The sequence below is a fragment of the Halichoeres trimaculatus genome, unplaced genomic scaffold, assembly GCF_033239565.1.
Source record: "Halichoeres trimaculatus isolate MK-OKI-2021-1 unplaced genomic scaffold, fHalTri1.1 fHalTri1_scaffold_8, whole genome shotgun sequence".
Classification (NCBI taxonomy): domain Eukaryota; kingdom Metazoa; phylum Chordata; class Actinopteri; order Labriformes; family Labridae; genus Halichoeres; species Halichoeres trimaculatus.
The window spans coordinates 16008836-16496164 of record NW_027437186.1 but is presented as its reverse complement, the minus strand read 5'-3'; the positions used below and the strand labels follow the sequence as shown (position 1 = coordinate 16496164).

Sequence of the window (487329 nt, the reverse complement as noted above, 5' to 3'; positions counted from 1 at the left end):
TCTTACCAACGTATAATTTTTTCTCTAAATGTTTGATGTGGTAGCTTGAGGCTGGTCTGTGTTATCAACTTGTCAACAACTACAGAGGTCTGAAGTCGAAAGGAATCTATCACACGTGTTCTTTTGGGTAAAAAAATAAAATAAAATAAAATAAAATGAAATGAAATGAAATGAAATGAAATGAAATGAAATTAAATTAAATTAAATAAATAAAAATAATAACAATAATAAATCCAGACCTGGAGCGTATATAAATGGTACAACGCTCAAAGAAAAAAAAAAATTCCAAAAAGCTTACATACAGAAATGATTGGCTTCTTGTATTGATATTGTGCATCAGTTGCTTTTGTGTTGCATATGTATGCTGAAATCGTTGGCACATGTGAAAGGGTTAAATGTCACCTGCATCAGACAGTCTTGCCACAGAGCAAATAACAAACTATCATAACTGGATTCCACAAAACTTAATTGTCCATAGATAATGCTGTAGTGCAAAAAAAAAAAAAAAAAAGCCCTTATAAGTACCGTCAGCTTTTAAGATTTGCTTCAAGGAGTTTTAAATTCTTATTACAAATAATAGTGTCTTGGATTTCTTGGCTTGGTTAATTTAGTTCTACAAACTTTATCAAGTGGCCATATGTATATATTTGATCCTGCACTGTTTCCATAATGAGGCCCAGCATATATTAGAAGTGGAACCCTTGTTTATGTCAGGCACTGACAAAAATAGCTTCATCCTGGTACAATTCTGCTGCACCTGTCTGCAGTTCTCAACAGTCACCATTAGATGTCAGTAAAGCAGTGGGTGGCATTGCACCTCCTTCATGGAAGAATCCAGCTCAGGATTTGAATATATCTCCCAGCTGCATCTAGAGTTTCTGCATGTTTGTCCTGCCTCCTTCATTCCCTCAGTCTGTTAGGTGGAGTCACATTTTGATGAATAGAATAAATAGATATTATGCTGCTGGGGACTGTGGGCAAGAAGAAACTGCTGATGTGTGTCTTGAATAAACTTTATGGGAGTGCAATGTCTACAGAAAAATTAGAGTTGTTTTAGGTCAGTCTCCATATATAGCTCTCCAGGTTGCTGGCTCCTGTTTGATTTAGCTCATGTTAGGTTGAGGCTAAGGGTTACTGATTAAATGTCAGATTAAATGTCATGCTTTTATGTCAAGGAAGAAATTGTGGCCCGTAAAATGCAAGACAACAAATTTAAAGTCTCGGCCTTTCTGCCACTTTTACTTCTGCTCCTTTTTGACAAATGTGCACACACAGTCTTTTTTTCTTTTCCTTTTTCTGCTCTTTTGCACCGACTTAAACACGACATCAAAGTAAGAAGCTGCTACATGGGGGGAGTGTTGAGCCAAAGCGATCTGTCATCTCTACAGGAAGGCTGTGTGTCCACTCCAGAGACCTGTCCTTACAAACCCAGCTCCTTCTTCTCCTGCTTTGTTATGGAAAAGACACGGTGCTGACTTCAGATACAGCTAAGCATCTTTTCAGCTGGAAATTTCAGGGTAGAAAAAAATACAACATCAGCAAGGTATGTATCACAGTGTAAAACACACAGCAGGAGGTGTGTAGAGCAGAGCTTGTTGGAAAATGAGATTAGGTATAGGACAATAGCACCACACGGTGGCTAAAGAATGAGTTACAGTTAGATAAATATCCCTGAATATACTTTTACACAAAAGATAAAAAAGGTAAAATAAAATGGAGTTTGTTGCCATATTATTCTGTGTGACAGAAAGCATTTAAAATTTCAACCATCTTAGAAAGAGCAGAGAAAAAATATTCAAAATGACCAGGACTCTAAGATAAAAATACAATACATCAAGTTTTACATCAAGAAAACTAACCATTTCCAAAACTGCAGTTCTAACAAATTGTCACTTAAAGACTTTGTATTGTCCTCTTTATAAGGCCTTAACCCCACCCTCTGGTACCCCAGTAGCAGTTGACATGATGAACGTTTTTTTTAATTTTTTAAATCCCTATTTTGCTCACGCTGGAGCTAAAAACCCTTAGATCAACCTCTGTTTGAAATACTTTGTTTTAGTTGCTGTCTCTTTAAGGCTCCCTGCTCCACAAGCTGTTCACTCTCTGACAGACTTTGGTGTTAAAGGGCCACCCCTCCAACGTGTCATGAGAAGGGTGATGACCTCCCCATTTCAGCTGGTCTCAAGAAGATCTTGTGCTATTGGAATGGAGTTTTTTGATTAGTTTAGAATAGATCCAGAAAGGTCCGTGACAAGATAGATGATGACAGCTTGTCCATCATTCTCCAGTTCAGCCAGACTCCACCTCCACAGGGTCCAGGACTGAGCTTCTTCAGCAGTCTGTTCAGTCTCTGTCTCCTGGATCCTGTCTGCTCACAGCAGGTGAAGCTCTTCCAACATGGTGTTGGTGTCTGATGTTAGCTCGTTAGCCATGTCCGTGACTAGCATGATGCTACTCTGCCCTCTGGTATTCCCACTATTGCTGGGTTAGCATGGCTAGCTCGTCCATCTTATTGGAGATAGACCTTACGTTCCCAATAACGATGGATGAAAGGACAGGTCCATGTCGTCACTTTTTAGCTCTCACCTGAGTACCAGACAGACAGATTCAGGGATTTCCACAACAAATGACCATATAGAGGTTTGAAAATATGCACGTACAGTACAAACACCTAACATTATTACTTTATATGCATGTTTGAAATATAGGAAAGCATAACATCACTTCAAGGCTTTCTCCTAAAGTAAGTAAATTTTCATAGTTTTGGATCTCTCTCACCTTTAACACAGATGTAGACTTGCTGGTTTAGTATTTCTATATGGTCTAGAAAGCTATTTAAAGAACTCAGTATTCCCTTTCAGCAAACACTTTAATAGCTTGGTATTTTCTCATCCTTCATTCTCTCAAATATGTTCATAATGCCAAATTCAGTACTTCAAAACAACAGGTTCCCCAAAAAAGATCATTTGAGCTTTGGCACTGTTTAACTGCACACTGCGTTCTGATTTAGTCCCATAGGTGAAAAAACAGGAGAGGGGTTACTAAGACTCAGGGTACAGGATTCCATTCAAACACTGTTGAATTAGTGGTGGTTCAAACAATCACACACATTAGAAAAGCCAGTGAATACAAATATGTCATTAAGCTGAGGAGTCATGCTGAGCTTAGAGAACAGTGGCCTCCTTTGACTGCAGAATCTGAACGACGAATGGACTTAATCATTTGTACTGCAGTTTTAATCAGAGCTGAAAAGATGAACCCTGAGTCCCTACCAGATACTGAATGTATGAAAATATATGTTCTATGAGCCACAAAGACCCAGTACAGTTAGCCTTGGATCCTACACAAACTTTGATGTTTTTTTAACAAATATAAAATCTTAATCTTATTTTATAGCATTTCAAGGCTCATCAGCATTCTGTCTGGGTGCCACATCACTTTTTAAGTATGACCCAGAGCAAATCAGACTTTATTGCATGAACCCTTTTTGAGTCACATGTACAAATTTAATGATGCATCAACATGTTTAGGCTGTTTATCCAGCATGCTAACTATCTGTGAACTGAAACGTGTTGGCTTAGCTTGTGGTCATATTTTTTTAATGAAGAAACCAGTCTAAAACACTACAAAGGCAGCGTCATCTGCCTCTTATCGAATGGAAAAGGACTGACTCTGACTGTCCTGGTTGTGCTGTTTGACACCTGAATCCTGTCTTCATTATGATTACTTGATTATTTATTTATGCATCAGTTTTGAAGGCATCCTTTAAAGAAGGGGGCAGTTTGTGTATTAAAAAAAGATGAAAAGAGGCTCGGAGGCAAAATCTCACACAGACTAGAAGCATTACTCAAGGATGAGTGAGAGAAAATATTAATCGGGTGTCAAAATAGATGACAAATGATTAACAGCTGAAGAAAAATGATCACTCCTTTGTCTCTCAGAGAATGGCTGTTTTCAAGGAGAAGATGAAGAAGAGGGAAGAAAAAGTGGTGTAAACCAAAGTTTAAAACGAGAGGGATGGAAATAAAAAACAAAACAAAAACAAGGCCTTGTACACAAGCTCTAATTACAGAATTGTACACATAGCTTGTGTTTAATATAAACAACATGAGTGTGTGCTAGGAGGAGGGATGGTTGACTGTAATTAGCTATCAGGTGATTGCATGTGTGTGGGTTTACTGCTGTCATGCTATAATACGGTGTGTATGTGGGTGTTTATCTACATGACAGGATAGTAATGATGATGAAGATGATCCATATGTCTACAATCAGAAGGTTTATTTTTGTGTGTAAAATGATTATTTTTATCTGATAACATCAACAACAACAACAACAACAACAACAACAACAACAACAACAACAACAACAACAACAAGAAATAAAACAACAACAACAACAACAACAACAACAACAACAACAACAATAATAATAATAATAATAATTTTAATAATAATTTATTGTGGGCACCTTTCATAACACTCAAGGTCACGTTTCATAGCTCAACTTAAACATATAACACAACTTAAAAGAAGGTCTGCATGTGTACTTTTATCTTCTAGCTAGACATACTATGTGAGCTTTCTTATGTTAAATTGTGAATGTGGTACTTTAACCTTTAAGGAGTTATTTTACTACTTTTGGTCTCACAGAATAGATATAAAGATCCTTTTTTTGGTGGCCTTTGCCAAATATTACACCCAATATCAAATCCAAAAATCCTATTTTGTGATGGTGCCCTCTAGTGAAGTCTCATCAATAACAGCTACAGGAGCAGTTACCCATAATAGTAACATGTCCTAAACCACTGGATTAAAAGGAAATCTCCTCCCTCCCATTCAGCGTGTGCCACTAGGGGAATGAGCTTTTCAGACCACAGTTTCTGCACCAGGCTGTAGACGTAGACATTTGCTATAAAAGTTATCTTGTCTGAATTAGTGCGAACATGGTTTTTGGTACTTTAAGAGGCATCCTGAAGCAGACACTTTGTGAAATGCATCAGCTTCATTTCTTGCAGCCAGAGGTTGTTGCTCGCTAAATACAAGCCCATCCGTCATTTAAACTAGCTGTGCGCTGTAACCAATAAAAGTTTCTGTTCAGATACAGAAACGAGCTTTAGGAACCAGAACTTTTGTTTTTAGCTGAGCTGTTTTTCCCCTAACTGCTTTGAAAAGGCCACCGCTACACAGGACCTGGTTGAGATTCTTTCAAAAGTTCAGATCTCCTTGAAGTGGGCACTTCTTTTTTCCCCTTCCTTCCTTTCTTCCTTCCTTTATTCCTTCCTTCCTTCCTTTTATTAAATCATTACATTAGGAACAAGGAGTACAGACTAGCAGGAGAGAGTGTAGGATGACGTGGGATCTGATATCCCAGGAGTTGCACATTAGCTTAGAGACACAACCAAGTAACTTAAGCAGCAACCACCAAGACCTGGTTTTTGTTCTAGCAACACCGACAGCGACAAGCTGCTATTTTAAAGGATCTTACTCTAACAAAGATCCAAAAATTTGATTTTTTTTCTGTTTCCTCAACATTATTTTACTCTCCTTTTCTATAGAATCCAACTTGTTTCTTAAGTCTTTGTCTTATGTTGTCTATTTTCATGTGTTAACAGATGATGAGGGACACAGTAGTGACCAAAAGAGAAAGAAGAAACCTGTCAAATTCTCTATTACAGGCCAGAAAAAACAACAGCAGCTCAGCCATTAAGTCTCTGTCTCTCTGTGTCTCTCTCTTATTCTGGAAAAAAATAGATATAATTTTGTTTGGTTGAAAATTGCTGCTATATGGATGATTTTATATAAAACAAATAAGGCAGAAAATTTCTGATGACATGTAACCAAACCCACTAATCTCATGGGACTGGGCTTTTTATAGGCAGTATTTCTCACTCACGTTAACCCATATTTGATGAATTTAAACCCCTGATCTCCCCTGACTGACCGAGAGACACCTGGATGAGTAAACTTAACACAAAGACCACAATCAGTATGTATTGAGAAGCACCTGAATGAACAAATAAAAGAGTAGAATTTTTTTGTCTTAAGGCTGAAGCTGGTACATGTTTAATCTATACACATTTAAGATGTCTAAATTAAGACAATCTGTCAAAGAAATAAGCACTCTGCTTTCTCTAATGCCTGAAGCAACACACTGGGGGGTAAAATATAACTTTAAGATAAAAGGACCATCATGGAATGAATAACTTCCAGCTTATCATTTTGTAAATATGCCTTGTGAGGTCCAGCCTTTTAAAGTTTTTCTTTCAACATCCTGGATGTTTGCTGCTGTTGCAAGATGATTAAATACATTTCCTTTCAGCTGAAAGTTATCAAAGAGAGTAATAAGTGATTACAGATGTGGAACAAGCCGCTGTCAACAACATAGTGATAGCAAGATTTGGTTCTTTGGTGGTTGAGTGTTGTTGTCCATTATCATGGAGAGCTGATGGTACTTAGATGTGGTGTTCCTATAGAAACCACAAACACTATGTTATTTTCCTTTTTTCTCTATGGTTCAGTGGACAGTGGTGGTTTTACTGTGATGAAAGAATCACTGTGGCAGAACTCCGACAGTCTTGCTCTGAAATACCCTGCAGTTTGAGGAGGATAATGCTGAGCTGCACATCTATGCACCGCTACATGTAGCTGACATCTCATACTGTCAGGACACATCCTCAGACTCACAACGTCCAAATGGAGAACATCAGCATGTGCAGCTTGGTATAATGTTTCAGACGTTGAAGTCGAAGATCTGAAAGTTTTGTGCTCCTGCTGTGATTTGTCCGGATCTGAACCTCTGTGTGTGGGTGCATGGGAAATGAAAAAAAAAAGAGAGAAAACTGAATTTAAAAAAAAGTTACCAGGAGTAAAAATTGTACATGAGACTTAAAGTAGAGGAACAGAAAGTTCTAGACCACATTTACTGTTGTTTTGTAGGTTTTCACACAGACTTCATGAATTTGTCTGTTATCAGCTGTTTTGACGTTTCTCTCTCATGTTGTTATGTGGCACATTACACAGATGTGGAAGATTGTAGACTTGGTCTGTCAGCTTGTCTTTAAAACTGTCTCCTGCAGTATCTGCTGCTGTTCTCTGCCTGTCACGTCCCCTCTTCCTGCATGCTTGCTGACCACGTACTGCTCCTTTCTGAGGACGTGAACATCCAACACTCCAAACAGACACAGGGCACACAGGGCAGCATAATCAAGAACAGCAATATCTCCAGTCGAAGGACCTCACTGACTTCTGTTTGAGCGTGTGTTGGTCTTACAGGAGCATTGCATCCTTGAAAATATGGGTACCACAGTGTTACCAAGAATATGAACAAACATTCCTAACCTCATTGTTGGCTGCATTCCTGCAACAGTTTTTACAAAGTTAGGAATGCGGTTCGTCTCGTCTTAAAGATACTATGAGGAGAATCTGCTTTAACTGGACTGCCTCGCCACCTTCTGGCCCAGAGACTCACACACACTGTCGTAATGACTTTCAGCAAGGTGTGTTTGTTGTGGAATTAAATGGAGATCAGGCTGAACTAAATTTCCTTTGTTGAAGACAGATTTTTGCTGGATTCAACACAAAAAGGTAAATTTATCAGTACAGCTACACAGCAAAATGGTTTAAAATGCGACATCAAGCAGATGTTGTAGTAGCCAGGTGCTCTGACGTATCCTTTGGCTAATGTGACAACAAGTAAACACTGTCAGTATTTAAGTAATTTAGTAACCGTCTATATTTAGCGCAGTTGGCAGCCTGATGCTATAAGACATGTCTGTAATGTGTAAGATTAGCGAAACCCTGTTAGCTATGTCCTGCCAGTCATCTACCAATCAGAGCTAACGTAACCTCACTCTTCATTTTATTGATAGACTCTCAAGTTTGAACAGACCACTGCAGAATAACTGCTGCATGTGGGTTGGAATGAACATTATCACAAACAGCTTAGCCCCTGTTAGCCTTTAGCTCGTGCTCTATCACTCTCCTGTTTAGCTTTCTTCTGTGCTTCTGTTCTTTTTCTGTCAGACAGTTAGGCTCCTGTGTCCAACATCACTGCGAAATTAATCACAGAAATTGTTTTCAGCAGGAAAAACACAGATCTTTGTGTTTTATCTCTTCTCACCATTAAACTTTGTCAGCCGGCTTGGTGTTGTCATAGAGACTTTGACGTGCTGTAAACGGATCCGGTTGGGAAGCTCAGAATTAGCATTTTAAAATAACCTGTAACCTATAATATTGTATATTCCTCACAGCCCCTTTAAGCATTCTGGCAGGAGGAAACAAAGAAATAACAACCATGTGGTATAGTCTGAATGTGTAGGCGTTATCATTTTTAGATTAATCAATAGTCAAAATGGGATGGGCAGTATGGTTTGAATGTTTGGCAAATGTTTCTCAATCCTCAGTTTCATCTTGGTGGTAAAATGTGAGCATGCTGAGAATAAATAAATGGCACATCCACAGATTTTCCTCATTAGTGCATTTCAGGGAGAGCTCGGTGATGTGTTAATTAGCTGCAATAAAAGAACGTGTCTACAGACACCTGTAAAATGTGCCTGTCAACCACACTGCTTAAGCCGTACAACAACAAACTGATGGAAAAATAGATTAAGAAAGCCTGATTCCCGAGATGTTGAAAAGTGGATTTAAGTTGAAGAAATCAAAAGCTTGTTTCATCAGTAATCATAATAAAATGACGAGTAAACAGACAAAACTAGTGCCACACTTGAAGCTGTACCCTGAGTTGATTTTTAAATTGGTTCACGTTCTATAACTGGATAATGAAATAAAACTGTTTTCCAATTTTAGAGCTTCTATGTGCAAAAAAAAACCCCAAACAAACAAACGATAAACAAACAAAAAGCCCTTCATGTTAGGTTTAAGTGATTCAGATTTGTGTCATATTGCAGAAATAACCAGAGATGAGCACAGCTTTAAATGAAGAAACATTTCATCAGTTGTTCGAAACATTGAGAAATAATGTCTACTATGTCTCGATACTATTCTGAAATAATTTTGCCTTAAATTTGTAACAGCAGATGCACAGCTTGTCATTTTTTTTTTGGAGACTTACACACTTGAAAAAAATGCTGCTGGGTAACTGTAGGACCAATGCATGAGTCAATAAAACCCAGAAAAATGGGCTGATTTGTTGACCCAAGTGCTGGGTCAAAACAACTGCTGTGCTGGATGTTTTATAACACAGCAGTTGATTTGCACAGTCATTGTGTTGATTTGACCCAAACTCTGGATCAAGTCAGCTGGGTTGATGGAAAACTTCCCAAGTCTCTGAAAATAACAGAAAAAATATGTCTAACAAGCTTAACTTGGCATACTCGTAGAAAAAAAAGCAGCCCTGCATTTTTTAGTGTATAAAAAGCCACAAGCTAGATTTTTATGGCAGCTTTTCATTTCCAAAATAAAATTACACATTTCACACAATTCTGCTGTTTTATATATTATTTTTCCACTCTTAAAAGCTGAATGATAGATGAGCAGATGAATGCGTGTCTGTACAGCAGGCGTTGAGATGTGTCAAGCTGCTTTTATATGAAGGTCCCCATTAACCAGAGTCTCCCCGAGGCTGTGGGCTCTGCGGGCTCTGCGGGCTCTGTGGGCTCTGTGGGCAAGGTCAAACTTTCAAAGAGGATAAATTTGAGTTATTCTCAGTTGTTTAAAAATATTCTAGGTCTTTTTAGAAGAAAAATAAAATTTGTAATATAAAATGTTCCATCCCTTTTGCAAATGAGAGGAAATGTTGGACTCAGTGATGAATTCTAAAATTAATTTTCCTGGAAAATTCAACGAAACATGTTTGAAAGACCCAGGAAGCCTTATTTATTCCCCTAATTCATTTTTCTTCTTAGACACGTTTACTCAAAACTTCAGGTCAATTACCTTTTTTGTAAAAAAAAATATATCTATATTTTTTCATTTCAATGTGGAAAACAATATATACTATCTATCTCACCACATCACCGCACCACTCTTCACTTCCTCACTGCCTGTCTCTCTGATATCCATGTGTGGATGAGCGAGAACTTTTAAAAACTAAATGAAGGTAGAGCAGAAACTGTTCCCCCCCCTTTTTTTTTTTTAAAGATTTGAATACAGCTTGTTCAAAATGCTGCAGACATGGTTTCAATGTGTAAAAAAAAAAAAAAAAAAAAAGATTGATACTTTTTAACATTTTGCGCTGGCTCCCTGTTTATTTTAAAACTGATTTCAAAGTACCTTTATTCTTTTTTAAAGCTCTACACAACTGTGGAGATGCATTTTTTTTTGTTGTCATCAGTGTAGAGATATGTGTGTGTGAAAGTGGTGATTGTGACATGAAGAGTGACAGCACTCTGATTAGTCACCAATGCAGGACTCACAAGTAAAAACAATTTAAGTCTTTTGTCTTTGTCAATAAGACTCCTGAACAGAGACAGGTGATGTGGGATGGAAAAAAGTGAAAGTGCAGTGCAGAGATTTTCTTTAGCAGAAAAGGGGCTAGAGACTGATCCAAACCAGCACTAACAGGACACTGCTGTGACCTCACATAAACAAACACTGAAGAACACTCTGTTTAATTTCTATTGTTCATTCTCTCACCAGCTTCCTGATTTCTTTCTAACCCCGTTTCTCTGTTCTTAAGTTTCACCTGACATCTCCAGTTTAATGAATTTCTGATTAGATCACTGGGGGAAAAACTAGCAGGGCTTTGAATCCCGACAACCAGGATCAATAACCACTGATCTGTATTCATACCCGCATGCACACACATGTCCTTTTTTTTTCCATGCATGTGAAATCCTTATTGATTGCATTTATTCCCATAGCTAATAACCCTGTTCCCTGTAACAACTACATGTCTCATCTTAAGTCCTACACCCAGCTAAAGACTGTTCTTTCCAACATCTGAAGCTTGTTGTAGTTTAAGTATAAACATTTACATTTTTAGCTCTGTCTGATACAGCACCTTATTGATAGAAGGATGTATTGTGGACAGTTGAGAGCTGCTTCTATGGTTTGTAAATGGTTTATTATAATCTTATAGTCTAGAATTCTGCCTGCTGTGTGTTGTTGGTATGATTATTGTTTATAAGTTGTTTTTATTCATGAGCTTTTCATGTATTTGAATATTTGTGGACTGTAGTTTAATAACTGCAAGACTAGACTCCAGGAAGGGCAGCTGCTGACTTGGAAGTAGCTGATGGGGACCTCAGTAAATAACAAACTATGAAGAAAAAAAAATTAAAACACAAATTACATGAAATGATCATAGATAACGACTTGTTGCAGTTTGTAGTTGCTTTGCGTCAGTTAACTCCACTTTGATCGTTGTACCTTTACTCATCTCCATGAATGTTATAACATCTTTATCTATCTCTCACCTGGCCTCACACCCTCATTTTTCTACTGCTGCCAGGCTGCACTCAACCACCGATCCTGAACTTTACTTTACTTTATTAAGGATCCCCATTAGCACTTGCTAAGAGCATGGCTATTCTTCCTGGGGTCCTATACACCCAACCAGACATACAAAACATACACATCACTCATACATCATACATAAACAAAGGTTCACTTACAGAAGTAAGAACATTCAAAGGAAATTACATTACAGTTGAATAGTCCAACAATTCATACCCATTTATTGGAAAAGGGTTAAATTATACCTCAATAATACCTTATTAGAACAAGTCATTATAGTTCATGAAATATTGTTAGGTACTGCTTTACCATCATTTTGAAAGCTTCTTTCATATTGGTTTGAATGACATACCTTGGTAAAGAATTCCATCCCACCACCGCTCTGTACATCACTGTTTTCTGTATAACTGATAATCTGACTTTGGGCAGATTAAACCTTCCTTCTATAACGTTCCTTGTTCCATAACCATGATGGGCACTGTGTTCTAATAACCTTTTATATAATATAATTGGTGACTGTGTTACTCTTATGTTCCTAATAAAGTTTACAACGCAATAAGTGGACCTTTGACTAACTGTCAACCATCTCAGGCTGTCATGCATGTCTTTGACATTAGTTCTGTAGGAGCATTTTAATGCACAATGAGCGGCTTTGTTCTGCACAACTTGTAATTTCTTCATATCACTCTTTGAGGCACTAGACCAAATTACAAAACAATAATCAAGTTGTGACAAAACTAACGCAGATCTGTCGAATAACATCTGTGAGCAAACCCTTAGAAATTCTCCTTGTAACTGAAACAGCCCCTCCCATTTTACTCCCAATATTATCAACATGATTGGTCCAAGATAAAGTCTGATTTAAGGTGATTCCCAAGAGTTTTGTCTCTTTCACTTGCTCAATATGAGTATTGTCAATCTTCAAGTTCAACTTTGGCTCAGATATCTGCTGATGCTTTGTTCCAATTAATAAAGACTTTGTCTTGCCTATGTTAAGTACAAGATTATTTATTCTTACCCATTCAAACTTGTGCATGCCATTTTTTTCAATGATGCTATGAGAAGGATCTGTTTTATTGCAACTGCCTCACCACCTTCTGGCCCAGAGTCTCATGTACACTGACATAAAGATGTGACTTAAAACCAGGCGCGTATCTGTTTTGGAACAAATTTTCTTTGTTCAGGACAACTTTTTACTGGATAACACGAGAAAAGGTAAGGTATTTATCAGGACAGTTACATAGTACTACAATCTGAAGCGTGACAACAAGCAAACGTAAGTTTGTACCGTACGTCAGTACCCCGCTGTATGTAGCGCTACTAGCAGCCCAGTGGTACAACATATCCATTGGCTAACATGTCAACAAGCAGTTCCTACAGCAGTTTAGCAGTCCATACATACTGCTGTCCAAAGATAGTAAATCCTGGTCATGTCTTGCCAGCACTCATCTACCAAGCAGAGCTAACTTCACTCTTCATTTTATTGATAGACTCTCAAGTTTGAACAGACCACTGCAGAATAACTGCTGACTGTGGATTGGAATGGACATTATCACAAACAGCCTAGCCCCTGTGTTAGCCTTTAGCTTGGGCTGTACCACTCTTCCTGTTTAGCTTTCTTCTGCTCTTCTGTCCTTTTTCTGTTGGATAGTTAGGCTTCTGTGTCCACCATCACTACAAAATTAATCACAGAAATTGTTTTCAAGAAGGGAAAAACACAACTCTCTCTTCCCCCTTCTAAACTGGCGTGGTGTTGCCATAGAGACTTAGATTTACCATAAATTAATCCATTCTTCCTTGACCTGATCAGGAAGCTAAGAAGAAGCTACAAAGTATCATTTGGAAATATTCTACATTGGCACTGACTATCTCATTTCAAAGTGTGGATTACAATAAGGCATATATCTGGGGAGAGTTTTTCTAGATCACTTTCATACTCCTCACAGCCCCTCCTCACAGAGTATATGCTATTTGACAGTTTTGGACAATAGGAGGCAAAATCAAAACCAATACACTAAATGTGTTGAAACCCTTCTGTGTGTGACATGTTTTCTCAGGTTACCCCTGGCAATGCCTTACTGTTCAGGATTAATGACTGTTGTTGGTCTTTGACCAATCAGAATAAAGTATGTAGCAAACAGGATGATAAGTAAGAAACCTGAGTGATTGAAAAAATAAATGTATTATGTGATATACTAAAACTGAAAGAGGCAATACACTTTTTTTCCCTCAGCAAGTCATGAAAGTAAAGTAAATGTTTATCATAAAATACACTGATCGTGGGAATACTAGAGTTTTTGGGTTTAGCTTGGTTCACTAATAATACTGTCTGCCACCAGGTCCAGTCTGCTAGGCTGAAGCAAAACTTACTGAAACAAAGACACTGTGTCAACATTTTGGGAGCTAAATCTAGAAGAGCTTGACTGAGGTTGAAGTTTGTAAATCCATATTTGTATTTTTAGGTGTCTCCGTGTCTTGACAGTACCCTGGCTGCTAGCAGTAGTCATGTTGTTAGTTTTTTTTCCTGCCTTTTACTATAATAAAATAATAATAATAATAATAATAATAATAATAATAATAATAATAATAAAAATAATACTTGTAAAGTCATCTGCTTCCACAATGCTGGTGAAGGTGATGGTGACCATGTTTGTTACTTAACTACAGAGCACCTCAGCTCTGTGTCGCTGTTTAGCCTTTAGCTCTCATTAGCATTGTTTCCAGGAACATAATGGAGCATTTAGCCACTGAAAGGCCACATATTGGCGGGTCCTCCAGGTGGAAAGGATCACTATAAAACCATAATGTAGTTGATGAATTAACCAGGTAGCATTTCTATTTTTAATAAGCATAAATTATCACAGCTTGAGCTTGTGAAGCTGTCAGTTTATTTATTCCAAAAGGGCTGTGGGAATGTACGTAGGTTTAAATTACAAGCTTTTTACTTCACCCACACATCTAATAACAAACAGACAACCCGGCAATTATTTTAATCACTTACATAAGCAGAGATGTACGGGCATCACGCAGCACTTCAGGGCTCAGTTATTGAAAGTCACGATCAGTCTGATCTCTTTCAGTTCTCCCATCACACACCCACATTCCCACACAAAGAGAGACTGAAAAAATCACTCTACAATGATTGTCTCCTCACGGTCTTCATGCCTCACTTCCGCAGACACAGGGGTGCATGAGTGAATAAGGAACAGACAAAAGTGACGATTAATGATTCTGAGATGTAATGTGTGGGGTAACAGGTCTTTTCATTACATGCGAGCACAGATCTGCCATGTCTAACATCCGTGCTCATATAATGCCACACGAACAAGCACCAGCTCCACGTCAGGAGCTTTGTGTGTGAGTGTTTCAGTGCAATAGGAGTCATCCTACACCGGAGGTGAAGGAAGTGAAGTTCAGCTCTTCCAGTTGGTAGGGTCAGTCGCCTGCTATCATCAGTGCAGTCCAGCTTTTGAACTTTTATGTTGCTGTGGAGAACAGACCATCACAAAGAGTGCAGCTCTAGTCACAGGCTCTGGCAGGCTGACTGTAATGTGCAGAAAAAAGTCCAGGAAATCTGACCTTGGTTTGTTTACTGTAACAAAACCAAGAGAGGAGACGATACAAGTGGAGAAAAGAGGAGGCTCAAGCACCGGAAGCTATGAAGGAAAAGTACAGAAAGAGGAAAATGTAAACACGAGTGTGACTGATATTTTTTGAGTCTCAGGAATATAGTGATGATGATGAAATAGTAATAAAAAGTGATTTATATTCAGTGTAAGGTAATATTTTATTAATTTAGAAATTAGCTGTATTTTCAGTGGGATGATGTGAAGTGAATGGGTTGTTTTAGTGTGCCAAAATGCTGTGACTACCTGCTAATTAAACATAGACCCTGTCTTTATATTCTAAAGTATCATTACTAAAAAAAAAAAAAAATCCATACTGAATGTGAATGATAATAACTGTGGCATATAAATAGAGTGTTGTGATGCAGGCTCTGAAATAGTTGTGCAAATTGTGCTATATGCAAAGGCAGTAAAGTGTTTTAATTTAAAACGACTTATTATTGTAATTGTCATGCTTAAAATATTAATGATCTTTTTTGTTTTTTCTAAGTAAAAATTAGTTTCTTCATGGGTGTGTTTGTTTCAACATAGTTCCTGCCTAGTTACAGCTGGACTGTGGTGCATCTGAAGATGAACTACAGTATTAGCATTAGCTGGAGACACCAAATGTTTTATTCATCTATGTCTCTCACTGTTTTGCTAAAGAAGCTTGCTTGCTTCAAATGCAATGTGTCATGTCCAAAGAATACAGACTTGAGTTAGCCCACCAGTTAATTTATTCAATTAATTATAAATATTAAATTATTCATTATTTATTTATTGACTGGTGATTGATGTTAGACTGTAAAAAGAGGTTTTGACCAACACAGTAAATGGTCTGAAATAAGATAACAAACCTCATTTACCCATCATTATTTTTTTTAAGAATTAAGACATACGAACATGGAGTGTCGTGTTTTCAAGTAAAATCAGTCCCCATAAAGATAAACATTTCTGAAATGCAGAAAGCCTGACTCCCCTGTTTGTGTAGTGGATGTGACTGTGGTTTTCTCTTATTGGTTTGACTTTGCTTTGGCTTTGGAAAGTGATAAGTTTCTGTTTTCATGCTGAAGCTGAGTGTGTTTAAAGACCAGCCTTTGACTTGATAAAAGCTGTTTTTTAGGTCAAAGACAACAAATACTCCTCAGTTGATTTAGTGAAATAAATGAGCGTCTTTACAATTAATCACAATATTTTTTAACTCCTTAAAGTTTTATATGACTTTCACAATTACAGTGTTGTCATTAAAAGAGAACCTTTATTTGTCTTTTAAATCTTTTCTGTAGCATTTAATTTTCTATTTTCTCTTTTCTTAACTAATTAAAATGGCACAATAACTGCAAAGCCTTTGCAGGTATCAGAATGACCAGGGTAAAATGTTCAGTACCTGAACAGACATGACTTTTCTTCCTCCTGTTGGTTTCAGCCAGGACCTGAATTTGTAAAAAAATATGTGTGTAGTATCAGCTGACTCTGAGGTCTTTTCCTTCTGCCCGCAGATGCCTCCACAGCTATAGCTTGACCTGTGCTCAGGTGTATCTCCAGGGATCGGACAAACTGTCACATCCTATCCCATCACAATCCGTTGTCCCATATGGTCCTGGGGCAGGTGTCCTCCTCTTGGTCACCTTTGTGCCTTGTGACCCCCCTCTGAACCTGGAAACTAGAAAGTACTCCATACGGGACAAACACGCCCAGCGGAGGAAGGGTCTATTTTTGGACCTGGTCATATGTTTAAACAATATTGGTGGGGATTTTGCTTACTCAAGCACTCTTAAGGGACATTATTATCAGAGTGCAATATATATCTGTCCCACAAGAGCTCTGTGAGGTTAAAAGAGGACACATTGCACAATCTATTAATTATAACCTGTTATTATACAGTCATTTGGCTTGTTTTAAATGTATGTGTCTGTACAACAAATCTTGACACCATATCTGGATTTTTGTTTTAAATTAAGAAAATCTGCCAAAATGTCTTATGACACAACAGACAAAACAAATGTCCTCTAGATTGAAGTTTTGCCTTTAACCATTTTCCCTGACTCTGAAGCAAACTTTAGAATAACTTTGACCACTAGAGGTTACTGCCTAACAGGCCATGTAAATATGAGGTTGACATTCTGCCTCTGGATTTGACGTAATAAGCTGCTCTCAGGACAGTCTGGAATAATACTGGTCACCTGTAAACTCCAGTAAAACTCTCTCCTTACCCAGCTACATTATTTTATTTGCCTTGTGGTTCTGTCAGATGAAAGTTGTATTTTCATGCCTCCTTGGCATGTTTCCTCCTGTCTCTGTTTTTGTTGCTGCCTTTGGCTGATGGATTGAAAGGTTGTTGAAGCCTGAGCCAAATGGATTTCTGTTCTGGACTGAGATGGTTTATTGAGTGGAATTTTCTACCTGCTGGGAAGCTGTCAATATGCTAAACTTTGAAAGACTCCCTTTGATTTGCTACTCTATGCTGTTCAACCTGTTAGAGAAGAAAAGGTCGTGTGTGTGTGTGTGTGTGTGTGTGTGTGTGTGTGTGTGTGTGTGTGTGTGTGTGTGTGTGTGTGTGTGTGTGTGTGTGTGTGTGTGTGTGTGTGTGTGTGCATATGTGTGTTTTTAAGTGTGTCGTAGGAACGGTGTGAAAATAACACCAACACCTGTTTCAGTGCATTTAGGCAGCACTACATGTCTTACCATAGAGCATGTTTGTCTCACTGGATGAATAGAGTGCAACCAATTAATTCCTCTTTTAAAAACTCTTACTCTCTTCAAATAAATTGCAATGTGCCAGATAAGTGAATGTCTGAACAGGCAATAACACTTGAAGAGTGTCTGCCGTCTTGACATTTATAAAGGCTAAAGGTGAGACTGAAATAAAAGACAGATTTTTGAGATTTTGCAACCCCATTATTGATTATCCATGTTTGCCATTTAAGCTGGAAATGGTGAGGGCAAAAGTCTTCATCAGCAATGGAACAGAAAGGCTCAGGCTGATCAAAGCCGAAAGTGAAACTGGTGAAAAGTTAAGATGACGTGTACTGGAATCTCGATCTGTTATCTGCACATTCAATGTTTCATGTTATAAGATAGCATGTACAGAGGAAAGTATATCATTTTCAGGTATATGTGAAATAGGAGGAGACAATTTTCTTTGATAAAAGAGGTGTTCTTATTCAAAGGGAAGAAAAAGAAATAATACTGTCGATCCTGAGGTCGATTCCTGTGTTCCAACAAATACTGCAAATTGTGAATCCTTTACAGTTAGAAACATCAGTGGGTGTAATGAATCGCAGCCTTAGTTATTTCACACTAACAGAGGCACTGGAGAGATCCATTCACTCATACACAAAGGTGCTTTGAGGCCCAAACCCATGGACTTCTATCAAACTATGTTTCCGTAGAGGAAGACATTGTCTCAGAATTCCTGAGACAGGGCCAGAGGGGAAAACCTTGTCATATTTTGAAGTGTTTGCCCCCTGATCAATCTGCTATGAATACAAAGTTTTGAGGGAGAACAGGCAATTCTTTGCTCCAAAATAGTCACTGAAGGTTAATGATCAAGTGTTGCTAATTTCACTCTTTTCCATTTTGCTGTTTTATATAGCTGCAATAAAGAATCCTGCATTCCAAATCCACAGTCTCTTTCCCCCTCTGTGCATCCAATCTGTCAGGATACAGGAAATGCACTCCAGTATCACGCTTCATTGGTGTATAACTCCAATTATTCTGCTTTAATGATGTCTCAGAGAGAACCTTCAGAAAGATGTTTCACAGTTTTGATCTATTTATTCTGTATGATGTTTGCAACACATACGTGTTGATCATAAGCTGCAATGCATACATATCATCACCCCATTAAAACAATGGCCTAAGTCATTTTTTCAAGTTTTGGGGAAAACACTAAAAACTTTACCAAATACACAGCATATGGTATTTATTAATCATTTCAATCAAAAAGGTCTTCACAGTGGATGACTGTTGACATGCATAGAACACTGAGTGTCAATCATGTAACATTAAAGACTAAAGTGACTCAGGCCAATTTTTCTAACATTCTAGTCTGACTTAAGAAACTTTAAACCTGGCATAAATTGCCCTTTCATTACACAGTGCAACTCAAAACTGAAATTACCCTGAGGTTAATTAAACAAACGTCAGATAAATCAAATTGGTCAGGAGGCAGTCCCTTTCCTCACTTCTCCAGGTCTTCTTTGCTGTTTTTTTTTATTGATCTTAACTCATTTCCAACATCCAGTTTTGACAACTTTTTGAGACCTGACCATTAACTGTCCTTAAATTCCATAAAGCAAATGCAAAACTAACATAACTCCAACTCAAACTGAACAAATGTCGGGTCAATCATACGCTGAGTAGGCATACTCATTCATCTCCTACCAAAAAGCACGTCACCCCGCTGTTAATCTCTCTTCACTGGCTTCCAGTGGCATCTTGAATCAAATTCAAAGCTCTTCTCCCGGCTTCCAAAACATTGACAAGAACAGCTCCTGCCTTCCTGGGGTCCCTTTTCTAGGCTTACACTCCTTCCCGCCCAGTGAGCTCTGCTTGTGAAAGATGCCTTGTGCTCCCAGTCCAGCAGGGCTCTAAATCTCTAGCCAGACTCTTCTCTTCTGATGTGCCCAATTGGTGGAGTGAATTACCTAACTCTATACGATCCACAAAGTCCCTTTCTACTTTAAGAGATGTCTGAAGATTCATCTTTTTTTGGGAAGATTTAAGCACATGACTCAGGTTAAGAATAAAATACAAATTATCTCAAGTTCCTGTGAGGACTTTCTAAGTGATCTTCAAAAAGTCTCACTTTTATACATGTCTTTGTCATTATCCACAATTGGAAATGAGATTCACAACAGCAAAATGGGTTGTTTGTGAATGCCATTTCTAGTACCCATGGTTGGGTCATCTAGAACCAGATTGGTTTACAGCACGTAAAAGTCTCTATGACAACACCATGCCATCAAAGAACGACAGGGGAAGCTTAAAGCTGCAACAAACTTGTAGAGCTGTATCTTTAGGTTTCAAGATGGGAATCAGGTTATGTTCATTTCACTTTCTTAATAATGATTCACACACAAAGGAGAACTGAAAATAAAAATAATGAGTCCTGTTTGTGCCAAATTTTCTGTGTGTGTTTTACAATTTGCTAGCAAACATCGTTTAGCATGGGCTTAACAGCTGTTGCTTGGTAGTAGCTCAGGGGTTTGTTACAGTATTTAAATGACTGCAATTTCAATGTATTCACAGACAACACTTTAAAACTGCTATGATAAAATATATGTGTAAATTCAGTTTTACACAGACTTATTTCTTTATTAAAAGTGAATGAAAAGAGAAACAAGATAAAATAGAAAAAAAAAATAGAAAAAAGAAGAGGAAAGAAACAGAACTAGGTGTGGACACAGTGATGATGGAGTTGCTGATCATCCCAGCAGTGTGTTGGAGTCTCAGCAGCTGTAGCGATGAAGTAAACTCACTTCCAGGGACTGAAACTGAGGATTTTTTTGGTCCTAGTAATAGGTTTTAGGGGGCTGAGAAATCAAAACCATTTGTCAACATCGACAGTTGTGCCGGCAGTAAAACCGGGGAACCTCCTGACACGCTGGACTGACTTATGAGCTTCTGGGCCTTTTGGGGAAGACAAAAACTAAAATTTCTCTGGCTCATTCACTCCCTTGCTCTTGGTTTTGAACTGTACCTCTCTAGATGTCTTTACGTTTGACTCAGCAAAGCAAAAGGACAGAAATGTAACTGTGGTGGGAGAGTTTGCTGTTTTCCACTCAACACTAACAATAGATGGATCCTCAGTTTAAGTGCTGCACTGGGCCACTAGTATTATTCTGGTGTACCTACTTGTCAAGATGTTGATCATGCCTGTCATATGTGCCAGGTGAAATACCCTGACCACTCCTTCTCTCAGTTTAAAACAGAAAATAAAAACAAAAATAGAAAACAATAAAAAACACCTCTGTTTACTTTGGTTAACTAAGATTTTGACATTATTCACGTTTATTGCACAAGAGAAATATATTCTTGAGCAATGAGCTGCCTCTCTTTTTCTTTTTATTGAAGCGTGTTGTGAGCATTATTTATGTTAACATCAGAGAACTTTTTCACTTTAAACAAAGAAAAGGAATGTTCTAGGTAAATTTATGGTTTATAAAGTTGTCTTTGATTATCTTCACCAAGCAGTCCAGTTTAGATCAGCACAGTCTAGTACAGGTTGGATCAGTAAAGCCTGATCTTGCTTGCGTTTCCACAGCCCACTGTGCCCCCTCTTGGTAGACAGCTGGATCTTGATAGCTACATCAACTATAAAATAGCATGATGGCACAGCAGCACGGCACAGTGTATCTCACGAATAAATCCAATGGGAACAAAAAAACAACACAGTAATCAAAGAGGTGGTCGACATCCAGTAAGTCATCTTCTTTGTGATTGGCATGTGGATCTTTGTTACAAAGAACAATCAAGCTTTGTTTCAGAGAAGGCTGTAAGGAGAAATTCACCACCCACTGGCACATGTATGTGACAATTCTTTTGACCAATCAACGGACTGCTGTGTTCTAGCTCCACCTTCTGGGTTTGGATCAGTGAGTCTGGTACCCCAGCAGAAGGGTACCAAAAAGTGGGACAGTGTGGGTCGATAATGTGGGGACCTGTCCCAGCTTTAGCCACAAAATGCCAAGACAAATTGAACTGAACTGCTTGGTGGAAATGGGGATTTACATTAAGGACACTGGGAAGGTATTCCTCTTTTTGGGTTTTCAGAAAACGGTCACCCCAAAATAGGCCAAATTGGTGTTATTTGAATCACAAAGCATGAAAATAGAGTATAAAGATGTGTAAACAGGTAAGTTGTGCTTTTGATACTGTGATCAAGATTGTGAATTTATGTTTCATAGTCAAAACAAAGCTAAAACTTTTATTATTTTCAAAAAACTTATCAAAATCAACACATTAGACAAATATAGGAAACTCCAGACATTCTAGACCCTGTCTAGTAGTGGGTAGTGGTCTGTTTGTTGTGCTGTAGTTTTTGTTGCTTTCTTTTGATTGGGTGTAACTTGAGTTTTATGTTTGTGAATCGTTTTGCTTTTCGTTTTGCTCCAAGAATGATAAAAGGTTAATATGGCACACTGGCCAAATAGTGTTACTTCTTTTGTGCGTGTTTTGCCAAGTGTTTAGTTAACGTTCTGTGAGAGAAGGGGCAGATTCTGTCATTATCTGATAAGTCCTTGAAAGAGACATAATGTGCAGCAAAGAGAGGTATGCCAGGTGCTTAAATGTAAAAAAATGATTGGCATCTGTTGCTGGAGCTCAAGCCAACAAGAGTGAATGTTTCTCCTGTAGGTATGGCTTTATTCAAAGCTCTGTGTCAAGGTAATCATCGCCTGCAACCCTGTAAAGTCTCCTCCTCTCTCATGTGTTGTGTAACCATAATAATTCTTAAATGCAATTTCACCTGTTGACAACCATCAATATAGAAAACTGCAGGAAAGAGCCTGCTCTGACAGTTGATCCCCAAGGCAGCTTGAGTGGAAGATTAACAGTTGCTGAACTTCTATGGAGGAGCTTTCTGAAAAGTGAAAATGTTTATTGCTTTAAAATATTGATTGCTTGACGCTCCATCATTTCTAAGACCTTTGTGCGCAGTCTTATGAACCGTAATGTTAAATGTGCTGTCTGCTGGAGCTAACTGCTGTACCTTAGGGGAGAGAAAAAACATTTCTATTGCGCTTAGATGTTTCTTATTTTCCACATTTTTTCTGTAATGCCTTTGCAGTGAAGCACTTTTATTGTAATTTGCAGCAGTAAAATAAAGCATCACAGCAGAAATGGGAAACAAAAAAGATTTAACTTTATTTGAAAGTTTATTGTTCTGTAACCAGGCTACTGCACATATCAATAGTATGTGTGGGGAAAAAAACAGAACCATGATAAGATTGAAATAAAAAAAAAGTTTCACCATTGGCTGCTTCTCAGGTGCATGAGCTGGCATCTGAAAATTCTTACTGTTTGTAAACGTTCTCAAATCAGACAAACAGAGTGTTTTACCCTTTCACAGTAAAATTCTTCAAAAACTCTCGGATCAGTGTGAGATCCTGTCCTACAGTGATCACACTGTATAGCTGACATGCAGCTTCCTGTATTTGACTGACTAAAAATTTCCCCTCCATGCCTTGTAAAAATGTATTTTTAAAATGACATCACCTGTCATTCTGAATCATGTGTGTGAACCGGTAGTTTATGCATTGCAGTGCAGTCTGTCTTCGTATTTGTCATGCTGTGTTCCCCACTCAATGAGGCACACAATCTGTCACTGATTTCCACATCCAGCCCACTTCATTACATGATTTACGTCATGTAACGTCTGACTGACATGTTTGGGAGTTAAGATCCAGGAAGGGTCCATCATTGTTTCTAATTATGAAGGGAGGTGAGGATACATATGATCCATAACATGTATCTATGTTTTAATTTGGCTGATTATTTTGTCAGTTGTTTCTCTGTTGACAGTGACTTTTTTCCTGAAGTGGAGCTCTTATATTTCACTGATAAGGAGGAACTGAGGAGCAACGTGATGCTTCATGCTTAGTCTTTGTTTTACATAGTTACTTCCCTCTGTTTTCACTCCTGTCCCTCCTGCATCTCATGAAGCTACCCCGTCTGCGTGCAACAGGTCAAAACCCATGTGCATTTGGATGCACATAGTAAAGCAAAGTTGGAAAACTTGAAGCTGTCTACTTGTGTGCTGATCACTAATGAATGCATATTGCCCTTCTTTTAACCAGATGTATGTATGTGCATGGTGACATTTGTGAAGTCCTAAACTGCTGACAGTTTGGGTGAGGTGAAATTTAAAGACACTAGCTCAGAGTCTCTTCACACTGTCATAAATTACTTTCAGCGGGGCGTATGTTTGTTTTGGAATTAAATGGAGATCCGATCTAAACTAATTTTCCTCGTTCAAGACAACTTTCAGTACATTTACATTGGAATATGGTTTGAAACGTGACATCAAGCAAACAATGTAGCAGCCGGCTATATGTCAGCAACATTGTCAGCCCAGTGCCCCGACGTATCTGTAGGCTAACGTGACAACAAACGAACACTGTCAGTTTGTTAGTAGTTTAATGGCTGTTTATATTTAGCGCAGCTGGCAGCTCGCTGCTAAGACAAGTCTGTGATATGTAGCATTGGTAAATACTGGTTAGCTACGTCCTGCTAGTCATCTACCAAGCAGAGCTAACATAACCTCACTCTTCATTTTATTGCTAGACTCTCAAGTTTGAACAGACCACTGCAGAATAACTGCTGACTGTGAGTTGAAATGAACATAAGCACAAACTGTTTAGCCTTGGTGTTATGGAATGATACAGCCCGAGCTAAAGGCTAATTAGCCTGTAGCCTGGACTGTATCGCTCCCCTGTTTAGCTTTCTTCTGCTCTTCTGTCCTTTTTCTGTCGTACAGTTAGGCTCCAGTGTCCCCCATCACTACAAAAATAATCACAGAAATCATTTTTAGCAGAGAAAAACACGGATCTCTGTGTTTAATCTCTTCTCTCTACCAAACTTCACCTGCTCCCGGCCGGATGGGGAAGCTAAGAAGTAGCAATAGCAGTAGCAATAGATGGGAGACTTTTTAAAGATCACTTTCAAACTCCTCATAGCCCCTTTAATGCCAGTGAGGCTACAGGTGTGAGAAAACTTTGTCACCTGTCAGTCTTCAAAGCTGTTAGCCCCACTCCCTCACTCTCATAACATATCTGCAAGTCTGAGCTACGCTGTGGATATCAAACAGGACACTAAATTATCCAAGTTTGACTTATATAGATTTTGATTTACTGCACCTTTATCAAATCTATATCTAGAATATAAGATTAACATGTTTGCAAAACACTTGTGCTGAATTTAAAAATCTGCTTTGGCATATGCACCAGTGGTTACTTCTTCAGGGGTGCAGGGAGGTGCTTCAGCACCCTCAAAAGGGTCTAAAACAGCCAGAAGTCAAGGTTAAATCAGGGTAATGTTGATAAACAATTAAACAGAGAGACAAGAACTCCCATGATCCCGAGGTAATGCATGATTTCATCAAAGTTCATCTTGTTATTGTTTTGTTTCAGGCAGAAACGGCGTACTGTGAGTTAAAGGTTTTGGATGGATTATCCTCATCTCTGCATTATGCACAGACAGGCCCACCATGGTTCTGCAGTAATTAAAGTTCAGAGCTGAGGAAAAAAGAAAACACGTCCTTGAGGTGGAGAAATTATTAACTCACTGCTCTGCAGAGAAGCAAGAATTCACTGTTTTGACAAAGTTGGATTTTATTTGACCTCTTTTTGCACGCTTTTTTGGCACTTGATGGATGAAGAGGTTGGTAGATGAGTTTGGATTGTGCATTAAGAGCAGTATTCAGTAATTTTTAACAACAAACTGTAATATTTAAACATGTTTTAATTGGTGTTCTTGGTTTATCTGTAGGTTGGCTCCAGTTTATCCAGAACACTGCAGTCAGCACAAGAACATTTTTAACTCATCACCCTCATCAGAGGGTGATGTGTTAAACGGGTTTCAACAGGTGGCTTCCCGTTGAAACCTGAATCACTTTTAAAATCCTGCTACTTATCCATAAAGCACTCACTGGTTAAGGTCCTCTTGTACATGTCTGACCCGCTCACAGACTAAAGCCAGATCAGGACCATGAGGTTATCAGGTGGAACTTTTTCAACTGTACCCAGACTCAGATATAGGTCTGGTAAAGGGGCCTTTAAAGCTCACTTTAAAGTGCTAAAGATGCGTGGCTAACTTATGCTAAAATCTATTGACAGAGCCTACCCATACTGACCAGCAGCATTCAGTCATTAGCCAGTATAGGCACAGACTAAGCAGAGTTAATCAGCTGACATCTTCCACTGCAGTAAACAAAGTGATTACCTGTTCAACAGAAACTCAGCTGTCTCACCAGTCCCAAATCCCTCTGCAGCTTTTTCCACCGGACGTACATTTCTCCAATATTCAGTCTCTGTTGGCACCTGTTTCGCTCATAATTCTTTCTGCTTCAGCCTTTTCCTCGAAACCTTTTTCTTCCCTTTGCTGCGGAGGGTAACAGTAACAGCTTCCTGGTTTTGGTCTTCTCCGGCTCCAAGATGCTTCAGTAGCTGAGCAGCTAGCTGACGTGAGAGGGGTAGTGGGTAAGGACGAGGCGGAACTATGGGTGGGATGGTGTGGAGGAGGGGAGACAGGGCATTGGATGGACTCATGCACAAACACGAAATGAGGGGAACCGCGGTTAGGATTGGTAAATTAAAATACTTTTTTGCAGCTGATGTAGTGAATTGATTTTTTTTTTTTGTTCTTTTTGCTTTTTATATTGGGTAGATCGGACCATCGGACCATAATGGCCTCATAAGTGGTGTTATTAATAATTACCAAGCTTCCAAATCGTAGACCATCGCTTTAACAACTTAAGTTCTCTCTCTGAAAAAACGACATAATTTTTACCCTATCACATCTGTTTCTACTTTTAAAACTATAAACTTCAAATCTGTTAATTTACTGGAGCTTATAAATAGTTTTACTGTGAGCATGTGAATATGCTGACTCATATTTTGAATTGATGTGTATGTAGTTTCTGGTACTGATGGAGCCAGGCCTAAGTGCATGCTTGATGAACTGCAGTTTGTTGCACTTTTGCACTGGCTTCATTCCTCATGGCCAAAGATACTGCTTGGTTTGTCCACAGTCAATTTAATGCACCTGAGAAAGAAGGACTCAAACCTTGCTTGGATAAAAGTGTCCTCTGGATGAAACAGTAATGCTGTACTCATAAGAATAACCAATGAGCCACCACAAACTATTAAAAGCCTTTGAACTTACCACGTTTAAGGTTAACATTAAAGTCAACATGCCCTTTATGGTGAATCATATCAGTTCAGAGTGAGGTTTTTTTCATCACCAATTATTTACAAAGCCTCTCTATGAACTCACTTCTTAACAATATCTTATGTGCAATAAAAAAAATCCTGCATTAAAAATTGATCAAAAGCAATCTTCAACAAAACCAGGGAGAAGATTTGGATCAAGGAAAACTAACACATATTTTCTGAACCTTACTTACACTTTACATTCAGGAAACCCAGCTTGTTGAAAAAGAAGAAGAAACTTTGACTCTGAGAGAAAAAAAAGTCTGTTTTGCTGCTGTGAATGGCAGGTCAAACATGATGCAAAAACCTGAACTGAGGCTTGAAGGGGCATCTTCAAACATGTTGGTTGTATCTTACATCACTTCATTAATGCTTAAAGCCAACAGGATCTAGTCCACAACAATCTGTGCCTGCCTTGTCTTTAAAGCAGGTTAAAATAAAGGTTTAAAGTGTCTTTTCATCATAAATCTTCATTTGTGAGTCCAGCTTTTATGACTGGGGTTCTAACCACGGATGTATGAGAGTGAAATCTGCCCGTCAGTGTCCCCTGTACTGGGAATAGACGTATCTCGTAATATTTCTACACTTTTACAAAATCTTGTGCATGAACTCCTACATTCAGCAGATTTATTCTCCTTGCTTTTGATAAATATAATCATGTATACAAGCATATTTTGATGGTGCAGTACCTTGAAAGTTGAGAAAGTAGTTCCATTACTCCTGTTGACAGCTCAGATGTTTGTGTGATCTCGTGGGGCACATTTTCCTGAGACCTGTCATCATGCTGTGATGTCAACGTGATGTCACACTGCTGACTCAGAGGGTCTCACTAGTCTCTAGTACACCGTCTGCCAAGGCCCCCTGGGCAGTACGAGTCATCTTCTTCAGAGTAGAAGTTTCCTGTCGCCAGTCCGGCATGTTGACAGAGCAGCTCTCCGGCATGTTTATGCCACAGGAGCTTTTTCCGTCGCAGAGCTGTCACTGACAACCCTGCCTCCTCCGTCGTCTCCTGCCTCTGTTTGGACTCCTAAATGATTTGGAAAGAGGAAAAATATGCAAAGGCGGATTGAAAAACAAAATCCTGGCAGTGCAGAGCCATCACGCTAGCTCACTACACTTCCTGTGATCTGATCTACAGGACTGAGTGAGAGCCTTGCCAGTTTGTCTTAATGCTGAAAGCAGGAACACAGAGTCAAAAAAGAAACATACAATATTTAAATCCAATTATCTTCACTCACTATTTAAGAGTTTCAATAACAATAGCGTATTAAGTTAAAATAATCTCTTGGCTTTTATAAAATTTTAGTTATAGTTTGTGTCAGTTCAAAATTATAATATAAATTTTATGAAAGATATCTGTTTAATTCAGACCACTGACTGAACATCAGTATGGATGGCACGTTTCCATGTCCTCCCACTTAAAAAGCAAAGCCAAAATACAGCCTCAGTTAACACTGGCTTATTGAGCCGATAATGCAGTCTGTAACCTAGGCATGTGCAGGTGGCCATTGGTTAAGCCAGACGTCACACACCTTCAACTAACCAAAGTACACTTTTACTTGGTGGTGGCAAAACAGATATCTGTATTGATATGAGGCAGACATTCAATGCTGTGGGAAGTTCAGTGACTCTTATTATGGTGGTTGTTAGTTTGTTGCATGATAAATGCTGGTTCCTGCAGCACTTTGTTTATCTGGTAAAGCTGGTATCTGCAGAATCTACAGGAGCCGACAATTATTACATCACACACCCTCTTTTTTAGCATCAAATAGCCAATAAAAAAACACCCAAAAAGTAAACTCTTTAAAACTAATGTGAAAGTATGTAACTGAAGGCAGAAAGCATGTACTACACCAGTCACCAGGGGGCGCTTTAAAATTTTTTGGCAGTACCTCTGAAAGTGGTGCTACAGTCAGACATGTACAAATCAGTGTGTAAAGTTTTTGTCATCGGAAAAGTGCTGCGACCACCTTACCAGCATGAAATGAGATTATGTCATGGTACCTCAGCTGAAAGATGCTCCAGGAAGAAAGAAACTGCCTCAATGTGTAAAAAATGTTGGATTCAGAGCACGGCACGGCGTGGAAAGGCTACTATCTCATTGGGTCGTAGCACGACGCTAAGGGAAACTGTTTTACTTTAATTTATGTAACCAAACCTTTGCAATGATTTTTGAATTAAAGATGACAGGTCACCGGCCTGTGTACACATAACTCACAACTACTAATGCCACTGTAGGCTGTGTCCAACTACAGTGTGGGTAGTTCTACAATAACAAAAAGTACATCTGAATAGATGCACTTAACAGCACTTTTCTCATTGAAAAACAGGTGTCCTATAGTTGTATAGATGTGTAATACAGATGTGACATATATATTCCATTTTCCACATCATCACGTCATGTCTGTAAGTTATACAATGAAAACAGCGCCCGCAATTTTCCATCACCTCTAATTTTAATCATCTCTGCAATTTTAGGCCTAAAATGGCCAAAACAAAATCTTGCAAACCTCATTCTATCAACCTGTCTCTAAAGAACCTAAATAGACTTGTGTCGTTGAACGTGTTTAGGAATCACATTGTGTTCTTTGCTTTAATTTAGTCATTATTTTAAGGTGTTAGTTTCATGGTCAGTGATTCAATTTATTCTAACCACCTGCAACTGTTAAAACTTTTATCACAACCTCAGACTGCACAGGCCTTGACCAGCAACCACAGATGAAACATTTGCTTTTAGTCAAATCTAGTGAAAGAAAGGGGTTATGCAATGCCCTTTTCAGTTCAAGTTGTTCCAACTTAAAAAAAGGATGTTTGACTTTTAGCAGTAAAAAACAGTTCAACATGATTTTGATCAAGAGATTTTAACTCCTTGTTGAGGATTATTTAACCAGTAGAACAAACAAACCTACAACTTAAAGGGGCTGTGAGGAGTTTCTAAGTAATCTTGAAAAAGTTCCCCTTCTAGATAGATGCCTGATCATAATCCACACTTCAAAATGAGATTATTGGCGCCAATATAGGTTATTCCTAAATGCTACTTCTTAGCTTTCTACGAAGTTTAATGAAGAGGAAAGAGATCTGTGTTTTTCTCTGCTGAAAATGATTTCTGTGATTAATTTTGTAGAGATGGCAGGCACTTGAGCCTAATTGAGCCTAGTTGCCAGGAACCGCCCTGTTGGCTGTGGCTGCCTTTTGCAGCAGCACGCTCTTCTCTGTCCGTTTCTTGTAATTTTCTCGTCTCTTGTTCGTAATCTTTGTATTTGGAGTGGATCGTTACTTTGTATGGCTCATTTGTTGGTGATGGACACCAAAGTTTTTGTGGCTTCATCGATATTTTTAGGACTTTTTCTCCTGTGTTTGTCTGGAGATCCTACATGTAACCATGGCTGCATTGTTTACATGTGACCTCAGCTGTTAACAGCCTGTAGCATGTCAATGCAAACTGGTGAAGGCCTTATGTCTTCCAACAAGGTGAGGAGAAGGAGGTGAGGACGACATGCTGGTTCTCAGGTGTGAGCTAAGAAGTGACGACATGGACCTGTCCTTCCATCCATCGTTATTGGGAACGTAAGATCTATCTCCAATAAGATGGACAAGCTAACTGTGCTAACCCAGCAACAGAGGGAATACCAGAGGGCAGAGTAGCGTCATGCTATTCACTGACATGGCTAACAGAGCCAACATTTTAGACACCAACGCCACATTGGAAGAACTCCACCTGCTGTGAACAGACAGGATCCAAGAGACAGAGACTGAACAGACTGCTGAAGAAGCTCAGTCCTGGACCCTGTGGAGGTGGAAACTGGCTGAACTGGACAATGATGGACAAGCTGTCATCATCTATTTTCTTATGGACCTTTTTGCACTTTTTATACACTTTTTTACTTTTGTTTTTTTGATTGCTGCTGTGACTTCAATTTTGTCGTACTTGTTACAATGACAATAGAGTTCTATTCTATTCTATTCTATTCTATTCTATTCTATTCTATTCTATTCTATTCTATTCTATTCTAATCTAATCTAATTGTCAGACAGAAAAAGGACAGAAGAGCAGAAGAAAACTAAATGGGATAGTGACAATCCCAAGCTAAAGGCTAAAATGCGAGCTAAACTGTTTTAGTTTCAGTTATTCTGCAGTGATCTGTTCAAACTTGAGAGTCTATCAATAAAATGAAGAGTGAGGTTACATTAGCTCTGCTTGGTAAGGTTGTAGTTGGTAGATGAGCACTGGCAGGATGAGGATTCACCACCATTACACATTATAGACACACCTCAGAGCACCACGCTAGTAGTGCTACATATAGAAAGCTACTAAACTACTGCCTAAAGTGACAAAGTTTTTACTTGCTGTCACGTCTCAAACAATAAAGCTTCTGTTGATAAATAAACTGTACCTTAATGGGCTCTAATTTCGTAGACCAGGCGCAGGCGCAGGCGCAGGCGCAGGCGCCCTGCGCCGGCCTTCGCCGTGCGCACAGGGCGTGACCGGCGCACTTTGCAAGTTTCCTTCAGTGCCAAGAGAGGCGCAGTACAGACGCACATGAGCGCAGAGCTGCGCCTCCCTCCGCGCAAATGGCAGAGAGGGAGGAGTAAAGCCGTGAGTGGGTTTAACACAGCAGAGCGCTGTTTTCACCAATCAAATGAGCGCCTCTCCTCGCCTTTAAATGCCCTGCGCCTGAGGCGCAGCGTCTGATTGGTCTGAGTGATCTCCAGGACCACGGAGAGAGTGTTGGTAGCGGAGACGGTCAGAGCCGCTGTGCTTGCAGCAGGTCAATGGACAGCGGGGCGCATCGGAGGACACGACGTGCGTCACCTTGTGGGCCAGCTCCCGGGACAGATTTAATCTGTTCCTTTGTCTTTGTCCGGAGTAAAAAATTAAGAGGCAGTTACACAGCTGGCTTATCCATTCAGAATACTTTTGATCCACCTGCACTCCTGGTTTGTCATCGCCAAATAGCAGAACCTTTGGTGATATACTGAAGACTCTCCCGGTGTCTCCACCTCATCCTCCTTACAATAATGTACTCCATCTTTTTAGATCACGTTAAAAATAAAGACTAAAACAGAGAAATATGGGAAATCACGGGTAAATCCTGAGTGACATACATTTATTTTGTCTCTTTTTTCTTCGTCTTTTCTCTCCCTCTTTTCTTTGAATTAAATGAAATGAGAGAATCAGATATACTCAGTATCAGATGTTAAGGCTGTTTATTGTTTAATTGTAAGATGTGCATCAAACTTCCAGCTGCCGTCAGGTTAACTTTCCATTCTGACAAACGGCTTTAATCTGACATCAGATGTGACGGGACAGTTAATATAGATACAAATGTATATGCTGGTTCAGACAGTTACATTAAATAGTGATTGCTGTGATTGTTTACTGCATTAAAATGTGCCTGACACTCTGGAAACCTGCCTCTGAGGCTTTGATGACATGTGCGCACATGTGCACCTGTCACCAAATTACAGCTGCGTGTGGTGCGCTCCGCCTTGCGCCGAGGATAGACCAGGTTGGAGCTGGCGAGCTTTCAGCGCACTTTTTTGGCACGAAATTGTCACTGCGCCAACATGAATCTGCTGACACCTCCCCCTGGTGCGCCGTCAACTCCCCCTGGCGCGCCGTCACACCCATCTCTGCGCAGACGGTCTACCCAATTGTCAAATTGGCAGCGCACGGCGGTGCGCCGCACAAAATTAGCACTGCGCAGGCTGCGCCAGGCTTGCGCCCCCTGCGCTGCGCCACGAAATTAAAGCCCAATGTGTGTACCCAGTAAAAAGTTGTCTTGAATAAGAAAGAAAAGTACAGTTAAAAAGAAGATACGATCTCCATTCATTTCCAAAACAAACACACGCATTGTTAAGAGTCAAGTCTTCACGACAATGTACATGTGACTCTGGGCCAAAAGGTGCAATTCAGTTCAAGCAGATCCTCCTCACAGTCTCTTCATCCATCCATCCATCCATTTTCTATACTGCTTATCCTGTTTTAGGGTCGCGGGTGGCTGGAGCCTATCCCAGCAATCATTGGGCGAGAGGCGGGGTACACCCTGGACTGGTCGCCAGTCAATCGCAGGGCTGACACATAGACAGACAACCATGCACGCGCAAACTCACACCTAGGGACAATTTGGTGTGACCAATTAACCTGGTAAGCATGTTTTTTTGGACTGTGGGAGGAAGCCGGAGTACCCGGAGAGAACCCACGCATGCACGGGGAGAACATGCAAACTCCACACAGAAAGACCCACCGGCCGAGGTGGGGAATTGAACCGGTGACCTTCTTGCTGTGAGGCTGCAGCGCTAACCGTTGCACCACCGTGCAGCCACAGTCTCTTCAATCTTACAGAAATAAGAGTTGCTTTATAAATGAATAAAAAGAAAGAGGAAATAAAGAGTGAGAAGAAAAAAACAAAACCAGATACTGTTTCTGAAAAAAAGTGGGAAAATGAAATGATGATTAAAACAGCTCTGGAAGTGATATTGACTCAATTTAATAGTTTCTTTCATTTAAACTTTCATAGCTCTGCCTGCAGCTTGGTTTCTTATTCTCTTTAAAACAGAATGTGACCACAGTTCACGGCTGGGCTGAACACTGAGGGCTTTTTTATCTGTATGTCATGTTTTTGCCTCTTGGTGAAAATAGCATCTCCTTAAATTGCCTTGTAATAATATTGATCTTTTTTTTTTTTCAGACTGATATACCCAATCAACCCAATGTTTCTCGCGATGATTCATGATTTTCAGACACTCTTTTGAACATCCTGTCCCATAATGAAATGTCCTCTAACGGTTATTAGCCCGGGTTCTCAAAGCCTTCCTGCTGCTGCTTCAGGAATGAAAAGTCTGTTTATGAGAGACAATGTTTTATGTGATATCTACGCTCCTGAGAAGCAACAACACTCCCCAAACACTCAAGATTGGGGAGTAAGGGCAAAAAGAAATTTATGAATAAAGTGGGGAAAGGATGTGAGGCCACAGGAGGGAAGGCTGGAGAGAGGAGTAGATGAGAGGGAAAAGCAGAACACAGGAAAAGAGATCGATGGAGCTGCGAGGAGGAAGGAAATGCAAGCAGAGGAAAGAAGGAATCAAAGACACACGAGAGGTCATGATGCTAATCCGCTAAGATCCCTGGAGATCCTCGACAATGTCACTGTCTGAGCGCTTTGGGAAAGCGGCGGCTTCATGTGGAGACGCAAAAGAGAAAACACAGTAGAAGGGATGTCAGAGCTGCAGCTGTGAAAGTCAGAGACAGAAGGGCAGGCTTAAAATCTTGAACCTTGAAGTTAATTTTCAAAGCAAAACAAAAAGGCAGAAAAAGGCGCAGACACTTAATTTATGAGGTTACAAATAAAAAACAGCCTCTCTGAATCACTCAACTCCCCCTAAAACCCAAAATAATTCACAATAAATCAGGATGTAGCTTCTTCAGGGCTGAAAGGTTTAGGGATGAATGAGGAGGCTGCGAGAGCCTGAGCATCTGAGCACTAAAGCAACTTTTGATGCATCAGTTTATTACAAAGCTTGTCTGAAATATAAACAAACTGAGTTAAAGTGGAAGACTTAGTCGAAACTCACTGTGATAGATTTGGTAATTGTAATAATCCATCAACCCTGACAAGTTCCTTCCCATAGATCGGTAAACAAGCCAGACAGAATGTTGTTAAGTGATTCAAGAGTCCCTTTTCTTCTGGCTTCTCTGCAGTTCAATGCCAAGCTTTAATTGCTCAACACAAATCTGTATCATAAGGCTCTGAATGTGTAAGGACCCTGATTCTTTCCCAAGGTTTATGCAGCTGCAAAGTTCAGTTCAAGTTTTTTATTTCTCTTATCTACCAACATGCTTTCCTTAATTAGATAAATCTTAAAAAAAAAACATTGCTCTTGTTGATGTAGATGACCCGAGGGACAGGAACCAAACAACTTGTGAACATTATTTATGCTCATGGCTGCATATTTGATCAGACAATAAGCGCCTACAGCCACACTTATGGCTCTGAGAGGCTGTTCTACAGCACAGCGATGCCTTGAGGCAAATGCTTCTGTTAGCATGCTAATGTGTTGAAACTAAGCAGTGATATTGTGTAAAGGTAGTACTGTGTGATATCTCCCCCCTCCTGTTGGTGGAGCAACAGTGGCCTTAGAAAACAATTTAGCTTGAAATGTCCTTTCACTTTTTTGATAACATCGAGGGTTTCAATGATCTTTTCAACTTTTAAAAATCTGTTTTTATCATCATATGACTCAGCATCACAACTTTTTTTAATTATATCTATCTATCTATCTATCTATCTATCTATCTATCTATCTATCTATCTATCTATCTATCTATCTATCTATCTATCTATCTATCTATCTATCTATCTATCTATCTATATGTTTGTATTCTAAAGCTTTGCATTCAGAGGTTGGCCATGTTGAATGCATTTGTGCTAACCAAGGGTCAACATCCAATTTAGAAATATGAAGCTTATGCTCAGGATCTGCTTGAGGCTGGCTGCAGAAAGTACAGTGGCCCTGAAGTGCAAACCACAAATAAGTAAACACAACTGCAAGTTAAAAAAACACAAATGAAAAATCACAACAGCAAAAAACTAAACTCAACAGCAAATTAAAAAAACACAACTGCAATTCAAAGAACACTACCCCAAAACCTAAATACAACTGCAAAAAAACAACAACATCTACAAATTGAAAAACACAATCACAAATAACCATACACAACAACATTAAGGTCCTGGAAAACATAGGTGTTTGGGGGACTTGATTGGAGGAGGGCACTGTTCATAATTTGAACAGAGAGTTATCCTGCTTTTCTGACACAAAAGTAGCTGCTGCTATCTAAGAATATTTTGACAGAAGAAAAGTTACACAGTCTGTGAAATCCAGCCGTCTAAAATTCCATTAATGTCCTCTTTCAGTAAAACTCAGGTGCTGCAATCTTTCTTTAATTCTAATGTCTTCAAAAAATAAAATAAAATAAAATAAAAAAAATTGTCATTCTTGTATTTTGCTGATAACATTCCCATAATGTGCGCACTCTGTTGGCTCTAAGTTCAAAAAGTCATTCTTTAGCGCAGTCTGAGCGAAGGAGTCATCCTTCCTCCACACCTGGATATGTCTGCAAGCACTGGACTAATAATCACAGCAATAAAACACAGACCAAACCATTTGAATTTTTTTTTAACAGATTTGTGTCCATTGCCAGCAAATGAGCCATGAAAAGTAATTGAAAAGATGACTAAATATATGGAAAAAGAAGAATGAAAATACAATTCATGTGTCAACAGATGTTAAAACTCCACATTATGTAAATATGAGTTTTTAGCTTGTCATTTGTCAGTTTTAAAGGCAATGAAGTTTTGCAGAACACATTAATTTCTTGAGTAAGTTAGGCCTCTCATTTGATTTTGAGTAAGAACTGTTTGAGATTGCATTACAATGAAGTGTCGTGATGGCTGATGGACATGGATGTCAGTGTATTTTAGTTTTTCACATCGAGAGGCATGTTGTCATGGTGCTTTCAGATGCTGTCTATCATTTTGCACAGAAAAATGAGTAGAAGAAAACAAGTGGAGTGGTAGAAAACAAACAGCATTGGAGTCAACGGATCAGCTTGTGGCTTCGCTCCTTCTGTGTCACAAAACTTTTATGTTTAACTTTCATCTGAATTTCCAACAAGAATTCAGTCGACTAGTGCTGTACACTGCATGACAAATATGAGTAATTGAGTTGAAATGATTTCGAAATCAGCCAAGCAATTTAGAAATCAGGTGTGAATCAGCTTCAGATTCAAGAGTGTAATCCTGGCCTTATTCAAAGGGATGCACCAGAGTCATCCTACAAATATGTAATAGAAATGAAAAAAATCACGAGGGGACGTAATCTGTGGAGACACCCTCTATCCTAGGACCAAGTGTTGTGACTCATTACAGAAAAGGCTTATGGATTAACTTCATTTTACTCTGAAGGTTTTGCAATGAATTTTTACTCCATGAATTTAAGAGATTGTATTCAACAACAGAGGAAAATAAGAATGATTGAAACCACATCTAAAGCATCAGAGAAAAAAATGTATGAATGTTTGAAACATATGAGGATTAAAATCATTAGTTTGACCAAAATAAGAGTGCAATGCTGATCATATTACTTTAGGTGTAATAAAATATTCAGCTTTACCTACTGAAACCAGGAGAAGGAATTGATGTCCAGGAAGATCATGACAAAAAAAAGAAAAAAAAAAAAAAAAAAAAAAGAATGTACATATATCTATACTTTAAAGGACTGACCAAAGAACTGAAAGATGTCAGCCAGAGAATCACACCAGCAGTGTCAGACAGGGGGTTTAAATTGTGCTATTTTTACTGTAGGAGGTAATGAGAAAGTGGATACTGGTTTTCAGGTAGGCAGGATGGAACAGTATGCTGTGAATGACAGGAACACAGGGTTACAGCAGGGAGTCAAGAAGAAATAAGGGTCAAGATCCTCCACCCTGCTGACACAAACCCCAGGTTTTTCACTCTTGCTTTAGTAGGCTGCTTGCAACTTTCCCAGATTCACATTTAATAAGACCATGCACCATTCTGTGTATTAGTAATGATTGGCATAGCGATATAATTTTATACAAGATAAATACGTTACATATGTTGCTTTATATTATGACGAGTGCTATTAACAAAATGATCTCATTAATTACAAGATTTGGAATTAATTAATCTAATCCATCACATTTAAATCTCATTTTAGTCTCCAAATAAAGAATTTGAATTCTAGGGGCTCTAATTTCGTAGACCAGGCGCATGCGCAGGCGCACCTGCTTTGCGCAAGCCTTCGCTGCGCGGACAGGGCGTGACCAGCGCACTTTGCAAGTTTCCTGCAGTGCCAAGAGAGGTGCACTGAAGGCGCAGAGGAGCCCAGAGCTGCGCTTCCATGCCTCCCTCCGCGCAAATGGCAGAGAGGGAGGAGAAAAGCCGTGAGTGGGTTTAACACAGCCGAGCGCTGTCTTCACCAATCAAATGAGCGCCTCTCCTCGCCTTTAAATGCCCTGCAGCCGAGGCGCAGCGTCTGATTGGTGTGAATGATTCCCAGCATCACAGAAACAGTGCTGGTAGCAGAGACGGTCAAAGCCGCTGTCCCTGCAGCAAGAGAATGGATAGCATGGCACATCGGAGGACATAAAGCGCATCACTGTGTGGGCCAGCTCCCGGGACAGATGTGATCTGTTCCTTTGTCATTATTAGGAGTACAAAATTAAGAGGCAGTTACACAGCTGGTTTATCCATTCAGAATACTTTTGATCCACCTGCACTCCTGGTTTGTCATCGCCAAATAGCAGAACCTTTGGTGATATACTGTATACTCTCCCGGTGTCTCCACCTCATCCTCCTTACAATAATGTACTCCATCTTTTTAGATCACGTTAAAAATAAAGACTAAAACAGAGAAAATAGGAAATCACAGGTAAATCCTGAGTGACATACATTTATTTTGTCTCTTTTTTCTTCATCTTTTCTCTCCCTCTTTTCTTTGAATTAAATGAAATGAGAGAACCAGAAATATACTCAGTATCAGATGTTAAGGCTGTTTATTGTTTAATTGTTAGATGTTCATCAAACTTCCAGCTGCCGTCAGGTTAACTTTCCATTCTGACAAACGGCTTTAATCTGACATCAGATGTGACGGGACAGTTAATATAGATACAAATGTATATGCTGGTTCAGACGGTTACATTAAATAGTGATTGCTGTGATTGTTTACTGCATCAAAATGTGCCTGACACTCTGGAGACCTGCCTCTGAGGCTTTGTTGACATGTGCGCACATGTGCACCTGTCACCAAATTACAGCTGCGTGGGGTGCGCTCCGCTTTGCGCCGAGGATAGACCAGGTTGGAGCTGCCGAGCTTTCAGCGCACTTTTTTGACACAAAATTGTCACTGCGCCAACATGAATCTGCTGACACCTTCCCCTGGTGCGCCGTCAACTCCCCCAGGCACGCAGTCACACCCATCTCTGCGCAGACGTTCTACCAAATTGTCAAATTGGCAGCGCACGGTGGTGCACAGCACGAAATCAACACTGCACAGGGTGCGCCAGGCTTGCACCCCCTGCGCTGCGCCACAAAATTAGAGCCCCAGGACATTACAAAATCGTAATGCATGACTAATCAAAGAAAGAAAGAAAGAAGATTTGTAAATCTACATTTTATTGGTGATTAAATAAAACCTACATCAGGGCATCTTATCCAAGAATTCTATTTTCTATAATAATACGTTAGGCAGGAGCAGACTTGGTGGTATGAAAATTATTTTTTTACATAAGCTACAAATAACTGTGTTTTTGTTGACCGTCGTGTGCCACTGCCATGTCACGTCTATAGAAGCCAATTCAATGGCAACTGTTAACTATGTCTATAGAAGTAAACTTAACCCTGTGTCCCCCTGTATTGAGCAGGGGGACGCAGGGTCAGGCGGAGCTCGTCAATCAAAATTATGCCGTAAACTACTGTGGGTGAGAACGGTGCGCTCTTTGGATGAGAGATCAGCATGGATATGAGGAGAAGATGTGAGATGTAAGAGGCATAGTGAGACACTGCAGGACAGAAAAATGGAGCCCCTGAGATGAATGCAACCTAAAAAAAAGTATGTTTTGTCTGTTTGTTTGGATTAAAATCAGGTAAGGTAGTTTGGATGTTTACACAGTCATAGAAAACAGTTTTTTGGGGGCTTGAAAGATGGTTCAAGATGCTCCGAAAATGACCGGCAGACAACAAGTTTGTCTTCCGTTAATTTTTATAATGTCTTAATTCGGGATGTAATTAATTAATCTAATTAACATGTGAAAATGACAGCCCTAATTATGGCATAAAAGCCTTTTTCTTTCCTCAAACAGTCAACAAAACCAGTAAAAAAGTAAAAAAGGTTATGCTTGGATGTGCTATATTCTCTCACATAAAGTTTGGCTCTGACGCTAGGTTCAGATAATGACCTTTTCTCCTTTTTTTTATTCCTTGTGAAAAGGTAGGATCTAAAATGACAGGATATTACACCTGTGGTAAGGAAAGAGAGAAGATATCAGGGAGAGGCACTCTAGGTCTGAACATAAAGAAAGTAACAAGGAGAAAAAAAGAGGACGCTCAGCTCCAGGCTCAAAGCCCAGCAGACTCCTGCCCCTGACCCTCCATGATGTGAGGGCAGCGCAAGTCTCCTCTGTGGTTTGAAATGAAGCAGATATGCTCCAGCAGAGGCTGCTGCTTTGACAGTGAGACAGATTTTAACGTGTGCTTGTTTGTCTCCTGTGGGGGAATGCATGTGTTATGTTGTGTTTCATGCATATCCTGGGACCAGTTTAATTCCAACCTGACTCAATAAAGTCTTTTGGCTTTTAAAAGCAGAAAATGTGCAGCGCTTTCATTGAAACGGCACAAACATTCAAAATGAAATAAAAGTGTCCTGTCAGCTTGAATTACCAGGCTACATTAAAAATGAATTCACTTCTCCCAAATGAGGTAAACTAAAAGAAATAAAGACTTTAACAGTGTGCACTTCTCTAAAAAGCCAATCCCTTGCATAAGAGAGTCTCTAACATCGGACCTTGGTCTAATCCAGGTGACTCTGCTGTTCTTGTTTTACAGGACTTCATGCCTTTTCAGTTGACTGGGGTTTGTGTTGGTGGTACTGCTCCGAATTTGTTCAATTTCAGTTAAAAACTGAATGTCCTGCATATACACTGGCAGGTAATTTTCTTTCTTTCTGTCTGTCCTGCAGAGTTCCTCAAGGCTCAATCCCTGGCCTCGATTTCTTTTCTAGCTACATGTTGTTGATGTTGTTTTGTAAAATTATGGAGGGATGTCATTTCTCATTTTACTTTCAGGCTGAAGACACTCACCTCACGACAAAACCAAAGAACTATTAAGCCCTCAATGCTCATGAAGGCTGTGGAGATAATTAAAGCTGGATGACTTATCAATCAGGTCTCTACCTGTCCTCCCTCATCAGATCCTACGCTAAGACCCTGAAAATCACATTTGACCATGCCTTGGCATTCCACAACCAGGTAACAAAAAGTTAGTAAAATCACTTTCTTTCAGCTTTAGACTACCTCAAAATGAAAACCTCTCTTCTTATTCCATGACTCAAAAACACAAATCCATCCTTTTATCACTTCTTGGTTTGACTTTTGCAACTCCTCGTACACTGGGATCAGACATTAGTGTCTGTGCTGTGTACAACTGGTCCAGGTGCAGGCTTATAACAAATTTCAGAAGAAGAAACATCCCAATCTCTCCCTCCTGGCCTTTTCTTTTCTTTAGCTTTGATTTGATAGATTGTGCTGTTTGTTGTTCGTGGCTTTGCCTCCTTACTGACTTCATTAGCCTGAAAACTAACTCCAGGACCCCTAGATCCAAGACATCACCCTTTAGGCAGTGCTTCTTTAAATGTTAATCCTCCAAAATTGCAGAAATAGAAAAAAATTCACTCACCATACAGTGTGTGCCGATAGTAAAGACAGTGTTTTAGACCCAAGTTGGTTTTTGAATCAGGCTGTAAAATGCCGTAAAAGTCTGTTTTCATGGCTGGATGTGTACGGGACTTCTGGTCTTTCTGCAGCCAGCCTCAAGCAGGTTCAAGACAATCAGCAACTTTTAGCACTTCCACGTAGGCTTCATTTTTACTAACCGGATGTTGCCCCTTGGTTCAAACTTGAGAGTCTATCAATAAAATGAAGAGTGAGGTTATGTTAGCTCTGATTGATAGATGACTGACAGGACATAGCTAATCAGGATTTACTAACGTTACACATTACAGACATGTCTGAGAGCACTGAACTGCCAGCTGCCCTGAACATAAACAGCTACTAAACAACACACAAACTGACAGTGTTTACTTGTTGTTACATTAGCACACAGATACGTCAGAGCACCGGGCTAACACGTAGCCAGCTGGTACATTTGCTTGATGTCACATTTCAAACTGTAGTGCTACACAACTGTACTGATAAATACCTTATTTCACCGTAAAAGTTGAATTGAACAAAGAAAATTTGCTTTGATCCGATCTCCATTTAATTCCAAAACAAACACATGCCTCGCTAAAAGTAATTTACGACAGTGTGCGGAGACTCTGGACCACAAGGTGGCGATGGAGTGCAATTAAAACAGATCCTCCTCATAGCATCTTTAAAAAACAGCAGTATACCAGAAGTCACACTGGCTCACCAAGCTCTGGGTGGATCTTGTAGCATATCAAAACCCTCACATCAACATGTGAAAGGGTAGAAGGGGATTCTCATGTGGGAAGCTACTTGATATTCATGACTTAGCTTTGTGTCAACACTCATTACGTGAAGATGTATTAAGACAACATGTGGATTTAATAAAACCCTTGACACAGCAGGAGGTGTTCACCCTGATGAATAAAAAAAAAGGGCAGTCAATGTCATGTTGGGTAATAAAGATGCAATCAGACTAAGAGCTGGTTGCAAACATCACGTTAAACTTCTTTAGGGTTCTAAAGTTCATGCTTTACGTGACGGCGCCAAGCTGCCAAGTTGTTAGTTGTTCTTGTGCAGCTTTAAGTAAGCAGTGCTATCTTTGTGTCACTTTTTCAAAATACCGCACTGAAGAGTCTGGTCTTTCACAGCAGTCTCATTAGTCGGGGAGAGAAAAATCCAGGTGAACGTCTTCCTTCTCGACACCACTCTCATTGAGCTTGAAAGTGTAAAGCGTCTTCATCAGGGATTATTTCAATCTGCTTGGAAAGTAGAAAGAGTAAGTCATGTGGATTCATCATTCCTGTGAGTTATATCAAAGTAATGAGGGTTTTTTGGACTTAAAGTTTACCTCTGCTGTGTGTTTGTGTGTGTTTGCACTGCTGGCTGCAAGTAGCAAACACACAAACCCCCAGAAAAACTCAGGGGGAAGCTGACTGAGTGATTTTCTTAGGCCTGGCACACAGGAGCAGGGTCTGCCTGAAGGCGCCTGATAGGTGATGGTATTCTCCAACCATTAGACTCACTTGCCCAAGAATATTATTATTGATTTTGATCTTGAGCTACTGCTTATTGAATGCGCCGACTTGTTTTTTCAGCGGCAAACAGCAGTAGTGGGAGCTATCGTTCAGCGCTAATGACATCATTTTGCAAGGATGCCCTCTCTCTCTTGAACGGGCGCTGTAAATATATTTATTTATCTCTTTCACAGGCAAGTTCGAGGGGGGGGAGAGGAGATTACCTGTCCAGATTATGCCTGATGATTAATGGTTGTTTGGGCACTGCAAGATAATGCGCATTTGATTTAATGACCAAAATGAATCGCTTCTTTGCAAGTTGCAACTTCAAATAGGTTTTTTGGATGTGGGGGAGGTTGGTGGAGGAGGAAAGTGTCTGAATTTCTGAACAGCAGAAAGATTAAAATACAAAAATAGGCTAAATAGAGCTATATTTTATATATTATTGACAGTAATGCCTTATTCAAGCCTGTTTTTGAGAGGAAAATATGACTGCAGGTTATGCATATGGAAGAGTTATATTCACAAGTCACACATGTTGTTTACTGAGCCATTTAGAAAGTGTGCATGCCAGTAATTCATTTTAATAAGTTTGTCTAACCTTACAGAAGCTATTCAAATACTTATTAAGACCTCCATCACTAGAACGTACTTATTTGGTTGCTTTTATTGTATATCTTAAAAATGTTTGAGACGAGACATTAGTTCATAAAATAAACACATCTTGTTACAAAGTTTGTTAATTATTGTTTGATACTTTTCTAATTCCTCCTTGACCAGTCTGGTATAAAAGAGATTGAGGGTGTATTTGTGGGTATGAAATCACAAACCTCAACACACTGTCCTATCTTTAAAGGTCCCATATTATGCTCCTTTTCTGCAGTTTAATATGGATCATTGATGTCTTCATGAAATGGTAGTAACATGTTTTGGTCCAAAAGGCCAATAAAACAAGCACAGCAGCATTGTTTCCAGGCTCTCATAGCCCCTCTGTTCAGAACGGTCTGATTTAGTGGGCGTGACCTTCATATGTAAATGAGCCACCGCTGACACTGAGAGCGGCGCCATGTAACCATGACTACCGAGCTCCAAGTGAACAATGTTTAGAAAACAGCGAAGCTCGTTTACCGTAACATTACAGGCTAAAACAACAGGCTAACCGCAGCTAAAGTTAGCATCCTGAAGCTAACACAGAAACAGGGGGGACACTGAGGAAAAGCTCTTACATCTGCTCCACAGCACACAGCATTTAAAATACTCACATTTCCAGGGTCTGAGGTATGTTGGGCGGATGGTTGGTAATGCGCCTGAATTCAGGACCAGTCTATTCGCTAACTCTCTGTTGTACTGTCCAAAGTTGGAAAAGCAGTGACTAGCAAACACAAGCACAGTTTTACTGTGTGTAGCTGACACATTTCCTTGATAAATAAACTCTAGCCACTTAGTCTTGTCTTCGTCCGAGATGGGAAGCTTGTGCATGGAACTATGTGGCTGTTTACATCCAAAAACAGCCACACTCCTCTCCCCACTGCTGGAGAGATTTCTCTCCAGCAGCGAGAAGGGGAGTGGGCGGGGAGGGGGTTTGGGGGTATCTGCTCTGGTGGACCAATCAGGTCAGACTTGCTCCTGATTGGACAAAAAAAAGGAATTGCTGACGTCGGCAAATCCCCAAAATCCAAACAGCTCGTTTTAGGTCAGGGTTTAACATTCACAAGCACTACTAAGTACAGGTTTTGTCATTAAAAATCACATTTTGTGGGCTGGGAGGACAGCTAAAGACCCACAAATTTCACTGAAAGACTTAATAAAGTGATTTTTGCATAATTTGGGACCTTTAAGCACTTTTATAATTTCAAATTGCAGGTGACGGAACATGTACTTCTGAGAAATCACTCTGGTTGGTCTTTCAGCTAAATGATTCAGAGCACAGGAGAGTAGGCTAGTAGCAATGGAGGCAAACAAACACTTACTGCTACTGTTGCAAGTAGAACACCAAGGTCTGAAGACAAGGCTGGGTTCACTGTGGAGCCGTGACCTGTCAAGTCAAGTCAAGTCCAAAGTCAAAGTGTATTTATGTAGCGACTTTAAAACAACCGTTGTTGACTAAAATGCTGTGATAGTGCCAGCCCATTAAGTAAACATTTTAAAACCAACTATACAACTTTAAAGTGGATCCTGAAACTGAAAGGAAGCCAGTGAAGAGAAGCCAGCACAGGCATGTTATGACTCCTGTCATCTCTTTTATGAGCAGAAGCCCAACTTTGCTTGTGCCTTGTTGGCACAAGATGGTTGGCTATCTTTTCTGTTCAAAACAACCTTCCCCAAGAGAGGTATAACAAAAATTTCAATTCCCATGTTTTTGAAACGAATAAACATAACCTTAGACTCTTTCATACATACACTACTGAAAAGAGACTTTTTAAGCAGCTCTGTCCCCAAATTCCCCAGAGTTGCTTTTTTTGCACATGCCCCTTATGGGCAGAAATGTGCCTTGTCAAATGGAGGTGTTGATAGACAGGGGGCAGGAGATGGGACATAACAAAAGCACACCATGTATGCAATACTTACATTCAATTTGTTTAGGTATTGTTTGTATAGTTGCAGCCCTGACACTTTTTGATACAGTAATATGAGCTATTACCATCTGTTGGTATTCACGTTTCTTTTTATACTCCTACATATAAAAAGAAGATGTTATATATTATAGAATAGGCTCTATCCTTTGAGTCTTCCTGAGTGATTGCACTTGAACACATAAGAATACTGTCAGCCACCGTGATTTCTTTGCAGGTGTGTATTCAGTCTCAACATTTCCCATGAAGTTTCCTGTGATGCATCTGTCTCACACAGCCGTAGACCCCAGAGGAGCCTTAGCTGGCTCAAGGTGTGACAGCGATTCAACAGATTCTGACATCCAGGATGAGTGGATGTGGAGTCTGCTTGGGGTCATATCTTGGTCATGCATGCATTGACACGTTTCTATCACAGAGGAATATTTAACAACAGAAAATACATACTCAGACTAAGCCATTCCTGTAGGAATGCTTTTATCTCTTTACTTTTCACATTTTGAATAAATAACTATCTCAAAGTGGTTGATGCAAAAATTGAAACATAATTAGGAAAGAAAAATAACTAATTTATAATGAAAGTGTTGAGCCATGTGCTCCCTTAATGCTCATCATAAACTCATTATAACAGCTCCATCTCATTTTCAAATAATCACACTGTTGGCTTTTAATGCCTGTGTGTTTGCATGCTTATTGCATTAGCAAGACTACAATTTGCATGGGATGTCTCTTTAACTGAGGATGAGGTCAACAGATGGGTTAAAATTCAGTTTGTGAGTGCACCTCACAAACTGTCATCAAACCATGAGAGGTTGGCAATAAAACAAAGCTCAGGCTTTCATGCAGATTGTGTTTGTTCCTGCAGCAGAGCCTGAAGCTAGCTCCCATCAGTACTCCCGTGTTCTTACAACTATTTCCTCCGTGGTGCATTGCTGCCACATTAGTAGCATTTATTTTAAGTGAGCCAAGAGGCTGCAGTTAGCTCAGACAAGCAGAAGTGATGGACCACAGCTCTGCATCAGGCCTGCAGTTAGTCTGCCCCACGAGAGGAAAGCTGCTAATAAATGAGTCACTCCAGCTGGTTTGCTCCGTGGTGGCTGTGCAGCAGCGAGTTGAAGAGCTTTTACCGTACACCGCAAACACATCTGATGAGATTACTGCGTAATCTCCGCCCAGTGATCAAATCTTTTATCTCTTGTATGATTCAAGTTCTTGTGGATGTCTTTAATGTGAGTAATAAACACCCTGTGCGAAACTCCCCACCACTCCAATTAATCTCTCCCTGCAAACAGCCTTTCTGAACACTTTTTATTACATGAACCAGCACTGTAAGACGCATCATACGTCACATTTTTTTAAGTGGTGTTTGACGATATTATCTATATTGTGACTCTCAGAAATGAAACAGAAAACCTCAATCCTCAAGGCTGGCGAGCAGTGGCGGCTGCTGGTCAGTCAAGGAGGGGAAGCTCATTTTTTCCGGCCTACATCATAAATTTGTTTATTGAATTAAACGTAAATTCTGCCCTCCGTTCCTTGTTAAGAAAATGATCTGTGACCCTGTCATTCCAACCAGGTGTTTTTTTTCCAGGGATTTTACCAGTGCCCTCTCAATGGCCAGCAGAGCTAGACTGCTTCATCGGCCTTGGCCCATTGTCTGGCAGGTGTAAAACTTGAGTCGCTTTAAACAGGAGAAGCTCCTCTGTACACCTGCAGGCTGTAAGTGTGAGTGACAGGGGGAGAAGCTCCACAGCTGTAGCTGTAGCTGCTTATTGGTGAAAAGAGAAAGAATCTTTAAACACACTGCTCTTCATTTTTAAGAAAGGTAAACTCACTGGGAATCAATAAAGCCTCTGGATCAGTCCAGAGCAACTAACTGTACAACTCAGAAGATGCTCTGTCAATCAAAAAGGGATTCAGCGTCAAACAGATCATCCAATCATCACGCAGAAGCCCAGTGTACAGGCCAGCCCACTGCCTCATAGACCCCCAGAGACGCTCAGCGTCTGATGGGCGGGACAAAGCCCAGCGTTCATCCAATGACTGTCCAGTTTCCACAGTGGAACAACCCACTCTACACTTCCCCGCTGAAGTCAGAAGGCGCCCAGCATCCGACAGTGTTAAAGTGTTAAAGTTAAGAGACGCTGCGGGGATGAATGAGAAGGAGGTGGAGCCAGTTACCTGTGATAGGTAGCTGATTCTGAACAAAAGAAGGAATTCTAGCACATATTTTGTCAATGCAATGTACACACAGCAGTACATATCAACATTTTTTTGGGGACATTTTAGGGGAAGCTGAGCTTCCCTTGCAGTCTTAGAGCAATCGCCACTAGTAGAGAGTGTTTTCATCAGACCCTGTGTGGACGTCGGTATGGATGTTTTTCAGTTTTCCTTTTTCTGTAATCTCCATTAATATCAATGTCATCACAGTGACAAAGGTAGTGCAAACTACCGATAGAACAAAGCTGAAACAGGCTTACTTTTCATTCATTTGTAATGTACATGGATTATTCTACCAGATGAAAGTTGCCATGTGACTAGTGGTAAACACCTGATGAGACTGATTGCCCTCACTTTGTTATGGCAGCGATTGAGTATGTAGTGCTTGGAGTCTGTTGTTTTCCTCGCTTTGAAAAGACAGCTTGAGTTTTGAGGATGGTAATGAGTTTTTTTTGACAAAAACTCTTTTTGCAACAAAAACTTACAGAGCACAGTATTGCTTTAAGAGAAGTGAACCACTCTTAGGTTTTGTGTTGCATTATGGGTAGGTTTCAAAACTTTGTGTAAAATGTGCAAATTCACGACTAATGACAAAAATGCATTAAAATAAAAATACTACTGCAAAAATCAACATACCAACAGAAAGCGTTGACCTAAACTGCAGCCACTTATCAGAGCTGGTCTAATAGTTTGGTTTCACTTTGAGGGAGCTGTTGTGCTGTGTATGTTGCATTTCTAAGCAGTGGTTGCTAATTAGAGAGCAACTCCTCCACCTGACTACATTAAAATGCCTAAAGAGACCAGAGGGCCAGTTGAAGGGATTTGTTTGTCCCTTTGATACTGCACACCTGCTAAATGAACAATAGCATTTAATAAGCTGCAATTCTTTGCAGTTTTTCCACCTCCCACTTATACATAAATGAGGATGGAGCAAAGCCTGTGATCAACACTTGCTATAAAAGCAACAGTTTAGCACTGTGCAGGTGGAGTGTTAAGATTCATATCAACACTGAATACAGTGTTTGTCCACTTTTCTCTTATTCTAAAGACTATATCTACCATGTGACTTTTTTCAATATCAAATACTGTCAAAGAAACAAGGTATTTCTGTTGAATATGACCATTTTGTACCCTCTGTGCATTTATTGGCATGTAAACAATGCGAGCATCAAACTCTTTGAGCTGAAGATTTTCAAGAACACATTTGTGTGAATTTAACACCTATAAAAGAGAAAAACAGTTTCAAAGAATGAGTATTTTCTGGCATTTCACTCCTACAGATAGGTCTATAAATCAGATAAAAACTTCTATTATACCTTCATCATTCTGAGTCATTCGCTTCAGATTTTTCTTCAAGCAACAACAGATATTTGTCCTGAGTGCTTTGGTTATTGTCAATTTCAATACACTGATCTCTGCAGAACAAGCACCTCGTCTCTGTGATTCAGCTGCATTAGAATAATCTCAACAAATATTCTGTGAATGTCATTAAATGTCATCAGCACACAAATACAGCTGCTTTTAGTTATTGATCGAACATTTGGAGGTTGTCAGAGCGTCGCTTCAACCACTAAACAAATTTCAGACAGCAGATGAGGATCTATAGTCAAGTGTCATTAATGGCTTTGAGGCTGTAGCATTTACATTTCTAATCCAAGCTCTTTAACACGGCCTCTGCCTCCTACATTTTGCACAAGGGTAGGCTAATATTTCTTAGAGAATGTTATTTGTTGGCTAAATTCTTCTGTAAAGAATGAGGAAAAAATAATTTTCCAGACAGATATAACCCAAGACTCCTGCTGTGATAACCACTGGAAGACACTGGAACAGGGGTGGCCAACCAGTAAAAGACCCAGAGCCACAAAATTATCGTGGTACTACAAAGAGCCACATCACACACGTGGTCTTACACCCACACTTCCTCTCACACATAAACAAATTGACATAGAATGAAAAGCAATAAATTTCCATCTTTTTATGTAGATAGCTATGAGCACATGAGCAATTGAGAGGAGCACATGTAGAGAAGAGAAACCGAAACTTAAGTATCAATTTCATCACCCAAGCATTGATCAGTAATGATTCCAACCAAGACATCAATTTATCAATATTTTAGATTGATCAGCACACCACTACACATAACTGTATATATATATGTATATATATATATATATATATATATATATATATATATATATATATATATATATATATATATATATATATATATATATATATATATATATATATATATATATATATATATATATATATATATATATATATATATATATATATATGATGAAATGATTAGCATTCTGCCACATGTGGTGATTTCTTGTTTGTCTGTCAGAGCATTTTGTTCATAGTACCACTCATGTTAAAAGAATTCCAACAAACCAAAAGTAATTCTTTACAAATCTTTTTTTTTTTTAAAGGATTCTTTTCATCTTTAAAAAAGTTTTTCTTTCCCAGCAATGTTCAATAATATGTTCAGAAAAGCTCACAACAGGGAACAAAACAGTATAATTCAAGGTCCTTTAACTTCTGGATGGTACAAAAGCACCTGAAGGACAAAAGCAATTCTTCTTCTGCACTTTCCCCACTTTTTCAAGGTGTATGAGTAATAACAAAACTAACAAAACACTTAAGAGCAGAAAACAGAGAAGAGAATCACCTGAGATAAAAAGTCTGTCACAACAAAATTCACAATTTTTATAGCCACAAAGAAACTGAGCAGCAGCAGATTGTGAATTCAAAGCAAAAACAGATATAAAAAATGGAATCTGAAAAAATATACTACACAGTACACTGTTTGACAGTAAGTTTTTCTATGGAAGTTAGGTTTCATCTGACAACATGCTCTAAAGTTAGCCCTTACATGCATTGCTGGAGAAACAAGTAACAAATCTCTCAGTGATGAGTCCTCATAAAACACCTTTTAAAGCATGTTTTACATTACACGTCATTAACCTGTCAGATTGTTATCTAATAAGATGTAGGCAACTTTTCGTTTAAGCTGCACAATTGTTTATTTATTAATTTATTTTGGCCTTTTTGAGCTTCAGGTCAGCTTTCTAGGTCTTAATAGAAGCATTGAATCATGGTAGCTTGATGAACAAAATTTGCTGTTGCTGTGTTTTAATGAACAGCAATGATGTCTGCTTAGTTCAGACTTAGACTGCAATCAGAGAAAAATAAATGACAGGGAGAATATTTGGCAACAGGTGCCTCTCAATTCAGGTCAGTGGAAGTTAAATTTTCAGGTTATACTGAACTTGTGGATGTTAGCAGTCAGATTCAATTGGCTCCAGTCTCTGCGGTGAATTGACCAGTCTAAATATTCCTGCAGCTACTCAGCATTTTCTGTCAGCTCCTTTTTTATTCTGTTTTTCTATAAAGTGAAAACCTCTGAATTATGGATACAAGGGGAGAGGTGACATTAAATATCCCTCCCTAAAAGATCTCCCAACCCCCCATGCCCTCTGGATGGTTTTGTAATTAAACTCCCTGAAAACAGATCACCTGTAACAGATGGTCAAATTAAGTCATCAATCTTTAATTGTTACTCAGCATTGTGTTTCTCTCATTTTGAACAAGTTGTTCTGAATTCTTGCTTAAAAAGAAAACGAAAGAATCTGGATTTGCCCCCAGCATTTGCAGACCTACAGAATCCTAAAACTTCTTATTCATCTGAAGTTTTTCCTTTCAGAGGTTTATGTTTTATAATTTATGAGCACAACATTTCGGTCTGCTTTTGGAGCACTGCAGTGCACACAGGGTGCCCTCCTTAAAACTGAGACATTTCTCTCCGCCTTGCTGCTGCTGGGGCTAATACTTTTGGTCTCAGGGTGCTATTTTACACGGCAGACCATGAGATTGAACTTAATGTCCTGAACGGTGATTTGTTACCAAAGACAGTGATCTCAAACGGTTCTCATCACACCTCCAGGTTAGGTCACTCTGCTCTTTCTTAGACTCCCCTCATCCTCTCTACAGCACTTTCGGGGGTTTCGGTGGGCTGTTTTCACTCAGTGTTGGGAATAAAAATGAGCTAAGGTTTTCTTGTTTGGTACAGTGCCGTACAACTTTGAAGGAATGAATCATTAACAGTGCAACATAGGAATTTTATCAACCTGAGCCTTAAAATTCAAAATACAGACACCCAGAGAATCACTGAAACATGAGGGTTTGATGTGTCTTTTTTAGGTCGTCCTCAGACGAGCCTTCCATCATTGATTCCAGTAAACCTCCACACAGGTTAATGTGGGACGTCCTCAGGACCGGTGCCCATGTCTTGGTTCCCATAGAACCAATTTGGAGGCTGGTAGTTCTCTGTGCCTTTGACGGTATCCTGGGAGTCTCATCCTCCTGGCAGCTATTTGTCGCTCACCCTTGGAATTCCTTTGTACAGGATATTGTTGGGTGCATATGCGTCCTTGCTGATGTTCAGTACTACACGCAGCATCCTGGCGTAGCACCCCTTTAAAGACTTCTGCAGGGTCAGCTTCAGGGTCCATCATTTACTGCCATAGAGCAGAACAGATTCCACTGTAGCGAAGAAGAAGCTCAGTTTGATTTGGCGGGGTAGGGTGGAGCTCCATACACAGGTCATGCTGTTCAGCACCCTCCATGCAGGTGCTTTCCTCACTTTTAGGTCCTGCTCTGTTGAGCTGATCTATGAGCCCAGGTACTTGAAGTCCTCAACCTCTTCCAGCACAGCCCCTCTGATTGTAGTTAGTGGTCAATGTTCAGGAGAGATGTTGCAGGTGAACGACCAGTTTTCTTGGCATTTAGCCTAAGGCCAACCTTAGCACACTCTAGCTACACACTGTTCAGGAGCTCCTGTGCTTGCTCAATGTTGTTGGAGAGCAGGCTGATGTCGTCCACGTAGTCAAGGTCTGTCAGGATGTGTGGTGGTTGGATATAAGAAGCAGATTTCTAAGGAGCGCTTCACTGTAGCTACACTTGACTGACATAACAACACTTCCCTGTGACTCAGTCACATGCCACAGAACCAATCAGAGGCTAGGATGAGCTAGACCCTGGTAAACAATGCTGACCACGGACGTTACACGTGTTAACATAAGATTACATAATTTAACCCCAAATAAAATACACAAATTAAATCTTTTGGACTTAAGAGTTATAAACGGACTTAGCAAATAAGGCCAAAGATAATTCAAGAAATTTTATATATATATATATATATATATATATATATATATATATATATATATATATATATACATATATATATAAAGAAATTCATTAACGTTTGGACTGAACTCTCTGCATTAGCAGCTGTACAAACTGATGTAATGTTTTATGTTTGTAGTAGCATTTTTAGGAGCACTTTAGCTAAAACGTGTGTTCTACAACAGTACAGTGTTTTTGTATCCATGGAGCAGGAAAGCTTATGTAATGGTTATTTGAAACTACAGCTCAACTAAAACAGTTGATTTCAGCAGTTATTGAGAAGTTGAGAATCATGACCAGAGTCAGTACTTTGGACCCTCTCCAGTTTATATTTGGTGCTGTGCAAGATTTTAAAGTACAGGGTGAGAAAATTACTAGTTACTGTGTTGGCCTCCCTTCACTCTTTCTCAGTTACCCCTCAGAGGATCACAGCAAGTTCAGCATCATGGTGGAAGTGGATTGATATACGAAAGGTATTTAAAGCTACATCCAACCCTTTCATGGTCAAAGTCAGCGATTTTTGTGTGATTATCTGGGCCACAAAGTTTTATGCTGAATCCACTTTGGACAATAATTTTATCCAGTTACTGTGAATTAACTTTGTAGCTTCATAATGGTGTCTGGCTTTGCTGAGTCAAGTACATTTGGTGAGACAAAACCCTCAAAAAACCTCTTCTGTGTGCCTATTCATCAAAGCTGGATACAAGGGTGTTGATGGAGGAACTTTGGAGCTCAGCCTCTGTCTAATTATAGACACAGCTCTTTAAGGTCACTGTGGCTTCAGGACAGCTGTGTGAATATTAAAGAAACCAGATGACATCAAGGTGTCTGTGAAAATATAGAGTCATTTGCTTTAGAAAAAGAAACCTTAAGGGTTACTCAGGTGCTGTAAAAAGGGGGACGATCACTCTTTGATTTTAATTTAAAAGGTTAATTGAGGAAAACTGGAGAAAAAATGAAGGACCCATAGCCAAGGGGTGTGGCAGCCAGGGAATTATGTTTTAAGAAATTGAGGTACAACAATAAATTAGTTTTCATGATTAAACTTTTGGCTTAGTTTAATTTATTTTTCTCACGGACACACAAATGTGACCGTAAAAACAGTAACCCTGGCAGCAAAGCCCATCTTAATTGATGCTTTTAGGAAATGCAATAAGGAGATAAAACTAAAACCAAAGGAGCTCAAACTTTATCTTCAAAGAAAGAAAAAACAATCCTGGCACAGCAAAAACTCTGTATAATGTTTTAAAGTTTCTGTCTCACTTTATAAGACAGAATCTCACTTTATATGTAAATGGACCTGCTTAACTCAGTCAATAATACTGATAAAGAAACACATTGTTTTACATTTTGCTGATAGTGAGAAAAGTATCCTGCTTAATTTAGTTTTGCATACATAAGGGAAACTTCAAATTGATTCCTGTGAAGTCAAAACTATTTTCTTTTGAGTTTAAAGCTAACGGCTAGAGACAGGCGAACAGCTTAAATCACATTTCTTTACATCAGTGCTTCTGTTTCTGTGAACAACTCCTATGACGATTCATGTTTGAAGCATGCCTCTATAAAGTAACGCTACAATGTAAAGAGTTTAATGAACTTTCAGCACCCAAACAAGTTTCTGTAAAGTCAACCAGCTCAGTTATCTGTAAAGGTAAGTGGATGTCAATTTGAACCATCCAACCACCCTGACCTCCTTTCTACAAACACCTTTCTACCGCTTTTAACAGGGTAACCTTCCTTCAAAACATCATGCCACATAGACTCCTCACCTCCGTACTAGGTGTCCATAGCTAAGTCAACAGACAAGAGTTTCAAGTGTAGATTTGGGTGTTTAGGAAATACTTTGATTAAAGGCTCTCTGACTTCAGCACAGCATCCTGCAAAAACTTGTCTTAAGGGAAAGTTGCAGCAAAAAATAAAAAAAGGCATACCAATTTCACTGGGGAACACGATTTTTGTGGAGTTAGGTCTGACAGCTGTTTTTAAATAATTTTGGGAGCGGAATCCAAAACTGATCTCAGTTTTTCTCTATCACCTCAAGTTTTTGAACTAATGGATCCTGTTTTCTTCAATTTATATACAAAAATACATTACTTAACGGATATGTGCTTGTTTTATACACATCTTCAAATACTGACATACCATGAATTATGAAAAAAAAGGCATGACTGCAATGATTAAGGAGTTACAGGAGCAGACATGATCTGGAACAAAAGAAATAGAAACCTATGTAAATAAAACACTAAGGTTGAATAGTTACAAGCTTTAATAAAGAGAAAAAAAGAAGAGAAAAACAACATACAACAAAATAGAATTTACATCGGTATCCCTGTGGTCAGAAGGTTAAGAGAAAAGCCAGCATGAATCATTTTAACTCCTGCTATGCTAGCTTTCTGTTTGCACTGTCTCAATTGTGACAGCACAAACAAGTTGCCACATAGCTGTAGATGAGTCCAATCGTAATCAGCTGGCAAGTCTTACTACAGCTAATCAGTGGAAATTTGCTCATCTGGAGGGTAACTGTGGAGAAAAAACTTGACATGCTTGAAAAAACGTGACTGCAATTTTGGAATCAGCATACCAATTTTAGTTTAAATCAACATAAAAATTTAGCTCAACAGATTTATTTTTTCAAATTTATACCCAGTGTTGTGTGTTTGATACACCCTTTGGCAGGAGCCATACCAAGGTGATGATGCTTATGGGAGGTGTTTTCTTCATTCCCCGAAAAAAAGAAATAGAATAAAACAGTGCTCATTTTGAATAAAGGAGCTACCAGAATTAACTTAATATTAAAAGTCTTTACAGGGCCTCCTCACTGAAGCCTCAGTAATTCATTTGATATGAGCTTCTACTTAAAAGCAGATTTCAAAGGGATTCTTCAGCTTCTGCTCTAGCCTGTAATACTTTCCCCACTCACTGGGGCAAACAGACTCATCTTTGCCTGAGGGATGCGATTTATCTTGCTTTAAAATGTTTAGTGTGTAATAAGTTTTTTTAAGATGACAATTCTCACAGATGCATTTGGGTCACACAAAAAAGGAGGAACATGGCCGCTGAGCACTGGTTGCCTGAAGGAAAGAGAAGACTTTGCATACTGTAACCTGAATACACTGACCTACACAGCACGTGTTGCCTCAAACTGCATACTGGGATATCATAATTACAGCACCACAGACATGCTCTTACTGAAGCATTATGCATGTGTTTCCTCTGCCCTGCAACCACTCATTATAAGCTGCTGTATTCCTGGAATTGTGTGAAGATTAGTAGCTCTGCAGATGCACATGGATTTGCTCCTGGCTGAGCCTCACATCAGTGAATTTATTCTGCAAATTAGAGGAGAATAGAGACGAGTCCTTGGTGACTGACACACTAATCTCTGTGTGCATGTTTGTTGGTGATGGAATGTAAATTACATACATGTTTTCATTTGTTTACCTGGACTGTTGTTCAATCAATCAATCAATCAATCAATCAATCAATCAATCAATCAATCAATCAATCAATCAATCAATCAATCAATCAATCAATCTTAATGACATCATGCCAAAGAGAGAAAAAGATGGGCGTTGTAGCAGTGATTATGTTGGTGAAACTACACCAAGCCTAGCAGTAGGAGTCTGTAGCATTTCCGACTAGTTGAAAAGTCTTTTAAGACTTTTCTGCTCGTTTTGAGTTCAACTTGATAATAGGAAAAAGTTGAAGTAATAGAGGTAGAACAAACTACAGTAAAGTCTGTTCTTTTTGTTGGATGGAGGAGTTAAAAGATCTGATCCTGATTGGTTAGAACTCCCAGATTCTTATCAGTGGTCCTGGATGCAAGGCTGATGCCATCAAAGTCAGTTAAACTTTTAAAAAAATAATAGAACTTACTCTGAGATGTTTGAGCCCGAGAACAATAACTAAGGATGCGGTCACACAGGCCAACCGTATCATGCTTAAGCACGCTTCAGTGCTAAAACACATTTCTAATTGCCAGTGTGACTGCAACCATGCCACTCATGAGCACGATTCACTTCTCTGCTTCGGCATGCTTCAGAGAGGTGGGCTTCGGCATGGTTCACTTCATGCACGAGCACAAGCACGTGGACAGCGCATGTGAGTTATGTCGTATGACTGCCTTGAGCGGACCTCTTGACAATCATTTCAAACAAAGCGGGGTTTTTACAGGGCTGTGTCGAATGAAAACAACTTACCATAAGTCAAAAAGTCTCTAAAGTTGTACCAGTGTTCTCTGTGTCTCATTCTGCTGACTCTGATGAGATAGTGCTTAGTGTAAACCAGTAGCAGCTGCTGGTCAGTCAAGGAGGGAAGCATATTTTTTTCCGGCCTACATAATAAATTTGTTTATTTATTTAAACATAAATTCTACCCTCTGTTCCTTTTCAAGAAAATGATCTGTGACCCTTGTAACAACCAGGTGTTTTTTCCAGGGATTTTACCAGTGTTCTCTCAACGCTCGTCGTTTTTAAGAAAGATAAACTTGCTGGGGATTGCTAAAACCTCCGGATCAGTCCAGAACAACTGAGAAGATGCTCCGGTGGAGGGTTTTACTTTAAGATTGCTGACTTGCTCATTTCACTGTCAATCAAAAAGGGATTCAGCCTCAGACAGATCATCCAATCATCATGCAGAAGCCCAGCGTCCAGGCCGGCCCACTGCCTTATAGACCCCCAGAGACGCTCAGTTACCGACCGTGTTAAATCGCTGAGACACTGCGGGGATGAATGAGAAGGAGGTCGAGCCAGTTACCTGTGATAGGTAGCTGATTCTGAACAAAAGATGAAGGAATTCTAGCTCATATTTTGTCAATGAAATGTACACACAGCAGTACATATCACCCCTTTTTTGGGGACATTTTAGGGGAAGCTGAGCTTCTTTTGCAGTCTTAGAGCAATCGCCACTGATGTAAACAGACACTGCTGTAGGTAGGCCATGTGTGTGATACATGCTGCTGGTTCGTATTTGAGCAGTGTGACCGCTGACCATACTCTCCAGCAGCGCTGCGGGGGGCAGTTGTGTTTGAGCACGGCTTGGATGGCCAGTGTGACTGTGCCCTTATCATTTTCTCTATTTAGCTAAAACAAATTTTCTTGTCATTATGGTTTTTGCGTTTATAGGGCATGCTTCTAGTTTCTACTGGTTTTACTGATAGATACAACCAAACATCATTCACATAATCATAAAAGTTTATGAAGAAATTGTCTCGTCTCCCAATGTTATCTCATACCTATTGCAAAGGGGCCCTGGGTAGCTGGCGGCTCCTTGGTTAATCCCAAATCCTGTCTGTTTTCCCATGTCTGAGTTTGTCTTCTTACATGTCTTGGAAGGGATGTAACTGAAATGAAATTTCCCCTTGGGATCAACAAAGTATTCTGGTTCTGATTCTGATATCCAATTCCTCAGATGACCATGAATGCAGCATAACAAGCACATTAGGAAACAAACAAACAAAAACAACAACAGCAACAACAACAACAAAAAAAAAAACAAAAATAATCACTTTTAATGTTGTCAGTGTCTTACAAATGTTGCTAAAGCAAGATGTCTCTTTTAAACGCTAAAAGAAAGGCACAGTGTTTCAGGAGAAGTGGAGGAATGATTATTTCTGTCCAGTTAAAGGGGAACTACAGCTGTTTCATATACAGAGAGTGTAGTTGCTGTTCTCAAGGAGGATACCCTCATTCAGCATTATTCAACTAAAAATGCAGAGTAATGTACAAAGTGTTGTGGAGATGAACAGACACAAGCTGCACAGCAAAAGAAAGAGCTGTCAATGCAACAAAATGTATCCCAGAGAGCAAGAAAGGAGGCAAATCAAAGAAAAGGTCCAGACTTAGAGATGTCCATCTTCAAGCCAAAGTGAGGGTTTCAACTGACACCTCCCTCAGAGGAGTTATGGTTCAGCTGTCTGTGAAGAAGAGCTCTCAGGTGCAACAAAAGCAAGATATGACTGTAAAATAACACCGGGGAACAATCTGAAAACAAAGTTCTGTTGAGTTAGATTTTTATGCTGATTAAAATAAAATTGGCATGCTGATTCTAAAATTGCAGTCAAGTTTGTTCTAGCAGTGATAAGCAAATTTCCACTTATTAGCTGTAGTAAGACTTGCCAGCTGATTACGATTGGACTCATCTACAGCTTTTTGGCAACTTGTTTGTGCAGTCACAATTGAGACAGTGCTCCCAACAGGTCAGTACTATCAATATCTGCAAACAGAAAGCTAGCATAGTAGGAATAAAGAGGATTTGTGCTAGCTTTTTTCTCAACCTTGTAACCATAGGCATACCGTTGTAAGTTTTATTTTGCTTTTTTGTTTAGTTTTTTATAGCTTGTAACTATTCCATCTTAGTATTTTGTTTACATAGGTTTCTGTTTCTTTTGTTCCAGATCATGTCTGCTCCTCTAGCTCCTCAAGTAGCCATATCCTTTGTAAAAACACAACAGTGTTAAATGAACATTACAGTCATGCCTATTCCTTTCATAATTCATTGTATGTCAATATTTGAACATTTTTATAAAACAAGCACATATCTGTTAAGTTAAGTATTTTTAATGTTTGTTGACAAACAACATCCTGTAGTTCAAAAACTTGATGTGATAGAGAAAAACTAAAATCAATTTTTGGATTCGGCACCCAAAAACTAGTTGGATACAACTGTCAGACCTAACTCAACAAAAATTGTGTTCCCTAGTGTAATCCATGTTGAGAAGAGCAGTTGATCGAACACTTGAAGGATTTTTTGTAATCTTCTTTTGTTTGTGTGTGGATCACCTGAAGTGAGCCCTTTGTGACAAGATTGGATGCTCAATGTCCTTCAGGTATTTTGACTTTGAGACCCCTAACCTGGGGGGAGCAGATAGGTTGAAAATAACTGTTCCAAGCACTGAGCCTTGTGGGACTCCACTAATCAATCAAACAGATACGATTTAAACCAAGCTAAAGCAGTTCCTGTACTACCAAGTAGTTTTTCTCTCTGTGGGAGGATGTGAAGATCAGTTGCATCAAATTTGGCCTTGAGATCCAAGAGGAGACCTCTGTCAGAAGCATTCAGTAGATCATTGGTTACTCTCAGCAGTGAAGTCCCAGTGCTATGGTGGGCTCTAAACCCTGACTGAAATTCTTCAAATAGACTAGCTTTAAAAGGATGCCACAGGGCTGATAGGGCACTAGTTTCTCCAGGATACATGTGAGATTAGATATTTATCTGCAGCTAACTGAGGTGTGGTGGTAGAAGAGAATGTGGAATTCAGAAAAGCTTGTAAAATGTCAAATCCTTTTTTCTTGTGCTCTCAAAGTCAAGTAGCGCTCAAATGTTGGTGACAGAATAAGTGCCTGGGAAGATGCACAAGATGTTCAAACATCTTTCTGGAGGATGGTATGAGGTGAATATACACGATTCCTTGCAGGACAAACCAGCATACCCTTTCAAAAGCCTTGTATCTCTGACAAGGAGAAACCCCCTGCAGCTTTGTTAAATATAAAAACAAGGTCTTGAAAGTCTGCCATGCTGGCAGTGTTCAGTCTCTGACTCTCTGTGCCTATTTCAGAGTTAATCTTTTTCAAAACACCTTTTCAAAGCAAAGCGTCTGCGTTTTATTTGTGTGTTTGCTAATCCTGGCTCACTCACAAGTTTCTAAAACTCAACAGTAAAGAAAATGAAGTCCTTCTTGTTGGCTCCAAACCAACTTTAGCAGTCTCCTAACTTTTCAATAACCATTAACAACTCTAAATTCCCTTCTTCCCCCACAGTAAAGAGCCTGGGTGTCGTCTTTGACTGTACCCTATCCTTCAAAGCTCAAATCAATGACATAACTTGGTCTGCATACTTCCACCCTTGCAACTTCAACTGTCTCCACCTGTCTCTCACACCCACCAACACTGCCATCCTCATCAATACCAGGTCACCACCTGTTTAGACTTGTGCAATTCCCTTCTTTCTGGTCTACCACTCAAGCTTCTCCATAAACCCCAACTGGTCCAGAACTCAGCTGCCCGGATCATCACTAGAACCCCCTCTGCAAATCACATCACTCCAGTTCTTTACCAGCTGCACTGTTTACCAATCGAATACCAGATTCTCCTCCTCATCTTCAAGGATCTTGATATCCTTGTACCTCCGTACCTTCTGATCTTCACACCTATACACCCTCCAGGACTCTCCGCTCTTCTTCCTCCATGCTCCTCTCTACACCTCCTGCCTGCCTATCTTCAGTGGGGTCCTGAGCTTTTAGCCTTGCTGCCCATGTCCCTGGAACTCTCTCCCTTCAACCATCAGGGACATTACCTGTCTCTCCACCTTCAAATCAAATCTTACAACTCATTTATTTCAATTAATCTTCTGTGTTTGACTAAGCCATCCTCACTTCTGCTATTTGTTGTTTTTATGTAATTGGTTGTGTTCTTGTTTTTAGGAAACTATACTTTTGCTCTGTAAGGTGACCTTGAGTATCATGAAAGGCACTCAATATTAATATTATATATTGAATTGATTGAGCTGCAGGGATGTCTGTGAAGTAAGGGGGTACACAGTGTTAACAGAATGAGATGCTGACGCACTAGCATGTCTGCATAACTGTGTAGAGAACTCAAACATCCTAACGTCTGTAGTATCTGGGCTCACCGGCACTGAACTAGCGTAGAGTTCAGATGAGGTCTGATTGGGAAGTTCAGTCTGGCAGTTCAGAGCTTTTGGAGGATCAAGCTGTAGCTCTTATCTCTCTGGCCGGATGGTCTAACCTCTATTCCCTGCCATCAGTCTCTCTCTCTGATACACACACTCTGATACACACATATACAGGGACATGCAGTCACTGAAGTGATGGTCTTCACTGACGCACTTTTTGCCATCTGACTGACTGCAGCTGAAGCAGTAAAGTGCGGTGTGGGACTTAAATCACAGCTCTGGTTTGGGATTGAGAGAGCAAGCAGCAAGGAGTTGGGAGAGAAAACTGCACATTCCTACACACACAAACACCAACCCACCTTACCCCCTCACACACATGCATGCAAATTCAAACAGAAAAAAACAGACATACACATTTAACACATGACATACACAGAAATGACATGCTGACAAGGACACCCTGCAAGGTGATCAGTTTTAACGTTTGCTAAACATAAATTTAATTTCTGACTAATTGAGTCATCTCAAAGTAGGAAAGACTCTGAAAGTGCTCAAAATGTACTTAACCTAGTTACCACCTTTGTCACCACTCACAGGATCAAAATCCTGCCAGACCATACTACAACACGCCATTGGCCAACTGTGTTTGTTTAGAGGTAGAGTCAGAGCTACAGTCCCAGTAAAAACACAACCTATAACCCATTAGCCAAAATTAATTATCCATAATTCCATAAACTGACTTGTAACTCTGTTGCCAGCTAGCAGCAGCAACAAACGGGGTGTGGGAAACCTGTAGAGTCTGTTACAGCTGTGGTGTCTTCATAAGAGTAGTTACAGTTTATTTTTAGTACTACATGAAGACTGAGTACACTCAGTCCAGACTTACCCTGCTTCCAAAAGTGGTAAAATGATATTGCCTCAGCCTTTGGCTGAAGCAAGTTATGTTGACTCTGCTGTCACAGAGCATCCCAAACTCTGTAATAACCTAAAGACTGCTTGAGGGTGCAAGTGAGCCAGTTTTTCTCACTGATGAACAAAACCATCAAATGATCAAATGTTTCACAAGGCCTGATGTTCCTGATGATGTATTCATTTATTTATTTATTACAGCACGTTCAGGCCTACAAAAAGTCAGTTGAATGGATAAGAGCACATCCCTAATGAGGACAAATTGACATTTGTGACTTTTGCCAATTAGGGCTTGCTCTTTTGATTTCCTTTTACCCTCAGAAAGATATGATAGAAATGGATTTTAACCTACATATTTTCTGTTAATAAGCTGAGAGAGAAGCAGAAAAGTACTGCAGAAGAAAACAGGCAATACAAAAATATGCATTCAATACAAATACCCAGCTCTTCATTGACAGGTTACACAGCCCAGTATAACGGGCAGTGTCAAAAAATAGGGAGAAATAGATCTAAGGTTTTGATTTTAAAATCAGCTGTTTGACAGCACATACATAACACACATGGTAACTCTTTTAAAGGCGCCCAGGTGACTGTAATGTCACTTGGATGTCTCTATTAGTGGTAATATATTATTCATTCTGAAACTCAAGAGCACCTTGATGATTAAAAAATATGCAATGATAATTTCTCAATTTAGTCCAGAAATTATTCACTTTTTACGTACTTTCAATTGCCCAACTTGGAATGGCTTAAATAAAATTTGGATTATAATGAAGAAAAAAGATATGCCCACTAAATCTGTGACTAATAAAAAGAGACGGATGAGGTTTTCTTACTCTGAAGCACACCCTCATTTCTCCTCCTGTTCTGCTTAGATAATGTTAAAGCAGCAGGAAGTGAAGTTATGCTGTGAGAAATGTTCAATTACCTGCACATGTAAAGATGTTCTGAGTGGAAAGCAGAGATGCAGCATAAAATTAGTTTTCCCTTCTCCACCTCTCTTGTATAATTGCGGATGCTCAGATATACATTGTACTGGAGTACTTACATGTCAAAATGTAATTGCAGTTTCCTCGAGGTGCTGTAATAACTCTCACAGGAGTGTCAATTAAGAGGGAAATGTCTGTTCGGTGTCTGGCCATGACTTGTGTGTTCTTCCCCGCTGTGTGAGGCTCCTGTGTTGTAAGTGTTGTGAGCACATGCAGTCGATGAGCGCTCTCGTTGTGAAGCTTGTATTAGATAATGAAACAAATCCAGACAATGCTTGCAGACTTTTATCAGTCAAAAGCTCATACACTGATTACAGTTGGTCAACAAACAGATCCACATTTTTTGCACTGTGTTTGTGCAAAGAAGCACATCAAACCTCCATAAGCCATCAGTGTTTGTTCTGCCGAGGACATCACGGACATCAGGATCATCAGTATCATCAGTATCAAAAGAACTCAAAGGTTGAAGATCAACAATTAATATAGAAAAGAGCCTTTTGAGGCTTCAATGGCAGCACTAAAACTTTTTTTTTTTTTTTTATAAAAGAAGAAAGACTGAAGGACAGACAGAACAAAAAAAGAGAAAGCTCTGGGCTGATTTGTTTGTGCTTGCATGTGTTGAATACGTTTTAGCCTTGCCATTCAGGCGTTGATGAAAAATAAAAGCATGGCTGAGCTGTGTGCTGAATGTTCCCAAGGATCTTCCATTGTGCCAGGTTTAATGAAGACAGGGCTTCTGTTGAGTGAACTCAGTAAAATGTCGCATAACAAAATCAGACATTTCAAAGCCACATAAGGTGGATCGTGCTCACATGATGGCATGTCAATGAGAGGAGCAAGCCTTAAAGACAGAGACATTATAGCTGAAGCTTGTTGCAGAGGGGGGGACTGCCAAGTGTTACACGTTTCATCTCAAGATCATAAAATACCCAAGTCTCCCTTATGTTTCGAAAAGGGAGGGGGATCAAATATATGAAATGAGGCCCCAACTTCATTTAATGTTGATGAAAACATTATAAGAGCAGTGCTTCCTGTATGAGCTTCAAGGTTTTCTCTGCTATACTGGGCAACTTTTGATGTCAAAGAAGAATCTTTTATATAGAATTTGAAAAGTTTCACTTTTCTGCAGGGACCTGAAAGGCTACTTACACATTCACTTTTACATTCAAATAATGCATCCTTGGCTGACAAAAACAGAAAAAAAACAATTTTCTCCCAATTGTGCCAATTTTAAAAGAGCCAACATTAACACCTTTAAAGTGTCTCTATAGCAAAGCCAGCCTTTCCCTCCAGAAATCTTTTTTTTTTTAAATTCTAAATGAAGCATTTAATAAACACCTGTAAGGAGTAATTACAAACCTGCTCTATGACTTAAAGCACCAAAGTGCAAACTTAAAAGACCGAGCCATTTCAGAAATGTGGAAATACTGGTTTCATGATTCTTCTTCTTCTTTGTTTTCAAATGTGACGCTGAAATAGACCATTGGTCAAAATTCACCAATTCTCACTCACTACCTGTCTTAAATAGCAGCTTACTTAGTGGCTATAGGCTTCAAAATATGAGACTGTAGAGACTGTTCCAGAGTCCTGCTTGCTTCCTGTACCATTTGTCATTTGACTGTGATATATTTTAGCTCATCATTGTCTCGACATTGTGGTTAAAAGAAAAATTGATAACCAATCACTTTGTTAACAAACTCAACATGGCAGCAAACAAGGTCTGCTTGGTTTTGGAGCTAGCCTCAAGTGGACAGTCAGTTGCCACAGGAGTGAGGAAAGCTAAGCTTTGCATGGGGGTCCATCATGCCCTGTCATGGTTCTAATTTGCTCAGTGTACATAATCCTGTACTTATTTTTGTACAGTGGATGATAAGGGCAAATTATCTACAGCATCCTGAACAATCATCAGTAAGGGAAAAGAGCTGCTAATGCAGGAACCATTCATCTTCAAAGGGGCTGTGATGAGTTTGAAAGTGATTTTGAAAAAGTCTCCCTTCCATATATATATACCTGATCGTAATCCACACTTTAAAAATGAGATTATCAGAGCCAATCTTGCTGGTTAGCCTACAGGTTATTTTAAACTGCTATTTCTTAGCTTGTTCAGTACTAGACTGATTTACGGCACGTCTAGGTCTCTATGACAACACCACGCCGGCTGACGAAGTTTAACAGCAAGAAGAGATAAAGCACAGAGATTTGTGTTTTTCTCTGCTAAAAATGATTTCTATGGCTAATTTTGTCGAGATGGTGAACACAGGAGCCTAACTGTCGGATTGAGAAAGGACAAAAGTGCAGAAGAAAGCTAAGCTAAGCGAAAGAGTGATACAGCCTGAGCTAAAGGCTAACTAGCCTTTAGCTGGGGCTGTATCACTCTATATCACTGGGGTTAAATTGTTTGTGATAATGTTCATTCCAACCCACGTGCAGCAGTTATTCTGCAGTGGTCTGTTCAAACTTAAGAGTCTATCAAATAAAATGAAGAGTGAGGTTATGTTAGCTCTGTTTGGTGGATGACTGGCAGGACATCCACTAGGATTCTGACCAGGATTTACTAATGTTACACATTACAGACATGCTTAAAAGCACTGGACTGCCAGCTTTGCTAAATATAAACGGCCACTTAACTACTTACAAACAGACAGCATTTACTTGTTGTCACATTAGCCTACAGATACCTCAGAGCACCAGGCTGACAATGTTGCTAACATATAGCTGGCTGCTACAACATTTGCTTGATGTCATTTTTCAAACTGTAGCGCTACGTAGCTGTACTGATAAATACCTTACCTTGGTGTGTTGTATCCAGTAAAAAGTTGTCTTGAACAAAGAATTTTTTTTCCCATTCAGTCTCCATTTAATTCCACAACAAACACACGCCTCACTAAAAGTAATTTATGGTAATATGTGGAGACTCCGGGCCACAAGGTGGCGAGGGAGTGCAACCAAAACAGATCCTTCTTCTAGCATATTTGAAACCACATGCAAAAGACAAAAGCCAATGCAATAGTGGTGAGAAAACAAAAATGCTACAGACCCCCATAGACCTGAAGCATTTCCTCCTTCATGCCTCAATTTAAAGTGTGTTTTTCTTTTGCAGATGTTTTGCAATTTTTATGTATATTCAGAGCACTATTGGTCTCAGTGCAGGGGTCTGGCTTTGTGCAAAACGTTTTGCTCATCTATAGTGTACCACTGTTGTGTTAACTTTTAAATTTAAGACACCTTTTTAAAGATTTCTGCTTTAGCAGCTCATTGATTGTATTGATGATGATTCAGACTGTTGCAGATTGTTGCCCATGTTAGCCATCATATTTTTGTGTTTTTTTTTTCTTCAATATTTATTGTATCCAATGTTTTATTCATTATACCGAGAATCCAATATTCTAATTTGTAATGCAAATGTGACTCCGAAGAGGGCTTGAGTCATATTCTGAAGCATAGAGCCACTGATCAAACTACAGTGTTTTTTCATTGAATTAAGGGATAAAACTTTCTGATTAAAAATCCTCCATCAGTACTGTCTCTTAGTCCTGGAATGGGAACTACCTTATACTGTACACATAGGATCCAGCGCTTTTTTGACCCTGGTGATTTGCCAGTTTAAACAAGGTCATGTGTGAAAAAGCCAAAGGATATGTGATGCAAACTGTATATTTGTGAGCACCAGACTGATGTTATTGGGCATGCATGTTTGCAGTTCCATGGTGCTTTTCTTCAAAGCAACCAGACAAAACAAATGTTATTTAGGAAAAATCTCTACCAGGATTGCAACCATGTTTTTTTTTACTTGTTGTCATCAGAAACATTTGGCCGTAACTTCATACAGAGATTCAAAAGCTTCCAATTCATAGGATACAACATAGAGACATTTATTTCTTGTTTCAACACCCAAACCATGTGGCTCTCCCTCCCATCAGCCCCAGAAAGCAGCATTGTTCATTAATAACCAAAAATGGAATAACAAAAGAAACTAAAAAAAATATCAGATTAGCTCCTGTGGTATCCCTTAGCCCTCTGTCCTTCCCTTTTGTCCTTCTGTCCCATCATCCCGTCATTCAACCAAAGGAAAAATAATGCACGAGTGAGCATGTGTGTGCATATGTGTGTGAAAATATCATTTGTAACAAAAACAAAAATAATCTAGATTAATTTCAAACACTGGCCTAAGAGAAGTCCACACCAGGGCTGTCCTGAACAACCAGCCCTCTGAAATATGACAAACTGTAGAAGAAGTCACTTCCTGTTTAGTCCCTCTCATCTCCTCCTCTTCCCGCTCTCTTTGCAGCACTCCAGCAGCACTCACAAACACACACGCACACACGTAGCCAGAGTGTTTTCGTTTTGTGTTGTAAATTCTCGATCCAGAGGGGTGTGCTATAATTCTTGGCTGCGTTGACAGTTCTTCAAGAGGCAAGAGAGGAAAACCTCGAGTGGAGGCTCCTTCCTCCGTCCACCTCCTCCTCCTCAATGGCCGTGTTGGATCCTGTGCAGGCTCACAGAACCCAGCTCCCGGCTTGTGAACGTGCGGCGGGAAGTTTGTGAAGTTCTTTTGTTAGTATTGAACAAGAAAATTAAAAAAATGTGAGTTAATACAAAAAGGGAGAGAAATTAAGAGAGAAACAAAAATAGTTACATCATTCCTGTGTTCTTCAACTTTGTACTTGGTCACTTTTTGAATTCCATATATTTATATCCATATATATTTATATATATATTTATATATACTTTTTACAATTAAAAACACCATGGATTGACAGACTATTTGGTTTCTTTTTGCCTAAGTAGAAGTGTTCGTCTTGTTTTGTAATTAAATGCATGTAATACTTTTTTCTTTTTCCTGTCAGTTGGTGTAAAGGCGGCTGCTCAAAAGAGTTTTTGTTTGTCTCCAGACATTATGCATAATATCGGCACATTTTCAGAATTTCCATGATTTTTTTTCTTCAAATTCGGCACTTTCATTTCTGTCCCACAGAAGCAGAACACCAGTCTGTCAAACACCGTCAAACTAAAAGTGAACATCCTGATTGGCGTCCTCTCATTGGCTGCTCTGGCCCAGGTCTCTGTGTGATAGGCTGGGGCTGAGTAACTGCGTCTGCGTGGGTCCGTTACAGCTCAGCGCCCCAGCACTTCCTCCGCTTAGGTTTAAGAAACAAACAGTTTCTCTAGCCTCCACCAGCGCAGTCGTCAAACCTCCATTGCTGCTGCTGGCCCCGCCCTCTTCATGTTTCCTGTGGGCCAACGCCAACGCCCTGAGCTGCTCTTGTGCCTCCTCGAGCAGCAATGCAACTTCATCATGCTGTTGGCCAATGGCAGATGAGCAGGAAGCAGAGGACAGCGTAGCTTGCGCTGCCTTCTGTATTCGCCCGTCCTTGGAGGTCATGGCTCTGTGGTTGACTGACATCGTCGTTGTGGCTGTGCTGGTTTGCATACAGGACACCTCGCTGTCATGGTGACACTGTACTGAGGGGATGATAGGGATGGAGCAGGAGCGGAATGGAGGAGGCGGGGAGTGGCTGTGGTGGCGTCCAGGCCTGCGCAGACTGCGTGTTGCAGTATTCAGATCGTGGTCCTCAGACCGGATGCACAGATCTGAACGTACCTCGATGTGGCCTCTCCAAGGTGAAGCTGGAGTTGTCCCCAAGGAAACAGGAGTTTGCATGTGAAGGAAGGAATCTTGTCTGGGGTCATCACACTGGATTTCTCCCTGCATTTGGCACCTAGAGACGATGGGAAATGTGGGTGGAAACCAGAAGAGATGGAGAAAAACAGAAAAGGAGGAAAGTGTTATTCAAGTGGTGAAAACTTCTCTCTATGGCAGAAAAAGTCAACGTGTCTTTGATTGTGGATCAACTCTATCACCTTTTCTACCTCCCACACCAAACCCTGTCAGAACCCACAGAGGGACGGCTCTCCGCCCTTTGCCATCTCACAGGCTAACTGGATGCTGAGGGAGGAAGAAGGGTCAGAGATCTTTCTTTAATCCCTGTATATCTAAGTCCTCAAGCTCGCACATTCACAAAAAAAACCTCCAAAAACCTCAGCTCCTTTATGTAAGTGAAGAGGTAACAGAAAGTTCACTTTTTATTATTGATTTAATGACTTAAAGAATGCTGAAAATGAGAAGTGTTGCTTTAATGTTTGAGGCATTCAGCTGCGGTCAAGGACAGTTGAGATAATCACATGCAGTAATTTCTATCGATTCTCTTCCTTTTTAGCACTTCCACTTTCAGGTCAAGACCATTTGCCTCGTTTGAAAATCCCTTTTGAGTCACTGTTGCTCAGATTGTATAACTGCACTGATTCAAGTTGTAAGGGATGGATGTTTTCTTGTATTTTTCAAATCTGTCCTTGTTCAAACCTTTGTCTGCTCTGTCCTTCTCCACTCCTCACACTTTTGTTGGTATGTAAAGACTTCTTTCCTTAGTTTCATCTACTGCAACTCCCCCTGCTTACTGATCACAGGGAGAAATTCAACTTGTTTTTGTAATGCAGCACAACAGTAATCAGACTTGGTAAAACAAGAGCCTTTAGTTTAGATAAACCTGATTTTGAGTCTTTAATCTGCAGGAACCAGCGGAGCCGGCGCATTAAAACTTTCAAAAACTTTTTTTTAATCTAAGTTTCACTTGCAGTTAAGTTGAACTTTGTATTTAATTATTCCATATACAAAGATGCACTGCTGTGTGTAATCATGTTCTCCCAAACCCTGCTGCTCTGCTCCCACAGAGGTACATTCCCTGAAATCATTGTTACACTCCAAGTTTAAAAACCTCATCAAAACTTTTTTTTTCCACACATGAATACAACTCTAAGACAGGAAAGTTGATTAAAAATTCTGCAAAGTCCACATGGATGTAATATCTTTCATAAATATAACTTTTGAATATAGTAGGACCGGTGAATATGACATGAAATGGATTAGAGGAAGACTGTTTGTATGTAGGTCTGGGTTAAACCCACCAAGTCAAAAGAAGCCAGCTACTGGTCAGGCCTGGCATGCAGTGAGATTTGGGTAATGAAATCCATAACTTTAGTCTTACACATGCAAAGATTTTTGAATTGAGGATACCTAAAAATGGGCTAGAGGACAGATCAATTCCTGGACTCAAAGGGCTATTTCATTGAAATACATGCAGTCAAAAACAAGAAAAACTACAAGACCCTCTTGTACACACTTTCGAGTGTGTACAAGTTGACATAGTAACATTTACCAAAGTCCACATAGAAATCTCACAGAGACAATTTATAGAAGCTTCTCACTTTTAGGGGATAACCTATATTGTTTAATTCTGTTGAAAAGGTAGACTAGGGAATAGATAGAGTAGAGTAGCTTATTCACACAATTTGACTAAATTCAGCTTCATGCTTGGGTTAAGGCAAACACTACTAGCAAGCACACTGGATGATATGATAGGTTTGCAAGGGTAAAGATGGATGAAAGCATGGGGCTCTATCATTGGGATTTCACTGCAAGCTACCGCTTATTTTGCTATAGCGTGAAATGTTTCACAATTAAAAATTTGAGTTGTCACGTTTTACCGTGAACAGTTTTACGTTGTTAGAAGATACACTATATATATATATATATATATATATATATATATATATATATATATATATATATATATATATATATATATATATATATATATATTAGTGCTGGGCAAGTTAACGTGTTATTTTCGCGCTAACCCGTTAATCTATTAATGCTGTTGAATATTTTATCTCGCATTAGTGCATGTTGCTCACATGCTTGTATTTTGTAAACGTCTGTTGATGACCACGTTGGAACCGGAAGTGAAATTTGCGGAAAAACACGATGAGTAACCAAAACAAGCATGGAGAAGAGGGGCAACGCCACGGAACTTAAAGGCGCTCTCCGCCTAGTGTATCAGTCCTCGCGCATGGCGTGCCAGATATAAACAAACACAGGTAGTCTGCCAGGACGAAGAGACACGATGAGAACTAGAGCCTTGTTTAGCGGTGTTTTTGTGTGAAAACGCACTTAAAATTCTCTAAATAAAGCGTGAATGCAGACCGATATCAGACTTTTTTGGCGGGAGTGCGTTTATTTGTGTTTTTGGTCAAATAAAATATGGCCCCGTCTGAGTGCAGAGGAAACAGGCAGAGGAGCAGGGGGGGGGTTTGGTGCGAGTGCCCTGGGCTTCTGCTGCACAAAATCACTGCTGTAGGGGTAATTTCTGCCCTAAAACTTGTGATAGGACCCAACTTGTTCCATCCCAGAGTATCACTTTAATGCCCTGACAGTGGCAATAAGCTTTAATTTTGTATTTACCAATTTATAAATTTCATTTGCACTAAATATGTGATTTAACTATTACTGTATAACAAGTACTGATTTAGTGTTTGCATGACAGATGTTATGGCACTTTCACAATGCGATTAATTATGATTAATCAGGGAAATCATGCGATTAATTACAATTAAAAGTTTTAATCATTGCCCAGCCCTAATTTATATATATATATATATATATATATATATATATATATATATATATATATATATATATATATATATATATATATATATATATATATATATATATATATATATATATATATATATATATAATGTTTTATATCACATAATAATGTATGTTGTATACATGTAAAAATAAATTGCTGTAATGTAAAAACATAATGTTATGACAGGAAACTTGATGCAACAATTTTTAGAAACTTGTTTAGGGTGATTTTGACTGTCCCTTGAAAACAGACACCTTTGAATTTGTTCAGAGAAAGGCCTCGTTGGACTTTCTTGTTTGAGAGGATATGTACATCACTTATGATAGGAGGGAGAATACCACTGTATTCAGAAAAGACCTTTCAGATTCAGCATATACAGACAGATTTCATTCTGATTTACAAAGGCGGTTCTATTGCTGGAGCTGTGTAAAGCATGGCAGGAGCAAAGCAAAACTCAGTGCTAAACTCTAATGTTAATGGCCATATGGCTAAGAAACTCAGAAAGAAAACAGAAACCAAAGAAACTAAGAAAACAGGTTTCTCAATCACTGTCCTGCTTTACAATAAGGGTAAAAACCTGTCTCCATCAGCTGATCTCGAACAGCTGAAAACCTCTTTTATCACTTGCCTTTTTTTGAGTCAATATGTTCTTCATGGTTTGAATTCTTGAGCTCTTCTGTTATACTTTGACTGCACCAGTGTAAAGTACTAGTGGTTTTTATTACAGCTGATAAATGTTGGTACCTTGTTGCCTTATCCTCCAGCAGTTGGTCTAGTTCAGAATCCTTGAACTAAGTCTCTGTTGTTGATCTTGGCCTCGACCTAACAACACAGAGCCCAGACATAATCTCCACCTCCCTCTTTCTAAGACTCACCATGCCTCTCCGTGTTATCTCCACAGTAAATCAAATAACACTGTGGAGCAGAGTCTAATTTTTGTGAGACAGTCCTCTGCAGAGGCTAGTTCTTTCCACCCCGTCAAAATGCAACACTGACTCCTACTCTCTTGTAATACCTCATCACACACATTTACACTGTCCATCAAGGGCTACAAAAATAGAGGTGGGAGGAGAAGGTGCTTTCTCTAGACTCGGAGGAAATCACAACGTCCTTTTAATCGCTGCAGTATTTTTCAGAGCCATGAAAACCCTCCGCGAAAAAAACCCACAGTGGAGATTTAGTAGGCCCCGCAGATAGGATCCCGCAGGCGATAAGAGAGGATGATGCGAGGGTGCTAATTCCCAAGATAACATTAACAGACAAATCTCTTTTTTGATGTGGTGAAACACAATCAGATTGTAGAAATCTATGAAGCAGAGTTCAAATATAGACCCTGGAGCGACGGGGGAGCAGCTTGAGGGGTATTACAGGGAGATTGTGTGCAAGTGAGGTAAGATAAGTGACTGGGCTTTTATCTTTTATGGGAGCTCATTACATGTACAAGTGTTAACAGTCATTTTCATTAATCCATCCCCCACAGATAATTCCTTACTACATCTCATATGTTTGATAAAAATACCCATGCAATGTGATGGAGTGACCTTGCAGTGTTGAAAAGCAACACATGGCCATACCTGTAGGGTTCTTCATACACACAGAACTATACAGAAGCTGTCTGTCTGAGTTCAGGCTGCGTGCCCTGTCTTTGCGGTACAACACCAGACAAACTTGGTAAAGGGAGGGGTGCAAACTTGCTACAGTGGACAAAAATACAAAAATGCAAGCAGTGTCTCAGTCAGCCATTTTGAAGACAGCTTTATCTTAAAATAGTGGTAACAACACAAGACGTTCTGTCTCCCTGTCAGCCATTTTGTTGAGATAACACTGGGCTTCACTAAAAGGCATGGAAACGAGCGGGCAACCTTTCTTTACAGCATTTTCTAACTGTCGCATGCTATCTGCACACTCCTCTATCTCATCCTTTACTCCCCTGCTGTGGCTGTTTCTCGTCTTTTACTGCGTTTCTACGGTCTCGTCTGTGCCAGGGTGAATTCTCATACTGGTTGTCTCTCTATTTTAGACTGTGTCCCACCATCTCTCCCTCAGCCCCAGCAGAGAAACACACAGTATACCATGGGAAGAGGAGGGAGTCATCTGTGTGTCCATCTGGTATCATGTAAAACTGTACATTACAGGAAGAGAATGTGTCAGCGGATAGAGACACTAAATGTGGATGGATCCAGTAAGTGAATGTGTGCATGTGTCAAGTGATCATAGCTTATCTTTTTGAATGACCTGTATATCTATAAATCCCAAATCATGTCTGATTTTCATGCTACATCTTAGCATAAGTGATGTAGCACAGTGGTGGGAAGGCTTGTGCTGTTCCTGGTTTAAAATCTTGGCCAAGGACACGGATCCTTCTGAGATGAGCTGGTTGTTTTCTCCTATATCCTCCAAATCTGTGCTCATCAGGTTAATGTGTGTAAATGGCCCCATGTTCAGGGTGAACCCTGCCTCATGACTTATGCCAGTTGTGGTTTGTTTCAGACCCTGACAACCCCAAACAGGAAAAGCGATACAACTAATGCATGGATAAATATATACTTCATCCGTATCTGTAGTTTTTCATTGATAAGGTTTTTCCTTTGCATAGTGACATCCACAACTGCCCTTAAAAACAGGGACATGCTCTTTAAAAAAAGGGCTTACATTTTTCAGGTGCTTGTGGTAACCAGAAGACATTTATTGTCACTACATGGAACCTGAGTCACCAGGACATTCTCTGGATGACCATATGACACAGGATCCATGACCATGTGATAATATGGGTCAACCCAAGGTCACTCCAACTAAATAACAGTTGTTTTAAAGTAACCAGAGGGCTTTAATCTTTGAAAGGACAAGAGAAGACAGTAGGCCAAGCATATCTAATTTGACCAACAAGGGGATGACTTGAATTGCCAGGGGTCATCTTGACCAATCAAAATATATTTAGGTCAACCAGTGAGTACTTGGACTAAGCTGGGCATCCCTGATGACATTTCCCAAAAAACTGACCAGGATGACCAAGAAAAAAACTGAGTGAAACATTGCTAGTTTCATCATGCCAACTCCTCAGTAAGGAAAGTCACTATTGGCTGTTCCAGAAGTCACTAAAAGCCACTAAATGACGTTACTGTCTAATTTGCATAATAATCATTTGCATGTAATTGTCATGGACTCTGTAGGAGAGAGAAATGACGTGGGAGAGACAGAAAGCAGGTAAAACACAACATCATAAATATGTTAAGAATTATAACATTAATTTTTTTCCTTTTTTTTCTGGGCTGGAGACTGGCAGAAGTAACCATAATGAGACACACACACACACACTTGCGTGATTTCATCTGCTGCAAGTGAAGAGGACTGTCTCTGTGTTTTGGATAGGGGAAGGGCTCATGATGGCACATGCTAACCATTGAGGAGATCAAAACACGCCGCAACGTCAGACTCCAAACAACAGAAAAGTTGCAAAAATTGTTGCATTAAAAATACTTGCCAGAGGGTCAGAAAAGTCATTAAATGTAGCAACAAAATCTTTAAGTTGGCAACACTTAGTCGCGGTCTTACCTCCACTTTCCTACCCGCGTCTTTAAAGCTCATTCTGAATCTAAAAAGGGCTTCATGACAGCAGAACGACACAACGCTAAAAGTACACCCTTTAACTGTCTTCTCCGCTCATCATGTAAACAACACACGCGCTTGCCCACAACTGTTCCGCTCTATCCTTGTGCATGCGTATGATCGGGGCTACATACTTGCTTCAAACTGAGCAGTAAAATGAAGAAAAAGAACCCTGGGTTTGCTAAAAAATTAAACCTGGTTGTAGTAGGGATGCTATGGCTATGGTTGGTCTGAGGAGACCCAGGACAATAACAGTGTGCCTGAGCTGAGCTAACTAAAGGTCACTTTGGGCAACCTGGAAATTCTTTTGTCACTGAGAAGCATTCTGCTGATTTCATGAAATTAAAGAATCGGGCCCAACAAAAATCCATTTTCCCGTACCAACTGCTTGAACAGGCAAGTGGCCACTTGGATCAACAAGACAGCCTCAGACTGTCTCTCTTAAGCTGACCAGGAAAATGGTTTTGGAAACAAGGAAAGCTTGGTATGCCAAAGGGTGTAAGAGCTTACCAGAGGTCTCTTAAGGCAACCAGGGACAACCAAAGGAGCACTGTAGTTTACTACCAGAAAATGGTGGGTAAATAAAAAACAGACCAACCAGAGGGTCACTTGAGCTAACCAGAAGACTTTACATGGCCGAAATGCCAAAAGAGTCTCTCGTGAAAGAAAAGGAGACCAAAGCTGATTTAGAGCACACTCTGTCCGACCAACAGGGCATTTAAGTGGTACCAGAGCAGATGAGAAGAGCACTCCTGTTGGAGAAAAGTACTGTGAAGTAGAGGAAGTGTTTCAACAAATCAGTTGTTGTGCACATCACCAAATTTACAGTGTACATAACATCTGTGTGCATGATAGCTAGCTTTGAGGGGCAGCGCTATGTCTTCCACCTCCTCTGCTTTCTATTAGTATGCATGTAGGTCATGTGGAGCTTTATCCAGAGCCGGGACCACTGGGAAATGAATGCCCAACGAGAGACAGTCCAGGTGGGTAAAGCACTGACTCATGACCGAGCAAAAATAGGTCAAAGCACAGTGCCTTTCACACTTAATGCATTTCTTGCTAATCATCTGCTCTCATCATTTGCATATCCCCTGATTGCATGGAGAGGAGCCCCACTGTGTTACATTTGAATGCCAAAATTTAATTGTTATTATACCTGCTAAGCCACCACATTGAAAAGAATCCGAGAAGTGAATTTAGTCAGGCATGACAAGATGTCAGGGAGGGAGAAAGGGGTTTAAGAATCTGGATGTGCAGCCAGTATCGTGTCCTTAAAAGCACAAGCACCAGGCAAAGCATCTTCTTTGAACTCATGCCACTGTATTGCAGACCACAACATAATGTGACCTTGTTTTTATCTTTGCTCAGCAGATTGGAAAAAAATCCCCAAAAAACTAAAGGATGGGGGGAGTAAAGGAGATTAGAAGAAAAAGAAATGGAGTCTTTTTAAAAAAGAAAATCCTGGGACTGGCTTTGAAATATCCACCCTTGAAATAAAATCCAGTGCTTTGTCCATGGCAGGCCTTTACTTTTCAGCTGGTGGCTTTCACTGAAATGTGTCAGTGAAGAGAGAAAACAGGCAAAGACAAAAAGCTGTGACAGAAAGAATAGATCAGTACAGTCCTCTCACCCTCTCTGGGCTTCAGTCTCCTTCTCAGAGGCATCTACTTCCTGAAGATGTTGGTAGGCGGGGCCTGAATACTTAGATCCTCCAATTGGATTCAGCCTTCCCCTGGGAATGGGTGGGGTCCTTCGTGGAGCTGTCCAGTGAGATGTCCTGGTTTTCTGATCTGAGATGTGAGACAAGGAACCGCTTCTAAGGAAAAAAAACAAACAAAACAAAACAAAAAAAGAGAGAATTCCAGGATTACTGTTTTGATTGACCAACACAGCATTCAGAACTTTTTTGCTTCTTTGTGAGTGCTTACCTTAGTGGCGCACTGAGCTCTGTATTTTCCTCTTTTCCTCAGTCTTCTTGTCACTAACTTTCAATATTAATGTCCTATTAAAGTAACTCAACATAGATCTTTCGGTAACACATTTTAATGATAGTCCATCTGTTGACACTCAACAGCAGTAGATATTCAGTGAAAAATGTTAAACGGACCAGTAACATACATTCAACTAACTATCAGTGCACTATAAGGTGCATTTCAAGGTTTTACAACATTTTACAAAAATCGTCTCCCAACTCTTATTTCTTTTAAGCAGGCTATTAATCTTGGATTTTCAACTTCTTAATGTAAGTTGACACTTCTAGTCCGAATCACTGTATCAGTTGAAAGTCAACGGTGAAATGTCAACGAATCTCCAGCGTCTCTCACCCATCAAATGACTGACTGTTGATACTCTGTTGGTTGTCAGCAACTGATTAGATTGGTTGACTATCAATAGATAATATATTAATTCAGTAGTAGTTGACTATCTGTTGGTTGTCAACATGTATATAGACAATCAACAGATCACTTGGTATTCTCAACTAAGCATTTGTAAACCTGGGTTAAGGCTATCCAATTAAAGTGAAAAACAGTTGACAACAGTTCAAACTCAATAAACTATCAACAAAGCCTAATACAGACTAGCAATTTTACAATTGAAAGCTAATTTATTTGAAGTACAAAAAATACTCAGTAGTCACACAAAAATCATGGTAACATTTCAGTTTACCTTTACTTATTTTTTCCCCAAAACAACTCGACAATTGTTATCTTAAAATGATCCCATGAGGGAAACCAGAAGCAGCTTGGCTTTATCCTATCTGTGGTAAGCATTTCAACCAACAGACTGATGAGTCTTGTTAAATAAAAATTGATAAACTGTTGATATGAAACTACATATCTATTGATAATGCACCTTATAGTCTACTAATAGTGAGCTGAATGCATTTTCCTTGTCTGTTGCTTAGTCTTGTTATCAACTGACACACAGTTGAAACACAACTACTTACCTGCTGATAGCTTGTTAAGTGTCAACAGACACCTATCAAAAAAAAGTCTAGATGTCATGCTGCTGTGGACCACCCAGACCCCAGCTGCTACTCCTATTAACATCAGTCTAACCATCATTGTCACTGTCACAATACAAATGTTAACTTTAGAATAGCTTACCTGAAATTTATTAAACGATGTCATTCGTCCCATCATTAGTACTGACATCAGATTGTAAATGCTAGTTTTAGATCTGCTGACTTTCACTATTATTAAAATCAGTTTAAGATTACATGTAATACAAACAGACACTGAAAAAGTAATTTCTGTTTTTGTCTATCGATTGGCTCCTTACAGTTAGCTCTGGTGAGCATACTCTCTTTTTAAATGGATGCGGTAGAGGAGTCATGGATGGAAAGAGTTCCTCATGCTTTAATGCAAGTAAAGACCCAGAGTTTTCAGAAGTCTTATGGCACAAACACTCTTGGAGATGACAGAGGGCTGCATTTTTGCTCTTTTATGCATTATCTCAGTTGTAGTTCAGCATTTGGACAGCATAGTGTTCGTAAACATACCCTCCTGTGATTGTTCATATGTTATATCAAAGAAACTTTTAAGTCAGAAATGTTCAAGTACATCTTGACTTACTTTACTCAAATAACAAATGTCCTCTCTGAGTCCTCATTTATGTTTCTCTCTGGGATTTAGATTCACCTCAAAAAATCTGCTTTAGGGACGTATGAATGGGGGATGTGCAGATGAATAGCCACCTAATAACGTTTTGTTTCTTTAGGCTCTAAATGAGAAGTATCTGAAAACACAGACGTCGCTGTGGGCTTGTCTTGACTGTAGAATCCCAACGCGCTGCTGACCTGAAAATAGAGTCCAAGTCCCTGCCTAAGCTAAGGTGATTGCAACCAAATAAACTGTGATTGCCTGCTAAGAATGTCATTTGTGGTAGAGGCAACAGACCGCCAGCCGAATATCCCTGTGATCAACTCAACAGACAGAGCAGGAAATAGAAAGAAAAGAAGAAAGAAACGAAATGTCGGAGTTTTGCCAAAAGAGAAGGAGACTTTGTGGTTTGAAGGTTGTCTGATTGAATTTCTAGCCTGTCTGGGAAAATCTCGTCTCAACTAGTGCCTGGATCCCCTTGAAAAATGGTGATTAACCCCCAGCTGCTCTGGTTGGAGTTGCTTGGCGGTTAGAGGTAGAAAACCACGGGTGCACTGAGCTCTCAGGTGTGAATGCCTAAAACTAAACAGTGATGAAAAAGAGCAAGGTCGCAGGAAGGCAGTGTGTGCCTTTTATTCATTTCCTCTTGCTGCAGTGAGAATTGGAAAAAGGGTTTTCTTTTTGGTGAATCTGAAATCATAATGTCCTTTCTTCACACAAATAAAAAACAAAACCCAGGGCTGAGGTTGAATATTTGTCTTTAAATGTGTTTTTATGAAAACCAAATCCTTTAAGTCGGATCTGCAGGAGCTCATTTCTCTTTCTGTGAATATATTTGTGTGTGTGTGTTGTAAAAAAGAGAATCCAGCCATGGCAAAGATTTGAATTCTACTCTTTTTTAGAAGTAGGAACTGAAATGTGCGTTGGAGTGTGTGATGATCATGCCAAATCACAACCAGCTCCAACATACCAGTGAGCAACGTGAGAAAAGCTTACTGGGATTTCCACATTCACCCTGGCTCATAAATCCTTTCACATGTGCTTCCCATTTTATCTCTGTCGCATCTCCTGTATATATGACAGTTTAAGATACACTTATTAAAATGTTTGTAGCTTTAATTATAATTACTATCATTCTTCAGTGAATCTGCAATTAGCTTTGGCTGCACTGTAACGCAGATAATTTAATTTCTCTCCTCACTGCGTCCTTGCTGATTAAAGGAAAGGACACTGAAGTTTCCTATTGTCGCTGGAATTTCCATTACTGCTGCTCCCTGCAGCAAACACAGAAGACAGCTGCAACCGTACTGTAAAAATACACCTGTATGTCTCTTTGAGTGCAATTAAATATCATACCTGTGATGTTTTGCTGTGCCTCGGGAGCTGTTGGATGGTGTAGTAGAGATGTTGCAGTGTGCTAACCTTGACTCGCAAACATTTTCTGGGCGGGTCTGGGATGACCGTTTGCAGTACTGCAGAGACAAGAAGAGAAACAAAAGAGCCATGAGTGTAAAGCATTTAAGGGGATATAAAGAGTCCCTTTCAAAAGATTTCCAGAGATTATTTTACAGACATGTTTTTTTTTTTTGTACACCAGAATCAAAAATTTCACTCCAAAGCCCGAGCTCGATCGACTTTTCTTAGATTTCTCTGGTAAACCTCTACCAGCTCTTTCTCACACACAAATTCTTGGGTTGGGAAATGTCTGCAGCCTCCGTTCTTGGAGCTGACTGTCAAAGTTTAAAAGGAGTCGAGTTACATTTACTTCTGCCTTTCCCCATCTTGCAACATCCCATTTTCTGGGAATGCACTGAGAGGAGAACAGAAGGAGGCTGCTGACAGTTTGATACAATGGAAAACAATCAGTCGCCCAATCCTCACACAACAGTGAAGATTGTCCACCTCACCAAAGCCCTGTCCTGGAATATTTCTGCCCTGCTGCCTATGATGCTGTTGGTAAATTATAACAACCAAATCTGACCAGTACTTCTAGACCTTTCTAGTTTTTCTGACCACTCAAATCGCTTCACACTGCAAGTCTTTTCTTACCCATCCACACCACATTCACACACTGATGAAAGAGACTGCTATGCTAGGGGACCATCAGGGTTAACTAACACATTCATACTCATCCACACACCACTAAACATCAGAGGGAGCAGTTTGAGGTTTAGTGTCTCACTCTGAAATTTTACCAACAGCCTCTCACTGTAATAATTGGACACACCCAGATTATTTGCATAATGAATAGGCCTTTTCTTCATCTTAAACGTCTATTCACCATATATGTACATCAAACAAGGCAGAAATGCCATGAAATGAATCATTGATTAGGCCTTTGAAAGCCTGGATTCAACACAGCTGGGAAGTTAATGCGGTAATCAATGCAATTAAGCTCTCGGTGCCGCTTTGTAAAGTGGAACATCAAGAAATCTTAGAATAAAGCAGAGAATATAGACCTGATCAGAGGCAAGGAATTGAATGCTTCCATATGACTTGTAACAGTGAGCTTCTGTCAGTGATGATATTTTATTTCCCAGGAGTCAGCCACGATGATGGTTTCTGATCAGATTTCGTAAAGAAACACTCATCTTAAGTTCAACCATATTGTATAAATGTATCTTTCTTTTTCACCGCTTTTAAGACATCTTTCTTCTTCTCCCCTTTTCTCAAGTTAAAACCATGAAAGAAGTTCCACATCAGCACTATCAGCGTACCCAGTAAGTCCCAGGTTCCCCCCTTTTGACTCTGTGCACATCCCCATCTCTGGAGAGACTAACACGCAATGAAACAAAACAGCCTTTTGTTCCACACTTCACAATACAGTTGACGAGGCAGACTCACTCACTTACACAGCAGCAAAGATCTGCAGAAGAACACAGGACAACACAATAAAGAGCTCCAGCCTTTAAACTTGGAAAGCTTTGAGATGTAAGGAGCCTGATGCTGGTTTGATTTCTTATCTGTTATGCAAACCTGTCTGTAGTTAGAGTCAGGCAAATGACAGTTTTCTCTTCTCAGCATTCTCTCACAACTGTCTAGACTTTTTGAAACAAAAGGTAACAGAGGCTTGTTTCTGTGCAATTTCTTGCTCCAAAGGAAAAAAAAAAACAAAAAACTTTTTTGTCTTTATTCACAGTTCTGAGTTTGATGTCTGACTAACAAGGTTGTCACTGATGCAATCCTTTTTCAGAGGGCCCTCTGCAGGACACCAGCCTCATTAGAGTCACACAAGTTGCTATAGCTATGTGACCATTCAGACATTTGAAGGCTGATTTATACTTATGAAACCATGACAGTCTCCCTGTAAGAACTTGAATAGTATGAATAGTATGTGGCCTGCTGCCACCAGTGACGTGCAAATAAAGATGATTTTACAGCGCATTGGTTATGAGCTCCTGTGATTCATTACTTGAAGTATTTGACATGTTTAGCTTTATAGTGAGCGTCACGTTTCACCCTTTGACAACCCAGGCCACATTTATCTTGAACAAAACAAAAGCTTAGTGTGCATGCTGTCTTATTCAGCTGTACCCTCCAGTAATGATGCTCTGCTGATTTGTCATAGTGCAACATGATAATATGTAATGCATTAGTTTGCAATGTCATGAATTTAAGGATGTTATTTCAAGAGAAAGGGCTGTACACATTGATCTGCAATGTTTGATTGTCTCTGCATTGAGAACAAATATTTAAAAACATTTTTTTTGAAATCCTTATCCAGCTCAACTGACATATCTTATGGGTTCCATAATGCTGACATGTGGTTTTGAATACACATTGCAGAGCAAACTTTTACTATAATTACCATAATAAGACAGACACCTTCAAAGCAAATGTTACAAAATCAGTCAGCTATATGTATCTTTTACAATGACCTGTCAGGAAGCAAGCTGATCAAAGGAGGAAGGATAACAGATGAAGCGACCATACGTAATAAAGTCAAATTGACATGATAAACAGTACAGATGCTATCAAAATAAATGTACCAGGAGGCCAAGCAGGTATTACTCCAACGTTTGAGTAATTAACCTGAAGATGTCAGTCAGGTATGATGAAAACATGAGGAATGGCTGTTTTTTTTTTTGTTTTTTTTTGTGTTTTGCAGAACTTGTATTGTGTTATCAAAGATGTGTCTCTGGCAGTGTTGGGTGTAACGAGTTACAAAGTAACATGGCACTATTGTTTCTCTTGTCAACTGCTCTGTGGCATTTTTCAGAATAAAGAGCACAAAAGAATAACCTGTTATGTGCTCCATGGTAGAACTTTATGTAGGCCTATACACATATATAGGAAATGAGATGGGGTTCTGCCCAAAGTCAAGCACCATAAATGTAATGTAAAAGTAACAAATAATGTAAAAAGTTTCTTTCCATAGAGCAAGGGACTACTTTTTCCAAAAGTAACGTGTAACGAGCAAACAATACTTCTTATTAAGTAACTTCCCCAACACTGGTCTCTGGTGACACATTAATCTCATTACAATGTCGCAACAATATCCAGTATGATGTAATTCACTTAATGCAATGCTGTGCACTAAGTGGCATTGGGCACAAAATGCTACCACTACTACTACTAGTAATAATAATAGTAATAATGATAATGATAAAAATAATTAATAAATAAATCACGTTGACACTGTTGGGAAAAGACACTGTGTTTATGAGACTGACTGGTTTGGTGAAACTCCACCTTGTTGCATCTCAGTGTGAGCTCTGAGAGCCTGAACTCCTCAAGCTGCATATTGACACAGGAGCTTTCAGAGAACATTTGTTTCTTTGTCAGGCTGTGATAAAAACTCAAAGTGAAGATATTAGCAGCAGGACAATGAAGGGTTATTCAACCAGAAAGGGATCTGTTAATAATCCCTTGTGCTGTTAATTAAGCTAAGTCAAAAAAGGTGACAGAGTAATTGCCCCTTTAAGTATTAGCTGACAGAATCTGAATACACTCTGTCTTACTAGTGCTTTGAGAGAGAAGGCAGAAAAAGTCTTGTATTAAACTGATTTATCTGTTATAAACCAAAGAGTGGGGAAAAGCGCCTTCATCTGTTTACCCTGCCACTGTGTGGTCCTGCGTCCATTTTGTTACAGTAAGACAGAAGAATTAGGCTTTGAAGACAGCTCAAGGACAAAACAGAGGCTGTGTGCATGTGTCATACAGCAATACAGGCTGTTTATGGAGGTCATCAATACAGATGTAGTGTTTTCTCACACAGCTGCAGGCAAAGAAACTCTGCTCTCCAGCTTCATAAACACAGTTATGAAAGGCAGATGTAATCATTGCATTGACATGGACTTCAGACCACGTCCAGACATTTGTGGAGCAAAGGACGCATATAAAAGCATGATTTAATGATATGTGTGTGTTTGTGTGTGATCTAATTCTAATTTCTGAGGTAGGGACAAGCCTATATCACATGCCTTTGACTCTAAGGATTTTAACACTGACAGACTATCCAGGGGAAACAGGAGATGATTTTTATTATTTTTGCAGAGATACTGACATCAACAGCTTTACAGCATTATAAACACACACTCACACACATACAGCTACAAACACTAAAACTGTGCTCTCAGCCCAGTAGAGCAGGTGTAGGATCCTTTCTTTCCTGAGAGACAGAAATGAAATAATAAATAATAGACAGACTCCTTAGAAAACTTGAGGAATACATGAAAAAGCAGTGAATCTTATTTTGAAGGCAAGTTTGGCTCATTGTGGGATCTTTTATTCCCTAATTACCAAAAACTCCCTCTAAAAAAGGCCCTATATTGTATATTGTGACTTAGAAGGGCTCACTTCTGCTGCCATCTTCATGACCTGTTTGGTTATTTTGGGCTATTTTGTGCAAGCACACATTCCGTAATGCTACAAAAAACTCTCAGTGAAGTCAAAATAAAACTCAAATTTAATTGTGGCAAAGGCAAGAGAAATGTATCACAGACTGAAAGAAATGCAGAGCAACATCTGTTGTGTGAGTGCATGCTCCGAAACCCTGACCTTGTGCTTGTTGCTGTGTTCAGATATTTTAGTAATTGATTGCCTGCGGACAGAAATCAATGTAATTCAGGGTGCGGAGGCGAAAAATAAACAAATACATCTCATTTGCATGTTAGTCCCTGAAAGGCTCTTGTAGAAATTAAATAAATATAACATGATTCAAAAGCAAATTTTATACTTTAAAGGTCAGCCTCTTCCTCCGAAATACATTCTGTGGAGACAGTAAACAATAATCAGTACGACATGGGTCAGAGCTGTTTGAGGATTGAGCAAAACAAGAGCCAGAGGACTACTTTTGAATTATTTTCTGTTTCGTTTAAGTTCAGTACGACTCTATTATGGTTCATAATGTTGCATCTTATTACATTTCTAAGGAATCCTATATTTATAAACACAGAAATGAGATTATGACTTTTTAAACAAGACTATTTTCACTACTATTTCAAAGGTAAATTGAACTGAATCATAGCTCTGGTGCGGTCAGCTACCTACGTTGTCCTATTTGATTCCAAAACTATAAGTTAGGGGGCTAACACCTCATAGCTGACTTGGCATGGTATTTTGACCATTGTTGTTACTTAGGTGTCTTGTTTCTATGTTTTTTTTAGCCATTTTTGTTTCATGCTACAGTAAAATAAAATAAATAAATAAATAAATAAAATAAAAATGCTTATCCTTCTTTGATGTCACCAGGGCTGTTCTGACACTGTAAACATTAAAGAAAAGTTTGGTCCCTGTAGGGCTGTAACTTAGCTAAGAATGAGCCATTCAACAGATGAAAAAAAAAACAAAAACAAAAACAAAAAACTGTCTTTCCAAAAATGTTGTGAAATATAGTGAAAGTTCAAAGTAGTTGCTTGACATGTTTCAAGGAGATGAGTCAGAAGTGTTGCATTATACTGATATTTGAAGAAGAAGGTCGAGTCTTTTGGCTGTGATCGATCCCTAACAACAGAGCTATGAGGCTACATGGCTAGCCTCAGACTCCTGAGGAGCAATTTAAGACATATCCAATCAGCCAGACATCACTGACCTGGCTTTAAGGTCTAATTGGTTTGGTAACTGTGGTGGAAATTTCATATGGTCATATGAAATGAAGAGCAAGTGAAATTCCTTAGAGAGGCTCAGTGAAGGAACTGGTGATAGGGATCCGTAGGGACAGAGCAGCCTGCTAACCTTATCACCGTAAATTGCCTCTTCATGTGTTGAGCATAGTTTGGCCTTAGAGTAATCTGAATACAGGGGCATTGTGGCTCCAGTCTTAATTGGATCTAGATACACACGTTCCTCCCTCGATGAACAGTTGAGATTGTTTGTCTTGTTACAGTATAAGGGGAATGCTTGATGTCCTAAGCTGAACCTATTGACGTAAAGGATATCTTTATAAGGTCAGGAATAAATAGACATAGCAACCTCAGAAATATACTAAACACATGGAGTGGTTTGTTAGAACTGAGTTTGAATTATACCATGCATCACGCACAGTGTATTGTTTGTCACTTCTTAGTGATCAAGCTAGTCCTATTATAGCCACCAGGGTCTCCTGGGTTTTCTTCTTTAAGTGGCCCAGCTCCCTGAAATTGATAGAATGACACATGAACTTTTTTACAAGTACATGTATTGCAGGGAAAAGAACTCAAGGTTTGTGTGTTTGCAGAGTCATATGTGTACATGAAATTGAAATGATAAAAAAAATGACTCCAAAGAGGAAAAGTGACTGAGTAAAGTTCCAAGCCTTGAACTATAGTGCCAACTTAAATTAAACATAAAGGTCATAAATTGAGAGCAGAACCACAGTGTGTTATATTGCAGTAATTTCAGACTTTATGAATATTTCCTATATTTTTTGTTCAGGGTGTTTAACTCGACCCTCTCAAGCCAACTAAATTCACTCCTGTTATAAAGTCTCAGCAGCTCTTGAAAGAAGCATAAAACCTGAACCTAGAACATATGAAAAAGGAGATATGTGAGAGCTGAAGTGAACTGATAAAGTGCAGTGACCCATTTCAAGTTTGACTGAAGTTGCTGGCTGAAAGCAGAAAAATGGACTTAAAAGAGCAGTAGGTTGGAACATTCCTGCCACTGACCCTCCGAATAAGAAAGAAGAAATTAAATTTGTGAGAGATGTAAGACAACCCCCCCCCCCCCCCCCCCCCCCCCCCCCCAAAAAAAAAAAAAAAGGATAGAGAGGTGAAGCTTTTGTTTAAAGTCTGCATAAGTACAAGATCAATGCAAAACAAAACAACAAAAAAAGTGAGATAATTGAATTCAGTAACATAAGAAATAATTTTACTTTCAGATTGTTCTAGTCAACAGTCAACATATGCTACAAATAAACATCAAAGTAGAAAGTGATCAAATGAGTCAAATACTGCTGCACAGATAAACTGGAGGGCTATGTATTCTTAATTAGGACAATGTCCCCGTTAGCTTGTAGAATTATAGATTATCCTGTGCGCATGAGCCTTCTATTACCGGTGTTGGGAACTAATGGTGTTGAAACAAATGGCATTATTAACTAACGGCATTACTAACACGGTTACTAACACTGTTACTAACACCGTTACTTTTTCCATTAACTGTTAATCTAATTAATCACTATAACGCTATTATGACAGTGAAATGAGGCACTTTACAATGTATCTGACCTGGCTTCCTCGGCCAGGCACAAGAGAGGAGCTGCAAATAAAATGTTGGGAAAAGTGGGCAGACACATAAGGAATGATGTGTCTAAACATGTTGACGCAACAGAGCGCTGATGCTACATTAAACTTTTCAGAAACAAATATCTCACAGCCACATGTGTGTGTCTGAGTAACCTGCAGTCAGAGAGGATCCCCTGCAGCGTCTTTGGATCAAACCAAGTTGGGGGGGAGGGGTGGATGCTTTTTGAGGTTTGGATGCAAGGCAAAAGTAGCCAACTTGTTTTGACAAACAAATAAATATCAAAGATGTCAAAACTGCACTCAAAAATAAGGGTGTATTGGGGAGAGACAGGTTAAAAAGTGGGAGAACCCCTCCTTATAATAATCAGGAGTGTAGCAGACCTAGCTCACTCAGCCAGACACAGGACAGGAGCTGAAAATTTAATGTGCGAGTGCCGAGCGATCTGTCTGGTTAAAACTGACATTTTCAGGATGGGAGTAGACCTACAGGCTCCACATTAACGTTATTTTCAGGATGGAAGACACCACTTCAACATCATAAATGGAAAAGGCAAGAACATATATTTGAACATTATGTCCCAGAGAAAAACCTGCTCAAAAACTGAATTCTTTCGAAAAATTAAAGGTTTTTCAAAACAGTAATTCAACAGTTACTTTCCTTGGTAACAAATTACATTTATGAATGAGTAATTCCATTACTTGTTCAATTATTTTTTTGGGGGACACAACAACAACTATAACTCTTTACTTGTTTAAGGTAATTTGCCCTGCACTATCAGTTACAAAATCACTTCAGAGCATATCAAAGCACGTCAAACCTGTGTTCAACATTTTACCGGGGCAAACATTTACAGTAGGTGGTGAGGTAGTGTCCTCTGAAAGGATCCCGTCTTTGTCTTGTTGACAGTAAGACAAGAAGCTGGGCACCAAATACTTGTCATGTGACTATCTGTAATTATGCATACAACTTGATGTAATGTCAAACTAATTCCTTGCAAGCTTTTAAAGTGGAAGCACCAAAATGGCATAAGTAAAGTAAAACTTTTAAAAGTGTTTGCAGTATCTAAGGAAGGAGGTAAGACAAGTAAGGAAGAATCCATGTTGGCAGGGGGTCTGTGCATTGCTGAAGTCATAACTGTAATTATCTCTGCTTCTTGCAAACTGGGTTTTATGTTTAGATTTCTCTGCTGCCACACGTTGATTTATACAGTTTATCCTGTTTATATTAATGTGTTTATATAAAGAGAGACCCCTGGGTTTATTTAAAAAAAAAAAAAAAAGACACACATGCTTTGCTTCATTGGCAATTCAAATCATGCCCGTAGAGGAAATATGCAATTTATCCAATAAAGCTTTGTGTCAAACCTGCCAAGATAGGATCGGTAACTTATAATGTAAACATGTAAAAATGGTTTAAGCTAATTTGTGCCCAGTGGTGCAGATTACATACATGCAGTACACACACTCCCCCTGAGGTAATAGAAGATGTGATTTTGACTGACATTCAAATTAAGGAAATATTTTTTCATGCCAGCTACTCCAAATGCACATCTGGGAGAGCTGTGATGACAAAGAGTGCAGAGAAGAAGATGAATGACATCGCTAGCCTGCATAGTGCTCCCAAACCACATAAGGATTGCTCCCTCAAAGACCTGTGAGTCCGATTCAAGTAGCCAGGTAGAGTCACACTCATTCATCGGTGGCAAAAAAGTGCAGTGGAGGGATAAAATCTATGATGCATGCCAATAGAAAGTGGACTACAGGTCTGATTTGACATTGTCTTTACAGTTACAGTCCCGCTACTCCTGTAAGCAGCAATAAATTACCAGTTTCTGCTTGTAAAAAGCTTATTTGATACGAAAATGTCCAAGTACTTTCCACTCTTTTAAGCTAATTGTTCTCTTAAAACTGGCTCCACTTTGTGTAACCCAACCTTTGTTGTTGTTTAAACCTCTGCTTAGTTCTTTTTCAGTTGCAATATATATATATATATATAAATGAATATATTTTTTTAAAATTCAATTGTCACCCATTTTCTGACAAAATGCAGACCTATCATGTCCTTAAAGAGGTACTGTGAATCCAAGCCAAAACTCAAAGCAATTAAACAACACAGTGTCTTGAAATACATAAAATGGAACCACTCTGAATCACAAACATGAAGTCTTTTGTCCAGCTAAGTGCTTTGTGTGTGTTAACACAGTTGTTATTCAACAGCAGACAGCAGTACTGAAAAAAGGAAAGACGAGATGTAAAAAGAGGAAGTGGCAGTAATTACCTCATGCATTTGCAGGTTGGCGTTAGGAGCCCTCATCTTGCCTTCCAAGGCATTATGGGAATTAGCGGTGTAGTTTTTCAAAGTGCGACTTTCCTTCAAGTGGGCTTGGAGCTTTTCTCTGCGCCTCCTATAAAAAAAAAGGGAGAAAGAGATAGAAAAGGATGATGCAAAGGCAGGAGGTATTTCTGCAGGGACAGGATCACAGTCTGAATGTATGGATTTTTCATTCGTCTTTGAAAAGATGGATTTTGATTTTTAAACTGTATGAAAGCACAAGGATTGAGCATTTTTCTGCTCAGGTACGCCTACATCCTTTATCTCTACCCAACAGATTTTACATACTGAAGAGGGCCTGTCTTTTGGTGCTCAGCCTCACAGTATCAGCTCCTCAATTACATGTTATTCAGCATGTCTTTGAGTTGCTCATTGTTACATCTTTATGCTGCAATCAACAATGCCACCAAGTACCAGCGGTAATCAATGGATAACTGTCAAAAGTCAAAACAGGATCAGAACATGCCATTGTGTGATGTGACTTTGCAACAAAAGATTATGATCATCATACTACTTTTTGTGGTTTCACTTTGATTGGACTTTTAAAGTAGAGTGGTTAGGTGATCAATAATAAGTGAGGACAATTTAGTAAAACTTCCAGGGAATTAATTCAATACTTTAAGTTTTGAGCATGTAGCAGCATTACTTAGTACTTGGTTAACTGTGAGCAAAATTCTGGTTTTGGTTGAAAAAAAGTTTTACACTTTTGAATTTCATAGGAACCCATGACTCAGACTGTCATAAATCAAGGCAGGCTTTTCTACTTCACCTGACTGAACAACGCTGGAGCCAAGCTACTGAAGGGATTCCAGAGATGGTCTTAAAGGGTCCCCAGATTATAAAAAAATGATATAGAAATGGGTCATAGGAGTCCTATTCTTATGACCTGTTGTGATCATGTTGGCATGAAGTCAGCTCTTAGATGTTAAATACATGTACAAACCTCCAGGGATATTTGTGCCATTTGCCAGTATTTTCCATCATTTTAAAAAGTTTATTCAACAGTACTTCAAGTAAATGTAGATTTCTAACACTGTAATGTCCTTTGCATTGCTTAAAACAAACTCTAGGAAGTATCTACAGGATTTTTCTTTTCCTTTTTTTTTTTTTTTAACCATCCACCAACATACTTCTGAAAAATGAGTCAGTGGCTGTGGAAAATTGTGTTCCACCAGTCTCATGCCCTTGAGGACAGAGAAGAAGACGAAGGAGAGCTATTGACCTGAGGTGCTTTCTATCTAACTTTCCAATCTCTCCAGCAGAAGCAATAATAAAACGCTCTGGACTAAACTGTTTTTATAATGTACCTCTACTCTAAAGTATGTGTTAAACATTTTGAGTCTAGACTCTACATTTCTCAGATATTTGTCTAAAACTGCAGCTTTGTGCTATTACAGAGACACTGTTGGAATGAAGCTGTCGATCTAAGAATGGGTTGTATATTCTGCATAGTCACAGACCTGACTCGTCAAAAAAGGTGCAATCAGATAATCAGGAAGTGAAATAATTAGACTCTATTGAGCAACATGATGTCCTCATATCTCTCCCATTCATCTAGAAAAACCTCCTTATGGTGTGTTTATTACCGGTGTGCATTGCATGCCCTTCATCATTACGACACTAGTTACTCAAGCTTGTGCAATTACCCTGACCTGGATGGAAATGCACAAAGGCTTTTATCACGACTTCATTGTGTTGTGCCAGCGGCGACGCTCATTATCTGATAAAGCCAATGGAGCTCTTACAGTTCTTGTCTCGGAGACTCTCTGGCGGATGACAGCGATGTAATAGAGTGTTTACACACAGCATCATAGTGAACTCCAATTCTCTCCACCTCTGTGGCACTTTAATTATATTCTCTAAGAAGAAGGCTGCGCCATTTGGTTCACGCTACTTTAGGATATGAAAGATCTATTATCTCTTCTTAAGCCTCGACACAATCTGGTTGTTTATTTGAGGCTTTAGCATGCAAACGGCTGTGCTTGCTCTTGGGTATTGCCCCCTCCTTTCCCTTGGGTTTTGGATTGTTAACTACTTGAGTAGCAGACAATATATTTACATTCTTTTTACACTGTGCAACACCTAACAGATCTGTCATCTGTATACATTTTCTAATGGCTCTGCCAAATTTGGATGAATCAGTGAAGAGCCCTTTGCACTTGCACAGCACTTTTGACGATATTTAGATATTCCCTGGTGAGGCTGCATGCAAGTAAGGAAACTTCCAGATCTGTTGAACTGGACATTATGTAGACTTTAACCTGCATGCAATTCTGAGTAGTTTAATGTCAGGATGCAACTGAGAGGTTGTTTTGACTTATATACCCTTATATATACTTACATAACCTGACATGTGTATGGTCTCAAACATGATGTGGTAGCATCAGTTCTTCCTCCTCCTGCACACTTTAAATTACAAATCTTGAACATGAGACTGAAGGGTCCCGAGAATGTCCAGAGGTGAATTGTGGAACAGATTAGTGAATAACGGAGTGAGCTGTGGTGGATTTTTCAGTTGTAGGGTGAAGTGGAAGCATCTGCAGCTCAGTGCAGCAAAGACAAATGAGCTGGTTGTGGAAGCAAGGAGGGAATTTAGTATCAGTCTTGTGGAGGACAACAGGTACCTGTACTTAAAACACTGAAACCAAGAATTAAAAGACCTTCAGCATCTGCCAGACAGTACCTGAAAGTGCTTTACCAGTCCTTGCCCTGTTTTCTTTTGTGTGAAGTGGCAGTGGATTGAAGGCAGCATCCTCAACAGACTGATCTTTGAGTCAAGTTATTTTGTAAGGGTGGAGCTGAACTCCCCTGCAGCAGTGTCAAAGAGGAGTGACATGCCATCGTGGACAGTGTCTCCCGCCCACTCCATGACATGCTTGACAAGCACAGGGGTGCATTCAGTGCAAAACTCATTACACGGAGATCCACCACAGGAAGTCATTCATGCCTGTGGCCATCAAACTTTTCAACTCCTCCCTCAGACTGTCAGACACAGTGCAGTGGACTGGACCTTGGACTCATTTATTTCCCTCCTGTCAACAAATAGAACTTCATGATTTATCTACAGTGGGTACTCTCAGTAGTGCAGCTCTTGACACTACTGTGTAACATGAAGTTGAACAATAATCTTGCAGTAATAAATAAGAGCATTGGACAATCATCTTCAACGTTCACATCACCTGCTGATTCAATTTTCAAAAGGTGTGCTCATCCTTATAAGACTGATTGTTAAGGATTGGTCCAAATCACAGGCATCAACACACACCTCAAGTGTCTCATCTGCTGCTTTTTGTCTTACAAACTTTTTGGTTGCTTTGACATTATAATTATAAATATAAGAGGTATGAGACACCAAACATCGAGCAGCTGTGAGCATTTCATTTTAAGCCAGAACTCTGACCTCATTGTCACTGCATTGGAAAAACAACAACACGGCAATAATGTGTCACCCTCCAAATCTGCGTGTTGCCCTTTAAAGAGCAATGACGACAGCAAGAACAGAAGAACCGTTTGTCTTTCATTTGGTTGCATGTCGTCTCTCTCTTCCTCACTCTCATTGTTTGAAAATCTTTGGCTTGATCTCTATTCAGGTCACTCAGATTTGCATGAACACTTCCTTCCGATCTGTATGCATCCTCTCTGCAAAACGGGACCTGACTCAATTACAGATTCTTTGAAAGTGCCTGTCCATCAAGCCTTGATCCGATTATCTTGTTGTCAAGCTGCCCACTCACTCACATCATTATATTACAGAGAGAAGCCTATGGAATTACAGGGCCATCCATTAGAAGCTGCTCCACGGTCCATATACTCTGAATGACAGACTGCCATGCCGCTACATCCTGGATGTTTGGCCCATCCCATTGAGAATAAAGTATCTCTGCGGGCAATGCAATGCAAAGTTTCCCCTTCCAGAAATGGATGTTGACCATTCATTAATGTGCACACGGCTCATACACTGCAGAAATATGCAGATAGGGGGAGAGGGACAGAAGGAAAAGAGTGCCAGAGCCACACGAGCTGACCTTTATGCTTTAATGGGTTATAAATATGTGCAAGCCCATAATGAGATTTACAAATAGTGCAAATATCCAGTCTGGGATGTGGTTCAAAATGTTTGATGCCTCAACATGTTCCATCAGCCTTCACTAAGTGAACAAAATGTCTCTGTGGGCATTTCCTCTGCCCACACCCAACTGGGCTTCTAACCAAATAAAAAGTCATTTTCTTACTTGAGGTCTTGTGGCAGGTTTAACCATAATAATGTCAAAGTAAGTTTAAACGTTTAAAAACTACCAGAGAAACTTTTAGCTTAAATGAAAGTCAGAAGATAAATTACATGTCACTGTAGCTAATATACCTGTCAATTTATTCATGAGAAAACATACATCACATTAGTGCATGGCTGGGAACAGAACCTGAGTGAACCTGAGTTTATGTCTCCTTTACTCCTCGCCTGAAAAATCTGAACCCAAACCCAATTAAGCCCTTCCCCAAGGCAGCCATCTCTGATATACAGTACATCCATAATCTAAACTGAGCAGTGTGCTTTCCATTTCCATACTGAAACTAGAAACTGGGAACTATTCATAGTCCAACAAGACCAAAGCCTTTTAACAAAGTTTAGGACTTATTTATGTTGTTTAATATTCCTATTTGTGAAGGGGCTAACATATCAGATAGTAACACGTCAACTGCAGACTTATTGCAAGCTGGAAAGTTTTGTCATGTCCCTCATTTTATGTTCCATATTGATCATACAGATGTTTAACTTGTGTACCTAGGGTCCCTGCAGCATTGATCTTAAAGTGTGTTTCCATTGCAGGAAGACTCTTCCATACCCATTCATTCTTTAGTAAATATTCATTCACGTCAGTCCCTCTCCCTAACTCCGTCCTTCTGGTGATCAGCTAATTATGGGTGTTCACCCTTTCAAACACTAAACCAACCAGATTTAGCCTCAACCTCTATTGACCAATCATCCTACTGCTGCCAGAAAAGGAAATCTGTTCCCATCTGTTGGGCTTTCAGTCGATGTTTCAGTTTGAGTGTTGCAACTCTCCTCTTTTCCACTCAGATCCATGTAGCTCATCTTACATCCTGCCCTCACTTCCACCAACAGTTTCTAGACTTCATAGGAGGGTATGAATCCTGTGCTTGGCCTCACTACCCCTTTGAGTAAGACAGTTGGGTGTTGTTTGATTGCCAAAGATATCCACACTTCTCATATTTTCTAGACTTGTAAAATAAAAAAAAAAAATCACTTGTAAAGAAGTCTTTTCTGATTTAATCAACAGTAAGATTAAATCAGATAAGAGTGGTGCTGGTTTAGTCTGTTGATAAAGTCAAGAATATCATGCACAGATGCCCCAAGTGGGCAGGCTTGGTACTATAACATTTTTCAGGCCATTTCCTGCAAGTGATGTCAAAGTGTCCCTCCACGTTTCCTGCTTTACTCTTTACTCTCTAAATAAAGACATTTGAAGCCCAAAACACAACATCTTAAATAAATAAATAAATAAGAATTAAAACAATCTCTTTTGGAAGACTGTTGTACTGGAATGGGGGTCACAACTTGGGGATAATTTTCTTCTATACAGAACAGTGTTATGGATCACTTATTTGTATGAAAACAAAAATGAACTTTTTTTTTCTCAATGAATATTGGTTGATTCATTGAAATAGTAATTCCAATAATTACATATTGATTCTCTCTTAACACTACTGGTTGTCATTACCTTTATTCATGTTGACATTATATGATGGTTGTACTGACCTTTAAAATCTCATGAAAAAATTGAGCTGACTTAAGTTATTGATATCCATGAACATGTTATTTGTCTGACATGATCACATCCATTAATAGTCTATTAAAATTTCAGTCATGTGTTCTTGTCCTATTTCCCAATAAAAGCAAAGTATGTGTGAACAGTCACAGAGAGAAGGAGACATGATAAGTGATTAAACTTTTCTGTCTCCCCCACACTGCGAAATACACAGTATAAACAACCTGTGATTCGATGTGTATCCCTATGTTTGTTGTGTTAATGCTCTCACTTGTTGCGGCAGTAGAGGGCCATACAAAGGGTTCCCAGGAGGCTGATTGCCATGGCGATGGAGGTGATTGACAGCACCTGTCTCTTGTACACCTCTTTGCTCTCTGTGGGGAAACAAAACAAGGGAAGGAGGAACATTAATGTCTGAACAACACACCCTTTGAAAATAAGGTCTTATATTATTTGAACATCTGTGAGAAGGTTTATGTGAGAGACTCAGAAGAGAATGAAGACAGAGAAGGAGAAAAACATGTTTCTGAGTTTCTGTTTTTAAATAGGCATATGTCTATTGAGATTCCCATAGCCAATATTCAGACCCAGCAAATATTAAATAATTACAGTGCTGAAACAGCAATTCACAACAAACCATAATTAAACACAGTTTGGAGGTTTGCACTTATCTGCTGTTAATTTGAAATATCATTGTTGCGGCGCCTTAACAGCTATTTCAAATCATCAGACAACCAGTTGTATTGCAACAGCTCTCAGGGGCCATCCAGCATACTGTATGCTTTGCAGATTCATTCTGGTGCAAGTGTAATTATTTTTGTGATAAATAAAGCAAATTAAACTGATATAATACAACAACTCAAAACCCATTTGCGACACACAAATACCCATTTACAACTCTCCAGCAGCACCTGCTATTCTTAGTTACCGCACAGCCTTTCAGCTCATTTTATCGGCTCTACCACATCGAGTAATGGTCCAGTAGACGCTGACTGCCTTTGAAATGGATGCCACATGTAATGGAGCTTGAATACATGGAGACAAGAAGAGTTATTGCTCGGACAGACGCCATTAGTAGAGAAAAATGGAAGCTGTCTTGTTTGCTACGAACAAGTAAATCATAGTTGCCTTCAGATGCATTAATAGGCGATCAATCAGGTTTTATTTAGCACAGGCTCAGACCTTGGAAAAGCACAGAGATCACATAAGGTGTGACAAATTTTAACTGGGATGGCTTTAAATGGCTGCTTTAGTCGGGAAAAATAGGTAGTTTAAGTCTTTATGAGTACACCCATTAACTGTAACCTTTTTTAGATTTTGCAGAACAATACAACTGCATCTGCTGAGTCTTGCTCAAAGGTACTCTGACAGCCAGTGATAGATGGACTCACTGATTCATAGCCACATCAACACTCTCGAGCATGGCTGGGAATTCAAACCAAGCTTTTCTCTGCACAGCCTTTAAGCTACCGATGCCCACACAGACATTACATAACCAGTCATACATGCAGTATGTCATACATAATCCCTGGAATAACTGCGGCCTCTGAGCCTATCAGTGCACTGTCAGTGCAGCTTTTTCTCTTCCCTGTGTCCTCATTTCTCTTCCTCTAAGTCTAAGTTCTGTTTAGGGGCTGGTGTTGTTTTGATGCCGCTAATCAGCCTGAGTCATCACATTGGCTCATTGGCTATAATTATATCATTAGAGGGAGCTTGGGGCTGTCCTGCGGGAACACCCTGAGGTCGAATGCAGGGAAGGCAGAGCAAGAGAGAAAGACAGAGATAAGGATATAAAAAAAGAAAGACACGAGGAGGAAGAAGATAAAGGAGGTTATAGAGGGGAGACTGTGTGATGCAGTGATCCCTCTTTTTCTCTCCCACTACAGGCTTATTAACAGAAACTCAGAGCATTGGCATATACTGAGCACTAATGTGATACTTCTGCTCTTTTAACTCTCTTATGATAAAAAAAAGCTTTAGTGAGTGATAGACAGGAAAATGTTTCAGGGATAACCTCTGAGGAATTTTTTGGGTTAATTTTAAGTATAATTTTCATTCAAAAGATCTGACAGGGTATAAGAGTTCCAAAAAGTGGGAGGAGTTACTCACATTTGTTTTCAAGGAGCGCAGTTACTAACAAGGCTTGGCTAATAGTGTGGAGTGATGCTTATTAAGCTTCCCTTGCCTTCTCTTTCAAACATTAGGAAAAGACCCAACCCATGGATTCAAACAGGTATGACAATGTACAATGTTGCTGACAACTCAGAAAACATCCACTTATACAGAAGATAAATGGCTGAAAAAGCATGTTTCTAGATGCCATTCATCATCATCATCATCATCACCTTAATTGGCAGACTCAGAGAGTCCATTTAAAATAAACAAACCAGCATACAGTGATTAAAAGGACAGAGAAAGAGAGAGAGAGAGAGGGAGAGAGAGGGAGGGAGAGAGAGAGAGAGAGAGAGAGAGAGACTATTTGGACAGACACATCAAACTTAGAGAAGACAACTGTACCAATGAGCATATAACATACAACATTGTCTGTACATGTCATCATCATTATATATTTGATCGGTAATAATGTAACCTAAATACTTTATTTGGGTGCTGACACTCAGCACCTGTCCTGACAGATACAAATCAGAGAAGTTTAGGTCCTTGTCCCCTCTTGTTCTGCAGATCAGAACAGTGCTCTTTGAGGGATTGTATTGCACATCATGGGCTCTAATTTTGTGGCACAGCGCAGGGGGCGCAATCCTGCGCAGTGTTAATTTCGTGCTGCGCACCACCGTGTGCTGCCAATTTGACAATTTGGTAGACCGTCTGCGCAGAGATGGGTTTGACTGTGCGCCAGGGGGAGTTGACGGCGCACCAGGGAGAGGTGTCGGCATATTAATGTTGGCGCAGTGACAATTTTGTGCCGAAAAAGTGCGCTGAATGCTCGCCAGCTCCAACCTGGTCTATCCTCGGCGCAAAGTGGAACGCACCCTCCGCAGTTGTAATTTGGTGACAGGCGCACAAGTGCGCACATGTCATCAAAGCCTCAGAGGCTCGTGTCCTTCGATGTGCCCCGCTGTCCATTCTCCTGCTGCACGGACAGCGGCTCTGACCGTCTCTGCTACCAGCACTGTTTCCACGGTGCGGGGGATCACTCAGACCAATCAGACGCTGCGCCCCGGCTGCAGGGCATTTAGAGGCGAGGAGAGGCACTTATTTGATTGGTGAAGACAGCGCTCAGCTGTGTTAAACCCACTCACGGCTTTTCTCCTCCCTCTCTGCCATTTGGGCGGAGGGAGGCATGGACGCGCAGGTGCGCCTGCGCTTGCGCCTGGTCTACGAAATTAGAGCCCCAAATGTTAAGCCATACTCAGAACAAATTTTCAGCAACTGCTGGAACCCGGCACTGCTGGGGTGAAAAAAGGGCCAAATCATCAGCATACATAAGGTGATTTGATATACAATTACCAATTGCACAGCCAGTTTTGCAGCCATTTAGTTTTTTAATAGATCATCCATGTATACATAGAAGAGAGCAGGAGAAAGTAGCCCACCCTGCCACACACCATTGCTTACTCTAAAGGGGGAGGACACTTTATCACCCCACTTAACTTGCATACTCTGGTTGGCATACCAGTATGCCAGAATCCTTACTATATAATGAGGGACCCGCTTTTCACTTAACTTCCGAAACAACTTTTGATGATTAACACGATCAAAGGCCTTAGAGGCATCAACAAATCCTATCAGGACAGAGGAGTTTTTCTTTTTATATATACCTCAACAGCTTCTTTCAAGGCATAGATACAAAAATCAGTACCATGCTTAGACTTAAAGCCAAATTGGTTATCTGTGGTACCAATATATTTAGATACCCGCTCTAAAAGAATACTCTCCAGGACCTTTGACACCACACTGGCTAAAGCAATAGGACAATAGTTGTCTAGGCACCCAACCTTGCCAGCTTTGTTCTTAATCACAGGCACCAAAGTGACAGACAACATGGAGTCAGGCAGCAGGCCAGTATTGTTTTTGTTCTTCTTATTTCAATCAGAAACACTTTCTTGGAAATAATTAATCATTTGCATTGCAGAAGTAAAACTTGGCTGTGTGGCTCTGTTCTGGGAGCTCCCTGCCTTTCCACGTGTCCACATATAATTTAAAAGTCTGAGGTGGGGAGAGAACACCTCTACTCTAATTCAAAATTATATGGAAGGAATGAGTTTGTTTGGCTGCTACAGCATGTAGAGTTAGCAGTCATCCTGGCTGACATAACAATATGATAGTATAACCTGTTTTTTTTTTCTCGCTAACATAGAGGTAAGTTAGTATGCAAGCTAACTACAATTCTAGCCCATTTGAGCTTCTCACCCTGAGCATGGGCTGCTGTATAAAACGAGTGAATGTTGTGTCGTAGTTTCAGCCTGACAGTGATTAAGAAACAGTACTCTGTGTGGATTAGTCATGGATGACACTCAATTTGTCAGATAACAGAAGTGAAGCTGATAATGATTTATGTAACCAGAGGAGACTGTCCTTCTAAGAAAAAAAGTGCAGCATGAGAAATGTGACAAATAAGCAAAAGCTGTAGATCAACCCCTGATTGATCCAAATGTTATGAAGTTTAATTCTAAAAGTGTTTTTTGGTTGATTGAGATGGAGGAACAGTTTGACACCTGACACTGTGGGGATGGGGGAAAGAATCTAACAGAGAAAAAGCCTTGCTCTGGATAACTCTGTCTTACTATAAGTCACACATGAAATGGTCATGTCAAGTCCGCACAGATGAGCTAACACAAAGGTTTACCACACTTGTGCAAAAGTTCAGTCCACTTATTAAATTCAGCCATGTTTTATATGCATGCAGTATGCTTGGTGTAAGGCCACTCATAAATATATCGCCAAGGTCAAGAAGTACTTCAACCTCCCTCCTACCCTCCCATGTCCTTGTTCGGACACGCCTTCCTGTATGCACAAACACACTCTCTCTTAATGTGAATAAATCATGCAGCTGGAGAGAGTGAAGGCATGACCATGTTCCATCTGTGGGGCTGTGAGGTCACATCACCTATTTACACCCTCTTCAAACACCAAGTTCTGCCCGGCAGAGTACTGCTTCTCTTTTATTTACAGCAACATTATAGAGAAATATGAGTAATATTTTACACTAAATGTGGAATCACATGGTTGTAGTGTTGCTGTAACTTCTGTGAATAGAGGAATGAGTTTTCAGCAGCAATGCTTGCATAGAGGTGGGTGAACAGGAAAGAGTGAAATCAATAAGTGTTTGTATTCTCTGACACAATACAGGTTAAAGGATTCAGCTTTTATTGCTTAAGACGCCTTTTGTTTAATAGTATACACAAGAAAATGAGAATAGTGTTGACTGGAGAGCTGGAACAACACATGGAATGTCACACATGTCGATATTTACAACCCATTTATAACTGATAAAAGAAAACACAGATCCGGAGCTACATGAATTCTTGTATTAATCTGTCTGAAGGAGACACATTTAATGGACAAGTTTAGTGGAAGGGAAGGAGACTCACACAGGTTGTTGGTGTAACTAAAGTTTATTTGTGGACATTGCCTACTGAAGATTAGCACTGCTCAGCCAAGAAACAAGCCTAAGGCTAGAGGCTAAGGCAACATAGAAGATTGAATTTGGGTCTCATGTAACAAACTTGTATAAGTGTCCATGTGCAACAGGTGAAACATTGTGCTATTGATTGATACACGAATCAATTGCAAGACTTAAATGTCTCAATAACTAAACTTGTAGGGATTTGTAGTATTTGCCTTTCTTGTCTGGGTTTGTGTTGTCGGTCTGTTTTCCCCTGTCCTTGTCAGTGTGGGCTGGACGCCTCCTTCAATCACCTCACCTGTACCATCTATACACCTGTCAGTCATCAGCTCTTCAGCCACCCCTGTCCTCTGCAGCATGAAAACCCAGTCTGTCAGTTGGGTATTTTCAAAAACAATAACTCCCCCATATTTTTTAAAAATACTTTCGTCCAGTGGGCAAATCCAAACCTATATTTGGCAGTGTCTTTCAGATGTGAAACCCATGCCAGCTAGTCAGAATGCATCCCTGCCATTCAGCTGTAACGTTTAAGAACCAAAAACTGTTTTCCAGTGTATACACGAAACCATGAAACCGGAGGTTTTGGCTGGAGTTTTTTTTGGAAAACATTGTTTTTAGAGGCATAAAACTGCCGTTTCGTGTGGAAGACAGGTGTAAATGTATAAAATTATATGCAGCTTCTAGATACCTGGCTATGTGTGGACATGGCCTGAATTTTCATTTGTCAGCTACCCTGTTAGTTACATTCTTTAAAGGCTTTCAAGATTTTTTTTTCTTTCTTTTTTTTTTTTTTTTTTACGTCTTGGCTTATTCTTACTTTCCCTGTTTTTCTTCTGTTTGCCACTAGCCCTGCCATTTTCACTGCAACTCTGCCAATGCGCCCAGTCCTCCTGCATTCTTTGTTTTTTTCTCCATCACTGTGCTTTGGATCTCTGGCCTCATGGCTTGTTTTCTTTGTGGACTACTGCACAAACTATTCATTCATACACTTAGTCTAAGTCTGGTGTGATCTGATTGTGGGTCCCACTGTTCCTTAGAGCATAAGCTTAACACAACTATTTCTTTTAAGGAATGATCCAAACCTTGACCACAACTTATTTTAAAACCTAGTCAAGCTACACTGAGTACTTAAACTTTAACTGTCAAAGACAAATCATTAATACACATTGTTAGTTACTCTCTTTAAGTACTAAACTAAGCTGCTGGTTAGTATCAATTGGTGCAATGGCCCATCTTGCCATGGTGTGACTATAAATACTTAAAAAAAACATGGCTTTGTCTCCATGACATCTCACGGCGGATTTTGAAAAGGCTTTTAAAGCCTTTAAACAGTAATGGTTGACACATTGGTATGACTGACTCAATTCAACTGTTGGTCACCCTTAGAAACAGTCAAAGAAATGGAGCTAAGGAGGGTGTTAAGCCTCCTGGCAAATAGCTTCAACAATGCCTGTCAGTGCCTTGACCTGTCAGTCAGTTCAGAAGTGCCTCTGAGGTACAGATTTGTATAGAACTCTTAGCCTTTCAACTATTTTCACCAGCATTATACAAAAAAAGTTCACCCCTTGTACTACATAAGCTAAAACCATGTTCTGAGTAAGGCTGTAAACATGTTTATTCCAGCAGCACAGTTGGGCATTTTAATTTGTGGACCTTCTGGGGATTCCTTTAGCAGCCATCCTCAAGTAGACACTCAAGGAATTAGAGTTTTTTGCACTTTTGCTTTGGCTTCATTTTAAACTCTGGAGGTTGCTGCTTGGATGTGACAAGAACACTGTGGACCTCTGGGTACAAGCTTTGGCATGCTAAGTAGTTGCAGTAACCTTTTTGGCAATGCAATCTTTCCAAGACTCTCCAAAACCAAAGGTGACCTATTCTCTCAGTAGCTAGACTCCACTTATAAATAAGAAATGAAATGTTGTTTTTGATGAGGGTTTGTTTGATAATTTCATTACTTGTTATTCAGGGATGATCATCTGTCTGTTTTTAACCAAAGCACAAATAAATAACACACAGCAAGTTTGCAGCCAAATAAGTAGTAACAGCGCAATAACCAACACTCAGACACAGACAGAGGCAGCGATAAGTGGGGGCAGGCTGGGGTGGCATTTTCACAGTGGGTCTCGCAGTGTGTCTGGCTGAGGGGCTCAGCCTGCATACTGAGTTTCTCATGTTCCAGACAGGCTCTATCATTAATAGATTTACTAGATGATGATTAAAAGATGTCCTTAGATCTTGGTTAGTGATACTGACCCTTAGATTCTGAATTACCACATTGAACCTTACTTTAAGTGCTCTTCAAAATCACCCAGAAAGTCGTTTTTCACAAGTTCTTCATGTTTCATTGGGGCAATGTCAGAACATTTTTTGAACCAACAAATAGTGCCAGGTTTGTGACTCATTCATGGCTTTAATCCAATGTTCTGGACATCATTTGGACATGTCAGATTGCTGGCAGACACTGACACTGTAAAGGTTTATTAAATTGTGTTGTATTTGTACAATTATGAATTCAACTGTGGCCTAGAGTTTGAGGGCAGTGAAATTTAATGTCTAGTGGCAGCATGCTGGAATCAGTTCAAGGTTTGCATAGTGACACAATTTGCATTAATGATGATAAAGGTCAATTCTGGCTTACTGCTTTGCAAACAAACCATCACAGTAGAACAACATATTGATATTAATAGTTCATAACAGCAAAGCATCTGTATCTCAGATCAATAAAATTTCAAACTATGGTGTTCATCATCATCAGGAAACACAGCTCCCTGCAGCTAATAACGTATAATATAAAATGACAGAAATACATTTGAAGGACATCAGGTTACCAGAGCTCAAGGGCTCTCAATTACTGCAATTCACCAGTCATTCAGCAGCTATCTTAGAGTATACTGTCATATAAATGATTCATATAATTCTTTGATACAGGAGGCTTTTTCTTGAAAAATCCACAATTCATACTCTGTGTCTGATGCCTGTGGTTACAGCACAATTACTAAAAATGACAATAAAACTGCTTGGCTAGTCAGCTTTTGATTGCAAAGTTCCAACCAGCTGTGAATCATACAACTTCCAAGAAGTTGTATTGATGACAGGAAAAGAAAACTATTACTAATGGATATACATGCAGAACCTTTTAAGATGTCTTTTTCAGGCCAGAGACTTGCTGTTAAAGTTTTTTTTCTTTTTTTTTTTTTTCCAGCAAAAGCCTTACATTGCAATGACATCAGTGCTCACTACTCATGTACTTAGAAAAGTTCTCAATACTACCATGTTAACTGTTTGAGCATTTGCAAGATTTAGTCAACATAATGTAGGGTTAAAATCAAGTTTACGCACCTTTCCAGAAGGTTTAGTGACAAGACTAGTCAGTTGACCAGCCTTAGCAGACAGGTCCTTTTACTGTTAGCAGCAGGCTGACAGTCTTAATAATAGAGGGTTAATGGTGAATGGTATATGAGATAACCGCTCTTCAAGTCCATTTATACTCCCTTTGCGTACAAAAATGTATACATCCTTTTCAAATGATGTTAATGTCACTGCACACATAATTCCATGTGTCACTTATGTTGGCATTGCTGTTAACCCAGCTCACAGTCAAAAGTGTAAAATAAAAACAAACTCAAAAACAAACATGGCAACTTTGGAGGAGGTATTGCTAAAAACTACTACAGGCAGCACTGTTGGGGGCGGTGGTTGGTGAGGCTTTTAAATACATCAGAAAAAGTTCTGCCATTGTTATTTCTTCTTTGTGTATCAGTAAAGCTACGTATCAGGTAGGGACAGCAACAATGTCTCATGATTTCTGGTTGTACTGCTCTGTTTGGCCTGTATCCATAAGCTTTGTGGGAAAGTGCAGAAATATGGATGAAACGACTGCAGAGCATAGACGAAGGGCTCCCTCAATATCCGTGTTTACTGTGAGCATAGATGCGCCTTAATAGTCTCAGCTATTTCAGTGTTTTTCATTTGTCAGAGTTTAAGTGACTTCCTCAAGCCAATCAGAACCCCAGTTTTCTTTATGACTATAGCTTAGTCTCAGGTAATTAATATATAATCATGACTGTCTTGTGCTTAATGGTATTTTATTGATTTTCATGGTATTTATTGATAAATATCATTCTTCACAATGCCGATGAATCCATCCATCAGCTATCCTTAGAAGGCAATAAGGCTGGATTTGACTGTCATGGGCATGTTTCTCTATTTAAATAAAAGACTTGTAACAACTCCGGGAAACATGATAGGTCTGGACTGGTAAAAAGTCTCTCTGTACTAAGAATGCACCTCCCGCTGTGGCGTCTGGTTCTCTGCTCTTTACATCATGTCCCCTGGTCTGTTTCAGGAGCAGCTAAGATTGACAGGAATGGCTGAATGAGAAAAAATGACAAAACAAGCTCAAACAGATCAGAGGACACAAGCAGAGAGGGATTCTCAGCAGCTGTCTCGCAGCCCTGAGCATTAGACTCTTCATGTGCTGTGCAGACTCCTTTTTGAGGATAAAAACCTGTATTTATGCAGGTCAGCTATGCTAGAGCAAGCATGCTCTCTTGGCTGGTCATGGTCCTTTTCCCTCTATTACCTACATACCTTTATTTGCCCATTTACATGCTGAATATATTGAGGTGACAAGGGGCTACTGTTCCAAGTGTAGTTTTCTTCCTCTCTGTTGTTTAATCTCTCTTGGTCCATTCGCTGAAGAAGTTACACAAACCCGTATTTCTTTCTTATACCTTTAACACACTGTATGTTGTTACTGGACAGTCACAGTGCTGCTCTCTGGCTTCTCAATTAGCAATTGATATATTAGTAAATAAATAATAATAATTATAAAAAAAAAAAAAAAAAAAAAAAACTGAAAAAAGAAAGAAAGAAAAGGAATCCATAACCCTGTGCTCATCTATCTCCTCCACCTTCCAGGGATATAACTGGTTTATGTGCAATGGTTATACTTCAGACCTTAACTCTTAAAATCTCTTCCATGTGCCTGACCATCAACACAGAGATTGAATATAGTGTTTACAAAGATATAGCTATACAGATATTTGCATAAACCAAAAGTGCACACTTTGACAAGTATACAAGAAAGACGTAACTCCCTCAAAGACATTTTTATACATTAGCCCATCTAACTATGACTTTATTTTAAGGGGGAGATCTCTCTGTGAAAATTAATGAAAATTAACATGCTGAACATTACGAGCATTAGCTTCCTTAAATTTTGTATTACAAATGCACAAGGAAGATCCTACTACTCTAAATCTGCCCATGTTTTCTGCAAGGATAGTTAAAGGTAGTGTCTGCTGTTTTTTTCGTTACTTGTTAATAAACACAACTTAAACTGGGCTCCTCCTTCTTGGCTCAGTGCAAGCGGAAGCACACACCCAGAGCCTCTGACCGTGACTGTGTGAACACACTCACTACCCCAGCTATCACCTGTAGCATTACTTTTCTGAGATTTCTTCTTCAAAGCTCCTCAACTTTGGAACGAACTGCCAGAGGAGATAAGGCGTGCAGAGTCTGTCCCTCCTTTTAAGTCACTTTTAAAAAGTCACTTTTACAAATTGGCTTTTATGTGATGCTGTCTTTTGCCTTTCATTTTTATCTTTATCTTATTTTGGCTTTACTGTCTTTTATGCTTAACTCCCACCACTTTTAAATCCACCCATCCATCCATTTTCTATACTGCATATACTGTTCAGGGTCGCGGGTGGCTGGAGTCTATCCCAACTGTCATTGGGCGAGAGGCAGGGAACATTCTGGACTGGTCGCCAGCCAGTCACAGGGCTAACACAGAGACAGACAACCGTTCACTCAACCCACGCATGCCCGGGGAGAACATACAAACTCCACACAGAAAGGCCCACTGGCTGAGGTGGGGATTTGAACTGGTGACCTTGAGGCTGCAGCGCTAACCGTTGCGCCACCTTGCAGCCCCCCCCCTTTTACGTCCATCTTATTTTATTAACTTCTTCCGTTATGTCAACATATTAATGTAGTAAATTACTTTTATTTAGAGCTTATATTATCTATGACTCACCTTTGTGTCACTTTAAATCCTTTCCCTTTTTGCCCTTTTAATTGTTTTATCTTTCTCTGGTGTGTTATTCTAATGTATCTTTGCTTTAATATTATCATTATTTTATCATCATTATAATTTCATCTTTTCTTCTTTGCTGTCCTGTTCTTTTGTTTTTAACTGCCCTTTATTACCTTCTTTTTCTTACTGAGTGTATGTTTTTAGTTGTTATTTCAGTCCTTATAGTCTCACTTTATGTTACATGGTTCTTGTATTGTCTGGGTTCCTCTGACATTTTCTCTTGCTAGGGTCTTTATGCCTTTTGTCCTGTGCTTTGTTGTCTGCATGTTCCTTTGTTTTCAAAAATCGTTGTAAACTTCTGTTTTTGAAGGTGCTTTACAAAAAAGCTGTACCGTCTTTATTAAAAAGCTTAATCTGTTTGGTGTTTTGTTTCACTTTGGCTGTGTTTTTCTTGCTCTGTGCTATATCCACTATTGTAGCTGCTGAGGATAGCTTCTTCCAATCGCTAATCAACACACTAAGTCATGTGCGCACTGGGGACACTGTGATTGGCTGAGGTAACCATGCTTACTTTCTGCCCAGAAACATCCTGAGACGATCAAAACATCAACAAACAGTTGGAGGAGAGGGTTGGAGGCAAACACAGACGCTGACACATGTGTACAGAGGTCCAGAAGTGCAGATCGAGCATGATTATTCCTGTAAAAGTTGACATTTTATTTTTTAGCTCCAGTTAATGACTGTTGTCATAAACTGGAGCTACAGCCACAGCTAGTGGCAGGTGGCTGCATTACAGCATTTCAGGCCCAAAATAATCCATGATATCATTTTTTTTTAATCCTGGTGCCTACTAATAAACTTTCTTCCAAGATCTCAGACGCCTTCACTCAACCTTGTAAGTTTCCTCTGAATGTCTCTCCAAGAAGGATATACCCTGACAGCAGATAAGATTAGATACCTTTCATGTCATTGTAAATATATTCCAGGAAAGGTAAAACCAGACTAATTGATGGCCCAAAGGAAAACATTTCCTGTGGTTTAATATAATAGAAGTTAGAGTAAGAAGCCTGTTTTCAGAAGTCAGACATGGAGAATAAAGATATTTCTTCAAGGAAAAGACATAAAAGAGGAAAAGGATGTCAGGAAAACTTTAAGTACAAATTCCTGGACACTCCATGTAAGTAGAAAAATGAGTATTTAAACCTCACAACTCTGATTTCAAGGTTAGAAAAGCTAAACTAGTAAGATGAGACAGTATTAGCCTTAGTTACTGTGTGCACTGAGGTAACATTTGCACCAAACATCTCTCAACACTTCACAACTGAAGCTTCAAAAAGAAAGTCTCAAATACCAACATGCAAAGTTGCCTTTTCAAGCCCCAAAGTGCATTCCATATTGGTGTCACTCGTCCCTACACATCAAGTTATTACTCCCACTGTGAAAGCTGAACAGCGCTGTCGTCAATTTATGTTGGATTGTGCTTAATAAATAATGTAAGTTGACTTTTGTGACGCAGAAAACTCAAAAATGAGGACAAATCTCCAGTGATAAAAACCTGCTGTCACTGCTGTTACAGATGCCCCAAAATATTTTCATTAAGTGCTACTGGATGAGAAATCATGAAGTTTGTGACTCTTGTATAATGAAAAATTGTTACAAAGAACTGTTTAACTTCAGTTTTATTACCAATGATGGTTTACAGCACTTGTAGATGTGCTCAAACACACTCCCCTGGTAAATCTGTTTTTCTTTGTCTGTGTGCACCTGTTAGTGAATACAGCATTGCAAGGTTTTGACAGCAACAGTGGCAGTTTATTGAAAGAACAAAGCCTCTTTTCAATAAATCTCAAGTTCATTCCCAGGGAATCTCAGAAAAACAAAAAGACAGAAATTGTTGAGCACTTTGATTGAAAAGTCACCGCGGAAGGACACAAGAGTGATGTCTGCTGTGTCTCTTGTCCGTCTCATGTTTCTCATTCCCCTTTTTTTTGTCACTGAGCAGCACAGACTATATATTTTGCAGTCAGGAAACATCTGATTCACTAAGTTGTCAAAGTCAAGGACTGTGAGCACTTTTTCTGCCCAGCTTTACATGGAGAAGTCAAATGAATGGCATAAGTGTCTCCATCTCCTGTCACTGCTAAGAAACATGTTAACACAGTCATGTCCACCTATTTGCTCTACTTGCTTCCTTGGGGCTCAAACACCCTAAAACCTTCTTGAAGAAAATTGAAAATCAACATGACTTAAAGTCTACCCACACCCACAAAATAGCTGCCTGTAACACTTTGCTCCAACAATCGATTTACAACCCGCCGGTACATCTTCCAGTCATAGCTCAGTGATCTCTGACGGAATGGAAATATTGATGCACATGAGTGACTGACTTCATACAGAGGGAAAGTCTTACACAGCATTTAAAAAGAAAAGAAAAGAAAAGAAACAAAAAAGTCTTGTCTAAGATATCATAACAGGAATCCAACCACTGCATATTTATATGTTGCAGAAATCAATTCATCTATCTGTGAAATGCACAAAACAATCCATCTTACAACAAGTACCAGATTGTCATGAGAGCTTAATGAGACTTGCTGTCCATTGCTTCCAGAGGGCCAGCCAATCAGAGGGAAGGGTGGGAGTGGAAGGGGTAGCCGTGACGAGACAGCAGCTAAAACACAGCAGTTCAGAGGTTGAAATAAGGGTTTTCAGAAAAAAAAAAAGAAGGAATTTTTACGAGTTATAAATTACGTGAAGCTGCTATAGTGGTACCAGGGGGACAATATGATGCCTTCAAAAACTAGTCAATTTTTGAGAGACTGTATTGATTATTTCTGCACCTCACATCAGCACGCAAACAATGTTTAAACTGTCATAACAGCATGTGAGCATCAGAAACTGCATCACAGGATGTAGCAAGAAGTCCTCGCTGTCCCCACTGCAGCGGTCAAACAAAGCTCTGTTATGCCATCAGACCAGCTGGAAAGCTGGTTTGGTCCCCCCCTGTTTACTGCTTAGATACAGAAGCCAGTGTTGACACAAGTCAAGTCCCAGCTCTACAGTTGTGGACATAGTGGTTATTCGGGGTGTAACAGTACACAAAAATCACGGTTCGGTACGTACCTTGGTTTTAGGGTCACGGTTCGGTACATTTTCGGTACAGTATGGAACAACGCAAAACCATTTGCTTGCTTAGCATGTTTATTAAACCAAAAACTTGCCATTATACAGCGAGGGGGGAGGCTCTTCAAGCTCCGGTTGGTCGTTAGCAGCAGCCATGATGCACAATTCAGACACAAGCTCCTGTGGCTACAGAAGCTCTTTGATATTCATCTTCTGATTGGCTCACCGTGAGACGTCACGTCCACATGATATGCAAATGATCGCAAAGCATGAATCACAGACCGCTTTCCTCATGAATATTAAAACGCCTTCCCTGCTCAGCCAATCATAGACGAGTACTCACATGAATATTAAAGAGCCATGTGCAGCGGCTTACGTATACTGTACTCGTTCGAAAACAGCACTGTACCGAACCGGACGGCCTTACGGAGCGGTTCGGCACGGATACATGTACCGTTACACCCCTAGTGGTTATTGATGCAACACTAGCTCCACTTTTTTACACTGGCTAACAGACTGTTGAGCGAAAAAGGAAAAAGAAAACCATTTCCTTGGACCTGGAAACCAAACTTATAGATCATAGCTGCTGTGGTTAAAAGCACATAGTCCCTAAAGTTGTACCTAATTCCAGGGAAAAGTTCCTGCAATTAAAAAAATATCTAATATGAGCATGAGAAGAGTATTTTCAACAAGTAATATGACAAACTTAAGAAAAGCAGTGTTATTGATCTCAATGAAGGCCGGCATATCTGCTCTTACACACTTAAGACTCACTTTGAATGCACTTTCTCAATTTTAGTAAAAATTCAATGATTAAATCTTCTGTCTGGTATGTAAGCCCTACATTTTCTGTGAAGAAAGCTTTCAAAGCCACAGGCATTGACAAACCAGGGTTGAGTGTGGGAGGTGCTTATCTATCTGAGCACTTCTTAGCACAATGCCGGGGAAGACATTGGCAGGACGAGAGACGTTAGCAAGGCGAAGAAAAAAAAAGTGGCAGCCTGAGCAGTGTTGCAGAGGCATAAAACCTCTCACTGAATATAAATGGGAAAACCTGCAAGATAGCTCTGTGGAATAGATCATCTGTCACTGCCAAGTTTGCACAGTCTCAGCAAGTTCCCTAAAAAAATAAAAAAGCTTTTGTTCGTTTGACTGCGAATCCAGAAGTCGTGCAGCAGGAAAAAAGAAGCAAGACACCGCTTGTGCTTCTGAAATTTGACTTGTTTTCAGAATCTAGAAGCAGCCATGTCATACCCAGAGGACGCCAATTTCTCAAGTGATCCATCGCTTTTCAATCTGTCTGTGTGGAAAAGGCGTAAATTAAACCGACCTGAGAGAGCATGGAGGGGTTCTAGTTAACAACAAGCATGCATGCAGTTAACTAAAGCTCGTCAGCTGTGATACCTGACACAGAGCCTGTAAGACAAGCCAAGAACAGGAGAGAGGGAGAGAAAGGAGGCCTGGCAGTGACGAGGCGGAGCCACTGGCACCCACCCTGCACAGCCTTGCAGGCAAACACACAAACACCCGTCGCATAGTCATTGGAAGAATCTCATCTAACTCACACCAGGAAAAGCTACGGACGTCACTAACACACTCTTGAACATGTGCCACGCAAGTGCACACGAACACACACGCGTACTAATGAGGGGTGCATTTGTTAACAGAGCCAACATCATAAAAACTCCCTCACTGTACCCTTGCTTGCCTCTCTGTTCTCACTGTTTCCAAGGCGACTGCAGCACATTGGTATTCTGAAGGGACACTTCATAAGCAATTGTGAGAGCAAAAGAGAGTATGAAAAAGAGACGGAGCATAAAGACAGGGATGGTGTATAAAGTAAATACATATGTGTAGAGGGAGCAGAGAGTGATAAAGACAATATTTCAGAGTATCATACAAAGAAAGGTTGATGGGTGTGGATATAAGAATGCACAAGCATATTGACACCATTCATCTTTTTGCTTATGTGGCTGCTGATATAATGATGCCATATGCGATCAAGCACATCCATGTGTGCTATTCTCAAAGCGTCATAGATGATGCATGTACTGTTCATAAGTAATCACATGACACGATGTAGATCTAATATGAAAGCTTGTGATGTTTACAGTTGTGATCAGTGCAGATGCAAGAGAAGAAAAATTGTCCTTACCCATAAACTCGATGCCCAAGTGATCTGTTGATCCAGACAGCAGGAAGTGGAGAGACAGAGAGGGAAGGGGAGAGAGGAAGGAAAATGGAGTTATTATTAAGAACAGTGTACGTTAGCATTGTGTCACAGCGAATAGCCAGATCGTAACTGACTTGTTTTTTTCACAGAGGCTGCTGTATTGAGAGTTTATCTGCTGTCACATGGAATCAGAACACATGCTTGTAATGATACAAGAGAGACACACACATGGACACACACTTTGTTCTGCTTGATTAGTGAGGACCCTCTGTGCTGCTGGTGATGCATCCCCTGACTTTAAAACAAACTTTGACCTAGTTTTAACCTCAAAGGTCCTGAAAGCACAGGTTTAGCCAGCTTGTCCCACAGATTTGAAATTGAATCTGTGCAAGATTATCAAACTGCCATTGCGTAAACAGGAAAAGGACCATGCAGTAACACGTGTCACTAGTTTAGGGATCCTTTGTTCATTATAGCTGGCTGAACATGTCCAAAAAGCTTTTCTATTCTTTTTTTTGAAATCATTATTCATTAAAAAGATATAATTCATTTTTGGTACCTTGAACAAATACAACACTTAAAGTAAGGCTGAGTTGTTACAAACTTCACACTTTTCCATTTTTAGTTTCACGGTACATGAAGGTAGGCATTGAAGTTGGTGCCTCTTCTCATTTAAACTTGGTGTCGTCATTATCCAACACGCAATTCAACCATGGGCAGCTGGTTGAGAAATTAGAGGAGGGTTGTTGTGCTTTAATTTTTTTTTGGATTTTCTACTGTCTTTCTGGTACCCCCTTAGTCGCTTTAAATGATTTACCCTTTCTGTAACTACACCCCCCCCCCCCCCCCCCCCCCCCCCAAAAAAAAAAAAAAAAAAAAAAAAAAAAAAAAAAAAAAAACAACGAAAAAAACCCCAAAACCCTACGGTGCATTTCATTTGTACTCAGAACTGGAAAGTCAGGAGTAGGAATGACATCATCCCCGAGTTATAGCTTTCCTTTGCCAAGCCGGAAAACTTGCCATAACAGCAGTATTTCTGTATACAAAGAATAAATGATACTATGGATTTGGCTAAATTATTGTGACAAACACTAGAACACTAAACAGAATATAACTGAAGTGTAATTACTGTTCACCTCTGAAGTCGGACTTTCCTACTGGAAACTTTGGAGTGGGGTGGATGCTCTCCCTTCCCAGTTAGAAATTTCAACCTCAGGGGGTGTTCCAGTTGGATGTTCCCACTCGGAACTTGGAAATTCCAACTTCCGTGTGATAATCGTCGCCTGGGCCCTCGCGTCCAAGACAAATTTCTCCCATAGGAGACAATAAAGATCTCATCATCATCTTAATGGAATGCACCGTTATCTCAGCCTTTGGCGCCCCTCTTCACAAACCCCCTTCTGTCTGATTGGCCAGCCCTTTTAAGGCCTGTCAGAATGCAGAGCTAAAGGCAGCACCTCCAACATGTCATGAACCAGTTCAGAGATCCTCATGTCATGACATCATCATATCAGTAAGTTTCGTGAGGACCTCATGCTATCTCTAGAATGGACTTTTTTGAGGAGTTTAGTGACAGATTCAGGGATTTTCACAACATATGAATATTCAGCAGTCTGAGTGTTATTTTATATCCATGTTTGAATATGAGGAAGAAACATACCCTCTCTTTGAGTACATATGCAACTCAGGAGGCGTCATGGCGATTGCCATGTTGGAAATGCTTTTTATCAGTCAAGGAACAGGCTAAGTGATGGAGCTGAGGCATGTCTTACACCTCCTGACCAAAAAGTATGGTGTGACCACCTGTTACCAGCACTCCCCCTCATTATGAATATTTTTGCATACATCACAGCCATATTACAGTCCAAGCTAACAGTTTGTACTCTTGATGGTTACATAGATACTTTTACTATGTACTGTTGTATCATAATAAGATCAGTTTACAAAAAACAGAGCGACACAAGTCATGGTTCACTCACAATGAGCAGGAAAGACACACATGCTGTGACTTTCTTCCTCTTTTTTTTTTATTCCACACCATTTCCTCTTTCAAAACATGTCGACTTCACTAGTCATGATACAACTTGACGGCTTGGTCAGAGGTGCAGGTGTGTTATGACTGCTTCACTGGGGGGTGAGGAGTAGAGGTAAATGTACACACTCAAATTACACACAGGCCTGCAGTAACACTCCAAGGATAAATGTAAGATGAGTATTGTTGTAACATTACACTGTATTTATGCAGATTAGACCAATGTTTTTCAAAGCGGTGATTTGAATGCAGAAATGAATGGCTCTCTCCAAAAACTGTATTTTTTCAATTCTCATCGATGATTTTTTCCCCTCATCTTTTTACAGTGGTTACACACTATTTTTGATTCAGTGCTTTTAAAATTAAAAGTGTTCTTTCATATTTCTTCAGCCCTGTTAGACTCTAGATTGAAACAAATCAAGAGTAAAATAAGCATATATTTGAATAGCTTCAGCCACTGCTTCAGTTGCTTTCTGACTACATGACTGGAAATATCTCAGTGACTAAAAGAAAATCTAAAGAAAGTGCTGAAGTGATGTCTGTGGTGTCACCGCTGGCTTTTACCACACTGGCAGTGACTTTATCTCCTGAGTGGCCTTGCCCTGCATCTCAGAGTGGGTGAGCTGGTCGTTTCTGATGCCAGAAGCTCTGTCCAATCTGCCCCCCAATCTTTTTTTGCAGAGAATGTTAGCAAGGATGTAAGCGGATCATTTTTCACTTTACCAATGACCTGGAGACCTTTCTCCTGCGCCTTCTTGATTTCTCTTTTCAAAAATGCCTGCGATGCAGGACAGGAGGAGATGAACAAGATAAATGCTGCACTTACATGAAAGCTTTTGGAAACATCTAGTTTCAGGTGTTGACAGCTATTTGTCGCCTTAACAGTTAAAGAAAAAAAAAAAAACACCCTCACGAAAAATCAAGACATCTGTAAAATGGTAACATTGGGTTGCAGATGAACAGAAAATCAGAGTATGAAAGACTTTTCAGTTTTACTATGCACCCTATATATATATATATATATATATATATATATATATATATATATATATATATATATATATATATATATATATATATATATATACACACACACACACTTTGGCAGGACTTTCCTTACTTCCTTCTTCCAACTTTAACCTTGTGTTTGTTCCCCCAACAAAACAAGAAGCTTTTATCTCTATCTGCCATTTGGCGCTCAACTAACTTCACATTTTTTATCTTTGGTGACCATGTTGACCTCTGCAAAGCCTAAAGAAAGTGACAGTGTGATCTATCCTCTGAAATTCTGCAGTTCTTGCAGCCCTTTGGGTAGAGCTATAAGTGCTGCCACTGCCAGGGTTAGAAACTCAATTTCCCATGGAGCTCAATGAGTAGAGTCTAGCACTAAAGCTGCCAAGGTTAGGGATTTCATTTTCTGTGTAGCTTGGCGGGTACAGCATATATCAGCACCAGCACTGTCAGGATATGAGCTTCAGTTCCCACTGGGGCCACTCGTACTCAAGATGTATGCACAGCTGCTACTGTAAACTACTTTAGGAGAAAGGGCCCACCAAGTATTGTATGTTAAATGTGTTCTGTTGGAGCTGATGGCCTTTGACTCATTATGTTGGCTGCCAGGTGCCCAAGAGATGTGTCAAAAGCAGGCTGGAAACTTCCCAAAAATCTCAAAATATTTTTCTGTACCAAAATTCCTGACATAGAAATAGTGGAAAAGGGACTGTAAGAATTTGGGATGAAAGATGGGCATTTCAATGGTCCTCCGATAAACTCTTACCAACTTTAAATCTACCATGTGAATATTTCCTCTAAGATACAAGGTCAGCTGAAGAAAGGATTAAATGGTCTCTTGGTATAGCTGGGTTAATGAAGAGTCTATGATGATGAGATACAAAGTCTGCACAAAGACAATAGAGTTCAGAAGGTGAGGGTAAAAAAATCCCTGTTATAAGCTTTTAAATCTGAATCTATGTTTTTCTACAAAGCAATTTCCAGCTGAAATATTAACAGAGCTTGAACCCTATCCTTAACTAGATGTGACATTTAAACTAGTTTTGTTTGAACCCACAGCTGGTGCTTTTTCAACTGGTAATTACTTTTTGATTGTTATTTTTAAAATGCTATCTTGCAAGCAGACAGTAGAAATGTATTCTTCAACATCGAAACTTGGGATAAAGCACATCAAGTTATTACTGATACATAATGTATTTAAAACATGCCATTTAACTATAAATTAATAATTATGAAAGTGTTATTTACTTTTATTTCCATTAGAATAAAAATGCTCTCTGCTTGACTTGATTTTTGAATACACTCTGGATAATGTTGCACAACTGTTTAATTAAACCAAACCCAAGGGTTTGCTGGACTTTAACTTACCTTTTAAGATTACCCTCTATAATGGCTGACAGTGCTGTTAAAATGGCGTCATAATGACTAGAATTTATTCCAGTCCAGTGCTGTTAAACCCTCTGAATCTGTTTCTCTGCTGTTAATGTACATTGAACCTGACATCAGTGGAGTCTGAGGCCCATTTAAATAATGTCCTTGAAATTAGCGATCATCTATTCGCATAAACCACACACCATACTGGAACCTAGATGAAAACACTGAACAAATCAATGTGCCATTTTATATGAAAGTAGATACTCCCTGCAGTGTGTGTGGGTGTATGTATGTGTGTGTATTTGAGTGTGGCTGTTGGTCTATAGCCTGAGGCAGAGGCAGGTGTGGGTGGCAGGGAGTCTGTAGCATGTCGCCCTACTTCCCTTCCCTGTGGATGCACACATGGTGATGAAGAGTGACTGGATTTGTGTGTGTGTGTGTGTGTGTGTGTGTGTGTGTGTGTGTGTGTGTGTGTGTGTGTGTGTGTGTGTGTGTGTGTGTGTGTGTGTGCGTGCGTGCGTCCGTGCGTGCGTGTGTGTGTGTTCCCTGCTGCTGACTTCCACCTCTGGAGTGAGCCTCACAGTGGCAGGCAGATTAGCTGACCTCCAATGGGACACACACCCTGCTGGTTTACAGACTGCAGTCACTGACAATGTGAATATGTTTCATGATTTTCAGGAATTTAACTGATTGCAAAACATCATCCTTTAAATCTGCCTTTATAAACTTTGCTTATTTCAGTGAATCACATTTTTTACTCTTAACCAGAATCTGATTACAGTCTGTTTGAATTATTCTAGGTTTAACCATTAAAGTCACGTCAACTGAACTCAAGAAGTGTAAAAATTCTTGCAAAGAAATGAATTTTTCCTGGCTGAAGTATACATTAAAGCCTGGCATTGAGCTGGGTGTTGTTTTATGTAAAGGCTACAGCTATCCAGAGTAATGCATCAGTATTTATCAGAATTATCTAAACTTTGTTTCTATTTTGTCAAAGCAGTGCAGGCAGAGAATACAGCAAATGACAGCTTTTGATTAAACAGAGGAATAATGAAAACAAACTCTTCAGAGTTACGTATTGTACCGTAATAAATGCTAGCTGAAAGCTTCATAACCAAGCCTTAGCCACTTGATTATGTAACTTTTATTGACAGTTTGAGGCTGGTTTTAATGGGACTACCTTGAATTAAATCACGTCCTATCCATCAATAAGGAAAATGTCAGCATCCACTGCTAATTGGGTTTCTTTGGCATGATTTATTGCATGTGGTGCACCACAGGGCTTCGTGTTCGATCTCATGATATTCTGTAAACACTAAATGTATCACTGAGCTGAAAGAACATGTTTTTGAAATGGGGCATATTTCATAACATTACAGGTTTCTCATCAAAGAAAAAAAGCACTTCTCATCCCAACCTAGATATCCCTCATTTCTAAAACAAAACCAAAGCTTTGTAACCTTAAATCAGAACAAATTCCCTGATAAAATATACCCCTCACACCTTTTTTGAGTGGAAGCAAAACATACTTTCTCCCCAGTCTGTTCAGTGTTTTCCCAGGGGATGGTGATTGACCACGATTACAGCATTAACTCTAGTGTTCATGTCACATATAGTTGCTTTCTCCATAAAGGTTTTTCTCTGACTCAGTAGTAGACTACTGAGTAGACTCAGTAACCAATTATTTCTGTTCCTCCCTCCTTTTTATTGGCATTGCTCCTAACAAGGCACTTCTCCTGTACAGATTCCCCTGTGAGACCTTACTTTAATACAGATAATGTTTGTATTTATATGTCTCCAAGAACACTGCCCTACACACAGGCACAGAATTATCTTTTTCCTTCTCTTCCCTCTGACAGATAGAAACTGATTTATTCTGCAGATGGGCATGAGGGAGTGATTGCATCATGTTCACGTCTCAGACTGACTGATAGCTTGGCTCTCCATGTGTGTAGAACAGAGAATACGCTACATGCTATTTCCAATTAGTGCTCAGCACTCTTTAGAGAGCTGGAAATAAATTGATATTTTGACAGATGGTGGCTCTGAAGGAGTGGAGGGAAACTAAATGATGGCATAGCATTGTCCACTTTTTTTTTTAGTTGTGATGAAATTCTGCATGAATAAGTCAGAAAGCTCTGTGGTGGTGAAGAGAGTCGATGTCTCTCCCTTTGGCTCTTCTCTGCTTTTGGTTACATGATAATTTGTTGTTTACAAGATTTTGCAGGTGCAGGTAAAAATCTTTTGGGATTGCAGCCTGTTTTTTGAGCAGTGAAGTAAATGAAATACAGAAACACCTCAAGCATTTATCATGATCAGTATTTAAAGCAGTCACATTTTGGTGTTTATTAAATCCAAAATCCTCCTAAGAAGCTGATAGTAATTGGTTTGAAAGCAAGATAAATCATTTGAAACATTTAACTCCATCACCCTGCTGACGCTTCTAACCCTGCAAGTAGTTTTCATGAGCAGTTTGAGCAGAGAGGAATCACTGATATGTAAATTAGAGTAATATTATACCTTTGGCTCATACCATGTTGTGATTTTTACGGTACAAAGTCTTCTTTACACTAGTTTATTAGTTACTGCAAGGATCTAAAAACTCTAAAATCAACTTGTGTATCATTTTACAGTCCTTTTTCCACCTTCTAGCCCCTTTTATGGGTGTGTGTCATAGACTGTTAAAAAGAATTGACATCATCTTGCTTGGCTTGAAGCGAGGTCGCCATAAAAACTGCTCCCCCTGGTGACTGGCTGCAGTATAGGTAAAAAAAAATCTGCCTCCCCTGTCATTCCAGATGGGCTGTGGTCAAATTTTAAAGAATTAATACAGCTCGTAGAAATGATTGTCACGTTCAACTGTTGTGGTGATTTGAAGATATCATTTGGCTCTCTTGTATTCAAGTCCTCTTTTTTCTGAAAAGTTTTGTTTTCATTAGTTATAAGAGGTTAAAATGATTGACAGCTGCCGTTTTTGTGTATTTTTGGGGGGGATTGTATAATATGTTGGGATGTAGAGTCAAGAAGTGATTAGACTCTCAAAAGAAAAAAAAAATATTATTAATCATTAGATAATTATTTTTGTCACCCAGCTCCACTCAGATTCTCCCAGAATCCCTCAGTCTTTACCGTGCAGACTCTGGCTGCACAACTGCTACTAATGGTGGCGCCTATGACGGGGTATTTTGGCCTCAAAACTGTACAGTGATAAATGGCAGAGCCACGTTGTCCACTCTATATACAGTCTATGGTGTGTGTCCTTTACTGTTCTAACAAAGTCGTTTGTGTATACGAATGATATGTTTAAAAATCCCCAAACCATCTACTTCCTTGATGGCATTCTTTGTCACTCTTGCACTTGAATGTCATCTTTTATGAACCTCTGATAATTTCATCATTTGTTGTTTCTCCTTTGAATCTCTCCTTTTTTGATTTTGCCTATAGCAGTTGCTATGGAAACAAGGTATCTTTATCCTCTAACCTAAGAGAATCTTTTTTTATCTGACGCATCTGCTCTGCACCTATGCGACAGTATTTGCCTTAACAACCGATCAGGGAGGAGAAGAGGCTACGTATGGCTTATTTGAGTAAGTGAGACCAACTCCTGGTAAACAGTACAAGAAAGAAACTTTTTAGAGACTTTTTTAGGTCCTTGAGCAAAAATATAGAGACAAAAAAACCTACAAAGAACAAAACAATCAGTGAAACTCAGCAGACTTTTAAGTTCCATCATATCAATCAATTACAAAAATGTCAGCCATATCCTCTCTGATAATGATTCTTCTAATCAATCACATTTGGTGTTCCACAAGGCCCAGTGCTTGCTCTCCAGGAAGTCTTTCTTCACTCTACTTTGATGTATGCTCTGAACAGCTTGCAAAACTTACTTTTCATCAGACTGCAACACAGAATGACATTTTTTGAATAAAATATGTCAGCTCCAGAGTAGAAACATCATACATTTTGCACATAAATAAATGCACATTAAATCAATAATGCAAGTCTGTACTCATGCAACATAGTTCACAAAGTTCTTTTCTGCTTTATCCCTTAACCTTAACTACCCACATATTTGTGTTTCAACCATTTATCCTCAGAAGGATTCAGCCTCTTAGACATCAGTGACATTGACCGAACAAGAACCCACTGCTTTCATTTTCTTTTTTTTAATATCAAGCCAAAGAAACTGCAGTCTTCACCTCCATTTGATGACAACCATTATTCCACTTTTTTTCTGCCGTACATAAGAGCAAAGTGACACAAAATGAGACAGATGTCCAATCTGTTGAGGCTTCTGTTTGTATTCATTGCCGTTTTATGGGGAGAAAATGCAGAAATAAACAGTCGGTGACATCTTCTGAGTCACTGTGGGAACGCCTACAGGGAGCTGTCAATCATCATCAGGGTCGCATCTCTGAGCATCTCTTCCTCTGAGGCCCTGAGGCTAAAACCTACACATACACATCACATTTGTGCTTTCTATTCACCCTTTTCATCCAGTGACACCTTGAGCCCTTTTTTTATTTTTGTATCTTTCACTGTTACTGCACCATCAATTTGTGATGTTCAGTGTGCACCTGAAGTTTATTTTCTGTGCAGATGTGATTCATCTTTTTGGATTTACCGACTTTCCTCAACATGCCTCTTCTACTTTTACTCCAGCGTGTGCTTTTTCTGCAATATTTTCCTCAAATGTCTTAAAAAAAAAAAGATCAATAAAACAGTAGTGAGCTTGTTGCACTAGGTTTGAGGCAAACTGTGTAGGTGGAGAGGAGAAAGAGTCCCAGTCGTAACAGTTAAAGAGAACAAAGTGAAAGAGATCTTCAGCTTTAAAAAAAGCAAAATTTGAAAGAAAAAAAAAAGTGGATGCCATGCTATCCTGGTCCATTGAGGCTCCTGCTGGCACAAAAAGACAGATCTGTCTGCGTTTTCTAGGATTTGTATCTTTCTGTATGATTGAATAACAGCGAGACAAAAAAAGAAGACACCCATTTCTACCACTGACTCTCTATACATGGCTGAACATGATTCTCCTTTCAAAGTTGATTCATGCTGGAGTCTCGGTCTGCTGACCTGGTTGGTACAGCTCACAATAAATGACGTCAAGGAAGAAGCTGCACAGCAAAGATAAGACATCAAATGCTCTCTCTGTTGCTTTTGTATCAAGTTCAGACTAATTATTATCACAAAATCTTTGACTGGCCTCTCTTTGCACTCTCCTTGCTACTGAACAGGTTTCCAGGTTTTGCCTCCAAAAACAAATTCATGATAATACCTTTGAGCTGTATTCCCTTATCAAAAGCGATTGTGGGGACATTGAAATTTTGCTCTTGTTTCATCAGCTTCCAGGGTAAAAAAATGATCTGTCAAAGAGATTAATTTCCCTTTGATATGATATTTTATGCCTTTTAGTCACCATGTAAATTGCAGCCCTCTAATTACTCTGTAATTCATCATTATCGTACATCACAATATTTTACTGTTTTACATCACAGGGGACTTAAGTGAACCCTCTTTTCCTATGAGGCTGAGATGACTGGATTTAACAGCCAATAATGAGGACTTAAATAAGTCAACCCTTTAGCAGAGGCTGCAAGATAATGTTTCACAACCAAACGTGTCTGATGGTAGCTTGTAAGCTCAGGACCAAATCTGCATTAAAAAGCCTTCCAATAGATTTAAAGTTTAAGTTTTTAAAGGCTTCTATAGCAGTGATTACATGACTTTGCAGAAATGTAAAGCAGAAATTGAGCCAGCCAGCCTTCAGATGTAGCAGAGGAAGGTCAGCCAGTGAATCACTGATGCCTCTGGGGCTTTTTTGGAAACCAGGAGCAAGAGGAGAGGTAGAGACACAGAGAGGAGGGTGGCTCGCCGACAGGCTTTGCAAGGATGAATGAGTAAGAGAGGAGGAGGTGGGGAAGAGTAAACTGTTCCCAAAGCAATGAAATGAAGACAGAGACAGAAGTGAGAGGAAGAGGATAGAGAGGGAAAAGCAAGACATGTCAAAAAGAGAGTTTGGGTAGTTGGGGTAAGCGATAAGGAGAGTTTTAGCAGGCAGTACATGAAGGGCAGCGGGGAGGACTGACAGCGATAAAGACCAAAGAGGAGGATGGAGTGGAAAGAGAGCTGGATGGAGACAGACAGGGGGCAACCCATGATTCAGCAGGGCAGGGCACATGTCGTCTACTTAGTTCACATACAGTTCGAGACTGTCATTCCCCGTCTCTCATTCTGTCCATCCCTCCACTTCCCCTCTCTTTTTCATTACTCAGAGTGAATTTGAAATGCCAGATAAATAACCAATTCCCTCACTCTTGACTTGGACATTTTAAGGTAAGCTCAACCAGCCTACATGTGGGGCACAGGAAGTTTATAGAGTTGAGATGGCAGGGTTTGGAAGTAGTTTTCCTCCATGTAAAAGTTTAATTTTAGAGCTGTCCTCAATGTTCCTCAACTTTTAATGTAGTCCTAACAGTATCTCCCTCACTGTCAGCTGTCAGCGACTGAAATATGTACAGAGATTAAAAAATAATTTAAAAAATCAAGCCTGATTATCCAAGATATGAGATGAAATTAAAATGTGTATTGGAGATCAGACTTGTATAAGAAGTTGCTCTACAAGAAAAAAAAAAAAAGTCTTAAGTGTTTACTTCACAGATATGGAAAACAGAAGCAACAGATACTGCAGTGTCTTTGATTACTGCAGGTGATAAAGAAGGGTAAGCAGTGCTGATTAGTACGAGGAACAGATAAACAGATGAAAAAGAAAGATAAAAGAGATCGGGAAAGTTAGTGTAAAGAAATTAATTTACATTAAACAGCAGCGGATAATTTTATGTCAGCAAAAGACTACAGCTGCAAAACTTTGCTTTTATATCAGATAGAAATCAGAGACAAAGCCATTTGTATAGCCTTCAAGTCATTGGACTGGAAACAAGCATAAAAATATGATCACGCTTTGGAAATTAATAAAATACTGAAGAAATTCCTTGAGGGAGTTAATTCAAGTTTGAGGTAACTCTGGTTTAGAAGTTTCTGGTTTCACAGTTCAAAGCTTACGTTCTCTGATTTTTATTGATTTATTTACTTTCAAGAAGGGGTTGAAATGTGCAGAATTATATGAGTATACACTTGTGCATTTGTTGTGATCTTTTCTATACTGTCTGTCTAAACCCTGTTTTCTCCGGTCAATAAATCTAGTAAGAATATCCTATAAGAAAGAAGGGCTGAGAAAGGCAATCTGAGGATAGCTGGGGTTATTTTTATCACATCAGCCATAAAGGACCAGTGTTCCCCTTTAATGCAGTGTAGTTTAATGTGGCCATGCAACCTGAGCAGTGAACCTTGATCAGTACTCTTGTTCTCGGGGGTTTAATGACGACACGCTGCTGAGGGAAAGCTACATCTACAGTAGGTGCAGCAAAGGCAAAGCATTTATGTACTCACCTGTCATGTTCATGCTAAGCTATTTTGGGTGTGGTGGGGCAGAAAGAGACAGGGTGGGATGACTTTAGTCTCATAAAAACAAAAACAGGTGAGGATGGATCAGTTGCTATTTCAAGAAAATAGCTGTGAAGTGGAACAGGAGAGTAAAACAATCCCTTTTTTTCTACATGCCATTTTTGGATGTACACAATGCAGAGTTCTCAGAGTTTTGAAAATAAATCTCATATCTGAGGGTTTATAGCGCTACATGATTACATCTTTATCCATGAAGATGAAAAAAAAACCTATCAAAATGAGAAAAAAAATATTTTGTTCATTTTTTTTAAACATTCTTAATAGCAAATAAAGAAAACTAACCACTAGCCTTAATTTGAAAGTAATTTACCTTATATTGATGCAGCCTAAAATATCAGTGACTTATGGTGATTTTATAAAGTCTTACTAAAAAGTTACTTGACATTTTTTTTTTTTCAGATCTTCTAAATGATGAATTGACAACATTACTCAGTTCTACTTCATTGCCATCTTAAAGCTGTAAGCACATACAAAATGTGTTATGAGATGGGGAGAAACACTAAATCATGACACTCTAGATGTCTCTCTCTGTAGACAGATTTGTACAGAAATGATTCTTAACTGCCATCACTTTACCATCCTCCCAGTGACAGACATGACACCATCCTCAGATGTCAACCGGTGAAGCTTTAGAAAAAGGAGCATTAACAAACCATCAGGACAGAGCAATTTCAGGTCATTTTGTCCCACGTTTTCTGTCTCAGCTGACTACCGAGGTCCACTAGGCCATTAGCACATTCCCCACCTGCCTTGGAAGCGAGTTGTCATAACTGTTTAACTCAGTGTGGATGTTATGCAGAGGGGGCTGTCATTGGATAAGACACTTGCTTAAATCTTTTAAGTAATGGGCTTACATGCCCTAAACACACACACATCTATCTGAATCATTGTGGAAATAGGGCTCTGACCTAAGTAACGTGCAAACCAGTAAATGGCAAAGCATGAAGGAATCTAACAAAGCAGATGCTAGCTTCACACCCATTTGTGCAACCATGTGCTTGTTGATTTTAAAACAAGATTTGGTAAGATGTGCTTTTTGCACAGAGGTGGCAAATAAATCTGTGTTATTGTACCAAAAAAGAAAGAAAAAAAGGCAAAGAGGAAATATATATACATTTTCAATGGGGGGAGAGTTTGTCATATGTTCCAGTTTGTGGAGGAATGTTGAACCATTCTTCATTAACTATCATCATTAAGACAGACCTACATTAATTTTCACACATAAATAAATGAGTCACTTTTCAGAAATGTTATCTCATTTGTTCCATGACGTGCAGATCATCCATGCACTGATAGCTTTTATTTTAACAGTGAACTTTAACAAGAAATCTTATTTTGTAAAGTAACCTTGGATTGCTTGAAAGGGGCTATACAAATTGAAGATATTAATACTATTAAGCACTTCCTTGTGTACAAGATGTACATAGATTACAGTTCATACATGGTATGTTAGAAAAAGCAAAAAAAAGGACAGGAGCAGCAGTCAGAAGCTAGAGGAAAAGAGGAAAAATAGTGAGAAAAGGGAGCAGAATTGCCTTGCCTTGTCTGCCACCCTTGCCCAGTTATTAATGACCTGTGACTAGAGGGTGGGTGCAAGCAGCGGGCACACCAGCCTGCACGGCTCTGAGATAATCTGCATCCCACTGCCATATTCTTCACTAAGCACCAGCTGACAAGACCCATACTTCACTATAAATTGGGCCTTCCAGATCTATTAAGATCTGTATGTGGGCACAGCTAAAAGTCTTGATCAGACATTCGATGGAGAACAGAATAATGAGTCAGAGGGAAAAAAAAACAATGCTGTGTGAAATAGACGACAAAAATATTGTTTTGGATATTCAATCAAAAGCAATTTTGTAAATATTTTTGGAAGCGTAGTCACACATGGGGCCCGGGCCAGATGAATTGCTGCAATCATTATGAATTTCTAGTTTTTTCCTCTCTTTGTTCTGATTGCTTTCTTTCCCCGTCCATTTCTATGGACAGGCAGAGGCTAAATTGGCCCTAGCAATCAGTATCCATTAGTCCTCACTGCAATAGTCAATTTTGCATTTGCTATTGTGTTTACCTGCTGTGAAAGGACTATCATTTTTTGAGGGGATATTATGTCATCATGTTTTGTTTTTTTTCCTCAATCAAAAAAGGACTAATACAGTATTGATTCTGTCGTGAAAGGAAAAGTGATATATAAAGGAGAGACTTTAACACTGCTAAAACTTATCACAAAACAAAACAGGACCTTTGATCAATTTATAGGCACCGGAAAGAATTAAATACTTTCATTTCCAGTTAGGATACTCTAACGTATGATACAAAAATCAACAGACATACACTTAGGAATTCACTTGGCAGGCTATATATGGGTACATAGCAGCAAACTTGTGTACCATGTAGCCCTTATTTTCACCACCTCACAGGAAAAAGCAGCAGTGATAATGCTGCTGAAACGGCTGTGATTTTTGACGGCACTTGAACAGGCACTGTGCTCGGATGTTCTGTATCACCGGGGTGGAGACTGAGCACGGGTCAGCGTGTGACTGAGCCAGAACCAGTCCAGCTGGCCATAGAATCACACCTGCAGCTAATTAACCTCTGCCAATACTTGTGTTTCAATAGGAGCTGACAAGAGTGCAGTATCCGTAGCAAACTGCCAACGCCCTGCTGTGCATCTGGAACCTAGAAATGCTGGGTGTAAACGACACTGCCACTTTCAGCCCCCAAAATGGAAACTTTAATTGGCCTGAGGACAGGTGAACTGCTCCAAAAAAAGCAAAGAGAGAAAATATGGACACAGTGATGCTGGCAGTCCTCTGTGTAGTTAAATATAGGCAGCAAGAGAGCGCACTCTACTGCAGAGCTTCAAGTCTTACCAACAGTGAAAGCTAAAGGAATATACATGTTCGGAGTAGAAAATTTCAACAGGCAGTAGTCACCTAAGCTGTCGGCGGTGAAGGTGGTTTGTCATGCAGCAAGTAACTGTGTGTAAAGCCTGGCAAGCTCAGGTAAGGCTGAGAAAAGAGCTTCCCTGAAAATCTGCAGCTACTATCTACAGCAGCAAGTATGGCAAACGAATTACAAATCAGTACATCCCCGCACATCTATTTGAAAATCTAAATTTTCAATTTAATATGGTTTCCAAACAGAATAATTTTGCTCCATGTTTCCAGGAAGGACAAATCAGGCAAGAGTGTTAGTTAAAGCCTTTTATACATCAATCCAATGAAAAACTGCACCAAGTGAATAATTTAATCAGGATGTGAAATAAATTCATTGGGTCTGATGTTGGAAAATAATGCAACCCAAATCATAAACTAAAATACAGACATCATAAACATTTTGAAAGCTGAAAGTTGTTGCTAAGAAATAGAAGGTTATCGTATGCGTCTCTCCAGACAGTCTCGGTCTGGCTCCACTCTGTTTTATGTTGACTGCGTTTGCTCACACAGGCTGCATGTTCAGTCCGGCAAGCTGCATAACTGACAAACAGCTGGAGCCACAAGACCGAGGAGTTCCTACATTTCCTACTCCATTGATGAGCCTCTCTTTATTCATGTTGGGCTGTAAAACCTCAAACCTGTTGACTCCTGGTCTGGCTTTGCTCATTATGTCCATTTGTTGTCGTAGTCAAGCTAAATCAGAATCAAAATAATCAATGAATATAAAGTGTTTTACAAATAAAATCAATTGTTATTAATATTATTTTTATTATTATTATAGAATAAGAGTCAGAATACTTTATTGATCCCTGAGGGAAAATTTCATATGAGTTACATCCCTTCCAAGACATATAAGAAGACAAACGGGGACATGGGAAACAGGAATCGAAAGAACCTAGGAGCTGCTAGGGTGCCCAGTGCCCCTTTGTAATAGATATTGAATAACAACATTGGGAGAAGAGAGGGGAAAAAAGACAATTCCAGACCATGCCCCTACAGGGCGCGTAGTTTGAGATCAAGAAAAAAAAAAGCACCTCAGCATATAAGCACATGATGTCAACAATCAAAACCCCGAAGACTTGTACAGATGTCACTGCTCAGCCATGGAGGGGTGCGTACGAAGCTTCACTTGGGCACGTGCTCATCAACCCTCTGCAGCTGAACTGTAACGGAGCCAAAGAAGGCGTTCAATCCAAGGTTGTGTGTGTGCCATGTGACTTCATGTGTGTGTATGTGTGAGCCCATGGACTTCATCCCAACCCAGACTCAACAATATCTCTGCCGTCTGATGACGCCAAAACAACATGATGTGGTTTTGGCCTGGTTTGTTTTATTTTAAAAGTCACTAGGTGTACTTAGGTAGTTTCCGTGCACGTCTTCCTGTCCCGCTCAGTCTTTTTCATGCTTAATTTATGCATCGACCTGCAGGACCAGCCTTGCAGTCAAACCTTGGGTGGATCCAGTGTAAGTTGCAGATTGACTTGAATGGAAACCTAACCGATCCAGTGCTGTGATGGAGCAAAGATGAACTGGAGACACAACTGGTGAATTTCAGCCAGTAGAGTCTTCAATTGACGTCCATACCATGCAACCAAAAAACATGATGTTTGATGATGTTGCTATGGAAAGTTAACACCCAACACTATGACCAGAACTAGGGAATTAAACCTTTACTATCATTATGAATTACACTTACGCTCCAGACTGCTGAATTATACAGAATGACTCCAGTGCTGTGTAACTAATCATAAGTAACATGTTAAGGTCAACTACAATAGTGAGTGTTGTAGAGTAAACAAGCAACAGACACAAAATGTTGTGTATTGTTTTTGGTGCTCTATTCACGTGAAGCTATGCAGAAACTTTGGATGTATTAAATACATCAGTTTAATTTGGATTCTTAAATTTCTTAGTTTTCATATCAGGTTTAATGTCAATGCTACATTACAACATGCTTCCATGCGCTAAGTTTCTCCAATATTTTCTCTGAATACCTAATTTTTCACTCAAAGGGCACAAGGCTAATTTGCTCACACCTACATCCAAATTGGCTCTTGAAATCCGCCTCTGATAAATGTTTATTTACTCGAGAGAAACAGCAGCTCATAGAATATGTTATGAACTCTAATCCAGCGCAGAGTCTTGCATGTGTGCATAAACAACATCTAGCAGGAGAGGAGATGCTGTGCACTATTAATGGATTGTTTTATCTGCTTTCAAAGAGACCTGCTTTCAAAGAGGCAACTCATTTGTTGTTTATAATGGGGAGTCTCAATGTGAATGTTGCCATTTCCTTCACCCCGGACACATGCCAATTAAACTGAAAGTAGTACATGTCTAGGCAGCTTGAGCTTCACACAAAGCAGGCAATATAACTTCTAATGTTATTAGGAAGCAAATATAAAACCTTGATCAAGGTTTCAAAGGGTTTCAATCTGCCCCCCTGTGATTTTTGGCATTAAAGAAACTCACATCCACTTCTTAAGAGACTAGCTTAGACCCCCTCCTGGCTTTGCTATTGTAAGGATGTCTGGCACACAAACCTGACAGCTCTTTATCCGTATCCTGGTAGGCTGGATTTGCCTTGCCACAATAAGTCAGTCCAAGAAAGAAGACTGATACAAGAGCTGATTCCTGAGATGTCAAGTACTCCCGAGTAGTAAGCCAGTTTCTTTTCCTTCTTGTCTCTCAGACGGTGTGAATTCAACAAGATGTCTCCTGAGACTCTGCTTCTCACTTCCAAACACCGTGTGAGAATTTCAGGATGGAGACGCGACCATGCAGAAGCACAATTGCAAAAATGTAGAGCACGGAAATAGCACGTACCCTGGCAAACAAACAAGCTCCAACATGCACTTTAAGAAATGTGCTGGTTTGAATCGACTGAACTCGACACAGAGTATTTGGTATTCAAACTCCATTGCTGCTGCTGCACAACTTTCTAATAAATCTTATTTCAATACAAAAAAGTTGAATGACACCTTTATCTATGGCTGCAGACACACTGATCTTAACAGCCTTATATTGTTCATGTGTCAAAAAGGTATGATGAATGAATTACACCTAACAATGAAGATTTACTCCAAGCAGCAAAAAAGACTCCAGGGACAAACTTATCTCATGACATATCAAACCAATGTACAGTAAAGACTCCAGCACATTTTACCTCTGCCTGTTGACAATGTGGCAAAATAGTTAGCGTCTGCATGAGGCTTGTCTTGTGGGGAAACACTGACATTTCTTTAGTAAAGGTGTAACAGCAGCTTCAGTAGCATCTGGCCTCCAAAGTAGAGCAGGATCCCAGTGGTCCAGGATTATCTTTTATTGATGAATTATTACTTTTTCAGGTTAAATTGTTTGATATGAAATTATAATAAGGATATTTCTGCTTTTTTTTCCTTTAAAAATCTGTTTTAAACAGATCTTACTTAAATGTTATCTGTAGTCAACTTTACTATGACCCTGCTGAAAGCCAAGCCAAAACACATTAGTCTGCAACAAAGTACTTGTCTTTGCCACACGTGTTGTTGGAGTTTGACCTTTAAAGACTTCTAAGCCCTCTCTGTGCACTTTGGAAGTAGGTGAAGTTGTGCCAGAATCCTCTACTCTGCCATCAGGTTGTTTCATAGGTTTTTCTGTTAAAAGAATGCAGAACAAGATTTACATTGTAATAAAATATTCAAGTGGGGAAAAAATGACTATAAACTATTGAAAATAGTGGTTAAAAAGATTAACAAAAAAAACAAAAATCCTTCACAGAAGCAACAGATGAAGTCTTCAAGGGTGAAGTTTCACAGTAAAGTGAAGCAGACAAAAGGTTTGCATGGTCATTTCCACTCAATGTACAGATCGCTGTATATCTGGAGGTCACACAATATTTGAATCTCTAAGTAGTTTTCAACATCCACATCCATTGTAGCCACATGATGTCTTTGGGCCTGTTTCCTACTGGCTGTACTGTGTAAAAGAGGTGGACAATACTGGAACTGACTAGGTTTAAGGACATGTGTTTCATTACTTATTTCTTGCTTTCAGACACCACCTGTCCCTGTAGTTAACAGATTTTTTTCCTAGTTTCAGTAAAAACACACAGCTGAAGGACAAACATACGTATTTGTATGGTTGTCTATTTACAATATGTTTCACATTCCCAATAGACAGCCACCATAATAGTTCAAGGTTACCTGCCTTCCCCTCATAAGTTGGTCCATGATAAAAGCATAAAGCTTAAAGCACATTTATGCTTTCTTTATATCTTATGGACTGAAACATGCATAGGCACATCTGAGAACCCGAGGTTGTATTCTCTGGGAAATTGGACTTGCATGATTACTGCGGCGTTATCGTCTGTGGAGCATACAAAAACCTGTCGAGCATGAAATCAGATCTCATAAAGATAGAGTGAATTAAATTTGTCTCCAGATGTAAATCTCTAAATCTCTCACTCTCTCTTTGTCTGCAGGGTGTGATATGATGCAGGTCCTGTACTGTAGATTAAAATATGCTGATTTTGACTCGGCCTTGCAGCGCTGCAAAAACTAGACTGCCCGGCTTGTAGGACTTTGATTCAGAGGGGTTCACAATGATTTCCTGTGAGGCCCAGACAATGATTGCAGAATATAAGTTGGATAAAAAGAGTGTCGGGTCAAAGAGAAGAGAGAGATGCATTCAAAGTGAATACATTATAAGTATAGTCTACATTTGCTCCAGAGCAGCCCATTTCCCTGTGAGCACTTCTCAGAATGGGTAGTGCCAATCAGACAGCCTCCGGTTTGAACAACAAAAGACGTCTTGACAACTAGAGCAGTTTGAACTCTCTTTCTGCTGTAATGAAAAGATTTGAAGCACTGTACTGTACTGTATGTTAGGATCACAACAAAAAGCCTTTGTAGCTGTCTGACAGATTCGGGAGTCCTAAACAAATCTTTGATCTCAAACACATCCCATCAAGCCAGTTAGGTGACGAACTCCATGTCGAGACTTGTCAGCGTTCCTGAGAAGTTTATGTACATCAGTGAGTTTTTGTGTCACCCCTGAGATCTTCTGCTCTAGTTTGAAGTTAGATTTCCTACACGACTGTTTCAGTCTTCATGACTTTGTTTAAGACCTTTCAAGTCTGGCTCCTCGTTGCATCAGTGTCTTCTACCTTTCAACTGAATGAAGAAGGTGGGATACTGTCCATATTATCTTTCCTGCAACCTCAGGATGGACATTTTTCGTTATAAGTGTACGTTATAATTATCTATCTTCGCCCTTTTTTGTTTGTTGCTAAATGGTGCCTCAGATTGAATTAAATATATGCTGTACCCTACTTTAGAAACTTCCTAATAATATTATCAACTTCATTACTTTATTTTCAAACAGTTACGAAAAAAACAATACTTGACTGTTTAGTCGACACAAATAAAATAACTTTGGGGATTTTAAAGAAAAACAAAAACAACAAAATCTGTTGTAGTGGCAAAAACAAACAAAAAAATCCTTGGTAATGCTCATTCCCTTTTTTTGTGGTAATTATAATTTGAATGAAACTTTAAACTGTTATAGAGTTCCCCTTGATTATTTAGTCAGTGATTTTCTTCCTTATCTCACAAAAACCCTGTGTTCTGAATTTTCCTACATTGTCTGGTATGGTCTTCTATTCTTTGTCTAGAAGACAGCATCCATCCCCCTGTCTCGCCTTGTATCTCCTTCTCATTCTGTTTGTACAGCAATTGGAGTCATGACTCCCCTCTGTCCTCTGAGACCCTGAGACAGTGTGATAGTGCGACTCAGTAGACGTGTCCACTTTCATCCAGCCTCATGCACTTCCTTCCCTTCCCGTTGAGACCAGCAGCATGCCAGAGGTCCTTGGCAGTGTTTGTCTGCCCTGCTGTTGAACCTTTTTAGTTGGCACAATTTGAGCCTCGATCCATCTGAGGCCTCGTGCCACTTAGTGTTAGGAGATGAGTTGGACACAGAACTGTAGGCTGGGGAGAAGGAATGAGGTCTGATGCCTGGACATGATGCGTGTTGAGGAAAAGATGGCACGAAGGAAGGTTAGAAAGAGACAGATGGGGGCGAGGAGGGGGCTGTCAGGGGGAACGTTTGGAAGAGAGGACAAGGATGTCAACACTGAGGCAAGCTCGAGCACGAGACACAAAGGTAACCCCGGAAATTAGGATTTGATGAGCTGCGAGCAAAGGAGTCGAGGGGAGTGATGCCGTGACAAGATTATTTGAGGGGGGTGAGGAAAGAAGAGGGAGGCCAATTTGCCTCTCTTCTTTGCCGGGTTTTTCACTTACCAACTTTTTGAGGCAGGAAGTTGTCAAATAAAATGAGGAAAAAAAGAAGAAAGAAAACAAGGTGTTACTGAAAAATAAGTGTGCTATAGAACAGAAGACAGGGACTTGTCAGAAATAATGAAAATATCGATAAAATGTAACCGAAGCCAGAAGGAAGGATTGACCTGAAAGAAGACTGATCAATTCTTACTATCAGAAAATTAATTGCAAATTAGAGATTTAGCAAAGGGTTATAGAAAGTTGTGATGGATAGTTGAGTGAAATTAGAAATGAATGAGAGAAAGTGGCATTAGCTAAAATTGATACAAACAGAAAAGGGTATAGGGGGACAAAAAGTGAAAAAGGCCCCTTTCCAAAACAGCCCCAATTCTACTTAGTAATGACTTGGTGAGTCTCTGACCATTTATATGGAAATTTACCTGAAACTGCAACAGAATAATAGACTGATAATCAGAAACTTATAAGGAAAGGAAACCACTTTTAGTTGATGGATATTTTTTTTTTTTTTAAGGACGAACTGAAGGCGGTAAAGATTCTAGAGCTTGATGACAAACAGTTTTACAATATCATCATCAATGAGGTTATTATTTTTGAGTACATTGAGGTCTATAAAACTTTCTCATTCACTTTCATGGAACAACCCTTGTTTAAAGAGGCCTCTTTTAGCCTTGTTTAGTTAAATATAGATGATTTGGGGTGAATGATTTTCTTGGCCTGGGCGTGTGAACCCGGATCTCCCACCCATACCTACATAAAGCAAGACACTACCTCCTTGGTCATAACCCAGATTTTTCACATCAACTAATTTTTCCTTCATCTTTGTCACACATACTTAAAAACACATTCCAACACAATCATACATCCTGATATGCACTTAACAGCTAGATTCAATGTAGAAATGCTAATATGAATCAATTGGAAATGCTCAGTTTTATCACTTTCTTGATTTTTCTCCACTATTACTAGAAGAAAATAGTCTACTCTCACCAAGAAAAACTTTTCAGCTCTGCAAAAACTGAATTATGAACAAGTTTTTGTATATTGAAAATACATTTCTTCTTCTTCTTCTTCTTCTTCTTAATAATAATAATAATAATAATAATAATAATAATAATAATAATAATAATAATAATACAAGTTTTTATCACCCCATCTGCAATTTTTTAAGCAATTGAGGCAAAGAACTAACACATTAACACTCAAGTTTTTTGCAGTGTGGAAATATCTGATTTCACTAAAAAGGAGAATAACCCTAAAATGTAATACAAGGGAATCCATTGAAATAATCATTGGATGCAGATAGAAATGTATTAAAGCAGATGTATTCTGCTGTCAGACATATTTTAAGTTATTTCCCAGTTTTAATATTTCATTATGGGATTTCTTAACCATTCAAATGTTCTGTGGTTTGCAGGCTAGTTGACTCTTCAGGCCTTTATGCCTTTGATTGTTCATCCAAAGCTTTGACTAAATCATCATTACACAGAGGAGATAATAAGATACAGTGGCACCAACACAGGCAACAACTGTTCCCGTCTGACATTTGACAAATTGTTTAAGTGATGAGGACGGCAGCGGTGCTTGGCCACCCATACGTCGAGGTCAGGGGGGTTGGGTGTACAAACAAAAAGATGGGTGTCACTTGAGTGAACACCCGTATTGTTCCAGCAAGGACAATTACCCTAATACTTACTTGGAATTAAAAACCTCATTAAGAAGACTTTATTAATGGACTGGAAAGTAAAGGATGTTAACAAAGAGCAAGTGATAACACTGTTGTTACATTTGCCACATTTAATCTGCATGTCTCATTTATTGCCCAGTCTTCTTAGTAATCAAGTAGAACATTTCATACTCATAATGAGAGACTTCCGTTTTTAAATATTACTGCTGAGGGTTATTTTTTCCAAATTGGACAATTACGAGGTAAAAATCCCCAAAGGGACAGTACTGCTCCTCTAAATGGTGCTTTAACAGCATGTTGGTGGCAGAGCAGCACATATTGTTCTGCCACTGCATTAGAGCCTCAGTGGCAAGACTGGAATGAGGTACGAAGAAATTAACATGGTACAGATAGTGAGCTGTGAGGACAGTTAGGGCAATTTTTGTTCTTCCCTCAGCTGAACTATTCACAGAGGACCATGGGAGATAAAGAAATAGGAGAAGTGGCATTAGTTGGAGTATGACAGGGAATTTAAGAAAGCAGTTAATAGAGGAGAGAAAGAAGAAGTTATGTGAGGACAAAAGGGAGGGGTGTAAAAGAGATCAGGGAATTATGATGTGGAACATCCAAGAAATAAAAAAACAAGAAAGACATTTTAACTCCAAAGAAGTCTTTGGTATCCTACAGTAACTTCTGGGGTAAGTCTATATCTAAAGACCATAAAGAAGCCTTTTAAAACTCATGATTTGATAAGGAGTTAAACAACTTTTTTCTCCAACTCTGCAGTACCCCTTTTCCAGATTTGCATTTATCTAGATCTCTTCTATTTAAAAAAAGACCAAGCAAACCTGACATTATCCAGGCTATATCTGCAGAAATGTTAAAAGCAGCACCTTGCGCTTCTGATAAAAAATATTCCCAGTTTTATTCTGCTTTGCCAGTTGTTTGCTCTACTTCAGAGCAGGTTGCAAGAATATATAGACGACTTTAAAGGTGGGGTCTGCAGGAGTTTTTATTACTTGTTAGTAAACACAACATTCAATCTGGGCTCCTCCTCCTTGGCTCAGTGCCAGCAGCAGCGCACACCCACAGCCTCTGACTGTGACTACGGCCCAGTGACCACCTGCAGCACCGGTTTTTACATAGGAGGGACTCGAGAGCTGTGCACCTGTCTTAGCATGTTAGCACAAGCTAAACGCTGGGTTATCTAGCACATACCTGCTCAGCAAGAAGCCAACTCACGACGCTCTTCGTCCTGCGCTGCTTTCCAAGTGCCCGAGGGGAAAAGCTGAGGAGGCTTCACCCTCGTTTAGTAAAAAGCTTTATATGTTTGGCGTTTGGTTTCACTTTGTTTTCTTTGCTTTGTACTGTCCACTATTAAAGCCACTTGGGCTAGCCTCATCCACTCACTTATCAACACGCAAAGTCACTTGTGCATTGGGTGGGCTGTGATTGGCTGATGTAACCACGCTTACTCTGCTCCCAGAAATGCCCAGATACAACCAAAACATCAACATACAGACTGAGGAGAGGGTTTGAGGCAGACACAGACACTGGCACACATGCTCAGTGAGCAGTATTATTCTTTTAAAAGTTGACATTATTTTAATTTAAGGAAAATCCTGCAGACTGTACCTTTAAATGTCAGTGTAGTCTTGAATTAAGATACTTTCCTATATGCTTTTCAATGCTGATGTTAACTCAGTAATGTTTCTGTAGTTTAACTTCGAAATATGACACTATAATTTGCCCTCATTTTTTTAAAAAGGTGCAGACACGATGGAAATAAAACATGTTCTGAATTTATCAGTTAGAAAAATGGAAGACTTACTTGGGTCTGACAGGATGGAGTCCGTCTTGGGCAGAAACTGGTCACAGCGGATTCCCTGGTAGCCTTCTCGACACCTGGTGGACAAAAAGAGGAGAAGACATTGAGTCAGGCAGATGTGAGAGGGAACAAATTCCACTGCTACTGATGAAAATGCAAAAGCAGCACGAGAAGCACTTTGAGACACATGCAAGGAGAGCTCAGTCCTTGTGAAAGAGAGCTGAATGGCAAGAAAGTGCAAAGTAAGGCAACCTGACAGGGGGAAAATTAATAGTATGGTGATCTTTAGGGGCTGAAACCTGCAGAGTTTTCTTGAAGAAGACATCTGTCTTTTCAGCCAAAATCACAAATTGGGGCTGCAGTAAAAAGGGAAGTATCTGATACCCCATAAAGTAAGAGGCTGTAACCTTTCTTTGTGCTGCGGTTAAATAAGGTTAAGGATCCTTGCAAGGTAACAGAAAATGTAAAGTGTGGGAGGCTGCGGCCAAACTAAGACAGGGATAAATATGCTCAGTTCATCACAAACACTTTCTTTGCTCTTTGCATCAAACTTAAGCGAAATTCCAACAGCTGAACTTGATTGGCACACCCGTGAGAGTGCCACTCACGCAGTGATCATTAGGCAGCTAATGAATTCTGAAATGTGCTCGGGCTGTTCATCAAAATGTTGTAGGAAAAGGCAATGCACTGTGAGAATGTCTTTTTAATTAAATTCAGCACAATAAATATATCTTTATCGATGTATAGAAGTGTCTTCGAGTGAACAAGTTAGCATGGGAGCTAAAATTCCAGCGTACAGTGTGAAGCCTAATTGGATCCCTCAGACGGTTTGGGTATCAGTCTTCGCCTCAGGCCATCTGTACCTTGCTTGCTGCTCTGCTTTATTCTGTCACTCTTAAGGAAAATGCATCTCTTACACATGCAAATATAGGAAAAACTTAAGAAAAGAAGTAGTTGGTGCTATCTTTTTAAACTGGAGCGTGCTATCTTTATTCAATCCATCATTTTGTCACTTCATCAACACTTCAGTTCCACGAAGTCTCAGTTCTGTCTTTCACCAGACCTGCATGCCAATTCCTGCACCGTTTACCCCTGTGACTTTGTTTTATTCACACCCCCAAGTTTCTAAGCAGTGCAGAAACACACACACACACACACACACACACACAAACCCCAGCTGTGTGTGCTTTTGGAATGGAGGGAACATTTGTGTCTACCCAGGCACAGGAGCAGAGCCGTGCACCAAGATGAAAGAGTGAAAAAGAATGGAGAGTGACATCCAAAGACTTCAGCATGTGCAGCGTGATGGTGGTAACCCTTTCTTTGTCTTTCATCTACAGTGAGTGATTTCATGATTAATTATTAAATGAGCTGCAGCAGGAGGGGACAGATGCACTCAAATGTGCATGACTGTGGTGTGTGGAAAGTGTGTCTTCACTGCTGGATGGGTAAAGGGGAGAAAATATGTAGAGACAGGGGGTGTGTGATGATGAATTTGAACAAGAATAACACCAAAAATCCTGGGTTGGATTTTAATTTTATGCAACGGATGAGTTCAGAATATAACAAGGTTTATTTGGCCTAAAGCTCTTAGGAGATTATTTTAATTTGTGTTGATTTTGGCACCCCCTGTGGACAAAGTGGTACTTGACAAGAATCTCATCCTGATGTCCCTTAACAGTTATATTTATCACTCATTGTGTTTGTGTGCAGAAAGGGCTTCTCAAAGCTGGACTTTAGCATTGCAGTCACCCGGATTGAACAAAGCTACTGTTTTTACTCTTGGTTGGATTTTTGCTGTAGGACAAGTTTGAATGTCTGCTGTAAATAAGCCTACAGTGTATACATAACTACTCTACAGCTTTGCTGGTGTTAAAGGTGATTGGTAATTAGCATGCAGCTGTAATCTAACATTAGTTCATCAGTGTAGTGAAAGGTTGTCTGAATACAAATGAGATCCTGTCAACATTGTATTAATTAAAAGAAGTCAGTGCTCTTTACAGAGGTTTTCAGAGGATCAACACGCAGCAAAGATAGATATTTCTCATATTGCCAAAAGGGCATGAATGAAAGTGGTTGTCAATCAACAGTCTGCCTTTAGGAAGGTAATGACAGATTGCTGCAGAAAGCCTGCTCACACGTATCACTCCAGATTACCTTTATGAGTGGCAGCATTCATTTCATCTGTTGTGTTAGGACCTCTGCAATCAACCATTGTAGATTCTCTGTTGATGCAGGTTTGTTGTTCTCAGCTTTTACTGTTGCAATGTGTGATGCCAAGTAAGTGTTATGTGGGAGCAGGGAGAACAAAACAAACACAAACAAACGAACATGGTCGCCTTGTTCCAAAGACACAATCAGACTGGCTTTGTTAAGCCCCAGTAATAATAATAATAATAAAAAAAGGTATAAAAGTTGAGACTTCAGATCCCCATCCCATGCTTCAGTCGGGATCAAAGTGTTGCATGTCAGCAGGTCACTTTGCAAAAGGCTGGGATCTTCTCTTTGCTAAGTGGGTGGTCATTTAACATCCCTCTATGCCTTTGTGACCTTAGCTGACTAAAGCTGTGACGGGAGGCAGCCCGGGTCACAGCAGCCAGAGGAAGAGCAGATAATTAAAAGAATAGAGGCTTAACATTGTGACATTGTCTCTGTGTTGTGCTCATTAGGGGAGGACTGTGAAAGAGAGGAGACATGTACAGCAGGGATATAATGCACCAGAGTGTTGTTAAAAATACTTAACGTTACAAAAACGCACAATCATGTATGAACATTGCTCTGCACAAGCGCCACAAAGACCACTGTGATATCTTTCAGTCATGTCGCACTGTGCATTGTTAAAAGTGTTCAACATTAAAACACACCAGTGTTGCTTCGTAAAAGCTCAGAGGAATGAATCTAAGGAACGGATGAGAGACTGTCGGAGGGTGTTGAGGAGTTGCATGCCTTCTAATTAGCAGCGCTCTTATTAATTAAAAGAAACCAGACAAAGATTGCACGTGTCTGCATGATTGTGTACTGTATGTGTGTGAACCTCTCACAAGTTTACAAAGCAGTGCAGAACAGGGGATAAATATAAACGTGGCGCTTGGAGCATGACCGAATTGTGCACGAAGCATGTGTGAAAACATGCTGGTGCAAAAAGATGCATGTACATATGCGGAACAGAATGTGCTGAGAGAACTTCCCTCTTGGGTGGTTAAGAAGTTCTCCATGTGTCGGAAAACGTGGCCTTTTTATTCCAGGATGTTGATTTAATATTCCAGCCAACAATAAACGCAGGCCCATTTTCTGGGTCCTTGGAAATATTGTGTTAAAAGTAAAGCACAGCCAACTGGTCATGAAAAAATAACACACATTCTGAATATGATGAGTTTAAAACTGGTTATGAAACAGCCTGGAGTATATGATGATGTTCTGTAACCTTGTAAGTAAACAAGACCTCCGGGATAAATTATTTCTTTTTAGTCATAGTTTCTGATGTCTGCCACCAGTGAAGCTGGATTGCTCAGAGAAATGATCTACCACAGTGCCATTATCTACATTTTACACAGAGAAGGATAACTGAGTGATCTGTTTGACGGCTATGACAAACTTCCTTTGGTAGATTGTCCTCCTATCTTGCCTCACTTTCAAACAAAATATAACCTATTAAGATTTGACAAATGAATTTCTAATGGATGAAACTGATTTCTAAGTCTTTGGGTCAAAACTCCAGCTTAAACAACTACATCTTCTGATTTTTAATGTTTGGTCAGGAGCATTCTTGTCAAATAAGTAATTATTTACATGCCGTAACATAAATTTGGATGTATGGCTCTGACCTGGGAGTCCCTACCCTTTCACATGCCTACGTGGAAAGGTAAAGCCAAGACAGGGATAAAGAGTTGGAATCAGATGCTATAATCACATAAACTGTCAGCTGATAGGGTGGAGTTAAGAGCAGCTATGAGCTGAGCTTGACTTTGAGGCCTGTTTGAACTAATGCTTTGCATATTTTCTTAACTGTGCATGTGGCTGCTTGTTTATGTCTGCTTTAACTGTCACTTTTGTCATGCGACTCATTTCCCAAGGGTTTAACCCGGGACTAGGACAGCAAATTAGCCATGAATGAAAATCCTATGTACACGGCATCAGCCGTGCTTTAATTGACTTAACAATGCCAATTTTCTGTCTTTGTCAAATAATTTGATAAATAAATAAAACATCTCATTCTACCCCTCTGTGGTAGGTTGACTTGCTTAATTAGTAACAGGCAACAGAAAGATTCTGATGTAAAGGTAAACAACACAGCAACAACACCAGTAACACATGCCATAATACTGAAGCTTACAAATGATTAACTTAAGCAATAGTTTCAAAAAGAAACGCAGCAGGATATAATTTTCTATACTTCTGAAGATTTCATTTCAGCTATTATTAAAATTCTTTCATTACTTTCCTCCAAAAATACTCATCATCATAAAAAATATATATTTCACTGATTCCAAAATGAGTATGAAATGTGCTACTTCTATCAATTGATGCTTGCTTTGTACTACCTAGAATATATATTTTTTTAAGATTTGGAAAATTGACACCTCTTTTATTCTTCCCTCAACAGCAACTAAAAAGAAAAAAAGAGAAAAACACTTGAAAAAGTATGACCTTAATGAAGAATATGCTTTTTCCTGTCTCTTATCAGTGAAACATTGTCCTTTTTCACTATCTCATACTATCTGTTAGCAATATTTGATTGTTTACCTGTGTATGGTTTATGTACAGTGCATGTAACAGCCAAAACTACCATTGTTTTGCTACTGTAACAAGATCATCATGTATCATTAGCTGATAGACTCAGGGAGAGGTGAACTTTTAAACCTGACTGCCTCACATAGTACAGACAATCACACTCACAAATAGCGCACATTTCAATAATAATAAAATCTATTTCCTCAAAAAGTCAGCTCATTGTCGGTTCTCTTTTCTCTATTCAATAAAGTTCCAATGCCAACAGAGCCCCCTTTAATCGAGCTGAATAGTAGTTGAATGGTGAAAGGAAAGGAGTCAGAGAGAGACAGAGAGAAACAGCTAACGTTAACCAGCTCACGCTAATATCCTCCTAAATTTGGGCTCCTTCTTCTTTTATAATAAGTAATTAGCCTTAAAGACAACCTTAGAGTTGCTCATGTGCTTAGGAACAATTTTTATAAGTTCAAAGACACAATAATGCAATCATTCATGTCCCACTGATTTCTTCCATCATTACAAAATGAAATTAGCAGCGGTTCTGGTCATACTTTGGCAACATTCTCAATATCCTCCTCATAATAACTAATCATCAGGTCGTTCCTGTATTTACGTGCTCATATTAGCAACAGCAGTAGGAAAGATGATAGAGAAAAGAGCAGTACTCATATACCTCTTGACCTGATATTATCATGTAACTAAATACCTGTTTGGCTTTACAGAAGCAGGAAATTATTGATTAAGACACAAAGCACACAATCTTTATTGAGGGTAAAAGAGCAAGTGGCCCAAGCTCCCTTTGATGGGCTTGTCTGCCTGTGCCTGAGCCCAAGCAGGCTTCCAGGATTTCTTCCGCCATGCTGTATTGAGGCTGCAAATGACGCATGATGCACTTTAAAAGCATGTTTGATCAAACATCCAGCTATTCTGAGCTATCTCTAGTCAACTACATGTGTTTTGTACGGATCTGTAGGATTACTTTGATGCCTAAAAGATCTGAGACCCATTTGGAAAAAAACAAATGTGAGGCTGGCATAAATCTTGAACTGATGCTGTCTTTGTGTTGAGTATCTGCACTGCTTTACAGCCCTGTTATTAACAAAATTTGTCCAAACATAGTGCACTGTACACTTAGAAATGAAGATGGATTTCTAAAATGTTCTTCTTTGTTACCCGATTGTTACGGCTCTTCCTGGGTTGTTAGTAGACAGAAAACCATTTATCCTATCCACTGACCCCACCCTCCCAGATACTAAAGATGTGATACAAATAAAATAATAAGGCAATTCCCAGTGTCACACATCAAAAGAAATATTAGAGTTATAAACAACTGCGTCCATCTCCTTGGCAGGCCAGCAATTTAGACCCATTAAATACAATGCAGCCACACAGCAGCGCGGGGCTCGATGCTCTATTAAAAGAAAATGTGCCACAGAGTATTGGTCTGACTGTGACAGAATGGTCAATGATCTTCAGATCTTGGGCCATTTTCTCGGCATGAAATTCATTTTGGACCAAAATGGCAGATCCACCTCCAGTAAACTGGGCAACAAATAACAGGAAACAATCGGGGACAAGTGTCGTTTCTGTCACTGTTGGAACCTGACCTTTAGACAACCAGCTCAGAAAGTATCAGTATACTTTCTTTATCTTTATTTACCAGGGAAATTTGTGCAATCTAAGTCTCATTATGAAAAATCTCAACACTTTCGAACTCAGCTTTTGCTGATTACCTCATTGCTCTGAATAGTGACTTGGATCTATTGTTATTATTGGAAGTTTTGAACACAGACATGGAGCAAATAATGTGCTCTCCTTTTGGTCTACATCACTATCGGACTATTCAAGAAGTCTGTTCTTGTGCTCTCTCTGAGTGAAACTAGGGTAAAACTGTGTTTAAATTTATGCCCTTGGTAGCATATGTACTGACTCATTACATCAGACTTTTTAGCTTGTTCAGTGTTTACTATATACATATTCAGTTGTCAAACAGTGCATGGAATTCTGGACTGTTTCTCAAGCCTCTGAGCTTCATCTCCCTGTTGAAAAAGTAGCTATGGTCAGCCTGCTGCCCAAAAATAATCCTTCTACAGGAAACATGATAGCCCTTTCACACATTAATGAATTATTATAACTATTGGTGATCTTTGTCGTTTAGTTTCAATAGTTTGGTGGGGGTTTTTTTCAACCCCTGGCTCCAGAAACCAACATGGCAGCCATATACCAGCACAAGCTTTCATTAAACATTAGTAAAGAAACCAAACTCTTACTTTATGGCGGTGCATCCAGCTTTGAAAAATCCTTAACTGCTACTTGTTTGTGAAAGACAACCTGCACTTAGGCTCCTCTCAAGGTTTTCACAGGGTTCTTGTGTTTAGTACACATTCAGAGAAAAACACCAAAAAAGTCATTGAACAAATTAGAGGTAGTTCATTAAAGGCAATGATTTCCTGATTTAATACACATTAAAGTTACATTTACACATGTGCTAATGTGCAAAGCCTGGATTTTAATGCAATAAAGAAAGAACATTTTGGGGTGACAGATATTCCCTCATTGTGGTTTCTGAAATTAGGTTTTAAGCCAAGCTAATGAGGGTTTAGAAACTGTTACCGTGGATACTCAGTCGTATCGTTTGATGTATCAAATCCCAAAATAATCCAATACGTCTGTTCGTCTTTAATAGCATCTCGCTGCTCTGAGGTTTGTTTAATCAGACCTGCAGACAGCCAAATACGACTGACAGCCCAGACTTCAAAGGAGACCCGAGATGATTACTTCTCTACTTTAATGACATTACATATCCCTCAGCTGTATATGTGTTTCCATTCATTCTGCCCTTTTCATGATGGGACATAAAATTGAATTGAAAATCGAGTCTCACTGGGTATCAAGGGAAGTCTTTTCCCTCATTATTTCCAGACGGAGTGATTGAAATGCATCTGGGGCGATCTGACAGTTTAGGAGCCAGACAGGGTGAGAAACTCGCTGTGTGCTTGTATGTGTTGTTGTGCATGGATATGTATGCCCATGTGTCCAAGCTTGTTTGTGTTTCACAAAAAGATAAAAAGAAAGCGAGAGCAAGAGAATAGCTCAGCACTTTTAGACAGCCGAAATGAACAAATAAGATGCTGAGGGTCTAACAAATCTCTCTCTCTCTCTCTCTCTCTCTTTATGTACAAAATCAAAGTGCAGTCATTTAATAACTTTAAAATTTCACATCATCCTTTGTTGTAAAATATAAACAAAAAAACATTCAAACTCATTCTTCCCCCACATCTTTTGTTTCCACAAGACCCTAAGGAGATAAAGCCAGGATCGTGATGTTCTCACTGGCAGCAGATTATTTTGAGAAAACCCCCAAAAAAGTGTAGTCTAAGTTTCTACAGAATACCTAAATTAAAAAAACTCAAGTCCTTTTTAAAGGGTCTTTGCCCCAAGGGTGAGGGCCCTCCACTAGTTTTTGGTTGTTGTCCAACGATTTATGTCTATATAAATGTTGACTTACCTTTTATCTTTGTTGTTGTTTTTTTCTTGCTCTGCAAGTTCAGTCCTTAATGTCACTGTTATACACGGTGGCATAAAAAACCCCAGCTTACTCCAGAATGTTCTTTCAACTTTTGTCTAACTTTACATTCTTAATACTATGGCTGCTTTTTTCATGTCTTTGGTAAAATAAAAAAATATAGGGTGATCAGTCTTTTCCTTCAGATATGAGAAGTGTAAAATATATATAAATCCCACTCTACCTAAAGCATAAAACATTAGATAAGGATTAAGAATAAATTAATTACATATAAGACATTTGTAAATGTTCTAATTAAAGCTATAGTTCATGTTTTGTTGTAGGCATGCTATGATGGAATTACTTTATCATACTTAATAGGCATTTGAACTGAGGTTTCCTAAGAAGAAGCCATGCTGTATTTCTAAAATAATAATAATAATAATAATAATAATAATAATAATAATAATAATAATAATAATAATAACAATAATAATAAATTAAAAAAGAAACAAAAACATTTTTTCTGCATGCTCTACTAGCCTCCCTTTGCCTTAGAAAAAAAAAAAGAAAAAAAAAAAAAACTACCTCAGCACCCAGTGTTAACAAATTAATATGTTTAGTGATGGGCCATAGCTAGAAGTTTGCATCCAGCTTTTCCACAGTGAAGACAGATGTTTTTTGAAAACTGCTTCATTTACAAATTGGATTTAGCTCTTCATTATTGATCTTTCAAAGACTGACTATACATTAAATATCCTTAAACAAGGGCTGTGATACAAACCCTCCAAAGGTAATATTAGACGACATTTATTCAGACAACCAAGAAAATTAACTTTGGAGAACATATTGGAGCGTGTAATCTATCTGCAGTTGAGGATGTGCTTGTGTCTTATTGTGGTCAAATCTAATTTGAGTTTGATTTCAGCAAATAGCCTCCACTGAGATACAATTACTAAGGTAAGTAAGTTCTTTGTCATGTATTTAAAATTGGACAGAAACTAAGTGTGTGCGTGTGTGTGTGTGTGTGTGTGTGTGCGCGCTCGTGAAGTTCTCTATGTTTTTGTCAATTAAAACAAAAAGAAGACATCAAAAGTGAAAAAAAAAAACCACACACTACGTATAATACTGAGCAAAGTGATAACAGCCATTAAAGTCTCCTTGCACCAGTAACACTCACATCCTCTCAACCATTTCCTGCTTTATTCTCTGGATGCTGTTCATCAGTAGATCAACTGTATTTCCTATTTGAATAAAACAAGACTGCGTGTTGATAACGTGCCATGGTGTTTTTAGCACATGCCCTTTCCTGCTTCTCACCAGGAGTCCAGTAAAACCTCTGCCCCACCTCTGAACCCTTTCAACAGAAGCAGGGGGCCACTCAATAATTCACAGCTTCACTTGGCTGCTGATCCCCAAAATTAAGAGATAAACACCTCCCTCCATCTGAAATCACTTCTCAGTGATTATTTTCTTCTACCACTCATTAGTTCACATGCTTTTCCTCTGTGTCGTAAGCCTTGACTTCACATGTCTACCACTTCAAGTCAAAGACAGAATCTGGGATAATGGATAACATTTGAGTGACTATAAATAGACTGTAACTGTACATAGACTGTATTTCAGTCCACTCATTCTTCTTTATCTGACAAACCAAACCTGATTTGCAGCTGCACTTCTTCATGAGCTCATCCAGTATCTGTCAGCAGAAATGAAAAGACACACACCAAGCAACATTGAGAGTAAGCCTGTCCTCAGTGGAAAAGGACAGTGCTGCTCGTGTAGAAACATGTTTGTTCTTCTAGGAAGAAAACAGTCTATGGCAAAATGTTTCTGCAAATGCAGGAACGTCCTTGAGGGACTTTGTAGGACTTGAGCTCCTTATACAAGAAGAACTTGTGTGAAGCAAACTCAGCATTGATTGGTTCTTTTTACGACTCAAATTCAAAGACCCTAACTATATCTTTTTGTCTCAGCTATTATAAAGGCTAGGCCAATGCTGTAATACACTGAGGTGCTGCTGTTCACTTCTCGGTGAATGAAACTCTATGTTTTGTTGCCTTTTTTAGTTATCAGTCCATTTATGTTACATAACAAACATACCACTTGTCTAATACAATTGCAAAATGTTTGTTCACCCTCCTGCAGCACAGTGCTACCTCAGTGTGCACTGGTCCAAAACAATTGACCTTCCCAACAGAACAAACAACACAACACCTACCCACCCCAACAAGGTTCTGACCTTATGGGGAATTTCACCCTCAATTACAAACACAAATGTAACCATCCCCATCCATTATCTGCTCCTACAGCTACTAGAACTCAGTTCTGTTTCATTAGATAATTTCAGCTGATGTTGGATAGGAATGTCATATAAAACACATGCTTTGGGCATTTAATCCAGAATTTTGTTAAGCTGTGCTTTTTCTCTTATTTGGCAACAAGGTGACAGTGTCTTTGATTTTCTTTTAACCAGAGCCTGAATTAAACAAACTTCTGCCTTGACTGGATGGAACTGTGGGATTATTTGTAAAATGCTGATAGGTGTATATCTGTAATGCATCTATGTTTGTTATGACGCTTTTAGAGCAGGAAAGATGATAAACTCTTGATAGAAATCTATACTGTTGCAGAAAAGAAGTTACCATCCACAAAGTATTTCAATAAATAAATGTAGTAGAGTATTTTATTTTCCCCAAAGAAGATAGCTGGTGTTGCTTGCAAGCACTAATGTGCTACACTCTGTCTGAGCCTCACAACAGTTGAGCAAACAGGTTCATGGCTGGAGATCATGCAGATCTTCGGAAATGAACAGCTTCTTTGCTTGCAGTTTGGCTAGCATAAACCAATTTGTTTCCTAAGTTGGCCACAAATGATAAATGCATCAAATCTGGGTCTCTTGAGGCATTATATATAGCCATAGTGAGTCTGAACTAAATGTGGTTGCCATCCGTTATAAAGTAGCAAACTTAACTTTTCAGGCAATATCTCAAGTACATGCAGGGGGAGTGTTTTCTTTTAGCACAGAGTTTTTGTGGGTTATTTCTTTTCCCATGACCCCCATCATTTCTCAGCATGATCATAGCAGTGAATAATAAGGAAAAAGAGAAGGGGTGCTGGTATGACCTAGCGTCTAGGTCGCTCACCCCATGAGGCTAACCCTCAAGGTTCCTCTCAAGGGCCGCCCTGTGGATCCTTTCCTGCATGTCACACCCAAATCCTTCCCTGTTTCCTGCTCTATCCACTATCCTGTCCTCTCTAATAAAGGCATAAAAAGCCCCAAAATATAACTTTAAAGAAAAAAAAAGAAAAGAAAAATGCTTTTAGTTGAGCCTAAAGTGCAACAGAAGCAAATATTCTCAGGTTGCTTTGTAAAGTATCTGGTGAACACTTATGCTCTCAAGTTCAGCAGATGTCTCTTTAGTACCTGTTATAGAAGACTATCTTAAAGCACTATAAATACATTACTCTGCCTCATGCAGCGATCTTGATATGGGCTGGAAATACCATTAACAGTGAGATAACACTTAAACCCAAAGTCTTATCTCTTTGTCATTCTGCTCCTCTCACTTTCTTTCCCCGTCTTTGACTTTCTCATCTTATGAATATTAATACTTTATCACTTAGTCCACTTATCTCTGCGCTTAATAATTCCCTCCCTCTAAATCACTTTGAGGCACGCTTTGTTCCCCCGATCGACAGTAGGATTCAGGCAGTATCTTTCCATAGCATCTGATTGTTATAGGGGTATTGAGGTACAAAGATCAATTAAATTAGCTGTTATCTCAGCCAGGGACAAGCAACATGTTTTCACCCCCATTCATTCAACCCACTCAGCAACTGCAACCTGTTACTGGTAAAAGAATACAGCTGCATACAGGGATGTCCAAGACTAGCTAAAGAGTGCTTTCTTTAAGAAGTGGGTGCGTCGGCGTCCCTTTAAAATATCAAAATGAAAACTTTAAATACTACCGTCAGAGTGGTTATGGATCCTTGAACTAAATGCCTGGATTAATTCCTAAAGCTTGACCTGAAAGCTTTGTGAGCAAGTTTGTGTTTGTTTAGACTTTAACTGTTATTTATATTTGGTTCAACATCAAGGACTCCAACCAACTTCTGCTGCCTTTTGGATTAAGCCAGATTTAGGCTCCAATTGACCACCCCCGGTGATCTGGGGACAAGACCTGCTTCAAAGCTTGTTGTAAATGATTTTCTGTCAAAATAACATCCAAGTGTGTGATGTCAGCACAACCACTCTACTGCTCCAAACCATGTTGGCGCCTCCTGGGTCTGAAATTGTAGTTATTAGACATGTTAGATATCTATCAAACAGATGTTACAACTCATGAGTATAACGGCAAATATACACACAACTCTAGCGAGATCCAAGTGGAAAACTGAAAAAAAAAAAAAAACTTGCATCAGTTTTTTTTTTTTTTTTTTGTTTGTTACTATAACATATTCCAACCTGGCTGATGACATTTCTCCCCCTTTGAGATTGTTTATTACCCGAAGTCACAATTGATCACTTGTGAAATCTTGTGTCTAAAATCTTTAGTGTATAACCTGGTAATCTTGTGAAATTGTGTGTGGAATCCAGGGTTTGTCATGATAAACTTGTTCAGAACTTTTTTTATGCATGAGGTCTCTCAGGATTTTAAATCTGTTAAGATCTAAAAGTCATCTAATGAGTGGTCAGCCCAACTTCCACCCAAAGGGGAATGTATAAATCTGTGTCTGAGTCACTTGACTTCCAACAGGGCGCACGGCTGCAGGAGGTGCTCCGAGGGTCTTATATTACCAGATGGGTCCATTTTGCTCCAGTTATATACCAGATACAGTTCATCGCTTTCTCAGAAATATTATGGAAAGATATAAGGATGTTGTGTCCTGATGTTAACTTGTTTTTCACAGATGAGATTATCAGATTATCAGTCTGGAAAAAAAAAAAGAAAATGGCCAAAGCTTGGAGTAATGAGCAGAAAAGTTGTGGCCAATCAGTTTGTCAGAAGCCTCTGAAAAACAGCATGTTTGTCATAACTTTTTACCCCCTTGCTCTCTTTTCATTTGTATTAATGAGTGCTTCACCCTCTGTGTTACTTGCTTTCTGCTTGATATGCTGTACTGGCCTTTGGCTGTTGAAACAACGGGGAGAGGACTTGCCTAAATAATGTGCCAAAGGGGTTGAAGCTTTATCACTTCCTAATTTCGGAAAATATACCAAAACACCCAAATGTCAGAAGGGACTTTGTGCAGGAGAGCGTGCAGTCAAAGAACAATAGTCTCCTGAAAGCTTTGACCTTTGGATGAAATTAAGCAGCTGAAAGTCCGTCAGGGTAATCAGATAATTAAACTGGCCCCCCTTTTGGCTTCTGTTTTTGGATTACTGTGTGCCCCTCTGGAAGTATTTTTCTCTCTGTGAAAGTGTCACTCGCACGCTGCTGATCCTGTTAGAGGGCACAGCTAAGAAGGCATTTGGCGTGGATAATACTCCACAAAGGAATTTTAAGTTAAAAACCTTCTGGAAACTGGCAGTCACTTCATCTCCCAAATGTTGATTCTGGGGTTCAAAATTCTTATGCATGTAAAATGTAATTTCACTGCTGGAACAATGCACGGTTGCTCTGAGGAAACATCAGCTGTGCTACTGAAAGAAGCTTCACACCCAGTCAATATGAGATTAGAGGGAAATCCTGCAGGAAATCTGAAGTGGATGTGTGTGAAAGTGGGTGATTATCATCCCTGAATGTACATAAGTGTGTTAATGAGACAATCCTGGACGTTGCCTCAGATTGCCTTTAAAAGGAGAAAGAAAATGGCGTTATTTCATATATAGATCATGCGTCATCTCCACCTCTTTTTCACTGTAAATGTGAGGTCACTGGCTGCACTTGCTGCAGTAAAATAAAAGTATACTGCTCTTCTTTTGTTAATTTTCACGCCATTATTTTGTCATGGTGCACATTTTTCATTTTTTATTTTGAATGAAAAGCAATATTTTTTTTCTCTTTTCCCTTTTTAACAACGGAGATGAAATATGACGTTGCAAATTTATGCTCAACCTCAGTTGAACCATGTGTCAATATTTAAAAGCGCAACTTCATTACATGGACAATTTTTGCTTAGATACTGCACTACAAATACCCTTTGCCCTCTTTTTAATAACTCAAGAGCAATGAAGCGCCAGAAAAAGCAAACCAAGATACATGATCCATTTTGTCATTATTTCTGACCTGAAGCGCTTTTGTGCACGACAAAGTGAATTTAAAAACTTCAAAACCAGGCAGAGGCTGCTTCCTCTGAGCACTTGCAAGCGGAATCATGCTTCAAGCCAATTATTTTTAGAGAGACAGAGAAGTGGCCCACACGGAGCACAGGAAATGGCAAAGCAAACCTGGAAAAGACAAAGCAGATGCTGTGATGTTGCACCGAGCAAACAATGGTTCCTGTCAGAGGCAGGTGCAAATGAAGGTTTAAATTAGGAAATGATTCCCAACTGCACTGTCAAACATGATCTCAAATCCACTGAAACCACGCTCTGAGATGGCAGAAAATATTAGGCTTAATCTTTAAAATAGGACAGTGGTGTTTTTCTTCTGGAAACCTCTGATTGTGTTACCCTCTGGAGTAACTGTAATATTTAGACCTGGCCTGTGCTATTTTTCAAAGTTATCATTGTGTTTATTTTAGCAACTCATCTTAGCCTTAATAACACCACTGAGGATGTTGTTGTGCATGTAATCATTTGTTAATTTTCTCTTTAAAGTTTTTGGTTTTTATCCACCCAAAACACAATACTATGTACCCCCGTTAAAGCAATGTAATATGGGAGAATTTCAGCTCAATCCAAATAGATTTAGAAATGGGATTATATGATGTGACATAACCAATTTTCAGCACATTATTACCCCACAGTGATGATTAAGGACTTTGGCATCCGTGGTTCCTCCAAAACCTGAGCCATAGATGTCAGAACCATGACGAAAAGCAATTATAATCCTGGCAACTATATGTTCCTGGGATATTACACTTGCGTGTTAATTTCCATTGATGGCTCTAGTAATACCGCAAAAGACTCTCCTATTTATCATCTGGAACAATGGCTTTGTTGAGTATAATTGATGTTGACCAGTGGGTCGACAAATAACAGATGATAGGAAACATCTCTGCCCGGACTGAAAGTGCTGACCTTTGGCATTCTTTGTTATTGCCCTCTGGGTGAACTCTGAGAGGCTTTACATGATGCTTTACAAAGACTGGCGTGTTTACATGTTCAACTAAACCCTCACCATCACATGTATTAATTAACTTAGAATACAATGTTGCAAAAAGCAACTTTAATAGTCACAAAAAAACAAGTCCTCAAAGGAGGACTGTATATCTGTAAATATCTATCTATCTATCTATCTATCTATCTATCTATCTATCTATCTATCTATCTATCTATCTATCTATCTATATATATATATATATATATATATATATATATATATATATATATATATATATATATATATATATATATATATATATATATATATATATATATATATATATATGATTATATTTGTGTTTGTTGCACTACAAAGTGTTTTTATAACTTCATAAAATCCTTGTATTCCAAAGTTTGTATATAAATTTACAAGAGAGGAAATCTGGACCTAATGAAAAGGCTGCACACATATCCTCAGTCAGTCAGTTGTCAATATTGCCCTGCATGACTGTGTCGATGTTTTTTTTTTTCTTGAACAAGAATAATTGGAGCCCGTACTTAGCACAGAAGCTTGCATGTCAAAAAGCGAGAGACACTCTACAAATTATTTAAAAGCTGAAACCTGCGTTTAAAACCTGTTTAAGCATTAAATGAAGTGGATACACAAGAAGATTTACTGGAGCAAGACATACAGAGGACTGTTTTCCTAATTGGAGGAACTACTGTTCTCATCAATGCCAACTTGAACAAAAATACATTTTACTTCACAAAAGAGTGCAAACACAAAGAGGACAGTAAGGGGACAGAAACAACAGAAGCACAAGCGAACCTCCTGAAAATCTGTTGTCAACAGCTTTTCTTCAGACAGAGGGAGAAAGGGGAGAAAGAGCTGCGTTTTCAGGACAAGAGGCGAGAGGAAATAATTACTACATTACAGCCAAAGCCATTTATACAAGGCTTCCGCTCTGCCGCAGGACTGGCAAAATGTAGAGGTTTATGTGACCCAAAAAGACCTGTGAAACACGGCCTGCCTGGATTCATCATTTCTCTGAGGAGGGAAAGAAATGAGAGCGAGGCCGCCTTTGCTGCCACCAAATGTATTTTGTTCAACCTCGCCCTAGAGTAAGCAAAGAGTGGAGTAGGTTTCTGACAAAGTGTGGGGAGAAGGAAATATAAAGTAGAGGAATGAGCCACCAACAAGACAAGGATGTGTGTTTCATGATGCTGCCATAAAATTTCAATATGAACTGAATCTTCAAAGAAAGAGGAATGCATGGTTGCTCACGCCAAGGTATAAAACCCAGTCTGAGCATTATGAACTTTTAGGGTGGGATCTTTCTTGTTCCTTGGTTTTGGAGTAATTAAATTGTTGGTGTCATGTTGTAACCTGCTAAGTTGCTCTTTGCAAAACAAAATAAACCACATGTTACTAGAAAATTACTCAAAGAGCACAGACCTCTGACAAGCATATTTTGATTTTCATGCAACACTTAAGTCCGACTTTAATGTTAAACTCCCTTTCAGCAGACTGTCTGCTACAGTTTGGTGTTAGTTGCAGGCTTGTAGGATAACTTGTTACCTGACAGTGTTGAGAATTATAATGACTTGGTACATATTTCATATTCTGGATCTTAGTATCCAGAATTTTGCCAAGATGGGGATTGTATATTTACATCTGTCAGAAATCATAGTGACCTTGTCTTGTATTGTTTTAAAACGCAATCTGACTGTTATATCTGAGTTATATGCACATATGGTGAAAGTGGCCCTATCTCACAATGATGAAGAATCCTTTAAAAATATCCTGGATCCAGACGGTGATCTAGATCACCTCCAAATTCTAATCACTTCTTCCTTATCTCATTTTGAACATTTCCTGAAAATTTCATCAAGATCTGTTGTTACTTTTTGAGTTGTGTTGTTCACAAACAAGTAGGCAAACTTTCCCAATACCCCCCCTTCTTTTTCTTTAGATTTATTGTATAATTTGTCGTGAAACACACATATTTCTTGCACCTTTCAGTCATTTTTTTCCTCATCAGACCAGTTTTCTACATGCCCTGCAAGTGGAGCTCAGTGTATCATGTCAGCTTGACAGGGCCATGTTTTACAGCAGAGAGGAAGGAAAAGGCTGCAGGGAGGAGAGGGAGAAGACAGAGGACTGAGCAGGCTGAGGAGGTACTCAGAGACAGTACAGTACGTGATATGATCTCACAAGCATTGTGTGCGCATATATATATGTATGTATGTGTGTGTGTGTGTGTGTGTGTGTGTGTGTGTGTGTGTGTGTGTGTGTGTGTGTGTGTGTGTGTGTGTGACCATGGGAGAGGAGAGCAGGGGTGGCAGCTGTAGTATTAATTAGGCAGGTGAGATGAGTGGACTGCAGCATCATTACATTGGCAATTAGAGTGCACTCTATTTGCCGAGCCGGCCCCTGGCTTTGAGGAAGAGAGAGTTAGAAGTATATTCAAAATGGTGAGTGAGCAAGAGAGATGAGGTTTAACGAAAAAAAAAAAAAAAGATTAAGAGAAGGTGGGAGAGAGGTTTAAATAGAGAGGGAATGTTTTGTGGTAAGCGATTCATGAAAAGGATTTATCGCTAATCCCTCCAGTGATAGTCAGCTCCCATGATCTCCACCAGCGTGCCAGTCACTCACTGCACAATGTGATATGTTCATGGGATGTAACTGAGGTGACACGTTTCCTGGATAGTTCTTTTCTTCTAGTGCACGGATGTCGTCTTATAGTCGGGTGATGGACGACTTAAACTCTTTGAGAAATGAGCTGATGCTTTCAGCCACAACACCACGTCTCAGTGTCCCACCACCCCCTTTGTCCTCAGTTTTCCACAAACAAACATGAAAATACACTAAGTGAAAACCATCTAAAGCTGGAAACACCTTCACAAGTGACCAAAAATGTACTAAAATGTTGATTTGCTGTTAAAAAAAAACAGTATAGTGAATGTGTGCAGAGCATGGCTATAAATATAACCTGAACTCCTCTATTTTGATCTAAATGGCAGATATTTAAAGCAACCCGTTGCTTTAAAGAAAGACGATCACCCTCTCTGCATAGCGGATGATGCGCTGCAGCCTGCTGTGGCTGCAGAGTACCAAACTGTGATGAAAGAGGAGACGATGGACTCTATGGTTGTCGAGGCACTTTCTAAGTCGCCATTTTGAAAAAATGATAATTGTGCTCGGACGAATCTCCTCCATCCTCTCTCCTCTCTTAATTTCCTTGCATCTCTCCCATGCATCTCTGGTGGGAGGGACTAAGACACAAGTAAACGACGCAAGTGGAGGAAGAAAGGATGAAACTTTGGGGCATTGAGACGCACCCTATGATGGCTGTGTCAGAGTGCACCATCATGGTCTTTGGCAGGTTGAACTTCTTCAGCTGCTGCAGGAAGTACATCCTCTGCTGGGCCTTTTTGGTAAGGGGGGTGATGTTCAGCTCCCACTTGAGGTCATGAGTGATGATAGTTCCCAGGAAGCGGAGACACTCCACAGTAGACACTGTGGATTCATGGATGGTGATTGGGCTAGAGGAGGCTGCTTTCGCCACACCAGGTCACCAGATGGTCAGTCTCCCACCTGTAGGCAGACTCATCCCTACCAGAGATGAGTCTGATGAAGGTGGTGTGGTCTGCAAACTTGAGGAGCTTGACAGACTGATGACTGGAGGTGCAGCTGTTGTTGATGATAAATCATAATCAATCTGCCTGAAGAAGTCTGAAACATTGCACCTCTTGCCTGTTGACACTGTGGAAAAATTGTTTCAGTCTTACGCTGCTCTTGAGAGTCAGGAAGTCTGATTACCTTTGCCCTATCTAAGTAACTTGTAGGGCAAAAGGGAGCAATGGTGAAGAGCTAGGGAGTGCACTTTGAAGTTGACACTTCAAAGTAGCTCAAGAGTGATGACAGAAAGTGTTAAAAGTTGTGACATTTGCCTCATTGATGTTTAAAGGTGTCAAGAACAACAATGCCCAGAAACCATGGAAAGCTAAATGAGACCTGCAGGAGTCCTGTTCGCCCTGTCCAATGTTAACCCAAGCTGTAATGTTCAGTCCAATGTGAATGATTATGAACAAGCAGTTAATGATAAATGTTGTGATGAAACAGAATAATTCACATTCAGGATATGATCCACATAACATTGAGTTTCTGAAACCTAGACTTTGTCAGGTATTTTCACTACCTTATTTGTTTTGAACTCCATCTCTGGTGTCAAACTATTTAAAGTGAGTAAAAACTGCGCCACATGAAGAATCCCGATGGGAAAACTGTTGTTGGACCCATAATAAGCTTTTCTGTCAAGCTTTCAGATGCATTTCAGTCGCCAAAACATGTCGCTGGGACTGTGACAAGCTCCAGTCCCTGGGGGTCTGAGGTTTGAATGAACAGGGTTGTCGTTGCTGTGGCGTCTGTGCTGGTCAGGCGGTGCAGTGAGGAGGGACGGAGAGAGCTGCAGGGAGCTGGCTCAGATGACTTTGGCTCTGTCACACCAAGGTCTCGGCTCTAACTCCACGATAATGAGCCTGTCAGTGCGGTGTGAGCCATAGGAGATAGGCTGGCCCCCATCAACCTACTTTCACAGGCAGGGATGAGTAGCTCTATATGTGTGTCTGGTGTGTCTGGTGTGTGTGTGTGTGGGTGTGTGTGTGTGTGTGTAAAACAGTTTTTGATCTTTTTTCCTTCTTTGCATTCCCAGCAAACCTGTTGTCATCTTTGCTGGTGGGGAGAGGAATGTAGTGCTCTTATCTTTGCAAAGGACTTCTTTCTCAACCTTTAGCGAGATCAGCTCCTCTAATGATAGCTCCTCGCTGTACAGATTCACTAAAAATGACAGGTTTAGGATGCACATAATTTCCATTAGCAATGTTAGACTTGAAAAAAAAAAAAATAACACCCAGGCTTGATAAATTCTAAGTATTTTGTCTAACAGCATCAAATTACATCTAACTCTAATTAAAAAGCACTTTGCTTAGAAATGCTACAAAGTGTTCTACAAAAACGCACAGACATAAAAAGGAAAGAAGCTATGAACAACAAAGACTGAAGACTTGAAAAGGAAAAGATTTTTGCCATTAAAAAGAGAAAACCAGGAAAGAATATTTTTTTAATAAGAAACAACAGAAACAAACACAGGCCTGTCTGAGATTGGCATATTATTCTGTCACATTTAGTCACTTTACTTAACCTGAGACAAACCAGACAAGCTGTCTCCCCTGATCTCAGTGAACGCTCTGGACTCAAGGACTTTATAAACTCACTGATGACACAACAGCTCCATAAAGTGAAGCCATAACTTTTACAACCTCACTGGTGATTGGCTGCAGCATGAGCCATAAATCCCGCCTCTTCCATTATAACAGATGGAACATGCAGTATGTGCAAGCCCTATTGTAAGGAGAAGTTCAGTGTTATTATCTTATTTGGTGTTAAAGAGATGCGGTGTATTAACACATGTGGGCTCCTGCAGCATTCTTTACCTGATCGGAAAAACAGAAGAGGACCCAAGAAATGGTGAACTTATAAATTGGTGTAAATTTATGGCTTTAGGCAAAAACCCCTTTGTGCATACTTTTGCACAAATGTGTCATAATGCTAATAAGTCAGCACCCATCAATGGATCATTTTGGCTTTGTTACATATTTAAGAGGGGGTGGAAGCACATCATCCATATTTACATAAAGTCAATACTATAGGATCATCTAGTTTAAAGACCCAGTGCTGGCTGATTGAGGAAAAAAAAGTGAAAGCATGCTTTATGTATAACAGTAGGAAACAGGAATGACATAAGAATAACCAACAAAAAAAACATTTTAACGAATTTCACTGCAGGAAAAAAACATTTCTGGTGGAAAATTTTAAAAACACTCCTGAATATGAATGCTCTAGCTGCCAATGTTGATCATTTTGAATAATTAAAACTACAAAATGTCCCAACTTGTATGTTTCAGAAAGTGATTTGCTCTGGTTTACTTTTTTATTTTCAATGATAAACTATAAATATATTCTTTTTGTATGCTGAAAATTACTCTAAATTTGAAGAAACAGTGTATTGGCTGCATTAGTCAGAGAAAACCCCATAAGATCTCACACTGACTGTATTAAAAGCTTACTTACAAACAGGCTTAAATAAATCTAATACAAGACAAAGAACCCTAAACCCCGAGCTCTCGGGTGGTGTTTGCAGGTGCTCGTGCATGTACGCGTGCGCCTGTGTTTTGCTATAAAGCCTCTCTGATCCAGTGTTAACTGCTCTCATAAACAAGCACCTGCCAGATGTGAGCCTCTGCCCACAGAGGACTACGAGCGCCTGGCTGTGAGTGGAATCCATAACCGGACTTGTTCTCGGCTGTCTGCAGCTTTTTGTCTTCAACAGATAAGGCAAACTGGAAAGCCAAATACAGCTGACCTTCTGCTAAAGCTCAAGCTTTACCGTCCACAGCTGAAATACCTCACCTAGAAAGACAGACATAAGAGAGGTGTGATGCCTTTAACAGAATAGTAAGTATTTCAATGACAGCAGTGAAACTTTCAGTAGCTAAAATATGTGCTAAGTTTTGTCAGAAAAGTTTGAAAACATCAAAAGCTCCATTCAGAGTGTGCGTGTGTAAGAAACGTCTCAGTAAATTGGGAAAACTAACAGCTGCTTCGTCTTCCTGCTGAACAAGACAGGTGTCCAAAGGGTTAAAGGTCAAAACTTTGATTTCTTGTTCAAATTCCACTCGCTGCAGTTTGCACGTTCTTGTATCATGTTCACAGCTGGACGGCTTCAACCACTTTTATGCTAGCAGTGATGGAGGGGAGCTACAGAGAGGGAATCAGACTGAACTCTGGATCACCCTCTAAAAACCACAGAAACCTGCACCAATAGATAGATCCGCCCTGCTCCTAGCTTTCAATTTCTCAATTAGAGTGTCCAGGCTGGAATTGCAGCTTCCTCTGGTGCACTGTTTTATTTTCTGTAGCCTGAACATTCATCTCTATTACCAACAGATACTTCCACTTCATGTTTTTTTCCCTCTTACTATGAGGACAATCCCCTTGCCCTATTTTCTGAGGTACACACTTCAAACACCTTTGATCGGCTTTGATTTTGTGAGATGTGAAAGAAATATCACGTTGCCTTATCTTTGCAAAATATCTGGGTTCTTGGCAGTTTATCTTTTACTCCTGACCCACTTCACCTCAAAAACAAATGATACCTCCTTCATTACTTTTCTCTCACAAATTGTATGCTGAATAAAATACAGAATCAAGGTGCCATGGATAGAGAACAAATAGGTTTGGGGCCCTAAATTTTACGGAAAGAGTCTAATGCAGAGGTTCACTGTTAGTGCCTCAATTATACTGTATCTGGTTGCTGTTCTGTAGCTAAACATCTTTTTAATTTTATGAGCTGATGAAGTGAAATTGTTTTGGACAGAATTGAAATTGGGAAGTTTGATGAAATTTTGACAGCAAATTCTGATTTAGTCTTAGTCTTTTGAATAACACACCATTTAGTTTTAGTCATATTTTAATCATCTGAAATAATTTAGTTTTAGGGGCTGTTTTCACAACAATGGTTTTAGGGTGATACCCAAAAGTTTTGTTGCGTTTGGGCCTCACGTTTACACGGAAACGCCTTTTCAGCCGACCTAAAACGCAAACATTTGAAAACGGCCTACAGAGTGGGATTTTTGATTTTTGAAATGCTGCCAACACTGTTGCTGTGTAAACAATAAACCAGGGTTTTCAGTGGAAACGCTGATGTCACACTTTGCTTCGCGCAAGCGCATTCAACAGGACAACAGTCCCCTTGTTACAATTGTCACAAACTACCAAATAGACAGTTATAACTCCACCTACAGGCCTGGCATGTTTACTACAGCGTTTTCAGCCCCTTGGCGTTGCCTTGTAAACGCAGATTTTTTTCACTGCGTTTCAGCGTTTTCAGATGAGACATTATCGTGTCAATGGGGCCTTAGTCCAGTTCTCGTTTTACATAACATAAGAGCTTTAGTCTTAATCCAGTCTTAAGTCTTTCAGTCTTAGTCTAGTTTTAGTAGAAAAATTATGAGCAGATTTTAGTCAGATATAGTGTAAAAAATGTAACTGTTGTGAGAATGTAATGATATCCTTTTTTTCCCGCCTTTTTAGTTTCACCCTTGATCACCTCACTGTCCATATTCTTGTGTTGTACCCTAGACTATGTTATAATAAAGAAGTTATGACAAAAGTTTACTTGTTCTCATAATCCTCTGACAAGCACTGGTGCAGTTGCAAATGCACGGATGTGCTGTCAAGGTAATGGGCATCTGTGTATGAGTAAAAAAAGAACTGCTGGTGCAGGCAGCCCGGGGACAGCGTTATCAGCTTCCATGATACGTATTAACTCAGTGCTACTCTGGGCCTGCATCCCTCAGTAACATTTTTGTTTCATCGTCATTTGTTGACAAAAGTGTCAGTTATGTTTCATCACAGTCTTGGTTATCAGGTCTGACTCTTTATTTAGTTTTTATTTAGTTTTTGTGTGTAAAAAAGGTTTGATGATGAGCATTTTTCATCATAGTCTTCATCAATGAAATTAAACTGATGAAAAGAGATATGTCTGACAAGAAGACTGAAATTAAAAACTTGCTGAAAAGGAGCACAAATATTTAGAAAAAAGTTTGAAAAATCACATCATTGAGCTTCACTATGATGCCACATTGAATAATGTAAATGCACATTAAGTAGTTTGAAGTTTGTTTACCAACTGAGGCAGCACTCATAACACGGCTTTCTCTCTCTTCAGATACTGCTTCGCAGCCATCGTGGCATTTTCCTTGTAGCAACTGATAAGTGCTCTCTAAACACTGAGTGTCTGACTTATATTGCACGGTAAAATGACAGCTGGGAAACATGAAAATTCCAACGTTCTCTTTAAGTTTTCACATTCAGGCAATTTTCTCTAAGCAGTCAGTGGCCCTGACTGTCAGAGTGACAGTGTGTCTCTGTATAATTTCTAGTTACTTCTGAGGCAAAAAAAGAGAGAGCTGAGTGTAAAGGTGTGACACATCTGTCATTACATAAAGCACCCCACACACACATCAACACAATACTCACATATACACAAACACATGAACAGAAAACAAGTTGAATATGACTGAAATGGTGTGATGTGTTGTCAGAAGATGGATTGAACTAATACTAGCTTTGCCAAGTTCCCATGACAATAAAGCTTCATTAGTTTACGCTTAAGCTTGCTGCAATCTCCACAGTGCACATGGCAACATATCCACTTGAACACCCTTCCTGTGTTGTTATGCAGCTTCTGTGGGCTGTTTATAAAACATCCACAGCTATTTATGACCCTTTGAAAGGCAAGTCACGGCTAATTTAGGGCACAACGTCCCACCCTCATTGGTAGTAAATGTGTTATTGTGGCACGCATGGAAAGATATTCTAATATAATGGGCTGGTTGGTGGAAGGGTGCCAGAGTTACGTGGCGGCTGGGTAGAGTATTCTGATGGAGCAAATTAGCTTCTCTGTCAAACAGCAGCTGGGGTAGGTTGTGTTTGAAAGAGGTCTAGTGTGGGTGTGTGTTTGCTGCTACAAAACAAAAAATGTGCACTGCAGTAGGGGCGTGTCAAGACTCATTGACTGAGATTGTTAAAGTGAGGCACTGCATCGTCATCATGAACACACACACACACACACACACACACACACACACACACACACACACACACACACACACACACACACACACACACACACACACACAGGCATATATGTAATTTTAGCTCATTCCTGCCTCCAATCAATTTTTATCATGTACGTTCTCACTTTGTTTTTTACCTTGTGTTTAAGCCTTGTCTATGTGCCAATAGTGATCTGTGATGACCATTTGTTTATAAACTCAATACTCAATTAATACATACCTTTTCAAACTCAGTTTTTTGTCAGACAAAATAAAAGGCCACTGATGCACAACTAGGATGGATTAGCTGTATGCTGGCAAAAGAAGTCCAAAGCTCATGCAAAAGTTCAGTATTTCTCATGAGTTATTCAACAAAAAGCAAACATGTTGCCATGTACACTGCGGAGACTGCAGCAAACCAAATTCTAAAATAATGAAGCATTATTGTCATGGGAAATTGACAAAGCTAGTATCAATCAATTAGATCCTCTGATGACATGTCACACCATTTCAGTCAAATAAATAAATAAACATTTAAACAAATAAAGAATCTTAATTATTAGCATTTATTTTCAACAAAAGTCTAAATTAAATGGAAAAGGTCAGAAAAATCAAACAATCAATACTACATATTACATACTGGATCAGTGATAGAGTTGTCGCCTCTCAATCAGAAGGTCAGGGATTCGATTCCAGCTGGATAGGTGTGAATGTTGTAGATAAGCTGATGGTTACTGTAATATAGAAACCTCTGCCATCAGTATATAAATGTGATGTGGATAGGTGAATGGGACTAGCAGTGTAAAGCGCTTCATATGGTCACAGAGACCAGAAAAGCACTATATAAGTACTGGTCCATTTACCATTTACAAACAAGATGTACCACTAAATACTAAGGATAAAATAGACCCTGTGATTAACTTCAAGATAACTGTGGTACGGTATATTAAATGGAAACATTGAGTTTTTTACATTTTCTCTTTTCCTGATTTTGTAAAATTTATTGTAATTGTTTTTTTGTTTTGCTAGCAAAAAGTCTTCCATTATTTGTCCAAAACCTTTACTAACAAAAATATTGTTGAACTTATTTTCTGTATCAGCCTGGGAAAATGGAATAATACGCTAAAAAATAAGTAAGAATTTGATAAATGTACTTTGATAAATTGGTTCACTTTGCAAATATCAATTTTTAATAAAAATCAAGGAGTGGCTATTTTGTGTGTGTGTGTGTGTGTGTGTGTGTGTGTGTGTGTGTGTGTGTGTGTGTGTGTGTGTGTGTGTGTGTGTGTGTTTTCGGACAAAGACAGATAAATGCAGCAACAGAAATGAGAGTCACGAAAAGGGATGGAACAAGACCAGTACAACCAACTCCAGAGTGATTGACACTAAGTGGCATTCCCTAGTGAGAATAATGGACTGGTCTTCATCAGCCTCCATGCAGGCCTCAGGACCTATGTGACACAGTTTACTCCACGTCGATAACCCATTCCTAGGTGGAGAGACTTGTCCCTCAGTGTCAGGATCTCAGAGAGAGAGAAAGAGAGATTGGGGACCCAGTTTTCTAGCTTCACATTGTCTTCTGGTTTAATTGTCCTTCTGGCAAGAATACTGCACTCATTATTGTTGTGGATGCTGGCACCCACAGACTCAGGGTGGATTTTCTTCTCTAAACTTCTTGATGCTCGGATCAACTTCTGACCTAGCCTGCTGGTAATTGGGCTGCTTATCAGCGCAGATGTCATGTCAAGGTGCTACCCAAGCTCAAAGGGATGCTAACATTCAGAGGCTGTGTAAAAATAATCATTTTAATTGCCAGCAGGCTAGAAGAAGTACCAGTTAGTAGTCAGTCAATTTAGAAACTGAAACAAACGTGACTTGAGTGGGGAGGAATTTAATTGATGTTTTTCTGCTGAAAAGTTGTGTAAAGTTCAGGGCTGACAAAGCTCATAATAAGCTTAAGGAGAGTTTGATGCTGTGTTACAGTGATGTGTCACGGGCAAAAGATGCGACTCTGGGAGCCAATGCAGTGAATCAGAAGAGCTGACTTACATTGAGTGCGATTTGCTCAGCTCTCATATAGTCTCGTAGCTCTGTTTAAGGCAGAACTTGGTTTTCATTTAGAGCAGTGAGTGAAACAGCAAAGTGATTAAGTAAAGTTGTTCTTTTGTTACAGAATAAATGCACAAAACGAGCCAATTATGAGGCTCCTCATAAAAACAGTAAATGCAAAAAGTTTTTCCCTCCTGTTTAAATTCGTGCTTGCTAGTGTTGTACGTCACTTTGGACGAAGTGGTTGCTCAATTAAATTGTATAATTGTGGACTCATACTGGCTTAATCCATCAGCTATAATACAGTAACAACACAGTAAAGTTGACATTTGACTAATTTCTGCTTAAAGGTGTATAGACTGCAACACTCCAAGAGGGAGAACTGAATGAGAGCAAAATTCCCATTGTACATATTCCTGTAGAGCAGCAGTTCCCATCACATTTTTTAAAGGGGCTGTGAGGAGTTTGAAAGTGATCTTAAAAAAAGTCTCCCTTCTAGATATATGCCTGATCATAATCCACACTTTAAAATGAGATTATAAGTGCTAATATTACTGGTTACGGGTTATTTTACATTGCTACTTCTTAGCTCTCCAATCAGGTCGAGCAGGACTGGATTAATTTATGGCACCTAGGTTTCTATGACACCACCACACTGGCTGCAAGGTTTAGTAGTGAGAAGAGAGATCTGTGTTTTCCTCTGCTGAAAACGATTTTGGTCATTAATTTGGTAGTGATAGTGGACACTAGAGCCTAACTGTCAGACAGAAAAAGGACAGAAGAGTAGAAGAAAGCTAAACAGAACAGCGATACAGCCCAAGCTAAAGGCTAACACAGGGGCTAACCAGTCTGTGATAATGTCCATTCCAACCCACAGTCAGCAGTTATTCTGCAGTGGTCTGTTCAACCTTGAGAGTTTGAATGATCATTAATTCAGATCTTTGGTTGGTGGCCTGTTAATAAAAACATACTGATTCTGAAGGATTCTTATTTGCAAAACCACCAGCTTATTATACATTGTACCTCACTTATTTACCTTGCTTGCTGTCACATTTGTTTTCTTACAGCAAAACACTTAAATGTATTTTTTATTTTTTATTTCATTTTTTTGTTTGAACAGGTAAAACAAAATAAATGAGGGAAAAAGGAGCTTTAGTGGTTGGAAAAATCTTGTCTTGTTTGAATTCTGTTGTCTACCATTTGGTTGTTTTTAAGTGTTAGAAAAAGAAGGACATAAGTGATCTGCCCCTTTAATGAAAATTTTCATAATTGTTTCCATGGAAACTACAAAAGGGCCCTAACTGTTCTCTGTTGAAGGGAAATATGCTTTATGATGCAGGTGTTAATGGTGCTGACGGTGTGTGTGTGTGTGTGTGTGTGTGTGTGTGTGTGTGTGTGTGTGTGTGTGTGTGTGTGTGTGTGTGTGTGTGTGGGTGTGTGTGTGTGTGTGTGTGTGTGTGTGTGTGTGAGTGTGTGTGTGTGTGTGTGTGCGTGTGTGTGTGTGAGAGAGAGAGAATGTGTGTGTTTGGCGTTTCATTATTCATCTCTCACAAAACTCAACATCCGATGGCCAGAGAAAATCAATATCACACAGGTCTATTAAAGTTTCCATTGTTGCTGCTTTCCAAACATTGCAGCTTTCTTTATTCCATTCTGTGGATTGCTCTGGATGTGCAACAAGAAATATTATGTGCTCGAGCTGTTGTTGTTGCTGAGCCGAGGATATTTCCGTCTTTGAGAGCCCTTCCCAATCTGTGCACAGAGCACAGATCACTTAAGCCCTGTTTGGAAATTACACTGCAAACGCTCTCAAACATTCCCAACAGATCTCATCCCAGTGTCTTCAGTTTAATGAGAAAAAGGGATCAGCAAAGCCAATCAGGATGTTTTAGCAGGAGGCACAACATGATACTGTAATTAGGACTTGTGGTTTCAAAATAGGAGCAGACAAAATAATGACACAAAAAATCAATCATGTAGTCGATACATTTGTCTTTCTCAACCTCTCTTGTCTTTTGTTTTCACCCTTCTGTCTCTGTCTGTCTTTCTGTTTGTGTGTCTCCCTCCTTTGAAATAACCTCCATGGCTAATGATCTGCTGTGACCTCAGAGATCCTTAATTGAATAATAAATGAGCAGATCTTATCCAAGGCTCATCTCCAGCAGACTGAAGAACACACACACACACACACACACACACACACACACACACACACACACACACACACACACACACACACACACACACACACACACACACACACACACACACACAAAATGCAAAATCCAAGGTCATATTTCAAAACCAATGTTAATGTTTTGCTTATGTGACATTTCAAGATTGAAAACATTACTCCTCAACTTTGATAACTTTAGTCGACACAAATCAGTATTTCTGACTAACAATATGACAATCATATTGTTAGTTATTATTTTAGATCTCTGCTTTATTTTTCTTATCAATACCTGTTTCTGCAGTACTCCTCCAAAACACAGGGACAGTGTGGTCTGTGTTATAATCAGATCACCGGTTTGCGGTCCTGCTAAATTTTCTGCTTTTGTTTTTTACAGCCATTTTCAATGTATTCTGTTAAACTAAAGCTGAGACGTTAATTTATACCATACAGCAACTACTACAAGGAAGGAGAGAGGAGGGATACTGGCGGAGATGAACTGTACGGGCAATGTAAGGCAACATTATCCAACTCAGTGGACTTATAACAGGGCTTGTGATAAATGCTTTTTAGACTTGTAGCTGCATTTGGTAGGAGGTGCACATCAGGCTAAGCCCGTAGGCTTCTGCTTCAGAGAAGGGCTTCACAGAGCTAGGTTTTGGGCTACAAAGTCTACATTTTTGTCATATATTTAAAGTGAAACTCCGGGATGGAACAAGTCCTATCTCAAGGTTTAGGGCAGAAATTACCCCTACAGCAGTGATTTTTGTGCAGCAGAAGCCCAGAGCGCTCGCACCAAACACCCCCTCCTTGCTCGTTTGCCGGTTTCCTCTGCACTTAGATGGGGCCATTTTTTACTTGACCAAAAACACAAATAAACTGACTCCCACCAAAAAAATCTGATATCGGTCTGCATTCACTCTTTATTTAGAGATTTTCAGTGCGTTACTTTCACACAAAAACACCGCTAAATAAGGCTCTTGTTCTAATCCTGTCGTAAAGCGGTGCTACCTCCGCTGCAGAGCCACAGCTGGCTATAAGGCGCTCGCTGCTTGGTGTATCAGTCCTCGCGCACAGCGTGCCAGATATAAATAAAAACGCAGGTAGTCTGCCAGGACAAAGAGACACAATGAGAACTAGGGCCTTATTTAGCGGTGTTTTTGTATGGAAGTAACGCGCTGAAAATTCTCTAAATAAAGCGTGAATGCAGACCGATATCAGAATTTTTCGGTGGGAGTCCGTTTATTTGTGTTTATGGTCAAGTAAAATATGGCCCCATCTAAGTGCAGAGGAAACCAGCAGAGGAGCAGGGAGGGGGTGTTTGGTGCGTGCGCTCTGGGCTTCTGCTGCACAAAAACACTGCTGTAGGGGTAATTTCTGCCCTAAACCTTGTGATAGGACCCAACTTGTTCCATCCCAGCATGCATTGCTTTGTGGCATGTTATCCCCAACACTGGATAAGACAAAGAGAAAATTACCACTGTTTGTATCTCAACTTAAATTTTTGGCCTCTATCTTGTGCTCTTGCTTTGGGTCCAAAAGATTTGCAGTCACACAGTCCACTGGCAGAGCTGAGATGAAAGTCTAAAACGGGACAGAACAGCAACACTACCGCAATGTTGCTGAATGAACCCCATAGGTTTGAGACATATATATTTGAACTAGGTACATAATTTAAGAGGGATTAGAGCTCAGAAATGAATGATAACCTCAAATACTTTTGTTCTGTCAACCCAAGTGTGTATCTCCTCTGGTATAAAGTGTTTTCAATTCATTAACCACGCTTTACACATACAGAATATGCTGTTTCAGGAGCATCTTTCAAAGAAAATACTGCTGTGTTTATTTGTTTTTAACTTATTTCTTACTTTTTAAAGTAACAAACCCTTGGTAATAAGTGGTGATAAGTAAAATGTCTATAGAGTAATCCAGTTGGCAGTGAAATCCAAATGTTGTGTGCCATAAAAGCAGGCTTTTCAGAAGTGGGGCAAAATCGGGAACATTATTCACTCTGAAATTTTATCCTCCAACTTGAATCACTTAGTGACACAAAAAATATATATTTATAAAATCATAGGATTTATGGGTGAAACAAAAGCTTGCCAAGCCTCTGATGAATAATCGTATGGAGCAAGCAGAGTGCAAATACAAAGGGTGATTGAGGAGTGTTATTTGGGTGCATGGTGGTCCTTGGTGGATGTGTTTGCACTGCAACTTGATTTACATAAACTTCTCAGTAAGTAAGATGAAAGCCGTGTGATTAACTCAAGCAACTGAGGAGCAAAAAAAATTCTCTCAAAGAGCAATATTACTTAGCATCAAGGTCAAAGCATCACAGGCAAGGTGCAGAGGTTTTTTGGAGATGGAGATTTGTTTGAGAGAGCGAGACTTTGGCCAGACAATTACTTGGAAGCAGCAGAGACTTCTGGGTAGGAAGCAGTTTTATCAGAGCTGTTCAGAGCTCACATTACTGCCCCATAACCACGCTTTCACTCCCTGATCAACTTAATGGCCAGACTGAGGCTTTAGGCCCTCTGCCATTGCCCTGCACTTCCACACATGCATGATCACACATGCGTGCACAGATACATACACAGCAAATAAAAGTGAATAAAGCAAGTGGGAGCCACAGATATCACAGGCGTCCTGGCAAACAGACAAAGAGAGGTTAGACTTGATAGATGGATAGAGAAAGAGGAGAGAGATTATGAAACAGACACAGAGAGGGAGTGACTGAGTGTGTGTTGAGGTTAGTGTGTGAGATTTGGACAGTGAGGACAAGCTGCCAGCTGCTGGGAGGTTTGGCATTGATATTATAGGGTGAGGTTGGCTATGAGGCATGACAGGACTGACACTAAGTCATCACACAAACAAGTGCACACAAACATAAACAGACACACACTCACAAAGCCAACATATCCCTCCATAACTGCCAGGTATGCTCCTTTACTTACCTTATTTTGAGTGCTATCTAGCTGGCTTGCTCATTTTGACAGAGTGCATGTTTGGTTGGAAAAGTATTCCCAGTTGCTTGATGAGCTTTCTTGTAGATCAGCAAAGTCAAGCTACCAATTACTTTGCACATTAGCAAGTAAAGCTAACCATGAGAAAGGTGGCTGTGCTGCTCTAAGCGTCTCGTGAATAAGTAATTTGGAAGGCAATGCAACAGGCATTCATTCAATGCAAGTAACGCAATGCCTTATGTTTGCCAAGTCTGGCTACAATTGGGCTCGAAATGCGTGGTCTGACCTTGGCATACTGCGGACTATATACTACATTCTATAGTTCACAAAGAGTTACTGTTGTACTCTTTGGCTAGCAGCCAAAAGAATAAGATCTCAACTGCAAGCAGCTGAAATAAAGTTCCTATATAAGACAGGCTTAGCACAGCAATAGAAATAGGGTCAGCAGTAAGAACAGGCAGTATATCTACTTCTTCAATGCATTAAAACAAGCCAGTTGTGGTGGTCCTGGCTCCCGATTGTAAAGCCTTCTAGACATTTTCAGATGAGTCTAACTGGGAGGGAACCCAGGTAGAAACCAGGAAATTGCTGGAGGGATTATATGTTTTCCGCTCCAGCCCTTAAGTCCCCATGGAGGAGGTGGAAAACATTGCTTATGACAGAGAGGTCTGGAATACCTTGCTCAGCATGCTGCCACCACTACTCATCACAAATGAGTAAAGAGAGTGATACAGACAGTTGAAAGCTGAAGTCATTGTGGTGCATGGGACATTTGCAATATTTGTAATGTGTAACAATAGAAAGAACTTTTTTTTTATTTTTTATTGTCACATCCTAATATGTTTACATGTAGACAGTTGGCCTTTGCTTATTTGCGTGGGCTTCTTTTAACTAGTGCAACAGTGGTGGCTGCAAAATGGACGCACCATGGATACCATTGGAAATGTCACTATGGGTACAATGATTTATTGTTTTGTGTTTTGTTGTGTCATATGATATTGAGTCATTTCATATCATATTGTACTGTATTGTATTACATCATAGTGTAATACATCCTAGCTTAAAATATCATGTTGTATTGTATCATGTCAAAAAACACCTTGTTATATGATATTGCATCATTTCAAGCCGAATCATGTTTCACTGTACTCTTTTGTATAATTGAATTGGTTTACTGTAATGAGTCTCAGACAAATTTCCCTACTTGTTAGAGAGTAACACAATCTGATATTGTAATGTTTTATTATTTGCATTGCACTACTTTTGATCAAATTTTAAAGCTGTGTTATTGCACTCCATCACATTTTCCTTATCCTACTTTATTTAAATGTTTCACATTGTATCTTCCTGTATCTTTCAGTTGGACATCACATTACATTACTTTGCAACACATACCCTCACATCATACAGGGTAGTACGGTGTGGTATCATAAAGTACTGTTATGTTATGGGTTTTACATGGTATGGTATAGTGTAGTTGGTATTGTGTTTTCGTATAGTACAGTATAGTAGGGTATTTCATCCCATGAACAACACTTCTCATTCTAATTTACATTTGGCTCATTTTACACCAACACTAAAAGTGGGCTCTGCAAAGGAGTAATCATTCAGCAAGTGTCCTATATGCTTAAATACCTGACACAGCAGCAAAAATCAGACATACTGTACTTTTCCATTGAAGCGTATCCAACTAATCATCCATCAAGGTTATATTTGATGGCATCTAACTGTAAACCTCCGCAGTAATTGGCCTATTCAACCTCTCCTTGGTGTTTTCATCACTAATGGCTTTTCAATTCACCCATTTCCACCATCAGGCAGTGGGCCTTGAAACAAATCACTTCCCTTATAATTCAGTGTGTTTTCTCCCACATCAGCAATGTAGATTGGTCTGATTTATTGGTACTTTTGCTTCATTCGTGCCTTCGTACTCTGTTGTTATTGCTTTACAGTGTCTATGTGGCTGTTTAGAACTGAAGTTGAGAAACATTATATATATAAAGTGCTCTTAAAAAACCTCAGACACTTTGCAGTTGTTAAAAATCAACACAAGCAAGGAACACAAGCCAAACAAAAGAAAACAACAGTACAATCACAAGTTGAGAGATAACTTAAAAAGGTTGGTGTGTGAAGAATGGAGGTCACGAGAGGGAATGTGATGATGTTGGAGGTCAGTGAGGTAGGAAGGGGCCTGGTGGAGGGCTTGTATGCGGTAGGAGACGGGGAGCTGATGAAGATGTTGGTGGTCAGAGTGATGTGATCACGGGACACATTTGTCTACAAAAGCACCAGTTCCATCAAATGGAGCTGTGAAGTGCAACTTAAAAAATCATTAAATAACTTAACTGGTGAATTTGAGGTGCAATATCCTGATAATTTTTTTCAACCTTTTGCCACTTTGAGGCTATTCACAGGCTTACACAGCATCTCTGTGCAACAGTCAGACACTGTATTTATATTAAATGTGATGCTATTTGAAATAATAGTGAAATTGGAAAGTTTCTGTCCAAGTAATGACACAGGCTGAATGCATTATGAATTATTCAAACAGGCTATTTACATTCAAAGATATTCACCTAAGCACTGTGAAAGCGCCACACATCGTCTCTGATCTGAGACTGTTTAGCATAAAAAAGCAGAAACTATAAATGTGCTTTCATTTAATTCAGATGTAGCCTGCAGTGTAATCACAGAAGCATGTATGTAACGTAGAAAGGCACATCCTGAAAGGGACAAAAGAGAATGTGTGGCGAGACAGCACATGCAATTTCAAAGTCATTATTGCTGTTATGAGGGAGAGACAAAGGATGTTGTAGTAATTTATCCAATTAAAACAAAAACATTGTCCTCCTTCTGTTAATCAGCTGCTCAACGCTCATCTCAACAACATGTTTCACATACAAGGTCTAGTGGGCTGTCTTTGGACACCAAGAATAAACTACTGAGAAAAAAAAACAACCATTGTAGATTCTTATTGTGCTTTGCATGAAAATTCAACCCTGTTGAGCTTGCCATATGTTGTTATGTTGAAACTGCAAATGAAAACAGCTATTTTACACAAAACAGTGAGATAGATCATGTCCTCAGAAATTAAACACAAATAAAAACACGCAATTGGTCACATGCCTATTAGTTGGCATGTGCATTTAACAAACACTTTTTGTTTGATGATTATATTTTAATATGCTCAAAGAAGCCTAAAATGACTAGTTTTGACACAGTTTGAAATACAAAGATGTCTAAGGGGAGTTGATTCTTATGCAAGAGACTGTATGAATTTAAGTTGATTTCTATATTAACTTTTTGGGGTATGAACTCATGTTTACGGGCTTCAGATTATGAAAAGATGGCTTAAAATGTATGATGGCTTCCAGGTTATACCCAGAAAGTAGAAAATAAATATAGAAAAAAATCACCCCAAATTCATGAGGAATACAATGTAAGTGAGGAACTGTAAACAAAACGATGAACCATATGCCCACTACCAACATTTTACCAAGGGCTTACAGCTTGTTTTCCCTGAAGCCCCATATTCTCTAATTCTCCCATCTATTGATGAACTGTTCAGATCCCTGAGCTGAATGCTTTTGGGCACTCTGGCTCAGAAAGGAGACACATTAAATTATTTATATGGACAAATGTTCTGTGAGTGCCTCTGTGGGTATTATGCTGAAATAGTGATCTTTAACTATCAGGCCTGAGGCTGAAAATTAAAGCAGAGTTTAAAGCTTTTGACTTGCAGATGGAGCGACCACTTATGAACTCATTGACCCCATTGTTTAAGCTCTAATGTGAGGGTTCCCAATAGTGCTTTGAGTTTAATTTTGTATCTCTCCCTGCACAAATCAGTGGTTCCCAACACAGATGCTATTTTAGCCTAGAGATCACAGACCAGGCAAACCAGAGGCAAAACACAAATCTTTGAATTATACATTATCTTGGACTGTTCCTACACTGCGCCAGCTTCTAACCTTTGGGAGGGTGTTGCAGAGAAATCAAAGCAATTGAAAATATGCCCACAGAAGCAGGTGTTTTAGCACATCAATGCTTCTATCATGTAAACCTTTTCCCCATGGGTATGTTAGGAAAGCACATTTCAAAGGTGTTGTTCATCTTGCTTCCTAGCTTGAAAAAATTTAGCAGTTTCGCTTTCTGTGAAGCTGTTAAATTTGTGCTGTTTGATGAAAGAGAAGACACCTACTCCCTGCTGAAGTTAGTGAATATTTACCAAGGGCAAACTTATGAAATCATATTATTTTAAAGAAGTACGGCTGTCATAGTTTAATGACATTTCTTAGAGATTCCTTTCACACAGACATTTCTTAACTCATTAAAGACTTTATTGAAACTTCCTGCTTGCTGTAATGCGAGTCTTTTGTGACATTTGCATCCACTTTTTTCCTTACTCAAAACTTTAAATAAAGGTTAAATATGAGTAAAAGATCCATGTATAACACCCTCCAGCTTTAACCAACCAGGAAAGGTGTTCCACAAGAATCATAGCTCGGCCTTGTTCAATTCTGTCTATGTCTTGTTTTGCTAACCCTGTATGGCTGGCTGTTGAGAAACTACAACTTTTATGTCATGCCCTGGAAAATGGGGGGCAGAGCTTTCAGTCGCTCTGCTCCCCGACACTGGAACTCACTTCCACCTCACATCAGAAACACCAACTTTCTTGCTTTATTCAAATCTAAACTCAAAACCTGTCTGTTTCATTCAATCTGCGTTTTCGTTTCCCACTGATTCATTTTAACTTCATGTCACTCCTCTTTGTCTGTTTTATTTATCTGCATTTTGATTTCCTTTTTACTTGTGTTTTCAATTCCTTTTACGTGTCCTTGAGTGTTTTAAAAGATAAATATAAAATTGTATGGATAGTATAACTATTTATCATTATTATTATTAAAACTTAAATCAAAGCTACCGTCACCTCCAGGATAGAAAGCCAGGATACCCGGAGAGAACCCACGCATGCACAGGGAGAACATGCAAACTCCACACAGAAAGCTGGGAATCAAACTGGTAACCTTCTTGCTGTGAGGCTACAGCGCTACCCATTGCGCCACCATGCAGCCCTTTTTCCAACCATATATGATATATTGATATATACTGTATTGAATATTAGATATTCCAGTTCTACAAAAAACTCAATAAAACTGAGCTTAAAATGCCTTAAAACAACCTGCAAGTCCCCACACCAGTACCACACAAAATTCACAGTGTAAGCATAGTGTAACATGATAAACCTTGTTGTAACACTTAGCCGTGCCCACACTGCCTCAGCTTATAGCTGCATGCTTCATCCTATTATCACATCAAACATACATTTAAACCACACACGCAAATGTCACGGGCTCAGAGAGTCAGCTCAGGGGAGCATACTAGCCGGTGGCCTCATCTCTTATCCTGACACACACATGTTGAAAGCATTAAGGGACTTCTCTGTTTGGGCCCCAGGAGAACACAACTGGCCAATGAGGAGATCAAGGAAGCATCATGTGATCCCCACAAAGGGATCATGAGACCAAGATGCAGATCATGAAAATCCTTTCTGTCTGTGCATACGTGCTCATGTGTGCATGATTTGTGTTTGCAAATCCTCTGACTAGGGGGTATTATACCAAACCACCAGAGGGGTTATCAACAAGAGTTAGATCATTATGTGGAGGCTAATGGTGAGAATTGGGCCCTGAAAACTTTCACTACAGATACATTTTGCAACTATGAGGCAGAATGAAACTTATCTGTTTGAATGCATTGATTCTGCTGTACAGAATGACCTGACAATGCTTTGATGCAGTCGTACCTGAATCATCTGCACTGTGCTGTGCATGAGCTCTAATTTTTCTCCCCCCAAGTTAGTGTGTCAGTCCTGTATTACACAACTCTCTGGAATGTGCCAGCTCCAATTAACCAGGTTAAATTCTGTGTACATCCGCTATATCAGGCTTGGCAAAGAGCTGTTTATCTTAAACCCAGTGGTTTTCTTTGAAAGCCAAAGGCACTTTACCTGTACTGAAAATGATACTTGTTGCGTGATCATCATAGACTGTATAAAACATGGACGTAGTCTCACCGACGTCACCTGTCTGTTTCTGAAATAGAAAATGAGGCACATCGGCTATAGCGGCCATATTGGTAGTGGCAAGGGCTTCGCCCACAGCCATAGGGCGCCTGTCGGTCACGTGACCCTCAGCTGTGCCTCTTGTTGGGGGAGCTCGTGATCTTAATATCCTCCGAACAGCCAAGTTAGATAAAAATTCACCCCCCATACAGTGGGTGCCGATAATATAATTAGCGACTCAGACAGGAGATGTTTTTTGAACCAGGCTGTAAATAGGTTTTATTTCTGCTTTGAACATGGGTTTTTTTTTGCCTTGGTGTGTATGTGACTTCCACTACTTCTGGGGCCAGCCTCAAGCAAACACTCGAGAAACAGCAGATTTTAGCACTTCCACATTGTCTCATATTCCCAGATCAGAGGTTGCCGCTTGGTGATCATGGTTACCTTGGTTTGAAAGGTGTGACCTACAAACCTGGCAATGATTTTAAGATCAAATAATGAAACAAGGACTGAGGGCTCACAGTTAATCCTAGTCCTAGCTCTAACCCTAACCTTTATTTTCTCTTTTTTTTTTTTTTTTTTTTTGAGACAAAGGTTTGCAAATGCAAAACTGTAAATACAGCTTTTACATTGCCGCCATTGAGTTTCTGTTTGAGTTTCTGAGTGAATTCCTGTTATTAAGACAACCAATAAATGCTCAGAATACAAGCACCTCTGTGTTTTGGTATTACCTGCAGCCTTTAGGTATGGTTAAGATAGGCTGTGTTTCTTTAAAGATCACATTAATCGTTCAAAGAAACAAATAATGACTGTTCAAAATCTAAAGTGACACCCCTTTGTTTTTCAAACACATGATGCAGGTTTCTCTGGGAACTTCACCGAAACAGTTAGCTAACAGTAAGCTTGACTGCTGAGTTCAGCACCATGGACAGCCACGTCTAGATTAAGACTTCAAATGTGATCTATACTAATGAATTCACAATGTGATGGTCTTATGGAGCATCCCCATGGGCACTCGTGATCTATTTCAGAAGCTGATATCACCAATGGCCCATAGCAGATTGACCCCTGAGAGCTGACTTTATGAAGTGATATAAATGAATAATGATTACCAGACTTTCATATAGATACAAGCCGTAAGACCTTCATACTGCCCATGGACATTTCATTAGTGAAGAATTAAACCATATTGACTCAAGTGAGTGATGTCAGGACCTCCAATATCACTAATCCCACTCATATCATGTGAGATCTCTTATTGTCTTTGTCTTGCAGTCTTTGTATAATAAAGCAGTAGAGGAATCAGTAAAATATGTCAATACACATGTGATGACCCTTTTTGAATTTAATCTGCAAGCACACACACTGTTTACGTCAGTGGTAACTGGGAATAATGAGATTAAGTAGGTGTTGATTCATGTGATAGCAAAGAGCTCAATGTCCTGACTTCCTGTGCTTAACATGATGCCAATGTTAATCTGGTTCATGGCAGCTGCCATGTAAAGGATCTGATAAGCATAAAGAAAAAAATGCTAGGAAATGACACCTAATAGCTAATGCTGATTTTTATGGTGTGTGTGAAATGTTTTGTTGCATGCACACAAATTAACTTGTGTGGACAACATATTTAAACTATTTGGTCTTGATAGTTTACAATGTAGCTAAAATGATTTGATTTAGTAGAGGAGTTTCAGTTTAATCTAGTTGTATTGAAGCTTAAGTCTTGCCATCACATCAAATGGCAAACAAATCAAGAAGATGATCATCTATAAAATTGAATTCACAACCGACAGTTTCCAAGTAAGTGGGGCAACTGAGTCAGAGCAACATGTGGCGATGATTATGCATCATTTCAATGGGGATCATTTGCTGAGGTTAAACGAAGTGGGTGAACATCAAAGCGGGAAAATAAACTCTGCTGAAAACAGGATCCTAACCAGAGCTCAGTCATTTTCTGGTTTGCTTTTCCTTTCAGTGTAAACACAGAAGAAGATAAATAGAGCTGCAATTACCACAGCTGATTGAGAACTTCTCTTACAACCGGACAAATGAAACATATCATGGTAAGGACGAATGAGCAGTGAATTTAGGGAGTTAAAGGAGGAAACACGAAAGGAGCACAAGCAGCCTTGGTGAAATGTAAAGAAGCAATTAATTACATCCTTTCCCCCAAAAAAATTATCTGAAACATTAACAGAACAGAAGAAAAATGAGCTCTGAGTGCTGCTTACAGCAGATCAAAGGCACTGAAACTATTAGAGAAGAAATGCTCAAAATATATACATTTTTATCACACATACAAACATACATCATACATTTCCTCTTATTAAAGAAACACAAAGCCAATGGTTCTGCATCCATTCATGCCTTTTCCATCATTTGTTTTAGTCATAAAACTTCCCAACGCGTGAGCACCATTATAAACCTGTACATAGATTCATGTGCTCCCCTACTCTGGTTTGTTGCATTTGAATAAAACATGCTTTTATGGCATGCATTCCTGCACCTACTTTATAATCTTGGGAAAGCTATTGTGGTTGAATAAATAACAGGTGCTCACACTGTCAACATGATCTCTGTATCATACACTAGACAGCCACACCAACTGCACCAGTGACAGTAAAACCTAGCAAAGAATGCCTGGATGAGAGGTATTTATGATCAAACACCCCACTTAAGAGCACATACCCTTGTACTGAATGTAATCTCACGATGTTGACTTTGACTGCAAACGTTCTCCGGCACGAGAGAAAGGAATTAGCATATAGAGTCCATGAATCATTAATAAGGAGATTAATTGATGCCATTCATTAATGAGGCAGGGAGGACGAGCAAGGCTTGACACGTCAGAGTGCCATGCCATGAAAGTGGATTAGTCTTGTCTAAGAAGCCAGGAGGCCATTATTCTGTGTACTAAGTCCCGTTTAATGCTGAGGGAAACACACAGGCTTAACACTTTGCGTATGTGGGTTTCAGTTAGTGGATCTGTGTGAGTGGGACTCTGTCTGGGAGAGAGTTTTATGTGTGGGGCTGGGGTCTTTGGGTGGGCATGAAGAATTTTCTCTCTGGGCTACCAGCAGAAATCTGCAGGAGTTTTGAAAGCACTAACCAGTAGAGGGCACCAAGACAGACACAGATAAAATGCACAATACAAGCAAGTCCTGTTCCCATTAAGTCTAATCACAAAACAATTTATGTACGATTCTACTACCTAGCTATGTTAGATACTTCCTGCTCTTCTGAACCTCATAAAAATGGGGATTTGTTCTACATGCAAAAGCAATCTTGATCACACATGTCACATCAAACCAATTCACAGAAAGGAGTTTGATACATCTGCCTGTTGACACTGTGGCATAAATGTCAGTGTCTGCTGGCATTCCTGTTTGGAAAACATTGTAGAAAATTCGAGTTTCTGTCTGAGGCTGGTCTTGACTGTCAATAAATAATGGCAGCTGCCGGCCACATATGTGAGAACAGCCTAAGGAGCAACACATCTCTGAAAAGGAAAAGAGGATAAGATTTTAGATTCAGAATCAGATTCTGAATTTAAATTACTCAAAGGGTTTGTGGGGAAAACATGTATTTTGTTTCACTGACTACTTCAGGGGTGTCAAACATTCGCCCGTGGACCAAAATCAGCCTGTCAGGGGATCTAATCAGGCATGCAGAATGAACACAGAGATGAATGTGAAACCTGGGTGCTTAGCGTATATGCAGCAAGTTTCAGTGCTCAAGGAATATAATATTCAGCGCTACTGTGAGATTCAGCATGGCAAAAATACAACGGCTAGAAAGGACAACTGAGAAGAGAGAAGACATGCATGCAGGCTAAAGAAGTCTAGCTAGCTGAAGGCTAATTAGCCTTTTGCTTGGGCTGTATCACTCTACTCCTTTTACTCTTCTGTCTGACAGTTAGGCTCCTGTGCCACCATCACTAAAAATAAGTCACAGAAACCGTTTTTAGCAGAGAAAAACATAGATCTCTGTGTTTTATCTCTTCTCACTACTAAACTTTGCCAGCTAGCGTGGTGTTGTCACAAAGAACTAGAAAATTAATCTGGTCCTTGAAACCCGAGCTGGAAGCTAATTAGTAGGAATTTCAAATAACCTGTAACCAGCAATATTGGCGCCAATAATCTTATTTTAACGTGTGGATTATGATCAGACATATATCTAGAAAGAAGACTTTTTAAAGATCACTTTCAAACTCCTCACAGCCCCTATGTATATATATATATATATATATATATATATATATATATATATATATATATATATATATATATATATATATATATATATATATATATATATATATATATATATATATATATATATTTATTTATTTATGATATATTGGTATTTTTCTTTCACTAAAACAGATGGACTTGTTTTTTAGAAGGAGTTATGCTATAATTTTACTAGTTTGGCTCGCTTGAGGTCAAATTAGGCTCTATATGACCGTTGACCTTAAACAAGTAAGATACTTGGACTACTTGCATTATTCAAAATATGCTCAACAATTTTCTACCACTTATAAAAGGGGGCATTATAGTTTCCCTTATTTTAAAAATAGTTACAAAGTACTTATGCTGGATGTCCATACTAAGTGTGTGTACATTTTCAAACCACTACATATTCATATATCGTAGAAATCCCGGAATCTTTCTGCAAACTGCTGAAAATGGTTTGATGAGGTCATTGCACAAGGATCTGACTGGCTATTGACACACCGGAGGGGCAGGTCTTAAACACTAGGGTCTGTACCGAATGCTGCCCGACAGGCTCCCAAAGGGCTGGCCAGTTAGAGGAAGTTCCTCAGAAACAACATTTAAAACAAAGTATTTCGGAGGCTGAAATAAAGGTTTTCTAGAACAAAAGTGTGAGACAAAAAGGATGAATGCCCATGCCCTATGAATGGCACAAAGCTTAATTATTTCCTTCGTGACCTTATCTCTGTCTTAGTTGTCCAGCTGCTATCTCACTGTAGCCTTTAAAGTGACTCAGGCACTGGGTCAGAGGTGTTTGGTTGTTTATTATTATGATTCATTGCAAGTGGGATGCAGGTATTTTCAGTTTATGAGACACATGTCGTGACGAACCACTGATGAATGCATCTCCCAATTAAGTAAGGCACTGTGCCCATTTACACACAATAACCACATTTATGTTTCAAAATACCATGTTCTAAACAGGATCAGTCAGACTCTTAAATTAATAAAGGGATTCAATAGGTCTACACAGGCAGCTCAGGTAGTGAAAACTTTAGAGTGAAGCAGCTTCATATATTCTCTAGTACCTGACACAGAACAAAATCCGAGTTTTACTCTGGGGACTGGAGACTCGACCCTGACTCAAGGTTTAGTGGCTAAACTACAGCACTGCTTGGGGCCAAAAAGTGAAACAGATTTGACTTCATTTCAGGAAAATTGACTTCTTTCTCCATTTAATGTTATTATAACTTTGTATGCATTGTACCACTTTCCTAAATAAGCTCCAGGTTCATTCCTAACGCACCTCAACACCTGCCTCAAACCATCTGTTCTGTCCTGAGATATTTACATTTCGTCAATCAAAGCTGTGATCTCTCCTCTTTCTCTCTGCATTTCATTCACAGCCACTACTCTCAGGTATCAGAAATAATGGCGCAGAGAGGTGTGACTTTTTCTAAGTAACAACACTTCTTAAGCTATTTTCTGTGTCAGGTTGAGCTGCAGCAGGCAGTGACAGCAGGATCCGCTGAGGATCATTGTCATGCACTATTGCTCAGCCCCTTCCCCTCATACAAACCCAGGTGCTTCCTTTTCCCCTACAGCCGCAGCGTTCAAGGTTTCTGGGCGAGGATGAGGAATGTGACGGCTGGGGTCATGCATGTCACGTTCTCCCAGCTGACTTCAGCTTCTCACCTCTATCTTTCCTGTCTCAGCCTCTCTCCTCTTACCATCTCCGTTTTCATCTCCTTTCCTCCTTTTGGATTCAAGACAGGGAGCAACCTCTGATCAGAGTAAAGAAGGGACCCAAATAAAAGAGTTTTTTTCAGAGAGGCAATGAATATTGAAAGAAGGTGAATGTTCTTAGTTGTGTGCTTTGAATTAATTTGGTCATATTTTTTTTTAGCCACAGTAAATGTGGCTAAAAAAAGATGTCAGTGAGTCTTTTTATAGAGCAAACTCAGTGTTATGGTCTTTCCCTCTTTTTCTCAGCTGGACTTCAGTGAAATTATCATATCTCATCAGTGGTAATTTTCAAAGCTGTGTCAGGCACGTGGAAAACACTCGTTGAGCCTTTGAAGACTGTTAAACACCGACTTTCTAATTCAGGCTCATTTTCTATTACCTCACAACAAGACACAAGGAATCACAATCCATAATCAAACTCAACATAACACTCTGTTCTGTATTCCTGTTTTGTAAGACTTTGCTGACAATAAATTATTTTTGATATTTTATTTACAGCAGGAATAGATCATATTTTTTAAAACATAATATTCAGAGACAAGCAAACCTATTTTGGTATAAGACAAATACCAAAAATCACCATAAAATCTGTGGACATAGAGGTAGATCTGAGAAAACTGAAATGATGGAGCAATACATCAAATGCAACTATTCTGCCTGGCTGACATAAACTAATGGCTGGGTTAAGTCAAATGGAAGAGTGATCTGATGTCAGGATCTGGATCATTTTGTTTCCAGATTTAGCAGAAATAACTACTTCCTGTGACTTGTTTTGTCAAAGACACTGGCTGCAGTGACATGTAAATTCTTACAATATGAATTTCAAGCAAAACTATAATTGGAGAAGTATGTGGGTAGTATGTGGTAGTATTGTGACTTCTCCTGCAGGATACATCACTCCTTGCACATGGTGGTTGCTGTAGACTTGTGGTACGCTAATTTGACTCTGCTAGGTTTGCACATGATTTTAATGTTACTTAACAGAACGGTTTTAATCTGTAAAGTTTCTGCCATTTTATCTAGTTCTAAGTCTCACAGAACCGCACTTGTTTAACAGTATCTGGTATTAATGCTTTCTTCTTCCTTTGTAATGAATTAGTTGTTAGCCTTTCAGAGAAAAAGCCTTCAGATTGGCTGTCATGTGCTGATTGTATTGCCCTATGGAGGCCTTGTGTATAATTATAAGTCCTGCCAATAAGAACACTACAAACTTTTTTAAAGCTTTTAAAGCTCACTAACATCTGGGGGTCCTGACTGTGGGCCCTTTCTTTCACCACCCTTTATGCATTTTCCCCATCAGCTGTCCTGGGACCTCCCTCGTCCTTCTGGCTATCTTTACCCCAGCCCAGATGTTTTGGATCTTTATGCTCATCCTCAGGGGGATTCAGCCTTGTGTCTTATTTCTCACTCTCCCTTGTGTGTGTGTGTGTGTGTGTGTGTGTGTGTGTGTGTGTGTGTGTTTGTGTGTGTGTGTGTGTGTGTGTGTGTGTGTGTGTGTGTGTGTGTGTGTGTGTGTGTGTGTGTATTTTGCCCTTGTCCCTCTCGCTCCCTGTGTGTGCTTGTTTCTTTCTCCTTTAGTGTCAAACGTGATTTCACTTTTTTCTGTGTGTTTGAGTATTCTCTTTTCAGGTATCTATCGCGGCCATATCGGAAGTGGCAGGTGCTTCAAGTACAGCTATAGGGCGCCTGTCAGTCCAGTCACGTGACCTGAGCTGTGCCTCTGACTGGTCAAGCTCACAATCTTAACATCCTCTGAATTGCTGAGTAAGAAAAAAAATTAGCCCCAGTACAGTGTGTGCCTATAGTGAAATCAACTATTCAGACACTCACTTTTTTTTTCTAAGAAAATATATTGATCTACACAACTGCCCTTCAAGGTGCAAAGACTTTGATTCAAGAACCTTTCCTTTTTATTTCATTGCCAAAATCAAAAAGGGAAGAATTGCCCTTTACAGAGAGGAAAAAAAACATGTTCAACAATTGAGTGAGGCCACCACAGCACTTAGTAATGACTCAGTTAATATGCCTTCAACTAGTCTTTGTAAGACATTTCTATAGTGAGAAACAAGATGCTTAACCTACTTATACATACAATCTTTATGCTGGGCATCTGTATTTAGTGGCTTTTTTATGCTGCTAAAAGTCCAAGCTATTCTGGTTAACACTGATACCCAGCCAGTGATGAACGGTGATGAATTAATACCTAAAAGAAGTTCTCTCCTTGGGTTGTTGAAATATATGAATGTCAGGTTTGCTGTGATAAATTCTGATGCAGCACCAACTTTGTTAAAGTAAGCTAAAAGTCTCATGTGGTCAAATACCACAGAATTCCCAGAGAGCACAATATACTGACTATTTTTCAATTTTTATAGGACTGTGAAGGAAGTTAGTCTGTCAGATGTGGTCACAGATCAAACCCTCCTTTACAGACATCAGCTGCCATCAGAGTCCCTAACAATTAACTGATATGAATATTCAGCACTACTTTGCATCTCTTTACATAAATCTCCACACCCAGAGCAGCTTTACACCTTGGCTCTGAAACCAATTACCAAGCATTTCATACCCAACATTTCCACGGCAGACCGTTATCTTACTGATAGCATCGAACTGTTTGCTCGCTGGAACAGAGACGGCATAAACAACCCTCATCCGTGGCTGGATGTCAATCTGAGCAAAATTGATTGTTGCATTCATTATGCGTGGAGGGGAAAAAAACAGGGCATGTCTATCAGGAAAGTAGTGCAGAGTGTTCATACTTGGACAAAGCCTTGGGGAGTTTTGGGTGAGAGACAGCTCATCAGAGGCAAGCAAGACCAATCTCCACCACAGCAGGTTATCCATTACTTGCCCTTTCACTTCTTTCTCCTAATATGTACACATGTGTATTACTAATAGCATAAAGAACTCAATTCCCCACTCATTTTTGCATAAATCAGTCCTGGCTCACTACTCATGTGGAATGATAAATGACTGCATGTTTTTCAGGGCGAAGCCAGAGCAGAAGCAAAATGTCATCATATGGATGAGACCCCTGTGTCTGAGTCATGACTTGGTAAATGTTTATATTTTCATCTATTTGTTAGACACGGCCTGATATTTCCTTCTTTTATCCACTATCAATTTAGAGAGGATTTAAAATTGACCTTTCAAACCACTGCATGTCCAAATTCTGGAAAAATCCCAGAATGTCTGAAAACTGATCAAAACAGTCTGTCCCTATCATCAGGACCAGGATCATCAGAAGACTTGCGATAAGGTCAACACATAGGAATCTTGTAACTCATGCTAGCATAGAGGGGTGGGTCACAAACACCAAGGTCTACTTGTTGCCCATTAGACCTCCATATGGCTGGCTATCAGAGGGAAGGGTGTAAATCATGTCAAGCTCTCACTGGGTAACAGAAGGACATTATGAAGCTTAAAGAAAAGGCAATACTCCCTTTAAACCATAATCGCTTTACACCCGGGCGACAAAAGTAAGTTTAGAATTGGCACAAGTTGGAGCTCAAGGTAACAATATTGTATCATACTGGGGATTAATAATTATAAGGTCACTTGCAGCAGGTGTATATCCAGAAAATAGTTATCTAAGTTTTTATCTTGCCTCATTTTTAGCATATATGAGTATGTCATAGCAGCTCCTTTATGCTTAAAAAGATTCACATTGTTTTGAGCGTAATATATTTAAATAAATAAATAAATAAATAAATAAATAAATAAATAAATAAATAAATAAATAAGGCATTTAAATGAATAAATAAACAAAATATTTCAATAAATAAATAAATAAATAAATAAATGTAGTCATGGAGCCAGGCAGCTAGTTTGGACAATAACTATTTGTAGTAATCTTATTTTTTTTTTAATATTCCATTTGGGAAGTAGGATAATAATATAAACACATTCAGCAACATATAACATATTAATTGCTTTAAAACAAGTAAAATAGTAGATATTTTACAATGGTGTGAAAACCTATGTCGAGTCAAATGTGTTAAGGAGTTATATAAGGGAAATAATGTTTGAAAAGATCTAAACATAGACAAGCACACTCAGAACAGCTTTTATTTGCAACTTAAAAAATGACCTTGATCTTCCACCTGTCAAACACAGCTGCCCTACGGCCACTCCAGCAGATATGTCATAGATTGGCTTGATAGCCATGAAAGTCAATACTCATCAAACACAACGCCCTAAAGAATGTTTCTGCACAGACAAGTCAGGCACCCAGGAGTGGGCTGACAGGTTGTGATAGTAATTATATGCAACTTATTGGCTGTTTCAGTTTGCTGTACACTCTTATCTGGGTTTTTCCATGCTTCCAGTGTGGCTCAGGTTTGTCCATGAACCCTGACCCCCATCCCATGAGAGCTCTCATCAGATTGGCCAACTGAGATTTGATTTATTGACCTCTTGGAGGCTATGAGAAGCGTTCTGTATCGGCCCTAGCTCGGGGGTCAACTCAATCGTCCAGCTGGGGAGATTGGGCTTATCAGACAGGGTAACGGTTATGGTGGGGTCACATCTGCCATCTCGTGCATGCTGCTGACACTACTGAGGGTGGTGGGATGCTGTGAGGCTATCTCCTATTGAGGGCTTAGAGATATAAAAAAACATCTCCTATGAATTTCTGAAGCACTTGCTGCAATAAATATGACATGATTGAACTGCTCTTAGCATGAAGAACATGCAGCAGTTGTATAAGACACATCACAAGATGACGGCAGGGATAAGCATGTAGCACGCCTGCTAAGATTGATTTCAGAGGCATTTATAGTGGCCATTCTTTGGCAAACAACCTTGGTTGCTCTAAATGAAATTGTAAATCCATGGTAATCTTTGGGTCATGCATAGTGGTTGAAATTTCAGGCCTATGGAGATCACCTTGAAATGGTTAGATTCTTAGAACTGGTGTGTAAGCCTGGGATTTTGTAAAAAAAAAGCTGCACCGCCTCCAGCTTCCAATCTCATAAAAACGACATGCACCAAGCCTCATTTCTGCATCTCTCTGGGCTTTACTGCGGCGCTGGAGGCCCCTGGAGTTTCCCTTCTTGAAAATGGCTGTGACGGTGAATCTTGAGGACATGCATGTTCTAGAGACAAACCATGTTTTTGTAACATGCATGCCTCCTTTTGAAGTCTTGGCCCAAGTGAGAATCAGAGTGTTTACACAGGATGAAGGTTTAACAGTTACAGTGTCATTTCCTTTTCGGATAACTGGATGATAGAAGTAAATATTCTATCCATTCTCTCTCTCTCTCTCTCTCTCTCTCTCTCTCTCTCTCTCTCTCTCTCTCTCTCTCTCTCTCTCTCTCTCTCTCTATATATATATATATATATATATATATATATATATATATATATATATATATATATATATATATATATATATATATATATATATATATATATATACGGGGGGGGTTTGGTAATGTGTGTAAGAAATCTGTATAACTGTGAGGTCATTAATGGAAACTTTTTTTTTTCATTTTTTTTACATGTGGTTTGACCTTTTTTGCACAGTCTTTTTGGGTGCACCAGTTTCAAAGCTGCTGATGGTAAGGCGATCAGCAACTGTGTCTGAACAATTTAATACCACAGTATTTAACCCAGACCAGACTTAAAACACATGTAAAACAGCCTGCAGTGAGTAAACCTCAGACCTTCTCTATCAGGGAGTTTCATAGCTTGGCTGTACCAGTTGTCTGGAACATTTTGTCCAGAGCATTCCTCAGGGCACCAATCCACTAACCAGCTTTTCTACTTCTCATCTCTCCAGTGCATGATATCTGCTGTAATATGTTAAAAGACCAAAAAAAAAAAAAAAAAAAAAGCTTTGTCTGTCTCATCTTTCCACTGGGGAGCTGTGATTTGAAACTGCAGGAGCCACTTATGATAAGTGATTAAAAAAAAAGAAAAATCTCATGGTTGGTGGCAGTCCTGTTGCAGTGTTTGAGATGAGATGTAGCATGTGGGAATAAGATGCAGTAAAGAGGAATCATTTCTCCATTTGCATACATACCTTTGCACAAAGAATACCAAATTTAAAATGCTCACTCTTTTTATCACCTGACAAGCATCACGGAAGAAGTTTGGCTGAATAACAGAAATTTGGAACCAGTGAGAGATCCTAAAAACATCTTAAAAAAGAATGGTTGATAGGAAATTATCCCATAGAAGGCACAGGCAGAAAGATGTGGTGAAACAGAAAGGAAATCGAATGGTTATAAGATGCAGTAAACGTCTTGTCTTGAGACGGTGAGAGCAGGAGAGAATAGGGGTAGAGTGCTGCTGCATACTGAACATTTTACATTATATTGAAAGCTATTATTGCATAAACTGCCTTTGCCATTTGCATCCAAAGCATCTCTGTGCTGAAAAATACCTGAAAGAGGTATAGAAATAATGACAGGACATTGCTGGGAATCCTCCACATTATGATATAAAAAGATGTTCACAGATGCAAAGCCAGAGCTTGGTTTTTATGACTAAACATGAGTAGAGCGACATTGACAGAGAGTGTATAATTGTGGACAAAGATAAAGTGTTTCATGAGCAGGGTGATAAAGTGCATATTAAATTAGCCTAAGCTCTATCGATCGCAGTACTGCAGCAGAAATGGATGCCTTGCATATCAGAGAGATTCAATTATACTCATATAATCAGCTTCCACTCCTAACGGAGCGCGGGAGTAGGACGAGAGGAGGAGGGGGAAGGACAGTAAAGGAGTCAGAGGCAGAGAATCATTTGCATACAGCGTATGGGATATTACCACTCATGGTTTGACAATAAAATAAATCTTTCCGCATGTAAAGGGAGAATATTTATCGGTTTCATAAAGAATTACGAAACAACAGAAGCAACACTTCTAATCTCATGATGGAACACGTCTTCTCCGCAACCCCTTCACGCCTTTTCCGACCCCCCATCCTCTTTTGCCCTCCATTCCTTCCCACTGTGCTCACTACTCATCCCTTCATTTCCCCTCCCTGTATTTCTTCTTTCTAAGCCTATTTCCCCTCATTACTAATTCATGGGTCATATTTATTGAATGGGGCTCACAGTGAGGGGGGATCAATGTCTTATTTACACATTTAGACAGTCTATGGACTGAGCTGCGATTAACTAGCCTATAAAACCTTTACCAATACGGCCGTAAATCTGCCATCAGGGACGTTTGCCTCCTGATAATGTGCATCTTTGTAATTCAAACAAAGAGAAAAGTCTTACCAGGACAAGAAGAATTGAGGTATTAGGGCATGATTTATGCATTCAATGAGGTGATTCTCAAACTTTCAGAGACAAAAAATGGTGCTTTGTCAAAGCGTACTTTTAGATTATTTTCTCTTTTTTTCTGTCCATTTCTTTTGGTCTTAACATTTTTTTTATCAAGTAAAGCAAATAACCTGAACATAAGCCAATACATATTTGATTAATAGATAATAAGGGCGTGTATGTACTGCTGGAGTTTTTTTAAGATTGTATTTTCAACACAAAACCCCTTTAACATGTCAGTGTTATAAGCTAAAATACTCACGTTCCAAAAGTAATTTTTCCTGATCTCAGCTGCCGCTAACTCAAGGAAATGGTTTATTTTAAATACATTTATATTTTCTTTTTATGTTCCTGTAAATTCAAGAAAATATTAAATTCATAGAGTATTTTAAACAACTTTAACAATCAGGGAAGAAGAGTTGCCCTGTGAACATCTCTGTAACTTGGAAACAGTAAGTAGCTATGAGAAGTGCTCTGAAATGTTTAAAGTAAAAATGCTGTTAGTGGACACAGACGCTAAAGGGGTTGATACCAGTGGTGTACACAGACTTTAATGAAGGGCAACAGCCAAAAGTAAAATACCACTGGTCGATACAGCTTTTCTTTCATAAACTGTTGTTAACATCTAACTTGGATTCCAATCTCTTTGACTTTACTTTTCTGATATTTGTTTTTGATGTATTAATTCTGGTCCATCTTCAGGTATTAATATTGCTAGGCCATAACCATGCTCTCAATAATAAGAGGCTATATTCCTCCGAGTGGATGGCTTTGGTTCAAATTCACTCTTTCCCCAGTGACCTATCCTATCCACTGTTGTTTCTCTCAAATTAAGACATAAAAACAAATTAACTTCAAAAATAACTTTTATCTTGGAAGAGTCACAGTTTGATACTTTTCCAGAATGCAATTTCCTGACAAAATACTAGACACCTCATGGGGATCTCACCCGAATACACCCTGCTTACTGTGCTCTTACAGCAACCAGATTACAAAACGGCCGACTGGTGATTGAATCTCTGCCATGACTGATTAGTGTTAATGTGTTGTGATGAAGTGTCACGTTCTCATTTTATCATTTTTTCACCCGTTTAGTGAGCCACATAATGCATATTACCTCAAACAGAGTGCATATGTTCTGGCATACACTTCTGTCCTTATTTGAATGCACTAGCTAGAGCTTTCAGAGCGATGGTGCACCACGCTGCCACTTCTCAACTTAACCACTTTGTGTTTGAGAACCTTTCCATGTACCAAGACTTTTTACCACCCTTTCCAATCCTCTCCACATCAGAGTTTCTCCTGGAGACACACAAAAACAAACACATAATGGGAAAATTGGCACTTACTATTTCCTCCAAAGCACTGTATGCAGCTCATACAGGAAATGGAGATGAAAGCATCCTTTTCTCGCAGGGTAAAATGTAGCAGAGTATAATGTGTGTAATTTGAAGAACATGTTTGTTGGATGTTTCTTGATCCCACACGGTGAGGCACATTTCCTCCATAGGTTCCTGTGAGCCGGATTCGATGTCTGTTTCAACTCCGAAATAATGGAAAGACAACAGCTGATATCATGTCCATGGTTTGTTTCTTTCCTCTTTCTTTCTTCTCCTTCCTCTTGGCTCTGCAACAGAATTCAATTACTCTCATACTCCCATATAATCACTTTTCATCCCCAAGGCTTGACAGTTTCCCTGGTCTGACAGAAAAAGCCTAATTACTCTCTGACCTTGACTCTCTCCCTCTCTCATTTTCCCTGCTTCTTGTTCTCTCGTATTTCCTCTTGAACAACCACTCTCACCTTGATTTCAGGACACACCAACACCTGTTCAAATGTGTCACCCCTTGACGGACTGAGAAACATGTCCAAACATTCACTTTTGGCGCGCAAACACATACAACAACAGTCTGAGCTTATTTCATTCCAGTAAAGCTATCTGTGCTGTCCAGCCTCACCATATGGTCGTTTAACTCCAGGTCTTAATTTCTTTCAATTTCATAGCACAGATATAGATGCTCTTAGAGTAATTTAAGTCTTTCATGGTCTAAACCACTTATAGGAAGCTCAGTTTCTTCTTTTTTGAAGAAGACCAGGCAAAGAACCTTGTTGCTGCACGTCTTTGGCGTCTCTGTGTGAACATGACAGAGGACAATACGTGGAAATGGAGGGGGAACTTAAACTGTGCTGTCTCTGCAGTCATGGCTCCTGCTTCCCTTAATCTTCTTTTCCATGTCAAATTTAAAGCAGAGCAGAAAGCTCGGCAAATGGTTGATTAGTTGTAGCACGGACGAAAGCTTTTGTCTCGCTGCTGATGTTTGCCTGTGATGAGTGTGATACATAAAAAATACCTATAGTGTTATTCTGAACAGAGGGTAAATCTGAATGTTTTGTTTCACTGAGTTAAGACACCACAGTAAGCACAAACACCAAAATGAGATGGGAAGAGTGTGGAGAATTGTAAAGTTTCTTCAAAGAAAAACAGTTTTTGTTGTTTCTTCCAAAGTAAAAGCAAAAGGAAAAACTCAGTGACAGAAAAAAAAGCATAAAAAACAAACAAACAAAAGGACTGAGATAAATGTAAGGGAGCAAAGATGTGGCATACCTGTGTGGTCCATTAGGACTGACCTTCTGACATGCTAAACTTCTCGGTCGTCGCCAATTGATCTTTTTGAGCCACTAAGGAGACTGCAGAGTATTGAATATAGCTCTCCTGTCCTGTTTAATGCTGCATAGTGATATTCACAGTACATTTGTGGGTGAGAGGTTCATTTCTCTTTTGCACATTTTCTTCCTCAGGTGCTTGCATGCATGTCAGTGCATTGAGCCAATGTGAATCAGAAAAGTGCAGCTATTTGTTCAATGCTCCGTACTGTCAGAACAATCAAACACAGGTGGAGACATTTTTCAGCAATTGGAGTCACTTTACCTTTTTTTTATATTTTTTCGATGGCACTGTCTTACATATTCTAGTAACAGTGGTCAGATTGTTCTTGACAGTGTTGAATCTGGCGACCCATGCTGATTGTTCCTTGCAAATGCATGAGTGAGCTTCTGTCACAGAAATATAAAACAAACCCTCCTGCTGTCTTCTGTCTTATTTATGACTCACTGTGCTTGGATGGATGGATGGATGGTAAACAAAGACTCTCCCAGCATGCTTGCTGTGAATCACTTACTCTAACACAGACCCGAAACCAAGCATTACATCTACTGTAAATGAGTAGTTAATCTGCATCCTTTTATGTTGCTCCATGACAGTTTAATCTCATACCAAACAGTTTTAAAGCTCCTGTGAGGATTTCAAATGACTGACTATTTCAGTATGATTATTTTGCATGTCTGAAAGGGCTGATAGGTGTCAGTCATCAATGTTAAACCAAAGAAGAACTCTTTAACCTTTGACATGGATGAGTCATGCATTTGAGGGTGAAACAACATAGATAGCAGTGGTGGCTACTGGTAAGTCAAGGAGGGGAAGCTCATTTTTTTCCGGCCTACATCATACATTTGTTTATTTATTTCAATGTAAATTCTACCCTCCGTGCCAGCTTGTTAGCAGCTGGAGCTGCTACGTGAGACTACAACAGGCTGTAAGTGTGAGTGACAGAGGGAGAAGCTCCGCAGCTGTAGCTGTAGCTGCTTATTGGTGAAAAGAGAAAAAATCTTTAAACACAACGCTCGTCGTTTTTAAGAAAGGTAAACTCACTGGGGATCGATAAAGCCTCTGCATCAGTCCAGAACAACTAAGAAGATGCTCTGGTTGAGGGTTATACTTCAAGATCGCTGACTGGCTCATTTCACTGTCAATCAAAAAGGGATTCGACCTCAGACAGATCATCCAATCATCATGCAAAAGCCGAGCGTCCAGGCCAGCCCACTGCCTCATAGACCCCCAGAGACGCTGAGTGTCCGATGGGCGGGACAAAGCCCAGCGTTTATCCAATGACTGTCCAGTTTCCACAGTGGAACAACCCACTCTACGCTTCCCCGCTGAAGTCAGAAGATGCTTCAGCGTCCGACTGTGTTACAGCGCTGAGACGCTGCGGGGATGAACGAGACGAAGGTCGAGCCAGTGACCTGTGATAGGAAGCTGATTCTGAACAAAAGATGAAAAACACACAGCAGTACATATCACCACTTTTTTGGGGGACACTTTAGGGGAAGCTGAGCTTCCCTTGCAGTCTTAGAGCAATCGCCACTGATAGATAGATAGATAGATAGATAGATAGATAGATAGATAGATAGATAGATAGATAGATAAATAGATAGATAGATAGATAGATAGATAGATAGATAGATAGATAGATAGATAGATAGTTGTAAAACTATACATTTTTGGGACACTACTTCAGAAAAAAAGGAAGAAAAATCAACAAACTAAGTCCGCATTTTGGCAAATGTGAGCACATTTAATTTTAGTGCTTCAATAAGAAAACTGGTTTTGACCTTCATATACAAAAGTAAGGCCCTGCCCTGTGGACCCACTTCATTTGTAAAAGGGTTTAACTATTCTTTTCCTTTTAATGTGATTTGTAAATGAGCTTTTGATGCACAACATTAAAGACATAAATACAACAGCTTCGAGTAAAGTACACATAGTGTGTCTGACAGCGTTGACGTTCCACTGTGTTGATCCAAGGCTGGGGAATAGTTTTCCCGACTTTATCTAAGCTCTAAAATTCCACAGTGAAATGAATGAGAACCAGTAGTATGAGAACCATCTCTTGCAGGCAGAGTGGGCTCACAAATATTTGACTGTATCACACTCTCCAGAGAGGATGAACACAGGCAAAAAGCATCCCTCTGACTCAACCAGGGGAGACTTACTCTTATAGACTTGCATTAATATTTTCACAAGGGGGCAGAGGAGTCAGCTGCGCCACTGATCTTGCTTCAGGCACTTGCCTTCTTGCTTTGCTCCGTGTTTTGCATAATTTTGCAAACATCTCCTTTAAGTTGGGAAAGCAGCTATCGAGCGCAGTAATAATTGATGGTGGAGAAAGTGAGAAATGCCCTTTACAGACTAACTGCACATCATTACTGGATTAAATATCCACATAGAGCCGCAGCTACGGCTAATAGCTTTCCTTTCATATTAAAGTCAACTTTGATGTGAACTCTAGATGGAAACAAAATAAATAAATAAATAAAAACTCACTTTGGGAAATGTGTTTACAAGGTCACAAGATAGATACGCTTTAAATTTAACACTTTCTGGTATAAGCAGATGGTCATTGTCTCCTAGGAGCGGTGTCTGTCTTGTTCCCCTAATAACAAATGTGAAAAATCCTGCTTAAAAAAAAAGACAAAAAATAAACGACACACAAACACACACACACACACACACACACACACACACACACACACACACACACACACACACACACACACACACACACACAGTGATTGTGAGAATACAATACCCTTCAACAAATGTCCCATTCTTCCCCTGAGCGCTGAACTCAGCCAAGGTCTCCATTCTTTAATTAGCTCTCTAGGAGTTATCTGCTGACCTGGTGTAGGTTTTACACACTGCCCCTCCTCCTCCTACACACACACACACCCACCCACCTACACACACATGAGAAAGCAGATGCAAAGCACACACTCGCTGTCTCTGCTGCTGTTTACTGTATTCAATCCCAACATGATCCCAGTGTCATACTCACCCTGTGCCTCCTGTCTCTGCACATAATCACACAGAATACATATTTATGTTTCCCAGGACAGATGCGGGAGGCTGTGAGTTTGCAGCTCTATTATTGCTTCACTGGTGCATGTCTCTGAATATATGGTGTGTGAGTTGGTGTTAACAGAAACACTGGCAGGAAAACTTATACTGTATTGATCATAGACTGTATAGAACATTGTGCCTGTGACATCACCCACATGTTTTTGATACCGAGTTTTGAAGCCTATCATCAACAAGAGCCATGTTGGACAAAGATTAAAGAAAAGAGCTGAGTCTTTAGCCTCTTAAAAGATGGCTAATGCATGCCCGCCTGTCAGCTATGTCAGCCATACCCTCATTTGTAAGACTAGTAACTATGAAAATAACAAATGGTAATACAGCCAGCCCCAAACTGAATCTTAGATTGACCAGATCTGTATTTTTGTTGCATTTAAACCCAGGAATCCGCACTTTTAATGTAAGATACAACTTGAGAGAGTAGAAAACACTTCAGCACACATCCACCGTTAAACACCACAACATAAAGCACAGCTTCAAGATGCAAACTATGCTGAAAAACAAAACAAAGCAAAACAAATACTGATTTCCTCTTCTCTTGTTCTTGCAGTACGAGACAATTAAACAGGAACAGCTACCTCAAGCACTTAGATTAAGGCGTACGAGCACATTTCTCTGTGATTTATTGAGGTAAAGCAAAGGCCCTACCGCCGTGCATATCATTTGGTTACATTTTATTTACTATCTCTATAAGCGCCTTGGATTACACTACTTTCAAAGCTTTGATGTTGTGCAATTATAGCTCAGTAATTTAAAAGTTAAAAAGCCTGAGAATATTCTTTTATTAGTGGTATATGCATAAGTACGGCTACATCATTAAATAATTCAAGGCATGTAGAAAATGTGTCTTAAGTTGGAAAGAGAAACTTTGAAATACTTTTCCTTGCTGACTTCAAACAACATGTGTGATCATTTGGACTACTGGTTTCTCTTTAGGAGGGCAGTGCAGAAGGATATCAGGCTTTAGTTTTCTTTTATAGGAATGCTTTAGCTTAAGACACTTGAACTTTGTGTATGTGCATATGAATTTAAAACTACAACTTTTAACTGGCACAAAAAAGTACCTTACAGACATAAAAGTGTCACCAAGGGCAGCTATCTAGGTCTTAAGTTTTATGTATATACAGCAGAGATAATGGACAGCATGACAGTCTCCCAAAGTGAAGCCAAAATACTCAGAGCTCCACCCTTAGACAGGCTAGAGTTTGAACACCAATCACACTTTAAAATCGAAAGACAAGGTGAACAAGTTTTCTCTAACAATGGCTTCTAACAGTATAGAAAGTTCTCCTATGGCAGATGACCTGAAGGGTGAAGGGAGGTGGTTAGTCCATCGTAAGTCTGGTCAACTAGGCTGCCATTTGTTTAGGGGCTGCTGTGGCTCAGTGGTAGAGTAGTTGCCTCTCAATCGGAAGGTCAGGGGTCCCATTCCACCTCCTGCAGTCACATGCCCTAGTGTCCTTGAGCAAAACACTGAACCCTGAATTTGTTTCTATAGGAAATCCACCATCAGTGTGTGGAATTGTGGAATGTGGTGCGTATGGGTGAATGAGAGACTAGCAGTGTAAAGCGCTTTGAGTGGTCTGAGAGACTAGAAAAGTGCTATACAAGTACTGGTCCATTTACCATTCCATTACCATTTACCATTTCGGAAAAGGCAAGCATATAGTCTTTTCACATATAGACATGTCTTCAACCTCTTACTGCATGAATTAGTTTACAATTACATCAAAATATTTTTGTGTGTTGTGTTTTTTGTATCCTTACAGATGCTAAATTGAGGCGAGATTGTTGATTTTAATATGGCACATACAGTAGTTATAATTAAGTTATATGATGTGTATAGATAAAATAGGTTCACCCTCTGACCAATATATTGGGACATGGTGCATTTGATATGATCCTTGAGATGTGTACAACATGAATCAATAGGCATTGGTGGGATACAAAGGTCGTCTAAGCTGCATCAAGACCTGGCATGGTATGTCACAAATTTGCAGCAACAGGCATTAAGGATATAAGGGACTCCCTTCATCATTTGGAGCAAAGTCCAGTACCTTAACCCCAGGCTCACACTGAATCCGGTGCGGGTCTGGTGCAGCTTCCTCATGTAATCCGTATCATTAAAATCACTGTTGTAGGCTCACATTAGCCCCGCACGGTGCGAGTCCAGTTGCGGGAGCTGTACGGCACTACGGAAAGAATCCGCAAGAAGTCTATCTTTTCTGGATGCCGGAGGGGGTCTGTGTCAAGCTGAATGAAGTGAATTGCCGGGTGGCATGAAGAGCCGTTGTTTTTTTAAAAATAAAATCAGTGTACAAACAAATGTAACTTGACTCTTCTTTGACAGCACAGTTGCGCTAGTAGTAAATGTAAACATTACATCACACCCGGTGACACGAAGTCGCATTTGGAGAACAAGGGACGACGAGAGACTCATCCTTGAAGTGGAAAGTCATCCCATTTTATATGACACATCCCATACTTATTATAAGGATAATACAAGAAGAGAAAAAAGTAACGTTATTAAAAATAATAAACATTAGAGGAATAAAGCGAAAGTCCAGACAAGAACATGAACCCACGTGAGCTTCTACTCTCGCGAGTGCCCTTTCTGTACCCGGCACCGGAGCCAGCCGCAGCCTCTATCTGGAACTGATGCGAGTGGCAGCTTGTGGAAAATCTGCACCGTATCCGGACTGCAACCGTACCCCAGCCAATGTGAGCAAGGCGTAAAGCAGACTATCTTGTACATAGCAACATAGAAATCAACAAATTCATCTTGTTTTCTATTCTTTGAGTTTTTATTTTGCTTGGCTACAAGGATAATTGTAAAGCTATGATGACAAATTGAGATTCATGAACAAAAAGTAAATTTAAAAAAAGAATAAGAAAATAATAATAAAAAAACCTTATTGAAATAAATGTGACCCTTTCTGGCAGTGTTTGTGTGGAGGTATTGCACCTGACATTGATTTGTGCATGCATGTGTGCCGTCCTAGCATCATTTCAGTAAACAGATTTGAGATAATCACACTGAGAAACATTAGCAGCCACCATTGTGAGCTTGCCAGTAGCTCCCAGCTGATTTATAACACATATCACAGCTAATTCCACTGACTTCCTGCCCGCGCCGCTCCATCTGCAATGCTGATCGATCTGCCTTTTGTATCTCCATAAGCCAGCCTGCCGTGCACTAATAGAGGAGGTATAAAGTTACTTTGTGACCTTAATAAAACCTTCACTTTCTACTTTAGCATGCAGTTGCCTCTTGAATCAAGCGGCTCAGCAGCATGTCGACATAAAGAGCATACAATCCCGGCTTGATCTGGACACTGTAAATCTATTTAACGTCCAGCTCCACTCCTTCTATCTGTTTTATGTTCAGCTTGCTGTGCATGATGCTGTGACACTTGTCCTCCTGTTAAAAAAAAAAAAAAAAGAAAAAAAAAAAAAGAAAACCACCAGGCCTCCTCTGTCTCAGGAGAGTGGCAGAGAGGGTGAGCACACAAGTGGAAAGAGGAGGAAACTGTTTAGTGTGTTAAAAAGAGACTTATGTTTGAGAGGTTGGTGCAATAAAGGGTTTAGTTGCCCTGCACTGATTTGCAGCAAAAATCTTTCCTGTAAAGAAAAGAAAAAGTCTGCTTGACTCAGAGGTTATTTTCTGTTCCACAGACAAATTTCTCAACAACAAACTTCTGGGAACAGATTTAAAAAAACGATTACTGAACTCTTAATATTTAGTACAGTTTTTGGAAAAATTTAGCAATTAAAAGTCCCACCATTGGGCCCTGCAACAAAGCAATAAAACTTATTTCTCTGGCACGTCTCTCGTTCCCAAAGCACAACATAGCATTTAGGTTGAATTCACAGCTGACTTTTTACGAGGGCTTTGTTCTCGCTGTTTCACGATGCAAAGGCAGTTCTGCAGCTCAGAGTGAGAATGAAAGTTTGATGAAGCACTCTCTCTTCCTTTTAGCAATTATTCACTGCAGTCCCAGAACAGAAACGGAGTGATATAAAATCTGTGCAAGGCATGTAAGTGCTGTTAATAAAAGTCAGGAGCATCGATCCCTTGTGCATCTGTGTATGCAGGACACTTGTGGTGTGAATATGACAAACTTCAGCAATCCCCCCCAAACCCCCAGACTTTTATTTTCATATGTGATTTAGTTGGAACATATTAAACCAACAGACGTGTTTTCTGCTCCACTTCTGCTTTCCAAAAAAAAAAATAATAATAATAATAATAATTGTGTCTGGGGCCTAGTCTTTGGATTTTGGTTTTCAGCATATATTCAGTTTTTCTGTTGCATCCACCTTTTGTTGGCTGTGTTAACCCTACCCAGCTTGTGCTTCGTTGTCCTGGTATATTCTCCAGTTTGTTTTATTCCCCCTAATGGTTCAGATGAGGACAGGACAGGAGACAGAAGCCTCTGGTCTGAGGACGGTTAACTTTTAATGTTAATTGGAGGTGCAAAAGGTCATTTCACAGCTTTGACTCTCAGCGGGATAAGTGGTGCAGCTGTCTTGAAATGTGTTAGATAACACTTAATGCCATTGTGTTTTTTTTTCAGCATCATTATAGCTGGAAGAGAAAGTGCTAGTGAAAGAAAACAAGCAGGATACACTCCCGGTCGAATTTATATTTTAGGGTTTTAACAGGAGAAGACATCTCTTCAAATCGATTGTTGTGGTTTCTTAGCTGAAAAAGAAGAAACTCTGTCCATGTGAAGAAATCCCAGGGTGTTTAAAAACTTGATATTCCTGTAGTTTGGCTCATAACAGCTTGAATTCACGCAGAGAGACACAGAAAGGAACACAGATTTGTTAAATGGTCCCAGCAGGCCGATTTTGGCAGCCTGTCCCCAATTCTGTTCGACGTATTAATTTTATCTGGGTCTCCAGTTTGTTATGCATTCACACTGGGAAAGAGACAAATGTAAGTAACAAAAAAGAGCCAGTATGGAGGCTAAATTTGCCTCGCTTGTTTTGGAAAGCAGAGTTGATGGACACTATTGTCCCATAATTCAATGCATAACAAGACCGAGGGAGTTAAAATTAAAAGCAATTATGGATGATGGATGACAAAAGAATAATAAATGATTCAGCTGGAATAAAAACATTTTTCTTTTTGCTTTTGTAGCTTTCTGATTTGTCAGGGGACGCAGTGTTCTAAAATGGGTTGATTGATCATGTATTTTAATTTTCTGCATTCTAATGGGTAGAATGAAGATTAGTTAATTGTAGTTAGTTTGAGCACTGATGGCTTTGTAAAAAATAAACAAAAATGAGGAGGTATGTGCAAACTAGAACTTTTATGTTAATGACAACAAATTTGATGCATTCATTGTGATTACATTGGAGGAAAGTTAAGCAAATTAGCTTTTCCTTCCAGGAGTGATCTTGATTTCAGGGTCCAGGCCGGCTCATTCATTCATTCATTCATTCATTTCACAGCACGTGTGCGCTCTCATTGATTCTGTGCTTGATCATGCCCAGTTGACTGTCAAACCACAGCCTGTTGTGAAAGCTCAAGTAGTCCACCCAAACTTGAGTCACAAAACTCTGACCTGCAAATTATTTCACCAAAATACTGGATGTGAAAGTAATTCCCATCCTGTGTGGTGCAAAGGTAATCCATCTAGAATGTTAAAACTTCTGTAAAGCAAGGAAAAATCAATTTTTGCACTTTTCAAGTAGGTGAATAAAACCTTGACTCCTTCATGGTCCATTCACAGCCCACCTGTGGCCCAAACTGTGTTGCTTTTTGGTGTGAACATCTCTTTGTTTGTGCTTCGATGCCTGTACCTGTGCTAGTTTGTTTTGGCTTATGCATGACATTATGTCAGTGTGTGACTATGTGTCTGCCCGTGTGTCAGATTGAGCTCCTGCAACATGAAGTGCTAGAGTTCGTCACGGAAGCTTGTCGACATCCATCAGGATCACTGCCATCATCTCCCTCCCTCCTCTCCTCTCTCCTCCTTCATCCACTTTTTCTCTCCTCCCCTCTTCCCTTTTCCTCTTCTTTCCTCTCCTCTCTTCCTCTTCCCTCTCAATAACAAGCTGACAAAAGTCAGCCGGATGTCAGGTGACCTAGGTTACATCCTGACAACTCCTGACAGACGCTGGATTCAACCTACAGCCAACAAGAAGATGGAGAGTCTCTCTTAGGATCAGTTTCTGCCTGAAGCAAAGCATTGTGGGTCTGCGATCTTGAAATAGTTCCTCCACTCTTGGCCAGGCACAAAGCGCCCCACAGTAAACCAAAAAAAGAAAAATAATGGCTCCATTATTGGCTGTTTCTGCAGCACATGATTATCTTTTTATAGCCAGCAGTGTTTATGTACACACATAAACACAACCACAACCACCCACGCTCACACTTCTTGCACTTTCACCCAAGCACACAACACACACACACACACACACACACACACACACACACACACACACACACACACACACACACACACACACACACACACATAAGTGCACTTTCAATAAAACCAACTTAAACAATAAAAAACACATTATGTGCGGATTAAGTTGCACTGGTAAGAAATCACATGTAATATCTGTTAAATTAATTCAATTAATCAATTAGATGGAGACAAATTCTTGCATTTTTCCTAATATTCAGCTGTAATATTAATATGAGAGGCCTACAGGTTACAGCTCCCTCTATTGATTCAGTTATCATGACTCAAGCTCAGCACAAAACAAGTTATGACTAAGCCCCATGATTCATCTCTCATATTTATTTATTCCTGCTTATTCTTTAAACGCCCTGATAAAATGTTATGTGGTTGTTCTTTTAAAGTATTGCTGCTATTAATATGTGATAGAATTGATTATTTTTTTGCTCCCTGCTTTGTGAGTAGGCTGCAGGAATTAGAATTCTACTCCTTGAATCGACACATCACCCACGTCATAAGCATCGCCCAGGATTATTTTTAGGATACTGGGCTGAAGTGCCTTGCATCCAATAACAGATGGAATAGGCTCCAGCCGCCCCAGACCACAAAAGGGGGAAAATGGTAATGGTGGGTGGAAAAGTAGGCAAAGTATGTGACTGTGAACAAAGGAATCAAAGCTTGGGTGAATAGTTAGGTTTATCATGCCTTGTGTCAGAAGAGAGACAAAAAGAATCCATTACATTTTGCTTCAGTGTCATTTGTGATTCCTGTCACAATTCTATTCTAACGAATGCAGCTAATGTATATTACTGGTTTATAACAATAAACAAAACGATAATGTCACTTAGACTGGACAAAACTGAGCTGGTCTGTGATGTCTGGGAGAAAATAAACTTTAAAACTTAATTTTAAAAAAAAAACAGCTGACGGCAAAGATTATTCCAGCTGCAGCTCTATCAGGGCTTTGAGAAAGTTAGATTGTATAATTATTATTTTTATTATTATTATTTATTTATTTATTATTATTATTTTAACATTCCAACCAGTGGGCCCTAAAACGTTAGAACTGGTAAGCAGTGACTTCCTGCCAGTGTTGGGCAGTAACATGTTAAGGCAATGATTACACTTTTACTAGCAAAGAGGAGTGTAACAAAGTACTCTTGAATTTCCAGTAATATTATTACAAATGCTCAAAAATAACTCATTACTCCCTTACTGTTGTTACCTGCAAATGAATCAAAATACAACAATACACAGATTAATTTCATTGCGCAAGGTAGATGGGTTCATGGTTGCCAGGTGTGCAGTTTTCCTGCAGAATTTTGAATCTTTTTATGTACTGCTGCAGGTAATATGGCCGATGAACCCTAGCTAGCTTGAACAATGGTGCGGTACATGTTTATGTTCGGTGGCCGGGGAATGCCCATTACTATAGTTTTGTTGAGAGGAAAGATGACTGAAACATCAGATTTAAAAAATTCTGTCTTTCATCCTCAGTTGACCCAAATGTGTATTTCATGAAGACTGTTACTTTAGTGTGTTTATAAGCCACATAAAACAAACAAACAAACAAAAAAATACGCACCTCCTAGCATTTTCACTCATGACATTCACCCAGAGACTAACTCAGAATCAGGAGAAAAAAAGGGGTGTAATGAAATGTAATGTAATCAATGTGTAATATATTGCTTTTGGCAGGGAGTAATAAGTAAAGTAATAACTTTAAAAAAAGAATAAAGAGTAATAAGTGATTTACTATCATTATAATTTTTTTTAGTAATGGGCCCAGCATTGCTTCCTGCTGTGGGAAAACAACAAAATATATTTTTTAAATAAAATTCAAACCCTTGTTTGTTTATATTTTTCAATAACGGACGAAGTATACAACTGGATTGGTTTTGATTTTTGAAAGAATTTTGCTCCCACCCACAGGAGCCACTCGACAAAGATAAAAGTAGCTTTTTGTTGCTATCATTTATAATGTCCATTGGTTTTAAACTGAATTCACCACACTTCTGTCTCAACAAATGGCACCAAAAACATGTTTTCAGAAAACAGTGTTACAATGAACCTAAACACCATCTCTCATTCAAGAACGCCATTAAAAAGAGCCAATTTCTGTCTTTTAGATAAGCTTTAATTATTAGTAATTGGAAAGAGACAGCCTAACAGAACTATGACAGAGCTTCTTGTTAAAGATGTCAGAATGGCCATTAGCTGAGGTTCAGCATGACAGGGACCTTGACCATACAGTATTAAATATTCATGAACACTTTGGAATAGGAGGAGGTGTGTGAGGAGCTGCTGTATGCATGCCGTGTGTCAGCCCGGTCCTTGTTACATGATTGCGAAACATCCAAGAGTGGGTGTGTTGCCATAGGGAGCGTTTGCGCCATGTGTGCTTACATGTGTGTGCAATCAAGGACCCTGTTCTTCTGAAAACACACTGACAGGAGCATTTTGAGTATGGGAGGGGGTGCTTCTTGTTAGTCAGGGAGGAAGACAGACATGTCTGGGCTTGGGGCGCCGCTGCCATTTCAGAGTGAAGTGCACTACAGTGAAAACATACATCAGCAGGCTGGTATAGCTCCCAGGTAACACAAGAAATACAGCCCTGCTTAATATTACAGGCACAGCTTGTCTTCAGTTATCCTCACTTTTCTCTTCTCCCTTGTTCTCAGTTTCTCCCCTTTCTTCTATTCTCAGCAATCCTTTATGTAAATATCTGTTTTACACTGTATCGTCTTCTTTCTGCTGTATTTCTCCCCCCCTGCTTCTTCATGCATGCTGAAATTTGTCTTGGGCTACAGTCAACTTGCTGGGGAAAGATTCCCTAAGGTAGGAATTGAAATGACAGAGTCTCTGTGGCCATGCAGCTTAAAACTTGTAAAATCAATAGTTCTTCTCTGGGCTCATTCTTTTTTTTTTTCTTTTTTTATTTACTCAGATTTCTGCCTCCTGCAGAAACAGCCCATGCAAACTCAGTCAGACTTTTGGAGGGAAAGGAGGGTTCATTTGCATAAATTTGCATCCTATTAACACATCAAACCTGCTGACTTGAAAGGGACGCCTTGATTAGGAACACCACCAAATTACTGTATGTCTTCTGCCTCACTCCTCTCTTCTCTTCTTCCTGTCCTCTGCTATCTTTTTTTGGCTTCCTCCCCTTTGCTTCATGGCATTGTTACTGTATATCAAACTTCCTGTGTGTGTTTGCAGCCTTACTCAGAGTGATGCTGAAATATCCCATGTACCAAACACTTCCTCTAACCCCATCTCTGTAAGGCTTTTTCACAGTGAGTTCAAGGCTCTTTCACTATCCTCAGAGCAGCAGTGGCACCTTCTGCAGAGCTGTTGAACATCTACACCATGTGTGCATACTGTTTTATCTCCAGTCCCACCTACAAATTGCTCATACACGTTACCACATGAATCGCACACTAGCATGTTTGGAGCCTCCTAAAGATGAACTTACTGTGTGGGTGTTGGAATATAAATGTGCTCCCATATCACGCTGCTCACTGATTTACATCACTGATTTATGTAATGAAATACATGCCGGCTGTCGCTCTCTTCAAAAGCTCAGCAGGAAGCGGGTGAATCCCTACAACCGATTTGTTTGATAGCTTGAAAATATTCCTGCTTTTTGATTGTGGGTGATTTGATTTTCCTCCCAGCAGGTTCGAAGAAAATCCTTAGTTGACTGCATATTCTAGAAAAGGAACCATGAATACCTTAAATCTGCTTTAAGATTGTTTTGGATTTACAATCTGTATTCACACTCGTATGTTCTCCTTTTCACCTCACTGTCCAATCAGGCTGTGTATCTAGTGGTGGTGAATCACAGAAACAGAGATTGAATTTAGAACAAACTGTTTATCGGTAAAATCATAAAACCAAACGAAAATCTGCTCTTAGGTAAAAATGTCAGTCATACTGTTGAGACTGTCAACGTCCACTGTTGAGTGTGGAGGTAAAGAATATTTTACCTTTGAGACAAAAAAGACAAAAGTGAAATGGTACAAAATCACCTCAGAAATTGTAGAGAGACTGACTGTTGACTTGGCAAAACAATCTGCGTCAAAGTCATCAAAAACACAATAAGAAAACATGCATATCTATATGTAACAGTGGGACATCAAAGTTTACCGTGCCGCAGTTTGCTAGAAACCGTTAAGGCTAAAGGTCCAACTTACAAAGCAAATTGCATCAATCATATTCAAGCACCTCTGTGCAGTTTGCTCTTGTTTCGCATCCAATTGTGGAATGAAGCATAAGCATCTCCTCTCTATGCTCTGTGTGCTGCTGTATGTGCTCTTATCCTCCTCAAATCGATGTATGTGCTGAGGGTGAGCTAAATAAGTTGGCATTACTTCTTATCAATGTTTCAAAAAGTCAGATCAAGACAGATGAGATAAAATGTCACACTTTGTCCTAAAACTTCCTTATTAGATAAATCCAGTAAGAGCAGAAGAGAATAACTACAACAACAGACAGCATGCATGATGGCCCACGATCATCTTCAAACATGGAATAGTGTTCCAGTGTAAAGATACATACCATCTGTAGGTCACTCAGAGGTAGAATTGTTGATATATCAATCACTGAGAAGTTTTAGCACAGTTTCACTACTAGTACAGCAGGCAGTTGCCACCAACACATCAGTAAAATTTTAACCCTATTGTGCAAGACTATTAGTACCAGAGGCATTGAGGCTTGTCTGCATAGAAAGGAGCTAACTTTGCCAAAAAGTGAATGCTTTAAAGGTCCCATATTCTGCTCCTTTTCTGCAGTTTAATAGGGATCATTGATGTCTTCATGAAATGGTAGTAACATGTTTTGGTCCACAAAGCCAATAAGCTTGTTTGCCGTGACACTACAGGCTAACCGCAGCTAAAGTTAGCATCCTGAAGCTATCACAGAGACAGGGGGGACACTGAGGAAAAGCTCTTACATCTGCTCCACAGCACACAGCAGTGTCATTAAAATAATCAGTGTTTTTTACATAGTTTAACAACAAAGACATACAAACTCATAAAATGAAAATTTGTATTCATAGACTCTGATCTTGAATTTGTTGAGTTATTCTCCAACTTTTGAAGATAATATTTCTTCATTTGTATAAAGTGTTTTTTTTTTCTAATTCTGCCAAGTGTTCATGTCATCTCAGCTGTGAAATCCTGAAGTTTAGAACAGCAATAAAGGCAAGGATTCAAATATTTCTTTCTGTCTTTAATGTGAAAGCTTTAGGATATTCTTAATTAAAATAACTTTATGAACCTGCAGTTGGTGTTGTCAGGGTCTGCTTGCCACAGGCTGTGAGGGTTATTCTTAGGGAGACGTCACTGTGATTAATGACGGTAATTAGTCTGCATGCTTTTATCTTAATAGTATTGAAAATGATAGTTATTTAAGGCTCTCAAGGAATTACCATTTGCAATGATCACCCCAGTTCTTTTATTTCTGGCACTTTCTGCCAAACTCCCATGGTGTGTGTTGTTACGACTGCATAATGCTACAGAATCCAACAGTAAACAACAGTTCTTAAAAATAATTACTGGCTGATTTATTCACCTGCTTAAATAATGTTTAAGTTAAACTTAACGCTTTTTTTGATTATTTCATAGCATTTACTTTCTGTCGCACATAGGACTCAAATTTCCCAAACTTGTGACCAATCCATCGACTCCAAATGTGACAATCTGCTGACTAGAAATCAGCGTTCCACTAAATCAACTTTCCTCGCTGGACAGCTGAGCAGTTGGTCTGAAGCAAACCTATTTTGCCAAGCGATAAAACTGCAGATTCTTGAGAGTTCACTTAAGGCTACCTTTAAGACCCGGGAAGCCTCGCTAACCACGGTGTTGAAAGGCCCATTATTGACCCCAAAATAAAATAATATTTACAGTTCTGATGTGAATATATTCTGAAGACTCATAAAAAAGGCAACTTGACTGTAGAGTTTGGGACAATGTTTCGCCTCCCATCTAAGAAACCTCATCAGGTCTTGGATGAAAGGCGAAAACTTCTCCCCAAACCCTTCACAGTCCAGTTGCCTTGTTTTTTGAGTCTTCAGAATAACCATGACCTGGATGAAAGACAATCTACATGTCTGAATATATCACCTGTTTGGATGTCTTATAATTTAGAGTTATATACTGATGTGTATTATTAGGGGTGTGGCTGAAAAAAAGGCCAGGTGCCGCCCTGTTGCTATGGCTACCTTTTGCAGCAGCTCTCTCGTCTTTGTCCGTTTCTTGTAATTTTCTCGTCTCTTGTTCGTAATCTTTGTATTTGGAGTGGATCATTACTTTGTATGGCTCATTTGTTGGTCATGGACACCAAACTTGTTGTGGCTTTAGCGATATTTTTACTACTTTTTCTCTTATGTTTGTCTGGAGATCATACATGTAACTATGGCTGCATTGTTTACATGTAAACTCAGCTTTTAGCAGCCTGTAGCATGTCAATGCTAACTGGTGTAAGGCCTGATGTCTTCCTACAAGGTGAGGAGAAGGAGGTGAGGACGACGTGCTGGTTCTCAGGTGTGAGCTAAGAAGTGACAACATGGACCTGTCCTTCCATCCATTGTTATTGGGAACGTAAGATCTATCTCCAATAAGATGGACAAGCTAGCTGTGCTAAACCAGCAACAGAGGGAATACCAGAGGGCAGAGCAGCATCATGCTATTCACAGACATTGCTAACGGAGCTAACACCAGACACCAACCATTGGAAGAGCTTCACCTGCTGTGAGCAGACAAGATACAGGAGACAGAGATGGAGCATGACTGAAGAAGCTCAGTCCTGGACCCTGTGGAGGTGGAGGCTGGCTGAACTGGACAATGATGGACAAGGTGTCATCATCTATTTTCTTATGGACCTTTTTGCACTTTCTATACGCTTTCTTACTTTTGTTTTCTTGATTGCTGCTGTGACTTCCATTTTGTTGTACTTGTTACAATGAAAATAAAGTTCTATTCTATTCTATTCTATTCTATTCTATTCTATTCTATTCTATTCTATTCTATTGTAAATTGACTGACCCAATGTAGCCGATTGCTAGGATGCTCAAAGCTCATCTCAACTATGTTTATGTGATTGTTTTATCCTGGGATTATGTCAGGGGTTAGGGTAAAGGATTAAGGCAACTGCCATCATTTGGCTTAATTGTAGTCTATGAACTTGTCACCTAGTGGTAAGGGTGAAACACAATTCACAATGTTACTTCTCAAAGCAAGTTATATAAGAGCAACCTGAGAATGATGAAAGCATGATACGGTATAAGGCTTCAGGAAACCCGAGAGCAAAGAAAATGAAAACAATTGGCAAAGGCTAAAAAAAGAGATGGTGCAACAGACGAAAATTGAGAAGTAAGATGAATACTGACTTGCCTGTACAGTACTGAATGTTTTAAGACTGTGACTGAGCTGCCAAGAGATCATTAAGTCTTCATTGTGAGCTAATTAAATAACCACTCGGTAACAAACTGATGTTTGGCTGCCATCGCTCCCACTTTCAACTTCTCTCAGTCACCATATCACAAGAAGAAAACACCCTCATTGTCTGTTTCCTGGTTTACATCCGTCTTCCTCCCTTCTTGGCTGCCTCCCAGCATCTGTTTTCCATTTCGAGGCACGCTGAGTGCTCCTCTCAGCGTCACACGGATTCACTAGTCGAAAGCAGTGCGTTCTAGCCTCAATATGCGGTCTCTTATCTGTTTAATTTTCTCCCACCTCGAAAGCATGCCACAGCATCAGCCTTGTTTATTACTGTCGGAGAGACACCCGTCGAACTCCCACTGGTGTGCCATTATTATCGCACAGATGGCGATGAGGGTTGAGAGCGAGAGAGATAGACGGAGCAGCAGAGATGTTGAGAGAGAGAAAAAACAGAGAGGAGGGCAGTGTAAGGAGAGAGAAAACAAGAAGAAAGTGAGAGGATGAGTGGTATTTTCCATTTTAACAGTGCCCAGATGGTTTTCTGATCGTAGGCAGGAGGAGATCACATGCTTTTTTTGCCAATATGAAAACACACCTTTGCACTGCAGTGTTAACGGGAGAACACACAAACACAAATGTGCACTTAGGCATTCTATGCAGCGAGCATTTGACACATCTTAATCCCAGGGGCTCGCTCCTGACAAGGTAAATCCCTGCTGTCACAAACAATTTTGCACAGGATGCAGTGACCCCCTCCATATAGTCCCTGACCCTTGCTGCGCTCTCTGTCTGAGTGAGTGTAAAAGAAGAAAAAAAACTAACATGAGCATGTGGTTTTCAATGTGAGCGGATGAATGTCCTTTCACATGAGCAGGGAGATTTCAGGACCTTGGAAAGAGACATGCTCTAAGCAAAGAAAAGTAATGTAAAAAGAATGTATATGTAGACCCCACAAGCTCCAAATCTGTTTTCTTTAGGATGTCTAGACATGGGCAATGAAAAGCAGGCTGAAATTAATGCAGCAAGTCAACATCTAGCAGCTTCAACTTGTTTTTATGTGAAACCGGTCTTTATTTGCCCAGAGCCCTCTGAGCAATTACAAAATGCTCATTCCGTACGACAGTGTTCAAAAAAGCATTTTTCATAATGAACAAATGGACAAGTCTGTCCTCTTGCTGGTGTTGTTTTGCGCTGTGGGTCATGATGTGTTTCAAAACTTAATTGAGTCTGTCGCACAACCAGTAAAATAATCCTTTCAGTGTGTTTACACCAACGGTATATGAAGGGGTGCATGGTGGTGCAGTGGTTTAACTTGACACACCAGATGAACAGTTTTCATTTATCCGCCATAGAAATATTTCACCAGTCCATCTGGGTAGCAGCTATTTGGATTTGTTTTCAGAGGCGGAACCTTCTAAAAAATCAGATTGATTGGATGACCTGATTGACACACTCACCACAGACCAATCCACATCAAGCCATGGTATGACGTAGCTTAGGTGTGCCGCTGCAGAGAAACAACAGACAAACAACTACAGGAACACGAGAAACAGCTGTGATAATGCCGTTAGACGACTGCTGCCATTTTTGTATAGTTAGGTTAAGAATCAAAGGAACGCTGACAAGTACAAAAGTCTGCTGATGTCATGTCTGCTTGTCACTTCCGATGCTTCGGCCTCTCTTCCCTGATTGGGCCCGTTAGAATTTAGCCAAGTAAAATCGTTGGTCAATAGAGCCTGGCAAGATGGATCTGCAGGATTTCAGAAACTGAATCAGGCAGGTCCATCTGATCTGCAAGGTTAGCAGTAGTTTGTCTCACAGCAAGAATAAGTTTGAATCCCAGTTTAGGCAAGGTGGGCCCTACTGTGTGGAGTTTGCAAGGCAAGGCAAAGCAAGGAAAGTTTATTCATATAGCACATTTCAGCATGACAATTCAAAGTGCTTCCAGACAGAACAAATTAAAGACAACAATTAAAATTAAATTAAAAAGCAAATTAAAGCAGACCTGATCCAGATGACCTAAGTGGTCTTGATGGTTCATATGGGATCAAAAGATCATTGATATATTTCGGCCCTAGTCCATTCAGAGCTTTGTAAACCAACATGAGTGTTTTAAACTCTATCCTCTCACAAACAGGAAGCCAGTGCAAAGACCTCAGAACTGGACTGATGTGATCCACTTTCTTGGTCTCAGTGAGGATTCAAGCAGCAGCGTTCTGAACCAGCTGCAGCTGTCTGACTGATTCTGAGAACAAGATAGGCAGAAGATAGATGGATGGATGGATGGATGGGTGAATGGATGGTGTACGTGAAATACCTTGCAGGGCTGCCTTCATTGAGTCCAACATGTCATGTTAAAGATCAACTTGGGGAACATAATAAGAAACCAATGACCACTGAAGGAACAACTTCACAGATTTTTGAATGTTTTTCTTTTTTGAAAGCATTTTTACAACTATCACGCTGCTTTTCAGTGCATATCTTGTATAATTTTGCATTTCATACTGTTAGTAAGACTGATATAGTCTAAAACACTGTTTCAGTAAAATAACAAATTCAGCCTGGCACAGAAACTCTGTCTTTCACTCTCAGATGCTTCAGGTATCTGCTCCTTTTGCTCCTGCACTTTAATCTCCTTGTTTACTGCCAGCTTAGATCTGTGTTATTGCTGCTGTGTTTTCAATTTCATGCATGCTTCTTGTTAATTGGCTTGCTGGTGTGTGTATGTGTGCGTGGATACAAGCAGCAAAGGTAATGTTATGCATTCCACCGAGCTGCCAATCCCTGCACCTACGAGGCCCAAGTCAATCTGTCTGCGCTGGTCCATGGCTGAACAGTTCGGAGAAGCCCGAGGTCGCCCAGGAAAGTAAAGGCTGGAGTCCAATGAGACAGGAGTGTGGATGAGAATTGTGAGGAGGGAAGGAAGGAAGGAAGGGAGGATTATGCTAGAGGATGAAGTGATTTGTCTGCTGCGCAGCCTGTTCTTGCAACATTTGCAAGTATGCAGGAATCGTTCTCAAGTGATTGCCTTTCACACTTAAGGAAACATTCACGTCTTCCCCCATCCAGACCAGTTTTATGCTCTATTATTGTGATTAATTTAATCCTCTTTGCTTCTTCTAAAAATAAGATTCACAGCTTTTAAGTCCTGTGTTTGCTGTCAGGGATGTATGTTGAATAAATAAAAGGTCTTAATATTCATAGCACACACACACACACACACACACACACACACACACACACACACACACACACACACACACACACACACACACACACACACACATCGCCAACACTAGAAGATAGCAGAAAGTCAACACTGTCGCATCAGAACAAAGAAAATGTATCGGAGAATTTTGTTTGTGCATTTTGCAGAATTTGCAAAATGCCTGAACAAACGAAAATGTATACATACACAGAGGTTAGTCATTCAACGTGGTCTTTACAGGTTTATTATGACAAGAAATTATTGATACCTGCTCTAATGAAAACATACACACTCAATGTGGTTTTACGATTTGCAGATAAAATAAACATGATTGCAGTTTATTGTTGGTGCATATGACGTTTCTTTACTACCCTGAATCTGCCTCCATTATTGCCTTTTAGTAAGAGGGCAAAAGGGAATACAGTTTATGTCACAGCTTGTGTGTTTTCTTTCTTGCTATCAAATCTGTATATATTTTATTTCCTTGCAATCGATAGGAGATTTTTTTTTGTTTGTTTTTCATTGACCTAGTTGCATGTGCAGGTTTAATCCATCATGCAGGGCGAGGGTGAAGCACTGACTCAACCAGCTGATGACGCAAGAGAAGAGGAGAGTAGGATGGGATAATGAGCGAGTAAGTGGAGGCATGATTGAGATAGTGCGGCGTTCTGTTAGAAACATTAAGGTAACATTATTTCATGTTGTTGTCTGTACTTTATTTTTTCCACCAATATACACTGGATATTCTCTGCTGACCAATTCTATTTAGGATATGCCTACACCAGTGGCGGCTGCTGGTCAGTCAAGAAGGGGAAGCTCATTTTTTTCCAGCCTACATCACAAATTTGTTTATTTATTTGAATGTAAATTCTACCCTCCCTTCCTTTTCAAGAAAATGATCTGTGACCCTGTCGTACCAACCAGGTGTTTTTTTCCAGGGATTTTGCCAGTGTTCTCAATGCTCGTCGTTATTAAAAAAAGATAAACTCGCTGGAGATCGATAAAGCCTCCAAATCAGTCCAGAACAACTGGCTGGCTCATTTCACTGTCAATCAAAAAGGGATTCGGCCTCAGACAGATCATCCAATCATCATGCAGAAGCCCAGAGTCCAGGCCAGCCCACTGCCTCATAGACCCCCAGAGACGCTGAGCGTCCGATGGGCGGGACAAAGCCCAGTGTTTATCCAATGACCGTCCAGTTTCCACAGTGGAAAAACCCACTCTAAGCTTCTCTGCTGAAGTCAGAAGATGCTCAGCGTCTGACTGTGTTAAATCGTTGAGACGCTGCGGGGATGAATGATAAGGAGGTTGAGCCAATTACCTGTGATAGGAGCTGATTCTGAACAAAAGATGAAGGAATTCTAGCTCATATTTTGTCAATGAAATGTACACACAGCAGTACATATCACCACTTTGTTGGGGACATTTTAGGGGAAGCTGAGCTTCTCTTACAGTCTTGGAGCAATCGCCACTGGCCTACACTCAAAAGGTGTCTGTTATAACTTCTTTGCTTTCCTGAAAACCTCCCACTGTCACCCTCTTTCTCTGATCTGTGCTTAAAAAATCAAAGCACCGGATCTTCAGGTGGATTTACAATTTCTCTCCAAGCAGGAGCCTCAATTGATAAGAGGTCAGTTCCACAACATGCAACGAAGTGTCCAACTCACAAACACCACCAGGTTTGTGTGTGTGTGTGTGTGTGTGTGTGTGTGTGTGTGTGTGTGTGTGTGTGTGTGTGTGTGTGTGTGTGTGACCCTTGTCTTATTGGTTGTAGCCTTGCAGCAATCTCTTTCAACCCTCTGCTTCCTCAACCTGCCATGTGAGATTGCCTCTCCATCTCCAGCTCTGCAGTATCCTCTCAACCAGAGGGCAGTAAGACGTGTTTAGCCAGCTCCTGTCACTAACTAGACCAAAGGACACTCTTTCTGCTGTGACAAAATACATAACCAATAAACCAAAAATTTATCATTTCACCTGTAGAGATAGAATAAATAAAAAGTAGCGAGTAAAAGAGATAACTGTCAGAAACACCTTGATAAAATTTGAAATATCAAAGTAAAGAGACAAATAAGAATAGGAGCATAGAGGCAAGAAGGCTGCAGAGATACTTTAATAGACTTTATTAGAACTACTTAATTGCTTTAAACTCTCATTAGAGTTTTGTTCTTTTTGAGGGAATCCTGCTAAGCTGAGAAAGTAGCTTATCGTATTCAGCATCACACACTTTTATAACTGGCTGCCTTGGCCTCATGCCATGTTCGGAAAATATTATCTTAGCACACTGACTAATTTACTGGTTAGCTGAGCACTAATGATTGAATGCTGTACTATGTTGCCCAAAGCAGGGAGAAGTAGTGTGTGTATATGTGTGTGAATGTGTGTTTTAGTGTCTGTGAGTGTGTAAAAGACAGAGCAAGCGGGCCGTATGACTCATGCTGAATCCCTCCCCTCCCTTCCATGTCTGCGTGCGTTCCCTCCGGGGTTGACAAATACACGCGTTGCACACCGACAGCGCTAAACAGCGCTCTGGGGGACAATCTGCACACATTTTTACAACTGGTCGGGAATGGCACTTGATACTTGAGTTATGATTCTTTGGAGAAAATCGTTGCAAAAAGGATCAAGTTTGGTACAGCAAATAAAAATGATGAATTTCATGACAAAAAAGGCCACGATTGGACTTAATTTATCCCCATTAAATGCCCTGATTGATCACACGTTTACAACCTGATTTGTCTCAATTTGTTGTGAACACAAATTGAATCAGATTATGCATTGATCCTGAGCCTGGGGTGAAATTTGTCATTCTTTTGCTGATTAGGATAAATTAGGCAGCATGTCAAATGAAGCGTACAGTTTCATCTTTTGTTTCCCCTTTCTAGTGAATCATGGTAATACAGTTTTTTTGCTTTGCTTTCCAATCTCTGGTCACTAAAGGTAGAGAGGAAAAAAAGACATAATGCATTGATGAAACAAACGTACTGTACATCATAACTTCACGTCATAACCACACCAGCTGTTTGTCATCCAAACAACCAGCCGGCCATTACCGAGTTCTCGCTCCTCTGTACCTGAACATGCATTACCATGCACAGACAATGTGTTCAAGGCCATCCTAGAGTACATCCCTTTTTTAACAGTTTTACTTGTAGTCAGAGGTTATGTTGTCGTGGTAACGGAGACAAGCATGGGAAGAGGGCAGCAGTCATCCATTCTCTGACTCCCTGTCTGCCTACACCGTCTTTCACTACCTTTCTCCCTCTTTCATTTTATCAACCTTGTATCTTGCAGCTTTTCAGTTAATAAATCTAAAGCTAAAATAAACTGTCTGAGCTCTCCTGGAGTGTGGTTGAGTTTGCTAAGTGATGCAGTTTTATCAAAGAACTGCAACCAGCTCACTTAGATAGGTAGCTCATCCACGCAAAAACCACACAATACACCGAGTGTCCAGATTCCTTGACACAGGAGGTTGTTCTTAGCACATTGATTAATTGAAAGCAGATTTATTACAAAGATGCAATGACAGTTCACTTGCTTCAACAAAGGATGCAAAAAGCCTCCCCAATGGACCAAAACCAATCTGCGTTTTGGTGCCGCAGATTCTTTACACAATTCATGTCAACAAGAGTTTGTTAGTACCTCAAAGTATATAAGCAGATGGTGGATATGGACTTCTAACTGTGCTATGCATACACCCAAACCAGGCTGGGTCTACACAAGACATTAGCCCAAACTTCACCTGAAATGATCAGGGTTCCAAAATGAGGTGGTCAGAATGGCTTCTTTGAGATGTCATATTGGTGAAATTGGTGCTCCTATTGTCAAGTGCAAGGTCTTCAGTCTTATGAAATCATCTTGTGTGTGTGATCCAAGGATTGTCTTCATAAAAATCAGCTTGAACTGTCTTTATGTATGTGATTGGGGTCTAAAAGTTGTTAAATTGCCTTGCCCTTGAGTGACATAAAGTTTCCCTGGAGCATGCAAGAGCATTATCCACTTCCCTCCATGTTTGTGAAAAGATAGATGTTCGATGTAACAGCTTCTGTTAATCTGGTTGTAAATACATATTAAAAAAACAATATATTCAAACAGGTATATGCATTATTACGTCACTGGTGTATACATCAATGCACCTCATGTGATTTAAAACTTAGTGAGTCTCACTTATATTGCTGAGCCAAAACTCTACCCTCATCATTATCCACACACTCCCAAACAGACACACACACAAACTTGTGCACACATACGGATATAGACTTGTATCCCACGGGAAGCAAGACAGGCTCTTTGAAAAACAGGTCGGATGGAAGTCCTGGGGTGAGATTTTGGAAGAGGTTGTTCTGGGACTTAATTAGTAAAAGGCCCCACATTTGAACGGGCTAAGTGCCCATGAGCTCAACTCCAAAATCTGGGACAAGAAAGCCTGAACACACACAAAATACCCATTCTTACATGCACCTACACATACACACGTTGTTTTGCATTGAAAACATGCAGCCATACATACACATACAGTCAAACACAAGGACTGAACTTTAAAATCTTTGAATAACATAAAGCAGGGAGCATTTTCAAAAGCGCTAGCTCCTATAGATATGTACTGGCAGCAAACACAGAATCAAAGCAGCACTTCACAGTAAATCTTTTGACTATCAAACACTCAGAGGTCTGTTTACTCGAAACATGGTGCTGATAAGAGTCATGACAAAAAAATATATATACAGCAGCACAACCTCCAAGAAAACATCTCTGTGTTGCTGTCAAATCCACTCCAATATAGTCTATATAAACAGTGCTCTTCACTGTGTTTCGAACACCAAGCACATGCATTCAAACTTATTTTCAAAACCAACAGTTCTTTTGTTGACATTTAATCCATTTCTATAGAATATGTTGGGACCTTTCCCATCAAGCCCTATACAATCACAGTATATTTCTAAATATGCTAACTTTGGCAAAGCTTCAGGATAGCTTGGCTGGTGTCCCATGCAAAAAAAAAAAAAAAAAAAAAGAAAAAAAAAGGTTTATTGGGTCTTTCTGTCAGAGGAGCAACCCCAGCTGGTGACATTTCTGGATAAACAACAGAGAAGAGGATTATGGGTTTGTAAACCGTCAGTGTAATGCCAATTTTTGTTGTCTTGGCTTGAAAAAACCACTGAAATCAATTGAGGAAGTAAATACGAACAAACAAAAAACATTTCACAAATTTTTCAGTTAATATTTTTTTAACTCTTACAGCAACTTTTGGCAGAGAAACCTTTGAACCAGATCACACTATCCACTGGTAAATCATGTAAAACTTGGTCTGCAGAGTGCAGCTAACATTAGCAGAGCTAGCATCACCAGCCTTTGGTCTGCTCTGCAGGTTAACTGCCACATTGCCAGTGCTGGTGAAACACAAGACAAGTAGTTTTCTGTCAACTTGGCACATGTACAACTTTAAATTTCATCTTCTAGATTAAAACTGTGCCACACTCCAGAATACTATCTGTCATACTGTAGTGTTCACAACCAGTATGAAAAGCTCTACAGCAGTTGCATTCCTGAGCGTCAATGCCAGTTAGGAGCAAGTACCTAGGCTTGAACTTTGACACAACATAAATTTTAATCATTAAACATGTCATCATGTTAAAATCTAAAGCCACTTTACCAACTGGTTGTCATAGAGCTAACTAGGCTAGGCCAATAGAGTTTAGTCATTCATTTGGCGTATCATTTAAAACTTTACTCATTGGAAAATTAACTCCCTACATATTGTGAAAGATACAACTTCTTTTAGGGTGAATCATTTTGTACAGTTAACAAAAAAATGAATAAAAGCCAAAGATCTGGTGTTGATCCTTAAAACAACCTCTAGTACAAAGGCATATTAAAAGCACCTGAATAAATAATTGGCTAAGAGTTCTACAGAAGTTTCTCTGACCTTATGATCATACCCAACAAAGTCCATCAAAGTTTCCAACACTTGTCTCAGCAACACACTACTCAGCCTGATCAGAAACTACCACCGCAGGAGAGGAAGAAAAAATCATGAAAAAGGAAGAAAAACTGAAAGAGTGGCTATTAAAACAATAAGCAGTTTGTGGTTGACTTACTTGCAGTGCTTGTGAGGTCCACTGAGTGTCTCAATGACGAAACACTCGCCACCGTTCAGGCAGTAAGCCAGGTCCTTCTCATGACAGGGTTTGAAATGCTCTGAATGCAGAGGTGGGACTGTTGGAGATGCTGTAAGAAAACAAAGAACCCCTTGTTAGTCACAATCAAACACCAAATATATACATCTCACTGTGAATGCATTAGCTCTCTAACAAACAGGCTTGGCTGGCTGTCTTCCAGCAGCTTTTTACCCCTCAAATTTCATTACAATCACCTCACTCACACAATTCCACAAATAAATCGTCACACCAGCCGTAAATTGCCACAGAAACAAATAGTGCAACCAGTCAGTTTTCCAGCAGAAGCTACTTACTCTCCATCCATGGATCTATAACAAGTGCCTGTCTCATAACATACTACACATTGTGGACTGTAGCAGCACACTATTGTTTGCTTAGGCCTCGCAATGTCACCATCGAAAGATGGATGGAGGACGGGTAATAATCTGTCCTGCTGTGATTAATACTCTGTGGACACACGCATGCTGCTGGAGAGCTTGACTTCACTCGTCGATTTATCACAACATGCATGGCTGATTGTGGACAGTATACACCACTGAGGGGGATCTGCTCAGCGTGACTTAATGGATGATCTTATCAGGGAAATTAATAAGTGGAGCACCAGTTGCTTAAAAGGGAATATGGAAAGTGACCTGATCCTTAAAACTGTATAGAGCAGTTAATGGCATTGCAGGCGCTTGTTGTGGATAATTTATTAAGTCCGCGGAAGATGAATGTAAATGCAGATATTATGGAGAGTTCATAGCCAGTCATCCATCAGCTGTGTTTTTGATGCAGCTTGTAAGGGCTAGGCTTTCAGACGTGGGGAGAAATCTGATTGCCGCCACAGTGGCTGCTCATTTTAACACCAGAGCAGATTATGGACTTTTTCCTTTGTGCATACAATTGAAAAACAAGTCTGCTAAGGGGCTCTTATTAGGCCATCCTCAGCCATGTTTCCTAAAGTAGCTAGATGAACAGTGATGATCCAGAACTTTCTGCCTCAGTGATTGAAAATCAGTTGTACTCACAGGATGTTATTACCACTACTATACTGATTACTGTATTAGCTTGTCCTTTAATGGTGCGTGGACGATGCATCCAAATGAGCTGGGGCTTTCTCAATCAAAAGATAATGAGGGATTAATAATAAGCTGTGTTTTGGGGGAAATAGACGGGTGAAAATAGGTTAGTTATTTCAGTAAAGCCTCAGATCCCTTAATCAGCACTATAAGGGGTGAGTGTGGGGCTGGTAGGTGAAATTATGAAGTGTCGGGAAATGATGAGGCTCCAGGGATCTTGAACAGCCCTTGATAATTGGCTGCTGGGGGACTAGTTTCCATTTGAGAGGGGAGGAAGTTGGATTGAGTCAGCAGTGAAATGTGGTTTTATAAGACATAGCTGTCGACATGCTGGACACAAGGTTTGGGGATCTCTATCAAAAAGAGCCATTTCTTCAGATAGAAGTGAACAGACAATCAAAACTGTTTTAATATTATTCAAAGTCACAGGGCACAACTGGATTCACGCATGAAGATCTGATTCTGTATCTCATTCAAATCACCTGTTGTATCATAATAACAGTTAGTCGCAGGCCTCTCTAAAGTCTCTCACAAGTGCACAAGAAAGTGTTGATTCAGAATCTTAGGGTTTGTTTTTGGGACAATATTTAATACTTAATCTGATTGGTCAAAACACTGTTACTAAGGTGGTTAATTTTTAACAACAAACGTGAAACAGAAGACGACCTTATCACAAGAGTCAAATCAACTCAATTGTGAAAAGTATTCCTGCACAATGCAACTGTGGCAAAAACTTTAGTCCTTATTAATTCCATCAGCATTGAATTCAGGATTCAAGATTTTTAGATCAATCAAATTCAGGTAACAACAGCAGATGGGTGCATATCTAAGTCACCAAAATCTTCAGCTATAAGACTGAGAGAGTTGACTGCCACGTTGAACCCAGGGAACTATCTTCATCTTTTATAAAAAAAACTATTATCCCTTACTTCAATCCATCGAAGTGAGACCTGCTCTTTGCATTGGGGTTTAGCACACACTCACATAACGACTCTCATATTGTACATTATCCGCTTCTTACACCCATAGACTGTATAATTAATGGACATAGTCTCCCCAGCGTCAACCCCCTGTTTCTGAAACAGACTATTGAAGTAAATCGTCTATTGCGGCCATATTGGATGTGACAAGGGCTTCAAGTGCAGCTATAGGGTGCATGTCAGTCACACAAGCTTAGCTGTGACTCTGATTGGGTGAGCACACAATCTTAATATCCCCTGAACTGCCAAGTTAGGAAAAAAATCACCCCTGTACAGTGTAAGCAGATAGTGAAATTAGAGATTCAGACAGGAGGCGATTCTTAAACCAGGTCGTAAATACACTTATTTCTGGTCTGAAAACTGCTTCTTTTGGCTTGGTGTGTATGTGACTACTGGTACTCTCTGAACCAGCTTCAAGCTGACACTCAATAAATACCAGATTTTTAGCACTTCCACATTGTCTCATATTTTCACACTGGAGGTTGTCGCTTGCTTACACCTCACCCCTTTGTTTTAATAGTAGCACAGTAAAAGTGACACGGTTTTCGGGTTTCATCTAAATCTTAAATAATTCCTGTGATGTAACAACCAATTATGAGTACAATTTCACTTTTCCTATCCACATAATCCTGTACTTGATTGCGTCAGAGAAAAAAAAAAAATTCAATACAAAACAAAACATCACAGTCATTGTAAAATATATATATATATATATATATATATATATATATATATATATATATATATATATATATATATATATATATATAAAAATATATATATATATATATATATATATATATATATATATATATATATATATATATATATATATATATATATATATATATATATATATATATAAGCTGTTTATACCATGTGCCATGCTGCCTGTACTAACTCCAGACATTCTCACCTTCACCCTGGCTTCAAAGCTTTTGTTCAGAGTATTTTTTTTTTTTAAACGAAATCTGTGAAACTGAAAATTGGTAATTTGCTTGTAACATGCTGAGTTAGTTTTTCTGCAAATCAGTCACAAAGAAACGGGCAAAGTGACAGTTTATTCTGAAGCCTTGTATAAAAAGTTCAGCCATTTTTAAAAAGGTGAGTCATGCTTATAATTAATGCCATTCACAAATTGATGTTTTTTTTTTCATTGTATCTAAATCAAATCAAGCTACAGTTAAAATGAGAAGGTTAATGAGATATCTCAGAATAGTTGAGACTTTCTGGATGAAAATATTAAGCTTATCAAGCTCATGGTATGAATGATACACTTGTCTTTACACCAGCTCAAATACACAGCAGAGACATGATCCAAACAAAATGTATTAAACTGCTGATTTTTTCTTTTCAATTCCCATTACAATCGCATAATGATGATGAAATGAGATTTAAACAATGCATTTCCCTCATAAATGTAGCTGCTGTACCCTCAAATACAAAGCGAGAAGACAATCCATAACAGGGTGAGAAAGGGAGTGCATATTTTAGCAATGCCAGTTGGTGTGTCCTGACATGAATCCTTTGGCTTGCAGTGCTTCACATTCTGCATACAGAGACACTTCAAACAAAGACCAGAGTCTAAAAGCTTGGCTGTTTCTTTCTTAGCACTAGCTCTGCAACGCTACAAGAATTTTCTCGAATATAAAGGATTTCCCTGCAGACACGATTTCATGCTTGAACTGGGCTGTAATGTTTTGTTGGCCTGGGCAATAAGTGACAGAAGTGCCATTTGTCGTCCTCCTCCTTTTGTCTTCTTGTTGACAGAGTTGTCACAAAGCTCTGTAGGTTGTTTAGCTTAACACTCGTCACCTGTCAGCTCAGACGCAGCATGGACTCAAAGAATTGTGTCATTTAAGAGGGAATGCTCGAGTTGACAGAAAAAAAAAAATTTAGTCTGCTGAAAATATCACTGCAAGTTTGAAAACATTGCTCAGTGAAGGCAGACGTCAATCACAGCAGCAGAAAACAGTCCAATTTACTCCACCCTGCTGTGAAGAGAGAAAGAGAGAGACAGCTCAAAGATCAATAAACCATTGTGAGCTGGATAACACGACCCTGCACCTCAATCTCTCTTTCCCCTCTGTCTCCATCTCACTTTCTTATAGGAAGAGAATAAGGAAGATTTGAGAAACCTGTTGATTTTGCATCACAGCCAAATCTTAATCCGCTGAAGAGAAGGAGCGACAGCAATTCATGTAAGTTTAATAATTTAATAAAGCCAATCTGAGTCTTCTCTGAACTTTTATCAGTGAGAGTGATGCCTGTGGAAGACACACAAAGACCTGAATATGCAAAGAGATCAACATCTAGATGAATCCAATCGCAAATGGGTTTAAGTGATGCAATATTCATGATTTAATTATTGTTCTCCCGTCTTATAAATCCATATCAGCGAGGGAATATGCAGGCTAAACTAAGAAGTTCATGAATTCAAATTTGGAGACCTCATTTCATAACTCTGTCTCTCCCCCAAAATATGATTTCATATCACTAATTTGCTTCACAAAACAGGATCCAACACCCAGAAGGATATTCATATTGGAGAAAGTGGTTACAACTGGCACTTATTGTGTTCCTATCTTTGAGACTTCCAGGGACATTTTAAACATGGATGCAAAATAACAATGCTAGATGTCCATACCACATGTGTGCTGGTTATCAAACTGCTGCACATTTATATGTAAAAATCCCTACAATTGCCCATAGCTCGTTAAAATCAGCACAGATAGACGTGATCTTCAAGGGATCTTCATTAGACTTGCTGAGGTGATTTGGTCATCACAAAATGTATCTCCACATAGGTTCATGACAAGGATTCATGAAAACACAGCAGCAAAAACAAAATGTTTCAGACAGAGGCTGGAACAAGGGTTTCCTAAAACACCAACGTGAGAAAAATAAGGAATTTTTTAAAAATCTGTAAATCATGTAGAGCTACTACAGGGGTACCAGAGGGACAGTATAAAGCCTTACAAAGAAAGAACAATATTCCCTTTCTAAGAGAAAGGAGATTTGTCAGACAGGGCCCTAACTGCTGAGCAGTGGGACACACCGTAGATATTATTCTCTACTTCAGCTGTAAATGTGTCTTTCAGGTCTGGGATTTATTATATCTGTCAGATTTTTGATAAATCATTCATTGTCTCACTCATCTCCCTGGTATTCCCAAAACTGTATTTTTAAAATAGCTTCTGAGTGACAATTTTAATAATTGAGAAGGGCATTTATTTTCTTTTGAATTTTCTCACATTTCAATGGACCACAGAGATGTAGATAAAATCCCCTGACTAGTTTTGCTGGGTTTGTTTTGAGCTACTTGATTACTTCATGACTCTTCTGAACTGATAAGTTTTAAGTGCTGACAAGCCACAGCTTTAAGATAAACACAAGAGTGGAGCAGTTTACTGTTGTTTGAAAGTACTGTATGACAAAACCCCACTCCCTTAGATATATTTCAGAAAAAATAATCGTGAGTCTCTCTGAGTTCACCTAACCATGAATACAGCATGATCTGGCCAGTCAGGTTATTGCAGTTTTGTCTGCTAAAATGTTGAGAACTTCGGAGCCTTGCAGGAACAGTAGCTTGTCGTTGTTGTCAGTGCAATCCCCTCAAAATAAACAACTTTCAATGGTCCAATTTAGCAAATTTAGCAGAATTCAAGCCACTTAGAGCTAAAATTACCAGCAAAAGACTGATTGGAAATCACATTTAATGGAGGCACACTGACACTGATGGCTAATCTACACTGCTAAAATTGTTTGTGTAATGATAATCAGAATTTTTTTTGTCTCCAATGGATTTTTTTCTTCCTTTCTTTCTTTCATCCCAGTATATGCGTGTGTACCAGTACCTAATGTGTTTGAGGAGTAAAAGCATGATAGTCCCATGAGCTAGGCTGTAATGGCGTCCTTCATGGATGACATTCCCCAAGAGTGGCAGACTGACAGGCAACCAGCAGGCCAGTCTGCCAGCCAGCCATGCTAACTGATACATAGGTCTCTCTAGTCCTGGCCTGCCTGATTATTGATTGGCCTTCAGAGCTGGAATAAAGACCAGGGGCACTGGGACTTGAGAACAAAGGCTGCATGCAGAAGGAGGACATGGTGTTTTGTCATGCAGAGAGAAGTCTTATTAGCTGGTGGCAGGTGTTTGTGATGTAAGTAGAGGTGTAGCAAGGAAACACTTCAAAACTGGGGAAGAGAGCCCGCTGAAGGCTGACAGAGCTGACTTTAAGAGGAAAAAAAAAAACAAGTTGATAACTAGTCTGTATGGCTGTGATGAGGCTTTTATATTCATGTGGTAGCATCACCTAAAACAGAAACCATCATTCTTGAAGTGAAACTCAATCAAACTACCATTTTGGACCCAATGCATGCTATTATTAGAAATTGAAGCACAGAAAGAGAATGAAGATAGACCTGTGTGTCATATTGTTCAGGTATCAGAAAGGCAGGAAAAAAGAGCCTGAAGACACTCTAAATGATCAAAAAAGTCAAGCTAATACAGACTTTTTTTTCTTTTTTTTTTTAAGGGAAAACCATCTTTTTGTCCCCAAAACCTAATTTTTAGGTTTTTGGAAAAAATATGTCTTCACACTGGAGTGGATAGCATCTTGTGCACAGTGGTGCAGTGGTAAGCGCTGCTGCACAGCAAGACGGTCACCAGTTCAAACCCTGGTTTGGGCCAGGTGGGCCTTCCTATGTGGAGTTTGCATGAAGTTTCCCCATAATGTGTGTGGGTTATTTCTGGGTAGACAGCTGGGATAGGCTTCAACCAACCGTGGCCCTAAACAGGATCAGCAATAGGAGATGAATGAATAAAGTAATACGTGGGGAAAAAGAAAAAAAAATCTGTTTTTGTAACTGGTTCATCAGTGATTGCAGCCTGCCTGTGGTGCGATAATTAAACCATGAAACTGATATTACGATTATGTTCATGCTGCACATTTCAAACAGATGAGATAGTTTATTCATTCAATGCCCGAGCTGTGGCTTTAATTGGTAGCACACAAAACAAGCCATGTGATGCTGAATACTGAAGTCAGTGAGAAACATAAAACATCTTAAATCAACGGTGAAAAAGTGTACAGAAACTTTGGCACAAAGAGGGTTCATTAAAAGATGTCAAATACAGAAAACCTACAGTTTGCATTCCTGTCCATGACTTATAATTAGCATTGCAAAGAGCTGATGAGATTGTGTCTAGATGTCTGTTTACAATAATGCTACGGTGAAATGCTCCTGGGAAATAAAACACAAGGTAGAGGAACAGCATGGAGCAACCACTAATGAAGAGGTGACTGTTACATTTGTTGTGCATGAGAGAAACCAAAAACTTTGAGACTATTTCTAAGTTTGTGTCTTGAAATTAACACATATTTAAGATTTTTAGACAAATTACTCTCACACTATGCACTGTGTCACAGACTTGGACACAATTTCTCAATATTACATAGTCACAAAGTTAGAAGCACTAGCCTATGACATGGAAGGATTCATCCTGACAGGCTGACCTGGAGTTTACCTTCTGGGGGTCAGTGTTGTAAGAAAAAGGCATGGGGGGGGGGGGGGGGGGGGGGAGCACCATAACAGCCATCAACACTTCCAAGAAGCAGCAATTTCATTCCATTTCCTGCTTGAATTGGTATAACTGTACTTGGACTGTGCCCTAGCTGTGACAACTTCAGTATATTTTTTGCTTCTTCTGTATATTCCTCAGTGCTAACAACACCAGAGGAAAAGAGGCCGCTGAACTCCAGCAGGTCTTGCTGCCTTGAAGTCTTCGTATTAGGGCATGTAATGGGACTTTTAGGCAGAGTTTCTCAAATATTGACACTGAAATCTGGGTTTGTGGATAAATTGTCAAAAATGCATTGCAGCCTCATAAGGATTCCATGGAAAATGTTTAGGAGGTCAAAAACCTGGTATTCAACTATATGCAAGAGTTACAACTTTGTTGGTTGTAGACACAGTTTGTGTTGCTGAATCTTACTGCAGATGTACCATCATAGATTTCCATTCTTTAAAGAAGACTGATGCTGCGTGTCTTCATTGGAGCATCCTTTCCTTGTATTTAAGCAATTCTGCTAGCTTTTATCATAGCTGTCACAGTTAGTACTGCTGGGTCAGTTCACCCAGTGTGGAGCCTCCCTAATCAGAAAAAGAGTTTAAGTACACACTGCAGGCTCACTCAGCAAACAATCCCTCAATAAATAAAGGTCAAAAAACACATTATTCCTCCGCCAGCCTGTCCTTTCTTCACCCCACTTTCTACTCTTGTATCTTTTGATTTTCATCTGCCTGTCTGCAGCCCAGAACTGCAACAGCTGGGTCACTGGCATTTTCCTTTTTTGTGAATGTAAAGGGGGGACTTTGTTCATTCTCAAGTAGGACCTCAAACTAACATTCTCAAATATCCATAGAGGCAAAAACTGCATGCTTTTGTATCAGTAAAACTGATCAATAGGCACTATAACAACTGTGTGTTTTTAACAAATAAAACCTCAAGTACATAGCGCACATCCTCATTGCACAGGGATTTGGTCTAATTTGTGGTCATTTCAGATGTAATTTTTGTCAGAGATCATTTGCATGAGTATAAACTTGTGGTGCATTGTTAAACAAATTGCCTTTAAATATAAAAACAGTAAATGTGGGAAAAAAATGCTTTTTCAGCTCAGTAGGACTGGATGAGAGGGGAGATGGAGCAGCTCTTGAGTCAACAGAGGGCTGGACAAGTCTAACCTGGACAGGTGGCTCACTCATGATGCATAATTACATGATTGCTTTGCAATACTGTGCATTGGTTACTGCAGATCATCAAATTATTCTATCATAATCATCGGACATATACCATGTACTCTACCTTGCTTTAGCATGGATCATCTGGTGATTCCCACTGTCTGATTAATGTATTTGACGGTTATCACATGGGCAATCATCGTACATCAGTGTTCAATCAGCCTTACATGGTCAGTTCATGGAATTGCTATACTTATTTCTTGAGAATGATTCAGTTTAAAAATAAATACATAAATATATATTAAATAAGCTTTATTGTAACAGAGCAGCACTTTTTTTTTTTTGACTATTGACTTGATCCATGGTGCACGCTAGTGATGTTGCCACCACTCTGCACCTCCTACTTAACAGAGGCGTATGTGGAGGAGGTTGAAAGGTAGTGTGAACTATCGTCACTTGAAGTTTATAGCTTATAGCTCTAGTCTTCATATTTTGAACCATCATGGATGTAAGAACTTTGAAGGGCATTACTGTTTAATTATAGCTTACAATTTCCCTGTCACATCTTTTACTTGCATTGGTAGATACTTGACATGTGCATTAACACATACACGGGTTGTTTTCTGACTTACTGTAATTCAACCTCTTTTTTTCCCTCTAATTCAATTTTGATCATTTCTGATCCCATGGCATTACTCAGAGAAGCCTCAGCACTTTCTTTGAGGCAGAGCTGTAGCTGCAATGACAGACACAGGAGGGCTATGGCAGTGCAAAGATATCATTATTTGTTAGCATGATCCAATAAAGATAACAGTGTGCCTCTCTCCTCTCATTCACATTCCCACTCTTACACAGCTGTCCAATAAACACCCTGCAAATCCTCTTCATAGTTACGGAGGCTCCTGTGAGGTAAATTGGAAACAGAGGAAAGGTTTTAGGTTATAGGACAAAAGAAAACTGTCCACCAGCTTTCCTTGTCAGATTTTCTCCGTTATGAAGAGGATAATTGTAATATAAGAAGAAAGTACGAGCAAAACTCCCAAGAAAACAGCCATCATGTCCAAATTTAGATACAAGACACTGAAGAGATCAGTGTTTCATTGCCGTGCCTGGAGATCTCTCTCTCCCATCAAACCACTACATTCAGATCAATGGGACACAGACAGCACGGCCACGCTGGTCAATAAAGTGAGGGATGTGTCGGCAAAAGAAGAAAAGCAAAGAGGATAGAAAGGCTGGTAAGGTTAGGGGGAGGAAAAGACAAGAGAGAAGATGGGATTTACTGGAATGATCCCACTGGTGAAGTAAAGGTGTAGCAGCTGTCCAATCCAATCCCATGCTTGTGTCTGACCACATGTGTTTTCTTTCATTTATGTGCATGTGGGCATCTGTATGTGTGTGCATCACACTCTGTCTGTGAAGACTCAGGGGTGTTGCAGAGCTGAGAAAGGCGGACACTGCATTGCAGATACTCAGCCCAGTGTGGCACGGCATGTAAAGATGTGTCCAAACAGGACACTGTGCTTTGAAAGAACAACCAAACAAAGGAACTATGTCAGTGTGTAGAGATAGCTCTGAGGTCAACAATGGGTTAATAATTTAAATCTGATACAACCTCTTTTTTCCTTGTCTGTCTCTTTCTTTTTGCACAACCACAGACGTAAACACACTCCAGTGGCTTGTTTTATGCACACCTGCTTGGTACAGATAGTCCCGCTACCACTGCTGCTCTGTCAGTCAGCTCAGCCTGCCATACAAAGTCTCCTCTCTCTGTACAGCTCCTTCCGGGTCTTTGCAGTGGTTGTATTGCAGGACACCTCCAGGGTTCTCCAAATAAATAGCGCTTAGTATCAGGCTCGGTCCCGTCTCCCCAGCCATCTGGCTCTATAGTGGAGAAATTCATTACTCTCCAGGTGATAGCTCCAGCACTCTCTCGCTGGATTGGCTTTGTATCCCTGCAGGCTCCATTCTGACACTGGAGATTAAAATCACTAACTGGCTGTGAATGTGAATGCTGCTTCCTCTGTTGCCGCTCATACTAATACTGTATTCCCTGTAAGGATTATAACTAAGGTTTCTGCTACTGCAGCAAAAACAAACACTCCTTCTTCCTCTACTATAGCGCTAAAGTGGTGCTGAAGAGACTGTTCACTTGAATTTGACTCAGACTGAAGCCTCCATCTGAAAATTAAGTTTCTTTTTTTAAGATTAAAAAAATCCTTGCAACTCAGCTTTAGAAAAAACGAAACAGGAAAATAAAGGGTCAGCATTGCCGATAGCGATACAAATACAAGTACTTTTTAAATACAAGAGCTACTTATCAGCCAAACTTATATTTCAGGTTTGGGATGGATAACATTTATATGTTCGGTTCCAGTACAACAATTTGTTTATATTCATTTCAGTTGGCTTAATGTATGACTGTCTCAATTGTGTATATTTAATCTGTTTTCTAATATCAAAACTATATTGACCAATTACACTTACAAACAACAAACATTAACTACTGCTTAATCTGACTTTTACTCACTGTGCTAAATATAGTGGAATATAGAAGACCCCCTAAACTAACACAAGACACCCCCTTAAAGTCACAACTGCATTTTTTTACTCTTGTGAAGAGAACTTCATACCTTTACTGAAATTTTGACTGAATTAACTCTGACCTGCTGTGCTTCATATGGGAATGTTTATTTCCCCATACGTCGATTGGCTAGGTTCATATGTGCGTATGATGTGTATGTGTGAGAGTATCTGCACAAGAAGGAAGCATGAATGTCCGATTTGGTTGCTGAGCAGAGTATTTCCATGGTCCTGTAGCTGTGTGCAGCTTCATTGATGATGATAATGCTAGATTGGGTGTTGTGTGTTAAAGTGTGTATACCCATTACTTCTGGTCTTGTATAATGCATACTGTTTACGACTTCAGCCTGATACTGGAGCACTAGTTAGGACAGGATATTGAAGGTCATGCCGAAAGGATTCTGCTGGAGACTTCTTTCACAGCCCGGGGGGTCTGGTTGCGATTTGAGGATCCTTTTTCTCCTCCTCTGTTTACTTACCATCTCAGAATTCTCTATTTGGTGTGTTATTAGGTATTTGTATTCATTTGTGGTGTTGCCACTGTTCTAAATTTGTTTTCTCAAAACACCACAGCTTTCAGTTTGTTGGTATTCAGCTGAAAAACAGAGGAGGAGAAACTGATATATAATTGTATTGATGCATTGGTACTTGAGATCCATTTGCGCACCACAACCAACAAACACTGACAAACTTTTGCTTTTATTACAGTCTTTACTTTTAGAGTATATGGCTCGTTAACAATGTACCTCTATATTCTGTCTATCATCTCTGAGTATTTTACATCTTCTTCTCAATAAAGATGACTAACTTATTTGCTTACTCTTGAGATAATTTTACCCTGCTTCATTCTGAGGATTTGAAACAGGATGATGCGTCTAGACAGTACTGGAGACAGAGACGACTCACAAAGGATTGGATCACCAGCGCTGTATTCAGGTCAAATGACTCAGCATTTTTTGATTCTGCAGATGAATGCACTTCTAAATCCACAGCATTGTGTAGCATACCATTCTCAACCTTCTTTTTTAGTCTTGCTCTATAGTGCTTGACAACTGTGCTGGCTCTAAAAACACTACTGCTCCTCAAATTCACCCTCAGACTACCAGAGAGGGCAGAGAGTACACCAAACAGTGAAACTCAGGCATGAGGAACGTCTGTAACTGTGTGAAACAGGTTATCTTCTCACATGTAATAATACATCAGTGAAGTAATTTCTGAATGCTGTTCACAAACATTATTTATTTCTTATTTTTTGCTCTATAGGAATGGCTTTAGGGGGTAGTGGATTTGTCAAACAACCATGGTGGAATTTTTAAAGATGTCAGCTGAGTCGGGTTCCTAGCTTGAGTGTTCTGCCAACAGATATAATGGACTATGAGAGCTGGCATTGATGGGTTGTGGACCTGACTCATCGAAACACACACACATATGACAGGAAGCACCTAGTTGATAACCTTGGTACAGTGTGCTAACACTTGCTGCATGTCTGTCTCCAGGGTTTAGAGTTTTGGGGACATCATGCTCTAGGTAGCAGATGACTTACCAATAAGGGCAGTAATAGGGTGGCTGTCTTCACTGAGTGCTCATCCTTTCTAAAACCAAAAGTATATGTTAGGCTACAAAAAAAAAAAAAAAAAGAAAAAAGTAAAGAGCCACCCAACCGCTGCAAATTCCTATCTTGACAAAAACCCACAATGACTTTTGCTAAGTTAACCTTGAGATTTAATGACTGAAAATAACAAAAATACCTCTGCTCTTGAACCACGCTAGCCAACCAAGTACCAAAGATGTCTTGCTCACGCAATGCAGAAACACAGGGCGCTATTGTTGTTCACCTTTGTTCTTGTGTCTCTCCTGTGATCGTCTTTTCCAGTATAAAAACTCACTTAAAGAAAAAAAAAAAGTTTAAGACTGCTTTCTATAGGATAATAGATGTATACATCTTACAGCAGATGAACTAATACTTAACTGTAAAAAGCAGCAAAAAAAAAATCATATGCAACATTATTCTGAGGCAGAAAGTGTCACAGAACTCAATTTCAGAAACAGCAGCCTATTATATCACATGGTAAATCATCAAACAGCTCTGTCTTATCTTAACAATCTCTTTACATTATGTCACCTGGTATACAAGATAAGGTGTATGTGCCCACAGTATAGGAAAACCATTTACACCAGGACTGTAGAACCTCTGACATATCAAGTTAATCTCAATGATTATTTTTACAGCAATGATGAGTTCACCGCTTAGTTGTACTTCACAACCTAACCATGGCACCATTCTCAACCACCAAGACATATTATTATCTGTAATTTGTCAGTTAAACTGCTGTAATGGTAAAAACACCCCCTCTGTTTTCTATCTCTTGCACCACATGACCTTGGAATTATTTTTAATAGGCAATGGATTTATAACCTATGAACTATGTCGTGTCTAGGTTTGCAGGTTACTGATCTGCATGGTTGTTTGATAGTCCTGCTTTGGAAGTGCTTTAAACATAGCATTAACTCACCTTTGCTTCCTCAGCAAAAGCAAAGAGTAACAAGCATAGAGCAGGTGAAATATTACAGTTCAATTTCTAAAATTCCTTTAATTAATCAAACTGGACCCTCCTAAAATTTCACCTATTGAATTACCATATGACTGTAAGAGCAAATAAGACCTTATAGAGGGATTTGAAATATTCATACAGTCTGGGAACTCACTGGATTTTTACACCACACTTACAGGGCCATTTAATAGGATCTTCAATCAATTTGTGTTTAGAACAAACAGTGCTGGGACTTTTATTTGGTTTCATGAGGCATTCTGAACTGAACCGCCTCAATGCTCAGGTAATTTCTCTCACAGGAAAATTCATGATAGATCTTCTGATGACACCGGTCGGATTACATGTAGTGTGACATGCAGACAGAAAAGAAGTACACAAAGAATGAGTGAATGAATAGTACAGTAATGTTTGCCACTATATCAGAAAGTGTGATTCCTTTGAGTAGACCACTTTACACATAGTTGAACCAACATTTGATAAGTGGAGTGATGCAGCTTGAGCTGAGAAGCCTTTTCAATGCTGAAAGCAGTAGCTTTGGTCAGCAAACATTTTCTATTAAAGCCATCAGGCTCCCTCTCTTCCAACTAAAAGCTTTTTTTCTGTTCTAATAAACTTCTTATCAGCCTTTTACATGAGTATCCACTTTTATAGGACATAAAGCTTCTTTGTGTTTAATTTGTTCTTCAGTGGCAGGATAGTTGCATCTCTGGGGATGCAGAGGTGGGTGTTTCTGAAAACTTTCTTGTGTAACTGAAGCTTATTCTAGAGGATTTGGTTTTCTTCCATAATCAGTGTATCAAATTATTTATCAGGTTCAACCGTTGTGAAAGTTTTGTTAGTAGTGTGTCTAACTACTAAATACTACTCTGTACTATTTAAACATCATCAAACATTTACAGCTCATCACACAGCAGTTAGAGGACAAGAATGTCCTCAAAGTAAAAGCTGTTTATTTCTGAGACAAAACGTAATTTTGACAAGATGTTGTGAATTTGTAATCCACATTTTGTGGGCACTCTGCCACGTATACCCACAACCACTCTAACACAGATCAGTTTGTCAGCCTGCCATCACCATCACACAGCTTACATGGAATGCAGAGCGAGTTTCTTAATTAAGTCGAGAGGAAGTCGCTATTACTTTTGGGACTGACTGGCTTGTCCTCGCTCTGTGGCACCAATAGCTCTGGGCTTCTAATCACATCAGGGAAGAGATAGAAGGAACCAGAGATATGAAGGTTGACTGAATGCCTGACAACAATTAACCCACTGTCGGAGACTTCGTAGCGTGAATTTGGTCTTTCAGGAGAGGTTTATTCCAGTGTGTGGAGAGTCGTTTAATATGTCCTGTAATCTGCCCACAAAATCACTATTGCACAAGAGAGAGCACAGAGCACCGTAGGGCTCTGGGTCCCCTTACCCCACTAATTATTTGCTTGCTAACCGAGTAAAAGTAGAAAACAGTGGTTTGTCATTCAAATTTTAGACACTTCTTTTTGTGAACTTAAACCTTGGATTTTGTTTAGCTGTTAGACAAATTTAACTTCAAGAATTTTGCCTTTGAATATTACCGCCACATCACCTGTCAGCATTCTCTACTCCAAATCGTCTCTCTGTTCTCTGCTACTAAGGTTGGTGGGAATCATACTTGCTGCACTAAATGGAGACAATGAGTAGAGCACAAAGGATGATGGGACATTGGTCTCTGCTTTACTGCTACTCTGTGCCTAGAAGGCCCCTTCCTTATATCGTCACAGGTCCGTGACAGTATCCAGCGACTGTTAATCTCATGATAGGATAGTGTCACATCCTTAATGTATTTACTGAAGACTGTTTAGGAGTTTGGTTAGGCCAATTGCCCTAACTCTGTTGGTCTGCTGGTGTCAAAATTAGTCAAAAGTTGGTTTGAGCCAGTATTTCCAATATGGCTACCACTATGTTTGAAAGGCTTAATGTTTCCGGTCATCCAGATGGATTGACTTTGTTAAGTTCTAGGTTTGACAAAAGATATTAGTTCTTAAAAGTCGTCCTCAACCTGGCTACTCCTGTAATACTCTTACTTTCCTTGATTGTTTCCACTTGGTGCTGCTTCATATTGTTCCCTCAATACATTTCAACAGATCAAAATGACCTCTTTCATTAATTTACAAACCTTTATCTCACAGTTGTGTAATCAAAAAATTGCATCTAAAAAGGTAAATGCTGGTTCTAGTTCATGGCTACATTGAATGCCGTGCAACATAACAATGTATTATCTCTACATTGTAAAGACCTTATAGGGAGCAATCAAAACTGTGATAATTATAACCTACCCATTAAGTTTATATCTTCTTTTTTATGACTTTCAGATCTATTAATTGATTAGCATCATTTGTGTTTGGGGGGAAAAAAGCAGAGCTCAAGCACTAAGCATGAAGCAAAAGATGATGAAAGTGGGATTTAACAACAACTCTTGTCATGTAATACAAAAATAGTCACACAGATGTCTAATGCTAATTGAAATAGCTATAAAATTAGCACCCTGACACTTCTGATTACTCAGTATCCAGAGTTCTTAACACCAAGATCAAAATAGCATAGCTTTCATCAAAAAGACCTTGCACTTCAAACAGGTTTCAGTGTTACTTAGCAACAACTGGAAACATTACCAGCATACTCGCACTGCTATGAGTTAACATTAAAAATCCAGCAGCACAAAAGGACATGAATGCACAAACTTGGGGCAGTCAGGGGTCCTTGACAGTGTATTTTGATTTCTAGAGGTTTGAAAGTGTTAAAGACACATAATTCAGAGGACTGCTTACTTTACATTGAAACTGTGATCATTTCAAAAAGAGAATGAAATCCATCTCTGGACTCCTCATTAATTCCTTAGGGGCTGATTGTTATTTAGATAGGACCAGGGTATAGTTGGGATGTGATTAAGATTTTATAATTTCCTTACCCCCCCCCCCATACATGTTTGGAGAAACATGTATGACACCCCAACCATAAACAATATTTTTGTATATAATCACACCAGCAGTAAAGAGGGCACTACTGATGACGATTTCCATCAATGAATAGCAATGTATTGGCCATTGTTTCTATATAAAACCTTACTCTGCCAGGTGGGATCAGTATTGAGTTCACAAAGCTACTGTGAGACTAAATCTGGAAATGTCTTCCATTTGATTCTGACACTGCAAAATAAAGACGGACTGGGAGCTATATTTTTCTTATTTAAAATAAACAGCTGTGAGTATAAAAGCTGTCACTATCAACTGTCAGGTGTGAGTTTTTTTCTCTCCTACCTTCCCAGCTGTAGAACAGTGTTGTATTTTAAACTAAATGGACCCGTAGCAGCCGCTAAAATCCTTTTTGTGTCCTCTTGTAGTATTCCAAAGCGGCCCTTTAAAGAGCCATTCAGCATTTAACATACCGGTAATATCTGCAATGTCATATGAGCAACAGTTCTGCTCCTCCAATTTTGTGCCATCTTGTCATACTTTGGTACGACCCACACTGTACTTTACGACCAATCAAATCACCCTGGATTAAACCATTGCATTAAACCAGGGGTGCTGGGTGAGAGAGCATGTTCATTGGTCACTGTTTTCATTCAAGCCTGGTGACGTGAGGATAAACGTGCCACTATGAAAGTGACGTGTGCACAAGTGGGAAATACAGTCTATGGCGAAATACCATTGTGGACCATGCAGGGTAACTTTATATAGGGGAGTATAAACCAAAACCTCTGAGTAAAATACGAATGGAAAACAAACAAAAAAGCATACAAAACTTAACAAATTGAAATTGTATGATCCCCCTGAAGCCAAAATAAAAACCCTATGCCCACCCCCCTCGTTTTGGACCAGCCCCATTTGCGTATAAATATCGATCAGCCCCTTAGGCATTCAGCAAAGGTGGCACGCAGCTGTCTTTTCCTGTGCATCACCTGTATGGGTATTAATGCTCTGATTTGAAGTTAATAGCCACTAAATAATTTTATTTTTTTATTTTTTTATAACATCTGTTAATTACAACATCCTCCTGGGCTGGCCTCAGTGCAAAGTGAGGCAAGTGTGTAAACAAACATGACAGCCAGTAAATCTGTTTTTCATGGAGTCCAAATTCTATAAAACGCACTACATCCGGTCTCAAACACAGAGACATAATGGCACAGCCTGAAGGCCACGTAAAGGTAGTCAGCCACCGTGAAATAAACATCTAAAGCCTGCTATTCTTCTCTCACAGAGGCTCATATTGCCTGATCTGCACGGGTTGCAGAGGTAAACTAAAGAACAGTGATGTCACCTCACTCTATTTTTTTTGTGTTTCTCTTTTGTTCTCTATTTGATGTCTCAGTTTTTTCTTTATTTAAGTGTTTCATCTATCATTCATTTACTCGCTTTATTTGCTTTCTTCCTGAGATTCTCTCTCAAAGAACAGAATTATAAATCAAAAAGAATGAGTTGAGAGCAGACACTCACTCAGACACTCGCACACACTCATGCACACAATCAATAAAACTTCACTCCCAACGTAAAAGCAGTGAGGTACACCAGCACAGACTTCTGGGAGACAGCTGAAACAGCCGAGAGCCACTGAATGCAGGCAAATATCCATACATGTCTAATGACAAGACAACCAAGAGATGCGAAACATACAGCACACATTTTTAGTCTCTTCTGTTTTTTTTTTTTTTCTACATTTGAGAAGAAGTGTTTTAAAATTAAAGAAATCAATCACTGCTTTCAAACCGGGTGAAGAAATGCGAAAAAACAGAAGACAGAATCTAAACTAAATAGAATTTAAATGTCAAAATGTAATATCTTTGAAACCTCACCCATTTCTTTGCGGAAGAAATGAGAAAGTGGATGCAGCATGTGCTTTACTTTTCATCATTTCACCCAAATAAAGATTACAGGTTTATCATATGGAACCAAAGAAGCAATATAGAGAGATACAAGTCCAGTCAATTTTTTTTGTAAGCACCTTCAATCTAGTGTCAGTTTGCACAAGTTGTCTTCAACAAAAACAACACAGAGCAACAACAGCAAAGGTCACCAGGATTAAATTAGCATGAAAGTTTCTCACAGTGCTCATAATTATCTTTTCTTTGGCTTATCCTTTAGGCCTGAACCACACGTATATGGATATATTCCTAAACGCACATTTTTCTGTCCAATTGGGCCTCTCAACCACACGAACACGGCGATTTCACCCACAGAAACGGGGATTTTTTTAAAAACGGATAAAAAAGTGAAGAAATAAAAAAATATCCGGTTGAGTGGATCCATGTAGCGGTGTGAAACGGAGCTGGTGTTGACGCGATGACGTCAAGCGCCTAACAACAAGTCACCGTGTTTGACTGCGTATGCTCATAACGTTCTCCTTCTATGGTTTTCACATTTTGCTAACCTGCCACTTATCGGCCAGGCATGGCATTGCAGGCTTCAGAAGCGATCGTTTTCAGTTTGGCCTCTTTGTTTGGACAGAGATATTTCTGTGGTGTGGACGGAGATTTTTTTTTTAAACAAGGACAAAGATATCTGATCAAAAAAATATCCATATACGTGTGGTTCAGGCCTTAGTTAGCTAGTGACTCAGAGTTTTTATCACTTGTCGTTTGGATAAGCATATACACTGAGGTAATTGCATTCTACGTTATCAAAAAATTAAACTCAAATTCTGACAAATAAAAAAAAAAAAAAAAGTTTGAATTGGCATTTATTTTATTGTAGACTGTTTTTTCCAATACTCCCTTCATCATAAAGAAGCTACTCTTCATTGAACTTGATACAACTTCTAACTGTAGTTGTAGTGAAACATGTCTTATGGTGGTTTATCTCATTTAATGGTTTGTGTTTTCTTTGACAAAAGATGGCGCCACGGTGTATGTTGTGATTGTAACTGCAGGTTTACCACATGAAGCGTGTGTTACAGACATCATGAGGGTTCAAAATGACCTAGCTGCCTTTCTTATTTGTACATTTCAAAGCGGATTTAAACACATCAACTCTTGCTAAAGCTGTATTAGCTTTCCAGATAAATTTACCATCTTCTAAATGAACTAGATACTATTTGAAATGGGGAAGGATGCATTAACTTATTACGGTCTATAAAAATCAGTGAAGCACTAGCTCACATTGTTCACTGTGGACTGACAAATGTCACGTTAAAATAGGAACAGGAAATGGGTCATGCTGTTCTCTTGCAGTCTAATGCTTTGTTTTGTTGCAGCAATTGCTATTTCAGAATGTTGTTGATGAGGTTTCAGACTTTTAGCTCTGCCCCACAGAGCTCAACATGGATCTCTAAAGACTTGATGGAATCATGAAAATCAAAACTTGGATCGGATTTTGTTCAGTTGTGTCACTGAAGAAACCCTCACACTGTCTTAGTTTCCCCCCTCTCTCTTTCTGTATTTGTTTCTCTCTTTCACCACTCTGTCTCTCTTTCACTGTCAGTTCCCCTGATGCCTCCTTCTCCTTGTCTCTGTCTCCCCCTTTCCCCTCTGTCACTTTGTCAATAAGTCTTCTATTTCACCCGTCATTCTTGGCAACTGCTCTGCATTCGATTCCTCCCCTTTCCTAGCTCCCCTCTTTCTCCTCCAAGTCATGCCTGCAATGAATGTCAGAAAGCCCACATGGGCCTCTACAGAAGCCATAACTTTCTCTTTATCACCAAATTGCAGTCTCACACACACATACACACACATAATGATTAAATTAATGATCTATGCAGAACTAGCAGTGTATACAAATATCCACCAGGCACTCCCTTTCTTGCCTCTCCACTGCTTCACGCATTTGTTCCCCTCCTCACTCCCCTTTTCTTTTGTCTTTATACTCCTGCGCCAGCATCACACACACACACACACACACACACACACACACACACACACACACACACACACACACACACACACACACACACACACACACACCTCGCCTTTGCTCCTTGCCAGCAAAGGGAGGTGCCAGGTGGAGGAGATCCATCACAGTGACAGAGGCGGAGTGTTGCAGCCAGCAGAACAACCATGTGTGGTTCTGTCTGTGCCTTTGGAGACGACCTTGTCAGTCAGCCAGTCATTCACGCAGGTTTCTATTAACATACGGTGATCACACAGAGCAGATTGATAACAGTCTGCCAGAAAATAGACCAGGGTAAAGTTGACATTTAAGGATTCGTAGACTATTTTCTAGGAAAGCTTACATCATCCCCTAATATTAAGAAAAAAAAAAAAAAAAAAAGATTTTCACTGTACCCTGACTTCCACCAGGGGCAACAGTATCCCACCCACCCCCACCCCCACCTACACACACACACATACACACACACACACACACACACACACACACACACACACACACACACACACACACACACACACACACACACACACACACACACACATTGCCAACACCCGACCTTAAACTACATAACTTTGGCCTCTGTACCACTGCTCATTCATGTTAGGGGCAAATTTGGCTCAGTAGTACTCAAATCAAAGAAAAAAAAAAAAAAAATTAAAGAAACATTACTCTGCTGCAAAGAAGGTTTTAAAATGCAATGGATGGATATTGGGGTATTTTTTTTTTTTTTATGAAATCATTTAATGAAGACCCTATGTATCTGCCTCATCTGTTATATTTTCAAATGCATCATGTTTAACCTGTTAATTCCATCCAACCTGAGTCATAAAAAACACAGGGTTTAAGAGTAGAGAAAGAAATGTTACTGTTAACACATCAAACAGACCCAGTAAAACGAATGATGAGCTCTTCCTTTAGAGCTATTTTGAATGCTTTGCATTTTTTCCTTCCCACAGCCAGTGGCGCATTCTACATTAGATTACCTGCAAATAATTGACCTGTTCTGGCTCTGAAAAGGTTAATGAGGCAATTCTACATGCAGATGGACCCCTCAACACCGAGCAGGTTGAGAGACATTCCTCATCCTGACCTGAGGCGATGGATGTCCGACAGATTTGTCATTCTCACAGATGGCGTGAAGAATACAGTTATCTGCTCAGTGAAGAGAACACAGCGGATGGATTAGATTCATGCTGAATTTGATTTGACCACAGAACATTTCAGGCTGTCCACTGGGCCTTGTATGCTTTTGGCTGATTCTACCTTTTCCCCCTTTCTTGTTCTTTTTCCTGTCATCAGATGAGATGCCTCAAGTGACCTCAGTCTCTCTTTCTCTCTGAAACACACACTAAATCACACGTGTTCAGAAAAGTCCTCTACAACAAGTCTCAGCTGGAAAACCTGTGAGGCCCAGATATTAATTGGTTCCTATGAGAGGAGTCTATGGGGAGGAGTAGAGATCTTTTAGGTCTTTTTTCTATCTCCAATACCAATTTTAACACCAGTTTTTTATGTCTTTCAGTTTATAGTGTCATTGCAAATAGGTGTGTGATGTTTTATAAAAGCAGCATAAATGTAGCTCTCTATGGATGGGAAATAAATGTTGTGCTGGCTCAAAGAACAGAGGACTATTTTGACTGGAATGTTATGGTCATCTGGATCGGAATCAGATGTATTACCAGGTATTTATTATTATTATTATTATTATTATTATTATTATTATTATTATTATTATTATTATTATTATTATTATTATTGTGATTATTATATTATATTATATTATATTTTATTACATTATATTATATTTTATTACATTATATTATATTATGTCATATTATATTATATATTAATAACAATAATAATAATAATAATAATAATAATAATAATAATAATAATATTTTTAAAAAATTATGTTACAAGGAATTTGTTAGTGGAAACAGTCAAAGAAAAGACAGCATAAATAGAATAACATTAAATATATACAAGTGTTTGCATCCAAAAATAAGAACTTTATATACATATACACATTCAAAAAAACACATTAGCATATGAACTTAAATTCATTATTTACAGGGAATTTAAATTCAGAAACAAAGAACTGGCATGTTCAACTCAAAGCAGGTTATCTCTACATGCAAAAGTAGGTCCCAGCAGCACTCATGTAAGTACAGGACTTTTGACAAAAAAGAATTTGTTGCAAGAAGAGAGCGTTTAGGTTTAAACATGTGTTTGTTCTGTAAAGTTGCATTCTTGATTGTGAAAGCTGACATCTTATTTTGTCAAAAAGCATAGGTAAACCATAGTTTTGTATTCAAATTTATCACATGATGCAGACTTTTCATCAGTGATCGGTTCTTCTCTTACCTCCGTGCTGCTGATGAAAAATCAGTCAGCTCAAGTTTTGTCTAAGATTTCTATTTATATAGCAGAGTTAAATGTATTATTTTAAATGTATTTACAAGAACTTTAAAAGTGTGAAATTGATATTATAGCTTATCTGTTTTGATAGAATAAGACTCCATGTGGTTGAACAGCTTTAAGCCAGGTAGCTTGGCTATGGCCTTATTTTCACCTTTGCATCAGTTTCAAATATGCTGAGCTTTATCCCAAGGCTTCATGACCCCTCTTCAGAAATCAGTTGGGGGTGTCCCCCAGACTGCGTCAGTGCTTTATAAAGTACAAACTTCAAAGACATTTGGTTAGTGCAGGTGATATCAAGTCTTGTGGCCTCTTTAGATCTGCACTGTCCTTCAGAGCTTTAAGAAAAAGGGCTGAATTTTAACATGAAGATATTTTCCAAGTAGCTTGTACTGATGTTATATTCTCAGCATAAAAAATGAATTTCTCTTGTAGCTGCTTTTAATTCGCACTACAGCACTGCATGCTATAGGCTATGATTTGGTACTCACCTTATCTTGTATTTAAGGATGTTTCAGAAGCATTTTAAAGTGTAACCTTTAGGCTTAAAATAGAGACAGATGGAGGTAAGAAAGACAGTGGGTCCTTATTTTGACTTGTATTGCAGTCCAGAGAGTTTAACCCTGGAGAACCCACGGGGTCAAATTTGACCCCTGTTAATTGATGCTACCCAAAATGAACAAACAAAAAAAAAATTGTCAAATTTAACTTCAAAAGCTCAGAGTGCCACTTCTGCCCCCTGCATAGAGACACCTAGTGGATGAATACTGAACTCACATGAGCTGGAGTGAAAGTGACAAGCTGGGTGACCACATGCTGTTTTTTCGAGCTAAAAATCTACCCAAACAAAATCGCCTTCTCAGCAAACCCGAGGTTATTAATTTTGTGTATCTTTTGTTAATCTGTTTAGCGTAAGCTTGCAGAATGCCTAGAAGTATGTTTTATGTTCTTTTTGGATAAATTAGCGACTCTGAGCTAGTTCAAAAAACAATGGGCCAAAAATGACCCTTTGGTTCATTGAGTGACTTAGTAGATGGAGAATGGTGACAGTCCTCATTTGACTAATACCCTGAAATAAATTCATAATAATAGATTTTACAAAGTGACCTTGGTAGTACAGGGCCAGAGACTAATAAAGTAAATTCCTATATCTTTTCAGGGAGTATGGCATCTCCCTTTTCAAAACAGTGAATGCAACAGGGAAAGTTTACTGTGGTACATGTATTAGAACAACTTCAAGCTGATGATAGTGACTTGAACAGTGATTCAGGGCAGATTCTGATTAATTGTTTCAACAGCCTGAAAGTGACAGAGGTCAGAGGTGAATCTTCTGCTCAAGACAGTGATTCATCCAATGACTTGTCCAGTAAGATGTGCTATCTGCCGAGACTGCTACCCCACACCAACACTGATTGTTTGAAATGGCAAGACACAAAAGCAGTCAATTTGATATCAATCATATGCAAGACTAGAGCCTTTGGGAAAAGCTTGATGCTGGTACAAGTCCAAAAAAGAGTACACCAACACTGATCAGCCAAACATCATCAACACTTCCATGGGAGGAGTTGACATTGGAACAGCAAGAACGCAGTGTAGGTCACCAACTCCTGGCCCCTCCTCCCAAACTCTTGGCCACTCCTTCCTGCCACCACCAAGATTTGTTCAAATTTATCAGAGTGCAGATGTTCGTTTCAAACAAATTGCACATTGGCCAGTCAAAAAAGAAAATTGCCGTAGTTGCGCTGTGAGCAAGGACCTCTAAACTGAAATGCACTGTGAAAAATGTGCAGTTTCTCTCTGCATCAACAAAAAAAGAAACTGTTTCAAAGACTACCACAATGTCTGGTGTGAGTTCCTCTCTGTAGCAGAACAGATTTTTGGATAAACAAAGACCCATGGTGTTCGTTTTTTCAATCGTGATTTTGGCCTTATGTTCCTGTTTCCATTGACCAAAGTGTGTTTGTACTTTTGAAATCCAGTTCTAACTTGCAACATAAGTGCAAAAAAAATGTTAGATGTAGTTGTGGGGTTGACTGAATAATTTTTCCTAAATTTAAAATAGTTTGCACTGACAGTGTTGGTTAATATGATCCTTCGAAATGATACACCTAAAGCCCAATGGGTCAAATTTGACCCAAATCCTAAATTACAGAATATAGGGTTAAAATTGAAAAAGTTGATATTTTGGTGTTCAGTGAACTTACAGCAATCATTTAATGCATAGTTCATAATTTTCCAAAGAAGGGAAGGGTTCTTGGGTTCTCCAGGGCTAAGTTCAAAGATATTGTTTTCAAAGGGTTATGAGACTTATCCATACTATGCAACACCTGCTACAGATGGTATAATCAAAGGGTAAGATGAGGAAAATGGTCAGCAAAATGTGGATGTGAGGAAAAGCTTTCCGCCCTGGGGCCAAGGCTCAACATCCTCACAAGTGTCTGTCATGGGAAATATACATCTCCAGGTTAAGAATCTCAAGGTCTTCCAACTGTTGATGAAATCAAATCCCACACTAACAAATCAGTGTGTGGCTAGGTCGAATGTCTATTTCAGATATACATATGCGTTCTCCTAGACACAAGATTGTCCGGCTTTGATGAGCAGTTGCGCTGTCGGTATCCGTAATGAAATCCATTCAGGTGTGCTTCATTTGCATGCTGTGAAAGCAGCCTCACTGTCTGAAGATTATGTATTCGCTGATGGCGAGGAGGGGATCATTTCAGAGGCCACTGCTCGCCGGTGTGGAAAATAACCGTTAGAAATTCCGTACAGAGTAGCAAAATAAACACACAGGCATCAATCCATTACCTTTTCTTTGGGGTATTTTTTATTATATAGTGAAATGGAGGTATCATTTTCAAAGCATGAGTGAACACCTGAGATTTTTTTTTCTTACACTGTATCATGACTGTTTGTCCCATTTCTTTATCTCTCTATCACTGGCTGTCTTCATCTCTGAGGAACTCGCTCCACTATCTACCCAAATGAATAAGAGATGAAGATGATGATCGTCATTGTTTGTAGAAATCAGGCTGTGATCTATCAGATCGATCATAGATAAATGAAACACTTACTTCAGTAAGGCGTGAGTAGACGAACAAAAAGTGTCCAAGTACACCCCAAGAAAGACTCATAGAACCCCACTAAGCCGTTTTTTTTTCAAGGAGAAATCCTGTGGATTGAAATGGCTAAAACATTGAAAGTTTGGGATTTATTTCAAGAAAGTTAATTTCCTTACTTAAAAGAACAGAACAATTATGCATCAGTATTAGTCCTTTTCTAAACCTCAAACTGGTGACACCATGCCATCACAGTTCATTTCATTCCAATGTGCAGATAGCAAAAACAAGCCATGTATTTGCCTTTGATAGATTGCCTTGCCAGATACCTTGATTAGGGGTTATTCGCACAAAGCAAAAGTTTATTTCATTTTCTTTTGTTTTTTCTTTGTATTGTTTAAAAATTCTTTTCACTATCTGTTCATGAGAATTCACTGAACTCTAATAAGCATTTGCTGCATTAGGCTTAACTCGATCGGCAAAGAGGACTTGAGTGGCACTGTGATGTTGGTTTACCATAAAGGACTCTAAGGACGCGGTCACACTGGCCAATCGTGCCGTACCTAAGCACGCTTCAGCCGTAAAGCACGTTTGGAATGGCCATTGTGACCGCAACTGTACCGTGCTTCGGCACGCTTCGAAGAGGTGGGCTTCGGCACGGTTTACTTCATGCACGAGCACAAGCATGCGGACAGCGCGTGCAATCCATTACGTATAATCACCACGAGCGCATCTCTCGACAGTCATTTTAAACAAAGCGGGGGTGTTAAGGGGTGTGTCGGCGAAAACGACTTAGTATAAGTCCAAAAGTCTCTAAAGTTGTAGCAGTGCTCTCTGTGTCTCATTGTGCTGACTCTGATGAGATCGCGCTTCATGTAAACAAATGCTTCACGATGACGTAGGCGGGCTGTGCGCGTGTCTGATACCCGCTAAAGTCTGGTTCATATAGGGGTAGTGTGACCGCCGGCCGTACTCTACAGCTGGGGAACAGCGCTGCAGGGGGGCAATCGTGCTTAGGCATGACACGTTTTAGATGGCCAGTGTGACCGCGTCCTAAGTTGCTCTCTCACATGTAAAACAGATGCTTTTGAATTTAGTTAGATGATAACTGGGCTGAGCAGTTCTCCAGAGTTCTTGGTCCAACGTGTATGACCCTTCTCACGTTGTCAGAAAAAGAAGAGCTCCAAGGATGGAGCAGGCTTTTCGAGGCAGACATAACATAAAAGTCTCACTGAAAAATCATCAGCAATCTGTTGGTCCAGATCAAAGAGAAACTGGACACTCATTAGTTTTGGTGTGTGTCATCCTGCATCAGCAACGCTACATGAGCTCATGTGGGGAAATCAAAAGTTTACTCCAGTGACTGACAGGAAGTCCATCTGCACTTCCTGAAACCTTCATTATGAAAAAACATGGAGGGATCATTATAATTTGTGTCTGCAGCTGGACCGCACATTTCACTAATTATGACAGAAACAGGCCTCGACTAGCATTGGGGAGTTTGTAGGAATTGCTGTATGGTTGCTACATTTTGCTCACTTTTTAATAAGGAGATGCCCAAAGATGCCACACTTTTCCCTTAATTATATCTCCACACATGATGACATATCTTACCATGTTTAGCAAAATAGTTTCATAGGTTTCTTTCTAAACATGCGTGACATTTAGTCTGGCATTCACAGTACTAACACACTGCAGCAGAGTGCTGTAAAAAGCACTTTCCTGCAATTAAAATCAATAAATCATTCAAATGCATTTGTTCAGAAAGTACCGTGAGGATATAATGATGTGTACTACAGCTTTAGAAAATGTAAACCCCATAGCATAACTGTACAACATGCACACATTCTCCCAATGTGATTGTGTAATCTACCAGGGTTGCTTCATCACATGCTGGTATTAATAATAATAGCTTTTTAATGAGCTCTTATTGCAGCCGTCTGAAAGCTATGTAATGATCAGACAGCATCAATGAGTGTCTTTTACGGAATAAAAGCTTGTGTCAGGTATTCATGTGTGTGTGTGTGTGTGTGTGTGTGTGTGTGTGTGTGTGTGTGTGTGTGTGTGTGTGTGTGTGAGAGAGAGAGAGAGAGAGAGAGAGAGAGAGAGAGAGAAACATTGGATTAAGTTTAATTGAATAACCTCCACCATTCTCTCTTATGCAGAACATGAGAACTTTGTGAATGTAGATGCTCTCATCTTTCACACTGTTGATGCCACATACATGTGCAGGTTCAGTTAGTACTATAACTACAGGGCTGCTGTAACATCATCACTCCAAGGTGTCCTTTCCCACTTGTTTTGTTAACAAAGCCATGTGTTCTGGTTATACTTTGATTTCTCAGAAGCCAGTTCCAAGATGCCAAGATACGCCACAGCTGACTTGGAGCAATGATGAAGTCAAATGCTTCATTTACATTAGGTCAGACAAATAAACTTAACAAATGTGAGAAACCACTTGCAAAATTACAGGTCTATGAACCGGTTTACTGCAAGAACTATTCCAGAACATAAATGGCTATAAATCCTTAAGTAAACCTCTTTAATACAGGGTACACCAGGGCTCTATCTTGGGGCCACTCTTTTTTTATTTATTTTTTTTGTTCATGAACAACAAACCCTAACCCTAAACCTTAATCCTTAATTCAGCCAAAACATAGTTCTAAGTCTTTTCATGTGTTGGCAGCAACTATCCCAAAATATGCATTATCCAATCCAATACTGACTTTTATTTACAGACTTAAAAATATGTTGAAACAAACAAACAAACAAACAAAAAAAAACAATAAAACAAAAAACAACAACAACAACAACAACAAAAATGTAATGTTGGGAAATGTGTTTCTTGCACATCTTCTCAAATGTGCAGTCGGTAACTGGAAATTTCTGTCATTTTCATTCTGTATCAGTGCCAAAAATTAACCAGCTGTCCTGAAACTAATCCATGAAACAGTCATTTAAGAATTGCTGTCCCCATATGAGCCCCAATTATTTCTCCAAAACTGGGGCTCACAATGAAAAGAACACAAAGATATTCACAAACATTGTCCAACATGACCACAGAGAAGTGGTATTTGTTGTGCCACAGACTTCCGTACAACACGTTGTCAACTGCATGCTGCACACCTCCCTCCACACAGCGTAGAACAAACCCACACAGTAATCATTTCCCCATTCATCTCTCCAAAGCCAATCAAGACCATACCACATTTGGACAAGTGCCCCTGTTGTTTTTTGGAGTAGCACAGCTCATTTGATGTTTTGTTTATCCTGTTTCACTTATCATAATTAAAGGTTACCAGCTGATTTAACACAGCACCGAGTGGTGGCTTTTTTCGCCCCTAAACGCCCATGATTGATTCCTTCTATCTGCCCTCCTCTTGCTGTGACAAAAATTAATTTGACTTAGAGCGATAGAGGACTAAGAGAGCGACAGACAGGGCTATAGAGAGATAGGAGAAGCATTCATCCATGGCCGACAAGTGGGATGGGGAAAAAAAGCTGCCTTTTTGACAGAGCCTGAAAGCCACATACGTGTCTGATGAAGCTGACATGTGCAAGAGTGTGGAAGAAAGGTTTCAGGGGGGGCAGAGGTGTAGGAGTGAATCATGGCTTGCTTTTTCTCAGAAGCCAAAGGCTCCAGGGCTGGCTGGAATAGGCAGTCAATGGTCATTGACAGTGTGAGGAAATGGATCTAAAATTAATCGTGTCTGTCTCAGGTTTTCTTGAAGTATCCGGTGTGACTCCAGAGGGCTGTGAATGTTAGCGTGTCACTTGTCGGGATCAGTGATCAATGGCCTGTGATACGATCGCTGTATTTTGCCGTCCATTTTGCCAGTCAGCCATTTGTTTGTCCAGTCAATCATTTAAAGTCTATTTCACATGCCTGCAAAGAAGCAGTAGATCTTCGTCTTATAAAATTGGAAATGTATTTTTGACTCACCATTAGCCTAATTGTAGCTTGGTTTATGGATGTTTCAGGGAAAACCATCTGGGTTGCAATTGAGTTGACAGGTGCAAGATTTTAAGCTTGCTGGAGTCAGCACCATTGCACTCTGAATGATTTCCTTCGCAGCCAATAACCGCATTCATTTCTTTGCAAGTCAGCCTGAAGGAAAGCGAGTTTCAAAGCATTTTGCTGAAGAGAAGACGGGGAAATAGAAGAAAGAGGCAAGTGCTACAAGAGAAAATAGATCACAACAGCAGAAATTAGAACAAAGGCACAGAAACTGGAACAGAACTGAATAAAGGCTCCTACAAAAGGTTTAAAACTCCTCTGGTGCCTCATGGACACTTGTTAAGTTACCTTTTCAGCTACTGTTGCCGTAACCAGATCAATGATGACATGACAACTACAGATTCTGGAAAGGTATGTGAAAGTGTCCAGCAACACTAGCCTCTATTTCCTTCCTAGGCTGCTGTCACATCTTTTTCTTGAGGGTGGATCGGGCCCAATGCCTCCTGCAGGTGGGGTCTGGATGGACCCTGAGTTTTCTTTGAAGTTTGCTTGTTTTCTAACTTGGTTGGTTAAAGTCCTGATGCCAACTCGATGAAGCACAGGAAGACAAGGAGTCCGAAAAAGGAGGAGAGTTCAGTCAGCTTGAGTCCAAAACTTTGTTCAAAGCAAGCAAATTTGAACAAAGTGAGTTGAGAGGTCTGCAGAGAATCAACTGTCTACCAAGGGTGGGGCAGTGTCTTTTATACCCCAGTGTTAGGCGTCCCTTCTGTACCACACGCAGTGTGGCTGTTTTTCTTTGGGCAACACAAGTTTGGGTGACAGACACCTTTTCCTTGGATGTATATTTGAAAGGTTCATGATGGTTTCCTGTTTCTGTGTGGTCTGAGTAAAGCAAAGGATAGACATGCAGCAGTGAATATGTTGGTTCAGGCAATGTGGGCCATATCTGTTTAACTACTTTTACTGTGCTAGTCAGGGTTGTATGAATGTATGTTTAAACTCCTGCTGCAAACCAAATTGTCCTAAGGATACATCAAAGATTCTTAAGTCAATTATTTTTTTCTTGACCTTGTTTAACATTCTCAGATGTCTTCCAGTTATTTTGTGTCAAAGCTAGCCTCAAACATGCATGTCAACCAACTCTTCAAGAGGGCAAAGGGCAGGGAATTTTATGTTTTTGTCCTGAAGGGCCAGCTTCCGATGTCTCCATTTGCAGACGGGAGGGTGACAGCCGTAAGGGCCTTTGGTTCCCGGTGGGTTGGCGAGGGCAAGTGACTATTATATTTAACCCACTGCACAACTTTGAACTGTCCCATCATTAGTGTCACTTGCTGTTATTGCCATACATTTGCATCATGTAGAGCTTTTGTTCACAGGTAGCTAGCTGGTGCCCGGCCAGGTGCACCTGATTGTCAGCACATGGGGGTACCAGGAGCTTAAAGTGGTACTCCAGGATGGAACAAGTTGGGTCCTATCACAAGGTTTAGGGCAGAAATTACCCCTACAGCAGTGTTTTTGTGCAGCGGAAGCCCAGGGTGCTCGCACCAAACACCCCCTCCCTGCTCCTCTGCCGCTCTCCTCTGCATTCAGACGGAGCCAATTTTTACTTGACCAAAAACACAAATAAACGCACTCCCACGGAAAAAATCTGATATCTGTCTGCATTCACGCTTTATTTAGAGAATTTTCAGCTTGTTCCATCCCGGAGTATCACTTTAAATCACAGCAGAATCGGCTGTTTGGCAACCCCTTGTCCCACAATTTTATGGTCCTTACAAATATGGCATAATTGTAAAGAAAAAAATATTTAATCTATATAGATAAGCAAATAAATACATAAAGATTAGGTTGCATTATAAAAAAGCCTAGATGTAATGTGTATGGAAATAAAATATAATGTCCCTGGTAATTCATGCTAAGCAGTCGGTATCTATCTGTTAATCATTGTATTTTGGCAGTCTTGATATGGCCTGAAAAAGCAGTATCCCAAAAATGTGTGTGTTCCATTTCTAAATATTTGGTAGAAAATGTTCTATTTACGAGAGGTAGGCATTGAAGTATTCTTTCTCTTGACAGGTTTACGCTCCAGAACGTATATCAACAAGCTGCTATCATTGTGCAGGGGGAACATTCCTCTCCACATGCAAGAGGCCGAGTCTTTCATAAACACATAAGCCACACATGGAGGGTAGAGGCTTTGAAGGTCTACTGCTGACTCTGCTCTGTATATTGAAAAAAACACGCCTTTAAAGCTCCAAAGCCCCCGCAGAAAGAGAGAAGACATTGATACATTATTCATCTGTGTTGTCCTCGTACATGGGAGGCATCAAAGCATGTTACTACATCCAACAGAACCAGCACAGAAACGATGTGTATAGGATTTAATATCATGTATTTGAAGCTACATTCCAGGTTTCCCGCGTCAGAGTAAATGTTAACAGTCTCCAGAGGAAGACCTGGGTGGTCTTAGTGTGCATGTTACATATTCCTACACCGATATGTTGCAGCCCATACTATCAACTTATACAAGCACTTAAAAATGCAATTATCTGCCACTTAACCATTAAGCAGACTAGATAAATGAGATTTTGGCTAAAAGACAATAGTCATAAAACTGCCAGACATCCACCTGCATTGTTTTGCTGTCAGTATCTTTCAGTACAGCATGTTGATTCAACACATGATACTATTTATAAGATGTCAGTATTTTAGCTTGGTTGTTTGAACAATTGATTCTTAAAATGTGATTTTAATCCATAATCTTGTGTTTTGTTCACCTTGCTTTGTCTCTTTTTGTGTTTCCTGTCTGTAACTTTGTTTTTGCTGCTGCCTGTCTTGGCCAGGCAGTGAAAAAGAGGTTTTTGATCCGAATGGGACCAACCTAGTTAAATAAAGGTTAAATATAATGAAAACAAAATTTCCTAACTCCTTCCTTTTTTTCTAAAGAGGATCAGGCCATTCCAGCATCCGTTTGGATATTTGACAGTACACGGTACTCTGAAGCGAGACAGGAAGTGAACAGAGAAAAACACACATCACAGCGGGAGACAGGATTTGAACCCATGCAAATGACAAGGATGCTCTGCTTCCAGCACAGCATCCAAAGACAGCTAAGCCCACAGGGAGAGACCATGAAAGCAGCAGGAGATACTTGTGATGCTTGGTGTGAAAGTGGAAAGCTTTAATATCTCCAATCCTTCCAAAACATGGGAAAACAAGTCTATATGTAATTTGTAATAAGAGTATTTCCTTTAACTCTAACACAGAAAAGGGAAATGCTACAACACTCTCAGGGAGAGAAGTGTTAACAATTGTGTTTCTCTAAAACTTCTTCCAAGGAGAACAAAGGAGGCTGAGTAGACAGTTATTGTTGTAATTACCTCCTTCCCCTGAGTTATTCTTTGGGACATTTTCATGAAAAAGTAATTTTATTTGCATTCCCACTTTTAACCCTATATGCTCTGCTTCAATTATACTACAACACAAATGCAAAAGCTACAATATGAATGCAATAGCCACAACATGAAAAAAAAAATGAATGCAAAAGCCACAACACAGATGTAAGTGCCACAACACAACGGAAGTCTGGTTACTTATCCAAACAGACACAGAAAAGTTATAAAAGAAAGTAAATGGTTAACTTCATCGATGATAAATTAGCTTTGTAGGGGTGTCACCTTGTGATATCCTTCATTGTACTTATATTTCTTTATTTACATTAGCATTAGAGCTATATTTACCGTAGCTTAAGTTATAAAAGAAAACAATCAAAAACTTTCTGTGACAACTTTTCTGTGCCTGTTAGGAAAACTGTCCCCTAACTTCCGTTGTGGCTGTATTCTGTTGCGTTGTGGCTTTTGCATTTGTATTGAGGTGTTTGCATTTGTGTTGTTTCGTTTGCATTCATGTTGTTGCTTTTGCAAATCGTCTGACACCTATTGGCCACCATACCTCACAGAAAATGATTTAACACACAAATTCTGCCTCCACCTCTTAACACATTCACATTATCACCCTACATGTTCTGCAGTGAAGCACACTGTTCATTCATCCGTGAACCCTGGTCTGAATTGAACGTCCAGTTAATTATTTAAAGCTTCTTACAAGTTCTCAGCAGCCCATCTATTGATACACCTTCACTGGACACAAACAAGACATGATTTTAATGGCTACCTTTAGCATTGTCATTAAGATACTGCATATGTTACATCATAAGAATGATGCATGTCTAAGCTTAAACCTGTTCAAAAGTCATAATGTTTGGTATTAGGTGATGTATAATCTATAAGAACTTTAATTTTAGACAGCTTGATCAGATAGACACTACCCATTTTTAAAAAAAATTACAGAAAATGTGGGTTTCTGGTTTGGTTCTTGGCTTCCTCGGAGCTTTATTCCTTCCTCGAAATCTCCCCCACTTGTCTATCAGTTAATTTAGGGTGGTTGAATCTAAATTCCTCTCAGCCCTCTAGGACTTAGTGGACTAAATGAATGTTGTTATCTCACTAATGTCTTTTAATTCTGTATGGTTAATTTGTAAGAATGGATGAAGCAGTATCACGGTAATATACAACGTTCCTGTTCTCTTTCGGGCAGATTGATTAAAGTCAAACTATACATGAGTGGGGCACAAAACATAACATTAAAAATGAACGCATTACTCTGCTTTAAATAGACTTAAAATCAGACAAAAAAAAAAAAAAACAAAGAAATCAACCTGATATTGTTCCTCTAGTCGTCTCATTTTTTTTCCTTCCTGATTTTAGTGTTTTATTTGTCATGTCGACACACTCCTCATCCTTTGCCTATCTCAGGCTCTGTGCAAATGACGATTTATTCACCCTACATGTTTTCTTCATCTATCCTTGTCCCCCTTTATTCCTTTTTATGTTTACTCATTTATCCTTCCCTGCCTCAACATAGACATCACTCTTTCATCTAAAAGCCATCAAACAGTCAACACACACATCTGTCTTCTTTAGTTGTGTTAACTGCTTCAAGTTTTTCCTTCTTGCATCTCTTTCTTTTAATACTCTCCTACCTTACCAGAGGTCATGTCAGTGGGCAGGATCCCCCCTAATAATAAAACTCTTTTCCAGATTAAACTCCTGTTAGTGAAAAATCAGGACTTGCACAATTGATAGCAAAAAAACAATATCTAAACTATGTCTGGACTTACAAGATATGAGCTTGATGTAAAGGATATCAAAGGTATTTTGGATTAGAGCGATATTACTGCCAGGCCATACCAGCACCGCTTCAATCACAAATTTAAAGGGGCTGACATACACCACGAAAACTATTTTCCTCCTAGATAGAAATAAACCAGTCACCAACACACTTTAGTCCTGCTTTGATGTTATACTCCCTTTCAGCAGACTGTCTGCTACAATTTGGTGTTAGTTGCAGGTTTGTATGATAATTTGTTACCTGACAGTGTTGAAAATTATTAGGACCCAGTACATATTTTATATTCTGGATCTTAGTGTCCAGAATATTGCCAGGATCTGGATCATACTTTTATATCTGTCAGAAATTATGGTGATCTTGTCTTTTATAGTTTTGCAAAGCAATCTGATCGTTTATCATGGAGTTATATACACATATGGTGAAAACAGCCCTATCTCATAATGATAAGGAACCCTTTAAAAAAGTCCTGGATCCAGACGGTGATCTGGATCACCTCCAAAATTTAATCACTTCTTCCTTATCCCATTTTAAACATCTCCTGAAAATTCCATCAAGATCCATTCATAACTTTTTAAGTTATGTTTTTCACAGACAAAAAGACAAACTCTCCCAAAAACATAGCCACCTTGGTGGAGGTAAAGAGAGGAACTCTGTATTATGTGCAGGCTTTACGGCATTTTATAGCAGTTCAACTGATCTGGTATTCAACTTATGCAGGGCGGCTATGTTTATTAAATTTTAGTCACTTAAGCAGAGAAACAGCCTGATCTGGGGTTCATGAAATAACCAGATTACAAATTGGATGTTGTGAACGCTCCTTGAAACATGTCCCGCAAACACAGCATCATCCACTACCTTACTCACCCAGTGACCCTGCTCACACTTTCCTTTACTCACTCCCCAAATATTCCTCCTTCACTCTCTTTACTCCCTTCTTTACCCTCCCTCCCCCATTCAGCCTGCACTGAATGAAGGCCAGCTTTTCCCTCAAGTGTTAACAGTCTATTTGTGCGCTATAATCCTGCAGTCTAAACGTTCATGAGTAAGTCTGACACTCTTTACAGCCATTCAGCTCCTCTTCCAATTACTCCATTCACTGTGTGCATGTGTCATCTCCCTTCTCTCCCCACAACTTTGTCTTTGTCTGTCTCCTTTTTCTGTGCTTCTCTCTTCTGTCTGGCACTTCCTTCCCATCTTTGTAATTCTATCCACATCTCCATCTGCCCGAGTGTTTGACCCCACCCATCTGATTCACTGTCTCTCCCTCATGGCGCTTAATGTTTTCTCCTTCAGCATTTTGCTCAGCTTCGTATTTATCTTTTTCATTATTTATCTTCTGAGACAAGATTTGCGGTTCAATTTCTTTGAAATGGATGCACTTTTAATTGCCTCGCTTTGGTTTCTTCATAATCACTCATTTTTAAACACTTGAATTTTATTCTGGGCTCTGTCAGCACGAAGGAAGTGTATTAAGGACAAGTGCAGTAGAGCTTAATGGACATTCAATTTATCAAGTTTCTGCCAAATTAAAATAATCAAACCATTTATTCAAAGAAGCAGGTAATGCCTAGATATACAATACAAGGCAGACACACACTTTTGTTGACTTACTCCTGAATAACAAGACAACACGACATGACCCTTTAAAGCTGTCTTTGTGTTGTCAGAGTACTCAGGCTCTAAGATTGCATTTACATGACACCCTGGGAGGAAGAGGAGCAAACTTTAATTGGGTAACAACAGAAGCGTTTTGGCTGTTTTAACACATTAGTCTGTGTTGAATTAAGACTAAGTTTACTTTTCATTTCTGTGTGTTTTACTTGAATCTTAATCTCAGAATGGTTGTTCCAGTTTTCTCCATATCTTTTTCTAGATTTAACTTCAAACTTATCTCACTTAACTGTTTTTCTTGTTTCATCTTATCCTTATATTTTTCTTTTCTTTTCATTATCTTCCAGTGCCCCTAGTTTCCCATCTTAGTCTCCTTCACCGCTTGGGTAACTCCTCCCATCACCTCCCTTCCTCCCTTGTTCAATGTCTTATTCGTTATGTCCAGCCTGTTTTCTCTTGACTCTCTTGCCTTCTTGTTACCTTTTCTTCTTTTCTTGATTCTTCTCTCTTCCTTCCTCATCACTTGGTTTATACTCCTTTGCACTTCTCTAGCTTCCACTCTTCTCCTTCCTTCCTTCTCACTCACTGTGCTTTCCTTCTCTTCCACCCTTTGTCTCTCTTCCATTGTGTACTCATTTCTTGTTTTTCAGTTTTCCATCCTTTTGCCAGCTTCTATGTCTTCTCTCTTTGTTTCCTTTTCTACTTTTCCTGTATCCTATCCTCTCTAGTTTTCTTCCTTTGCTTCTTTTTTTCTCTGTACTTTTTTCAGGTCCTCTTTTCTCCTGCCCTCTTACCTCATGCCACCTATTTTTCACCCATATTTTCTCTCCCATGTCTCCCTTCTTTCTCTGTTCCCTCTACCCTTTCCTTGTCTCCTGCCTTGTTTCTGTCTTACCTTCCCCATCCATATATTATACTTCTTGACTTCTTTTTCTTTTCACTTTTCTCACTTCCACCTCCGTGCTGTGCTTTCCTTGGGTGCTTTCTTTTTCGCTCCTTATCTTTCCCTTCTTTTTCCATTCTTGATCTGTACCTCAATTTTTTTTCTGCTTTCCTTTTTCATTTTATTTCCTTTCTGCTTCTCCCCATCTCTGTCCTTTCCTCTTTTCACATTCAAACCCTGCATCTCCTCCTTTCTCCTCTTTTTTTCCTCCGCCCATTTTCCTCCTGTACCTGATTGTAATAGCTCTTTCCTGTTTTCCTATCTTTCCTCCACCTACATACTGATTCGCTTACATTTTTCCCCACCTTGTCTCATCTTGCCTCTCCTTTCTGTGGATAAACAGGTACAGTTCTCTCCTACAGGGAATATAACTGGGGTCATGTCTGCTGCCCCCTCTGTCATTCTCTGGACCCACTTCAATCAAAGGCTACCACTTCCAGTCCTCTGTCTCAGTGTGTGTTTGTGCGTTTGTGTATATGCCTGCTTATGTATCTATGTGTCTAAAGATGTTTGTATTTCAGTGAACATTTAGGCATGACACAGAGGTACCCTGCTTCTGTCTATCAAGCTCAGTTATCATTAATCTCTCCCAGTATCACCACTGAACCTGGAGGACACACACACACACACACACACACACACACACACACACACACACACACACACACACACACACACACACACACACACACACACACACACACACACACACAAACTTCCTGTCACATTGTCACTGGTGGTAGGAGAGATCACCACCATGACCCGGAGGTTGAAGGGATAATTCTATCCATCAGTCACTCCAGGCAGCTCACAATAACACACATATACTTGCGAGCTTGTCCACAATGCTCCCTTCACAATGGAACAATGGCTGTGTACCACAGAGGCATTTTTTCCCCATATGACCTGCATTGTGACAAATTTCATGCTCCCGAAGTCACCTATGGTTGATACTGTCTATAAAATAAAAGTGCTGGAGTTTTTTTTTTTTTTTTTTCAAGTGAGGCTGTATCAGCTTCTCCGCCTTGAAATACAAATATATGGTGGGTAAGCTCCACTAAACAAAAACTAAAACAAACTTGAGAGTAGGAAAAAAAATATTAAAATTGGAAGCAGAGGCTGAAAGCGAAAATATTAAAAAAATATCTCACAAGAAGAGAAACTTTTCTGCAGATGCTTCCACTCATTCCTCTCTGTCTCTGCCCCTTATTATTATAATTTTTTTTTCATTTCTCCTCTCTTTCCTCTTTTGTGTAGTTTTCTCTCAACTCCAAAAGTGTTGCATTCTGATTTCTTCCACCCCTCTTCCCACATCTTCCTCATCCTGTTCTTACTGGTAAAACAGGCAAACATTGTGATCAGCCTCTGCTCATTAGCATTGGCTGGCTTTAGTTTTCTAATAGACGAAAGCGTATATATCCCAATATAGATGAAAACCACAACAGAAATAAAGAAAGGTCTCCCCTATATTTTTGTAAGTATCTTCTCGGGATTGTATATATTTCCTTCCAAACACCGATCATTCACCCCCCTCTCTCCTCAGACACTGGGACCGCCTCTCTCTGCAGAGGACAGTAGCCCAGATGGGAGCAGCTGAATACAGATGAGAGGAGGTGAGCTTTGAGGTCAGAAAACAGACACTGCCCACCGAGACTGTTAATCGCTTTCTTCACACAGGCTCCGGCCAGTAGGGATCATGCAGTATACGGCCATTTAGCTTTTCTTCAAAGTGAGGAATTTAGTCTTTGACCTCAGTTGCTAAAGCATATTCATCACCCTGTGCTGTGACCAACAAGCACAGATGCAACATTTTTCTGTTTTTCTACTTTAAAGCAATCCCAGTTTAGCTGGGGCTGCAATTTATCTGCAATCAGCATTCATGAGGCCAGTTTGTTTTTCTTTGCTGTTGTTGAGCTTTGATGATTCACCTTTATAAACAGGGATGTCAATGAAAAATCACTAACACATCACGCTTTTTGTGCATGATAGAGCCTGTTTCACTATGTGCACAGAGGAGGGATAAACTAATGTGCAGTATCTAAAAAGCTATTTCAAACTGTTATCTCTCTCTGTGTTTCACTCTCTTTCCACTCATCTACCACTGGTTTGATAGCCTGTGACATTTTATACATCCTCAGCTTTTTTTGAGTAACTCCTCTACTCAATTTTTTTTCTAAAGTTGCTTGTTCCCATACCCTCATATTCCTCATTAGGGATTCCCTGATACCAATTGATGGTATCAGTTATCAGTGGATTGGAGCCCCTCAAGGCTCACTCGCTGTCTGTGGGAAGAGATCTATGGTACCAATCCAGGTGCTCTTTGCTACTTGATTTGAAATGTTGCCTCTGATGCACATGCTTTGTTTTTAGCTGCATTACCAGCCTACAGGGTAACAAAGTTTACATTCGAAGAAAATTTGTGTACATTCTGAAGAATTGTTTTGATGGTAAAAATCTAAATATTTCATAGTTTAAATAAATATTAACTTCATTAATTCCATATACTCATTTTTTTGCCTTTTAACCAAAACATTACCAGTCTTATCCCACAGTAGGGCATGCAGGTTGATATTTAAGGCTGGTATCGAATGGTGTCGGTATCTCTATTGGTCGAAATCAATGCACATGTATTGGTGTTGGTATCAGAACCAGAAAAGTTGAATCGGTGCATCCCTATTCCTTATAGTGTAAAAAAAAAAGTGTTGTACTCAGGTGTGGAATGAGTCACAGAGAGCCGGACACGACACCAAAAGCATGGCATAATCAAACAAGAGACCGACCTTTTTGCTTTCAAACCACTGTGAAAAGATCCTGGTTTTTGACAGGTATCCTTCTGTCACCTCAGACCTTTTTGTTCACCTGTCACATGACGCTTTTCTGCTTTTGCACCACTCACATAGTGTTAACCATCCGGGCTCATGCAGAAAAAGAGTTTTCCAGGATAGTCTTGCTGTTCTCTAACACAGCTCGTCCTGTTTCATCACGGGATTTGACCCAGGGGCTGGAATTAGAGACTGTCTGGTTAAAATCAGGGGTGACAATTTTGGCTGTTTGCATTCACACAAAGACAGTTTTGGGGGGGGATTACCAAAGTTTTTTTTATTTTATTTTATTTTATTTTTTTCAGATCTAGCTTAAGAGTTTTGTTTGACTCTCATCAATGAAGAAATAATTTCATGCTGATATAGTCAATTGAAATGTCAAAGTAATATTCAATTTAAAGCCATTTAATAGAAATTTGTGCTATCTTGAATTGCTGGCCGTTGAGGCATTTTTAAATACATGTCTATTTACTTTAGATTCCTCTCACATTTTTCATTTATAAGCTTTTCATTTTCCAGGATTAAAATTTAAGTGTGTGTTGTTTATTGTTATTATTTGTTTATTTGTTCAATCCATTTGCAAAGTCAGCCCCCGTGATTGTGTGTTTGTGTTTGTCCTTTTTTTTTTCTCCTCTTTAACTCTTGTAGTTTCTACTCAAAGTGGATAGCTCTTTTAAAAAATGCATTGAATAAACATTGAACGGGCTGTTCAGTACTGTACAATGACCAACATTGAAATTTACTTGCATGACCCCTGAAACACTGAAAAGGTACTGCAGAAGATCTACAGAGGGACTATTCTATAGTATCACTTGGCGCTGAGGGATCTATAGAAATGAGGGTCTGCTGTGTAAAGAATGAGATTGTCCTGAAATACCTCAGAAGGTCAGTCACTGGGGGCTGATTAGATGTGATGTGTGTATTCACTCCACATGGTCACGAGGTGCTGAAGTGTGGGAGGTTAAGGTGAATAGTTAAAAACAAGACAAGGACAAGGACAAGTGGCAGGTCAATGCCAAACCTTTGACACACAAAACAAAGCTAAGAGGTTATACCACAGCTGTGTAGAGCAATGAAGCACTTTCTTTAAGTCTACATGTAGAGGCCATGTTTGTACTTTTCATAAACTATTTTTTAATTCATCTCTGAATGTACACCAAGATTCTACCTGTAGGATTTTATCTCCTGCTTTTGTTTTTGAGTTCATAATCTTGACATTTTTTTGTTTTCTGGTTTTAAGGTTTGTGGTCGACAAACTCTGAGAACTACTATTGAAATGTTCTGACAACTACTTTCAATCAACTGGAGATTAAAATCATCATCATTATAATCATCATCATCATCATCATCATCATCATCATCATCATCATCATCATCATCTCTTCTCTCTGTTGGAGAAAGCTTTACGCATTTGGGCAGAATGACCCTCTCTTGTATTCAGGGAGGGGGGCCCTGAGGCAGACCCAGCACAAACTAAGAGGAACCACATATCCCATCAGACCTGTGAATGCCTCAGGGTCCCTCTGGAAGAGCTGCAGGTGAAAAACATCAGAACTACTTTGCTCAACCTGGTGGAAGGGAGAGAGAGGAGTAAATGGATGGTTGGATGGAGAGAAATGGACCATCCACAGGTCAGTGAGTAAGAAAAGCTAAAATCTATGAAGAAGCTTTCCTGTCTGTAAAAGCAACACCCTAACTTCATCTGAATATAGTCCTCATTTTTTTTTAGCTTCACTTCACCTGAAGTGAAGTGTGATATGTCTGCTTGGGTTGGATTAGTCTCAGTGTGATACTGCACCTAATTTGTCATCCAAAACTTAAGCTGACAGGCTAAATGCAGCTTTTGAAAAGCAGCTTCTTTATTTGCAGACGGAGAGACACAGATGTTCTGGGCTTTGCTTTGAAGGTGTGAGTAACTCTTGGGAAAAAAAGTCAGCCCAAGCAACTCTTTTGTGACCCCAATGTTACCCAACCGAACCATGTGCCTGTGTAATTATGGCTGATGTTTTATAGATGCAGTGTGTCTTTGTAATTGGAGTCCCTGCATTATGGATGCAGCATGTTGGTATAGGCATGTGCAAGCAAAAAATGTGATGTGAGTTTTGTACTCTTGTTTTTAGGACAAAATGGAGAGACTGTCTGCTGAGCAGCAGGCGCCTCGACTTGCTCTAGTTAGACCTGCAGCTATGCATTATTGAGTGTGGTCCTCTGCAGGGGGTTCATCGCACACCCTCAAACACAGACTAAAAGGTGGGGAGCGAGGCCTTGGCAGCGAGGGGTGCGTCTTGTCTGGTGTGCTGCTGCTAGAGCCTGATATATTAGTCTGACATCAGTTAGGGAAGGAGTGGAAAAAGGGATGAATAAGAGAACACACACACACACACATAGGCGCAGAGAATCGCAGCTGGCAAGAGTTATACTCAGGCACTCTCCTAATAATACTGTATTTATCTGCTTTCATGTCTCCATCACACTATAATCTTCTTTTCTGTCTTAATAACTGTTGCAGCCATCCTTCACAGTGCTGCTCTATGCATCTTAGTGGAAAACTATAGATGTACTGACTGATGTGTGGAAGATTGAAATTGTTCACCATCTGTAGAATTCATATTTTCAAAAGGTGAGCTCTGAATAAGTCGCTTGACATTCACCATTTCTCATTCAGCTGTATTATCCGCACAATCAGTAGCCAAACAAACACACTGCACACATTTCCAATCTCATAAAGTGTTTTCAAAGTCATCTTTTTGAATGTTTTAAACCTCTGCATAGTTAAGGTTTTGCTGGAGGCCCTTTTGTGTTGTCATACTGGCATGCCATGCAGTACATTATTATGTACAACAATATTTTCTTTTCTTCTACAACCACTAAGTGCTTAGGAGAAAAGTAGCAAATGAATGATCTAAATAATGCATGGTAGTTATAATTAGATAAAATCATAATAAGATACATTTTTTAACATGAAAGCTTGTTGTAAAATAGGCCAAGCATGGAGTAATAGACCTAACTAGTCACATACTTAAACTTTGATCTACTTCTACAACGTAAAAGCCCCGTCTGCACACTATATGTCACACACAAATGTGTTTTGCTGGGGGGAGTGGTAGGAGAATTAAAGAAAATAGCATCCTTCAAAAACAAAAATTAATTAACATAACAGCATCACTTGCAAAATGATTCAATCCTCCAGAGAAATGCTCAGATTGTAGTGAAAAAGAATAAAATCAATATGAAATTTCAAGGAAAGCACACTGAAATGTAGTCTGGCAGAAGGATTACGCCTTAGAAAACAAGAGTAGAGAATTATCTATTTATTGATTTGTTTGTGAATTAAGGGTCCCTTAATTAAAACAAATCTAAGAGCAAGTATCTTCTCTTTGATACGATTTCATCCATGCCTCCAGAATCTGACATGATTTTGGCTTTCCCATGTTGTAACTTTAGCTAATATCATATGGGCCCATGATGCTTTACCTGTGAAATGAATGAGAATCACATTAAACACCAGTGTCCACTTCTTGTGTACTGCTATCCTGAGTTGTTCTACCTGTATGACATATTTTGAGGACTTAGCTAGTTTTTGGATGAAATGTGTTAAATTGATGTAAGTTTAGCTCAAAATGTAATATGTTTTCAAAACATGGTTCCTTAGGGGAATTTTTCTCTTTGCTCAACCCTTTACTCTACATCCCTCCTTCACCTGCCTCTCCTGGCTTAACTCATTTCCTTATGCCTTCCCTGCACCATCCATTTTTTCTGTGTCTCTCCCTCATCCTCACCCTCATTTCCTCCTATCACTCCTACAATCAATCCGCCTTCAATCACTCCACCAGGTGAAGACGCTCCAACAACCAGGCTAAAATCATTGACACGGTGATTCAAGCTGTGCCCAACATCCCCCGACAGCGATCTCTGTCTCTGCCTCTGCAGTGTCACTTGTTCAACCCATGCCACTCAAACACTGAGTATTGTACAACCTCACCAACACTCATTTGCATTTCATGAATCCCAATCACCCGGAAAGAAATAAAAAGGGCTTAAATGTACCTGCTCAGTGGATCTAAGAGCAATGGAAAGGAGGTGAGGCTTCCTTTGGAAACAGAAATGACTGTGACCATTAGGGAAGACGAGGCGCTAGCCAAATGGCCCTCTTTATCCGTGTGCCTGCTTTCTGACATTACAGCCAATATGGAGCGGCTCTTTTGCCTCAGTAACACTGATCGATATTGCGCTGTCCTAAATGCAACAATTACACCTGAGCTTTTTAAAAAAGCTTAGCTGGCAATTGTAGTGTGAGCTGAAAAAGAAAATCAATGCATGAGGAGGGGGGCCAAGATTTCTGGACTGCAACAGAGCCTGGTTCCATTTATTCATACAACTGATGGATCAGCTTTTAGCTTGCACTCCACAGACCTGCGTGTTAAACAACAGCATGCACGGTCAATGCAGTCTCTTTATACAAATGGCTTTTCCCATTAGTTGTGCAACCAGCTGGATTTCAAACAGCTGACTTCTTGGTTGTTATCTCTGCACCAAGCCATAGCAGCACAGCTAGTTCAGGCTACATGTCAGAGGGTTGACATAGAAACATGCTGCAGAAGAACAGCTATTTCTGAACAAACAGCACGACTAAATGGAGAACTGAATCCCAACACACGGGAAAAACTGCAGACAAGATTAGAAAAGAAACACTGAGAAACATTGTGACTGAGTTTTTCAGAAGATATCATTACTCTTTTTATTAAGAGTGGTGATCTTTGAGATAATTTGAAAAAGAATACCATCCACATATGAGTCGGGGTGTTAACCAACAGGATAACACCCCCACAGAAACCTTGTCAGTGTATGCTGTATATAAACATTTACAGCATTTTACTGTCAGAAAGACATGTTGTCTATCAGTGTTGTTTATTTTCTGCTTATCTGTGTTCCTGTGGAGTACTGACCAGCTGTTTTGGCTGCAGGCTGCAAAAAAAAATTAAATGACAACCAAACAAACTAAAATGCCTGATTCTGATTCACTTATATCACAAACCCAGAGGAATGCATACATCATGAGTGGGACTTAGTTACAACAATATGTCAGTACCTTTCTAAATGAGAGGATACTAGCAGCTGACATATAGCAGCAGTTTTTGTTTTCACCATTTTCTTTAATAGGCAGACAATGCTTATCCCTAGGGTTTCAATATTATTGAATGACACAACCTATAGTCCCTACAATAAGTTTAACTCATCAAAATACACTCTTTACATACATAAACACACACACACATACATGCATACATACAAACATACATACATACATACATCATACAAACATACATACATACATCAAACATACATACATACACACATACATACATACATACATACATACATACATACATACATACATACATACATACATCATACATACATACATACATACATGCATCAAACATACATACATACATAAATACATACATCATACATACATACATACATACATACATACATACATACATACATACATACACACACACATACATGCATGCATACACACACACATACATGCATGCGTACGGAGGAAATAAAGGGACATTTAAACCATCAGAAATATATTTCTACTTGGTCTAGTTTTCTTTCTAATTTCCAACTATCGAGCAATATGAGGTTTGTTTTTGTGGTGTTTTTTTTCCAAGCCATAATGATAACAGAAATTCCTTACAACATGTCTTTTGACAGTCATTAGAACTTGTGTTATATACATTTTTGTTGTACTAATGCCAATATGACTCCCAGGGTTCCTGTTCATGTTATACTTTGATATTCCTTATACTGCTGTTATCCCTTTCTTCATTAAACAGGAACCACACAAAAAATACTCCAGAATAAAAGCAAAACCACTTAAAATGTATAAAAGTTTTAGGGACTGAACCGTTTTCGCTGTTGGTGGCTTAATGGTCATAAAGTACTGAAGTATGTCCCCTCGCTGCACTAGCAAAACCAGTGCAGTCTCAGTTTCAACTAATCAACAAGAGGCCTAATGGGTATTTAGGACAGTCCTAATATAGCTTCCTCTGGCTTTTTTTTTTCTTTTATGTGGCTTTGGAGTGAAACTTCTACTAGATTCATGGAAATCAAGCAGGTGCCGTTCATAACTTGGAAAAAATCACCAACAGTTCACAGCTTTTTGAAAGTAAAATGTTCTCTTTGCCTCTGCCTCATTATCTCTTACTTATCACCTCTGGGTATATAAAATACAGTGGGACGGACTGGATAGAGGGGTGAGCTCGTCAGACAAAAACCTTTACTTGTGCTACGTAGATGTGAATGAGGAGTTAAACAGGAAATAAAGGGCGGAAGATACAGTAAGGCAGCAGAGACATGCTGGGCTGTGAGTCTATTACACACCTTACTGCTGTTCAAATAAAGGCCTAATGGAACATCAGCACACTTTGACTGGAAGGGTCTGAGAGGATCTGACAGCATCAGAAAGCAGCACCTTGTTGGCAGACTCACAAAATTACACAAACTCTCACACACTTACACACTGCACGGATCAATCCAGTGAGTTTTGTAATCTTAATAAAGTCTACCTACAGTGTTAGCACAAAGGTTATAATCCTGTCGGGAACATACATCAGAATTTGAATTGATTTTTTTTCTCCTGAATCGGCTATGAAATGCAATTTTTCATGCTGACATATTGGACTTGTGCAACCTTTAATCCACATAACGTCCGCAGGAAAGGTTAGGACAGGGTTAATAGATTTGAGATGTTGCCGGGGGCCAGAAACAGCCAACATGATACAATGATCATGAAATTTTTAAAAACAGCGCTTTCACTGAAACAGAAAGCAATTCTAGGGGCGAAATTTTTTTTTATATCCTTCTTTCATTGTTCCAGATGAATTACAAGAAATCTCACAATTTAATTAAATGCGGTTACTTTCTTGAATTCATCAGTGACATGTAATGAGATTTAGCTCTTAATAATGCCACACAAGTTAAACAACACCCAGAGAAGCAAATATGGTCAAATGGTACTCATCATTAGAGTGTTACAGTTTTGTGCAAATCTTTCTAGGCTTGTGTGTGTATTTGTGTGTGTGTGTACACTTCACGTGTTTGAGTGTGTTTAATTGAGTCCACCGGGAGCTCCAGTTCAGCTCCACAACAGAATTCCCCAATAATCGATCTCCCAGAGGGCTCAGTGTTGTACCCTGATGGTCCACAAGCCCTGAATGCCCCCATCTAACACACAAAGACATCCCAGCATTCTCTCGCCTCACACTCATAACACATTTATTTACAGCCAGCCTACCCCAAGCCTATATTTTAGTGTTTATCCAGCCCAGTCTCCTATCTTTTGTAAGCTCTTTGAGTGCAACCTTCTCTACAGATACTCTGTCATTGCTTTTCACATTCACATCCTAAGTGCACTTGAGCTCCATCGCAAGCTGCTTAGTTCAAAAACATGTAAAAAAAAAAAAATAAAAAGAGAGAAAAGAAAAGGCCCACATTTATTCTAGGCATTCAAAGCAATACGGGACATCAAAATGAAGCAGCAGAGCTTCTATTGAAAACTGTAGAGACAGGAAGCTTGTAGAGGCACTGAACATTTCAGCACCAAGGACAGCGCCTCTGCAGTGACTCATTAAAATGCATTTCTTTTTACTGTGGAGTTCCGCCAAGGATTACAGTGGGATCGGTCAGTTGAAATAGGGTGGTATATCTCTTTATGGATTCAGTTTGATAAAAAAAAACTAAAGTCTCAGGTAGCAGAAGGAGAGAGAAAAAGGTAAAGGTAACTGTTTGAAAGAAAGAGCAGGTCAGTCACAGGAACATTGTACCAAAAGAATTCATTTTGAGATGCCAGATTGAATCAGTTTCTTTGAATGTCCAAGTTTCTAGAGTTTTTCATGAGAGTACTCTATTATTATACCTTATGTACGGTTTCTCTAGGGTTGGTTCATCTAATTCACTCTCACACATCAAAAGAAAAGCTATTTCAAACAAACTGGAAGTAGTTATATCCTCTTGTTAAGTAAACTGACTTTTGAGCTCTTTAACAAACTTTGTCTGGAGGCCAGCAAGGGGCAGGACTCTTATACAAAATGTTAGCAACCAAACACATTTAAGTCTAAAAATTACTCTACGTTAAAGTCCATCAGTTTCCACAAAAGACTTTTTTTTAAACTGGTTTACAGTGTGTTTAAGTTTTTAAATCATGGACATAGTCTATGTGATGTCAGCCATTGGTTTCTGAATGGAAGTTAGGCTTCCATTTGCTATAATCACATAAAATGGGTGTCATGGGTGGATTTTAGGCTTTTGGTTAGAGGAACTACGCTGTACTGCAATTGTTCCACTTTCCAAATAGGAGGTTACGGCTTGGTTTCAAGGCCTTAACACACAACACAGTTCATTTTGTAAATTCAATTAGATTTATATCTACACAACAAATAGATTATAAACTGAAAGACTGGTAACTGGGATTGATCAGACTTTATTGGGGTGAGTATTTAAACCGAATAGAAAAGCGTTACATGCTGTTTTACAGCCTAGTCACCAATTTGGCTTAAATCACAAGTTGGCCTGGGCTAACACACCACACAGGGACAGAACACTAACAAATTCATTGACTGATTACTCATTGGTGGCTATTTTTATATCCTGTTTTGAGCGCTATGCTAATCATGCATAAAGTTTTCAATGTGTTAACATACTTGAGATAATTGTTTAGAACACTTGTGCCTCCATAGCTATGATGATTTAAAGAATGGATTAAAATAGTGGCAAGCTAACCTCTTTAGATGTTAATCTGCATTTGAACTGTCTGCACACAACAGTATATTCACATAGCCCAAACATGTTGATGAAAACATATTTCTAAAAGCAAAGACTGATGATCAACTCACAAGATTTATAGAGTTCTAGAAAAGCAGAAGTGGTTGGATGTTACAAAACACATCAAAACACATGCTGCACCTCCGTCCGTCATCTCTGTTGAGTCACTGGTCTGTCTAATGCACCATCTTCCAATTCAAGCTTCTACTAATTCTCTCTTCCCCTTCCATTTATTGCTCTCTCTTTTTCTATTCATCTTCCTCCTACCCTCTCTGTGTCTGTATTCTGCCTCCCCTCCTCATCCCCCATCCTCTGGGTGGGATGGAATTTCAAACAGGAGCTGTGATCTCTGTCAGTGACTGTTTGCTGCATTTCTAAGACAAAGAGTGCCTTTTTGTTAAGCGCTTTGTTGGAGTAGAAATTTCACAGTGCCTTACTGTACATCCCTGAGCTTTGGTTGCCTTTCTCCCCGGCTGTAATTACTGCATTCTTTTTTAAGCCGCGACGGCCGCTGTTCCCTGTGCAGCTCCCGAGAGACTCTGTCAATCTCTTTAGTTACAGTTAACTTTTAGGAATGCAGCCATGAATCATCAGTGGCTCCAGCACTAGTTTGTTCACAGCTAAATAGAACACAAACAGAGGCGAGCACAAAATCTATGCCATTGAAAATGTACGTATGTATGTGAGTGTGTATATATCTATCTATCTATATATATATATATATATATATATATATATATATATATATATATATATATATATATATATATATATATATATATATATATATATATATATATTCACATACACACACATACACAGCAATGTCTTTCTTTGTGTCTTTGTGAATAAAGAATGAACTATTTTTAATTCCTCACACTTATCACAGGGTTCCCAATGGGCTGCATCACAGACAGATGTTTATTCTCATTAAAAAATCTCTTTGCCCTCTTGGGTAGAACATATTTAGCCACAAGTCTGTCATTCAGATCAAATATTTAATAACACAGACAGTATTTAAAGTTTAGTATCCTCTGTTCCCTTCAATGCCTCCATTAGTATCTGCAGTTTGTTAAAATCTAAATGTCCTTTCTCCGTCTCGGTATATGCGCAGAACAACTATTGCGCTGAAGAAAACTGGAATAGCTTGTGGGTGTAAATGCAAATGTGTCTCCACGCTATACGACATTGGTTAGTAAATTAGCCAACATAAGGCATTGTTAGCCATGATTAGAGAGCATTTATATGGACCAAGAGAATGCTAATACTCTGATTGCACAGAAATGGCAAACAGCCGGGGAAAATGCTAATGGTCCGTTAGCCTGCCCATTTAGATTAGCTGATAACAACACTGAACCCAGTTACAGGGAGAGTGGCACATGTGATTGTGGGAAATGGCACAGCTAATATCATGTCTGTCTAATGTGACTGTCAGAAATGCTCCCAGCATAACAGAAGTCCCTCTAATGCACTGTCATGAGCAACAAATGTCCCCATGATTTAAAAATCAGCATTCATTCACAGACCTCTAGAAAATTAAGCATTAATGTTTTAGTAAACACTCTGCTGTTACAGTGTATGACTTGTTTTAGAAATCAGATTTAATCTGCGCTTTACAAACATTAGACATAACTGGTTTTCAGTGGCAGTTTAAGGTTTGAATACCATCAAAGGCTGGACTTTTGTAATGTCCTCTCGGGTATCAGACATTAATCAGACAGCACCAACAATTAATAAACTGCCGTACCTCTCTTTCATTTTATTTTGCTTGCATTTGTGTTGATTGTGTATTAACCCATATTATTTTTGTTTCTTCACTTGGTTAAAAAAAAAAAAAAAGTCACACTTTGAGTCACACTGTGCCTGAAAAAAAAAGGTATTTCAATTGTCTTGGCTTGCTTTTCTAGGTAACTGTAATTTAGCATTCAAACATAAAACAAACTAAGCTTGTCCATGACTCATTTATATTTATGAATACTTTGTATCTCTAATATTTACAAACCTGTACATCTAGATATCCTTTTAAATGACAGAAGAGATGCTGTCAGTCTGTTCCATTCAGGTCTAAACTATTGAAACCATTGCTAAAACTTTAGAGCACAAGATAAAATCTACACAACATTGCTATTAACTAAGTTCTGTCTGCTTGACAAGGTATAACAGTATATTGTCCTTTTTTTATGTTTTACCTTCAGGTGATGCTAGTCTGCTCAATTCCTTTTTTAAGAATCTGGCCAGAGAACTGGAATCAAACTCAGGCTAATATAGCAAATTTAAAATAACCACTAGGTTTTTACTTTATTATTATTATTTTATTATCATACATGTTATATAGATGTTTACAACATGACATATAGATGTTTACAACATCTCCTAGTTAACTTTAAAGCAAGAGTCTTGGTTCAATGGCAAAAACCATCAGAAATTTAGCCTTAGTGGAGGACTTTCAGCTTTGTAGTTTTCTATGCTGGTATCTGAGTAGGCACAGATACAATGATAAGGTGCTGAGCTGATTGGCTGCCGAGGGGGGGAAGGTGCAGACCAGAGCAGACAAGGTGGGAAAACAAAATGCAACAAAAGCCCAAAAATCTAGAGAAAATAATTATTATGATTTTAATTTTCACTAGAATCTGGACAATATCTGGACTAAATATGTAATTTTATTGAGAATTTGTATATTGAATAGAATACCCCATCATATCAAAACTTGAAACAGTGTATGAACTCTGTATAACCAGTTCTGTGGCATTTTATTACTATTTATCAGCAAAGCTGGCATCAAAAAGGTGACAAATCCTATATCCGAAATACTGCATGGGTCATATCAGAAAAAAAAAAAAAGTCTAATGTTTTGGTTAAGAGTTCAGTGTTTCTTTTTCATATTAATATATAACTTGTCCAGAATAAATTGTTCCAACCAACCAATAGGCTCCAACCACTCATAAGCCTGAACAGGATAAGGGTTAGAAAATGATTTAATGAACGATCATTTCAAGTTTTACTGTGCTACTTCTTCTACAAATACTAATGATGTCACTCCAGTCAGGAGCTAGTTGTGTTCATGCTGAACAATTCATATCATAAATTCACTCTTGATTTCACCAAGTCTGTATGTAAAAAAAGAAGACAAATGAAAAATAAAACAAAAAAATAACAAAAGCAAAAGAAGTTAGGAAAGTTGAAATCCCCAAACATGAGCCAAAGCCTTCAAAAGTATATAAAGAAAAAATGTTGAAATGATCAGTCCTTACATCTGATCTCAGCATGTGCGGTTGGTGTAATGGAAATCTCACCCTTCAAGCGGTTCCCCTGCATGTTCCATCGGTAGACCATGTCCATTAACTGAATGATTAAGTTCTGTAGCTGTGCGTTTAAATTCACTTCTGGTCTCTTCCTGTTTCATTTTAGATGGATTCCATCCAGTCCCATTTTCAGGTTCACTGAGCAATCACGCCATGTTTTTCTAACGGTTCGACAGTTCTGCTGCCACCAGTTTTCTGGTACACTGGGCAGGTCCTTTTTCCCTTCTGTCACATATGTTTCAGCCCCAGCTGTTTCAGCTTTCTTTACTTTAAGAGGAGGATTTTAAAAGAAAAATCTGAAAGATGTAAGTGAAGTGCTCCTTTTCAGTAACAAGAGAGAAGCTCACTTGGCATACTTTCATTGTATATATTTATGTATGTGTGTGTGTGTGTGTGTGTGTGTGTGTGTGTGTTTTATTTCTTTTTTGTATTTTTTAAATACAGTACAGCACCAATTGGTCAGTATAAGGCTATATGATGTTAGAGTTGTGGAGGGAGAGAAGTACAGATGCTAGTACCAGACTTTGATTTGAGCCACCAAAGGATCTTATTTCTCACAGAGAGGAAGAAGGAGTTAAAGACAAAGAGAAGAAAGGAAAAACAATGAGTCCATGTACTTCAACCCATTACACTATGCTCTAGCTACACAGAGCCATGCTCCCATCACATCTGATGTTGAAATGGATGAGTCACATCACCTGATGGGGCTCTGCAGCCAAATCCAGGCTGGCATTCCTCTGAGAGGGTTAAATGGAGGACAGATGAACTCACCAGTGATCTACTGCCAGCCTGGATCATGACACATATAAGCTGTACACTGGAAAACGATGACAGTTCACTCAGCTGCAGCTACATGTAAGCCATAAGTACAGTACCGTAGCCATTCAGACTTAGGTTTAGTTCAGTTTTATACTTTTTGACTATGGATGTTGTTTCTTCTAGTTTTATCCAATGGTTAAACTAATGGTTGAATCTAATCATTATTAGTGCTTGCAGTTCTACCAGCTGGGTGCTCAAGTGTGCAGTAGGAGCATGATTTGACCTACCAGCCTTTTGCTTCATCCTCTTGGAGTCAGGAAAGCTTAATCCAGCCCTTGAAACCTTTCCACACACAGTAGTTAAACAGGTTCTATAAATTACAGTTTATAAATTGTCAGACTTGTTGCTCATGGTCTTGCTAACCTTTTAAAGCGTTCCTTTTTTCATGTCAGCAGCTAAAAATGGTTAAACACTTATATGGAAGAGTTGATGCTACTAGAGTTTTGTCCTTTTAACAGTCCATTCAGCATGTGGTGTGCTCTACTGATACCCTTTTAAGTAATAGGTGATGTTGTGTGATTGTCATTTTCTTTTGTGATCTTTTGAAAATGCTTGTGATTACAATGTTTCTGGTATGATCTCTTTTGATATTTCAAAGCTTTCATTTTTAATTAGTCTGTGGAAAATGCAGAGATGACTGCAGGTTTACACCCACCCAGCTTGGTTAAAATATTCCCGGCACATTTGGTGGGCCATAATTTCTGACTTCATTTTCTAAACGTCACCATGACCTTCTCATCTCTCTATGTCTCTATGCTTCTTGTCATGTATGAATGATACAGTGCATTCTGCCCAAGCACTAATTCATGTCTTTTAAATACCATTTTGTTTTCCTGTGCACGGTGCAAAATATGGAACATTTCCTATGTGAACTATGCTGCCAATTTTTGTGCCTTTCAAGTCATCTCTATGTTAAATTAAATTAGAAATCTGGAGGAAAATATAAGCGTTGGCTGTCATAAGCGAGGAAGCTTTCTAAATACGATGGATCAATTCCACCTGCCCAATTTACCATTTAAGAAACCCAGTGCTATAAAGCAAAGTAGGCTTCATTTTTTTCTGTTCTTACAGTGGAGACAGTGCATTAACAGTGCATAAACACAGCAAGAAAAGGTCTAAAAGATATGATCTGACACAACCTTACCTAGTAAGCAGGTGTGTATATGCGGAGTGATGTCTTGTGTGAGTGTGTGTTTGAAGCATTGTCCTGAAGACACATTGCACCAGTGCCGGCTTGAATGCCAATGTTAATGTTGATGCCTAAATGAGTGCAATGGAGCTGTGTGAGGTTGGGTTTAAATGAGAGAGAATCAGTTTTGGACTTGTAGAAGCAGGCGCTTGAGGGTTTTAGAGTTTCTTTTTTTAAACATTAACCTGCTACCAACTGTTTTAAACCTGGAGCACCACTTGTGACAAATCAGCTTCAGAAACAGTTTAATGGATTATCTACTTCTTACAACTATGTTGCACCGAGTGTTTTTTTTTTTTTTTTGCATCAAGCATCAGCTGTTGATCATGGTTTTTTAAATTCCTCTTTGTTTACATTTGAGCAATTCACTTTTAAGTCACAAATAATGACACAGACTTATGTATCAGATTACTTATTTTACCTGAATGCTTGAATTTAGGGAAATTTTGTTGGCTTTATATTGATTTGAAAATTCACTGAACTTAAGTGGAAGAATTCATAGGACCTATAGAAACTGCCAGTATATACACCTGCTCCTCCTCGAAGAGAAATGAGAACATTTGGTCTTCACACGCCTGTGACTACAGGACCAAACTTTTATTGGCTGAAAACTGACATCAGATGTGAACCAGAAAATGGCGCCTTATCTCACAAAATAAATCCATTCACTCTGGATGCAGTCAGAGTTTTTCCATCAGTTCTCCATGAGTGCACAGCTAAATTTGCTGGAGCAGGTTTAGACTGGAGCCCACATCAACACCTGTTTTCCAAACAACCGTGTATTTCCTGACACCAATTTTACAGCACGTGGTTTAATAGTATAGATCAGTCATTTAAAACGCACAAAGCTAATTGCCATCATGAAATTATATCTTATTCTCCTAGATTTTTTGGTTTGTACTCATTATTGTATTTGTTAAACCATTTAAAGACTACTAGATTTTAAGATAAGAATAGAAACAAATGGGGAAAGTGCTTCAGAACTGGGTTGTCCTCTTTCTTTAAAGTGAATGGAAATAAAGGGAGGAAATAATAAGAGTGGAGGGGTCTAGTAAAGGAGTAGTGTATATGACATTTAGGTAGCTGACTGTGATCAGCCAGCTCCCTCTCTTGTGACTAATGTATATTATTGGTAATTGGACTGAACTTTTAGGACACTTTTCTAGTCTTTCACCCACAGTCACCCCCCCCCCCCCCCCCCCCCCCACACACACACACACACACACACACACACACACACATGGTATAACAAAAGCTAAGAAAAGTGCCATTCTTACATATTGATATCAACCAATCAAATTCAGCTGCTTGGCAGCTGTTTGGGGGTTCAATGTTGTGCACTTTGACATGTAATGAGGTATAAGCTTACAACACTCCAATGAAAAGATCATCCACTTTTCACCCACTTTAGACCGGTGCCACCCTTTGACTCTTCTTACTTTTCTTTATATCATAGTGAAAAGTCTCATCTAGCAGCCCACTTAGCTCTGAAAATACTGCTGTGTTCACTCCAGCTGGGTAAACTCTTTTCGGAGGTACATCAGACCAATATCTTCCCAGCTGTGCCTTTCTATTAGTGAGAATTTACTGTAAAAGCACGATTTGCAGATGAAGCAAAAGTGGGAAACCAGTATTTACACAGTAGGAGATAAACTTCTTAAATCAGCTGCTTGCAGAGTCTATGAATGAAAGCAGCAAACTTCCACAGCTGCCGACATATAAGCTTCAATTCCCATTCAGCTCTGAAGAGGTCGTTCACAGGACGGCTTTGAGTTCGTACTTAAAAACCTCCTTCCTCACAAATTCTTCAGAATCAGAGCCAAGCGCTTTAAAAATCTGACTCAGCTAGAGAACGACAGGTAATAATTAACCACTTTCTGACATCAATCAAACTAATAGCAGCAACAGGAACGACTAAAAGCAATACAGCCAATTAAAGACAGACTCTAGAGCTGAAGCACTCAGTACTCGACAGATTTCCACCAGCTTGTGGGCCTGACTCAGCACACGACAGATATCATTAAATACTGAGTTTTAAAAGTGTGCTTTCAGCTATGCTTCATAGAGTCATTCACTGCAGATCTCCATGTGTTGTTCTGTCCTTTCCAAATGCATTAAGACAGCATCACTCAGATAAACATGTAATTGTTTTCTTTATTAATTTATTGATACTTTGGCATATCACTTGCTTGGTGGATATATTAGTTATACAACCCAGCAATCTTAAAAAAAACTTATTCTGATCAGTTAAAACTCTCAACTAAGTGAATAATTTTTCACGAAAAATGAAAGGAAACCAACAAGACCAAACAAGTCACATGAGGTCAATCAAGCACATTTTGCCTGTTGACACTGTGGCAAAACCATTGGTTTCCACATCATACTGGTTCTGAGAGTCAGGGAGCACTGACAGTCACCAAGCAGAAATATGAAAGCTGCTTGAGGAGCTACTGTGCTGGAGCAAGTTCCTGTCCTGCAATCCAGGCAACAAAAGCAGTAACAATAAGTAACCAAGGCTGGCTTTACCAAATTTGTCACCCTGGGTGAGATTATGGTTTGGTTATTATTGGGTTGCCAAATGTGTTGATGGAGATTTCTCATGGGAAATTCTGCTACAGACTACTACTTTATATGCTGCAATGCAATTTTGTGTTAGAATATACAGTTTATGTATGTGGCTTTACTAATAATATTATATAAATGTGCTCATTAGGCTACAGATCACCCAGTATAAGAATGAGGTGACAACAACTGAAGGTAATGCTTATGCCTAATAATTATAATAACTTGTATGATTCTAAAAAATCAACCCAGGAATTTACTTTTGCAGAGTTTAGGTATATGTTTAATTTAAAGTACTTATAATCAAAACATAGAGGACAGGGAGATGTGTGGTTTTAACAGTTTCTCTGCGGACGGTGATTCATGGAGGGGGCTAGATAAACAGTTGAGGAATGTGGGCTTCAGATTTCCTGGAGGCAGAAAAAGATGCCAACATCCAATGATGAAGACAAGACACCTAAAGAGACGCATCCCACCCCTAGGAAATCATTATTAACCTATCCAAGGGTTTGAAGAAGCGATAGACGTGGTGTCAGACTTTGTGAACTGACCAAGCACATGCTGTTGTCAAGGAAGTGTAACTGAGCCCAGACTCTGGGTAACTGCACATTCTTGACTTATTGTTATCAATAAATGTAAATTCACCTCAGAACCAGGCTCATCCTTCCCAAAGAAACAATTGGCGCAGAAAGAGGTGAGAGAAGTATGGAGTCAGATTAATATATTTTGAGGTATTTCTGTGATACATATAGCACCTCATTTCCATCACCTGCTTATGTTACCTAGCTTGATGAGACATGGTGCAGTTTGGGAAACAGCTTACACCCAAAAAGGGGTGCCTAAAGGTCCACCCAAGAATATTTCTTTGATGAAGACACTCTGTTTTGATGCTACTTCCCCTGGGCATGTAATTTACATCACAGTGATCAATGGAGAGGTTAAGTTTTACCTAAAATACACTTAATAACAATAACAACAGAACTCGTTTGGTTTGAAGTACACAGTTTTAGATTTAGTACATGCGGCATATTACTAAACTGCAAATGTCTCTACTACATACATTTCTACCTCCATCATGCACTGCTGTCTTCATACCAATCTGCAAACATGAAGGCAAAGGAACCAGATGCACATCTGCTGCCTCATATATAAAGACAATGACCATGATGAAGATTATTGCGCAAAATGTGAAAGTTATCCAAGAGGCTGGAACTAAAGCTAAGTTCTCACCCTGTCCTTTCTACCCCTGCCACCTGACTGTTCTGCATCTCTCCTCCTGCAGTAAGCTGTGCTGGTTGGTGCATAGTAAGTGAGTAGTCCAGCAACCAGGAGAGAGGGGGGATTGGATGTGACAGAGGCAGAGCCATTGTCTGTCTGGCAGTATGCCTATCTAACATCACATTCAGGGCCACATTGAAACCAATCTGGGTTTAAGGAAGAGCCCTTCAAAATCTTTCACCCTGGGCCACTGCCTAGAACCTCCATGCCTTGAGCTAGCTTTGATAGCAACAGTGTTAAAAGCTGACATTTGAGTTGTTTATGTGTAAAGATGTGTGAAATGCAAAGCCTCAAGAAAAAGGACAGGTGGATAAGGACAGATGTTATCATAGATAATCTTGCTGGAGTCCTATTCTGCTTGTGTAACATTAGCTTCAATTGAGATCTTTAGTTTGCTTGTTGGTCTTTTTTCACTGGCAGTCTACGCTGAGTGTTCTTGTTTCTTTTATGCATTTTTTTTTCTAATAAAATACAGGTATGATCACTTCTTTTTAACAAACATCTGCTGCTAATATAAAAAATACCAAATAGTGTGACCTTATTTTTTTGTTCCAGAGACTCCCATTTTTTCAAAATTATTTTTTGGATCTCTTTTTAAAAATGTAATATAAAAGAAGAAGAAACTTGATACGTGAGGATTAGAGAGTAGGGGATGACTTGCATAAAGGGTTGTGTATGTATGTTGTGTATGTGCCAATCCAAGTTTTTGAGTCTGGATACTTCTACCTTGGCTTTGGTATTGGCTAGCAATGGCACTGATCTGATGCTATACCACTATTAATTAAACATTCTCTATTCCCCAACGTTAGAATGAGAATCATATTTTGGAAACTTTAGCTTGATTTGAATGAATGAGCCCTACAAATCTGCCAAATGGATCGGTTCTTTGACGCCACTATCCTAGCTTTTTGAGTCTGTATCATATCGGTGGTTTCCAACTTGTTTCCTTGGTCCCTTTACTGTATTTCCAATCAACTGCCTCCACCCATTCATACAGGCAACATGCAAAGCATTACTTTAAAAACACAGAAATCAGTTTTGAAGTTCCTGACAAAAAAAAAAGAAAAGAAAAGAAAGGTGTGTTGACAGTACTTAAACGCAACTGATACATTGATCCTTTGGGGAAGTTTTGGAGACAAACTACATAAATCTTTCCATAGAGGCTCTTCACGTTGAAACAAAAAATAAATAAAAGTGAGCCTTTCTGATTGATCAAACAGTCACAGTTTTTTGTTGAAGTCCTTTTATGTGGTTTCTGAACTGAGCCACGGCAAACAATCACCATCTATTATGTAGACAGGAAACTTTGCTCAGTAATTGAGGTGGAAGTTGCGGTCAGCATACACAGCTTAATGGTCATCATTGTGTAGGAAGACAGGGTCATAAAACCAACAGTGCATATTAGAGAAGTTGTTCTACTTGGCTGCAGTTTGATCTTTGACTCATGGAAACGATTTGTTCATACAGCTCCGGTTATCAATGTTGAATTGCAAATGAAATGTTGTGATTTACATTTCCTTTGGATGTATTGCACTGCAGAGGCAGCAGTTTGCTGAAATGAGGGGTATTTTCCAGATGAATACAGTGTGTATTGATGCAGCGTGTCTGATGAGCATACTTCAACACAAACAAGCTCATAACAAAGGCGATACAAGAGCATCCCAAATCCCCTGCCAGCCTAATAGAAGAACATCAATAACAACATGGCGGAAGGGAACCCTTTTATGAAGCAATCGATCTCACAGCCTTTTACCAGCACAAAGAGGAAGAGGAACTTAAAACACTTGTGGAAAAAGGATGAAAATCAACGGATAACAGGAAGAAACAGGCAGTTGAATTGGAATGAGGCACAAAGATAACAAAGTAAAGGACGGAGGAAGGAGGAAAGAAGATAAATGTTGTCCAGCAGGATCCACTGAGGTAGTCAAGGGACTCAGACTCAGTGTTTCTCCCAGGCTAGCATCCTGCAGCCCTGAAGCTGCCTCATGGTACATGGTGATTGTGCAGCATTAATAATCTACCGACTGGAAAATGAAAAATAAAGCAAGTAGTGTTTCAGAGAGCTCACTAAATGTATGTCAAGTGTGAGAAGTTAATTTACTAGTTATGGTGCTGAAGAGTCCTTAAAAAGACTGGCACTCACATTTCAGTAAAATGCAAGCAGATATATTGGTTTATCAGATATCACTGGTAAGCATCAGTTTCAATGAGTCATCACAAACCAGTCATCCCAGTAAGAGTTCCAAGTTTGTTTTCATTTTGAAGCTTTCTGTTTGCTTTGTGTAAGAGAGAATAACACAGCAACTGTATGGCAAATCAAGATCTATGTATAATTTAAAGAGGTGTCTTTTTCAATTTAGAGCCTAACTTCTAGCCTTTTTTTTTTTTAGTTTTTTTCAGTCCACATCTCCACAAAATCTGAAAGTACCCATGTCTTGAAACTGACACACAGGTAATACTCAGGCTGGAACGGACGGTTCCGTCTCATCAAACACTGCTTTTCAGCAGGAGCACGATGTCACAGCCATGCTCAAAGGAAACAAAAAGGGGTAACCACCCATGGGTGTTCCTCTAACCTTCGATTTCTACACAAGATGCCTGCCAACCAGAGGGAGAGCAGGTTAGTGTATGAAAGCTTCAGAGCCTCAGTGAGCTAAATATGTGCTCGGGAGATTTTGTATGGAACAGTCAAAGTTCTGTAATGTTGACTGTACCTGTGTGTTGTCCAAGCAAAAAGAGCTCTCACAAAGTTGCACAATGCTGTCTTGAACCCTGCCTTTAGGGTAGCTATCATTAAATAACCATGTGACAGGAGTGTGGTGATTGTCGGATTGGATTCCACCAGTTATTCCGACCAGATTATCTAAAGTCATTGTAAACATCAAAACCAAACTTACAATCTAAAAAGCCAGTTTGAGGAGTGCCTGTTTTTAATGTGCTGCTGATGGATGTCATCATTAAGAAGGCAGCACACAAAGGAAAAAGTGAGTTCACATCCACAGAAAGTTGAAATAATTGCAACAAATAGTAGGAAGAAGAGTGTTCTAGAAAAACCCTGGGAAACACAAACACACACAGAAATTTAAAAAAGAGCTTTTATTGGCAGTGCCACCATAGAATTTAATTGGATGGTTCCTGACAGAAAAGTGCACTCCTTTCCAGAAAGAATGTATACGATGAAAACTGGTACAAACTGCCAGTAGGAATTATAAGTTTGCAGCGTGGAAAAGGAGCATGGCTTAAACTGGAATGCAAATGGGATGAGGACACTTTTTTAACCTGTCCCTTTATGTTGTGACTTTCACCCCAGCATAGAACTAATCTTTAAAACGACCTGCTACAAGCATCAAAGCGTTCAACACACACCTGCTAACCTACCTACGACGCATCATTGCAAAGTGCAAAGTGCAGAGCTCCATAGCTGAGAGTATGGATAAATAGACTTATGGCCAAATTGCAACAATTTTCAAACATTGCATGAAGATAATTCTTTTAAGAGCACTTACATCACTGTGTTTCTGCATGTCAGTATTTCCCTTCCTTGAACCACATCTGTTGCATAAAGCAGTGCATTCAAGGCTCGATTTTTGTTTGCAGCACCCCAGCGGAGTTTTAAACTCTGATGTCATGCATGACATTCAGAGTTGGGCTTAGACATGCTCCATCCCTAAAGGGAGGCTCAGATTTGGACATTGCAAGACGTTGTCGGGGAGAGCTGGGGGTGAGTGAATGAGGCGTAGGGCTTGATTAGACAGCCAATGGATTGAAATTTGAGCTCAAGGCCAAAACACTGAAGTGCATACTCACACTTGTCAACCATAAACAAACAAGCAAGCTCGAAATTTTAAAAACCATATCCTTTTTTTGTCCCAGCGTGGCTGTGCTCCAGCTCTGGGAAAAAAAAGATGTTTGTGTTTTCTTACTTTATCTGCCTTTCCCTTGATGCCAGCAGTCCCCAAGAAAAACGCTGCTGTTTGCCTCTTGAACGTAACTTCCAGTGCCTCTTATGTTCAGCACACCCTGAGAATACACACTCTATCCCATGTGGATAAGCTTTGGCACACAAACATACACACACATACACACAGCACATATTCAGCACAAACACTGTAATACATACATGTATATTTCTACAGGGACGTGCAAAACATACATGCTTTAACCATCTCACGTGCAAAACCCAACTCAGTGTTGTGCATATCCCTGTTTCACCCTGTCAGAGAGCAGCAGAGCTGCTGTATAATTCAGAGCCAGATGTGCTGAAGGCAGAGTTGGAAGGGGGGAAGTGAAGAGTAAACGACACGAGGAGAGAGATGCGTGCAAAACGCTGTAAAATCACTGTCAGAAATGGTCAGGTTAAAACCAAGATTCTAAAGTTTGACAGGTCAGGGCTGGAGTTTCACTGTCTACAGTAGCAGCTGAAGCAGGAGCATGTCGGGTTAATAGCCTTTCAAAGACAGCACACAGATTTCTCTTTACTCTCTGGTGTCTGACACAGAACAATGTGGATCTGCTAAGAAGAGCCTGTATCCCACGGGGGCTGTGACAGGACCTCTCCTTACATGAACTTTTCCTGTTCCTCAATGACTGTAATATCCTCTGCAGTGCGCATGCATGCAAGTTTAAACCTTGAAAAATGTGACAGGTATTCAGCAAATGAGTTTTTGATTAGATCTGAGATGGAAAACAGGCCTCGCAGTTACCCTCACACTTTTATATCTACAGAGTTTGGTTGAAATGGGTTTGTTCATGAGTTTCAAATCTCATCTCTGCAGTCTGTCCATCGGTCAGGCTTCAGGGCTTAACAGAAGCACAGCTGATGTTTTATGACCAAAAGTCTGCAGAGAAATGTCAGACGATGAGATTCAAGGATATTGCAGGGGGAATGGTTTAGAAAAAAAGACAGCTACCTATCTGTGTTTCTGCTTTAATCCTAAATTCCAACACACAACCAGGCCTCACATTGCAACTTAGTTAGCATCATAGTTTGTTCACCATGTGTATAGCTGTTCAATCAAGAGGCAACGTCTGGTTAGTAAAAATGAAGCCTATGCAGAAGTGCTAAAAGTTGCTGTTCATTGAGGAACCACTTGAGGCTGGCTGCAGAAAGACTGGAAGTCACGTACACACCCAGCTATAAAAACAGACTTTTACGGCATTAAAAACATATTTACAGCCTGCTTCAAATAACGGTTGGGGTCTAAAACCCTGATTTCACTATTGGCACACACTGTATGGTAAGTAAATTTTTTTCTAACTTTGCGGTTTAGAAGTTATTAGGACAGTTTGATTGTCCAATCAGAGACTCAGCTCAGGTTAAGTGACTGCGGGGCGCCCTGTAGCTGTTCGAAAGGAAACTCACAGCTGGCGTCACATTAAATGTAGCTGCGTCCACAGATTGGCTTCATTTCACAGTTTCAGGAACAGACAGGTGGCGGCTACGTCCATTTATTATACAGTCTTTGTTTCAGCCAATAACAGCAAGAAGTTCATCCACTACTTCATGTCATCAGAGGGCCTGCTACTCAAGGAGGTTGCAGCAGGAAGAAAAATGCAAATGCAAAATGTTATTATCAGAAATTTTCAGATTGCATCTCAATGATGATGTGGTCCTTGCCAGTGACTCTATGATTAAGAATATATTGTTTTGTTTTTGTACTTCCTGTTCATTTTGCAACTTCAGAAAGTTCACATAAATGTTTTTTTTTTTTTTTTTTATACTGTTAGCGTTACATATATTCTCAAGCTATCTATAATAATCACTAGATTGCAGTGTTTTCACATCAGTGCCATTTTCCAAACTCGTGAAATTGAGAAATAAAACAATGATCCAAAATGTCCAGGAAGAGAAAAATTGACGCAGATGGAAGGCTGTTTCAAGAAATATGGGGAGGCAAATACATGTTTTTGCTTATAGGAGAAAAACTGGTATATCTTTTGTGTTATGAGGCCGTGGTCAAAAAGTACAATCTATGTCAGCATTTTGACACCAAACATGGAGCTCAGTATGCCAGAGCCTTCAAGAAAAACAACAATAGTGAAAGATTTAAAATGCAAACTGCAATCCCAGCAGGATGTGTTCAAGTAGCCATAACCAAAAACAACAGCGGCAGTGAAAGCTAGGTTTAACGTGGCTGAAGAAATTGCCTTCACTGCAATCTTTTTCAGAGGGTGCACTTTTGAAGCAGAAGTTGCATTTATTTTACATTACATTTAGTTACATTTAGCTGTATTTTATACTGTCTTACAGTTACATCTGGCTCTTTGAGGGCAGCCAATATGCTGATGTGGCCCTCGGTGAAAATGAGTCTGACACCTCTGCTTTAGATATATAACCTCACACAGAAAAATATTGAACACAACAACAGTTAACTGCTGTTACAGGTTGTGCAACATCCCTTATGAGGAATAAACAAGTTTTCGTGTGTAACATCTTTGACGTATATCTTCAAAGCTTGCTTATCACCCCAACAGATTTTTTTTAAAAGCACTCAATCTCTTTGAATTTTCATTTTAGAAAAGCTATTCCAACATAAAGAGAGAGGGGAGCAGAGAAATGAAAAGAGGAGGAAGAGGTGTTAGAGACGAAGGACTTTGATCAGGGTTGAGGAGTGAAGATTAATCGTGTTGTCGAGGATGAGTGGCGATGTGAGGCGCTCAGTGTTTCCATCTATCTCTGCTCCGACGGCTTGGTTTGGCCCTGACGCCCACCCCGCAGAGAGAGGGAGAGGGAAACGGAAATAAAAAGCTTCCAGGTAGATTTCCTGCCTGTGATCCCTGCCTACAGAGTTTCATCTGGACAAGAAAACAGTGTCTGCTGTTTCAACCATGAAGGGAAACAGAGGAGGTAGCAGAAATAAATGAAAGGATGGTCACAAACACATTGTGTGAACACCCAAATTATGTATCCAATTGGCTCCACAATTTCCTTAGCAATTCTTGAGGTTGAAACAAATGCCCTCTATTTTTCCTCTCGCACCACTTCCCTACACCTTCTCTCTCCTCTCATCCCAGCTTTTACAACTCTTTCCAGCCTTTTCCAATCTTCTGTTTGTCTTGTTCTCAGTTTGTCCCTAGCTTTACCTCTCATTTTAAATTCATGAGATATGGTGTGTTGGCACCAGCCTGAAACCCATTAACAACCTAGTTAAGGTGTCAGTCTAAAAAGAGGCTTGTTTTGCATATCTGCAGAGAGACCGGGGTGTCAAAAAGTCAGGACTGCAAATTTGTGCTGATTAGAGAAACTTCATCAAAGCTGTAGTATGTCAAAGATGTTGTCCATGTATTTGAACTTGAACTGACTCCAAATGGTAATGATGTTATTCATAAATCTCAATTTGCTCTCCACAAAACACTTACAATAGGACAAATTCCAGGTTAGAAATAGACAGGGAACAAATGAGCATCACTTTATTTCTGTATTCTAAAGTTGTAAGTATAATCTGCATAATCATAATCTGTAAGTACGTTTCAGCACATCCAGCCAATGAGAAGTAAGCTCTCTTTTTGGTTGTAGGACAGCTCAGTGCATTTCACAATCATTGCTCTGTGTTGCTGCTTTCACATCGAGTTTTTCCAGTTAAAATGTTGGAAAGATAAACATGACAAGGAAGTGTTACAGGTGAAAGCACAAAGCAGCTTTAGTCTTATTCATTGTAGAAAAGTGAGCTATTGTATGTCTGCTTATGCACACATTCCTTCTTATTCACATCATTGTGTGCAAATACCATGCCTATTATTATATCTAAACTATCTTATCCTTTCAATTACTCTTCATATCTTTTAGTTAAATATTCTGTGTGAAGAAGTAAAAACCTGGTAAAGCTGAAACATCTGTGTCTGTGCTAAAGCTATGCATATATTTGCTAAAAATGATGTCAACACCAACAAATAACTATTGTTTGCTGAATTGCTAACACTTCTCCCTCCATCAAATGATGACAAGTAATAATTGCCACATGCCAAACCCTCTTTTCAGAATTTATTTACTGTTTTTGTTCCTTTAAAACCTTGTTTATTTGCTTCACAAACACATAGTTAGGTCTTTGAATCTGTCTAATGCTCCTAATGTCACATGCCGAGATCGGCCTATTCAGTTGTTTTTCTGAGAGGACGGTCGATGTAAAGTTTAATTTATACCTCTTTTAGGTAATTTCAGATAACTGTAATTCTTTTGCTTCATTACTGATTTGAAATACAGTTTTATAGTTTATATTTTTCACATTTTTTTAAATGCTTCACATTTTTTTCCATGCTCCTTACAGTAACAAGAAAAAAACAACAAAATTACATTTAGCAGCTAGTTAAAAAAGATCAAAGATTATTACACTAAAACATGACTTTAACTTCAGAGTTGGTATATTCCTTAAGAGTCTTTACCCATGCTCAACATTGTATCAAATAAGGGCTGTACTGTTACAGGGTGCCAGCCTGTCTACAAAGTAAGCAATTCACTTTAATGGTCCAAATTTGTAAGTTTAATAGCCTTAAAAATAACAGTTCCCCTTTATATAGTTTGCTCATCAAAAAATGAGTTATTCAGACCCAAGTTGATTTTTGAACCAAGCACTAAAAATGTCTATTTTTGCTGTGAAATTATTTTACTGGAATGGTTACAGGAAGCAGGAAGACCTTGTGGTGGCTTGGATTTGGTGTGTTGAAAGGGACAAAAACACTCTGTAAAAAATAAATATCACATGGTATGGCAAGCCCACATTGCCTTGTAATTAAAATGTTACCTTTGAGCACTCTACATGTATATGCCTTTTTAATCTCTCTACACTTTTATCAACAAAGTAAATGTGAAATAAATTCTCATTGTAAGGTTGAAAAAAGCTTTATACAAAGTTTGAGGTCAGCGCTCACCCATACTTACCAGGTGTTCCCACTTGAGCCTGATTAGGTCTCCTCTCAGTCAGATGTGTGGGTGTGTTCAGACTGTTTGATTGACAGCTCTTTATTTTTTTTCTGCAGCTATTAGGGTGGGACAATTGACACTTCTATTGTTTTTAATAATTCATGAAATTTAACAGCCCTGTGTAATTACATGAGTAGCTCCATCCAACCTCAAGCTCAGTGCTAATTAGCATGAATTCCTGAAAACTCCTGTGCTGCTGTGCAGACCCTTTGCATTTTTCCGACACTTCCAATCATTAAAGCAGAGTTTGACCCACTTTGCAGGAAATACTGTATTTATCCAAGCCTCCGTTTACTTCCATAAGTTATGATTTCCCTTTATTTTTTTAAGCTAGAATTTCGTAGAAGTATTGTATTGCCTTGAACACAAGCATTGCATTTGTCCCCACAGTGATTAATTAATGGGATTTTCATCACCTCCCCATCTCATGGTGTTAACATAAGCAGATTTTTTTTAAGAAATGGTAAACAAAAAGGAGTTTGTCCAAAGAAGGGAAGAGGGGACAAAGTTATATTTTCCCCTTTGCATGTTGTATCTAAATAACCCTTTTTTTAACCTCTTTAATTTGCCTTTACTCTCTGCCTAATCCCAATCTCTTTTCTCCCTCTCCATCTTCCTGCCACAGCCGCCAGTCTTCATGACTCCACAGTGAGTGAGCAGAGGTGGTGGTCAACACCCCCCCCCCCCCCCCATCTATAAAGATGTCTCCCACAGTGAGCCAATGGAAAATGCCATTAGATTGCTTTTCAGTCGTCCCACCATGGTAGATGTACAATGCCTGTGGCTCTCCAAGGGGCAGTTGGCTGGGGCTGCATGCAGGGCAGCACACAAAGAAGGGTACACACCAGGTTCACATTGTCAGAGTCGAAGCACGCCACTGGCAGATATTTAAAAAGCTGTTGAACGTCATGCTCACATGGTTAAAGGTGCTGTCACGTCACGCTAAGAAGCAAGTTTGTGCTTTTGATTTAAGAACCCTCAGGGATTTTGAAAATGCAAAGAAATATCAAAGAAAATCTGAGTGGAACTGAGTTCATTCTCTAAAAATATAATCTGACAGTGTGACAAGTCGGTGTGGATTTGGTGTGCAACGGTTATATCTTGAGATGCTTTATCAGGAACATTGTCTGAATATTAATTCACTGTGTTTGCATTGGTGTCTGTGCACATGTACAGACTCGCACAGCGTCTGAATTGTGTATTGTGCATGGATCTGAATCAGCCATTTGAATCGATTGAGATGTTGACAAAAACAGAGCACAAAAACAGAGCATTGCCGTAGCAGGGTGCAATTTACAGCTCATTGGAGCTCAATGATACCTTTCTGGGGCACAGCACACCAAAATCTTTCCTGCTATTCTGCTCAGTCATCTCTATGTTGTGATGACTTTCTCAACACCTTTCACCCATACACCCTAACAAGTGTGCAATATTTTTAGCTTCTGATACTGATGTCTGAAAATTAACATATTTCCTTCTCTGAACACGATGGAAGAAAAGTTTGAATATACAGACACAACAGCTCGCCCACGAGTGCCAGAAATCTGTAGTTTAAGCAGAGGATTGTGTGAGTTTACCGTGCTGATACCTCAAGAGGTTGAGTCAATGTTAATCCTGTTTAGCTGGACGATTGCACAACCAACAAAGATTTATTGAGAGAGCAGAAACATAAATTGACAATTTTCTCAAGACAACTTTTTTCAAGTGTTTTTTAAATTTATTTATAACTGATGCTGTTTTTTGAAAGGAATTTCATTGCCAGACTTTTCTGGCAGATTTGGGCCCACAAGTAAATTGTACTTTTATGCTGTGCATATGTTTGTCAAGCTAAGCACCAATCAACGCAAGAAGGCTGTTTCAATGCTATCATTTATTCCTTTGTTATCACTCATTCATGCCAGTTCATACCGCTACCCTATTAGCATTAAATATTTCAATTATACAAAGATTTTACCTCTACCTGTCTCGAACCAGTTGTCCTGCTGCCAACATTTTAAAGAACAAGACTTGGTCTGATCTCTAAAGAAACTGTATATTCTCTTATTTCCATGTATCCTGTTGAAGCTCAGCTTAAATGATTGGAAACTAATAGTATATCTTACTAAAACAGACAGCACATGAGAAACTTTACCTCCCAAAGTTATATTTAGGACTGCACATTTTCCACTATGAAATCATTCAAAGCCTGATGGTACTTCTACTGTTGTGTACAGTCTCGTCTGACCTGAAAATATAGATGCAAATATGAGCACTTTCAACAATGTCATGTGGCAGGAAACATCATAACTCTGTCTGAACATTCAAGATCTAACTTGAACCACCTTTCAACTAAAATATGATCATGCATTTTAGGCATAAATTTATTGTAGTGATGATATTTTAGTAAGTTTTCCCCAATGGTTGACAGTTTATCATTGCAAAATGTACTTCTATTGTAGATTACTTACTTTCATATCATAGTTTTAGGCAGAGCTGTTTGATGCCAGCAAGAAGGCTGTGTGTTGTTTTTTGGTCTCGTACGATGACGCTGACAGACTTTATTTTGCTTTTTCTGAAACACAAGGTTTTAGCTGCTGTCTCTTTAAGTCTCCACAAACCCTTATCCTTGTGATTGGCCGGCCCTTTGGAGGCCTGTCGGGGCAGATCTATAGGCAGACTTTGGTGTTTGAGTTTCTCCTCTCCAATCATCATTTCAGTTTTTTTTTTTTTAATGGATTGTTTTAAGCAGTTTACAGATTCAGGGTTTTCAAAAATATATGGATATAAAGCACTTTGAGGATCTGGACATATTTATTATGGTCATCCAGCATTATTTCTTTATAACAAGTTTAAAGTATTTGAAAGCACGACACTCCCTCTCTAAGTTTTCTTCGAGCACTGTAAAAACTTAAATCTTATCAAGTGTTTTGTCCTATTTTCATAAAAAAAAATACTTTTTGGACTTAATGTTAGCCATAGTCACGTTCACATTCAAGTTATTTTAAGACAAAAAATGAGGTCTGAATTGCTTGTAACAAGTAAAAAAAAAAATCTGCCAATGGAACAGAGAAAAAGTTACTTGTATTAAGACATTATTTTAGTTTCAAGCAAATTTCCAAGAAAATTTCACTTGTTTCACTGGCAGATGACTTTTACTTGTTACAAGCAATTCAGACCTAATTTTTGTCTGAAATGATAAGATTTCATTTTTTTTCCAGTGAGTTAACAGTTTAACAGCTAATGGCAATAAGCAGTATGTGAGGAGTTAAGTGATAAAACTCCTCGTACCTTTAACCTTTTTTTTGTTCTGTTGATGACTGATGCACCATAAAATGATCATTTAAGCTTTATTATTTATGCGACGTGACTTGACAGTCATTGAGGAAGTGTGTTAATTAGACTCAATCAACTAAATAAGGAAACGCCACAACCCTTGTTCTTTACACCAAATTAATATTCAGATTAACAAATGTGGTGGCATGCAGGAGTTCATCTTCAATGGTGATGATAGCTCTTCTAATGATAGCTGCACTTCTCCCACTTACACAAACAGGTAAACAAACATTGTGTACCCATAGCCTCAGATGTTATCCTAAGCAATCAGGAAATGAGTTGCTTCAACATTCCTTACTACAGTGAGCAAAAATGTCTTCTAAATGTCTTTCAGCTGAAAAAAAAGGGTGTTGAAGCATGATTACAGTATTGTGCACAAAATGCTCTGCATCACCAGCTTGCTTGTAGTTCGATTCGATACCACCGTCACGCTCACTCTGACTCCACAAAAAGTCAAGCTGTACTTCTTATCAATATGAACAGTAGAAAATTTACTGCCTCTCTGTTATTTCAAACTGTGCGGTCAATAGAGTTATACAGCCACTTGCCAAAAAGTTTTTTCTTACTCAATTTCATCCTCATACCTTTTATCACAGTTGGCCTTTTTTTGAAGTTTCTCTGATGTATACTTCCTTTATGTAACTTCTTCAATGCTCTATCATTGCTCCTGTGTGCTCTCTGGCATTGTCTGATTTCAAAAGATCGATGTGAGACACCGTCCTTCATCCACACAAATCCTGATGGTGATCCTGAACACTTTTCCTGTTTGATCTGCTCTCTTTCTGCTAAAATGTCAGACACTGGCTTAAATCCCCACTGAAGGGTATGCTTGACAACATGTTTTAAATATATTTACAGCTAAGACCTTTTTACATGGAAAATGGGAACTCTGTCACAGAGCATCACTGCAGACACAGGTCTGATTCACCTCAAACTTTCCCCTGCTGCCTCTCAGCTGTCACGCATGGTTGGTCCTGATGTCAAACGGGTCTTTTCCATCAAACAGTCACACAAAGTAAGGAGCCCCCTTATAATATGTATTCTTTTAGGGTACCCTTGACACATGCTGCAAGTGGAAAGTAATAATGTTGACAGGCTTTAAAGCAGTTATGCAGAGGTGAAAAAAGACAACAAAAAAGCCTAAAGGACAATCTGTTGAATGGCTGTAAAAGATCACTGACTGTTTTTTAGAGAACACTTATGAACTCCAACAAGTAAGTAACTAATCATTTATTTCTAGCGTTGATAAGCACGACATAGAATGTAAATCTCTAGCACTCAATTTTTATTTATTTTCCTCCAGCCTCGTCCTTTTTCAAATTTTATCCACCCAACTTAGAAAAGCTTATGTCTGCTATAATCATCAAGTTTTGTCCCATTCAAGGTTTGGACCTGTTAAAGCAAGTTTCTCCTTCATACTTTTTCCAAGTGCCTACTTGTGGATGAGTGAATGTCTGGTCACTCCAAATGTTGTAACATAAACCAGGGTGTAGCAATGAGAAATGTCCGAGGCTCACAGTCATTCACTTCTCCTTACTCCCTACCTCGTGAGTTTGATGTAGTAGGCAATATCCTGAGCTTAGCACTACAGTAAAAAGACACTTTCAGACAGTGCTGGCTGCCTTGCTGGGCTCATATGATGACATCATTATTGTTGAACAAAACAAAGGTGTACCTGGGTTTTGTTATTTGGACAAAATGATCATTATTTTAACAAATTTCATACAGTAAGAAATTGATTTTCCCAATAATTCAATAAAATTAAAATCTACAAAATGGCATACCCCTTTTTATAGCCTAGATTATGGTGAGCAATGTGTGATTTTGGACACAGACCTTCACTTTTTGTTCTCTGAGATAACAAAATGGGATTCAGCTCCATTTGCAAAATAAAATAATAATTATTATGTGGGCTATTGTGCTTTGGGCTGCATACTGTCCCTCTGGTACCCCTAAAGTAGCTTTACCTGATTTACAGCTTAAAAAACAACCTCTATTCTTCTCACACTGGTGTTTTAGAAAAGCCTTATCTTAGCCGCAGTCTTACTTCTTTTGTTTAAATGCTGCCTCTTCAAGGCTCCCTGCTCTACAAAGCCTTGTCCTTCTGATTGGCCAGCCCTTTGGGGGCCTGTATGGGGCTGAGCTATGGGCAGACCTTAGTGATAGATGTGCATCCTTCTGATGTGTAATGCACTCAGGAAGTCCTTATTGCAATTTCAGCAAGTCTCATGATGATCTCCCACTACTTTTCAGAGTGGACGGTTTTGAGCAGTTTACAGACAGATTCAGGGATTTCTATGACATAAACATCTAGGGTTTGAAAAACTGCATGCTTTAGTATAGACATCCAGCATTGTTACGTTATATCTATGTTTAAGATATGCAAAAACATAACACCCCTACTTAAACTGATGTTATGGGTTAGCAGACAGTGGCACCATGAAGCATGAGGAATTTTAAACTTAACAATTTGTATAGTTTTCTCCCCATATACAATTTGTTCAAAGGAGCTTAAACTACAGTCCTCCTCTCTCCCTATGCTTCTTTGGTTTGTAGCCATAAGGCAACAGCTCATATTCCCCCCCTCTTAATTACGCACGGGTTGCTGCTCTAACCAAAAGTAAGTGAAAATTGGAGCAGATTGATATTTATGAAATGCATCAGCAGGCTGTGATTCATGTATACAGATTTGGAGATAAAACAGGAATCATTATTCATGTCATCATTCCAGAAATCAAGTGATGCTGATACCACTGATTCAAGTCCTGCATTTTGATCTACTGTAAGAAAATAGAAAACCGCTTATTCAAACCCACTCCCTTTTCTTGAATAATGAGTGTGACATCATTGTGTGTACCTGAAGGCAACTGCTGTGACACATCTCACTTTAATTTCTCATTAGTCATACTTTTCCACTCCTCAGATCACTCCACCATTCCCTCATCATTTAAGGTAACGCTTCTAAAGCTCAGCAGAACCATCCGCAATCTTTTCTCCCCACCGGCTTCTGTTGCAAAACAACCCTATGCCTCAGATTTGTGTAGAAAGGCTTCCCTTTTTTGCTCTCTTTCAAGCTTAGCGCAAAGGATTAGGTGTATAAGTCTATAACTATAACTGTACTGAAGCACCCTGGATGCATCTCTCCTTACGGATGAGACGCTCGTCAGCCAAATAGGGTGGCTACAACTCAGTATCCCTAAAGCCACTTTAAAGCTAAAGCTGTGAAAATAAACAGTGTGAAATCAGAAAAAGATTTTCCGCTCCACACCAGTGACCACAGTTTCTGTTCAACAGAATGTACAAATGATCCATAACCTATCCGCTCTGTTGAGGAACGCCAGGTACCGGTGAGTCCGCACAGCACTAAATAATACAGTGCGAGGCAATCCCATCACATGAGACTATAAATATGATGCGATCAAACAAACTTACCTGTTGGGTAGACAAGAGAAATACAGTGTTTGCAGTGAGGGACGCCATCCAATCACGGCCCAGTGGAGCGGAAGGGAGAAAGAGAGAAAGAAGGGAGAAAACAGTCAGGCAGAGCAAAAACCGTTGGTAATAAATTATTGAAGACATCCTTTCTCTTTCTGTGCCTCAACAAAGATGGCTTTTAAAATGCCATTTGGGCGGGAATATTAGAATGAAAGAAACACCTCTCTGTATAAATTTTTCAAAGAGTGTGTCTGATTGTCTCATGGTAGAGAGCAGAAGGCGAACCTGGACCACCTGGACTACTTCGCCCAGGCAGAATTCGTTGCAGGGCATTGGCTGCAACAGTGTTAGAGGCCTAGCTGGCCCATGGAAAGAGTTCAGATGCCTCATTGCTCGAACAACATGCAAAATCTGTCAAAAAATATTGCTTCATTATGACCCCAAAATAAGACCGGCTGCATGCAAAGCAGCTCTCAACAGTGGCATGCATCAAGTTAACCATCCATTCATTATGTATGCAGCTTCCTAGAGAGCTGGAATTACCTTTCTTTTCTGGACTCTCCCCTGTGGAAACGAGAAAGGCGGAACAAGCCTATTTCAGAAAACTGTTGGCTTGGGTTGATGTCATTACTCCTCCATTAGCTAAGCTTTATCACATTTCCTTCAGCCAGACCTGTGGTGCTCATTTTTATGTGCCCACCGACAGCCATCTCTTGCTGGTTGTGAACAGTGGGGATGTTTTGGATGAGATACAGTTGCTTAACTAGATGACATCCATTCACAAGCTGCTACCTTGATACACCAGTCTGCACACATTCAGGAATGTCGACAGGTCTCTGAGTGCTGGGAAGCTGCAGATATAAGGCTGGAAATGCCAATATACACTGGTTGCTTGTCTCCAGGTTGTCTTTTGAAGTGGACTCCAATGACACAATTCCAGGGGACCCAGTGTGATAACATTCGACTTTGGAGGGGATCAAGAATGCTTTCCCACTATTTAATTTATCCATTATACCCTCTTTCTCAAAACTACTCATATTATAGGGACTATTTGAATGGTCAGAGTGTGGACTATTTCAGTTGTTACTAATTTGGCTGAATGCAAGGAACGCTTGGTGTAAACACTGAAATACTGATCAAAATCCAAACTCGAATTACTTTTGAAAGTTTGTTGAAATGCATGTAAATAAGTGGTTGGTTAAAAGGTATAATGTGTCTCTCTAAATCACTCAAATTGTTTGAGACCAATTTTTTTCTTTAAATGAAATTTAATCAGAGTTTTATGTTTCTTTGAGACACGCTCCCAACCTCAACACACAAGGCTAAGATGTCTTCAAAAACCAATTTGAAAGGCCAAGACAACTTTACTACTACAAACAGCATTGGGTGAGGAAAACCTGATCAGCTCTTGCATCTGAAAAACATACCCCTCTTTGAGAAGACCCCTTGTTGGGCTTTGCTCCAGGGTCCTGATCAATGAAAGTATGTCCACAGTTCTTTAAGCAAAGTTGAAGCAACTCTGGTGTTAGAAATCTTCACCTCACTCTATCAGTGACTATAATTTATAAAGCTCTGTAGAACCTGGCCGGCCAAATAATCAGCACTGGCAGATAGTGCATTTCTGCAACTCATCTGATGTGTTTGTATTGATTTGACCACATTTATTTTCTTTGGAAGGACAAATTGGATTTGATAGAGAGCTATCAAGCAACTCCAGACACATTATAGACTCTATTCCAAAAAATGCAAGACAATAAAATAAAGTTTTTTCTGTAGAAAAACAAAAACAAAAACAAAACACTTTTCACAATAACTTACAGTATACACATTTTACAGTAAGATAACACCACTGAGCATCTTTTCTTATCTCATTTATAAAAATGAACTCAGTATATCATAAATGCTGGTGGTACTTATTCAAGACTGAGTGAAACAGCATGAGTGATCAAAACTCCAAGCTACTCATTTAACAATACTTTTTTTCCACCTCAAGGTTAAGGACAAGAATCCAGGACTCCAAGACTACTAATTCTAATCTCATAAAGCACATTTTAAGAGAACACTTAAGATAGCTGCTAGAGTGCCAGTGACACAGATGTTGTCACTCACTAAGGACAGCAAATGGTGAAGCAGAAGATAGGTTGAATTATGAGATACATTCATTTGCTTTAAGACTTCCTGCTGTTTTGATTTACCTTGGTTAATTATTCCAGCTTGATGTCACTAGTTGTTTGTTGGTCCAGAGGGAGGGGCTTTGCTCTATAAGGCTCTGACCAACATGGCTGGTGATTGAGCTCAGTCTGAAGGTGGCTGTTACAGGGAAAGCTTCATTTAGCTTTGAGAGTTTTGTACATTCTTCCTTTGATTTTATGCTCTAGAGACCTTGTTCTGCACATTTGTTTGTAAATAAAAGCAAAATCTTTTTTTTTTCTTTTTGCAACTTAAGCCATCATCATGTTTTTTTTTTTTCTATAGACCTTTTTTGGAACAGTGCTACTATGCTGCAGATATCAGTGATCCTGCTGGTGCAGCTCACGTTAGCTCAGCAAACCAAGGAGAAGCCACTCCAAAAAAAAAAAAAAAAAAAAAAACAGCCAAAACTTAATTTAAAATGATCAACTTAACAATCTGTAAACCAGGGACAGACCAAATGCAAGGTATGCTGTTAAAGATGTGCCTCAGCTGTCAGCTGTTGTATTTGCTGCTTGAAAGGACTAATTAGCAAAATGCTGGGGAGACCACAGTTTTGAAGCAAAATCAAGCAATACCAAAGTGACATATTGCTTTTGCAATGCAGTATTGCTGGTACTCAGTACGTGATTCCCTATTTGACTGTAGATATTTGTCTTTGTGACTTTTTACTGACTTTTTATGAACTTGTTGCTACCACACTTTGCCCTTGTACAAGTGGCAACCTTTGTTTATAAAATTCAAAGCTAAAACCTGCTATTCTTTGACAGTTTGTTTGAGGCTGACCAAATAACATGTTTACACCCTGGTTTAAAAAAAATGATTTGGGTCTTAGAGATAAAGTCTGCAGGATTTTCTCAAAAAATGAAAATGTCAACTTTTACAGGAGTAATCCTGCTCAATCCCCACATCTGTGTGTCAGTGTCAGTGTCTGCCTTGAACCCTCTCCCCAGCCTGTATTTGAAGTTTTAGTTGTTTCTGGAGGTTTCTGGGCGAAGGTTAGCATGGTTACCTCAGCTAATCACAGCACGCCCAGTGCAGAAGTGACTTTATGTGTTCATTAGCGAGTAGAGCAAGTGGAGATAATGTGGCGCAAGAAAAAAACTACCAAAGTGAAACGAAACGCCAAACGGATAAAGCTTTTTACTCAACAAGGGTGAAGCTTGGCTTGACTTTCACTCGCTGTCGGGCACTTGGAGCAGCATGGGGCGAAGAGCGACTTGGCTTTCTACTGAACAGGTATACGTCACAAAACCCACAAATGGATGATGTCATGGACTCTACATCACTGAATCATACACTTTTTTTTCCCACTAACAACAACACATTTAAAGCCTGTAACTTAAGTGGCAAAGTATTCCACTTATGCTGTGTTATTCTGGCATTATTTTGGAGGGTCTTCTTTAAAAGCATTTTGATTTTAAATGTATTAATCTATTTTCAGTTCTTTATGTGTCATTCCTTCTGTCCAGGCCTAACACCGTTTGAAATGTCGAGACAATTAACCAGGACAACCAGAGCAGTGATTCTGGGCAAAATTGCAGCAGGCCAAAGCAAACCCAAAGTCGAGTGTTTGGAGTAAACAGTGCAATGCCAAATCATATTCTGAGCTGAGTCAAAAGTAAGTTTACTTTTTTATATGTGCTGTTTAAACTTTGAAAAAATTCCATAAATTCATGAAGTGTTTCAAAGGAAGTTTTAGTGAGTATTGCTGTTAAGTGTTTTTGAAAGTAGCGCCTGTTGGTTCGGCGATTCTGTGTTTGTGTTATTATTTGTGTGTGTGTGTGTGTGTGTGTGTGTGTGTGTGTGTGTGTGTGTGTGTGTGTGTGTGTGTGTGTGTGTGTGTGTGTGTGTGTGTGTGTGTGTGTGTGTGTGGTGTGTTTGCGTGTATGAAGAAAGAAAGGGACTTGTTTACTCCATTTCATCACTTCTGTCCCTCCTGCACTGATTGCCTCTTTAAATTGCTTCCCCTCATCTGCACTCCCAGCTCATCTGCCCATGTTTGGGGGCAGACATTGTGTGACCCTCAAGCACAGATTGGGGCAATCGGCGTGGAGTATAACCAATCACGACACTCCCAAGGGTGAATATGCATCACATGCAAAACAAACACAAAAAAGGTGATTGGTTTCACCACGACAACAGCACTGTTGTTAAGCCTAGTCAGGTATTCAGTAAACCAGTCTGTCAATCAACTATTCAAACAAGCAGCCAGCCAGCCAGTTAGACGTTGTCTCTGCCAATCAGCCAGTGAGTCAGTCAGTCAGCCAGTCTGTCAGCTAGACGCTATTTCTGCTAGTAAGCCAATGAATCAGCCCGTCATACACTCAATCTGTCTTGTTTATTTGTGCCTGCTGAGATATACAGGCTTCAAACTTTGGCCCTAATGCCTGTCGCAGAGTGTCTGAATACAAAACAGAGGTGGAAGATTGGGTGAAATGGAATAAAAGGAGAGGGAGAATAGAGGCTCATTCTTGCACATTTTCCTTCAAAATAGGATTTGAGAACACCAAGTTAAGTTCCTTTATTTTGCTTGACTGTTTGGAGGTGTTCAGCCTTTTTTTGTATGAAGTCTACACTGTTAGGTCTGGATCAATTCCAGGTTTTCTGTTTTTTTTTTTTGTTTTTTTTTTTTATTTACTGATCACACTTGGCACACAAGGAGAGGTTATCTGTGATGGACATGTTTACTGCAGCTGGGTAGTTTGGGCGAGGGAGGGCACCTGAGGGGAACAGGATGAGAAAAAGGCTGACTTTGGAATGGTATCACTCTAAGATGTGGAAGTCTCAAAGCACAAATACGAGTGGAAAGCAAAACACGGGAAATTGAAAAAGTGGAAAAAGAGTATAAATCAGCAGACGATGATTTCACCCAGAAATTTGTCAGACTTCCCTCTCAAGGGATACTATGATACAGTCCTGGTCTGCACTTCGAAGGAGATAGATCCCAAAGAATGAATTGCATCTGCGAATACCACCAGGAATTGAGTTTCATTTACCCCAGCTATCCTCCCCATCTCAAGATCTTGGCCTTGGATCCTCGGGTGGGAGCCTCCCGGTAGTTCCAAAATTAAGGCTTAAAACCAGAGGAGAGCGTTTTGGATCAAGTCCTCTCCACTTTGGATCAATCTGCTTGGAAATGAGGCTCGCAGAATCAATTTTATCTTTTAAATCCCTTATCAAAACATGCTTTTATGTGCTTTTATATGATGTAATCTTCCTAACAGCTTTATGTTGTGTTTTCTTGCATTCTTACTGCCTTTTACTCCATTTCGACTTTTGTTTTGTTAATTCATTCTAACTTTTTTGCTTACTTCAAGTTCATCCTCTTTTAAACTAAATGGCTGTCATACTTTGTTGTATCTTTTTTTATTCATCTAATTGTTATTGCTATTTTAACGTCAGGCTCTCACTGCTATTACCAAAACTTTTATATCCTTTTACATATTTAACTCCTTTATTATCTATGTTTTTAACTGTCTTATTGTTTCCATCCCCTCTCCTAGTGGTCTTAGTCTGTGTAGTTGGGTTCTTGTGCCGCCTGGGTTCTCCTTTCCTGCTGTGTTACCATATAATCGAGAGTGTATCCCTGATTAGGTTTTATTAATTCACCGTCTCTCCTTTTTTTTTTCTTTTGCAGACTTTTATTTCAATTTAGTTTTTGTTTCCTTTTTTTTCTTTTTTTTTCTTTGTGTGTGTTTATTAGTCTGCCACTCTAAAAAGACTTTGTGAACATGTTTTTAAAGGTGCTATACAAATAAAGTTATTTCATTATTGTCTACTAACTTCTTTCCACATACATTATGTGATGTTCTGGATGGAGAAAATCCATCTACCGACAAATTCAATTAGATCCACTTCTACTCAGCCATGGCATAGTTCCTGGTAGGTTTCCATTCTATTCAGTATGTTAACTTCAACTGGCTCTTCTCAGTTGCGCTCTGTCTGTTTTTCAGATCTGGGACGTCGGCTCCATTCATAGTCGCTACAAAATACTTCTGTTTTTTCTTCAAGTTACAATCTCTGAAGGTTTAAGATTTTTAGAGGCCAGTAAAGACAACATGGATGAGGAAAGACTTATCACTGGGGTGGGGAGTGTGGGAAACCCTCCTCCTGCTGTACACTGTCAGGCTGTGTCCTGACAATGCAGCCAGTAGTCGCTGACACAAAAAGGAGGACGAAGCAAAACCAAATAAGGCAGACAAAGATTTTGTTAAATCAGAATAGATTGGACAATGATTTGCATTATACACCCAATTTTCTTCTTGGGGTCCCTGGCAACCGGCTTTTCTGAATTGGTTCTTATTTGTAATGAGGCTCAGTTGATCTGAAAAAGACATTTTGCTCCATCTGTTACAAATGCAACATTTAAATGTATGCAAACAACACTGTGCATGATGAGGCTACCTGCTCAGTAGACAAAGTCTTTTGTGCTGTAAACAACCAGGTGTTCAGACTTTGCCTTTTCACATGCAGCCTCCTCTAGGTAATGTCTGCACATTTTCAGTATTACAGTGCATACATGCAAAGGGAACTTACACAAGGATATTACAATCTGTTTCCCTCAACTTCGGTGGAAAGGCAGCCAAAATAAGGTAATTTGAAAATTGCTGCTCATATTGACAAGCCCACAGATAATTACCACTGACTCTGGCTTTGGTTTTTCAGGCCACATACCAGAAGCTCATCAGCCCCTATTTCCAGCGCAACAAAAATCTCTGATTAATTGACTTTATGCCATCTGCCCAGCTCCAGACTGCAAAGACAAAGTAAGTCATTAACTAGTAGAGGAATTGGAAAATCTAGCAGATAAAAAGCCAGGTAGTTTTTCTCAAAAGTGATGTTGAGCCATTCAAAGCTGAACAGGGATGTTTCTACATGCAGTATGTAAAAACTTGAGTTGTTAAAAGACACTAAAGGGCTAAGCTACCACATACACAAACTCTCTTCTGTTTTTTTTAACCTTGCATATCATAGCAAAACACACTTTACAAGAGGAGAGGAGCTCAGAGTTGTTTTTGAACTTCTGGATTAAAAAGTGGATTTATCTCCTCGCCTGCTCCCCAACCTATCTGCAGGAGCAAGCTGCTGAGTTCTAGTCTTACACTTGTCAGGTGTTTAAAATATTATTAGTCTCTTTGTCCAGGTTGGCTGCTGACTGGAGACTAAATGGGATGTTTCTCTGCTTTGTGAACAAACAGAGAGGTGAGGGAAAGTGGAAGAGAGGCAGGAATTACAGGATGTGCTGTTGAGCACTGACAGAGGATGTACTGAGCACAAAGAAACACACAAATATCCAACCTCAATGTCCATTCTGAAGTACAAGGAGAGAACCAAAACAGACTAACAGCAGCGGTTAAGTCCATAAGTGCATGAGGGCTTGAGATGGCATAAAATGCAGAGGAGGAAATGCTATGGTGACGTCATGCATTGCCAGGGTGTTTGCCAAGGTATTTAAGTGCTGTCTCTATTTTTTAACAAGAGTTAAAACACTACCAATCTGAGGCATGCTTGTCCCTTTCATCAAAGTGATTATGTGTTTTGGCAAAAATTCAAAAGTCTCAATGACTTCAATTAGAATTCTTAATCAAAATCTTTAAAGACTGATTTTTCAAGTACTACTACCAATAAATGTTTTTTTTTTTTGTTTGTTTGTTTTGTTTTTTTGTCAATTCTATTTGAAGCATCTTAATAGGCTGATAAGCTACTTTTCAATAGTTTTCTCTGCTCCTTAAAAAGGACTGTGACGACTTCCTAACAAACAAGTCTAACTTATCGGTGTATGCCTGATAGTAATCCTCAACTTAAAATTAATTTATAAGCACCAGCATAGGTTATTTCTGAATGTCATTTCTCAGCTCCCTGATGGGGTGGGACAGGACTGAATTGATTTACATCACGTCAGAGTCCCTAAGACAACACCACACCAGCTGACAAAGTTTAGCAGTTAGAAAAGAGATCCAAGTTTTTTTTCCGATGAAAAATAAATTATTGGCTTAATTTTGTAGTGATTGTTGACACTTGAGTTGAACTGTAAAACGTACAGAAGAACAGAAGACAGCTAAATGAGAGAGTGATAGAGCATGGACTAAAGGCTAAAACACGGGCTAAACTGTGGTAATGTTCAATCCAACCCACGTGCAGCAGTTATTCTGCAGTGGTCTGTTACGTTTGCTCTTAGCACAGATAGGACATAATGAGGATTTGCTAACGCTACATGTTAAAGATACAGAGCTCCAGGCTTTGAATAGTGCCAAATTTAGCCGGCTTTTAAACTATGGTACAAACTTACGAAGTTTGTTTGTCCACACGTTTCAAACAGTGCCACATAACTGTTGATAATACCTTACCTCATTGCGTTGTAGCCCGCAAAAAGTTGTCTTGGACAAAGAAAAGTTGTATTCAAAAGAAGAACTGGTCTCATTTTCCAAAAAAAAAAAAAAAAAAAAAAATCTTGTCAAGAGTCGTCATCAAGACAGTGTGTGTGCAATTTTGACCAAAGGTGTCAATGCAATCTACTCTAAATGGACATTCCGCACAGTGTCTTTAAGGATAACAAAATAAATGAACTGAGCTTTAACTTTCAGTCTTGATGTCAGTCGTTTTCTCACCCCCCCCCCCCCCCCCAAGTAGCAGATATGCCTTGTTGGGGGCTTTGAGGGTGGTGCAATTAAAAGAAAACAGTCACAGCTGCCATGTATGATTTAAATGACAGACTTCCTGCTTCCTCCCTAACAAGCAAATATTAATTTCAACTTCTGAGGAGAAGCTTCAGGGAACGTGTCTGAAAATCATCATAATCGCTCACCAAAATCAGACAAAAACATGTCTTGTATGCATCCTGCATGTCTCATGACCTCAAAATTTTCTGGAATCCTTGCTTCAGTCTCATCCCAGCTGTGCCTCTAATGAGGGATTGATGAGTTTGCCGAGGAAAAACAAGAAACGCCATAGAACCAAAAAATGTGCCTCTTTTTCCTCCCTCCATCTGGCAAGACTGCGTGCTACTCGCTTTTGTCGCCTCGCTTCTTTCTCAGTCATCTTATCTCAGCTCAGTAATGGCCCATAAAACATTAATTTCATTATTCCAGCAATATGGCTGTTAGCTTGACACTGAGCGGGTGGCGATGAGGAGGGAGGAAAGGATGGAGTAACAGATTAGTTGGACTGTACAATCAAACAGGCAGTTGAAGCTTGTACATCATCAGAATTTTCAAATGAGAATTTATTTCTATCAAACTTAAGGGAGATGTAGCTTCATAGAGCTCTTAGCTGTTTTAGTATCAGTGTGATTGGATCTAAATGACTAAATCCTTTATTCATCTGGATACACACTCAAAGAAGCAATTGCAGCTTCAATTTGATTTTTGTTTTCTTTTGTTTCCTTTTCTTTTAATCCTTAATATTGTAATAACTTGCCTCCATTGAGGACGCATGGCTTCTTGAGATGGAAGACTGATGATAGTGCCGCATATTGCAGGGATTTTGGATTGTTATAGGCTTTTGCACTGAAACCATACATCCATGCTCAGTGTTTAGCCCTGTGAATTGACTAAATGTGCTTCTATTGTTACCTCAAACAGAAAAAGAAAGAAGGAAGAAAGGTTTCTTATATAAAACCCAAATGCACAGCTAATTACAGCCAACCTTCCTGTACTATCACACACATACATATACATGCAAACGCTGCAAAACTAATTCCAGATGTATTGTTTGAGGATTTATATATTCTTCTTCTCATCCCTGCTTTTACATTAATCTGTGCCAGGGTGTGTATGAACACACTTTACACGTGTTGTTATGTAATTATGGGCTCTGATGACAAAGTATGCAACAGCAGCATAAGCAAAATGTCTCACTGCATTTTTAAATGTGCTTTAAGATTCTCAATGAGACTTTCTTTCTTGTAGTTATTGTGCGGCATTCAAATGCTTAATGATGCTTTTGTTTCTGCAGCATGGGGAAGCATTAATTAGACAGGAGAAGTGGAGCTAAATTTAGACGAAAAACACCCATGTGATAAATCCTTTGGCACACCCGTGGCATAAGTGACATTTTTTTTTCTCCCGCTATGTGCTCACTGTACAAGGGCAAGATTAAGCAGCATGATTCTCGCTGATTATAGGTGTAATTGGATTTCTAATTGGTTTTCTGCATGCTCTCTATAGTTAAACTTTGCCAACCTAAACGCCCAAACACATTTGCTCCTTAAAGCATCAGGGAATTAGCATGTCATTCCCTGACAGCCTCAGCGGCTCATCCTTGAGATGCAAAACAAGGGGTTGACAGTAAACATCAACACTATTGATGGGTAAACAACCTGGCTGCCGACACTGTCTCACTCACATGTAGAAAGACTAACATAAGTAAGCCAACACAACAGACATCAGGGCTGGGGAACACATGCAACACGACAACATGGCTTGGGCTAAAAAGATAGATATATAAAAATAAGAACATCGTTCAGTTAAGGTATTGATGGAACTGGCAGAATGGAGATGTGATTACTGCACTGAGGAGGTGTCTGTGTGGATGCAGATAAGCAAAAATATGAGTTTCAATCTGACAGCCCAAGGGAACATTTATAAATGCCTACATATTGACTTTATATCTAAGGAATAGGAGGTGTATGCAACATTGGTGGAATTACTTTTACTCAACTCACAGAAGACATGGAATGTAAACATAAACACACAAAACTTTATTCTCAGTATTTGTTCATGCTAGATGAAAGCATGGGCAAAGACCCAAAATGTTCTTAATGCATTACGTCCTTGTGAGGAGACAATGTAGCTATGAATCACACAGTAATGAACTCTGATATCTGTATTTGACCTTTAAGAATCAGAATGGATCGCGAGGGGATCAATAACCTATATATGTCATTATCAATTCCTCAAACTGCAAACACAATGTACAATTGCTGTACAATGCTACTTTTGCCCAGGCTTGCATGCAAATTTTACATCTCAGACTAAATTAGTTTCAAGCAACACGTGCTTAAAAAAGTATTTGTGTGACTCAATATTTGCTGGTTAGTTTGTTTTTCATCTTAGCTCCCTCTCTTTCACAAAAACAGTATGAACCTCAGAGGTTAAACACTGTTGAAAAGTGCATCATACATCACCACTTACAAAACCAAACGATATGTGAAACACATCACAAGGTATTAATGACAAAGTTATGAAACTATCCATTCTGGAAATTGCTGACAGCAGATTACTTCAGCCTTGAGACAAACTGTGATGGCATCTCTAATGGAGCAAATTTGGTAAGTCAAATTGGGTTCACTCAACATCTTTGTTTTGAGTAAAAGACTATCATTTTTGTCAGTTATTTGGGAAGAAAAAAAAACTAAACTAAACAAAAAAAATAAAAATAAAACAAAACGCTATCTTAACAAAAGGCAGCTTTTATGTATCTTTGTCCAGAGCTGCAAGACTCCACAGAAAAAAACAACACTTTATAAGAGGGGTTTTTATTCTTTCCCATATTTTAAACATGGAATGTGTGATGTCCATACCATCAATCAAATCAAGTTCAATAGGAACATTTTTGCTAAAAATGCTAAATGTTGCGACAAGGAAAGTGTACCTCCAAAAAGAAAATCCCAGCAAACTTTTCCTTCCTTTAATTATGCTTTGGTGATTTTCTCACCACTGTTTTCACTTTTTCTCACTTTCTGTTTCCATTTAATGCAATATGTTCTCATTGCAGCCTGTGTAGAGAACATTCCAGTAACACACACTTGGAAAGCCACAGACCAACTAACGGTATGTTCAGTTCCGGCTCTATACGGCCATGGCTGCCCTTTCGTTTGTTTCTCAGCTCATACATCACAGCTAGCTAGGCCCTGCGACAAGCCAGAGCCCTGCATTTGAAAACACATTACTTTTTAAGACCCCCTGAGAAATGGTGAGAGGAGGAAGAGTAATAGAGCTTTCTGGCTCTTTTTCTCTCTCTTGTAAAGCACCCGTTGTGCACATTTGGGATTGTGTGTTGGTTGTGTGACTAAGAGTGTTTTTGTGCTGGTCTGAGTTTGTGAGTTAGGATATATTTGGATCAGAGGATGAAACAGACAATAACAACAAGCTGTAAAGCAAGAAAAGGTTTGAATTGCTATATTCTTGTTGTGTTGTTTTATTTCTTACGGTCTGTCTGTCTGTACTGTATAACACATGACTCGCCAAGTGCATCTAGAGATGAAACAGAACTCAACAGCCATTATTAGGCATCTCATCTCAAAACCCAGGTTATCATCATCTATTGTTGAATGACAAGAGGCGATACACGCATCTGGGAATGGATTCCAACTTTTTAGTGGTTCTGGTGTAGCCAGGGGTTTACAAAAACAACTTCTGACCTTCTTTTTAAATTATTGTTTAATGCTGCATTCACACCTGCAACAGAGATGTTGTTATTTTTTATCCCGTTCCCAAGAATATGACTGTTTTAATTCAACATGTCAGCAGTAGACACAGACACTAGCCTTATTCGGTGGCACAAACCTAACAGAAGAAGTCCATCCTTTGTAGACTTCTTACAGTTTGTCTTAAGTTTTTAAAAAGCCAGGAAACTTACTCCTGTAAGTAGTCTTAAGTACAGTGTTCTTTTTTTGTATCTCTGAAATCACAAATTAGTTTGTAGAAAGTAAATAAGGTGGAATGAAAATTGCGTTAGCCCATTAATGGAATTTCCCATTGGTGTTAGCATCAAGCTAGTGGACTTTAGCTAACCGCAGCATGCTATTTAAGGGTAACCTTCCTTTGGTAGTTTGAGCTGTATATCATTTGGAATGGACATGTTATCTTTTCAGTTTTACAGTTCCTCTATGCATTGAGGCTAAATAAATGACCAAATGAGGAACAATGGTTTCTCATTTCACAAAAGTGTACCTTCCTGCCAAGCTTGAGATCTACGTTGAGGGATAAGCAGAATAAAGGTTTTTTCGATACATTTCTCGACTGGAGGTCAGAGTGATCATTTCCTAAGCATTTTAACTATTTATGTATGTATTCCAGGACTCTAACTGCTCACAGTCTTTAGTGATAGTATCAAAGAGAGTGGTTGCTAAAGACATCTTTTTCTGTTGGGCATGCAGAAAAAAATCTTTTCATAGAGTTAAACAAATAGATGTTAATTTACTGTCAACTACTGAAGCTGGGACATTGTTACAGCAGTGAATTTTCTGCCTGTTTTTACTCCCAGCACAGACTGTTTTTTTCCTGCATGCACATAAAAAATAAAAAAAAATGAAAAAATAAAAAAATAAAAAAACGTAGCTGAAAATGTAATAATGCTAATATCAAGATCAGAAAACGTTCCATTCTGAGAGTCCAGACCTGTTAGTTTCTTATGATTATTTCAGCTAAGAGATAACATGGGAGCAAACCTTGATACATAAACTCAGTCAATACATGTTTACAAAGCTAACCATTAAAGTCAGACAGACACTCCAGACTATTTTATTTTTAAATGAAAATCTTGCTTAAAAACACATCTGTTACTCAAGGGCAGTTAGAGTGCCCAGCTTATTTACATTTCTTGTCATTCACTTCAGTAGTGTAAGACAAAATGTCTTTCTTTAAGCTCAATTAAGTAAAATCTTCACCAGGCTTGTTAATGTTGAAAGCAATCCAATGTTAGTTTTGCTCTTGATTTTAAATTTTGATTTCCCACTTTAATGAGGCTTGTGGTTGTTTTAACTATCGGTCTGCTTTTATTTTGTAGGCTCTGTGAAGCATTATTCAAGCAAATGGAAAAGATGACTTTATAATGCATTTAGAGGTCATTAAAAGTTTTACATTTCTACCATTATTGGGAGGGAATTAAACCTTTGGCGTAATAACAACCCTCCCCCCAATGGCCTATAAACAGCCTGTTAATGCCTATAAAAACTTGCGGGTCTGAATCTCACAGTTCAGCAGGGGAACTTTTTACACTGACTTTAATATTCAAAACCAATTAACTGATGTGCTGTGAATATTCAGCTCGGTGTATGAACACTTCAACACAAACTTACAAAGAGCTGACCTCACAGTAAATATACAGGCCTGAGACAATCCCCTGAGTACTGTCTCTTATGTTCCTATTGTATGTGTTCAACATACAGAGGCGAGTTTTATTCCCTCCGAGTTTTCCTCTCTGACAGGAAGGCACTGATCTTCCAGAGAGGCTCCTCTGCTGCACCAGCAATTCTTTTTTACCACCACATCTGAGACAGTCGAAGAGATCTCTACCGGGTGTATCTGTCTCTGGGGTGCTCTCGCTCACAAAAACACTATTTTTTTCCATTCTCTTAATGCTTCCTTTGTCCGTCACTCCCTCCCACTCTTTATATCTGCGAGGGACATAAGATAAAAATCATCAGTATGGCTGGAGGAAATGCAGAGGTGTGTGAGGAGACAGACTACAGCAGAGAGACAAAGATGTCTGGAGGGATGACTTGATGAATTGAAAGGCAGCGAGGTGGGACAGACACTGAGGAGGTACACCATTGTCTACTGATCACATCTATGCTTCAATATTTTACTTCAGGCTGGAGATTGTGAAAAGTCCAACCGTGTTCAAATCTTTGATGCTTTTCAACAAAGAACTGTTAACAGCAGGAGTTGCGAGTATTGTGTCAACTAGCCGATGTGTGTGTTCCTGTTTACATCACTTCAAACACCTTTCAGCCATGCAAAGATCAGAGAAGTGTCATTAGCCCCAAGCAGAAGCCATTGACTATTCGAGTTAAAACACGTGGTAAAGCAGTTGATGAATGTGTTTGTGTGTTTGCAGCTTAGTCATTGAAATGGCCTTTGTTCAAAAACTTAACTTTTCCAGATCCGTCACAGAAAAGAGTAAAAACTTCCTACCAGAGAACTTTTTGCCCAGTCCATTGACTGGGATATTTTTCATTATGTCAAAATATACAAGCTTCATTCACCCAACATAGATGTATTTTTACTGTCTCTTACAAATCTACATCAGCATAAAGCCAGATCAAAAATGTCAAAAGTGATTTCTCCAGAATGTCAGTTACGTCACTTTGGTTACGAAAGTCTTTGCATCCACATCAAATAAAGACTCTCTGATTGATATCTACTAGATTGCTGTTTGTTTGTTTATTTACTTATTCATTCATTTTTTTTCTCAGGAAATTTACAAAGATACAGCCTTTCTCTCCCAGCATTGGTTTTTATGATATATACACTTCATCAATTAGAAAATGATTTGAGAATGTTGTTCTTGACTCTGTTTAGAGTTGGCGTCTGCAATGGAAAAATTATGTCACTTGCGTTTCTGATTTCCCCTAAGAATAAGAATTAGGAAACCTCCCACTTTGTGTCAGTGTACAAAACAGTGTGAGAGTGAGGGCAAAGTGACAGGACCAAGGATCCCAAAGGTGAGGGGTTCAGCAGTGGTGGCAGGTTGGGTTGAACATACCAAGCTCTTGAAAAGGATATTATTCAATAAAACAACATCAGTGGAATTCTCATGGAACTTGTTTGAGTTAAAAGACCTTTATCAAAGAGACAAATAAAAAGTAAATAAGAGATGTGTCTATGCTAGGTGTAAGTATTATGAAGATTTTCTGTGTCAGCAACCCGCTGTGCTTGTCATGGACAGGCTATCAAGGAGAAGGGTGTAAGCCTCTTCAAAATCTTCAGAACAGGCAGTGAGCTGATGTGCAGCCAGGTGTGAAGTGTTTAGTATGAGTCAGCAACTCCAAGTCTTAGGTCAAGGTTGAACTGCTCTCCCTCTGGATGGAGATTGAGTTATAGCCTCAAGCAAGGGTGTTCAAGTACCTGGAGGTCTTGTTTACTAGTTTGGCTAAAATAGATCTTAAGATCTTAATTTGGATAAACTAGCATCAGTTGCTAAGCTGTTGTATAACGTCACAATCTTCTGTGAATCAGCAGTCAATCCACATTTGGAACCTGTAAGCTTCAAGTAGAGACCAAAAAGTGGACTGGGTAACGGCCAATGTAATGAGTGTCCTGTATAGATGAGTAGATAGGCTCAGCCTCAGATAAAGGCTGAAAGGCTTAGGCAGCTGTAAGCAGCTCTAAGTAACAAGCTGCTCTTTGACATGGACGGGAGCCAGTCAAGGTTTCTCAAGCATCTGATTAGGATGCCATCAAAATACCTTCTTTAGGGGTTTTTCTAGACATAAGCAACTGACTGGAGACCCTGAGGGTAGATAAAGAGCTAGCTGGAGGTAAAATAAATCTAAATTGGCCTTGGGATGCCTTGGGAAACCCAGAAGGAGCTATAAAGTGTTGCTTGAGAGAAGGGGAGATATTTAAGATTAATTTTCTGGCTTTCTGTAACCCAGCTACAGGTAAAAGATCAGAAATGGAAAACAGATGGATGGATGGATGGATGGATGGATGGATGGATGGATGGATGGATGGTGTAAAAAGTTTGACTACCATCACAGCATGGTAATTTTTCTCTTGCATACCCATTGCCAGTAATAAATGGCATTGGCCATTGCTTGGATATGGTTTTACTGGCTTTAATAAAACATGGATTGGGCTATTACAGAGCATCGAAATAACATCAAAACAGCCCAGTGTGAAATTAAAACCAGTATCAAGTAGCTAGTGTGTCATCAATACAGTACAACTAAGGTAAAGAGACCAACTTGCTGTGGTGAATATGAGTTTTGAGAACTGTCTAAGACTGAAGGAACAGAAAGGGATGCTGGAGGTGGAGTGGGTTAGAAAGGACAGAAGTTCACAGAAAGGGTTCAGGTATATAGGATAAAAGTCAAGAAAGAAAAAAAAAAGTATGTGGCTGAAAATTCCCGTATGGTGGTATGTCTCAGTAGGAAGCAGACACATGCATAGATTCACAACCTTGATGCTGCATTGATGAAGGGAACTTAAAGAACCTGAAAGGTTAATTAGTCACCATGGGGGGAAACTCAAAGGGCGTCGTCTCAGCCTTTCTCTCTCATCAGTCTCTGGCTGTCTCTGGGCCTTAGCCCCCTACAGTGTTGTTTGATTCAAGACGAGAAGAAGACCACTTGGGATCTAAATGAAGAAGCTAAATAAAAAAAAATAATAGTTTTGCTCGTTTCTGAAATGGAAAGAAAATTGACAACTGCCTGGATGGAGAGATTACAATCAGTTCCTCATCCAATAAATCTATGTAAAGTGGTGTAAGATCACAGCAGGGGAGCAGGTCTGAAGAATATTGTGTGTTTATCTGCACAGATGGACCAATACTGTACTATTTCACATGGCATTAATGATATATGATCCCTATTAGTGTGTTCAACCCACCAATCAATCTCCACTGCAGCTCAAATGAGCATCTTGTGAATCTCAAAGGTTGTTTTTTTTTAGTCTTGTAGAAGAGGATAGGGAGCAAAGATTAGTAGAATGTAGATAAATTGGGACCAATTCTAGATTTAGACTTTATGATTGATGTATCTTTGGAACACAATCCAGGGTGGGAGATAAGTAAAAGGGAGGATGCTGTTTAAAAGGTACAAAACAGTGTCCTTATCTCTATCAAATACCCTTTTTGCCCACAGGGTAACAAATTAAAACACATTATTAAAAATGTATGCTTCCACTGCTCCAATCTACACAAGTTAAGACTGATGTGGTGGTGTTTTTTTTATTTATTTATTTTATTTTATTTTATTTTATTTTATTTTATTTATTTATTTTTATTTTTATTTTTACAAATGTCCATTTCAAAGAGTCAAGAGGTATTAACCCCCAAAAGAAGATAGAACATGTGTGCAGGCAGTGCTCATGGGAGTTGTAGTGTTGTAGTATTTAATTGCAAGTGGTTTAGTATTTCAGATGCTGATTCAGAAAACTACAATTTAATAATTCAACACGCCACAGTGGCTAGTAGGAGTGATGGTGTTATCTGCCACTGCTGAAATCCCCCGCGTTTGGCGAGTGTTAGTGTCAAGCCCTTTTGATGACACTGATGAAGAAGGTCAACAAGGCAACTAAGATCGAACACTTGCTTACAACCATGGTACTGCTCTGTCCAGCCTCCTAAGTATCTTTATTTATGTTTTCTGAAAGTGGATGGTACATTCCAAGACTTATTTGCACGGCTACTTCAGTTCTTGTACTACTTTGAATGTAAATATCATCCATGGAGAGGATCCCTTTCAGTGACCATTCAAAGTTATGCAAAGTGACTGATAGATGATCAGAACCCTAGGTTCCCAAAAAATCTGTCCACTTCTGACTCCTCTGCATAGTTGGCTGAAGGGAACTTACTATGAATCACTTCTGAGTATTGACTTCAATTCATGGAAAATGCCACCAACTGGCCCAAAAAATCGTCCAGACAGTGAAGGACAAATTAGTCAACATTAGACGTGTTCCCAGAAATCCTTTCTAAACCAAAGCCAGACTTCTGTGAAGAACACTGAGATAAAATAGCTTCAGATGTTGAATCCACAATGTCTTCTGTATGTGTTCGAAGAAAAAAAAAAAAAAAGAAAAAAAAAAACTTTCTTTGGTCCACTGTGGCTCTGACTCAAGTGCAGTGCCACTAGGGATTAACACTGGGATGCAGGATTTCCTATTCTTCTTATCTCACACTTCATACAGGGTTGGAGGCTTGGTTGCAATGAAATAAAATACTGCAACAAATTACTGCAACTGAGTTTCTGAATTACAAGAGTCCTTGCATAAGCTTTATATGCACAGGCCCTGCAATGAAAGCTTCTCCTGTACTCTGAAGTTAGCCTGTGCCCACAGTGATGCTCACAACTTTACAGAACTAGAGTCAACAAAGGCAGTCATGGGGCAGGTTTCCCCTCCATATTTTCCCCCCGCTGACTGTCTTGAAGGAGTCTCATATGCACATCAGTGATGACTCAACAAGAAACAGAAGGTACATCTGTTTAGAATGCCAGTTTTAAACAGACTACATTTACAAAATGTGGTCCTAAAAAAATTGCACAGCTTCCTTAAAGGAGCATTCAGCCAAAAATATCATGATTGAAGGCTCTGATTTAATTAGAGGTTTATTCTCAATCCCACAGCAGACATCACTTTGCTCCTTTTTTGCTCTTATTTTCCCCCACTTGCATTAAAAGAAACTCCCAATAGTGCTCCACTCTGCCTTTGATTATCAAAGAAGACAGAGCGTCTGAATTCAGCCACCAAGCCATTAATCTGTCACTGGGTCTGAGAAATGAGGGGCCCTTTAGTAGAGACCCACAGGGAATTATCTGCTTGCTTCAGCTTGCTGCAGAGACCCTCTGCTGGGCCGAGACTACAGCATCCTCAGAAACACACTAGCCTGATGGCCACCTGGGGCAGCAGCTCAAGACACTGATGTGGAAAGAAACTCATCTGATGTAACTTGTAACTTGTAGAGAGAAGAAGAGAAATACATAAACTTCAAAACCAAGAAAACTTGGTTTGATGTGTGGACCAATATTGGCTTTTAGTTAACCTATAAACAGATAATGAGGTGAAACTATGGTGTATCCTTCTGGTACAGCCTTCTGGTGAACTGGTAATTTGCAACCCACCTTTTCCTTTACCTAATTCAAACAAATGACTTCCCAAATTCATCAGTCAATGAATAAAAGAGATGAGCTATGCAGACAAAATCTGTTTCTTCTCCCAGGCTGTCAACAATTTTCATTTTGCATCAGAGAGGTTTATTTTAACATAGGCGTTGAAGGGGAACTCATTTGGCTTTGGCACCCAGTCTTTAGTGGCCACTATAGCTTTTCCTTTATTTTTATTTTTCAACACTGAAAGTAGCAGCTTGATATTTACACTGTGTTGTTTATAAAAAAAAAACAAACAAAAAAAAACACTAAAATGTGTATTTATGTGCATATATTTCCTATCTAATTTATACTCAAAAAGAGATTTACATAAGCTCATCAACTATGCCTTTGAAACTTTAATTTAAACTCCCACCATGACGCCACATAGAGAAAGATGACAGGTTCCCAAATGCATCTTGACACATCAGACTTTTATGATAAATGTTTTCCTCCTCTGCATGCTAGGGTTAAAAGAGGTCACCTGTCCTCGTCTGCACCTGTAGATATAAAATTGGTGTTTTAGATTTCAAGCTACACATCATTTTTCTTGATGTTGCTTTTTCTTTTCCATATTATTGTCCTCCAAACTGCCCTGCGGCTGTATAAACCGCTGCTGGTTTATGATTGATGGAGTCATCACTGTCCTTACATGCACACTAGAAAAAGCTATTGGTCAAATCAAGTTAGGGCAGGGATTGGAACATGTTCGCCTCTACTGCAATAACCTGGTTACTCTGTACATGCAGCTCTGCTGGAAGGAGAAGTATTTCCTCTCCTGCTTTTGATTGAAGCTTGACATGCATTTTAAGAATAACAAACAATGCTGAAGCTCAAGCTCAGTTTCTCCAAACTGCAGTTCTGTGTGGAATATAAATACCCAAACGTTGGTTCAGCTGTGAGACTTATTAGGACTTATTTATTTCAGCTTCAATCTTGTGCAGACTATGAATTCAGTTATTTGGGACACAGATGGGAGCAGAAATCTTATTTCTTTTGTACAGCTGCACTGCCTCAACAGTGAAACTTTCCAAAAAGGCACTTTTATGCACAAATACACTTTGAAGAAGAAATGAAAGAAATGTAGCCAAATGTATTTTAAGTTGAGATCTTAACAAAGATGCTAGCCGTGTTTATGTAGTACGGGCAACAGTGTTTATTTATAATTTGAGATAACTGACATATTTTGGTGAGAGCTGAAATATTTTTATATAGTGAACTATTGCCATTGTAATTGTGACCATTGCATTTTGAATGCACCTCTGTGGTTTGCTTCAGTTAACTTGGAGCTTAGTCATTCTGGCCTCTGATTGGTTGGTCCTGTGACATGTGATTGAATAAGAAGGAAGTGCCAATATTATGTCGATCAAGTTTGGCTGCAGTGAAGTACTCTTGAGAAAGTTATCCATCTCCATCCAGCTGTTTCTAATTAACATAGTGATCCAACTCACACACCAAACTCTTATGCATTAGCACTGTTTTTAAGATTTATGTAATAATGAGGTCTTCTAATAATACTATAAATCTCAAATGATATTCGATCAAAAGTCATAATAAGTTGATTTTAATGCTATACTCCTATATTACATTTTCTCAAGTCGATCAGAAGCCATACAAATATGAAAAGCAGCTAAATTTCAGATACAGTTGCATGATTGCCACAACAATCATTTGTCAAATTAACTATTTTTGTGTTTTTGTCTTTCAGGTAAAATGCTCAGTGTAAATTTGAGAAATTGTCTTTGAATCACTAGAAAATGTTGAGGTTATTACCGTTGTCTGCTGTTTATTGGATTCAAATATTGCCAACCATACGCCAGCTAACAAACTGTTACACTGCAGGTCTCATGCTGTTGATTTCTATGTGTGAAAACAAACATGGCCAGAAACTGGTTACTTCTAGTAGCACAGCTGCTGCAAATTAAACAGACTCTACTGGCAGATTCAACCAGCAGGGCTGCATAGGCCAAAACAACATTTGAATTTAGTGTTTTCATTTTTTAACATGCTCTGTGTCATCTTCTCTCTTTTCTGTTGTGGGACTGCCAGGTCCAAAGCATCCATCTATGTTCAGGTGATCTACTTTATCTGATTCTTCTTCCTCATGGAGACTCAGCCTTTGTTCATGGCTGTTTCAGCATTGTGTTTCCTATGACTAACCATAGCACCCACTCCTTTGCCCTTTTCATTCTTTCTCTGCGTGAATAATGGACTAGAATTTCTAAGCATAAAATCCAACACCTGTCAGAATATATATTGCAATTTTTTGTCGAAAGAACAAACTTCCATTTCTTTTTTGATGGAGAAAATATCAAATCTGTGTTTTACTGCATGTTTTCAGCAGATTCACTTTCCATGCAGAGCTTTCACTGGTGCATTGGTATGCAGTCAAGAAGGTTGTACATAGGCCCTTCTCCTGGAAAATGATGGATGAAGCAATGTACAAGAAGAGGAGGTATAATAAAACACCCTAACTCTGAAGATACATTTTTTTAACTTCAATTTTGCATGCCAATGATTTGAAATTGTTTCCCTCCCCAGTGTGTCGATCTCTTGCTACCTATCCACGCGATGAGCTAGCACTATCCGAAAAGAGAATTTATGTCTGCATCATTTGGCACTTTGTCTTTGTGATAGCAAAGATATGAAAAATGTGTTGCTGTTAGAAAGCAATTTATAATTATTTTTCCAGTAGGCTTCCCAGAGAAACACTCTGATGGAGGAGACAGGGAAAATGATAATTAGATAAACAGAAATGTGTGACACTCACCCTCTTATTTTCCTCTCCAGGCTTCTGAAGACACATCTTGGCCTGCACTCTTTGCACAGATTTAGTCTTGAATAAGGTGAATTCATGACCGTATTTTTCAGTCTTAATGAGCCATGCCATTTTAATGGTCCACAAACGAACCTATGTGCCTCTCCTTCCCCTTCACTTCCAGCTACATTAAATCGAGCTTAATTAGGATGCTCATATGCATTTTTGCTTTTGCCACTGAGGTCAGCTGGAATGGGGACGGTTAAAGGTTCACAGTCAAGCACAAGGACACCAACATGACAATGTATGAGGACTGTGCTGCAGTTCAGACTGTTATAAAATGCATTATTTTCCCTTTCCAGTTGTAGTTAGAGTTTAATGTCCCTCTCCTTGGCCTTGTCTGTAGCTCTTCATGGCAGAAGTGAGGCTTCAAATGGCAGTGTAATATAACCCTTCTCCCCGAGCAATTACCGAGTAGAAAGACACAGAGAAGTAGAGATATGGAAACTGTGAAATCTAATACAATGTGAGATGAATTGTGGACTGTGCAGCACTGCAGCAAATACAGTCTGAGTGTTATTGTCATTGTCTGCACCATAAGATTGAAGGTAAGTAGATTATTTATGTTTACCCTATTGTAATAGCTCAATGTCTGTTCTACTAAACAATATTACAAAGTTGTTGAAGAGTAACATATTTATGCCGTTAGCTTTCAGAATCAATACTTATATAAGGTTTGACATTTATTTGATATCAAATATTGACGTGTGTTGCTCTTTTAGAAAATGTATTAAGTTCATCACAAGCTAGCTTTCCGCTAATTAGTAACTTTCTGAAAATCACTTAATACGAATAATATTGTCATTATTCCTGTCTTGTTTGTTCTGTTAAACCACAGGTTTTCTGTAAGCAACCATTAGCTGCTGGGATACAGGCTTGGAGGAAAGTATGACTAACTGTTAGAACCAAGGTCGTGAGAATCTATCTATCTATCTATCTATCTATCTATCTATCTATCTATCTATCTATCTATCTATCTATCTATCTATCTATCTAGTATCCCATTTTTCTCTTTGTCACTCATCTTGTCAGAAATACCCAACACATTTAGTCCATTAGTTCTATTTCATATCAACTATAACTATGCAGTTCATGTATCTCAAAATTTGCCTAATTTGGTTATGCAGTTAAAAAAAGTTCTGCACTGAAGAAAAATAAACATCATGACACTGGAAAAAACAAACCGTGCGAAGTGACTTGACAAAGACAGTGAGACTTAAAGAAAGACAGTATGAGATCTTGATACATTGGAGCAGCCAAAAGAAAACTGTACTTTTTATATGAACACATTAGAAAAAGTAGAAGCTCTCTTGCTTTGGTCTACACTATCATTGGTCAAGCAGCTTGCTGGCATGTTAGCAGACACAATACATGCTCAAGTTAAAAACTGGCCCAGTGAAAAATAGTTGGTATACACAGAAGAACCTAGACTTTTGTTCCCTTGATTTATCCAGTCATCAACACAACCTTTCATCCACAATAGTTTGTGGACCCCATCTCAGTGTCCTAAGCATTTAATTTGTGGACATCCAGCTAATAAAGCTAGTGGCCTGTTGATTGATAGACTTAATAAATTGCGTCTAATGAATAATAAATGCACAATAAAAGGGGATTTCTACAACACACTGTGAAAGCAACATGCACACAACCAAACACACTACAGCATCTCCTACACCGATTTAAATAGTGAGGGAAATCATGGTAATTTGCTGACAGAACTGAGAAATGCTTGAGAAGACCCTACACTGTGAATGATTTTTCAAGAATTATCAATAAAAGGTTAAAGAATGAAAGAAAATAGTCAAACATATAAATATCATTTATTTAATTATTTATTTATTTAATTATTTATTTATTTATTTATTTATTTATTTATTTATTTATTTATTTATTTATTTATTTATTTTGTATGTTTAATGCATTTACTTATTTAAAAATACTATCTAAAAGACAACCACTTGCTCTTTTGCTCAAGAGCATTTTGCATATCTGACTGCATCAGTAGAAATTCACAGTCAAGAGAACATAACATGAATACAGCCTCAGACTACGGTAGGACCATCATTCATCAATGTCTTTGGCATGCTGTTTCACTTTGAAGTAATTATCACCATATGGCTAAGGTTTTACTGTTAAATAAGTTTAAAAGTGAATAGCAAGCAGATTTTACACAACAGTGAAATTAATTATATGTTCTTGTTACTGTACAGCCACCAGGAACATGGAAGAAATAATGTTCCATAAAATATAGAGTAGCTGGCCAATCCTCAGTCAGTCTCAAGCCTCAGCTGGTATCCTGAAAGACCAAACAGCTGTTTTGAATTGGAAAAAAAATAAAATAAAAATCCTCAGCAGCTATGGCAGAGGAAAAAAAGAACGGTTAGACATCAATAGCATAAGAGGCCAGTGTGTTTGTTGCATAAAAAATCTAAGGGTTTTTTTTTTTTTGGTGTTGGCTGGATATGCCTGGCTCAGCCTTGCTGCCTGAGTCTTTGCTCTACATCTGGGCCAAGTTGGAACAAAAGGGCAGATGCTAACCCAACAGGCAGCGTGAGTATTAGCACACTGGTTTCCGTCCCACGCACAGCCACAATGCCCGCACGCACGCATGCATTCACACACACATGCAAGCAGCAAGCAGAGCAACAAAGAACGGTGTCTTGATCGTGACAGAGATGCAGAGAGATGGAAGGAAAATATCAGACAGAGAGAGAAAGGAAGAAAGAGTGGTGAACAGAGAAATGAAAGAGAAGTGGGGATGGCAGCTGGTGCTTCCCACCAACCTCCTGCTGTCTGATTTCTAGATGTGTCTCCTCTCTTTATCTTGTTCCTTCACAGCCTCATTTCCACTGTCCACTACCCACTCGCTCTCAGACTTTCATTCACCATTAAGCTTCAATGTCTCACTGGCTCTGTCTGTCTGTCTTTCCACCCAGCCACTAAGCCACCCACCCAACTTTCATAGTTAACCAAAACTTAAAAACAAACTGGCTTCTAGCAGTATTATTTATTTGACCTATTTAACCATTAATCAAGTTTTTATTATTATTATTATTATTATTATTATTATTATTATTATTATTATTATTATTATTATTATTATTATTAGTATTATTAGTATTATTCATACATCTTTTTGAAGTACTAAAGTGGCCTGACTTCATATTGTTTAAAATAATATTTTTAACTTGGCATGTGACTTGCATGGCAGTGTTTCCATTATAGCAAACAGACCAGATAGGTTTCATTCAAATCAATCTGTCACTTTACACAGAATTTGTTTTGTTGCAGTACATCTGTGTGGCTGGTTTGTCATGTTGCAGGTAATATGCAGCCATCCTATTTTTGATGGACGTGGAGCTGTGACGCATATATTTAGGAAGTCATACCTGGAAACTTCCCCAAAACGCCCAGTGACTTTCAAAGTATAACAGACTTAATGAGCCATGCCATACAAAATCAGTTTGTATTTAGCTTGACTATGACCATAAATTAACATAATGAGCAGAGCCAGACCAGGAGTCAACAGGTTTGAGGTTTTAAAGCCCAACATGAATGAAGAGAGACTTAACAATGAAGTAGGAAGCCCAGGAACTCCTCGGTCTCGTAACTCCAGCTCTCTGTCAGTCATGCAGCTTGTCGGAGTGAACACACCGCCGGCGTAAGTTGAAAAACGCAGTCAGGATGCAGCGCAACAGAGTCGTACTGCAGACATATCTGGTGTATGTCAGGTGTAAGACTCATGACCCCCCCATGTATGTTAATACAGCAATCCCCCTCAGAAAGGGGACTAAAGAAGCGGGTTGAGATCATCGATTATCATGGTCTCGACTGGCTTGCATTCGAGCCCTGTAGTGGTTCCTTTGCAGTGAGAACATAATCGCCTCAGCAACTGACAAAACTGACTTCTAACTGCGGTTTACGCTGTCATTGTGGGGGGCAGTAATGCATAGAAGAAGAAAGAGAAGAAGGAGAGAAGGCGGAAGAACTCAAATTTGAGCACTTACGTTAAGTGGCACATCTTCGGTCTCAATAGGTGCATCAGGGCATTATTTTCCAGACCCAGTCTAGACTCAGAAAAAATGCACGTTTTGACGACATAGTAAACACTGGTACATTAGCCAGATGAAGGCTATAATACAATTAATCGCACATGCTACTGATGCTCCATGACAATTGTCCTTCCCTGTGGAACATTGCTAAGAACCTGAATGAATTAATGAAGCTAAGGAAACGCCTCCCCCTTTCTGTGTAAAAACAAATTTACAAAGTGACAACAGCAACAAGTGTATTGTTTTTGCCCCCGAATCTGAGAAAAGCAAACGAGCCACAGGTGTGAATACACGCTAGGATATCATACAAACTAAAGCTAACACTGTACTTATATCTAAGCTAAATGTCACGTAAAGCTGTTATCAATCCATCAGCTGAGAGGAAGTGTGGCATGTTGCTCCTTCTCAGAGCTGACAAAGTCTAGCTCCCTCTGCAATCCAGCTAACACGGGCACACAACCTCACACACTAACATACACACAACCACAAGTGAAAGGAAAGCACCATAGCTCTTTGTGTAGAAAAATGAAAAGGCATTTTAATCTAGTCTCACCCACCCTGCCACTTTCCTCCCCTCCACTCTGAAAAAGGTTTCAGGTGCCATAGGACTCAGGCACAGCCGTCATGCTCCATTTCCTTTCAGACTTATCTTATTTACCGCTCTGTGTCGTTCACCTGTATGGATTTATGACATGGCCTGGTGCCCTTTGGGTAATGTGTGAAAATAAAGGGTAAAAAAAAGGATTTTTTGCTTGGATTATTCATATGATATATTTTCATTTTCATTCAGCATCCTCTGCCACCCGCGTTGATTTTTTGGAAGTATCCAACTGTCTCCCTTTCTGCTCTCGTCTCTTCATCTCCGTTTCTCTTTAGCTCTGTCACCGTGCCAGATTAGTGACTGAAAAGGTACAGTTTTCCGTGTGCCCACAAAGAGGAGGAGGTAAGAGGATCTGATTAATGCACATTTCCTCTTTATATATTCATGACTATTTCCTGGAGTCTATTAGAAAGACATGACTTATTCAAGTAGGGGTTTTGATTGAAGTCCTTTCTGTCACGGCAGTTGACTTTCCATCTTTCATTCTGCGGCACTCCACCCGTTTCTCTGTGGGTCTGATCTCCATCCGCCCTGTTTCCCTCACTCTGTACTTTTAACCCCACCCTGCTCCCCTTTTATTCTGGAGTGCTTCCATTGATTGGATGTGACAGATTAGATCCATTTGGCTCCACTTAGCTCAGACTGATAGTACCAGTGTGAGGGTTTTGACCCTCCATGAACTGGAGATGAGAAATGGTTTGGTTGTGACTGTCTTCAATTATGGATCCGGTGGGAATGGTGTTGTGATGATTTTTGTCTGTATATTCCACCAACCTGAACTCTCATGCATCTAAAAGTTCTTTCTTGTGAATTCAGACCACTACATGGGTTATTCTCAAGAGTGCTGAATCACTCTCTGTATAGCTTTGGGAGATATAATTATTTGCACCGTAAAAAAACAACAACATAGTGTTAGATTTTCCGCTTTTACATGGGATAAGATACAACATGGACTTTAACTCTTTCAGGCTTCTGTTTCTGGATTTTTTTCTTTATCTTTTTTGTTGATCAGCTATAAAAAAATACAAATAAATAAAATCAACCCATTTAGCACAAGTGATGAACATCTGACATAAAGCACATTATTACTATAATTTTTTTTTAAATTAAAATTCATTTTCATTTTATTTTGTATGCATCTGACTCCAAATCAATGCCTAACTATTCAGGGGCAAGGCAAGTTAAAAGTCAAGTTTCAAGTCTTCACAAGCAAAGTGCAGGTCATGAACCAAGTCATTTTGGTCCCTGGATATCAACTGCTGAGTTTTCACGTAGGAGGAGGAGGTCTCACAGCAGTCATTATGGGCTTATTTTCTTTATAGCTTGAAGATGACTGACAGTTAAGTATGTATAAGGAAGTGAGTCTTGTGATCAAACCACCATTACAGGAAATAGACATCTTAAAAATGAGTATGATTAGATTTGGGCTGACAAACACATTAGTATGAGCTGCTAAGAGCATGCTGGTTTGATAACAAACAGTTTAATGTTACCTTAAGATGAGTCTGGCAGTTATTTGTCATTGTTCGGTGAGTAAAGATAATAAAAAAGCAATCTGGAATTGCATCATCTAACATCTTCTTGTAAAGGAATGTTGGCAGCGCCTTCAAAGTAATAATGTTTTCTAATAACTGACTCAATCATTTGTTTGGTCTCTCATGTATGCCTTTGGCTACTGTAATGATTTTTGTAGTTCCCATGATGAAAGAGCAGTTTTTCTTGCCCATACATTTCTACTTTAATCATTCAACATAACAACCCTGAGGACATAAATGGCTCTGCATTATCTGTAGGCAACCTATCAAATTTTGCAACATGTCCAGGAGTTAAGTGCATTGGCATGCAAGAAAAAGCAATATCAATCCATGAGCATTACTCTTCTGCATAGGCTATTTTGGTTTGCTTTGTTGTTCTGGAGTCAAGATGTGAAAGGTAAGAGGGCTAGCCATGATAAGTTAATATGAAAGGTAAGGGAGATTGAAGTTTTGATAGTCAATTCAGGGATGAGATGTTATAACAATGGCTGCAACACTTCACATGAAGGGACAGAGATAACAGCTCTAATTGACTTCTGTGAGCAAAAACATGTAAAAGTTTGATTTTTTTTCATTGCAAAGGATCATTTAGTAATCAAGAAAACTGTCTAAAATATATTTTTAGAATAATTTCAGTTTTCTCAGCAGTTTTAACAAAGATTTGAAGTCCAAATTTAGCTGGAAACATGTTAAACAATAAAGAAGAGGAAAAGTTAAAACTTCTGCTTTGTTAGTTTTCCTACATACTGAAAGCTCTCCTACACAGGTCTTCCAGTGTGATTTCTTATTTATAGTTGAAGTACAGAAGCCCTGACCGAACACTGAATACATATATTTATAAAACTCTCATGGGGCTGTATGTTGTGCAGACAAAACAAGAGCTTCACTCAGTAACTGATGCAGTATCACGAAAGGGAACTTTCAGATGAAAACATTGAAGTCTTAGCTCTCATCATCCTATATGATGGAAACTAGATGGGCAGCACTTCTAAACCCTCTCCCTCCAGTGAGCAGAAGAGAAATTACTTAGTTTCAGACAGAAATCAAGATGACCTGAGCCGCCATCGTTTTCCAGAAATGTCTGGTAAATGTATAACCTCTGTCAGGGGGCTTGCTAATAAGGTTGATGCACCATCTTTTTTCAGGTGGACTTTGCCATCGGATTAAGATGAGATCAACTTAATTGCCACATAGCCTGGCAGCAGGGAGTCTCTTCTCTACAGAAATGTCAGTATGTAGCTGGGATTTCATAAGGATGAGCATCACGAGTCTCTTATTAACCCTTTACCTACTGTGGCTAAAACGGTCTGGACACATTTTGTTGTTATGGCTGTAAAACAGTCTGAAACTACACGGTGTCTGAGTTCTTTGCTGCCTTTTTTCTAGTTGTACATAAACTTAAATTTTAAACATTTAGTAATAGGTCATTGTTCATGGTACGGAAGCATACGCAGTTTAAAAGAAGAAAAAACACTGAAACATGGATTTTTTAGGAGTTAAGTGACAACACAGTAACTGAGGGAAAGCATGGCTTCTCAGCATTGGAACTTTTTGACTGTAGCATTTTTGCAATACTTCCAGTGTTTTGCTTTGCAGGGCTACATTACATGCTTTGATTGCTTTGATAAACCACATACCACTGGAAAGCAAAAATTCTTAGGTTTCCAATGCTGATACATTTTTTCAGTTTTAACAAACAATGACAGAGTTACTGTAATAAAACTATGGCCAAGGTAAATATGTATAGCGCTGGCGCAATAACACTAAGTATACTTGGATTCCCCTCACACTGAATGTATGCAGATCAATTAGGTCAGACATGTCAAATCCAGGTGCATGTAAAGGCTCACAGATCAACTTACCACGAGTTACGATCTGTTTCTTTACACATAAAAAGAAATTGTGTATCAGCATATACACTACATTTTAAACAGTTAGTCAAAAACAAGCCCACTTTCTACCAACTTTATTCAAGGAAACAAAATTTGCCCTATCTCTTACTAGCTACCAGTGGTGCTGGAACCCTTTGGGGGACAGTACCCGGTCTGTGGGCAGCACAGGGAAGCAGATGGCCCTCAATCCCATTACACAGTTCCTTACACAATCTTACTATTACACACTCACTTACTTGTACATACACACATTTGTCTTTGAGTGTGCAAACACAAAATGCAACCATCCTTCTGTCTTGTGGGTGCTAAGCACTGCCCTTGTTGGAAAGGAAACCATTTTTTAAACACTTGAAACTGCTTATGTTTACAAATGTGGTATTGCTACATTGAAAACCACAGTTCTTATCCTGTCTGCTTCTAAAAGTTTTTTTTTTTTTTTTTTTGTAGATGTGACCACAATCGTGTCTGAATCCAAAAGAAGGTACAACAGTTTTCTGAACCTAAACAGGATGTAAATGAAAGGAGCAGATCACAGTACAATTATTCATGTGAAATCCCTGTGGATGGCTCTGTGGATAAACAACTATGAAAAATGTAACCAAAGTCATTCAGCTCATTTACCTTATGAGTTGCAGCTTTGAAGAGAAGAGTACAGTTGCAGATTTTGACAATCAATAATTTGAGTCACTAGGAGGTGTAGTGAGAACAAGACCTGCATTGCCTTAAGCTGTTTTGCACATCTTTGATACAACATTTCTAGATGAAAACATATTTAACCAGATGGCAGCATTCACTCAGTATAATTACTAAAAAGTAAAATCGAGCCCAGGTATACTCCTTATTTCTGCCTAACTCCCTGTCTGGAGATTTGACAGTGTTGGCTAGAGGCCATATTTTTATAGCAGCACTCATTTTTCAGGCTTATATAGCCTTCCATCTGGCCCGTTTCTATTAAAGGCAATCTCTCCATAACCATTTACAAAAGTGCCTGAAGTGCTTATATGTTTGGGGTCCCCTCAATGATGATTATATGTAATACGATGGTCTGAACCAGGACTGTGAACTGCAGTGACGTCAGAGATACTCTAATACATACTTTAATACATGTCCTCCTTTCTGCTCATTGCATAAGACTCCCTCCTGTGTTTACCAGACAGATTTCAATTGAAAAACACAAAAAAGCAGACATACACATCCACATTCTTTTGCATTCAACTGAAGTAATCATAATGTTGCTCACGTATGAGTAAGGAATTGTTGTAATGCAGATGAGTCGTGTAGAGAGAGATGTTGCTTTTGTTTATTGAATATGTACATGCACTCAGCACATAACGGTTTGACTCTGCTGAACAAGTGTCACCCATCCATTTGAGGAGAGGCAATATGTGTACACAGCTGTACTCATACGATAGCCTCTTCTGCCTGTGAGCCCAGGAGCTGGAGTGCTTGGACGCCCCCTTCAACATACACACATTATGCTCAGGCAAGTAAACATGAAAATAGCTCTCAGCCTCTAAATGCTGGGAAAATATTCCCATTCAAATTTACCAAGAGAATTACCCATGGTGCAACATTAGAGGCAGTTGCATGGCCATGCAAAACGTGCTGTGTAACCTATATCGTATGTGCCCAGACTACAAAGTAATACATCAAACTGACAAACAAATAGCATATTGCAAATGTGTATAGCTGTATTTATCTAGTGTAAGCTAATTGGACTGGATCATGTGTGTGTATGAATAACTTTGATGATTTTCACACCTGTCTCCTCCAGCTTGTGTGTTATTGAAAAGTAGATGTATTTACATGCAGCAGGAGCTCTACTCAAAGCTTTTGCTAAGTTCTTCTGCCTCAGAACTTCAGAAAGACACTTATTTTTAACCTAAAGATTAACTGTAAAGTGTTTTTACTGGTCACTATCTCTTGGAAAAGACTCTTTTGAACAATAAACACTAAAGGGTTTTCAAGATATACTGTTTTGAAATTGTTTCACTATCCTCTTGCTCGTGCTTGCTTGATACAGGATCCCACAGTTTAAAGAAAAATACAGACACAAAGCTCTGCGATCAGCTTTGTCTAATAAGATCTGCTCTGACTCTTTACCCCTAATGATTGTTCCTGTGTTTTTTCTCTATGAATACAAATGCATTGCTAAAACACACTGGCATATGCACTGTTGAAGTGGAAATTGTACAAAGTAAATGTGGAGACAGCTCATTGTTTTCCATCTTGCTCTAACTGGGGAAGGCGAGGAACAGCTGGGACTAAGGGGTAATTAAAGAGCATTAGAAAGTACAGAATGCCCATATCGTTCCACCCACTCCACAAGCTGGAGACTTAAGTGTGGGAGACAATGTCCTGAACACACTGCTAATACCGTGGCAACAGGAGGGCACTGGACTACAGTCACAAAGGTACCAATGGATCAATTACAGTGTGAGGCACAGAGGCTTAATGGTGTGCTGTAAGGCTTAATGTTCCATTAATTTTTCACCAAACTCTGCCACGAGGAACGGAATTTGTGCATTATGAAAAGTGGAACGGTAAATGTTTTATTCCATATTGAGACATCTTACCTTTCTTCTAGTGAGACATTTAAGGCCCCACGGAGTCTGGATGAAGTTGAGACACTAACTTTCAACCCAAATCACACATTGGCCATGCCTACATTTGAATTAGTTATTGGTCATTAGGACAGGGATGTCCAACCTGTAATGATGATTACTTGTAACATGAGCAGATTGTTCTGTGACATGAAAGCAGGTCATGCAGAGATGATCAGTTCATAGCAGCATGATTGATGAAAATCTTACCACCACGAAAAGGTCAAATTATTAATCTTATGAATACTGACACTCTTTTTCACTGCAAGTAGGACACAGGAGTATACCAAGACCAGGAATGGATAAAAGTAAACAGCAGTTGTTAGTGAGTAAAACACCTAGATATCTGCTTTTGCAAAAGTAAAGATGAATGATGTGAAACTGGCCCTTAATGAACCAAATATATTTATCTTTAAATGGTTATAATTCTGAGCTGGAGTCCGTTATAACCTTTATACGCAACATTAATTTCTGGTTTACTACAATGACATAGTAAGTCTATACATTTGAAACGTGAGCATCATGTATTTGTGCAGCTGGTGCAGAGGGTTGATGCCATACTTCCTTGCAGCAGCCTGACTGACAAGGTCAAGAGACAGGTCAGGACATGGATACTGTATCTTCTAATAGGGTGTTACTCATACCGCACTCTGACCTCACACTAACAGATATGATTCATTGTTAGAAATCAATGTAAATTGATTAAAACAGTTTAATCAATTCAGTGTTGTCCTCTCACCTCTGAAGTGATTTGAAAGATCCTCTGCAATTCTGTCCTTCTTCCTAATGGTATAAGCTGTTGTCAAGGAAGCTGCTAATGAAGCCATGGCCTTTAGTTCAACCTTCTCAACCCTTCTTCAAACTACTGCCACAGGGATTTAGTCCCTCAAAAGGTATGCTTGGAGCCAAAGATTTACATTACTGTGCATTGAAAGGCCACAAATTGCCTTCAGCTCAAAGTAGACTAAGTGTCATGATCATCCCACTAGACACCTTTGGCTTAACTTTGTGACCACTGATGCTAAGAAAAGTGTATGTTACAGAAAAAAACTGAATTAATAGAATGCTATTTGAGGGACTAGTTCTGATTAAGTGTTAACACAATAGTGCGTTTTGTCAGTACTCTTTCTAGCTTACTGACAGAACTGAGCAGCAAATGGACTCTGCCTCTACACCTAAAAGTGACTGCATTGTGATCACTTACCTCATGTTACATAAACCTTGTCTGGACCAAAACAGCTTTTATTAGTTGATAAATGGACTCCACTAGACCTCTAAAGGTGCACTTCAAATGCTAATTCTAATTCTGAGGCCCATTTGAGATGTTGGGAGGTTGAGCACTGGCACCCCAACCACTCTGATTCTATATTGCCGGACAACAAAACGTGATGTATTGCATGTTCTCACACCTTTCTATCAGAACCAGCTCTGACTTTTTATGGGATTCAGTCTCTCGTCTGTTGGATTTGTCCACACAGGTCAGCCGTCCCTCTCCACATACATCGATAAGCCTCAGCCAACCATGACCTAATCTGTCTAACCATAACAACCGGCGCTTGTCAGAGTTAAATATATTCTAATGACTGCTCATGTTCCTGCTTTCAACACTTGCACTGTAAAGGACAAAATGTTCACTTGCTGCTTGACACATCTCATCCTCTGACAGGTGCCAACCCAATGAGAAAATCATTGTTATTCACTTCACCTCTCAGTAGTCGTAATGTGATGGCTGATTGGTGTAAAGTGCTCTTCTAGACTGCTGATGATCCCTGTGACATTCAACAGTTTACACAACGGAGATGCTTTGCAAAGCAACATAATCAACCACAGCATTTTGGTAAATTTACACTTACAACCACCCAAAACCCAACCCCAGTGTATGTCACCTATGGAAATCTAGGCGCTAAGGATCAAACTGAGATCAGAAAGATATTCTGATTAGCAGTGCATAGTAGACACAAAACCATTAAATGTGTAGGTTACCACATTGTCCCATTGAGACAAATAATGATGAAACACCCGAATGTATAAAAACCTTTCCATGTTAACAGCTGACCTGGATTTTTCATTTTCTCTGATAAGCTAACATAAAGAAATTCTAAAATCCCAAGTTTAGCTGCTAGGGATCACCTGTCTATGTTTCTGATATGACCCAGTGTAAAACCTCAACTTCTTAACCCCCCCATGAGAAGTTGGAGCTCAGTCAAGAACTAAGCCAGATCAAAGCCAGATAACTCAGTCATCTCAAGGGTCCACCTGAACATCATCGAGACAGGGTGGCTGAAGGCAGGAGTCCTCTGTAGGAGATACGTTGACGGGTATGTGAGAGAGCGTGTGGCCTCTGGTCAGAGCTGCTGCAGCATTTTATGCAGTACAGCTCAGAAAGAAATGTAGCAAGCCTCCAACATCACTCCCTCTGGTCCCTAACAGCTAAAATGTGCTTTATAGCTTATTTCTGAACAAAGACCAAACCTTCATGGCTTTGTCTGCTGGTGCATTTACGCACCAATATTTCAACAACAGAGAAAAAAAAAAAGACAAGCTTTCAGACTTGGAACTAAATGTTCACGCTCATTTCTAAACCCTCTGAATATGAAATCAGCAGCAAGACTGTGAGGCAGATATCTGAGAGGAGGTAAGGTTATCATAGTCACCATCTGTCACCTCAGATTGAGGTGAAATGCACTTTACAACTTCTCAGTGGTTTGGGATATGTTCCTTATTGCCTTGTTGTGTACTTACTCTCTTTCACAGAGCAAACACCTCAGAAAAACCATTGCATTTCTGAAACAAAGAACATAGTCATCACCTATCACAGAGAAAAAAAAATGAATTGTCACTGTGATGGGATGGAAAGAGAGACCAGTGCATGGAAAAATCCTGGAAACAATGGCTCATTCGGTTTCTTGGTATAGGTGGATTGCTCATGTTATTGTGTAGGAAGAACAGTGATTTCCCCGGATGCTCACAGTGTCCACATCACTAAAGCCATTTCCATTTTGAAAGGCTTAAGATAAATCCAAAGGACTCTGCTTTCAAGGCAAATCGGAGCAGCATGGAAGAGAGGGGGTATGTGGCTGTTGTTTTTTTATAACACCATCTGGCTTCAACAACAGTGTGTGTGATATGTATATGTAAAGACAAAGAAAGTAATTAATAATGTGTATAACCTCTTATTGTGAGTGTACTTTGTAATAGCCGGGAGCTCTGAAACAGGTTGTGATGGCTGCATTGTAATCGTTCTTGGAAGGTTTACCTAATCAAGTATGCCGCTAAAAAGCTTGTACTTGCTGCTGAGAGGATCTCGTTTTTAATCTTTGTGTCTGACAGCAATACAAAAAAGATCTGCTCAACAACAGACTCTTTCATTTACGTAACATGTATTTTTAAAAGAAACATAAAAAGTGTCTCCTGTGCTGTCTACACATTAACCAGCAATCATTGACAAACACAGTAAATTCACCTTTAAAATATGGGAGTTGGTGGGCCACTACTGCAAAGTTTACAAGTATTTTGTTAATGTGTTATAATAATAATAATAATAATAATAATAATAATAATAATAATTATTATTATTATTATTATTATTATTATTATTATTATTATTATTATTATTATTATTATTATTAGCAGTAGTAGTGGTAGTAGTAGAAATAGTAGTGGTATTGGTATTATTAGTCTTATTAGTATTATTATTTTGTAGTGTAGTGTTTTGTAGTGTTTATTTCAAACTGCAAGTATTAAGCTAACTAATTTAACACCATACAAGGTATCGGCCAGTTGGAAATATTTCTTCTCACCAAACAAGAATAAAAGTTATCAGCACAGTCTGTGTCACTTGGGAGTTGTTGGTCATTAAATTTGTGAGGTTAATCTTTTTCTTAAACACCACCCTCCATGAACAGCTTCAAGTTGTTGGGTCTTTTGGGTCCAGAATAGTCCATTTGCACACTTATTACACCAATCTTATTTAATTGAATTGAGGGTTCAAAGATAGAAAACATCAGTTACAACAAAGCTGTGAAACCCCTCAGAGGCAATTTGTGATTTTGTGCTTTACAAACACAAATGGACTGAACAGGCTGTACAAACACAAATTGACTTGACTCCACTGACAGCCATTCTTGACAATACAACCTCTCTTGGCCAGCACTAGTCACATAGATCCACACTAAAACACTCATGTTTGCTTGTTCTGTCGTCTCTGAGCCCCTCTTTCTCCCTTTATTCATTTACTCCTCCTCTTCTCTTTCAGTTGCCTCTCTTGTGGGAGTTGGACAACAATAGATGATGAATGAGGGGAGCCATGTAGGCTACATGAATCAGACAGCTCTGTATTTATAGTGGCAACCCACTATCTCCATCACCAGGTACTCCACATTGGCTAGAGCGGTAAATGATGTTTAGCCAAAGTGGTTTTACACTGCCTAGATCACATGGAGTCCATGTCTTTGTCTGTGTAGACATGGATTAAAATCACAGCGTATCTGTGGACTCTGTGCAGCTGAAGAAGTAACACATGAATCAGAATTACTAAAGGGAGTTTTGTCATCTGCTTTGAACTGAAAATGACTTTTCTCTTTAGAATTAATTGGTGTTAAGAATTAAACAACAATGTGTTTATCAATCTCTGGCTACACTTGTAAAAATCGTTGTAACAAAGGGATTTATCTGATTCTGAGTCAAAGCTTGGATGGGTAAGGCCACGGACCAACTTAGAAAAAGGTGCAAAAATAACATAGTTGAGGTAAGACAACTATAATGGAAAAATTCTGATATGAAGCACAGCTTTCAGTAGGGAAAAACAATCTTTATCAAACTGTTTTGGTCTCAAGTTGCTCTAAAGCACAGAGCATATTAACAGCAACACTTTTTTGCCTTTGTCCAAAAGTGGCTTAGTCTCTGTTCCTCTGCAAAACATCTGAACATCGATTACAAAAATAATTTCTAGTTTCATGATTGAGTCATGATTTCAATTCTGCATCCTTTCCAATTTCTGTTTATGCTGAAAGAAGATAAATGACATTAGGCACCCAAAAATCAGAGCAGAAACATTTCAAGCTCATTTGCCGGATACTTTTAGCTGACTGGCTAATAACGATCAGCTAATGGGTCAAAGTAATAAATCCAAATGACCTCCCTAGCACTTGATGCCAGCTTCCATTATGGCTATTTTGTCATCGTTTGTAAAATATCCCCATTTCGGGGTCAAATGTTGTGACATTTAATCATTCTAGTGACAAGGGGAAAGAAGATCATGTCCCACATTTAGTGAGGGATCAGGCACTTGAAAAACCTACAGATGATGACTGTTAAGGCACATCCCTGGTTTATCAGTCAAATGAACCTTTTGTGGTATGTTTAAACAGTATACCTTCTAGTCAATTAAGGACAGTTATTTGCAAGATGCATAGATGGATGGCTGAAAAGATAGACCAACATATTTTCTCTTCTCTTTCAAACACAAATGGACCCGTAACCTCAGTAGAATCAATTTCCCTGCAGGGAGTGTGACTGAGTGTTTCAGCTGGGTTTAGAAGGCCCATTACTGCCGGACAGCTGTGTGTGTGTGTGTGTGTGTGTGTGTGTGTGTGTGTGTGTGTGTGTGTGTGTGTGTGTGTGTGTGTGTGTGTGTGTGTGTGTGTGTGTGTGTGTGTGTGTGTGTGTGTGTGTGCATGCGTGCCTGCGTGTGTGAGTGCTCCTGCTGTATCTGTTGTCCAAAGTATTTTCATGCTGTCTTTGTGTGTGTAACTACACACACACTGTCCCAGGACCTGGGCAGAGTCGCTGGATAAATTGGTTCTGTTAGGCTGCTTCTAAGTCCAATCACCAAAAGGGAAGCCTGAGGAGTCAACGGGATTCACACCATCAGGCTCAATCTGAGCTGATTTCATGACCAAGTACTCCATGATGCAGACAGTTAGGGATATGCTGTGGATATTGTCTAAATCCAGAGTAAGAATAGAGATTCAGCATTTTTTTCTTCTTTTTTTTCCTTCTTCAGACTGTGGCATGCAGGCCGTTCTCGGTATTGTCAAGTTACTATATACATTTTCTACATCATATCACCACTCCATCAAAACTTTCTTCATTCCAGCAAAATTCATATATGCGGAAATGACTTGAACTAATCCTGCATGTAAACCAGGTGATTCCAAAATAACTTAGGGGCCGTTTACACGAAAGCGGTTTTAGGGTGAAACGCAAAAGTTTTGTTTCGTTTCAGCCTCACATTTACTCAGAAACGACGTTTCAGCCGACCTAAAACGCAAACTTTTGAAGATGGCCTCCAGAGTGGGATTTTTCTGAAATGCTGCCAACACCATTTCTGTGTAAACAGAAGGCCGGTGATTTTAGTGGAAACGCTGACGTCACACTACACTTTGTGCGAGCGCATACAACAGGACAACAGTACTGATCATCACAAATTACCGTGTTGTGCTTGTGCTGCTCAATCTGCTGAATCTGAAGTCTTCATACAAAATGTGCATCTGTTGCACCACTTTTGCACTCAGTATTCCCCAACACACCAGATGATCGGCTCAACTCTACTTTGGTGGGGATCTCCCAAAAGCGACTTCTGGACAAGACGGTTATAGCACCACCTAGAGGCCTGGCGAGCTTACTACAGCGTTTTCAGTCCCTCTGTGTTTCCACTTAAACGCAGATTTTTTTTTTTCACTGCGTTGAAACATTTTTGGATGAAACTTTGTCGTGTAAACAGGGCCTTAAAAACCTGTACATTTTACTTCTTTGGGTATCGATTCAAAATATTGCAAAACACAATGCCAACCATGTTTAATGACCCTATCTGCTCTGATTATAAGCTGGATACTCAAACTCTACAGATGGTGCTTGCGAAATTGAAAATACAAGACACCCAAACTTTAGATGTGAGAAACAGAAGTACTGCTGCTCCAGCTTGTGTATTTGATTTTTTACGTCACTGATTCTGTAATCTAGAGTAGGATTGAAGTTTCAATGATGTAAATTGAGCTGTTTTGAAGGATGTAAAACCCTTTTTGTCAATGCTGCAGCTCTAGGAAAACATCTTCAGAGAAGCCCAAGGGTAGGTGCAGTAACTGCTTTGCTGTAGCAGATACATACCACATTGTAGCAATGTTGACTTAGAAACTTTCCTTACAGGCAGACATTTCAGGGGCCTGCTGATCTGCTACTACTGCTTTAATTCCATGACCAGAAGCTCCATGGCAAATGCTACTTTCCTGCTGTGGCTGATTTCACTGGTAATTTATGGATTTCATGCTGGTCCTACACTTTGGTCCCAACAAAATACCCCCTCCAGCTTGGGCTGTCAATCTCATCACATGACGTGCTTTAATTGAACGTGGAACATAAGCTCGCTGAAGTCAAGCTTAGCCTCGGGTGTGCTTTCCTCACAGGAGACACTACATATATTGCACTTTAATGTTAACCGGCGGATGTCGTGTTTAGTGCCGAAAAGAGAGCTTCCATCGAACCAAAACGACTCAGAAACTGCTCAAGTGTTGAAATCTCTTAAAAAGTAATGATGAAATACCAATACACTTATGTGGCAAAGATTTTTCGCACAATGGTCATAGCGGCTAACAGACAGAACTTCATTAAGAGTTTATTGTAGATTGGTGGAGTGTTATTTTCCAAGCAATTCCCTGCCTATTCTCCGATCCATTCCAATAACCTCTGAAAGCAAAATCCCCCCGGAGGAGCTCCAGCCCCCGAGACAGAGCACGGAGGCAGCACTCTAGAGACGCAATCCATTTTTATCAGCCTGTCCAGGCCTGGGGTTCATGAAAAAAGAACAAACAGGCCTGTTAAAACCTTATGGCTTTTCTCTTAAACTACAACAAATAGACAGAGCAATAAAAGGAGAACTACAGAGAAATTGTGAAATTTCTCCAAGCTTTGCAGCTACCGCTTAACCAAGCAACACTATAGCTGTTTGTAATGGGGAGGGGGTGTTCGGGACTGATTGATAAAGCACCATGTCAACACTTTACCCATATTCTTCATGCCTTTGCTTGCTTGTGACCTTATTTCCTAGCAACACTCTCTCGTGTCACTAACTGTGGGGGTATGAGTACACATGTGTGGCTGAAGTGAGGAGCAGGTCTTTCACAGATGAGCCGGGATCGATAAAACATTTCTGCTGCTGACCTCTTATCGCTGATGGGCTCTCTTGTGAGCTTCAATCTCTTCCTCTTTGTCTTTTGTCTCACCCTTACTCAGTCACAGCCCCCTCAGCAGCTCCGGGACAGCAGTCACCAGAGCCTGTTACAGGGTCACTATGACAGCATCGCAGCCTGCTGTATAACAAGTATGATTTGTCATAAAAAGTATGATTCAAAGGGGATGGATATCACAATCTACTTTAAAGCTGTTTCTTAAAATGTCTTGTAGCAAAAGCTATGACTAAACATCCTGACGTGATATTTTGTTACTGATATTTAGATTACAAGTTTGCATAGCCATGTGCACAACTGACCTGAATGACAGGCGGGCACCCTGTGAAAGTTAACGGCAAATGAGCTGTTTTATTTATAGCAATTGTTCTTTTTACAATTTTATTCAAGCTAGCTGTGCTAACTTAGCAACAGAGGGAATACCAGAAGGCAGAGTAGCATCATGCTATTCACAGACATGGCCAACAAAGCTAACATCAGACACCAACGCCACATGGGAGGAGCTCCACCTGCTGTGAGCAGACATGATCTAGGAGACAGAGATGGAGCATGACTGAAGAAGCTCAGTCCTGGACCCTGTGAAGGTGGAGGCTGGCTGACTGGAGAATGATGGACAAGCTGTCATCATCTATTTTCTTATGGACCTTTTTGCTCTTTCTATACACTTTTGTTTTCTTGATTGCTGCTGTGAATTCAATTCCGTTGTACTTGTTATAATGACAACAAAGTTCTATTCTATTCTATTCTATTCTATTCTATTCTATTCTATTCTATTCTGTTCTGTTCTGTTCTGTTCTGTTCTGTTCTGTTCTGTTCTGTTTTTCTCAATGCACTTTAACATTGCAGGTCACTGTCGTCCATTCACATCACATTCACACACAGACAGCAATTTCTTGTACATGTTTAGAAATAATAATGATAAGAAAAAAACATTAAGGAAATAATTTCTGTAAAGTTTATCAGGGACTTACCACACAGAGTGGGATTAACAGGCCAGTTATGAGACATGACACATAGTGTCATAAATGACAGCTGTTACATACCTAAACACACATAAATAAGCTGTATGTGTTGCCCCATGTCATAAACTTCATCCATTCAAGTCCTAAACTGCCTGTTAATGTCTATCTTTAATCCTGTTCTAGGACAATTATACCTACTACTCTGAACTTTCAGCTTTGTGCATTTGTTAACCAAAACTACACGAAAGTGACACCCTGTCACACATTACCTTCTGATACTTATTCATATTCATGGGTCACACGAAACAGAGTAGATCCAGCACCCCCTGGGCAACAGGGAGACAGACAGCACAGATGGATTGCAGGCTTCCCTCACAGACATTGGTATTCACAGTATAAAATAAAAGAAAGACATATTTATGTATATACTTGGGTATTTTTAAGTGTACATTAGTCTATAGCTCCCCAGAGGCAGCTAAAAAAATATTTTTAATATTTCAAAGAAAGGATGTAAATGAGGTGATTTTTCACTGTTACAGCTTATTAGAGTTATTCTTAAAGTTCTTATTCTGAAGATCACGACTGGCTTCGATTTTGCTCTGTTTATGAACTAGGGCTCCTTTTTCACTTACATACAGCTACAGAGAACAATATTAATGCATGCACCAAGCGCAGACTGTACCAAGAGAGTGTTAATGAGGGAGGTGTGGTGAGGCAGGTTTTGCCAAAAATAACTATACAAAAACTAGTGTTCCCACACTCTGTCCTCCTTGAACACCTGTTTAAATTTACAGAATCACGACTTCTATCACTGCGTACTTTCACTGATACAAACAAGCACATGCAAACTTACACATAAATACATACAAACACATATTTTTCAACAAGCTATGAAGTGTAGGAGTGATATTCCCTTTTGAGTGGATCACTTTGCATTTCTAAAGCAGAAGGGTGGAGCTGACACAATTGCAAAAAATATGATAATGATGAAATGAACCCTAATTAACATCTGTTTACTTCACAGTGGAAATGCACAGCACACCCGGCAGCTAATGATTATTTATACTGAAAAGAAAGCCAAGCTTTACATTATGCATGTCATGCGTTTCAGTGGAAATTGAAAAGAGAGGGACATGCAGATTACACGTAAACAAGAGACTGTGTGATAATGAGGGGGTGAGCTTTGACTGAAAATCTGCGTCTGTTAAATTCTCCCACAGTGCAGTGTGCCTGTGAACACCAACACTGTGTCATCACTATTTGTGCAAGGTGGGATGGCAGGCTACAGAAGCCCTGAGAGTGAGAAAAAAACATTCTGGTGAAACATTAAGTCTGGTCAATGTTGTTTTGTCTCTAAAAACAAAACAAAAAACAAAAACAAAAAAAATGTCTCATCATGTGATTTATTAACTTGGTATTAGTTTAATTGTCAGATTGGGAAAGAAAATGTTTCTCTATAATATTTGTATGTCTGACTGGTGCTATTGTTACATTCATCTCAGCCACAAGAGGCTGCAGTTTACATTACTGTGTGACTAAAGGGACTCAAAGAAGAACTGCTAAAATTCACCTTAAAATCAAAGAAAATCTTCCATAACTTGTTTCTTTTTTTCTTTTTTTAATTTTTTTAAAGAGTTATTCTGAAGGTTTTTAAATCCCATTGTAGTCATGGGTTCAAAAAGTAACTTTTACACAAGTGAATTTTTCCTCTAGGGTAATACTTCTTATTCATTCAATCAGTAGGCAGGAAAGGATGAAAAGATGGAAATGGTTTTATTTCCTGTCCCCTTTTTTTCTGTAAAAAGTATTTTAAGTGAAACCAAAGAAAGCCAGCACATTAAAATGATTTCCACATGGGATCAAGAGCTTGTTTTTCATGTTTTTGTCACTATCACTGCAAGTTTATTATTTAAAGGGACAAAGAGGTGAGAAATACAAAATTAAAGCATACAAAAGTGTCTGAAGTATACAGAGCTGCCTTCACTTCTATAACTTCACAATTAGATGTTAATGGATGCATGGAAGTCTATGCTATTGTATTGTTCTGATTCTTTACTTTCTGTTTGCTTGTGCTCTAAAGTCGTGCTTCTTTTTAATGTTTTTGCAAGTGTATGTGGGGGTGTCAGTGTGACATCTGGGAGGATGAGTGAGAGACAAGTGCTAAATTAATCACTGCACTGTGTGGGCAACTTTCAGCACCACACACCGTCACTCTCTGGCACACGCTGAAGACGCACACCCAGACACACCTCTTCCAAATCCGCTGTCTGAGTCACATGTTTTTTTTTCTACAGTGTTGGCTCAGCCAGCTGAGATTAAAGTGTTGAGGCTGCCTTTGTTGTGTTTGCATGGAAAATGGATTCTGTGTCAGGGGGGTGAGTTTGAGGTGAAGGATGATGCCATTTGCACTGTCATCCGTGATCTTTTTAGTCATTTCAACATGCACAGAGTGGTAAGACTTCCTTTGATTTGCTGCTTTAGATGCTGAAAATTCCTCTAACCTTTGATGAAATAGATCGAGCTGAATTTTACGGCATGCACTTACACAGAATGGTTGTTTCCTGGCATGTCAACCAACTCTTTGGGTCCCTGTGAAATCACTAAGCATGGTGATTTGGTAGCATTTGGTACTAGAAACCAGAGTAAACCAGTCACCTTTCCTGATACACAGTTGGAAATAGGTGGGGTAATGCTCAAGTATTTACGGTAAAAAAAAATAAAATAAAAATAAACATAAAATTTACACAACATGCATTTAGCTGCTCCAACCACGTTAGCATAACTGTTAGCTTATCCATAAGTCAAGTATTTAGCTGCTCATGTTGACTGTTATCTACAGTTACCGATGTCGACTGCTAGAGTTTGCCTTCAGACTGTTGGAGATACACTTCAACTCTGTCATAGTTAGCGCTAGCTAAAATTACAAAACTTTAATGCAGCACTTTTTTATAGCTTTAGCATAAAAGCTAATGTCGAAGGTGTAAATCACTTCTAGTTTTGCTATGGTAACTCAACCTTTTATGATGAAGGTTCAAGTATTTTAGAACAGCATTCATTCAAAGCTGGTTGTCAGACACACAATCATTGTGTGTAGATTTGATGGACATGTGTCAATCAAAACAGTCCACACACATAAAGTCCTGAGATTGATCTAAAAAGCTAAATTATCTGTTTTAAACTAGGTCTAAAACTTTATGATGTTTATTTAATACTCTCATTTCTATGAATGTACAATGAGTTTCCAAACTTTGATAATGTGTAACTGTTTGAACTCAAGTAACATTTCCAGAAGCTTTAACATCCCATTCCTATTTATATTTCCAGTCTCGGATAGACTGCTGCCTGACTCAAGCGTTTACAACTTGCAACACTAACATTGAGCATAATCAATGGTTTTCGAATCAGGCCAAACAAGAAAAGCATACCAATGTAGGATCTCACTATTGTCTCCCCTTGAAGTATGGATAGACGGATCAATACTGCATTTCTGTCAGCCAGCATGTGTGAAATCAGATGAATAAAATGCACAAAGTACAAGGACGTCAGGAGGATTTCAAACAGAGCGTAGCACAGCATTTCATTGAAAAAACTATTCATATTTAGATGTCAGAAATGAATTAAAGGTGCAAGAATCAATAAGAGAATATAAATATTTCTCCCCATGAAGTGCACCACTCGATATGTAAAAAGGTTGGCTGATATTGGCGGAAACAAGATGCACAAGTTTCTGTTTTCAGTGTCACAGGAAGACAAACATAAAGCCGTCCCACATGTGCTGTCAAAATGATTCCACAGCTTTAAAGCTCTGGCTTTTTACATCTCCAGGGTAAGCATGTACTGTATATTAAGGTCTGTCTCTCCTGCAAACTAAGGAAACATATACAGACAGGATGTAAGAGCTCCAAGCTGAGACGCTCTTGAGAGCAGCTAGCCTTGATCTTTAAATTCCAGCATAGCCCTGAAATAACACCAAAATCGAGGTCAAAACATACAGAGTTTGTTCCCTGCGAGATGGGCGATGGCGAAGTTGATGCCGTTTGTTGTGTAACCTGTGTAGGCGACGTGGTGTCTCCTAAGTGCCTGTAGCACTGCTGCAGATGCAGGAGCACAGCACATATCAGGAACATGGCCATGGGCATAAAGCTGCATCAGAAAAACACAATCCAACACAGAATCATCCACAGCTCTATCTGTGGCTGAGAGTAAATTTTTCAGAAAAGAAGCAAAAGAGGACTCACAGCTGTGGGCTGTGAAGCCATGTGTGTGTGTAGGTGCGAGAATCAGACAGAGAGAGATGTGAACTGCAACCAACCAGAGCTCATTAACCTCCCTACAATGCACAAAAACAAACAAAAAAAAGCCCTCAACAAAAATGGATCTACACACAGAAATATAGTAATCACTCACACAATCCTATAATCTCTCTCTCACTCTATCTGCTGCTCTCTCCTCCCCCCTCACCCCTCTGCTGAGAGGGCTCATAAATAAAGCAGGGCAAGATTGCAGCGCCTGTAGCGATAAGGGATTCTGGCTGGGAAAGCGTGGGACCCAGTCCACCACATGGAGAGAGGGCCGAGACAAGGCAGTTTGAATGTGCGGGTGGGCGTTTAGGTGCTTTGAACTACTGCGTGTCACACTCTGAATTCAGAGGTGATACAGAAAACCTTTGGGGACGAAAACATTGTCCTCATCTGGCATTTCTTGTTTTTGCTTTGTGTTCTCTGCATAGTTGATCAACATTCATGACAGGCAGCATTCACACCATAGGCCTCTATTCGAAATTTACTCATAACTATTCGATTATTATTCAAAGATCCCCCAGCAAGCCCCCACCGCCCACACACATATCTGCCCCAACATTACACTTTGACAAAGAGGGAGCGGACTGTGATGCTCTGCACATTGATCATCAAACTTGATTCTTGGGTGATAAAACCTACCACTGACTGTTGATCTGAGGACAGCGCCGTACTTTAGGCTGCATGCCTTGCCCTCACATGGCTGTGCAGACAACCTGTGATTTGCTAGACTAACCTTGCAGAGTTTTTAACGTACTTCATTTTTGTTCATTTTTTCGAGGGAGATCCTGCACTTCCCAATCCAAATGTGAACGTCTCTTCGTTCTTGTTTTTGGCTGTAAATTCTCAAACCTGTTGACTCTTGGTGCGGCACAGTCCACTACGTTGGTTTATTGCCGTGGTCAAGTTAAATGCGATCAGGTTTGGACACAGTTTGATTTATTTTGAAAGTCATTGGGCATTTTAGTTGGTTTCCGTGCACAACTTCCTGTCCTACTCAACCTGATTTTGAGCTCCGGCATTCTGCATAAAACTGCGATCTGCCGCAGAAAGGACACAGCAATCTTCACATTAACTATTTAATTTTTTTAATGTTAACGACTATTTGAATATTTGAAAATCATTGACCATCCCTACTTTGGAGACCACTGGGTTTTACTTCAAGGGAAAATACTGGAGCTCAAACAGGCCCAGTTGACTTATTAGAACCAAAACCTTTTGACTCACACCTTGGTGAAGCAACAGTAGGCTTTTAGTGCATAAGAAGCTGCTGTGGTGCATGATAAGCATGATCCTCTGTAAAGTTTATCTTGTGTAATTAATACAAGTTGTTTTTTGCAAAAAAGTTACCCTATTTCTTTTCTTCTTGCCCTCCATGTGGTGCGCTTTGGGAGGCCATTCACAGACCCATGAACAGCTGTTAGATTGGACCCTCTATAAAAATATGTAATTTCATTACATAGCTATTAAATCCTTATTCCAATTAAACAACAACCAAACATTTTGTTTGCAGCCAACCCCTGTATACTTTTTCAATATACTTATGAATACCATATTCCACTTGTGCCATGTCTGTTTTGATCAATGCCATGTCAGGACTTTATTCATCCAAACAAATATAATGTAAGGCAAAAACAAAAGAAAACTTTGAGTTTATATCCAGACCCATATTCCCTGATTGTTAGCAGTAGCAAATGCTTGACTTTTTCTTCAAACTCTCAAATGACTGTGAACTACAAGAAAGTCGGAACTACCTCTTAAGTTTCAACAAATCCCAGGTCAGTGGCCTATAAAGCTGTTGGCTAAGAAGCAAGACCCCAAGATCAAGCTGTACACTTTTGAACTTGAGTTGGTTTTGAATTTGATCCAAGATGTGTCACGTTTTGTTCACTAGGTGCAGAGTAGACATGCCAGAACCAAACCACTGTCTGTGCCTTTCACACACGGAAGTAAAGACATGAAGAAAGAGGGTCAGGAAGAGGTAAAGGGTTTAGTCTGGTATCAGTCAAACAGGCTAAATGAAACCATCTTAAGTCTGCAGCAGAAAAGTCCCCTCTAAGCTCTCCACACATTTGCCTTTCATAAGGATAAACAAACACATGAACAATGCAGTTATAGAATAGCAAGTGTTCCTATGCCAGCAAAACAAATCCCTGTCTGTGATACAATCTCATTGAATTTTCATGGATGTTCTCTATCTGGCTGCCTCCGGTATCTGCCTCAAAGGCTATTATCTGACGGAGATGTTGCAGTTTGAAGATGCTGTTTGATTTGTTTAGTTTCTGTGGAATCTGGGCAGTATTGTCATTTGATATAGCAACAGTTGATACCAATTCATCCAGAAAACACTAAACATCTCTTTTGTATTTTATTGTTTTATTTTTTTTAGAAGCTTCTGAATTTGCTGTAATGATGCAGTGCTGTCTGTCCAGTATTACTAGGGCAGCACTGGGCTAGGATAATGTAAATAGAATCAACTAGCATGCTTGCACTCGTACGAGGCATTTTATAAACATGACAATTGAGTTTTGTCTTGAAAGATTACGCTTTTTTTACACTGAATGCAACCAGTTCACACAGCCATATCCCCCCAAGTTTAGTCAGTAATGATACTTTTTTTTTTTAAACTACTTTCATTCTATTTATTTTAAGCTAGCTGCAGCTGCATTTAGTGGTATGCTACATTTGGTTTCTTCCTCAAAGAAAACAGTTTCATACCAGTAGATATATTCATAAATATTGCACAACTCTACAACTCTTTGTAGAGTCTCAAACAAACTCTACCATGCTTTACCACTTGCCCATTGAGCTACAGAAGCCTCTTGTTCAACAAAAACTAATATATCTGTTAAAATCCATGTTTCTGAGATGATGGTGAGAAATCATGCTAGGAAGACCTCAGAGCTGAGCTCAAAGTGGCTTTCTCCTGTGCCATTTGCCGGCAAGAATTTTATTAAAGCAAAATTGTTCCAGGACTTTTCTTATTTAATCCCAAAAACAAGCAAACCCTGAGACAGACACTCGTGTTGACACTAAATAAACAGTTTGTGGTTCCTAATTTGCTGTTGCAGTTCATGGGCCTCATGCTGAGCTGCCATCAGGTACATTTAGGTTCACTTTTCAAGGCATGAACTTTTTTTTTTTTTTTTTTTTTGGCTGGATTTTTACTAAGAGCTAAATAATTGTCTACAAATGCTGATAAAATCAGTTTTAGCAAATATACCGAGTCTTTTCTGGTGCCACAGGTTGCGCACTGAGCTGCGACTTGCTTAAGCACAGCTTGTGCGATTTGAGATTGTGACCTTAAGGAGCACAATAGATGGCTGCAGAATAACTTTATGTTCTGCTGGCAGGAGCTTGGCTTGTGACTGAAATGATTAAGTAACATTTGCCCAAATGTAATATTGAAAAGCCAAACTCAACTTGACTGACATAAATAAGCACCTGGTTTAATACAGCCATCATGGAATCTACCAGCTAACTTGCTTCAAAATAAAATGCCACTCTCTCGGGCATGATAAGAGATTTTTGATCAACATGCCTGTCTAAATGTGCCTCCTTCATCTACACTTGAGGTAGGAAAATACCTTGATTTTTAAGATAGAGATGCTTGGTACAAAATCAGCTCATATGTTATAATGGCACTGAGTCATTCCAGCTCCAGGGCTTTAATCCAGTCACTTTGAGTACATTTTGCACAACTCAACCCTTCCTCAGCAAATAAGATCCTTTGACACCTCTACGGACTGTGTCCCAAAGGACAATACAACCCTGACACCAGCCCTCTGTCCTAAAAAAGGACAGATCTCTTTTAAGGCTGTTACTTACACCCCTGTGCATAGAGTCGACTAAGCCACTCTCTTATTCCTCTTACTTCTTTGCACTATGTCTCCCTCACTTCCTCTAAGATGCCAATGAGGGTTCCTTTGGGGCAGGAGCTTTTCAAAATTTGCCCCCTGTAGCAATTCTGAAACCGTATCAGACCAGCTGGCCCAGCCAGTGACTCATTTCCGCCTTATAAGTCCCTCATTATGTGACACAAATCAATTATGGATGAAAAAACTCTGCATAGATGCACTGGGGCTCTTTCATGTCTCAAACCCAAGAGCGTGCCAGGAGGACACAAAGAACGGATGAGGAAGAGAGTGAGGAAAAGAGCAATATGGAGGGTAAGAGTTAGGGTCAGCAAGGTTGTGAGTTCCTTTGCATAAGTAAGCATGTTTTCCATGTTTGGCTCCTAAGTGGCTGCCCCTTAAAGGAGTAGTTAGCTCTTTTTGCACTTTCTTTTATGAGATGAAGATCAGACAGCTGGCATCATGTCAAAGTCTGTGCATTGAGTACAGAGCTGGAGAAAGCAGTCTATTCTGATCACCTATGGGCTTTGTAAATAATAAAAAAAAAAGGCATTCTGAGTTTGGCTTTTAAAACCAGACCAGCTGTTTTACCTACCTCTGGTCTTTGTGTTAAATTAAGCTAAACGAGTCACCAAACTGCTCAGCTTACTTACCGTGCAAAATCATTTTCTCCAAATTGGCTCAGGGTGCTTTCAAGAAATTTCAACTATTCCTTTAAGACTTCAGCCATTCTCTCTCCCCCTAGTGTGAATTGAATCCTCTCTCTCACACTCTTCCTTTTTTTAGGGTCCTCGGCCAACGGAAGAGGGCACTTTCTAGCAAGCTAGAAAGTGCCCTCGGCCGAAGGCCGAGGGCACTATTGTTCCTGCTGCGTTTCTTTCTTATTATTATTATTATTATTATTATTATTCCGCACTCCAGTAAATCGCTTATTAGGTCCACTAAACAAATTCAAAAACTCACCAAAATTGGCACACACATTATGGGCGCCCAAAATTTACGTTTGATACCAAACATGACTCCCGCCATCCCATAATAATCTCTCTACAGCCAAAAAACCTCTAAAACAGACAAAAACACACAAAAATGCCTCTAGCACGGGCCAGGAATGTCGTAGAAACATGAAACCAACATCAAAACGTTCATCTCATTGAGACGCACAAAAAATATAGGAGGTATTTTTGCGTAGCTCCAACAGGAAACCGGCAATTTGCCCGCCAAAATAAGAGTTTTCTGAATTTTTAGCCTTTCTACAAACATTAACTCCACTGGAACCAAAAATGGTACTGGCATGAAAAGTGGCTCACATGACAGACCAGACCCTCTTCTACAAAAGTTGTTCAGGACGTTGTTGTTTCGGGCCCGGTTTTCGAATGGCAAGCCCTCAAAGTCGCCGACCACGCAATGTTAACAGATGGGAGAGGAGCTTCGGTGAAGCAGTTGGGCCTCTAGACAAAAAAGTAAAAGTCGCACAACTTTTAAAATGACATGGTTGGATTCCTCACAAAATGTTCTTCAAGAAAATTATATTTTTACACAGATTAGGTCAACATTCTGGCCTACAGGATGAGAACTTTGTCCCCTCTTTGGGGGATTCGATCCTCCCCTTGGGCTGCTGCATTCCTGTGATGATGTCACACACTGATTAGGAATACCATGCAGCAGCTGGTGATGTCACTCAGCATAGCAGAGGATACGTTACCATGGTATCAACTGTCCCTCCGACATCCCATAATATTCTCCTAGAACCATTAGGCTCACTTCCACCTTTGCACAGCAAAACAGCCCTAACTAAGGCTAGGAATGTCGTAGAGAGATGAAACAAACGCCAAAATGTTCGTCTCATTTTGTTGGACACATTGGAGGGAAAACCGGCAGGAGCCCGAGGACCCGTCTAACGCTGCTTGCAGCTTTAATTAGGGTCCTCGGCCAACGGAAGAGGGCACCTTCTAGCAAGAGCTAGAAGGTGCCCTCGGCCGAAGGCCGAGGGCACTATTGTTCCTGCTGCGTTTCTTTTTTTTTTTTCTTATTATTCCCTCCTCCAGTGAATCGCTTATTAGAACCCCTAAACATATTCAAAAACTCACCAAAATTGGCACACAGGTTCTGTGCGCCGAAAATTTTCGTTTGATACCAAACATGACCACCGCCATCCCATAATAATCCCTCTAGAGCCAAAAAACCTCTAAAAAACAGACAAAAACACACAAAAATGCCTCTAGCTTGGGCTAGGAATGTCGTAGAGACATGAAACCAACGCCAAAATGTTCGTGTCATTGAGACGCACAAAAAATATAGGAGGTATTTTTGCGTTGCTCCAACAGGAAGCCGGCAATTTGCCCGCCAAAATAAGAGTTTTCAGAATTTTTAGTCTTTCTACAAACATTAACTCCACTGGAACCAAAAATGGTACTGGCATGAAAAGTGGCTCACATGACAGACCAGACCCTGTTCTACAAAAGTTGTGGGGGAATTCGTTGTTTCGGGCCCGGTTTTCGAATGGCGAGCCCTCAAAGTCGCCGACCACGCAATGTAAACAGATGGGAGAGCAGCCCTCGCTGAGCAGTTGGGCCTCTAGACAAAAAAGTAAAAGTCGCACAGCTTTAAAAATGACATGGTTGGATTCCTCGCAAAATTTCATACAAGACATTTATATTTTAACACAGATTAGGTCAACATTCTGGCCTACAGGATGAGAAATTGTCCCTTTGGGAATCTCATCCTCCTGCACTTCTGTGATGATGTCACCCACGGATTAGGAGCTCCACACAGCTGGTCACATGACTCAGCAGAGGCAACAATGACTCTCTCCTCCATTAAAGTGCTTATTAGACCCCCTGAACATGCTCAAAAACTCACCAAAATTGGCACACACATTTCAAGCATCAAACTCTTCAATATAATACCAAACATCCCATAATATGCTCTCTGTCCACATCTACAACATTCAAACAGCCATAGCAGCCAGTAGGAATGTCCTAGAGAGATCAAACCAACATCAAAATGTTCATCTCATTAAGACGAACACATTATTTGCTGACACCCTGACCTTTCCCAGACAGAAAGTTGGCTATTTCTCTTCAGCATAGCAGAGGATACGTTGCCATGGTATCAACTGACTCCCTGACATCCCATAATATTCTCTCAGAGCCATTAGGCTCACTTCCACCTATGCACAGCAAAATAGCCCTAACTGGGGCTAGGAATGTCCTAGAGAGATGAAACCACCACCAAAATGTTCGTCTTATTCTGTTGGACACAGTGGGGCCAACAGCATGATAGTAGGGCAAAACCGGCATGAGCCCCGAGGACCCGTCTAACGCTGCTTGCAGCTTTAATTTCTTATTATTCCACGCACCCCGAGAACGCAAATTAGACCCACTAAACATGCTCAAAAACTCACCAAAATTGGCACACACATTGCCAGCGCCAAAAATCGCGATTTGATACCAAACATGATCCCCGACATCCCATAATATTCTCTCTAGAGCCAAAATCCTCAAAAAATAAAACAAAAAAACACACAAAAACGGCCCTAGCTGCCACTAGGAATGTCGTAGAGAGATGAAACCAACACCAAAATTTTCAGCTCAATGAGACGCAAAAATCATACGCTGCTACCCTGGACCTATCTCCAACAGGAAGCCGGCTTTTTTGCCTTTCAAAATAAGAGTTTTCTGCGTTTTTTCCCTTTCTGCAAAAATTATCTCCTCTGAAACCAAAAATGACACAGGTTTGAGACTACCATCACATGACAGACCAGACCCTGCTCTACAAAAGTTGTGAAGGAAGTTGTTGTTTCGGGCCCGGTTTTCGAATGGCGAGCCCTCAAAGTCGCCGACCGCTTTTGGCCAATTTAGGATTTCTCCATGTTAGCAGATGAGGAGAACAGATTTCAGGTCAAAACACTCACTACTAGTACTTCTACTTGTGCCGCATTTGGGCCTCTAGACAAAAAACTAAAAGTCATAGAGCTTTAAAAATGACATGGTTGGATTCCTGACAAAATTCCCTACAACCATATGATATTTTTACAAAGATTAAGCCAACATTGTGGCCTACAGGACAAGTAGTTCGGACATTGCTCTAAAATAAAAAATCCATTTCTAGCACTTTTCCACCGCTTTTCCACCGGTTTGTGACGCATTTTGGCTTCTACAGAAAAAAGTATAACTCGTACAGCTTTAAAAATGCCAAAAATGGATTCCTCACAAGCCCTTCTATTAAATATGATATTTTTGACACAGATTGGGGTAAAATTGTGGACTCTGTGAGGATTTCTTTACATTAGATGGCTGATAAACTCTCAGTCTCCACTCTGTTTGGGGTTCTGTCACGCTAATTAGAACTCCACGCATGCAGCTGCTCATGTCATTCAGCACAGCAGAGGATACGTTGCCATGGTATCAACTGACTCCCCGACATCCCATAATATTCTCTCAGAGCCATTAGACTCACTTCCACCCTATGAACACCAAAGCAGCCCTAACTGGGGCTAGGAATGTCGTAGAGAGATGAAACAAACACCGAAATGTTCGTCTCATTTTGTTGGACACATTGGAGGGAAAACCGGCAGGAGCCCGAGGACCCGTCTAACGCTGCTTGCAGCTTTATTAGGGTCCTCAGCCTGAGCCAGGGCACCTTCTAGCAGGGCTAGAAGGTGTCCTCCTCCGAAGGCGGAGGACACTATTGTTCCTGCTGCGTTTCTTTTTAGGGTCCTCGGCCTGAGCCAGGGCACCTTCTAGCAAGAGCTAGAAGGTGCCCTCGGCCGAAGGCCGAGGGCACTATTGTATTTCGTCCGTTTCTTTTTTTTTTTTCTTATTATTAGGGTCCTCGGCCTGAGCAGAGGACACCTTCTAGCAAGAGCTAGAAGGTGTCCTCCGCCGAAGGCGGAGGACACTATTGTTTTTCGTCCGTTTCTTTTTAGGGTCCTCGGCCTACGGAAGAGGGCACTTTCTAGCAAGCTAGAAAGTGCCCTCGGCCGAAGGCCGAGGGCACTATTGTTCCTGCTGCGTTTCTTTCTTATTATTATTATTATTATTCCGCACTCCAGTAAATCGCTTATTAGGTCCACTTAACATATTCAAAAACTCACCAAAATTGGCACACACATTATGGGTGCCCAAAATTTACGTTTGATACCAAACATGACTCCCGCCATCCCATAATAATCTCTCTACAGCCAAAAAACCTCTAAAAAACAGACAAAAACACACAAAAATGCCTCTAGCTCGGTCCAGGAATGTCGTAGACACATGAAACCAACATCAAAACGTTCGTCTCATTGAGACGCACAAAAAATATAGGAGGTATTTTTGCGTTGCTCCAACAGGAAGCCGGCAATTTGCCCGCCAAAATAAGAGTTTTCTGAAATTTAAGCCTCTCTACAAACATTAACTTGTCAATAACCAAAAATGGTACCGGCATGAAAATTGGCTCACATGACAGACCAGACCCTGTTCTACAAAAGTTGTTCATGAAGTTGTTGTTTCTGGCCCGGTTTTCGAATGGCGAACCCTCAAAGTCGCCGACCACGCAATGTTAACAGATGGGAGAGGAGCTTCAGTGAAGCAGTTGGGCCTCTAGACAAAAAAGTAAAAGTCGCACAGCTTTAAAAATGACATGGTTGGATTCCTCACAAAACGCTCTTCAAGAAAATCATATTTTTACACAGATTAGGTCAACATTCTGGCCTACAGGATGAGAAGTTTGTCCTTTGGGGAATTTGATCCTCCTGCACTTCTGTGATGATGTCACACACTGATTAGGGGTTCCACACAGCTGGTCACATGACTCAGCAGAGGCAACAATGACTCTCTCCTCCATTAAAGTGCTTATTAGACCCCCTGAACATGCTCAAAAACTCACCAAAATCAGTACACACATTTCAAGCATCAAAGTCTTCAATATAATACCAAACATCCCATAATATTCCCTCTGTCCACATTCTGACACATTAAAACAGCCATAGCAGCCAGTAGGAATGTCCTAGAGAAATCAAACCAACATCAAAATGTTCATCTTATTGAGACGAACAAATTACTTGCTGACACCCTGACCTTTCCCAGACAGGAAGTTGGCTATTTCTCTTCAGCATAGCAGAGGATACGTTGCCATGGTATCAACTGACTCCCTGACATCCCATAATATTCTCTCAGAGCCATTAGGCTCACTTCCACCTATGCACAGCAAAATAGCCCTAACTGGGGCTAGGAATGTCCTAGAGAGATGAAACCACCACCAAAATGTTCGTCTTATTCTGTTGGACACAGTGGGGCCAATACCATGATAGTAGGGCAAAACCGGCATGAGCCCCGAGGACCCGTCTAACGCTGCTTGCAGCTTTAATTATTATTATTATTATTCCGCACTCCAGTAAATCGCTTATTAGGTCCACTAAACAAATTCAAAAACTCACCAAAATTGGCACACACATTATGGGCGCCCAAAATTTACGTTTGATACCAAACATGACTCCCGCCATCCCATAATAATCTCTACAGAGCCAAAAAACCTCTAAAAAACAGACAAAAACACACAAAAATGCCTCTAATTTGGGCCAGGAATGTCGCAGAGAGATGAAACCAACACCAAAACGTTCAACTCATCGAGACGCACAAAAAATATAGGAGGTATTTTCGCGTAGCTCCAACAGGAAGCTGGCAATTTGCCCGCCAAAATAAGAGATTTTGGCATTTTTAGCCTTTCTGCAAAAATTAAACCCACTGAAACCAAAAATGGTACATGCTTGAAAATACCATCACATGACAGATTAGACCCTGCTCTCCAAAAGTTGTTCAGGAAGTTGTTGTTTCGGGCCCGGTTTTCGAATGGCGAGCCCTCAAAGCCGCCGACCGCTTTTGGCCGATTCAGGATTTCTCCATGTTAGCAGATGAGGAGAACCGATTTCAGGTCAAAACACACATTCTACTAGTGTCGCATTTGGGCCTCTAGACAAAAAACTAAAAGTCATAGAGCTTTAAAAATGACATGGTTGGATTCCTGACAAAATTCCCTACAACCATATGATATTTTTACACACATTAAGCCAACATTGTGGCCTACAGGACAAGTAGTGTGGACATTGCTCTAAAATAAAAAATCCATTTCTAGCACTTTTCCACCGCTTTTCCACCGGTTTGTGACGCATTTTGGCTTCTACAGAAAAAAGTATAACTTGTACAGCTTTAAAAATGCCAAAAATGGATTCCTCACAAGCCCTTCTATCAAATATGATATTTTTGACACAGATTGGGGTAAAATTGTGGACTCTGTGAGGATTTCTTTACATTAGATGCCTAATAAACTCTCAGTCTCCACTCTGTTTGGGGTTCTGTCACGCTAATTAGAATTCCAAGCATGCAGCTGCTGGTGATGTCATTCAGCCTAGCAGAGGGATACGTTGCCATGGTATCAACTGACTCCCTGACATCCCATAATATTCTCTCAGAGCCATTAGACTCACTTCCACCCCACACACACCAAAACAGCCCTAACTGGGGCTAGGAATGTCATAGAGACATGAAACCAACGCCGAAATGTTCGTCTTATTCTGTTGGACACATTGGGGCTAATATTGTGACAGTGGGGTAAAACCGGCATGAGCCCCGAGGACCCGTCCAACGCTGCTTGCAGCTTTAATTTATTATTCCACCCGCCCCGAGATCGCAAATTAGGACCCCTAAACATGCTCAAAAACTCACCAAAATTGGCACGCACCTCACAATTGCGAAAAATTGCGATATGATACCAAACATGACCCCCGACATCCCATAATAATCTCTCTAGAGCCAAAAAACCTCTCAAAAACACACTTTAACGGCCCTAGCTCAGGCTAGGAATGTCGTAGAGAGATGAAACCAACGTCAAAACGTTCCTCTCATCGAGACGCACAACTTTGGGGGTGGTCATTTTTCGCGTATCTCGCACAGGAAGCCGGCAATTTGCCCGCCAAAATAAGAGATTTCGGCATTTTTAGCCTTTCTGCCAAAATTTTCTCCTCTGAAACCAAAAATGGTACAGGCATGAAAAGTGGCTTACATGACAGACCAGACCCTGTTCTACAAAAGTTGTGGAGGAATTCGTTGTTTCGGGCCCGGTTTTTGAATGGCGAGCCCTCAAAGTCGCCGACCACGCAATGTTAACAGATGGGAGAGGAGCTTCAGTGAAGCAGTTGGGCCTCTAGACAAAAAAGTAAAAGTCGCACAGCTTAAAAAATGACATGGTTGGATTCCTCGCAAAATTTCATACAAGACATTTATATTTTAACACAGATTAGGTCAACATTCTGGCCTACAGGATGAGAAATTGCCCCTTTGAGGAATCTCATCCTCCTGCACTTCTGTGATGATGTCACCCACTGATTAGGAGCTCCACACAGCTGGTCACATGACTCAGCAGAGGCAACAATGACTCTCTCCTCCATTAAAGTGCTTATTAGACCCCCTGAACATGCTCAAAAACTCACCAAAATCAGAACACACATTTCAAGCATCAAACTCTTCAATATAATACCAAACATCCCATAATATTCCCTCTGTCCACATTCTGACACATTAAAACAGCCATAGCAGCCAGTAGGAATGTCCTAGAGAGATCAAACCAACATCAAAATGTTCATCTCATTAAGATGAACAAATTACTGGCTGACACCCTGACCTTTCCCAGACAGGAAGTTGGCTATTTCTCTTCAGCATAGCAGAGGATACGTTGCCATGGTATCAACTGACTCCCTGACATACCATAATATTCTCTCAGAGCCATTAGGCTCACTTCCACCTATGCACAGCAAAATAGCCCTAACTGGGGCTAGGAATGTCCTAGAGAGATGAAACCACCACCAAAATGTTCGTCTTATTCTGTTGGACACAGTGGGGCCAATACCATGATAGTAGGGCAAAACCGGCATGAGCCCCGAGGACCCGTCTAACGCTGCTTGCAGCTTTAATTAGGGTCCTCGGCCTGAGCCAGGGCACCTTCTAGCAAGCTAGAAGGTGCCCTCGGCCGAAGGCCGAGGGCACTATTGTTCCTGCTGCGTTTCTTTCTTATTATTATTATTATTCCGCACTCCAGTAAATCGCTTATTAGGTCCACTTAACATATTCAAAAACTCACCAAATTTGGCACACACATTATGGGCGCCCAAAATTTACGTTTGATACCAAATATGACCACCGCCATCCCATAATAATCTCTCTACAGCCAAAAAACCTCTAAAAAACAGACAAAAACACACAAAAATGCCTCTAGCTCGGGCCAGGAATGTCGTAGACACATGAAACCAACATCAAAACGTGCGTCTCATTGAGACGCACAATAAATATAGGAGGTATTTTCGCGTAGCTCCAACAGGAAGCCGGCAATTTGCCCGCCAAAATAAGAGTTTTCTGAAATTTAAGCCTCTCTACAAACATTAACTTGTCAATAACCAAAAATGGTACCGGCATGAAAATTGGCTCACATGACAGACCAGACCCTGTTCTACAAAAGTTGTGGGGGAATTCGTTGTTTCTGGCCCGGTTTTCGAATGGCGAGCCCTCAAAGTCGCCGACCACGCAATGTTAACAGATGGGAGAGCAGCCCTCGCTGAGCAGTTGGGCCTCTAGACAAAAAAGGAAAAGTCGCACAGCTTTAAAAATGACATGGTTGGATTCCTCACAAAACGCTCTTCAAGAAAATCATATTTTTACACAGATTAGGTCAACATTCTGGCCTACAGGATGAGAAGTTTGTCCCTGCGGAATTTGATCCTCCTGCACTTCTGTGATGATGTCACACACTGATTAGGAGTTCCTTGCAGCTGGTCACATGACTCAGCAGAGGCAACAATGACTCTCTCCTCCATTAAAGTGCTTATTAGACCCCCTGAACATGCTCAAAAACTCACCAAAATCAGCACACACATTTCAAGCATCAAACTCTTCAATATAATACCAAACATCCCATAATATTCCCTCTGTCCACATTCTGACACATTAAAACAGCCAAAGCAGCCAGTAGGAATGTCCTAGAGAGATCAAACCAACATCAAAATGTTCATCTCATTAAGACGAACAAATTACTTGCTGACACCCTGACCTTTCCCAGACAGGAAGTTGGCTATTTCTCTTCAGCAAAGCAGAGGATACGTTGCCATGGTATCAACTGACACCCTGACATCCCATAATATTCTCTCAGAGACATTAGGCTCACTTCCACCTATGCACAGCAAAACAGCCCTAACTGAGGCTAGGAATGTCGTAGAGAGATGAAACAAACGCCGAAATGTTCGTCTCATTTTGTTGGACACATTGGAGGGAAAACTGGCATGAGCCCGAGGACCCGTCTAATGCTGCTTGCAGCTTTAATTATTATTATTATTCCACACGCGCTTTGAACGCTAATTAGACCCCCTTAACATGCTCAAAAACTCACCAAAATTGGCACACACATTATGGGTGCCAAAAATTTTCGTTTAATACCAAACATGACTCCCGCCATCCCATAATAATCTCTCTACAGCCAAAAAACCTTTAAAACACACAAAAATGCCTCTAGCTCGGGCCAGGAATGTCGTAGACACATGAAACCAACATCAAAATGTTCGTCTCATTGAGACGCACAAAAAATATAGGAGGTATTTTCGCGTAGCTCCAACAGGAAGCCGGCAATTTGCCCGCCAAAATAAGAGTTTTCTGAAATTTAAGCCTCTCTACAAACATTAACTTGTCAATAACCAAAAATGGTCCCGGTATGAAAATTGGCTCACATGACAGACCAGACCCTGCTTTACAAAAGTTGTGAAGGAAGTTGTTGTTTCGGGCCCGGTTTTCGAATGGCGAGCCCTCAAAGTCGCCGACCGCTTTCAGCCGAATTTGGGCCTTCTCCATGTTAGCAGATGAGGCGGCCGGATTTCAGGTCAAAACACACATTCTACTAGTGCCGCATTTGGGCCTCTAGACAAAAAACTAAAAGTCATAGAGCTTTAAAAATTACATGGTTGGATTCCTGACAAAATTGTCTACAACCATATGATATTTTTACACAGATTAAGCCAACATTGTGACCTACAGGACAAGTAGTTAGGCCATTTCTCTAAGGTGAAAAATCCATTTCTAGCACTTTTCCAGCGGTTTTGTGACGCATTTGTGCTTCTAGAGAAAAAAGTATAACTCGTACAGCTTTAAAAATGCCTAAAATGGATTCCTCACAAGCCCTTCTATCAAATATAGACACTTCCGGTGGCGCTGCCCTGCTGGCGACACGGACTCTGTTGTGGCTGCTGCTGCGTGTTGTTTGTTTTGACTGTTTTTATTGTTATAATCAGTCACTCTGTCGTCAAGTGCAGCGTTCTTGGCAAGTGCCTAGTGTGTCTTTCTTGGGGCACACAATTATTAGTAACAAGACGCAAGAGCAAGTGAGTTAGCATGACTAACTAGCATGGCTAACTAGCCTGGAACTTTTGGTCATACACATTCATACCCCCTCGGCGAAGCGGTGTGTGTCTGGACCATGTCAACACTTCTTTACTGGCTTTTACTCTTACTGGTGGCTGGCGAACTCCTATGCCAGGGTCTGCCACTCTCGCCAGCCAACAGCGATCTGCATCTTGTGTACTCGAGGGAGACTCTGCTCGCCCTCCGACACAAAGGGGACAGGCAGCCGGACTATCTACCGGAGGAGTTAAGGGGACGATCGACGGACGGCGGACCCCGCCGGCGGAAAAGGGGTCAGAGGGGGGGCGTCAGACAACGCATGCGACGGAGGGGTAACAAGCCTCCGCTCCCTTCTATTATTCTAAGTAATGTACGTTCTCTGGCTGGCAAAATGGACGAGCTACGTCTGAACACTCGTCATTGTTACGAGTTCAGGGAGTCCTGTATCATGGTTTTAACTGAGTCGTGGCTCCGGAAAGACATTCCGAACTCTTTCATCCAGCTGGAGGGTTTCTCCTGTGTGCGGGCGGATAGAGACGGAGCCTCGGGGAAATCTAGAGGAGGAGGTATATGTGTCTATGTGAGAGATAGATGGTGTAAACAGCTAACTGTCAGGGAAACGTCTTGTGATCCAGACCTCGAACTACTATGCATATCCATGCGTCCTTTTTATCTGCCCAGAGAGTTTGGGAATGTTGTCATCTGCGCTGCATACGTCCCCCCCAGCGGTAACGCAGTGCGAGCGGCCAATCGCATTGCAGAATGTGTGCACAATCAGCTCCAGCGCTCTCCAGGAGCCCCTGTATTTGTCCTGGGGGACTTCAACCACTGTCGTCTGGAGCCCTCTCTTCCTGGATTCTATCAGTATGTCAAATGTGGAACACGCAAAAACAAAGTTTTGGACAAATGTTTCGGCAACATCAACAGTGCATTCAGAGCAAAGGCTCTACCTCCTCTCTCCAACTCGGACCATCTGACAATTCACCTTATACCCACTTACAAATCCCTGCTGAAATCTAGCAAACCCCAGCACAAGTCAGTGCTGCAGTGGACTGAGGACAGTTTAGAGACCTTAAGAGGATGTTTCTCATGCACTGACTGGAGCATCTTCCATAATCAAGAACTAAATGAGGCAACTGAAACCATTACAGACTACATTAAATTTTGTGTTGACAGTATTGTCCCCTCAAAAAAGGTAATACACTTCCCTAACAACAAACCTTATATCACCAAGGAGGTTAAAGCTTGCATAAACAAGAAAAAACATGCTTTTAAAAACAATGACCGGGTGGGCGCAGCTGCTGCTCAAAAAGAAATTAAGGTGCTGCTACACAAGTCCAGAGAGAAGCATCGGGCTGTTATTGAACAGAGCTGCAGCTCCATGGACAACAAAAAACTCTGGGACTCTATGAAGAAGATTACTAACATGAACCCAGCAAAAAGACAGCTGATCACAATGAATGACCTGGACAAGGCAAACGATCTAAATGACTTCTTCTTACGCTTTGATACATATAACTCTTCACCTACGTCCTTAGAAGAGTTAGATCCTGTCTTTGATTACTCACACTTAGTGAAAATTGATCCTTGGCTGGTTCAGTCTGTGTTTAAAAAAGTGTGTAATAAAAAGTCTGTGGGGCCAGATGGCTTGCCTGCTTGCTTGTTAAAACACTGTTCATCTGAATTGACTGAGGCTTGGTGCCCTGTCTTTCAACTGTCCCTTGACAGCCACACTGTTCCAGCACTGTGGAAGAGGTCTACTATCGTTCCCATTCCTAAAGTGTCATGTCCCTCTGAGAACAAGGATTTTCGACCTATTGCGTTAACCTGTATTGTTATGAAGTGTTTTGAGAGAGTCGTTGTTGACATGATCAAACCAGTGATTTCTCCTCTTCTTGACCCTTTGCAGTTTGCATATAGGAAGGGTCGCAGCACTGAGGACGCAGTCCTTAGTGTGTCTCATCTCATAAGCAAGCACCTTGAAAACCCAAAGGCTTATGCTAGAGTCTTATTTGCAGATTTTAGCTCAGCTTTTGATACAGTCCGACCCCATCTGCTTGCCGAGAAGCTCCTCAACTTAAAGGTAAACCCTGTGATTATCAAATGGTTTTACTCCTTCTTGACTGACAGGTCACAACAAGTCAATGTAAATGGTACACTCTCTGCGGTTAAAAAAAGTAGTACAGGGGTACCCCAAGGAGCTGTGAGCTCCCCTCTCTTATTTACATTGTACACAAACGACTGCAGAGCCAGTCATCAAGATAACTTTGTCATAAAATTTTCAGATGACACTCTTATTCTTAGCCTCTTGCATGTTGATGGCTGCCCTTCTGTCTACCTAAATGAGGTTGTCTCATTTCAGGCTTGGTGTGAGGAACATCATCTCATTCTGAACACTAGCAAAACTAAAGAGATGATATTCGATCCAAGGGCAGTTAGATCACATGACCCTGTTTTAATAAGTCACAGTCTAATTGAGCAGGTGGAGTCTTACACATATTTGGGCATTCAGATAGACATCTTACTAAAGTGGGATGTGCATGTTGATTTCTTGTGTGCCAAACTTGCCCAGAGACTGCATTTCCTTCGTAGACTCAGATTGTTTGGTGTCAGTGAGAATGTGATGTTGACTTTCTATAACGCTGTTATGGGGAGCCTGATCAGATATGGGATGGCAGCCTGGTTTGGCTCCTTATCTGTTCAGTGCAAATCGAAGATCAACAAACTGCTTAAATGCGCTATGAAAGTGATAGGCAAAAAAGATTACCTGTCCCTTCAAACTACCTTTGAAAAAATAGTTGTCAGCAGGGCACAACATATTTTAAACGACCCTTCCCATGTTCTCCACTCAGAATATGAGTTACTGCCCTCCGGAAGACGGTTCAGAGCCAGTAGAGCGAAAAGTAATCGCTTCAAACTCTCCTTCCTCCCTACCTCCATAACTTTACTTAATAAACAATCAGCGGTGACATAACACAATAGTCTAGTGCATGAGCAAGAAGGGGGTTCTTATTCTTTCTCCCACCAATCTTTTAAATCTCCTTTTATTGGCACTGATTTTAACACTGTACCGGTTTGTTGTATTTATTCACATGTTGTGTCATTGGTGGCATGCCACAGCAAACACAGCTTTTACTCAGTTACTTATTTATTTACAACAGGCATGGTTTTGTATTTTAATTGTATTCTGTTGTCAGTATGAATGTACGTATGAGCGAATGTGCATCAGATGTGAGCAGCACTGCACTTTGTCCATGACAAATTTCCCTCCGGGGACAATAAAGTTTATCTTATCTTATCTTATAAATATGATATTTTTGACACAGATTGGGGTAAAATTGTGGACTCTGTGAGGATTTCTTTACATTAGATGGCTGATAAACTCTCAGTCTCCACTCTGTTTGGGGTTCTGTCACGCTAATTAGAACTCCACGCATGCAGCTGCTCATGTCATTCAGCATAGCAGAGGATACGTTGCCATGGTATCAACTGACTCCCCGACATCCCATAATATTCTCTCAGAGCCATTAGACTCACTTCCACCCTATGAACACCAAAGCAGCCCTAACTGGGGCTAGGAATGTCGTAGAGAGATGAAACAAACACCGAAATGTTCGTCTCATTTTGTTGGACACATTGGAGGGAAAACCGGCAGGAGCCCGAGGACCCGTCTAATGCTGCTTGCAGCTTTAATTTCTTATTATTCCCTCCTCCAGTGAATCGCTTATTAGAACCCCGAAACATATTCAAAAACTCACCAAAATTGGCACACAGGTTCTATGCGCCCAAAATTTTCGTTTAATACCAAACATGACCCCCGACATCCCATAATAAGCTCAATAGCGCCACCTAGGCACACGCTAAGGGCCCTAGCTCGGGCTAGGAATGTCGTAGAGAGATGAAACCAACACCAAAACGCTCGTGTCATCGAGGCGCAAAAATCATACGCTGCTACCCTGGACCTATCTCCAACAGGAAGCCGGCAATTTGCCCGCCAAAATAAAAAAAAATTTTTTTTAAACCTTTCTGCAAAAATTTTCTCCTCTAAAACCAAAAATGGTACAGGTTTGAGACTACCATCACATGACAGACCAGACCCTGCTCTACAAAAGTTGTGAAGGAAGTTGTTGTTTCTGGCCCGGTTTTCGAATGGCGAGCCCTCAAAGTCGCCGACCGCTTTTGGCCAATTTAGGATTTCTCCATGTTAGCAGATGAGGAGAACAGATTTCAGGTCAAAACTCTCACTACTAGTACTTCTACTAGTGCCGCATTTGGGCCTCTAGACAAAAAACTAAAAGTCATAGAGCTTTACAAATTACATGGTTGGATTCCTGACAAATTTTCCTACAACCATATGATATTTTTACACAGATTAAGCCAACATTGTGGCCTACAGGACAAGTAGTTCAGACATGTCTCTAAAATAACAAAATCCATTTTGAGCACTTTTCCACCGGTGTTGTGACACATTAGGGCTTCTAGAGAAAAAAGTAAAACTCGTACAGCTTTAAAAATGCCAAAAATGGATTCCTCACAAGCTCTACTATCAAATGTGATATTTTGACACAGATTGGGGTAAAATTGTGGACTCTGTGAGGATTTCTTTACATAAGATGCCTGATAAAAACTCCCTCCAGGCACTAGTCACACTCATGTCACGCTAATTAGAATTCCAAGCATGCAGCAGGTGATGTCATTCAGCATAGCAGAGGATACGTTACCATGGTATCAACTGACTCCCTGACATCCCATAATATTCTCTCAGAGCCAGTAGGCTCACTAAAGCCTAGTCACCCCAAAACAGCCCTAACTGGGGCTAGGAATGTCGTAGAGAGATGAAACAAACGCCAAAATGTTCGTCTCATTTTGTGGGACACATTGGAGGGAAAACCGGCAGGAGCCCGAGGACCCGTCTAATGCTGCTTGCAGCTTTAATTATTAGGGTCCTCGGCCTGAGCCAGGGCACCTTCTAGCAAGAGCTAGAAGGTGCCCTCGGCCGAAGGCCGAGGGCACTATTGTTCCTGCTGCGTTTCTTTTTTTTTCTTTTTCTTATTATTCCACACGCTCCGAAAACGCAAATTAGACCCGCTAAACATATTCGAAAACTCACCAAAATTGGCACACACCTCACAAATGCGAAAAATTGCGTAATGATACCAAACATGACCCCCGCCATCCCATAATAATCTCTCTAGAGCCATAAAACCTCTAAAAAACACACTAAATCGGCCCTAGCTCGGGCTAGGAATGTCGTAGAGAGATGAAACCAACACCAAAACGTTCAGCTCATCGAGACGCAAAAATCATACGCTGCTACCCCTGACCTATCTCACACAGGAAGCTGGCTATTTGGCCGTCCAAATAAGATGCCTCCCGTTTTCTTCCCTTTCTGCAAAAATTTTCTCCTCTGAAACCAAAAATGGTACAGGTTTGAGACTACCATCACATGACAGACTAGACCCTGCTCTCCAAAAGTTGTGAAGGAAGTTGTTGTTTCTGGCCCGGTTTTCGAATGGCGAGCCCTCAAAGCCGCCGACCACTTTTGGCCGATTTTGGATTTCTCCATGTTAGCAGATGAGGAGAACCGATTTCACCTCAAAACACACATTCTACTAGTGCCGCATTTGGGCCTCTACACCAAAAACTAAAAGTCATAGAGCTTTAAAAATTACATGGTTGGATTCCTGACAAAATTCCCTACAACCATATGATATTTTTACACAGATTGAGCCAACATTGTGACCTACAGGACAAGTAGTTCAGACATGTCTCTAAAATAAAAAAATCCATTTTGAGCACTTTTCCACCGGTGTTGTGACTCATTAGGGCTTCTAGAGAAAAAAGTACAACTCGTACAGCTTTAAAAATGCCAAAAATGGATTCCTCACAAGCTCTACTATCAAATATGATATTTTTGACACAGATTGGGGTAAAATTATGGACTCTGTGAGGATTTCTTTACATTAGATGCCTGATAAAAACTCCCTCCAGCTTCTAGTCACACTGGTGTCACGCTAATTAGAATTCCAAGCATGCAGCAGGTGATGTCATTCAGCATAGCAGAGGATACGTTGCCATGGTATCAACTGACTCCCAGACATCCCATAATATTCTCTCAGAGCCATTAGGCTCACTTCCACCCCACACACACCAAAACAGCCCTAACTGGGGCTAGGAATGTCATAGAGAGATGAAACAAACACCAAAATGTTCGTCTCATTTTGTTGGGCACATCGGAGGGATGACCGGCAGGAGCCCGAGGACCCGTCTAACGCTGCTTGCAGCTTTAATTTCTTATTATTCCGCCCCGTCAATGAACGCTAATTTGACCCCCTAAACATGCTCAAAAACTCACCAAAATTGGCACACACATCAGGATCGCGTGAAATTGCAATTTGATACCAAACATGACCCCCTACATCCCATAATAAGCTCAATAGCGCCACCTAGGCACACGCTAAGAGCCCTAGCTCGGGCTAGGAATGTCGTAGAGAGATGAAACCACCACCAAAATGCTCGTGTCATCGAGACGCAAAAATCATACGCTGCTACCCTGGACCTATCTCCAACAGGAAGCCGGCTATTTGCCTCACAAAATTAAAAAAAATTTTTTTTAACCCTTTCTGCAAAAATTTTCTCCACTGAAACCAAAAATGGTACAGGTATGAAAATTGCATCACATGACAGACCAGACCCTGCTCTACAAAAGTTGTGAAGGAAGTTGTTGTTTCGGGCCCGGTTTTCGAATGGCGAGCCCTCAAAGTCGCCGACCGCTTTTGGCCAATTCAGGATTTCTCCATGTTAGCAGATGAGGAGAACCGATTTCACCTCAAAACACACATTCTACTAGTGTCGCATTTGGGCCTCTAGACCAAAAACTACAAGTCATAGAGCTTTAAAAATGACATGGTTGGATTCCTGACAAAATTCCCTACAACCATATGATATTTTTACACAGATTAAGCCAACATTGTGACCTACAGGACAAGTAGTTTGGACGTTTCTCATAAATAAAAAATCCATTTCCAGCACTCTTCCATCTGTCTTGTGACGCATTTGTGCTTCTAGAGAAAAAAGTAAAACTCGTACAGCTTTAAAAATGCCAAAAATGGATTCCTGACAAAAATTCCTATCAACATGATATTTTTGACACAGATTGGGGTAAAATTGTGGACTCTGTGAGGATTTCTTTACATTAGATGGCTGATAAACTCCACCTCTTCACTCTGATCACACTAGTGTCACGCTAATTAGAATTCCAAGCATGCAGCAGGTGATGTCATTCAGCATAGCAGAGGATACGTTGCCATGGTATCAACTGACTCCCTGACATCCCATAATATTCTCTCAGAGCCATAAGGCTCACTTCCAGCCTACACACACCAAAACAGCCCTAACTGGGGCTAGGAATTTCGTAGAGAGATGAAACAAACGCCAAAATGTTCATCTCGTTTTGTGGACACATTGGAGGGAAAACCGGCAGGAGCCCGAGGACCCGTCTAACGCTGCTTGCAGCTTTAATTAGGGTCCTCGGCCTGAGCCAGGGCACCTTCTAGCAGGAGCTAGAAGGTGCCCTCGGCCGAAGGCCGAGGGCACTATTGTATTCCGTCCGTTTCTTTTTAGGGTCCTCGGCCTGAGCAGAGGGCACCTTCTAGCAGGGCTAGAAGGTGTCCTCCGCCGAAGGCGGAGGACACTATTGTTCCTGCTGCGTTTCTTTTTTCTTATTATTATTCCCTCCTACGCGAGAACGCTAATTAGACCCCCTAAACGTGCTCAAAAACTCACCAAAATCGGCACACACATTCAGTGACTCCGAAAATTTGATAAAATAAATAAATTGTCCCCCGACATCCCATAATAAGCTCAATAGCGCCACCTAGGCACACGCTAAAGGCCCTGGCTCGGGCTAGGAATGTCGTAGAGAGATGAAACCAACACCAAAACGCTCGTGTCATCGGGACGCAAAAATCATACGCTGCTACCCTGGACCTATCTCCAACAGGAAGCCGGCTATTTGCCTCACAAAATTAAAAAAAATTTTTTTTAACCCTTTCTGCAAAAATTAAACCCACTGAAACCAAAAATGGTACATGCTTGAAAATACCATCACATGACAGATGAGACCCTGCTCTCCAAAAGTTGTTCAGGAAGTTGTTGTTTCGGGCCAGGTTATCGAATGGCGAGCCCTCAAAGTCACAGACCGCTTTTGGCCGATTCAGGATTTCTCCATGTTAGCAGATGAGGAGAACCGATTTCAGGTCAAAACACACATTCTACTAGTGTCACATTTGGGCCTCTGGACAAAAAACTAAAAGTCATAGAGCTTTAAAAATGACATGGTTGGATTCCTGACAAAATTCCCTACAACAATATGATATTTTTACACAGATTGAGCCAACATTGTGGCCTACAGGACAAGTAGTTAGGCCATTTCTCTAAGGTGAAAAATCCATTTCTAGCACTTTTCCAGCGGTTTTGTGACGCATTTGTGCTTCTAGAGAAAAAAGTATAACTCGTACAGCTTTAAAAATGCCAAAAATGGATTCCTCACAAGCCCTTCTATTAAATATGATATTTTTGACACAGATTGGGGTAAAATTGTGGACTCTGTGAGGATTTCTTTACATTAGATGGCTGATAAACTCTCAGTCTCCACTCTGTTTGGGGTTCTGTCACGCTAATTAGAACTCCACGCATGCAGCTGCTCATGTCATTCAGCACAGCAGAGGATACGTTGCCATGGTATCAACTGACTCCCCGACATCCCATAATATTCTCTCAGAGCCATTAGACTCACTTCCACCCTATGAACACCAAAGCAGCCCTAACTGGGGCTAGGAATGTCGTAGAGAGATGAAACAAACACCGAAATGTTCGTCTCATTTTGTTGGACACATTGGAGGGAAAACCGGCAGGAGCCCGAGGACCCGTCTAACGCTGCTTGCAGCTTTAATTTCTTATTATTCCACCCGCCCCGAGAACGCAAATTAGACCCCCTAAACATGCTCCAAAACTCACCAAAATTGGCACACACATCAGGATCGCGTGAAATAGCGTAATGATACCAAACATGACCCCCGACATCCCATAATAAGCTCAATAGCGCCACCTAGGCACACGCTAAGGGCCCTAGCTCAGGCTAGGAATGTCGTAGAGAGATGAAACCAACACCAAAATGTTCGTGTCATCGAGACGCAAAAATCATACGCTGCTACCCTGGACCTATCTCCAACAGGAAGCCAGCAATTTGCCCGCCAAAATAAAAAAAAATTTTTTTTAAACCTTTCTGCAAAAATTAAACCCGCTGAAACCAAAAATGGTACATGCTTGAAAATACCATCACATGACAGATTAGACCCTGCTCTCCAAAAGTTGTTCAGGAAGTTGTTGTTTCGGGCCCGGTTTTCGAATGGCGAGCCCTCAAAGCCGCCGACCGCTTTTGGCCGATTTAGGATTTCTCCATGTTAGCAGATGAGGAGAACAGATTTCAGGTCAAAACACTCATTCTACTAGTGCCGCATTTGGGCCTCTAGACAAAAAACTAAAAGTCATAGAGCTTTAAAAATTACATGGTTGGATTCCTGACAAAATCCCCTACAACAACATGATATTTTTACACAGATTAAGCCAACATTGTGGCCTACAGGACAAGTAGTTTGGACGTTTCTCATAAATAAAAATCCATTTCCAGCACTCTTCCATCTGTCTTGTGACGCATTTGTGCTTCTAGAGAAAAAAGTAAAACTCGTACAGCTTTAAAAATGCCAAAAATGGATTCCTGACAAAAATTCCTATCAACATGATATTTTTGACACAGATTGGGGTAAAATTGTGGACTCTGTGAGGATTTCTTTACATTAGATGGCTGATAAACTCTCCCTCTTCACTCTGATCACACTAGTGTCACGCTAATTAGAATTCCAAGCATGCAGCAGGTGATGTCATTCAGCATAGCAGAGGATACGTTGCCATGGTATCAACTGACTCCCCGACATCCCATAATATTATCTCAGAGCCATTAGGCTCACTAAAGCCTATTCACACCAAAACAGCCCTAACTGAGGCTAGGAATGTCGTAGAGGGATGAAACAAACAGCAAAATGTTTGTCTTATTTTGTTGGACACATTGGAGGGAAAACCGGCAGGAGCCCGAGGACCCATCCAACGCTGCTTGCAGCTTTAATTAGGGTCCTCGGCCTGAGTGGAGGACACCTTCTAGCAGGGCTAGAAGGTGTCCTCCGCCGAAGGCGGAGGACACTATTGTTCCTGCTGCGTTTCTTTTTTTTTCTTATTATTCCGCACCGTCTTTGAACTCTAATTAGACCCCCTAAACCTACTCAAAAACTCACCAAAATTGGCACGCACATCAGAATCGCGTGAAATTGCGATTTGATACCCAACATGACCCCTGACATCCCATAATAAGCTCAATAGCGCCACCTAGGCACACGCTAAGAGCCCTAGCTCAGGCTAGGAATGTCGTAGAGAGATGAAACCAACACCAAAACGTTCCTCTCATTGAGGCGCACAAAAAAGGTAGGGGTCACTATGGCTCTATCTCCAACAGGAAACCGGCAATTTCCCCGCCAAAATAAGAGATTTTAGAATTTTTAGCCTTTCTACAAACATTAACTTGTCAATAACCAAAAATGGTACCGGCATGAAAATTGGCTCACATGACAGACCAGACCCTGTTCTACAAAAGTTGTGGGGGAATTCGTTGTTTCTGGCCCGGTTTTCGAATGGCGAGCCCTCAAAGTCGCCGACCATGCAATGTTAACAGATGGGAGAGGAGCTTCAGTGAAGCAGTTGGGCCTCTAGACAAAAAAGTAAAAGTCGCACAGCTTTAAAAATGACATGGTTGGATTCCTCACAAAACGCTCTTCAAGAAAATCATATTTTTACACAGATTAGGTCAACATTCTGGCCTACAGGATGAGAAGTTTGTCCTTTGGGGAATTTGATCCTCCTGCACTTCTGTGATGATGTCACACACTGATTAGGGGTTCCACACAGCTGGTCACATGACTCAGCAGAGGCAACAATGACTCTCTCCTCCATTAAAGTGCTTATTAGACCCCCTGAACATGCTCAAAAACTCACCAAAATCAGTACACACATTTCAAGCATCAAACTCTTCAATATAATACCAAACATCCCATAATATTCCCTCTGTCCACATTCTGACACATTAAAACAGCCATAGCAGCCAGTAGGAATGTCCTAGAGAAATCAAACCAACATCAAAATGTTCATCTTATTGAGACTAACAAATTACTTGCTGACACCCTGACCTTTCCCAGACAGGAAGTTGGCTATTTCTCTTCAGCATAGCAGAGGATACGTTGCCATGGTATCAACTGACTCCCTGACATCCCATAATATTCTCTCAGAGCCATTAGGCTCACTTACACCTATGCACAGCAAAATAGCCCTAACTGGGGCTAGGAATGTCCTAGAGAGATGAAACCACCACCAAAATGTTCGTCTTATTCTGTTGGACACAGTGGGGCCAATACCATGATAGTAGGGCAAAACCGGCATGAGCCCCGAGGACCCGTCTAACGCTGCTTGCAGCTTTAATTATTATTATTCCCTCCTCCAGTAAATCGCTTATTAGGTCCTCTTAACATATTCGAAAACTCACCAAAATTGGCACACAGATTATGGATGCCGAAAATTTTCGTTTGATACTAAACATGACCCCCAACATCCCATAATAAGCTCAATAGCGCCACCTAGACACATGCTAAGGACCCTAGCTCGGGCTAGGAATGTCGTAGAGAGATGAAACAAACACCAAAATGCTCGTGTCATCGAGACGCAAAAATCATACGCTGCTACCCTGGACCCATCTCCAACAGGAAGCCGGCAATTTGCCCCCCAAAAAAAAAAAATTTTTTTTTTTAGCCTTTCTTTAGAAATTATACCCTCTGAAACCAAAAATGGTACATGCTTGAAAATACCATCACATGACAGATTAGACCCTGCTCTACAAAAGTTGTGAAGGAAGTTGTTGTTTCGGGCCCGGTTTTCGAATGGCGAGCCCTCAAAGCTGCCGACCGCTTTCAGCCGAATTAGGATTTCTCCATGTTAGCAGATGAGGAGAACCGATTTCAGGTCAAAACACACATTCTACTAGTGCCGCATTTGGGCCTCTAGACAAAAAACTAAAAGTCATAGAGCTTTAAAAATTACATGGTTGGATTCCTGACAAAATTCCCTACAACCACATGATAGTTTTACACAGATTAAGCCAACATTGTGGCCTACAGGACAAGTAGTTTGGCCATTTCTCTAAAATGCATAATCCGTTTCTAGCACTCTTCCATCTGTATTGTGACGCATTTGTGCTTTTAGAGAAAAAAGTATAACTCGTACAGCTTCAAAAATGCCAAAAATGGATTCCTGACAAAAATTACTATCAAATATGACATTTTTGACACAGATTGGGGTAAAATTGTGGACTCTGTGAGGATTTCATCACCAGAAGTTTTTCTTAAACCCCCCTCTCCACTCTACTTATCCTCTGTCACGCTAATTAGAACTCCACGCATCCAGCTGCTCATGTCACTCAGCATAGCAGAGGATACGTTGCCATGGTATCAACTGACTCCCCGACATCCCATAATATTCTCTCAGAGCCATTAGACTCACTTCCACCCTATGAACACCAAAACAGCCCTAACTGGGGCTAGGAATGTCGTAGAGAGATGAAACAAACGCCGAAATGTTCGTCTCATTTTGTTGGACACATTGGAGGGGAAACCGGCAGGAGCCCGAGGACCCGTCTAATGCTGCTTGCAGCTTTAATTTGCATCTGTTCCTTCTCAGCTGAACTATTTCAGTCCTCCTCTCTCCTTCTGTCTCTGTTTCTCACTTCTGACTCTTCACACACCCATCCTCTGTTACCCACAGTTCTCTGTCTCTGGCCTCCCCCTCCATTTTCACACATCTGCCCCTCCTGCTGCTCCCTGCCTGTCTGTCTCTGTCTTCTTGCTCTCCTTCACTCTTTGCACTCCTTCTCCAGTCATTGAGGTTAGGAATACTAAACTACTGTCTTCTGGAATCCTCCTTGAGGTCAGCTCCTAACCTCAGCTGTATGGCTCTGGCCCCAGTGAACCCATGCTCTGGCCTCTGCAGTGACATTTTTGGAGGCAAGGATGTTTATGCCTGCCTCAGAGCGGATATGCAAAATAATTAATTTCCGGTGCAGTGTCTGCTGGCCTGCTGCTCTCTGTCTCTCCAAAGGAAAAGAAATATCACGTTTCCCTTCATCTCCCCTCAATTCCTTTCTCCATCAGTTCCCCTTTCTTCCCCCTCTTGCCTCAGAAGTTGTGATTGTATTCAGAGTAAAGTGGAGCAAGGGCAAGGCAAGGCCTCCCCCTCTGAGGCAGCGGCTGCCGGCCATTTAGACAGCATGGGGCATAAAACACACAGGCCTTGGCATATCGCTGGGTCCCTGCACGCTGGAGTAGAAACACCATCCATGCATTATTACACTGGCTGAACACTGTGCTGCAAGAGTGAGCACAGATTTATGCTCAGTCACAGGAGGGGGAGTGGGTCCATGGGCAATGACCATAGAGAGATGTGATAGATACAAAGGATGGATGGTAAGAAATTAGGTATAAAAATTTGAGGAAAAAAAACTTACCTGCTTGGTAGATAGGAGGAGGGATGCAGGACCAGGAAGCAGAAAATAAAAAAAGAAAAGAGGGAAGAGATAAGATTAGAACACATTAACATTAAATAAATGAAAATAACACAATACACTTGAGAAAAAAGGAAATATAATGACTGAGATTGCAGGACGAGAAACAAGCATACCTAACAAAATAAAACTAATTGCCAGTCCAGATAACAAAGTTTCTTATAACTGTATTTTGGTTCAGGGGCAACAATATTATATAAAAAATGTAAGTACAAATTTTATTCATAACTTCTCAACAGAAAAGAGAAATAAGCCATGTGTTGGTCTTTTAGTGGGACAGAGAGAATAGTCTAAAACTGAAAACACTATTTCAAATGCCAGATGTTTTCTCCATCTCCTTACTTCTAAGTTTCCCTGAGATTTACACTTGAATAAGAAGGTTTTCAGTCACTCCTTCAAACAGCTCCAGGCACACTGTGCTTTATTTTGTAGGGATCAAGACCATTTGATAAGTTGATGAAATACTTTATATACAAGCTGTTATTGACCACAAAAAAACATTATCACTGATAATTTTCAGACTCATTGGCTTACACTTCTCATTTGATTTACAAAACCTGATGTCATCCAAACACATTCGGGTTTTAGACTACTGAATGTTGTTTGCCTACAGTTAGCAGAGGGATGTGTTGTGTGTAGAACTGGGGACTGAATGGATCAAATCAAAATCAGTTTCAAATCCAGTAATGGCTTAAATATACACAACATAGCCGTACATAACATAGACTTAAAACATGGATACAGTCTCACGGTCTTCATCCAGTGGTTTCTGGAGGAGTTAGTAACTTTTGATCAACCTAGCCTTGCAAATAGATGCAGCTCAAGGTGAGACATCAGCTACTATACATCCACCTGTTGGTCCACTCAGTCATGCCAACATTCAAGCAAATGGATCCAAAACACTTTGATTTAATGTAATCAACACAGGCCAAAATTCACCATCCATACTGTACTTTCTGCATCTCTGCATTGGCTTCATTCTTTGACAGTGGAGATTGAAGCAAACCGAAAGGCTAACATCCACAAGAGACATTTTGTTCTGTTTTGCTGCTGAGATTAATTTCTGTGCTCCCAAAGTTCTTGAAACTTTTTCTCCATAAACAGCCTCTATTTTCCCTCCAAAATGTCATGTCATGAAATGTTACGTCCTGTGTGACTGATTGCTGGCATTTACTCTGAGTAATCAGAAGCATGTGGCTTTTTTGGATCTTTGACTTTCAAACCAAAAACAGATATGGAGAATGTTTTCTTCCTCATTACTGTATGTTTTTTAAACACAGAAAAGTTACTTGAACAGTCAAAAAAACAACATCATGATATTTCAAACACCTCTGTCTGGGATCACCACATTAATCTGACTTCTGCGCGATCTGTAGGCTAAAACCTGCCTCATCCTGTCTAAAACCATCCTCTTTTGGACACTTTTGATCTGAACTGTAGAAAAGAGTCCTTCAGTTTATATTGGTAAGAAACACACGTGGATTTGAGCTGAACTGATTGCACACAAAGGAATTGCTGGCATTGGTAATCATGTTGTTTAGCTAATTGGCTCTGACTTGTGTGTTCATGTCAAATCACACACACAGACACACACTTTCTCTCACTCACACATGCGCCAGCTTCCTGCTAAGAAACAGCAGCAGCAGAGAAATCATCAGGAATTAGGTTGGTGTTGGGATTAAATAAGGATTGGGTTTTCTTTTTCTATATCTGTGTGTGCGTGCGTGTGTTTGTCTGAAAATGAAGACAAAATACATAAATACAACTTCAATCATCACCGATTTAAACACTTCAGTAGGCGTATGTCTTTTGGGCTGCCATGGCACACTTGCAATCCACATACACACACACGCACTAACACACAGAAAGATAGAGGCCTAGTTACACGGACCCAGATATAGCAAGAAAAAGGCAAAAAAGAGAGCGAGAGGGAAAGAATCAGGCAGTGAGAAACTTTAGAAAGTGTGTATTTGCATAATCTCCTCTTGCAAAGAGTCTAGGGGAGGAATAATAAGCAAGAGAAAGCTATCATCTGCCAACACAGTGTTGAGCCAAACCCCTATGTGTGTAAAATGCAGCTTGCAAGCAATACTGTGGCTCTCGGTACAGCTTTGCTCAGTTGCATGTTCGAGTCTTATTCAACTCGTGTGGGCGTCAGACGTCCTGCATTTAATACATCAAAATATGTAAATTCAAGGAGAGAAATAACCGACTGACAGTTTTACCCCTGCACTGAAAATCCACAGTGCCTACACAGACTTCATGTAGCGAACGTATGGATCTAAGTGATAATTTCAGTCACAGTGATGTTTCCCTGGGGAACGAGGCAAATCAGTCTGAAAGGCTGCTGTGCTTATATTAATTGGCAGCTCTTCACTGTCTCGACTGCGTGTGCGATTTTTTGGTCTGGTGAACAAGACTTTGAATAAATTCCAGTCTTGTTATTTGCTTCAGTAAAATGAGGCTGGTTCAGTTTGTTCACTGAAAGCCCTCCTACAATCATTTTGCCCTTTTTAAACATAGTACAAGGATTATTGTCCATATGTAGTTCCAGTAGTTTAAATGGGATTGAGTGAAGTGGTTTATTTCAAGTCAGCAGGTCAAATACAATGTTGAAAGATTGACCTGACAATAGGAGTTACTGTAGGCTAGCAGTCTGACTGAATTTTGGTAAGATGCAGGCTTACTTTGTTGCATGTTTTCTAGGTGTTACTAACCGTTACCTTTTGAGTCATATCCTTAATTAATGTCAATACCAAGCCCGCTTCAGCGTGATCATGTTGAGTAACAAAAAATAGTCCATTTCCTTCTCAAGAATCAATTTTCAAAGTAATGAGGCTCCTTTTTTTTACAGCATGCACGACATATGTGGGGGTATTTTTTTTTTTTAAATGATGTAGCCTTTTGAATTGATCAAAAAATAATTGTGATTCATCTTGACACAGTGACAGTAGCATGTGTGGTTCAGTGTTTGTGGGTTAATTATTGATTTTTTTATTTTATTTATTGATTTTTTTTCCTGTAGAAAAGCCTTCTTTAAGGAGAAGATATCAGAGTAAGGTGTAAAATTCAATGATAATTGGTTTCATATCAATTTCTTGTCACTGAAATCAAACTGTGTAAAAATGAGGATTTTGTCTTAGTGATGTCACCCAAAAGTGTTTTGAAGCTAAATGATGCTCAATCAAACTTTTGTTCATTCAGTACTTTCAGGGCAATCAAAAAAAAGCTGCAGATGGGATTGCATACTGTCATGTAGAGCTGCTGGTAGAAGTCTGATCCTTGGAAAGTCCTCAAGTAACCTATTATCAAGCAAACTCGGAAGTTGTTCCAATGTCTTTAAAACTAGAGGACACTGCATGAAAACATCAGAAACGATTTTAAGCTTACAATACCAGCCCTGCAATGTATGGTATCTTAAACACCAGTTAAATCAAGTTTGTTTGCCTTCAGTGCCAAGAGAAGGAGATAGTGTCCCTTCTTATTGATTAAGATTCTGTCTCCCACCGGCAGTGGATACTTCCTTTGTCCTTGATTTTCTCCAACCTTGTCTGAGGCGTTTAACATTTAACCAGAGATATCTTACTTAAGATACAACTGATCTTAAAGGGCTCATATGGATTAGTTTGTCTCTCCTTTAGGTCTCAATTGTCTCAAGAAGTTACACCCCTAAGCAGTGGGACTCAAAGACAAGGATTTACAGCCTGAAAGTTGAGGTCTACTTTATTTTGATAGGCAACCAACAAGTCTTCTTCACAAGGCACAAGGGACACGCCAGTGATTCAGTTGCTGTGCATGACAGGTTGGATGGCGCCCAAGCATGCAAGGATCTTAAAGGGATCCAATAGATTTTGACCTTCATATTAAATCTGTCGGGCAGCCACTTTAAATTAAATCAAAGCTAAGGTATGAGACTTTTTGAAGACATCGCCAAAGATTTTGGGGTCAATAATGGGATCAAAACTCATCCCACCGTGTCTAAAGCTCTGCTGTCAGAACAAGACTGCCTATTTGCCCATCAGTATGAGCCTGGATAGAGATGAAGGGAGAATCTGAACCTTTGATGGATTTTACCTCAGAGAACCGCTGACCAACATCTGGAATCAACCCACCACCCAGCAGGAAGGTTTCCACAGATGAGAACAACCAGACACAACATGATGGACAAGGACATTTTAAGCAAGCACACTGTGGCATTAATTTGTCGCTAGGTGGAGGCCTCATTAATTGTGATTGACTGTGGATGGACTCTGCAAAAAGAGGGGAGTAAAACTAAGTGATATCCGAAATGAACTTGAGCTGTTGCAATGTTAAACAGATAGCGTGTGATGAAGATTAAGTCTTGGCCTTGTTTCTAGAGTTCAGCACACTTGCTGATCTGTAATTCGGATGTCTTGTTCTGCGCCCTGAGAGCCTCAAGGCAGAGCGGATGCTGCAATCCTTTGAAATCAACCAGAATAGAGGAGAGGAGAGAGATATCATTGGCTCTGTGATGTGCAGAGCGTATCCTATTTTCCATCAAGAAGGCGACAAACTGCTGTAGCCGGTTATCTGACTGTCAACGCTGTCATGATTGCATGAATAAAGCAACATGCAAATATCCTCCTCAGATTTTTGTGGACCTAGATGCCCTCACTTGGTGTCATGACCTTAATAAAATATAAATATAAATATAAATATAAATATAAATGAAACTACGTTTTTATCACAAGAGCTCTATGAAATGATCAAGCTGACAATGGTGCTTTGGTATTACACGTCCCCCTTTGTGCCACTATGCAAACTTTAGAATCAACACTTTACACAGTTCTTAAAATGTGTGGACTTGAACCTTATGACAAGTGTAGCATACCACTCGCTGAAAAATCTGTTGACCAGAAATCAGTCAAGACTCTTGGAAACTGGAAGCCTTGCACAATCTCTATGTTTATTAGGGAGTAGCAAAGGATGGGTTCAGGCAGCAGCAATTCCTGCCCAACTCTTCTTCTTGTCAGGTCTTTGGTGGTATGTTTTTACTAACCACAAAGTGGTATCCATCTAACTTCAAAGTACTACTGTTATCATGGCTGTTTGTTGTGCTCCTTCTTCCATTAGGCATTTTTATGGTTACAAAGCAAGATACTATTGCGTTAACATACCCAGCAGTTACGATTTTGTATTGATGCAGTGTTGACTTGCTTCCTAGAAGACTTGGGGGGGGGGTATCTTGTGTCACACATCAAATTGAATAAATTCCACATCACAAATTGTCACATCACAAATCTGCCAAGATAATCTTTTAAACCACCTTCTAAAAACTGGGGCTTGGCTGAAACTTCAAGAAAGGTGTAAAATGGAAAGAATAGTTGGTTTGCTATTTCCAACACTGTTCAGTGTTGTTCATTAAAGTTTGGAGACCAGCCACCAGGTGCCCAGTCCATGTTGGGACACTCGCTGAAAAACTCTCTAATGGCCACCACATTAGTAAGTTTTATTTTTTTCTTTCTTGCGATCAATACTTTTCTCAACATATGCTTAATATTCTAGACTACTTTTTAACATAAACATAATCCTTTGCTTTTGATGATATGGGACATCATTCTTAATGCATGACATAAATGACTGCGGCACGTGCAGCAAGTTAACCAACCTTAACACTGCCAACAAACAAACAAGCTGATGCCTTCACGTGAATACTTTCAAAGGTAAGAGCTGTCTAAATGTCTTTACCGTCCAACAAACACAAAGAATAGTCCTGATGTTCCCACATATAGTCATGTTACATTTGTTTTGCTTTAGTGACAAGACTTCCCCATCAATGATAATTTAAGAATCTTACAACCTTGCAAATTGCAAATTGAGTCTCTTGCACAGTTTTGAAATGACACTTCACAAACTCCATTACTTGTTGGGTGTAATAATCCCAAGAAGCCTGTTTCCTCATCTCCACGTGAGGCAGGGTATATGTGTTGTATTGCTGATTATCTTGGGGTGTCCAGGTTGCCACTTCGTCCTGATTGATTGCTTTAACCATTCATAGGCTGCTGTGACTATTGCCATGAATATCAATATGTTATTTACTGCAGTTTTACTTTATTAAGACTGTGAAGTATGTGCAGGGCGCAATTTGTTGGTGGGGGTAGGGGGATGGATCCCTCCTCCATTTTTTTACATCCCCACCTCAGCTGAATAAATTTCATCCTGTGGGGGGGAGAAAACACCATCAGTGGTTAAAAACCAATTGAACTAACAAAGCTGTCTTGTCACTTTGTATACTTAATTTGGTTATTCTGAATTTATGCCACATTTTTACATGCTTTGCTTAAAAACCCACCTCACTTAAATTCCAATATCCAAGTCTGATTTGTATTGGAGTAAGTTTCTAATTTGTCACTGATTTAGCCATAAATCTCATCTGTCAAGCTGCCTCCAACTGGTCTTAATGGTTATGTGTAGTGCTTTAAAAATGCACACCTGTCCCCCATGGGTGACTTTGAAGGTTACTGAACTGTATTAGGGCTTCTGTGTATGATTCAACCTCTCTAATGATCCCTGCTCCCTCCTGAGCCCGTGTCTTCCTCTTTAATCATCTGAGATCAGCAGTGATGGGGGGGAAGGGGGGGTGCAGATGTAAGCGGGTTTCTCCCTCACATGCTGCACTCCCATTTGAGGAAGCACATCCATGTACACACATGGTGCACCACAACATAGACACACATGCACATGTGCAGATAAATAATAACAAATTAGACAGTGCAGTAGAGGACACACAGATACACGTGTGCAAACACACACTCCTACACACACAAACAAACATCTAAATCCCAAACCACAGTGAGGTCAGTGCTCTCAACTACAGCAGGAGAGTAAATACAGTTGTGCTCATTTTATCCCCTGCTCTTAGGTGTTTTGTGTGTGTTTGTGTACATGTGTGGGCCTGACTACCTGAGCTTCCCCAAAAGGGCAGTGTTAATAGCCACTGTGCAGCTTTCAGCTACAAAATCAAGGTGGTTGTTCACATAAAAACAACACTTGTTTTCCCAACTTTTTTTTTTTTGCTTCCTTTTTTTACCCCTCACCCAGCAGCCACAGTAACAGTGCAACAGAACAAAACAGTTAAAAGATATATTTTTTTTATCTGCATCATATCTTCTTAATGATAGTCAGAGTAATTATTCTAGTATCCCAGCTGGATTATATCAGGCTGTCTTAGAAAGCGTGACAGCAAATCTATCCAGATCTGGCCTTCAATACAAACATAGAAGCACTGATGATTCATTCACAGTGTGCACTATTCTATTTCTGTTCTGACTGTTTTGCAGCATTCTTATACAGGTGCACTCTTCTACACAAAAATATGTATGGATCATTAAAAGCAGTATTTCCAACACAAACTCCTTCACATTTGCCCAACTTTCAGCTCCAGTTTCACAAATCAGTGTTCAAGTTATAAAGTAACAGAAATATATCTATTAGTGCTCATGTTGGAGTTATTCTCCTGCAAAAATAGAAAAAAAAATTGCAGTGCAGATCCACAGCAGGCTTCCAACCACAGACAATAGAGGCCCACAGTGAAGCTAATGGGTAATGCCCATCATCTCAAATAATGTAATTCATTTTTCAACTGGAGGAGGAAGAACCTTTGAAACGAGGCCATTAGTTAAGCTTAACTGTTTCTATGTTCATGCCTCGTGTACACAGTTCATTATTTTCCATAATAAGTTTGACTCCTGGTCGTTGCTGCATGTCCGCCCATCATTCCCACATTTCCTGTGTCTCTTGAGCTGAAAGTAACAAACTTGAAAGATGAACCTTTAGCTAAGAACGAAACACAGTAGAGCCCATCTTTGAGCTACAGATTGGCTGTTTTGATGATAAAAATATTATCCTTCCTTGTATTCTTCGAGATAAGCTTTGACTACTAATGAAGACAATGATAGATAGATAGATAGATAGATAGATAGATAGATAGATAGATAGATAGATAGATAGATAGATAGATAGATAGATAGATAGATAGATAGATAGATAGATAGATAGATAGATAGATAGATAGATACATAGATAGATAGATATATATAGAATCTCATATGTATCTTAGTGTGCAAACATTTTTGAGGAGTTTCAACCATCTCTGACGTGGAGCAAGATCCTGTTCTGCAACCCAGGCAATGGTAGACTTGGTTATGAGTGTATCTTGAAGTTGTAGATGGCTACAAAGTACCCAAAACTCTAAGCAGCGGTGATAGCATCAATAATGGTAAAAAATTATGGGATTTATGTTTTAAGTGTTGGTTGGTAGCCAAGCTCTAAGTGGAATAACGTATGTCAAACAGGTGGTTGTGCAAATCAGTGTCACTTCAATTTAAGATAAGACCCTTCATCTTTGTGATAGAGTCCTGCATACTTTGCCAGGGCTCTGCAATTTGCAGATACATTTACATAATGACCCCTCTGCAATTACAAATGATCAATGCATCAGGCTCTGTGCAAACATTTTTTTTTCTTCAGTTCATCTGAAGAGCATCCATCCAGCACAAGAGTTCATTCAAAATGCTGTGCCATGTTTGCGTGACTGGGAGTTGTAGGACAGCTCACAAGCTCTCAGACGTACACGTGCTCATGTTTTCGCTTGTGTTTAAAAATAAATGTCCCCAGAACTTGAGAGACTTATACTCTTAAGTGCATTTTCTGTGCTCCAGTGTTTCTGTGTGTACTTATTTGTACTTTTTCACACATGTGGATTGCAGCCAGTGAACCATGCACAGATGTGGTTTGTGGGTCATGTCTCTGGTAAGTGGTCAAACAAGCACATGCCATAGAAGGAGAAGGATGTCACAGACTCACACTTCATCCAACCCCAAACATACAAACTGTGTAGAAAACAAACATGTTTGCAGACCAAGTATATACACACACACACTCGCACAACCCCAGCCAGATTGGTCTATTTAGCCGCTTATCCCAGGAGAGAAGGCCTTTGATCACACATCAAACAGATAAAAACCTTGGGGACAAAACAAATGCATGAATTTGAATGATTGCACTCACACAGAGAAAAAACACACGACAGGGGGTGAAGAATCGTGCTCAGAACAGGTCGTTCCTGAGAATGAGTGACAAGAGGGGGGTATGATGAGTGTGGAGGAGAGATGAGGGAGCAGATGGATTGAGAACTTGTACGGATGGAGAGAGAGAAGGAGTGGGGAAAAGACAGGGGGATGGTAAGTAAGAGTGAAAAGATAAGCTGTAATTTGGCCGAGAGTGAGGAACGAGTCTTCTGCTCACATTGCATCAGGACATGCTGGTCACATTATCTGGAAATGGATATTCACCCATGTATCTGGCACTCAGTTTTATCTTTGCGGCAGTAATTTATCAGGGTTCAGTAGTATAATCTAAAGAAGGGTGACAGCTGGACACAAAAACTGTGATAATAAAAAATCAATTTGAAGGTACAACCCACAGTCAGAGTAATTTTATATAATATAAAGAAATCATTCCATAAAAGAAGAAAGCCTTTGGTAAAATATATTTGCAGCACAGCATCAGCAGACAGCTTGGTTTATGCAGAGCGCTACCTCCTGCAGTGAGGAAGTAAGATGTGTGCCCACCTCTCACAGTATGCAAATAGCCTTTAATCCCAAAATGGCTGTTATTTTGCTGAAATTTGAGTTTGTTTTTTTATTTATCTATTTTTTAACTAACCTGGAGCTTCTAAGTAAAAAGGGCACTTTTGCAAAACTGTAATTTTGGCACAAAAACTATTACTTTTCTGTGATATATGTACTGAGTTTAATATTGCTGCTGAAGAAGGAAAAACTACCGTCTCTGGACTGAATTGGGAGGGTAATGGGAAAAAACAAGTTAGACAGGTTTTTCTTTTTGTTCTCCAAAAGATCAAAAAATGAGTAAAAAGAGAGAAAACATCAAACGTGTCAGAGTTAGGTTTTGGAAAACCCAATGAGTCATCAGTACAGTTAACTAACTTCATTTTTTAGTCTCTCGACTTCATGTTAAAATGATGCTTTTAACTTGATGAAAGTGGCGTGAAAGAATTAAGGAAAGTAAAACTCTCTGTCTTAAACACAATCTAGGTCAGTTAAAATGGCTTCCTTGAGAAAACCTTTCACAACAAGTTGTGTTACCACTGGGAATCCAATATCATGACTATAAAGATTTGACCAATCAGAATTGAGTATTAAGACTACACAGCCAAGTAAACTGTTTTGATACACCCAAGTGTACCACAAACTAAATGAGTTAGCTCTTGGCTAGACCTGCTTACTCAGCTAAACCATCATTAAACACTGGTAACAAAATAATGGAAATTAAGAATTAGTTATGGGCTGCACAGTGGCACACTGGTTAGGCTGCCTCACAGCAAGGAGGTTGCCAGTTCTAATCCCAGTTCAAGCAAGATGGGCCTTTCTGTGTGGAGTTTGCATGTATTCCAGGTGTATGCATGGGTTCAACTCTGGGTACTCCAGCATCCTCCCACAGTTCAAAAACATGCTAATCAGGTGAATTAATGATCCTAAATTGCCCATAGGTGTACACGTGATAGGTTGTCTGTGTGTGTCATCCCTGTGATCAAGTGGTGACCAGTCCAGGGTGTTTTCGGCCTCTCGCCCTAAGACAGCTAGGACAGGCTGCAGCCACCCCCTGAACAAGATAATCAGTAGAAAATAATGAATGAACAAATTAATGAAATATGACAATAATGGTAATTGAATATATCATAGCAGCTGCCAAATGACCACCACCAGCACTGGCTGTTTAAAGGCTATTAGTCTGATCTTCTCCCTTCTTGACGACGTAACAGAATGCTGAGAACCAAAACTAGGCGAACCAGAACTTTTTTTTATTCCAATTGCTAATGAAAACCTTGTTTCATTGGCCTGACCAGTTTTTATTTTCTCGTGCTTTATGCTTCTTGTGGATAGAATTGATCTTTGTCTTTTAGACTGTAATCCTATTTATTGACTTTCATTGAATCTCTTTTTATCTGCTTTATCTTGTGTGTTCTTCATTACTGTTTATTTATCTACTGCACAGCCCTTCGATGACTGAATGCACTGAACGGGTTTTGCTTGATTCTTAGTCTTTGGCATTTTGTGGTTTAAGTACTGTCCTTTTTCACCTGAGTTCAGGATTTTTCCTGATCTTTGTAATACCTGTATGATTTATGTGTTATCATGTACTTGTGAACTGATGCCTGCTGCTGAAAACCAATTTTCCCATGGGACTTGAACAAAGTTGAAGTTTGAAGTTAATTTAGAGTTATTTATTAACAGACATGTTTATTCTCAGGCAGCAGATTAACTGCTATCACTTAACATTGCTAGCTTTATCTGAGAGAGTGGGATCTTTATTAACAACATATGCTAACTGGAAAGGTTAAACTGATGTATTAAAAAAAGTTCTCGTATTAACAAGTGAAAATCAATAAAAATGTAAAAGCCATTAACTGTATGCATTCCACAGAGATAGCTTCAGGGAGGCTATCAGCTTCATTTTCCATCAGAGGCTTATGGCACCAAGCTCACACTGCAGCTGCCGAGCTCTCCCACACACAGATTCGAGGAGAGGAACACGCTGTAACTGCAACACACCCTTTTTCAAAGCATTTTTATTCATATCTGATAAGCATGGGCAAACATTTTCCAGCAACCAATAAACAAGCATGGGCAAAGGCATGTTACAAACACGCATGAAGGATGGATAATGACACACACATACGGTCATGTAAAGAGGCATGAGCACCCACATACTATGCACACAGTGCAACACTGCAGAAACAGCCCTCTAATATAAAAGCATCTAAGTCTTTAATGAGTGGGATAATGTAGGCGGCTGTTTTTGAAATTCCGTTCCGTTTCTCGTCTTGAGCAATCTCCAAATCCTCACCTCCCTCTCTACCTCCCTCCCTCTAAATCCCTTTCTTCTGCCTCCCTGCTCTCCTCCTCTGCCTCCTCCTCTGTCTAGCAGCAGCAATTCAGTTTTAATTGCTTTCTGAGTCACCTAATTCCTCTGAGGAAAGACACAGAAAGTGATGGAGAGAGATAGAGAAGGAGACAGAAAGAGATGGTATATTTAAACATTTAAAGACTCAAACGCACACAATTTGTCTCTCTCCTCTCCCCTCCTGTCTCACCCTCCTCCTCTGCTCAAGGCCTGGGTGCTTAAAACTTTCTTACCTGGAAACTAATCCACTCTTATACTTTTAATTCCAGAAACAGTCTTCAGATATGGAAAACATCTCTTTTTGCCTTGACAAGTAGCGCCATATTTGGTGCTTCAGTTTTTCATCCGTCTTTGACAAGTAGCTGCAAATCTGTGCTAAATCCTACCTCTACCTGAGCATCACTCTCCATGAGAGGATCTTTTTGCATCCTTCTTGGGGAAAAGATGAAGCCTCACCTTGTTCCACAAAACCACTTGTTTTCCCATGAATAATAAAGAAGACAAATGTTCTCTCCCTTTAATATTTCTGTGTGTTTCTTGTCTGTTTTTAGGCCACCATATTGTGCACAAAAACCCTGTGATCGTTCTTTCAAGGGAAACTGCAGTGGCAGCAGTTATGTGGTTGCATATATTACATCATACTGTTCCTGTACAGCCACCAATTAGTCAGTCACATACAGATGTGCCTCAGTCAGAGTGGGAGGGCTTGTTTGAGTTGAATATCTTGAAGGTGTATGGGGAGTCATCAAATCTGTTTGTCCTCTTCATTATATCATGCACTGTAAAACATGGATCAAATTTGATATACAGAACATATCTGGTAAATAAGAGTTTCAACTGCAGGGAGTTTCAAAGGAGGGCCAAAACAAACCAGTGTGGTTGCTCCAGCTCAATGACAATATTAGTATGGACGACATGCCTACATCTCCTGCCAACAAAGTGAAGCCAAAGTAGAAGAGCACCGACATATTGTATACTTTTTTTTGTTGATTTAAAGTAGATGCTTAGGGGAAAACCAATGCCTCAAGTGTTCTCTCTTGTCATTTCTTGTCACTTTGCTAATGGGTTACAGTATGAAATATCTATGTTTGTCATCAAGGCTGTCAATCATAAACCACATCTCCCTCTGTTTTATTTATTTATTTATTTTTTTTATCAAATTTTAAAATAAAACTAAAATCCTAAAATAAATAAATAAATAAAACTTGAAAAAAAAGTGTTGCTGATAAGAACTAACTGTTTGGACAAAAAGCATATTTAAGAAAAGTTTGTATATCAAGCATTTTAATTCGTAGCTGCTGTTCCATCTGTTAAACTTACGGAGGCGGGCTTCATTACATGAACTGCAACAAGGTACAATGGGGGTGAGGGAGTATCTAATTTCTTTTTTTTTGCTTTATTTGGTTAGGAATATTGTGATCCCTATGGGACCTACCTGCAACTTCTGCAGTCACATGCCTTGAGCAAGACACTGGAAACCAAATGGCTCCCACTGTATGGATAGATAGGACTGTGATAGTGTGAATGAGACTTGCACTGACTTGAGTGGCCAGAAAGACTACAAACAAATAGCACTGGTCCATTTACCAGTTGTACTGTCCATGGTTTGCACCTTAGCAAGGTTAGTTAGAAGTCTGGTTATACTTTTTTTTGTATAATTACCACCCCTAGTCTGCAGACGTAAGATTCCTGCAAAGGTTGTTTCCTTTTTGCCCCTAGAGGTAAACAACAAATGAGTTAGCATACAAGCTCACATGCTACTAGTAAGGCACATCCTTCCTCTCTACTTAAGACTTTCACCACTTTGCCCATGTTATCCAGCATCACGTGAACAGCAAATTCCTAGGACTAAAAACGTGTCACACTTTTTCACAACATTCATAAGAGAATTTGTGCCTCTCAGTGACCTAGCTTGTCAAGTTTGCTTCTTATTGTTTGGTGCTAATGTTTTGAATTTCAGCATGAGCCAGTGGTTAACCCTTTTTGTGTTTATAAGCACATTGAGATCAAGACAAGAAAGCTCAGGGTGAGCTTTGTGACAAGCCTACATCAAGCTATACACACATGAAGGAGTAAATGCCTTCTCCCCTCTGCCTTCATTTCCCAGATTAGCATAGCCAATAACCTCCTGGTTTTAGTTTCGAACTTTGCAGTCTAACAGCGATGAGTGTGCTTTCTTCAATTCAATTCCAGGCATCAAATGAAAGAGGAGAAAAGATTCTCCACAGACTCAAATGTATCAAAAATACTTATAAAATAATCATACAAATTTGTCAGGATACTGCTCTTGAGATATGTAGATAAGAAGACTTGAAGCATCTTCTGCAAACACCAAATTTGATGAACTGAAAACACATACTAGGAAAGATATTTAAATAACTTCAATAAAATCTTTTTAGACTGAAGCAGATATGAAAGTAAGTCTCAAAATGACACTAATTAAATGTGTGAAATAAATGTGTTAAACAGCTCCTCAGGCAAGTCTATAAGAGTCTGTAAAACTAAATATATGATGAAATATATTAACCAAGTGGAACCTGCAGGAGGTGTTGCTGATTTAAATTCAGCGTGAGCCAGTGCTGGAATCAAGAGAAGCCAATATGTCAATACAAAAAAATCCACAAAAAGCTGGATGAAAGGAGCTCCACAGAGGAAAACCAGGTGATGTGTTTGATAAAAAAGAAACCATAATGCATAAAGGCAGCTGTACATTAAAGAATGGGTAAAATGCGCCATAAATCCAATGTGATCCTGGAATGAACTCTCCTTGACTGTTTCCGTCTCTTCTGTTTTCTCATTGAGGCTTTGAAGTTGGAGGTGACCCGACAGAATTGATTTGGTGTTGATGAAAGCGAGCCTAGAGTGTGTCTGCTTAGGTTTGTGTCTCAATGTATTTGTCTATTTGTGTGCAGTGATCCTTAAAAAGTCAATTATAAAGTCAGGAGTTATAAGCTTATGTAGTTGGATGTTTTATCTTTTGGAAGTCAGAAGCAGTTATAGAATTGAATGATCTGAACATCCATAAAACGGCTAAAGTAGTTGTCCCAGTGACTGCGGTTCAACCCATGCTAGGTATTTTAGCTCCTTAGCTCCAGAGAAAAGAAAAAGGTTCCTCTTTCCCCTCTTTTAGACTTTACAAAGTGACAAAAACAGCTCCATTGACTCTTGCCCTTTAAATATTAACGGGATTACATCACCACTGCTCTTTTCTTCATCTCTTTGCCTTGTTTTCATCTGCCACACTTCTGCTTTTATTTTTACATAACGTCTTTGAACTCTACTCTGTTATTAGCGTCCCTGTGCTTTGCTGCTAGCGCAAATCCTTCACTCCTGTTTACAACTGCTACTGTACATTGCGCTTACAGAGCACGATTGAGAACGACTGATTCCCCCCTTTTTTAAAGTCTTTCATAAGGCGTTTATCATGTCTGTCTCTTTAGCAGCTGTCAGGTTTAATAAAAGACACGAGAAAAGTTCAGCCCTAAAAACTTCACTCTCCAGAGGACCTGAAGGCAACAAACAGTGCCGCCCTAAATTACTGACAGACTTGTCGTATTTTGCTGAGTCAGCCTGATACTGTGTGTTAGTGTGTACGTTTGTGCTCTTGTCGTTGTGTCTGCTGGCAGCTGTTAAGTTGCCAAGTGTGCTTGAGAGTGTGTCTATGAATAAAGAATTAAGAGTGCACACATGCATGCCTTTGTGAGGCTGCCTTCAGGTTAGTCCGTATTTTTTTATTGCTCATGAATAAAACATTTTCTGTCTGATCGACCAGGCGCAAGCTCACCTCTAGAACCAATTAAGGAGGTATTGAGTAGAAATTTGAAAAATGAACGTTCCAGCACTGCTAAATAAGACAGTCAAACCCCTGCATTTTTCATCTGAAAGTGTTGCAAATGCAGCAAGACAGACTTGTGTCCATTTAAATATTAAGCTGGTTATGTCATCAGTGCACTTTTTCTTCTCCCTCTGCTCCCTCCTTCTCTGTCTTTTTATTATTTTCCAGTTTCTTCTTCATTTAACCAAGCTCTGCTTAATAAAATGTATTGTTCTTTTTTTTTTTTTTTTTTTGAGGGAGCGTTGAGGCTCATGTGCGTACGTGTATCTGCAGGAGGAAGGTGCAGGGCAACCAGAGTGACTCACATTGGTGCTTTTTCATGCATTATTACTGAGCTATTTTTACACTGACATGTCTCGCTTCATACTGCTTTCAGACTTGTTCCCCGGTAGATTCTCTTTTCTAGTGTTTTTCAATTTTGGTGCCCAGACTCAGGCATGGTGAGTCAGATTTAAGAAGAGTTCTGATTTCATTAAAAATGCATGTGTGAGTTGCTATTTGTGTTCTTAAAGGCACTTTTAATGACAGTGATAGGAAACTAAAGTGCATGTAAGACATTTAACCTAACGCGTCTCATGTAGCTCTCACAGTCATCTGAAGATGCAGAGCTTGTCCTGTAAAGGGAGGAAAATGTACGATAAAATGAAATTTTATTCCGTCCAGTTCTTTTTTATTTTTTTAAACTTAAGATTTTATTTTTCCAGCAGTGTTGCAGAAAAGCCATTTCACACTTGAGATCATGTTGTCGTGCTGAATATCATCACAGTTGTACTTAGCCTCATCCCTGGAATGTACTGCATTTCTAACAAGGATTGAAATGGCAACCCCTCTCATACTGATATTAACACTGATATATTATGTTAGGAGTAATATTATCTACTCCTCAAGGGAGACTCCTTCAAATATAGAGTCTGTCTCCAGGGAGACACCCCATTCAGCCTCATGTTCATGTGAGGAGGCTGATGACTGATGTTACCCACTAAGGCCCTGTTTACTCAACAATGTTTCACCCTAAAACACAAAAACGTGGGGGAAAAAAGAAAAAAAAAATTACACATGAATGCTGAGGGACTGACAATGCTGTAGTTACCATGCCAGGCCTGTAGTTGTGGTTATAACTGTGTTGTCCAGCAGCGGCTTTTGATAGATCTCCACAAAAGTAGAGTTGGGCCGATCATCTGGTGTATTTGCGAATGCTAAGAGCAGAAGTGGAGTAAAAGATGCTCATTTTGTTGAAAGACAGTCAGCAGATTCAGCAGGTTGAGTCGCACAAGGACAACATGGTAGTTCCCAGTACTGTTATACTGTCGTATGAGTATGCAAGAAGTGGAGTGTGATGTCAGCGTTTCCACTGAAAACGTCCGCTTGTTGTTTACACAACAACAGTGGCAGCAGCGTTTCAGAAAAAATCCACTCTGGAGGCTGTTTTCAAGAGTTTGCATTCCAGGTTGGTTAAAATGCCATTTCCGTGGAAACGAGAAGCAGAAACGCAACAATGCTTTTGCATTTCATTCTAAAATGATTGTCCTGCAAATGGCCCATAATGCCTGGCTCATAAGCCTCGTTTCCACCAAGCAGTCCAGTTTAGATCAGTACGGTTTGATACGGGTTGGCTCGGTTAAGCTTTGTCCTGTTTGCGTTTTCACAACCAACCCCGCCCCCCGTGGTAGGCAGAGTGTAAGCTGGATGCCGCCAGCTGCATCAGTAACATAATAGTGTGACGCCATAGCAGAGTGACACAGTTTACCCCGCTAATAAATCCAAGGAAGAAGAAAAAACGGGACACAGTAAACAAAGAGCAACAATGGAAGACATCCAGCATTTTGTCCTCTTTGTGATTGACATGTGGCTCTTTGATACAAAGTGTGTCAACGTTTTGTTTCAGAGAAGTCTGTGTGCCGCCAGGAGAAATGCAGCCACTGTCGCGAGGTAAGTGACGATTCTTTCAACCAATCAATGGTCTGCAATGTTGTAGCTCCACCTTTGGAGATTGGATCGGTTTAGTCTGGCACCCCTACAGAAGTGCCAAACAGTGGGACGGCTTGTCTCGGTTATTTGGGGATCTGGTCGGGATTAGTCTGTGGAAACATCATAAAATGCGTGCCATGCTGAGATTAACCAAACTGAACCGCTTGGGTGAAACGGGGCTATAGTAAACACTTTGGTTAAACCCTAGATTGTGGTCAGGGTGGTATTTGGCTTTGGGTTGTTTTTCGTGATGCCCGAATTCATTTTTATGCTTCCATAAACAGACACAACACTGGGAAAAGAGAAACAGCTGTATGGTTTTCTGGACGTAGATAACAAGGGTTCACATATTTGTTATGTTTTTTGATGGACTGGAAATGGTAGCGCTATCAGGATAAACTGCAGGACCTTAAAAAGATGCAAACAGACAGAGAACACCAGTCCAAATTATCTGTCTCTCTTCCTCCCTCTCTGTGAAGCAGTCTTTGAAGAATCAGAGCATAATAACAGTCAGTGTGCCAGCAGCAGGATTACTAAACAAATGCAAAGCTCTTCGAACATCTCTCCCAAACCCACAGCACAGGTGCCTTGTCCAAAGGCACACATAGCTCAGCATCACACCTTATTCTCCACTATCCTCTATCCCTGTTTGCCATCTCTTCAAATACCAGCCTGCAGCCTTAAGGTCTGTCAGGCACCTTCACCTTTCTGTTGTCTTCAAAATCAGATACCGGTGACCCAAATCAATACGGCTTTCTTTTAGCTTGAAGAAGAAAAAGATGCGGGAGGATTACGCAACACCACACAGACTTATACAAACAAAGTTAGGGAAAGTTTAATCACTGAAGTGCTCTCACAATCAGCAGTTAATGTGTCTTAATTTATTCATAACAAATCACATTTTGATATTCATTTATGCACGAGTGTTTCATCTACACATTTCTAATCTGCTTTGCATGAATGCAGATCAACACAATTTTGGCTTGCAGGAATAACATAGATGAAACCCTCTTTCTCTTTCTCTCCACTCTTACCGCCTCTTCTCTCCTGTCTCCCCCTTAATTCCCCTCAATGTGTTGACTTTATGTGCAGCCCTCGTCCTCCTTTTGTTCCACTCTTAGTTTTCTTGCTTTGAAGCCATCCCTTTAGCTTATTTTGAAAAGAAGGGCATGAGGTTGTCTCTGATTGGTTCACTTGATCACAGAGAGTTCAAATACACGGTCTTGTACAAGTGAATACCCCTTCAAACCACAATAAATAAAAAAAAAATAAAAAAAAAATGAGACCCAGAAGCTAGAATGAAACTTGGCAAAAGGATTTTCTGTAGTGGAATTATTACCTAAGAAATACACAAAGTCATCAAAAAAAACACGAGAAAATAGATCAGAATAAATTAAAACATTGATGTATTTTCTTTGTGTTAACAACAGCAAGATCTTTAGTCTGCTCAACAATGTAAAATGAAGATTTTTCTCTTGCTCTTGTAGCAGGAACCACTGTAACTTTAGTCAAATAAAGGGTCTAAAATAAGAATGAAAAATATGCAGTGTCAAGTTTTGGAAAACATAACTCAGCCTTGCTTGAGAAATGTATGCTGTTTCTGCAGCCCTTGTTTTGTAGTCCGGCAGATTCACTGAGGTGCAGCCTTCACTGGTTTGTTAAATTGTGTGTTCACACACTCTGCGTTACCATAAACTGGAATACTACAGTGACTGCTCCAGTTCACTTCAGTGGAGTAAAATGGGCTTCCAGAGTGAGAAAGACAGATTGTGTTTGTGTGTGCCTGTGTATGCTCAAATGACCCCAGAACTGACTATATATGTAAATTTTGATGCATGAAATGCTTCCTCACATCCCCGTGCGGAGTAGAGGACAAAAAGGAGAGAGAGAGAAAGAGAAAGAAAGAGTGAGAGAGGGAGCTGCACCTACACCTGTCAGGTGACTCTGGAACAGATGGTCGAATCCAAATACAGCACCGCAGGCGCCAAAGACAGCGGGCTGACGCTGTGAGTGTGTGTTAATGCGCTTGTGTACTTTTGATTGTCTGTGTGGATGTGCAAGTGGTTGAGGTTAGCGATGAGCTCAGAGGTGGACTGCAGCCAGCAGCCCAGTGGCAGACAGCTGGCTGCAGGTTCCAGTCCTGAGGTCCTGCCCCTGTGGGTCCTTGCATATGGTCATGGACTGTTAGCAGCAGACCTTATTTTATGTACAGCCCTTTGAACCCAGGGGGGCTTCAAGTGCAAACACAGTGTTCTACACATGGCTTTTAATGTGATCATAATGTACTTTGTTCGTACAATTCCAGCCAAACACACCAAGACTTTGGTGATAATCTGTAGCAGCCTGGGGTTTGCTACATTTGTTTGGAAAAAAGTCTTGTGGATTTCAGGAACAAGCGAAAGATACGGACTGTTTCAAACATGGATCTAGTCTTAGTGATGTCAGCCATTGGTTTTTGAAGGGGAGTTTTGAAACCCATTGGTGGAGAGCACCATACTTGACATGCTGACTTCAACCTAACTCTCAGTGAAACTGAGCAGGCTTTCAGCCTTCTTTACAGTTTATCAGTCAATTTATTGCTATCCCTAATAATCACGTCTACGTGTATCTCTTAGCCTTAGTTTATTCACAATGGACAAATACAAAGAAGTCTAAGATGGTGATTTTTTTCGAATGTTTCATCAGTCAAGGTAATGTAAATTTATGTGAATGAATGTAATGAAATATTGAGAGATAACTTTATCCTCTTTTATTTAAATGAAACCAATAAACAACAAGAAAGCAGGTTGGTGATGTTCTCATAAAAATAAGATAATACTCAATTTATGTTTCTATATATTTTTTTGTGTGTCTGTGTTTCTTTTACACTCAAATCTCATTCAGTAAAGATGTCATGATAAAAAAAGAAAATCTACAGGGTTTGACATTTTGGAATTCAATAAAGATGCAATCATAGTGACACTGCATAATTAACACCCAGCATAATTCAAAATATAAAGCAATGATAATCCTGCCAACATGTAGTCTTAAATTACTCCCACTGTCAAAACAAGGTGACCTTTAGCTACAATGCCCCTACGTTCATCTGGATACAGAATCCAGATCAACACAGTGGGAAGATTAAGACTAAACTGTTTACAGTGAAATCATACTGCAGGGATTCTTAGTCAAAGTCCTGTCAGGACAGACACCTGCCACTGTTCACTAAGTTGTAAGATCTGCTTAAGTTGTAGTCTGTGCGACTATGGTCACTGCGGTAGGCCATTCACACTGTGACAGCGGATTAATCCTGAACAGAATTAGTCCAAAACACTCTGTAGTACAGGGGAAGAAGAAGAAGAGTTGGACGCATTGAGGAAGCATTTTGTTCAAATGAAAGGGGAATTTAAGGGGGGCTGCAAGTTTGTGGGGCTTGATGTTGAATAACCACTCACCCTGCTGAAGGAATAACTCAATTTATTCTTACTATAATCATAGTAACTGACCTCTCATTTTAGCTGTACAGTTAAATATAATCCATATTCTGCAGAGTGATGACAGAATATTTTGAGGGTTTCCAATTATGAGCTTCAGAACAAAAATGAAAATAAAAGAAAAATCAAGTCAGCACCACTGTTTCCTGTCCTGTAACTTCTCATACACATACACACACACACTCTTTCCAAGTTGAGAACCTGTCAGCACTTTGGCTCTGACACCTGCACACTTCCTGTACTGGGTCCATTAAAAGCCTCTAGATTTATCACAATACATCTCAGAAAAAAAGTAAAGCTGAGTGAGAAAAAGCAGATCTCTCTCACACATTGTGACCGAATCCATGAGCAGTCAAGCTTAATAATTGATGCTCATTGCTTTGCTTTGTCATTGCAAAATGAGAGTCAGATTTCAGTCTGTTTTATTTAGAAAGGACTTGATTTTATATGGAAAGACCAGATAAAATACAGATAAAATGGATATCATTACACCAACTATTTCTTGTAAGGAACACACTGTGCATATCTTTCAAGCACATTCTTAGAATTCATGACTACACATGACTATGTTGGATATTATTTCCTTCAATGCAAGTTAATGTGGTATACCTCAGCTAATGGCTCTGAGGCTTCCATAGTGTCCACATGGTTCGCTTTTCAAAGCTGTGGTTCATCACAATGACACACTATCACTGTAACGGTAAATGAATCTGACTCGTAGGCACAATGCCTCGAAGCATGGCTTCAGTCATCACACATGCATATGGAAACACACATATAAAGGAATAGGTATACTATGTACAGTTTGCTCAGATTCACTGCAATAGTGTCCCCATAGAAGGACAAGATCACATGCTTACCAGGGCTGCTCATTGTCAGGCACGTGTACATTTTATGTAATTTTTTTTAGGATTCAGGCTGGTGAATCAACATACACGAATGTATCATAACTATCATTATGATACATGGCTTTTTCCCTTTCTTTCTGTTTGGGATAACACATCCACTTTTGTGTGAAATTTGGAATGTTACATGTCCTTGGAAGCATAATGCAAAGGCAGAGGTATGCATCTATAGTTCAATCTGAGTCAATCCAGGCCTGAGAGTCTTGAGCCATGATGATTCTCCGGTGGGTAGCAGGGATGAAGACAAGCTGGTGCTTCCAGCATCAATGGCCCACCATTTGGAGGATTAAAGTGTTCTGGGATAGAGTCATTTTCTGCCCTGTTCTTGTTTTCCCCTGCAGACTCCAAAAAACAACTTGTTTTTGCTTTGGAACCAAAGCCTGTTTGGGCACTATGCTTTCAATCTCAGAATGTATCTCTTAGCTGGCTGGTCAATACACACACAGACACAGGCACACACACACACACACACACACACACACACACACACACACACACACACACACACACACACACACACACACACACACACACACACACACACACACACACACACACACACCAAGGCAAACACACACCAATAGTCAGTGACAACAGCTCTTGTACTGTCAACTTAGTACAGGTCATTCATTCCAACACAATTGAACAAACCAAGTTTAAAATTGTCACACTCGTACTTTCTCTTTTTCTGTTTAAACTTCAAAATTTGTAGTTCATTTCTATGGCTTTAGTGCACTATTTTTTCAAACCCTACAATTATTCTGTGATATTGGACTGTAGAAAAAATGCCACCATGAAGTCTGACAGGAAGAGCAAATCCTAGAGTGTCTAAAACTTGCTCTATTTTTAGGGGAGATATAAGCCAGTAAAGCCAGCAGGGGGAGACTCTACTGAGGAACTTCACATGTATGGCAAGTGCGGGAAAATTAGCCTTTTTAACCAAAACTAGATACAGCAGCTAAGATTTTCGGTCCAAGTTCAAGGTCCAAATTGGATATAGAGATAGTTTTCCCTCTTTACCTTAAATAGGATTAGTTTTGGTTCAAAAATACCAAAATGCCAAAGTGGATTCTTTAAACCAATGCATCAAGAAGAGATTACGAAAAACAAAAATAAGTAGGTTATTTTAAAGATGCTATGAGGAGGATCTGTTTTAATTGGACTCTTTTGCCACCTTCTGGCCCGGAGTCTTACACACGCTGTTGTGAATTACTTTAGCAAGGTGTATGTTTGTTTTAATCAAATAGAGATTGAAACAAAACACATTTAATTTGTTCAAGAAAACTTTTCAATAGATACAATGCGCTGAGGTAAGGTATTTATCAGTACAGTAACATGGCTCTACGGTTTGAAATGTGACATCAAGCAAAAGTTTTAGTAGCCAGCTGTATGTAGCACTATCGGCAGCCAGTATTTGTAGGCTAACGTGACAACAAGTAAATGCTGTCAGTTTGTATGACAGTTGGTGGCTGTCTAGTGCAGCTGACTGCCCAGTGCTCTAAGAGATGTCCGTAAAGGCTAATTAGCCTTAAGCTCAGGTGTTGTCATAGGCAACTAGATGTGCCATGAATCAATCCATCTAAGAAGTAGTGATTTAAAATAACCTGTAACCTGTAATATTTGTGCTGATAACCTCATTTTAAAGTGTGGATTGCAATCAGCCATATATCTAGATGGGAGACTTTTTCAAGATCTCTTAGAGACTCCTCACAGCTCCTTTAAGTCAGTCTTAGCCATGGTAATAATACTGAGTGTACTGTCCATCGACAGCAAGCTCAAAGAAATCATCTCTTTCATGATACTTTTTCCCCCTCAGTCCCCAACAGCTCCTGTGATGTTGTAAAGAGGCCACTTAAATTCAACATACTTCAGAATCAGAAACACTTTATTGATCCCCGAGGGGAAATTACATTGACTTGAGTAGATATTCTTTCCTTTGAAGACAGGGCACGTAATAACCACTTTTTAACCTCATTCACATCATTAACAAAGGTGGAAAATCATTTGGGGTTTAGATGATTTAATTAGGATGGTGGGGAGTGAATGATCATGTGTAGATAGTTTTCATGCTAAAATGTTGAAATGGCTTCCTCTTTGTTCAGAAAGTGATACAACTCCAGGATACACACACATGCACGCACGCTCGCACACACAAACACACACACACACACGCACACACACACACACACACGCACACACACACACACACACACACACACACACACACACACACACACACACACACACACACACCTTGGATTCAGTTGCTGCCAAATTTGAAACAGCAGACTATTCTTGCATGAGGGTTTAGTGTTTCAGTCCTCTAGAGTCAGATCAAGTGACATTTGCTGTATTTGTGTGTAGATACATACAAGGGAAAAGGAAAGATAGGAAGAGGATGAGAGTATTTCAGGAAGAGTCAAGAAGACAAGATTAAAGTACTCGCCGGATGGGACACACGAGGATGGAGAAATAGCCGGACCAATTTGTCTTTATTTCCCTGCAGTGTCGGCAAAATAGACCGCACTGAAAGACGTGTGCTCTCTGTGCTGTCATTATCCTTCCTCAAAGCCAGGGCTGAAGCTCTCAGTGTGGCCTGCTCGCTATAGTTCTCCTCTCTCTTACTTCCACTCTTCATCCCTGTGGGTGCGTTAACAGACGCACAGATGGCCTTTTTTGGCTGTAAGTTTGAAGAACGAGACTGAGGGTGACATATATATAGACACATTCACACTGATACTGTTTGCTGCCTGGTACAACTAAAAAGAGAATACAAAACTGTCAAAATAAGTTGGACGTGAGATGTGAGGCTTTTACAAGATGGATGCAAATGTGTACTGCAATCTGTTTTGATCAAAAAATAAACATGACTGGGCGCAGTGCAGCAGAAATAATTGCACTGTAAGTTGTTCTTCCGCACACGCTCATTAAAAGATCAAAGTTTGTCAAAATTCAGGACCAATCATACCAAATCATCACTGGTAAAACACATGTACCATACATATCAAAGAAGTGTCCTCATGCCTGCATTGCATTGTAAAAGTGACATCACGGTTGACATATTTAATGGAATGCTACCAGTTATCAATGGCGAAAAAATGAAACATATTCACAAAAAAAAAAAAAAAAAACACAAAAAAAAAAATTTAAAAAATGCGGCAGTACAGTTTGCATGTATATAAACAGGATGGCCAATCAAATGTGCTTGGATGTCTCTTGTTAGGTGGCATGTGCCCAGTGGAAATATGACTGGCCACCTCAGGTACCACCCCCAAGTTCTTCAGAATGATTGGCTGTTTACTTTGTTGAGGCAAAAATTGTGTTGAAAACAAAAACAATTAAAAAATAATGAATAAATTAATAAACAAACCTTCCCTACATCTATTTTGTCTTTATCATTTCAGACAGCTGTGTAGTAGAGGAATAAAAGATAAATAATGTTTAAAGTGGCAAGCAAACCCCTTTACTTGCTGTCAGAAGATAAGAGAAAAAATAAGTAACTAAACAAACATCAGATGGAAATGTTTTTTGAGTTCCTACTCCCTGTTTCCTCAAATTGTGACTTCAGTCAAACATTGTGTTTTTCAGTCTTCAAGATTTAAGATTAAAAGATGAATAAGTATTTGCTACTCTGTTGGGATACTGTTCAATGCCATGTTCACTGCTGTAGTGTCGATGTGATGTGGTAGATCAGCAATAGCTAATGGAAACAGAAAGATACAATTGTAAAAGGCGTGTTACTGACAAATATCGATTGATGTAACTAATATATCTGAAAAAAATCTGATATTGTATAAAACAAAGTCACCATAAATATGATTTCAGCAGTCTTCTACACTACAATTAAAATTAAAATGATTTTAAAATGTAAGAAATGTTACATAAAATACTTTGACACCAACAGAAATGCAAACTCCAGTGAGAAAAGTGTGCCCATGTTAGAGAGCTAGCATCGCTCTATTGATAAACATGCCTAGAGGGACAGTTGACAGACAGTGAGCTCATCATGACACAATATACTGACTAATGGTTTGACATTAAGGTTATGTAACAGAGATCCTTCTGGAGAACATGGGGAGGTTATCAACATACCAGACTCAAAGGACTGTGGGCTCTTTGTCAAGGGGAGAGAACAAGTCCTGGACCCGTTAAGCAAAAAAAGTGAATGTACATAGAACAGTAATACTTTGAGGAGGTAGCTGCTTTGTCTCTGCCTTTTGTTGTCTGTTGTTTTTAGGCTAGACAGCTATGATTTGGTTGTGACTTGGAAGCTGTGCACATAAATTGACATAAGGTGAGAAAAAGTATATCTTTCGTTGTCTCTTTGAATCAAGTTTCTTATGTCAGAAGCAGAAGGGATTTTAATGAATTTACAGCAGACTGACTGCAGAGGGTTTAGGTTAAGGTTGATTGGACAAGACAATTTAACTCGTAACTTGCTTTATAAGTTTAGTCAAAACGGGGAATAAATCAACAACTATAGAATGCTCCACATCAAAGTGTCATATTATTTTATCAGATTACGTTCACCCCCAAATTCACACTGAAACACATCTTTAGTCATTTCTTTTTACTGCCACTCTACTTAGATAAGCATCAGCTTTGTTTCATGTTTGTAAAATGTCAAGTATAAGTTTTGAGAGACTGGTGTTAGCATCTGCAGCAAACACTATAAAGTTATTAGATTTTTTCAAACTGATATTTGTCAATTTTTTAAATGAACTTACATAATTACATCATAATGCTACACATAATGTTTACATAGTCATTTCATGCTGTTAGAAAGTCTTTATGTTCATACAAGATATTCAACATGCAGTTTCATGTACAGCCATGTTCTCCAATTTGTAATTCAGCCACTATAACAACATAAAACAAACAAAAAGAACAACATAACCATAAGGGTAACCACTAGTGATAAAACTATGCTTCAACCTCTATTAGCACATGTCACTACTGTCTTCTAACCTGTACATGAGTACCACACAGAAGAATGGAGCAGACTTTCTTTTTGAACAGTAACAGTAGCAGAAGCCGCCCCCTCTTTCTGCATACCTTTATATGAGCTCATGCACAACGTACATGTCGCTCATCAACAATGGATGATACCTTTTGAAAAATCTACACATTTCAAACAGTTATGCACCTTGCATTATGCATGAGGGTTTCTTTATATGCGACATCCACTAGATGTGGCAGACAGTATGTGAAATATCAAATGTGGTGCAGTGAGGCATGTGACGCCTTTGTGAAAGAGTGAATGTTTGCTTAGCAAAGGGAGTGCAAAGATAGGGTAATTATTTTTCCTCACTGAGAAATAAAGCTTTTTTACTCGTATATCCATCACAATTAATTGGTAAAATACATCTTATGTGACACCTCTCACATTATTCAATGTGTCACTATCATTGCATACTTTGCCCACACATCCGCTGTATATGATACCCTGCAGTCTGGGCCTGTTTTCTGAGAATCAGGCTTACCAACCATCAAACTGTGCTCACCAAAACAACTTTATAAAAAACAATTTTATAACACTGAACTGGAGTTTAATTTCTAATTTCACAGCAGCAGATTGATTAGAAAATAGCACATACTGCTTCATTAGATGATAGCCTAAAAACATTTTCCTAAGACCACAAGAACTTTTTGTGCAATCAAAAAATATTTGTTCCAGTCACACGCAGGCTTGCCTTCCTTGCTTTGTTCCCCTCTGACAGCATTTGGTTGCACATTTTATACACTTTCCATGCACCAGTGCCTCTGTTGGCCCATTATTCATCATTACATCACCCATATGAAAAGATATTTTTAAGGAAGGCAGGCCAAGTATTCAAACTGTTACCTCTACAATAAAACTGATCATTGCTGCAGTAGGCACAAGCATGCTGGTATTGTGCTGCTGTTGGGATTTTGCATATGATGTATCCAGTTGTGATAGTGTTAATGCAGGTACCTGTGCATGTGTATGGAACAGTGTTTATTGTATTGCTTTGGACACACGCTGTCACCTTCCGCAGCCCAGGTGGCCGGGGTCACATGAGTGCTGTGTTCAGGCGAGCTGGTGTAGAGTGTCCATCTGGTCGCTTTGTACACAGTGTGCGAGTGCGTGCATGTATGTGTGTGTGTGTGTGTGTGTGTGTGTGTGTGTCTGTGTGTGTGTGTGTGTGTGTGTGTGTGTGTGTGTGTGTGTGTGTGTGTGTGTGTGTGTGTGTGTGTGTCTGTGTGTCTGTGTGTGTGTGTGTGTAAATGTGACCTTGCCTTCATTCCAAGGCAGATTTCAGAAGCTGTAACATCTCAGCTTTTCATTTTGACTGGTTGTCTGGTAGAAAGTTTGAATAATGCAAAGACAGACTGATCACAGCCAAAACACTGTCAGACCAACAGCCAGTTTGTCAGGCTTCTTGTCCTCCATCAATCTACCAAATCAATCATTCATAGTTTGCAGCAAGATGGGGTTTGTTGTATGGAAGTTTGTGTGCACTTAACCCAGTGCACACATTAGGAAGTGTATCACAGTTTTCTATATTTTATTATCTTGTGGTTCAATGTCAACACAATTTCTGCATTCTGTTTACAGTCATATGACAACATGTGATTTTAAATGTCAGATATTCACATTCAACCATTATAACATGCCAGATAACTTTCCTCTGTAAGGTACTCATGTAAAAACATAGGGTACAGAACATTAGTATCTATGTTAGAATCCATATCTGAGTATCCTCCAAATGCTGACAAGTTCAGGAAGGTTTTCGTCTGTGTGTGAATGTGTGTTTGTTCCCTCATTTGAAAACATTTCGTCTCCTTTCACTTCACTGATCCATCTGTTTTTATCAATGTCTGCCTTGCCCCGAGCAATTCTCCTCAGAATCCCTTTCATTTGTCAAGCTTATGAGTGTCACTCCCCTCCTTTTGCATTTGTGCCTCTTTGGCTTCCTCTCGTGTGTTTATACTCATGTGTGCTTGGGATCTACTTGTACTTTTTTATTTTTCACCATGACAAAAAATAAAAATTCCTTTCTTCTTGTGCACTCAAGGCTGTTTCTAAATATGATCTGGCTTAGCAAAAAATGGAGCTTTTCCTCAGTGTGCTACTGCACAAGTTCTTTTCTGTCCATGCCAATTTACTCGACAGCAGCACATAAAACCTTTTTTTCTCCAATAATGAAACTGCATTCAACCTGTCAAGTTGCTAAAGGAAATCAATTAAAAAAATCAAAAATTAACAATTATTGAGTCTATTCTGTTTCCCAGTGAAGATAACAGGGGTGGCCAGCCAAAATCTACTTTCAGAGTTATCAGTCTGCTGAGATCCTTTGTATTGAATATGAACAGAGATAAATACCAGATACAGGCCTTCAATGCTGTCTTTAGGGAGACATGTGGCACTGGGACACTGGCACTCTAACAAGTCTTCTTTTGTATGCAAGACTTCTTGGTTTAAGGAAGAATGTAGTAGTCACACTTGTTGTTAGGTATGGTTAAAAAATAAAAAATAAAAACATATTGTGTTTATTCATAGAGGACAACTGTGTAGTTATTTAATTCCAAATCATAGCTCAAATATAAAAATACTTTTCTGTCATGGGGGGAACATGACTCTCTCTTTTAAACCATAATGTGCTACAAATAAACCAAAAATATCTCATTTAGAACATTTTGGGCTGATTTATCTTTGCAAGTGGTTTATAATTATACCAAGCCAATGTCTGAAATAGCAGCACAGGTGTTGCAAACGAAGAGAAGCCTGTTTCATTTGGAGGGATCACTCCAGGCTTTGCCTAGAAATCCATTAGTTGGTACGAATTGCTTGTGGAAGTATTCAAACTACTGGTAAATGGGGTGGTGATTGTGTGGCAGATGGATGCTGTTGGAGTGGTGGCTTGTTGGGGAACTCTATGAGGGACTGGGCTCCAGCATCATTAGGATTTGGCTGACAAGGACAGTATGGATCGGGGTGGGGTGGGGGACTCAGAAGTGCTGATGTAGTAAACAGATCCTAACTGCTTGCTAATAAAAACATAGGCACAGAGAGGTGTTTGAGCATGCTTTTGCAGACAGAAACGGAGGATGAGGAAAATTCTGGGGACAACATGGTGATTAACTTAAGCTTCCCCCATGCAGACCACTTCAATATTTTCTTGTGTTTTGGAAGGTAGACATGTTTCCTCCCTGTCTGTGTTTTTTGTCTCTTTCTCTGATTACATATGTTTCTCTGCAGGTTCAGTTTGGCCAATTACTGCCTCCTGCTCCTGTCTTGGCTGGGCTGTCTTTGGCTGCTCTGGTACAGCCGAAGGCACTTGTGGCAGCACCTCTGGCAATTACACCTCGGGAGAGGGAAACACACTTGTAAAATAGTGACAGCAGCATGAAAATAAACACACGCCCCTTAACTTCAGCCTTCACTGACAGGCTGTCTAATTGCATCTCAACAAGTGATCATTAAGCTGGAAAAGTTCCAGCACTATCAAACTTTATGTTTGTGTGTATATGCACAAAGCCTCAGGCAAAGATATATCCATCAGGGAATCAAAGAGTGTTTTTCATCAGAGGTTTGTGATTCTATTAAGTAATTTCCCAAAAGGGATCACAGGCAATCAGTACCCTCATTATCTGCCCCATTATCTGTCCCAACAGCAACAGATGAAAAAAAAAATAATGATAGAGGTATGTTTGAAGTTATTGATGACTTTGCAATTTCCTGGATCATGGAGCACAGTACATGGGGGAGTAAACTACTCACTAGGAGCTTGATGCTTGGTAACAGGAGCTCAACAGCAGAGGCGGTCATCTCTCAATTGGAAGGTCAGGGGTTTGCTCAAATGCCCCGCTGTCAATGTGCTCAAGTGTCCTTGTGCATGACACTTAATCCTGAATCGCCCCTGGCTGTGCCATTGTGTATGAATGGGATTAGTTAATACTGTTGGGAGGTCAACAACTATTTACTATCATGCAAAATATATTTATAATCTGCACAAAACAAGATAACCTCATTAGCAACAGCTATATTTAATGCTCATTTCACAAATTACTGTTGCAGATGAATCATCTGCCAAAGTCACTTTGTAAAATAATTGTAGTGCAGAACAAACCAAAAATAATACAGCTTCAAGTTAAAGACAGCTCTCAGGGGCTGCAAGCAGAATGCTCACTTTAGCTCAGTTCTGTCTGTGGTTTCTCTGATCTAAGGTTAACAATGTTGGTATAAATAACAATGATGAGACATGAAAGATTATGACCATATCATTAAAACTGATAAAACAAGGAAAAGAGAGTTTATAAAAATTGTGATGAATTGTTGTGATATGTCAAACTACCAGAGGCTTAAACCAGCTTTGTTCAGATTTTCACATGACCCTTAAGTTGAAATGTAGGGCCTTTAACCTATATTTTAACTAAACAGAGTTAGCCAGAGCTGGTTCATTATTGAGTAATAAAAAATAAAATGTGGTCTTAACGGACTCTCAGAGCATCTTGATGTTAGCAGTGATGTTTACAGTGTTGATGTCCAGTCCTTAGCTGTGACAAAAGCACCCCTGGCTTTGGTCACAAAGTCGGGTAGGGGGAAGGGGTTGTATGGGTTAGTCAACTTAACATTAATCGCACCATTGCTTGTGTCATTTTAGGACAAAGTCTCGCCTTAAACTGTCTGCTCTGCGCTGGAGTGTGTTGAGTCTTTTGTTGTGTAGTAAACGTGTTTTGTCAGTCTCACTCTCGTCACTGCGCTAAAGACTTTCTGGCTTGATCCGTCCTGATAGCAAAGTATAAATTTAAGTCTTATCACACTGTCAGCCCTAAGTTCCAATAGCGCCAGAAGGGTGCACATAAACTGACATGCTAGTGTGCGAGTGCGCGCACACACACACACACACACACACACACACACACACACACACACACACACACACACACACACACACACACACACACACACACACACACACATTAAATGTCTGCAGCACACAGCCTCAAGCCACAGCTGAAATGTCACAGAGAGGCAGCCCGTTGAGGATGTTGTTGGCTGTACTTTTTCAGTCTCTTTGGTCCTGCCCATTTCAGCTCTGTCCAAACAGCCTGCTGCTCTGGGGAAAGAGCAGCCGAGCTTGTTGTGAGTGTTGCTGCACTGCCTTTGTCATCCTTTAAAGAGGGGGAGAAAAGAAAAAAAAAGTATTTTCTCCCTTTTGGTGTTTTTGTTTTGTCAGCTGCTGTTGTATTTAGTGAGGCAGGCCAGATTCTGATTTGTTCAACCAGAATTCCCCTCATGTTGCCGACATTTAGCTTTCACTGCCGATAAACAATGTTTTCTTCTGCAGCCAATTTGCATCAGAGACCAGCCTGTACACCACCATCTTACAAATCTTGACTGGCTGGTTGGCTGGCCAGTCAAAGATTTAGCTGTGGTATGTGAGGTAAGTGAAAAAGTCTATAAAGTAAGAGTGTGGCATTTATTTATTTGGGATGTCACAACTTAATTTTAGAGTCAAATAATGTCAATTAACAAGACAGCTGACTAGCACTAGCATCTGTAGCTAATATTTTTACTGAATGTGAGGAATGCTAGCTACATAGAAGCTAAAGTGAATAGAAAAATGAGTTATATATTTAATTTTATTTATCTATTTTATTTGTGGGTGTGTGTATGTGTGTGTGTGTGTGTGTGTGTGAGAGAGAGAGAGAGAGAGAGAGAGAGAGAGAGAGAGAGAGAACGAGAGAGAACTATAATTTCAAGGGTGTCAGGCTTGCTCCTGATTGGTCATTTTAGTTCAGGATTTTACATTCAAAAGCACTACTAAGTACAGGTCTTGTAATTAAGTATCACATTTTGTGGGCTGGGAGGAAAGCCAAAGACCCACAAATTTCACTAAATGACTTAATAAAGTGAGTTTTGCACAATATGGGACCTTTAAGATATTATGTACAGCAGTACAGGAAGCCCCTATTTAGCCTATGTAAACCATATAACCATAAACAAATGTAACTATGCAAATCAATAATTGTCTAATTTAAAAGGTCATGTTGTTTTCAATGTTATTACTGTAATGAATAGGTAACTTATACTGCTAGCATCTGTAACTACTGCAAGCAGATGACACAGGCTAGCTACTTTCTGGCTCAAGTGAAATGTCCTAAAGAGGTTTATAAATACAACCCCCATTTTCAGTCTTGTTTTTTTGCTCAATAATGGCATAAAACTACAAAATAAATCTCAAAATGGTACAAGAATATATGTGTGGCTGACAAAAACAGTATCTAAGTTTGCGAATGTATGTTTTGATGAGTTTTCGTAATTTTTTTTGCAAGCTAATTGTGTCTAAACCTAGGTTTAGTCACCTAAAATGTGACTAAACCTCGCAATCATCTTCTTTTTCTCTACAAGATTTGGAGATCCTCATTTATCATAATAAACATCATATATTATAAATCCCGGCAGTCTGGTTCCTCAGTGAACTCCGTCTTGAGGTTCATTTGTCAAAAGCCATGTTAATTGGTGCACTCCATCTTGTCTTTCATGATAGTAGAAGCTAATCTATCACAGGGGGCAGCTCCCCTCCAGAGTTGCCATCTGAATAAAGTACACACGCACAGAATCATAACAGAAGCAGACTTTAAAAGGAGGGTTTCTAAAAGGATTTTCAAAAATAAGTTATCTTACTGCTGGAAATACGACACTTCTCTCCATACTGGAATAGGCTTGCACACTTTTAAATACACACTTTTGGCACGTATATGTGTGTCAGTTGAGAGGGATTTTGCAAACTGCTCCGTCTCATGCACGACAGTTTGAGGGTGAAAATTGAGATGTACTGTAGAAGGCAAATGACACCAATGCCCTCTTTTTTCTCTCTCTTTCTCTTCATTCCGTCTTCCCTCTCTCACAAAGCCATCTGTCAGCAGTAAATCCCATCAGTTGTCACAGCGACCCCCTGACAACATCCAGGCTCACAGGGACCTGCTTCATGCCAGGAATATTCATGTAGACCCAGAGTCAGAGCCAGACTCTAACAAATCACTCAATCAGCAGCTCCAGCAAAGGGGAGTGAAAGTGCAAACTGCAGGAGGTGGAGGGAACAGCACATCTTGCAACACTGCAGGCTGTATAGATGGAGAGGGCTTTATAACCCATCAACACAGTTTAAGTTTTAGGATATGATTTGTAGGCACGATGTAAAGATTTGTGAGTCAGCAATGAGTGTGGCATGTTTCAAATGTTTGGATTTTATACCAAGAAAATTTGAGACCATTTATCACTTCTCCAGTCTTGCCAATTAAGTGAATTAAGTGAAAGTTTGTGAATTAAGCTGCAGTTTCAGTCTTAAAGATGGGGCTTTCTGCCCATTTTCAGGCCATACATTGCTTCTCTGTTACCACGTAAATAACTTTACAAGATTTACAGTTAAAAAGAAAAGAAAAAGACACCAGTCCCTGCTGACCAGTTCTGAAAAGCCACCTCCACTTTTGCCATGCTAAGTAAAAGCCATAAGTTCAAGGGTGTTACTCTGAAAATTACATGTGGGCTTATGTTTTTGACCACAAATCTGAGCTGGAGTGCTTGTAAAGAGAAAAACAAGATAATTCTAGGAAAAAAAGACTAGAACAGGACATGCCTGTTTGGGATATATTCAGTTCATCATGCTCTTCTAAGAAGATTCCCAAAACAATGATGTTGCATAATCAGTATCGAGCCTCTCTTGTAACTCTAGTGTAACTTTTTGGGCATGCCGTTCAGAGCACCTGGCAGTCGTATTTTAAGAACAACACTCATTTACCTCTCTGCACTTGCTTTGTAAGAACATCACAACTTTATTTGCAGCCTGTAAGTTTGCAATTTAAAGGCCTCACTTTAAGTAGAGCATTGCACTAGTCAACTGAATAAAAACCTAAACATGTTTACTAGTTTTCGCAGTACCTATGCCCGGCACGAACTAATGCTTATTTGACAGCACAACTGACAGTTTGTGGAGCATCCCTTACCCTTTTTTGCATAAAACTTAAAGTCCTCATCCACATAAGACAATAGGCCTGTTAAATAAAAATAATAATAATAAATAAATAAAAAGAAAAAAAAAGAAAAGAAAAGCTAAAATCCTGCAACTTTTGCCTTTCTTTCCCCCCAAAAGCATTCTTTGTTCAGCCCACACCTGCCCTACAAATAGATTTCCATGAAGCATGTGTGTGGCATTTAGCCAAACTACCTCCGACTCTTGTTTTTAAAGGTCAAATCCCAAAAAGCTTTCAGCACACTGCCCCTGATTCCTGCTCCAAACCATGTCTTCTGCTGTCACATAACTGACCCCATTTCTGTCCTGTTCTACTTTTCCATTTTCTTTTATCACTGGTAATAATATGGTTTTCTGGCCCTCGCATAAAATGTAATGGCTTGGTTTTTTCTGGGAATAATGTAAAGTTTCTAATCATCAAAGTCAATTTGGTTTGTGTGTTGACTGTTTTGTGGTTATTTTCTCATTCTCATTTGAATTCCTGTATTTGCAACTTATTTTGTACTTGAGTGGCTCTTACCTCTCCCCTTTGTCATTTAAATGGCTATACATATAAGATTTTTGTAAGAATAAAAAAAAATCTTCAACAAATTTTATGTTGTTCTCTTTCCTTCTTTAAACCACATGCTCCCTCTTGGTCCAGGTCTTTGTCTGAAAGCATCACTCACCTTCCTTTCCCTTTTCCTCCCACTCCCCTTTATCAATTCAGGCCTAATGTGACCATAGAGGAAGATCTGATGAATTTTTCCTCCTAATACATTTGTGAATTTAACCTCAAGTTCATTAGAAAGACATAACTTACAAAGCTGGGAGGTTTAATTGAAGTTTCCTGCTTGTCTGCATAGTTCTGTCTCTCAAGTTGCTGTCTTTTCTCCCTGCAAACTCAGAGGGAAAGCCCTGAAATGAAGGCAGCACATTGTGGTCGACAGGAGAATCACCCCCTGTGCTTGCTCTCTAATTAAAGCATTATTCAGAAAGCCAGTGCCAGGGCATGTACTGGCAAGAAGTTGGACAAGGTGAACCCTGGAGGAAAATGGTCATGGGAGCAAATGAGTGCTTAGCTAGTCTGGGAGAGAGTTAAAGAAGTTCAGAAAAGACCCTTAGGGGAGGCTGTATTACAGTTTTGTGAGAATAGACAGCTTGGAAATCTGACTTTTATTAAAGGGAGAGCACAGGAGGAATTATTCTGGGAGGATTATTTTCTACTGTTTGTAGTGAAAGAGGCAGAGCTTCTACATCACTGAATCTGAGCCGCTCCACGTTCTAAGACGTGAGTGAAATGTAAAAATAGAAACCGTAGCAACTTGAATGCTTGCGTGCACAACCTCACAGGAGTGATTTCTTTCCTGGGCTGGTTGGTTTCCAGTCATCTGAGTTTTGCCCTTGAACATCTTCCCCATGCACGGCTTGCTTTTCTTCAGTCCAGCCCTTCGTAGGAAACCTGCTCACTTCAAAGATAACCGTGCAGCTAAGCATACAGTCACTGGCTGCCATTTGTGGTGTTGCTATCTTTGAGGTTCATCCCTTTTTGTAACGGCCGCATTCATCCTCACTGCTGATATCCCTCCTTTTGTGTGGCGGATTTGACAACATTAAGATTGTATCGGTCACCTCGCCCGGCTCCCTGAAGACTGCTTTCATTATTCAGCAGTCAAAGCCAGACGCTCTTAATAGGCCCAAACAGCCAGAGGGATTTAGCTGATGGTACTGTACACAGAGAAACCCTCAATTTTGTGCTGAAAGACTGGCTGAATCACACTCAGTTTTTCAAAGGATTCATGCATATTCTAATTGAGAGGACTGTTAATCTTTTTATCTGCTGTTTATTTTGTCTATTTGGAGGATAGACTAAGCCAGTGTTTGGACTTGGAATCTGTGAGGCTGCATGGCACACAAATAGAGTTACTGAAAATTCAAGCCAATTATGGTGGGATGAGCACTGACATCACATTAAAGGTGAAAGAGCAACAGAAAGTTAACAGAGTTAAAAATGCAAACTTCAGGGGTAAAAAGAGAAAAGTACAAGTTAAAAAAGCACAATTACAAACATGTTAATGACAATGAAAGCTGATCAAAAGGAGAAAATGAGCAGGTTGGAGTGTAAAACGTCTATCACATAAGTCAAGTAGTATTTAAGTCAGAATGAACAACCACACACTGACACTCACATTCAATGTTTCAATGGCACGACCCTCAGTGGCTGCCTGAGGGTCTGGCTTCAGAAAAATGCCATCACAAATTGAGATCGCTAACAGTTTACGCCGCACTGACATTTTCCAGCTGGCTGCTCACAAAGGTCAGGCTGCCCACCTGAAGGCAAAAAGCAGAGGGAGATGGTAGTGTCGCTGTGGTCACTACTGAGATTTGGCAGCCTCAACAGTCAGCTACCAGTGTATTATTAACTGTGAGTGTTGGGTGCTCAGGAAGCGATATTATGGGCTCAAAGTGAGACGGCTGGCAGCTTATACGCCTGCTAAGAGCCAAAGGAAATAGGTGGTGTTTGGCAACCAGATAGTCACTGGAGCAAGTGTTTGTCTTGTAATTGATGCTTCTGCTCAATGCTCACTGCTACTGTTAACACGGGATTAGTAGACCATGTGATGCCAGAGAAAGAGCCTTAAACTTTCTGTAGTTGTGTGAAAGCGCTGAACTTACCTCGGAGGTAATGCATTATGTAGAAAAGAAAACATGAATTTAAAAGCTCAACACACATTATCTACAACAATAGTGCTGAGTCAAGTCATGATTAATCACTGAATTTCAATAGGTGATCACAATCAACAGCATCTTAAATTGCATATTTATACCCCACCATTTTATAATTGAAGAGCAGTCTACATTTATGATGTAAAGCAGTTCTTCATCAAACTAACACAAAGGAATACACTTCATGGTCTTGAAGGATAAGTTCTGTTTATACAGCTTTTACACTGTTTATAGAATGAAGTAGAACAAAATACACACCCAGAAGGCTTTCCTGATCCAAGCAGTGCTTCGGGAGATATTTAGATCCAAAATCGTGCAGCGGACGTCCGTATAATGGGATCCATCGGGGCATAGACAGTGCCGCTCCTAAAACTGCATTAATCGTCCAAAAACTCATGTTTTTCATCAATATTCCATCATGGTCTGCTCCACGTTAGTCCTCTGTTGCAGTCTGTGTCACTCCAGACAGCGTTGTGTGGCTGTAATGACCTCTGGACTCACAAAGACTTTGTTTACGTTTGCCCCTCGAATAAAGGAGTCAGCTCTCCAGAAAGTACTTTGTGGAGAGCGGACTGCGCATGTGCAGTACTTGCTGGAGAGCTGACTCCTTTCTTTAAGGGGCAAACGTAAACAAAGTCTTCGTCAGTTCAGAGGTCATTACAGCCACACAGCGCTGTCTGGAGTGACACAGACTGCAGCAGAGGACTAACGTGGAGCAGACCATGATGGAATATTGGTGAAAAACATGAGTTTTTGGACGATTAATGCAGTTTTAGGAGTGGCGCTGTCTATGCCCCGATGGATCCCATTATACGGACGTCCGCTGCACGATTTTGGATCTGAATATCTCCCGAAGCACTGCTTGGATCAGGAAAGCCTTCTGGGTGTGTATTTTGTTCTACTTCATTCTATAAACAAAGTAAAAGCTGTATTAACAGAACTCATCCTTTAACTTTATTGGACTGCACTGGTCATTTCAGACCTCAATCCCTGTGTGACTGACAAATGTTTGTTCCCTGTCTGTTCAAGTTCTCTCTGTTGAGTCTTTAATGTTTGAGCACCAGCACAGGCAGGTGGGTGGGGTATTATGGAGTTCAGACCATGTATATTTCCTGTCTCCATCACATTGAAATATATTGTGCTGATTATTTTAAGGAGTGTTATGCTTTTTAAATGTATTATTTGTGTTGGCACTGGCTTTAAAAATATTTAAAGATAATTTGTACTTCTTTATCCAACAATAGAAGAAGCAATGGTGAGGTATAAAATCAAACCAACAGATACCATTGGTTAAGAAAGGCAATAATTAATTTCTTGTATAAAATCAGTGACACTGTAGATAGCCATCAAGGTAAAATAAAACCAGCCTCAGTCTCTTCAGTTGGTATTAGCCATGTAGACATATGCATGCCATGTAGTTACCAGGGAACAGGAATCGACCTGTCATGATTCATGCTCTTTTAGAACAGTAATAGCAGCTCTGCCATGATTAAGTGTCATACATAATTCCCATGTAGCATACTGTTAATGTTGCCTGATTAAAGGAGGCTAGTTATGTTTGTGTGCTGAATGCATGCATTCAAGAGTCCGCGGATCACATCTGAATACTACCATGCCATTACATGTGCAGACACACAAACTTACACCCACCCACGCAGATACACACACACACACCAACGCTCTCCTGACAATAGACAGACACACACAGGGTTGATGGTGTATAGCATTTGAAGGGCATCACCAGTGTCTCTGTCTCGCAGGTATCAAGTAGATAGCAGGCTAGCTAGGATGTCATTTATCTCACTGACAGGGACAAGCCTCTGTGACAGCGACAGTCAGCCAAGCAGCACCGCAGCAATGCGCTCACTCTGTAATACTACCATCCCAACCATCTGCATACAACAGCAATCTATTACAGCATGCATACACCGCCATGGTATATTGTATCACTTCACAAATGTCACTTAAGGCCAATATCTCAATCACGGCAATGTCAGATCCCAAACTGTCGCTGTTTTCTCTTGATGTTACTCCAGTGAGAAAGAGCAGAGAAGTACAAACTGTAATGCTTTATAAGAAACCATGAATGTAGTGCTTTGATGTTCACTTACGGGTGAATCAGCAGCCATCAAGCTGTTATACTCTTTGCATAACTATGGAAAAAATCTGGCCTTTGAGTTTGTTTCTTGAAAGACTAAAAGCTCCCACATACAATAGACCACAGAGATAAAGTTGAAAGAAATACAAGAATGAAACACAAGAGCAGAAAAAAATATGAAGACTTGCTAGATGGATTAGATTAAATAGGAGGAAGTAAGGTCAATTTGAGTTGAAGGCCATCAAGTAGCAATGGATATTAGTTAATGTGAAAATGTCAAGCGACTGACTAATACGTAGGCTGTTCAACAAGACTTGATCCTATCAATTTCTTAAAGGACTATAAATCCAGCTTCTTGCCTTAAGAAGCCCTGAAACCTCTGACTGAGGTAAGACACTGGGGCTAGATAAGCATGAAGCAATCCATTAAAAAACTAAGTTTTTAAAACATTTCTAGCACGACCCTATAAAAAGCCAGTGAAGACTGTCCAGAATAACTGTCATCTTATAATACTGTCTTTTTCTAGTTACAAAGAGAGAGGTGCAGAATTTTGAATAAGTTGAAGATGACACAAGCGATTGTGTTAAACCCACATGCCAAAGTCAGGCTGGGATATAATGAAGCCAATCACTCAGTCATTTGGACAGAAATAATACTTTATCTTATCTGAGAGTGTTAGCTGGAGAAACTCGGTTTTGATGTCTTTGGTGATCTGACTGCTCTCATTATAAAAACATCTCTGAGTCACATCATGAATTTCAGGGTGCCCAAGATTCAACCAAGTACTATCTTTCACAATGTTTTGAACTTTAAAGGCTGCTGTTATAACATGATGGTATCTTCACTGACAAGTAATCTAACCAGCACAAATTAGCGCAAAGTCACTCTCATTTTTCAGTCTTCAAACACTTGAAGTGATAATTCACACATGCATGGACTTCACCACCTGCGACCTGTTCAGGCTGCACCCTGCCTTGTGCCAAATGAGAGCTGGGATAGACAGGATGGATGGATGGATGGATGGATGGATGGATGGATGGATGGATGGGTGGATGGATGGATGGATGGATGGATGGATGGATGGACAGACTTCTCTAAAGGTAGAATGTATGCAAAAAGGTGTCAAAGTATATTGCTGGTTTGTAGCCAACCCTCCTAACGACAGTAAGCAACAAATTTCCCTTTAAAGTCCATTTATGGTTTCAGTCCATAAACACGGACGGGCCAATGCCATGTTTATTTGAAGTCTGTCTCTTTGTCTCAAGTCAACAGGCGTCTTTTGGGAACATTACAGGCTGTACCCTTTACACTTTGTCACAGCTGGGTATTACATTTCAATCATGCTGCCAAATCCATTAATATTTGGATCTGAATGAATGCAAACTTCATTTAGGCCTTTAAAGGGCCCAAACCCTCTAGTGCAAACAAAAAAAAAAAAAAAAAAAAAAAGACCAGCATTTTCCTGTCATCCTCTCTACAAATGGTCAAGTTTCCTCTGAGGGATGTGAGCCCCAGTATTGGTAGAGAAAATGAATTTCACTTTGTTGCCTATTTCAAATTTATTTGAAGATACAGATGTGGAGTTCATAGGATTTAAGTGAGAGGAAGCAGATGCCTCCAAAGTCCCACCTGTATAATGTTTTCTTGAGCAACTATTAAGTTGTGGAAAAAAATATTTTATGGCTTGAGAGTGGGATGGTGTACTAGAATAACTGTTGTGAGAGCTTATTCTCATAGGGTGAAAAATGGTTTTAACTAGGGCAAGATATAAACTGTCTGCTGTCCGAGCAGAATGTGCATGAGAAACATGAAGATATTTTGGAAAGCAGGTTTTTATGGAGGTGGCTGTGGCAGATAATCAGCTCTTTCTCTGTGTGTGTACTAAATTGGGTTCAGGATTAGACTCCATATGCTGACCCTGACACTGATATGGCTGCCTTCCACCCGGCTCATCTGATGTGGTTGAGGCATTATTTCCTGGTATGCTTGGGCAAAAGTTAAAAGAACAATGCGTGCAGAAGCTTTCCGCAACAGGAATCATATAGATAAAAGCGGAGGAGATTTAGGAGAATCTTTTGACCTGAGTCAAATTTTAATTCAATTACCTCCACATTCGTGATAGTTGCTGAACATGCACAGTCCTTGGTCTAATGTGTGTTTGCTTTCTACGTGTGTTTGTTTTAAGACAACAAAGAGCTAGGATTTGATTTTGGCTGCAAATCAAGGCAACCCTCACCTATCCATCTGGCTGTTACATCTGTACTCAGACTCGGTGACTGCCCTGCTACGCCTTATGTAAGACTTAGCCGAGGACAATTATGAAGACAAGATGGTGAAAATTACAAACAAGGAGGAATAAATTAGAGAGGTAAAAAGCTGGAACAAGGAAGTAAAATCCAAATGAGAATAGATGTCAAGAGTCAAGTTTGGATCTGGCCAGAGTCAGCAAATCCAGTTCAATCTGGCTACAATAACTGAGCCAACTCTAGGATTGTTACATCACTTTGCATTCATAGATAACAAAAATAGAGAACAAGATAAGGTTTCTCATCACTCAGGGGATGATCATTTTCTTTGCTGTTGCATTTGTATTCATGGCAGTCTCATACTTTGCACTAAAATACTTGGATCCAGTCAGTTCACTATTTATTTATGCACAAACCTGCTCAATTTGATTCATTATAAAAGAACTGTGAATGCCAATCTTGGCACGCTGCAAATATTGTTATTGCAAAATGCAATAACAGTATTCCACACAAAAGAAACCACTGCTTTGCTATTTTAATTGTGAACTTATTTATAGGTTTAAAAAAAGGACATAAAGAAGCTACTGCATATAGAAAGTAAATATAGGTGGAGGCAAGGATTCCACACTGCTTAAACAGAAGAAGGATTGAGGGATGCAGGGACTTGTTAAAGACTGAGAACTAAAGCCATTGCCAATAAGAGAAGTACATTAGAATGCTGCAAGGGACATTTGGGATTACATAACAGGCACTCCCTATCCCTGGTGAAGAGCTTGTTCTTGTCATGGTTCATCTCATTCAGGGCAGAGGAGGAAACCTATGGAGCTCCATTCCTTCGACTTACTGCATCTTGATCATTATGTGGAAGTCTGTATGTAACCCTAAAGGCCCTTAAGAGGCTGTGTGCAATGAAGCCTGAATGACAACTCAACAAAAAGACAACAAGTTTAAATAATTGTATGCCAGACCTTGATTTTAAACATTTACTCAGACCACATATGAGTCACATGTCAACTTATTTAACCTGCAGGAGTATAATAAGGTTGGTAAAAATTTGTATCATTATTTCAAGTAGCTGTTGACAAAATTGATTTTGTGGGTTTGACACAAAAAACCCTATCAAAATTTGTTTGTCTTCCAAGACAATGATCTCACTAAATTACTAATTTCTTAGGAAAACAGAGACATTCTGAGTTAGTTGTTATACATATTGATCTATGGTAACTGCTCAAAATCCAGGATGAAAGCAGCTGCTGTTAACAATATTAAAGCCATGTTTTCCTCAACACTGGGGTAGAACGTGACATCAGGCAGCAGATTGTTGAACAAAGATTCAGTCAGTTATAGTCTAAACTACTCAGGACACAAAAGCAAAGGGAACATTTTGGCTTTTTTTCTTTTGGCATCCAATCAAAGCTAGAAAAAGATGATGTAAACAGAACTCAAAGATAACATAAAATAAAACATGCAGAAGACAGTGTACTATTTGCGTTCTTTGTAATACTACTAATGTCCATTTTTGCAACCCCAGAGCACATCTTATTCCCAAATGTGTGTGAAATTAGATGATTGTTAATCAGATCAATCAGCTCATGTTCAACACCGAACACACTCGGTCAGTCTTTCCTGGGGAAAACAGCTGAAAATAATTGGGGCTGTGAAAAATGCACTGGGGTTTCATACTCTGCTTCTCATGACATGATCCATGTGATTGCCTGTGGCGAAGATGGGTTTGAAAATTATCTGTGTAGTGGCAGACTGAAATCCAAGAAAATGAAAAATATAATTGATTTATGCTGGGAAAATGGCATCTTTGCTCTGTCACTCACCTCAGGGATTGGTTTCTTCAAAATCAGAGTACATTGTGCAGAAGAAGAGCTGTATAATAAATGTTTATACAGTAAGATGAAGCATAAAGTACAAAGGACATTTTACAAGTTTGACGCCACCTTGCATAGAGGAAAAATGGAAACACAAATTCAAAGGGCAATCATTTTTATCCTATCTATATGATAAGATTATAACAGAAGACAGAGGCTGACATAAATCAATAGCTTGTATTTCATTCATTAACTCTTTAACACCTCCAGCGTACAGTAGAATTGGTGTCAATATGAGACAGAGCAGCTCTAACATGGCATTCCTGACTAAACATCTGCAAATGACACTTTTTTATGGTCATTGTGAATCAATTAATATCATGCTCCAGTGGTGGGGCAAATAACATAAAATAATATGACAAACAAACAAACAAAATAAATAAATTAGTATTATTATTATTATTATTATTATTATTAATAATAATAACAACAACAACAACAACAATAATAATAATAATAATAATAATAATAATAATAATAATAATAATAATAATAATAATAATAATAACAATAATTGATTGAGTGAATGTAGTGCAGCATTAAAACTCAAGTATGGATGAATTTCTAACCAGATGTTGCGTTGCCTGGATATCAAAGCTCACTCTCTGCCTGGAATTCTCCGATGGTACACAAAACTTGTACCTGCCAACTGAAACATCAACATAACACCTGTTTGCATGTTAAACTGCCCACTGAGAATGATGGTGCAATGGGCGTCGAACCAGCACATCAAAGTCACTTGGCTGGAAAAGCTGAAGAGGTTTATCACTGTTCCAAGATAAAAACTGACACAGTAAGCACAATCTCATTACTGCATTTTATTTTTTTCCCTTTTAAACTGTGCTATAAAGCAGGTATATTCATCCCGGTGGAAAAATATCTATTTTAACTTCAGCCCACTTGCTGACCATTAAGGTGAAGGGTTTTAATGGTAAACTTGCAGTTTTACTGGATGAAAACGAGTAAAAATCCCCATACATTCCTAAGAATGCATGTGGCCAACTCCCATAACTGAAGTTGGGATATGTATTCTAGTAATCTTTGAGAAACGTTCTACAGTAATTAATTAACCAAATCTGCCCTGAGCATGTGAGCTCCTTTTACAGTTCTGCTGTTTTTCATTTGATCTCCATGATTCCAAATGACAAGTTAGCAGCACCCAAAGCAAGTAATATGATGGAAACAGTACTACTTATTGTGCCTCCCTGTTGCACATTTCAGATAAAGTGTTTTACTCCCTAAAATAATTAAAATAAAATAAAATAAAAAAAAAAACATGGCATAACAGGTGCAAGAAAACTTCATGTTGTGGGGCCCTGTTGAAAAAGAATGCACTATGGATTGTTGCAAGTCTTTTAAAATATCCCATTGATGTCTTGATGATACGCTCAAATTGTCTCAAGCTAGCATGAAATAAAACTCAAACTATCAGGCACTCATCCCATCTTTACCCCACCATCTGTGCTGTGTGGTCCCTTATGCATATTGTATGCACTTCTGTAAAAACTCTATCAACCTCTCACGTTCAACTACAAAGTTATACAAAGGCCTAAGTGATCACCGGAGTGTTACAAAAGCCCATTCAAAGTGGTCTTATGTTTCATAATGAGCTTCTTAGTGGGTCGTTTCCACTGTTTTACAGGTAATTGAAGAACAGACTGCAGCCAATAGTCCTGCAGGGTCTGTTTACCTCCCCATTTGGTGCCTTCACATACCACTCCGATCAGTATACATGAGATGCAGAAATGTCTTTGGTAACCGAGCCCCTATAATGAGACGGACCGTAAGAAAGAGATAGCACACAAAATGAAAGCTTTAACACTCTTGTGTGTTCTCTCTGGCTGTGCCTGCTGTACATGATGGACCTCCAGAGACCACATGCTTCAAAATTTGCATTGCAGATTTGCAAATATACTTCATATTTCAGATACATTTTCTTATTATGGTTTAAATTCTTCACAGTGTGTCTTTGAGTGATTCAGCATAGAAAGTGGCACATGTCTGCAGAGAGCAGCATGCTGAGGGCTGTGTCTATCATATATAACCTTTATTCTGGCAGAGCCAGTAATCTGTGAACAGGCATGTGTTTGCACGTGTGAACACGCATGTGTTGGTTGGGAAACAGTAAAGAGTGGTTGATTTGTGGGACACTAGTTTAAGGCACATCCGTTTTGTTTTCTGTCCTATTTGACACGGCATTGAACACATTTCCTTTTTCTTTATCTTTTTTTAGTCCTAGCTGAAACTGTATGTTCTTTTTGGGTGCCAGAATCAGTAACAGCAGCATAAAACAACTCAAGGCAACAGTTACATTGAGCAGACCCCTTGTGTTTATCACCAAACATAGTGACTGTCAAAAAATAATTGCTCTAGTGCTATCTGGTCAAGTGTGACCTGAATGACAGGCCTGTGAGGATCAAGATAAGACACAGAAGAAGAGGAGAAAATAGTCTCATCATTTTCTGGGTTAGGTCAGGTCCTCCAAGTCCTCCCTGAACTACCAAAGTGTCTAAATAAATTCCATGTTTCCTTTTTTTTAAAGAATTCTTAAGAATAAGAAAAATATTGATTTTATTCTGTTTTTTTTTATTTATTTATTTTTTTTTTTACTTGCCTCCATTATAGTTTTTGCGTTGCATTTTTTTTTGCTTGCATCTTGTTGTAGTATAGCTACTTGTGTTTTTTTAATGTTACTAAGTTTTCTGTTTGGATTCAGTATGAGATTCATTTGTGTTGTGGTTGAATTGAAGTTCATGCTAAAGGTTATTGGTCAATCTGATGGTATCTGGTTCAGTTATTTATTTTGTGTGCATGTGTGTGTGTGTGTGTGTGTGTGTGTGTGTGGGGGGGGGGGGGGGGGGGGGGGTTGTGCCACCTGTTATAGTGATTTGTTTTGCTATCAATGTTTGGTTGGTCACTTTTCAACTAGTCTGTTTTTTTCCTTGTTTTTATGTTTGATTGTATTTTCAAGTTTATTTTCTTTTCTTATTTGCAGTGCTTTTCTAAATGCTACACCTTCAAATTAATGAAGCTTTGCAGATTTAGAATCACAGTGATTCATTATTTTGAATACAGTTTCTTTCAACACATTGCATAATTTGTTAAACAGAACTATTTTTACTCAATTGATGAGTGATTCTGCCCTTCTTGTCATTTTAAACAAGTATCCGGGGGTTACAACTGGAAAAGGGAGCTAATTAGGCTTCCTCTAATTTCTTGGTCCACTGGCATTATCAAAAACAATTGCATAAGTGTCTCACTTTAATGCACTAGATAAATCAATCTCATTCTCTAACCCTCACATTCTCATTTCTTTGGTAAGTAATGGATGAGGACCTTTCCTTTGGGTTGGTTTACAGTGACACTGCTGTACAGGGCCATTTGTGTTGGACATGACCTTGTGTTGAACAGGCTGGGAGCGGAAAGACTGTGTAAATTATTTCTTGACAAAGTGCTTTGGCAAACAATGGGGGAGTAATGGTGTGTTTCACAGAGACAAGACTAGCTCCTCTTTTATTCACAGGGGTGAATGCACTGGACGCCATTTAGTGCTCATAAAAATGACTTTTGGCTGCCAGCACAGGTCTGGGTTTTTCCACTGGGTGGGGCCAAGAATATAACCCTGTAAGTGTTTCATAAAATGTAAACAGTTGAGTTTACCTGCTTACAGTGAAAAAAACTCCTCCTTACATTGATTTTTGTCCCAAAATACTAAATTTAATGGTTGCATATCATTGGAAATCAGTTGTTTTTTGTTGCTTTTTTTCTCCCCAGAAAATCCTGGCATCAAACCTGCTCTGTAATTGATTCACACAGCAGATGCTCAGCTCTTCCGAACTTGTTTATGCTCAAGGTTCTGGTTGGAAGACGGATATTGTGCTAAATCAATGACATAGTTGGTAGAACCTTTGCACATTAAGTAGTAGAAAAGAGATGTTGTGGGGGATATTGAGGGAGGGGATTAGTTACAAGAGGAAAAAGCAAAGAGAGATAAAGGAGAGAGGCGGAGGTAAGGGGAGCGGCACAGATGCCAAGGTTTTCCAGTTCAGTGCTCTGAAACACGAGCCAACACCACAATTAGGATGTCCAGGGAGATTGTTAAATAAGACATTTATCAAAGGAAACATTGTTGCTTGTGTCCTTTCAGGAACCTGCAAACTTTAATAAGATTTGCTTAATTTGCATACTTTGATACGTCAGTGTGCGGACTGCAGACTTTGTAAAAATAAAGCCAGTAGTCACATATTTGTGGATGCATGTGTTTGCATATAACCAGGTAACTCTATACACACCCTGGCCCTGCGGAAATCAATTCAACATCCCCACGCTACCTTGAACTGTCCTTGTACTGTTACAGCTCACAGAGTACCTGCAGTGTCTTTGTGAGACTGCACAATTAGATAATAGAACCACATTAATGCATACATAATAGCAATTATTACATTTACATACATTAACATGCCATGCATTCCTAAATAGCTGGAAAACAGGCCTTTTTTTCTAACAAATCCTACCAGAGAAGGTTTATGTAATCACATCTATTCAGGAGCCCGTCATGGTTTTTGATCTGCTACCAGTTCAGTTTGTCATTGAGATAGTCACTTGTTGACTTGATACATTTGGGACAAAAAAAATAAAAAACAAAAAGAAATCTTCAGCACTCACTTTAACACTTAATCAGCAGAATAGTAACCTACTTTCCAGTCATCTGTACTGCAGTTTGGTTACCAGTTTTTGTTCATTCCTTTGCTACTGTCAGTGGTACTAAACATTCCTCCAACAATTACATATGAATGGTGTCTTTTATGCTAAGCTTTTCCAATTGGGAAGGGCAATTACCAAATGTTTTCGGTCACTCGTAGTTTTTCTGACTCTTGTTGGCGTTTGTTGTGTCTTCTTCACAATAAGCCCCAGTAAGTGACAAAATATGGCTAAAAACACTTATTGTTTTTTTTTTTTTTTTTAACTTTTTACTCCTCTGTTAAGATGTAGCCTCACAGGAGACTATTGCCCCTATTGCAGCAAAAGAGAGGTTTTCTGTAGTTTCCACAACAAGACTTTTTAGCTAATTTGCAGATCATATGAACCGGAATGCTAATGCTTTCACTTTGAAATGACCCTCTTGTACAAAATATAGTGCAGATTATGTTTTTCAGAGTAGTGATGGATCATGTCAAACAACACAAATCTGCTTAGGTTAGAACCTTGTAATCTTGCCCTGATAAGGCTATCATGACACCTTGTGCTGTATGTATATGCGTATCAGTTGCAGGCACTGACATTTATTGACAGCTGCTCACCACGTTTGTGAACTTTTGGTTTGGACAATTATTTGGTGCCCTCATGGACAAAGTGGTCTTTGCTCATTTTGAACTGCACATTAACAAGTCATTGTTAAACATCATTAAAAAATTCCATCTTTTTAAACTAAAAGCTGATGGACTATTGAAAATATTTGCATTAGAAAACTTCTGAAACTCTCTTTTCAGCGTTCCCTTCTTCACTTTGCCTGACACCCGCCCTGCTGCAGTCGTTTCAGGGACTGAAAATAACTGAATTGAAATAATCAATCCCTTTTGTTAATGATCTCATTCATTTTGGTTGGCTTTCAAAAGACGTAAGTGTCAGTTCCAGCCCGTCTCATAATCAGCTAAAACTCTTCACAGGACATCAAGCAGCAAACGCCCTGCTTTCCAACAACCACCAAGACGGTTCAGTGGGTACAGATTTAAACCAAAGACTTTGGGAGGTCTCCGTCAGGATTAGTGTGGCAGCTGCTTCACTTGTGAAGACTTTTTTCTGACTCCTTCCCAACAACCTTAGCAGTAAAAACAGGAGTCCTTGGATGACTGCTGCAGGGGCGACATTTATTTGTTCTTGTTAGCTCACGCTCCCTTGCTGTTTACAAGCCTCTCCTCTGCAGTCAGAAGAAGGGATGATATTTGTGCATTTTAGATGTCAGGCCATCATGGCTGCACATATGCTCTTTTTTTTTTATATATTTGTATTTTTGTCGCTGCTTTGTTGTCATTCTGTTTCCTCCCTGTGCAGGTTTCTCCAGCTCTGGGAGCAACACAGTCGGGACAAAGTGGAGCGAACAGATGAGAGATGAGCATCTTTCTCTTTTTTTAGTCTCTCACTCCATCACTTTGCTCCTCATTTCAATTCATGTTATAGGAGCATCCTGTCTCAGTGGAAATTTACCATCTGGCACTCTGGATTTTCCGGCTCTATTAAATATATTAAAAAAAGCAGCCACAAAAATCAGCAAAGCACAGGATGTCATTTGTTAACCTACTTCTTCTTGGTCTTTTTTTACTGAGAGGACAATTTTGCTGATTTAATACAAGTTAATCCCAAGCCACAGTGTTTTGTTTTTCTAATAAAAGCCAAGGGAAGACTTTGAGGGGGAGTATAAGGCTGGAGGAGGCAGGGAGCAACATATAAACATAGAATTGATTCCTTATCTAATGGTGAAACATTGGTTCTTCTCAGCTGTAATGGTTCTATCCATTAGCTCCCAGTCAAGCTGCCTCTTTCCTCTGCGGGAGAAATGGCCTGCAGGAACACATCTTTCTTATCCAAATAGGTTTGTCACTGTTTGTGTGTGTGTTTCTGTTCCATGCACGAGGCTTGACAAGTATAAAGCAGTCTGTGCATTCATGTATGTATTTGGACAAGAGTTTGGATGTAGTTTATTTTCCTTCTATTCATCATAATCCAGCTGTGCATTTTTTTTATACTATCAATGTAACTCTTAGCTTTCACACCCTGACATATTCAAAACTCAACAGAAAACAAATAAATATGGTGTGCCTGGTAATACTTGTATTACGAATAATTGGACTGATCACTTTCAAGGCTAAGCATGTGCAAACAGTGTATATATACTTTTGCATTGCATTCGATTTGTTCACATGTGTAAAAATATTCATCTGAGATGTCATTTAATCACACTACTCATTACTCTGATGTGTAAAATGGCTGTCTCTGATCTTAAAGGTACAGTGTAGACACCAAAATATTTAGCAGTTTATCTAATGGTCAGATTCCAGACTGAAATGCTGTCTTGCTCACCTCTCCCATTTATGAAGCAATGGTGGCCTTTAAGGACAATAAGCTGCTGTGATGCATGATAGGTATGAGCCAGAATTTGTCGAGTGGGTAACTTCTTTGTTGTTGTCTAACCAGTGCATCTCCCTTGGGCACTCCCAGGAACACTTGTTTGTCTGCTCTGTGCGGTGATAAAAATATGATGGTGCAAAATGGCAACCCCTGTGGAAAGGGATGTGCACCTCTGTAGTTGAAAAAAGGTTAAATTGAGTTCCATTCAACCCTGTCTTTTGATTCAAGTGGTTACACATTCACATAATGTACTTTAGAGCATCTCAAGTTTTTATAATTGATCTTAAAGCAACACTGGTATAAATCTGCAAAATATTACAATAACATTACCTTACAGTGCCAGTGTCAGCCTTTCTGTAACAGGCTGCAATTGTTTGTGCGTAACTCAACTGAATACAGCCAGGTCATGGTCTCATAAACACACACACACACACACACACACACACACACACACACACACACACACACACACACACACACACACACACACACACACACACACACACACACACACACACACACACTGATAAGCATCTCATGTAAGTGTGCAAAACCAATATTTCTGAAAGTGCACATGCTGCATAACTTTGTTTGACGGCTAAGTAATTAAACTCATCCAAGCACATGCTGCATATCAAACAGCGGTCTCTGCACAACACATGCTGCAGCTCTAAATTAAATGAATTAAAAGTGAATCTGTTTAGAGAGTAATGCTCTCAGGCGAATCCTTAACAAGTTTCTTTTTTTTTTCCCCTTTAAGTAAGATGGGTTTGCAATATTTATATAGGCATGCAGCACTATAGGTATACCTTAATATACAACGAATGCACATAAAATGTGTACATGTGCTGTGTAAAGGAGAGACAGCAAATTTTTCCACTTGGAGTATAATTATATGCATATTTTTTAAAGAATTAAAGGTTCATCATTCAGTTGTTCATGGTTCCATGGTTATCAGACATTTTAGGTTTTGATAAACTATTCTCTTGAAGATCAATCAAATTCTTTGAAATGCGACCTGTACTCAATCAACTTAACACTGGTATCTATAGTGAAATTGCACTATGTTTCCAGCCACTTGGTAAAGTTCCTGCAGTAGATGCGGCTTAGGTAGTTTGTGAAACATCAGGGCAGTTGGTCACTTCAGGATTTGAAACCCCAGGGCTAGGTCCAGTGTTTTGAATTTTAGCTGCCAGGATAGTAGACATATTACTGCTAACACTAAGGAGTAATTGAGGTGGGTTGGTGGGATATAATTTGGATCAGAGCCACATTGATCTTTTGGTCAAATTTTACAGTTTAGTCTTCTCTGTTAAGATCTTTTTGATAAATTATTTACACAAAGTGCACTGTGAGTAGAATTATTGACACTGTTTCACCGTATGATTATTATTTTTTAAAACGTCAAAGAAATTGGTTGATTGAGGCTGCTGTAATGTTATGTTCCAGTAATATTTCAGCACATTTGTTACCTGAAAGAAGCATCACTTCTGGACTTGTGATTTCAGAGGCACCAACATCTGTGTTATTTCATACAATTACATAATATTAAACTGTCTAATTATAAGTCCTACCACACAAACTTACATGTGAGCTCCACCAAGCTCTCTTTCAATATAACCTTAAGTAAAACAGTTTAAACAAGAACACAGAGTGTGAAGATTTTATGTCAAAAATAATAAACACTATCAACACACATGATCTCAGTTTGGAGAAAAAAAAAATGAAAGTACCAACCTCTAGAAGCATAATAATTGCCCTAACTAAACTTGCATTAACAAAAGGTCAGCCTTATTTGCAAATAGCATTAGAGACTGAGAGTTGATGTCTCAGCGGAGAAAACAAAATGGGTCTTATCTCAGTATTTCTTCTTAGAATTGAGGCGCAAGAATGGTAAGCGTCACAAAAAAATAAAAAGGAGTGAGTTATAACAATAGAAATACAGTCAAGACAACTAGGCTTCATCAAGAGCCAACTTCTTTTCATTACAGGTCTGTTAATCAGGTGTAGTCAGCCCTTTGCCTTTCAAGATCTGATCAACAAGTGGTTAACAAATGTCCAACTGTGCAATTTTGGTGTCAATGAATCTAAATAAGTGTCTTACAGGTCAATCAGAAATGGTTGATGGTGGTGCCTGGCACCGATCAGGTACAGACCTTTCTGGCCATATTCTTGATAACGGTGCAGCAGCTGTCATTATTGGACATCCATTGGTGGGACCAATCTATGGACGCACTAAAAGTAAGTCTTTCCATCAGAATCAGTTAACGATTTCAACCTAAAGTACATGGGTACAAAAATAATTAGCTAGCCATCTCACCACCTGAATAGAAGAGCTACACTTGCATACTTTTTTTTTTTTTCTCTTGTCGATGCCATGCCCAGAGCATTAGGATCACAAAGCAGCTGTTTGCAGCAAACTAGCTCCAGGCAACTGTTGACATGATAACTCTAGCAAATATATCACCATGTAGTATGGCTGCTGACAGTGTTTTGTGATGTGCTGTCACAAATTGACAAACCTGATTATTTTTCTTTCATGAGGGTGTCAGTGTTGCATTTAAGTAACTGACCTAAATACCTCATGAGCAACTTCCCAAACAAAATTATGCATAATTCTGTTTGGTAAGTTGCTGTGTGTGAAACTGTGCTCTCAGACTTCAGTTGCAGCACCACAGGGAGTGTGTTTTCCCTCACTGTTACCTCAGCTCTCCAGTTAGTCCCTGGTCTGAATGATCAACTTAATTGGAGCTGAAATCTGAACTGAAGATTCACCTGCAGGGGGAGCATCTGGCTGCCTGCCCCAGGCCTTCTCATCACAGCTTCCCCAGATGAGAAGCTCCCTGAGCAGAGAGCTGCAGAACTCAGGGCAGAACCAGAGGCTCAGATCCTCAACACTAGCTGCACAACACGCAACCAAGCATACAACCCCTGTGGCTGGTTTGTCATTTGTACTTTGTGTTACATATTTTTCAAAGCAGGAAAGTTGAAATAATATTCAGTGACACATATTCTGGATTCTCCACTCCATGAGAAAAGTAACAGTAAAATCAAGACATCAGTACAGGAATCTGTGGGAAGTTCAGTGGTGTCATTCAGCCCTATTGGAAACCCTAGCAGAGCAACAAAGATAAGCTGTTATGTTGATCTTTCAGAGGTTTTGCTGTATTATTTTTTATGGGACAGTCCAAAAAAAGATTGTACAACAGCTTAGAAGGAATGTCCAGCAACTTATACATATATAGCCACCAGCTGTCCACTTACCACATACTGTCCCCTGAGCTTTTGGGGTGGGAGTAAACAGAATCATAAATAATGCCTCAGCCTTGTGCATCCTGGAATGACAGGTGGCAGGCAATGCCATTTCAGTGTCTACAAGCTAAGCCCAGAGTACAGGGGATGTAACTTGACACAAACTAATGGGTGAGCTAGCTGAATGTTATAATATTGTGGTTTACAACAATGAGACCTTAAAGGAACCCAGGAGTCTGAGTAACACTGTCACATTCAAAGATTTCCTTTTCCTTCCTTTTTAGGGAGGTTGGGGAGAAGCTGTTAGAAGTCTGGGAGGAGGATAAGAGTTGAGTGTGGAGGGTTGTTGATTCTCTGCAACTCAACTCACTTTTCAAGATGGTTTGTTTTGAATAAAGTTTTTGGATTCAAGCTAACTAAACTCCATGGCTGATTGGACTCCATGCCCTCTTCCTTAACAGTCTGAGATCAAGGTATTAGAAAAGTCACTTATGAAGTGTTATGGCAGAGGAGTTCAGGGCCCACCCAGACCACGCCGGCAGGAGGTTCGAAGCACCAGACAAAAAGTTATAAAAGTTTGACAGTTTAAATGCATGAATCAGAGTTTTCCAACGGACTGTAGGTCATGTATTTGGAAGTGGGAAAAATCTTCTCAGGTCATCTTCAGTTGTTCGTACTGACCTTTTAAACTCATTAACATCCCTTCTCACAAAGAGTATATCAAAAGCACAGTTCTGAACCTTATTTAATGCAGAATTTAAAGGGGACTAGCAATGATTTTTTTTTTGTTTGTTTTGGACTAATAAAAATGTTTATGACTCCAGCAGTGTGACTGCAGACCATGAATAAAGAATTGGCTTGAACATCCAAAATCTGTTATCCAAACAACCCCAAAACCTCATCGCATTCAGTGTTTAATTTGTTCATTACAGCTTCAAGCTTTACCACACTGCAAAGGTAAGATTTCCTCGACTATTCTATCTGAAGACATTCTTTATTCAACCCTTTTCCCTCAAGTGGTCTCATCTTCATTCTCAACAGCTACATTTTGACCCAACGTCCCCATTATCAGCAGATTTTCTCATGAGACCCACGTACATTTTGTGCTATTCTCTGCTGAAGAATGGGACTTTATAATCCCTTGCATATTTGTGAACAGTCACAAACTATCTTGATAATGCTGACCTTTGAAGGAACAAAGAGAACTTGAGAGTCCATAATGGGGGAGCCACAATGTCAAAATGTAACACCATCTATCAGTGGATACATTGGAAACTGAGAGTAGATCAAGTCAACACTTAAAGCTACAAACAGATTTGGGTGGATTGGGTGGTAAAATGATCCCAAACATAAAGAGCAGCACATCAACAAAAATATGTCATAAAGGTAGCCCCAACATGGAGTTGCAGCATACTCTGGTCTTGCGTTAGGCACCACATAACCTTTCTTATATGTCAGTGTCACCTCACCTCTGCCACCAGCTTTCCCCAAGACCTGGTAGTGTGGCAATATTGATGATTTGATTGCTTATTCTTTGCTAAGCACCCACTTTCTTTGCTTTCCTAACTACCCACCATCCATGACACCCATGGCTGAAGACAGGACTTACAAAGCATTTTGTAAAGCTTCAAAATGACCAATTCCACCCCTTTAGGAGTGATGGAAACCTCATCGTAGCATATACCACTGTACACAACACGTCCTGAGAAAGAAAGTTCTTTCAACCATGGACTACAGGTTTCATGGACATAGTTTCTGCACCGTCCCTCATTCATTCCTGAAGAAGAGTTATAAATACCACAATGGAGATTGCCATATTGGAAATCCTGACTCATTCTAACTTTTGGCCCACCAAGCAAGAGACAAAGATGTGGAGTTAAAGCAGGCTTGAAGCCTCCTATCTGGTAGCTACAAAATGCCACCTCGTCAGTCAACTCAGCTACACTCTTATCAGTGCATTGCCATATGAAACGCGTAACCTAAATGTCCTCACTGTATCTCGTGTAGAGTAAGGAAAAAAAAAAAAAAGGGAAGTAGGCATTCAAACCAAACATTTGTTTGTACAATGCAGAACACATTTTATTATTGTTAAAAGATGGGCATTTAAACATGGGTGTTAACAAGGTTTCCTTGGCATTTGGGACCAGCCCCTAGTGGACACTCAAAGAACTGCACTTGCCACAACAAAGAAGAGAGAGAAAAACAAGTGGGATATTAGAGTTAGCAAGGCCCATGCTAATGTACTGGCGTAACTGCAAACCCCTTTCTCTTTTCAAATAAAATTCTCAAAACAGATCATAAACTATCAACCCAACTACCTGAAGCGATATGCTTTACGACCTATCACTACAAACCCAGAGGGATCCTCACTGTTCTGTTCCATGTCAGTCCTTTTTATTTGTCCACCTTTGATGCTTAACTACCAAAAAGTCAGACCCACAATGCATTAAGGAGATTGCCATGCATGTATTATTGAACTCTTCTCCCTGTGCCCTCTCATCTTTCAGTCTGACTCATCCTTTCTCCCCTGCTGTTTATCTCCCTCCCTCCCTGTTACTGCTGGGACATCTCAGCTGCCTCTTTCCCCCACTCTTCATACTGTCGTCTTTGCTTCTGCTCAGTATCCTTCTTCACTTTGCTTCTCTGTAAAGTTCACCCCTCTTCTCATTTTCACCCTCTGTTTTTTTCACACGGCGGTCTGCCCACTTTATTCTCACTGAAGTAGGGGTGTAGAGTGGAGATATACGTGGGAAGCACATCTGGGTTACTCATGTGCAGCAGTGATAGGAGTGTATCGTAGGCGGATGGGTGGTGGTGGTGGTGTGTTATCCCGTGCATATGTTTGTGTTATTTTACGCATGTGAGGATGTTTTAAGTGGGGCAGTGATATGGGGAAGCAGCAGCCATTTGGGCTTTAAATGAGCCTCCCCCTCAACATTGTCTCAAAGCTGCTTAGCACTGCATCCCTCTGTTTTTCTCTTACTCCATCTCCTCCTCCTCTGCTTTTCTCGCTCTGAGTCGGTGTCTTTCACTGGCTCATTGTTGCATGACCGTTTCTCACCACTGCAGTCCTGGGAGAATTGGGACAGATCCTACATCCTGGGGAGCTGGAGGCTATGCATGTGTGAGTTTGTTTTGAGAACAGGGCAGCATTTTAGATCCATGTCCATCAATTCTAAAGGTTTGTGTGTGTGTGTGTGTGTGTGTGTGTGTGTGTGTGTGTGTGTGTGTGTGTGTGTGTGTGTGTGTGTGTGTGTGTGTGTGTGTGTGTGTGTGGGCGACTGAGGTAATCTATTCTTTGCATTTTGTCAGAATGAGTAAGAGGAGAGTTATTGGTTTTAGAAGAAACTTGCTCCTAGCTCTACTACCTCATTAAAACAGGTCATGCATTTTTAAGGATTTAAGATTTGGGACATGCAGTAATCTAATTTGTACTTTAGTCAGGGTTCAAACTCATAGAGTTGGAAACATGTAGAACTATAAGCGAGAAACATCGCTTACTAGCTTCAAGCAACATCATTGTTTGGACGGAAAGTATACCAACAGTGGTCTTCTCCAACATCAGCTAGGGCAAAATGAGGCTAAGAGTCTCTCCTTTTTCTTTTTGAAAATAAGTGATTTCTGTGCTTGGAATGAGAAAGAAAGCTTGCAGGGTGACTTGAAAGAACTATCATTATCTTACAAAAACAAGTCATTATCCCTTGGTCTCTAACTGACTTTGTTCACAGTAGAAAAAAAAAAATATCCCAGTGTCTAAAAGTCAAGATTGTTGAACTAACTGACTTGGTCAAATGTCCCATTAATATCATTAAAATGTAAAATTGTTGTAATGGATTGGATTTTTTTTTTTTTTTTTTAAGTGACAGATATTTGTTGTGTTAAAAGAAAGTCTCCAGATGGGGGCTCCACAGTGGTTAGCGCTATTAGCTAACAGCAAGAAGGTGCCAGGTATGAATTCCCTGACTGTCAGGTGACTTTCTATGTGGAGGCTGCAGGTACCCTGGCTTCCACCTGTAACCCAGAAACATGCTTGTCTGAATTGCCCATAGGTGTGAGTCTGTGCATTTGGCTTTGACAGCTAGGGCAGACTCCAGCCTGTCCTGACTCTGTCAGGTTAATGAAATAAAGATACAAAGATGGATTATAGTCTCTGGAGATGCTGCAGATGTTTGTTTTTTTTCCTCACAGATGTATGTGTTGAATGGACGGTCCTGTGATTTTGAGCATTATACAAATTAGATTGGAGGCTTTAGAAGAAACAAAAACACAACAAAACTTAATTAGACAACCACAATTATGTGATATTTAAAGTGGACACAAGAGCAAACCTAGGTGACTACTGTGAGGAGGAATTGGACTTCATGGACTTAAAGGAGAAGCGTTTTCCGAATCGGAGGGGGGTTTACTTCAACTCTGCATCACTCACCATCCCCACTTCCTTGTCAAAGTGAGTGCAGCAGTTCAACAAATCTTTTCTTTCCCCCCATTTTTAAATCTCAGGGGTCAAAACCAGAGAAAGTATTCTGCACTTGTACAAACAATTTTGGTTGAGAGTATTCTAAAATTAGCTAACATGGTGGAAGAGATGGCCCTATTTGTAGATGTTGATAGCTTAGTCTATGTTAGTTCATCTGCTGCTTTCTCAACAAACTCCTGGACCACATTTACTATCTTATTCATTCCCCATTTGGGAAAGAATTATATAGATAATAAAGAAATTGTTTTTGATTTCCTTTTCTTCAGTAAAAAGAAAGAAGATGCAGTTGTTTTCCCTGCTGTATGGCCTAAATAGAAGATGATGTGCTTACAATTCTTTTCGAGAGCCAAAATGACATGACAGTAGCTTCTGTCTCAGAGGTTATCCAAACTTTTCAAATGGCCCAATTAAGCTTTCATATTTGAACAACATGCACTTCTTTGAGTTTGTTTACTTTGCCAGCCCATCCACATGTCAGCAACTCTAGGTCAACTGCTCTCATAGAGTGAAATAGCCCAAGTTCCAGCCTGGAGTCAGACAGTAGACAAGCTCGTTCAGACGAGGGGCTTGTTAATCCAATGTCTGCCAACAAGCAAAGGCGATTACTAGAGCAGGAAACGGAACTGACAGCGTCTTTGCAATGTGTGTTTCCCTCCCAGAAAATCTGTGTTTGGTTTGTGTGATTGGCTGTGTGAGGTCATGTGTGCGTGTGTGTGTGTGTGCAGTCCTGAGTGTGCATGTGTGTGGGAATGTGTGCAGAGTCATGCAGAAAACTCAGGGTAGCTGATGTTGAGTTAGTGTGATGTGCCGTGTGTGTGTGCACGTTTATACATGCACCTATCGGGGGGCTGGGGTAAATGCTGCTCAGCTAACAAGCTTTGGGGTAACAGAGTGAGCATGGATTTAGAGGAATGAAGTCAAGCATGCGGACAGGTTGGGTGAAGGGGTGAGATGGATGCTTTTATTGTAGCTCGTCAATGTGGCCTGAGCAGGGCTGTTTGTTCCTAAAACCTTTACAAATAGTCACTGTGCCTAGCAGCTTCCTTTGCTCAATGACTCCTTTTACATATTGGTGTTAAGTCACTTTTTTACACTAGACACTGTCCCCAAACCCCTTTAACCTGAGTTCAACATAACGGAGCTGACATTACACCAAACAAAGCCTGAGGGCGTTTACTATCGATGTCTTCTTTGAAAGAAAGATTTGTGAGCCCTATCAAAGTCACAGGGTCTTAAAAAAGATATCATTGTCCTCTTTGAACACCTTTTGAGCAAAAAAAAAAAAAAAAACCTTTCTCATTTGATGTCACATTACACTCCTCCTTGGAGAGTAGCACTCTATGTAGCCTTTCTTCTCTTTGGCCTTCGGCAATCTGCTAAAGCTTAACACTGAGATAAAACATCTATTTTGTTAGCGTTTAACAACATATCAGACAAGTCTTAGCCATTGGCATTCTGTCAAAGTCTTGTGGGAGATATAGCTGACAAAATAATCACATTTTTCCTGCAACCACAAGTCGTTAATGTTCATTTTAACTGTATACGGAGGATTTTACTTGAGATTTGCGAAGAAAGTAAGAAGAATTGTTGGACGAAAAAAAAAAAAACAATATAAAAAACAGCCATCAAAAAAAAAAGGAGAGGGAGAACCTTTTTGTGTTTGAAACTGTAGTTCAGTTCATAGAGGAATAGAAGTTACTTCAGCCTTATTAGTGCAAACATGTGTAGTACTTGATGCTCTGCTACCTGTGCATTGCACTTCACAGTTATCCAAGCATGGCCAACAGATGTGTGTGATCACAAGGGGAGGATGAAAGTCAGGGCACAGCATCAAGAGCCAGCACACAGATGCATGTAAACAATAGCATGCTTTGAACAAGCACAAGGCTGAGCACATACTAAACAAGCATCAGCAGCACATAAAGGACTGCAAACACACTAGCACAGACACACAGACACACATAGTTGCAGGAGTGTGTCCTGGCCTTCAACCCCTCGTGTGCTGCATCATACCCAGGTGGCCAGCCCCTGCTCTATGGCTGACTAATGGCCCCAATGGAGCAGCACAGGACCCCATCCATCACTGCTATGCTGCTGTGAATTTTACATAAACATTTCCACGCATGCACACAAATTCACACGTATGCATGCAGGATGTATCCGCCATCCTGACTTCATAAAGAGTTGTATGAAAAATGAATAGAACAGAGAGAGTTCTGATATTTCTGCACTGATTGGGGAATAGGAAGGATAGAAAAGTGGGTCACATTAGAGGAGAACACACAAACTGCATGTCATGTCAGTGTTTATCTGCTGTGATTGGTTCTATTCCTAGCCCAGTGCGTTTATTCGTCAGCTAGCATGGGAGTCATTTATTACCATTTGCCTTGTCAGTCAAGCCCCCGATCCTCTCCATCCATCTCCCGGAGCCAGCAGCACTGCCCCCCCCTCCGACTCTGCCTCCACCCAGCCTCTTCCCCAGCCCTCTCTGCCTCCACAACTCTACACCTGCATTCAAGGAGACACACTCTGATAACTATTCAATAGGCACGATGCTGCACTATAAGCCAAGCTAGCATGGCATGAGATGGAAAGTGATAACAAAGACTTTGAGAGAGACAAGTGAGGGAAGATTAGAAGTGAAAGTAGGAAGGAAAGGAGAGCAGGGTTATCGGAAGGAAGGAAAGATAAGAGGAAGAGGAGCAAGATGACAGAAAAGATGAAAGAGATGAGGGGAATCTTGAGAAAAAAGAGTTAAACATAAAAGTGGGAATAAAACATAAGAGGTTCTAAACATATTAAGATGGATCGAGCCAAAGTTGTCAAAAAACAAAGCTAATTGGAGAAGAGTTTGACACAAGGCAGATATTTGAAATCTTATGCATCTGCAGTTTGCAGTTGTGTTGGGAGATAGGGAGGGGCAGAGATAGAAGAGGAAGGAGGAGGGAGGGTCAAACATGAAAGTGCAAGCTAAGCAGACATCACAAGAGTGAAAACGTGCCCAGACAAAATCAAGGCGTACTGACTATCTCCTCCCAGGATCGTATCAGCAAAACCTTCAGCAGCATAATTGGTGCAAATTTCAAGATTTAGCTTTGATTTCTGTCAGCAGAAACACGTCTCCATCAAAATGAAAGACAAAAATTGTTTTATTTTTAGCTTACTAAAAGTCATTTCAAGAGAATTTGTTTCCAAAGTTTTACTTTAAAGGCCTATGTTGCAGATTCCTCATGCTGACTTGACTCTAATGTACAAATCTGACACTGAAGAAGCATTATCTTTCTAGGCATTGACTCTTTGTGTTTCAGGTGAGATGGTATTGTTAATTAGTTTATTATCTAAGGATTGATGGGTTCCTTCAAACCAACTGATATCAGCATTCCAGTCCCTCAAACTGTCTCTAGTCAAAGGAAAATACTCTGTATAGCTCTAAGTAGCTTGAAACAGGATTGAGGATCTGATGAATCCATATCAAGTTCCACTTCTTTCATATCCCCAGTTCAAGGGGTGATGTTTATAACTTTTTCGCCTTGAAACTATACATCACAAAGCCATGATGGTGGGACTAACTTGTGCCACAGCTGAGAGATGTTGCAGGGGTAAGAGAGGATTACTTAAGCGCACGGGCGTGCGTGTGTGAAAAACTCCCGCTGAGTGAATTTCTGCAATTTAGTCACACAATGGAGGAAAAGTCACATGCCTTAACTCCAATATTACACCTTCAAAGGATCAGCATTAAAACACAAAGGCATGATGATGGCAGAGCTGTGTTGCAGTCAGCGCTGTTGTAGACTCATTATTTGAAAAGTGAAAAGTGCTTCTTCATCCTGATTGAGCGGTGGCTTGAGGAAATCTGAGCTGTCATTGGCTGAAAGGTGAGGAATGCCCTAGACAGGTGGTCAGTCTATCATAGGGCTGATATATAGACAAACAACCACACAGACTCACACCTCCAGGCAAGTGAGTGTCAAATTAACCTGACAGGTATGATTTTAGACGATGGGAGGAGGACAGAGTTCTTGGAGGGAACCCACTTAGCACAGGAAAAACATACACACACACCCCATGCGGAGTGACCCCAGCCAGATTCTGAACTAGAGAATTTCTTGCTGTGAGGAAATTACACTGAAAACTGCATCACTGCATGGCACACATTTTGTCCATAACTTGGAGTAAAACCATAAATGATGTCTGGCTTCAGAGAGATCAGGACGTCAGGCGAATGAGGAACCCAGATTGGGCACTTTGAGTATTTCAATATATATTTTTACTGCTGGAGATCTGTAAAAGTCACGCTACTCCAGTGGCATTTTAACAGTCCAGACTTAATGAGCCTCCACAATGTGCAACCCAATTGCTGTATATGTCTTTGCTGATGTGGCTCCATAGCCTCACTGTGGGAAGACTGTTGCTGAAGCAGGAGAGAAAACTCACATTAGAAGGTGCACAAGAGCTTTACCACCTGACAACACATATACACACACAAGCACACTACATGCACTAGACTTTATTTGAGGGCTGAGCGCGAGTCATGCAATACCATGGGGGTGAGAAATGATCCCAGAGTGAATCACACTGAGAGGTAAGGCCAGGTGTTCAGGCTCTGCATCTCTCATCAGTAATTAAGACTGGAACCCTCGGGCCTTCGCATACACATTTACGCACATAAATACACACACACACACACACACACACACACACACACACACACACACACACACACACACACACACACACACACACACACACACACACACACACACACACACACACACACACACACACACACACACACACACACCCCATAGAGGGAAAACTGAAGAAGCAAAAGAGGTGGCACAGAGCGAGGTCTATTCCTGCACGGCTTCAGGATTTGTGAAGCGTGACTCTCGCCATTCCCTTGTCCCATTTATACTTATCTCTAAAATGCAAAGTCACTGGCATCTCTCTCCCCTCCATGAATCCATAACACTTAAGAAGCATCACAACATCATATCTGATGCAGTTTGGGCAAACATCCATTTGAGCAAAGCGCACACGCATACACTTGGCACTTCTCCATTTCCTCCAATTTTGAGGTGGACAATTGGAGATTTCACCCACTTTTAAACCCATTAGTTATGGTACAGAGTGCAAGTTTCTGGCCTGTCTTGGAAAATGACACAATAATGTGTCAATGCTGAAAACAGCTTGAAGTGTATTCTTTGATATGGTATTACACATGCAAGCTCGGTCTACCGTTATCAAAAAATGTGGGAAATGACTCTGCTTTTTTGATTTTCTTCCACCTTGAAATCCGAGATCTGCCAGCTTTATTTCAGTCCCTAAGTGAAACAGAGTGTGTGATGAAGGCATGTAGGGAAAAGAAATCATTACAAAAAATCACATCAGGCTCTTGTCGTACAGTACAACCACTGCTGAGGTGACTTTCAGCTAGAACTTATCAAGTGATCAGGGACACTCATTTTTCCATTCACCATGGTTTGATGGGAAATTCTTTCTGACTGGTTGTGCATTTAACACAGGTGAAGCAGTTCAGGTGAAACTGCCTCATCACATCTATAAATTAACAAGCAGAAAGCTGAGATTGTACTATTTAAAGCCAATGCAAAAGCATAAAAGGTTGCAGTTCCTTGAATGTCCACTTGGGGCTGGCTCCAAAGTCCAAGAGACATCATAAACATGCAATTAAACTGTCCACCTTTACCACAGAAATGAATCTGTTTAAGACTTAGTAGTAAGAAGAAAAAAATAAAAGGAAGAAGAAAGAAAACAATTTGTCTGTATGGTCCATTTCTTGACATCTATTGGGTGAATTTTGTAACTCTTCTTCAGACTTGTCCAGCAGCCATGCACACCTAGCTGTTAGCCAGGAGATAACAGACCTCTCTGCCTCCTGGCTGGTAGACTGAATGTCAGCATTTTCGATACGGTGACCATTATTGTTGGGGTTTAAAACTCAATTTCAAAAACCTAAAGGTGATGTCACTGAGACTGCATCTGTGTTTTATGTAGATTAAACCATAACTCGAATGTCAACTGTGTAACCATCAACAAGCCTCGACTGACATACTTCATGCGGCTGATTCACAAGGTTAATATATAGTAGTGCCAGTTTTACATTCTCAATATCTCTTTTAATGTTACCCCATGAACTGTGCTGCAAACTACAAATGAATAAAAAGTTTACCATCCAGTTTTGTGGTGCATAAGGACTTGTCTCCATAGATGTTAATTTGTCAATTTGATCACAGCCATTTACTGTGTCTATAGACAGTAGTTATGTCAGTGATGTTTTTCAGTAGGGAGAGGCGGAGTCTGGTGGAGCTTGTCAACCGTAGGTGAGAGCGGTGCTCATTTTGGATGAGATCACCTTAGATATTAGAAGATGTGACATGAATGTGACATGGCAAGACATTGCAAGCAGCTCACAAACGTAGACTGTATAAAACATGGACGTAGTCTCCCTGAAGTCACCCATCTGTTTCTGGTACAATAAACGAAGCATATCGACTACAGCAGCCATATTGGTAGTGGCAAGTATTTTGCGTACAGCTATAGAGTGCCTGTCGGTCATGTGACCCTGAGCTGTGCCTCTGATTGGGCGATCCACCCTTGTACAGTGTGTGCTGATAGTAAAATTAGGAACTCAGACAGGAGAGGTTTTTGAACCAGGCTGTGAATAGGTTGATTTCTGCTTTAAAACCGGCTCTTTTTGGGCTTGGTGTGCATATGACTTACGGTACTTCCGGAGCCAGCCTCAAGCGGACACTCAAGAAACAGCAGATTTTAGTACTTCAACATTGTCTCATATTCTTAGACCGGAGGTTGCTGCTTGCTCACAAGACATATTCTCTGTTCGACCAAACAGAGAATATGTCACGGTAGTTTTTTGAGAAAGACTGTCGCGATTGTGAGAAAACATGACAGAGAGCATGGAGGAGATCTAAGGATGGAGCGCCTGAGACAAGCGCAATCTAACAAAGTGTTTTCTCTGATATTTTGCTCAAAAACAGTAAGAGAAACATGAAAGAAGAGAGTCTACTCTTCCTCGGTAGTTTGGTTGTTTATAAAATCTTAGGACACTATATTCTGTCCGTCTTGAAAGATCACTCAAGATGCTCTGAAAATGTCTGGCAGCTAATGAGTTAAAATATTTTAAAAAAGAAAAAATCGTAAAGCTCTTGCAAAGAACTTTACTTTTTTGGCGCCCCCTATGGATAAAGTGACACCTCATATCCCTTTGTTGAGCTAGTCATGTACATGTCTTTTAACAGTATCATATTCTGTATCATGTGACCACAATCAGTGTTGTCTAATCAGCTGCTTTTGCAGCTCATAAATGGCAGTTCATCTGTTTTTCTACACATTTATATATCAGTGAATCTGCATACACCACACGGACATATCATGATATGAAATCATTCTGACACCTGCCCTATGTCAGGGGTTTCAGTGGTATGGATATAATGGTATGAATATCAGAACTGATGACAGTCTGTTTCAGAAGCCATTCAATATTCCACTCAACTTTTTTTCAGTATGGTCAAACCCCAGGGTGCTACCTGAGAAATAGAGATAACATATTGTGGAGAAACTTCACTCCATGATAACCAAACACCTCAGACAAAAATGTGCTACATGTTCCTTCACATCACTGAACATCAACAAAAAAGTTCTTAACAAATGGCCCCTTACCTGGAAATATCTGTTCAACTTGAATGATTAAATTGTGTCATGATGTGAAAAGGGCTTAAGTGAAGAGATAGGAATCTAATGTAAAAGCCTAAACAGTGAGAACAGAAGTGTACGGACACAGTCATGCACTCTCTAATTTATCTCCCAGAGGACTGACAGACCTGGATCACCTCATGCAGATTGTGCGGATAAACAAATGCACAAATTTTCTTTGGTTACAGTTATTTTTTCTATATTAAACTCCCATCGTGTTTCTAGCTCGGCAATCCATGCTCCCTTGACAAAGGGCACAGAAGGGGATGTACAGAGGATGCTCTTGCTATTCATCTGCTAAGAGGTAATTATTAAATAATTGAGACATTCCGTGTATTTAAACTTTCATGGCCAGCCATTAGCTTCCAAGCCAGCAGGGGTTGGCTGGAAAAAAAGCAGCATTGCACACAGGCTATAAGGCCAACAATACATGAAGGCTGGGAATTGAGCAAGAGGAGAAAAAGGAAGGAGAAGCAGCAAGAAAAGGAAAGAGGAGGAGGCCAGAGAGGATGAAGGCAAAGATGACCTAGATAAACACGCCTTGCACGACACTTTTCTCTCACTCTGCCTCCTCTTTCTTTACATCCTCATGTTTTTTCGTCATGTTGCCTCACCTCCTCCTCATCATTGTCATCATTGCTCTGTGCGCTTTCCTCCACTGCTGCCCCCCTCCTTCTCCTCCCCCTCCATCTCCTCCTCCTCCTGCTCTGGATGAGTAAACCTCGTGGTCTCACAGAATAGAATATGAAGTTAGCTTGGCAGCACGTGGCAGCACCTGCCTGCTCATGCTACGTGTCAGTACAACAGGAGGGCAGAATGCTAAGTGGAAGGATGAAGTCAGAGAAATGTGGGTTGGCGGTGGAGGAATGGAGGTAAAAAATTATTTGGTTGGAATAACTGGTGATTCACAGTGAAATGTGGGTGTGTGCGTGAATACAGCGGGGTAAGTTTGATGCCTGTTGTGTGAGCTTTAGGTGTTGTGCGCTTTGCTGGATACAGAATTTCAACCTGACTTACTTTGATGCAGTATTAGACCTCCACTTGTCATCCCCTATAATGCAGTAAACACCGACAAACATACTCAACTACCCCACACTCCACACTGAATTATCATTACAGGCCTATCTAGCGCTAGCTCACTTTTACTCCTCCTTTGTTCATGTGATAATGAACTGTGCCAGAATTTTAAACCAAAACTCTATTTTTTAGCTTCTGCTGTTCTGCCTTTTTCCTGACATGCACTTTTTACATCTACTTCCAGTTAGTTTCCCTCTTTACTGACCTTTTTACTTTTCTTATTTCATCATTTAGTTCCATTGAAAAGGCTGACCTTTCCAAAGGAAGATTTCTACTGTAGATCTGCACTGTAGCTCCCATTTTCCACATGTCACCACACACATATTAGATACTCAGAAAGCGCTACATGAGCTGAGGTCAAAAGGCCATCCCTCTTATGATATCAATCAGCAGATGTGACTTACGGTAGCTTTAACTTAAGCTCCTGCCTTTAAGCCCAACATGTGTGATAATACGGCTAGCGTCCGCTAGCCACTGCAGGATGTTTCCACATGTGGTAGCATGCCATCACCTCATCCGTAAGCCTGGGATATACAAAGTCATCATGGTTTACTGAAGATACAGTGGTGAAGATTTAAAACTGAGAAAGCAAAGTGAGCCGGATAGTTACGTGACCTTTTCACATCTAAATCCCTTGAATCATGGATCAAGACCTTGTTCACAATTCGGCCACAGAGTTCGAAATCCTGTACAAACCAGCACAACCACAACAAAGTAGTTCTGTCTTTATCTTGACAGATTTTTTTTTTTTTTTTTTTTTTTTTTTTTTTTTTTTTTATAGAAATTGATACATGTGGTTAAAGCTACTGCCAGGCCAGGACTATATGACAGAAATGGAACAAGGATGAATGAAATCGGGGCTGGTTGTCTCATGGCAGCCACATCAAGTGTGATTGTTCTCAACCAAGTGTGACGTTAAATGAAGCATGCTCTGATTATTTTCAGCTAAAGACAAAAGGCAGGGAAAAAAAAATCCATCATAATTCATCATTTTGCATTTTCATACGAGCATCTGTATTGTCTGGGGTCTAAGAGTCAACCGTTTCTTGCCTGAAAACTAAAAATCTCATTGTGTGGACACAGGATCAATCAGCTGACACTCTTTGCCTCAAATTAACCCCAGGAGATCACAGCCTCTGACCTTTGACATTAATGATTGTACTGGGTGATTTGCAGAGTGGTTCACTTTACTTGCCTGCAGATTACAAAGAACACACTCCATAGCCCATCTCTGGGGCTGCATGACCTAAATCTTGGTAGTCTAATTTGTTTTGGGGGAGTAACACAGTAAGCACAATAATCCGCTAGATTTCTTTGTTTGTAATCCAGTTGGAGTGTGATATAACACCTTTTTTTATCACTACCTATCATGGTAGGAGAGGAATGTTTGACAGTCTGGAGAGATGCCAGAACAGGAGTGTATCAGTACATGGGATTAAGGGCACAATTATAGAGCTACTGGTAAGTGAACGTGTCTGACACAGCTGTATATTTCAGAAAGGGTTTAAAGCTATAAGAACAAATGATATACTGCCCATACATAAATGCAAACATACAGTGTTTCAATCTGAGTACATTTCCCTGCATTTTCTATTTTTGGATGTGCCTATTTCAGAAAGAGAGGAGGAGGAGGAGAATAATAAAAGCACAGTTCTTCATGCATCAACTGTTTGCTCTGTGTGTAGTTTGATTTTACGTTTCCTTTTTTTTTTTTTTTTAAGAAAGCTCTTTGCCTCCACTAAACACAGCTTCCTGAGCTGCCATAGTAAATGTTATTGACTGATTTGTAGTTGCTGATGAGTGAGTCTCATATGGCAGCATGTAATCATACTCATTCCCCTTTCCTGCCATTGTTTTTTGTAACAAGGGTTGACACTACTGGCTGCACTGGTAGTGTGTTATGTTAGGACAGACTGGTGCTATTAGCTTGTTGTGCTCTGTTTGGAATAATTATTAAGTTATGTGTAGTGGGTTGGATTTGAAGAAATCAGGATGTACTGTATTGGTTTATATTATAAACCAATGTTATAAATGTTTTGCTGCTTGGCACTGTAATATGCAACAAGCCCATTTCCTACATTGTAAGTCAGACTTGTTATCGGTAATATGGGTTGTCAGAAACAAAGCGCCACATTGGTTATTTCCTAATGAAATTTGTAATTTGTGTTGAGTCAGGATGTGAAAGAGTCCACTGACTTGTTATTATAATATAAATCAAGTTGAAATTGTTCTTTGTTGTATTATCTACAGTATGAATATGAATTTTTGGTCCAATACACCACCCAGAGTAGTGCCCATTCAACAGTAGACACTAAGCTAACCAAATGCCAAAATTACAATCTGGCTTTATTAAGAGGTATGAGCCCAAAATTAAGGTTTTATTTATTTATCTATTTTGTTTTTATTAATTAATTAATTTATTTAGGTCATTTACTTGCAGGTTATGATTCTTAACCTGGTGAAGAGGTGTAAAACTTTAAAAGCAGACAAGACAACGGAATCTGAAATGTTATTTCATTGAACAGACATTGCTGAGATCATTTCTGATGCATTCCATGAAGTCAAGAAATTTAGCCACTGATGGGCTTTACAGCTGCTCTGTCAGTCAAATTTGAATTTTTTATCTGAGGCATTTTTATTTATCTATTTATTTATTATTTTATAGCTGCACTTGCATAAAAAGGTTAACTGTCAACTTTGCTAGGACAATAAATGGAAACCAGAAAAAAAATTCCCACAATGAAAATCTAGTCCCCTGAACACAGATTCCATTGTTTATGTGGATTCCACCCATACATTATCTCTACTGCTGTTTCTCTTTTGGGGTCTTGGGTGGATGGAACCTTTCCCAGCTGTCATTGGGCAAAGGCAGGGTGCATCCTGAGCAGATCACCGACCTATCACAGGGCTAATATATGAAGACAAACATTTACACACACACACACGCACACACACACACACACACGCACACACACACACACACACACACACACACACACACACACACACACACACACACACATGCACGCGCACGCGCACGCACACGCACACACACACACACACACACACACACACACACTCACACACACACACACACACACACACACACACACACACACACACACACACACACACACACACAGGCACTGATTTAGAGTGAAGATCTCTACCTAGTGATTTTGTTTGTTTGCTTGCTTGCTTGCTTGTTTGTCATGTTAACCAGGGCTGCAGACACCAGTTTGCCATTTTTCAGGGTCATATGTTTTGTCAAAAAGTTTATGAATCTCAACATAATGAGGCAAATTAGCTTAAAATATTCCCGTAATGCTCCTCTCCACATTCTCATCAAAGTGTGTTAGCCCATGAACAAAACAAGCAAAGGTCCAAAGATCCTCATACTCACTCTCAATAAAAAAAAAATCCAGGTACATTTTTTATTTAGGTCTTTGGCACAACCTGCATGGAACAAAAACAAAGAGACACCTGAGCACTACTAAAACCAAACATGCATGTGAAAGAAGAGGGGGTATGCTAAATTAGCTCTACTATAACCAAGAGACCATGCCAGGAAACCTTTTTATCCAATTGGTAAGGCTTACAGACAATAGTTAAAACAATCCAGGTTTGTCTCCAACCTCAAACCGCCCAGTCCTCTGAACTGTGCACAACATCTGCTGATAATTACTAAACTGTAGCTTTAAGTAAGAGATTCAAGAAATACGGGTAAAAGAGTGAAGAAAACAACAGAGATCAGCCATTGTAAGAAGAGAGAACTCATTCTAATGGCCCGTCAGTGAATTGGTAAAGGGTAGCTATTAGCAAAACACCACTTTTCTACTTCATCAATATTTCACCAGTGTGTCTTAGCTGTTTCTTTCTCTTCTATAGCACCCATTTCCACTCTTCCACTAGCTCTCACTGGATGGATACAAAGAGAAAAACAGTAATGTTGGTCACCAGCGGAAGGTTTTTAAAGCCTGGTTGAATCTGTATTTGCAAGTGTTTGCTAGTGTTTCTCTCCTCAATAACACATGGACAAAATAACAGTACTACCTTTTGCTGAACTCTTCCATGGCATTGTTTTGCCTCAGGACAACTGTGTATGACTCACTCCTGACCAGCCCTCTGTGCTGCATGTGCCCAATCCCAAACCATGCACTTTCATGCTGTAAACAAAACTGGAACATTCCTGCTCCCTTCTTATTTCACTGTAATCGCTCCTATTCACCTTCACTCCTCCAGTCTCCAGACACACACAGAGCAGAATTTCAGCCCAACTTTTTTCAGGGTCTCTTATATTCTTAATCCTTATCGATTTGCCTGCAGCCACTCTGGGACCAGCCTGCCCGGAGTGAATGGGAGAAATTACCTGCAACAGTGAACAAATTAAACAGTCATTTGCTCCGAGTTGAAGCCAGGCTCAATACAGCAACCAAGCAGCAAATCCAAATTTTCTGGTTAGCCCAGGATACAAGCCCTCCCCTCCCATCTCTCCCTGCTCCCCTCAGAGGACAGATAAGCACCCTTCATTGGTAGGCCTTAGCTGTATTTACAACGACTTGTCTCGTAGGGATTGGGGATAAAAGTGCCAATCCTCTCTAATTGGTCACACCTACACTGAGAGGGACGTGGCAGGTATTATTCAATAGGCGAGGGGCCTCTCATCAAGTGAAATTACTGAATCGACTGAGCTCAATCACTGCAGCGGTGAGTGGAGTAATCACAGCTTTTGGTGAGGATGGGATGCACGCACATGCACTTAAGCAAAGCAAGTGAGTTTGAATGCATATGCCTACTCTTACTTACAGAGATGTGAAAACATGTGAAAGGAAGCATGCAATCATGTTTGCAGAAGCGCATTCAAACACTAATGGGTCATGTGCACACAAAAGCACACAGACCCTTTGAGAGGGGCTCTGCTCATGAAAGAAAATCAGCAGTTTCACAAAAAAGTCTAAAATTATAAAGTTAGATAAAACAATTCTTAACAGTAAAATGAAATGCACATTAAACCATGCATAATGTTATTTAGCTGCGTTGGCTTTCATATATTCAGATATAAATTAATCTTAACTAGTGTTGCATCACTTCCTAATATACATTCAAGGTCATGTTAGTCATGGAGCTGATTGCATTTTAATGGTTTCATGCTTTATTTGTAAAGGGCAATAATTAATCTGAGATGATTGATACCTTGAGCACCGGCAGGGAGATTTGCTCAAGAAACAAGACTGTTATTGAAGAGGTCTTTAACAATATGGGAAAAGATAAAACCATCAAAGAAATCCACAAGACACTGCCTGTAAAGTATACCACACTTTAATAATTTGCATTAAATTCTTCAACCTCAGTGTCATTATAAAAACTCACCACTGCCAACCTATCATCACGCCATTTTTTCTTATTTTGTAGTTTGACATCTGTCTGACTTCATCTTCATATTTTTGTTTATTTTGTTGTGGCCTGACTGCCACTTGATTGTCATTTCAAAACAATAAAAGAAAGAGGAGAAGAAAAAAAGTTAGACTTGATTTGCTGCACAAGGAAAACAGTGCACTGTGCTATTGATTTCCAGGCTGTCCTCAACATCAATTTTGCAGTTGAGAGTTTATTACTGTCATTAGATTTTGACCACTCAATTTTAAGTTTTTCACACAGCCACGTGATAACATACTTTAACATACCTCTAACACAATGCTCTAACATTCCTCTATCTCAAAATAGGATCCAAAAATACCCCTGGGCGACTCATTAGACTGAATAAAACACATACAACTCACTTCTCCCATAAACTATGACTGTATTTCAGGTCAGTTTTAACAGTTTTCAAATATCAACACACATGTTTAGGTGATGCTGTTACCATATCTAAAGCCAAAATATAACATTTGGTTTAACTGAAGACTTTCTCTCTGCTCCCTTGTTTGCTGCTGTTTTACAGTCCTAAACCAGCCCACAATAGAACGACTCCAGTTCAGCACCACGCTGTGTGGACAGCTCCCTCACACTATTTCAACTGAAACATGCAGCGAGCTCGAGCACTGCAAACAGGGAGCCCTGCGTCTGTGAGGAATCCTCACTTCAGCACCACACAAAGTGGACAGCTGCTGTGGACTGTAAGCACTCTGGACAGCTCCCTAAATGTTGCAGAACACCACAGCTGTTCTTTCACACAGAGGACTGAAACAGCAACATTTCTGCTAATACCCAACAAAGCAAAGTGCACAGATACGATTCTTCACCAGATCTGACTCAGAACTGCATTGTCAAGTGAGATTTAAACAGGTTTGAGAAGCACGAGTACAATGTTTAAAGGGAACTGCTTAAAGACAGTCTTACACAGGTATGTACTTCAGCTTTTGCAGAGGTCTTGCAAATGGGGTACAAAAAAATAAAAAAAAATGAAAAAAAATGAAAGGGTTCAAAACCAAACATTTAAACTACATTATCCTCTTTGGACTATAAAGGCACATTTTTACCATGAGTGAGTGCAGCAGACATGCACATTGAATTTGTGAAAAGAGGGTTTAATTCTCCTGAGAACATGAATGTGCTCAGTCATTTCATGGCAATCTGCTCACTGCAGTCACAATTTTCTTGTTTGTAAATGGGGGATTTAATCTTACAGTTGGGTAACACTGTCAGCCAACAGCAAATTAGTCAGCAACTTATCAAAATATCACTCTGGACTAAAGAGCTAGGACCAGAATTGTATTAAATTTCATTTCTGATCCTAAATCTTATGGGTCATACACTTCAGCTTTGAACTTGGATGTCATGTATTACACTTGTATTATAGTATCTATACCCAGGGGCATGTTGAGATAGGTGCACGGCCCTCTTTTGTAATCTATCTTGCCATCCCAAGTCCCACCCCTTGATCATTCATCATTATCAGATATTTGCCTTACTGAGGCAAGACTTGTTTAAGTCACTTAATTGGACTGTCGCTTCTGTATCGTAAAGTTCTTTGCATTTGTATGTGGCTCATAAAAGGTTGAAGCTTTGGATTTTAAGGAAAAAAGTAAAAGTTATTTCACAAGAGAGGTGTATTGAAACAACAGAATGGGCAGACAGCAGTGGAGAGCTTTACTACAAGAGGAAGATGGGAAGTGAGTAAGTGAAGAAGGGAAGGAGTGTTAGTCAGAGGAGATTTGGGCGGAGGTGGAGAGGTGTGTGTGGGGAAAGGACTCGACCTTGAGGAACTGTCAGGTGGTGCTGAAGACTGGAGAGGGGCAGAGGGCATGCTGGGAGAGCTGTTTAATCGTCCATTGAACCGGGGCCCAGCTCACCCTCTTGACAACACCGCCCCGGGCCTCCCCCGGCTCGCTGAGCACCCGCGGGACAGCTTATGCACACACACCCAGCAGCTCCAGGCAATCTCACTGTGAGTATTTAGAAGTTTATATCTTCCTCCTCATCTCTCTTTATCTGGCCTGAGTAATGCTGGAGATGTTCCAGTGGCCTACCGCTAACAGTTCCAGCACTCTTAGTTCTGGGAACAGGAATAAAGTGTGCGTCTGAGAACATAATGTAGCTATAAAAAACACACAGGGACTTTTTTGTGAGATCAGACCCTCTGTGAGCTTAAACAGCAATAGAGCTAAATGTTATATTTGACCACATGCCAGGAGTAGTTTAGCATGCAGTACTTCAAGACACTGGCTAGGAAGACCTTTAAAAAGTTAGAGGCTTTGAAGCAACTTCAGGGTCTCTTATGGCATCTTGTACACAGCATGTAGATGCACTCAGTTTTGTGTGAATGTATCTCTCCCATAATATCTAGAATTGTTTTGCTCTTGTAGTCTCCATCTTGAAACAACCACTACAGATAACCCTTCACAATGTGTTCAATTCAGATTCAACAAAGCACTTACCCAAAAACAATGTCAGATTCAGTGAAGCTTTATATTTTGATGTATTCACAAAATGAGGTGAATACCGTAAGCAATTTAATTGTCATTGTGGTTAGTGTATTCGGATTATTTTGGCAGTTTGATATACTAATGCCAATGTAGAAGCAATACACAGTAATTTGTTTACACACAATGTTACTTTAAGGACATTTAAACCAATAGGCTGCAATAATGGAGGCGCAGAAAAGCTTCTATTTCTAAGCATGTAGGAAATCAGCTTAAGCAACAGGCAAATCTGTGCTTTCTATTTGTTCATTCATTTAATCATTCATTTATTCTATTTTATTTTTGCCCTTACAGATAGAGTGAGTCAGAAAATGTAGAAAGAAAAGAGTGGTAGGAAAATGACAGCAGGGTCAAGGCAGCGTTTTCCCAAGCTGCGACTGCTGCTACGGGTAAAATGGCCTCTGTACATGGGGTGCAAGCCAAAGCCCAACTGGTGCCCCCAGATAGGGTGGGGGGTTTTCTTTGCCTAAGACGACAGATTCATTTGTAACAAATGATGCACCCATTCAAGTTTTTTGTTCCAAACAAAGCTAAGTTCATTCAGTAAAATGCAGTGACTTTCGTGGAATTGTTCTGTGGAAGCAGCCTCTATCTGGAATTACCTCTAAGGATTGTGTGACTACTGACATCATTTAGTGATCTCACAGGCTGAAAACACAAGAGATATCAGGCAACATTGGACACCGTGAGGTCCTGCATTTTTTATGATTTCAAGATTTTCTTTCCTCAAAGTGGGTTTAAACCTCAGAACAAAAGCTAACAAGCCAGAAAGAGAAAGGATTGGATGGCTGCTCTAAAACAACATTTAACAGTTTATCTTTTTTACTTCCGGTATAAAATATCTAGCTCATGTCAAAAGCAGGAAAATAGAGGTTACATAATAAAATACAAACAAAAACACCCTCATTGTTCTGTAACCAGAATCCAACCTTCTTATTTAGGTCTGATATCATTCATGTGAGGATGCAGTCTGCAACGATGACACGCAAACACACTCATACACACAGTGCCATTGCATAATTATGCCCCACTGAGCAAACGATGTGAGAGAAATTACATAAGCATTGGATTAACCTCCATGTGCCACACTTGGCTCTTGGATGGGAGTATCTGCTCTGTGTGTGTTTCCATGCAGGAGGGCATAACATGGTGCTTTTTGCACACTTCAGACACAAACACTGAAAAACACAGTATTGATGTAAATGATTAGATACAAAGAGTCAATTTAACACACTCCTTCAGAGACGCAGAGCCCTACATAGACATTTTTAGGCTTGCATATGTTTAGTTTCCAAAGTTTGTGGTTTTTCCCAGAATGTATGTCAAAAAATGCAGGTTAACTCATGTCATAAGGTGGATCGCTTCTAAACCGTAACATCAAAACAAAATTTGAAATGCTTCACCTCCTGGTTCAGTGTGTCATGCTGAGCAAATGAGACCCCAAGAACTCCCCTCCCTTCCTGGTCATCTCCTTGCTGCTGGCGGTGTGACATTTACCACTTCATGCCACTGTTCACACTCTGCAATCGTTCCTCGCTGACTGACCTGCTCCTCTCTCAGCACCTCTAAGTGTCTCCATTACCATTTGTCTTTCAATTATAGAGTGGAGAAAACACAGAGGCAGCTGCATGTTGCCACTGAGTTTGACTTAAACACTTATACATGCTGGAGATTGGGTTAATTAATGGGTTAAATGTTTCTGCCGATTTGTGTTTATTCTTTTAACTGGACTTTACTGTGCTTCTCACATAACATTTCTGGTATACATACTCTACACTTTTTTTTGGAGGGGGGGCTTTTTTGTCTTTACTTGAAGGTCAATTTAGAAATATTGGACAGCTTGATAAATGACCGACATACCAAAGTGGGAAAAGTTCAACTGACATCCATCAAACTGCCCTCAAATTGCTTCCCCTACATGTCTGCGTTGAATTTTATGCTCTCTGTCCTTTTCCCCTAAAGGTTTCTGTTTGTACTCTGACACGCTCTTTCTCCCTGTCTTTCTGTCAGATCACGCTCTGTCCATCTCTGTTTGGTAGTCAGTCCTACATTTCATCCATCACAAAAACAGCCACTTAGTGCCTGAGTCTGTTTTTCTTCTCCTCTGGTTTATTCTTAGTTGGACCTATAGGAGTCCAGAAATAGAGCACAAGGCTCAGTTACCATGGTGCTTAATGTTTGTTCAGATAACGAAATGCAGATGAACACCCTGTTTTCTCTATATATAACATTTAATGCCCTCACTTATTTTAGTGCATTTTGCTTCAAGATTAAAAAAAATAATAAATAAATAAAATGAAGACAGTCTCTAGGTTTCATTGACCACTTGTTATTTGCACATACTGAAATAAATGTCATTGCTAAAAATATTCCTGATGTAATGATGTAACTCTGAGAAATATGTCAACATTCAGTGAGAACAACGGATTTAAAGAATCAAGTCTTGATATAATAAGAATAAAGTTGGGAATTTACGAGGAAAAAGTTGATTCATTTTTAAGTTTTTACAGTCTCAATATGGTGAGAAAACAATTGGCAACACAGAAGCTGTCTTGATAATAACAAGTAATACCAAAGTCCTTAATTTATGAGAAAGCTGTAAGAGGAAAAAGTCACAACTTCATAAGAATGAAGGGGTTTATTTAGGAGAATCAAATAGCAAATAGCAGGAATAGCAAAGGCATGCATGTATACATTTATGTTCCTACAAAGCAATGAATATCTAACCCTACAGCTCAAAGTTTCTCAGAATGAGAGGGGAAGTGCTCTGCCAGGATGTCTGAGTACATCTACACTGCTCACTTTTCAGAAACTTGTTTCACCTCCAGGCCAGCACACTCAGTGAAATCTTCCAACTCCTTTAAGGTTTTCACTTCAGCCCACTGACACCAGAAGACAAGAACAGTGTTTGGCATTTTCGGGAAATCACGCCACACAAAGTCTGTAAACGTCAAATAAGCACTAAAACACTAACGCACTGTCAAATCAGGCTCAGCTTTGAAAGCGTGCAATGCATTCATATTTACTCTCAACACTGCCACTGGCTCAACTACAGGGGCTGGGTGAGATCATTTAACATGCTTTGAAGGAATGCCAATTCTATAGCATATGGAGTAAGTTAATCTTTTACTGCATAATACATTCCTCGGTCTCTCCCTTTTATTAATTTTGTGTGAATACTATCAACTGTTAGTTGAAAGCCAAAAGTATGATGAGGTCAATGGAAACAAATTATTGGACATTTCCATAAAATAAAAAATGTGTACCAGGACTTGTTTGTCTATAAAGGTGACACAAAATGAGCCTGCAGGATAAGATATTTGTTTTACTCGACAATTACTGTCACTTTTTTATTGGCAGGATAAACTTTGCCTCTCATAATATCATTCCTTTTCAAAGGGACTTTCAGGCTTGAATTTAAGCCAAAGTAGTTGTAAAAATGTGTTTTACACAGTGTTGGATGTGTTGCTCTTACTCCACAGTGGTGTTGCTCAGTCCAGTTTGACTTGCAACAGCATGAAACAAAAATGGTTGGAAATCTTATTAATAAATCAAAATTTACAGCTCATTGATGAGGATGAGAAAACTGATGTATTAAATCCAAATTTTAGCTATAAGGTAGGGCTGGATGATTTTGGAAAATAATCTAAATGCAGTTTTTTGTGCCATATTGCGATAATTAATTATTGCAATAACGTATAAATATTTTGTTCCTGTGCTTTCCATTTGAAAAAGAAAAAGAACACTGACATTTTACTAATGTACACTTGTCAGTTAGAGTAACAAGCCATAGAGAATAAGGTGAACATGAGGTATGGCTCTGCCAGCCACAGTCATTCTAGTGTATGGATCTCTGTAGCTCACAGGGTTTTTTGACAGAAAAAAACAGCATACTGACTTTTGCTGGTTTTGAGGAAGAACAAGTACACATTACCATATTCCCACAGGTCTGCGGACATATAACTGATTTTTTTGTTTGTTTGTTTGTTTGTTTGTTTTTATTGCAGCCTTTGGGATTTGAAAACTTGCATTCTAATACATTGTGATGTCCGTTTCAAATCAATTAATTGTTGAGCCCTACTTTAAGGATGTCTATTTAAACACTCAAAAGAACGCCCCTTTATGGTCCATGTAATAAAATCAGATAAGCAACAAGGTTGTTTTTTTATTTTTTGAGCTGAATTGAGTGGCTGTGTTAGTGCTGAGGTTTGTGCTTAATAAGCCGGGTTGATACACAGCGCTCAAAGAGGGGGGCTATGTTGAGAACTCTGCTGGTAAACTCTGTCAAGCAGGGTTATATATATATATGTTTTTCTTTTAAGGAGGAAATATGTTTTCACGTTACGTTTTGTACCCATCAAGGTAACTGGTGCAGTATAAGCAAAAAAAATAAAATAAAATAAAAAAAAGATAAATTTTTGCTGAAGCTTTGTTTTAGATGTAGCAAGTCTTGAAGAAATGAACAGTATTTAATGTTTATTCCTGTGTGTAAACGCAAATATTATTGGGACACTGGAGAAGGTGCATTAACACTGTGGCTGAGAGCATCCTGTCATCCTTTGTAAGTTTGCTAACAATATTAAACCAGAGCCTGCAATAATTTGACACAGCTCGAAATCATTACACCATTTTATCCTCTGCATCCTGCAAAAAGTTATCTTGAACAAATACAAGTAATATCGAAAAAGAAGATCTGTGATCAAATTTTTTGCTTCTATAACACTTGCGCGCTTTGGCAAGGACTGCATCTTTATAACAGTGGGTGATGGTGCTCATGGGATATGCAGTCTTTGTCTAAGAAAATACTATATATGTCATCCAAAGGGGTCACCAGAATCAAAACAACATGAAAACTCCTCACGGTGTCTGTAGCTGAGCAAAGTTTCTGTAAATTTAACCCTCAAATGGGAAAAAAAAAAAGGGAGATGGGGGGTGGGGTGGGGGGGCACAAAACAAGTTAAATCCCTTGTCTTCTGTACTCATACTTCTGCAGTAAACAGAGTCCCTCTTCCTGCCTGCTTAGCGCCTCTAGTAAACACTCTGAGTATTGACTGTGCGTCTTACCTCTCGGCGGTGTCTCACACCCTCAGAAGGAGCTCCAGTACAGTTGGGAGCACAGAGAGTTCTTTTTATGTCTTTTTCTAAAATCTCTGTGGGATGCTGTGCTCTTGGCAAGGCTCCGCCAAGGATGAGGATGTATTAGTCACACACATGTTGCTCTTGCACATTTTGAAATGATGCCCATAAGCAAAAAAGAACAGCACACTGAATATTGACTGGAAGCTGAGGAGTAGATCGTCGTTGGGTTTAATACTGTGCCTCAGTATATTTATTTTGTGTTAGAAAAAAAAAAAAAAAAAATGTTATGCTCTTATGCTGATGCTAAATATTAGGATTTAACCTTTCAGAAATGTTTACTCTGAAAAAATGTTGGGGTTGACATTAGAGGCAAAATTATCATGAATGCATGGAAACAGTAGCTTTATCTGTTATCTCCTGCCACATATATGTACATCAGATGAGATTTTGGAGAATATCTCCTACAGGATAAGCTCTGGGTATTTATGGTGCTCAATGAGCCAAGTTGTCTCCAACAGTCTGCCTCATAGTTGATGTCTTTTATTAGATAAATAACAAAACAGTATGACTGTTCTAACTCATTTAGTGTTTCATTTATTACTCTATATTACATAACAGTTTGAATATGAATTGATGGGGGGTTTGATGCTCGAAAATTTAAGTCTAGCACAGTATCACAGAGTTATAGCACGTTACTGAAGTGCAGTTTGAAACAAAGCATGCTGTTGAACACGTCCTCAGTCTTCCCTCAGTGTCTGTAACACTCTCTATCTACGTCTTTTTGAAAGTCACTTGTAGTGTTTTGATGCTTAAGATGCTACAACTACTACAAAGGTTTTTATGTGTCATAGCACATTGACACGAAGATTTGTGAAAACAGTAGCCAGTCACTTCTAGCTATGCTATTCAGAAAAGATGGCAGACGGAAAAAAATTATACAATACAGAAGTCTCATCTGTAAATCTAAAAGTTGGCCCTAATATGTTGTATCTGAATATTGACCCGACAGTACAGTGTAATGATCAATGCATGGACTAGGGGTGGGTACTAAATTAGGTACTTTTATGGGTACTGATCGAATTCTGTCAAAAGTATCAGGTACCGATTCACATAAAATCAAAAGGTACCATGTTTTGGTACCTACTTGCAACCTTGTGACTGTGAGGGAGTGGAAGAGTAGGTGATTTTCCATGCTGGACATGAACACAGCATTGCAACGTTATATAATGAAGAAAAAATATTGAAAACATTTTTTAAAATATTTATTTCATTATTAAACTAATCCATATTTCCTACCACATGAACACAAAAAGTACCAAAAATTGGCACTGTTGAGTATCGGTAGTGGTTGCCAGGTACCGGACATCAGTACTATGTTGTTTCAAATATAAATGGTACCCACCCCTAGCTTTGACTGACCTTTTTTTGCAAAGATATGTTACAACACCATTAACTGATAGCACCATGTTTGATGAAAGAAAACATACAACAGAAGGGGATGAATATATGGAGGATATATCGAGATAAATCAAAAGGCAGTAAATGTAGAGCCAGGTTAATAACTAGTAGACGGTGTAAAAAAGACTGGATAAATTTACAGACCAGCCCTTAAGTTTCAAGAAAAGAAATCAGGACAGGGTGATTGGATCATATAGACTCTGACTCCACAATGTTTTTAATTATTGAATTAATATCTATCTAAAAAGATATTAAATTTCTGCATCATGTCAAAAGCCAAACACAGATCACTGGAATATTTATCAGGGAAAATCAGTCGAAGCTGAAGGAAAAATTAAAATTGGAGCAACGACCAGGGCGAAAAAGAGAAGAGAATCTCAGCATAGGAGACATTTTTGTTGAAGCTTTTTACATCACGCAGCTCACCCAGTTACTCAGTGGGTGCCTCTTGCATATTGATTTTGGATCTCTGCCTGTGCACTACAAGCACTGACTCACACAGGTGTTCAGGTGATCTAGTTTTGAGCTTTCAGCCTCTTTTCCTGACTTTATTGCCATGTGTTGTGTGTCCTGGTGTGCTGCTGCTCTACACTGGTTTCAGTATTTTCTGCTCTTTGAATATTTCATCATTGCAGATGATCATTACTATGATCATCATTTTTAATATTCAAGTTTTCCAATTAAAATATTAAAACATGGGTTCACTGTTTTGTGATGAAAAAGGAGCTTTTAGAGTCACAGGGTATTATTTGGTGCTGTTAACAATTTCCTGCGGGCTTGTTGTTTGGTGTTATTTGGAACCAAACAAAAGGAAAAATGGCCCCAATCAGAGAGCTTCTTTTTTTACAGAGTAAAAAGCATCATTTGACTTTGTTTTGGAAGCAGAGCATGTGTTGTTCTCCTACTGTGTGAAAGCACAGTAAAGATAATTGTAGTTGTGGTGTTGTAGTCATTACGAAAGTGTGATAGTCTATGAGTGTGCACAAACACATTTGTGTACCCTCACCTACAGCAGCCCATGCATGAATGTGTGTACACTATGTGCTGCACACAGAGGAAGAAAAGCAAACACAGATACAGCTGCGAAAAATTTTAACGGACACATTATTTCACATTTCTCCAGTGATTTTTACCTTGCAGCTTATGTGGTAACGCATGCCACGCTGACTCTCTGTCAACAAATACTTTGCCAGTAAAAATAAAATAAAAATACTGTGATAAAGACAGCACATTCAATTCAGTCCAGTCAAATTTAAATTGATTAGCAAATTTCATGCTACTGTAAAAGACTGTATAAAGAGACCCAACATTAAAGTGCCACTCTGAGTCCACCAAATGTACAAATGCAACAGCGCTCAAAGCAAAGCCACTTTGCCACAAGTCATTCCTCATACCCTCCGCTCTATTTCAGCCTCTTTCCACCATTCCTTCTTTCAAAGGGATGAAAAACCTCTGATATCCTCTAGAGATTAGACAGAGTGTTTAACAACTGACAGTGAATAACTGACGGTATGTGCCAAATCACTGACAGTCAGTGAATCAGTCAAGTTTTGGTGAGTACATTTATACGTACATTTAAAGTTCTGCTTTTGGAGATTATCTTTTGAACAGCTGGGCAGGTCTTGTGTTTTCTGGTGTTAATCATGTAATAAAACAAAGATGTAAACAACATTTATTTCTCATCTTTACGGCTTTTTCCTCGCAGGGTATCGAGGTATCTGGAGCCTATCTGTCATTGGGCAAGAGGCGAGGTACACCCTAGACAGCCCATCACAGTGCTAACACGTTTAGACAGGCAACCATTCACACACTCACACCTTCAGGCTATTTAGAATGACCATCAACCTGACGAGCATGTTTTTGGATCCTGGGGGAAAGCCGAAAAGAACCCATGTACAAGGACACATGCAAACTCGCACAGAAAGCCCAGAATTGAAGCAGGAACCTTCTCGCTGTGAGGCCGTAACCAACCACAGCATGGCACAGTCATCAACAGGAAGCTTGTGTGCGGTATGCAGGGCCTCTATTCCTCATTCTCTTCTGCACAGTCACACTTTTCAGATAATTTCTCAGGCTTAAATCCCTCAAGCATCACAAAAACACACCAGAAATGCCACCACTGCAGTCCCTCTAACTTCTCTTCCCCAAATCTGGCAGAAGCGATGTGCTGTGGGGCCCGCGAGATGTTTTACACCCCATAAATCCTGGATATTTGGACAGTTAGCCCACGACTGCATCCTGCAGGGGGGGAGGGCTGGGGAGATTTGTGTGTTGTGTTTCCTCACCCTGAGAGCCAAGAGACATGATAAATTGTCCCGCAAGAACAAACTGAGTCCAAATGCATCAAAAGACTCACTATCATGTGCACACAGACTCAAACACACAGACACTGTGAGCTCAGAAACAAGCAGTCACACCCTCTGGCTGTAAATAAAGAGGAGCCAGGGATGATGTGATTGACATGCTCTGGTGTGACTGATGAAACTTTAAAACGCTCCTTTGGCATCATCAACAAACTCAGCCATTTGGTTCAACACTCTTTGATTTGATTGATGAACCCATACCCAGCATGCTCCACTGCAGCTCAGTCACCCATTTTACTATCAATCTCAATGGCAGACAATTGTTAAGATAGCCACTGTCTACTGCTGGCTTCACTGAAATTAACTGACAAAAAATACATTAGTCTTTGTCAAAGGGTCAGTGCACCTAAATTACAAAGCGACACAGTATTTTCTCACATAATGATGTTTAACCAAGCAGATAGTTATACATGGTGTGTGTTCACAGTATGAATATGCACACGTGTATGCAAATGCAAAGCTCTTCACTTGTTTATGAGAAGAGGGTTTGTGTAAAAATGCACTAGAACTGATGGGTGCTAACATTCAAGAGGACTGTTGTGGGTTGTATGCATGACTGAAGTGATGCTGGCTCTGAAAACACCATCTGTTAACGCAAAAGTGTCATAGTACTACACTGCCATTATACAGACGAGAATCACTGCACTCAGTGTTTGCTTGAAATGTAAAAATGCTAACTTTTTCTTATTTTTTTGGGACAAAGTTATTTACTTTTTCCATCCTGCTGCTTTTAGTCCTTGCTGTTAGTAAACAGTGCTACACAGCACAGCAGTCTACATCTGTTTCACTGCTTTTCTATCTGTCCTACCTCTGTGTTTGAATTGAAACACTGTGTGCTCCTCTGTTTTCCCTGCATGCCTTCCTCTCTCTGCTATTTTTTCCTACACACAAGACTTTAGGGGGATGTGTACGTCCTAAAGAGGCCTAAAAGCCCTGAAGTTGTCATTTTTTATTTAATTGAGATAAAAAAGAAACACTGTATACTGTGATTCTCCTGCTGTGCATGGCAAACCAAATGGTGAGCAGCAACAAAGACATGAACATGCAGCACCCAGATGTTCAAAGATGCTAAAAATAGTCCAGTTGTCTCCAGCTGAATCACAACAAAGCAAGCCTGCAGATAGATTATAGGGCTGCTTATGAATCCTGCAGATCTGCCCTATTTGGCAAAACCAAATCTGAATATATTTGCACATGAAAACTGACACCTAAGGGAAAATGAAAAGTGCCTCCCAGGCAATAAAGATCTGCCTTGTCATAGCTTATGGATCAGTGACTTCAAAGAGATTAAAAGATTAAAATCTCCTTCTCATTTCTTTCTTTCTTTAACTCGTTTCCTTTCTTTCAGACACATGGCTGTATAACATTGACTTGTTCTGCTTGAAGTTTCTGACAGTTAAAAGAACTTTACCATGTGCTTGCTCATGATGGATTCCAGTTCAGTCTTTCTTTAAAGGAAAAAGTACTGGTTCCCCTGACTATTCTTGTATTATATTTCCTAAAATATTGGAGTCTGTTGAGAACGTTGAATCCAAGCAAACATGTTGCCATACAAAGTGATCGAGCTTATTTAAAACTTGACACCAGTCTTTAGCTTAAACTTGTTAATCTTGACCTTTTTTCTGTATTAGCCATGTTATCGTCTCATGTGATGATCTTTATCTGCAGAAGAGAACTAGCAGACTAGTTTAAAAGAAAACAGTGCATCTGGAAGACCTTTTCAAGACAATAAGTAAGTCAGATTAATATATTTGCGAAAAACAGTCCTGAGTTTATTTCTCCAGAATTTCTCATTGACCCTTTTTGATTGGTTACCATTTGGCTGAATGGCTGCACAATATAGCCCCGTTTCCACCAAGCAGTCTGGTTTAGATAAGTATGGTTTGGTATGGGTTGCCTCAGTTCAGCCTGGTCCTGTTTGCGTTTCCACAGCCAACTGTGCCCCCTCATGGTAGGCGGCGTGTAAGCAGGATGCCGATAGCCACTTCTGTTAAACAATAGTGTGTGGCCCTAGCAGTGCAACACAGTGTATCCCGCTAATAAATTGAACAAAGAAGAAAAACGTGACACAGTAAACAAAGAGCAAGACCAATCGACCAATCAACGATCTGCAGTGGTGTAGCTCAACCTCCTGGGATTGGATCAGTTTAGCCTGGTACCCTTACAGAAGGGTCCCATAAAGTGGGATGGTTCACCTCAGTTAATTGGGGATCTGTAAGCTCTAGCCAGTGGAAACGCCCTAAACGTGCTATGCCAAGACAAACCAAACCAAATTGCTTGGTAGAAACAGGGCCAAAGTTACAAACACACAGCTGAGGAAAGTGAAGAAGTGAAAAATGAAAATCAGCAGTCAAAAAAATTAGAAAAATAAGGAAGAGACATAAAATAAGAATATGAGGCTGAACAGGCCTGGAGGGAGGGCAGATGAAGAGGGGATATATAGTGGTTGAAGTGTACGCACATCCATCAGAGTGTGTCAGGGTGGACTGTTTCTCGTTCCATCCCACAGCTCTGTGCAGTGAGGTCTCTATACTGTACATTAACCACAATGCTGCTCTCTGATTCATACAACTACTACATCCTATGTGTAACTGTGCACTGCGTGTTAGTGCATGACCAGACAGAAAACATAGCCCCATTGACATCTAAGTGGCTGGCCCTGAAAGAATGGACATCACTGAGACACAGGTTGTTATGATGCTGCTGGCAAGCACAATGTAAACCAAACCAAACCAAACCAAACCAAACTAATTAAATAACTTTGGTGGATACTGCTAAAAGATTCGGTCCCCTGTGTACTCTTAGCTTCTTTTTCACCACAACTAAGGGGAAAGAAGTCCAGCAGTAAGAGGTCACTAACCTCTTGTTACAGGTCTCGTGCCAAACAGCTTTATACATACGTTTTCATCATGTCAAAGATGTCACATCACAGGATTCAGGTTGCCCTCTTTGATGAAGATGTTCTGGGTTAAAGTGCTAACTAAATTTGGTCAAAGCAGTTCAGTCAGCTTCTTTATCCACTTTAATCCTAACTTGTGCTTGTGTAATTTCAATGAGAGGAGTGTTAAGAATCATTTTAGGGTTCTCCATCCAGCACCAAAAAGGTAAACTACAAAAAAAGGAAGTAGAGATATTTTTAAGGGGCTCTCAGTTTACTGCACACAAGAGGTGATGTCACTATGTAATAAGGGATAACCATGTCACTGCTTGACAATCTGTGTGATCAATGGTTAACCATGAGTAAAGATCTTGAATTAGAGGAAGAAAGTAATTGTATAGAGCCTATAATGCTAGTCCAGATAGTTAGCACACAAACCCTGAGTCTGTGCTAAAACAGTCTGAAATGTCTTAAGTTTGAGAATTTAACAGAAAGTCACACATGCCTTTAAAGTCTTTTCACAAGCTGTTAGTGTTCTATAGGCACTGGGTGTTATTTTAATTCATTAGCAGACACCATTAGCCTACATTTCCCACAGAAATAAATGTGTGGCCTGAGAATGCTGTCAGAGCAGTTTAAGGATGCTAGGCTAAGTACATTCTGGCTGTAGGCAAAGTCATGCTTAATTTATGGTGTTTGTTTTGCTCCAGTTTTAGTCAAGCAACCTGAGCTACATGTAGACTATTTGTGGAGCGAGAGCTTCTGGGTTTTACTCTGTTGTCTGTAAATTTACCACCAACAATTTGAAGAACGCAGAATTAATACCCAGTCCCACGAGACTTGCTCTATTGTAAGTTTCCTTCCCTGTGCAGATGGTTCACCGTGGGATGTAAATATGTGCGTGTGCGTGTGTGCGTGCGTATGTGTTTCTACCCCTGAAGGAGCATGGTGCAGATGTGTGTGGGGGGAGGGGAAGTAAAAGAGAGAGAGCAGAACAGATGTGCTGTAGCGAGGGGACGCCGTTCAGTCTCATCATGACCAGGCTCTGCTGAGGCAAGTGGCCGCTCATGTTAAGCCTCTTAGTGACGATTCAAATGACACTGGGCAAGAGCTGCCGGCCCGGGTCACACAAAGACATCCTGGTGTGGGTGCTTTTACATCTGTTTTACATGGCTGCAAAAGCAATGAGGCAATACGCGAAGAAATATGCATGTGTGCAAGTTCATGCTAAGTGTGTTGCCCTTTCTAATTCAACTAAAACTGTGTCCATCAGAGGCTTTAGCACATGCATTACCAAGCATGACTGGTACATCCTCTCTACATTACCGCAATATGCTGAGAGCAGATGCTGGTGATCAGGTAAGATGGATCAGATCTGTATATGATCTGACATCGACCATCAAAGATTCGCTAATATGGATTAGAGACATACAGAGATCCAGCTCACAGGGTGTGGATTTAGAGGAGATGGGATGTGATGATAAAGTTATATAAGTCATGTATAATTCAAGCCATGAGAACGAGGCCTTAGAAACTGCTTAAGGAATCAATATAAAAGCAGCATGAATGATCCGAGAGATGAAACAGCATCCGAAAAAAATAGAAGGTCCCCCACAGCATGAAAAAGAAAGGAAAAAGAACATATAGAGTACAAACATCAAACAATTACACAGCATTAAGCTTTTTTTTTTTTTTTTTTTGGAATGAAAAATAGCACAGCTCAAGCTTGACCTGAAAACTGCTTTGCAATATGTATTACTCTAAACACACTGTCAAACAAATCCAATAAAACAAGACAAAAGTATGATTTGTTTCGGTGTCTCAGTCTTCCAGTTTTCGGTTTCCAGCCTTGGTTTTCTCATTTTCGGTTTTTGGTTTTTGGCCAAATACTCACACAAGGACATATCACTCCACAGTTTTATCAGCACAAAGCTGCACGTGACAACACACACACACACACACACACACACACACACACACACACACACACACACACAAACACACTTGATAGAGCAAACACAGTAGCATGTCTGAGAGAAAGAGACGTCACTTTGTTTGTTTGAGGCTGCACAGTCACATATTTACTTCTTTGTTGGCGTCCTATTGTTCACACAGACACTCTCCAGCTGAGCCCCCTTCAGCTCCACTTGTCTGCCCTGTCTCTCTTTGCTCTTCTTAACAAACCTTTCATTTATTTATTTATTCCTGTCTTCTGCTGGTGCCAGCAGTACACCACTGTTGAGCCCCTCCACCCTGACAGAGCGAGGGGCAGATAAGTAGGGAGAAGCAACATGTAGCGTGGCAAAGCAAAAAGGAAAACTTATTTTAGTCATAAATAAGAGGTCTGGGGGATTTGCTCTCTAGTGAGACAGGACTTCATATTTTTATGGCTTCTCAAGGAAATGTGAATATATCAAAGAGGAAAAAACAACTTAACCAAGCCCATACAGCTAGCCTTTTTCTGACAGCGGGGTCACTACACATGCAGACAGCATGCCAATACTGTATAAAGGGAAGATGGTTGGAGTATTTGGATAGAGCTATGAGATTTTTGCAAGTAAGGTCGATCTTGACAACTGAACTTATCTCTAAACTTGACCCAAATATTGTAGTTTGGAATAATGTAAGCAAATTATAATTAAAATTATTTGTGATTGTCAGTTTTTGAATGAAAGTAACATGTAAAATAGTTCATGTCAGGCATGCCTGACCCCCTTTGAAACAAATTCTACTTTAAAACTTTGCAATCTGTTGAGATCTAACAATCCAGTTTTTGCAATGCAAAACACACACATGTATTCCTAGCCTGCATGTGGATCAACTGGTTATCTATCCTTTATTATTGGCTAAAGTGCAATATATAAGAAAAGGACAGGAAACTGTCAGTCAAGCTTATTCTGCACATGCCCACACACTCCTAAGAAAAGGTCAATTCACCCCAAATTAAGTGGAAACATTCGTGTAGGTGTACTTAGATGCTTGCTTGCGTCTCCTGGCAAAAGCCAAAATTGCACCATGTAGTCCGACCCCTGAGGCCATGTAGCTGTTTTAATCGTAACCTTGCTGGCAAGAACAGGAAAGAAAAATCATATTACTTGGTACCTCGAGACAGTACTCTGCTGGCTCTACAGGCTGTGAGATCAACAACATGATGATGCATATCTTTCCAAATAAAAGCAACTCCAGGCACACGTTTTAAAGATGCAATTGTTTTATTTCACCTCTAAACTGTGGATTGCATCATGCAACCGTCATCTCCAACAAAATTAAAAGTTTAGCATAAGCCGAAATAAGGGGATAACTGCCAGAAACCTTACCAAATGTTCATAATCATGGATGCATAAAATTATTTTTCAGGCAATGTAGAAAACAAGTTGAAATTGGAGTGCTAAAACAATAGTTTCCCCACAAAAACATCATTCATGTATGTTCTTCCCCCTTTGTATTGTCCACCAAACACCAACACAAACACATAAACATTTCCCCTAACCCTCCACCTTCTAAATCAGCTTGCCACAGAATCCACCCTTTTCTCTCTCTGCTTCAGCCTGTCAGATTGAGACTTCACTCAGGCCGGCTTGGGGCCTCCTTCCCTCTCCCTTGGCAAACACCGGGTTAGACTCATATCATGTTTCAAGCCATTACCAGCTAAGCCGAGCCCCGGGAAGGCAATGAGAGGAGAGCGGTCGAGGGAATGGAAAAGGAGAGGCCAGAGGAACAGCCATCCATCACTCGCCCTCCCTCCCTCCTCCCAGGTCCCCTCGCTGCCACTCTGCTGAACAACGCACCAATAAGGATGGGATGAAAGCAGTGGCCTGCCACACCCAAGTGGGGGGTCACAGCAAGCAGACAGAGAGGGGGACAGACATGGAAGGAGAGATAAAACGAAGGTGAGATAGGGAGCAAGAAAACGTGTAGAGGGTTTTACATTATTAAAGCCTGGTGTGACAGGCACAGCTCCCCAAACTACAAGCAAAGGGAGAAAGAGCAAAATACTGAATGTTTTTCAAGGAATATTTGCTCATTGTGGTTTTCCAACGAAGGAAACACAATACAGCTGTTTCCTTTCAGTTGATTCAGTTCTGCGCTAATGTAGCATATCTTCAGAATTACATGTTAGCTAAATTTCCACATTTAAAAGCCACGGATCGGGCAGTGTATACTTAATCACACTGGAACAACATTGTTTGACTCTTTCAAAGCATGGTGGGAGATGCAGTGCCAAATCATAAAATGGTCCTATTCATCAACCATGCATTATCTGTAGAAGAAAGTGGTAGAGATTTACAGCAGGGTGCTGGAGCCAATCCCAGTTGGGGTTTATAGAAAGAGGGGCATGGATCACACTTCTACTTTTACCAAATTGAGAAGGGTTGAGTTTATGCCACATGTTCAAAAATATAATGGGTATGATTAAATACTCCATAAAATCTAGTCTGTAACTGTGACCTATTGTGTGTGAGGTGAGGAAAAGATTTTCTGCATGCACTATCAAACAAGGAGCATATGAACAGCCAATCAGATGCCAGCCCTGTAAAAAAGTCAATTCCTACCTAGGAGGATCTTGACACATAAATTTCACACCATGAGACACACTCTTAAAACCCCTTTTTGTCATTTAAAATAATAATGCAAAGAGGGGTATTTGTGCTTCCTTATAGTAATTGAACCAGAAATTGGTGCCAAAAAAGTAAGTGCCCTCAGGTTCTTAAATTTGGAAATTTTGAGATTGCTCTGAAGCAAAATCTAAAAAATGAAGCTCTTATCATGTATAAATATGGTCATAGTGCAAATCAGATTAAGCAGGATAAACTCAGCTACAATTGCTATCAAGATATAATGAATTTTCTGTCTGAGAAATTACTCTGACCCAGTGACATAACTACTGATACTGACACCTCTGAACACATTTTAGAAGTGTCCCCTTAATTATGACACAAGAATGATCAAAAAAAAACTTGAAGATGTAGATGCAGAGATATATTATTTTCCGTTTTGCATGTTATTTTCCTAGTAAAGACCTCCCACAAAAGGCCAGGGCTTTAAGGGTTAACTGTGCAAGCATGTTAGATAACAGCGAGGCTTAGCAGTCTGTGGCTGACACTTTTACCACCTGTTCTGCCTCATTCAGGTCATTATCGTAAGTTTTGAGGGGGGAGAATGAGAAATGAGAAAGAGAACTGTAATAAACTGTTACAACTTTTGAGTGCACTGGTTTGATTAAAAAGACTCTTTAATTTAATTTGCTAATGAATAATGAGGATGATGGCCCTGGTCTAAGCAGGCTCTTTGTAGGGAATGAGTTTGCGAACACCTGACATCTATCAGTGCCACTGAACATTGAGCTTAAATACCATACCAGCTAGCAGAGAGACATCAAAATGGTACCAAAGTTGCATTGAAATTGCATCTGTGGACTTAACTGAATGTAGTGGAAGTCTTGATGCAAGAAGACAGCTCAGGCCATGGAAAACCACATGTATAGTAGTGCTACTCATGTTCTGTGTAACTCCTTGAAAGATACTGTTACCCATCATGCTCAAGTACATTTTATTTTTCTGCTTGTAAAATCTTAAAAAAAAAGAATTTAAGTCAGACTTGTCTGGCCAAATTGGCTCCTTCTTATTTAACAAAAAATTAAACAAAACATTTGGTGGTATTTGATTTTGAGCTTCTGCATAGTCTCGTCATTTAAGAAAGAAATATCCACTTGAGTTAACCAAAAAAAACAAAAAAAAAGGTAAAAGCTAATAGCAGATCAGGTTAAGAAAGAGTGACAGCCAGAGGTAAACTAAGCACAAAGGCTTGGTAGTAATCCCAGTTGAAATATCAAGCACCCAGCAATGACAGCAGCCAAAGAAATGCTGCCTGTGCTTAAGGAGCGCACAGAGATGCATTAGTGTGATAAGCTGACAGTAAATCACCTCTGAGGTGCTATACAAGAACCCATCATATTATATCCTCTACCCTCAAATTAAGAACTTTGCTTGCATGCCCGCGTACAACCTGCTGTTTTAATTACATCTTAATTCCTTCCGGCAAGTTGACGATTTACTCTTGTAAACAGGTTGAACATAAAGTAGTATTTTAGCAGCTGAGTCCTGCTAAATTGCTTCTGACATATCTTGAAGGGATTTGTGGAGGCAGGTTGTTAATTATTCTTCTTCAACCGTGGCCTTGATGAAACATGACTACTATAAACAATGACTTGCAAACAGATGAATACTTTTCCAAAGCAGGTAGGTGACACTTGTTTCAATTCTGCAAGATAATGACACACAATAAATGGCACTAAGCAAAGATATGCATGTGTATCGTACATGACCTGGTTACTTCGGGACTCCAAAGCAAAGAATTTAGCAGAAATATAAGATTTTCTTACATATTTAAGAGCACAGCATACCTAAGAACTCAAGCACTGCACCACTTATGCATCACTAGCAGGTTTGGGATTGTAATAATTGAGTCAACTGCTTCCTTTAAATATATATTTTTTTGATAGATCTTGTGGGCGAGACTAAATTGCTCCACAGAGGTTCACCAGATTTGTGCAGCCTGCAGGTAGACACTCTTTTAGACACTTTCGAGTCAGGAAGACAGCCTGCACAGTACACACTTAATTCATCTTGTAACCCATATATTTCTACGACTTAACTTCAATGAGCCTCTCTTCCCTGGCTGTCACAGGATCATGACTTCACCAGGACTCATTGTAGTGCTGCTTATAATCCCCGAGGGGCTTAAAAGCAGAGTATATCTAACTCAGAAGGGTCTCTTTTTGCAAGTAAATCCAAAGGCTTTTCAAAAGAATGAACTAAAAACCCAACAGGAAGCCCTGTTTCTCTTTTTTTCTTATTTTCAATACACCTGTAAATGAAGTAGGACTGTGCTGGAGTGGGGTTTGGACCACTAACAGCAGCAACAGAGCTAAACATACAACCAATAAGGTACCAACACATCCTGCAGGGATGAAAGACAAATATTAGCTGTCTCAGAGAAGACCTGTCCACATGCCCTGCAATCTGTAGCTCAGAAGCAGGAGGATGAAGATGGAGAACAAATAATAAGCCAGAGCGGTTGGAACAGGCCTGAGGCAGCATGCACCACACAGACTCACACCTGTCTCCTCAACTTCCTCTTGCTTTCTTCAAAAGTTTTACACCCAGAACTCGGTCTCTAGTACACTCAGATACATGTCTATAAATCACAGTAACCTCATCATTTATTAATGTAGTGCCATAGAGAATTGAAAGCACATTCTTTTTTTTTCGGCTTTTTTACAAAGAAGCACTAAATTAACAGCTGGACCTGGCCTCAAATGCAAGCAATGCATCAACACAGCCGCTGACCAGAATCCCCCCAATGACTTTTTCTGGTGCCAAAAAATAAGAAAGAGAGAGAGAGAGAGAGAGAGAGAGAGAGTGTGTGTGTGTGTGTGTGTGTGTGTGTGTGTGTGTGTGGGGGGGGGGTGGGGGGGGGGGGGGGGGGTCTTGCAAATTAAACTCTCAGCAAGAAAGAAAGAAGAGAGTAGGGGAATGGGGGAGAGGAAAGAAGCAGTTCTGTAAAGGTTAATATGTGTTTGGATGTTGGTTGCCCGGGGGTATCTGGCACTAATGAGTACGAAAAAAAAAAAAAAAAAGTTCCAGAAGCAAGATGGTATTTGGCCTGTTTCAAGTATGTTTCTGATGAGGAAGAGAAGAGAAGAAAGCAAGTTGTAAAGGAAGAATCAAAGCAAAGAAGATGAAAGTAAATAAGTGGAAAGACTACAGCCTTCATTAGAAACAGATCTGGCTCGACAATTCTTTCACTGTCAATAAAAAAGAAATAAGTAAATAATTAATAAATAAGTAAATAAATAAATAAATAATCAACCCAAGCATGGGATCTACTAACTCAACATCGGGACATTAGCTGTTACCACTTTTTTTTTTTACTCACTCAGCTGACCTGAGTAGTACAAACAGCTGTGCAGACATAATAGAGACACCATGCATTGTCGTCATGGGAGACAACCTCCAGCATTAAGATATTCAAATCTCCATTTGGATAAAGGGACACAGAAGAAAGCTTGCTTTAATGAATTATCATTCAGACCAAGCTGGATCCAGAGCAGTGCTACCAACTCCTGGGTAGACTAAGCTAAATTAGCTTTTGGCTCACATCAAAGTCTACAAAACACCAGAAAAGATGCTAGACATGTCACCAGTCGCTTTTTTCGAAAAGAATTGCCAGAGGGGTCAGTAAAGTCACTAAGTTGGCAACATTGATCCAGAGACTGCACCATAATATATAGAAATAGTGTCCATCAGGGCACTTGTTGTTTCTGATACTAAGTTTTGAGTCACTATGTACCAACAAATAGGTTACAAAGAACCGAATCGTCTTAATAAAAGTAAGATAATAAATAAATAAATGGGGTAGCTTCTAAAAACAACAGACTTTGTTGTTTGTCCATCTATCACATCAGTATTAACCTTTTAATGATCAGGGCAGCCAATCATAACTGGTCATAAATGGTCCTTTCCCTTCCCAGAATAGGAGAAATGCTACATTCAATTTCCATTTTGCAGCAGGATGGAAAGCAATTACAGCCATTACCCTGAACAATCAGGTTCATGTGATTCTAAGTCCTCCATCCAAGCCAATTTACCTGCTGTTTTAAATTGCATGCAATGCTTTGATAAAACAGCAACAGTCCATTAGTGGTGGGAATAAGGTCAGAAATTACTGGGCACCTTTTGACATTTCACTGAGGATTGTCAAATTGGCGGCAATTACCACGTAACAATTCATGGGCAGGATTTTATTCCAGGTTCTATTTTTAACAGCAAGCCTTTGTGTGTCAATGAGGACCTCTGCACAATGAGGAGACAGCCAACCTTGCATTATGTAATGTTCTATTACAAGATGCTGAATATGGCTCAAATGGATGACCCTAATATAAACTATTGTCTTCACACTACTGCCCTACAAAGGCAAAGAGCAGTAACTACACAGACAGTGAAACTGAGAAAAATGCCTTTAAAGTTTTTGAGTCAGCCAGAAAAATCTGTTGTTGGTAGATCAGTGTAAATGTATACATTTGATGCCTTTTCCTAAAGATAATTCTTATGTACAAGAACTATCCCTATAATGTGACTTATGACCCCAAAAATACAGATACTGCTTTCTACCGTTGGAACACCTGTAGCAACTCTATAGCTTCTACAAAGCCAAAGTGCAGTATCTACCATGCAAATATGTTAATATTTTACTAATATGTTAATATTCGGCTAATGGAGAGATGTCACAATACAGAAACTGTAAACAGACTAAAGGAATTAACGGGACTAAATGGGCTGGATATTGACTTCAAGGAAGCAGGTAGGCTGAAATCGTGAATGAATGTCTGTCTGACTGACTGTGATTTACGTATGTTAGCGTCTTTGAAGCTAAACAGAGGCTAATTGTTTACAAAGTTACAGCGCTGCTCATAGTTTGGCTTGCCCTCTTTCTTACCGATCTCAGGATATTTGCATTTCAACGCGAGCTCAACCATCCGCTTCCCCCGAGATTGTGCCATGAGTGATTGTTGATCTTTATACTGTCCTCAAAATATTTCAATAACAAATTACCAAGCCTGAAGTGGCATAAATGAACGAACCGGAAAAAAAAGTTGCAGCGCGGCAAGTGGAGTTACTGCTGTTTGGCTTTGTACAGTAGTGTCTTACGGTGTTGCTGTTCAAAGCCAGAGCGCAGTAAGTGAAGTTACTGCACTCTGGCTTTGTAATACAGTGTTGTAGCTTACTTGTCATACAAAGACAGAGCGCAGTATGTTAAGTTACTGCTCTCTGGCTTTGTTTTTGTCTGAATTTTGTCATTGCTGCAATTTTTACATCCATTTATTTCTGAAACGGTATACAGTTAAAACAGGAAAGTTTGTCAGAAGATAAAGGGAATGTTACAGAGTACATTTTACATCTTAACTCAATTTTGACCAAATATGTAGTTACTGCTCTTTGCCTTTGTAGGGCAGACTAGTAGAAATTGTTTCAAAAGGTGGCCCTATGTCATCCATTTCAAAACATTGTATGCTTTTTCCTTTTGAGTTTTTCCTACTAAAAACATTAGAGAGTAAAAGCACACGAGGCAGGATGTAGGTGAAGCAGCCTTAGTGCCACTAATGGTTTTTGTAACAGCAAAGATCTGCAACAGAACATATTTCCTGAATAAACAACAAAGAGGTGAACTTGATGTGAATTTTGTTGTAACAATGAGTGAGGGGGAGGAGAAAAGACAAGAGAGGCAGAGGGCTAGTAGTGAAGTCACATTAATCCTACTGAAGCCCTGTTCAGGAGGTTAATGGTCTCTGTGTGCAGTGTGATGCCTATGTCTACATGCCAGTAAGCAGTCCATACTATAGTACTCAACCACAACACGAGCCCCTTTACTTTACACACAGCTTAGTGGAATGGTACATGATACAGCCTGCTCTCAAAGCAAAAACAATTAAACCCAAACCAGGATAAAAACAATTTAAAAACCTAATTTGCCCAACTATTGTGTTTGATGTTGGTGTAAGATAAGGAGTAAAACTTACAATTTAAAGAGAAAGTCTCCACCTGCAGGCGAATAGACTCAAACAGGTGTAAAAATTTGTACATGTATAAGTAAATTAAACACAAATAGTCCAGATATGCCACAAAAACACAAAGCCTACCATGTATGAAAGTCCCCGGAAGAAGTTATTTCCATTTGTGAACCTTACTGAAATTAATTTTGATGTCTCTTTTTGACCTCAAAAAGCCAAGACTTCGGTTAATTCAGAGCAGATGTACATCATTTCAATCAATACATTTTGTTTGAAATATAATAAACACGTAATATTAAGATAGTTTTTTCTCAACAGAAAGTTTTCGAACATTATACATCACAAAAATTCCTCAAATACAATTTCTCCTGCTGGATATAATTTCAAAGACATACCTACAACTAGTCTTCTCTCTTAACATAAACACTTCTACAGGGAGAGGGGAATATACCAAGAATATAGGCTACAGGTCAGAGCTGTGATGTCTTTAAGCCACTGAAAAAAAAGAACTGTACCTTTTAATGTTAGCTACATCAGTGTGCAGAATGAACATCTATGCACATGAGCAGGAAGCGTATTCTATATGCTCTAACCAACTGTACAACCCTATTGGGTCACAGAATGGAGCATTTTCTATTATTTATGCTGTGGTGTGGATGTGGAATACCGCAAAAGTAGAGGACTTTACCCACAGCATACTTTTACATGGATGAAATATCCCATATAGGAGAACATACACTTGCAGTTATACTCCAAGCTGTCAAATGTCAAAGAGGCAGGGCTATTAGGAATGAGAGAGACATCACTTCCCTTCTTGTAGGTCATCCATAGTTCAGTTGAACATTGCTCTTGAACGTGTTTCAGAGACACAGAGAGACTGAGTGGTTGAGAGGAATGGAGAAAGAAAATGAAGAAAGGATGAATACAGCTCTTTTTCAATCCTTTTATATTGTCTACATGAATCACTAATTTGTCGAGCTATTTTCTTTTTTTGGTCAGATGTTAAAAGTAAGACCCAGGACGTGGTCAGCCTGGCCATCCAAAGCGTGCCATACTCAAGCACGATTGCACAATTGCCATTGTGATCACCATCACGATGTGCAGTAGGCCAAAGGACAAGCCCATTTGAAAAAAAAAAAAAAAAAACATACAAAAGTAAAACTATTACCTGGCTACAAAGACTTTTCAAAGTTATTAAAATAAGTTTGAATCTTCTTGAATCAGGTAAAAGGTTTGCAATTCAATTTTCAAGATTTTTCCCTAATGCATTCTGAAAAAAAGGGAAACTAGCTTCCAGGGATGTAAGACAATACAGGAAAAACATATGAAGTATTCCATATCACCACAACAGGCACTGATTTGCCTTGAAAGAAAAAAAATGTACAGATACAATCAAGGATTATATCGTCATCCTTCTTCCTTAGTGTGTGATGGAATTTGTTTCAGATTCTCTATGGAGCAGTCCTTTATCTTTCAGGTAAAATCTGATGCAAGGGCTTGCTCCTTTTGCTGATTCTGAGAATGTGAAACACATAATTTCCTTCCTTCCACTGGGTATGTTTTCTTAGAAATGTGTACCAGGAAGAGGATGTTATCAACAGACATGCTTTCATGTTCTAAGAAAAATACAGATGTTTTATTGATCAGAAACAATACACCAGGGTACTCCCAAAAAATGAAAAAAAAAAAAAAAAAGTTTAGGAAAATCAAAGGCTGTGTGTCCATCTCCTTGGTTAAGTAAGACATAAAAAGTCAGTTTTGTCCAGTCACGGTGAATAAAATGTTTCCTTGTGCGGTAAAACATAAGGAAGTAGGAATTAGCCACACTCCACGACCGGCAGCCTCTGCCTCTTATTTCATTCGACATCCTCTCTAGCCCAACCAGCAATTCACAGGCTGATTAGGATGAGTGACTTATGCCGAGATCATTATCATCCAATCTAATTGGAGCCGAGTTGACGCTTCACATGTGGTTCATTATTTGAAGTGAGAAGTCGACTCCGTGTCCCTGTGTTCCTTGCTGACAGCTCCTGCCTGTCCATCTTCCCTTCGTGTTCCACTCAGGGCGTAGAGCCAGGAGTGTAATGCCCCAGCTGTCTGTGTGTGGGAGGAGTGTGTGTGTGTGTGAGAGTGTACAAGTGTATGTATGTGAGTGTTTTGCATGTGTCACAGTTAGTGTGCTTGTGATTTGTGAAAGAGACAGAGGGAGGGAGGGGGAGAGGGAGCAAGCGGGCATTGGGCATCAGTCATCTGCTGACAAGTGGCGGATGGAGTGTTGACAGCTCATGAGCCTGACATGTTCATCTCCTCAGGACTGAGGCACATCTGAACTAGATGCTACATTTGGCTTCTGGGAGAGCAAACCAAGTTACAGTCTTCTTATTCTTCCTATTATCATTATTAGAGTTTTTACTTTTGTCATTATTATGCAAAAGTTGCAGCATTTTGCAGCAAACAAAACACTGGAGGCATGTCACCACAGTCATTAGCTAGGCTAGTAGCATCAACTCCTATTCATGAAGTTATAGAGGCCAGACCAGCAGGCTCTACAGCTACACTCACCATACAGTCTGCAATACTTTGAAATGCATTGCTCTTTATTGCATACAGAATGCACAAACTACGCAGACAGAGAATTAGAAGGTAGCAAGGATTTTCAACTTCTTCTCTTTCTCACAACGTTGGCCAGTATTCCAATACCGAACTAGAACTTTTTCAATACATGATTTTGATTTGCAAGACTTCTTTCAAAAATGACATCTGAGGCAGCATAAAAGGTTCAAAGGACAATCTTCTCTCCGTGCCACTCAACCACAAGCACATCTCACACTGGAGGGCTGTGTCAAGCATGTACCCATTCTACACAACATACTAAAGGCAGTGACCTTTTTTTTCTGCTTTATATGTCTGTATAGAATGAGAAAACATGTTGTGCAGATTTATGTTTTTCAGGGTAACATTGAAAGAAGCAACAAAGCCAAGCTGACTTCTGCGTGAATGACAGAGCCAGCAAAACAAAACAGGACTGACATTTTTAGGATGTACTATGTTTGCAGCCTACCGGCAGTTTGCAGCTGACTCTCAGAAGTTAAGAAAAAGAAAAAAAAAACATTAGCAGCGTACCTTCAACAACTGAAAATCTTGACAGAAAAAGAAAGATGAGGTCTTGGTTCTCTCAAGAGAGACAGGATCAAACTGTAAACTATCACAAACAGTAAGCAGCACTATTGCTAGAAAGTGAAGTCTCTTCTCCTTTCATTGTTACATTCTTGCACTCTCAACAGCACTGTCACACCGCATCTCCCACAGTCCTTCGTCTTCATTTACTTGTCACGTACAGACATGCGTACCTATTCTAACAACACACCGTGCATAAGCGTGTGTGGAGGTTGTGTTTTTGATGTCAGCACACCCACAGGCTGAGAGGCCGTTTGCTCATTAGACCTGGACAGCACTTTTGACCACTTTTCAGGGTGGATGCTCAATAGTGGCTATATTCTCTGAAACTGAACCACTTCCCTAACTATCCAACTATCTACTAACTTGCTACACTCCCATCTATTGTCAAATAATTCTGCATAAAAGATCCACATTCAGTGGGTATTGTAGTAATGTAAGTGGGCTGCATCATATACACTAGTGCAGTCCCCTCACTGATGGGGAGATGGAGCAGGGGCCCGTATAATAACATTCCTTGTTTTGTGCCTTCAGTATTAAGCTATTCTGGGGAATTTGACAGTATGAAACTTGTGGCCGTGTGATTGGCAGAGCAGCGATCGAGGCGGGTCTTCCTCTGTCTTGGGGTAGAAGTGAATGCTGAGTCAACTTGAATGCAGTTTGAGAGCTGCTTTGTTGCCGAATGTGTTCATTTCTGTCTGAAAGATAAAATCTTTGACCTCTGTACATTGATTGATGTGTGTTCAAAGACAATAACATGGCCAAAATTTGCAGAAAGAGGTAGTCTATTGATTTTCCATGTTACCCAGAGGACAGAGCTACACAGTGCAAAGCATGCACAAAAACAAACAAACAAAAAAAGTGGTTCATTTCTCAAACTGTTAAAATTTTTCAAAGGGTGAGCTTCACTACTTCACTGGTAAGCAGTAAAGATGGTAAACCCCCCTCTATCAGAAAAAAATACTAATAGGTGAAGCCACACAGAGGACAGAAACTATCATTAAGGATAAAACCTTTCTCTCTCCGTGAGGCCCCAGAAAACCAGACCCGGCTGTAAATACGAAATCAAGAAAGAGGATCTAAATATGAGGAATGAACATGGGGTTTTATCAGCTGCCCATGTGCAACAAAAGCGGCCAACCATGCATTTCAGAGATTACAGTTCTTTATTTATTTATTTATTTCCGAGCATGTCCATCTGGAATAACAAACAGAAGCTGCATCTGACACTGTGGTCTCCACAGGGGGTAGGTGAGGTCACTTTTGTGTGTCACAGACACATGTGATAATATTAATCCTGTCTGAATCAGCCATGTCTGACTAAAACACTAACTCTGTGCAAAAACACAAACTGTTGTTTTAATCAGAAAAACCCATAATAATTTATGAGAGGTATATATTTTACAGGCTTTTGCTACAAAATATGGGCCTTTTTTAGATTATTGTATTTACATAGTGTAGTAACATTTCTATCATGTGAGTTCTCCAATATGAGAACTTAAACTAGCCAACAGCAGGCCATTTTGTCACATAATCAGATTTGAGTTGGATATGCTAACTAGCTAGTAACTGTGACAGGCAGCAGATATTAAACTCTTATATCCCATAAATAGATGTGCCACCACTGCAGCTAGCAATTTAGCTACTAACGAGCCAACCATATTGTACGCGAGTGCCCTCACCACCTCACAAACAGCTGACACCGCTAACCCCCTGAGCCCATTTCTATAAAAAGCATCAAAACCTCGCCATCCATCACCCGCCACCAAATCAACTCCAGCTGGGTGTAATGTAAATGTAAATGAACTGAGTGGGCAGAGAGGATAGGATGGAGGGAGAATGAAGAGAGAGTCACTGTTGCTAGATGGATGGAAAAGGCCAGTTGTTTTTTTTTTTCCTTCATCTTACCCTGCCGAAAGGCTTCCTCTAGCCAATTTTCCTGCTGCCCCCACAATGCATTTCTTCCTCCTTTTTACTCTGCTTTTGCTTCCCCTCATTTTTGTTGTTGCACTCACATTTTGCTTCTTTCACTCAGATCCACCCTCCCTCTTGTGTATCTTTCTTGTGTTGCTTGAAGCATGGTCACACAATGTATTTATTTTCTTTCTTTCTTTTTCCTTTTCTTATATCTCCAGTTGTCTCACAAATTCCTGAGTCATGTAGCCTCCAGACGGACAGCGGAAGATGGAACTTCACCTGTCATCAAAAGATTTGTGAGTCTTTCAAAAACAAATATGCAGACAGACAATCCACCAGTAGTGAGGGTGGTCACAAAAAAAGTCTCTTTAAGATGCTGTCAGGTATATCCTGAGGTCAGTGTGGGGAGAAAGAGACTGGGCAAGAAGAAGTAGGTAAAGACTCAGGAAGAACAATGGAAAATAAAGGAAGGAAAACTTGTACATTTAACAAACAACTAAAGATGTCAGTTATGTAAAACTACAAACAACAGTATGGTGAATTTTATTCTTTTTAATGCAAATGTATCATTGTTTAAGTAAAACTGTACACTGTGATGGATGGTGTACAGACTACCACATGTATTACAAGACTGACGCCATGCACATACACACACATACACTAAACATGCCCCATGCCAAGCTCCAGAACAGAAATGATGTAACCATCTGCCCCAAGGACACAACTAAGAGAGGACCACCGTCTAACACATGACACAGACCTAACATGTTTCTGTGTGAGTGTGAGATTAAGGTGTGTTCATTTCCATCAAGGTGAAAGTGACCTTCTGGAAGGCTTCCAGTTTCCTCAGGAAACCTCCTGTGTGGTAACATGATAAGCAACGTGTGGTTAGCAGCTCTGATTTCCTGGAAAATAGCTTCCGCCTTCAGATCACATCATCTAGGCCCTAATTGCAGTAACTTAGTATAATAAGATGCAGTGCAAAAAGCAGATCCCGAAATAAACAAACACAAACAAGTGAAATGATTTTTCTCTGAGCCTAACAATCTAAATCTCCTCTCACTGTAGGGTTTCCACAATAAAACCATCTTTCGCTGACACTAAAGTCACCGTCTCCACTGTCTCCACTGTCTCCTCTGTCTCCTCTGTGCTCCTTTGTTTTATATCCTCAAACATTGTCAGCTCCAAGGCCTCCACCAGAAAAGCCAGCTCTAAGCAGCCTCCCAGAGAGAAGCTGGCAACAACTTTGAAGCTAAAAATAACTGCAGCAAAATGCAGCGAGCCTGGGATAATCAGAGCCCACGCCCATATGCAGCCCCATCGCTCGCAGGGCTGCCTGCTAAAGTGCTGAGTGGCAAAAGACCGCGATCACAATCACACCAGGATCAATATCTCTTACAGGGCAAAGGATGGCTGAGGTGGCACAAATAATGTGCATGAAAAATGTGCCACCAGGAGCGGACACACCCACATACACAGGATCGTTATCTATTAGTAACCAAGAGGGAGGACCTCTTGCTGTTACTGATGTCAAAATTAATGACCAGGAAAACGGATTTATTAGATTAGCTTGAGCTTCTCCTCAGTCAGGCCCTCATTTCAAAAATCATTTATACAAACAATTGAGTCACAGTGCTTCCTGGTCAGCGGCTGGAGAAGTCTTTCACACAGTCATTTATGCAAGTTTTTTTTTTGACAAAACTGCTTTATTGTCACAGCCTTTACAGCTGTTTAGGAAGACTCCTTTTGAATCCTCTCTGAGTGAGATACTGACAGCATACTTTCACCGGACATTTGATACATATATTTAAGAAATAAGCCTCACCCCAGAAAAGGAAAAATAAAGCAGATCAAGAAGTGTTTTGTTCTTCATGGCCAGCAAGTGTTCACTTCACTTCCTGCAAAGTTAAACTAGATGGAAATCCAGTAGAAGTAACCTCTAATCTCACATGATTTTGATTTTGTTCTTTCACTCAAGTAAAGGAAACATAAGAAACTGGTTTCCTTACGATTGACGAATTTTAAAACAGCCAATCAATAAAGTCACCTGTCAAGGCTGTGGTTTGCCAAAATTCACACCTTGATTGCTGCAGTCCTTGATTGTTAAAGCTGCATCTTGCCAAGCAAGCTAAGTTAGCTGGCAAGACATCCCAGCTGGCCCTGTATTTATGAATTTGCCATAACTCAGGAAAGCAAGAAAAAAAAAAAAAAAAAAAAAAAAAAAAAAAAAGCAATACCAGAGAAGTACAACAGCTGGGTCTTGCTAAGCAAGCAAGGATCAGGCCTCATGGGTTCAGCCTTAGGTCATGCCATGTTAGGTTGTGTTTTCTACATTTGGTGGTCAATACTAGTGGTTAAAACAACAACTTGATCAATCGAGATCAATTTGCCACAACAAAAATTTCCATAGGTGTCACAAGCAGTGATGTAAAACTCAAAAACCTTACTCTAAATCAAGCATAAAGAAATGGAATTATTGTCAATAACAGGGCGCCATGATGCTTAGTGTGCACTCTTTATATGCTCATTTAATGTGAAAAGCTTGACCCAAATACTTTTAGGTACAGGTACAAAAACATTGTGGTTAATGGTTCAAGTTATCTTTGATAACCAAATCCTGTCCCACAAAACAGTGATAAGAGGATTTTACATGAGCAGAAAGTTTTCCAGGATTATTATCCCTTGGAAAGTCATATTTGCAATAGGTGAAGACAAGTACCTCATATTGTGCTTAAGCACAGCACTTTCATCAATACACTGATTTTACGCCCTGCCATGGAGAAAGATCGCTTGTATCCCTCCTTAAAAGGCTCAGAGAAAGCCATGGAACAGGAGGCAATCAGTTCTTTTTTATTCATGCTCTGAATTGATGAAAAATGCAAATGCTCTCTTTGTTGGAAAAGATGACTAACTTTTGAGAGCCCCCTTGTTTACAACCTCTCTTAACGACACTCCACCTGGCCCAGGCAACATTAGCAGCAGGAGTACCGGTAATATGAATCAGACACGCTGACCTTGAGGACAGGCAGTGAGAGAGAGATGAGAACAGAGCGAGGGGAAGAGGAGAGTAAGAGGGGCGAGCAGGGTAGAGGAGGAAAAAATTCAATCATACAGCTCGGCCATTGAATGAAATCATATCTGACTAGAACTGGTTCAGGCCTGAATTGTTGGGCTCCCTGCTAGCTCTGTGTACACGGAGGTTAAATAATCACTGTCTAAGCATTTTATCTCCGCTAATAGCATTGTTTACTGCCAGGTGCCAGCAGCATAATGAGCAGAAGGCGGAGGGAGAGGCTTCTCCTCAGACCAATGCATCACTGGAGAATATTTTATGCTTGAAGCTTACAACTGGGAGAGGTCAAACTGTGTCACTTAGCTTAAAGTGGATGTGTCAGCTAACAAATTTTGCATGCTGTACCACAAAATCATCTCTATAAAGAATTACCACAGTACCAAGCATAAAGAGCTCATGATGAATACTGCATTTGCAAGTAATGACGAGACCAATTTGTGCTGTTGTGACACATTTCCCATGTTCCTTTTTTTCCAAACATGCCCTTGGTTATACAATTTTTTATTATTATTAGTTTTATTCCATTCCCTGTACAATCTCGGTTGTACTTTGCAGCAGCAACAAAATTAAGTTAATGCCCTTTGAATAGTTTTATTACACTCACTGCCTGTAAGTTTGATCAAATCTCTGGGTTTAGTAGAGTTATGAAATCTGTCCAGCTCGAGTGGGCAATCTGGCAATTCCAGTAAATGCCAGATGGGCCAGTCAACCACCAGCAATGGCAGACAGAAAAATAATTGGGGGCAATCAGAAAAGAAAAAAAAAAAAAAAGTTACCAGAACTTAGTCTGGTTTCCACTGTGACCCAGCAGATTGACCATTAAATACATTGCCTCAAGTGGGTGTATTTTAGGTGGAGTTGAACCAAAATATACCAGAACTGATATGTCACAGGATTTCTGACAGCAGCCTCAGCTAATTGGGTAACATAGGAAAGGATTTGGGGTTTTGTTACAATAAATAAAAAGGAAAACTCAGTCTTTTTTTTTTTTTTTTTTTAAACTTTTACAAGTTTAAGCAGTGCTATGAAAACATTAAAAACATTCACTAAAGACTTTCTATCAGCAGTCTTCAATCAGATGTCAAATTTACCTTTCAGGGTCATTGAAATATAAAATAAATTTGAATAATTTCAATTCTGTTTTCTTGTCACATCCTTTAATCAGTCGGTAGTTTGGAGTTTCAGCACTTCTTATCAAAACCATCACTCCTCCCCTGAACTACTGAGAAATGATAGCTGTTGGCAGCGGTTGAACTCATAACACTCTGATATTTATTTGCTTACTTGTGTTAAATGGTTTGCTGCTGTAGGCCAGCTGACAGATTTAATAAAAGAGAAAGCCAGAGGTGGGCTGCAAAAAAGGGAGGGGGATTATTGCCTCTCTTATTTAACAACCAGCAAAAATCAATACATGCCTCTTATAGAGTTTGCTCTCTGATGGTTTTATAAGATTTGGAAACAGATCTGAGATGTATTTTGACTTGATTTACATCCCATGTTAGGACATATGTTGAGGTAAGTACCTGATGTTTCATAGATCTGTTGCTTCCCACAAGTAAAATTTGACTTAATTTAAAAACCAATTCAAATCTCCTCAAATCTCTGAGAGAGATACATCTACAACATTTCAGGACTAACTTTGTGTGGATGGGTAGCATGATGACATATCTGTCCCTGTGTTTCAAGAGTGTGTGGAATGAATTGGTTTAGATTTACTCACTTCCTCGATTTAAGCATCAAGACCAAGCAATGTTTGTCATCTGAACAAGAACCCAACATCAAATTTACCACGGCAGTCACCAGCAAACTCTTCTGAGACTGAGGACATCGAAGCAGGAAGCAAGCAGGTGGGAGCGTCCTCTGGAGAGACAGCACAGGGCGGGCGAATGCCACTGGCTCCAATAAAAATTGAGCGAGCCTCATCTAATCAAGGCGGCTTAACACCGGAGTCATTATTAAAAGCTCCTCTGAAGTTAGCAGCGGCATTTAACCACTTTGTACTTCATCATCATCTGGAGTGGGCTGATAGATGTGTTCAGGAGAGGAGGCAGAAAGAACAGGAGGGAAGAAAAAGTCAAAGACAAATTCAACCTTTGCAAAATGAAGCAATTTTTGTAAAAGTCTCAGAAAATAACCCTCTCACATCCTTTTCACTGCAAGAAGCAATCTTACTCAACATGCCCATGAAGACAACCCCGAGCACCTTCTTTGACTGATGATGCACACATGTACAGGGAATAGCGCAGCGTGGGATAATTTGTCAAAGGGCCATCTTCAATTATTTATCGCCTCCTCTACATATTGAACATGTTTCTCTTTGGTGTCATTAATATTTCATCACTCTCCCCTCTGCAAGACATTTCATCAGGATGAATCAAAGTGACGTTAAGCTGTATTCTTCCAACATCTCTGCTGAGTTTAAACTGAAACAGGGTGGTATGACAAGTTTTTGATTCGTCAGTGGTTAGCAGTCAGGAACAGGAGACTCAACAGCTGCGTCAGAAATAAACTAACCAAAGGAACATGTGAATTTTTAAAAGAGCCTGAATCTTGGTAATAAATTATGCTGGCACTGGAGTGGAACATGAGGAAAGCAGGAGCATTTATCATTTCGGTGCATGGGAATACAGATGCCTGGTTCCCAGACTTTGTGATTACAAGACCCTTGAGATGGGGGTGCTTTCCATGCCTAGTTCTATTTGAATTCTGTTCTTTCTTTAGAACAAATGCAGAACTTTATTTGAACTTTGAATATTATCATGTGGAAAGATGTTAGAGAGAAGTAATAAATGGTATTGGCAGATACTGATACAGATGCAATCTTATACCAGTGTTGCTTTGGTATTCTCTATTCCCTAATGTGAAGATGAGACTGGCAATGATGTTTTGGCAAATTCAGATTTTTCAACCATCATTTTTAGGGATAACAAGTCTGTAAATGTGGTGAGTAGACATTTGACAAACTGTACAAACCTACCAATGGTGATGAAGTAGCCCACACATGGATGTTGTCAACAGAATATCCTAGAACTAAATTGAATAGACCATCCGCATTAATTGGCCATATTGTCACCAATATCTAATATAAGTGCCTTATTCTGCATCGGTTAAATACCCAACACCAGGATCTGATAGTACATACATGTTTACAGTCCATTCATAACCCATCACATGATCAGTTCATTCAATGTACGCCTTCTACCAATTTCCATTTTTACTGATTATGAGAAAAGTTTTTGTTTGGTCAGTTTGACAAAATGGGATATAATGGGAATACGTTTTCAGACATCGGCTACACACCTGTAACAAAAGTGTTTCAGAATAAAAAAGAACACTCTTACTGTCTTAATCAAGGTGTGCTTTTTTCCCCACGCATGACTTCCTCCTAAAGCTGCAGTTCAGTCGAATAAAGTCCTTTGAGCTCCAAGGAAGCAATCAGACTTCAAGGATGGAGCAGACTTCAGTCCTCTATCACCAAAGGTCACAACTTGGTCACAGTCAGTGAATACAAACACACATGCATGGACATATGCTGCTCTGGACAAAAGAGTGTACATCTGAATGAGTGATTGCAGATTGCACACAGCCCACCCCCCCAAACACACACACACATATACAAACATGCATAGAAAAACCCATAGGGGACTTGTTAAGCTGCTCACAGAGAACTAATCCAAGTGTAAAGATTGTGAGCCGCACAATCTTGTTTAAAACCTAAAATCTGGTTTTAAACCTAAAATCTCTCCCTGTGAGATGATTAGTGCAACACCAACATGGGCGTTGATGCTTTCTCTGCTGGCCAGCTGTGTCGCTGGTTCATTTTTGTTCACTTTGGGGGCGTTTTCTCTCAATTACCTGGGGCCGAGAGGCCCTTCTTTTGCAGTAGTTCTTACCCCTTTTGAATTCCAGACTACAAAAAAACAAAAACAAATGGATGTAGATTAAAAATCGATTCACATTTCTTTTATGTCTCTTAGCTATGATTTCAGCCTCCAAATCACTTTGGTTTTCAGTTCAAAACTTACCCAAAAGAACGCATTGTTAACCAATCTAAAATGAATCAAATACTGTAATATATTAGCACATTGTTTTATAGTCTTTGTAAGGGTTAAAGCCCACATTTCATTTTCTTTTGGTATTTCTAAGGCACTCTGACTTGGCAACATGTAATTTATGGTAAAGTTTAGCAAAGGTGCATGACTCAGCATAAAACGCCGTAAACAGTGGGGAAAGAAACGACTTCCTTGCAGTATACTGGTGTGATAAAAAGCAGCAATAACTACCACTTTTTGTGTGCAGTTGTCACATCAGTGCTGTTAATATATTCGTAAACCATTTCCTCAGGCCTTTTAAACGCACCCTTGAGGGATCCTTAAACACAGCAAAGAGAAAATGTTCCCTTAAAGATGTCACCTTAGAATCATTTAATGGAAAAACATCCCGAAACAGAGTATCTATCAAAACAATCCTTCAGCAGTCAGGCTGCCTGTAAGCACATTGTGTGTGTGTTTGTGTGTGTGTGTGTGTGTGTGTGTGTGTGTGTGTGTGTGTGTGTAAGAGAGAAAGACAGATAGGTGGGCTAATGTAATTCTGTTGCTTCCACAGTCATGAGGACGGGTTGTTAATCTGGATTTAGGTTTCAAGGCCATGATCTGACTCAAACCTTCTCCTGCTGAGTGGCTCAGCGTGGAGACAAAGACCTCAGCTTTGCACAAGAACATATTCAGAGCTTGTATACGACCATCATTTGTTATCTACAATCCACAGGTTCTTAAAAACAATACAGCCCCAGTAACTCATGGTTATATAAATCCAACTGAAGCATGACATCACTATCTTCATTCATGTATTATTGTCTTTTATCTAAAATTCCTTTTTCGCACTCCACAGCATGCTCATGACCTATTTCAATAACTTTTAATTTTCAATTTCCTGCTTATGCTTGCAACAAAATAAAAATGATGTGTCATCCACCTGTTCCTCTGCGGTAAGTAAAACATCCTGTGCAGAATTTTAATAAGAAGTTGTTTAAGCTAAAAATTACAACACTTATGAGCCCTGAGACCAAAACATCCCTAATCCTCTTCCTATGTTTCCCATATATTCTTATTCTCCTTAGATAACTGCTTTTGCTTATAACTTGCATTTATAAAAGGAGTTACAGACAAGGGCACATATCTAATTTCCATTCAGCAAGATCCCTGCGGCGTTATCACTGAAGCATCACCTGACATTTTGCCCTGTAGTGCACGGGTCACCTCTCTCACCATGATGGTATCAGCTCTCCCAGGTCTCTGTTTCTACCTGACACTTTTAGCATGGGGAAAGCTTGAGGTTTTGTGAAGTCCAGCAGATTAAGATATGTCAATCATGCTTTTCAATCTGACATTTTCCAAAAGTAGGATATCTCAACTATTATATCTTCGCTGAGTATTCAGATCGTGACTTTTTGACAGTTAGACGGGCTCATCAAATGTCACCAAATACCACCAAAGTTAAATTGAAAAAAGGGCTTTTGAGGTAAGGAGTGCCTTTCTTTTTTTCTGCACTGAGAATAAAAGCTGACTAACAGGTTGAAGGCTAAAAAAAAAAAAAACCAGTAAGACTTTTTTTTTTTTTTACTATGCATAGAACAGATAATGTGGACAGCTTATTTTCCACTTTAGGAGTCTCGATGGAGTTTAGATGACATCTGCCACTATGGTGTGTTATTTTGCTTCCTGCTGAGAATTGCATCTGTTACCATGGAGAAGAGATCAGTCATAAGGGATAAGAGTGATGGGTATCATAGCTTCACAAACACTAGCAATACATAATAGGATTTCCTAGACACAATGCAAAAATAATGGAATACAAGCACATAAAGCTATAGAATCATTTTCTCATCCATGGCACAGATTTTATTAAAGGGAAAATCAAGGAAATTGATGTCATACAAGTTACAAACTCAACTTCCGAGCCAAAGCAGACCATAGCAAAAGGCATAGAATGGACAAAAAGGAAAAACTTGTTATACGATCCACAAAACAGTAAGCATCAATCTGAGTCCACAGATGTTCCTCTTTACTTTGATTAAACAAATTTCTCCATTTCTGAGCACAAGCCAACACTGGAGATCCAGTCATACTATCTAACACATTCACACATAATGGATACTTAATGTGAAAATGATGGCCTTTGAAAATCAAAGCAGCATGTGGGTGGTAGAACAGGAGGGGTGGGATGGTGAAGAGTGTTTAGGATTATCGAACCACTGGGGCCGTTCCGTGGAGGCAGAACCTTCACAGGCAAGCAAGGGGAAAGAGCGACATTTCCCCTCAAATATCTATCACTGAGGCTTAATGGTTTTCAAGAGCACTTGCTGGAGAAATGACTTTCTCCCTTAAATGGTTAATTAACAAATGAAAGGATAATGATGAATGACCCTCATTTTTCCTCTTGGTAACAAAGTGATACACAATTTTCCTCCATCACGTTTCTAATTATCAGAGGGGACCCTTCCCTGGCTCTGCTGTAATCTAGGATATTTTCATTATCATGGCACAAAAGAAGCAGCTGCACCTCTGCATGCAAGTAGATGGATGCCAAAGCAGGTGGAAAAGAGAGAATTAGTTTATCAATTATTTACTTTATTGCTGCCATCATGCAATTGTCAATTATTAAATAAGTGGCTGCCATCGTTAAATCACACATTACAACATGCTAAATGAATGCAACCTACCCAGACTTAAATGGCATTACACTGCAATTCAGGTCAATGTAAATTACTCATAACATACAACAAGTGTGTGCATCACTACTAAGTGGAACAGACATTAAGCAGCATTATATCATGGCGATGTGTATGAAAATGTAATGTTACATTAAAGAGCAAGAAAGCCGGTATAGGAAATGCATGAACTGCTTTTTCATCAAATGCATACAGCATTGTGAACTTTACATAACTGCAGACATGGAGGAGTAGAGCACCGAGTCAGTCTTTTCAGTACAAGACCAAGTCCTGTCGATCTATGACTATTTGCACAGACCAAAACCAGGATCACAGGCACCCATATCACAAGAAGAGAGTAATCCAGCAACATAATGAGACACCATTTTGAGAGCACAGAGATTTATCATGGTGGAAGCTGTATGTGTATGTGTATGTGTGTGTGTGTGTGTGTGTGTGTGTGTGTATCACTGATCACTGCGAGGAAATCCCTGCAGCACCAATCAATAACATGTTTGCATAGCATGAATGGAGTCAAGGACAGAGAAAACACAAGCAGAAGAACCAGCTTCTGATAAATGATGGATTGGAGTGCACTTCTTTTCAAGTCCTTTCAAACGCAGCAAATATTGATTAGTCTGAGGTGTACAAGCTATGAAAGAAATGAGTGAGTGAGGTATGTTGAGGGTAAAGTCAGGGTTTTCAATGCCAGTTCTCTTTGAGACTGGCTAAAACTAATCAACATGCCAGAAGTTCTTCAGAGGAAGTCACATTAAGAGGTTTGCATAGCTGTGGATAGCATTGATGTCATCCTTAGTCTTTCTCAGTGAAAAGCATACTACTAGTTGTCAAGAGGAAGTAATATTAAAAATGGACTCTTTTGCCAAAACAAATCTGTGGTCTTTTTTTTTTTTTTGCATATTCATACATCTTTTTCTTTTGGCTATTAAAAAATTAAACATAAAAAACCTTCCTTGGTACTGTTATATGTGCTTGCTGTGTTGTGCCATTTCCATGAACATACAATTCTTTGATGCTCTGTAAATCTTGCTGAGAGGCTTTACGGAATACAAAAAGAAACAACTTAGCAACAAGCATAACCATTCAGAGTGCATAACAGGAATACATGCAGTGGGTATAAAACCAGCATTAAAAACATTTTCCTGGAGCTCTTCAAACATCAGACTTGGCACATAGATCCTCTAAGTACTTCAGGCCAAACAACAGTTAAAGTTTTAAACATTTCATCATAGCAGTCTGCTTCCTCTTAAAAAGAAATGGACCCTTGCCAAAGTATCACCAACAACTGCATGAGTTATTATGATTCTATCTCAATCCCAATGTTCAAGCTACATTTCTACTTGTTTTCTCTGTTCCCCGAGACCAATACAAATTCCCAAAAACACTCAGTCCTTGTCTAAACTAAACTGTATGCGATTCTGACCTTTAGCTCATTAAAACATCAGCAACTGGTCCTAACATCTGTCTAAATGGTTTGAACACAATAGAAAAGACATATCTGCTTGCTATGTTTCCAACACAAGATGTAGGCTGGGCAATTTCACCAGCAAAAGAACAAAATTAGTTTTGAGTCGTGCAACTGTCAAGTTTCCTCTACCGTTCCATTTGGTGCTACTTAATACTTAAGTTTCTTGGCCAACAAGAGTGGTTAATATTACATACAACATCAATCTGCTCTTAAATAAAGCATTCTTGTTTTGGGAGAAGGCAAATCGTAGATTATCCACTTCAACTGTTTAACGGTCGGCGCATCTGTCGAGTAAGCAAGAGACAGATCTGCCCTAACAGCCTTTACCAGCCAGCTCTTATCCACGACAACAAAAGCCTAAAAGAAGGGCGAAGGACCAGGTCACTGATCGTTCTGTACAGAACTCAAGTCAGGATGCTCTGAAATTGTGCAAGAGAAGTAACAATCCTTAGCCTAGATTAGTGACTCACGTGTTTTGCGATGGCCGTGTGTACGCGTGGAAAGCGTGGTAGAGACAGCCTCAGTGGTAGTATGCTCCGATGTCCACATCTGCGTTGAGTCATGGAGTACAGTTGGATTTGATGGTGAGGGACTGGATGTTGCCACTCCAATTGTCGAGGTTGTCCGCGGTGCTGCAGTGGTTGTAGTAAAACTCGAAGGTCCACGTCCATTACGGTGTGCAGGATTCCGAGGTGTTACTTGGCTACCAGAGGCACCACTTCCTCTTGGGTTAATTGTAGTGGTGGTAGCTGTCGAGCGAGTTCTACCTTTGGTAGCAGTGACAGTTCTAGGTGTGGGGTTTCCACCATCAACTGTAGGAGTGGTTGTGGTGGTGGTGGTATCAGGACCTTTGGGAATCCCACTTGGCTTGGAGAGGAAAATAGGATCCTGGCCTATGCGGTTAGCATCCACCAGGTCAGTTGGCACGTAATCCCTAACAGTGCCAACAACAATCCATTTCAGCAACATTAGGCTCAACCCAAGACCAATAAAACCAATAAGTAAGGGGACCACACACAGCCATGTCTGCTGGCGAGGCCAAACTGCACAGCGAAGGGGGCCTTGACCCTGGGCTTGGCCTTCTCCACGGCCCCCAGAGGCCCCTGAACCCTCAGGTTCCTCCAGGATCACTGCCCCGGAAACAGCTGCCCCAGAACACTCGCTCATCCTTCCCTGCCGTCCTTTATGGCTCATTGAGGGTTAACCCTGTGATAGGCATTGATAGCAAATGGCGGAAAGGTTCCCAACAATGCCGGACATTGAGAGGAGACAAGGGGAAAAGGTGAAGAAATGGGTACAAAAAAGACCCCACGTTAATCGGACGCTCAAAAGCACATGCACATATATGTAATCCAAGAATAGAGTGGAGGGGAGGGGTGCAGGAGATACATGCAGACACACAGTCACAAACACACAAGCACACACTCTCACACTCAGAGACACCCAGTGAGAAATGGAAGAGCTGGCATTGACAGATAATTGCCCGATTAGTCCGTGTTTAATCTTGACCAACTCCTGGTGTCCAACTTAAGCAAAAGTAAACTTCAAGAACGTTCACATCAGGGTAAGCCAAGGAGAAGAAGTTACACTTCCAACAGGGAGAAAAGGGACAAAGAGAGATACGGGAGGAAGATGGATAGGAAGGAACAGCTTTACATCTGTGCATGTGAGAAATCTGTGGGATCAGTGTCCAGATGCCATTGCAGCAAAAAAATCCATTGCTATATTTACTAAACGTGCATGTACATCCCCTCCAGGATGGGACCGTATTGTCTGATCAGGGAAGTGAAACTTGCAGGGTGCGTTTTGTCGCTACCCCACCCTGTGTCAAGCAAAAAAAAAAAAAAGAAAGATGTTTCCCAAAGCAGCTTGTTCCAATAGCTTTAGCCGAGTCAGTGTCCCTCAGCTCCCCAGATCCATCCACTTAATGAGTGAAAGAAAGATCTCCTGTTACTGCGTCTGTTGAACACTCTCCTCAAATTATCTGCTATTTTTGTAGTCCATTGCTTTCCAATCAGACTCCTCTTTATGGATGTTTTTTATCTAATGCTCTTTCAATCCAAAACCCACTCCGTTGTATTTATGCGGGCGCTAAATTCCAGCAAGCCTAAAAATAAAGCAGTAGAATCCAATCAATTTTCCAAATCCATCCAAAAAAGCCGCACTTCAGATAAGGACAGAGGGAGAGGAAGAGGGGGAGAAAAGAATGAGGGGTGTTGTCGCGCAGTGCTATCACAGGGCGGATAATTCTGCAACTGCGACGCGTGATCCCGCTCTTTCTCCAGCCGGCTGTGGATCAGATTTCCCCAAGCTGTCCGCTCAGCGCCCTGCTGTCTCAGTGCACAGTCCGTAAATACTGCAGCAAGCACTCAAAAAGCCTCTTCTCATCTGTTTGCAGGGAACATTCCGCCACAGAGGAAATCAAATGAAAGAGGTAGAGGATGAGAAGCAGGGAGTGGGTGATAATGATGGAATGAAAAGAGGAGAAAGCAAAAGATTAGGAGAAAAACACAACCAGGAGGTGGCAATGTTTAAAAATATCCCATTGATTCTATGGTGTCTCTTTCTGAGTGGTGGCTTTTCCTCAGTCCCTCAAAGCCTGTGCTCTTTCCAGTCAGCCAGTGATTTGTTGGTTGGGTTGCTTGGATCCTTTGCTCGACTCTTCCTCCAGGATGCTTTCTTGGAGATGATTAGAAATGTGCACCCAGCGCAGGGAAGAAGAACTTGCAACCGCAGCAGGAAAGCCTTCCTAAACCCCTGTAGGGGTGCCACATCCGACGACACAGCTGTCTTTACCTGTGGCAATTGTGATGCAGACGCATATACAGCTGCCTCCCTGAGCTGCTGCCGCTGAGAGACAGAGAAAGAATGAGGAGGGGAGGAAAAAAAAACGCAGGCACAGACAGAGCAGAGTGTGCACACGGGAAGAGCAAGGGAACAGAGAGAGAGAGAGAAGAGAGAAGCAGGGAGGGAGGGAGGAAGAGGAGTGAGGGAGAGACGGAGAGCGCCTGCACCTGCTAGATGCACCAGCACTGGGAAGCTTGCCCACCTCCGTTAGCAGGGAGGAGAGAGAGTAAAGATGCAGAATGCATACTGAGAGATAGAAAAAAAGGAAAACGGGGGAGTAGAAGTGTGTGTACAGATGAAGATAATGACAGTGGGAGGGGGCAAAGGGGAGAGGGAGAGACAGAGAGCTGCAGCGGTAGATGAGGCAGTTACCAGTCAGAAACCAGAGTCCCAGACGGATCAGAGCAGAAGCACAATGCAGAAGCCGTCACTTACTCTTGTGGCCCCACCTACTGCTCGACATCAGAGAGATTAGGAAAAGGGAAGGAGGGAGTTAAGGATTTTTTTTTTTTTTTTTTTTAAATCCACATCCATAGTTTTAGTGATGCCATATTTGGTAAAATGGTTTGGTATTTATTGGAACTAGGTCAAAATTGCAGTAGTGTAGACGAGCATTAATGTGGATAAATACAAGCCCATGCTTTTATAAAGTTAGCTTTTGATTAAGGATTATTTTTGTTTAACAATCACAATAGACCTTATATTCTAATAGTATTCTAGGAGCATGGCAGTAGTCTGTAGTTGTGGCTCATAGGTCTTCATGCCTTCATATTATAATTGTTTAACCTCTTAAGAACTGAGCTTTTTTCTGGTGTGCAATTTTCAATTCACCTTGCTTTACAGGATAAGAAAGACCTAATAAGTATAACAACTAAACTAGGTATTTTTACAGGAAGTTTGATATTTGTGGTATGAGTTCTCTATTAGTTGTTTGTTAATAGTGTTATTGTTCTTTTTTTTTCTGTTCATTAAAACTGATGTAATGTGATTTCACCAAAAGATAATGTGGGCAGCGTCCCTACATGTGGACACTGGGTCTTCAGAGGTTAATTCATGCTGTTGTGCATTTTTGACGTTCATAGGCAAAGGTAAATATTTCTAAAGTGAAATTGTTCTCTGCAGTCATACTTTTTTCATTCAACTCACTGAGCAGCTATCTTGAAAGGGAAATTTTCAGGTGCCAACATCAAGGTAATATTTTGTTTGTTGCAAAGGTACACATATTCAAGTACAATATTAACTGTTTTGGGTTTTTTTTTGCTGATGTTTGTAGAAAGGGTCTGATTCAAAACCAAAGGTGAATCAAATACATGGTCCCCTATAGACCACAAAACAGAAGAGCACCACACGAAACCAGTGCACAACTCGCAGTATTGGTTACGGTGCAGTGACTTTGTCCACAAATCATCCCAAAACACACTTCGGCACATACAGCAGGGCCCGTTTTCCACCTGTGAAAAGTTCAGTGCTATGAACTTAAAAATGGATTACGTGTGATTATTGATGTGTGTCCATTAGTGAGCAGTGGTAAAAGCTTAAATATTAAGCGTCTCACAGGATCATAAACAAAACTTTTTAAAATGGGCTTTTACTTTAAGGCCCTGTCATGAAGTCTTGATCTCAAAGAACCTGATCAAGAAGCAAAACTTTAAAACCCAACCAACCCAACAAAACCCAATGGAGGAAACAGCGGAGCATGGTGGCTAGTGTTTCTGTGGGTATTCACAGCAGGAACAGGGGAACGGTGCTGCAGGTACACATGAGCAGTAAAACAAATCAGCAGTTATTTTTCATTATGTAACTTTTTATATACAAATATTATACTGTCATGTGGCAACTATGTCCGTGAAATTTTTCCTAAATGTAAAATCTATTCACATTCTACACTTGATTTGAAATGTCA

The 487329-nt window shown here is 39.8% G+C and overlaps 1 protein-coding gene across 1 annotated transcript; it reads right to left on the bottom strand.

Annotated features, from left to right (window-relative positions):
* Positions 1–63742: 63742 nt before the first annotated feature.
* On the bottom strand, positions 63743–485476 carry nrg3a (neuregulin 3a). The gene is made up of 9 exons (XM_074675406.1): positions 483050–485476; positions 218060–218189; positions 137532–137605; positions 112859–112882; positions 96228–96330; positions 90117–90243; positions 80529–80644; positions 77201–77386; positions 63743–69192 (listed from the first exon to the last, which is right to left on the bottom strand). Exons 1-9 carry the CDS (start codon positions 483771–483773, stop codon positions 68511–68513), a joined length of 2166 nt encoding a protein of 721 aa, XP_074531507.1. The 5' UTR covers positions 483774–485476; the 3' UTR covers positions 63743–68510.
* Between the last annotated feature and the right edge of the window lie 1853 nt (positions 485477–487329).

Excerpts from the sequence above, each read along its gene's own strand:
- nrg3a (XM_074675406.1), bottom strand. The coding sequence starts at position 483,773 with ATGAGCCATAAAGGACGGCAGGGAAGGATGAGCGAGTGTTCTGGGGCA. Across the intron at positions 218,190-483,049 it reads ACACGGCCATCGCAAAACAC|CATCTCCAACAGTCCCACCT; the intron begins GTGAGTCACTAA and ends GTTTTCTTACAG. Across the intron at positions 77,387-80,528 it reads GGCACAGCAAAACATCACAG|AAGCGGTTCCTTGTCTCACA; the intron begins GTATGATATTTA and ends TTTTTTCCTTAG.